General features: G+C 36.5%; 80 protein-coding genes, 2 long non-coding RNA genes, 2 other non-coding genes and 10 pseudogenes across 150 annotated transcripts; 44 read left to right on the top strand and 50 right to left on the bottom strand.

The window, feature by feature from the left end:
* The first annotated feature begins 3,043 nt into the window (after positions 1-3,043).
* Positions 3,044-9,267, top strand: LOC104781107 (ABC transporter B family member 11). 2 transcript variants are annotated; one of them, XM_087511406.1, is made up of 11 exons: positions 3,044-3,650; positions 3,733-3,787; positions 4,023-4,124; positions 4,207-4,382; positions 5,353-5,574; positions 5,679-5,917; positions 5,996-7,583; positions 7,681-7,947; positions 8,032-8,295; positions 8,394-8,693; positions 8,784-9,267. In XM_087511406.1, the coding sequence occupies exons 1-11, from the start codon at positions 3,393-3,395 to the stop codon at positions 9,132-9,134; spliced, it is 3,822 nt and encodes a 1,273-aa protein (XP_087367532.1). In that variant the 5' UTR covers positions 3,044-3,392; the 3' UTR covers positions 9,135-9,267. The 2 variants fall into 2 exon arrangements, with proteins under 2 accessions (XP_087367532.1, XP_087367533.1); XM_087511407.1 differs by lacking the exon at positions 4,023-4,124.
* A 61-nt stretch (positions 9,268-9,328) lies between these two features.
* LOC104757657 (small ribosomal subunit protein uS11x-like) lies at positions 9,329-10,993 on the bottom strand. The gene is made up of 6 exons (XM_087511408.1): positions 10,866-10,993; positions 10,503-10,622; positions 10,374-10,419; positions 9,878-9,963; positions 9,660-9,789; positions 9,329-9,571 (listed from the first exon to the last, which is right to left on the bottom strand). Exons 1-6 carry the CDS (start codon positions 10,866-10,868, stop codon positions 9,504-9,506), a joined length of 453 nt encoding a protein of 150 aa, XP_087367534.1. The 5' UTR covers positions 10,869-10,993; the 3' UTR covers positions 9,329-9,503.
* Positions 10,994-11,081: 88 nt separating this feature from the next.
* On the bottom strand, positions 11,082-13,235 carry LOC104781105 (uncharacterized). Of its 2 annotated transcripts, none has more exons than XR_015597455.1 (5): positions 12,814-13,170; positions 12,492-12,730; positions 12,164-12,281; positions 11,638-11,778; positions 11,082-11,539 (listed from the first exon to the last, which is right to left on the bottom strand). XR_015597455.1 is itself a non-coding variant. In XM_010505701.3 (5 exons), exons 1-5 carry the CDS (start codon positions 13,064-13,066, stop codon positions 11,284-11,286), a joined length of 1,002 nt encoding a protein of 333 aa, XP_010504003.1. In that variant the 5' UTR covers positions 13,067-13,235; the 3' UTR covers positions 11,082-11,283. The 2 variants fall into 2 exon arrangements, 1 of the variants encoding a protein (XP_010504003.1); XM_010505701.3 differs by having other exon boundaries at positions 12,164-12,276; positions 12,814-13,235.
* TRNAL-UAG (transfer RNA leucine (anticodon UAG)) lies at positions 13,159-13,238 on the bottom strand. Its single transcript has one exon. It is a non-coding gene; the product is annotated as a tRNA-Leu (tRNA).
* A 9,363-nt stretch (positions 13,239-22,601) lies between these two features.
* On the top strand, positions 22,602-23,103 carry LOC104781104 (protein GL2-INTERACTING REPRESSOR 1). Its single transcript, XM_010505700.3, has one exon. It carries the CDS (start codon positions 22,685-22,687, stop codon positions 22,988-22,990), a length of 306 nt encoding a protein of 101 aa, XP_010504002.1. The 5' UTR covers positions 22,602-22,684; the 3' UTR covers positions 22,991-23,103.
* Positions 23,104-26,920: 3,817 nt separating this feature from the next.
* LOC104781103 (ubiquitin-conjugating enzyme E2 variant 1D) lies at positions 26,921-28,584 on the top strand. Of its 2 annotated transcripts, none has more exons than XM_010505699.3 (4): positions 26,921-27,208; positions 27,746-27,885; positions 28,004-28,129; positions 28,223-28,584. In XM_010505699.3, the coding sequence occupies exons 1-4, from the start codon at positions 27,175-27,177 to the stop codon at positions 28,361-28,363; spliced, it is 441 nt and encodes a 146-aa protein (XP_010504001.1). In that variant the 5' UTR covers positions 26,921-27,174; the 3' UTR covers positions 28,364-28,584. The 2 variants fall into 2 exon arrangements, with proteins under 2 accessions (XP_010504001.1, XP_010504000.1); XM_010505698.3 differs by having other exon boundaries at positions 26,950-27,208; positions 27,746-27,888.
* Positions 28,585-30,585: 2,001 nt separating this feature from the next.
* LOC104781100 (transcription repressor OFP15) lies at positions 30,586-31,238 on the top strand. Its single transcript, XM_010505697.3, has one exon. It carries the CDS (start codon positions 30,586-30,588, stop codon positions 31,144-31,146), a length of 561 nt encoding a protein of 186 aa, XP_010503999.1. The 3' UTR covers positions 31,147-31,238.
* Positions 31,239-35,846: 4,608 nt separating this feature from the next.
* LOC104781099 (transcription repressor OFP18) lies at positions 35,847-37,025 on the top strand. The gene has a single exon (XM_010505696.3). It carries the CDS (start codon positions 36,129-36,131, stop codon positions 36,969-36,971), a length of 843 nt encoding a protein of 280 aa, XP_010503998.1. The 5' UTR covers positions 35,847-36,128; the 3' UTR covers positions 36,972-37,025.
* A 1,005-nt stretch (positions 37,026-38,030) lies between these two features.
* Positions 38,031-38,999, bottom strand: LOC104784027 (putative F-box protein At3g52320 pseudogene; annotated as a pseudogene).
* A 604-nt stretch (positions 39,000-39,603) lies between these two features.
* LOC104781098 (uncharacterized) lies at positions 39,604-41,425 on the bottom strand. 4 transcript variants are annotated; one of them, XM_019244749.2, is made up of 4 exons: positions 41,172-41,348; positions 40,905-40,959; positions 40,183-40,443; positions 39,604-40,086 (listed from the first exon to the last, which is right to left on the bottom strand). In XM_019244749.2, the coding sequence occupies exons 1-4, from the start codon at positions 41,172-41,174 to the stop codon at positions 39,878-39,880; spliced, it is 528 nt and encodes a 175-aa protein (XP_019100294.1). In that variant the 5' UTR covers positions 41,175-41,348; the 3' UTR covers positions 39,604-39,877. The 4 variants fall into 4 exon arrangements, with proteins under 4 accessions (XP_019100294.1, XP_019100295.1, XP_010503997.1 ...); XM_019244750.2 differs by having other exon boundaries at positions 40,183-40,419; XM_010505695.3 differs by having other exon boundaries at positions 39,604-40,419; positions 41,172-41,425.
* A 1,426-nt stretch (positions 41,426-42,851) lies between these two features.
* On the bottom strand, positions 42,852-46,452 carry LOC147946095 (uncharacterized). The gene has a single exon (XM_087510549.1). It carries the CDS (start codon positions 45,622-45,624, stop codon positions 42,961-42,963), a length of 2,664 nt encoding a protein of 887 aa, XP_087366675.1. The 5' UTR covers positions 45,625-46,452; the 3' UTR covers positions 42,852-42,960.
* A 4,776-nt stretch (positions 46,453-51,228) lies between these two features.
* On the bottom strand, positions 51,229-52,123 carry LOC104781097 (transcription repressor OFP6 pseudogene; annotated as a pseudogene). The gene has a single exon (XR_015596177.1). The product of XR_015596177.1 is annotated as a transcription repressor OFP6 pseudogene (transcript).
* A 1,707-nt stretch (positions 52,124-53,830) lies between these two features.
* On the top strand, positions 53,831-54,801 carry LOC109132581 (uncharacterized). The gene is made up of 2 exons (XR_002037606.2): positions 53,831-54,198; positions 54,294-54,801. It is a non-coding gene; the product is annotated as an uncharacterized LOC109132581 (long non-coding RNA).
* Positions 54,802-59,035: 4,234 nt separating this feature from the next.
* LOC104781096 (putative F-box protein At3g52320 pseudogene) lies at positions 59,036-60,427 on the top strand (annotated as a pseudogene).
* A 1,643-nt stretch (positions 60,428-62,070) lies between these two features.
* Positions 62,071-62,900, bottom strand: LOC104781095 (uncharacterized). Its single transcript, XM_010505691.3, has one exon. It carries the CDS (start codon positions 62,879-62,881, stop codon positions 62,495-62,497), a length of 387 nt encoding a protein of 128 aa, XP_010503993.1. The 5' UTR covers positions 62,882-62,900; the 3' UTR covers positions 62,071-62,494.
* Positions 62,901-68,558: 5,658 nt separating this feature from the next.
* On the top strand, positions 68,559-69,035 carry LOC109132525 (uncharacterized). The gene has a single exon (XM_019244169.1). It carries the CDS (start codon positions 68,559-68,561, stop codon positions 69,033-69,035), a length of 477 nt encoding a protein of 158 aa, XP_019099714.1.
* A 235-nt stretch (positions 69,036-69,270) lies between these two features.
* On the bottom strand, positions 69,271-72,207 carry LOC147946094 (uncharacterized; annotated as a pseudogene).
* A 1,152-nt stretch (positions 72,208-73,359) lies between these two features.
* On the top strand, positions 73,360-75,268 carry LOC104781094 (putative aspartyl protease At4g16563). The gene has a single exon (XM_010505689.3). It carries the CDS (start codon positions 73,686-73,688, stop codon positions 75,105-75,107), a length of 1,422 nt encoding a protein of 473 aa, XP_010503991.1. The 5' UTR covers positions 73,360-73,685; the 3' UTR covers positions 75,108-75,268.
* Positions 75,269-83,286: 8,018 nt separating this feature from the next.
* On the top strand, positions 83,287-86,742 carry LOC104781093 (protein SMAX1-LIKE 3-like). The gene is made up of 3 exons (XM_010505688.3): positions 83,287-84,691; positions 85,041-85,248; positions 85,337-86,742. The coding sequence occupies exons 1-3, from the start codon at positions 83,550-83,552 to the stop codon at positions 86,441-86,443; spliced, it is 2,457 nt and encodes an 818-aa protein (XP_010503990.2). The 5' UTR covers positions 83,287-83,549; the 3' UTR covers positions 86,444-86,742.
* Positions 86,743-89,343: 2,601 nt separating this feature from the next.
* On the top strand, positions 89,344-90,464 carry LOC104784026 (uncharacterized). Its single transcript, XM_087510548.1, has one exon. It carries the CDS (start codon positions 89,630-89,632, stop codon positions 90,242-90,244), a length of 615 nt encoding a protein of 204 aa, XP_087366674.1. The 5' UTR covers positions 89,344-89,629; the 3' UTR covers positions 90,245-90,464.
* Positions 90,465-92,982: 2,518 nt separating this feature from the next.
* LOC109132524 (zinc finger BED domain-containing protein RICESLEEPER 2-like) lies at positions 92,983-94,413 on the bottom strand. Its single transcript, XM_087509488.1, has 3 exons — positions 94,165-94,413; positions 93,562-93,934; positions 92,983-93,446 (listed from the first exon to the last, which is right to left on the bottom strand). Exons 1-3 carry the CDS (start codon positions 94,411-94,413, stop codon positions 92,983-92,985), a joined length of 1,086 nt encoding a protein of 361 aa, XP_087365614.1.
* A 1,883-nt stretch (positions 94,414-96,296) lies between these two features.
* On the bottom strand, positions 96,297-97,475 carry LOC147946093 (NDR1/HIN1-like protein 12 pseudogene; annotated as a pseudogene). Its single transcript, XR_015597454.1, has one exon. The product of XR_015597454.1 is annotated as an NDR1/HIN1-like protein 12 pseudogene (transcript).
* Positions 97,476-102,569: 5,094 nt separating this feature from the next.
* Positions 102,570-103,941, bottom strand: LOC104781090 (NDR1/HIN1-like protein 10). Its single transcript, XM_010505686.3, has one exon. The coding sequence runs from the start codon at positions 103,601-103,603 to the stop codon at positions 102,689-102,691; it is 915 nt and encodes a 304-aa protein (XP_010503988.2). The 5' UTR covers positions 103,604-103,941; the 3' UTR covers positions 102,570-102,688.
* A 5,593-nt stretch (positions 103,942-109,534) lies between these two features.
* LOC104781089 (E3 ubiquitin-protein ligase PUB22) lies at positions 109,535-111,326 on the top strand. Its single transcript, XM_010505685.3, has one exon. The coding sequence runs from the start codon at positions 109,761-109,763 to the stop codon at positions 111,066-111,068; it is 1,308 nt and encodes a 435-aa protein (XP_010503987.3). The 5' UTR covers positions 109,535-109,760; the 3' UTR covers positions 111,069-111,326.
* Positions 111,327-115,101: 3,775 nt separating this feature from the next.
* LOC104781088 (dof zinc finger protein DOF3.5) lies at positions 115,102-116,394 on the bottom strand. Its single transcript, XM_010505684.3, has one exon. The coding sequence runs from the start codon at positions 116,122-116,124 to the stop codon at positions 115,318-115,320; it is 807 nt and encodes a 268-aa protein (XP_010503986.2). The 5' UTR covers positions 116,125-116,394; the 3' UTR covers positions 115,102-115,317.
* A 618-nt stretch (positions 116,395-117,012) lies between these two features.
* LOC104781087 (lipase-like PAD4) lies at positions 117,013-120,371 on the bottom strand. Its single transcript, XM_010505683.3, has 2 exons — positions 119,817-120,371; positions 117,013-118,489 (listed from the first exon to the last, which is right to left on the bottom strand). Exons 1-2 carry the CDS (start codon positions 120,108-120,110, stop codon positions 117,152-117,154), a joined length of 1,632 nt encoding a protein of 543 aa, XP_010503985.1. The 5' UTR covers positions 120,111-120,371; the 3' UTR covers positions 117,013-117,151.
* A 2,675-nt stretch (positions 120,372-123,046) lies between these two features.
* On the bottom strand, positions 123,047-123,526 carry LOC147946092 (outer envelope membrane protein 7-like). Its single transcript, XM_087510547.1, has one exon. The coding sequence runs from the start codon at positions 123,474-123,476 to the stop codon at positions 123,267-123,269; it is 210 nt and encodes a 69-aa protein (XP_087366673.1). The 5' UTR covers positions 123,477-123,526; the 3' UTR covers positions 123,047-123,266.
* Positions 123,527-124,362: 836 nt separating this feature from the next.
* On the top strand, positions 124,363-125,949 carry LOC104781086 (syntaxin-122). The gene is made up of 2 exons (XM_010505682.3): positions 124,363-125,075; positions 125,309-125,949. The coding sequence occupies exons 1-2, from the start codon at positions 124,502-124,504 to the stop codon at positions 125,761-125,763; spliced, it is 1,029 nt and encodes a 342-aa protein (XP_010503984.2). The 5' UTR covers positions 124,363-124,501; the 3' UTR covers positions 125,764-125,949.
* Positions 125,950-127,734: 1,785 nt separating this feature from the next.
* Positions 127,735-130,080, top strand: LOC104781084 (uncharacterized). 2 transcript variants are annotated; one of them, XM_010505680.3, is made up of 12 exons: positions 127,735-127,856; positions 127,977-127,997; positions 128,106-128,206; positions 128,284-128,341; positions 128,423-128,466; positions 128,579-128,659; positions 128,758-128,828; positions 128,906-129,016; positions 129,120-129,202; positions 129,344-129,560; positions 129,651-129,734; positions 129,838-130,080. In XM_010505680.3, the coding sequence occupies exons 1-12, from the start codon at positions 127,835-127,837 to the stop codon at positions 129,905-129,907; spliced, it is 963 nt and encodes a 320-aa protein (XP_010503982.1). In that variant the 5' UTR covers positions 127,735-127,834; the 3' UTR covers positions 129,908-130,080. The 2 variants fall into 2 exon arrangements, with proteins under 2 accessions (XP_010503982.1, XP_087367528.1); XM_087511402.1 differs by lacking the exons at positions 127,735-127,856; positions 128,423-128,466 and having other exon boundaries at positions 129,651-129,736.
* On the bottom strand, positions 129,918-131,651 carry LOC104781085 (RNA-binding protein CP33, chloroplastic). Its single transcript, XM_010505681.3, has 4 exons — positions 130,952-131,651; positions 130,755-130,856; positions 130,374-130,682; positions 129,918-130,281 (listed from the first exon to the last, which is right to left on the bottom strand). The coding sequence occupies exons 1-4, from the start codon at positions 131,390-131,392 to the stop codon at positions 130,141-130,143; spliced, it is 993 nt and encodes a 330-aa protein (XP_010503983.2). The 5' UTR covers positions 131,393-131,651; the 3' UTR covers positions 129,918-130,140.
* Positions 131,652-131,857: 206 nt separating this feature from the next.
* Positions 131,858-133,454, bottom strand: LOC104781079 (putative F-box protein At3g52320 pseudogene; annotated as a pseudogene). Its single transcript, XR_015597446.1, has one exon. The product of XR_015597446.1 is annotated as a putative F-box protein At3g52320 pseudogene (transcript).
* Positions 133,455-135,695: 2,241 nt separating this feature from the next.
* On the bottom strand, positions 135,696-137,039 carry LOC104781081 (putative protein phosphatase 2C 18). 2 transcript variants are annotated; one of them, XR_002037732.2, is made up of 3 exons: positions 136,665-137,022; positions 136,189-136,331; positions 135,696-136,090 (listed from the first exon to the last, which is right to left on the bottom strand). XR_002037732.2 is itself a non-coding variant. In XM_019244748.2 (3 exons), the coding sequence occupies exons 1-3, from the start codon at positions 136,917-136,919 to the stop codon at positions 135,980-135,982; spliced, it is 453 nt and encodes a 150-aa protein (XP_019100293.1). In that variant the 5' UTR covers positions 136,920-137,039; the 3' UTR covers positions 135,839-135,979. The 2 variants fall into 2 exon arrangements, 1 of the variants encoding a protein (XP_019100293.1); XM_019244748.2 differs by having other exon boundaries at positions 135,839-136,090; positions 136,189-136,275; positions 136,665-137,039.
* A 283-nt stretch (positions 137,040-137,322) lies between these two features.
* On the top strand, positions 137,323-142,323 carry LOC104781082 (protein BONZAI 3-like). Of its 10 annotated transcripts, none has more exons than XR_015597450.1 (11): positions 137,443-137,567; positions 138,521-138,844; positions 139,193-139,341; positions 139,438-139,486; positions 139,579-139,635; positions 139,913-140,050; positions 140,282-140,446; positions 141,308-141,382; positions 141,657-141,725; positions 141,809-141,883; positions 142,018-142,323. XR_015597450.1 is itself a non-coding variant. In XM_087511403.1 (7 exons), the coding sequence occupies exons 2-7, from the start codon at positions 138,833-138,835 to the stop codon at positions 140,288-140,290; spliced, it is 414 nt and encodes a 137-aa protein (XP_087367529.1). In that variant the 5' UTR covers positions 137,323-137,567; positions 137,955-138,832; the 3' UTR covers positions 140,291-140,653. The 10 variants fall into 10 exon arrangements, 3 of the variants coding, with proteins under 3 accessions (XP_087367529.1, XP_087367530.1, XP_087367531.1); XR_015597451.1 differs by having other exon boundaries at positions 141,489-141,725; XR_015597449.1 differs by having other exon boundaries at positions 137,452-137,596; positions 137,955-138,844.
* A 1,895-nt stretch (positions 142,324-144,218) lies between these two features.
* LOC104781083 (fasciclin-like arabinogalactan protein 15) lies at positions 144,219-146,682 on the bottom strand. Its single transcript, XM_010505679.3, has 2 exons — positions 145,165-146,682; positions 144,219-144,430 (listed from the first exon to the last, which is right to left on the bottom strand). The coding sequence occupies exons 1-2, from the start codon at positions 146,411-146,413 to the stop codon at positions 144,372-144,374; spliced, it is 1,308 nt and encodes a 435-aa protein (XP_010503981.1). The 5' UTR covers positions 146,414-146,682; the 3' UTR covers positions 144,219-144,371.
* Positions 146,683-157,170: 10,488 nt separating this feature from the next.
* Positions 157,171-158,134, bottom strand: LOC109132580 (uncharacterized). Its single transcript, XM_019244307.2, has 2 exons — positions 157,719-158,134; positions 157,171-157,613 (listed from the first exon to the last, which is right to left on the bottom strand). The coding sequence occupies exons 1-2, from the start codon at positions 157,843-157,845 to the stop codon at positions 157,471-157,473; spliced, it is 270 nt and encodes an 89-aa protein (XP_019099852.1). The 5' UTR covers positions 157,846-158,134; the 3' UTR covers positions 157,171-157,470.
* Positions 158,135-159,593: 1,459 nt separating this feature from the next.
* On the top strand, positions 159,594-160,207 carry LOC104781078 (G-patch domain-containing protein C1486.03-like). The gene has a single exon (XM_010505675.3). The coding sequence runs from the start codon at positions 159,717-159,719 to the stop codon at positions 160,119-160,121; it is 405 nt and encodes a 134-aa protein (XP_010503977.2). The 5' UTR covers positions 159,594-159,716; the 3' UTR covers positions 160,122-160,207.
* A 5-nt stretch (positions 160,208-160,212) lies between these two features.
* Positions 160,213-163,016, bottom strand: LOC104781077 (putative sucrose-phosphatase 3b). Of its 2 annotated transcripts, none has more exons than XM_010505673.3 (8): positions 162,661-163,016; positions 162,307-162,386; positions 161,806-162,210; positions 161,513-161,707; positions 161,137-161,427; positions 160,861-161,047; positions 160,708-160,754; positions 160,213-160,613 (listed from the first exon to the last, which is right to left on the bottom strand). In XM_010505673.3, exons 2-8 carry the CDS (start codon positions 162,364-162,366, stop codon positions 160,524-160,526), a joined length of 1,275 nt encoding a protein of 424 aa, XP_010503975.1. In that variant the 5' UTR covers positions 162,367-162,386; positions 162,661-163,016; the 3' UTR covers positions 160,213-160,523. The 2 variants fall into 2 exon arrangements, with proteins under 2 accessions (XP_010503975.1, XP_010503976.1); XM_010505674.3 differs by having other exon boundaries at positions 162,581-162,790.
* On the top strand, positions 160,265-160,336 carry TRNAC-GCA (transfer RNA cysteine (anticodon GCA)). Its single transcript has one exon. It is a non-coding gene; the product is annotated as a tRNA-Cys (tRNA).
* Positions 163,017-177,293: 14,277 nt separating the features above from the next.
* On the top strand, positions 177,294-178,488 carry LOC104784021 (putative F-box protein At3g52320). The gene is made up of 2 exons (XM_087511401.1): positions 177,294-177,948; positions 178,034-178,488. Exons 1-2 carry the CDS (start codon positions 177,294-177,296, stop codon positions 178,486-178,488), a joined length of 1,110 nt encoding a protein of 369 aa, XP_087367527.1.
* Positions 178,489-178,585: 97 nt separating this feature from the next.
* On the bottom strand, positions 178,586-183,223 carry LOC104781076 (ABC transporter G family member 27-like). 6 transcript variants are annotated; one of them, XM_087511399.1, is made up of 15 exons: positions 183,048-183,223; positions 182,815-182,907; positions 182,294-182,366; positions 181,807-182,195; positions 181,640-181,713; positions 181,237-181,561; positions 181,045-181,078; positions 180,843-180,914; positions 180,600-180,755; positions 180,327-180,510; positions 179,934-180,242; positions 179,534-179,821; positions 179,166-179,450; positions 178,989-179,096; positions 178,586-178,913 (listed from the first exon to the last, which is right to left on the bottom strand). In XM_087511399.1, exons 10-15 carry the CDS (start codon positions 180,495-180,497, stop codon positions 178,692-178,694), a joined length of 1,383 nt encoding a protein of 460 aa, XP_087367525.1. In that variant the 5' UTR covers positions 180,498-180,510; positions 180,600-180,755; positions 180,843-180,914; positions 181,045-181,078; positions 181,237-181,561; positions 181,640-181,713; positions 181,807-182,195; positions 182,294-182,366; positions 182,815-182,907; positions 183,048-183,223; the 3' UTR covers positions 178,586-178,691. The 6 variants fall into 6 exon arrangements, with proteins under 6 accessions (XP_087367525.1, XP_010503973.1, XP_010503972.1 ...); XM_010505671.3 differs by having other exon boundaries at positions 181,237-181,303; XM_010505670.3 differs by lacking the exon at positions 181,237-181,561 and having other exon boundaries at positions 180,843-181,078.
* Positions 183,224-183,464: 241 nt separating this feature from the next.
* On the bottom strand, positions 183,465-185,403 carry LOC104781075 (ATP synthase subunit d, mitochondrial). Its single transcript, XM_010505668.3, has 5 exons — positions 185,040-185,403; positions 184,503-184,584; positions 184,160-184,224; positions 183,950-184,036; positions 183,465-183,826 (listed from the first exon to the last, which is right to left on the bottom strand). The coding sequence occupies exons 1-5, from the start codon at positions 185,208-185,210 to the stop codon at positions 183,725-183,727; spliced, it is 507 nt and encodes a 168-aa protein (XP_010503970.1). The 5' UTR covers positions 185,211-185,403; the 3' UTR covers positions 183,465-183,724.
* A 187-nt stretch (positions 185,404-185,590) lies between these two features.
* On the bottom strand, positions 185,591-188,286 carry LOC104781074 (protein IQ-DOMAIN 3). 5 transcript variants are annotated; one of them, XM_087510544.1, is made up of 7 exons: positions 187,996-188,286; positions 187,651-187,895; positions 187,473-187,561; positions 187,080-187,382; positions 186,757-186,972; positions 186,499-186,618; positions 185,591-186,402 (listed from the first exon to the last, which is right to left on the bottom strand). In XM_087510544.1, exons 3-7 carry the CDS (start codon positions 187,539-187,541, stop codon positions 185,812-185,814), a joined length of 1,299 nt encoding a protein of 432 aa, XP_087366670.1. In that variant the 5' UTR covers positions 187,542-187,561; positions 187,651-187,895; positions 187,996-188,286; the 3' UTR covers positions 185,591-185,811. The 5 variants fall into 5 exon arrangements, with proteins under 5 accessions (XP_087366670.1, XP_010503967.1, XP_087366671.1 ...); XM_010505665.3 differs by having other exon boundaries at positions 187,740-187,895; XM_087510545.1 differs by having other exon boundaries at positions 187,080-187,379; positions 187,740-187,895; positions 187,996-188,211.
* A 1,570-nt stretch (positions 188,287-189,856) lies between these two features.
* Positions 189,857-190,904, bottom strand: LOC104781073 (uncharacterized). The gene is made up of 4 exons (XM_019244167.2): positions 190,827-190,904; positions 190,415-190,727; positions 190,082-190,295; positions 189,857-189,979 (listed from the first exon to the last, which is right to left on the bottom strand). Exons 1-4 carry the CDS (start codon positions 190,902-190,904, stop codon positions 189,964-189,966), a joined length of 621 nt encoding a protein of 206 aa, XP_019099712.2. The 3' UTR covers positions 189,857-189,963.
* Positions 190,905-191,102: 198 nt separating this feature from the next.
* On the bottom strand, positions 191,103-192,198 carry LOC147946091 (uncharacterized). Its single transcript, XM_087509487.1, has 3 exons — positions 192,139-192,198; positions 191,494-191,932; positions 191,103-191,376 (listed from the first exon to the last, which is right to left on the bottom strand). The coding sequence occupies exons 1-3, from the start codon at positions 192,196-192,198 to the stop codon at positions 191,246-191,248; spliced, it is 630 nt and encodes a 209-aa protein (XP_087365613.1). The 3' UTR covers positions 191,103-191,245.
* A 17,743-nt stretch (positions 192,199-209,941) lies between these two features.
* On the top strand, positions 209,942-212,484 carry LOC104781072 (transcription factor GTE6). The gene is made up of 8 exons (XM_010505663.3): positions 209,942-210,235; positions 210,458-210,646; positions 210,754-210,831; positions 211,261-211,485; positions 211,593-211,691; positions 211,769-211,827; positions 211,916-212,066; positions 212,147-212,484. The coding sequence occupies exons 1-8, from the start codon at positions 210,119-210,121 to the stop codon at positions 212,318-212,320; spliced, it is 1,092 nt and encodes a 363-aa protein (XP_010503965.2). The 5' UTR covers positions 209,942-210,118; the 3' UTR covers positions 212,321-212,484.
* Positions 212,485-212,554: 70 nt separating this feature from the next.
* Positions 212,555-214,523, top strand: LOC104781071 (uncharacterized). 2 transcript variants are annotated; one of them, XM_010505661.3, is made up of 6 exons: positions 212,555-212,851; positions 213,212-213,320; positions 213,577-213,707; positions 213,798-213,866; positions 213,952-214,098; positions 214,228-214,523. In XM_010505661.3, exons 1-6 carry the CDS (start codon positions 212,636-212,638, stop codon positions 214,333-214,335), a joined length of 780 nt encoding a protein of 259 aa, XP_010503963.1. In that variant the 5' UTR covers positions 212,555-212,635; the 3' UTR covers positions 214,336-214,523. The 2 variants fall into 2 exon arrangements, with proteins under 2 accessions (XP_010503963.1, XP_087367522.1); XM_087511396.1 differs by lacking the exon at positions 212,555-212,851 and adding an exon at positions 212,931-213,102.
* A 312-nt stretch (positions 214,524-214,835) lies between these two features.
* On the top strand, positions 214,836-218,107 carry LOC104781069 (RNA pseudouridine synthase 5). Of its 3 annotated transcripts, none has more exons than XR_015597444.1 (14): positions 214,836-215,011; positions 215,092-215,152; positions 215,240-215,267; positions 215,354-215,400; positions 215,487-215,577; positions 215,723-215,888; positions 216,081-216,165; positions 216,288-216,372; positions 216,479-216,554; positions 216,656-216,723; positions 216,823-216,888; positions 217,305-217,389; positions 217,642-217,738; positions 217,871-218,107. XR_015597444.1 is itself a non-coding variant. In XM_010505656.3 (14 exons), exons 1-14 carry the CDS (start codon positions 214,909-214,911, stop codon positions 217,952-217,954), a joined length of 1,146 nt encoding a protein of 381 aa, XP_010503958.2. In that variant the 5' UTR covers positions 214,837-214,908; the 3' UTR covers positions 217,955-218,107. The 3 variants fall into 3 exon arrangements, 2 of the variants coding, with proteins under 2 accessions (XP_010503958.2, XP_010503959.2); XM_010505656.3 differs by having other exon boundaries at positions 214,837-215,011; positions 216,823-216,892; XM_010505657.3 differs by having other exon boundaries at positions 214,969-215,006; positions 216,823-216,892.
* LOC104781070 (uncharacterized) lies at positions 218,002-225,168 on the bottom strand. Its single transcript, XM_087511395.1, has 5 exons — positions 224,793-225,168; positions 224,323-224,706; positions 222,492-223,634; positions 221,185-222,258; positions 218,002-220,847 (listed from the first exon to the last, which is right to left on the bottom strand). The coding sequence occupies exons 2-5, from the start codon at positions 224,525-224,527 to the stop codon at positions 218,290-218,292; spliced, it is 4,980 nt and encodes a 1,659-aa protein (XP_087367521.1). The 5' UTR covers positions 224,528-224,706; positions 224,793-225,168; the 3' UTR covers positions 218,002-218,289.
* On the top strand, positions 225,138-228,826 carry LOC104781068 (uncharacterized). 2 transcript variants are annotated; one of them, XM_010505654.2, is made up of 6 exons: positions 225,138-225,584; positions 225,703-225,829; positions 225,922-226,090; positions 226,205-226,376; positions 226,607-226,916; positions 227,378-228,826. In XM_010505654.2, the coding sequence occupies exons 1-6, from the start codon at positions 225,550-225,552 to the stop codon at positions 228,593-228,595; spliced, it is 2,031 nt and encodes a 676-aa protein (XP_010503956.1). In that variant the 5' UTR covers positions 225,138-225,549; the 3' UTR covers positions 228,596-228,826. The 2 variants fall into 2 exon arrangements, with proteins under 2 accessions (XP_010503956.1, XP_010503957.1); XM_010505655.2 differs by having other exon boundaries at positions 225,373-225,584; positions 226,607-226,895.
* A 125-nt stretch (positions 228,827-228,951) lies between these two features.
* LOC104781067 (uncharacterized) lies at positions 228,952-230,450 on the bottom strand. Its single transcript, XM_010505652.3, has 2 exons — positions 230,028-230,450; positions 228,952-229,323 (listed from the first exon to the last, which is right to left on the bottom strand). Exons 1-2 carry the CDS (start codon positions 230,313-230,315, stop codon positions 229,162-229,164), a joined length of 450 nt encoding a protein of 149 aa, XP_010503954.1. The 5' UTR covers positions 230,316-230,450; the 3' UTR covers positions 228,952-229,161.
* A 116-nt stretch (positions 230,451-230,566) lies between these two features.
* LOC104781066 (uncharacterized) lies at positions 230,567-232,440 on the top strand. Its single transcript, XM_010505651.3, has 4 exons — positions 230,567-230,705; positions 231,045-231,134; positions 231,395-231,662; positions 231,796-232,440. Exons 1-4 carry the CDS (start codon positions 230,663-230,665, stop codon positions 232,106-232,108), a joined length of 714 nt encoding a protein of 237 aa, XP_010503953.1. The 5' UTR covers positions 230,567-230,662; the 3' UTR covers positions 232,109-232,440.
* Positions 232,292-235,140, bottom strand: LOC104781065 (mRNA cap guanine-N(7) methyltransferase 2-like). 2 transcript variants are annotated; one of them, XR_015597445.1, is made up of 11 exons: positions 234,974-235,140; positions 234,803-234,881; positions 234,621-234,715; positions 234,449-234,520; positions 234,241-234,350; positions 233,614-233,767; positions 233,440-233,532; positions 233,109-233,177; positions 232,948-233,036; positions 232,763-232,857; positions 232,292-232,572 (listed from the first exon to the last, which is right to left on the bottom strand). XR_015597445.1 is itself a non-coding variant. In XM_010505650.3 (11 exons), exons 1-11 carry the CDS (start codon positions 235,073-235,075, stop codon positions 232,447-232,449), a joined length of 1,050 nt encoding a protein of 349 aa, XP_010503952.1. In that variant the 5' UTR covers positions 235,076-235,140; the 3' UTR covers positions 232,292-232,446. The 2 variants fall into 2 exon arrangements, 1 of the variants encoding a protein (XP_010503952.1); XM_010505650.3 differs by having other exon boundaries at positions 233,614-233,733.
* Positions 235,141-235,533: 393 nt separating this feature from the next.
* On the bottom strand, positions 235,534-242,580 carry LOC104781063 (dihydrolipoyllysine-residue acetyltransferase component 1 of pyruvate dehydrogenase complex, mitochondrial). The gene is made up of 23 exons (XM_010505649.3): positions 242,242-242,580; positions 241,387-241,443; positions 240,875-240,929; positions 240,761-240,794; positions 240,340-240,389; positions 240,210-240,254; positions 239,968-240,041; positions 239,762-239,831; positions 239,162-239,350; positions 239,021-239,065; positions 238,828-238,901; positions 238,451-238,520; positions 237,822-238,208; positions 237,612-237,672; positions 237,494-237,538; positions 237,322-237,405; positions 236,863-236,939; positions 236,730-236,792; positions 236,519-236,589; positions 236,361-236,421; positions 236,148-236,208; positions 235,982-236,062; positions 235,534-235,891 (listed from the first exon to the last, which is right to left on the bottom strand). The coding sequence occupies exons 1-23, from the start codon at positions 242,334-242,336 to the stop codon at positions 235,833-235,835; spliced, it is 1,908 nt and encodes a 635-aa protein (XP_010503951.2). The 5' UTR covers positions 242,337-242,580; the 3' UTR covers positions 235,534-235,832.
* Positions 242,581-244,270: 1,690 nt separating this feature from the next.
* LOC104781062 (SEC12-like protein 1) lies at positions 244,271-247,637 on the top strand. The gene is made up of 10 exons (XM_010505647.3): positions 244,271-244,831; positions 245,093-245,193; positions 245,715-245,847; positions 245,929-246,020; positions 246,220-246,319; positions 246,536-246,608; positions 246,705-246,825; positions 246,918-247,037; positions 247,120-247,190; positions 247,283-247,637. The coding sequence occupies exons 1-10, from the start codon at positions 244,649-244,651 to the stop codon at positions 247,471-247,473; spliced, it is 1,185 nt and encodes a 394-aa protein (XP_010503949.1). The 5' UTR covers positions 244,271-244,648; the 3' UTR covers positions 247,474-247,637.
* A 213-nt stretch (positions 247,638-247,850) lies between these two features.
* On the top strand, positions 247,851-248,907 carry LOC104781061 (agamous-like MADS-box protein AGL103 pseudogene; annotated as a pseudogene).
* Positions 248,908-249,885: 978 nt separating this feature from the next.
* Positions 249,886-253,555, top strand: LOC104781060 (phosphoglucan phosphatase DSP4, chloroplastic-like). Its single transcript, XM_010505646.3, has 13 exons — positions 249,886-250,190; positions 250,300-250,423; positions 250,525-250,630; positions 250,791-250,867; positions 250,961-251,037; positions 251,132-251,212; positions 251,834-251,966; positions 252,227-252,286; positions 252,395-252,451; positions 252,589-252,684; positions 252,928-252,987; positions 253,069-253,176; positions 253,270-253,555. Exons 1-13 carry the CDS (start codon positions 250,165-250,167, stop codon positions 253,393-253,395), a joined length of 1,131 nt encoding a protein of 376 aa, XP_010503948.1. The 5' UTR covers positions 249,886-250,164; the 3' UTR covers positions 253,396-253,555.
* Positions 253,556-253,698: 143 nt separating this feature from the next.
* Positions 253,699-256,482, top strand: LOC104781059 (uncharacterized). Of its 5 annotated transcripts, none has more exons than XM_010505643.3 (5): positions 253,699-253,909; positions 254,177-254,352; positions 254,433-255,537; positions 255,946-256,115; positions 256,242-256,482. In XM_010505643.3, exons 2-5 carry the CDS (start codon positions 254,219-254,221, stop codon positions 256,333-256,335), a joined length of 1,503 nt encoding a protein of 500 aa, XP_010503945.1. In that variant the 5' UTR covers positions 253,699-253,909; positions 254,177-254,218; the 3' UTR covers positions 256,336-256,482. The 5 variants fall into 5 exon arrangements, with proteins under 5 accessions (XP_010503945.1, XP_010503947.1, XP_010503943.1 ...); XM_010505645.3 differs by having other exon boundaries at positions 253,735-253,905; positions 254,191-254,352; XM_010505641.3 differs by having other exon boundaries at positions 253,769-253,909; positions 254,191-254,352.
* Positions 256,483-256,842: 360 nt separating this feature from the next.
* LOC104781057 (3-ketoacyl-CoA synthase 15-like) lies at positions 256,843-258,482 on the top strand (annotated as a pseudogene). The gene is made up of 3 exons (XR_015597443.1): positions 256,843-257,154; positions 257,234-257,787; positions 257,880-258,482. The product of XR_015597443.1 is annotated as a 3-ketoacyl-CoA synthase 15-like (transcript).
* LOC104781058 (uncharacterized protein At3g52155, chloroplastic) lies at positions 258,434-260,154 on the bottom strand. Its single transcript, XM_010505640.3, has 5 exons — positions 259,554-260,154; positions 259,365-259,464; positions 259,100-259,279; positions 258,886-259,003; positions 258,434-258,799 (listed from the first exon to the last, which is right to left on the bottom strand). The coding sequence occupies exons 1-5, from the start codon at positions 259,726-259,728 to the stop codon at positions 258,725-258,727; spliced, it is 648 nt and encodes a 215-aa protein (XP_010503942.1). The 5' UTR covers positions 259,729-260,154; the 3' UTR covers positions 258,434-258,724.
* A 72-nt stretch (positions 260,155-260,226) lies between these two features.
* LOC104781056 (small ribosomal subunit protein cS22) lies at positions 260,227-261,711 on the bottom strand. Its single transcript, XM_010505637.3, has 4 exons — positions 261,140-261,711; positions 260,929-261,030; positions 260,529-260,831; positions 260,227-260,431 (listed from the first exon to the last, which is right to left on the bottom strand). Exons 1-4 carry the CDS (start codon positions 261,518-261,520, stop codon positions 260,393-260,395), a joined length of 825 nt encoding a protein of 274 aa, XP_010503939.2. The 5' UTR covers positions 261,521-261,711; the 3' UTR covers positions 260,227-260,392.
* A 73-nt stretch (positions 261,712-261,784) lies between these two features.
* LOC104781055 (clustered mitochondria protein) lies at positions 261,785-270,534 on the bottom strand. The gene is made up of 28 exons (XM_087511392.1): positions 270,369-270,534; positions 269,865-270,161; positions 269,677-269,738; positions 269,308-269,497; positions 269,072-269,212; positions 268,818-268,974; positions 268,543-268,736; positions 268,334-268,435; positions 267,666-267,801; positions 267,420-267,548; positions 266,876-267,191; positions 266,681-266,785; positions 266,303-266,530; positions 266,082-266,231; positions 265,496-265,630; positions 265,245-265,415; positions 265,079-265,165; positions 264,844-264,978; positions 264,564-264,701; positions 264,383-264,451; positions 264,117-264,275; positions 263,819-263,875; positions 263,700-263,740; positions 263,485-263,604; positions 263,081-263,390; positions 262,897-263,004; positions 262,727-262,798; positions 261,785-262,581 (listed from the first exon to the last, which is right to left on the bottom strand). Exons 2-28 carry the CDS (start codon positions 270,154-270,156, stop codon positions 262,177-262,179), a joined length of 4,209 nt encoding a protein of 1,402 aa, XP_087367518.1. The 5' UTR covers positions 270,157-270,161; positions 270,369-270,534; the 3' UTR covers positions 261,785-262,176.
* Positions 270,535-275,781: 5,247 nt separating this feature from the next.
* LOC104781054 (uncharacterized) lies at positions 275,782-276,459 on the top strand (annotated as a pseudogene). Its single transcript, XR_015597442.1, has one exon. The product of XR_015597442.1 is annotated as an uncharacterized LOC104781054 (transcript).
* A 47-nt stretch (positions 276,460-276,506) lies between these two features.
* Positions 276,507-279,872, bottom strand: LOC104781053 (SURP and G-patch domain-containing protein 1-like protein). 6 transcript variants are annotated; one of them, XM_010505628.3, is made up of 9 exons: positions 279,715-279,872; positions 278,874-279,311; positions 278,251-278,377; positions 278,004-278,110; positions 277,579-277,740; positions 277,344-277,490; positions 277,071-277,265; positions 276,785-276,963; positions 276,507-276,706 (listed from the first exon to the last, which is right to left on the bottom strand). In XM_010505628.3, the coding sequence occupies exons 2-9, from the start codon at positions 279,268-279,270 to the stop codon at positions 276,680-276,682; spliced, it is 1,341 nt and encodes a 446-aa protein (XP_010503930.1). In that variant the 5' UTR covers positions 279,271-279,311; positions 279,715-279,872; the 3' UTR covers positions 276,507-276,679. The 6 variants fall into 6 exon arrangements, with proteins under 6 accessions (XP_010503930.1, XP_010503934.1, XP_010503932.1 ...); XM_010505632.3 differs by having other exon boundaries at positions 277,071-277,250; XM_010505630.3 differs by having other exon boundaries at positions 278,874-279,308.
* A 115-nt stretch (positions 279,873-279,987) lies between these two features.
* LOC104781052 (protein gamma response 1-like) lies at positions 279,988-282,606 on the bottom strand. The gene is made up of 3 exons (XM_087511385.1): positions 282,197-282,606; positions 280,894-282,039; positions 279,988-280,747 (listed from the first exon to the last, which is right to left on the bottom strand). The coding sequence occupies exons 2-3, from the start codon at positions 282,029-282,031 to the stop codon at positions 280,080-280,082; spliced, it is 1,806 nt and encodes a 601-aa protein (XP_087367511.1). The 5' UTR covers positions 282,032-282,039; positions 282,197-282,606; the 3' UTR covers positions 279,988-280,079.
* LOC104781051 (uncharacterized) lies at positions 282,600-284,733 on the top strand. Its single transcript, XM_010505624.3, has 7 exons — positions 282,600-282,937; positions 283,052-283,107; positions 283,223-283,278; positions 283,360-283,821; positions 283,924-284,004; positions 284,108-284,273; positions 284,392-284,733. Exons 1-7 carry the CDS (start codon positions 282,787-282,789, stop codon positions 284,515-284,517), a joined length of 1,098 nt encoding a protein of 365 aa, XP_010503926.1. The 5' UTR covers positions 282,600-282,786; the 3' UTR covers positions 284,518-284,733.
* LOC104711759 (uncharacterized) lies at positions 284,720-285,110 on the bottom strand. Its single transcript, XM_010428505.3, has one exon. The coding sequence runs from the start codon at positions 285,108-285,110 to the stop codon at positions 284,898-284,900; it is 213 nt and encodes a 70-aa protein (XP_010426807.2). The 3' UTR covers positions 284,720-284,897.
* Positions 285,111-285,677: 567 nt separating this feature from the next.
* LOC104781049 (uncharacterized) lies at positions 285,678-289,612 on the bottom strand. 2 transcript variants are annotated; one of them, XM_087511384.1, is made up of 12 exons: positions 289,432-289,612; positions 288,936-289,284; positions 288,587-288,761; positions 288,440-288,489; positions 288,134-288,226; positions 287,969-288,057; positions 287,797-287,875; positions 287,481-287,563; positions 287,285-287,363; positions 286,777-287,155; positions 286,126-286,615; positions 285,678-286,044 (listed from the first exon to the last, which is right to left on the bottom strand). In XM_087511384.1, coding segments are annotated over exons 1-12 (1,899 nt in total). In that variant the 5' UTR covers positions 289,464-289,612; the 3' UTR covers positions 285,678-286,043. The 2 variants fall into 2 exon arrangements, with proteins under 2 accessions (XP_087367510.1, XP_087367509.1); XM_087511383.1 differs by having other exon boundaries at positions 285,678-286,037; positions 289,432-289,589.
* Positions 289,613-289,751: 139 nt separating this feature from the next.
* Positions 289,752-291,445, top strand: LOC104781046 (DNA-directed RNA polymerases II, IV and V subunit 11). The gene is made up of 5 exons (XM_010505621.3): positions 289,752-289,917; positions 290,011-290,100; positions 290,207-290,285; positions 290,538-290,633; positions 291,195-291,445. The coding sequence occupies exons 1-5, from the start codon at positions 289,865-289,867 to the stop codon at positions 291,225-291,227; spliced, it is 351 nt and encodes a 116-aa protein (XP_010503923.1). The 5' UTR covers positions 289,752-289,864; the 3' UTR covers positions 291,228-291,445.
* LOC104781045 (cation/H(+) antiporter 28) lies at positions 291,406-294,480 on the bottom strand. The gene is made up of 4 exons (XM_010505620.2): positions 294,052-294,480; positions 292,967-293,971; positions 292,267-292,872; positions 291,406-292,189 (listed from the first exon to the last, which is right to left on the bottom strand). The coding sequence occupies exons 1-4, from the start codon at positions 294,220-294,222 to the stop codon at positions 291,566-291,568; spliced, it is 2,406 nt and encodes an 801-aa protein (XP_010503922.1). The 5' UTR covers positions 294,223-294,480; the 3' UTR covers positions 291,406-291,565.
* An 804-nt stretch (positions 294,481-295,284) lies between these two features.
* LOC104781044 (uncharacterized) lies at positions 295,285-295,837 on the bottom strand. Its single transcript, XM_010505619.3, has one exon. The coding sequence runs from the start codon at positions 295,737-295,739 to the stop codon at positions 295,368-295,370; it is 372 nt and encodes a 123-aa protein (XP_010503921.1). The 5' UTR covers positions 295,740-295,837; the 3' UTR covers positions 295,285-295,367.
* LOC104781043 (glycosyltransferase BC10) lies at positions 295,819-297,931 on the top strand. Its single transcript, XM_010505618.3, has 2 exons — positions 295,819-297,415; positions 297,529-297,931. The coding sequence occupies exon 1, from the start codon at positions 296,338-296,340 to the stop codon at positions 297,394-297,396; it is 1,059 nt and encodes a 352-aa protein (XP_010503920.2). The 5' UTR covers positions 295,819-296,337; the 3' UTR covers positions 297,397-297,415; positions 297,529-297,931.
* Positions 297,932-298,181: 250 nt separating this feature from the next.
* LOC104781042 (uncharacterized) lies at positions 298,182-302,943 on the bottom strand. Of its 11 annotated transcripts, none has more exons than XR_015597441.1 (16): positions 302,678-302,866; positions 302,345-302,498; positions 301,924-302,122; positions 301,754-301,833; positions 301,506-301,544; positions 301,367-301,385; positions 300,615-300,668; positions 299,831-299,958; positions 299,683-299,755; positions 299,403-299,569; positions 299,168-299,277; positions 298,967-299,017; positions 298,824-298,882; positions 298,692-298,736; positions 298,531-298,605; positions 298,182-298,446 (listed from the first exon to the last, which is right to left on the bottom strand). XR_015597441.1 is itself a non-coding variant. In XM_087511388.1 (16 exons), the coding sequence occupies exons 2-16, from the start codon at positions 302,468-302,470 to the stop codon at positions 298,324-298,326; spliced, it is 1,263 nt and encodes a 420-aa protein (XP_087367514.1). In that variant the 5' UTR covers positions 302,471-302,498; positions 302,678-302,943; the 3' UTR covers positions 298,182-298,323. The 11 variants fall into 11 exon arrangements, 4 of the variants coding, with proteins under 4 accessions (XP_087367514.1, XP_010503917.2, XP_087367515.1 ...); XR_015597440.1 differs by having other exon boundaries at positions 299,484-299,569; XR_015597438.1 differs by having other exon boundaries at positions 299,683-299,751.
* Positions 302,870-303,527, top strand: LOC109132689 (uncharacterized). Its single transcript, XM_019244742.2, has 3 exons — positions 302,870-303,010; positions 303,094-303,146; positions 303,243-303,527. The coding sequence occupies exons 1-3, from the start codon at positions 302,920-302,922 to the stop codon at positions 303,369-303,371; spliced, it is 273 nt and encodes a 90-aa protein (XP_019100287.1). The 5' UTR covers positions 302,870-302,919; the 3' UTR covers positions 303,372-303,527.
* Positions 303,344-305,985, bottom strand: LOC104781041 (F-box/WD-40 repeat-containing protein At3g52030). The gene is made up of 9 exons (XM_010505614.3): positions 305,772-305,985; positions 305,467-305,664; positions 305,324-305,378; positions 305,134-305,232; positions 304,696-304,799; positions 304,402-304,491; positions 304,126-304,268; positions 303,972-304,056; positions 303,344-303,870 (listed from the first exon to the last, which is right to left on the bottom strand). Exons 1-9 carry the CDS (start codon positions 305,936-305,938, stop codon positions 303,498-303,500), a joined length of 1,314 nt encoding a protein of 437 aa, XP_010503916.1. The 5' UTR covers positions 305,939-305,985; the 3' UTR covers positions 303,344-303,497.
* A 1,741-nt stretch (positions 305,986-307,726) lies between these two features.
* LOC104781040 (serine carboxypeptidase-like 38) lies at positions 307,727-309,604 on the bottom strand. Its single transcript, XM_087509096.1, has 3 exons — positions 309,236-309,604; positions 308,928-309,035; positions 307,727-308,800 (listed from the first exon to the last, which is right to left on the bottom strand). The coding sequence occupies exons 2-3, from the start codon at positions 308,992-308,994 to the stop codon at positions 307,791-307,793; spliced, it is 1,077 nt and encodes a 358-aa protein (XP_087365222.1). The 5' UTR covers positions 308,995-309,035; positions 309,236-309,604; the 3' UTR covers positions 307,727-307,790.
* Positions 309,605-313,209: 3,605 nt separating this feature from the next.
* LOC104781038 (serine/threonine-protein kinase-like protein At3g51990) lies at positions 313,210-314,455 on the bottom strand. The gene has a single exon (XM_087511382.1). It carries the CDS (start codon positions 314,453-314,455, stop codon positions 313,376-313,378), a length of 1,080 nt encoding a protein of 359 aa, XP_087367508.1. The 3' UTR covers positions 313,210-313,375.
* Positions 314,456-314,692: 237 nt separating this feature from the next.
* On the top strand, positions 314,693-318,054 carry LOC104781037 (hsp70 nucleotide exchange factor FES1). 2 transcript variants are annotated; one of them, XM_019244731.2, is made up of 8 exons: positions 314,693-315,166; positions 315,269-315,360; positions 315,447-315,597; positions 315,684-315,811; positions 315,907-316,065; positions 316,141-316,326; positions 316,422-316,644; positions 317,230-318,054. In XM_019244731.2, the coding sequence occupies exons 1-7, from the start codon at positions 314,920-314,922 to the stop codon at positions 316,632-316,634; spliced, it is 1,176 nt and encodes a 391-aa protein (XP_019100276.1). In that variant the 5' UTR covers positions 314,693-314,919; the 3' UTR covers positions 316,635-316,644; positions 317,230-318,054. The 2 variants fall into 2 exon arrangements, with proteins under 2 accessions (XP_019100276.1, XP_010503911.1); XM_010505609.3 differs by having other exon boundaries at positions 316,899-318,054.
* On the bottom strand, positions 316,847-318,098 carry LOC104781035 (acyl-CoA--sterol O-acyltransferase 1). 2 transcript variants are annotated; one of them, XM_019244732.2, is made up of 2 exons: positions 317,835-318,098; positions 316,847-317,738 (listed from the first exon to the last, which is right to left on the bottom strand). In XM_019244732.2, exons 1-2 carry the CDS (start codon positions 318,042-318,044, stop codon positions 317,004-317,006), a joined length of 945 nt encoding a protein of 314 aa, XP_019100277.2. In that variant the 5' UTR covers positions 318,045-318,098; the 3' UTR covers positions 316,847-317,003. The 2 variants fall into 2 exon arrangements, with proteins under 2 accessions (XP_019100277.2, XP_010503909.2); XM_010505607.2 differs by having other exon boundaries at positions 316,847-318,044.
* A 621-nt stretch (positions 318,099-318,719) lies between these two features.
* Positions 318,720-319,978, top strand: LOC104781036 (basic leucine zipper 24). Its single transcript, XM_019244736.2, has 3 exons — positions 318,720-318,863; positions 318,962-319,268; positions 319,650-319,978. The coding sequence occupies exons 1-3, from the start codon at positions 318,720-318,722 to the stop codon at positions 319,775-319,777; spliced, it is 579 nt and encodes a 192-aa protein (XP_019100281.1). The 3' UTR covers positions 319,778-319,978.
* A 1,385-nt stretch (positions 319,979-321,363) lies between these two features.
* Positions 321,364-325,000, top strand: LOC104781034 (zinc finger CCCH domain-containing protein 46). 3 transcript variants are annotated; one of them, XM_010505606.3, is made up of 10 exons: positions 321,364-321,640; positions 321,786-321,896; positions 322,202-323,129; positions 323,222-323,386; positions 323,476-323,661; positions 323,751-323,818; positions 323,908-324,199; positions 324,276-324,455; positions 324,540-324,609; positions 324,701-325,000. In XM_010505606.3, the coding sequence occupies exons 3-9, from the start codon at positions 322,459-322,461 to the stop codon at positions 324,598-324,600; spliced, it is 1,623 nt and encodes a 540-aa protein (XP_010503908.2). In that variant the 5' UTR covers positions 321,364-321,640; positions 321,786-321,896; positions 322,202-322,458; the 3' UTR covers positions 324,601-324,609; positions 324,701-325,000. The 3 variants fall into 3 exon arrangements, with proteins under 3 accessions (XP_010503908.2, XP_010503905.2, XP_010503907.2); XM_010505603.3 differs by having other exon boundaries at positions 321,367-321,640; positions 321,756-321,896; XM_010505605.3 differs by having other exon boundaries at positions 321,376-321,640; positions 321,762-321,896.
* Positions 325,001-327,402: 2,402 nt separating this feature from the next.
* On the top strand, positions 327,403-329,273 carry LOC104781033 (uncharacterized). Of its 2 annotated transcripts, none has more exons than XM_010505601.3 (2): positions 327,403-327,666; positions 327,753-329,273. In XM_010505601.3, the coding sequence occupies exons 1-2, from the start codon at positions 327,576-327,578 to the stop codon at positions 328,994-328,996; spliced, it is 1,335 nt and encodes a 444-aa protein (XP_010503903.2). In that variant the 5' UTR covers positions 327,403-327,575; the 3' UTR covers positions 328,997-329,273. The 2 variants fall into 2 exon arrangements, with proteins under 2 accessions (XP_010503903.2, XP_010503904.2); XM_010505602.3 differs by having other exon boundaries at positions 327,467-327,666; positions 327,739-329,273.
* Positions 329,274-329,756: 483 nt separating this feature from the next.
* Positions 329,757-331,283, bottom strand: LOC104781032 (protein JINGUBANG-like). Its single transcript, XM_010505600.3, has one exon. The coding sequence runs from the start codon at positions 331,169-331,171 to the stop codon at positions 329,918-329,920; it is 1,254 nt and encodes a 417-aa protein (XP_010503902.1). The 5' UTR covers positions 331,172-331,283; the 3' UTR covers positions 329,757-329,917.
* A 1,769-nt stretch (positions 331,284-333,052) lies between these two features.
* On the top strand, positions 333,053-334,677 carry LOC104781030 (calmodulin-like protein 9). The gene is made up of 4 exons (XM_010505599.3): positions 333,053-333,532; positions 333,630-333,790; positions 333,885-333,962; positions 334,387-334,677. The coding sequence occupies exons 1-4, from the start codon at positions 333,457-333,459 to the stop codon at positions 334,525-334,527; spliced, it is 456 nt and encodes a 151-aa protein (XP_010503901.1). The 5' UTR covers positions 333,053-333,456; the 3' UTR covers positions 334,528-334,677.
* Positions 334,678-334,846: 169 nt separating this feature from the next.
* Positions 334,847-337,090, top strand: LOC147946090 (uncharacterized). Its single transcript, XR_015597005.1, has 2 exons — positions 334,847-335,120; positions 335,620-337,090. It is a non-coding gene; the product is annotated as an uncharacterized LOC147946090 (long non-coding RNA).
* On the bottom strand, positions 336,242-338,163 carry LOC104781029 (heat stress transcription factor A-7a-like). The gene is made up of 2 exons (XM_010505598.3): positions 337,571-338,163; positions 336,242-337,020 (listed from the first exon to the last, which is right to left on the bottom strand). The coding sequence occupies exons 1-2, from the start codon at positions 337,826-337,828 to the stop codon at positions 336,451-336,453; spliced, it is 828 nt and encodes a 275-aa protein (XP_010503900.1). The 5' UTR covers positions 337,829-338,163; the 3' UTR covers positions 336,242-336,450.
* Positions 338,164-346,517: 8,354 nt separating this feature from the next.
* LOC104781028 (sulfate transporter 3.1) lies at positions 346,518-351,600 on the top strand. Its single transcript, XM_087511380.1, has 12 exons — positions 346,518-347,127; positions 347,271-347,478; positions 348,243-348,414; positions 348,603-348,668; positions 348,933-349,046; positions 349,359-349,475; positions 349,930-350,056; positions 350,206-350,492; positions 350,661-350,851; positions 350,929-351,014; positions 351,104-351,180; positions 351,270-351,600. Exons 1-12 carry the CDS (start codon positions 346,782-346,784, stop codon positions 351,453-351,455), a joined length of 1,977 nt encoding a protein of 658 aa, XP_087367506.1. The 5' UTR covers positions 346,518-346,781; the 3' UTR covers positions 351,456-351,600.
* A 306-nt stretch (positions 351,601-351,906) lies between these two features.
* On the top strand, positions 351,907-353,468 carry LOC104781027 (clathrin light chain 3). Its single transcript, XM_010505596.2, has 3 exons — positions 351,907-352,335; positions 352,701-352,854; positions 352,968-353,468. The coding sequence occupies exons 1-3, from the start codon at positions 351,926-351,928 to the stop codon at positions 353,262-353,264; spliced, it is 861 nt and encodes a 286-aa protein (XP_010503898.2). The 5' UTR covers positions 351,907-351,925; the 3' UTR covers positions 353,265-353,468.
* Positions 353,469-353,486: 18 nt separating this feature from the next.
* Positions 353,487-355,797, top strand: LOC104781026 (high mobility group B protein 1). Of its 3 annotated transcripts, none has more exons than XM_087511381.1 (9): positions 353,487-353,729; positions 353,904-353,951; positions 354,111-354,186; positions 354,405-354,527; positions 354,634-354,691; positions 354,786-354,830; positions 355,130-355,210; positions 355,284-355,352; positions 355,469-355,797. In XM_087511381.1, exons 1-9 carry the CDS (start codon positions 353,702-353,704, stop codon positions 355,559-355,561), a joined length of 621 nt encoding a protein of 206 aa, XP_087367507.1. In that variant the 5' UTR covers positions 353,487-353,701; the 3' UTR covers positions 355,562-355,797. The 3 variants fall into 3 exon arrangements, with proteins under 3 accessions (XP_087367507.1, XP_010503897.1, XP_019100275.1); XM_010505595.3 differs by having other exon boundaries at positions 353,665-353,806; XM_019244730.2 differs by having other exon boundaries at positions 353,665-353,816.
* Positions 355,798-355,821: 24 nt separating this feature from the next.
* Positions 355,822-358,648, bottom strand: LOC104781025 (putative envelope ADP,ATP carrier protein, chloroplastic). Its single transcript, XM_010505593.2, has 10 exons — positions 358,222-358,648; positions 358,051-358,107; positions 357,895-357,957; positions 357,732-357,788; positions 357,325-357,408; positions 357,043-357,111; positions 356,853-356,965; positions 356,593-356,762; positions 356,370-356,448; positions 355,822-356,114 (listed from the first exon to the last, which is right to left on the bottom strand). Exons 1-10 carry the CDS (start codon positions 358,561-358,563, stop codon positions 356,009-356,011), a joined length of 1,140 nt encoding a protein of 379 aa, XP_010503895.1. The 5' UTR covers positions 358,564-358,648; the 3' UTR covers positions 355,822-356,008.
* Positions 358,649-358,860: 212 nt separating this feature from the next.
* LOC104781024 (vacuolar cation/proton exchanger 3) lies at positions 358,861-362,865 on the bottom strand. Its single transcript, XM_010505591.3, has 11 exons — positions 362,334-362,865; positions 361,685-361,752; positions 361,286-361,314; positions 360,982-361,178; positions 360,511-360,732; positions 360,273-360,413; positions 360,057-360,173; positions 359,825-359,878; positions 359,525-359,641; positions 359,279-359,369; positions 358,861-359,196 (listed from the first exon to the last, which is right to left on the bottom strand). Exons 1-11 carry the CDS (start codon positions 362,607-362,609, stop codon positions 359,126-359,128), a joined length of 1,383 nt encoding a protein of 460 aa, XP_010503893.1. The 5' UTR covers positions 362,610-362,865; the 3' UTR covers positions 358,861-359,125.
* Positions 362,866-375,236: 12,371 nt separating this feature from the next.
* LOC104781023 (calcium-dependent protein kinase 13) lies at positions 375,237-378,958 on the bottom strand. Its single transcript, XM_087511379.1, has 7 exons — positions 377,953-378,958; positions 377,435-377,578; positions 377,159-377,311; positions 376,909-377,024; positions 376,652-376,819; positions 376,237-376,467; positions 375,237-375,749 (listed from the first exon to the last, which is right to left on the bottom strand). The coding sequence occupies exons 1-7, from the start codon at positions 378,581-378,583 to the stop codon at positions 375,600-375,602; spliced, it is 1,593 nt and encodes a 530-aa protein (XP_087367505.1). The 5' UTR covers positions 378,584-378,958; the 3' UTR covers positions 375,237-375,599.
* An 8,811-nt stretch (positions 378,959-387,769) lies between these two features.
* LOC104781021 (acyl-coenzyme A oxidase 4, peroxisomal) lies at positions 387,770-391,695 on the top strand. Of its 2 annotated transcripts, XM_087511376.1 has the most exons (14): positions 387,770-387,948; positions 387,988-388,116; positions 388,513-388,617; positions 388,724-388,830; positions 388,919-388,996; positions 389,081-389,204; positions 389,317-389,390; positions 389,497-389,556; positions 389,669-389,778; positions 390,085-390,244; positions 390,369-390,445; positions 390,543-390,714; positions 391,191-391,283; positions 391,369-391,695. In XM_087511376.1, exons 2-14 carry the CDS (start codon positions 388,089-388,091, stop codon positions 391,489-391,491), a joined length of 1,311 nt encoding a protein of 436 aa, XP_087367502.1. In that variant the 5' UTR covers positions 387,770-387,948; positions 387,988-388,088; the 3' UTR covers positions 391,492-391,695. The 2 variants fall into 2 exon arrangements, with proteins under 2 accessions (XP_087367502.1, XP_010503890.1); XM_010505588.2 differs by lacking the exon at positions 387,770-387,948 and having other exon boundaries at positions 387,983-388,116.
* A 111-nt stretch (positions 391,696-391,806) lies between these two features.
* Positions 391,807-396,859, bottom strand: LOC109124615 (phosphoinositide phosphatase SAC8). Of its 2 annotated transcripts, XM_087511378.1 has the most exons (20): positions 396,552-396,859; positions 396,328-396,402; positions 396,106-396,233; positions 395,887-395,978; positions 395,729-395,786; positions 395,568-395,624; positions 395,456-395,487; positions 395,243-395,325; positions 395,054-395,160; positions 394,653-394,739; positions 394,495-394,572; positions 394,265-394,329; positions 393,991-394,089; positions 393,743-393,842; positions 393,217-393,325; positions 393,036-393,108; positions 392,620-392,713; positions 392,428-392,511; positions 392,159-392,225; positions 391,807-392,078 (listed from the first exon to the last, which is right to left on the bottom strand). In XM_087511378.1, exons 1-20 carry the CDS (start codon positions 396,706-396,708, stop codon positions 391,951-391,953), a joined length of 1,773 nt encoding a protein of 590 aa, XP_087367504.1. In that variant the 5' UTR covers positions 396,709-396,859; the 3' UTR covers positions 391,807-391,950. The 2 variants fall into 2 exon arrangements, with proteins under 2 accessions (XP_087367504.1, XP_087367503.1); XM_087511377.1 differs by lacking the exons at positions 395,568-395,624; positions 395,729-395,786; positions 395,887-395,978; ... (1 more) ...; positions 396,328-396,402; positions 396,552-396,859 and having other exon boundaries at positions 392,159-392,231; positions 395,243-395,457.
* Positions 396,860-398,292: 1,433 nt separating this feature from the next.
* On the top strand, positions 398,293-401,513 carry LOC104784019 (uncharacterized; annotated as a pseudogene).
* Positions 401,514-416,387: the final 14,874 nt, after the last annotated feature.

The following is a 416,387-nucleotide window of genomic DNA, read 5'->3' as shown; positions in this document are numbered from 1 at the left end:
TTTTATGATTTATTGATTTAGGTTGTTAGATTTGGGATTGATCTCTTGTGTTCTTCATCTATTGTTGTTTTTATTGCTTAAACTAGATTAGCTACCTAGTTTATGATCTTAGGTTTAATTCATCTAGGCATCAAAAGTGTTGTTGAATTACTTGAAAAGAACATAGGTGAGCAAGGTGATCCTTAGCCAACGACAGTTGAAGTTGGGGCACCTTGTGAACATAATTATACTAGAACTTAATGCTTGCTAGGATTGTTTAGATCCAAACGACGGTTTAGGGTTCATTCGATTTCTTGCTTAGATAACTAACACTGCGACAGTAGGTTAGTTTTATATTTGAGATTTGAGTTCAAGAGCGGTTCCTAAAGCTATCCTAATCCATCACCCAATTTCGTGATCATAACCCTTGATTGATTCCCTGCGCCCAATACTTTCTCTTAAATTTACAAACTCTTATTTATTTTCTGTTTTAATTCTGTTACTTGCAAAACAAACTTCCTCTTTGCTTTAGCTATACTCGGTCTATATAATTTCATAGTGTATCGTTTGGTCTCTGTGGATTCGACCCTGAAGTACTACGACGACACCACTAGATCGTGGTTGAGTGTGCTTTGGGTTATTGATTTAACTCTAGATCACGTAGACCTTTTTCTCTTCATCCTTCTTCCTCCTCCTTGCGAGCTACTCGGTTGCTCATCATCTACAGGCGCCTGACATGAAACCAAATATTGTTAACACCTTCTAGTATTACCAAGTATTACTATAGTATTACGAAGTATTACCTTTGATTTCTCTTGCTCTTTCACAAATACTTCCAACGGGTCGATCCTTTTTTCAAGCCCATCAATCTTCGCCGAAATGTTATCGAACTGGGTTTTCATATCCTGCTTCATGGTGCTTAGAAGATCTACCAACTCAATAATATCTTCTCTCGGTTGTTCATTGGCGTCTATTTCGTCATTCGCATCGTTTTGTCCTGAACGAGAAGCCACATCTGTTGTGTACATCTCTTCCAAAAGTACAGGTAGTCCTCTACAAAGGCGCCACATCCAACTGGCAACTACGACATCATGGGTATCGTCTTCCTCAGCTTCTTCCATGATTAAATCGAGAAGAGGAATTTCTTCATCAATATGAGGGATCACACTAGCAATTGCCTGTGTAAACGAGATACTTTAGATACATTACAAACCAATTTATTCAAATAATTAATAATTTCAGTTGTTAGGATAACTAACCGTTGTTGTACCAAGTGTATCACCTATATCCTTTAGAGGAAAACTTTTCTGACCGATAGTCTTAATTTCCTCCTGCACATCCTAGAACAACTTTCATCCGCCTCAGGAATTTGGTCAATGTAAGTGTTCCCCAAAATTGGAACTGTCTCAAATAGTAAAAACTACACAACACAAAAAAAAACTAAAATCAGTTTCACTTATAAGAAATATCAACAATGAAAAGACTTCAAATTTTAAACTAACTAACCTCCAATGGAATACAGAAACCTACAACAGGCCATAACGCATCCTCTTTATGCACGGCCCCTTTATAATGCCTCATTGTATGAGAAATCTACTCTAGCATATTATCGAATGATAATCTCCCCCAAGGAAAAGACACACAAAAATCTAGATCATTCACTGCTCTTACAACAAAATCATCGATACCCGCAGCATCTTTCCCTGAGTTTGTTTCCTCCTCCGATTCCTGCAACAATATCAGTTTTACATGAGTTCTACCAGTTATACACCAACTAGTTGTAACAGTTCTACTAGTTCTACACCACCTAGTTGTACCAGTTCTACTAGTTCTACACCCAATAGTTGCACCAGTTCTACTAGATCGATTTCAAATTCCAATTCAATTCCGAATGACACAGACTAGTTGTACTTACACTTGCATCGTTGTGCTCCTCGTGCTCCCTCTCACTTTCGCTTGTACTCCTTCTCGAGTTACCTGCCGAGTTCGAACTTCCCTCCTTATATTCTTCTTCTTCTTCTCCTTCATCGTTTTTTTCTTCCCCTTCTTCTCCTTCATTGTTTTCTTCTTCCCCCTCATCGTCTTTTTCTTCCCCTTCTTCACCTTCTTCTCCTTCATCGTTTTCTTCTTCCCCTTCATCGTTTCCTTCTTCCCCTCCATTGTTTCCTTCTTCTTCTCCATCGCTTGATTCCACAGAAGTAGATCTCTCGTTATCTCCTCCTTCTTCATCATCTTCTTCTCGATTACTTGATTCCGGAGTACCGGATTTTGCTTTCTCTCCTTCGTTCGTATTTTCTCCTTCGACCACCGGATTGGGTTCCTCCGAAACTCGAGTTTCACTTTCTTCCGCCACCGTACTCAAAGGCCTCTCTCCTCCTACTGTCGCCAGACTCAAACCCGACACACTTACTTCCAGCGAATCGGATTTTGCTTTCTAACCACCATCTCCTTGTGAGATCTTCTTTTCTTTCAAACAATCACTCCTCCTCACACGACCCCCCCCCCTTGATTTCACCATCTTCTTACTCGATTTTTGGTTGATTGAAAGAAAACGAGAAAACCCTAGTTCTACAGTTTCCCCCAAATCGATTCGAGTTTCCCGAAAAAAGAGAAGAGTGACGAGAGAGAGCGGTTTTAAACATAAATTTTTCAGTTTTTTTTTTAAAGATATCGATTCAGTTTTTTGGGTCTTAGATCCGATTTCGTTTGGTTGGGTGGATACTACCCAGATATTTTTTTGTAAATATTTTAGTTTTCTTTAGACAATAATGTAAAATACCACTTTCTCGATTTAAAAAAAAAAAAAAAGAAATGCCAAAAAAGAGAGAAACTTTTGAGATTGTCGTAAATTTTTTAAGGACTCCATGAAAACTCGATTTAAAAGGCAGTTCATGTCTTTGTCCAGTGATTAGTTCCGCAATTTTTTTTTTCTTTTTTTGAAAAATGCCCAAAAATATTAGTTGTGTTGAATGGTGAAACTTTTGCATTATTAATAAAGTCTTGTCCCGCTTTTTTGTGTACCATTCACGGCCTTTATATCCACTCAAAACGCACTCTCCCTATTAAAGAAAACCCACTCCATTCACAGCCACTCTCCTTGCTTCTCAAGCAATTTTCGCAAAACCCAAAACACAATCAAAATATTTTGTGTAGTTTCTCACCACATCTTTCAGGTCCGTTCTCTTTTAACTTCTTTCTCTTTTTGATCTTTGATTTTGCGAGTTGAGCCAAAAGCATGGAGAGTGCGTTCTATTTCGTCTGTTTGTAGGGTTTAAGATAAGAAAAAAAAAAGTTAAAGAAGAAGAAAAAGGTGGTAACTTTGTAGTTCTATTTAATTATATATACCCGTTGATCTCGATCTGGGTGTCATCAGATATCTCAAAAACTATATTAGTTTGTGTCGGCGCCGGAAAATGGACTCTGTTTCACGTGAATCTTCAACTTCGAAAAGCCCTAAAGAAGGAGAAAACGATGAAAAGACCAAGACAGTTCCTTTCTACAAGCTATTTGCGTTTGCAGATTCGTTTGATGTCTTCTTGATGATCTGTGGCTCACTCGGAGCTATTGGGAATGGTGTTTCAATACCTCTCATTACATTGTTGTTTGGTGATCTCATTGATTCCTTTGGACAGAATCAGAATAACAAAGACATTGTCGATGTTGTCTCAAAGGTATACCTAATTAATGGTAATGTTTAAATTTAATTTTCTAGAATTGTTACTTCACATTTTATGATTATGTTTCATTTTATAGGTTTGCCTTAAATTCGTCTACCTTGCACTTGGAACACTAGGAGCTGCGTTTCTTCGTAAGCCATAACCATCTTGCAATTATTCATAAGATTAAAGAATTAGGAAGAAAAGTTTTGTGTTTTTGGCTTTTCCATATTGCATTATTATTATTTTTTTTGAATTTAATTTTAAATTATATTCAAATAAAAAATAAACCTTTTACAAAGCTTGTGTTGCACCGTTTTTTTTTAATATATAAAAAATAAAACTCTTAGACAACTATGTTAAACATACTTCAATAAAATCTTGCAGCAAACCACCATTGGATGCTTGTACTTCCTTCATCCCCAATTGTACTAAGCATGTTTCTGATGTTTTTATCAATGAGTTTGATTAACCTCTCCTCCGTTGCAGGTTGCTCTCCATGACGCCATATTGCATTATTTTACATAATGATTAGTGTGAATTATAGGTGATGTTTTGTTTGTTTTCGTAGAGGTGGCTTGTTGGATGATCACGGGAGAGAGACAAGCTGCGAGGATAAGAAGTACGTATCTGAAAACAATCTTGAGACAAGACATTGGATTTTTCGATGTCGACACAAACACAGGAGAGGTAGTTGGTAGAATGTCGGGAGATACTGTTCTTATACAAGATGCTATGGGTGAAAAGGTAATATATATATATATATATATATATATATACTACTACTAAAAGAAACTTGGATTTCAGGCTTATATAATACTTCCTCCGTTTCAATATATTTGATGTTTTGAGGTTTATTTGGTGTTTTAAAATATAGTATACTTCTTATCCCTATATAAAATTAATACTATTTTATTTTTACAAAAAACGTTTTATCTTTAAAGTTTATTGCTTTTAGTTTCCAAGATTTCAACTTACGATAAAGTCGATCGAGTTTAATTGTTCAGATTTATTACTTCTTTTAGTCCCAAAAAAAATTCTTCTCAACACCCACTATAAAATCGGGATATAGTTGTGTTAGTTCTAGATATCAAAATAAATTTAAACACTCAAATGGATCAAAAAGAAAAGTTAGAAGGAAAAAAAATCAAAGAAGAAGAAGATGTTCAACCGACTCGCCCAATAAGTGCAAGCAACCCTCGAGACTTTGATTTAAACAAGAAGATCTATCTCTACGAAGGAAAGATTGATCCCAACAAAGAAGTAGAAGACGCTATGTTGGTTATGTTAAAGATTTATGTGCCAATTTTGAAACTTAAATAAGCATAACAGATTCACAAAAAATTTACATTGGCTCCAATGTAAAAATTTTGAATTTTAAGTTTAAAAATAATTATGTAAAAAGTTGGCTCTATTTTTTTCAAGTAATTCAGATTCACCAAATTTTTACTTTGGCTCCATTGTGTAACAACTAACAACGTTTAGTATTTCTTTTTCTTAATTGTTTTTTTTTCTTTTGCCTTTTTGGGCAAAATGATTAATTACTTTTTGCCCACTTTAATTACTTTAACTGTTTTAGTTAAGTGTTTTAATTAAACAAGTATTTTTCTTAATCTGTGTGCTAAACTCAAAACATCCGGTATATTGAAACGGAGGAAGTAATAATAACTGGATTTCACTTTAAAAGTGTGTTACTAACATTGTATATTTCTTGCAGGTTGGGAGGTTTATTCAGCTGTTATCTACTTCGGTGGGCGGATTTGTTTTAGCTTTCATTAAAGGATGGTTACTAACATTGATTATGTCAACTTCAGTTCCTCTTAATGTAATGGCTGGTGCAGCCATAGCACTTATAGTCACTCGAACTTCTTCTCGGGGACAAGCCGCTTATGCAAAAGCATCAACTGTTGTTGAACAAACAATCGGGTCCATCCGAACGGTATATATAACTCAAATTTTCTAAGATACAAAACTAACTTTAACCAAGATTTGTTACTTAAACTTTTTTTGTTTTTGTTCTTTTTTTGTGTTGATTTATTAAAGGTTGCTTCTTTTACGGGAGAGAAGCAAGCTACTAACAGTTACAAGAAGTTGATAACATCGGCGTATAAGTCAAGCATTCAACAAGATTTCTCAACTGGTTTAGGATATGGAGTAATGTCCTTTGTGTTTTTCAGCAGCTATGCTTTGGCTATTTGGTTTGGTGGGAAGATGATACTCGAAAAAGGGTATACTGGTGGCGCTGTGATTAACGTCATCCTCATTGTGGTTGTGGGTTCGAGGTAAGCTGTCTCGACAGTCACATTAGATCATGTCTTTTTCACTTCCTAACAGTCATGTTCTGTTTTTGTCTTGTTTAGGTCGCTTGGGCAAACATCTCCATGTGTAACCGCATTTACCGCGGGTCAAGCTGCAGCATATAAGATGTTTGAGACGATCAAAAGAAAGCCTTTGATAGATGCTTACGACGTAAATGGAAAGGTTCTTGAAGATATAAGAGGAGACATTGAACTTAAGGATGTGCATTTTAGTTACCCGGCGAGGCCTGACGAGGATATATTCGTTGGATTCTCTCTGTTTATCCCTAGCGGTGCAACAGCAGCATTAGTAGGAGAAAGTGGAAGTGGCAAATCCACGGTGATTAGTTTGATTGAGAGGTTCTATGATCCGAGAGCCGGCCAAGTACTCATCGATGGAGTTAATCTCAAAGAGTTTCAGTTGAAATGGATCAGAAGCAAAATCGGATTGGTCAGCCAAGAACCGGTTCTGTTTTCGTCGAGCATCATGGAGAATATCGTCTACGGGAAAGAAAACGCGACGGTTCAAGAGATTAAAGCAGCAACGGAGCTAGCAAATGCGGCAACGTTTATAGATAAGTTACCTCAGGGGTTGAATACAATGGTAGGAGAGCACGGGACGCAGCTCTCCGGAGGACAGAAACAGAGGATAGCGATCGCGAGAGCTATTCTTAAAAATCCACGAATTTTGCTTCTTGATGAAGCAACAAGCGCGCTCGATGTAGAATCCGAAAGAGTCGTTCAAGAGGCTTTAGATAGAGTGATGGTTAACAGGACTACTGTAATTGTCGCACATAGGTTAAGCACAGTTAGAAATGCTGATATGATTGCCGTAATTCACCGCGGCAAAATAGTGGAAAAAGGTTCGCATTCTGACTTGTTAAAAGATTCTGACGGAGCTTATTCGCAGCTCATCCGGTTACAAGAGATAAACAACGGTCAAGATGCTAAACCATCAGACATATGTTCGGTTATTAGCCTGGGTGAAACCTTGTCGGTTGGAAATAACCTTGGTAGCAGTAGCCAACAAGTAAGCCAAGAGAAAACTGAAACAGTGGGTAAAGAACCACTACCAAAAGTATCACTCACTCGAATCGCAGCTCTGAACAAACCTGAGATCCCGGTTCTACTTCTAGGAACCATAGCAGCGGCCATTAATGGCACGGTTTTCCCACTTTTCGGGATTCTGCTTTCAAGAGTGATCGAAGCATTCTTCAAACCAGCTGAAGAGTTAAAGAAAGATTCAAGATTCTGGGCGATAATATTTGTAGCTCTTGGAGTAACTTCGTTGATCGTCCCACCGACTCAAATGTATCTGTTTGCAGTAGCTGGAGGGAAACTGATTCGGAGAATTCGATCAATGTGTTTTGAGAGAGCGGTTCACATGGAAGTTGGCTGGTTCGACGAGCCACATAACTCGAGTGGTACAATGGGGGCCAGGCTATCAGCTGATGCTGCTTTGATTAGGGCTCTAGTTGGAGATACATTGTCTCTAGCGGTTCAAAACGCTGTTTCTGCTGCGGCTGGATTGATTATTGCATTCACCGCGAGTTGGGAATTGGCACTTATAATCTTAGTTATGCTTCCTCTTATTGCTATAAATGGTTTCGTTCAAGTCAAGTTCATGAAAGGATTCAGCGCCGACGCAAAGGTCTTTTTTTTTTTGTTTATTTCGGTTTTGTAAAAGTCCTAGGTTTTGTTTTCTTGTGGATCAAGAAACTTACTTTGGTTTTGAATAAACTTTGCAGTCGAAGTACGAGAAGGCCAGTCAGGTAGCGAATGATGCGGTGGGGAGTATAAGAACAGTTGCGTCCTTCTGCGCGGAGGAGAAAGTGATGCAGATGTATAAGAAGCAATGCGAAGGTCCAATCAAAGACGGAATAAAACAAGGTTTCATCAGCGGGTTAGGGACTGGATTTTCCTTCTTCATTCTGTTTTGTGTCTACGCGACAAGCTTCTACGCGGGGGCTAGATTGGTTGAAGACGGCAAGACTAGTTTCAATGATGTTTTCCAGGTAACAACGTATATATATTCCTAATCATTGCTTAAATATGTGTGTGATCTAGCTAGTAATGAAGATTAATGGATCTTGATCTAGGTGTTCTTTGGGTTATCTATGGCGGCGGTTGGGATCTCTCAGTCGAGCTCTTTCGCTCCAGATTCTAGCAAAGCCAAGGCTGCAGCTGCCTCGATCTTTGCAATCATCGATAGGAAATCAAGGATAGACTCGAGCGATGAGTCAGGGACAGTGTTGGAGAATGTTAAGGGAGATATCGAGCTTCTTCACTTAAGCTTCACTTATCCGGCAAGACCAGACATTCAAATCTTTAGCGATCTTTGCTTAACCATTCGTGCAGGAAAGGTAAAAAGAGAAAAACCCCTAACTATATATCTCTTAATCAGGAATTTATAAGTTTCTGATCAACTTCTGTCTCTTTTTGTGTTTTTTTTTTCTTTCAGACGGTTGCTTTGGTAGGAGAAAGCGGGTCGGGGAAATCCACGGTGATCTCACTGTTGCAAAGATTTTACGATCCGGATTCGGGTCACATAACCCTAGACGGAGTTGAGCTCAAGAAGCTGCAATTGAAATGGTTGAGACAACAAATGGGACTTGTGGGACAAGAACCTGTCTTGTTCAACGACACGATTAGAGCCAACATTGCTTATGGCAAAGGAAGCGAAGACGCTGCAACCGAGTCTGAGATCATAGCCGCTGCAGAACTCGCCAATGCACACAAATTCATCTCTAGCATACAACAGGTAAGGGTGGAAAAAATCAGAATATATTTATACAAGAACTCTGCTTTTTACGAAATTTTTACTTACAACCCAAGCAATACAATTTTTAAGGGTTATGACACAGTGGTGGGAGAGAGAGGGATTCAGTTATCAGGCGGACAAAAGCAGCGCGTGGCTATAGCACGCGCCATCGTGAAAGAGCCGAAAATATTGCTTTTGGACGAAGCAACGAGCGCTCTTGATACGGAATCGGAGCGAGTGGTTCAAGATGCGCTTGACCAAGTGATGGTGAACCGAACCACGGTCGTGGTGGCTCACCGGTTATCGACAATTAAAAACGCTGACGTCATTGCCGTCGTTAAGAACGGTGTGATCGCTGAGAAAGGTACTCACGAGACGTTGATCAACATCGACGGTGGGGTTTATGCTTCGCTAGTGCAGCTTCACATGAACGCTGCCTAATTGAGAGCTATAAAACTTCAGAGTTTTATGTGCTTATTTGTTATTTGTTTTGTTATTTTTGTTTGTATGCAAGTTTATGAAGTTATTACTAGTATATTATAATCTATAATTCGATTGTTTCCCTTCTTCTGAATTGAGATCTCAACGATTGGCAAGAACTAGTTCCAAATCAAAGATGTTTAAAAGATGCTAGATTGTGAATATCTTAAGGTCATATAAGATAAAGATTAAAAGCTGTTCAGAGTTGAGACTATAACAAAGCATGGTAAATCCAAAACTCTTTTCATTCTAAGAAAAGACAAAATGAAACATTAAGAGAGCTAAATATAGAGTAGAGCAAATAAAGGGATCCCAGCAACGCCAAGAAACTCACAGCCTCCTTCCTCTTCTTCCACTCTTTCTTCGAGTACTGTCAGTTGGGATTGGAGTCACATCCTCTGAGGAAAAACAAGAACAATGTGAGTGATTTACTTAATTAAAGATACAACAAAACAATTTGTAGATGGAAGATTGATTTTTTATTACCAATGCGACCAATTTTCATGCCAGAACGGGCAAGGGCTCTTAGAGCAGACTGAGCACCAGGACCGGGGGTCTTGGTCTTGTTACCACCAGTGGCACGGAGCTTCACATGTATGGCAGTGATTCCGAGTTCCTATGTTGCGAAAAGACAATCACAAACCGATTACACATTTACAAAAAGGCTCACTATTAGCTTGGTAATGTATTCTCTTGGCTTGTACCTTGCATCGCTGAGCGACATCTTGTGCAGCAAGCATAGCTGCATAAGGTGAGGACTCATCTCTGTCGGCTTTCACCTTCATTCCACCTATAGAAGTTGAAATCAAAACATCAATTAAGCAGCCAATTGTGTAATCAAGAACAATGCAATTTCTCAGATGAAAAACGATTTCCTCAAAAGATAGAATCCTCAAACAAGACGAAAGACACTTCAGCTCACACCCAATAGAGATGACCATAATACCAGAAAACTACGGTATCTAACTTGGTTATATTAGCAGCCATAGCAATTTATATGAAGATAGAATGGATTCCTCAAAAGAAAACTCAAAAGAGCAGAGACTAAAAGAAACTTCATTTCACACTCAATAGAGACTACAAAGGTTCATAACAATATACACAACAGCGTCTTAGTTAACAAAAGGATCATCTCAGGAGGTTTCTTAAATCTATTAAAGGATTGAGAGAGAGAGAGAGAGAGTTGTAATATATACTTACCAGTGATGCGAACAAGTGTTTCCCGCCCAGACAAATCAGTCACGTGCTGCAATTTCAGATATACAAAAACTCTCAGCAACATATGTATGGAGATTTTGGTTTTGCTCAGAGAAGAAGCAAGGCACTCACAATGAAAGTGTCGTTGAATGAAGCAAAGATGTGAACAACTCCGAAGACATATTCTCCTTCACGAACAGTTGGCCCTAGTGTCACATTCTCCACCTTTGGCTCTTTTGTCTTTCTCTTCGACTACAATATTATACACACACACAACAAAACTAGCATTATTATACTCCCAAATCGATAAATTCATTGCTAGATCTAATATCCAAATCTTTCAAAAAAAAAATTCAAATGGTTTCAGATCGGAATTCGAAGAAAAAGATTGTTTCAGGAACATTTTCTCATTCTAAACTACCACACAAATCCAGAAAATATATCTTCTAATCACTAAAATCCATGAAATACAAGCTAACTTAAGACGAAGCTTACCATGGTTTCGAACGGGATGAAGGATGAAGAGGAAGAAGCTGCAACTAGGGTTTTTTTTTTTTTTTTTTTTTTTGTTCCGCCTTAAGCTATAGCAAAAGAGACGAACCAGAATAGCTGCTTTAATAGTTGAAATTTTTGTTAGGGTTAAGTAGTAGTATTATGTTACGGCCTAATAAGGCCCAATAAGTTATGGCCTATGAAGATCGTTTTCCCGGCTTTTTAACATGCCTAGTAACATTTATTAGATCCTCCTTCTAAACGTGTTTTTTACAGTGTTGGAAGGAAATGCAAACGCAAAATCATGAACGCAAACGGGAAACAAGTCGCAATTGATTTTTGCTATTTCTGCATATGAAAATATGAATACAGAGCAAGAGATAGATAAACTAATCAAAGACTGATGCAATTCTTGTAACGTCTACTTGTGTGTGGACAAGAAGTTGGAACTCATTATCTCCAGTAATCCCTTTGGATTGTCTGTGTGTACCCAGTGGCCGGAGTTACGAAGAAGATGAGTTGCAACCTTCCCTTCTGAGACATTCTGTCTCTGGTTAGCAATTGTTTCAAGCCGCTGAGTTGTATCCTGGTCCCATCGGTCACTCTTTTCTGCGATCACAAAAGATATCTCTGTCTCTTTTGGCGGGTTCTCTAGCAAAGACCAGTATGAAGTCTCCCTGCAATGATAAAAGTGATGAGTCATATGAATAAAGTAACATCTTGAGGAAAGTCATTATATAATTATAGTCGTTGGTCCTTATGAGGGGAAAGAAACCTGTAAGAGTTGAACATTTGGACAGCTCCATCAAGGTTAAAGGCCCATGTCTCTGAGTCTCCGGATCTCTTGAGATTGCTGCCAATCCACTCGGATAACGATCTTGTAAACCCATGTTCGATCATATGATCCACCAGCCACCTAGAATCACAAAGCAATGTTTGAGGGGCACGAGAATGGGTTTATAGACAAACAAGCTAAAAGGAGCCTCATTTACATGTATAACATAATCAGCTAGAAGGAACCACACAAGCATAGTCTTTATTCCCACTTATCTACATGCATATGCGTGTTTGCTTTACTGATACATGCCAAAATCAAAATAAAATCCCCTTGGCATCCGCAACAACAGTCAAATCAGACTGATGTTATACACCACATACCCGAGATTTCATATCATAAGTGAGCAGTACGTACCTACTTGCATGTCAATATCAATTATGACAATGCTTATGAACATTAACCGTAAATGGAACTACTAAGCTTTAAACAAACACCAAGACCCACAAAAAGAATGAGACTTTACTTGCGGGAAGGGATTGGTGAAGGTAAACTCTGCAGTGTCTTCAGAACTTTCTCTACTTCACCATCACTTTTCTCTGCCTTGACTTCCCCAGGTACAGAGTCTAGCACCCATAGCTGTTCTGCATCAAAGAGAGAGAACAAAAAAACACAAACTTTGCTATGGTCATCACTCATCATTCCCACAGAAAGACACAAATTGGTCTTCTTTACAAAAGCTCATTAAACTTGCATAGATCATAATAACTGACAACCAAACAATGAACAAACCAACATATAGTAACAGAACTGATCCTTTTGATCGAACAAGTGTAGTCACTTTAGTCCAGTACCTGTTTAGGAGGAGAAGCTGATTCACCATAATCACCACGAGCACAACTCTCCATGAACTGCAAAGCCACTTTACCTCCCAAAGAATGACCAATCACCACATCAGGCCATTTCCAACCACTTGATTTCACCAAATCAGCTAAATCTTTAGCTGAATTCACAAGACTATGTGGCGGGTTAAGCCCTTCCACCTCCGCAGATCTCCCATGGTTCCTCAGATCAACCAGTACCATCTTCCAATCTATGCAACACACAAAACAAAACAAAATCAATCAATATATCAAATTTAAAAGCTTAAGATACAGATCACAGAGAGAAGCATACCAGAAGCAGAGGAGACGGAGAGAGACGATGCGAGGGAACGAGAAAACGATCTCCAGTTTCTTCCCGAGCCGAGGAGGCCGTGAAGGATGAGAGCTGTAGATTCATTCTTCCGGTCGCCGGAGGATCGGACTTCTTCGTAGGCTAGGGTTTGAAGAGATCTCGAATTCGTGAAGCAGGAAGCGAACAGATTCGGAGATTCAAGGAAACGAATCAAAAAGCGAGATTCAAATCGGTTCTTTAGAGTTCTCGCCATTGATTGATTCTTCAGCTGAGCTTCGAAATTCTCCGGCGAAGTAAATTAAAGCTAAGGAAAAAAGAAAAAAAAAAAAAAAGACAAAGAAGATTTGACAGCTGTGGGATTTGAACCCACGCCCTTACGGACCAGAGCCTAAATCTGGCGCCTTAGACCACTCGGCCAAACTGTCAGTTGTTGTAATGACTCTTAATAAAATATTTATATACGCAAAATTCAGAATAAGGCTTGAAAATATAGTAAAATTCAAAATGGTAACGATATAATATCAATTTTTTTCATTGGTGTATTTAATTATTTAAAATTCGCACAAGTTTTTTAGTTATTGATGATCCCACGTAAATATTATTAATTTATCAAATATTTGACCAATTGAACCATGAAAAATACCCGAGTACATGGCATAAATCATCTAAAACTCCTCCAAAGTCCAAATCACCGAGCTGCAAAATTTGTATTAATATTCATATAGTTAAATATTATATTTAACAGGGTGAAGATGTATATTGATTTTATAATAGTTGACGTTGCATCTCTATTTCTTCATGTAGATGTCATAGAAAAAAAAAAAAAACAATAATGTTTCAAAAAGACTAAAACAAATAATTGAACGAAGAATCAAGTTGACGAGAAAGAGATGATTTTGGACAAGCGAGTGCTTTAATTGAAAAACGGATAATCCGGTATGTCACATAACCAAAATTTAATTTTCCGTATAATGAGGAATAAAAAGTCCAAACTCCAAAGGGGGTAGTGTTTGGACAGTGGAACAAGGAATCCTCTAATAACCAGAACAAGACAATTTATATAGACATCGATCCTCTTCCAGAATCATCATGCATCAATGAAAGCAAACTACATATGTTTTGATGTTTTTAGTTTCAACTTTCAACCTTCACATTACTGTTTCAAGCTCTGAAGTTCATATATAGAAACGGTTCTGACCACAACCGACCAATCTTGAAATGAACATAATTTGGACTTTGGAGCAAAGGTTTCTATTTTGATTTCGATCACATACAACCATGCATAGGATCATTAAGCAACAGACTTAATAATTTACATATAACACTTGGTTAGTAACTTGAAACATAATTAGAGAAAGAGAGAAGTTATCCCCTTCACTCTTCAGATTTGTAATGAATGGGGGATTAAGATAACACAAGAATATACAAATTGTAGAATCAATTAAAAGCTACCATTAACTTCCATTAAATTGCTTCACATGGCAAATAACTGATGCTGAGGTATAAGATTTTATGGAAGGTCAATGGTAGTATTTGACATTATCTAATTATTTATAAGGAATAAACTTCTTTTTTTTTTTTTTTTTTTTGCTAAAATAGCATATCATAGCTTCTAAAGATTTGATAATCTTCTTAAGCAAATTTTTAAAAATAAAAATAAAGAGGCCTCTTTTACAAATCATCCCATTTTGGGCTTCCCTGTTGTATAATCGCCATTAAAGTTTTAAAACCCTGTTGCATAACTGTCGTTAAATTTTTTACTAGTCTACAAATCATTTAAAATTTGATTGTCCTCTTAATTGTGAAGCATTTAATACATGATAGATTCCTAAGTTATTAACAGCTACTATATCTGTATTTTAGTTGTTGGCCTCTAGTTCCTGTTAATTTCATTTTATTTTGTTACTCTTTCATTTTCTATTCCTATCGATTATATATGGACAAACTAAAAACAAAAGGACAAAATAAACATAATTTATTTCCAATTTTCATTAATTATTTAGAATGAATAGTGAATATGGAAATTAGAAACATCTTAAATTCTTAATGGTTTACCATAACTAGTCACATACATTAATAATATCTTTCATTTTTCAGTATTGTCAAAAAAAATATTACCATCAAAAACATTGATTTGTTGTAAAACACTGGATGGTGGACTCCATAACCGGCCCATGTACGGCCCGTTCGTGTACGGCCCATCGGTCATAGGCCCATCGGCCTATTCTATTTCCTAGTCGGTTATGGGCTTTAGCCCTTGTACTTTACTATATATATGTAACCTCATTCGATTATCAATAATAAGAACAAGAGTTTTACTCCTTGAACTCTCTAGTTCCATAACACGTTATCAGCACGATAGTTTCTATATCCCGCTGAGTAAAACCCTAAAAACCCTATAAACCCTAACCGCCGCCGTTCACCCTTCTCTTTCAAACAACCCTAAAACCGCCGTTGTTCTTCCTTCTGTTCGAAACCAAGTACCTTGTTTCGAAGATCTCTTGGTGTTCACGAGCAAACCTTAGCTCGTGATCAAGTTTTATCCACAACTTGTTCGAGGTTCGTGGTTCGCTGTTCCGGGGTAAGCATAGTACGTGAGCGGTCAGAGATCTGTTCGTGGGAAGCTGCTGCGGATCTGTTCGTGGTTTGTGGACCATACAAGTTCGAGGTTCGTGAAAGAAATCTGAGATCTTTAGCTCCCAGATCAAAACCGGTCAGACTCCTATTGGTGTTAAGGTAAAATCGAAACCTATGGGACCATAAAAATCGAACTTGGACATTAAAACTATTGAACCCTAAACATGCAAGTACACAATCTAACAAAGTCTGAATTCCCTAATCCCTAAAACTTAAAATCGGATTGTTTAGGGTTGTTAGATTGTTTTGTGAATTGCACCAAATTATATCAAGCTTAAGAATCCGATTGTTTGATTGTTTAAATTGCTGCTTGATTGTTTTGATGCATAAGAACCTAGAACTATAATTGTTAAATTCGAATATAAATCTGATTGTTCTAGGAGATTTAAAATATGAAATTGCATGCATCCTTGAAATTATTAATCGATTTTGGCATAGAATGTTTCCTGTAAATTTAGGTTGCATAAAAACCCTAAAACCAAATTAAAAAAATCGGGATCCTAGAGAAAGTCTAGGTCCCTAAACTTTTATTTAAATTCCTAATTGGAAAAGGAAAAGTTAAGAAAAAGGAAAATTTCTAAATTATCTAAGAAAGGAAACTTTTGCATGCTATTTATTTTTGTTATCTTGTGTGCATAGATTAAACCACGAAAATATAAGCAAAGATAAGGCATGATTCGGTCTCAATACCGCATGGCCTAAAGTTTAAATATGATGGCATGTTTCGGTCTCAAATACCGCATGACCTAAGTACGAAATTATGAGTAAAGGCAAGGCATGTTTCGGTCTCAAATACCGCATGACCGAAGACTAAAATGATTCTATGGTTCGGTCTTAAACACCGCATGACATGATCCAAATGAATTACATGGTTCGGTCTTAAAAACCGCATGATATAATCGGGTGCATGTTTTGTAAAATCAAAGGACCTATATGAGTATATTAAGGATGATAATGATTGCACTAAGAAAATATATATAAGGTGATTATGCATATGCACACCTTGCTGAGAGTCTCAAAGACCAGTACCTCACAATAGAGAATCCTCTTGACCTTTGGACAGAGCTTAAACGCAGATACGGACACCAACAAACGGTACTCCTACCAAAGGCTCAATACGATTGGAAGAACCTAAGGATCCAAGATTACAAATCCCTGGATGAGTATAACTCTGAGCTTTTTAGGATTGTCTCACTCCTTAGGTTGTGTGGTACTGAAGTCACGGAGAGAGAGTTACTAGAGAAGACTTTGTCTACTTTTAGTACTCACAATATAGTACTTCAGCAACAGTACCGTGAAAAAAGGTTTCAAAACCTATGGGGACTTAATCTCATGTTTGCTACTAGCTGAGCAGAATAATGAGCTGTTGATGAATAATGCTATGAGACCTCCCGGTACAACCCCATTACCGGAAGCACACAAGGTTGATGTGGCAAAACAGAATGAGCCTAAACAGCCTAAAGAGCCCAAGGAGACCAACTACGTTCACAGAGAAAGACACTATGGTCGTGGACGTGGTGGCAGAGGACGTGGTGGTTGTTGGGGCCAGGCAAGCCGTTTTGATGGTTATGGCCGCAGTGGTAGGGGCCGTGGGTCCTTTAAACCGCAAATCAAGACTAAATCGGTTTGTCACCGATGTGGTATCACCAAAAAAATGAGCAATTATAAATGAAAAGTGCAATGAAGCTCACAAGGTTGACATGACAAAGAAAAATCCTAAAGAGCCTAAAGAGCCAAAGAAACTAATGAGTCTAACTATGTCCATAGAGACAAGTATGGCCATGGCCAAGGAAGTAGTGGACGTGGTGGTCCTGGTTGTGGGACTCACCAAAGGCATAATTACGATGGTCAAGGCCATAGAAACCGATTAGGCTTCGGCCGTGGTCGGGATAGAGGCCGCGGGTTATCTAAACCCGCAACATAAGACCAAGTCCACTTGTAATAATAATTATGGTATAGAAAACCATAAGATAAAGACATGCAGAACTCCTAAGCACCTTGTTGGTCTCTATTAAGAGAGTTTGAAAATAAAGAAAATAAATCCAGAAGCTAACCTGGTTCATTTCGATAGTGAAAGAAATTTAAACCATGAGAATGATGACTAAATTGGATTATGAGATTTTTGATTGCCTAAAGAAAAATATTTAAACTCATGTGGTGTATTAATTTAATTTCTATGCTTTGAATTTGATTGAATTATTATTTTGGTTTAAATCCAATTATTTTATTTCCTTTAATATATATTAAAACATAAATTCTTATCCATTATTGGAAATGGCTAAGGACAAGAAAATAAGTGTGGTGGATAGTGGATTAAGCCACACAAATTTTTTGAAAAAAAGCCAATATTAGCAAAGATAAGTGGGTATAGCAAGCCTAAGTTAAGGCTACGGCCAGGCATATATTCTATGGCACACTTTTTTGAACTAAGTGTTGCATTATAATCACCCAGCTCTAAGAGAAGCTTATTAAGCTTTAAGGACATTCATTTGAATGGTTTCCATATTGAAATAAAGGGTGAAGGAAACAGAGAGTTCCTATATATTGAAATCACCCATGGACATAAAAAAGTCTTAGAGCCTATACCTGCACTAGCCACTGGTTTTTACCATGCTAAGATTAATATAATAGAGGCTAATATGGCAATGAACAAAATGTTCAATAATTCACTTTATGGCATGACTGGATTGGCCATCCGGGTCCTAACATGATGCGTAAGCCGATATTAAAATGGGCACACTCCTAAAAGAGAGAAGAGTTATTCCTAAAGAATCTCACGTGTGTAGCATGTACACAAGAGAAACTCATTATAAGGCCATCGCCAGTAAATTTAAATAAAGAGATTATCCACTTAAGACTATAAGTCTAGATAGTGCTGGTGAATTTATATCCCAAGCGTTTAATAATAATGGTATATCCATGGGGGAAGTGTGGAACACCCTGTGGCACATGAACATACAGAGAATGGATTAAATGAATCCTTCATTAAACGTATTCAAGTGATTGCTCGACCATTACTCATGAAGTCGAAGCTTCTTGTGTCGGCTTGGGGACACACAATATTACATGTCGTAAGAGCTTATACGCATCAGGCCATCTAGTGAGCATAAATATTCACCATCCCAATTACTAACGGGTCAGGAGCCAGGCACATACCATCTAAAGACATTCGGGTGTGTCGTTTATGTATCGAATGCATCATCACAAGAGAATAAATATGGGATCTTAAAAGAGGATGGGAATATATGATGGATATGATTCTCCCACCATTATTAAGTATCTTGAGCCAACTATGGGTGATTTATATGTGGTCAGATACGCGGATTGTCACTTAGTTGAATCCGAGTTTTCTATGTTGGGTGGAGAGACAAACAAGCTGGTCAATGGAATATTATGGAATCAAACATCCTTAAAAATTGGCAAGATCCTCGGACTCTAGCCTGTGATGCAGAGATCCAAAAGATTATACATTTGTAAAAGCTAGCTATTTAATTGCTAGATTCTTTTGCTGACCCAAAGAGAGTAAGAAAATCGTACATACCAGCTTGTAATGCACCAGTACGTATTGATGTTCAAAAGGAACACAATAATCAAGTTGCTACAGAGTCTAAATAGACCAATATGTTCCATAGAAAAGAACCTTCGAAAATCTAAGAAAGGTGCAAATAAAACCGAGGTTAAGGAAAGAGTATAGACATGGCCGCGGCAAATCCTAAGGTACCAACAATGAGGTTTGGGACGCTAAACCTCAAGGTTCTTAAGGTATTAATAATAATAAGAGCTCGATAAACTATATCATGTCTAGAATAAAATGGAACTGCAAAGATGTCGACATTAATGAAATAATTGCATGCAAGGTAGCACTTGAAGTAAATGAGGATCGGAAACTCACGTCTATATTAGAGTGCACTCAAAGTAAAGATTGGCTAAAATGGAAAGAAGCCATTGATGTGGAGTTAAACTCTTTAAAGAAGAGAAATGTGTTTGGTCCGACCTTAAGGACAACACTTGATATAAAACCAGTTGGACATAAGTTGGTCTTTGTAAGGAAGAGAAATGAGAACAATGAAATCGTGAGATAAAATCACGGCTTGTAGCACAAGGATTCTCTCAAAGACCAGGAATAGATTATGAGGAGACTTACTTCCTGTGATGGATGCAACGACTTTAATAAGTCTGGCTATAAAAGAAAAACTGGATTTACGGTTAATGGATGTTAAAACCGTATACTTACATGGTCCACTGGAAAATGAAATTTATATGAGATTACCAGAGGGTATAGAGCTCAATTATATGAGTGGTTCTCGAGAAAATACTGCATATGGCTAGACAAATACCTTTATAGACTGAAACAAAGTGGGTGTATGTGGTACAATAGATTGAGTTAGTACCTAGCTAAAGAAAGCTATAAGAATGATCCCATCAGTCCATGTATTTATAAAGAAGTTTGCAAACAAAGGATTTGTGATAATAGCAGTCTATGTGGATGATTTAAACATCCTTGGAACCCCTGGTTAAATCGCCCAAACAAGTAGAATATTTAAAGAAAGAATTTGAAATGAAATACCTAGGCAAAAGAAGAAAAATTCTGTTTGGGGTTACAACTTGAGTACATAAATGATAGAATCCTTGTGCATCAAATGGCATATACAGAAAAATACTCAAGAAGTTTAATATGGACTAAGCTCACCCATTGACTAGCCCAATGGTTTTAAGGAGCATTTATTTGGATAAAGATCCATTTGGTCGAAAGAAGGCCGATGAAGAAGTTCTCGGACCTGAAATGCCATACCTCAGTGCAATTGGAGCGTTAATGTTCTTGGCTAGCCACACTAGACCGGACATATGTTTTGCCGTGAACCTCCTAGCAAGATTTAGTTCTTGTCCGACTATAAGGAACTGGAACGGTATTAAACACGTCCTGTGTTACCTGCAAGGGACGGTAGATTTCAGTTTATTTTATACTAACTATAATAGAGATGGTTTAGTTGGTTTTGCTGATGCAGGTTACTTATCGGATCCACACAACTCTAGGTCTCAAACCGGGTACATATTCACGCACGGTGGTACAGCAGTCTCATGGCGGTCCATGAAGCAGACCATCGTGGCTACATCCTCAAACCACGCGGAGATCCTAACAATACATGAAGCCAGCCGTGAGTGTGTGTGGTTACGGTACATGACGCAACACATCCGGACCGATAGTGGCATGGACGAAAATAAAGAAGCAACCGTAATCTATGAGGACAATACGGCCTGTATCGCACAGCTCAAGGAAGGTTACATCAAGGGAGATCGGACGAAGCACATACTGCCCAAGTTCTTCTTCACACACGAACTACAAAAGGCAGGAGAAGTTCGTGTGGTACAGGTGCAGTCATGCGACAATTCAGCCGACCTCTTCACCAAATCATTGCCGACAACGACATTCAGGAAGCTCACGCACCAAATTGGAATGCGGAGGCTTAAGGACTTAGAGTGATGCTTAGAACAGGGGGAGTAATGCGTGTTGTACTCTTTTTCCTTCACCAAGGTTTTGTCCCATTGGGTTTTCCTGATAAGGTTTTAATGAGGCAGCATCCCCAAGCGCATTACAAAGATCCTCATCCAGCACATGCACGGTTATGTCATCCAAGGGGAAGTGTTGTAAAACACTGGATGGTGGACTCCATAACCGGTCCATGTACGGCCCGTCCGTGTATGGCCCATCGGCCTATTTTATTTCCTAGTCGGTTATGGGATTTAGCCCTTGTATTTTACTATATATATGTAACTTCATTCGATTGTCAATAATAAGAACAAGAGTTTTACTCCTTCGACTCTCTAGTTCCAGAATTTGGAAAGGTAGTTGAGTTTCAAGGATACTTTTGCAACGTCCATTTGGTTATTAATCATAAAAGGTTTACTTAGCTGGAACTTGAAACCGTCGTCTTAACGGACCCTTCACGATATAAACGTACTACTAATTATTTTATTTTATTTTTCTGAAAAGTAGTTTGTAGTATTGTAGATATTATTTTTTAATATGTTTGAATCATTATTGGTTGGTGTTATTGTAACTCATATTTTATATTTTAACTATTTAAATTATTTTCACAATAGAAAGTATTCTACCTTTTTTTGCATGAACAATACATTCTATAAACTATTTCATAAATGACTATAAATGACATTAATACAATTTTTTCTTATAAAATCTTTACTCTTTCCTCATGATTTTCTATTTATATTACTATTTTTTATTAGTTTTACACTTATAAATAGTAATTTATACAGTAGATTTTTGATAGGTTTTTTTTTTGTCAACCCGGCCATAACAGGCCGGCCCATTAGCCAATGTAGGGAGCAGGACTCGATCCCTGGTGTGATGGTGTCTTGTGCATAAGGACTTACCTTTGGCCACTGCACTAAAGTCACTTCACGATTTTTGATAAATTTTTTAATGTGTAAAATGTATTAACAACATTGCTAATAAAAGAGAGAGAAAAGGAAAAAATTGTGAAAAAAAATTGTATAAATGTCATTTCAAATTTAAAGTTACTTAGAATTATTTTATAGAAAGTATGTACAGTTCATTCAAGAAAACAGTCCAATAATAGTATTTTTGTGGCAAACAATATATTTGAATAGTTAAATATAATACAGTGTGTAAAATTAACTAATAAAGTAATCAAACAATAAAAATTTCTAATTTATAGACTACATTAATATAAATAAAAGTAAATTTTGTTTTAAAACATGCGCTAAAAATACAAAACACAATTATTTGAAAGAAAAAAGGTGAAGCTATAAGATTACAACTATTGTGAAATGAAGGATATATTACTAAAAAAAATTGTTTACTAATAAATCATTTATTTTCCTTTTTAACATTGTAAGATCTAACCCTTCCCCTATACATTTAAGCAAAGCAATAAATAGTTTGATGCATTGGTTTACATGCACTGATGCATTGTTTACTGAATCGCCTTTTGTTTCATATATTTGTCTCTACTGTTCTTTACTATTTTTTCCCACCTCCATTTAATAAAATTATTACTAAATAAACAAAGTACTATTTCTCTCTCCATAACATAATCACTTTATTCAACATTTATTAATTCTTAATCATATTTAGCTCCTCTTCTTCCTTATATATACACACATAAGCCATAGTATCATCAAACCCATCACCTAGAACTACACAAAGAAAAAACAAAACAAAAAACCCTCTCGACGAGTCCGAAGTTTCAAAATGAGAAACAAGAACGGTAAAAGAGTCAGAGTCGAGCCAGTGGCGAGGATGGCGGAGCCGGTGGTTCCTAATCGGAGGTTTGTAGGAAGATCATCATCTACCGACACGTTATCATCGCAAAGCTCGTGCCTGTCGACGGTTGAGGAAGTGAAGGAGGAGGTTGCATCGTCGTGGGTTGATGAAGAAGAGTTGCTGGACATGGTGGTGGTGGGATGTTGCAGATGTATGATGTATGCTTTGGTCTTGCAAGAACGTCAACGTTGCCCCAACTGCAAAACCACCACCCATTTGATCACCTTTAATTAGAAACTTGTTATGAAGTAATGGATTTAGAATTTGGACTTTTTGAGTTTGGGATGATGAATTTAATGTTCTTTGTAAAGTCCTCTATATATAAAAATCATATTATTAAGTGTTAATCTCTTTTTTTTATATGCAAAAATTGACAGAGAGATCATTTCGGTTTCGTGGCCGTCCATGGTTCATTTTGTTAAGTTATTTATCTTCATGTTTCAACATTTTGAAAGCCAAAGACATGAATGATGATCACTCATATTCATCAAGAGTTGAGTTTGATTGTTTCAAACGCTAGTTTTGGCGTTTGAGTTTATATACTCCAAAACAGTCTTTAAAATCACATTGGAAATATAAAGTAACAGTCTTTTGTGAAACAAATAAAATACTTTAGAAAAACACTCTTAGTAAAACAGAGAAAGTATATTTTAAAAAGGTAATTGAAAACGCCAAATAAAACGGAAAGTTTATTTTAAAAAGTACTAAAAAAACATTTAAGGCAAAGAAGTTAAATTGACACGTCTCGAACTATAGTGTTAAGAATCAAATTGGTAGTATGTTAATAATGTTGTTACTTAGGTTTCATCGGAATTAGTTCCGGTTTTTCAGAATTAAGGTTAATATAATGTATTTCCATCAAATACAAAAATATTAAAAATTTGTGAAGTGACATTAGTGCAGTGGCTATCAATAAATCTAATTGTAGAAGACACCATTACACTAGAGGTCGAGTTCCGGTTCCTACAAATGTGAGGATTTGGCTAATAGACCGGTCTGTTGTGACACAATGTTAACAAAAAATTTAGAGGGTAAACAAACTTACTAAAACTCGAATGGTGTATTTTATGGTATTTCTCTATTTCTATTTCTAAGTACTTAAATCTATATATGTGTTGAATAATTTGATTTTAAATTTTCTTATTTATTAAGGTAATTATGACGAAATTAGAAACTTTGTCCAATAGAAAATGGACGTATCATTATAAAGTTTAGTTAGATTTGACTTGTCATTTTCAATTTTCTTTAATTTAGTTACAAATCTAGAGATTCTCAAATCATAATTTAAACAAGTTTCATATATATATATATGTATATATATATATACTTATTTTGCATGTCAAAGAATCTACATTAAAAAAAAAGAAAAGTTTTTTAGCTTTCCATATCATATGTTTGCAAAGTGTAAACGACATATTTCTTTATTTAAAAAAAACAATAGTATTTGATTTCCTTCTATTTATTTATAATAGGTATTTTGCGCTAACAATTAACAGTTTTATAACATCGTGATAGTTTAAGAAGCAGTTCATTCGATGCGCAAGAAGAAAGGTAGAAAGGGTTGGATACTTCTTAAATTGGATCTCGAGAAACCTTATGATCGGATTAGGTGGGATTTCCTGGAAGACACATTACATGCAGCCGGTTTGGAAGAAGGATTGGTGAACCGGATTCTTCAGTGTGTTTAGCAGCCGTCTATGACTATACTCTGGAATGGTGAAAAGACATAGCCCTTTGTGCTGGCTCGTGGGCTTCGACAAGGGGACCCCTTATCCCTGTACCTATGTGTCCTGTGCTTGGAGCGGTTATGTCACTTGATAGAGAATTCCATACTTGAGGGTGAATGGAAACCTATTAGCCTGTCGCGTAGTGGCCCCAAGTTGTCTCACGTCTGCTTTGCAGATGACCTAATACTCTTTGCAGAAGCTTCTGTCTCCCAAATTAGAGTGATCAGACGAGTGTTGGAGAGATTTTGTATAGCCTCTGGTCAGAAGGTGAGTCTGGAAAAGTCAAAGATATTCTTCTCAGGTAATGTTTCTCGCAAGTTGGGGGCGTTAATCACTGATGAGAGTGGGATTAAGTCAACAACGGATCTTGGTAAATATCTCGGTATGCATGTACTTCAAAAAAGAATCAACAAAGAGACTTTTGGAGAGGTTTTACAAAGGGTCACATCGCGGTTAGCGGGTTGGAAAAGCAGATGCCTAAGTATGGCAGGGAGGTTGACCTTAACAAAATCAGTGTTATTGTCGATACCGGTACATTCTATGAGCACCATACTCTTACCAACCTCAATTTTAGATGGTCTGGATAAAGTAGCTCGGGACTTCGTTTGGGGGAGTTCCCAGGAGAAGAGGAAACAACATTTAGTTGCGTGGGACAAAGTTTGTTTGCCTAAAGCAGAAGGGGCTTTGGGCATGAGAACTGCCAAGAACATGAATAAAGCACTACTGGCTAAACTCGGCTGGAGGCTGTTAGATGATCAGACTAGTTTGTGGGCGAGGATCCTGCGAACAAAGTATAGGGTGAAGAGTATTCGTGAACATGATTGGCTGGGTGCAAGGAAACCAGGATCGTCAACATGGCGAAGTGTGAAAGTTGGGCTACGGGATGTGGTTCTCCAGGGTCAGAAATGGATTGTAGGCAATGGTTAGGACATCCTCTTTTGGTAGGATAGATGGTTGCCAAAAGAACCATTGTTGGAGTGTGCGAGAGCAGACGTACCCAGTGAGTTTAAGGAGCGGCATGTGAAGGATTTTTGGAGTGATGCAGACGGCTGGTCGTTGGAACGTCTGTCATCATTCTTGTCTCAGCATATTCAACTGGTACTAATTGCAATGGTAGTGGATAACGGTTCTAGAGCGCGAGATAGATTGACTTGGGGTGAGACAACTGATGGGAAGTTCACAGTGTCGTTTGCATACTCAATGTTAGTGAAGAACCCTTGTCCACGACTGAATCTCTCTGCTTTTTACTCTCGCCTTTGGCGAGTTATTGCTCCTGAGAGAGTTAAAGTGTTCCTTTGGTTGGTGTCACATCAAGCCATCATGACAAATGTGGAACAACACCGCCGACACTTGAGTAATACTCTTGTGTGTCAGGTTTGTAAAGGAGAGGAAGAGACAATTCTACATGTCTTACGAGATTGTCCTTCCATTGCGGGTTTATGGAGGCGTGTGATACCGACAAGCCTACGACAGAGGTTTTTTAGTCGTCCGTTGTTAGGGTGGCTGTATGATAACTTGCGGATGGGTGTTCAAGTAGCAGGGAGTGATTGGTCAACCTTATTTGCCATGGGTCTGTGGTGGAGCTGGAAATGGCGTTGTGGCAGTGTGTTTGGTGAGTATAGCATGTGCTGGGACAAAATTCGATTTGTCAAGGATTTGTCTCGTGAGGTCAGCTAGGCTTACAGAATTTCTCGGGAGGGACAAAGCAGAGCTGAACGGATTGAGAGAATGGTAGCTTGGAAACGTCCGCTACAAGGTTGGATGAAGCTCAATACCGATGGGGCGTCACATGGTAATCCCGGGTTGGCCACTGCAGGTGGTGTACTGCGTGATGAGGTAGGAGCGTGGGGTGGAGGTTTTTCTCTAAATATTGGTATATGCTCAGCGCCCTTGGCAGAGCTATGGGCGTTTATCATGGGCTGTACTTGACATGGGGGAAAAATGTTCGAAGAGTGGAACTAGAGGTGGATTCAGAGATTGTAGTTGGTTTTTTAACGACAAGGATTGGTGACTCACATCCCCTGTCTTTCCTGGTGCGGTTGTGCCATGACTTTTTATCGAGGGATTGGATAGTCCGTATTTCACATGTGTATAGGGAAGCTAACCGTCTAGCCGATGGATTGGCTAACTATGTTTTTACTTTACCTTTCGGTTTGCATGTTTTTGATTCTGTTCCAATTGTTGTAGCATCGATTGTAGGAGATGATGTTTCGAACATACTCGGTTGTAGTTAATTTTCAGTTTTTAATAATAACAGGGAGGCTCCCTCTCCGTTACCAAAAAAAAAATTAACAGTTTTATAAAATTAATAAGATTTTTAAAAAGACTATATTATATAAATAAAAATTTTGTAGCGTGATAGAAGAAAAAGTTGAATATGGAAAGAAATATCGAGTGAATGATTTCGTATAAGAGGGGGTATTTCTGTTACTATTATAATTTCTAGGAATTAAAACAATAGAAAACAAACTTGTGGGTAGTAAAGATGAAAAATATTTAACTTTTTCCCTCTCCCCGAAAGTACCCAATTTGTCTAAATTTGCCCCTCACGTTTTAGCTTTCTGTCTTTTCACCAGATTCTCTCTCGATTTCCCCCTTTAGCGTTCGTTGTTCATCTCGCTTTGCCTCGCCTCTCTCTGTGCTCCATCAGATCTCAAAATCAATCGGATCAAAACCATAACTTGATCGATTATGACTCTTGGCTCAGGAGGATCTAGTGTTGTTGGTAAACATAATTTCGACTCTTTCGGGTCTGTTCTCGTTTTGATTTGTTCGTTTTCTAGGGTTTTGTGAATCCGTATTATCGGGTTAGTTAGGGTTTTTAGAATTCGTATTGGGTTTTATTCGTTTCCTTGATCGATAGGGTTTTTGAGATTGTTCTCATGGGTTTCGTCGATCTATTATATAAAATTATAAAAAAAAATTGATTCTTTGCTCTTTCGCCTAGCTCGCCAATTTCATTACTCTGTTTTTAGTCTGATCGCTCTGTTTATACAGGTCTTCATGTATGTAGATTGATAAGTTGATTCTTTATAGTTATCTGAAAATGATTAGCTGATGTTCCCAATTCTTGTGTTTGATGGACCTTAGAACATAATAGAAAGTCTTCATCTTGTTTGAAGTTTGTGGGATTATGGTTAATTCAAAGTTTTCAATTCTCTGTTTTGATTAGAAAGATGCTTTTTTTTATGTGTGGGCAATTCTCCTGTTTAGAATTTAAAAATGATTGCTTTGTGATATGAATCTTATTACGATATAATAGTTCCGAGGAATTTCCGGTTGTTGGAGGAGCTTGAACGTGGGGAGAAAGGTATTGGAGATGGAACTGTGAGCTATGGAATGGATGATGGAGATGACATCTATATGCGTTCTTGGACTGGCACCATCATCGGTCCTCACAACGTAGTTATATCTTTTGCTTTTTATATGCTACCAAGTGTTTTAAGAAGCATTGATCTTATTATTGGTAACTTTTTTAGTGGCTTCTTCTGATATCAATTTTATGTCCTCCTATGTGCAGACTGTTCATGAAGGTAGAATCTATCAGTTGAAGCTCTTTTGTGACAAAGATTACCCTGAGAAACCTCCCACTGTCCGGTTCCATTCACGTGTTAACATGGGTTGTGTCAACCACGAAACAGGAGTGGTACGCCTGAACTCACCACCGTGTCCTTCTCATTCTCTGTCTTGTTCCTTTGGATGTACTGTAACTTTTTAATGCGTATATGTGTGTGTATAGGTGGAACCTAAGAAATTTGGGCTTCTTGCAAACTGGCAAAGAGAGTACACAATGGAGGATATACTGACACAGCTGAAGAAGGAAATGGCCACGTCGCATAACCGTAAGCTTGTTCAACCTCCAGAAGGTGCTTGCTTCTAGTTGCTTCTGGGATCTTCTTCTGGTTTGCTGAAAAAATCATTGCCCCATCTAATACCGAAGTATGTATCTGGGGGGTCCTCCATTGTCGTTCTCAAGCTTTTTTCTTTTTCTTTCTTAATTCATCAAAAAAAAGATGGTATGGTGATGATGATGATGTTGTTCGATTGATCATCTGAAGTTTTATCATTGTGTGCAAATATCAAAAACAGTTTCTTCCCCCACTCCCATATGTGTTCAATCTTCTGAATTTACTTTCGTCCCTTTATTCTAACATATTTCCTCAGCCGTTTTTTTTAATGAAATCTGTTAGGTTTTATCGGGTTGTGATGTAATGTACCAATGTTATTATCAACAAGTATCATAAAGATTTGAATCTTTATAATCCAAACCGATGGAAAAAGATGCAATGACCAGCTTTATGACTCTAATTTTTGTTTCTGTGATTCAATTCAACTAAAGCCATGGTGAAACTGAATGACATGACCTTTGATATAGTTTCGTCACAATCGAAATTAGCACACTTTTCCACTGATGATAATGCATATCGATTGAATGATAAATTGTATATAAGCTCTTCATGCACTTCTTGATGTTCGTGTCATCGTTCTTGATTTAGCATGCATCTCAGTCAAACACTAAAAAATTCGACAGAGAAACAATCATATCTTCGACATGTGGGCCTCTATATGTCTTATAAGGATATTTTAGCAATGTCCTGTGTGTGTGTCTGATACGATCCTTGAGGTTTGTTTTATCGTGGTCATGGTCATGGATTGAAAAATCACTACACTTTGTTTCTTTAGTTCTTTCCATGATCCGATATCCATTTTACGTAACGGACACTAGTTTCTTTCAATTGTTGTTGCCACTATGATTTTGGAATTCTTTGTTACTAAATGAACTCTTTATTTTATTAGAGAGAGAGATTTTGATATCAAATAACTCCTTAAACTTCCTTGAATCATTTTTTTTTTGTTTTTTTAACCCCGTTTTACCGCATTTCATAAAAGTTGAGCTACGACTTTAGGAGTGGTCTTCGAAAACCAAATAATTAAATATGTAAATGGGAAAATGTGGTTGAACCTTATTAAAACCTATATAACACATTTACACCTTGCTCAGAAGCTCAATTAATTATGTTCCATCATATTTCAAGCCCAAACATTAACAACACTCAGGCTGGAAAATCCAACCTGGATCTTATGGTGATAGATGTAATCTCTATAATGTAAAAAAAAAAAAAAACTCTATAATTTTTTCTTTAAAAACAAAAAACAGATAAGGAAAATAATATATATTCGAGAATGCTATTGTGGAAAATCGTTTAGGACATATACGTAATACGCATAATCACATGCCGTAAGTGAAGTTGTCAACTGTAAGTTTCAACTAATAGTTATGGTGACATTGTGAAATTAAGTTCCGGAGATCTGTTGTTACATCCATATTTTAAACATTTGTGTGTTGTCGACTAATGTTTTAAAGGAACATTAAAAAGAATATAAATTGTGATAGTACGGTTATGATTATGTTCAGCAAAATTAGATGGACCAAAGGGACAAATAATTGTTATGGTTGATAAATAACTACGTACAGGTACAGTAACAGTACGACCAAACTTATAACTTTACAAGTATAATGATGGATCAGCAATATTGTAACACGGTCAACGATGTTTTCTAAACTTTTTTTTTTTCGAATAATACAAACATTTAAAAGAATAATTTATATAAAATTCTTTACGTCGTAGTAATAACCTTTTATTGTATAGAATCAAGATCCGTCTCGAACCATTATAAAAATTTTATACTTGAGAATTGAGATTTGAGGTTCGAGTATGTATGTCTAGCAACATGAAAACTAGGTATTTACTTATATGCAGTGAATCCGTAAATGAACTTAGAAATATATAGGAGTATAATAATAAGTTTTTTTGCTATTTTTTTTAGATTTTATACGTTGTTTTGGATTTATGTATTTTCTTTCTCGTGATTTGGATTTACGTACCCGAAAATCAGATATCCAAAAGAGACTCGTAAGTCTTAACCCTTTGTTCACTTTTAATCGTACATCCCTTTAGGTTTCAACAATAAATACGAAGTTTCACGATATCCATCACCCACCCCAAAACCCTTTTATACTCCCCCTAAGTAATTTCTCATATTGATTTCCAACCCAAGAAATTAGGAAAGATAACGAACAACAAAGAGAAAAAAAAAAGAATGAAAATCCCATTTTTAAACAAGAGTTTTTCATCATCATGTTATTCAAGCTCAGATTCATCATCATGGGGATGGCCTTCTTGTCACCAAAACCCTAGAACACAATCTTTCAGAGTCAATACCACCGCAATCAACCCTACTGACGACGTTGAAGAGGAGGACGAGGAGGAAAAGGGGGATGAGGAAGAGGAGGATAAGGAGCAGGAAAATGTAGAGGAGGAGGAAAAAGGGGGAGAGGAGGACGAGGAAGAGGAAGAGCCGCTTCCTACAATCATCTCCTCCTCTTCCTCGTCCTCCTCCATCGATGCCATTGAAGAGCTGCCGGAGACCGAGTCCATAGAGAATGTGATCAAAGGGATACAATTATCAAAAAGACTCATCTTTGAACATAAAGGAGAATCAAACTCTATTCTCGAAGAGATGAGGAACAAGGATTCATGCTCTTGCCCTTGGAATCCATCTACACTTTCTCTAATTTCAAGTGGTTCATGGTGGAGGTGGTTGCGGTACACTCGCTTCATCGCGGCTACATCCAAATGTATCGTGAAGATTACTGAATAGATAGATGATTATATTATTCATGAGAGAAGAAGTAAACATGCAGTTGATGTTTGTCCTTGGTTAGAAGTGTACGAGTTACGTCTAGAGGGATTGATGCGGACCCAATTAAGAGATCTCTGTCTGAGCATTTCATCTCTTATGTTATGTTATCAATTCGTATATTCGTGAGAGAATTCGTTCTTTGCTTCCCATGCGTGACTCATGCTGTCATGCTGATATATGGTAGCTACGGTACATTTTTTTATTTAATCTATTTTGTTATTGTTCATTTATCAAATAAAAACACATTTTTATTATTCACAAATTAAGCATCAGAGTTGTTTTTTTAATAGATTAGTTCCAATGATTTCATCACTTATAATTGTAGTAAAATTATTGAGTTATACTATAGAGTATGTGATGATGAGGTCCATATATATTCTTGAGCCTCGTAACATGCATGCATGCGTGTGTGCGCATCATAAAACGAAGGTAGGAAGCTATAGTTTTTTTTTGTAAAAATGTGAATTTTCATTTATGAAAATAAATTGTAATGTTTACAATAGCTTGGAATACAAAAAACCAGTCCTTGCCCAAAAAATAAAAACAAGAAGTGATTAAAGCAAGTGATCTTATCCTCAACAAGGCACTAGATGAACTTGAGCCAGCTTTGCATTAGGTGGTTAAACTTTCTTCGGTGCCTCTTTGCTAAGATGATATCTCGGACCTGTCTGTCTAGCTTATTGAAAAGAACATGTACAGGCGTGATAACATTGTTATGATACCGGTTATTCCTCTCAGTTCATATTGTATAGATGACTGCTTGTGATACTAGTCTCCTTAGGGTTTGAGTGCTTGTTGAATCCTTAATATCTAACCAAACTGAGAAAGCTTCCCATGTGTGGAAAACGAATGTTCTGTACCCTAATCTCCGTGTTGCTTCCACCCATAGATCCTCACTGACCTCACAATGCAAGAACAGATGATCCCTCGTTTCAGAGTGAATACCACAAATGCAGCAGGTTGTATCAATTTGCATACCCCAGCTAGCCAGTCGGGTTCTGGTAGGAATCCTGTTAAGAAAAACTATCCACATCATGAAAGCGTGTCTTGGGATAGCACCCTTGTACCAGACTTGCGAAGTCCAGGATAGAGGTTGTTGTCTATGTCGAATTGCTTCCCAAGTCTTCTTGGTACTAAACGCTTCCAAATCAGTATCCTCTATCCTCCAGAAGTAAGAATCATCAATAATGCTTGAAGCTGGGAAAGGTAATGTTGTCAAATGAAAATGAAGGAGTTCCGCCTGTGGTGAACGAGCAGGGCGAAGCCTCCAACCTGTCATAGAGCAAGCATTGGCAACAGAACCTTTTAGAGGAATACCTGTTTGGGCTGGTCCCGAGTCTCCAAGGAAATCTATAAGCAGTCCAAAAGGTGTCCACCAATCAAACCAGAAACTAGCTTTGATACCAGAACCTACACTGCAGCGAATGAAGCGTCTGGCGAGTGGTCGAAGATGAAGGAGAGATCTCCAGGTCCAAGAGGTAGTCTTCTTTTCATCAATTGACCAGAATACATCATCTTTTATCTTGTTGTTTCTTATCCAGTCAGCCCACAAAGAGTCCCTAGCCGAGAATAATCTCCAGATCAACTTCAGACAAAGTGTTTTATTCCATTGAGCAAAGTCACGGAAACCAAGACCCCCTTCATCTTTAGGTAAGCAGAGTGATTTCCAAGCAACTTTTGCAGTTGATTTCTTTGTTATGTCACCATTCCACATAAACCTTGTGCATAGACTTTCAATGATCTTTAGACACCCTTTAGGTAGAATGAACGCCGATGCCCAAAAGGTGACTGTATCATATATCTTTGCAATCCTTAATATTACTTCCATTTTATTATTTATTATATAGAGAGATGTGTTTTTGTTGGTGGATCATATACATGCAAGCATGACATCGACAAAGACCAAAGAAAAAAAAAGGGTTGCAGACTATAGGTCTTTCAATTTAACTTAATAACTGTTATTTGCAAATACATTTCATCCAACTCCATTGTGATCCAAATACAAACGGACAAACCAATAGATTTCGTACACTCTGGCCATCAATCCCATTGTCTTTGATACACGTGACCGGACATATAATTCTTAGTGTGATATTATTTTTGGAAAAACTGCAAATGCTCGGCAGTTGAAAACTCTTGACAATATTATCGACAATAAGATTCATCAATATTTTCATGGTCGGTATAAAAATCTTTTAACAATCAACGTTACTACACATGTCTCTTCTGCTGACAATTTATAACTAATATATATGCATGTAACTGCTTAAAACAGTGAATAAATATGAAAGTATATAAAAAGTAACTACTGTATATCTTTTTTAACTGCTTTATAAGATTCGGAAGTGCAATATGTTTGTGGGAAACAAGTCTACATGAGGAAATACGTAAAGATATAAGCATTTACACTTTTGTCTCTCTTTAACTCTCTTTTTGTATTGCTCACTTGTCTTTTCACCTTTCTTTTTGCTACTAAGGTTTCAACGATAGCTATATATTTTGTTACAATTAAAATCGCACCATAATCTGATATAATTTTGAAGCAAATTTTTTCTGTTACTTTGTTTTCTTTCGTTATTTATACTTTTAAACTTGATAAATTCCAATAAAATCTTTGTTCAAAAAAAAAAAAAAAACTATTTGGGTTGGACCCAGACCAAATTTTTGTAAGCAAAATATTGTTTCGACGTAGATCAATCTAAAATTATTCTTTTAGATATGTTCGTATTCAAGCCGGACAGGTCAAGCTAGCCGATGGCCACGATGCTTTAACTTTTTATGGTCCTAGCATATTAAAGTTGTATCAGATTAGACAAAGATATGTGAATGAATTATTACTATTAAAATTGGGAAATGTTTCAGTTGAAGCGACTACCACGGAACTTTATAATAGTTGTCTAACATCGACGCCATGTCTTTTTGATAGTTAGTTGGTTCCTTCGACTGTTCGTTGAGTTTCCTATTTTTAAATGCGTTTATTGATTTTATTAGTTCGTGTTATGTGGGATACGTACATGTACACGTACACGTAGACGTACATGCCTATCTATTGATATATGTTTTTAATTCGTTGTACTCATTTTAGTTGTTTTTTTTTTCATTTTAATTGTTTAGATAGTTATACTCAATATTGATCTAAAACATGACGTCACACTAACACCCAAAAGATTTTGGTGTTATGGTCCCAACTTTTTGTAAAACCCAAATTTCATAGAGCACATTGAATTCGGAGTTTCTAGACTACCGAATCATTTTTTTTTTTTGTTTGAATGTACATAATTGATTGTTCAAACTAGGTGAAAATTTACAAACAGCCCAAGACGAGAGTTGGTTTCTATACTACCGAATCATTTTACTAAGGAACTAATGCAATTTATATATAAGAGATGATTGTTTTATAAAAAATGAAGTTTCCCATTTTTAACAAAATCGTTTTTTTTTGGGGGGGGGGGGGGGGGGGGGGGGCTTAGTTGATCAATGGTGATTACTATGAATGCATATATTACGGAATAAGTGCAGCCTCATCGATATTGCAAATTTGCAGTCTATTTCAAGAAATGCTTACATTATAATGATCATGCATGATGGATATTTTCGACAGGTACAGCTATCAAGTTTCAATCATTTATTTTGGCGATATTGTTGAACTCATTTATTTTGGAGATCGTTTATGTCATGTTGTATATCTATCTATAGTTTAATAGTTGCCTGTCAATTTTTAATAGGAACATTTAATCAAACATTGACGTTGATTAACACTTTTCTCACAACACTAGTTCAGTAGGATTAGGAGAGATGCTAATCAAGAGAGTTGTTAAAAAAGAATATATAATAATGAGAGAAAAGAAAAAAAATGAGAGAATTGCTACTTAGGGTATTTCCATTAGGAGATGTTAATTAAGAAAGTTGTTAAAAAATATATATATAATAATGAGAGAGAAGAAAAAAAAAAGGAGAGAATCGCTATTTAAGTTGTTTAGTCGAGAACCGTTTCTATTAATAAACTTTACACGGTTGCTGCTATTGGACTTGGTCTTAAGTTGTTTAGTCAAGAAACCTTTCTCGTAACAAATAGACAGGTTTCATTTTATTAGTTGTTACTATTAATAAAAAATAAAATATATATAGATAATTAAAATAATATATAATTTTTTTTAAAGAAACGTTACACTGTTGCTGCTGTTTGACTTGGTCTTACGTTCCATTACTTAAATTTTTTATTTTTATTTACTTACAATGATATTTGTTTCTTTTCTTTTTAATATGCTCACTGTCAAATACATAGAAAAATAAAAGTTTCATAGATGTGTTAATTTTTAAATTATTTTTAGATAAAGTATACTTAAATTACTACAATATGCATGGACTTATCATGTATTTGATTTGCATTTTCAGTGAACGCAATTACGCAAAAGTATCAATTCCATGATGATTTACAGTTTACTTAAGTTTTAAAGTGAGTTTATATACTATTAATTAGGAATAATCTATGTATTAATTAATATTCTTGAAATTCATATATATATATATATATATATATATTTGGATTCTGGAGATTCAAATTATCAAAATTGTTAGAAAAACACACAGAAATTTTAACAGGGAAAATGTACTTACAAAAATTGAATGATCCCCAACCAAACAACAATAAATTTGGGTGCCAATAATTAAATACACTAACCAAAAAAAGAAAATCTAGAAAATCAAAATTTAATAAAATGAAAATAAATCTAATAAAGTTTCTCTTTTTTAAATAATGACCCCACATCCTTTGGTGCTGCTGCCTCTACTATCTTTTTCAAAAGCCTTAAAATCTTCCTTCGCTCTCTCACCATTAATTCCCTATAATTTTGAATCCAACCCCCCAAAAAAAAAGAGAAAATTACATTCTCGTCTTGTCTTATTTTCTTAAGAACCAAAAAAAAAAAAAAAAAAGCAAAATGGTAAGGAAAATGAAACTCCCATTCCTAAACAAGAACAACATGACTTCATCTTCTTCATTTTCTTCAAGTTCATCATCTTCTTCCTCTTCATGGCCATGGCCTTCTTGTCATCAACAAAACCCTAAAACAAAATCTTCAAGAGCTTCCGTAATCGTTAACAAACCTAAACATGTAGACGAATCCGAGCCACCACCGAGAAGCTTCTCCTCCTCCTCATCATACTCCTCCTACTCCTCCTTCTCCTCCACCAGCCACGTCATGGAAAATCCGCCGGAGATAGAGTCTATAGAGAATGTGATTAAAGGCCTAAAATCATCGAAAAGACTCATCTTCGAACAGAGAGGAACATCGAACTCTATACTGGATGACGCAACCAAGAGAGAAGATCATGAAGAAGAAGAAGAAGGCGTCATGCTCTTGTCCTTGGAAACAAACGATCCTTACTCTGATTTCAAGAACTCAATGGAAAAGATGGTTGAAGCACACGCTCTTCATCATGACTGGAAAAGCCTCGAGAAACTTCTCTTTTGGTTCTTGAAAGTGAACGCCAAGACCAGCCATAGATACATCTTCGCAGCCTTCGTCGATTTGGTGTTAAACTTTGCAGTTGTGCCATCTAAAGATGTCGCCGGAGAACCTAGTTCCGACGTAGTCGTCGAGGATTCTCTTTCGTCGTCGTGGCCTATCTCGTTGTACACGTCGTACTCTTCCTCGGATGAGACATCGTCGACGTCTGTAGGCTTATTGCCGGAGACTTCGAAAGGCGAGAAGAAGAGTAGGGGCGTTTGTTGTTTATCGTCGTTGTTTGAGTTAGAAGAGAAGATTAATCCAAATGATTAATGTATCTTTCTTAATAATTCCTTCATTTTGATAAATCTATGGATTACTTCCTCTTTCTGATTTGATATTATGGAGTTAACCATAATATCAAATGATTACACACGTGTACACTTTTTGTAGCACGTGCCATATACGAAATATTTTTTTTTCTTTCTTTCATGCAGAAGATTAGTGCATTGGTAAACTACAAATTTGGTCAACAACCAAATCATCAAAAATCGTGAAATTAAGATTGCATTACGAAGGCCTTACTTGGTCTAATAATAGCGAATATGCTGAGTATCACCATATTACTTAGCATATATTCTTCAATGCTGCTTATAAAAAATATATATGGAAGAACTAGTCAACGTACTCTCCAGAATATTCTTCCTCACGCAATCCAAGGAATCTGAAAATATTATATACGTGGACAGAAAAAAAGGGCATTTGAAGGACGTCCAAAGTCTGGATCTTATTGCAAGCAAAGTATGGGTTTCAACCCCAATACCGTAAAACTTGCAAAGAGCCTTAGGGATCTGGACAAAAAAAGAAAGCAACTGAAAGGATAATTAAGAAAAACTGTAAGAATGATCCAACAAGCAAGTATGGATAAAGTTGTAGTTCATTCCAAACACGTGCCAATAAGTTAGAACTAAAAATGAAAACATAGAGGAATTAATCGACGACTGAAGTAGTGAAGTGCATAGTTAAGGAGAAGAAGCAAGTCGAGTAAGCCAATAAATAAACATGCAAATTTTTTTAGGCTTTCTTGGTGGGTAGATGGAAAAAAACTAATCAAGATGAATGAGGAAAATAAAACTAGAATACAATATCTAATGTACCAAACGTACGTAGCTATCTCCTCATAGCTTGAAGAATCATATCGTGGCTAATATTTGAAACAACTCATATCCAAATGGATGATAAAATATGGTCATTTGCTTATTAAATAAAGAATAAAGAAAAAAATCCAAATAAAAAATAAATCTGAAAAAAATCCAAAGAAAATCTAAATGTGGTTTGATCTAAACCTAATAAATAAAATAATAAATTAATCTTAGGAGTTTCAAACTTAATCTAGGTCTCTAAGTACATAATGCTCTCAATATCATCCTCCCAAAAAGTCGTATGGAAATCCCTATACAAATACAAGAAGTTATTTACTTCAAGGTTTCTTGTTATTTTGTTCTTCTCCAAATCATATATGACAGAGGGTTTTGTTCGAGTCCATATCCTCTCTGTCTTTAGTAGCCTAATCTTACCGCATCGACTCATGCATTGTATCTCCAACTTATCGCCATGTAAAAAATTCATTTGTGAAAGAGGTAAGACCAGATTCTTGTTTGACCACTTCATATCCTCTGCACTCTCCATAACCCACAGGTCCACACTCGCATTAGATGAAAGCTTGGAGTATTCTAAAACAGCTAATTTGCCTCCGTAGTTGATGAGGGTCGCACAATATTTGTGCCACACAATGCCAGCCTCAACAGGTAATTCAATCAAATCAAACTCTACATAAGCAAAGTCAAAACTTATAACCACACATGTGTTCTTGTAAATCCAAGCTCCATAGTACAACACACCGTTGATGAAGATACCTTGTGAATAAGGACGATGGGGATGAGTACTGATGTTATAAGTGTTTCTCCAATAAGCTCCAGGACCAAGTACCAACATCTGATGCTCGGATCTCATTATGCCCTCTCCCTTGCCCCCCTTCCAAAATGTGCTAAGCACTTTGTATTCATCATTAACAGAGTCGTGTCCAAAAAAGCTCCAAATATTGTCATTGGCTTCAGCCAAAAGTTCTGATTTCATGATGGGCAAATCCACGAGCTGCTTGGTGGTGAGGTTACAAATTCGCACACATCTTCCAAGCCTAACGCAGATCAAGCCACGAAGAGCATTCACGAAATAGCCTCCCAGTCCTGGCATGTGAGTTTGGTCGAATACACACACAGGCGTATCGTTTAAGCGACGATGATAAAAGACACGTATAATTAAGTAGGTATTTCTTGCTCACAAGATAGATAAGTAAACGCGGTCGTTTGAACCTCAATGATGAGGATTCAAGAAAAAGGTTGGTAAAATAGCTAGAGGAGATTACGGAATACCAAAGTTTTGAGACGCACATTGACCTCGTCACCTGTTTAGCTGTTAACTTCACCAGTATCTCCGTCAATACAAGGGCATCCACAATCGGGGGTTATATTTTTGGGGCTATTATGTACTGTTTCAATTTTTAATTAATATATTATATAATGTTTTAAAAATAAGAACCCTTCATCTACTAATTAAAATTATTCCCTCCAATGATGGGATATAATTTTGAGTCTCTTATTTTTTAAAATATAGTTTTGTGAAATTAAAATTTTTCCATCATAAAAATGTGTAAAACAAAGAAATAATCATAAAAATGTGTAAAACAAAGAAATGCAGTCTGTTGAAACAAAAATGAAAACATGCCAAAGTTGTCCAAAACAAAACAATGTCAGATCAATTGGTCACTTAGCTAATCATGAGAAGAGCTTTGAAGTGGTTTCTTTGTTTGAAGAAGAAACCGTGAAGCTTTCTATGGAGATTGCTACTAGTTACTAGTTATCCTATCTGGGTTTGCATATCTGCACAATTCAAAAGCCACACACCATTGAATCAAAAAAGAAATTTCCTCATGAACTCTTTATTTAAACAGATGAACATAAAAAAAAAAAAAAGTAGCAGCAATTCACATCTAATCCATACTGAAAACAGCAGCAATTCACATCTAATCCATATTGAAAGCAGCTAATCTCTGTCAACTCTACCGTAAACCAAACCAAGCAAATGCTATTAGACATGACTCATGCGGGCAGCTCAGAACAACAAGAACCAAGACTTTATCATATCAACCAAATAACTAGTAGCAATCTCCATAGAAAGCTTCACGGTTTCTTCTTCAACAAAGAAACCACTTCAAAGCTCTTCTCATGACTAGCTAAGTGACCAAGTGCTCGAGCCGCGGCTCGCTGCTTAACCCAACTGATGTTCCCTCTCAAAAGCTCCAACAAAGCAGGAACAACAAAAGCCTTTGAATAAACCGCTCTTGCAGCCAAATCTTCTTTGTTCATAACATACGATCCGATGATATGAGCTGCGTAGTAAGGAATGAATATGTTCTGGTCTTTGAGAAGCCAAGCACTGTTTTTGATTGATTTATGTATGAGTTTTGACATACACTCGAACAAACCTAGTGATGGGAACTCAGGATCGTCAGGCTCGGACATGGCTATGTTCCACAGACCACTCAAGACCAAGACATGGTCTTTTGACTCCGTACGAGGAATCTCCTTGAAAATTGCGGCGAGTTTGGATCTTCGACGGAAAGGGTTGGTCTCTTTCCTGCTGCAAAAGAAACATGATGGGTTTGTGCACTGTGGTTCATCGAATTTGAGCATCTTCTTCTTCTTTGATTTGCCTTTTGGTTCTTCAAGAAGGTAACAGCTAATGACTTTAATTCAAAGTTACAGAGTAACCAGATTATATGTAGTATAAGCATATGGAGATTCCATCTCAACAACTAAACTAAGAAAGCAAACAAATCAATGGCACCAATAGAGATTAAAATTCATTCTATAGCTTATTCACCTTGTAAAATTTGGAATTAAAATCTTTTATTGACCATACCATGTTTTTTTTCCTGTAAATCACAACCAACAAAAACAGAAAAATACACTTGTACAGATCTATTCACTATAGTAGTCTTAAAAAATCACAATCTAAATCAACAATGCAGCCTCTCTATGTCTTTAGAATCAAAACAGAGAATGCTAATAAGTTCTGTTTCAATCAATTCTACATACACAATCATAAGTTCATGACATATAAACGTCAGATTCACCAATGCAACCAAACAGAGATGAGATCATCAAGCAGCTGAACATCAGCTAAAAGCTTTGTTGGAGGACAAACCTGCGGATGCAAAAGCTTTACCAGAAGATTCCACTCTCTGCAACTCTTTTTTCATCTGCAAAATTTTGTCAATTGCAGCAATAAAAGACCTCACAGAGTTGGATAATCTCTAATGATAACTTCTACATTGACAAAACATGAAACTAACAGAAAATAGTAGAGCTTTATCAATCCAAAATCACAAACTTCTATCAATCCAAAACCAAACCAAATTCTAATCTAATCACCAAATCGAGAACCAAAAGCAATAGATCTAGAGGGTTATACCATGTTAGCTTTCAATCGATTTTTCAGAGATATCTCTTCTGATTTTTCAATATCTTCGTAGACAAAGAGAGAGAAGAGGAATTTTCCCAAAAGAAAAAAAAAAAAAAAAAGAAAAAAAAGAAAGAGAGGAGAGAGAGAAAATAGTCGAGAGTTTTTTTGACCTAACAAATAATTGACACGTACAGTCTCTTATTCTTAAATCCAGTATACTAAATAAGAGAGCCTTTTGAGTTTTTTTTATTTCTGATTTAATTTTTTCCTTCTTTTGAGTTACATACGTCTTAAAACTCCCATAGTGAGATTCTCAAACCCGCAGGATTTAGAACCGGGCTTGGTGACCATGGCTTCGTCTGCCTTCAACCACACCTTCTTCTTCCTCAGCCCTTTCACGGCCGCTGTATGGAAAGATAATTCCATTGCTTTTGTAAATTCCAAAGTCTTGCCCACAAGTTACATACGTATAAACACTTTATACTAAACTTTGTTCCTTTTAATAACACTAAAGTAAATACATGTATGACAAAAGTAAGAAATATAAAAGTCAAACTATTTTCCATTTTTTTTTTGGTTTGGGATAAAACTTAACTTTATGTGAATTATCGAATATGCGTTAAAAAAAATTAATTATATGTTTGGGATCAACAATTTAATTATAGTTGTGTGTGTCGAATTTACAAAACTAGTAGCATTAGGTATTGATATCATTGCTAGTACTGTTGAGCTTTTGAAATAATAATGATCGAAATTTTACAACAGATAAGAACATTCGAACTAAGGTAAATTTTGAAATTTTGGGGTTTTTGGTTAATTATGGAGATTTTTTGTTAATTTTAAAATCTATTTTATTAATTATGGAATATTTTTCAAATTATGAGGATTTTTAATTAATTTTTGGACTTTTTTGGAGTTTATTATTGGACATTTTTCAAAACAGGAAACCTTTTGAAGGGTTTTAAGGCTTTATCAGTTTTTAAAAAACCTCTCAAATGGGCTTCGATTTTTTAAGGCCCAATACCAATGTTTTATTGGAATTGGTGAAGGACCGAGCCTGGTCATATCCAAACTCCAGTATACATCTTAGGGACTAAATTGGATTTAGATATCGATGTGGATCATATTAATGTTCCAAACTTTAAGTCGACATGTAAGCGCTTATAAAGTCAAGTCTACAAAAGTAAAAAACACACATAATTTAAGAAGAACAAACGCTCTCATTAAACTGATGATAGCTAGAAGCCTATACAACATATCGTTGGTTTTTACACGTTTTTGAAATCTGTATATATATCATGGTTTGAAATTTGCAATGTCCAAACTTTTAAAGATTATTCAGATCATAAATCCTAAAGTGCCCAATTATTTAAGCCCTGGAAACTAGCATTACATGATCCCAACCCTGCAAAATCAAACTGATATAAGATCCGGAATCACTCCGCAATCTTATAAACAAACGGTGATCAAGAACTGATCAATAACCGTTGGTGGAAGATGGATACGACGGTAAATGTGGTGGTGTTGCTTTGATTGACTCTCTCAATCTGTGGGCTTGATTGACTCTCTCAATCGGTGGAGAACTAGACTTGTTTGAATCACACAAACAATTCTAACCCTTTAATCTCAAGAATCAAATGAATCTCTCAAATGAAACTTAAAGACAAACTTGCTTAAACAAAGACACTCTTTGGATAAAACAAAGCAAACTTGTATATTTCTTAGATGATTGAAAGGTGATTATTACAAAGGACGAAATGAGTTTTATATAGGGCTCTTACAAGAGTAGACTAACGTTCTAAAATGGTAGAAATAAGAAAGAAATCATACAATAAATGCAAACTAGCCGTTGGGCAATAATGAAGAAATCCATCAAAATAGGGGAAGTGGTGTCTCCTTTGAATCTGGTAGGTTTAAGGGTATATGTGAGCTTCTCTGGAACATTCTGGTCGTCATTGAGGTGGCCCAAAACGCAGCACTCTTGGTGAGAAAGCTGCTGGATAGTTATTGCCCCAAGTGTGAATGCGGCTATATAAGGAAAGTGTGAGGACAAGGAGATCCGCCTGATCTGGTGCTTGCTGGTGCATGGAAAGATATTAGCTGACTCTCCTATATGGTTAGATGTGCCTCGTGAATGCTTAGATGTCTCTCCTGGTCGCCAAAGTCTGTTTTGCAAGTGATTAAACCAATTCCACTTCTCTGTATTTCCGTGATGACTTAGATTTCTTAAATAAGTTGATTTGTAGCTTAAATCCTCCTGGTTTGTTTGATGTGCTCCAAGAAAGGGACAAATGTCTTTGGTACGCTCGGGTTGGTTCTCTCCAAGAGTCTTGGTCGTCTTATTGGTGTCTCCTCCCTGATCCTTGGTTGATGATGACTTGATGTCCCCATCATTCTCTCCCTCTTGAAAAGGTTTCGACCTCGAAACTGTATAATCTGCACAAAGAGAAAGCAAGTTAGCTTTCATTCTTCGTTGAGAGCTTAGAGTCTTACCTTGGCATTTTGGTGGTGTGGTGATGTGTATTTCATCAGGTGGCTCTCCTTTGAGCAGATAAGATATAAGTATGCCTCTGCTCTGGTCTGGTGCGTGGCTCCTCTGCCTTGTAGCTTTTACCCATTTGGTAACCTCGATCTTGTTCACCTTTGAGGGTGATGCCTCTTTGTTTTGAGCTTGGTATGGCAACAGTTTCTTTTTTAATGGAGTGTCTTCATGTTTTATCTTCTTAGTTCCTGTAAAAATCTCAACATTTTGGACAAGAAACAAGTGCATTATATTTGAGTTTAAAGTTATAGGAATAGTTCTTGTTATACTTAAACTTACATTGTTAGCATTAGCTAGATGGAACATTATTTTCTCTTTGCCTGTTGGAGTTGTTATTTGTTCTTCTTGTAGTGCTTCATCTGTGCTTGTATTTCCATTTTCTTGTCTTATTCCTGGATCAAAACTCTTTGGCAAAGACAAGTGTATGATTCTAGAATTGGAATTTAAAAGATCATAACGAGATAAGCTATCACTTCTGTTAGACGTCTCTGATTTTAGTTCTGGTGACGAATGATCTTTTAGCAGGTTCCTATATGGACAAGTGGTGGCGAAATGTCCTCTCTCATGACATCTATAACATGTCTGAATCTTAAATTTATTTGAGTTGGAACACTTACCTTGGTGTGGTGCTACTGATGGTCTTGGCAAGGTACTAGAACTAGAAACACTGATCTCTTCTTGCGGTTTCTTTACACTCGGTACTTGCTCTGCTGGAGCTGCCTTTAGCTGTGTCTCCTTAACCTTGCAAACTTGTGGCTTGTTCTTGGTAGTCTCCATTGGTTTACCTCCAAATTTCTCTTTAGAAATGTTGGAAGATTTCTTTCTTGGTTTAGGGTTGGAGCTCTTCTTTGATGGTGTAACTATGATCCATCTTCTTGGCTCTTGAGGAATTCTACACCTTGTGTAGTATGGGTCGGTCTCTATCTCTTCCAGAAAAGTTTTGTGCAAAAGTTGCTTCATTTCTTCCCATGTGCGGTCTGGTAGATCACAATCAAGGCGAAAATAAGCATCCTCATCCCATTTTAGATAGGCTTCTTCAATTAAAGTCTCCTCAGCAATGATCGTTCTTTCCTCCTCTGGAACTTGGTTTTCTTGAAACCATGTGTCCATGTCTCTTTCCCATGTTAAGTAAGCCTCTGGTCCTTGATCACGACCTGAATAAAAAATGTTGTATGGCTCTTCTTGACAAGACTCTCCTTGGTGATCTTCTTCTGCAAACTCACTCATTGTCTCATAGTCATGTTGATAGCCTTCCATGGACTGATCTTCCTCCAAGTCACTCGCGGCTATACTTAAATATGCTTCATCATTGTCATCTCTTCCAGCCTCACTTATGGCTTCTTCCTCTTTGATGATGTCTCCTTCGAAATCATCTCTTCCAGCCTCACCTTCGACTTCACTCTCCTCAGAAAAGTCTTCTTCATCAGCAAAGTCTTCTTCACGTTCTGGTTCAGCACCAAAACTTGCTTCAGGTTCTTCTAAACTGGTTTGTGATTCAGTTTCGCCTTGGTATTCTTCCACTTGATCGGAGTATGGTATCTCACACCATGGTCTATCTTCTTCCTCTTGACTGAACAGAGAATTAGTTTCCCCACGACATGGTTCTTCTCCATTGCTGATTTGAAAATCAACATCTCCACGCCATGAATCATCTCCTTTGATTTCTCTAGCTTCACTCGTTTGATCGTCATCTCCTTCATACCAACCTTGGTGACTGGTGGCATCTAAGGATGGGTCTGGTGTTTCTGGTTCTCGCTCTTCCTCGTCTGGTTCGTTCCCAAATTCAGAACCAGAATAATCCTCCTTGCACCATGATTGTCCCTCGTAGCCATTCACTTCTCCGTTTGAACTTTGGCTTTGATCTTCGTCGTATGGCCAATCAGTCTCAGAGGTGTAGTGGTTCTCGTCCTCTGACTCCATCGTTTCTCTGGTTTCTATGGTCGTACTTTGCAAACACAGAGAGGTAGGAGACGTATCAAACAAAAATGGCAAAAATAAAAATAATGGAAACAAATATTTTACGAAATATTTATTTTATTTTCTTCGTTTCTTTTCTTTTGTTTTTTTTATAAAACCAAAAATAACAAATTTCAAATATTCTTTTTTTTTTGCTTTGCTGACTTAAAAAAAAATCAAAAATTGATTTAAAAAGAGCAAAATATGATCTTTAAGGCTTTTTCTTTTATTAAATCAGAAATAAATAATAAACTGAAGCAAATAACTTTTTTGTTTTTTTAATATGAAGGTACTTCAAAAAAAATAGATATATAATAACAAGAACAAAGCAAAAAGCAAAATTTTTATTTGGTTTTCAATTTTTTTTTTAAAGAAAATTAAATAACAAAAAAGTGATAAATCCAAAAAGTTATAGGTTGAAGAAATACAACCAGATGGATAGGAGCTTTTGAAGCTCTGATACCAGATGATATAAGATCCGGAATCACTCCGCAATCTTATAAACAAACGGTGATCAAGAACTGATCAATAAGATGATCAAGATGGATACGACGGTAAATGTGGTGGTGTTGCTTTGATTGACTCTCTCAATCTGTGGGCTTGATTGACTCTCTCAATCGGTGGAGAACTAGACTTGTTTGAATCACACAAACAATTCTAACCCTTTAATCTCAAGAATCAAATGAATCTCTCAAATGAAACTTAAAGACAAACTTGCTTAAACAAAGACACTCTTTGGATAAAACAAAACAAACTTGTATATTTCTTAGATGATTGAAAGGTGATTATTACAAAGGACAAAATGAGTTTTATATAGGGCTCTTACAAGAGTAGACTAACGTTCTAAAATTGTAGAAATAAGAAAGAAATCATACAATAAATGCAAACTAGCCGTTGGGCAATAATGAAGAAATCCATCAAAATAGGGGAAGTGGTTTCCTTTGAATCTGGTAGGTTTAAGGGGATATGTGAGCTTCTCTGGAACATTCTGGTCGTCACTGAGGTGGCCCAAAACGCAGTACTCTTGGTGAGAAATCTGCTGGATAGTTATTGCCCCAAGTGTGAATGCGGCTATATAAGGAAAGTGTGAGGACAAGGAGATCCGCCTGATCTGGTGCTTGCTGGTGCATGGAAAGATATTAGCTGACTCTCCTATATGGTTAGATGTGCCTCGTGAATGCTTAGATGTCTCTCCTGGTCGCCAAAGTCTGTTTTGCAAGTGATTAAACCAATTCCACTTCTCTGTATTTTCGTGATGACTTAGGTTTCTTAAATAAGTTGATTTGTATCTTAAATCCTCTTGGTTTGTCTGATGTGCTCCAAGAAAGGGACAAATGTCTTTGGTACGCTCGGGTTGGTTCTCTCCAAGAGTCTTGGTCGACTTATTGGTGTCTCCTCCCTGATCCTTGGTTGATGATGACTTGATGTCCCCATCACAAACAGTCCCTACCTATTGGTATTCACTCGGCGTCCAATTCAGAAGTACTGTAATTAAGTCAGTAAAATATATTTCTGTGTTCAACAGTCAAATTGTATGGAATACAGAACCATATATATCTATTTTTAGCCCAAACAGTTCTTATATTTTATGTTTTATTTCATCTTTAAGGAATTTGAGGTGGTCATATACTTGCATTGATTTGGGTTTCTTTTGAGAAAAATTCATGGCAAAATAAAAACCAAATTAGCCAAATAGCCATGAGCTGTAAGCTTCATTAAATTAGTCCAAGTAAATACAAAATAAATTTGAGACCAAGTAATAAGCTTCTTTTGTTTTAGGCAGTCGACTGATCTGTATGGGAGTCTACCATTATCCAATTTGGGTTATCTATAAGCACCAAACCAAATTAGTCCATTGTATTAAGCTTCTTTTGTTATATCCATGTAGAGTCTTCTTTGGGGACGAAGACATTATGGAGGAGCACGAGAACCTCAATTTGGGATTTGCTACTTTTACTTTGAAAGTTACTATCTAGCTCTCAACAGGTAACAGTTACAATTTATGAACTCGTAATTAATGACTAGTTTCTCTTTGTTATCTGTAAAATCTAATCTAAGATTTACTTGAATTTATTGATGACCAAATAGTAGTATATATTGTTTTGGGTAGTTGGGTTATATATTTATAGCTAGTCATTGATTATAGAGTTCACCATTGGTATGAAATTTGTATTTGTGATCATAAATATATAGTCGCATCAGGTATTGATGTCATTGCTATTTTTCTCATATCTGAAATATAATGATGTTCGTAATTTGGAATTGTTTAAGAACATGAATGAGTAATATATAGTAGTATTAATCACAATCTTATACAACAAAATAATATGTTCATCACATAATATATATCCGGCACCGGTTGTCCATGATATAATATTTTCACAAGTTATAGAAATTTCTAACTTGACTTAGAGAGACTAATGTAATGGAGCTCCAGTCTACTGTCTACCTAAAGGATTTGGATTTAGACATTGATGCGTGTGAATCATAATCGTACAAATTAAAAAGTTTAAAGACATGCACCTAAAACGTAAAGTCTCGGAAACAAATCTGCAACACATTAACATTTTCCATTTAATTTTTAGCGACGACATATCGCCGTCCAGAGTTAATTTGGCTGATTTTATTTTAACGTTGAAACTTTACTAAGATTTTTTCAGATATATCCGAAAGTGTTGAAACATTCAAACCCCGGAAACTAGCATTCCAAGATCCCAAACCCTACAAAGTGAAACAGTCCCTACAAAATAAACAGTGCCTACCTATTATTGAATCAATGTCCTTTTAAAGTTCTTAAACTGTTTAAAAAAATGAAACTATCAAAAAGAAACTTTATGAATGAAACTTTGCTCATCAGTAAAATTATATGGGATACAGAACAGTCTATTGTGTTAGACTGTTAGCTCAATCACTTCCTACTTCTTTTGTTTTTTACAATTTTTAAGAAGAGAAGTTCATACTTACATTAATTTTTGGTATATTTTAATTTAGAAAAATATTGGCAAAGTAAAAAAGGTTGTGAATTTGGATGAACTTTGGACAAACTCTTAAAAGCGATATTAAAGAAGAGAGAAAGGAAATGAGGCGTATATATACCCTTCTGTATAGGGTTTTATCTTTATTAATTGTCCAGATACATAATATAAAGAGGTCGATATTGAAAAATATAATAATGTAAGGTAACCGTGACAGGCCGGGTTCACTTCAATAGAACCCATTTGCAGTACGTACATTCAAAGTTTAAATCAACTATAACAAAACCAAAAAAAAGAAAATGTAAATATAGCTATGATCTGGTTTGATGCTTACGAGAAATTGAGAATGATGCTTACGAGAAAAATAAAGAATAAAATCTTTAGACGCCATAACGAATATATTTATAAGGAGTTAAAACCGAAACTAATCGGGTGTGAACAGAGTCGTGAAAACCATTAATGTACCAACATCTTTCGTCTTCTTGATCTTAACGATTACATTTTTTTTACTGTTTGGCTAGCTTTTGTAGTGATGACTGAATCACTGATGAGAGTAAAAAACTCACTAGACACTAGACAGAGGTGAATTTTGGGGGGAAAATGTTGGTTCTTTTTGACAATTCACATTGACAAAACTTCACACTTGATGTCATAAAAATGTTCATTGGAACTTAGCGGGCAACTTGACAAAAATTCATGATTACAAAAATTGATAACAAGTCGGATACTAGCATCATATATAACAATGGAAATTTAGTCTAACACTACCACATTGAACTCACAACTTTTCCATTCTACTACATTGTAAAATACTTTTTACGTTCTACCACAATCTGTAATTAAAAAATCAAAAATAACTTTTAGTTCATGAGCATGAATTTGAAAAAATATATATAAATAATATTGTCCTTTTATAGTAGACACATGATATAACATTTATTGTAGATAAAAAGAACCAAAGTACAAAAAGACAAATAGCTAAATGACAAACTTCGTGGACAACTTTTTTATTAAAAAATTTTTGTCCGTTAATACAACTTGGGAGAGCCTATATGATTTGTTTCATATGTAAGAGTATTAAAGTTGTCCACCGAAAATTTTAATGTTGTCCACTGAAAAACTCAATGTTGTCCACCAAAAATTTCATTGTTGTGCATTTCTATATTGGTGGACAAAATTTATTTTCTGTTGTAATTGTTTATATACATAGGGTGTAAACTTGTCTACCATTAAAAATTATCTATAAATTTCGGTGGGAGAAACATGTCTACTAAAATCTTAATGTTGTCTACTAAAAACTTCAACATTGTGTATTTTTATATTTGTGGACTAAATTTATTTTTTTCTAAAATTGTCTATATACAAAATATAAACTTGTCCATTGTTATATATAAATCTCCAGAAAAAAATTAATGTAGTTGTAATTAAAAAAAGAAGGTAAAGAAGTAGAGAAAGAAAATAAAAAGTGAAAAAACAAAAAGTGTCGAAAATTAAAAAAAAAAACAAAAGTGAGATGAGAGACAAAGATAATGAATAAAATAATAAATATTTTTGTTTAGTTTTTGGCTAAAGATATTATAATTATTTTATTTAATGGTTATGATATTTAAAAAAAGAGTTTTGAGAAGTGCTAGTTTGGAAACTACCGTGATAGAGACATGGTAGAATTGTTAGATTTTTCTATAACTATTGGTATGTGTGTGCGGAAAAAAAATAGTTGAAATTGATAAATACCCGTGTAGTAACGTAATGATTATCAATTATCACTAGTATTATACTACTTCTCTTTCTAATTATTGCGAATCTTAAATATGTGTTCTCTAGAGCCATGCATTTTATCGCCCAAAGCCACAAGTTTTCTACGTGCTTCATTGTCCACTCCACACTCAAGAGCTCTGCCTTTTTTTTTGTTTTTTTTTTTTTTTTGTCAATCACTCAAGAACTCTGCCATTTAAATAATTTCGTACTTGGACAAGCTATTATTGTCACCGTACACTAATTCATTTTATTTGAAAACAAGAATCGTAATCTTTTGTGTATATTTATTACCACTCGTATTTGAACCGGCTATAATTTGTTTCCTCATAAATTAAATACTATCATCCTTTCTTGTTTTTCTAAACATCAATTTGTACTTTATTGTCTTTTATTTTGTCAAAAATTTCTTATTTACACAGTTACATGTCGACAAAATTATAATGCACTACGTACTATATTTCTTGTACGTGCTTCAGTGTCCAATGAAATCGTATACTGTTCGAATAAAATTTAGTGTAATGAACCTACTTAGCTACAAGTCTCCTCCTATCTTTCATATCGTCTACTACTATTTCCTACGGTAACAACGTTGATCATGTTTCTATACGTCGTCAGATCTATTTTTCTCCTTTTGTAAAAAAATATCGTATATTTGCAGAAAATTAATTAAGGATCAGAAAGTTTGCAGACATTGTACTTTTCTAATCAATAAATATAATTAAACGTGTATTTTGGAACATTCACGTCACTATCCGAGAGAGTCACGAGTGACTAAAACCTTTAAAACATTTATCCCAATTCGGTTTTGGCTAATTATAAACTACGCAACAAAACATATAAACATGTAACAGAGACAAACTTATTAGTTAATTGCAATATTTGAAGATTACAATAACTAAGTCCACACCCCACAGGACAAAGTTGGATAACATTATAGTATTAGACGAACATGCCCAAAACCTAAGGATAAAGTAAGAGCTTAATCACCATATTACACGTTTTACCGCGTGTCAATACACTGATGACGTGACATGATCTTAATTAAAAAGAGTTATTACGATCACGTTTACGTTACTTCCCTAACAAACATAAATACATAAGATAGATAGATAGATAGCTATTCATTTTTTATTAATTAGCCTAGTAATAGTTATTATAGTAATCACGTGAGGCACGTGACACGTGACGGGTGACGAGAGGGGACGCTTGGACGGCGGAAGCGGCGGCGGAGGAAACGTCTTCCCATATCGCCGAGAAGGCACGGACGATGATGCCGTGATGATAGTGCGAGTTGATGCTGAGGAAACACTGGAGAAGCTCTCTGAGTTCGTCTTTTGTATAAATATGGTTCTCTAGTATCATTTGAAGCATAGACTGCCGGAAATCAAGGTAAGGATCGTCGGAATCTTTCTCGACGGCGACGGCAGCGGTGGACAGAGGCGTGGAGGAGGGTGTGGCGGATGAGATGGAGGAGGAGTGGTAGTGACGGTAGCTAGAGGAGCTGGGAGGTTTGGGCTTTTTGGAGAAAAGGTTGAGAAAAGAGAACAAGGTTGGTTTTATACAGTTACCGCAGCTTATGTCGACAACGGAGACAGTCTTCAGGATCTTCTTTTTCTTGCTTTTTGCCGCCATTGCTCTGACTCTGACTCTGTTTCTGCGCTAAAGACTAAGGAAGAGAGAGAGAAGATATGGAAAGATATAAGGAGGGAGAGATAGATTTTATATATATAGAGAGTGGATTTTTTTTTTTTTTTTGTCACAAATATAGAGAGTGGATATGTTGTATAAATGTGTGTATGTGGTCATGAAAAAGGTTAATAGTATTACACTAAATAAACTCTTAAACATCACTATCATAATCTTATATAATATGAGAAAGTTATATAATAGTATTAACTTTGCATAACACAATAATATTTGGCAGCTTATATTTTTTTATAACTATTTGTATAAATATTTTAGTACACATGTCCTCATTTCTCAATTATTATTTCTTTTTTAATTTATTTTTCTCAAAAGTACATACATTATTTTCATATTCATAAAATTTAAATGATATTTCTGTACTAAAAAATATATTAACATTTATGCAATATCCTTTTAGTAATTATATATAAATATATTTATCAATATTTTATATATTTAATATAACATTATAATATTGTATATGTATTATTTATCAATATTTTATATAATTACTATAACATTTATCATAAATTTGGACAAAATAATTTTTCGATAATGAAAGATTTAAATATTAATATCATAATTTTGGAAAAATATAATGTGATAGTTATTAAATTCTTTACTAATGTGACAAAAAAAGTATAATATTTGTTTCACAGTTTTTGTGCCAAAAGATCAAATCAATTTATTCTAAAATAATTTCAAAATATAAAACAATATAATTTTATATTTCTTTAATAGTAATCATTAACACAATTTATTGCATATTAATTTTTTAAAATGTAACTCCCATGATGTTTGAAAAAAATTAAAAACAAATCTTTCATTATATGAATACACTTTAATGTATTAATTGCAATACAATTAGTAGTTTACAAAAAAAAAACAGACAAAACCTATGGTATATTTATTTTTTGAAATGTAATACGAGTAAAAATTGTTTAAATAGTTACGGATACATGTTACTGAAATAATTGTAGCAAAATATAGCTACAGTATGTGACAAATTTGTTACAACATATGAGTTAATTTATTTTGTAGCTATTTTGTGAGGAAACGTAGATAAATAGTGACAGATAGTTACCAAAACATTTTGTAGTAAAATTGCTACATAATTTGTGACACACCATATTGTAGCAACATTACCCACAACATGAGTCGTGGCAAGATGTAATAAATATTTTGAAAATAATTATAAAAAGTAGATTAATAGTAACTGTTGCGACAATTTTAACGCGTAGCAATACCATTCAGAAATATTTATGTGACGAAAGCTTATTTATTTTGCTATAAATACATATGTAGCAGCAATACAGTCTTGTCAAACAAGTTGCAAAATTATCTACAGATATAAGATAATTATCGTTTACTACATTAATCATGTATTATAGTATCATTTTATTTTTGATATAACATCAGATTAAAAGTAAAACTAGGATTATAAAATCATCTCATCAATAGTTTACATTGTGTTTTGTGTTTTTTTTTAATAAAAACATTAAATTATAAATTAAAATATATTTTTTAAAAATATTATAATCATATTCTCATTATTATAAAATATTTTCCATTTGATTATAGTAAAACATTATAAATTAAGAAAAAGTGATTAAAATGGAATAAGAAAATATAAATTAAACGTGAGCCAATGGGAAGACATCACTCACATAGATGACATGGCATATTATCAAACCGTATGATCAGAGTGAATCCATGGGATATAAATTCTAACATCTCTTTGTTATTTCATTGGCTAAACTATTAAAGTAAGGATCACATTCTTTCTAATATGAACCGTTAGATTAAAATAAATCTAACGGACACGAATTTAACCCTTTTTTTTTTCTCTACCTTCTTCTCTCTTCGTTCTATCTCTCTCAAACTCGTTTTTTTTTTGCGTCCTCTCTCAAACTCGATTAGAAAGTAGAAACCCTCACAAGCAGATCCGATTTGTTTGTCTCTTTTTCACTCTCGATCCCTCTCAGTCTGAATTCCCCTCAGTCTCAATCCCTCTCAGTCTTGATTTTCAGTTTCATCCATCTACAAAGCCCCTCTTAATCGTCACATGCATCGATCCAAATCAAATTGGTGAGGTCAAAATTAAGAATTAACACAGAAGGTAAAATATATACTTGGGTGTTCTTTGTTTTGCAATGATTTAGTGTTTAAGTCATCTTGGGTTTGATCCGTTTCGGTTGTTTTGCTCTTTTGCAGGAAGATTACCCTTTGTCTCTTCTATCATTCTCGATCTAGAACAAAAACTAGATTTGATGGTTGCTGGCTTTCGTCAACTCAGATGCAATACTACTTATGAGAGAACATAGACAAGATGATTATCTATTGAGGCAGTATTTGGATTGCTCTAGTTTATGCATTAAGAAAGTGAATCAGAACATAGACAGATCAATGAAACTTGTATTATCAGTTTCTGCAGATATTCATACTATTCGCACATCGGTATTGTCAGTTTCAGCAAATATCTATTAATGGTGGAAGCTTGATGATAGAAGAAGAAGAAGAAGACGTTTTGACCTTTTTTTTTTTTTTGTAATCCTTTTTTTTTAGCTGGAGATAAAACAAAAAGATCATTAGGAAACCAAAAATACAACCCAAATACATTTGTGTAATTTTTGTTTAATTATTTTATTTGTATATTTACTATGTAATATATCTTTTTGTATTATGATTTCAAACAAAATAATAAAACATATTATTTTTAATATTTCAATTTATCCAAAAATCTACTAAATTTATAATTAAATACAAAAAAAAATTTATTAAATACACAAATATGGGTATTAATTAGTATTTAACTGTGTAGCTAACTGTCACAAGTTAACTACAAGCATTTTGTGCCTTATGGAAGCTAATTGTTACACATATTTTAGAAGCTTTGTGTTACTAATAACTACAGTAATAGGTCACAAATAATAGCTACTGCTACATATTAATTAGTATCTAACTTGTAACAATTTGTGATGATGAAAAAAATTTGCTACAACAAAATAGTTATTAATTTATTTTGTCGCAAAATTGTAACAAATATTTTTTGCTACGAAAAACAAATAATACCTACAAAAGTTTTTGTAACTATATGATCAATTTTTACTAGTGTAACCATAACTCCCATGATGTTTGACCCAAAAAAAACTGAAAAAACTCTCATACTACTACAAATTTATCTATAAATAGCTAGACAAATTCTTCATCAAACATCATACTCTACCTCTCACATAATTTTCTAAATTTTGTAATATTTAACTTTTTCTTTTATGTGACATTTGTAGGTTTTGAAATAAATCAGTTGAGTCGAAATTTTGGAGCATATATAGAAGTGAAGATGTGAAATGTGGTTATTTATTAGAAAGAGTTAGATGAAGAATGTCTTAGGCAAATAACACATTCTCACTTGTAAATCAATGTTGTAATTTGTTTTTCTTTTGATCCATTTGATAAATTTTTAATATAAAAATTTTAGTTTTTGATCATAATTCATAAACTCTAATAGATTTTATATCTTAGTCACAATATTTATGCTACTTATTACCTATGCTATATTTTATGCAAGTGTGTTTGTATGTATTACCCATGAAAATGAGTTTAAACAAATATTAACTGTTTCAAATAATATTACTTTAAATTTGTTCCTTAACGTTACAACTGTGTTTGTATGTATTTATTAACTTTGTTTCCGATAACCATTTTCATAGTCCTTTATTTTATTTATAGGCTATAACTTCTGATGAGAAAGGTTTTGCGATGGTTTAGGGTTTAAGGTCAATGAAGATTTGGACGTCTAGGTGATATATAACTCATGATATGGGTTTTCAAAGCCATGTGATTCTTCCAAATTCAGTTTTTATTTTCTTACACAATTTAGTCTGAATTTTTTTCTTAAAATATATTTAACATCTAATTTCTTTTCACAATATTATTGTTTGGGTTATACTATGTATGCACTTTTTTCTCTTCTCATATGTTCCATTATTTTTCCTAGCCATGATCGATTGTTAATGATGTGATGATAATGCTTACCTGCAAGCAGAGCAAGGCAATGAGATTTGACCATGTGTGCAAGTTTCATCAATATGCATTTAACAAGACTCACCTCTACCACGTGTTTATCAAGTCGAAAGATCCACATATCACCCTAAGCTAATTCCAGTTGTATTCTAGAGAGAGAGACGGAGGAAACGAGAGAGAAAAACAATGTCTTGGAGAAGTAGGAAGATTTGAGTTATCTCTTTTTCCACCCATTACATGATTTTTAGAAATAAAAACACAGATGAAAAAAAAAAGAATATCTGGTGAACAATTATTTTATGTTCTCTTAGGTTATGCAGTTAACAGTAAAAAAAGTAACTCAATAATACAATGGTATGTTTTTACTCTTTTTCGTTGGTCATTTTGAGTATTATACAACATACGTATATATATATATATACTGTTAACGGTTGTAGATAGAGTTTTGTAGAAACTCTTGATTCGCAAGTTGAGAATATACATTTTACCATTTGTTAGTTATGATTTAGGAATGAATGATCTGGCATATTCTTATTATGATTCTCAATTGATATTACTGGATTAATAGTGTACATTTAAAGCTAATAAGATCTTACCAAATATGTAATCGTTTATTAACGCAAATTATATATTTCCTAAGATGAATTCATTTTGAATTAGTTGCTATATTATAGGGATGTGATTAAGAGGATGTGATTACATAATTTGGGTTATCAATTCTTTTTGTCAAACTCGGTTCTAAAAATTCGACATGCAAATTAGATCTTTCCTAAGATAGAATGAACATTAATTGGATGTAAATAAGTATGCTTAGGATTAAAAACCGGCCCAAAATATTCGGCAATCTTAAGGAGGATCCGGATAATTGAATCGATTATAATTTTAGTTAAAAACCCGACCCGAAGTTGGCAAAAAGTGATGGCACCCTATTGTACTCCAAAAATGTATTCAAGCTCTATATGTGGATATACTTGTTTGGTTACAAATATCCTAAGATAATTTTTAATATATATCCGTTTATAAAAATTCAAATCACATTATATGATGAAAAAAACCTAAAATTTTATTAACTTTATGTATTAAATAGTAATTAAAATAATTAAATAAAAATGAAAGGAGAATTATATTTTAATCTAACATATTGATTTAAATTAGATAGATATATTTTAGAAAATTAATATTATCAAATAAGGAAATGATTGTGTTTGGTCGTAAGGATTGTAGAGAATTTAGTTGAGATTTGTTTGGATACAAAGATAAGAGAAGATGACACAAAAATAGACTTCAAAAATGTTAAGATAGATATATCAATACTGTATATATTAATAACATCTTTTTACTCAATTTAAACTAAAATTTACTTTGCATTTAGTATGTTCAATAGATATAAAATACATGATAAAAATATAGAAATATCTAACAAATAACTTTCTTTTCCAAATGAAATTAATCAAGAAGCAGAAAGAATTCTACTTCTAGAACACAAATGCATTTGAAGTCATCTGTATAATTCATTAAGATTAAAATATTTTATTGCTAAAACATTCAAATTATAATAATAAAAGTTTTAATCATGTGTGAGCATGCTGGTAATATATAAATATCAAAATTATTTATGCTACCTTTAGTTATCTAATTAATGAAATTAATTACACAGAGAATGAAGGAAGAGCATGAGTTTAGGCTCAAGAAGAAGTTATTCGAGAAATTCAAGCTATTGTCTCGTCCTTCTTGGAGGTGTTTGGTTTTAGAAGATATTGATGTTTTATAGATTATGTTAAAAGCGGACAAACTAACACATAATGTCCATGCTCAGCCACATTTTATTTTATACGTAATCAAGTTCTTTTTCCAATGTAAAAAATGTTTGTACATCTTGATTGTGCATCAAAAAATGAAGAGCTCTATATATTATGGGATACAGACTAAATATTTTAAAGTAGCCTTTTATATTAACAAAAAAATTCAGTTTAATGCTTAACTAATCAATATTCATTCATTTTAAGTGACTGAGAATACTTATTTAAAAATAAAACAAATAACAAACATAAGATAATTTATCAAAATAAAAAATATAAAATTTTAAATATTTTAATAAATCTAAGTTATCTCGCGCATCGCACGAGTCTAATTCTAGTTAATTAATGTGTATTAGAAAATATAGTTCGTTATTTTGATTTCTGGTTGTCAACTTACACAAAAAATATAGAGCATTAGTTTGATTTATTCATCTCTTCATTAGTTTGATTTATTAATTTCTTGCTTTGACATAGAACATTTTATTGCATATATTGATTTCTTTTTTTTTTGAATGAATGATAAACTTATTTGTTACACAATATATTGATTTTTTGACAACCTGAATTTGAATGTATAAGATTTTATAGCACAAACTTCAATGTCAAAACTGTTGGTTGATATGTTGGGTTCGATTGTTGTTGGACAAATCCTCTCTTTCGGAATTTATAAACTCCAAAAAATAGTTTGGGTGAGATTAACCATTTCATTGTTTTGACTCGAAACTATACACATGAATACATGATAATGGAGCATCATGAATTTGTGATGCATGGGATTGAATAGCCAACTAATTGGCCCGAATAAGCTAGGGAAATTCAAACCCACTTTACAATATAATCAATTGTATTTGTTTTCTTTCTTAGGAAACGCTCTTCTTGTTTCGAATAGTCGAGACTTTCGAATTAAGGCCATATATATATAGGGCCATAGCACCTCGTACCATCTATTTCATCAGTTTATCTTAATTTTGAGAAATTCACAAAAACTAACTTTTTTATTACCCCAAAAAGAAAAGGAGAAAAGCATAATATTATTATTACTTTCATATTTCCTATTTACTTTGGGTAATAATAACTAAAGTATAAACGTAATTTACGTACTTTGGAATTGACAAAGGAAAAAAGAAAGAAAGAAAGAAAAAAAAGTCTACGGGGTTTTCCTTCCGTCTCGCCGCCGTGACAGGGCTGAGGAGGAAGAAGAAGAAGATGAGGTCGAAGGCTGATGAATTGGACAGACCGAGAAAGAGAAGAAGAGTCATGGTCAGGCCCGATTCTAACAAGTCATGCGGGTTTGAGAATCTCACTGAGGATCTATTGATGGAGATACTGGTGAAGTTATCGGCGAAAGAGATGACGAGGTCGATGTGCGTGTCACAGCTCTGGTATAACGTAATCTCCTCCCGCTACTTTACCAACCTTTTCCTTGAATCACCATCATCCTCGAAACCACCACGTTTGCTCCTCTCTCTTGTGGACCATGAAGACCAGCGCAAGTATGCATTCCTCTCAACATCATCATCATCATCGCCGCAGCATGATCAGTCTGCCTCTGTAATAGACCAAGATCTGGACATGCCCGGACTCCGAGGCTACTTCGTGAATGCTCTTCGTGGCTTGCTCTGTGTCAGACTTGGGAGAAAATTGCGAATCTGTAACCTCACCACCAAGCAGCGCGTGACTTTGCCCATCATAACATCAACACTTTTGGCTGAACCTAATAATGACAACAATATTTGGAGCTTTTTTGGGCACGAATCTGTTTATGATGAATACAAAGTGCTGAGCATAGTTTGGGATGTGAGCAAGGAAGACGGGATAGTTAGATGTGAGCATCAGGTGTTGGTACTTGGTCCTGGAGCTTCTTGGAGAAGCCCTTATACTACTAGTACCATTCCTCCTCATCGTCCTTTCTCACAAGGTATCTCCATCAACGGTGTTTTGTACTACGGAGCTTGGACTGATGCAAATAGATGTGTGGTTGTGAGTTTTGACTTGATTTCTGAAGAGTTCAGTTTGATTGAATTACCCATTAAGGCTGGCATAGTCTGGCATACATATCGCTCTAACATTGTCAACTACCAAGGCAAGTTAGCTGTTTTTGATTACTCCCAACTTGCGTCTAATGCAACTGTGGACCTGTGGGTTATGGAGGATGAGGGGAAGATGAATTGGTCTAACAAGACTCTGGTCTTCCCCCTTTCCAGTATCAATTTTGTCCAAGGCGAGAGGTTGGGGATCCTAGGGACTGGCCGTTGCAGTGAGATTAGGCTGGCAAAGACAAATCTCTTATCTTTTCAACCGAGACCTTTTGTCATTTATGATTTGAACAGGAACCAAATAACAAGAAGCTTTGAAATAAGTCGACCACCATATCTTTGCTTTTTGGGAATAAACAAGGGTTTTCAAACCAATTTCTGGGAGGATGATATTGAGAGCATTTTGTATTTGGAGACCTAAATTATACCCTTGTAACTCAATCATATACACTTTTGCATAAGTTTGAACAATATCATTTTGAGCTCCTAAGATTAGATTGGTATTTATATTTTTCTTTACTAGATGAATATGGAAATGTTAAGGTGCAAGTTTTGTTTATGTTCTATATTTTTAACTCATATTTTTGAAAAAAGAACTCCTCTCCTCTTGTTTCTGTGTATACAATATTCAGTAAATTATTGGTGCAACTAAAGAACCAAAATTAAAATTAAATGGAATGAAACTTTTAAATTTGAACATTTGATAGCTTCTAATTTGCAACAAATCAATCTAACATATTAGTTTGGACAATACTAATCATATACATTCCCGTTTTTTAAACACAACATTATAAGATACTTACAAAACCATGTTTAAAATCTTAATTTGTAAAACAAGTCTTTATGGTACTTCCGGATTAATAGTATGTAGATATATGAATTTTTGGTTAAACATTAGATTAAACTACATCTACAAACCGAAAGACTCCAAATGTCTGACCGTTCCCAATGATGTGGATACAGTTAGAAACGATAAGCAGGACACACAATTGAACCTTTATAATGAGCAACTAGGAAATATCTCGAGCTTAAAGCACATTTCAACATAGAGAGTTTATTATTATGGATATGCTTTGTTAGATAAGAAAAAATAACCACAGGTTAATTTGTGTTTGAGCTCAAACTTTGCGCTGAGAGTATTCACTTGGTTGAATGTCAAAGCTTCTACTTTTGTTGCAGATCTTTGAGATAATCTGGTTCAACTTTTGATCTCTTTTAAGAATATACTGATACTCTCTGATGAATAAAATTATATTATTGTGTAGAGCTGTTTAGATGATTTCCTGCAGGTGTTGTTTAATTCATCAAAACTCTTTCCTTCACATGCATTCGTGGTTGTTAGGAGTTTGGTTAGTTGCTTAAGCTTTTCCGTTTTTTTTCTTCATCTCTGATGTTTTATATTTAGATAAGAAAACTGAGACACCAAATATAAATATAAATGTTTTACTTTGATATATTCGATTAATAATTTAATATTATGCAGTGAGACTATAATTTACAAAACTGAAATAATCACATTGAACTTATTATGAAAGATGTTGTCTACTATTTAAAATTTTAATATAAAAATGAGATGTATTATTTCTCTTAACTCTGTTGGTACATATTTTTAACGGGGTGTTAGCTTTGAAATGCTTTAAACTAAGCGTTTTTATTTGTTATGTTTTCATTAGATTTCATTTTAAAAGAGGTTTATATACCTTCAAGAGCTCACTTTAGCTTTTATACTTTTTTTCTTTGAATTTATATTTTCATTATGCTAATAAAGCTCTTAAAATATTCTATATAAAAAAATTTACTATCATCAATTTCACTTTTATTTTTTTTCTTTGTAATACTTGGAATCAACAATAAGTTAGAAGCAAAATTTGAAAAATTCCAAATTAATAATGCTATATCAACTATAGAAAAAATCTAAAAATATATATTTATTGTATATTTAATTTATTTTTGTTTTTCTTTCTACAAATTAAAAAACTATGTGTTATCCAAAAAATTTAAAATGATGAAGTCTATTATTTGTTTTAATATTGGTTATCTTTTAAAAATTATGTTTTTAATTAAAAAAACTGATATGGCAAGTTGAATGAGGTGTCAGCTTCATATTTCACCAAAATGCTGATGTGGCAGTGCTGGAGAGAAACTTCTTGTACTTTTATTGTATTGACTGATATAAAAAGTAGTAAAATTACGTAACATGTCTTTTTAACTTATTTTTTTTAACTTTAAATCTTTTTTCAAAAGCAAAAAAAAAAATCTTTTTAACTTTAAATAACAAACAAAAAAATGTTACACGTAACTAAAGAAATCGGTGGCGCCTTTCTTTTGTCCGTTTGAATAGCCGAACGTATACGGGTGAAAAGGTAACTGAGTAAAGCATCGATCATGGAGTGCCTCGCGCCACTTCCAAGCTGAGGCGTCTTATGTAAACGTGAACCTCAAAAATCTTCACGATTTGTTTTAGAGTAAAAGAATAAATATATTGAATCATACATGAAAAAGAAAACAGAGATTATGCAATAATTGTTTCATAATTCTCTCGGTTGTATGTCAATCGCTAAGCTCTAAAAATTTTCCGAGGAGATGGGAACATGCGGAGGAGTGAATCAAATAAGGCGGAGAAGAGGCGGATGAAAGAGGAGGAGACACGGCGGAGGAACGAAGGGTTGGAGGAGGGAGTTGGAGTAGAAGGCTGAAGGTAAGCACAAGCGGCTTGCTTTACAAGACGGTTGCGGATCCTGATGGTGGGACCTGATGCAGCATAGGTGACGGCAGGGGAATCGACGGTGGTAGAGGAGGATGGGAGAAGATCTTTGAGGGAGGTGTAATATGGGAGAGGATCATCTGAGGATTTGTTAACAGCAGAGACGAGCTCTAAGTCTAGGTTTTGTGAAACGTTTCTACGATGGAGAAGAGAAAGGTTCATCAAATTCTCAGCCTCCATTTTTGATAAAAGAGAGAGTGAGAAGATTTGGAAGTAATTTGGATATGAGCTAGCAAGTTTATATATCAATATCATGATCAATCATCACGTTATTTTTTTTTTTCCTTTTAAAAGTCAAAAAAGGACTATATTGTAAAGCTTGTTAATATAAATATTAACATCGGGACATTTTTTTTTTGCTTTTTCGAATTAAAAATATTTTATGTTGGATAAATTGAAAAGGAGCGATGTAGTAGTAGCAAACTAGCAATGCTAGATGGTTGGCAGCTGAACGCTCCCGTCGCTCCAGTCACGATTATTTTCTATAATTCAAAGCAAAACAGAGACAATATTTTATTTTATTTTGATTTTTAAAAACAAGTGTGTCTGCCTTTTGGTAGAAAATTGATTTTTCTTTTCTTTTCTCTCCTGTTTTATGTTAACGATTGAAAATACATAAGACACAAGCAATGTAATGTAAAGCTAATTCTTTCCACTACAAGCATTAATTATTATGTAATCTTTTTTTTTTCTCTAAAAAATAGGTTCCACTTTGAATAAGTCTCCACAAATGAAGACGATTAGACGGTTCATATATATGACGGAACGAGTTGAATAAAGTCAAAGCAAACATCACAAGAAAAGGGTCAAATAGGAGCGGCTTTGGTCCCATTCACATGAATAAATGTTTCATTGGTTCGCTTTTCCTTTCGTTATCACTTTGTCAATATTGATTCATCCTCCGATTATTATTCTCGATGTTCATTACAAGTTACAATCCATTCGAGTAGCGTTACGAAAATACTCTCACATGCTAATTCAACCCTTTTGCCCGACAATCGATAATATCCAAAGCCCACTTTTATTTTGTGATTGAGCCAAAACAAACGAATCTGGGCCTATCTGATTTATGTGACCACGACATGAGAGCATCAACAATAATCACTGCAAGTAAAAGATTTGGTTTTATTTTATATACTAGCTAGATTATCAGTAGGTGGATGTGTAAATTTGTAACTACTGTACTATTTCAATGAGATAAACAAAATGGTGTTTTTCAGATTCTTATGTATAAAATAGAAGTGGTAGTATTCTGGGATTTTGAGAACGTGTATGTCCCACAAATGTTCTACACTTTTTGGGAACATCATATAAACTGAATTTGTATGGTATAATGTTGAAATGGTTGGCATTGGTAATATGGATAAATTGAAGGTCTAACCAGAGGTAAATTATTTAACTGTTTCAAAATGTTTTTGTTAAATACAGAACCTCAAAACTTTTGGATCATTTTCCCGACTTGCGATTTACCAAGCGGTATTTTCATTTCTTTTGTTTTTTATTGTCTGAACTTCATTATATGAACTATGACTTGTAGAATAATCATAATGTCTGTTTGACAAAAAAAAGAAAAAAAAAAAGAATAGTCATAATGTGTAGAAACCAAGAACAGAACACAAGTGTTTTAACAAGAATAACTCTCTTATTAATTTTAAGGAAAATATCTCAAAACCTTAAGCTTACAACCTCATGAGGCTTACCACACCTTGGTAGCTCTATATATATAAAACTCACAAAGACACTTTTCCAAAACCAATTAGGAAATATAACTTATTTAGATAATTCTTATAACTCAAATATGTATATTTGAATCTCTCTCAAATATACTTAGCTTGGGCTTTAAGCTACTTCAAGCTTACTCCAACATAATGTCTTAGTTAAGGGCCATAGTTTCAAGTTTCAACCAAATGGTCAGGTATTCTAATGTCCTAATTAAGCAAGGCCCATAAGGGGGATAATTCAATGGGGCGATCACCAATCTAGTTTACAAAGAGAAAAAACTATATACCAATAGGATTAGGGTCTATCAATATTTTGTTTTGCTGTCACGGGTATCAGTGACGAACGTCGAACGACAGTAATAAGTGATAAGCCGAATGGAATACAGTTTTTTTTTGCTAAGCAGGTAAATATCATTAGATAAAATGAAAGTGTAGGTGTTACATAGTAGGAAACTTACAAAAAGTACCTTGCCGAAAAGAAAAAAAAAACATTTAATACATCCATGTTTCAATAAAGGAAATGAAGAGGATCCTTTCCTTTAGTTGAAAATAGTCATCAAATTTCTGAATTTCTTTAACTTTTACTCTTTGCTGAGATTGAGTTGGTGATGAGCCGTTGATGTCCCTGAAGATGGTGTGCGGTGGGATTATGATGTGGTTGTGGAAAAGATTATTCCTCTGCCGCCAAACACTAAATCAAGGCATTAACCAACAACAATCTTAGAGTCCGAAGGAAAGCAAAGTTGTTGGTATGAGCCCAAGCCAACATGAGCTCCACAAGGCTTGAGCAAACTGACAATGCAGAAATATGCAACCCTTTGTTTTGATAGAACCAAAACAAAGACAGCAGTCAATAGAGATATTCAGTCCACATGAAGAAAGCCTATTTTTGGTTGGGAGTCTGTTTTGATTTGCTAACCACAAATGAAAAGCATGTTTTGGGGTTGCACCTTTGAACCAAATCAGGTCAGCCCATGGTTTAATAGATTCCCTCGGCCGTAGAATTTCCCAAGTCTTACTAGATGAGAAGCCTCCATAGGGCTTGTTGTCAACATACCAGTCATATTCGTCATCCTCTGAGTGTCAGAAGGTAACCAGACGTTGGACAAGTGAATTTGATCATCCAATCATATTTGTTTATTGGATGTCAATCTGAGTGATAACTTAGCGATAACAATACTCCAGTAGTATATACTCCCTCTATTTCATAATATAAAATGTTTTAAAGAAATAATTTTGTTTCATTATAAAGGATATTTTCAGGTTTCCATGCAATTTTTAGATTAATTTCATATTTTATATTATGCAGTTTTGTTTATGATTGGTTAAACTTTTTTAAAATAGTCATGTAATTTCTTAATTTTGAAAAGGAGAGAGTATAAAACTAAAACACTGAGTTACATGTTTTTTTAATTCTGTTATTAATTTTTCTTGTTTCTAATAATTAAAAGATGCTAATAAATCAACGTTTAAAGTTTATATTTAAAACGTTAAAATCGATATTAGAGCCGTGATAGTACAAACATAATGTCATCAGCAAAATTTCATATTTGTCGTCAAACCAAAAACGAACAAAATAAACAGATTTTTTGTATGTTATTACTTATTAGTGACAAACAAAGCGAATATAATCCAAAACTAACAACAGAATAATGAAAAAGACAGCAAACAAATTCAAGATTACGAAATAGAAGTAGAGTGACTCTAAAACAATAGAAAAAGTTGAATCGAATACCAATCGCATAAGTCATAACTGTTGACTTCAAACGTACCTATTACAAATTACTTACATTATCAACCAAATGTTGAACGTGTTGAACGTGAGAGGTTCTTCAACGTTAACAATATTTTCGGGTTAACATAACTTTTATCAAACTAATCTATCACAGCTTCTAGTAATTAAGTTTAAGACAGAGAATGAGTATTTTGAGCAAAAGTTTTCGACTTCTAATGAGTATGAAATCCACTTCAAATGTACGTAAACATTAGCACTTTAATCGTTTCTTACATACGAAGATAGAATTTATCTTTTTAGACTCACAGGAGCGGATGTGACGTCACCATGTGATACAGCAAGGCATAGACCACCATCACCGCTTGTCCCACATTGTACCTCCGTGTTAAGTTAATTCACGTGCTTCTTAATTTTCCACGGACAAACTATTATTAATCGTTTCTCTGAAACTTTTGTTCTTATTATATTTTGTGTTTTTGTCCCTTTCGTTCGATGCACTTGATATATTTTCCCGTGATAGTTCTCAAATCGTTCTTCCCTTTTCAACTATTCTAATATATTTCTCTATATATGATTGAATCATGTTATATGTGCTCCGGCTGAAAATACCATAACCAACAAAATTTAACTTCTATTTGGTGAAACAATAGTAATTTGGAATATAGTGTATACGTATATTGTCATTACTGAATATATATATTGGCAACAATCAAATGCTACTAGACGAAACCTTCAAAATTCATTGATTCTTCGAATGCCGAACGTTAAAGGGTTCCTCAATGTGATTGATTTCAAAGAAATTATTCCAAACTCAAGAAAGAAAAACGTACGTATCTTTTAGAAGCTCTTTTATTTATTCTTAGAACAGCAATCCCAAAGACATACTTTAAGAGTAAAAGAACAACATAACTCCTAATCAAAAAAATAAAAGGAACTGTTAAACACATCCGGAAACTCATTGGGTGAGCCTAACTAGGAAAGCTCTCGCTCGCCATCTTCTAGATGCAACCTACAGCACTAGCTAGCTACTTTATTTGAAGCATTTGTGTGTTTGTAAATATACTCTTACAAAAGTATCATGATTAATTTTCTGATGTAGTAATATCACTTTTCATTATCGTATATACAACAATTTTTTCAATGGGTTTCACACATTAATTTTTTTGTTCACATATATAACTGATCACCTTAATGTATATTTCTGCGTTCCTCTGTTCTCATTTTTTCCGATTTTATTTATTTTTCTGCGTTTCTGGTTTTTGTAGCTTTACCTGACTGAAGTACCATAGTTGCTAGTCCATTCAACATTAAGACATTATAATAAGGAGTTAAAAAAAAATACATTTTTCAGTTGACTATATCGTGCTGGTACATGTTCATTCAATATATATTATTTCACGTGACCTGCTTACTCTAAATTTACCACTTTATGCTTACATTGTGTTTCTGCAATATGTAATTAAATTTTATAAAGTAAACCTTTTTGTCGACTTTTTCAGCAAAAACGAACAGGATATGTTTAGCTGCTGCAGTACAATGTACAAGATGCTACAGTATATGGGAATGGAACGTATATTAGTCCTAAAATATATAGTTGTCAAGAACGTTTATTTGCGTTAAATATAATTATTGACTTTTAATGCTCCTTTTATCAGTATGGTTCTGTGTTATACATATGTGCATTAATAAGTCACTACTTGTGTGTTGAAAGGAAAGCCATTAAAAATGTTATGTTATATATAACTGTTTGCCACTGTTAAAAGTGTAAGGTCACATAGTTTATAAGGGTCAACAAATATACATGTGGTCGATTACTCACACCTATTGTATCCAACGTGCTTTTATTTGGTCAATCGATTTTGTAACGTCGAAGTTCATGTTACGATTTATATTCTATTCAAGTTCTATATCAATCTATACGCAAAAAAAACACATACATAAAAACAATATCATTGATTATATTTATATTACGAATCACATATGTTCTGGAACTTCATGTAATTATGGAGAGAAAAGTATTCAGACGTAATTAGTTAAATTGGTGACAAAAGTAATTTGGAAAAAATGCCAAAAAAAACTCTATGTTGTTTTTATTTGGAAGTTTAATATCCAATAGTTTTGCATTGGAATAAGAATGACTCATGTATTTCTTTGATGCTTTTTAAAACATCATGTTATATTGATTTGTTGAATCAAACATCCGACTTAACAGACGTTAATTTGATTAACGGAATCTCTAAACCGGGTTAATTAAACCAAACACGTGGTTAATTGGTGTTAAATGAAAGACAATAATGCCCTTAGTTATCTCCCCCAAATCGATTTGAGATGACAAACCCTAAAAACTAAATTCTCCAATTTCTTTTCTTCTTCGTCGCCTTCCTTCTTCTGCCAACAACCAATGGATCGAGTGATGAGTCAAAGTTCTGGGTCTGATGCAAATTCAGGGAGACGTTCTGGGGGTCCTATCTGCAATTGTGGAAAAGCGATTATTGTTGTAAAATCGTGGACAAACGATAATCCAGGAAGAAGATTCTACAAATGTGCTGTTCATGGGTTCTTTGGTTGGGCAGATGAAGAAAAGCCGTGTGGTTGGCAGAAGATTAGCTTATTAGAAGCAAGAGATGAGCTTCGTCATCAGAAAGATGAAATCAAACTGCTTAAGGAATCTCTAAAAGCCATGAATGAACATGGTCTGAGTGGTGCGACGACGACGATGCATACTGGGTTAGTAAACAAATACGAGCAAGAGAAGAATCATCTTGAAAATGAAGTTATGGCAGCTACTGAGAGAGAGATAATGCTCCGACAGTTCATCGTGTTGTCTTGGAGAGGGTTCATTGTAGTAATTGGGATGATACTAGGATTGGGAAAGTAGAAGGCTATCTTGGGTTGTTGTTGTTGTTTGTTATTGTTGTTTTCGTTTAGTCTGTTGTATGGTTAATCTCTGTTTGATGTTATTTGCAATGGATATTTCCTAAAAATCAGTATCATTGATCCAAAAGAGCCGTTTAGTTTGAGAACATACAAGGATCCCACACCAAAAAAAAATCAAGGATCCCACCAAAAAATCATCCTAAGGACATCATTGTACCATCCTAATCAATCAGAACCTATAAGACATGAACTAGTTTTTTTTTAGGTTGCCAAACATCAAAGACTTTGTCAGTCCATGGAGACATAAAGAAAACAGGTGGTTTAGGAGCTTCATCTTTGTCTTTGCCATGAACTTTACCACGAGCTCTGAGACGACCTTTGCCTTCACCATTTTTAGTTCCAGGAGGACGTCCACGAGCACGTCCTCTACCAGCTGCTGGAGCACTTGAATGATGAGGTTCTTCTACGGATTGACTTTGAGAAACAGTTGGAGTGGACTGGGTTTGAGCTTGCTGCCACCTCTTTGGTGCATTGTGTATGCTCCATGGATCATCATTATCCTATGAAAACGCTAAAATGTCAAAAACAGAAAGTTGTAATAAAAGAGAAAGAATCAATAATCATACTTACCAGTCGCTTTCTTGGTCTCCCTTTTTTGCGTGTAGGAGCTGGTTGTACAGCCGGATTTTTGCAAGTGCCTTTATTATGACCTGGTTGCTTGCAATTTGTACAAGTTACGGTTTGTCCTTCCCTTGTAGCCTTAGACGGATTGGTTGATGATTCACTTGGTTCCTTTATCATAGCATACTTCTTAGGACGCCCACGCTTTTTCTTTTTGTCAGGCACTTCAATAGATCATTTATCTGTTCCAAGCCACAATCTTTCTCCATTCACAGGTTGAATGTTTTCTTTGTAGTTCGCTTGCCAAACAGTGGTCAGATAATGTCTATCGACATAGCTACAATGGAAAAATGATGGTCAGTTTTCTGGTTAAACAATGTATAACTTTAAACTGTAAATATCAAAACTTACTCTTCTGGATCAAGATTATGCTCGGTTATGACATAAATTGCATGGGGACAAGGTATTCCTGTGAGATTCCATTGGTTACAAGCACAACTCCTATGCAGAAGATTGACCACAAAGCTACCACTTCCTTCTAACACCTCGTAGACATTCTCACTACTTTTGAGAACTGAACAGAACTTTGCATGTTTGCGATTGGCCTCAACGATTGCCATGATGTGAGGTGGGAACTTAGTTTGGCACTTCCCAGTCTTATCACGTCTCTTCGAAATACGCTTCATTGCTTGTCTCCTAACATCCTCAAGCATATTTAAAATTGGCTTCTTCCTAGCATCTTTGATTGTTTTGTTGAAGCTCTCAGATAAATTATTGCAAACATCCTCACAACTAGAATGACCACTAAAGAAGGCTCTGCACCACGTCTTTGGTTCTGTTTTCAGCAAATCATCATGTGCAGCTTCATCATAAGCTTTCAGAGCTCTCATGTTAAACCGGTAATCTCATTCTACTCGACTATATGCAATTGTCCTGAAATAACCTTCATGGGAGTAGTCACCATGTGCCTTCTTCCAGTTTGCATATATGTGACGAGCACAATGCCTATGTTCTGCATTAGGAAGAAAGTCAACAACAGCATTAAGTAACCCCTTCTGCTTATCGGAAATCACAGTCAAACCACTCTCCAACCCCAAATCTAAATCCTTCTTCAGATTCTCAAAAAACCATGCCCATGAGTCATTGTCCTCCACTCTAACTACTGCCCAAGCAATAGGATAGATTCTATTATCTGCATCTCTCCCAACAGCCGCCAGGATCTCGCCTTTTAGTTCCCATTTCAAGAATGATCCAATGATGGGTCGACAACAAGACTTCCATGTTCTTCTTAAAACATCAAAACAAATGTAGAATTTGTCAAAATGTTGCTTACCAGACGCTTGAGGGATGATCACAATCGATGTGTATGTATCCGGATTTGACCTCTTCAATTTAGCCTCATAATCCCAGAGTTTCGCAAATTGTTCTTTTTGAGTTTCTATCACCATATCTAATGCCATTCTTCTTGCCTTTTGACATATCCACTTAGATACTGATAGTGTGTACCTCATCATTATCTCATCTTTGATATCAGTCCACCTCAATCCTGGTCTTCCTCTTGCTTCATCTCTGAACATCCTCGCAATAACTTCTTGTTTCAACATCTTAGCTTTCCCACTCTGACTATGGTTATGAGTATTAACATAAGTTTGAACTATCCACTTACTTGTGCGCCTATGAGCTGAGTAGTATATCTTCCACTTGCAATTCTCATGGCTACATATAGCGGCCAGCTTTGATGAACCCCATATACACAGCTTCACATCGTAGTTAGTCTTCAACACATACCGCAGAAGCTGATCCTTGACCTCTTCTCCACTGTGAAATTTCTGCAATAACCACAAATAAGGTTCTTTATCCTTGGTGTATTTAGCTCTTGATGTCACCCTTTCCTCTTCATCAAATGCATCCCATTCATCGTCTGTGTCCATCACATGATCTGGACGCTCGGCATCAAATCATTGCCTCTCAAATTCATCATCATCTGCATCTTCTTCCTCAACATCACATGTTGCTTCATTAACACATGTTGCTTCATCCCCACCCGCTGCTTCATCACCTTGTCTGCCATTGTTAATTTCTTCGAAAAAGGCTGAAAACCGAGGATCATCATGCCTTCCTTCTTCTACTGGATCTACCCCATCATCTTGCTGAACTTGTTCCTCATTGGTTCTTTGTTCACCATGGTGATCGGGTTCAGCATCATCTTCTACTCCGTCTTCCTCATCTGCAACATCTTCACCAACATCGTCATTTGTAAGAGGAAACGGTTCTGGTACAGAAACTCCATTGTCGATGTATATATCGACTTCACCACCAATAACAGCTTCACGACACAACTCCCTAATCCCACCATCTTTGTCTTTGCCAATTGATCTTGCTGAACTTATGTCCTCATGTGGAAGCTTATACCAAACGTCTTCGACTTCACCATACACTTCATTCTCTACGCAAAACTCGCTGAAAATAGACCATGTCATCAAATCGGGATCCACTAACATGTCTTTCGAATCTCCTCCTATGTAGTCGAATGATTGCTCATTGCTTGATACATCTCCTCTATAGTGTATTTTGCAATTCAAACACTCGAAAGCACTAGACACAACAAGAAGACATTCACGATTAGTACAAACAAACCCTTAAAAAACAAAAATCGAATTGAAATCTATGAACCCTAAAATAATAAAATCTATGAACCCTAAACTGATCTCGATTTCACCCACCCAATCAAAAATAATATAATCTATGAACGATTTCACCCACCCAATCGTTAATAATAGAATCTATGAACCCTAAAATTCCTAAAAATTGAAATCGGCTCCAAAATTGCAATCGACCGATAACCCAAAACCTAAAAACCTGAAATCGACATACCTCATCTCCGTGATACTCTCAGAATTCACGCCCAAAACACTGAACCCAATCAACAAAAACAAACGCCTTAACTCATCACTCGATCCATAAGTTGCTCAAAGAAGAACACACACGACAAAGAAGAAAAGAAATTGGGGAATTATGTTTTTAGGGTTTGAGCAAATCGATTTGGGGGAGATAACTAAGGGCATTATTGTCTTTCGTTTAACACCAATTAACCACGTGTTTGGTTTAATTAACCCGGTTTAGAGATTCCGTTAATCAAATTAACGTCTGTTAAGTTGGATGTTTGATTCAACAAATCAATATAACATGATGTTTTAAAAAACATCAAAGAAATACACGAGGCATTTTTATTCTAATGCAAAATCATTGGATATTAAATTTTCAAATAAAAATAACATGGGATTTTTTTTGGCATTTTTCCCAAAATTATTTTGATTTTTTCCCATCATGAATTTAAAGCAAGAAAGTCGGACCTCATTCCTGAAAAAAAAACACAGACAAAATTATTCAATTAGAGCAACGTGTAAATTTGGTTAGAGAAGATATGCATTATTAATAAATAAATATGCATCACATGATGTTGTAAATGAACTTTGAGCCACTTGAGCAATCACATGGCCTATCAATCAAAACCCAAATTAATTGAAAAGGAGAAGTCTATTGTGATATCAATCCACTGTTTTCTCATTTTTTTTCTCGTATAGGTTTTATATTTCAACGACATATGCATGCAACTTTAGTATTATTAGTTCTATAAATTAGAATTTGGATTTCAATAATTGTACAGGGAATATCATTAATCAACACACATACATTCACAAAATTCCATACCCATCGGCATTTTTCTATAAATACAAACATGTGTTAGCGGGCTCTGATTCATGTTTCTACGTTTACAGAGACGTATAATGTCGACGATACAAAAATACATTTCCACGTACTTATAGTAAAAACAAGACACATATATAATCAACTTTTAAATTAATTCTAAAACAATTTTTTTTTTTAATAAGAAAAGAAAAGGAAGGAAGAAGAAAGTCACAGAGATCGAACATGATTCTCCACTTTCCACTTCTTTGTCTTCTTCTTTCTCCTTCTTTACTTACTTAACCCATAAGCCATCGAACCCCAAAACACAAAAACACAAACAATGTCTTCTTCTCCTCTCTTCTTCTTGTTCCTTATCTTCTTCCTCTCCATCGTCTCCGCCGTCAAATTACCTCTCTCTCCCTTCTCCCACTCCGACCACTCACTTCCTAAAGACCCTTACCTCTCCCTCCGCCGCCTCGCCGACTCATCGATAGCTAGAGCTTATAAGCTCAAACATGGCACATCCGTTAAACCCGACGAAGACGCTCTCTCCTCCGCCTCCACAGCCTCCGCCGCAACCGTCGTGAAATCCCCACTTTCTGCTAAAAGCTACGGCGGATACTCAGTCTCCCTGAGCTTCGGCACGCCGTCTCAAACAATCCCGTTCGTTTTCGATACCGGAAGCAGTCTCGTTTGGTTCCCTTGTACCTCGAGGTACCTCTGCTCCGGCTGCGGTTTCTCGGGTTTGGATCCGACCCGAATCCCTAGATTCATCCCCAAGAACTCTTCCTCTTCCCGGGTCATCGGGTGTCAGAATCCGAAATGCCAGTTTCTATACGGAGCCAATCTCAAATGCAGAGGATGCGACCCGAATACCCGAAACTGCACCGTCCTTTGTCCGCCGTACATTCTCCAATACGGATTAGGATCAACGGCTGGAGTTTTATTATCCGAAACACTTGATTTCCCGGATCTAACCGTACCCAATTTCGTAGTCGGATGCTCAATTCTCTCGACCCGACAACCCGCTGGCATCGCCGGGTTTGGACGAGGACCCGAGTCGCTTCCTTCTCAGATGAAACTCAAAAGATTCTCTCACTGTTTGGTTTCTCGCCGGTACGACGACACCAACGTAACCACAAATCTTGATCTCGATACCGGGTCGGGTCATAACTCCGGGTCGAAAACCCCGGGTCTTAGCTACACGCCGTTTCGGAAAAACCCCAAAGTCTCAAACGCAGCGTTTCTCGAGTACTACTACCTCAATCTCCGGCGAATCTACGTCGGGAAGAAGCAGGTGAAGATCCCGTACAAGTTTCTCGTGCCGGGAAGAAACGGTAACGGAGGATCCATCGTTGATTCCGGATCCACATTCACGTTCATGGAGCGACCCGTGTTTAGCCCCGTCGCCGAAGAATTCGCGGCGCAGTTGTCGAACTACACACGCGAAAAAGACGTGGAGAAGGTCACCGGACTCGGACCGTGTTTTAACATCGCCGGGAAAGGAGACGTGGAGATCCCGGAGCTGATTTTTGTGTTTAAAGGTGGAGCGAAGATGGAGTTGCCGTTAGCTAATTTCTTCACGTTCGTTGGGAGCACTGATACTGTTTGTCTCACGGTGGTTTCCGATAACACTGTGAATCCCTCCGGCGGGACTGGTCCGGCGATTATACTGGGGAGTTTTCAGCAGCAGAACTATTTGGTTGAATACGATTTGGAGAATGACAGGTTTGGGTTCGCCAAGAAGAGGTGTAGCCCTTGAGTTTCCAGGGGTAAATTCGGAAATTTACTTTTATGAAGATCAATTTTTATGATTTTTTTTCCTTTTTTCTAAATAAAGAATAGAGGGTGTTTAAAATGTTTATAAATTGTGACAAAAATATGTAAGAGTAGTAAAAATAAAATTTAACTGTTTTTTTTTCATATGCTAAAATTGTCGACGCTGGACATTATTGTCAAATAATAGTGATGCACACGTCGATGTCCATTGATCAAAAATAACGAAACAACCACTAATTTATTCACTAATTATATAATTGTATAGTTTTTTTAATAAATTTTATTCATGTGAAACAAAACATGTAAGTACATATCCACGTCTACTAAAGGTCCAAAAGTAAAACCTTTTTTGTCCATTTAATAAAAGTTCGAATAAAACAGGAATTAGTAGCTTGGAATGTATAACCCATTTTCACAAAATGTTTTAGATGACAATTCAGGCAACTATATAGTAGAATCGGTTCACAAAATGTTCGGTTTAATGAAAAATTGGAGAATTGTAAAAGGAGGCAATAAGCAATGCACGAATAAAACAAATACTTTTTCTTATTCTTTTGTCAAATATTTGTAAAGCAATGGCACCTTCCTAATCCTAATCATGCCATGCCATGCCAGCTCACGAAAAGTGCATAGATTAAGATATTTTGTAAAGACCAAACCTAATTAATGAGGTTCCGATCGGTTTCATTGTCCTGGCGCGCGCGATCAGTGTAATTTTTGTTTGGTCAGTGTAATGAATGAATCAATGGGACCTTATTTTGTTTTTCATTGTCAACAAGTGTAATCAACGTGATTAAGAAGATTACATTTTGGAATAATGTAACCGTTGCACTTAGTTGCGGCCGACCGACTAAAAAAAAAAAGTGGTACACACTATTAGCCAAAATGCAGCTGGATGGATCTCCTTCAATCTGAAAAAACTGCTGGTCCAAAGAAATAGAAGATAAGCTTACACAGACCATGACCATTTTCATAAAATCTGCCATAAATAAAAGTTCATAGTTTCTAACAAAAAAAAGTGCAGCATCATCAATCTATATTATCTTTCCATTTACTCACTTGCATATGCATACATATTTAAAATTTTAAATTCAACAAGATGATATTGATAGATATACACACTAGTACAACAAACCACTAACCTATTAATTCTGATTAAGAAAAAAATAATCGAAAGGCCACATTTTATTTATATAAGTATCGGATAACAAACTGTTTTTTACTGAGAAACTTATAATCCTACAAACCTGTATCTATCTATAAAAAAAAAAGGTTCGGAGCACATTTTTATTTTAAAATCCTTTTTTCAGATATTACAAACCATATTTTATGCATGCAAGCATCGTGCAATTTTATAAGATACAATACATTAATTTTGTTAATATGTTTTGAATTATGTAGCAGGAGATGTTGATTGATATTTGATATCATATTAATCAATCGCAAAAAGGAAAATAATGATCCCATAAAAGCAAACTAGAAAGTTTTACCTGGAAACTGTCTTTATACCGTTAATGGGCCTTAACTTGTGGGCTTCTTCCGTTATGTTTGAGTTTAACCAAACAAGCCCAAAACTTGACGCGCGCGGACGCGGAGGATCATACAAGCGAAACGGTCGACCAAGGGTTTCCTCTTTCTGATCAGATCCAATCGTCGCCGGCGCATTTCTCCGGCATTCTCTAATTAGATACTTACAAGAATCAATCGTCAACAGTCTTCTCTCGCTTCTCATCCTTTAAAAAAAAAAAAAAAAATTAGTAGCAAATTTAATAATTACCAACCGGTCCAACCTACGTTCTCCTTTGAACATTGTTGGTTTTGAAATTCCGTAAAATTTGAAAACATGAACAATGTAATGATTCTAATATTCGTATTTTTTTTGGCTTTTGAGATTGTTTTTGTGCATAGGGCTTGTTCTCAGTTTGCTCATTTACCTCACAATTCAAGTTAGTTTTGAGCTCATGCCACTTGATTGATTAATGATTGAGATCTTTATCTGTTGTATGTGGTTAAATCATGTGCACGCTGTCTCAAGATGAGCCTAAATCCAGTATTCAGATTAATGATAATACATAAGGTACCATAATGATTCTAGCAAATAATTAGAAAATTTTGTTTCGATGTTTGGTATGTGCATGATTGTTAGCTGGTATACTACAGAAATTGACTTGTAGGAAATTTATTTTGTTACAAGTAACCAAGCAGTTCTTGATTTTTGTTGGGGGCTTTTATTATTTGAGAACAAATTTTGGTATGATTGTGAGTATACTTGTTTGCATAGTGATTTATCTTCGAAAGGATAGATGGCCCATGAAATTCAAATTCCAACGGATGCTCACTGCATACGCTAGATCTCTTCGACATTATGGATTCACATATTTATCCGATGATATGATATAATAAGATACTTGTGCGGCTCTGCTAGCTTAAACCCTTGGAAAATCTAGGGAACAAGGTGATGAAGAATATATCCCACAGTTTTAGATTCTTAAAAGGAACACTCAAATATATTTGAAACAAAACGAACCTTTTTTTAAGATTGTGGGATCAATAAGTCATGTTGTTATGCAAGGCAAAGAAATAGTTTTGTGAATAAAGAAACATGTTGTGAATAAAGGTCATAACATTAGATTAAGAAGGCTGTCATGTCAAAGTTAGGACAACTTTTTCTCCATTCCTCCTTTAATCTTTATAGTTTATCTCTTTCTTTCTTAAAGTTAGGCGCCATCCAAAGGAGAATTATGCCTTAAGACTATTAGAAAAAAGATGACTAGCTACACCAAGGATTGGTGAATACATGGTCACACATGCCAAGTATACTATTGTATACTCAACTACAAAAAGTATATGTATTACATGATCACATGCATGAACTATATGACGTTATGTGGTCAACATCATAGACATATAATTCAGTACACCGGTCAATTGACTCCGGTGAAGACCGACGTTGATTCCGGCGAAGACCGACGTTGACTCCGGCGTTGACCAACACTTAAAAAAATCTAAATTAAAAAATAATTATTATAGTAAATTATTTATGGGTTTTCATGATTAAAAGAAATTTTCTATTCAATATCCAAATATTTTATATATATATATCTAATATATTCATTCTTATAATTAATTACTTTTTATTTTTCAAGCTAAAGTAAATAGTTAAATAAAAGTCATTTATAATTATTTTCAAGATAAAAAAAAATCATTTATAATAATCTTCAAGATATAAAATCATTTATAATGATTTTCAAGATATAAAACAATTTATAATTATTTTCAAGATATTGAATTATCTTTAGATATTGAATTTATAATTATCTTTAGATATTGAATTAACATATAAACAACAACAAAAAAAAATTCACAATATTTACTTTTAACATATGAACATTTTTATTTTTACCCTTTTTTACACAATTACAATATGTTAAATTAATTTTTAGAAATTTTTTTAGGGTTTGGGTTCTCTATTTTACATTTAAGATATATTTAGGAAATATATAAAAAATATTTAGATATTGAATTGAACATTTTTTAATTAATAAAAACCATAAATGATTTAATATAATAATTTCTTATTTTTAATTTTTAATTTTAGAAATTTTTTTTGGTCAACGCCGGAGTCAACACCAGTCTAATCAGTGTACCAGATTGTATGTCTATGGTGTTGAATACATGACGTCATATAGTTCATGCATGTGACCATGTAATACATATATTTCGTATAGTTGAGTATACAATAATATAATTGGTATGTGTGACCATGTATTCACCTATATTTCATATTGCTATATTGCTAGCCATCTCTTTTCCTAAATTATTCCCATATATCTCTCTTTCTCTTTGCTACTTCTATTCTTTTTTTCCCCCACATGGCCACACCCACGAGAATAAAGATGCTTATTTTGAATGAGAGCTAAAAACCAAATTGGAGTCCCTTTTGAGTATATATATAATCCCATATAGTATTTGTTTTCTATATACTTGATTTTGTGATAAGAGTGCCTTAATTTAATATTATTTTAAGGATAAGAGTGTCTTATTTTAATATTATTTTAAGGAATTCTAGACGCACTCTTCTATTGTATGTGTGTTTCCATGAAAACGCCTGGAAAAGGGTTTGATTTGATAGAAACCACTGGGCAAAGTCATGCAGAAAAGACACACAAAAACCACGTATGAGTTTTAAAATTCATGCAAGATCTAAAACCAGTTTCTCACTTTAACTCAACACAAGCAATATATACACCTTACTTTTTTTTTTTAAGATATTCTGGTGCAAACAATTTGTATAAGGCCAAATTCATTCAAAAGCTGATATTACATTAACTCAAATGTTTATAAAGTGAGATGGAGAGACTCTCTTAGGATTTCCGATGTATCTTTCTTGCGAACATAAGTGCTTTAGAATCATCTGGGATCTGGTCTTGGTTAAAGTGTTCACATTTTGACCATCCTGGTCACACACTTTCTTGAAAGGGTAGGTTTACACAAATGAATTTCCCTTCTTTATTTTGTGACAGAAGCTGGATGTTTCTGTCGAACCAAACAAAGTTAGTTGATTTTGATTAATTAGAGGAGAATTGATTGGGTGTGCCAGAAGAAACCATCTATATTCCTTTGCTTTCTTTCGTTCAAAACACTTTTGCATTCAAATGATTTTGGTCTCACCTTTGTGTGTCTTTTGGAGTTTATGCTCATAAACAAAGCCTTTCCTTTTCTTTTTTTTTCCCCCTAATAAACGCGTAATGCGTGAAAGAAACAATTAGCGAGTTTGTATTTGTTTTCTAATTTTGTTTGTTGTTTGATCCTACAAGCTAGTTTCAGTTTAATGTAAAACAAGCAAATTATACTCAGTGAGTAATTTTAAAAATCTGATGCAAAATATTCTGTGTAGGTAAAAGGCTAAACTCTTCAAAAGTTGATGTCCACATTTGCTAAAACTTTAGCAAGTGGGCTGGAGAGATGGGTTGATTTCACATTCTGTTCTTCTCGTAAACGCAAGCGCTTTAGAAACAGCTGGGGTCTGATCCTTGTTAAAGCATTCACATTTGACTGTTCTGGTCATATACACTTTCTTGAAAGGACTGGTTTATGCAAATGGATTTTTCTTTTGTGGTAGAAGTTGAATCTTAGTTAGGGCAAACAAAGTTTGCTAATTTTATTTAAAGGAGAAAAGGGTTTTTGATTGGGTGTGCCTGAAGCAACCATATATTCCTTGGCTCTCATCATTCAGAAACACTTTTGCGTTCAAATGATTTATGGTCTCCCTTTGGATCTCTCTTTTGAGTCTAAGCTAATAAACAAAGCTCCTTTCCTTCCTTTTTTTCCTGTCTCAAACGTAGACAGTGAGGAAGAAACAGTTTGTGAGTTTGTGTTTATTCTCGCAACTTTCCTCTTTGGTCCCACAATTAATTCCTTTGTAACTAAGCATTTATGCACATATATGTGATCTACTTGGATTAACCTCATGAAGACCCGTAATATCAACCAAGGGCATTTAGAAAACTAATATATTCCCAGCTGTTGGTCTATGTGTTCTGACTTCTGATACATTAACGAGCTGAATACTTAGTGTCCTATTAGCATCTATGATAAATAGAAGAATAAATCTCTCTTGTATATGGTGACCTTATGTACATGATAATTTTGTGTCCTCTTATGTTCCATATATTCATGTTTTTTTGGGGTCATAACTTGGACTTATTTGACCAAAAAATGCATATGCTTTTCCTTAATATAATGATTATAAGATCATTTCTCTCTTTGTTTTATGGCATAACATTCTCATATTTTCCCCATTTTGAGTTGATACATGTATGCATGGGTAATTGATACTTTAGCTTCTTTTGTAGAAGCATTGGGTGAGTAAGTGAGTGTCATAGTACCTGTTGCAGAGAATAGTGGCTTTCAGGTGAAGGCTTACATAAAAACAAGTAAAAAGCTGAAAAAAGATGATTGGGGAATGAAAGGAAGATTTCTTGTTTCTTGTGAGAGGATATTGTAATTTTTATTCTCTATTCTTCAATTCACCACAAGAAGAGATCATTTGTTAACTAATAAATGTGTCTTTTAAGCCATACATATCTGTAGTGGGAATATAGCTTATATGATTCTCTTATCAAAGTGTATAAATCTTATTGAAGATTCCTAGGCAAGTTGAACGGTGGTGCATTTTTCTCTTCTTTCTATGCAGTGGCATGCTTCATGTGAGAGAGAGAGAGAGATAGATATGTTTTCATCAAAGTAGAAGTCTAATAGGTAAAGCTCCTTGTACCAATTACTGCAATGATCTCACGTTTGAATAATCCATACGCGGAATCATTTCTTTATGTTCACTGACTGTAGCATATTCCTTAATCACTGTTTTGATTATAGGACTTTCCTTGAACTTATAATGCCTTTGTGATTTTTCTCAATGGATTCTTCAAAGATTTAACAACAGGCATCTGCATCTGTTTAGCTTTGTGTGCGTATATATATCTAGTGTTACCAAGTTAAGATAAAATATATATATACATGGCTTGAGATGTTCGTTAGTGGTATGAGAATCAAACTTTTGTTATCTCTTATGTTGCAATTTAAAAATAATTTATGCACAGTACTGCTTCTATGAATAAATATATCTTGTGTTTCGTATGAATAGAAAGACAGTATATATCTTGTGCGTTCTTGTTCTTGAATAACTCATTTTCTTTTATTATGATTGGTGTGAGTTCCTGTTACTGATCTGAAACTCTGATTTCATTAGGCACTTGAAAATGATTGGTCGTGTTGATAGCAGATACAATCAAAGACTGTCCCCACCAAGAGACTGCCTTATGCGCTTTCTTTTTAGTCTTTTCCTTGTTCGAAACACCTTCGTTTCTTCTTCTCTCTCGTTTTAAAAATGAGATATATGGTCCAAAAGCTACACACTTTTATGAAAGTATTGAAAGGAAAGTGAATGATGCATATATATAGTGTCTGTGATGGGTCAGATGGTTTGATTTGCTTTTTAGTGTTTTGATATTTTTAGGGGGTTGAGTTTCTAAAAACCATGCCAAAATTCAAAAAAGATACAAAGACCAAGCTAGTGATCCTTCTCTGTACATGTTTTCCATTAGGAAACTAAATTACATGTCTGATTTTCAAAAATCATTCTATGTGCTCCTAAGTTGGCTGGGGAAACGTATATACTATTCAACATTTTTCGTTTACAATAAAATTGGTTACTAGTCTTTGATACCGGTCAAACCAATGATTTGTGGTTATCTTTTGGAACTGAAATTTTTGTATTGAAAATGAGGTAGCATTTCTATTCATTAGAATCATAAGTATTTACATGTTAGCACTTACTACAATATGTTTACTTGAGTAAAACTAAAAATATTCTTAGATTTGTTAAGACATACTCCCTCCGTTTCATAATATATGATGTTTTAGAGGTTTTTGATTGTTTCATAATATAAAATATTTTCAATTTTTTAGGCAATTTTTAGACTAATTTTATATTTTCATATCATTTATTTATGCAGTCTTGTTTTTGATTGGTTAAACTTTAAAAAAATAAATATTTTTTATTATGCGTGTTTGGGCTAAAACATCTAATATTTTGAAACGGAAGGAATAGTTTGCTATAAAAATATAAAAATTCCGTTCATTACTATTTATGTTTTTTGTGGCTCCTAGATTGTTGCTTACTTACTTACATGTGCGTCTTGAGTTTAGCTTACTTATCTGGATCTAGAGTAAGAGTCTGTTATCTGAAAAAGTGTTGGGACTTGGCTAGTAGGTAGCCTCAAGGTGCTAGAAAGGGAGAGCAATTAATATCCCAGATTTTTCTACAAATGTTCCTGAGGCTATTAATTATTCATATAAATATTATATAAGTGAATGATGATTTGCATCTTTAATTAGGTTCTTTTAAGTGATACACTTTGCAGAAAAGAGAGAGACCCACTTAGCTGCAGTACCCATTACATCTTTATTTTTGTGAAATTTGAGAAAGAAAAGAATATATGGGCAAAGCTGAGTTACCTTTGCCTTTTGATACTGCTTTGTCATCACATGCATTCCACTTTGCACTACAAAATCCACTTTGGACCCTCAAAAAACACCCCCCAAAATTTTGCCTCTCTCACAAGAAAAGCATACACATTTCCTCCTCCTTCCTCATATATTTGAAGACCAAGCCCTTTTCATTCTTTCTCTCTCTCTCTCTCTCTCCCTCGCTCTCTATCTATCCTTACTCTGCTCTTAGGTTAAGACTTAACCCACCTTCCATTCAGAGACAGTGCATAGATCCTTCTGCTTTGGGTGTTTTTGTTGTCCAAGATAAATGGCATGAAGCCTAGACCCTTGAAGCCTTTCTCGTAGAAGTTTTACTTCGCAGTACTAGCTAGTACTACCCCCACCTTGTGTTCCTTTAGGGTTTTTTATCACTATGAGAGCTGGAGGCTGCACGGTGGAGCAAGCGCTCACACCGGATGCTGCAAACGTTGTGAAACAAGCCATGGGGTTGGCTAGACGAAGAGGACATGCTCAGGTCACACCTCTCCATGTGGCAAGTACCATGCTCTCTGCTCCCACGGGATTACTTAGAACAGCTTGTCTCCAATCTCACACTCACCCTCTTCAATGTAGAGCCCTCGAGCTCTGCTTCAACGTGGCTCTAAACCGCCTCCCGACCTCCACAGGGAGTCCTATGTTAGGGGTTCCAACTTCCCCTTTCCCTTCTATCTCTAACGCTCTTGGTGCAGCTTTCAAACGCGCACAAGCTCACCAGCGACGTGGATCCATCGAGAGCCAGCAGCAACCGATTTTAGCAGTCAAGATTGAGGTGGAGCAGCTCATCATATCCATCCTCGATGATCCTAGCGTAAGTAGAGTGATGAGAGAAGCTGGTTTCTCAAGTCCTCAAGTGAAAAGCAAGGTCGAACAAGCTGTTTCTTTAGAGATTTGCTCGAAAACAACCTCCTCTAGTAAACCTAAAGAGGGAAAGCTGTTAACTCCTGTTAGGAACGAGGATGTCATGAACGTTATCAACAGTCTAGTCGACAAAAAGAGAAGAAATTTCGTGATCGTGGGAGAGTGTTTAGCTACTGTCGACGGGGTTGTGAGATCGGTGATGGAAAAAGTCGACAAAAAAGACGTTCCCGAGGCTTTAAAAGACGTAAAGTTTATAACTTTATCGTTCTCATCGTTCGGGCAACCGAGTAGAGCCGATGTGGAACATAAGCTAGAGGAGCTAGAGACACTCGTGAGAAGCTGTGTAGGGAAAGGAGTGATTCTAAATCTGGGAGATCTAAACTGGTTCGTAGAGTCAAGAACCAGAGGTTCTTCGGTATATAACAGTAACAACAACTACTGTGTTGTGGAACATATGATAATGGAGATTGGGAAGTTGGCTCGTGGGTTAGTCATGGGAGATCACGGGAGGTTTTGGTTGATGGGTCTAGCGACTTCCCAGACTTACGTAAGATGCAAGTCTGGTCAACCCTCGCTTGAGTCCCTATGGTGTCTCACTAGTCTTACTATTCCGGCAACTAGTAATAGTAGCCTCCGCTTGAGTCTCGTCTCCGATAGGTAAAAAAGTCTTCTCCTTTTGAAATAGTCAAATAATGTGCAATCAACAAATCTCTTCATTTATTTACGTTTAATATTTTTGTTGGATATGTTCTAACTATTTTGTCTCTTTTTTCGAAAAGGACAATTTTACCTATAGTGTTTTTGCTTTTATTTGGTGATCATCTAAAAGAGCGGTGAACCAACGTGCATCTTTTCCTACCTTTTTCTCTATTATTGTATATATATTTTTATCTTAAGCTTTTTCTTATTTGTTTTGGAAAAAATGCTAAGAAAAGTTACTTCATTTTCGTTCAAGTTTAACATTCCTTAATTAATAATTAATCACCATTTTTTTCTTTCAAATCAGTGAGGTTGAAGTCAAGAAGTCAGAGAACGTGTCTCTCCAGCTACAGCCATCGGAACAATTCAGCTTCTGTGAGGAATGTTCGGTCAAGTTTGAGGTGGAAGCTCGATTCTTAAAGTGCAGCAATAGCAATAGCAATAGTAATGTAACCACTGCAGCTTTACCGGCGTGGCTTCAGCAGTACAAGAAGGAGAATCAAAATAGCAACACTGTAAGTTGAATAAAACATAGAATCAATTTCACATTCTCATTTCCATTTAAATGTATAGCGTCTAAGTTTTGATTCTTGGACTTGGTAGGATTCAGAGTCTATCAAGGAACTTGTAGTGAAGTGGAACTCAATCTGTGATTCAATCCACAAGAGACCATCTCTAAAAACACTCACACTCTCTTCTCCTACTTCTTCCTTTTCTGGTTCCATTCAACCTTCGAGTACTATGCATCATCATCTTCAAACCAACGGTGATTGGCCCGTGATCGAGACAAACACACATCGTCATCATTCCGTGGTCCCTGAGACATCTCACTTAAGACTCTTCATTGCAGAACATGACAGCGAGCAGAAAACAGAGCTTGTCTGTTCGAATCCTAATTCAACAATCAACTCGGCAGCCTCTTCGAGCGATGCAATGGAGGTGGAACATGCCTCGTCTAGGTTTAAAGAGATGAATGCAGAAAATCTAGCAACTCTATCTGATGCCTTGGAGAGTAAGGTACCGTGGCAAAAGGATATAGTCCCGGAGTTAGCGAAAACAATATTGAAATGCAGGTCAGGATCAAGTACGAGGAAGATCAACGGAAACGATGATATAAAAGAAGAGACATGGATGTTCTTCCAAGGTCTTGATGTAGATGCCAAAGAAAAGATTGCTAGAGAATTGGCCAAACTCGTGTTCGGGTCTCAAGACAGCTTTGTCTCAATCTGCTTAAGCAGTTTCTCTTCAACAAGATCGGATGCCGCAGAAGATTTGAGGAACAAGAGGTCGAGAGACGAACAAAGCTGGAGTTACATAGAAAGGTTCTCTGAAGCTGTATCGTTTGATCCAAACAGAGTTTTCTTAGTGGAGGATATAGAACAAGCTGACTATTTGTCTCAAGTGGGTTTCAAGAGAGCTATCGAGAGAGGAAGAGTTCGTAATTCAAGTGGTGAAGAAGTTTCGCTTAGAGACGCGATCGTGATCTTGAGCTGTGAAAGATTTAGTTCAAGATCAAGAGCTTGTTCTCCTCCTGTTAATAAGAAATCAGACGGTTCAGATCAATCTGAGGCTAAGAACATTGCTACTTGTGTCGCACTCGATCTCAACCTATCTCTTGATGATGACGTTTGTGAAGAAGAATCATGTGATGAAATTGGCTTACTCGAAGCGGTGGATGCACGGTTTCATTTCAAGTGTTCATCAACATAACAATCATGCATGCATGCATGGTCATTCGCATTGCATGGTTTATCGTCAGCGTTATTTGTTTCTTCTCTTACGGACTTCTCTTTCATTGGGCTGGGACAATACTTTGCGTTAAACGTGTAGTTGTAGTTTTTTTTTTTTTTTTTTTTTTTTTTTTTTTTTTTTTTAAATTTGGCTTAGGACCTTTCTAGAAGGATATGGGGGTCGAAGAAACTTGAGTTTTTTCCTTTCATCTTTTTTCTTCTTTCGCGATGTAAAATTATCATATTATGGTCGTAAATGGTAATTTATGTTGAAGAAAATGTGACGGAAAATGGCTGGAAAACAATATATATAAATATATATATATATATATATATATAAGATGAATTGAGCTATAAAAATAATTTGTTGATACATCAAGTGACTTATTTTTGGTTTTCATATAATACAAAATTTTTTTTCTTCAATGAAAAAGAAAAAATAAATACAGAAACATGACTTATTCACATCTAGGTTTAACCATTATAATAAATTTTCAAATGAGGAATATTCCAAAAAAAGAACAAACTGAAAAATTGCAAACATTAATATATTCATGGGTTTAAACATTATAATAAATCAAAAGTTGGATTTGATAAAAAGAAAAAAATGGTTTGCTTCACAATAGTTCTTACAAAAAGAAGATAAACTATACTTAAGCTAGAAGAAAGAACGAACATGTGGTGCAGTATTTACCTAATACTCAATTACATTTATAATAAATAATTTAATTCTTATTATCTTCTTACGAAAAAATGTTATTAGCCATGTCAATTATAGCACTTCTGATAATATATGATTTGTTTCATTACAACTTACAAGTAGTTGATATCAACCAATATTACTTACTTATCCCTTTGTTCTTGTGATCGTTAAATATAGAATAGGGATATTTGATTGGTTTAAAATATTTTAATAAGTACACATTTAACTAAACCATCATCTAATCTGAAACCGACGGAATATAAACTAGACAAACCATAGTTAACATTTTATCAGTCTAAAGATAAAGCATACAAATTTGGTCATTGTTTCCTTTAGAATCCAAGACAGCTCGATTGATATTAAAGATCTCCACAAACTTTATTGCCTCTCTGTTTCATTTCATCTTTTCTTTTCTTTTCTCCCGAGAGAAAGGAAGAAGCCACCACCTTAGAATCTTATACTGCTTTTTTCTATTTCTCTTTTGCCTTTTCGAGTTTAAGTGTTCATTTCAATCTCACAAGTTTTAGGTATTATTGATGTATGTACACAGTACATCCCCCGGATCAGGGCTTAGAATATGTGTGGATCACTTTTGTGAATGATTCTCCTTTCACAATATTGGTGCTTTGCTTTGGTTTTTATGTACCAAAAAATGTGGGTTTTAAATAAGATAAAAGCTTTTTCCGCTAGGGTATGTTGTGGAGTAGGGTGGAAAAAGAGTGGTTACTTTGAACAATATTCATATATTATTTGTTTATGTCCTGCATAACCTTATCAAAGAATATTTCGATTTGTTGGTTTCAATATCTTTTTCTAAACCCTAAATTGTCTCAGTTTTAAGGTCTCATTCATTGTAAAAATAGTTTTTTTTGTTTAATTAAAATTAACATTCAATGACAAAAAACATGTATTTGATCTTAACAAGCGCTCCTTTATTCATATAAGCATGCAACAAAGCTTTTTCTATACTAAAACTCACTTCATCTATAGTCGATTCTAAATGATAAAACATTTTATGATTATGTAAATCATACGGCATTCCACTTGAAGAAAACGTCCATGTGTAAACACAACGATATCCACATTAATATATTTGCATATTAGATGAACGCATATAATATGAATGCGTTATAGATATGTCCATCAATTCATGCATGGAATCTAAAGTTTATCCTCAAAAGGAGGAAGGAAGATAAAGCTAAGCATGATTTTAGAAAAGTATATAATTAATTTATTTACAAGAATTGCAGAAAGTGGGTGACCCTTTTAAAGCAGAAGAGCAAAAGAGAAGAGTAAAAAAGCTAAATTCTATCTCTCTGCTTTTGGGGTTTTTAAGCTTTTAAGAGTCTTGTGATGGGCATTTAGTCATTATAGACCTAAACTTTGATCTCAACATAATTCGCTTTTTATCTTTCTATAAAGCAATAAAAACAAACTAACTTTTTCCTCCTCTTGTAAACTTTTTATCGGTTATTAATTAAATAAAAACAAGAGAGAGTACGAGTTATTTTATTAGGAATGTAAGCAACACATGAATCCACTATAGGTTCAGTTTATTTTAAACTGAGTGGTGTTGGCAAAAAAGACTTTGAAAACTTCATGGCCCAAATCCATATCTTTAAAGAACTGGTAATTTCAAGGGATTGTATATCATATATACAATACTTCTATGAATTCAATTGCATATATGAATTCAAGAAGAAATCGTACTTCAATTATTCAAAGGTATGTTATCAGTACATGTACTGATGTACATGAATTACTAGAAACTTATTTTAAAGAAAAAACTATATACATAGTTTCTAACTGAGATCTAGAAGACGTTATGTTTCTGAACCATCTTTGAAATTGAAGCAAAAGTGATATGAACCTGTGGATATCTCATATGAGACAAAAAAAAAATCGACGTATAAATAAACCTTAGAAAAAGAAGACTATATATTGGGCCGTTTAACATGTTGTTAGTTAATAACTAGGGCTTCTTTAAATCATCTACTGGCCCAAAGCTTTGATTGCTATAAAAGTCACACACACCTAGCTTATGTTCAACGTGATGCTCGACTTTTTTCACGGGTGAAGAAGCATATCATAAATCATAATTCAGGCTCGCTGTTTGTATATTGTAAAAAAGAAAACTATAGATATTTTTTTGGTCAACAAAACTAAAGAAATTTAGAACTTGAAATAGTATAAGTCGTGTACATTTGTACACCTTCAGTTCACTTTCAATCCCGATTAATGAGATCTTTCTAACCGGAACCTACTCAGCAACTCTTTTCCGATTATGACACTTCAACTACCAGATAATATTTGTAACAATGTACGAAATCACCCCTCTCCCAGTTTCTTTGCTTATCTACTAAAAAGTCAAAACACACGAAATCCATCATACTTTTGACAAACGAAACGACGCAGTTTTTTAAGTGTTACTCTCTCACAAGTCACACAAACTGTCTTGTGAAAATGGGTCTAAGCCAAACCGCAGCAGTACTCGTCGCTGTGTTCGCGTTTTGTCTCGTAGCTGTAACGGCACAGCTCGCCTACGTTTTGTGGTGGAAACGTCGGTTCCGTCGTCGGAGTATCGCCGGATCAGAACTGGACGTTTTCTCCTCCCGCGGAGGTGATCCCAATGCTACACCACCGCCGTCCAAAGAGCTTCTTTACTTCTTCCTCTTCTGTCTCGAGAACAAACAGTTCCGAATAGGTTCCGCCACCGCTCCGCCGCTCCCTCCAGCAGCCGCACCGCCGGTCGATGACGTGGCGTCGAAGTGGTCAACGGGAGAGAATCTACTTAGCGGGCCATCGGAGACTCTGTTCACCATCGCTGAAGACTGTACGAGCGAGTCCGATCATCACCGGACGGGTGAGATTGAACCACGTGGAAGCATCTCTACGGAGGATCATGCGAAGGATGATGAAGTGGTAGAGGAGATTGTCCTGACGGATGGAAGCGACGACGAGGTTGACTTTAGTGACTATAACCACGACGGAACGACGCCGTTTTCTACTCCATGTGCTTCGCCGCCGTTCTACACGCCGTCGCCTTCCCCTATTCGTGAGGAGGGTTTGTACGGCTGAGATAAGGGTTTGATCTCTCTCATTAACCGGACATTGACCCGGTCAAAGATACGGCGTCAACATTTCCATTATATCCGGTTCGTTTGTTTTTTATGAGTATTTAACCGTAATTAACCAAATCATAAACCGAACCGAAATCTTATTGTAAATTTGTAAACATATGGGGGCTATCTATCACACGGACGTGTGGGTTCTTAAACGTAATAACTCGTACTGAAAATATCACTCGCATGATTCCATAAAATATTAAATATGCCAAAAACATAATATAAATCACATCAAATACTTGGCTTTATTAATCTACCAAATTTTATATTGTTTGGACTTGGAATACTGTTTTCTTTTTGATTTTCCACATTTTTCCCCGTAACAAATATGGTTGGATAGGAAGTACACTACAATAAAACATTCAATTTTCTATCGCATATTACGAAGGAAAATGAAAAGAAACACTTGTTTTCTACCATTTTCCTTCAAAAAAATAGAAGTACATGTTCGTAGAAAATCGATTTTGGAAGGAAATTCAAAGAAAATTTCCTACGAAAATCTTACGAAAAAAAATTTGTAAGAATTTTGAAAGAAAGTGGAAAGAGGTTTTTTGACTATTTTCCTACCAAAATATTAGTAGGAAATTCATTCTTATTATTTTCATACCAAAGTGGTCTTATAATTTTCCTACAAACTTAATAAAAAATAAATCTAATTAATGTTGTTTTCTGTTAATTTCAAATTTAATAAAAAGTTATTAATTATTAATCCGAATAATATATAAAATCAAATTATTAATTTAATTAGAAATATAAATCATTTTTCAAACTAAATTACAAACCTAATAAACAAATATTTACAATCTAAATACTAAATAAAAAAAATTAATAGGTTTTATCGTTTTGCTTGAGACGGTTAACGCTCCTCCAAAGCTTCAGATCTGGAACTATGCTGGCTTCAACGATAGAGATTCTCAGCTTCTAAGTTGGGTCTGTTAAATCGATTGTTGGTGATGTATGGATAGATTCAACTGTTGGTGATGTCTTGGTTTCTTTTCCAATGAAGAAGACAATCGAGATGAAAGAGGTAGAGAAAGAGATCAGTTGCTCCGATTAGAGAAAATTGAGCAAAATGTTGGGTTTTCTAAGAAGAACAAAAGAGAAAGAGAAAGAAGAGGAAAAAGGAGGAGGAAAAAATTTTGATCCAGAAAAAAAAAAGGAATAAGAAGTATAGAAAGGAATGAGATGGAGGTTGGAGCGTAGAGTTTCTATATCTAGGGTGTTTACCAATTTTCCTACCAAATTTTCACTACAAAGCTTTTTTATTTTTATTTTTAATTTTTTACAGAAAGAAATTCGAAGGAATTTTTCCTACCAAATTCATTCTACGTCTTCTTCTTTCATATTCCTTCTAGGTTCTTACAAACTTTAGTTCAACAAACTTTTTGAAGGAAATTTAAAAGAAACATTCCTACCAAATTCATTCAACGTTTTTTCTTTCTATATGCTTTCTGTTTTCCTACAAATTTTTTCCTTCGACCAAATTATTTGTAGGATTTTCGAAAGAAATTTCCTACCATATTCTCGTAGTATTTTTGTATGAAATTATCTTCTTTCTTCCTATGATAGTTGCTTTTGACAAATTAGGTAAGGTTTTGGAAGAATATTTTTCCTACCAAATTTTTTGTAGGAAATTTTGTAGAAAAACATGATGTTTTCTTGTAGTGGTATTTATTAGGGAGTCAAAGGAAAAATCCTTGGTGGAGGAGTCTGAGGATATAAATGGCGCTTCCATGTAAGCACTGGATTGATCACCGTCAAATATGTTGTCGATGCAAATCCCCAGTGCAAACGTATGACATGAGTACGAGGGTCGCAAGGGTGACCTCTCTTTAGTCTTTACGCTAATTTTTGTCATTAGATGTATCAAAACTGTCAATGTACATCGATGTCGACATGTTCTGGATATTAGGTATTATGCTCGGCTTTCCAATTACATCGCCTAGTCTTTACAGGTGAGCCCCAAGTTCGAAGCGGCCACTAAGAAATAGATGTTGAGAATCGAGCTGGGAAAAAAGAAAGCTTTACTTGGTTCTTACCTTAGATGTCATGGTTTTGAGCTTCTCCTCCATGTGACATACTTCGGAATTTTGTGATAGTTAGCGATAACAGATGCGTCTGACGATGATGATTCTGAGCGTTTTTGACAAGCCTACGTTAGGTTTATATGCACCATTGCAACTTACGGGCCTAAAACTAGAACCGTAAATTGGGCTGTCCACTGTCCAATGCGTGTGTCTATATGGGCGTTTATATATATGGGCTATATTTGGACGGGCTATAATGGATAGTGGTCCATTTGGACAATGGTCCAAAATATGCTCATGTCCATTTGGACATGCCCATTGGACAATGTTTTTTATTTTTGTTGTTTTTACTATAAACTGTGAGCTTTATTTTTGTTGTTTTCTCTTATAAAATCTGAATTTTATTTGGTTATTTTATCTTATAAAATCTGAATTTTATTTGGTTGTTTTCTCTTATAAAATCTGAATTTTATTTGGTTGTTTTCTCTTATAAAATCTGACAATAACACAAGAAATGCAAAGTATGAATGAATAAAAAAAACAATTTGCCAACCACTTTAGTCATATGAGTATGAATAAAAAAAAGACAATTTGCGAAACACTTTAGTCATATCCAAACGAGTCTTGAAAAGAAGCTAACGTTACAACCAAAACAGCTTCTTCCTCAGCTCGTGACACTGAATTCTTCCCAATATTTCTCATTCATATTCTCAACCATATCACAAATAACTGGATCACTAGAATCCTCATGATCTCTCAGCCAACATTTAATAGCCCACACTTGCATGAAATACAAGTTAGCTGTCGGATATGATGAACTAGAAATCATCTTTGTAAGCTCAGCAAACGGTTGCAAAAGTTCACATATCAATTCTGCTCTCTCCCATTCAAAATCTGAAGGCAAACTCTTATAACTCTTATCAACCTCTGCAAGGTTGCATAAGGCACCCTTAAACTGTATTGCTCTAGAGAGCATCAAATGAGTGGAGTTCCAACGAGTTGCAACATCTGAAATCAGACCTGCTTCAGCTTGAATTCCAACTGTTTCCATACAATTTTGAAACAAATTTTCTCTAGTCTGAGATCCCCTCACATACTTGACACTATCCCTAATCTTATCCAAAGCTCCTAATCACATCCAAACCATCTTGCACAATCAAATTTAGTATGTGCGCTGAACACCTCACATGAAAAAATTCCCCATTGCAAACCAAATCTTTTTGTAGCTTTCTCTTCAAAATACCTTGCATGCTATCATTTGCAGAAGCGTTATCTATTATTATAGTAAAAACTTTCTTCTCTATTCCCCAATCTTTCAACAACTCACTTATCTTCATTGTTATAGCTACACCCGTATGTGGAGGGGGGAAAGCACTAAAGCATATGATCTTCGTTTTCAAAACCCAATCCACATCAACATAGTGAGCTGTTAAGCAAATATAACCTTCAATGGTTAAAGCTCTCCAAAGACTAGTTGTCAAACCAATTCTACCCGGAACTCTACTTAAAACTGTCTTAAGCTTACTTTTCTCCATCTCAAAAATCTTGAAACAATCTGATGTTGCGGTATTTCTACTCCAAAACTCTATAGAATGATTAGATAAGTAAAAGCCTCCCTAATCTTTTCATATTCAACAAACGAATATGGAAGATTATGCTGAATTAAAGCCATTGCAATTTTTTCTCTAAATACCATCATATCCAGCTTCTTATTAATGCTAGGTGTACTCCCAGGAGTCTTTGAACAAGATCGCATATGGCGATTCATGGTGTTAGTACCATTTCGACTCAAATTCAAACAATAATTTCTCTTACAATGTTTGCATGTAACATCATGTTTACCAACCTTAGGTCCATCAACATATTTCTTTCCTAGTGTAAAGTTTTTCCAACATTTAGCATGACGTCTACTATAATGGTTTGAACTACTTGTACCTTGTTTAGTCCTAGAAGAAGCAGCTTCTTGAGGTAAGGTCTCAATCTCACCAAGAGTTTTTGGCGGCATATCTTCATCAGCCAAGTTGTCTTCATCTGCCAAGCGTTCTTCATCAGCCAAGTTGTATTGATCAATCAAGTTTTGAGTATCCAAATCCATTATCCTGACCTGCGAAAACAAGATCATGTTATAGATTACACAATGACGCTAACACAAGAGTCTCGAGAAGAAGCTTATAAGTAATAATACTTTGTAACATCTACACTCGTGCAATAACTACAGAGAAGTAAGAGGCTCACCATTGTAGTTTGTAGTAGCATTAATCACATGACATGGAAATTCGAAGTAAATCTACATAAGATTCGAAGTAAATCTAATTAGCTTAACTATGCAATGATATAATTAAAATTACTAATGGCCAAGACACAAAAGACTCGATGATGAACTCTTAAAAAACAGAGAGAGATTGATTACCAAAGCAATAGTGCTGGTACCAAAGTAAGTCTAATGTTTCTCGTAGTAACGATGCTCAACTTCAAACAATCCCAGCTTCAAACACCTGAATTACATGTTTATGATGTTAAGCAATGCAAATTTCAGAAACAATGCTAAATGAGAAAGATGAATAACTCAAATCTTTACAAGCTTAGAGCTTTAGAAAGAGACAGAGAGACAAAGAGTAAAACGGGTGCTTCTCAATCCGATCAAAGTATCAAACCTCACCAACAAAACTCAGAAACTAGAATTACTGGAAGCACTATCTTTATGTCCGTTTATAACTATCTTGCTAAACCATTAATTACTACATCTTTGTTTATGAACAACAAAAAATCAAAAGGATCCAAAAATCAGAGAAAACACAAAAACGTCGTTTCATTGCTGTTTATGAGAAACAACGAACCGGATCAATCAGTCACTCAATCAATCAATGCTATTGTCTCTCTATGCATAAACCCATTTACTAAGAAGACCACTAGATTCATAAGCTCAAATCAATTTCGTACCTATGAAGAGGTGCTTGGAGTTGGAGATCTCACGGCGATTCTTCTCTGATATGATCTGCAAATACGAGAAACAAGGATCAGTTTGCTTTATACTCAGCATTTGGAATCAATATTGGATTAAGGTAACAAGTGATTTAGATAGCAGAGATGCCTACCATGGTTGCGAATTGCGATGAGATTGACAGAGAATAGAGTATCTATGAATCGATTGTTAGAACTTAGAACACCGATTGAAGAAGGAACCGAGCTTCAAGCCTCAAGCGGAACAACCCCATGAACTCTTCAATCACGAATTGAGATGAAGATGAAGATGGAGCAATTCAAAGAGAAAGCGATTCGAAGATGAGACGAGAAATTGAAAATCTGTTTTCCCCAAATTTAAAAACCCTAAAACTTTATAAATTTAGGCACGACCAATGTCCATCTGGTCATAGCCCATTTGGTTTGCGGACAAAATCTATCATTGCCTATATAGACTAATTTTTTATTAGTCCAGACCAAAGCCCGCCCGTTTATATTTGGACTGGATAAATCCACGGGCGGCCCGCCCAATCGACAGGTCTACCTAAAACTAAGCTCAAAGGCCCAAGCTTTTCGAATATAGGTCATGACATTGACAGCCGGGTGGGGGATTCTACAGCCAATAATAGATACTACTGTATAGTGCATACTTCTGTAATTCTGTTAGACTTGAATAGAAGTACGAAAAATATTATTATTTTTTGTAGGGTAGTTAACTAGTTACTTGAATTTTTTTGTGTGTGTCTGTGTGTTGTTATTTTTACTTGTTACTTGTTAGGCCTCACCAAATCATATCAGTTATTTTACATTTCAGGGCATACACCTACTACCATTTTAGCATTTTCTCATAGATAAATTTACTTTATGAGCATCAGGGCTCCTTGCAGTATAATTTATATTCTTCCTCAGATATTAACAACTACAAAAACACAATAGCAAAAAATATGAAGCAGCTGGGACTCTACTAATACTGCTTTGTTCTTGATGAATTTAAAAGGAAAACAAAAAAAATCGAAATTGAAAAGAACCAAACCCAATCCTCCATTTTATTTCAACTTTAGTGGATTTAAAATTAAATCCAACCACAGACCGTTGTGATTGTAATAATTCTATAATTAACAATTAAAGCTTAATATAACAACCCAAAGTAGTGACATTTTAAAGATATACATATATATAGATAGAAACAGAAATAATATCCTGCTGGTGGGAAGGAGAAGCTTGGTAATTTCAAGAAAATGATTTGATTATAGATAGAATAAAAAAAAAGGAAAGCAACTTAACGGAGTCAAACTTTCTAAACGTTCACACTGCATTTAGTAACCAACGTATACTTAACGGCGTTATCACCGACAAGAACACCAGCAGCTTTGTTTCCAAGATTGATGTAAGCCGGACAACGAACATGTATATGATATTTTCCGGTGATCAACGTCCCCACTTTCCACCTCACGCGCCCGTCGGCGCGTATCATCAACTGTACGAATCCACGTCCTTGCTCTTCTCCCAAAGCTACCGAGTTGTACGGTGCGATCGGAACAGCGGTTCCGTAGACAAAAGGCGACCAAACGTCGTCATCTTTGTGGCCTTGATACGTCGGAGGGATCGCCGTACGTAGAGTGATCTGCTGGTTCCGGTACGTGGCGTAGACGTGAAGACGGTCGTAGTAGATTCCGATCTTGGCGTTAGGGTTACGAGATGCGAGTGTGACTTGGAAGTTCGAAGTGAGGAGGTTTGGTTGGGAGAGGTTGAAGGCGTAGACGGTGGCGTCTTGGAGTACAAATCTTGGCTTAGTTGGCCTGAGTATGACCCAAACTAGGAAGATGGTGATTAGAACTATTAAGATGAAGGCGATTACGGCGGCGCAGATTCGTCGGACGGCTGCTTCTTTGCCACCACCGTGGTTACCGCAATCTTTTGACATATCTTTATTTTACGAGTTTGCCACTGGTGTACCTCTCTCTCTCTCTCTCAAATGATTTATTCTCCTTTTGTGTGCGGTCGTGACTAGTGATGATGGGAGATAGAGGAAAAAATGTGTATGAGAGAGATGGTTGTGTATACTTATATTATAATCGTGTGTAAAAAGGCAACTGTATGCGCGTTTTTATATCCGTTGTGTATAGACTAGACTACAGAATTTTGAGACCAAACCTATTCGTATATTTATTGTTACATTTACGTTCTTGTCTAATAGTTTTTTTTAGGGTCCAAATAGTAACACCGGATTTGGTAGTGCAGAATTAACGATTTGATAGTGCGATATGGTTAAACTGCAGTATGTGCAGAACAAACGTATTTGCAGGACAAATGCGGTTAATGCAAAATAAGCGGTACAAAATAAGTTTGATTGGTGAAAAACTATTGTAGTGCGGATTTCATATTATTTTATTAATAAATAGTATAATTATATATTTTAATTTGTTTTGTATTAATAATTATATATTTTTATTTTTGTATATATGTAGCATAAAGTATAATTGTCATATATTTTCATAAATTTATAAATATATTTTTTTGTAGAAAATTTATTTAACATAAGTAAACATAATTGTATAAAACCTACTATCTATAATAGAAAATAAATTTATACAATATTTCACATGTTTTTCAATATTTAACTAATAATAGTAACAATTAAAAAATAATATTATTTTAATATTATATAACAATGATAGAAGAGATATTAGATATAGAACTATAGAAGTATATATATAAGTGGGAGAAAAATAATAGATCTATATTAAAAATAATAACAATAGTACTTTTTGCTTTTTTCATGGTGGATAAAACAGCAAATTTTTTTTTTCTTTTTTTTTTCTAAAACCACACATTGTTAAAAACTTCTTTGATTGGTAATAAAAAAGCGTTTTTGTATTTTCTTCCTCTAATTCCGCTTTTTTCTTATCACCATTCATTACCTTAGTTTTGGGAAGTGGCTTGGCTTTTAACATTTAGTGAGGTTTTGCTCTGGCGCATCAAATATTTAAAGTTTGATTTGTTGTGATGATGGAAGTTTCCCTCATGATTGATTCGGTTAAAAGACAGTGCATCATTTTTAGTGTTAATTGTGGAGTAGTAGTATTATTTTTGTCCAAACAAGAACATGGCACATGTGCATATATTCTAAGCTTATTCTTCCATTGCAAATTTTTTGTATACTTAAGAAAAAATTCTGTAAGAAAAAAAAGTTCCGAGTTACACGTGTCATTTTACCGTTGGGTTTGGTAGGGTAATTTGGTTGTTATAATATGTGGTTTATTGTCTTCGAAGAAAAATTTGGCAGGTCGGCTATCGGCATTATTTACGGTTTAATGTTCCCACGTGGAAAGATCTAAAGTATAGTTCCTGGTCATATCGATGCTTATTTACATACTCGATGTCGGTGTTTAACTTTTTTTATAAAAAAAGTTCGACGACAATTTACAATATATTGTAAGCTTTGAACAATCTCGTGGAAGAAATTTACCAAGACAAAAGCGATTGAAATTTGTTAAAAGTTAAAATATTACCTACTCTTACTCTTCTAGTCCTAGCCACCTATACAGTTCTTCGATGGCCAACTTGTCTATAGGACAATTGAATGCAACGTAAGAATCAACAAAACCATATAAAATACTAATATATCTATCCTAAAGAAGAATATAATTCCGAACATTCGGTACACTGCCTAACAGTATTATGAAGCTTTGCTGCTTGAGTATGTATAGAGGACATAAGTAAATTATTTGATAGATCAGTTTTAACGTGTATATGATCAACAAACCTGAAGTAATTTGTTTTACATGATTGATGTTATGTTCTCTCGTTTATTGTTGTGAACTGTGTCTGCGTCGGACGTTGACTGTTGACTCGATAACAAAACACGTCTCCGTCTTTTCTTCGGTTTACGGGGTGGGACCGTCGTGGTCACGTTAAAGGCTACAACTTCTATCCCCACAGCTCAACTAGAGACTTCGAATCTCTTTCTTAAAGTTTACATTTGATCATAATGCAAAGTGTCTTTTCCTCCGTTACAGTTTTTATTTGGTTTTATTACAAAAAAGACAAAGCACCAACCCTATTATTCCTCTTTAAATTACACATCACCAACGAATCTATATAAATTATGCATATAATAGCCGCCTCTTGTGTGAGTGAGTGCACTTGTAGATAATCACATTTGATTAAATTGATTTTAATCATTATAAAGTAAATAAATTAAAACGTAATATCATATAGGCATATACTATATTAGCTTTCAAGTCCTTATGTTCGTCTTTAATGATTTTTTAATATGCTCAGTTTTGAACTATATAGACAGTTCATAAGTTTGATGGAAGATGTAACCTTTTTTATAACTCAAAAAGCTTTATACAAACATAACGCTAATTGAAGCCAACCAAATTAAAAGTATATAAGAAACATTTCCTTCGGACTGTGACATCTGAGTATCGAACACATAACAATATTTGGGCATCGACTGTTTATGCTAATAATAATATCATCTTCAAGAGGAAAAGATTTTTGGCAAACAAAGAAAAAGAGAGAGAGTAAAAGATATGCAGTTTCCTTTATAAAAAAATATATATATATGCAGTTTGACAAAACGCAAGATGCCTAACGTTCAATACCATTTAACGTGAGGCATTACACGATGGGTTGAGCTCGTCGTCATTATCCTGATGTATCACAAACAATAATGTATATAACAAACTTTTGACCTTTCCTAATATCTTCTTTCTTATCATATAAAATACAATATAGAAGAATATTTTTTTTAAAAAAAGAATGAACTTTAAGTGACACATTAGCATAATTTTCTTTTTATAATTTGCTTCACCACATAATACACTGAGAGCAAGATTATCGGTGGGTTCTTATAATTGGGTTGATAAATACTGTTTTTTTTTTATGAATTAATTGTGTATTATTTTGAATATAAGAACTCATGATCTCTTAATTAAAATTTTCTCCTCCAATAGTAGGTTTTAATTTTGGGTCTTTTATTTTTGAAAAAATTGTTTTTTGAAATTTAAAATTTTTAAATAGAATAAAAGTGGTATAGAATATCAAAGATTACATTTATATGAGGAAAGAATCAATGTAATTTAGTATTCTACTTACATAACATTTACAAGAAATTTACAACATATTGTAAAAGAAGAAAGAAAAAAAACTAAAGTTGTTGATTCTGGTTAAGCATTCTCAATAATCCACAAACAAAGCAGTCATGTCTCTCTCAACTTCTTCTCTTCACACAAAATATAAATCAACCAAGTGTGGCTTATCGAACGAGGCCAGAAATCAAGAGCAGCCATGTCTTTAACCTCTTGTATTCCCAAAAGCTTCATGGCAACACAAGCTTTCTTAATCTTGTGATTTGGTGCCATTTTTAGAAAATTCTCTGCAACAACAAGGCCGAATTAAACACTGAACTCACAAAACTTCAGGAAAAATACAGAGAAAAGTAACAAAAATGAAAATACAGAGGGAACTTTTTTAGTTTTTACCCACCAAAAAGATTGGAACTTTTTTTTTGTTTCCAGAGGGAAACCGAACAAACCACAACGGTAACACATAAATGTAGAAAAACCCTAAAACGTCGAGCAAGCAAGGGTCTTGAGATTATCTATGAAGGAAACGAAATAGAATTGGTCTCCAGATAATGAGAAGAACTTACCAGCAAAAAGAAGGAACTCTGAAACTGGTTTTAGGGTTGAATTTGGCGTAAGAGAACAGGATTTTCGAACTTGCAGAAGAACTGTAGTTTTATTGTCTGATCGATTGAGTATACCTTTCTTGTTATGTATTGGACTGATGCACATCCGAGATGGCACTACAAAAGTCCTGCAACAAGAAAGTGACAATTCAACACCATATACACTGATCTTACCAGCATTTCCTTCAAAACTCCAAAATTTTACTTAATTAACCATCTCATGAGTCATGACCAAGATAATTGCCAATTCAAGAACTCCATCAGAAATCTCAGAAGTTTGACAATTTTGTGGGGAAATCAAAATATTACATGTTAAGAAACATGGCTTATAGAGACTGCAGCCAATGTTCTTCTCAGGCGTTCTCTCTGATGCTTCTTCTGCCTGAGATTCAATAAAGGGAGTGGTACCTGAGATTTTGCATATCGACTTCAAATTGTTTGATAGATTTTTAAGTAGGATGTTAAGCGGTGGCGTTTCTTTGTCCAGGTTTTCACCTACCATTGAGAGAAAGACCAGAAATTGAGCAAAAAGTTTCATTATATTACTTTCATAGATTAATGTCACACGACTCATTTGAATACATACAGCTACAAAAAAAGGAAACTAACCTGCAAACTAGGTACTCCTGATGGCTTCCTTTAAAGGACGTGTCACTTTGACAATCAAGAAAGCCTTGCTCATTCCTCAACATCAGGTTCGAATCTAAATATCCAAAAAGTCAGAAGACGACTCCACTAGAGTTTTACAACAATGTAGACAACTCTTCAATCCTAATTTCCCCATTAGATCAGTCAAGAAAATCAAAACAGACGATAAATAACAAGAGGCAGCCAAATCAATTCTTCAAAGCACATCCGCTATGCAAGAGATTCGCGACAAAGAGAGAGAGAGGGAGAGGAAGAAAAAGAACACAATCGGCCCAAAAAAATTGCTCTGGATTAAACGGAGCCAACAATTTAGCGACACGTCACAGTCTCTTATGTGAAATTGAGGTTACTATATAAGAGGAGCTCTTCAATTTTTTTCCATTTTCTGATTTTTTTTTTTATCTCTTTTCCCTTAAAACCCCACTAACAACCTGCCGATGGAGAAGGTCTGAAGACCGAGTGGCTGATTTTAAAAAAATGGAGGTTTTTCTCGAGCTAAATTGAAAAGTGATTCTATCAAATAAAGAAAAGATTTATTAACAAGTACTCGGTTTCGAGGCAATAATGCATATGCTTAGACAAAGAAATGGTAACTTGTGGAATTAAAATATATATATATACAAGTATACAACAAGAGAGAAAGTGTAAGCGCAAGAACTCTTATATCATGTAACAATAATTGGACGTGCACCGAACCAAGATAATAATTAGACCAAAAACAAGTAGAAAACATTTGACAAAACAAGCAATTATAATTAGCGATCTAAAATAATTTCCTATATTCCGAGACGCACTCAGTCACTTTGATATCTCTTTATTCCCACACAAATTCTCTCAACGATCTTGTATAGTAAGTTGATTTAACAGCATTTGAAATTCTTTTCTCAAGCTAAATTGGAAATCGAATCTAATTCCTTTTCTTTTTCTCTCTTCAAAAAACGTAAGCATAAGAGTTTGCTCTATGAAATTATATAGTAATCACATTCAACGCGTACAAAAATTTTAAAAAGAATTTAACCGTATCCATATAGAAAAAGAGAGAGAGAACAAGAAAAAAGAATTATGAAACGTAAACCAAACAAGGAAGAGGCTTAGGCAACAAAACGGCACCGTTTTCGGAAGCACCTTCAAACCCAACTTTTAATTTCCCACAAAACACCTTAAGCCCTCTCTCCCGCGCCACCCAACCATCTGTCTTAAACGTAACCCAAACAGCCATCCTCAGGTTAAACGTCACCGTTCCGGTCTCTCTCTCTTTCTTCATCTCATCCACAACCCAGCTCGGTATTTTAGGCTGTTCTTTCTCTCCCGCCGTCAACGTTTCACCTATCGCAACCGATTTCTTGGTCTCCACGAAAACAGGTTGAAAAAACGCAGTCGCTAAAAAATCGTCTTCTCCGATCGCGTTTTGGTGGTAGACTAAGCCTTGGATACGATCGAAGTAGCCTTTCAGTTTCGTGTTTTGGTTCTCGATCGTAAGGTTAGCCGTCCATTGCGGGGAGAAAACCGGACCGGTTACGTTGAAATTGGAAACCGAGAAATTGTTTAGGGAAAAAACCGGGATTTGAGGACGGAGGATGAGCCATGTTATTGTTGTGGAGATGCAGAGGAGGACGACTAAAACGACTAAACCGGTGAAAATACCTCTGAAAAAACCGGATGAAGCGGGTCTTTGGTAAACCGGATTTTGCTGGGGAGGGTAAGATGACCCGTAATATGAAGCGGGTGGGGCTCGAGCGTAAGGGTATTGTTGTTGTTGTTGGTAAGGTGCGTTTGGATAATTTGGGTATGGAGGGGCTTGGTGGTAGTCTGGATAGCCCATTACCGGCGGGTACGTTTGCGGTGGAGGCGGTTGAGAATGTGGTGGAGGACCTGGTACCGGTGGTGGTTGGGTATCGCGTTCGGAGGTTTGACCCGGAACCGAATCGGGTTTGGGTTGGGTTTCATCTTCCGGATGAGGAAGAGGAGGAGGCATCGTCGTGTGTCTCTCTCTCCTCTCTCTGATTAGTTTTGATATTAATCAAAAAAAATTTCCCCGGAAAAGATTTGGAGAAAGAAAAGGGAGATTAGTGGAAACCACGAAGATTAACCTAATTTTGCTAAAGATTTTTCTCTTTCTTAGGTGTTTTTATTTTGTTTTGGGTTAAAGGACAAAGCTAATAAATTTGGATAAAAATAGTGAATCTGCCATATGATTGAGCTAAAATTAGCACTACTGGCATTTGTTGTAACATACAGATCTTAAAACCAAAGCCTAAATCTCATCAAAGACATTGTCTTCATATATTTGAGAGGAAAGAAAAATTCAGCAATGTTTAATGTCATGGATCTAAGAGATCGAAATTGGAAAAGAAAAAAAAAACCCTAATTAGCATGACATGGTAAGATATTTGAGGTACGTAGGTGAATTGGTAATTGTAGTAATGATGGAGAAGCTAATATTTAGTGAATTATTTCACTTCTTATGCCAAACAATATTTGCCAAGTCAACAAGACAAATCACAAACCGATCAACTAACTACTTTTTTGGGATGCTTTGGTGAAAAGCATATGTGTCACACTCACATCGAACAGTGGCATCTATGTAACTTAGAACAAGAAACAAGACTTCTGAGAAGTTTACTTGGGAATTTTTTTTTGAACTTTTTGTGATGTATAATTAAAGGAAAAAAGATGGCTAGCTACACGAAGTATTGGTGAATACATGGTAACACATGCCAAGTATACTATTGTATACTCAACTACACAAAGTATATGTATTACATGGTCACATGCATGAACTATATGACGTTATGCGGTCAACATCATAGACATATAATTCAGTACACCGGTCAATTGACTCCGGTGAAGACCGACGTTGACTCCGGCGTTGACTAACACTTAAAAAAAAATCTAAAAAAAAAAAAAAATTATTATAGTAAATTATTTATGGGTTTTCATGATTAAAAAAAATTTCTATTCAATATCCAAATATTTTTTATATATCTCTAATATATTCATTCTTATAATTAATTACTTTTTATTTTTCAAGCTAAAGTAAATAGTTAAATAAAAATTATTTATAATTATTTTCAAGATAAAAAAAATCATTTATAATAATCTTCAAGATATAAAATCATTTATAATGAATTTCAAAATATAAAACAATTTATAATTATTTTCAAGATATATATCTATATATATATATAAAAATATCTCATAATGAGATTATTTAATTACTACAAAATCAATAAAATCAAATTCAACTACTTTCATTAGAAAATAATATGCAAAATATTCAGTATATGACTCTTTACTCTAAATTTTGCATGGTAAATGTTATAAAAAATTTTATACACTCTTTACTTTAAAATTTACATACTCAAAATAACATATAAATAACAAAAAAATTAACAATATTTACTTTTAACATATGAACATTTTCATTTTTACCCTTTTTTACATAATTACAATATGTTAAATTAATTTTTAGAAATTTTTTTTAAGGTTTGGGTTCTCTATATTACATTTAGGATATATTTAGGAAATAGATTCAAAATATCTTTAGATATTGAATTAACATATAAACAACAACAACAAAAAATTGACAATATTTACTTTTAACATATGAACATTTTCATTTTTACCCTTTTTTACACAATTACAATATGTTAAATTAATTTTTAGAAATTCTTTTAAGGTTTGGGTTCTCTATTTTACATTTAAGATATATTTAGGATATATATAAAAAAATATTTAGATATTGAATAGAACATTTTTTAATTAATAAAAACCATAAATAATTTAATATAATAAATTCTTATTTTTAATTTTTAATTTTAGAATTTTTTTTTGGTTAACGCCGGAGTCAACACCGGTCTTCACCGGAATTAATCAATCAGTGTACCAGATTATATGTCTATGGTGTTGAACACATAACGTCATATAGTTCATGCATGTGACCATGTAATACATATACTTCGTGTAATTGAGTATACAATAATATAGTTGGTATGTGTGACCATGTATTCACCTATAATTCATGTAGCTAGCCATCTTTTTTTCATAATTAAAAGCTAATATCTCTGTATATTGTTAGTTCGTAGTTCTGGGCATTGATCCTATTGAACGTTTGGACTTGAACCTAGCTAGTAGCTAGTACTCAACGTTGTGATTGTGTTCCATTCAGGAGATTTGGCCTCAGTTATAAGATGGTATTCAATAGGCCTTAAATGGGCCTCGTAGAATCCCAAATTTTTTCTTTTCGTAGTTTAGATTATCAAAATATCACAATATAACAACAACAAATTTCCGAATTTCAAAGACGCAATTTTTTATACCACGATCCTATAGATGTGAGGTTAAGATTCAACTTGCTAGAATATATACTAAGATTCCTTTTGTCAACGCTAGAATCTGCTAATTCAACTCCTACTTATTTTCATTTATTAAAACAGGAAAAAAAAATGAAAACAAAAAATAATTGGTTATGTGGCCAAGAAGCTGTAGAATAGCCAATAATGTGAGGTCCAACATTTGTATATTCAATCCAATCCCATGTGGTAGCCTGTATGAAGCTGTCTATTTTCTGACCATTTTTTACGAGTTTTGGCTGCACACACTTCATTACCAAGTTTTGGTCCCAAATTAATATAACTAATCTCTACGTTACTCATTCTTATTTTAATATATCTAGAAGTACCATTTAGACATATTCCGACGTGGTAAGTTAACCTATCATATCGGACCCATCCTCCCCCATACGGGCCTAAACTTGAATTACTATTCAACTTGTATCAGACTGCTTCAATGTGTTAGAATAATTCACCATAGAGAGCAAGACCATGCTCTCCATGTCCCAACTTGACATACTAATAACTATATTATCTCTTTTGATATTTCAGTATAAAGTTTTATTATATACATAGTATATGATAATGTCTAATTGACTTTTACGTTGTTATATTGATGTCTTCAATGTTTTTTTTACCAGTGGCCCGTATCATGGTTACAATAGCTTGACCAAAAGTATAGTTATCATAGGTTGACAAGTCATTGTTTTATTCAAATTAAAACGTTTTTCTCTTTGGCATTTGGCACTAAAGGAGAGAGTCATTTTTTAATAACAAGTTTTAAAACGGCCGCTTGTTTCTTTATGTATTGGTCATTTTTTTTTACCGTTTTGTGGGATTTAGTTAAATACTACTAAATGAATAAAGTTTGATCAGGTAAGTGTTCACATTTGTTTTCGATAGATGAACTCATTCGGAAGTTAAGATTTACGTTAGTAGTGGGTTGTAACTTTTGTAAGTAATCAACCATAACTTTTTAGTATTCGGTTTGAAACGTTAAAAACAGGTTAGATCGTACTCGAATTCTTATATATATGCATGATACATGTTGTTGAAAAGAAAAGAAAAAAGGTATATCCGTATATATGAATTACTAGCATATAAACTTATACTCAAATAATTTTAATCTGTTAAGTATAGCCATTAACCACAAAATAAATACACAATGATATCTATCTCTGTTACACATTTGAAATTTTTTGTAAAATAAAGTTAGAATTAAAGATAGAATCTGACTTCTTAACAAGATATAATAGTTAAATTTTGGTCATTAATTAAACTGAAAAAACTGTTGAACGACTGAATATAATTAGACAAAAACATATGATTAGTCAAATATTTTGAAATGTTTACAACACCTTTTTTTTTAATTTCACAGATGACCAGAACCATCATTTTTTTTTACCGAATGAATATTCTTCTTCTTCATTCTTTTTATTAAAACAAATTGGCGTGGCTAAGTGATCGGTTGGAATGTACATTTTATAAAATAAACATATATACTCCCGTGTAGTCTGTAGACTTTAATCAAGGGAAATAACTAATAAATTAACTCAATTTTTTTGTTTGACATTATCAGCTAAGATCAATCACATTGATGTATATACTGTGTTTTGTCAGCGTACGTATATGTATTTTATTTATATGCTTAAAGTTTATTAATTTGCTGCAATATATGACCGACGCTCGGCTCAAAGAATGGAACAGAGCTATCTGTACATAGTTCAAAATAAATATATATATCCTCAATCTGGGAGTCAATTTTCTATGTAGATTACTTATTATCTTGTAGTTGAATAAATCCCTGATTAGTAGCAGGGTTGCAACTTGGTCATAATTCTGGGTCGTGCTCATGGGTTGCCTAACTTATTTCTAGTTTCCAATAATATCTTAATAGAGTAAATACAATGGAAATAACTCACTTCAGTTCTGTGATTCTGTCATACTTTTCATATCTTTTCCAAAATTTTAAAATCATATTCTATAATCAGCTCAAATGATGAGCTAGAAACAAATAATAACATAGGTACATAGAGTTAACATGTAAAAACAAATGGCTCAACCCAACAATCGAAGACTCTCTTTCCAAATTACTTCATCATACACTTTTTATTCCTTACTATAAACGTTCTTTTACCGAAAAAAACTATAAACTATAAGAAAACTATAAACGTTCTTTTACCGGAAAAAAACTATAAACGTTACTAAATAAACAATATCGTGGTTTTATTTATCATTAAAAACATTCTTTTTGACTTTTTGGTAATATATGAAAATTTTAATACTAGCAAAGACACTGGAACCGAAAAATGTTATTTGGAAAACACAAAGTGGTATCTAGCAAGTTGTTTATGACAGAACAAAAACAGCCCACTTCAGAAAATATGATATATGATATTATGATATATGCTTTTACCACTAACATATTTCAACAAGTTGTGAATATCCCTAGAAGCATTATGTAAAATTTACGGTGCCAAGGGCAACTTGAAACCTGAGTCCGCATTCATAACATTATTAATAAGTTTTCTGAGAAATATTTATATGTATATATATATATATTAATCAGAGCAATTTCTAATACAGTATGGTTTGCCCAAGTGAGTTTTGAATTAGTAGCAAATTATATAATCTTCTAAAAGTTACATTATTTAGGACATTGACATATAGTTTGATTCTCGTTTTGAAGGGACGTCGACTTTTTGGATATGGATCACACATGCCACTGGTTTAAAGAATACCGAAACTTCATCAAGATTATAGAAAAAAAAAACCGCATATGGTTTAGGTATTTGCCACCAGGTAGACATATGTCAAATATCCATTGGCACTAATATCAAAAAAAGCCAACGTACATACAATGTATGGAAATCAAAGGAAAATTAACTGAAAGTACCAATATCTAAAATATTGTGGAAGGAGGCGCCTAGACAAAAAGTAGAGCATAACAAGGGAGTATGGGTCGAAAAGGTGTCATAAAAGTTGCAGCCTAAAACAATGTACAAATCCAACAACGGACCGTTAATGGCACTTTAGGTTTTGTCGGCACCAAAACAATAATCTTATTTCTGTTGACAAAAAAAAACCCAAAAATCTTCATGCATCTACCTTTCGGTTGATAACAGTAATGTTTACTATAGTTTTGAAAATAAGCCTGCCAATTTTAGTTTTCATTTTTTTTTTGGTAAAATTAAAGACAATACTATAAAAAAAAGTCAATGGGGGATGGCAAAAAAAGTGGAGGAATCAGCAATTAAGGCATGTGAGTAAAAAGAGATACAAAGCAGACAACCTATTTGTGTTCAACACCGCCACAACCAATCCCCAATGACTTCGTTACTATTTACACTTTCTTCGCCGTAATCGCATCTCTTTTGACAAGTCAACACTCTTCATACGTCTCACCTTTCCTACACAACTTGATTATCTAGTTTTTTTTTTTTGTTACACCACCCAAAAAAAAAAAAAGTCAAATCTATATGCGTTCCTCGTTCATTCTATAAAACCATACAAAAATAACAAATAGGGACAGCTATCCAAAAAGAGTTTAACAATACTTGTATTTTCCGTGTTTTGACTTTTGTAATTATTCTAAATATTTTCCTCTACTCCTTTATATTTAAAGTCCCAACCCTTCATCTCTCTTCTTGCTAACGTATTAAAACCAATCCACATATCTCCTAAATCTCAGCAACTACACATTAAAACAAAAGTTTCATTTCTTTGAGATTCATTCGTCGATATCTATTCATTCATCAAGTTTATACTTCTCTAATTTTCTCATATTTTTCGGCGTGATAAATGGATCAAGAGATAGAGATTCCTTCCTTCTTTCTCTGCCCGATATCTCTAGATATCATGAAAGATCCGGTGATAGTTTCCACCGGGATAACATACGACAGAGACAGCATCGAGAAATGGCTCTTCTCCGGTAAGAAAACTACATGTCCGGTCACCAAACAAGTCATATCCGAATCCGATCTCACCCCAAACCACACTCTTCGCCGTCTGATCCAGTCTTGGTGTACGCTCAACGCATCATACGGTATCGAGAGGATCCCAACTCCAAAACCTCCGATCTGTAAAGCCGAGATCGAAAAGCTCATCAAAGATTCATCTTCTTCGCATCAAAACCAAGTCAAATGCCTCAAACGACTACGTCAAATAGTATCGGAGAATACTACGAACAAGCGGTGCTTAGAAGCCGCAGAAGTTCCGGAGTTCTTGGCAAATATCGTAAGCAACTCCGTAGATACTTACAACTCTCCTTCTTCTTCGCTTTCTTCTTCCAACCTCAACGACATGTGCCAGTCAAACATGTTGGAAAATAGATTTGATTCTTCAAGAAGCTTGATGGACGAAGCCCTAAGCTTACTCTACTACCTTGAAACGTCAGAGACAGCCCTCAAGAGTCTTTTAAACAACAAGAAAGGAACAAATCTTGTGAAAACGTTGACCAAGATTATGCAACGTGGGATATACGAGTCAAGAGCCTATGCCGCTTTGCTTCTCAAGAAGATCCTTGAAGTTGCGGATCCAATGCAGATAATATTGCTGGAGCGGGAGCTTTTTGCTGAGGTCCTTCAGATCTTGCATGACCAGATCTCTCACAAGGCCACGAGATCAGCAATGCAGATATTGGTGATCATATGTCCATGGGGAAGGAATAGACACAAGGCCGTGGAAGCTGGAGTGATCTCAATGATAATCGAGCTTTTAATGGATGAGACTTTCTCATCTGAGAGAAGAAATTTAGAGATGGCCATGGTGGTTCTTGATATGTTATGTCAGTGTGCAGAGGGGAGATCTGAGTTCTTGAATCACGGTGCGGCTATTGCCCTTGTGTCTAAGAAGATATTGAGGGTCTCACAAATAACTAGCGAAAGGGCGGTCAGGGTTTTGCTTTCGGTTGGGAGGTTCTGCGCAACACCGTCTTTGTTGCAGGAGATGTTGCAACTTGGAGTTGTAGCTAAGCTGTGTTTGGTGCTTCAAGTTAGCTGCGGTAACAAGACTAAAGAAAAGGCAAAAGAATTGCTTAAGCTTCACGCTAGGGTTTGGAGGGAATCACCTTGTGTTCCAAGAAATTTGTATGATTCGTATCCTGCTTGAACAGCAAGATATATAGAACCACATATATGTTTGATTAATTCTCACCAGATACAAACAATTCCTTGGGAGTTCTTCTTCGTATAAGTTCATTTAAAAACAAAGAAAAGTGTTTTTTTTTTTGGTTCGAACTCAGATCTTCATTTGTTTTTGTTATACCTGTCCAATGTTCATCATCATGTAGATAATAGTGAATACTTTTCATGAAATTATAAGAAATTAACTGCAAAGACATAAATGGATTCACATGTTACATGGCTATTTTTCCCCACTTGCTTTCATTATTGTTAAAAGCTCCTTATTTGTATTCTTTTTGTTCATTTCCACACTAATTATAGAAAACATCTCTTTCAACTTCTCATTTTTATTGAGTGGATAAACCTAAAAGTTTACATCATCGATCTGCATAAACCATTACTTTTAGAGATTTGTATACGTCATGTGTAACGTTTCTGACCATTTAATTTATGTCTGCGGAAGTAACACTGCGGATTTTGTGTCGGTACGTTTCGACATCTTTGATCCCACTATTGGTTTATGGGTTCCATTATATATCTATCGATCTCGGCAACATGTGTCGTTTTTTCATTGGACGACTATCTTTTTCTAAGATTTGTTTTCTGATTCCAGAAATGCTTCATATATATGTGCTTTTTGCATGCGCTCGTCATGAATACTGAAATCATTTTATTTTTCAGACCGTTCAGTTAAAAAAATTAACTTATATTCCCTTACCCTTAAATGTACATTCTAGCGATCTATAGACATTTCATTATCGGTAGATCAAATGGAAAGAGAGCTGAAACGTAGATAAAAACTGAAGATTTTTTTTTAAAATAAGCTTCGCATTCAGAATTTTCTGTTTTTGGAGACCAGTATAGGAATCCAAAGCACGTTATTGCAATATAATATAGGAAGAATCTCTGTATCTATACACCTTGGTTATAGCAATCAGGGAACAAGGCATTGGTGTGAACATGAGTACAGTGTCGTTTTACGTGGAAAAAAAAAATTGTTTTTGGGGCTATAAGTTCAATATATATTTCTAAATAATCTCCCATATAAAGTTTATTTTGATTACATTAGATTTTACTCTCCCAACAGTGGGTTTTTTTTTTGGCTCCATATTCTTTTACTTTATCGTAGTTAAAGTCTACAGGCGTTTCGTAGTTAAAGTCTTAAAGATCAAACTGGAACATAGCAATTTATGATTTGATGCCTCTTTCTACTTATTGTAAATCATTTAACAACCAGAAAAATAAGACCCGATTGGGAAAAAGTAAGACAACAGCAGCTGAGTATTGACCGTCATTCTCACTTTATTTGGCTATATCAGGGACTAGTATATATTTTAAAGAATAATTATTCTTTGTACATATAATAAATGTCGTGAAATTAAAAGTCAGATCTTACGATACGAGCAACCATGTCGCAATCTAAATAAGAGTTAAAAACTACGAAGTTGGTCCTGCGGTGCCTCGACCACCACTTGCACTTGTAGTTAAAACGATATGGAGAGAATAATATCCACGGTTGACGAATACTATTTCATTTTAAAATTTTGAGAAATAGACGCGCGTGGCGTACACCGATAGATACGCTTATATCTTTGAACATTGATGGTGTACGTAGTAGGTACACATTTAACGACTAGTGTATAAGTATATGGTTAAGAAAACTTCTAAATTAATGAATTTCATTTTATGCAATGTTCAAATGTACAAGGACGTTAAGTCGACACGAAGACTCGGATTACATGGCGGTGGTTAACGATTGACGCGGTCCCCTTGTTTTTTTTTGTAAAGCTTAATTTTGGACAAGGTTTTAGAGATATTCGTTTTCTTTGTTATAAATTAATTTAGAATATAATTTTTTTAAGGCCTTTTAAATTTTACTTGATATGTAGTTGACTTGGAACAATCACCAACCGATCGAAAATCCACATTGCGTGAAAAATAAAACGCAAAAGTTTTAAAGAATTGTTTTTGCTTATACCTCTTATGTTTCTATGAACCTCTACGACCTTTGGATGGAATCAGTAACCATGAAAATACTTCCCTTTCGACAATTCTAAAGGCTATATATGTAGCACTGTTGTAAAAGACCGTTAAGGCTAATTTCACGAGCATACTGATGCTGATGATCCTATAATAAGAGAGAACACACACACACACACACACACACACACTCACTCTTAAAGCATCTCTAAAAACGATTTGGTTTCGGTTTGCTCTCTTCACTTGCAATAATCTTATATTGAGAACTAGTCTGAAAACTCAATCAGATTATTCCACTCTATAATCAGGCTAACATATATAATTCTGATATTTCAAGTCAGAAAACCTTAACTTGAAGAAATCGGTTAAGCATTTTTTTATACAGATTACTTATTTGGGTTTGCATAAAGCCAATTAAGATAAGCCCTTGGTCTGTCATTGATCAATCCCTATATCGAGAATGCAGGATATGTTGCAAAACCAATCACCTAAGAATTGTTTCTCTGTGAATTTTTTTCCGTTAACCCTAAAAACTACCCTCACAAGCATATTATATACGAATTAAACCTAAAGTGTATTTCTCGGAATTTCCTTTACTTCTGATACTCACTTCCACGTTATCTCTATTTGATAAAACTCAACACAACTTGTTTAAATTATTAAACTGATTTAGATATATATATTTTTAATTATAGTATGGGAATCTACATTTTCGGTTACGGACTTACTAAGCTATTTATATACTCCTACAAAGAACTCATCTTCACCTTGCAGCAGGCTTGACAAATGACAAGGCAATAGTATTTAATTATTTCATTTAATTGAAGAAATTTAAATGCACAACTGTTTTTTTTTTTTTGACATCAAACCACAACTGTTTTCTATAGTGATAAGAGTTTACTAATTTCTCGGATCAAGTGGAGATGTATGGGGAACGTGTGTGACGCGCGAAGCTCGATGGTAAACAACTTTCCAAGTTAACTTCTTTGCCTACCGCTGAACACAACTTTCGTAATTACCGCCATTCTAGTTCACCAAATCTGTGTATTCTAGTTTTTCTCATTAGACAATGTATAATTCTTTTTGTAGGTTTCCTAACTCTCTGACCAAGAAAAGGTTTCCTAAGAGCATCTCCAATGCATCTCTATTTTTTTCCTCTATAAATAGAAAAAAATATAGCAATCTATTTTAGAGGCAAATTTGCTTTCATCCCATCTCTATTCTCATCTCTAAAATAGATATTGCTATATTTTCCTCTATTTATAGAGAAAAAAAATAGAGTTCCTCTAGATATAGAGAAAAAAATAGCAATCTCTATTTTAGAGATGAGAATAGAGGTGGATTGGAGCAAAAATGCCTCTATTATAGAGTTTCTCTATTATAGAGAAAAAGTAGGGAAAACCATTGGAGATGGTCTAATATATACATATATAATTGAATAACTATTATGTAATTAAGTTTTTGAGAAAATTAGACACAATTACTACTATTTATACCTCTAACAGTACTTGTAAATATGAATGGGAATATGAGGGTTCTACACATGTAGACGGACTAATCCTTGATAAAAGCACGAGTTAGATGGCCTCACTTGTAATCAATCCTTAAAATATATATATATATCTTGCAATGTAGCTCAAATGTTAAGAATATCTGATTAGCGACCAGTTGGTTTGTGTTTTTGTTTTTTTTTTCATTATCAATATGTAAACATATATCTCTAATGGTCAATTATTTCTATATGTACATATGTATGTGTTCGTACGTGTAGTTTTTTATATGTAGAAAGTAGTTGAACGAGAAGTAGGAACAAATATGCTCTTTCTCTGACACTCCCTTTTTGGAGAAGGATCTACAACACACATAGGCCAGAGATACTTCACAAGCTCACACACGTGCAATCGTGATACACGTGCGTCTCACTTTCAGTGAATTGCAAGTTCAAGTAATTAACAAGCAAATCTCAATCGGATCCAAAGACAAGGACCTCCACGTGAGATTCTTGGGCAAATCTTGAAAACGACTAATTATAGCATCATATAGGTCGAGTATAACCAAAATAATTATATAGCTTATGTGTACACATATTAGTATTACCCCTTAAATTTGTACTTAAATGATCGACTGTTTTAATTACATGAAATGATCCATAAGATTTCATATAATTCTGTATATCATATATTCATATGTGATATGTATGTATAATAGGTGCAATAATACAAATTCATATATTTATATATGCATATATATAAGGATCATCCATCGGCTGAGAAATCAAAAGGGCTCCAACTTCCGAACAATAGGTTGGTGGAATCATTGGATTCATTAGAGAAATGAACCACCGGTTCGTGCACAGCCTGAGCCGGAGTCACACCAACGTCCACTTGGTTATGACCAATCAACAAAGCATCAGACCAAACACCATTAGTGTCTAAAGAGAGAAGCTCTTCACCAGGAAACGGAGGCAAGCCATTATAACCACATTCCTCCACAATGTGTTCAACCTGATTATTATAATGATGATGACCATCATTGATGTCCATACTCCATGAAGGTTCCATCGAAGTTCCGGTGGGATTATCGACCAGAAAATCCGTAGCGACCACTGTGGCTAAATCGCAGTTTTCTTGTAGTATAGATTCGTCAGGCTTTGGATTCAAGAAATTGGCGTAAACAAGAGCAAGATCGATGCTTGGTGAACCACCACCTGAGCTGCCAGAGTTAGAGGTTAGGCCGGTTTTAGTGTTGTTACCAGAGGAGGATTTGGGGCGACGGGATTTGCGACAGCCACCCCCTACAGGAACATTGCGGAGGGAGCCACCTTTGGTCCAATATCTGCGGCAACCTTTGCAGAAGTAGCGAGGCTGAGTGAGGCTATAGTTGTTGTAGTAACAGAACTTTGTGTTGGATGATCCACATCTTGGACAGCTGGGAGTTATCTCAGCGTTTGCGTTTGCGTTTGGCCGCCATATGAACGATGACGTCATGACCTCTGTTCTCTCCATATCTCTCTCTTCCACTCTCCCTCTCTCACAAGGACAATGTGTTATATACGCATGCATGAATGTGTGTGTGTGACTTTGTGCATGTGGAGAGAGTGTAACACGTGGAGGCTGAAGAGTGGAGGAAGTGTGGGGGAGCAAATGCCTCGTAAGGGTGCACTCACTGTTGCTTCTTGGGGGAGACAGGGTTAAGGGTTTTGAATCTTTGATATATACTTAAATACCAGTATATGTTTTGGAAAAATAAGATATGAATGAGAAAATGGTTAATTAATAGATCGTCTTGGAGATTGTTTCGAAGCGAACTAAGAAGCCTATGGCCTCTTTGGAGAGATGGGTTATTTGGAGTACATTGAGCTATTTGTACGGCTTAGTTAATGGAGGCTGCACGATTACTATATATGTCTTCTCTTTTGTCGACTTCTATAATATAAGTCTATTAAATAGAATGTAAAATCACTTTAATAAAGTAAAAGTTTATATCAATAATGGTAGGAATTAATTATAACAACGAGTACTATATATGAAACATATTTGAAATTCACACGATGAAAAGATTTAGTCAAAGCCGTAAAGGATCAGAACTTGTAAGTAGACAGATCATATATCGTCGTGTGGTATGTAAGGTATGCGTAACGATCTGTGAACAGAACGAAACTAAGAAACGAGGATGTGAAACAAGAAAGCACAAGTTTTGAAGAACAAGGGCTGTCTCTATTTGTATACTTTGACTTGTATTAATTTCATTAATTACCCACAAAAGAAGGGGGATTGGAAAGGAAAATCTGAATGGGGAAATGAGCTTCTTGGATCATGTGAACAATGGCAATCTCCAAGAATCCTATGTAGGTCTTACGTTTTTCTATCTATAAAAAAAAATCATAAAAATTAGCTTACCTTATACAACATGGTTTTATTAGAGTAATAACTTTACATTAATAGAAACTCTTGCAGAAACTTGTTGAACATTAATGATAAACATGATATAACATAAATCAGAAATTAGTCTTACATGAAATGAAGAACAACAGTACTAACAAAGTTTGTTATTATAGCATATCAAACATTAGATACGTTATTAGTCCTACTAAGTCTCCATCGCGTCACCTTCATCAACAACCATCTCAATTCCATTTCCATAACCCATATTCGACCTGAACTCTCTTAGATTCTCCACCCACACAGTGTAACTCGAGTTCTTCGCCAAAACATCCACAGAAACCTCCTTATTTCTCTTCAGTTTGTCGGCATAACTCTCAAATAGAACAATCTTTTCCCGTAGCAAAGATTGCCTCTGAGCCTCACTACTCTCTCTTCTCACCTCATCCAACCACTCTTTTGCTTCCTCAAGTTTAGCCCAAAAGCAAGTATCTTGCGTAGTGCTAGTGTATCTGCTTCTCACACACTTCTCTGGCTCTCCACCTCTTTTCCACCACTTATCCATCTCCACATACCTTTTTGGTCTATTCCCTTCATCCAAGTAATGTCCACCGCTCCTTACATCTCTGTTTTTGTAGAAATTCGCGATGTCGAGTGGCTCAGCTAAGAGTTGATAAAATTGAGATGCGTAAATCCACTTCTTCCCTAGATGAAAATCAAAAGGCAACTCGTTCGTCTCCACCATTTCAAGCACTCTGTCCCAAAACATAGCTAGTCTTTTGCGACTCATGTTCACCTTAAAGTCTCTTTTCAACGAATAACGTTTAAAGAAATCGTAGTAACCAAGCTGCTCCTCTGATGCGTCGCACCGATCTTTGTACCATTGAATCTCGAGTCTTGCTGGCAAGACACTAGCAAGCTCATTAGCTAACTCAGCCGACCTCAGAATCGGAGCTCGACCAATTCTCGTCGCTCTTTCTATAAACTCCTTGACTAATACACCACTTTGTTCATCATTAGAGAATCCTAGAGCTTCAACGGCTAACGCAACTCCAGCTTCATAGCTATTTTCGGATATATTCCCACCAAGAAAGTTTCTAGATTTAAGAAACATGTGAGAAAGCGTGGACACATAGGGTCCATACCTCTGTTGTTCCTCGACGTTTAGAGTTCCCGCGGCGTTAAGCATTAGAAACATCCGACAAACAGAATCAGCATTGTCTAGGCAGATACCTCCTTTGTCAGAACAGAAGAGATAGGTTCCAAAGGGCCAGAATTGTTCATTGCTGCTCCTAGGAACGCGGTCGTGGATGGAGACCACGTTAGAGAAGTTGTGTGCTAAACGTGATCGTGAGATTGAGGTAGAGAGAGATTGGTTTCCAAGCAGAGGAGAGCCAAAGGTGATACAGAGGAGGCGGAATGATGGCTGAGAAGGTTGTGAGAGAAGCCAAAGTGCGGTTAGAGCGGCTAATGCACCGCCGGTTGAATGGCCGGTTATCACCACCAGCTTTTTTCCTACCAATGCCGATTCCAATCCTTCTTTGATCTAAATACGTTAATTCAAGTGATATTGTGGTAAGTTAGTTGTTTAATCAAGATTACAACTACGATAGTACTAATTATTTATAGCTTGCTCAAACTTATAAAATCAAATCACATAGTATAAGATTATTTAGAGATTAATTTGCCAATTTACCATTTTCCAACTTATATTATAAACGAACAAACTCCCAATATGATAAGCTAAGATAAGTTCTTGTTTTGCTACTCATGAATACAATTGGAATTTGTTTTTTTAGTTATATTCTTAGAGACAAAACAAAAGGTAAAAGTATTGGATGTAAAGGAAAAAACAAAATGATGCTGACACATAGTCATGGGTTTATAAACTTTTTGAGCGCACATTAAAGAACTTGGCGAGGTGTGTTAAGCACATAAAGCTACCATCAACAATGCCAATTTATAGTCACTTGGGAGGATAGACGTGGGTGACAAACCAAAGTTCTCAAATCTCAACTTGACTTGTTTAATTATGATATCCGAGGTCACGACAATGTCCATGTTATGATAGATCATCTCTCCCATAGATTTTCTTATTTTTATTTTAAAAATAGATAAATTCTAAAATAAAGATGAGTTTTACTCCAACTCACTACTATTTTTACCTCTATTTTTTCTCTATAAATAAAAAATAATATAGCAATTTCTATATTAGAAATAAAAATAGATAGGTTGGAGCAAATTTACCTATAAAATAGAGATTTTTATATTTTTCTTTATATATAAAAACAAATATATAGATGAATTGAAGATGCTCTAAACTATATAATATTTAAACGACGAATCCTTTTAAGATTTCTTATAAGAAAAAAACGTTTATTTATCTATCTAAGTTTTTCTTGCTTATCTTATTTTTTTCTTGCTTATCCTATTTGCCTATTGTCTAATGGAGGGGGGGGGGGGGTTTGTGGTGATAATGATACTTAATTTTAAAGAGATATTATTTTAATACAAATACTTAATTTACACACAAAAAAACACTTGTCAGAATTATACGCGAAAAGAAAAATAATGATATGGTCCACCATCTAGCCATATATGTAAATTTAACTGTCGAAGAAACTTAAGTTTTTTTTTTTCTCACAAATCCAAACAAATAACTATCTGATGAAAAATATGTAATTTAGTTAGTTAGTTAATAGTTCTGTTATTTTTTTTGTTCTCCCTTTGTAATAGAATTTGTAACAGTAGCATTTATGTGAACTCATTAGTTGAAGTCCAAGTGTCTTGAAGATAATAAGTAAAAAACACTAAATAAAATAAGTCGGGTAAAATTTGAATAAAAGAAAAGAAAGAAGAAGAAGAAAACAAACCTTTAATTGACAGAAGAGGTTGAGCATGGCCGCGTCAACCATAGGCAGAGGCTCCTCATCAGAGGCTAAGCCAGAGAAAAGCCCATCTCCGGCGACTTTCAAACCCACAAGATTCCCCAACTGAGTCACCGGCACCGCAGGCAGAGCAACGTACGTGATCCTGTCTGAGTCCTGAATCTTTATATTCCCCTCGCAATTCGCGGCGTTGCAAAAGCTCCAAGAATCGGTAAATAACGGAGTTGACGTCATGAAAGATGCTTGTAACTCACTCGTCTCGAATCGACATTCGTCCATGATCGGATTCGAGTATAGAGAGTTGCAAGAGAGATGATCGTTTCTTCTCAGATTGTTATATCGGATTTCTAAAGCTTGAGTCTAAATATTACTTTCGTAGCTCTTTCCTATGTATTTTCTTGGTGGTGGTCTTTGCTCTGTCGTCGTCTCTCAAAGTCTCTTTTTTAACATTTTTTGTTGTTGTGAAAATTGTACTGTTGATTTATTTATTTATAATAATAATAAATAAATGTGTTATTATAAATAAATGTGGTAGGTCCATTTTAGGTTTTTTTTAATCATTGTTTGAGCACTGGCTAGAGGACAAAAAGTATACTAAAAAATGCGAATCAAAGCATTATCCTATGTAAAAGTTGAATGGTTCAGACTTAAGCATAGATTGAAAAAAATGGAAAAATAATTCCAACTTTTTTATATGTAGTAAATTGTGGTAAGAGACTAATCCCTTTCATGGAAACTTACAGATAAATCAGAGTATGACCGAGGCATTGAAGTCTTTTTTTGGCGTAACATGTTTGAGTCATTCAATCTGGCCCATGTTAATCTTCTTAGAGTCACCGTGACTTGACTCTGGAGGAGATTTTTGAGTTGTGGTCTCCCTCTACAGATTTTGATCCGACTTGGTATGATTTTAGTAATTTACTGCATCAAAATGCTATATTTCATTTATAAATAGAAGAAAAAAAAACAGTGACATGTCCATCTCATCTTTTAGTCACTGTTTGGGATTTATGTGTAGAAAAGCTAGAGTATGAAATGGGGCAATTATTATTATTATTATCAAAAAATGGTTTGAGGCATACTTAAAAAATAAAATGGTTAGTTGGGTCATTGGAAGATAAACCTGATGATTTAGACTTAAAGCATGTATTGAAAACTCTTGCAATTACAAATGATAACTATGAAGATCATCTGAATCCTTGATGTCAAGAAAAAAATTCAAATCTGATATTGATCACTGAAGAATAGAATCATCATACTTCAAACGGGAAAACTGGTCAATTCCCCCATTAACTTAGTTGCTTTATCGTATTCCTACACAAAAATTTTGAGTGTACTTAAAACTACATGAACTAATATATAATTTAAATTTACTACATAAACTATATAAATACGGTCAAAACCTATAAATAAAAAGATGCCGTTAATTAAACCGTTAGTGTGTAGTTGACTGGGATGCCACGTAGGTGAACTAAACAACTGCGAGATACAAAACGACGTAGTTTCACTAAAATTAATTTGTTTGAAAAAATGACAGCTAAAGAATCGAACCAATGACCTCTCCATACACTTACCCGACTCAATACCAAATGTGCTGCAAGACTTCTCATAAAGCAGCCAAAACATTTGCTTTAGGCCACACTAAATAAGAAATATTTTAGGAGAGATTTTAAAGAGTTTGTGTAGATCAATTGGTTAAGTATTGTGCATTTGTATTGAATGTCTTGTGTTCAAATCTTTAAGCCTTGCATGTTCTTCATTTTTTTTACATTTATTTTTGTTTCTTTCTATTTTGTTGGAGTAGTCGAATTTTTTCTATTAATTTATTATTATTTTCGTTTAGTTCATATTTTTAACAATAAAATCTCGAAATATTTGATTTAGTTTGGCTACTATATATTATAATATTTAATAAATTATTTGATTTAACGTGGCTATTAGATTGTTTTACATTGTCAAAAAAATTCAATAACTTTTTAAATGGCTTTTTACTATATTTTAGTATTTTAGTGAAAAAAAAATTATTAGTTTTCATATGAAAAATCAAATTAGTGAAATATGTTTAAGGCCACCAAAATTCAAGGACCGGCCCTACCAGTCAGCTACACTAAATGTTTAATTAACGACATTTTCTGATTTGTAGGTTTTGACCGCATTTATATAGTTTATGTAGTAAATTCAAATTATATATTAGTTCGTATAATTTTAAGCACACTCGAAAATTTTGTGTAGAAATACGATAAAGCAACTAAGTTCATGGGAGAATTGGTCGTTTCCCCTACTTCAAACAGTGAGAAGTCTGTGTATTCTAACTTCTAAGTTAGTATCCATTGAGAGAGGTGTTTAGTTTAAGCCGTCGTCTCTCAATGTATGAAAAAAAGACAGTGAAAGCTCCTTCAGTGTCTTTTTATCATTTGTTTGAACTCGGTGTAGAGCAAAGACAATACAAAATGCAAATCAAAGCTTTTTACGAGAACATATACATCTATGTTAACTACAAAGGTGTTAAGACAAACAAACATAGTTATCTTGTTTTGTTTTGTACCAAAATGATGTCTTCTTATCATTGTTTGAACTCGGTGTAGATCAGATACATTACAAAATGCAGATCATAGCTTTTCACGAGAACATGGACATCTCTGTTAACTACAAAGGTGTTAGGACAAACAAACATAGTTATTTTTGTTTTCTTTTGTGCCAAAATGATGTCTTCTTATCATTGTTTGAGCTCGGTGTAGATCCGACACATTACAAAATGTAGATCATAGCTTTTCACGAGAACATAGACATCTCTGTTAACTACAAAGGTGTTAGGACAAAACGTAATGAATTTTTTTTTTGTTTTGTTTTGTTACAAAAGATGTAAATCAATACACATCTATCTTATGTCTGACAAAGTTTAAAAATCCCCATGACTTTTGAAGTTATGGTCGTCTCATCTCCCTCTGCATATATCTTATATGGTTACCATCAAAAACCAATCTTGTAATTGTCAGGTTTACCATCTTGAAGCCATTGGTTAGATTAAGGCTTCTCGATATGAACTTGAAACAATCGTAGATTCAAGATTATAGCAAAAATGAGCAATGAAAACGAGTCAGTTCATGGTAACTGGATTCATAGTCTCTTCTTCTACCTTGATGGTTCTGACTCTGAGCTTGAAACTAGATACAACAGTTTCTAAAATGTGTAACAGAACATGTATTAAGTATTGGTTAGAGATTAAGGCTTCTCGTTATGCAATTAAAAAATCATAGATTCAAGATTACAGCAGAAATTTCCAAAAAAAACAAAAAAAAAAACATTAGGCCAATTGAGTAACGCAACTGTTTTTGATTTTTTGGTACATACTAAACCCAAAAGATTCATCAATACACGAAACAGATATAAGATTGAAATCAGCAAAATCTCTTTGATCTGCTAAAAACCCTAATTTTACAAACCCTCGTCGGACGGGGTCTTAGTAGTAGCGGCGGCGGGGACGTCGGACTCGAAGTCATCGGGGTCTTTGGATGGGTCAGATTTGTCAATGGAGGAGCGGAATTTGTCGAGGAAAGGCTTGAAAGCGATCTCTATGGCTAACCACCCGAACGCTAACGCTGCTACCACCACAGTCGCCTGTTTCGCTCCCGAAGTTTTCCCCATTGCTGCTTCGTCACTCGTCGTCGTCTCCTTCGCGTGTCGGTCGAATCGACGGTATAAGGTTGCATAATGGGCTTTAAGGAGATTATAATGGGCCTATTTGGGCTTCTTAATACGAATGAAAACGCAATTTTAGATTGTGTTTATCGCCGCTACTCACTACCTCACCATTTATTAATAGAGTTCAAAAGTTTGCATTATATGGTAGATGATACAAATTTTATCAATTCTACATAAATAGGTATGTTTTGAGTTCAGTTTAACCTGTGTACTTTAATTTTGTCTAACCTTTAAAGTTTCAACTACTGTATCGACAAAATGGAGAAAAAAAAAAGAAACTACCAAATGGATGGACAAAAAAGACTATAATTATCTAATCAATTCACCCCTAGAAGAAATATGTCATTAACTAATACTATTAGCATTATAAATTAAGAAATGGACATCGACGAATTCAAACATCCGTCTTAATTGTCTTCGGCGACTATTACTACTAATCTGAATTTCTAACATCTTCGACTTTGCCTTAATTTTCAAGGCATACATCACATTCATAGCCTTATCCTGGAAAGTTCTGGTCCGGTTTAAGTTCAGCTATTCAATTAAGTTAACCAAACTGTTTGGTTTAAACAATCCCAAACCCACCAACTAAGAAATTGCAGCAACACCAACATCAAGAACTGTATTTTATTGTGAGACTAGGTCGTGAAATTTGACCGAGTCAGCACACTTTAAAATTTCTGATACTTGACGTGGTTTAGTTAAACCAACCAAATGGTTTAGTTAAATGGATTTGTTTGTAAAGAAACGTGTTTCGGTTCGATCACAAGAAAACCCCGGTTAGGTGAAGTTTATTGACAAAAACAGCAACCCCTAATTTCAAAACCGCGTTTTCAATCGGACTTTTCTTAACATGTTCGGTAATAAACCCTACATAACACGTAACAAACAATATTGTGATCAAAGATCTTTTTTTTTTCTCAACTCGCTTTTGAATTTTCCGTAATCTAAGAAAATCTTCTTTAGCCATGAACGATCTTCTCTCCCGCTCGTTCAAAAGTTCCGTCGCCGACGATTCATCGCCGCCGCACTCACACAGCATCGAGATGCCAAAGACGAAAAACTCCGCCGGCGGAACCGGTCACGGCGGGTACAATCTCGACAAGTTCTACCACGACGTAGAGGAAGTAAACGAGGACCTTAAAGAGCTCGATCGTCTCTGTCACAACCTCCGATCGAGCCACGAACAGAGCAAGACGCTTCATAACGCTAAGGCCGTAAAGGAGTTAAAGGAGAAGATGGACGCTGACGTGTCTGCTGCGCTTAAGACTGCGACGCGCGTGAAAGGGAACCTCGAGGCTTTGGATCGGGCTAATGAAGTGAACCGGGGTTTACCGGAGTGTGGACCGGGTTCGTCGTCTGACCGGCAAAGGACTTCGGTGGTTAACGGGTTGAGGAAGAAGCTTAAAGATGCTATGGAAAATTTTAATCGAATGAGAGAGACAATCTCGACTGAGTACAGAGAGACTATTATGAGAATGTACTTCACCGTCACCGGAGAAAATCCCGACGAAGATACCGTCGATCGCCTCATCTCCACAGGTAACAATTTCTATAAATTAAAAATCTTTTTGTTTTATTTCAAATTTTAAATTCGAAACGTTAGAGAGCACGAAAATAGCGTAAGTTGTTAATAATCGATAATTGTAATTTTTTGAGGTTTAGTTTATAATTGGGAATATTTTGGTTAAATTAGTAATGATTTTTTTTTTTTTTTTTGGTTAAAAATTAGTAATGATTTTGATAAGATAAATTTTGTAATTAAAAATTTGCAGGAGAGAGTGAAACATTTTTGCAAAAAACGATACAAGAACAAGGTCGTGGTAGGATTTTGGACACTATCAACGAGATACAAGAGAGACACGACGCGGTGAAAGACATTGAGAAGAGTTTAAACGAGTTGCACCAGGTGTTTCTCGACATGGCTGTGTTGGTTGTTCACCAAGGTGAACAGCTCGATGATATTGAAGGCAATGTCAAACGAGCTAACTCGCTTGTTCGGTCCGGTGCTGACAGGCTTGTCAAGGCACGGTTTTATCAGAAGAATACGCGCAAGTGGACTTGCTTTGCCATTTTGCTTTTGATTAGTATTGTGGTTCTAGTTGTGGTGTTTACTGTTAGGCCTTGGGAGAGTAATGGTGGGGGTGGTGGAGGTTCGCCTCGTCAAGCTACTCCAGTTCAAGCTCTGCCACCGCCACCTCCGTCTGTGAACCGGCGGCTACTTCGCTAAATCATTTTTATGAGCTAGGTTTTCTCGGTCTATGCATTTGGCCTATCTATGTTTTGAGATTGTTTTTGATAATTATCTTTTGCAATGGTTTTTTTGTTGGTTCTGTATATATAATGCTTCAGACAGATTTTATTTTTGTTTGATTATGAATTTTTTCCATGAATTACATTATGATTAATTCACACATTTCATAATCAGCTAAAGATTAGTTTGACCGCCCTTATAATCAAACAAAATTTTACATTCTTTTCAAAAATATATCAAAACAGATGTGTTATGATATATATATCAAAAAATTTACATTCATACAAAAAGATGTGTTATGTTCTGCTATTGTTTCTTTAATAAGCTCTGGAAACTCAAATCAATGTTTTTTTGGTGAATAAAATTTTACTTTTATACATCATTTTTTAAAAAAATGACTCAAACAAATGGGCTTTGACACAAGCCCTTTAGTAATAGAAGGATTGAAAAGAAGGTTGTGCTGTGTTTTGGCGTCGTTGAAATGATAGGCGAGTCAAAATTTGGGAAACACTTGTTCGATTGATTTATTCTTTCTAATGTACGAATTCAAACATATCCGTCTTAATTTTCATCGGCGACTAGTACTAATCTAAATTTGTAAAATCTTCCACTTTGCCTTAATTTCAATACATCACATTCATAGCCTTATCCTTGTTAAGTTAGCCAAACCGTCCGGTTTAAACAATCCCAAACCCACCGAGAAATTGCAACAACAACACCAACATCAAAATTGTATTTTTCTTGTGAGACTCGATCATCAGCAGCATAAGAGAAAGAAAAAAAATAGATTGCGGTTTTTTCAGATTTTCCCGTACACAACTACACATCATAAATGGTTCAGTTAAATGGTACTCGATGTGGTTTAGTTAAAATGGATATGTTAAATGAAAAACGTGTCTTTTGTTCGCTCAGCTCACAAGAAAACCCGGTTAGCTAAACCTTATTGACAAAAGCAGCAACCTTAAATTTCAAAACAGCGTTGTACATATGTATAAGGGACTTTTCTTTACATGTTCGGTACGTAATAATCTATATAATGATCACACACGTAACAAACAATATTCCGATCAAAGATCTTTTCTTTTTGGTCAGCTCTTCTATCTTCAGACATGAACAATCTTCTCTCCCGCTCGTTCAACCGCTCCATCGCGGACGATTCGTCTCAGCCGCACTCACACAGCATCGAGATGACAAAGGCGAAAAACTCCGGCGGAAGCTGTGACAGTGGGATTAATCTCGACAAGTTTTACCACGACGTAGAGGAAGTGAACAAGAACCTTAAAGAGCTAGATATGGCTGTGTTGGTTGTTCACCAGGGTGAACAGCTTGATGATATTGAAGGCAATGTCAAAAACGAGCTAGCTCGCTTGTTCGGTCCGGTGCTGACCGTCTTGTCAAGGGGCGGTTATCAGAAGAACACGTGCAACTGGATTTGCTTTGCAGTTTTGCTTTTGACTATAATGGTGGTGTGTTGGGGGGTTCTACTATTGGTATTCGCTTTTAAGCGTTACGAGATCAGTAATGATGGTGGAGATGGAGGTTCGCCCCCTCAAGCTTCTGTGGCTCAAGATCATCCTTTTTTAGTGGTGGCGGTTGTGGTTCTAATTGTGGTGTTTTTTGTTAAGCATTTTGTAATGGTATATGTTGCAATACAAGAAAAGTCCACATTACTAGCAAGAGAATCGCTATAATACGTTTTGAATAGCGTTTTTATAAATGGTAGCTATATGACAGCCCCACTTATGGTAGACAACACCTACAATAAATATAGCACATTTATATTATTTTTTTTCAAATGAAATAATGAGTCTTTTTAATGCTACAATAGGTGCTTCAACCATAGCTATTTATAAATGATTTTATTTTAATTTCTTATAGCTCATTTAATGTTGTAGCATTACTAAAATGTTTGTATTCATAAAATTTTACTTTTATACAAAGGAAAAAAAATAAAATTGACTTAAACAAATGGGCTTCGGGACAAGCCCATTTAGTAGTAGAAGGATTTAAAAAAAAAAGGTTGCGTTGTGCCATTGTCTGTCTCGCAATGGCGTCGTTGAAGATGATAGGCAAGTCAAATTTTGGGAAACACTTCTTCGATTGATTCTCTTCTTTCTAATGTATGAAGATTCTGTTGAAACCTATCTGTTGTTTCTTTTTTGCTTTCTGATGTGTTTATGTAAGATCAGACATAGCCGTTAACTTCACAGGTTAGTTGAGGCATTTCCACAAACACTTTGTGATCATATCCTTCTCTGATCAAGTTATTGTACTGAACATATGATTTAATTATTTTTGGGGGGGTCTAATTGAAACAGATGGGATGTTCAAGGGGCTTTACCATGGGAAGAACTGTCATGTTCCCGATATTGCCACTGTCTTGAACCGAGCTTGGTCTGCTGGAGTCGATAGAATCATAGTTGAGTCACTCTTTATCTATTCTTTTTGTCTGAATGTTTTATAAGTGATAGAATTCGATTAATTTATCTTGAACAGGTGACTGGTGGGTCACTGGAAGAATCAAGGGAAGCTCTTGCAATTGCTGAAACTGATGGTTTGTTTGTTTTTTTTTTGTTTCTGTCAGAAAGTTTTAATCTTTTTATAAGTTTTTGATGGTGGATGTGCATTTTTGCAGGTAGGCTGTTTTGCACTGTTGGTGTTCATCCAACTAGATGCAATGTCAGTTTCTTTTGTTGTTGTTGTTGTTGTTTTTAAAAACTCAAGAGTTTCTTGTAATCTAAACTCTAAACTTCTGTGTTCTTTAAATGTCATCTATTTGTTTGTCCATCAGGAGTTTGAAGAGAGCGGCGATCCAGAAAAGCATTACCAGGATCTTTTTTCATTAGCCAAAGAAGGAATGCAGAAAGGGAAGGTGCTACTTCTAATGTAGAAGATACTTCAAATAGATTAGGTTCATATCGCTTTCGTAAACCATTAACAGAACACTCTTGTTCTTTATGATTAATTTAGGTGGTAGCAATTGGTGAATGTGGATTGGATTATGATAGGCTTCAGTTCTGCTCTGCTGATATCCAGAAGAAGTAGGTTTGATCATGTTTAAATTGGTTTATGTCTTTCTCTATTTACAATATCTTCCACGTTTTCTTTGTTGAGAAAGGTATTTTGAGAAGCAATTTGAATTAGCATACGCTACAAATTTACCGATGTTCCTACACATGCGAGCAGCCGCTGAAGATTTCTGTGAAATTGTTGAGAGAAACAAGAACAGGTGAACATGCCAAGCTAATGTTTTCTCGATTTGGGTTTAGATAAACTTCCTGGATTGCATTTTTTTTAGTCATCTTAATCTATAGTTCATGATTCACTATCAGGTTCACTGGAGGAGTTGCTCATTCATTTACTGGTAGTGCATTGGACCGTGATAAGCTTCTCTCTTTCGATAAAATGTACCTTGGTAAAGACTTCCACTATTTCCCATTAAAAACTTTGCCTTTAGGCTTTAGCTCTTCTTGGCTTTTATAGGATCACATTTGTTCAGAATATCTTGAATTGTTGTTCTGGTCTTTTGTTTTGTTGTATGTGATTCTATTGGCAGGTGTGAACGGGTGCTCGTTGAAAACAGCTGAGAATCTTGATGTAATGAAAGGAATACCAGTAGAGAGGATGATGATCGAAACAGATTCTCCATATTGTGACATCAAAAACACACACGCCGGGATGAAGTTTGTAAAATCGACTTGGCCTTCCAAGAAGAAAGAGAAGTATGATCAAGAATCTCTTGTCAAAGGCCGTAACGAGCCTTGTTTAGTTCGGTGAGTAAAGCTTTGAGAAAACCCTTGCCAAATCCTTAAAATATTATTCAGTCTCTGGCACACTTCTTAGACGCTCATTTTCATCTCCAGGCAAGTTCTTGAGGTGGTGGCTGGCTATAAAGGACTTGGTGATATAAATCAAGTTAGCTCAACCTTGTACCACAACACTTGCAGGCGTGTTCTCTCTATTTCAGTTTCACATAATTTCGTCACAGAAAATAAAGAACTGTTCTTATGTAAATGGTTTTGTCCTGATGGCTTGTCAATATTTCTGCAGGGTCTTCTTCCCTCAGGATTTGGATGCTGCTGCAGATGCTCTGCTTTCCGGGCACAACGAGACTGACTAGCCAGTAATCATGACAAAAATTGCAGTTTACTGGAATCAAGATATGTCGTTACATTACACTACTTATGGGTTTAAACGCATTACAACAAATGGTCTCTTGTTTTCTATCTCATATATTGTCTTCTTCTTAGTAGAATACAACAATACATTTATAAAGACAACAAAATTTTCGCTTTTGGCCCTCGTGCTGATCAGTCTGAAAACTTATCCGGAATCTATTTTGATGTTGCTTCTTCATGTACTGACGTTTGTAAGCACCTCACTACTCTCTAGACTGGCCTCTTCAGTTACTCCTTCTTCTACAGTTGGAGGAGACACAGTGGGCTTCTCTCTCTCTGAAGCCAAATTCAGCCTCAGCGCTCGTCCTTCAACTTCCTAAAACCAAAACCAAAACTAGTGAGCCTCAAACCCAAGTCTCAAACCCAAATCACCCCAACCAAACAAGGAGAGAGAAGAAGAAGCCTTACAACTCCATTCATGGTAGCCAAAGCAGACTGAACATCTTCCCCTGACTCGAAAGAGATGAAACCAAATCCCCGAGACCTCCCGGTGTTTCTCTCATAGATAACTTTAGCACCAAGCACACCAGGTTGATCACCAAACGCATCTTTAAGACCCTGTGAGGTTAAGTTCCAACCAAGGTTTCCTGCATAGATCTTGTGAGGACTGTCTACATAACTCCGGTTATTATCACGGATTTTAGTTCTCATTACTTCTCTCTCTCCACCTCTTGGCACCTCCGGGAAGTTCACTTTCACCGTTCTACCACCAATTTGCTACAAACTCAACACACACAAGAGATCAGAAACATTCTTCAGAAGGTTTGATCAAAAATGATGAGAACTTACAGAAGTGTTAAACATCTGAATAGCTTCTTTAGCTTCTTCAATGGTTCCCATGGTTACAAATCCAAACCCTCTGCTTCTATCAGTGACTTTATCATAAACAATCTGTGCAACAAAGAACACAATCTTTTCCAGCTTTAACTTAAACTCTCTCCAAATCAAATCGATACTTTAAATAGAATCTCTCATCAAATTCAAACCTGAACATCGACGACATTGCCAGCTTCTCCAAAAATCTGAGAGAGCTCAGAAGAAGTGATTGTGTAAGGTAAGTTCCCAACGTAAAGCCTTCCTTCTTCAACACTCGCTTGCGTAGTCTGTTTCTCATCTGCGTCTTCTTCGTCCTCTACTTCTTCTTCTTCATCTTCTACGTCGTCGTCGTCGTCTTCTTCTAGTAAAGCTTCGATTTCGCTCTCGGCTGAGTTAGCTTCGGTATCGGCGGTGCAGAAGAAGCGGTGGCGACGGGTATTCGGATGGAGGATTAGCGGATTAGGGCAACTGGCAACGAGTTTGAAGGATTTAGGTGTGAAACGATAAAAGAGTCGGAGATTGGAGTGGGAGGTGAATAACGGATTCAAGGAAGAGGCGGTGGCTGCGGCGGATACAGCCACGGCGGAGGAACAATAATAAGCTGATGACATTTTTTCAAAAAGGGGTTTGTGAGACTTTGGGATGATGAGGAAGAGAGAGTGGATAAGCTAATATATTTTATTTATTATCAACGATTTTTTTTGGAAATTATTTTCCAAAAAATTTACTATTAAGTTTCTTTTTTTTTTTTTTTTGGGAAAAAAAAATTTGTTAAAGTTATTTTGAAAGAAATTAAATATGGAGTGTTAAATAAATAAAAGTGTTGTGAAAATATTTATCTGTGTTACACTTGACAAAAACATTGTTCTCGAATTCATCTCAGATTTATGCATAACACTAAATAGTACTTGAGCCTCCTAAGCTTGAATACTGGACACAAAAGTCAGAACGCAAACAGAGGTTTCCAATGACTCAATGAAGATTATTATATACTTGCATGAGTAATTTCATAGTATAAGATGACCAGAGACAAATGCAATAACAAATTTCTGTTCTAAGATATCTAAAGGATGAGCTTGACCACATAAAAATAAGTTATGTGCTTATTAGATTGAATAGATCAGAAGGTAATATAACAAAAGAAAAAAGAGAAGAAGCTGAAATTAGTTTAAGGTTTTCAAACACATGATGCTCTCAACATCATCCCAAAGAGTGGTATGCAAAGACCGGGTTCCAGAGAACTTGGGGTGTAGTGCCCCTATAACAACCCCTCTTGATACACCGTTCTTTTCTAAATCGTAAATAGCATGTATTGATGATACTTTAGTTCTATCAATGCTTGTCCCAGACAACCTGAGCTCTCTGCTGCGACCGGTATTGTGCATCAACAATACATCAAAACTGAGGCATTGCATAAGCTGGTGACTAGGCAAAACAAAAGCCTTATGCGACCATTTACTCTTCCCTGCATCCTCAACCACCCACAGGTCTAGAATACATTCAGTCATGAGACGTGAATACTCGAAAACAGCTATCTTACTTTCGTAGATCATGAGATTAGCCCGATGGACATGCCAGACAATGCTAGCCTCAATGGGTAATTCAATCAAACTGAACTCCTCAGAAGTCAAGTCAAAACTCATGAGCACACATGTGTTCTTGTCAACCCAAGCTCCATAATACAAGACACCGTTGATCGAGATACCTTGAGAGTAAGGACGATGAGGAGGAGGAGGAGGAGTTGTGCTCTGAGTGCTTCTCCAATAAGCTCCAAGACCAAGTATCAAAACCTTATGCTCGGATCTCACTACTCTCTCTTCCTCATTCACCTCACAAACTGTGCTGAGCACTTTGTACTCATCGTGAACAGAGTCGTGCCCAAAATAGTTCCACATACGGAACTCGCCTCCAGCTTCATCCAAAATGTTAGATTTCACTCGGGGCAATTTCAGGAGCTGCCTGGTGGTGAGGTTACAGATCCGTACCTCTCGCCCAACTCTGAAACACATTAAGCCACGAAGTGCGTTTACAAAGCAGCCTCCCATTCCCGGCATGGTCAGATCTTGGTTGAGATGAGGGTAAGAGTCTGATATAAAGTTATTATTATTAGAGAGCAACGCACAAAGGTGTTCATTGTCTGAAAGAAACATGAACACACGCGGTTCTCGCTTCGGTGATGACACTTGGAAGAAAAGGTTGGTGAAATATCGGGAGGAGATGAGGGATGACCAGTGCTTTGACACGCACTTGAACCTCATCACCGACTTCGCTGGTAATCTTGCCAGAATCTCTATCAACACCTCCTCGGGGATCTCTTCAAAGGTAGCTGATCTCGAACCGGCGGACTTCACGATGCCTCTTCTTCTTCTTTTGCATCCTCCTTCTACCTTCTTCCTCAGCCCTTTCACGGCGGCAAGACGAATAAACAATCCCATTGGTTTTCTTCTCGCAGATCTGTTCCAAACAACAAGAGACAACAACAAAAAAAACAGAACATATGCATAACCCTAAGTCTGTCCTAGTTATATTGAAATAACGGAAGCCAAGTCACTCATCCGAAGGTTTGCCAAAAAAAAAAAAAAGTCACTCATCCGAAGATTCCGAGGAATAGAAAGTACAAGTTGGATTTGTGGCTTAGTCCGTTGAAAAAAAAAAGGCTCATTACTTTGAAGAGTTGAGAGAGAGTCTCTACCAGGCAGGGAAGGTTTATGGTTCAATTCAAGCTGAAATCGGTACGAGTGGATTAGATGAGTTAATCAAACCGGTCTGAGACTTTGTGGAATAACCAACGACGTCATTCCAAAAAGTAACGGAAGAAGCTCTTATTAGTTATTAGTTTAGTATAAGAAGCAAATCTCGAAGCTTTTTTTGACCTGAACGGTGGTGCTTAAAAAAGGTGTTAAGACCATCTTTATTGGAGCAACCTTCGTACGTTACTCACATATTAATTAATTATATAATTAAACTAAATTAATTAAAACAATTCTAAGGACGGTATATTGGAACTGAAATTTTAGAAGATTTTGGAGTTTTGTTAAAATCACATGTTATTCAAATCAGAATTTTAAAATCTGTTCTCAAATCCCATGTTATTAAAAATGAAATTTATGTAAAATTATCCAAAATCATTCACAATACCTTGTTATTCAATTAAGTATTTTTAAAAGTCATATCAAATCTACTGTTATTCAAACTAAACAAATAATTTTCAAAAAAATACTGAAAACGGATTTTGAGTGATTTTGGATACTTTTGTAGTTGAAAAATATGAACAAAACAATCACACCACGAGAGGTGGTATTTGAAGGAATTAAAAACAAAACAAAACAAAGAAAAATACCCACAAAAATAAACTGCATCGTGAGACCACGAGAGGTAAGACCTCTTTAGCTTTCTCTTCTCTCTTCGTCCTTGTCTCTCTCTCTCCATTGATCCATTGAACAAAAAACAAAAAGGAACTGAAGAGAAACCCAATTTTGTTCTTCGTCAGGTTCAAACTTCTCTTCTCCAATTCTTTCTACTCTTTAGTTATGTTTGATATTTGATATCGATTATTCAGGTGGACTTCTACTTGTGTTAGGATAAATCTATATTGGTTGAGGAGATTGATTCATGAATGATGTTGTTAAACATGAAGTGCTGAAATTAAAAGCTCTCTAGCTTTCACTTCGGATTTAGTTCTGTAATGTTTCTAGGTTATGCTTGTATAGTTGTATTTACGATGAAGGTATTTTGTTTGTATGTATGATGTTCTATAACCACAACATTGTCGAATGTAGAAGCTGTTGAGCTCTTACTATTCTCTGTTAGCTTTTGGTTAAGTTTCTTTCTACAATAACACTAATTTGCTTGAGGAGATTGTTTGTGCAGATAAGTGTGTATCCAAGAGATTGTGCAAGAGGACAAAGAGTCCCAACAGCTACAGAGCAAGCAAAAAAGAGGATTTTAGATTGCAAAAGGAGAAGAAGAAGGCAAGACTCAAGAATTACACTGAACTTGTTCTTGCATCTGCATCACTCGATGATGTTGAAGCCATCTAGAGTGCTACAAAAAAAATTCTAAAAAGAAAATTGTTTCCTCTTTTTTAATGCTAAAAAAAAATTCTCACAATCACCCAAAGTCTTCCTAAATCACTCCGGTAAATCTCACCTAATCAACAATCATTTAGATAAAAAATCTAACAAATCTACCTAAATATCCTAAAACACTACTCAAATTTCTCAAAACACCAAAACATACAAACTCCACAAAATCCTCTAAAATCTTTGTTCCAATACACCCCCCTAAGAGAACTTAAGCAAAATCATCTCTCCACTAGAGAACCTAAAGAAAATTGCTCAATCATTTAAATAATAATTTTTAATTAATGTTTATTAATTATCAAACTCTAATTTTTAAGATAATCAATCAAAGTATATACTCTATCTATATATAAGAGTGTGAAATGAAGATAATCAATCAAAGTATATACATAATCAAGAACATCTCGGGAAGTTCATCATTGTTCTCATTTGGATAGAAGAAACATGAACACACGAACATCAAGTGCATGGACTACAAACTTGCCTACACGGTATCCAGAGAATTACAGCCAAACACAACTCCAAAGAAGTATAAAAAAAAAAATCAACACTTTTGTGTAGATAGAAGAAACATGAACACACGAACCGTAGTCTATGACAACCCACTTGCTATCGTACCCTTGCACAGAAGGCAGCATTATATGTTTTGCTCCTTTCTGCTTTTGCTTGGCCTGTGAAAGAAACCATTTGATCACTCTATATAATGTTCACAAAAATAACAGATTTTACAAAACAGAGCTACTTGTCAATTCCAAACATATCGAATTCACAAAATTGGCTAAACCCAAATCAAACAATCATAACGACAGAGGAAGGTGGAAGAAGTGTGTACCTTGTAGACTAATGCTTGAGCGATGTTTTTTTAAGTGCCAATCGGATCTTCCGGTGGCGACGACCATGTAATCGGCCCAGAAGCAGTGATTGTGAGTTGGAACCACCGTAACGTTATCAGCTTTCACGTCGGCGAGTATCTTATCCACTTTGGATTTAGCTCACACCATTGCTCATCCATAGTAGTAACGGACTCAGATTTCTGCACTTCTTCTTCCTCTGTACCTTTGATGTGCAAATCATTCTTCTTCACTAACCCGCTTTGTTCCGATTCTGAGGTCATTTTCAATTGAGTTGAGAGAAGGCAAGTTGGATTACATAGCAATCAGGAGGTGTCTCTTGATTCTCTTCACAGTCTGGCGCTATTATATGTGATTCGTTTATTCTATCAATGCACTATAAATAACAACAAAAGTCTGAATTAGTGGTGAGTTTTATTAGGTAGACAGAAACAGAACATAACCTAAAATTTCCATGAGCGTGTTTGTTTGTACCTTTTCAAATTCTTCCACGAGTTTCAAGCATTCTGTGTTACGTGGATCAACATTATTATATTCTCCTTTGCAGATTCTCTTCATGGACTGCAAGAAAAGAAGAGTTTTGAACTGTATCATCTCTCGAGCAGAAGTTCTGGTTTCTGCAGAAACAGGTCAAAGACTTAAGACAACACAAGAACAAACAAACACAGCCATCTCAATCTTCAAAGTTCTAAGCTTTGTAATGGTCCCAGAAATTGATAATAGTCATGCATCATTCCAAGTTTCTCTCTCTCTTCCTAAGCACTTAGCAACATAAGAATAATGTAATCATGTTCTGGATCATCCAAGTAGCTTTCTCCATACATTGAACAACACTTAATCGAATGAGGAACACAATACCCTAAATTGTTATGTGAATAATAATCAAAATCCAAAAGTGTTGCAAAAACAGATTGAAAAGATCATTTTTAGAAAGATATAAAAAAACGAACCTCAAAGACAAGCATGGCGTCTTGGTTAGTCCCTTTCTTGCCTTGCTGAGTGTAAAGAAATGCCACCTTACTAGAACCATTGGAAACAAAGCGACCCAAAACCTGTTCGATTTCGCCGCCGCCCATTAAATATCTCGGCCGCCGCCACCGTCTGGAGCCTAATCTCTCGTCAGCCGTCTCCGTCGCAGAGGCGGTGGTGCTGGTTTCTCCTGTTTCCTTCCCAGTGGTTCGATCTACTGAATAACACAGACCCATTTCGAGAATGATCCGGAGGAAGAGCTCCAAGCTTTTTTTTTTTTAAAACAACAAATCGTAGAAATCGCCGAATGAAGAAATTGTCGAGAGAGAAGAGAGAGAGTCAGGGAAGAAAGAAAGAAGAAAATAGGAAAAAAAAATTACATTTTATATTTACCCATCCTCCAATCCCATAACGCCATGTTGGGTTGCTCATGGATTGAAAATGACTTGCTCAAAATGCTTCCGATAAAATCGATACTCAACATTAGACGTGTCAAAATGGGTTAAGTTTCATGGATCAACTCAACTCAATCTAACTCATGAACTCTAATGAATTAACAAAATTTATCTTAATGAGTTAATGAATAAAATGAGTTAATGAATTAATTGGTTTAGTGGATCAAACAAGTTGAGTTGTAATGGGTAATAGTTAACCATTTAATCTATCAATTCTATTTTTATTGAGTTAAATGGTTAAACCGGTTAAAATAACCAAAAATCTGTAAACCAATCAAAATGAATAAACCGATTAATGCTTTGATTTTTTCTCAAAACACACCTTCATCGTGATTTGAGAGTTGGATCTTCGTCGCCGTGAACATTTGCAGCCGGTTCTCTTCTCTCATCTTCGAGTTCATGGGTTACCCCTAGTAGATGATTAACTAGGTATCTACAAATGATATAATCAAGTTCAAGTTTGTTTCTTCTCTCTCTTCCTCTCTCTGTCTGTTTCTCTTTTAGATTTTTGGGTTTTAGAAACAAATTGACTATTTTTGATATTTGGGTTTTGATTTTTTCTGGGTTTTGATTTTTTTCTGGGTGTTTGTGTATCTATGTGGCTTGTTCTCTTGATTTGGAGATTTGAATGACTTAGATTATAATAGGAAACTAGATTGCTTGCTCTATGACTTGTCTGTGATTTTTTCATCTTATAGTTTTATTTGTTTTGTCTGTGATTTTTTCATGATCAACATAAATTATTTGCTTGAATGAATTTGAGTGAGAGAGAAGAGAAGCTTAGTTTGTCTTTGTTACTCTCTTTCACGTGTGCAGTCTGTGTTTAGTGTTGCTATTGACTTCAATCAGCTTGAACATCTGAATCTACTTGTAGTCAGCGATCATTGGTCGAAGTTGCTTGTCATGTTACTCAAATATTCATTCTAAGAAAAGTGTGGAGCATCGTCGTATACAAGAGTGTGGAGTATCGCTGACTACAAATATTCATTGTTGTCATTGTGGGTTTGTGTTTTGTGTGAGTGAATCTGAAGAAAAACACAAGACATATTTGATGTACTTCCTGTTTAGTTTTAATGTATGAATTCACTTACATAAGTTAATCATTTAACCATTTAACTTATAGGATTAAATGAGTTCATAGGTTAATCCAACTCATTTATCAACCTATGAACTCATTTAATCTAAACTCATTAGGTAATGAGTTGAACTGAGTTGAGTTAATCAATTTGACATCTCTACTCAACATATTGAACCGATATATGGCTTTTTTATTTAATTTTAGGACCCAATTTTAAAACTCATTTTAAAGATGTTCTAAGGATTGTATTGATTAAAAGAGATTATTTTTAGTTAAATGAGCTAAAATTTTATTATGATCGTAGCTTTATTTAGCTTAAACTCTAAGGATCGAGGGTGTGTCAAGCTGTGATTGGTTTTTTTTGGGTTGGTTCCCCGTGACTCTCTCGTCACTCTCGTCTCTCTCAGTATTGTGAATGAACGGCAAAAAGGCCGGAGACCGACGAATTTACCCGGAGAAACCGTGGGAAACTCGTCTTCCACCGGCTTTATCATCATCTCCACCGAGGATGGCACCTTCGGCGAGTTCGGTTCATCAAATCGGAAGCATATTGGTTCACCAAATTGGAGATTCAAGTGGCCACATCTCCGATTGTTTGGTTCAATGATGCTTTAATATGTTTATCTTGGTAAGAATCTATCTGATATCAATTGTGGATCGTCATGCATTAGGGTTAATTGATGTGAAAAAATTAGGGTTCAACGAACTGAAATTGATTTTAGGAAATTAGGATGCTATGATGTTAGAAGTTTGGGAATTGGAAATTGATCTTATTGTTTGAATACTTTGATCGCCGATAAGAAACCTTGTTTTTGATTTACAATAAGAATCTGTGGGTTTTTGATAAGTTTAAAACGTTCTTCAGTTTTGTATGCTTGCTTGCTTATTTTCAGTTGTTTCTAAACCATATACTTGTTGTTTAAACTTCATATAGCACCCACCCATTAATTTAGAAGTTGATGGATTTTTTTTGTAGAGTGATCCGATGACTGTCATGTATCTGAGGAAAAAGGATGGGAAGCTTGAGGAAATTGGCCGTACTGAAGTCATACTTAACAGCTTAAATCCAAGTTGGATTGAGAAAATTACAGTCTCTTTTCAGTTTGAAGTTGTTCAGACATTAGTGTATGCCACCCCTCAATACCCAACTATTCTTTTCTGATGAGTATTGTTTGACCGTTAGAATACTGTCAACTTATATGACTTTTTTTTTGTTTTCAGTTTTCACGTGTATGATGTTGATACCAGAAATCATAAAGTGCCTGTGAAGGTAATATTTTCACTGACAGTACAATCTAGTGGATAATAAGTTTGCATTTTGATTATAATTGTTGCACCTCAATATACTGTGTAACTTTGCAGACATTAAAGCTCAAGGACCAGGAGTTCTTAGGAGAAGCCACCTGTGTTCTGTCTGAGGTACCATGTTACACCTTCAATCTTTTTGTGTAGAATCACTTTTTTTGTTTGTGATTTGTATCCTTAAAATCAGGAAATTTCTTGGACTAGAAGTTCATGATTAGTTCTCTAGCAAACGGGTAAAGAAATAACAGAAATATGGTCATTTAAAATATATGCTTCTTCTGAGTATAATAAATACTCATAAGACCATCGTCTCATTGCTGTTTCTTCAGTGTGGGGTTTCCCTTGATCTATCAAATGTATTGACATAATTTGTTTTCTATTTTCTTATCAGGCTATTATGGAAGTAGGAGAGGTCATCCAGTTTTATGATTCGGATAAGCGATTTCCTGCTTGGAGATTTGGAGGAAGAACATCGGATGGTTCTGTGTCCCATGCTTTTAACTTGAATGAAGCTTCATACGGCGACGAGGTAACTTACGAGACATAAAAATGGTTCTGCCTTTTTAATATTGGAACTGGTATATTGTGTGCATACTGGTGTATATTATTACAAATAGATTATACGGAACTTTTGTCTCTTTTATAATTTCAGAACCATGAAACATTGCATACTCCAATGTTAAGAGAGGAGATCGCAACTCCAAACTTACCAAGTACATGTTAAGTGTCACATGGCTTCAACTTCTCTTTTCCTTTTCAGGTTGTTTGAGTTGAAGGAATCATGGCAGCTTATGGGAGTGCTCTTTGCAATGTTGCTCTAGCGGGACCAACTCTATTCAGCCATGTGGTCGACTAGGCTGCTAATATTGCTTCACAGTCACTCTCACAAAACAGTCCCAAGTACTATGTTCTGCTCATCATTAAGGTAAAACTCAGTGACATAATGACTCGCCTAAATCAGATAGAATGTGCATCTGTTACTAGTGAATCTATTGTTAGCTTCAATGCCAAAATGTTCTTGTAATCTGTTTTTAATATGCTTTTATGTAATATTTGTTTAAACTTTTATAGAATACAATAATTTTTAAGTTTTATAAAATATAAAAATGTTTACAAATTTATACAAAATAAATTCTACTTCTAAAAAATTATAATTTTCAAAATATTATTTTTAAAAGACCCAAAATTATGATCTACCATTGGAGGCATACAATTTTACAGTTTCTTAAAAAAAACGATTTAACCAAACAATTTTCAAAATTTAATATTATAAAATTCCTAACTCCACTTAAGCATCCTTTTTTATCTTCCCCCATTTGGAGATGCTTTATTCTTGTTTCTCTATCCGTATACTCTCCTACAAAACTTGATAGTGAATTGCTATGGAAATGTTTATTATTGATAAACATTTATTTACTGATTAAGATTATTAATGAAAATGTGTTACATATATATATATATATATTCTAAGTAAATATGTGTGATCAAACAAGGTAAGATTGAGGGCTTCCTTAAACTTTGATTTATGGATAAAGCTCCCGTTTAGTTCATAATTGATTAAGCTCCCGTTTAGTTGTGCTGTTAATGAAGTGGACTATAACAGAAACGTTCTTAAAGTGTAAAAGGAAATTAATTATAAACCCCGGCATATATATATATAAGGGAGACGGAGGGGGGTAAAAAGGAAAATTCAGAATAGTATAGAATGAAAAAAGCGTGTTCAGTTTCTTTCTAGAAGCTTTCTTCTCTCGTTTCGTTTCAATCGCTCTCCCTCTCACTCTCTCAGGTCTCAGCTCAATTCATCATCATCTTCATCTCTCTCAGATCGATTCATCAGCTCGCTACAATGGATTCGACGCAGGTAAACCTAACTTCGCATGCTCATGATTACGATCATCATCGGTCTGAGGTAGCGGTATCGGACTGGGATGAGTTTGCTTATTCTACTTTCTCTTTTTCACAATTAGGATCATCGATCGATCTTAGGTTTTCGAACTGGAATATATATAGCCGGAGTTTGCTTTTTCCATGATCGATTTGAGTCAGGATCATCATCGATTGATCGATCGATCTATGTTGCTTTGCTGATTAGGAGTTAGGATCATCCATCTATGTTCTCTCTGTATCTCTCGTAGGTTGCAGTTACTCAGAGGACTGGCTTTTCTCCTTCTGAAGATCGCTGGATCCTTCAAAGGACAAATGTGGTGAGTTTTTGTGCATTTGTTGCTTATACGATTTCACAAGAATCCCCTCTAAAAGAAACAAAATCTTCAACTTGTTTTGGCAGAATGATTGCGACTCCGTAATGCTCTTTACTCAGAGTCTGGTTAGGAAGCTCCAATCAAACGAGAAGAAGAGATTGGTACGGCATTAGTTTGGAATTTTCATGCAGTTGATTTGATTCATGGTGTGAATAATTGGAATCTGCAATCTCATGTTGTCATTTGAAATCTTCAATCTCATATATTGTGAATTGGAATCATGTTCTTTGTTCAGGTTAGCAACTTGATTCGCTATCCCACGCTTGGACGCCAAATCATACAGTGAGTAGCTAGTAGTGATGTACTTGCATCCTGATGATCTTAGTCTCTCATATCTTTACTGTCTTTTTGGAACTTCCGGATCTTGAGATGACATGTGAGCTCTCTTCACATTTAGCCTTCTTTTTTTTTTTTTTTACGGTTTTGCTTTGTTTCTAAAACTGGGTTTGTGTGTATCTTGATGCCCTGAATTCGATGGATTTTTCCCTCAGAGAGTTATGGTTACAATATCTTCTCTAATGCATAACCTTTTGATTTTTAACTTTCAACGTAAATGGAAACTTGTAGCTAACCTGCTGCAAGAAACAGAACCAGTTTACCTTTGAATTTTGTTCATCAAGACTTTAACAGATGGATTTATAGTTCGTCAATCCCTTTGTGTGCATAGGTCGTTGTTGGCACAGATAATTATAAGTAAAAGGTAAAACAAACTCTGATTCTAATGCTATATTATATATAGCCTATGTAGTAAATATAGCAAAGCATAAAGCCAAAAAGAATGAGAGCTGTGACAGATTACATAACAGAAACAATGGAGAAGTGCCAAGAATCCCAAAATGATTACAAAATACGTCAAAGCGAATGGTTGGTTTCATGTCTCACTGGCGGAGGCGGTGAGAATCTGTCTTTTGGACCAAGAGGTATGCCTGCTGAGCTTGTGAAGGCGGACCTGCATCTCCGTGAACAGCTGCATCACGTGGCACTCCAACTCATTAGCAAATCCCATTCTCTACTTCTAGAGTACTAATCCTAACACTCTCTCACCAACGGACACCTAAAATAAACGTGCACGCTTAGCTTATAACTCAATTCATCTTTTTCTTAGTTACACAAAAAAAATTTGCGCGCGGGAGAATTTTGAAGAGTTTTAGGGCCGTAAATTATTCGTTGAGGCCCAAAATCAGATTTGAAATCGTAAAGTCATGAAGGCTTTATACCTTTAATAGTCCATGAGAACTTAGAAGACATATATGGACCGAATCAATCCAATACAGTAGCATCCACTCCAACTGAAAAAGAAACTGGTATCTTGCTGGTTGGTTTGGCTCATAAAATAAAAGTACGATGTAGTCATGTAACACTCTTGTTGCAACGAGCCTAATAATAAGCATATACATTATTACTTTTATTTTTATCACATGTTTACAGAATTATTCAATTCTCATATTCGGATTCACTTTGGTCACTTGTGATATATCATTGACATGTAGTAAAATGAGGAGATACAGTTTTTATGGAGATGTACAGTTTTAACTTTTTTTTATCTAACGAATAAATCCAGCATTAGCTTAGGAATTACATTTTTACTGATGCTTTCAGAACATATATATTATAAGCTAATGTGTAACAAGGTTATATTTGCCATTGGAGATATATATTTGAAGCTAATGTGTAATGAATAGAGAAAGTAAATATAGTCTCAAAAAAGACAAACAAAATGCGTTTACAAAGCACCTCTCGCCCAACTCTGAAACACATTAAGCCACGAAGTGCGTTTACAAAGCACCCTTCCATTCCCGGCAAGGTCAGATCTTGGTTGAGGTGCGGGAAAGAGTCCGATTCCAATTTATTATTTGAAAGCAACGCACAATTATGGTGTTCGTTAATGTCTGAAAGAAACATGAACACACGCGGTTCTCGCTTCGGTGATGACACTTGGAAGAAAAGGTTGGTGAAATATCGGGAGGAGATGAGGGATGACCAGTGCTTTGACACGCACTTGAACCTCATCACCGACTTCGCTGGTAATCTTGCCAGAATCTCTATCAACACCTCTTCTGGGATCTCTTCAAAGGTAGCTGATCTCGAACCGGCGGACTTCACGATGCCTCTTCTTCTTCTTCTTCCTTTGCATCCTCCTTCTACCTTCTTCCTCAGCCCTTTCACGGCGTCAAGATGAATAAACAATCCCATAGGTACACTTCTGTTCCAAGGTCTATTTTTATTTTCATTCTTTTGTTACCCTAAGCATGTACTTTCTGGAAAAACAGAACTCGTTGTCCTAATTCCTAAAACCCGAAGGAATTGTCTTGTCTCAATCTAGGGTTAGGTTTGTAATGATATTCTTACCAATCCTTTCAGAAGATAATATGTATCTTAAGCTAATGCTGGACCGGATCAATCCAATCCGGTTGATTAAAATTTTGGCTCAAAAACTAAAACTACGATGTAACATTCTTATTGCAACGAGCCACAAAAAATAATCATTTACATTATTTCTTTCTTTCTGTTCACATTTTTTTTTATCACATGTTTACAGAATTATAAAAATTCTCATGTCCGGATTCAGTTTGGTCGCCTGTGAGAATCTCATTGACATGTGGGAAATTGTGATCCCAGCATTGTACATGCTACTTCCATCAATTTACCTGCACCATAATATAAATTCAATTAGAAATTATTAATTTCCCTATCGGTTTAGTATTTATTTATTTTGTCTGTATGTTGAATTAACAATAGCAATAAAAAGGAAGGCTAATGATTGTTTCTAGCTAATCCTAAAATAAATATATTTATATAGAAGAAAAAAAAAGAGAAAGTTGTTATCTTTGTTAACCAATGTGACTCATATATAACTCGGCTTTAGGAAAAACAAAGAAAAAAAGACACTTTGTGATTTTTTTTCATTCACTTTTTTACATGGGATTCTTCGTCGGTGGATCATTAAATAGTTATAAAGTCCTAATTATCTCCAAATTATATTAGTATGAAAAAGTAGAAAAATAAAATATATTATAGCAAAGTTTGTTAGAGAGACTTTGTCTTTATTCTCACACGTTTGTACTTTATGCCAAATCCCACTTTGTTTACTTAGTACTCTCTCGTTGAAAGACTAATTATATAATGACTAATCACTCTTACCTTTCTATAACAATGATTTAATCATCCATTTAATATGATAAAATCACAGAACATAAGAAATTCCCTAAGCAAATTACTTTATAACTTTATAATACTGTGTCTATAACAAAACTCTATTACTTTTGTAATAGTGGTACATGTATTTGTTAAAAATTATATAATTTGGGGTTAAAATGTCACCATCAAATAGGTAAGGGCATAAATTAAGAGACTAAAAGATTTATTAAAAAAAATTGATTACCTCTTCTTGGTTTAGTTGTTTTCTTGACAACCGGAGCGGCGGTTTTCTTCTCGACCGGTGTTTTTTCCTCCGGGAACAAAACGCCGTCAATCCCTTGAACCGAAATCCGTCCGTCGGTATAAATATCAGGATCGAACAAATAAGCCGAACCGTCACCGTGACCGAACTTAACCGAACCATCTGCCTCCTGAGCCTCTACCTTATGAGGAAACCGGAGTGAATCGTACCGGACTTTTCCAAACCGGCGTACTGAATTATACATACTCTCTTCGGTTTGGTATTCCGGTATGATGTGGTAATACACAATTTGCTCTGGAGCTCCCGGTTCGCTTAATTGGTCTGTGGTCAACTTAGCCATAGCTTCGTCGTTCGGAGCTAAAACGGTCAAAACGTAACCTTCCGACACGAGCCGACCTATCTCGGTGGCTAAAGAAGTGAGGTTGACGAGAATGTCAGCCATTTCATTGTAGCCACCGTAATGAAGAAGCGTGTGGATGAAATCTTTAACTTGGGCCTCTCCGTTGAAATGGTGGCGAGGTCCACCGGGTCCTGGTGCCGGAGCCGGAGCTAGCGACGGACCGGGTGACATTGCGTCGTAAACCGGAAGAACCGGTGGAGCTCCAGCCGGAACTGGAACGGGTTTTTTTTTGAGACGGTGAGTTCTCGGGTCAACCTCAGGTGCTCCTTCCGGTAACACGGCGGCGATAGAACGGAGACTACGACGGCGGTTGAAATCTTCTTGAACAGAACGTGGGATTAAAAGACGCTCGATTCCGTGGATGACTCCGTCGGGTCGGGTTAAATCGTCGGGTTTGGTAATCACAGCGGAGTTGACTTTTCCGTTGGTGAAGTGGAGGTGGTCGTTGGAGAGAGTACGGTGGCTGACGACGGCGGAAGAGAACTGATGAGGAGAAGTGATTCTTTTGGGAAGAATGTGAAACATTAGTAAAGATTGTAAAGATTTGAGGTTCTTTGGTTGGAGCAAGAAAGATTTGAATTCAGGATCAAGATTCTTCTCCAAGGCATCGTTGCGAGGAGCAAAGATTGTGATGTTGTGTTTACCAACGGCTTCTTCTAAGGTTTGAAGGAGAAGAGCTTTCTCCACGAGCTCTGCTAGCTCTGTGTAGTGTGAGTCAAGAAGAGCTACTAGTACCGAGTTTGAGTTTATTTGACCCGACCCGGGTTTATCGGGTAATGCGGTGGTGGTAATGGAGAAAGTGATGAGGAGTAGGAAGAAGAGGCCTTCCATGGTGTGGAGATGAAAGTGTCGGCGAAATGAAGAATGGTTTTCTTGAGTTTTATTTTTGGGTTTGTTGAATAAAGGAGGAGAGATTGATATGGTGATGTGATTAAAAGTGATTGTGATGTTTCTTCTTCATATTTTTATTTTTTATTTTTTATATAAATTAATTTGTGTTTCATTTTCTTCTTAATTATGTAATGGTTTTTTTGGGTGGGTGGGTTTTAATGCTTTCACTAATTATTCTACGTATTTATTTATAAATTTTGGGGGTCTACACGTTGGAAATAAATTTATGAAGACGTCATATAAAACTTGAAGCCAAGAGTTCAGCTTTTTAAGGGAACAGCTCAGCTCTGTCTTTGTAATTTGAGCTTCGTGTGTGTCGGTTACTCGAATGCACACCATTCACGTTGCCTTCAAGTCAAATACTTTCCGTTTTCGTTCTTTTTATTGTAATAGTATCAAACAATTGTCTTAAGGAAATGTTTTGATTTCGTAAACCGCAATGTTAATCAAATAAGTTATAGTCATCACCACTCACCATGATGGATAACTTGCTAATTCTGGTTGGTTCGTACTAGTAAACATAAATGAATTCGCTTAAGATATAAGAGATTGTCCACACTATTTTATGAATATAGATTGAGTTAAAGCACTAACATAATTAGTAATTTAGTATCAGACTTACTATTAAAGAAAGACAAACAGAAAAAGAAAGAAAAAAAGAAGAGATCACGGGTCGTGCATATCAAACAAAGGGTCGGAATGGTAACCGCGGATTTAGTAGTGCAGAACAAAAAATTTGATAGTGCGGTACGCTTCAACTGATATATTTGCGGAACAAATGTATTTGCGGGTCAAGTGCGGTTATTCCAAAATAAGCGGTATAAAATAATATTTGATTGGTGAAAAACAATTTGCGGTACAGATTTCATATTATTTTATTAATAAATAAAATTTTAATTTCTGAATTTTAAATACCAAAATTAATTTAAATTTAAATTTGATTGGTAAAGTAATAGTGCAATTTACAACTTTAATTGTATTATGATTGATTTTAATACATTTCTGATTAAAAACATTATAAACATTCAATACTTACATAATTACAACTCTTACAGATATATATGTTTACAAAACCGCAGAATTGTTTTCCAAAGCACATGAAATAGGAGCGTAATTACTCTTACCTGCATTTTACAATTTTTCTTTGCAAAATTGGACCGCACCTTGAATTATTGTTTTTTTATTAACAAAAGTAAAAACGTACCGGATATTACAAAATTGTGTTGATTGGTGAAATAAATTGAGGTCCATTAAAAACTGTCTAACGTAGTTCCCATTCACTGCCAAAGCCAAAGTGTCGGTGTGACCGTCAAAACTTGAAAGGAATTAGCATGAAAATATCACTGATAATTACTATTATATGTTTAAGTACCATATAGACTATAGTTTTTAATATGATAGTGAATGCTAGCCGCCTGAATTAATATTTTCTTATTATTAAGTATGAATCGACACTTAAAAAACACATCCCCTCTCAAAAAATTCTATACAGACAGAGAATTAGTATCTTTCTAAATCATTGATTTTAATGTTTTGTTTGTTAGAAAACAAAGAGTCCTCGCCGGTGATCCTTCTAATAACTCAGATGTTCAAGTTGGCAAATCATTCAATCTAGATCTAAACTGATTTTTTTTCTTTTCTTTGGAATTTATTTATATATTTATAATCGTATATGTTCAAATTTAACAATTTTTATTTTTTCGTTTTAGTCAGGAAGTCGTTTGTATATACGCTACAACAAGAAAAAAGAAGTGAAAAACTATGCTTGCGTTTAGAATTTGTAAGACTATTTTATTATTAAATTTAACATATAAGCGTAAACGCAAAATGGTTCAAAATTGTATACGAAATGATTTAAGTTATAATCGATCTTTTATATTCTTAGAAAACATAGTAAATATAGAAAGAAAAATTCAATAGGTTTGATTACTTGAACTCATACAACTTCTCACAATCCCATAACTATGAACGCTGCCCAAGTAGAGAATTCGTTTCTTGGATATGTATTAGACTTTTTGTTGTTAATTCACGACAAACCAACCAAAGCATAGCAAAACAAACAGTATTGTATATCAATAGTCTCAAGATGTACATATTTGTTTGTAAATTGTAAAACTATAAATAAATTAAAACTTGTTGGCAAATTTTTCTGGTTTTATTTCCTTCCTTAATTATAATGGGACAATGACAAACAACAAGATTTCGGGTTGGGAACACCCTGGATGAACTTGAAAACGGCACTAGGATTAGAAAGAAAAAGTTTGGAATAACAACATAAGGGTGTCTTTGAATTCAGATAAATTGTCTTGCATGTTGGTCAAGATTATAGATGGATTTTAATTAGGGACTATATAAATTGTCATTGCTGAAGAAAAAAACTAGGATTGTATGCAACAACGTTATTTTCACAACATAAATGTCGTACGTGAATATATATTTTTTTAAATTAAGACTTCTAGGGTTCTCATGGGAATATGTTTACCATAGTGTTTACCGTTTACGCCAAGCCTTAGTTAAAGGGCTTATGAGTAGGCATTGCTTCTATCACATGCCGTACAACTGGAAAACGGCGACGTTTGGCTAACCGTTAGATTCTTCGTCGCCTTCAAACTATACTTTGTTTTGAAGCTTAGTGATCAAACTTCAAAGTCATGAATGTGTTTTATTATACTCATAGATTTTTTTTTCAGTTAGTCAAAATATTGTTTATCGAAAACATATTTAGTCAAAATATTGAAAGATGAATCAAAACATTTCTATTGAAGTCAAGAATTAAAAAAAGCCAACAAAATCAATTTTTAAAAAGATAATAAACGTGTCTTCAAATAGGTTATATGCTGATCAAGAATTTATTTGGTTGTCAAAAAAAAAAAAAAAAAATTTACTCGTGACCAGATATTTTCTAAAATTTAAAATAGTTGTTTCATAAAAACTTGCCAAGTAACCCGTGACATGAATATCTACTTCGAACTCATTATTTCAAATAGACAATAGTACGTTTCCTAAATACGCATTTTCTTCAAATATGCATCTCTGTAAAATTACATATAATTTTGAGGAAATTTTATACTATTTAATTTTATAGAAGCTTTGCTATAAATAGTATAATTAATAGATTTCCAGACTACAGTAAAACCTCTATAAATTAATACTCTATAAATTAATAAACACTATAAATTAATAAATTTTGTTAGTCTCAAGTCGGGCCAGTGTAAAAAATAACAAAATTTGATAAAATAATAAGATAATAATTTTTCTGAAATCCCCATGTAAAATATGGTCCCAATAATATCATAAATTAATAATCATGTAAATTTACATATATATAATGTATGTAAAGAAAAAAAATATAATGTATGTTTCTCCTAAAGCTCATATCTACAAAACAATTATTATGTTGTATTTTCAAAATATAATGATAGAAAATCTTTTGTAACATGTCATAAATATAGCTACATTTTTTTAAAGTTTTCAATTTTTAGATATCCATCATTTACATTTCGATAGTTTGATTGACTATTAAAATACAACAATCTATATTATTATTCATAAATTTAATTTTATGTATGTCATGTGTATAGGTGAATTTGTCTATTGTATTTGTGATTTATTGTTAATAATGTTTTCTAAATATTAAAAATTCAATTTCAATACCATAAAATTTTGAATATCCGAAATTTTTGTTAAAATTGTCTCAATTCATAATTTTTAAAAATTAAACTATTAAAAATATATCTATAAATTAATAATTATTAATTTACACTATAAATTAATAATTATTAATTTATAGATAAATTAATATCACTATAAATTAATAAAATATCTTGGTCCCAACATTATTAATTTATAGAGGTTTTACTGTATATGCCTATATGGTCTACCTAGAACTTTTACAATTATTGGATTCAAACTGTACAATCTACATATACAAGCAATCAGATCACTGGTTCACCATTTATCATATGTTAGATCATCTAAATTTGTGAATAGTTATGACATAATTTAGAAAGACTTAATTTATCCATTAACATAAAATATATGAGTATTTATACATATGATAAAATTTTCTTTATGTGATAGAACGATATCACATATCAATATTCTAAATATATATTTTAATATATCCTAATATCTTTCCGCAAGTTAGTGATCCAGAATTCCCAACACTAACTTGGACAATAAATTCTCAAATACCAAAAAAAAAATAGGTTTAGTATGTATAGAAGATAGAAAAGTGGTGGTTTGTCAAGCGGCTGCAAAGTAGAAGAAGTACAGCGGCTTGTAGCTTTCATGGAAAATAACAATAACAACGGCTTGTAGAAATGGTAAAAGATAGATGTGTATTGGCTTGTGAAGTGGAGGCAAAATAGAAGTAAAGTGGAGGCGGCGGTGACTTTCATGAAAAATGAAAGCAGCAATGACAGGTAAAAAAACTAATAGAATTTTTTAAAAAATAGTAAAAGATAGCAGAAGCAACACCCGCTAGTGCAGCGGTGTTGGCTAAATTAAGTTAATGATTTTAAAACGAATGTGACGATTACTGCAGCCAAGCAACGACGATCAGTAGAAACAAAATTAGATCACAAAAGCTTTCTACTCTTTGTCCAAAAAAAAAAAACTTTATACTCTAATACCATGTCATAATTTAGAAAAGTTTGATTTATTCGTTAACATGACATGAATTTATCTATAATGAAATTTCCTTATGTGATAGAACTATATCACATATCAATATTGTATATATTCTAATATGTATATCCTAATAAGTTCATAGTTGTGAGAAGAAAAAAAAAAGTTCATAATTGTGTTAGGGGATTATTACATAAATAGGCCTTTGTTGAGCTAAATATTAGAAATTGAGATTTTTTGTCCAGACATATGAGATTAGGCATTTTTTAAAACATTCTCGACAATTTTATCTCTCATTCTCTGTATCTTTTGCTTCTTCTTCCGGCCAACACCGACACTATCACGAAAGTTCTCCACCATCAACACCATCATGAACTCAACGAATTAAAAAACACTTGGTTTGTATAAAAGATGCTAAACCCTAAGAGAATACTCCCTCCGTTTAAATATAAGATGTTTTAGAAAAGTTTTTTGTTTCATAATATAGGATGTTTTCAAGTTTCTATGCAACTTTTAGATTAGTTTAGTATTTTATATTAGGCAGTATTGTTTCTGATTGGTTGAACTTGTTAAAAGTAAAGATTTCTTAATCTGCGTGTTTTAGTTAAAACATCCTATATTTTGAAACGGAGAGAGTAGTATCTAGGAAACCCAAGGGTTCAAATCATAAACACCAATTGAATTAAAACTTCCAATTCATCTTTAAATCTAATCTAAATCTGAAAATTACATGTTTGTGATTGATCACCATAGTTCAGGTATGAGAGGAGATCCAACCGCCTGAGATTTTACTAGCTTTACGGCGGACAAAGCTTCAGAAGACGGATTAGGGTTCTTCTTTTCAGCCATCGAAATTGTCAGCGGTCATCAGAAAGATGCAAACCATCATAGAGATCTAAGAATTCATGACAACATCTCTCTTTAATTCACGGCAGAGAGTAGAGAGATTTGAGAGTCTGGAAAAACAAAACTGAACGGCAGAGAGAATGAAAACGAGAGTTTAGCGTTTGTGAGAGAAGTAGGGATAGTTTTGTCTTTTTGATTGAAATAAAATACTTTTTTCTGTAAGTTCAGACAATAAGTCCTGAATCAATAAGATTATGAGAATAATGCCTATTTCTATAATTAATCCTTGTTAGTTTAGACGTCATTTCCTGTGGCAATTTATAACAGGACATAACATGGGTAGGAAGTGCCAGCGCCACCGACTTAACATAATTTCCTTCCCACCTTTCGATAAATACTTGGCAGACCAACCATTAACTCGATCATCCAACCGATCCTTAACATAACTAAAAACCTTGGTTTTCAGGAATGCCCAAATAAGAGCCCATACCTCCCTCCTTAGATATGCCAATAACTGATTTTACTTGAGTGCGTTTATCAGACGAGACCTTCTTACCAAACATGATAGATGATTTCTCCAAATTAACCTCTTGTCCTGAGGCTTTACCATAATTACCTATTATATCCATTACCGTCCTACAAAAGAACAGACTATCATCAGCGAACAACAAATGCGAAACAGTAGGGCTATTCCGGGCAATGGTGATACCCGTTAATTTCTTTTCCCTTTCTGCCTTTTTAATATTTGCTATCAGGACCTCTGTACAAAGTATAAATAAATATGGTGACAGAGGATCTCCCTGACGCAAACCCCTTTGTGGTCTAATAAAACCCCGGGGCTGACCATCCAGAAGAACTTGATACGACACTGAGGACACACACCACATGATCCAGAAATTCTACTTTCTATCAAATCCTAAGAGAACCAGAACCGCCTCTAAAAAATCTCACTCTACCCGATCATAGGCCTTACTCATATCTGTTTTAAATGCCAAAAATTCCGAATTGCACCGTCGGTTTGTATTTAGCCCATGGAACATCTCCTGAGCTACAAGAATATTATCTGTAATTAAACGACCAGAAACAAAGGCCGATTGAGTTTCGGAAACCAAAATGGGTAAAAAGCGCTTTAGCCGAAAGCACAAAACCTTAGAAACAATTTTGTAGCTCACATTACAAAGACTGATCGGCCTAAATTCCGCCATCCGCTGCAGTCGATCCACCTTAGGAATGAGACAAATATTAGTCTCATTTAGAAGTGGATCAAAATTGTCAGTTCGGAAAAACTCTCTAACAAAATACACCAAATCCCCTTTTAGAGAGGACCAGAACCGTTGAAAAAATAGAGCCGTCATTCCGTCAGGGCCTGGGGTCTTCTCCGGATGCATGGTGAACAGGGCCTTTCGGACTTCCGCTTCAGTAATGTCTCTAGTTAGAGCTCTGTTCATACTGTCCGTAATAATCGGATTAATACCCTGAAGCATCTCTGAAATACCCCTACCATCCGATTTCTTAAAAAGATCCTCAAAGTATTTTGTAGCAATGTGCTCCATACCTGAGGGAGATTCATTCCAAACGTTATCAACATCAAATAAACCGATAATCATATGATTGTGCAGAGCTAGTTGTGATGGTGCAGACGCCGGACGATTGGTCTGCCTTTATGAACTTGTTGGAGGAATTCACGCTGCTCCGAACATCTTACCCTTCCTTTACCCTAACCAGAATTTCACGTGATTCCAATGTCAGGGCAGATTGTCTTACTTGATTTTCAAGATTTTTAGTTTCTGAATCTACTTTTGTAAACTCTTATCCTTCTGTTTAGACGATTAATCGTTGAGTTCTCTTTTAATTTATTTAATGTTTGGTTGAAAAAAAAAAGAAAAAAAGAATTAATCCTCGTGTTCGGCCAGTAAATTTTGCTATGCCAGTAAGTAGTATAAGAGAATGCGATAGATGAAAAGAAACGAATCTTTGTTCCAAAAAAAAAAAAAAAAATGAAAAGAAACGAAAGGAAGAAGAATCTGCTTTGGAAACTTCTCCGTTAGATGCGAACTACAGTATTTGGTTAATCTTTTGATACGGAAGATTTTACAAATTCAATATTAGATGCGAGTTCTCAATAAATCTCTTTTATTTGTCTTTCTTTTGGACAACCATAAGATTGTTTCATACTGTATGCTTAATAAATTATTCGAAAAATATAAAAAGTAGTATACGTCTATATGAATTTGATGCGTGATATTTTTATGGATCGTGGCATTTAATAGACCAACAGACATTTATATTTCAGACAGCTAGTTAGTCTATGATCTGGACACATGCACGTAATAAAACTCAAGACAATCTGAAAATTAATAAAATTTGCATAATAAGTTACTGGAGTATACTATATATTTCCTCTATTTAACCTGAGACATAAATTAAAATATATGACATATCCAGATATATTAGACATAGGATCAATTACAGAATTAGGTCTTTTTTCTCAATTTCTTATGGGTTTAGGACTAATAGTCCAAACTTACGGAAACAAACCTTTTAAGTCGACTAAAAATACAAATTTGCCCCTTCCCATATATGATTTTTTTCTTCTTTCTTTTTCTCGTTTTGACCAAATTTATTTAACGATTCCCAGATCTCCTCGGCGTGACTTGAAGAAAACTTGCCAACTGCCGACCATCGTGGCTGCTCCTCGCTTTGCCGGTGCGCCAAGCTCTAGTCAAGGAAGGTTTCACATCTTCCCCTTGCCAAGTCTATTTCTTCTCTCCCTTATTGAAAGTGGTAGAAGAAAAATAAGATTTCAAATAATCAACGATTACAAATAAGAAAAGAAGAATTACAAGCTTTTGTTTTGGGTATTCGTTAATTGGTTAAGATTATATCATCTTCTCCGATTGAATCGACAAATTTCTTTCATCTTCACCGATTAATATCTAAAAATTTGATTAGTGATTGAAGCCCTTGGATTAACTAGATAGTATCCCTTAGGGTTTCGATTCCTTCATCCAAAGCAAAATAGATTTAATCCATTGAATTCACATGATCAAGGATGGTGGATTCGACAAAAAAAAAACTATGGACATTGTCGGGTGAGAAGTCGTCGGGAGAAGAACGAAGAAGAAGAGACAGTAGGTGAAGACAAAATTGTCTTTCTCTATAATCCAAAAAGGCTTAAAATTGAGAGTCTAGACAAAAGTACCTAAATTAAAAGATTTGGGCAAATAAAGCTCTAAATCGATAAATATCCCATTAGACATATGACATATCTAAGTCAAGTTCTCTACTCTTTGCTGGCATGCATGAGCGGTGACAATTGTATAGTAAACAATTTTTTGCTACATTATTACAAACTTAATACAAATAAATATTTCAATATATAGCTGAAGTAGAAACATATATGTTTAATTAGGTTAATAAAAATATAATTATAATCTTCTTCTACATGAATAAAAAACAAAACTGATCTCAGTCATGTATGAAACAAAACTGTTGATAAGAGAGAAGCTAAGCTTCATAAAATACACACAAGAGAAATGGTTTCCAAAACATTGGGCCGTACGTGACTTAAAACTACCCATCATCGGCCCACTAGATACGTGCCTCGTAAAAAACATGTTCATTGCCACAAACAAACATGATAATGAGTTTATATGACTTGTAAATACGACAAAGGTTAAGATGGTGATGAACTTCCTTTCTTAACGAGAATAAGAACTTTCTGTTCTTTACACTCTATTTATGTCGTCATCCTCACTTTACATTCTCATTGCAAATAGTAGTATATTATATACGATCCTGTTGGATAAAATATGCATGTCGTCACGTTGTAATCGTCAGAAGATTAATTTATATTTTAAAAATCAAAATGACCAATTCCATACTCTCGTAAGCCACATTTAATTTGGCCAGTGACCCTTCGGGAGTTGGTCACCATAACCCTTTTCATTAATTTAAAATAAACACGTTTCTAACAAATTGGTATTTTAGTATACATTAACGGTTATTTTAAATCCCAAATCTTTAAAAAGATCTTTAATGTTTAATACACACTCCCAACTCCCAAGTCTTTAAGGTTCTTCTGTGGCTTTGCTTAAGAAAACGTATTAGTTGCATAAACTTGACTTTGTGATATTGCTTTCATACGTAGTAGCAAAGATAAGTTAAAGTATTTAAACCTTGTTTTATAGTTAACTGTTTATAAAGGTATACTTGCTTCAATATTGTCAGATTTGTGGTGAAGGTTTAATTCTCCGGAGACTCGTCTTCTTTTTTTGTTTTTTAAAAATTTTGAATCCAGAAAAATTATGTAAAAGTAAAACAGTAAATTACTAACTGAATAGAGAAAAGTTATATTTGACTATCAATCAGATTGGGAGTTTGCACCACATGGAAGGGGGAAAAAAGTAACTTGAGTGAGATTAAGGTTTTAGTTACATACATTAGATAAAAAATAAAAAAATCATTAATTTAATTTAATTTAAGGTAAAGAATCTAAATAAATATTAATTACGTCACCAAACATAATAGGCCTGGACATTCGGATATCGGATCGGATTCGGTTCGGGTTTTTCGGATTTTAGATTTTTTGGATATTGACTCTAACATCCATTTGGGTATTTATAAATTTTGGATCGGTTTCGGTTCGGATAATTTGGATTTCGGAACGGTTCGGATATGATTATCGATAACCAAAATTAAATCAAAAATCATTGGACAATGTTTTTATTCTAATATTTTTTAATCTTATTGTATCCAAATAACCATACTAATAGAGTATTAAAACAAAAAAAAAGATAGAAATTAAGTAAATGACAAGGTTCTCATGGAACCATACAAATACATAAAGGATATGAGGTATATCTATCGAAATATCAAACTATTTCTTATATGTTAGGTTATATTCGGATATCTATTGGATATCGGTTCAGATCAGATAATATCTGATATCCAAAATAATGAAAGCTAAAAACCGATCGGTTATTTCCTTAATATCGGTTCGGTTTTAATCTGCTTAATTTGGTTCGAATACGGTTCAGATTTTCGGATTCAGATTTTATGACCAGACCTAAAACATAATGATAGTTTATGTAAAAAACAATCATCATGGAAAAAGTTGTAATTAAAGAAGAGCCAGCACAACATATTCCATACAGATACAGTGTTGTATTGAATGGTAAACCCTTTAATTAAGGATAAGGCTAAAATCACAGAACAAATGATTTAAGAACAAAACATGTAAATCAGGAATCACAATTTGTATTTACACAAAACAATTATTTACAAGTAAAAACCCCCTCAAGAAAATAAAAAATAAGAAAAGGAATTGACCCTGGGAAGAAGACTTTGATGAAGCTTCTTTTATTTTTTCCCCAGATTCAGATTCAGATTCATAAATAAGAAAAAAAAAAAAATCCGGAAAATTAAATTACGGGTTTTTTTTTTTTTTTTTTTTTTCAAATCACAAAAACCCCAAAATGAATAATTATTACCCAAAAAAAAAAACAAAAACCTTTAGAAAATCAAATAGTTGCCGCCAACTTGGAATTCGACGATTTGGATTTAGAAGAGTGTCTCCGGCGATACTCTTTGTTATTCCCCGAAGGCTCAACCACATCCGCCGCGAATCTCACCTTCTTCTTCATCACCACATTTTTCTTCGATCCTGTCACCCAATTAACCCCAACAAAAGAGAACGGTTCAATTATCAATGATCAATATTGAGAAAGAAACAGAACAGAAGGGATTCGAGAGAGAATGGTGGACGTACGGATTTCGAAATCGAACTTGTCCATGTAATCGGAGAGAAGACGCTTGTGAAATTGACTCGCTAAGAAGACGACGCTTCCCGAGACGGCGAACACCGCCATGAAACCTAATGAACTCTCCATAGACATATCTTTTTAGGCAGGTAAGGGTTTTAAAAAAAAAAAAAAAATCTTCTTCTGTGTAAAATTAGTTAAATCGATCTGAATTTTTCTCGGGTAAAAAGGGCAAAGGGACCATCAAATATTATTAAAAAAAGAAAGAGAAGAAGGGATCAGGAGACATGATCTGAGAAGAGAGACGGAGAAGGGGAGAGGAAGACAGAAACGGAAGAACCATTTCAAAATAAAATAAAAAAAATTACAGAGATTTTACAGAGAGGAGGAGGATTGACAAAAAGGACGAGAGAGATATGTCGTGGTTTTATTAAATTTATATACACAACACAACACAACACAGCCTTTTTTAAAAACTTTTTTTTTTTTTTTTTTTTAATAATTTGGTCAACAAAAATAAACAACTCTTTTTTTCAAAAGGAGACCATTTGATACAGTCGATGCGTCATAAATATACAACTAAAATCCAACTTATTAACTACTTCCAAACTTGTTTTCATATAACTTTTTTGGAATATTATCTATCAGTATACATATTTTTTTTCGTTAATAGCTTGTATTATGCATTCGGATAATGACTACAACCTCATATCAAACTATCAACTCTTTTCAAGTTCTTTGAATTTGCAAATTGTAAATTTCGTATTTTTCAAATTAATCTTTCATTATGTATATAAATTTATTATTCTCTTGGTTAAAAAGAGCAATTATTCCCTTGAAAAAGTAAGACATTTTTTCAACTTTAGAATATTCTTTAAACAAGATTTCCACATAAATTATACATAATTAGGTCTTCCCTCTGAACTTTTCATTTTGCTTTTTTTTATTTGTTTACATTTAAATTGTTGGGATAAGGCGGGAATCCTCTTAAAAAAACTAGATTTTTGTTTCATGTACATATATTAATTTATATCTTGTTTTCTTTCTACCATCAACTTGCTTTTTTTTTTTTTTGGTCCCATTAGTGACATTTATTTGGAAACACACAAAAAAACTAATTAAATCCAGAAGCTTGTACAAAATGAGATAGATATAGAATAAGTCTATAACTGTCAAGTCTTATATACTCTAGAATAATTTCATATTTTGTCCAATGAGTGAAGGTAAGGAAGTGTGCTTTCTATATCAAAAAAAAAAACAAATCATATGATTTTGCAATAAGGATAAGATAAAAATAATAGCCAAGATAGAGAGATATGGTTTGGTTTTTGAGATGTCGTTCCAACAACCTCTATTACGGGTTTACTGACAGGTGGGTGGGTTCGTTCTGATTTTTTCCTTTTCTCTCTCTCTCTTTTTTTTTTTTTTTTTTTTTTTTTAACTTGTCTTTTTGGGAAAAATTAAAAATATATGAACCAGAGAAAATAAAATAGTTTTTTTTTTTTAACTTGTCGATTGCTATTTTAGTATTTCTTTTTGGCTTCAGTTAGATAAATGAAAAAAAAATATTCGATTTAACATTTGAATCGGTTTAACTTTTGTCAACTAGTTGAACCGGTTTCTAAGTCTAATGTTCTGGTTTGGTGGTGTATTGCATCGGTTCATTACAATCACAATTCACAAACTAATGACCTAAATAAATTTAGGTATAAGCTGGATTATTTGCATCACTCGAATTTCTCATTAGAGAAGTTATAAAGAGGCCTTCTCTAAGCGATTTTTTTTGGGCGTAGTTTTCCTTTAGCTTATCTCGTCGATTCTAGGGTTTCTAGCCTTCTTTTGTTCCACGACTGCTTGACTTTCACGTTTTGATTTGTTACGGACTGTCATTGACTCTGCCTTGTACACGGAGAGAAACGCCGGTTGTTCAGCTCCGTAATAAGCACTATTTCGAGGAAGGTACACAGAGACTGGGTGGGAGCAGAGAGACAAATATTCAAAGGAGGATGAAAACAGAAAAGTCTCAATATAGTGAAGACTTGTCCAACGTTATGGGCGAGTCCTCTGGATCAAGCAATCCATTGGCTGCTATCGATTCTTCTAACATTGGTTTTCAACTCCTAAAAAAGCATGGCTGGAAGGAAGGTACTGGTCTTGGAATCGCTGAACAAGGTATATTGGTGCCTCTACAAGCAGAGCCAAAACATAACAAACAAGGACTAGGATCTAAAAAACCAGCTAAGAGAAAAGCGGCGGCACAGCCTCGGGTTACAGATTCTGAAGAAGTCTCAAAGACGACGAACAAGAAACTTTCTAAGAAATTGCGGAAGACGATCGAGCACGAAAAACTTTCAGCTGAAAAAGAATTTGAACGAGCCTTCCGCATGGAGTTCTGGCCTGATAATGTATAACTATATATTTTCTCTTTATTTTGTTCTAGTTTACCTTTTTTGTACTGCATAATCTGTTTCCTATGGCCTAGTTCTATGAAGAAATACGAGGTTTATACAACTTTAAAGTTAGATTGTTTTAGATAGCCAAGGTGTACAACAATGGGTCCATAGCTCAGTGGTAGAGCATTTGACTGCAGATCAAGAGGTCACCGGTTCGAACCCGGTTGGGCCCTCATTTAATTTTTTTTTTTGGAAGAAACCTTTGCCCAAGTATTATCCTTCTTTAGAGATTACCAAAAATAGTTCAAAACTTATAATCACTATAGGTAGGGGGGAGGGGGGGGGGGGGGGGGGGGGGGGGGAAGGGTTGAAGAATGTTCATACCATATGAGAAAGAGAAGAAACAGTCTCCAAAAATATTCAGAGAATCCAACGACTGTTATCATCATCCTTCACCTCCGAGTCTTCTGACCAAATCTGGTTCACCTTCTCCCACACCAAATCTCCTCCCTGCAGAGATTTCAACTCATTTTTTTCTTTCATTCAACTGTTCAAGATACTAAGAATCAAAGCTCATTTGATTTGAATTATAATAATCTGATACCTTTGAGGTGAATTCAACAGTTGTTGTGCAGCATTTACGTTCATCCTCTGCCAATAAAAAACAAACAATTAAAGTTATTGAAAAAATCATACAACTTGTTTATATCAGTCATGAAAAGATCATATTGCAAATATGTAATGCCGTCTTTCTTACCACATTGTTCCCACTTAGCAAACTTCACTATACATTTCTCAGGAGTGTTGTCTTTTACCATAACCTGATCTACCCAAACCCAAAATTTCTTCCCTCTTTTGTCACCATAACACTTCTGTAGCTCCTCAATGGTGTCTCTCAGAGATTTCTCGGCACCTGATGGATGTACAAAGACAGCACCTTGGTGCTGAGAATCGTTACAAGAAAAAGAAACAGAGAGGAATTAGTCCGAGGGAGACATAAATATAGATTCCATTTTGCAACTAAGTTACTCACACATGACTCTTTGAAGTTGGCTATGTATGTCTCATAGTTCTTGATCTCACCGCGTCTCAATCTCTCGTAGAACAAGTAAAACCTCACAACCTCTTGACCAGGATTCGCAATATCCCTCTTGCGTTTCAAGAACTCAGAAACGTCTCTTGGAGAAAGATTTGGACCAAGCTTAAAATGACCAATGGCTTGAATAATCCCATCCGCACACCTTTCAGTTGAATGTATAACCTTTGGATTGTCCAAAGCATTTTCAGAACGCCACTTCAATAGCTCTTCTTGGGAATTACTCACCTTCACAAAGCACATTGACAAAAAAACACAAGTCAGAGCTTTGTTAAGAATATAGAGACTGTGATGACTGATGAGTGAACATTACCATGACACCGTGGACATCAGGAATGCTAAATAGTTCAGTATCGTGTTCAGAGTCACCACAAGCAAGAGTATTAACCGGGAATGATCCTTCAGCCTGCAGCTTCTTGAGAAGATACTCGAGGGCTTCTCCTTTACCTGCACCTCGCGGTATAACATCCACGTTCTTTCCCCAACTGTAAATTATCTTAACATCCAACTGTAAAAAAAGTAAAGTAAAGACATTACCTTTCAAGTAACAAAAGATCCCACAAGAAGTAGAAAACATAAAAAAGATAGCAAGTATAAACACTTAACGCCACGTTTCTCCAGCAACTGTGATAGTTCCTTGGTCAATGCCTCACCTTTACCTTCATCAATGTAAAAGCTGACCTTGTGTAGCCTCTGCTCAGTTTTTGGCTGAAGAGTTAACGCAGGGAACTTTCTAGTTTCTTCCAAGACTATTTCCCTGTTCCATTTATCACTGTTCAAAGTTTCAACCCAAGCATGATCAGGAACCATGGAGTTACCAAACGCTATCTCGGTTCCTATTGATGTAATGATGATATCAGGGGTCAACAAAGGTTTCTCTTTTCTCAATTCTTTGTAAAGAATTGGTGATCTTGCTGTTGAGAATACTAAAAGAGAGTCACGGCGATAAGCGTCTTCCCACAATGAATTGAACCTGAGAAGAGAGAGGTTCTCATGATCTTGATGATCAACCTGTCAAAACGTGAAAATCACATCAAGAATCATAATTTTTTTCATTTGGCTGAAGAAAAAAACAAAAGAGAGAGTTACAGAACCATCTCTTCCTACCATGGTATGATCAAGGTCCGAGACAATCATGAGAGGAGGATGAGAAATCAGCCGCTCCATAGTTACTATATTACTCTGTCCTGTAAATGGGAAGAGAGGCATATGGGTTTTGTTCTTTCAACATTCAAACAATTGGTAAAAGAAGAGAGCAAAACAAAAGTAGATAAAGAGCAGGACAAGATTCTATTTACAAGTTGAGATAAAATGTAGATTCTGTAACTCATGTCTAAACCCAATTCAATATAACAGACTGAAAAAAAATCGATTTTGATACCAATTCCAAGTATCAAACAACATGAAAGCCCCCATCAAAACGTTTCTAAGTGAGGAGTTGAGTGAGAAGGATCTGAAAACCTTGTGTAAATCGCTTCTTCTTCTGCAGGTTGAGAGAAACAAGAAAAAAGGTTCTTTTTTTTTGTTTTTGTTTTTGTTTTTGTTCTTTAGTTTGCTTTCCGGAGAAGAAGAAGGAGAAGGAGAGAATAACACTCACACACACTATTCCGCGTGTTGGACATATAGCGATAGTTCAAGGACCACGTAGTTAATGCCGCCCCATCCACCCATAAAGCCAAGATCAACGGTCAGGATCTTTAAAGCATTAAAAAGAGGAAAGAATATTTGTTTCTCTTGTTCGTTTCTGTTTAGTTCAGAGTATCTGCAATAGAAAGATTGGGTCTTTTCAACTCCCAAGTCAAAAAAATTCTTTTAATAGACAAAGTTTGAAACTTTAGGTTTCTTTAAAGATAGTGAACATATTGAGGGTCGTGATAATTGTGTCTACTAAAAACTTGTGGGCAGTTTCTTAAAGCATAGTACTAGTATCACTTAGAAATTAATTGGCCTTGGGAATCTGTGGGGACACTATTGGAAAAATTTCGTAATTTAAAGTGTATTAACATAATAACTACATTAAGCTTATGGAAATTTCCAAGAAGATGAGAAAAGGAAAAAGGAAGAATAGGAAATTAGCACTATTGCATGAATAATAACGATTCTCTTCTTTTTATCAACAAAAAACTCATATGATCCAATTGGAAGAGAAATTATTTATGTACATGCGAAGATGCACTTGGTATGCCAAAAATTCTACATTTACATTTGCATTTCTAAGAACAAAAGATAAATAGAAAGAAGAAAACTTCTCCCTGTTAATCTTAATAATAATGATTCTCTTGGTTGAGTAGCATTAATTCAGATTGTTTATATACCTTTTTCCGTTTTAGAAAAAAAAATTATGTATAAAAATTATCAATAAAAGTTAATGTTTGAAAATTTCCATAAGCTTGTTGTAGTTAATTTCCTTATTTCGTAAGCTTTTCATTCCCAATAAAAAGGAAGAATAGGGACATTATCATTATTAGTAGGAACTAGGACTCAGACGGGAGAAGTATTTCAATTAAAGTTAAATTAAATTTCAAAATTTAGAACTATGTATTATAAATCATTTGAAAGTAATAAAATAGTTTGAAAATATATGCTAAGGATAAACTTTAAAATAATAATAATAATAATAATGAGGGCTTAAACTACATAAATATTAAACATATATAATTGTGAGTTAATAAAACACAACCATCAAAATGTAAACTCATAATAAAAAAAATATTATGGCAAAAAGGCTCAACTCCAAGTTAAAAATTAATAATAAAAAATCATAATGGATCGAGGTAAACTTATAAATTGTTTTGTATGTATTAATAATTATAAGATATTTTATAAAAAATTATAGTAAAGAGTAATAAGCATCATAACATTTATTGATATTTATATTACTAATAAACAAATATTATGACGAAGCGATCTTAAGTGAGAATATCAAACGAAAGATTATAATAAGTAAATGCAACTTTTTGATAAAATAAATTTTAAAATAATAATAAAATATCATCTTGAATGAAAAATTTTCAACCAATAATTATAATAAAAATACTTCTAAAAATAAAATATTAGTTAGCAAAATATTAAAAACACATATTTTACGAAGATTTATAAATAAATGCAACTGTAAGTTATATAATTAAAGTTGATTAAATTTATATATTACTATAATCATTTCTAATTTTTTTGATTAGATTATATAATAATGTTGGATATTGGATATCAAATTCATATTATTTAGATTCAACATAAAACAGAAAATTTGTGTGAGCGAACACTAATTTGTTAGTTATCTAAGAAGTGACAAATATATCTCTTCTAAATATAATTATTCGAACGAAAAGTTGTGAATAAGATATGGTAAAAAGACATAATTCTACAATGGACATAAGCAACCATATGATTTTTTTATGGTAAAATACACAACTCTACGATGAATAAACACAAGCACTTGATTATATTTAGTTAGATTACAAAATGATGTTGAATATAAGATATTAAAATTCATATTATTTAGAGTCAGTATGAAGCAGAAAATTTGTGTCAGTGAACAATGATTTGATTTAGTTATCTAAGAAGAGAAATATATATATATATATATATAGTTCAAAATACATAAACATACGGTTGAGTCTATTCATTGTAGAGTTGTGTCTTTTACCATAAACATAACTATTAGAACGAAAAATTGTGAATAGGATATGGTGAAAAGACACAACTTTACAATAAACAGAAATAAGCTATTTTTTTAATGGTAAAAGACACAATTCTACAATGAACAGACACATACATATGATTTTTAAAAAATAAATATATAAAACAAATTAATGAAAAAGTAATCGTAATTGTGGTTGGTATTTACTCAGATTGTTATTATTATCTAGATTATCAATAAAAATTAACATATAATTTAAGCCTTGAATGACACCTGATTTTGTATCAGTTTTTAGATTTAGATTTTACAAAATCTACTTCTTAAGTCATTCACGATTCTGAAAAAAATAGATTTTCTAGAATTTAGGAAAACCAGATTTTGAAGGATTTTAGCATTTTTTTTCAATAAATCTAAAAACCACATTACATGGGGTTTTCAGCGTGACTTTTTTCCCCAATATATTTACTCTAATTTACTTAAATTCCAAAATAAATTAAAACCTTTTTTTGTGCAACTAACAAATGATTTTTTTTCTGCATCATTTTATCCGCCTTAGTCAACATAAAATTAATAAATGATTGCCAACACTTATAAAATGTGATATATTTGAGATCTCATATATTCAGAATTAATCTTCTCAGACGTTTGGAAAAAAAAAAAAAAAAAAAAAACTTCTCAGACGAAGGGAGTAGAGAACATGTGAAAACAACTCAGAATTAGCCATATGGAAGATACTACCATCATCATGCTTGAACATTGCCATATGGTTGATACTACGTACCATCATCATCATCCTTGACTAATCTCTCATCTTCTTCGCCACTCATTCCAACATTACCAATGAAGTAGATAGAATAATTCTTCAAACAACCATAGTACTCGGAGGCTACTATCGTAAGACAACTGTCCCTAAGCACAATGAGTGCCTTGTCTACTAAGGAACTAACCTCAACCCATTTTGCCAGATACTCCTCCATCTTATAAACCTTAAAACCAACGGTCCTCTCGATATCAACTTCCTCAAGGCGAAGTTGATGAATAATGCATAAATCTCCACAATGGTCCACGAGTCTCTTGTCTTTTTGCAACACTCATATCCGTAGTAGTCCATTGGAGTTGAAGGTGTGAATTTAACGAGGCTGAGCTGTGCTAAATTAATCCACCAAGTTATGCCGGTTACATGTAAGTGTTGATGTCCAAATCGGTTACAATTAAAGAGTTTTAATTTGGTAAAAGGAGTCGAAGTTCTCTTATTTAACTCGGTGGCAGGGCACAAAAGGTCGAACTACAAAAAGACTTATTGGGAAGAAAAGTCCTTTTACCGAATTAAAAGAAATGTTTTTCGCTGAATTAATTTACCGAATTAATTTACAAGCATCGCTTAGTAAAATTTTCTTACTCAATCAGCACAAAGTCGCTCTAAAACCCTAAACGAAAAATCCCTAAAACCCTAATGCCGCCGCACATCTTTTCCTGTCCGTCCAAGCTCTCAACCGGATCAAGTTCGTAATTGTTCAAGCTTGGAGATCGGTTCTAGTTCGTGATCAGTCTGAGGTTCGTGATCAAACAAGGTAAATCTGAGGTCTTTAGCTCACGGATCAATTCCAGTCAGACCCCAAACGGTGGAAGGTAAATAAATCAAACCTTCTTAGAACATATGAATCGAATCTGATCATTAAATCTAATGGAACCCTAAAATCTACAAGTAAACAAACAACAAACAAAACCCTAGGCTTTGAAATCCTAAAACCCTAAAACCTTAAAACTTTAAAATCCGATTGTTGAGGTTTAGGATTGCTTAGATTGTTTGCAATTAAACAAATTATGATATGATTAAAATCCGGTTGTTATTGTTGATTGATTGCTTGAATTTGATTGCATGAAAAACCTTAGAACTAAAACCTAAAATTGAATCTCATAGAGAAAATATTCAACTAATTGTTCTTGGTTGTTAAGATCCGATTATCAACGTTTGTTTAGCAAAAAAAAAAAATCAAAACCCTAAAATCTAAGATCTTAAAATCGGAATTATTCTGTGTTTTGCATGAAAAATCAAAACATAAAATTAGGATAACTCCCAAATTAATTCTAGACATTATCCTAAAAGCCTAGAAAATATTTTCTAAAAACTTTTGTCTTAATCCTAACTAGAAAAGGAAATTCAATCTAGAGAAAAAGAAAAATCTTAATAAAAGGAAAACTTTGCATGCTAGTTCATATGTTATCTAGGATTGTTATTTTCATGCATATCAACCACAAAATTATGAAAAGGCATGGCATGTTTCGGTCTCAAATACCGCATGGCCTAAGTTTAAATTGATGGCATGGTTCGGTCTCAAATACCGCATGGCCAAATATGGTTGATTGCATGGTTCGGTCTTAAATACCACATGCTAATGATCGGATGCATGTTTTGCACTGTGTAGATGGAAAAGCTCAAAAATCTCCAATATGCTGCCCGTAATGTCTCTGGAGACAATTACTTACAATGGGCATTGGACACTAAGATCAACCTGAAAAAAAAAACCTATGCGAATGCATTGAGGATGATAATGATTGCACTGAAAAGAGTAAATATAAGGCGGTATTACATATACGCTATCATCTTGCTGAGACTCTCAAGAACCAGTACCTTACCATAGAAGATCCTCTTGACCTTTGGACAGAGTTGAAAAACAGATATGGACTCCAAAAGACGGTGTTCCTACCAAAGGCTCAATTTGATTGGAAAAATCTAAGGATCCAGGATTTTAAATCCGTGGATGATTATAATTCAGAGCTATTTAAGATAGTCTCGATATTAAAATTATGTGGTAAGGAGGTTACTGAGGAGGACTTGCTAGAGACGACATTCTCTACTTTTCACACTAATAACATACTGCTTCAGCAACAATTAAGACATATGCAAGTCTCATCTCTTGTTTGCTACTTGCTGAGCAAAACAATGAGCTATTATTGATGAACAATGCTGTGAGGCCTCCTGGATCTACCCCCTTACTAGAGGCTCACAAGGTTGACATTACTAAGAAAGAGCCTAAAGAGCCCAAGATAACTAAAGAGTCCAACTACGTCCAAAGAGACAAGTATCACAACCGTGGCCGTGGTAGAGAACGTGGTGGTCGTGGCCAGTACCAAGGAAACCAATATGATGGTTATGGCCGTGGGAACCGATCCGACTTCGGTCGTGGTCGTGGTAGAGGCCGCAGAATTTTCAAACCGCAACATAAGATTAAATCGGTTTGTCACCGATGTGGTATGGCAAATCATTGGGCTAAGACATGCAGGACATCTAAGCATCTTATTGATCTCTATCAAGAGAGTTTGAAAAAGAATCTAGAAGCTAACCTGGTTCATCTCAATGGTGAAGGAGATTTCGACCATGAGAATGATGACCAACTGGATTATGAAACTTATGATTGCCTAAGAGAGGATAATTAAATTCCACATTGGTTGTATTGATTTATTTTAATTATCTATGTTTTATGACTTTGAATTTTATTAGATTATAATTATGGTTTAAATTTAATTATTTTATTTTCTTCAATATAAAATTATTTGTTTATGTTTAAATCATAAATTCTTGTCCATTATAGAAATGGCTGAGGACAAGAATATAATTGTGGTGGATAGTTGATCAAGCCACATAATTTTGAATGATAAGAGATATTTTGCTAAATCTCATTTTTGGAAAATGTCAATATTAGCACAATAGCGGGTATAGCAAGTCTAATTGAAGGCTACGGCCAGACTCATATTTTATTACCTATATGGCACACATCTTGAACTAAGTGACGCCTTATATTCACACAACTCAAAGAGGAGCTTATTGAGTTTTAAGGACATTTGTTTGAATGGTTTCCATGTTGAAACTAAGGATGAAGGAAACCATAAGGGTGAAGGAAACCAAGAGTTCCTACATATTACTGAAATCACCCAAGGATCTAAGAAAATCTAGAGTCTATACCCGCACTAGCCACTGGTCTTTACCATGCTAAGATTAATATGATAGAGTCTAATTTGGCAATGAACAAGATTTTCAATGAATAATTCAATTTATGGCATGACCGGCTTGGCCATCCGGGTTATAACATGATGTGTATGCTGATATTAAATTCAAATAGGCACACTCTTAAAGAGAGATGAGTTATCCCTAAAAATCTCACGTGTGTAGCATGTACACAAGGGAAACTCATTTATAAGGCCATCACCAGTCAAAATAACTAAAGAGATTTCCACTTAAGACTATACGTCTAGATAATGCTGGTAAATTTACATCTCAAGCGTTTAATGAATATTGTATGTCCATGGGGGTGAGTGTGGAACATCCTGTGGCACATGTCCATACACCAAATGGATTAGCTGAATCCATTATTAAACGCATCCAATTAATAGCTCGACCATTAGGTCGAAGCTTCCTGTGTTGGCTTGGGGACACGCAGTATTACATGCAGCAGAGCTTATACGAATCAGGCCATCTAGTGAACATAAATATTCACCATCCCAATTATTAACGGGTAATGAGCCAGACATATCTCATCTAAAAATATTTGGGTGTGCCGTTTATGTACCAATTGCTCCACCACAGAGAACTAAGATGAGACTTCAAAGGAGGATGGGAATATATGTTGGATATGATTCTCCCACCATTATTAAGTATCTTGAGCCAACTACGGGTGATTTATTTAAGGCCAGATACGCGGATTGTCAGTTTGCTGAATTGCGAAAAACGTATTGTTTTGGAAAACAACATATATGTGATGGAAAAATACAGGCCATAAGTTTACCGAATACAAGCCGACTCCAAAAAAAAAATTGTGTCTTTGTTGTTGTTGGTATTAAAAGACTCCAAGAAAACAAAGACTCGCAATCTGAGTAAATACCAACAACAATACAACATATATGTGATAGAAAAATACAGGCCATAAGTTTACCGAATACGTTTTTCGCCGATTGCGAAAAATGTATTTGTAAGTGTATGTGGGCAAGCTCAAGTTGAAGATGAAGTTCAGGAAGCTGTACAAAATATGTCTGCACAAGCTTCTGTCTCAGCACAGGCATCTGATGTATGCACAAGCGTCTATCCGATGAAAGATCATCAGAGGCCTGTTGATTTCGTCTGTATGTCTTGGTTTTGAAGATTTATGAAGATATACTTAAGGCACATTTTGGAATATTACTTGGAGGTAAAGCACGAAGAAAAAGGTAGCTTGAAGATATTTAGAAGATTTAATGGGATTACGACATATTCGTTTAACAAAGAATAAAGTTAAATGAAATATTTTCTCTTGATTTTAGTAAATTTGTTAGCCTTGGTAGAGGCACGAAATCCCTTTAATATAGAGGGTCTAGGACTTAGAAACTTATCTCTTGAGAACGTAAAAGAGAGAGGAAAAACCTTGTAAGCCTTTTGGCATCTTTGGGGGAAAAGGGTGAGGGTTTTTGTTTCTAAGTGAGAGTCCTGGATGTAGATCAGTGTTGTTGATCTTAGGGGTCACTTAGTAGGTTGGGAATAGATTGGGAACAAGCTAAGAGAAGATCTTAGGTTTGTGTAAGTCCAATATTGAGCACTAACTGTAATTGTGCTCAAGAAGCATTACCAACAAAGTTTGAGGACGTAGGCATTTGCTGAACCTCGTTAAAAATTGTGTGTCTCTTGTCTCTTCTACACTAACAAGTAGTATCAGAGCGGGCATCTGTGCAGAGTCTAACTCAACAAACGGGTGAAGATCTTTGGAAGAAGAACATGGAGGCACAATCGATGTTATTCATGGCAAAAGACTTATTGGTGTTAGATCCAAATTATTATGGGATGTGGAAGGTGTTGATGATGCATAGAATTAAAGGAATTCATGAAGATGCATGGACAGCAGTTGAACTTGGATGGGAGTCGCCGAAACATGTTGCTGTTGATTCTGACGGAAATCAGGTGGTTGTTGCAAAACCCAACACAGAGTGGTCAAAATATGACAAAGCCTTGTCCAGATTGAATTCTCTGGCACTTTCAGCAATATTTGGTGGCGTTTGCAGGGATCAGTTCTCATTGATTCAAGGTTGTACATCTGCTAAAGAGGCTTGGGAGATTTTGCAAACTATCTTTGAAGGTACAACAAGTGTGAAACGCACATGGTTAGATATTCTTGCTTCTGAGTTTGAGAACATAAGGATGTATGAGTTCGAGAACATTACTGCTTTTAGTGGTAGAATTTATGCTATTGCGAATGAAGCTAGAGCTCTTGGAAAGAATTACAAAAACAGGAAGTTGGTCAAGAAACTGTGGAGGGGTTTAGCTCATAGATATCATCCTGTGAAAATTGCGATGGATGTTGCTCTTCATATAGACAATATGTCTTTTCAGGAGGTAACAAGTAGATTGCTAAACTATGAGTTACAATACTTATCGTCTGATGTAGGTAAGAACACACAAGGGATTGATGTTTTCTCAGTCTGTGATAGTGAAGAGAACACAGTGGCTCGTAAAACAGAAGAACTTAATAGTTTTGTGGTGCATAAAGGACGTAAAAGTTTGAAGATTATAGGAGAACAGAAAATGAATAAGGTTCAGTGTCATAGTTGTCAGGGCTTTGGTCATTTTAAATCAGATTGTCCTTCAGTGAGGAAGAAAGGGTTTGATGACTCTCTAATTTACATGTTTTTAGCATCTTTTTTTGTCCATATTTTGTATTGTTCATACCTCTAACTTAGCATTTTTAGGTCATTTACTGTAGGAATTCACTTTTAGAGCATTTAGGGTGTTGCATATTTTGGATGAAAACATGTGTTAAAGAGCCAAAAATGGGGAAAAACAAGGACAACTCGAGCATGTACCTGAAGGAGCCATCGAGCTGCAAGAACAAGTCCGAACCCCAACACGATCGAGGAGGATCCAAGAGCATGAAGAGCAACCCGAAGATCCACCCGAGGAGTAACCCGACTTCACCCTCGTGTACCCCATCGAGTAGATCATCAGGCAGGTCTGGGAAGCTAGGTCAAATGGGTTTCCATATATAAACCCCCTCTTCCCCTAGCTTGCAAAGGAGCACGCCGCAGAGCCTCAAACCAGAGAGCGAGAGCTTCTGTGAGAGAACTGAGTGACTCAACATTTTTCTTCTTGTTTTGCATTTTTATTTTGTAGTTTTCTTAGATTTATATCATTTACTTTCTCTACTCTACTCTATCTTTTAATACAATGTCATTTTCATTCATTTTGATTGCTTTGTTATTCGCTTCTATGTCCGAGTAGTGTAGTAAAGTTTCTAGGGATGGGATAGATGAGTTTATGTTCTTGATCGGTTAGGATGCTTTAGTTGATTGTAAATGATTGATAGATTTCCTTCTAGGTTGGTGCTCTTAATGCTGTCAACAGACCGAAAGGTTGAGATTAGATCTAGGGCATTTACAAATGCTACAGGCCGAAAGGAGTAGATAAAATGCTTGATTTAGCCAATGATAGAGGTTTACGTAACTCTGAGTAACAAAATTAGATGAGTTTAAGTCTACTGACAATAATGAATCGTTCTTAATGCCTGCTTGTTCATATTGCTAGTGCGACAGTGTGGTAATGTGTTCAAAGTTGATTGTTGCTAGTGCGAAAGTGTGGTGACAAGGTCTTAGAGGTTCATTGTCTAGGAAATAATTGCTTGAGGCATGTAAGGCATCGTACTGGTCTAGAACACTTAGGATTCGATTACCCCCATCCTTAGGAACTTTCGTAATTTATTTATTTGCATTTCTTTCACTTACTCGACTACTTATCCGATCAGGTATACGATAACCTGTATCGAGTAATACCTCGAACTGTTCATATCTCACTTGCATACTCGATCACCCCACTCGATCCTGTACTCGATTGCTTGCATCGAGTGCTTAGGTCGTGTGGTTTACTTGTTTATATTCTTTTACTTTGTTTATTTTAGGAATCGTTAGAACCAAAACCCTAATTGCTTGGTTTGACTTGCATTGTTCTGATCATATTCTTCCTGCTAGCAATACACAACCATTTGGATTGATAACCCTTTGTACTACAACTGCATAGGGGATTGATACCCTGGGTGAAAACCTGTCTATCAGGGTTCAAGAGTCTGCATTCGCCAAAAAGGAAGAAAAACACACAAAAGCCTCAAACAAACAAGTCAAAGTTTGTTGCTCTTTGTTGCTCAACAAAACTTGTTGCTGATAAGTTGGAACTGAAGTCTGATAATGGAACAATTTGTTGTACGGATCAGGACTCTGAGCCAGCAGAAGAAGAACTTAAATTGTTGCTGAATGATCAAATCAACACTCTGAGGAAAGATCTGATACAAAGGGAAAAGGAAAATCAGAGGCTTGTCACAGAGAAGAATAACTTGATAAGCAAAATTTCAAATCTGGAAGAAGATCTAGCTCTGGAGAAAGTTAATTCTTGTGATTTAGAAAAACGTTTAGAAGATCAGTTAAGAAGCATCAAGATGTTGAGCAGAGGAACAAAGGATCTTGACAAGATTCTGACAACTGGTAGAACCTGTAATGTCAGATGGGGTTTGGGTTACCATGGAAGTGATTCTGGTGCAACTACTCAGTTTGTTAAAGGAGAAACCTTGGCTTCAAAAGTTGTAGATTCAAGTCTCTGTATATCTCCGTCAAAGGTCCGAAACGTGTCTGTCAGCAAGGAGACAAGTGACAACCGGCTGAAATCTTGGTAGGCGTCTGTACACAACAACTTTAAGAGAAGACTGATTGGTTGTTGGTATTGTAGGAAATCTGGTCATATCAAAGCTCAGTATTACAAGTTCTTGAAGAGGGTAACACAAGTCATGAGAAGGAAGAAATTGTACAAAGAGGGTCAAAGATTCAATCAAGTTTGGATCAAGAAGCATGATTTATATCGTCCTGAGGACTACACAAAGCATGCATCAAGGGACAGACGTTTGTATTCTGACAGTGGCTACTCAAGGAATCAGAGAAGTGTTCAAAGCAAGAGACGACATCTAAGACATGTGCATGAGAAATTCCAAGATTCAGGTCAATGGAGAAAACGTTGCAGACCGAGATGTTGAGCCAAAGGATGTCGTCTCACAGACCAGATAATAAGAAGAAAGACAATTTTCTGTTTGACGACTGATCAAAGTCTTGTGCTGATGGTTGATATTTCAGGATGCTTTGTCAAGGTAAACTTGAGCTCTTAATGTTTTTTTAATGAGTTTTACCACTCAAGCAGGGGGAGATGGTGTAAGAAGAATATGATTCTTGTTTACGGTGGAGTTTCCAAGATGTTGTTTGATTATGGGGGAGTCTTCAAGAGGTTGTGTTATGGATTTCCAAGAATCATGAAGTGTTGTGCTTGAGTTATAAAACTCAATAAAAAAGGGGGAGAATGTAAGTGTATGTGGGCAAGCTCAAGTTGAAGATGAAGTTCAGGAAGATGTACAAAATATGTCTGCACAAGCTTCTGTCTCGGCACAGGCATCTGATGTATGCACAAACGTCTGTCCGATGAAAGATCATCAGAGGCCTGTTGATTTCGTTTATATGTCTTGGTTTTGAAGATTTATGAAGATATACTTAAAGCATGTTTTGGGATATTACTTGGAGGTAAAGCACGAAGAAAAAGGAAGCTTGAAGATATTTAGAAGATTTAATAGGATTAGGACATATTCGTTTAACAAAGAATAAAGTTAAATGGAATATTTTCTCTTGATTTTAGGAAAGTTGTTAGCCTTGGTAGAGTCAGGAAATCCCTTTAATATAGAGGGTTTAGGACTTAGAAACATATCTCTTGAGAACGTGAAAAAGAGAAGAAAAACCTTGTAAGCCTTTTGACATCTTTGGGGGAAAAGGGTGAGGGTTTTTTGTTTCTAAGTGAGAGTCCTGGATGTAGATCAGTGTTGTTGATCTTAGAGATCTCTTAGTGGGTTGGGAATAGATTGTGAACAAGCTAAGAGAAGATCTAGGTTTGTGTAAGTCCAATATTGAACACTAACTGTAATTGTGCTTAAGAAGTATTACCAACAAAGTTTGAGGACGTAGGCATTTGTTGAACCTCGTTAAAAATTGTGTGTTTCTTTGTCTCTTGTACACTAAACAGTATTGTCTAGGAAAACAACTTTAGACAACATATATGTGATGGTCGTTTTGTATCGTTCAAGTCTCCAATGAAATAGTCATCATATATATAAATCTCGTACGATTTGCGAATCTCTGAAACCCCAAAGTTCAATAGGTCTAGTGTTCGGCGCCGGCGGCAAGAGGGGATGAGCTGGCGAGAGAGAGGAGACCAAGAGACTAGTCTTACTTGATTTAAAGACTTTTCTGGTTCTGATCAGCCACCCTTTGTTAGAACATGAAGAAGGGACAGTTACACGGAAGAAAGTAGTGGGAGAGAGAAGAGACTCTATGAGAAGCGGTTTGCAGTAAAATCGATGAGTTCTTCAGGTAAATCAGACCACTCAGGTTTGTCCATCTACGAATTAATCGACGAGCTCTCTCTGTTAATTACTTGTCTAAAAAAAAACTTTAAAACACAAACCCTAAGATTAGGGTTTCCTTTTACTTTTTTTCTTTGGCGAATAATAAATAAAATAAGTAGAAGTTTAAAATATAATAGGGAGTTTTGTGATCAAGTCTTGCGATTGTAAAAGATTTGAGGAAAAAGAAAAAGATGGCGTTACGAGAGATCCCTGAAGAGGTGTTGATCGATATCCTAATCAGATTGCCCGTGAAATCTCTGATGAGATTTAAGTGCGTCTCAAGGATCTGGCTTTCCCTTATCACCTCTCGATACTTCACCAACCTTCACCTTAAACCCTCATCACAGCGACGCGTGTTCTTGTATTCGAAAACGCAGAGCGAGTATGCGTTGCTCACATCATCGACTCACGATCACTCGGACACAACCTCTGTCTCTGTGTTTGACCAAGATTGGACCATACCGGGAATGGGAGAGCACTTCTTGAACGCTGATTGTGGCTTGGTGTGTTTCCAAGCTGGGACGAGAGTGCGAATTGGTAACCTTAACACAAGGCAGCTTGTGGAATTACCAATTGTTATAAATTCTGAAGGAAAAGGTAACGATCATGTATTGTACTATTTAGGACACGATCCTGTTCATGACGAATACAAAGTTCTTAGCATAGTTTGGGAGCTCGACAACAAGGAACGTAGAGTAGTGAGATCAGAACATCGAGTATTGGTACTTGGAGCTGGAGCATCATGGAAAAAGACTAAATGCCACATTACCCATAGACCCCATATAGCCCATTATCCTCCTCCCCGAGGTATCTCCATCAACGGTGTTTTGTATTATGGGGCTTGGACTAATGCACATAGATATGTGCTTATGAGTTTTGACTTGAAATCTGAAGAGTTCAATTTGATTGAATTGCCCTAAATGCTGGCATATACCAGAAATTCCCTTGGGGGTGTCTCATGAACTACAAAGAAAAAGTAGCTGTTTTTGATTGTATTAGTTTTATTGGTGATTGTATTATAAATGTTTGGGTAGTTGAAGATGCCAACAAGAGTCAATGTTCGGATAAGAAGAGTTTTGTTTTGCCAACTCTTAACTTCTACCTTGGAGATTGCTTAGCGATAGATGGCACATGTGGCAGTGGTAAGGTTTGCGTTAGAAAGATAGATTACTGGTGGTCGAATAAACAACCCTCACACTTATATATATATGATTTGGAGAGGAATGAGATAACTCGAAGGACTGAGATTACAAGGCGATCATTACCTGGTAGCTTCAAGGATAGCTTCGAGGATGCCAATTGGTCGCAGTCAATTTTTTGGGATGATGTTGAGAGCATCATGTACTTGGAAATCTAAATTTTGTTATATGTTTATATATATATTTTTTTATTATTGAATAACAAGAGATTTTAGGCCGAAGTAAGCGCCACTCGAACCCTCTAGTCTTTTGCGAGAGATCTTAGTACCATTATGTACAAGACCTTAGTCAAATTCCGATTATTTTAGTAAGATACTTAAAAACAATTAAGCACAATGAAACTCACTCTCGGTCTCGCAATAATCGAGGATCCTCAATATGAGTAGGCCCAAAGTACAAAACTTTATGATACATAACCTGTTAAGGCAATGCATGAATTGATCAACGAAGAAGAACAGTAGAAGTAAGATGAAAGTTGACGTTAGATACTAATAACTTTATGTTAGAAAAAAAACAAAAAAACAAAATGACCATTACAGTTTTGGTGTGGATATTGATAAATATAAACTGGCTAGATTCTTGGTTAACAATTTTTTTTGTAGTTAAAAAGCACTAAGGATAAGTGATAAAATATATTTACGTACTGTAGAAGGATAAAAAGGGTTTTAATTTATTTTCTGTTTCCAGGGATAAATATAAAACATTAACAAGTAAAATTTGTAGATTTAGTGAGTTGCTCTATATATATCTTGCAAATTACATGCAGTATATTTAAACATAGGTTTGGAAACACAAATCTGTGAACAAACAACCATGGGAGCGTCTTTATGTCTTGCCGTGAGGAAAAAGAAAAAGATAGCGAAGGAGACCATTGCCTTACCGGAGATCCCTGAGCAAATGGTAATCGAGATTCTGATAAGACTGCCGGCGAAATCTCTCATGAGATACAAGTGCGTCTCAAAGCTTTGGCTTTCCCTTATCGTTTCTCCATACTTCACCAACCTATTCCTTAGATCCTCACCTCGCCGACGTTTGGTCGCGTTTATAGTGGATAAAAGACACAGGATCGGCAAGTATGCCTTGCTCACATCATCATCATCGAGTCATGATCACTCAGTCGTCTCAGTGATCGATCAAAATCTGTCTATGCGGATAATAGGAAGCTACTTTGTGAACGCTGTTCGTGGCTTGGCGTGTTTCAGTGCTGGGAGAAGACTGCAAATATGTAACCTTCACACAAGGCAGCTTGTGGAATTGCCTATTATAAGATCTCAAGTAAAAGGTAACAACGTGTGGAACTATTTTGGACACGATCCTGTTCATGATGTATACAAAGTGCTTAGCCTGGTTTGGGAGTTCACTAAGGAACGTAGAGTGAGGTTAGAACATCATGTGTTGGTACTTGGAGCTGGAGCAGTATGGAAAAATACTCAATGCCACATTCCTCATCATAGTCCTTACAAACGAGGTATTTCCATTAACGGTGTTTTGTATTGGAGCAGTATGGAAAAATACTCAATGCCACATTCCTCATCATAGTCCTTACAAACGAGGTATTTCCATTAACGGTGTTTTGTATTATGGAGCTCGGACTGATGAGAACAACAAATATGTGCTTATGAGTTTTGACTTGACTTCTGAAGAGTTCAATTTGATTGAATTTCCCAATGTTCCCGGCTTCGGGAGCTTGAGTTGGATGGATCTCATGAACTACAAAGGAAGAGTAGCTTTTTATAGCAGTTACAGACTACTTTGGTGGGATTCAAGTTCTCTTATGAAAGTTTGGGTTCTTGAAGATGCTGACAAGAGTCAATGGTCCCTTGCCAAGACTATTTTCTTGCCTGTTTCTCAGATGGATTTCACGCTTAAAGGTTATCAGTTGCATACGGATGGCACTAGTCGCACTGGCCAAGTTTATTTGATAAATGGAGATCTCACGCCGAATCAACCCGTTCGCTTTTTCGGTTATGACGTAGAGAGGAATGAGATAACTCGAAGGATTGAATGAAAGCTATCATTGCTTGGTAGGTTTAAGAAGACAAAATATTGGTTGTGGTCAACATTTTGGGATGATATTGAGAACATCATGTACTAGGAAACCTAAATATAGTAAGTCATTTTATTTTTTTTCATTATAAATTAAGTGGATATATACATAAACAAGCAAACACTACATACACAAAGTAAATGCAATGCCTTTTTGTATTAAACTTAAGTCGAAGAGTGGAGCTTCATCCTTCGAAGAGAGAGGTAGGCTAAGAGACGGTAGCCTATAATCATAGCTACAAGAGCGCTCACTTCTTTAATCCCACTCTCAATTTCTTCCCCGTTTACGTTTTCCATGATTTCTTGATATTGTACCTTCACTAGGAGCTTGTATGTGTGGTAGTTGAAGGACATGAAACGTATCCAAGCGATGAAAACTGGAACTTTCTGCCAAAGTAAATAAGAGTGTCAATTAATGCATTAGAGCTGTCAAATTCCTCATAAAAAAGTTCTTGACTTTACCTTCACAAAATAGCCACCAGCGAGCATGAAAGTCATTACAGTTACTGATGCTAAAGTTGTGGCCTTCTTCAGATCCATTAAGCTCGCTCCTATTGCTAAACCAAGTCCCTAAGACAACATTTTCATCATTAGTTGTTAGCACTTTCTGCTCAACAGGTCCTTTTTTTATGGAATTACCTGAGCTGCAACGATGCATAGGAAGACCGTGAGCACACTTAGGAAAAAGGATTCAGCACTTAATCTCAATCCAGCCATAAAATATACAACAACTAGGAAAAGCACAGGTAATATCAAGTCAAGTGGCAAGTCGCTTGTGGTTCTAGCCACAAAATATGCACTTAATCTATACATATTTGACTCTCGTTCCTTGCTCAGCATTGCTCTCTCTTGAGGAAAAGTGAAGATCGCCGTAAATACCGGAAAGAATCCCCAGAATACGGCAATGAAGAAGAGTAGCCCTACCTGAGATGCAGAGGGAGTTCCATTTTCAAGATAAGAGATGACCAATTACAGCTCATTTCTAGACCATAAACATGTATCTATACCTGATCTTGTAGGCCTTTGGGATGATGAATGTCTGATTGCCACCAGAGTAAACCTAAGATGATGGCAGTGGAGAGAACTTGAGTAACTCTCAACCAGCTGAAATAGTCATGTCTCCGTTCTTTGATTCCCCTTAAGGACAGTAAACAATACTGTTCCCACCAGCTTAATCCCCATTCTCGTTTGGGGCAAGTTATCATCAATTTAACTTCTTCCTCAAGTGGAACTGGTGCCATAAGTTTCTTCTTTTCCACGACTGAAATCTGTGTCTTGTAAGCTTCCTCAAGATACTGTGTTTCCACATCAACATAACATTTATTATATATAGATTTAAAGGAATCATTTGTTAACAGCTGTAGCCGAATTATCTTGGTATGTTAAGGTAGCTCATCCTTATCTCACCTCATATACAATTGTAGGAGTTGGCTTGGAAGATCTTATCTCGCTGCAAGAATTTTCCATCTTCATTTTCTTTTTAAGAGCTGAGGGAATGGAAATATCGTTCATGTTTCCATTAGCTAAGTCCAATAAGAATTCTGCAGGGTTCATGGCGAGTAGAGGAGAACATCCTATGGAAGAGAAATATGACATTGCGTCTGATGCTTTCCCAAAGTAAAGCAAGCTTCCTCTACTGAGTACAACCAGCTTGTCAAATCTGTGAAAGAGCCTGCTTGACGGTTGGTGAATTGTTGTTACAACAGTTTTCCCCGCCTGCATGCCAACAAATAAGAACTAGGATATGGTCAAATCCAGACCAAAAAAGGATTTGGAGCTGTAAAAGAGTGGATATCTAACCTTTGCTATACTTTGTAGCATCTGGACAATCTTAAGAGCTGTAGTAGAGTCCAAACTAGAGGTGGGTTCATCAAGGAGAAGAAGTGACGGATTAGTCATAATCTCATTCCCAATAGAAACCCTTTTCCTCTCCCCACCTGAGACACCGCGCACAAATGACCCTCCAATCATTGTGCCTTGGCACCTAAAAGATATAGTCACAATCTTCTAATTAGGTTCCATTCTCAAAAATCATACTAATTTGTTAGATGGTAGTAATAGATAATAATGTACCTTTCCAATCCAAGCTCTTGTATCACACTAACAGCTCTTTGTTCCTTCTCCTGCTTTGTAAGAGTTTTAGGAAGACGTAAACGAGCTGTGTAGGTCAGTGTCTCTATTACAGTTAAGTGAGGGAACAAAACATCCTCTTGAGTCACAAATCCAATCCTGCCATGGTGCTTTCCCGTGTCAACCGTAAACTTATACATGCATCTACATATTCACCAAAAGACCAAGCTGGAATCTTCTAACTACCTGGTTTTCAAGTGCTTAGAATATGGCTTATCATTGTAGCTAACCAACCCACTGACGTTTTGCTGATTAAATCTGCCACCAAAGAAATTGAGTAGTGTAGTTTTTCCACTTCCAGAAGGTCCCATGAGAGCTAGAAGCTCCCCTGGATATGCTGAACCACTAATCCCATTCAATATGCTCTTTTCTGATGAAGATGTCATACCTTTGGTCGTTACCTTGTATGTGATATCTATGAACTGCATAGCACATAAAAACAATTGATTTGATCAATAAGTTTTGCAGGCAAAAGTTACCTATATGCCTTAATTCTCAAGAATACCATTATGCTTGAATTCACAGAAATATGACTTAGATTATCTCTGATTTATACAAGACAATGCCAATATAACCATACCCTTTTGGTCCAGAGCTTCACATGTTGCCGATAACCAGCAAATGGTAGTTGAGCCTCCTAAGCTTGACTTTTAGGAACCAAAGTTAGACCAACAAAGAAGGCAAACAGAGGTTTCCAAATGTCTTAATGCAATGATGAAGCTTATTCTACTTGTAAAATTTAGGGATTTCTTCATCATGATAGAAAATGGCGAATTCTTATTTACGAAACATCATATGAGATACAACAGACCCATTGAAGTTTGAACTGACCAATGGCAGCAAAATTTAATATATTATATGGACTTTTTGATGTTGGTGGTTTAATTAGATATCTCCATCAGTGCCTGCGCTCAAATAGAGATACCATATAGATCAATTTCCCATGTTTCCCATAATATTATCTATCCACGGAAATGGGTTACCTTCAGATATATCGGAAAGGTTGGTTCTGCCTGAAACTTGACCACACTACTGGTTGCTGCTTCAATATCTTCCACTGAAACATGAAGGATAGACGAGCAAGAACCCAATAAACTCCAAAGTTAACATCAAGACTTCAAGCAGGTGTTTTGTTAAATGGTTTTCTTACAGAAATCTTCATTGCTACATCGTTCTGAAGCAATGATCTCTTCGTGTGGCACAGTAAAGCCAGTGAAAGAGAAGGAAATTCCATGGGAAGCACTGGAGGCTCGGCTAAGAGCAGCACCACCAGTGAGACCAGCAAGGTCAAGAGCAGGGTGTGCACTCTTGGCCTTCCTTATGTGAGTGTTCCTTCTGTATTTGCTGCTGCTACTGTGGCTCGACGATGATAATGTCCTTGCCATCATCACATGCTGCTTGCTCCCATGGCTGCTTCCATCATCGTTGCTGAAATCAAGTGAACTAGACTTAAGAGCTTCTGCGAGTGTCTCAGATTTGGCCTTGACCAATCCGGATGATGATGATGATGATGAGGTTCCCAAATCCATCTTGTTTTCCCTACAGTTGTTACAAAATCAAAGGTCAAAAGAATTGAACTTTTTCTGTTGAACCATTAATTGAGCATAAAGTCTCATTAAAAGGGTTACAACTTATACCTTGTGTTGAGGTTATGGGAAGCTCCCTGTTTTGTAGTTATGTTTGAAGCTTGGACACACACAGACACATCACCTATTTATAGAGTTGGGAATGGGAGAGTAAGTAATACGAATATACGGTATATACCATTGGATTGATATATGTAAATGCTAAAACCCTTTGGGACTTAGACACGTGATAGACATGAGAGCTACGAGCTAATATCTGGCTAATGCATTTTACAGATACGCGTTTTACTTTAAAGAAGAAAACTAGTCTTATCTCCTCTGATAACAATTATTAGCAAAAGGCCAAAACCTGACTTTCGGTTGAACAAAGAGGTTAGGAGAAAAAGAGCACGTGGATCTTGATTTCTCTTACACCAATAAAGAAAGATTTGTCTTTCCACTTAACACTATTGTGCATTATGCTCTAAGCACATAACTAATCTATACTATTTTCGTGTAAGTATTATACAAGCAGTAAGATCATGAACACTAGATTATCAAAATGCAAAAAAGATAGGAGCTTCAGTTCTTACCAGAGTTTTAACCCAAGTAAAGTTGTATTTGGTAAATTTTTTGCTCCTATCAACTGGCTCAGTCCCATCTGGAGATTTTGGAAATCAATTCCACTAGACAATCACAAAGCATCAGACAAGACATGATTAATTCCGACAGAGACTAAACGTGAAAACAAATTACATATAGCAGCAATCGATTATAATAGTCCTCAACGGTCGGTACAGACTACAGAATCGAAGATCTCACTCACCTTCGATAACCTCATAGCGCAAAGGCTCCATAAGCTCTCGACTCAAGCCATAAGCATACGACCTCTTACACGCGCTACAATGTGTTTCGAAGATCATGTTTTTGAAATAGATTCAAATTAATTGCAGAAATTAGCAATTTTGAACGAAGGTTTCAGTTATTGAGGAACGTAAATCTGGGTGGGATATGTGTTTGGTCGAGAGAAAAACTCTGAAATCCGGTTCGAGGTTAACCGAAGACAGAACAACAAACCAACAGACTTATCAACCAAAATTTTGAACACCATAGTTGGTTCAGATTTGTCTTCGTAGAATTGGTTAACTGATACCCAAACAAAGTTGACTCTTTTTGGGTATCACTATCTTGTTGCTACCTAAGAGAGGAAATGCAACAAACACACGACACAGAGCCTTAACAATGATAAAATTGAGGAGATCATTTCACTCTTATTATTTACTGTAGAACAAAACGAAACAATTTTATGAAATTGATAAACTAAAAACCAAATCGGTTTATCATCACTGAATCTCCAATGAAGATCTCAACACTGCTGAAGTGAATGGTGGTGTACTTATTATTATTGTCATCATTGGCTCACAAAATCACAGTAAGAGAAGAACAGAGAAAAAAGAGAAAAGAGAGTGTTGTTTTTCCAGGCTGGAGGTTAGAGAAACATGATCAGTATCCCCAGTTGTCATTACGGATTTCGTCATCAAACTTCTTTTTGAGTTCTGGGTGCTTCTCAAAGTACTCGTCTGCAGTCATGGTGCTCAGCTTTTTCTGATTACACACCAACACACACACACAGATAAGAAAGATCATTATATCAGAATCTTGAGCTCAAACAATATACACAGCAAATCAAATTTCATATAAGAGGATTTGTTTCTTTGGGGTACTTACGCTAATCTCTTGGACATCAGCAATTTCTTTCTCCAATCGTTCAGACTCCTTCAGGGATTTCTGTTCTGCTTCTTTCAGTTCCACCAACTATACATGTATAGCATGAAACAAAGCACAAAACAACCACTGAGTTAACTGAAAGAACTCATACAAGGGAAACCTTATAAGAAAACAAACATAAACAGTCGAGTTGCGCAGCTATTTGCTCACCAAAGCATCAAACTTTGGCTTGTACTCAGGAGTGACAGTGTCAACAAACTTGGGAATCTCAACGCCTGCAGCATACAAATAACATCAATAAAATCATACAACTTAGTTTCTTCATAGTCTCTTTTGGTATACGTCCACAATCCCAACAACCGAATGAGAAAAATAAAGCATAAGGGAACTTTGGTTTCAGCCCCACTACAAGGCAGATATCTCTCAAAACTTTCTAGTCAGGTTTGAGAATCGAATAAAGTCAAGCAAAGATTTGTGTTTGCTAAACAAACTAGATAAAAGAAAAAACATTTTTTTTTTGCAAATGTTAACAAGAAGGCAAGGGAGAACTTACTGTCGTAAGCTTCCTTGTACATGTCCACAATGCCAGACCCAATACCCTTTCTGTAGAAATCCCAATCTATGGGTTCAGGTTCCTGGATAAAAAAAAAATCAACCAGAATAAGAAAACTCACTCCACAACCCAAGACATAACAGAAAGAATTAGGGCATGTGTAGAACTAATCAGAGTACATGAAAACAATTAGGCTATCTTATCAACAGAACAATGATCAACAACAGTGTTTTCCTCAGCACAATCCCAACATTTCAAATGCAAATGAGCGATAAAACAAAGATCAATCACAATGTTCTCTGATGAATACATCTTTAAGGAAATAGATCTTAACCAAAATATTCAACTATGGGAACACACACCAACAATCTGAAAACGTAAAAAAAAAATCGTGAAATGGATCACCTGATCCAGATTCTTCCAGAATACTAATGGCAAATCGAAATGATAAAAGATCTAAAACAAAATTCCAAAACCCAGCAGTGACAAAATCCAGATCAAAGAGAAGAAGGTAAATCGAGAGAGAGAGAGAGAGACCTGGCTAAACTTGGTCTGGAGTTGTGTGTTAACCTCATCGAAAGCACGACGAAGGTTAGAGAACTCTCTACGAGCCTCATCGGTGACAATAACCTTAGCCATACCATCCCAATCGATCGTCCTTGAAGCTTTGAAAGCCACATCCGCGATTTTCTTACCGGCTCCGCTCATTTTTTTCTCGGCTCTTTTGCTCTCAATTTAACCCTTAGAATACACACACTGACGAATGCGAAGAAGAAGAAAAGGAGGAAGAAGATGTAAAAACGTCGCCTGATCCGACCAATGAAGGAAAGCCCTAGAATCCCTAAAAGGCTTACAGGCCCTTTTATTTCTCTTTCTTTCCACATTAACCCCTTTATAACTTATTCTTGCTGAAACCCCCCCCCCCCCCCCCCCCCCCCCCCCCATTAAGTTTCAGTACTGATTCTTCTACGTTTTAGATTTAATGGTTACAATTACAACACATTCTTATAGCTGCTGTAATAATGAAATAAAATGAATTCTGTGGCAAATCAATCATCAATTTTGCTTTTATACTTGTCTCCTCAAAGTTACAGACATAATCAGATGTTATTAACCAATTCAAAAAAAAATAAACAAATAATTAAGTTTAGTAGTAGTCAAAATAAAATTACCCAAAAAAAACAAATAAAAGCCAATAGTTTATAAACAAAGACATAACAGAATCTTCTCTGAATTCACCTCTCTGCATCAGACTTTTGCCTAAATCAACCAACGTCAGATATAAACTATGTTATCCATGATCCTCTGCTTAAGCAAGATTAGTATCTTTCTTGGTAACATTGCTTTCCAGCTTCGGAGGACCTGAAAACCGTCTTACAGTCTTTGGTGATCCAGCAAAGGAAAGACGCTTTTTCGCTGTCTTCTCTGAGCTTAGAGGACTAAGGTTTGAGAACCGAGCTCTTGCTTTGGCCGCTTGTGTTGGTGCCATGTAGCCTGGAACTGACTGAGAGAAACTACTGGTGAAGCTTTCATCGTCTCTAGTTGATGGAACTGATCCACAAGTGCTATGCCTACGGTTACAAGGTTGTTCTGATTGGATACTCAACATGCTCGTTGAGTCTTCGCTAGGGGCTCGCCTCACTCTCGGACTTGATCCTCTTCGACTGGTTGGTGTCTTTCCCCTTGGTGAAAGGTTTTTACCACGTGGAACCATTTCTGACATGGCACGGCTTGCTACACTCTTCACAGAAGAGTTTTTGTCAGCATTGTCTGGTGTGACTGCCTGGTTTTCGTTTGGTCGAGCAGCCATCCAACGTTCTAGCCAACTCCAACCCCAATTTGGGTTGTTAGGGTCCATGAATGTCTGAGAACCCAATTTAGTTGAGTTTTTCCATGTGTTCTGCATATTAACAAAAGTTTCCACCATTTTGAGATTCATAAGTCCTTCTTCTGGTGTAAAAACAGACTAGAGTAAGACAGGAAACTAGTTTGATACCTGATGAGTATATGCATATGCAAGTGCTTTTTCTCTTCTAATTGTTGCTACTTGCTTGTTCAACATGTTTGCTTCAACTTTCTCCCGCGACAGTGTACTATCATTCCAATTTTCTCCAAGCTATTTCACAAAATGTAATTACAAATCATCAAGTTTGTAAGCAAGAAACGAGCTACTTTGAAACCAAGATCACAATGTGAATCAAGAAAAAGTCAAGTTTGTAACAAAATTCATAACATGTTGCAAGGATTTGCTTACCTTATTAAAGTCTTTATTGTGTTTTTGTTGGAGCTGCCGCGTTAAAGCCTGCTTATCCTCTGACAACCGAAGCCTTCGGTCACGAATCTGATATTGTAGTCTAGCTAGTGTTTGCATGCTTTGCAATGTTGATGTGGCTTGACGTTTCACACATTTCCCCTGAACTAAAGATTTTAGCCTCACAAGGCCTCTCAGCGCACGCAATGCTCTTCTTGCCTGAGAAAAAAGGTAACCAACACAACAAGTATGAACATTTTTCACCTAAAGTATGGCCTTTACAGTTACTAAACTTGGAAAAAAAAGTGATGAAAACAAAATGATACCATATATCCTCTAAATGATGTCTGAATCTTGATAGCTGCGATCTCTTCTTTTGATTTCCCAGGGAAACGTGACAATGCAGAGAGACGAACAACTTCAGCAGCAGCTTGAGCAGCTGCAACGGCTGCCTCTGCAGCTGCAGCAGTAGCAATAGCGACAGAGTAAGCATGCCTGCTCTGTTGCTCCTCAATCTCCTTTAGTTTCGCGTCTTGGACAGCACGAGAAGAATCTGCTTCACCAGAATTAGTAACAATATCCAACTTCTTGGATTTACCAAACCATTTCTTGGCTTTATGTGGCTTCTTCTAATATAGTTAAAACAATACCATTTCCAGTGTCAAGAATACAGTTACATCAAAGTATGGTGAAGATAGTGTTAAAAGTATCAAAAAGACCTGTTCTTTCTTTTGTTTTGGTTCAGGACTTAAGGCTTTCTTGACAGCTGAAAACCAACTCTTACCCATTTTCTTCTTTCCAAATTTATCTGCACAATGCAAAACCACAGAGGTAAATTCAATGACCCATCTTGATATAAATTGCTCAATTAAACCTAAAGATTCATCAAGACTTAACCTGAATCTAGAACATTAAGGGACACATTGATACAGCTTAATTCAGAATTGCAAAAACCTGAGCTTTAAATGGAATGTATAAAAACTCACAAGATTATAAATCAAGCTAGGATCTCTTCTTGAACAGAGAAAGAGAGAAAGAGAGAGAGAGCAACCAAAGTTTTTTTTTAAAGGACAAAAAAACTCGGAGAAAAAACCAAACTTTGAAGACGTTCTTCTCTTTACAGTAGGTCAAAAACTCAGAATCTGAGAGGTAAAGATAAATTCAGTTCTAAGAAATGCAATTAAAGACACAGAAACACATATAGACAGTTGTGTAAACTGCGTAGTATGCACGCGTACTTACACTTGGGAAGTGACAATTATTGAAACCCGGAAGAGAAATCTAAAAAACAATACTAAAAAAGAAAAAAAATCTCAAAAAGAAATGAGAGTGAGAGAGTTTTTGTAAGGATTCAGACAAAGAAAGATAAAAAGGATATGGAAGTGAAGGGATCTGTCTGGTACAATACAAAATCTGGTAGAGAAAAAGAAGGAAGGCAACAGATCTTGAAGAAGAAGGGGTCCAAGGGAATGAAACAGTGCCCGTGACAAAAGGTTATATATATAAAAAGTATAAAATAGACCTTTTCTTCTTAGTTGGACATATTACCAACTTGTACTTATTTAATTTCTTGTACCAAATGTTTAATAAGTTTTGTTTTAATGGGGGTTGCTTTCAACTTCAAGTGTACCTTGGGTAACGAACTGGTATTTGTTTTGAGTGCTTTGGTAGGGTTATTTTTTTTTTATAAAGTCAATTTTGGTAATAAAATGAACTGGTAGGTTTAAATTTCAGACTAAAACACAAAATATTGTAGTATAAGAGTTTTTTCTGTTACATTCTTCTTCTTCTTCGTCTTCTTTGGTTTATAATTATATGACTCAAGATTGAGAAATGACGACGGCATGGCAATTGAAGAAGAAGAAGTGGATGGACTGCACGTTTATTAATGTGTTGGTGGTGGTTGGACTATAAAACTACTTTATCTATCCCTTTATCCGACGAGTTCACATAATTAATAATCTCAAGTACATCAACTAAAATTTAAAATTTGCATATGACCAATGTGTACTTTTAGTTTTTGTATTAATGGATTTGTAAGACAAAATGTTTTATGATGTCTTTGTCCCAAAAAAAAAAAAAAACAACATTTCCTGTTGGAAGTAAAAGAAACCATTCAGTTCACCTATGGAGTTGATACTCTTTCCTTCTTCTTTTACGAGATGCTTTGATTGCTTCTTCACCGTGGTGGTGGTCAGACTGTCCGATCGAACAACTCCGGCTTGTTTATTCAAGTTCGAGTTTATAAACTCTCTCATTAGTTTCATTAAGAAGTTTGAGATATGAAGACCTTCCTTTGATAGCTTTTTCACCGCAGGGGAATAACGAGTTCCGGATCCCCGTTCCTGATTCAGGTAGTAGTAACCAGTTCTAAATGCCTGATGACAAACCAACAACCATCAAGTAAGTAAGTATAAAGAGGTTGTTCAATAAAATTGAGGTTCCTGAGCTGAAAAATAGAAAAAGGCCCCTTTTCCTTATGTTTTTCTGAAGTAAAAAAGTTTGAACCCCTTTTTTGGGAAGAAAAAAAGCAAAATTTTGAATGGACCTTGTGTTCTAGCACCTATGTTGCATGGAAACTCTTTTCGAGGTCTGTTTCCCGTTTCCGAAACGTTTCGGAAACAGAAACTCGTGGAAACTCGGAAACAAGGCACAAAAACACGATTCCTAAAAATTTATGTTTGGAAACACGATGGAAATTCCATTTTCGTTTTGGAAACACGACGGAAACTTTTTTTTTAATTTAAAACTTAATAAATAAATATTTTTAAAATATAAAACTTCATTATAGATATAAATATATAATATTATTAGTGTTTTAATTCAACTATTTAATATTTATATTTGAAGTTTTATTGTTTGAAGCTTTTTGATATGGTTTTTTGTGTTTGGTGTTTTAATATATATATATATATATATATATATAAATCTATATATATATATGTATATGTACATACGTTTCCAAAACGTTTCCATTTCTTAATTTTTGAAAAAAAATCGTTTCCCGTTTCCAAAATGTTTCGTTTTCGCGTATCTATTTCTGTTTCCATGCAACCTAGCTAGCACTTGTGGCACATGCCTAGAGCCGGGGCTGTTTCTCGCATTACATGTTCTTTTCCTCTTATATGAATGTCAAAACTTTCATAACTTTTGTAAGATAAATTACAGGATGTGCAAATAAAACAGTTAGGTCTTTTTGTCTCCAGTCCATTACCACCTAATGGAACTATTGCAAAGGAAAAAAACAAACAAAACTAGTTCAGAAACAAAACTACAATTAGTTCAGAAAACAGGGTTTCATCAAAGAGGACAAAACACATATATATACCTTCCAGTAAGGTTCTCCAGGGTCACATAACCGTTAATAACTTTAGCCAGCGTATGTGTATATCCCAGAAGGATGTTGTATCCTTTCTCTCGAAGACAGTGAAGAGCGGGAGACATGCATTCCAAAAAAGAGGAACTGGTTATAAGCATTATATTAGCCGGAGGTGGATTAGTATTTACCCAAGTTAACACATCTTCAATAATGCTTGCGCAACCTGTTTCAGTCAATACAATAGGAAAGCTACTCAAATACTGCCAATTGAGAATCTAAACCCCTAGCTTATGAATAAAATAAATATAACAGATTAATAACTAAGGAAGATTAATTAAGTACCAAATGGGACATGCTTAACAACTATTCCACTGGAAGAGATCTCACTCATGACGCGAGAAGAGGTGTTACTTAGGCTGGCACTCTTGTCGCCATAAGAGGAGATTCTTAGGCTGACACTGCAAATGGCAGTGATGGTAAGAGGATCAGAGTAGCCTAAATTCAGCAACATCTGATTTATACGCAGAGACACGAGAGAAGCATCATAACCATCAGGAACAGGACATCTGTCCATGTCCCACCACACCACCCCCTTGTTCGTCGGCTGGGAAGAATCAGCTACAGGAGGATTAACCACCACATTCTCCAACGTTTTCTACAGTGTGTTTTTGCATCAACCAGAGCCAGTCTGGTTAATCTAAAAGAAAAAAAAAAAACTTGCACAATCGTTTCAAAGAGCAATCAAATTACTTGCCTTTAATTGTTTCCTCATCGTGATGGCAATATTTGACTCCAGATAGGGGATATCAGGTCCAAGTAAAAACTCCTGCATACATACGGTCAAAATTAGATAATTTTTCTTTGAAAGGTCAAGAAGATAATCAAGAGACAAATGTCGTGTATACAAGAAGAAGAGAGGAGGCAAAAGGATGCTTTACTTACTCCCAGTTCATGTTTTTCACCCTTAAGATGATTTGTGAAATCTGTATGGGTCTGGAAAGCCACATGGCATAGTGTGCAAGAAAAACTGGGAGATTCTAGAAGAAGCTGTCTTTTTCTTGTAAGCTGAAAATTATAAGTATTTGCCAGTAAGCTTTCCCAGAGCCACCATTGAAAAGAAGTGGTCACTCCAGGCTGGGGTTTATGGGGATAAACAACAATGATGTTGTATCCCTACTCTTGTAGTAAGTTAAGAAAGTAAGCCACAGTGTCCGGTTTAGGGGAATCGGATATGAGCATAAACGTAGCCGGAGGTGGATTACAAAATTTCCAAGGAATCAGCTGAGCACTAATGCTCGAGGCACCTGTTTCAGTAAAAAGGACAACCAACTCAATATCGCAACACATCTTAGATATTAAAACTATACATTTTGGGACTCACTCACATTGTAGAAATTAAGAGAATAAAGAAGAAGACTAACCGTTTGGGACGTTTCTAACTTCGATCCCATCGGAGGACAGCACTCGCAAGACGTGATCAGGGATGTATTTTAGGTTGCCAATGGCAGTGATGGAAAGAGGACCAGAGTAGCCTAAACTCTGCAACATCCGATCTATACAAGGACCGACAAAGGAAGCATCATAACCATCGGGAAGCGGACACATGTCTATGTGCCACCACACCGTCGTTTTAGATTTCCTATACCTACGAGCCGCTAATTTAGTACTTTTGTAGCCAGTTACATGGATGACTCCTTCATCCATGGAGTGGGAAAGCATGAAATCTTTCTCTGAGCTTATAGAAAAGGAAATGAGAGGAAAATGTTTTCGAGAAAGAATTGCCAAAACGTATTTCTTGTTATCAACCTTGGCATACAAGTAAACCGGACCATTGTTGTTTACACCTTTACCGAAAAAGGCCTAGATTACACAGAGACAAACAAAATTTGAGTATGCTTGATTTCATGATCGGCCGGGAAAGTAAGAGAACCTAAGGAGTTTGGTGAGAAAGGTGGATGCCCCTGTTGGATCCAAGCTCCACTTTTAAAGACTCCCCTGCCTTCACTTTCACTTCTAATAATGAAATTATAATATATTTATAGGAAATCAAACATAATAATAATGACTTCAAAACCAAACATAGCTAAGAATCGACAAGAAAAAGAGCTCTCACCCCAGAACTCCATTTGTGTTGGTACGACCTCGATCCGTCGCCGCCCTTTTATAGTTTTATGCTCTCTTTCAAGTTTGCATACATATACATTAATAGGGGTTCGAAACGGGCCTACCTAATGGGCTATAAAGAATTTTACACCGAGCCATCAGAGACGCGAAATATTTGGAAATAAATATTACAAAACGTACTTGTCTAACAAAAGGGCGTTTGGTTTAGTGGTATGATTCTCGCTTAGGGTGGGAGAGGTCCCGAGGTGATTACACACAAATCTCGCATTTGGTCTTCTTATGTATTTATACTAGCTGATTACACACAATCAATGCCTAATTAAGTCTCTACGCAAACCTCGCATCCTAATCAATTCGATTAAATGTGGGAATCTTTGACCGAGTCCAAACTCCGAGCTGACTCGTGGGACGCCTCTCCACGTTCCAGCCTTCTCTTTAGGCTTGATGGGCCGATCAGTGCTACGTTCTTGGCCCGTTTAGTGTGTCCGGCTCAGGCCCCTTGCCCATTATCCGAGATAACCAATCGTAGGAACAACTGTTGCCTCCCAAGTCTCCCGAGCTGATTAGCTCGGGGGACTTTTGATTTCCAATTGACCAATTTTGGAAAACTGAATATCCCCCATATCTCATGATTTGATCGTGGTAATGATGGAATTTGCCTTCCCGAACAAGCTTTGGGGCCCACTGGGTGGCTTACACGCTAAAAGAGAGGAGAAAAAAGGACCGAGACTTCTCGATTCCCCAGGCAATCATTACTTCTCGGTTCTGTGTATAAAGGTAAACTACCCGACTTCTCTCTTTTATTCTTAAATTTGAGTTTTCCCTCTGTTGTGTTTTGCGTTTTTCTCTCGTCTCCTTTGTTCCTTGCTATTCGCCGAAAAGTTCTTCAACTCTCCTTTCCCTAGATCAATTTCCTTCACCTTCACCCAGAAAGCATGTCGCCTCCAAAGTCTACTCCGGGTAAAGCCGCGAAACCTCTGATTCCGGGCGTTTACGGTCCCCACCAGCCGTCGATTCTCTCTGCAGAGAACATGGCTGAGGTTAGAGGATCCACCGGGATTCTGCCGGAGATCAAGATCAGATTTCCAGAAGCTCATGAGTCTCCGAGAATCCTCCTCCTGGCTACTGTTGCGCGTTTGAAATATTTTTCTCTGCGTGCGGCCTGTTATACCCCCTTCCCGAACTCATCGTAAAGATGATGTTCGAGTTGGGTTTCACACTTCCCCAGATGTGTCCGAATTTTGTTCGGACCGTCCTGTGTCTTCAGACTCTGGGAGAGGAATTCAACTACAAGTTGTCCTTGGCTGACTTCCTTCAAGTTTACACAGTGAAAACGGGTCGCACCAAGGGCACTCTTTACGTAAGTCCGCTCTCTGGACTGAAGGTCTTTGATGACCTCCCCGAGAAGGACGAGAAATGGCGAAAGTCTTATTTCTTCTTTCCAATTAACGAGCTCACCTTCGGACACCTCTCGAGTTCGCATGTTCCAAAGAGGACTTCGAAAATTGGTAGAATGGTGTTCCTTGTTAGGTACAGACTAAGTTCCTGTTTTTTGCTTCTTACCTCTTTATTATTTCTGTTTCAGCTCACTTCGAGCGCGGTTTGCTTTGTTCCACGTTCGCGGAGTTCTTCTCGCGGTTCTGTAGCCGAGGTCAGATTGCCTGGGATTCTTTTTCGTGTGAAAGGATCAGAGAATCCGGAGTCAGACTCAGAGGACGTTCTCTCGTTTGCTCTAAGCCTCCAAGCACTTCGGATATGAACTACAGTGAAGAAAGAGCTTGCAGGGCCGCTGAGAAGGAAGCGAAGAGGCAAATGGCTGCAGCTCTTGCTGAGGGCAAAGCTCGCATCCCTGCCAAGAACTCCGGCTCTTAAATACCTGAGATGAGCGAGATTTCCGCGTCCCAATCTGGTCCGTCCGAACTCCCTGTTGATTCTTCTGGACCCTCAGTCGATCCATCCGAACCTCCTGTGATCGTCATTACTGACTCTAGCGACGAACCAGGGGAGGTAGGGTTCCCCTTCCATCGATAAGAAAAACCCCGCCGAAGCGAGCTCCCAGGAGGTCAATTCATCTAAGAATAGGAAGGAACCTGAGACTTCCTCATCTTTTCGCGAGAAGAGCCGTGCCCGGACTGGTTCATCGGGAGACGAGCGAAGTAGATCCAGTTCGAAAGATGGGGCTCCCTCCTCGGAGAAGAGATCTAGGGAGTTTCCTCCCACTAAAGAGTATGTGGGTTCCTCCGGGAAGTTACCTCCAAAGGAACAGCGTCATTCTCCCCGGGGTAAGAACGACCCGAGGTGCTTTTGCTTCATGTTTTTATTATTTCAAATGCTTAGAATAGAATAACATTGCTCATACCATGCAGCTCCCCCCCCGCTTCTCCAGCTGACCTGATAAGGAGCTACACACGACCTGGAGTTCGGATTCCAGCGTTCGCCGACATGTCTGAAGTCAACCGTGCGAACTTTTTCCGCTTCGCGGATAAAATCGGCGAGGTTAGTGATATATACATCTTTGTTTTTCTTTATTTTATTTTTATTATTTTTGTTTTTAACAAGCCAACTTTCCCTGGTGATGATCGAGTTTAACTCCTTGGTGGCATCCTACGAGGACCAGCTGTTTGCTTCCACCTCGTCCTCCGAGGTGAGCCTTCTCAAGGAGAGAGTAGCTGACCTAGATGCCCAAGTGGCAGAATATTCTAGGCTGGAGGCCGAAAATGCCAAAGCTGTGGAGAAAGTCGAACAGATCCGAGCTCGGATGAAGAAAGCTGAGGTAGAGGAGCTTGACCTCAGGGTTGCCAGTGAGGACCTCCGAGACAAATTGAAGAAAGCGGGTGACCTCTACTATGAGGCCGCGGAGAACGAGAAGGTGGCAAATTATAATTTGCACGATATCGAACTCTGCAACCAGCTTCTGGAAGCCGGTATTAGTTGCGAGATCGAGAGGGTGCGGAGAGAGGAGAGACAAGCAATGAGGCAAACTCTCCGTCCGTTGATCGAGGAGGTGAAGGTTCATTTTGAGGAAAGGGAGAAGTTAGCTCCAGTCAAGATCCGAGCTGCCGAGATTAGGGCTAATCGGATGCTGATTGAAGAAATCTCAAGGGGGGAGATTCAAGATCTTGAAGCTGAACTCGGACTTTTGCGAGCTGATGAAGAGAAAGCCGACGAGGAAGTCTCCAAGGTAACCCTCCGCGATTTCGACCCCTCTGCATTTTTTGGCCTTTTGGTAAATACACCCGAGCTTTTATGCAAAGAGCACCCCTTGAGTATTACCATTGATGAGTCCGGAACTAACTTCGGACAAATGTCGAACCAGGGGATGGACATCTTTCAAGCGAAAACCAGATTGGAAGCAGAGATCGCAGAGATGAGCTTGGTCCTTCCCGAAGCGGCATCAGATCCTTCCCTCCCTTCTGATACTCAGTAGAACTTATCTCGGGGTTATTTTGGCACGAGCTGCCCCCAGTTGTTGTTTTTGTTTTTTCTTTTTGAACCTAATTCGGAGTTTTTTGGTCGCGGTGACCACTCCGCACGCGAATATTTTCCTTGAAATTGAAAAGCTCTTTTATCTTTATATCTTCCCGACTATTAACCCGCAGCTTAGTTTAAGCTCGCGGAGCGAAACCCCTTTAGTTTTGACTTAAAGCAAGAAACTGACTATGAAGTAAGACTTCGGTTTAATTGATCCCTCGAACATTAAATCCAGAATTTCGTGATACGAAGTAAGATTTCGGTTTAATTTCAAGTTTGCGAAGTTAGACTTCAGTTTTAATTGAAATATGCGAAGTTAGACTTCGGCTTTAATTTAAATTTGCGAAGTTAGACTTCGGCTTTTTTGTAATTTGCGAAGTTAGACTTCGGCTTTTTTGTTTGTTTTGCTGGTCAACCATTATTAATAAAAAGTTAAAGAGAACTTTTGATTTTATTAAAATAGATAGCTGGACCCGAAGTGGGCTGCCTATGTACCCTTATCGGGATCAAGCCAACCGTAGTTCGATACAAGAGAATTAACTATAGAAAAGTTTGAGATGCAAGGAATTCCAGGACCTCGGGACTGGTTTCCCCTTTGAATCTTCCAGCTGGTAAACTCCATTGCGCACCTCGCGAGTGATTCTGTACGGTCCTTCCCAATTAATTCCAAGCTTCCCTGCATTGAGCTCCTCGGTGTTCTCATAGACTTTTTGCAAGACCAAGTCCCCAACTGCAAGTGGTCTACCTTGGACTTTCGAATTGTAGTAGCGAGCTACGACATTCTGATAATTCTGCATCCTAACCAAGACTTGATCCCGACGCTCATTAATGACATCCAATGTGTCTTGCATAATTTCTTCGTTCTCTGCAGCCCGGAGAGGATTCAAGGTCATGCGGACTCCGGGTACTTCGAGGTCGGCTGGGACTACGGCGTTAAATCCATAAACTAAGGAAAAAGGTGTTTCGTTTGTAGCTCATCGAGGCGTGGTTCAGAATTCCACCTTGTCCTCATATCCATTGGCAAACTCCCCTAGTCATCTTCCCTGAAACAACCTTTTGCTCAAATGAGTCACATTTTGGACCTGAAGACCGAACATACTGCACTCCATTACGAACAGCTGCTACATTATCACCCACTTCAGACAAACCATCCCTAACAATCAAGTTGATGATATGAGCACAACACCTCACGTGCAAGTAAGTCTCATCTAACACTAAAGAATCATGCCTCAATAACTTAAATTCTTCAACAAACTTCTTTAATCCATTACTGTTGGCAGTTGCATTGTCAACTGTGATGGTGAATAACTTCTCTATGCCCCAATCAGCAAGACATTCAAGTAAAACCTTTGATATTGTGTTGCTCTTGTGATCCGTGATATACTTAAATCCAAGAATCAACTTCCTTAAGCGCCATTCTGCATCCACAAAATGCATAGTAATCACCATGTAACTAGCTCGTGTAACTTTAGCAGTCCATATGTCAGTAGTAAGAGACACTCTATGCTGCTGAGAAGATAGCCAAGCCTTCAAAGATGCTTTCCTGGCCAGATACATCTGAATTATATCTCTACTAGCTGTTCTTCTTGAATGAGGTTTGAATAAATTACACTTGTTGCAGAAGTGTCTCCATGCCATACACTCAATAAACGCAAGTGGCAATTCTGCCAAAACAAGCATTTCATTTGAAGCCTCTCGGAAGACACTCTCTGTTAGTCTTCCATCTTGCACCTTTCCATCATCACTAATAACAACTTGTGTCTGACGCCCTTTCCATGCCTTGTACGGTTTACATGTATCCAAATGCTTCTTCAAGTTTGAAGTCCCTTGTTTAGTTGGACATACAAGGGACTTCTTGCAATAATGACAATCATCCAGATTCGGATTCTTCTCTTGTCTCGTGAAATGGTTCCAGACTCTAGACCATTGAACAGGTACCTTCTTAGGTTTACCACCATCATCATCACCTCGTGGAGCTTCTTTCCTCTTCCCTTTACTTTTATCACTTGGCGGAGGCATCTTACACCTATCTCCTTGTCCTTGTGTGTTCTCATCATTGGCATCGTGGTTGTTCGAAGAATCCATCTACAACATTTCAAAGATAATCAGATTAAAACATGTATGATAACAGCTCCGCAACAACATCACTCAACATTACATTGGTCCAATATACAAGAAACCCCAAACTCTCAACATTATATCACATTACAACCGATCCAATATACAAGAAAACCCCAAAAATCTCCAAAGCACAAAAAAAAATGGTTCTTTCTTCTTGTAGCATCGACCGTGTCATGAAAGGGATTGGAAAATACAACTTTGTTCTTTCAAAACACAATATTTTGTCTCAACTAGAGATACTAGCTTGACTCCAACAAGTTCATCAAAAGAAAAGAACAGAATCAAACCAGATCCTATGAGAAACAATAAAGACAAAAAGTTTTAAAACTTGTTGAGCATGAGTCTTGAGGATCAAGTACTTAGAAGGGTTTGAACCATATGTGGAAACTGGAAAGCATATGAAAGAAACTACCATGTCCCTATCTAACAAGAACTTCAAAATGGAGGACCACTAAAGCTTAGATGAAAATTTGGATGTGTTCCTAAAGCTAAATGTAGACATGTGAAGAAGACCAAGTTGATCACCTTCTACAAGGCCTGCGAAGAAAATAATATGATTTGGAATCTCAAACCAATCTGTTAAAATATATGTGAGAAGCTGAGAGCACATGTGGAGATGATCTAAGAAACACTTATGAACAAAACACCTATGAGAACAAAGAAGAAAGAGGAGAAGAAACATCTATGAACAAAACATGTATGATAATATACAATGATATTTTTATTCAATAAATGAAACAACAAGAAAGATCAGAGAGAGTGACTATCACACGGTTAGTAAAACAACAAACTTATCTATATAATAAAGAAGAAGCAAGCAGCAAACCTATCACACGATTAGTGACTATCACACTAAAGAAGAAGCATCAACTTGGAATCAATATAATAAAAACGAAGGCAAAAGTCTCTACCAGAATTCTGGGTTTGTAAACAAAACAGCAAACTTATCGAATTTTTTCATGATTTAAGATATTACTAATATACCACATTAAGCTATTGAGGGTTGACTTACAAGCCAATTTAGTCTTTTACACCTAAAATGCTTTTTCAAAGTCGATTGGCGTGTACTCTTAAATTAAAATATGTAAATATTTCACGGTATAATAGCTTGTTCAAGCAATAAGAAAACAATCATATTAGATGCAGTTCGAGGGAGGCTACTGACTGAAATTAAGGAAGAGAATTCGACCCAAAAGATCAAAACTAATGTGAATCAAACAAGTACAAATTCGACCCCCAAAAAACAAGTACAAAACAAGTATCAATTAAAATCACAACAGGTTCAAGTTCAAGTAAATCGACTTTGAAAAAAAAATCTCTGGTTCTATATTACACTAAATAAGAAATTGAAATCATAATATAAATTAATCAAGAGAGTTTCAGACATAAAACAATCAATAATTAAAAAAAAGAGGAGAATGAAACTTACGAGTTCTAGCTGCTATGAACGGAGAACCCAAAGATGAGGCTAACAACGGAATTAGGTATTGGAGATCCAATTTGAGAGTTTTGGTTTATAAAAGCCAAAGATTCTGGAAATCGGACAAAAATTGGCAACTTCGACATGTTTATGCAAAGTAAAGAAGATTCACAAGGATTCAAGGAGAGGAGATTAAGGCAAACGGAAATATGGCAATATATGTGATATCATGTATGTATAAACGTGTTCTCGGGTATAAACAAATACTCACAGGTTCTCAGGTTCGGTTCGGGTAATACCCGATATCTGTGGGTATTTGGAAACGAAACCCGAATGGTGATTTATACAGAAGCGGGTCAGGGTCGGGTCGGGTTTTTGCGGGTCAGGGTCGGGTCGGTTCCTCGGGTTCGGTTTATTTGCCCAGGCCTAGTTCAGATTGCCCAAAGTACTCCTTGGAGTTCGTCTGGCCAGCGCCCTTTGCGAGAATCCAACCGTTTTTTCAAATTTGCCAATATAACCTTGTTCATTGCCTCGGCTTGTCCATTCCCTTGCGGGTAACGAGGAGTTGACTTGATAAGCCGTATTTTCCATTTTGCACAGAATTCTTCGAACTTCGAAGAGATGAACTGCGAGCCATTGTCCGTGACGATTTGGCATGGAACGACGTACCGGTAGATTATGCTCTTTATTATGAATTGTTCCACTTCCTCACTTGTCACCTTAGCATAAGCCGTTGCCTCAACCCACTTAGAAAAGTAATCAGTAAGAGCAAGTACGTACTGAAACCAGAACTCTCCTTCCGAAGTGTTTTACGAGTGGAGGAGCTCACCACCATTAGAGTTCCGAACTAAACTGAGAGATTTTTAGTGCTAAAAAGTGTATATTATTGCTTGAGTGTAAAATTTTTCCCCCCCTCAGTACAATGACCCCCTTATGTATTTATACTAGTTGATTACACACAATCAATGCCTAATTAAGTCTCTACGCAAATCTCGCATCCTAATCAATTCGATTAAATGTGGGAATTTTTGACCGAGTCCAAACTCCAAGCTGACTCTTGGGACGGCTCTCCGCGTTCCAGCCTTCTCTTTGGGCTTGATGGGCCGATCAATGCTATATTCTTGGCCTGTTCAGTGTGTCCGGCCCAGGCCCCTTGCCCATTATCCGAGATGACTAATCGTGGGTACAACAGTGGTGGATCTTCAATCAATACATTCCAGCCAGGGATGAACCTAGACATATCACCCTCTCTAACTCATCCACCATCAGTGCAGAAAATTTCACTTCAGATGGGTGCTCTGTTGTTGGGGGGGGGGGGGGGGGTGCTCAGATGGGTGCTCTGTTGTTGTAGCGATCACTTCAGATCGCTTCTAACCTTCAAGATACGATGGAAGAAAGATAAGAAAAAAGGAAGAAAGGCTTTTAGTCATTTGTGATCACTACACAAAAAGTTTGACAAGGCATACATCTCCAGCGTATTGAGAGATAACTTACACACTAGCTCAAAGGCAACTAGAAAAAAGGTTATATAATCACCGGTTTGGACTAAACCTCCTCCTAGTTATACAAGCTAGGTGATCAGATCAGATGAATAAACCAACGTAGTGAATAATATAATAAACCCGAAATCTTACAGAAAGTGACACCGTGTTAATTCTATCTATTTGATAGTTATGGTGCCAAGAGAAGCTAACTAGACTGTGTCAATAGTTCTCAAGAGCATCGATATATCTCAATAACTCATTCTACGTTGAACAATCACATATGTTTACCAGACTCAAAGATCCTAGAGCTATGAGAAACAGAAACCAATTAAACAAAAACAAAAGGCTGCACAGAAAAGCATACCAAGAAGACTCTGACACCTTAAGAAGATGAAAACCACAACTTTTATCCCCAACAAACATAGACAAATTTACCTCTACATGCAGCAGATCTTTCTTTCGCCGGAGCTGAAACGCTTCTAAACCGAATGTTTCCATCCTCCCAGGAGCTAACTTCTCTTACCTCTAACATAATCAAACGAGCTAAATTCATGAAATACTTCACAAGTTCAACATTCAAAGTCAAAAGAAAACTAAAGGAGCTCAAAATATAGCAAAATCCAGTGAACAAGCGAGCTAAATCCATCATATACTTCACCAATTAAGTTCAAACTTCCAAGTCAAATATAGCAAAATCCAGGGGGAGGCAACAAAGTAAACGAGTTCAAAGCAAATCTAAAGGAAGCAAAAGTAAAGGAGATCAGCGAGCGAGCGAGCCACCATCTATCCGATACGGACACGGCATCGTTCGCAGCACGACGTTCGAGGATCCAGGTACTTCTCGTCAAAGGACTGAGATCGGATTAGGTGAAATTCAATTTTCGAATTCGAAATTAAGCAAAATTATAGAGAGAGCAAGGTTATCTACAGTAATATTGGGTGGGGGCACGTCTAAACTGTGTATTGACAATTATAGTCTCCTAGCTCATCCTTAGACCAAAAAAAAAAAATTTCCTAGCTCATTTGGTAATAATGTGCCCCATACTGATTTAGATGTAGGGGTGTCAATGAGGCTGGCCCGGCCCGAAACCCGTAAAGTCCGCATATGTTTGAACCCGGCCCGGCCCGACCCGAAATATTTACGAGCCTATATTTCAAAGCCCAAGCCCGGCCCTAACAGGGCTACAGGGCTTTTCGGGCTTTTTTGGGCTTATCTTACCGATCAAAAATCTAAACTTATAAGCCTTACAAAACCGTGTTTGAAGGTGCACTATAAAACAAATCAATCAAAAATTTAATAACTCATCTATATTCATTACAACCAACTTAATTTAATATAAAAAGTTTAAAACTAAACAAAATTTGGATACTTTAATCAAATAAACTAATATATAATTCATATAAACTATCATAGATAAAAAAATTTAAAGTATTAAGTATGGTTTTTAAGTAAATATAAAAACTAGGATTAGAGTTTAAAACTTTAACTACAATAAATTATTAATCAAATATTGCAATCAAACAAAAATATTAACAAAAAAGTACAAATATAATTTTTAAAGGGTTTTTCGGGCTGGTCCGACCCCAAAAAACCCTATAGCCCAAACGGATTGAGCCCAAAAAACCCGATTTTTTCTGGACATATATATTTAAGGCCGAGCCCGCTATTTTTCAGGGCCGGACCGGACCAGCCAGCGGGATTTAGCCCTAATTGACATGCCTATCTAGATGTGCCAAGTTGGATGCTATCTTGATGCCTTTTTCCTTGCTTTGTTTAGTTTCCCACATGGCCCGTGCCTTTTAATCATTTAAAAAAAAAGAATTCTTCATTATAATTGTACTATTTCCTTAAATAAAAATATGAGTTTCATTCATTTCTATTTATATTTTTTAATTCTATTTTAACTATAAAAAAATTAAATCATTTTTTTAGTAGTAAAGATTACATTTGTATTTAAAATTATTGGTGAAATGAGTAATTTAGTAAACATTTATATCTACTTTGTAATTCATTTCACATTTTAGAGTTAAAATTTGTGTGATATATTAAGATATGTGAATTCAAATGATTAATTTTATATAAAAGTTACATGTTTATTGTAATTTGTAACTGAGAAATTTTGGAACTTTCTAAAAAATTTATCTGTATTTGTAAATTACTATATTTTAAAACAAAAAAAATAATATTTTCAAAATTTTAATGATATTCTGGATCATATATCTAATATATATTCGAAATAAAATATCACATTTATTTAATTATATACAATTTGTGTCCCATCCAAAATTGTATTCTGGATCTGCCAATGGACATGATCAATTTCTACGTTGATCACCCCTTGGATTCCTCCATTTGGCTTAACAAGTTGTTCTACTGAACTCTGCTTCACCTTCATCATTATCTTCGCACTTGAATTCATGTGTTTTCCTCTACTAATTTCTTTATTGTGGTTGCTAGTTTAGATGTGAAATGAAAAAAACAAGTGATGAAAAAAAATAAGTGATGAAGATAAAACCATATCTATTATGTTTAAATGTATTGAAGAGTGTCTTGAAAGTATAAATTTAAAAAGAAATATTAATATTATAAGATAATTCATAATTGTCTGGAAGAATGTGAGACATTATGTTTTTTAAAAACTTTTTAACTGAATTTGCTATTGTGTTTTTAAGATATTCATCATATAATAATGTAATATTAATATTTTTTTAATTAAAAATTATGTTAAAACTATGTTATACAATAGATGGTCTAATAGATCAAATGATAGGACGAGACACTATTGCAACTTGACCAATTCAACCTGACCGAGTAAAAAACCCCCCATTATAAATACATGTCCACATTATACGCACAAACAATTCACTTTAGTTCCCATGAAAGTGTGAACTAATGAGGATAAAATTGGCGTGATTGTTGGATTATTATTGAAGTTTTTTTTAGTGTATTAATGTAAGCAAAATGTAGGGTTAAGTAACTTGATGTTAGGTGATATCTTTGGTGAAGAAAAAAATATCTATATTATTATTTTGAAGTATATTTTGTGTTATGCCTTTAAAGTTTCGGTTATTTAATTTGTTTTATTTACAACATTAACCCCTAAAACAATTTCATAAATAACATTGCAGATAAACTCAAATACTAAACTTTCTTAAATTGACCAATATTTGTTACATTTATTGCCATAAAATCTTAATAACATCTATACATTCCGATTTTTCCAAAAACAATTCTACCCATTAAAGTTTTAACCCATTAAATCTCCAAAACTATTTTTATGGATGCTAAAATCTCTCAAATTTAAATGACATACAACAGATTTTCCATAACAAAAGTTTACAATCTCCATAATTATATTAACATTAATAAATTTTCTAAACCGAAAATCCAATTTTAGAATGATTTAAAAACCAATATTCACAAATATTTAACTTTAGCAAGAAGACATACATTTAATTCAGTATATATTTTATTTAGAAACTGAATATTGTTTGGTAATAATATAAACAACTAAAATCGGAATACAATTAAATTTCGCTTTTATTGGTCTCGATAAAAGACTCCTTCCTCATCAAGCATATTTAGATATATAAATATCAACTTCAAAAACTATACAAAACATCTACAACTAAAACCTACAACCTCATATCTAAAAGAAAAATGGCTGCAAGATTTGGTTTTTTGAGAGATGTCCACCCTTACAAGACAGCGTGGAACATACAAGTGAAAGTCTTTCACTTATGGCGTCAATACACAAGCAGCACTGCGGAAACCTGGAGCTGATCTTGGCACTGTAAGAATCACACAAAAACATAATTTCTATTATTCTCTTTTATTATTCACATGAATCTTACTATGCTGCTTTAATCATTTCAGGGAATGAAATCCACACATCAGTCAAAAAAGACATGGTTACACGGTATGTTTGATTATTTTTTTTACGCAAAAACTTATTTTAATTATTATTTTTTCGTAAAAACTTATTTTGATTTTGGTGAGACGGGTTGACATTAATCCCATATAGGAAGTTAAGTGGAATTGTTTTTTTTTTTAAACAATTTTAGATGTGTACCAGGAGATAAATGTATTACTAGACTATACATATACCACACGGGTTAAAATCTTGAAAACACTACAAAAATCATATACTTTTAATACTTATATCAAATACCTGTAAATTTTTATATTTTTAAAATGAATAAAACAATAATAAAATAACAAATAAATATAATATAAATTTTAAAATTTTAAAATTAAAAATATCCCGCCGTGTACCGCGGGTTAAATCCTAGTTATAGATATAAAGATATACACTTTGCCTCCTCACATGTTCAATAAGATCATTGTAACCAATCATAGTGTCCATAAAATTTTGTTTGTGTTATTTTCCACGAGCGATGAAATTAAGGAGTTCATTAAAACGCCTACATTACGTATAAGTAATCTTCTTTTATCAACTTCTGTAGTAGTCTGCATCTTTTATCATCAATTTGTAATTATCCAGAATCTTTAATTTAATTTTTACACAACTTCGTCAATACTATCCAAGTGTTATCAAAGTGTTTGTAGACTGGTGTTACAATATTAGATTAGAGTTCTTAATTAACAAAACATTCATATTACTTCTTTAAACTATATAAATTACTACACCATATCGTACTCAAATTTTTTTAAAAAATATGGTGGTTAAGTAGTTGAAAACACTAAAAATATTTATGCACGAACGCCATCATTAGTTATAAGTACATGTGTATATTTGAATGTAGCGGTTTCAGTAACCAGTTACACGAACATTATGGACCCGTTGATTATAAGAAATATATCTTATATAAAGTCCTAAACCAGAAGAAATATATATTTGACGCAGCGTGGCGAACTAGCGAGTGAGTCAGTGACCATCTCTCGGTACGAGGTTGAATGGAAGTCCGGTACGGCTCCGGTGTGACGACCCTATGATTCAGGTGTGTGAAGACCGTGATGAGTTTAGTAAAAATATAAAAGGCGTCGAATCACACTTTCGAGCTGCGATTGTGGTGCGGCAAGGTCTCATTTAATATATGATTTACAATTTTACCCTTATTCAAGAGAAGAATTACAAAGACTCTAATATATATTTGACGAAACATTTTTTTCTAAATCATCGTTGTCGAATCTTCAACACCATCATCGCCGGTGATTTTCAGCCACCACCATCATCGCCGGCGATTTAGCCACCACCGTCTTCTGTCACCATCATCTTCTCCATCATCAGCGCCTCTTCATCATTGTTGTCGTGTTTTTGATGCGTTCATGCTCTAATCGGTATGTTTACTTTTCTCACCAATTCAAAAATTTGAGTTTTAAGGTCTTTGATCATAAAATTGTAGTAACTGACATTGACATTCATTAACAATTTTTAGTGGTAATGGATTTATAAGGTTTTGATTGAGTAGGTTAAATTTGATATATATTGCATACCATGTGTTTGACTAAATGTCTAAATAAATTCTTTACTTCTTTTTAATGTTGGGTATTGGTTTTAACATTATATTGTGGACCTATTCTACAGTATCATGATTCAAAATTTGTTTCTCTTGATTCTAATTATGTCCAAAGCTTCAAAATTTGTGTCTTTTGATTCTAATAATGTTGTTTTCATAAGTTGTAGAAGGTAAGAGAATGACAAAGCAACATAGATCGAAACAATCTACAGATGATCCAACTACTGATAGCAAAAGATTTAAGTGGCCGCCTAATTTGGCTCGTGGGCACTTGGAAATCTGTGTAGAAGAGAAAAGGAAAGGGAATTGGCAAAGTAAATGCTTAACAGAAATTGGTAGGATGAACCTTAGGGCTGAGTTTTTTAAAAGGTTTGGGTTAGACTGTAAATATGACAAGTTCAGGAATCGTCTAGACACCGTTAAAAGACAACATGAATCATACAAGCGGGTTATACCTGATTCATCTGAATTGAGATTCTGTGAACAAACTGGAGCAATCGAAATGCCTTTTTCTTGGTGGGAAAATTTAATCAAGGTACATTCTATTAACTAAAGTAAACTCATTTGTATAATCTATTTTAGACTAATGTTTCTGTTTGTCTCTCTCCATTGTAGGAAAAACCTGAAGCGAAAACTCTTCGTAACTATCCCATAAGAGATATTCCACTTATTGAACAACTTTTTCCCAAGGAGACAATTTCAGTTGGTGATGATGGTTGGCAACACCATGATGGAGCAAGTCATTTGCCTTTTGAAGCAAATTTTGTTAAAGATATTGAGCTTAACAACTCTCCCGAAGCTCAAAATTCTGAACAACCTCATAACAATGGTAAGAGGGTAAGATCTAAACAACCTAAATCATCTAGAAAGCAGTCCAAAGAAAATCAGTGGGATCGAGTCTTAGATCTTATTGAGGACCAGGGAAGATTTTTTTATGGGAGGTAGAGAGAGCTTTTATACGTACAGTTCTGCTGCATGTGTTAAGGTGCTTGAACAGATGGTATTTCTTAACAAACAAGGTGAGTTGTATTGGGCTGCCCTTGTGTTTCTTGAAAAAAATGAACAGAGACGACAAATCTTCATGACACTTCCGAACGAGATAAAGAAGATAGAATACCTAGAGAGAATGACGGGAAAAAAAACTCGTTCCGAGGTAAGTTTAAGTTTAACCTTATACATTTTTGTAGAAAATATAATGAGCCATTAACCTTAGAACCTATTCTCTAGCAATCTACTTTTGTATGTTTACCCTGTTTATAGATGAGTGACAACAGCAAAGAGATTCATGCTTCTACATAGTTCACTTTTGAGATTCATGTTGATCTCCGTATGGTTGATGCTGAGAGAGTCGGATGTGAGTATCCTAACTATTTTTATCTAGAGATTGTTCTCTTATGACTGTGAATGAACGAGCTGAATTAGATGTTCTTAGTTTTTATCTGTACAGTAGTGTGAACCATTTTATGGCTCTGTTGGGTATTGATTGTGTCTGATTAAGAATATCGTCATGATCTGCAGTTGATGTTCTCAAGGCAATAGCTGTGGACAAACTCTTTTGAGAATTGTGTTTCATTCCTTCTACATTTTTTTTGAATTTTAAAATCTCTTTTTGTTGTAAAGACAGTTTGTTCAGAATTATATTAGTTTATCACTTTATCTACTTATAATTTTATTTTAGAATGAAAGTTAGTTACATATATCATTAATGTATAAATCTAATTCAAAAAATGTTTATATTAGTAATATTCATATATTATAAATTAAATTAATGTCAAAGGAAACTGAAAGTAGAAGATAATATAATTAAAGGTTAATTTAGTAATTTTGTTTTCTAATCACACTCAAGTTGTATCCCAATCGCTCTATCATTCAAAAATATGATATAACCGCATCGCACCCGAATCGGACTTCCATTCACAATTTTACCTAATCGCATCGCTCCCAAATCACATCGCACCCGCACTTGAATCGTAATCGCACACGAAACGGACTACCATTCGGGGCCGTAGTCGGAGGGATATAGCGTACAAGTGGAAACAGTCAAAGCTCCTTACCTCATATTATTAATCATTCGAATCTAATTTGTAGTATTATACAGTGTGACCCACTACCTAAGAACTGCATTTTTTTGTTTGTCAATAAAGTTTCTGATTTTGCAGTTGATCCTTTATTAGCTCTTGACAAAGCTTCATGGACCCAATGGTCCCATCCCATCTGTGCATACATACGCAAAGCAGTTTCATGTTCAGGCTATTGTCTCTGTTTCTCCTTAGTATTTCCAATTTGGTCGATTAAGATCCAAATTAAACAGCAGGTAAATTTTACGAGGGGAGCAAATGTAAAAAGTGAAAAGCTAAGGTGGAGCTATTAGTTTTTTCATCGACCCCTAAGGCCTCTAACCATGGATTAAGGTTCCCCCATATGAACTTATAGAAGGCAACACTCTTGGACATGGAAAGCTCTGCTACATCTCCGACCTCTTGCCAACCTTTTCCTGAAATGTGATGTGGGAAATGGCAAGTCGGTGAGTTTCTGGTTTGATAGGTGGATCCCCTTTGGTCAACTTATCCATTTTCTGGGTCCCTCAGGCCCGACCCGAACATGAATCCCTCTAAACAGTAGTGTGGCATCTGCGTGTTCTTCTAATGGTTGGCTCCTGCGTCCAGCAAGATCGCCCCAAGTAGAACAACTGCACATCCTTCTCACAACAATTCAACCCCCGTCCCTAACCTCTGAACAAGACATTTTCTTTTGGAGTTCAAATGGGGAGGAGTCCGGGGTGGTAAATCCCGCACCAACACTAACGATTTTATCCCCATGAATGTTTTCTGTGAGTCCTCACATGGTAAGTAGCACTCTTTTCCACACATTGTATTCCCAGGTTATATTGCAACGGTTAGTTCCTCTATGGCATGAATCTTGGGTTACGTTGGTTAGAAATGGGTGAATAATTGGCATTCTCATATCTTTGTTGTTGTGGTTACATATATAAAATTTTGGATCATTCTCCTATCTGCTTCTGATCGATTGTTATCTTAAAAAAATCGATTCCATTGCCGACTAGGATTCTTCCCTTTCGGGTGATGTGGCGGATAGGACTTTTTGGTTGAAGAGATTTGGAGATAAAAGCATGTTAGAAGACGACATTACGTGACAGGTTTGGAGTAAGCAAGGGCTTGCAGTCGGATTTTTGGCAGGATATCGAGACCGTAGTGTATTTGGAAACTTAAAAATGACTATGTCTCGTCTTCTAACATGCCTCCATCCAAATTTGGTTTGTGGATTGCTTCTTTCTTTTTTGTCTTCGGTTTACGCAAGTTAGCTTTGATAGCTTTGCCCATATTCAGCTTTAGTAAAAACATGGATTGACTTCAAACTTAGCTTGGGAAAATACGAATTACATCCTCAATTAGACAAGGTCTGGTGTCCAAAGAAGATAATTAATGCAGCAATAGTACTCAAAAAGCTGTACATGACTCCCTCTCAAGTCTCAACAACTCATGTACTGTTGCAAAATCATACATTGTCATCCAGAGCCTACAACTATAAATAAAAGAAATATTTACCAAATTTGAACCCAAGCACAGACGATAAAATAGAAATTTTCTTATACTACTAAACCCCCCACATATTGGTAAATTATGGGAATGCCCTTTAATATTATTATTTTCTAATTATTTTTCTCTTCAACTCAGCGTTTAGAAAACTATTTGTCGTTTTCCATCCCAAAAAACGACAGGTAGTCCACCAGCCTCCCTAGACCGCCACACGGCTCTTTCCTTTTGTACAGAGATACACAGTATCCACAACCATCGTCATCGTCATCATCATCATAATTCTCATAACTCCATAGCCATCATTCTTTGTTTCAATTTGTTCTTTTTTTTTTTCTCGGGGGATTTTTTTTTTTTTTTTTTTTTTGTTTGTTGGTCGAAAAACCTGTAAATGGCTGACTCAGAGGCAGAGTTAGGTCATGCCGCCGGCGAAAATTCACAAGGTTTCACTGTTGACAACGAGTGCATCAGCAAGCGCGTCGACGAGGTTAAAAATTGGGTTGATTCGGTAATATAAACTCTTCTCCTTTTAATAAGAGTTACTGATTCGAAAACTTATTTATTTGTCTTTAGGGTTTTTTAACGATCCTGATTGTATTGTCTTTCTTGATTCTGAGTTTGGGTATTTTTTTTTTTCGTGTTAATTATGAGATTTGGTATGGAGATTTTGATTTTGGCATAGGTATATAATGTTAGATTCAATGGATGGTTAATTTGGTTGTGTTTGCAGCTTGCGGATAAACTGAAAGAGGTAGAGGAGTTTTACGCGAGCATTGGTGTCACTATCGGGAAAGATTCAGAAAAAGGGAGACATGTGGTTGGGATTAGGAAGATTCAACAAGAGGCTGCACGTAGAGATGCTGTTGCTGCTAAAAGAATGCAGGACCTCATGCGTCAATTTGGATCTATCTTCCGTCAGGTTTATATATATATATATATAAAAAATATATCATCTTTTTTCACCTTGAGTCTTCTTCAGCAAGGGTTTGGTTTGATTGTGTTTGTTTTTTTTTTTTAAATTTCCAGATAACTCAGCATAAGTGTGCATGGCCATTTATGCAGCCTGTCAATGTTGAAGGTCTTGGTTTGCATGACTACTTTGAGGTCAGCTTTCTGATTTTCCTTGTTGATTTTCTTCTTTTGGTATAACGTATAACTTTAAATGCCTTGTTAGAGCCTACCAAAATTTCACCTTTTGATTCTTATTTTGGTAGCACATATTACAGTTGACTTAGTAAACCTCGGAGCTACCAGAATTTCATCTTTATTTATTGTTCTGTTCTTATGGTATAATTGCAATGTACATCTGACTAGATAGCTGTTGCCTATTAGAGAGATAGCTAGTGATCAATGCAGGTTGAACTTGCGAACACGTCTTATCAAAAGTACACTACTATGTTTTGCTCTGTAAATATGTTTTAAGGTTTTGTGTGTGTGTTTTTCTCGGTCTACATTCTAAGTTATGAGATTATCTTTTTTTTTTACTGTAAGTGGATCTCCTTATAACATGTTTTTTTTTTCTTCTGATTGTAGATAATCGACAAGCCCATGGACTTCGGCACTATAAAGAATCAAATGGAGGGTAAGGATGGTACCGGGTACAAACATGTTATGCAAGTATATGCTGATATGCTGTTAGTGTTTGAGAATGCAATGAATTACAATGAAGAATCAAGTGATGTTTACAATATGGCGAAAAAGTTAATGGAAAAGTTTGAGGAGAAATGGGCACAGTTTCTTCCAAAAGTTCAAGAAGAGGTAGTAGTGTTATGTTATGTTATTATCTTTCACTCTATTTTCTCTTCATGAAGCTTAGCGCCAAGGTTTTTTAAAGTTAGTCAAGTTCTTAACATAATTGATTACAGGAGAAAATACGGGAGGAAGAAGCGAAGCAAGCAGCAGCGGAGGCGCTGCTAGTAAAAGAAGCATCTCATATCAAAACAACTAGAGACTTGTGCAATGAGGTTATTATTTTCAGATATTAGTGACCCTTTTGTATTTTTGACCTTCTTAACTAGTAAACCGATATATTGCTGTCCAGATTTGCCATGCTGATGGCGAGCTGGAGAAGCTAATGCGTAAAGTTGTGGAAAGATGCAGGTAGGCCTAAACACTCTTAAATTTGAACTTTTGGGTCCTCTGGTCAATGTGTCATTTTTACTCATACCCCGGTGAACGATTTTGACAGGAAAATCACAACCGAGGAGAAGCGTAGTATTGGGTTAGCATTGTTAAAACTGTCTCCGGAAGATCTACAGAAAGTGTTGGCTATAGTTGCTCAAGCTGACCCGAGCTTCCAATCTAGAGCAGAAGAAGTGAATATTGAGATGGACGTACTGGTAAAAGTCTCGTACTAAAAAGCTACCATCATTAGTGTTTTCTGGTTCTTTTTTCTTAGCTAGTTTTCTTTGTATGGCAGGACGAACCAACACTATGGAAGCTAAAGTTCTTTGTGAAGGTTGCGTTGGAGAATACAATAAAGAAGAAGAAAGAGGAAGAGACAAAGAATTTGACACAGAAGAAAGAGGCTACAAACAAACGAAATGCGACTAACAAGTTAGCTGAGAGGAAAACAAAGCGGCCACGCCAATGAATCCACAATGTGTCAATGTCTCATGAGACCTCCTGAACTGGAAAATCTTCAATGAGATGAATTTCATTTGTATATATATACGTTTTTGTAGTAGTCTTTCTAAGTTCCTGGGTTCTACTAACAATTGACGAATGCAAAATTATAAATAAAGCTTTTGCCCTTTATTTATGATTCTATTTTGGTTTATTTAGACAAGTTTATTTAATTAAATTAACATAATATAATGGGGAAAGCTCGCCTCAGGTTAAGTATATAAACAGCGCTTTGAATTCCTCTTGTCTCCATCGTCTCCTCTGTCTAAGAGAGTCTGAGAAAATGGAAGATGTTAAGGTAGAAGTTAGGGAGGTAAAGAAGATTGAGAATGAGGCTTTGGAAACGGGTTTGGCAGAGAGATCGATGTTGCTAATGAAAGCTCCTTCTCTCGTCGCTCGTTCTCTCCAATCTCTTCCTTTTCCTGATGATCCGTACCGTCCTGACGCTAAAGTCATCCTCTACCTCGATCTTGTCGCTCACGAGGACGAAGAGACCAAAGTACGTTTTTACGTTTTTCTATCCCTCTCTGCATGCGTATCTCGTTTTATTGATTCTTCCTCCTCAGCAATTGCCAATTGGCGTGATTCTCTCTTTTTAGGGATTTGTTGTAACATTTTTGGAAATTTCAACATTTCAGAATCTTGCTTTTACATTCTCATTTTGATCAGAGGTCACTAAACATAGGTTAAGTATGTAAAACCATTTCTGCTAATTAGAGATCTTTCTCTGTTTCCTCTAGATGCTGTCTTGTAGGTTTCTTTTAACTCTCTGCAATTTGAGTTTGCTTTATATGTGAACTTTTTCTTGTTATTCACTTAAAATGTGTGTAAAAACATGTTACTCTTTTGCCTTTCACAGTTCGTTATGGAATTAGCTCGAGCTGAATCTGGAAACATGCCAAGGCGTTACACCTTAGATATGTCTAAAGATTTCGTCCCCATGAATGTTTTCTGTGAATCTTCAGATGGTAAGTAGAACACTTGTCCACACATTGTATTCTGAAATTATATTACTAACGGTTGGTTTGGTTCTTTCTATGGCATGAATCTTGGGTTACGTTCGTTTCATAATTGGCATTCTCATATCCTTGTTGTTGCGTTACGTTTATAAGCTTTTGGATCATTATGTGAAGAATTTAGCATTGGTTTGTTCATTTACACTCCAGAGGTGTACGGTGTACCTGATTTGTTTGACAGTTATGTCTTCAACAATGTTCTTTGTAGGAAAGATGTCAGTAGAAGGGAAGATAAAGAACAAATTTGACATGAGACCTCATAACGAGAACATTGAGAGCTATGGTAGATTGTGCCGTGAAAGAACAAACAATTATATGGGCAAAAATAGACAGATCCAGGTTGTTGTAAAGATGTGTGAGGTGACATGGATTTTCAAACAAACCTCCTCTGCATTTTTTGGATGATCATGTTTCTGGCTTCTTGATCAGGTCATTGATAATGCCAGAGGAATGCATATGAGGCCAATGCCAGGAATGATAATCCCAACGGCGGCTCCTGTATTTATCTTTTCCCAATTGAAAACACACACATTACTGTTGCTTAAGGATCTTGACATTTTTACAAGTCGTTCATTTGTATCAGGACAAGAAGAAAGTCACAAACAGGACATCAGAAATGAAGAGAACAAGAAGGGACCGTAGAGAGATGGAGGAGGTCATGTTTAATCTCTTTGAAAGACAATCAAATTGGACTCTGAGGCAGCTTATTCAGGAAACTGACCAACCTGAGGTAAGCAGAAAGATATTATTACAGACTTTTTTGTATAGTGCTTGATTGAGAAATAAGAAAACAAATACCAAAACCATCAAAGTTTCTGCTGCTTTATGAGTAATGGTATGGAATGTGGATTTGGCGTAGCAATTCCTGAAAGACTTGCTGAGAGATCTTTGCATATACAACAACAAAGGGAGCAACCAAGGAACTTATGAGCTGAAGCCTGAGTACAAGAAAGCCACACAGGAGTAGGTTTGGTGATCAAAACAGGTTTTTCAGGTTTCGGATAATAATTAAACTAAGCAATATCTGATTTTCTAGTAAAGGTTAAGCTTAGTTAGTTACTTTTTATTGTAACTGCTCTTCATGACTATAACAAGTAACGAAGGTTCATTCAGTAGTATGCTTTAAATCTTCACAATATTAAAAAATATTTTCTAGTCATGTTTTGTAAAGTAATCTAGTTTCCAAGCTCATAAATCCAAAAGTTATGGCTTTACAAGCTTTAAGAGAATTTACACCAACACAAGTAAAAAGGTTACATGAAGAATTGGATTCGAGAACTATCTAACCAAAACATTTAACCATTGTTTTACTTTTTGACAAAAGAAAAATTCATAACCGAGTTTGGTATATAATAAGCAAAATCTTGAAAATTTGATTATTATGTAATTAGGTTAGGATTGGTCTATTTCGGTTTGGTTCAATATGTTATCCTTCAATTTTTGGGGTTTGATTTGGTTTAATTTACTCGACAACTTAAAAAAAAATGGGTAAAAAAGACATAACAAACAAAAAAAACTCGCACCGGTGGTCCCGGTTAAGATGTCGCCGCCACCGTCGCCGCCGCAACATCGTATCGGATTGCCATGGCCCGAGCTCAACGATGGTTTGCAGTACAAGGATGTCGTCTCATCTTCTGAGTCAGGTCTGTCACTCTTATTGCTTCAGAATACAAAAGTTTTGGTTCTTTTGTTTTTGAAATTGTGGATTTTTTTTTGTATACAGAGTTAACGACGGTATCAGAATTCTACTTCACCAAATACAAGAGCTCAGCTCCATTGCTAGGGTTCTAATCTTCTTCTCTTCGTCTACAATATCGTTTTCACGTTTCATTCTTTTAAATTCTTTTTTTTTTTTTTTTTGGTTTTTTCAGGTGGATTCAACGAATTCAAAACGGACAGGTTTGCTCTTTTATAACACATTTTTGTCACGCTTGATTCTGGAGAATTTTGTAATTTTATTTCTTGTTATGAAACGTTTTTTGCAGATACAAATTGATGGGGAAGTTGTGAAAGATCCAAACACAGTTCTTAGGTTCAGTTTTACTACATTGATTTTTGAACATTTTGACGAATTGTTTAGCTTTTGTAAAGGTGTTTCATCTTTTGTTTCTGCCTCAGGAGTGGTTCCAAGTTAGTTTACCATAGGCTCCCTTGGAAGGAACCTGACACGCCATACTCGCTAGATATTTTGTATGAAGACGATGATTTGGTAACCTCCTTTGCTCTGAACAAAACATAGACAACTCTTGTTATGTTGTTTAAATTTGGCATTGTAATAATATCATTTTGTTCTCTTAACTTTGTTCTCAACTTGCAGTGATGTGTGTGTATTTGGTGGATTTCATATGATGCAGATCGCTTTGAACAAGCCTTCTGGACTTCAAGTATTGCCAGGGGGACTTTTCCAGCAACGGACTTTGTTGACGCAGTTGCAGTGGTGGTTTGGTAAAAAAGATACTTCCACCGGTGCACGTGAATTACACCCTGTCCCTGTACATCGACTAGGTAGAGGAACATCAGGTTAGTAGTGTATAGACTTTTCATTTGACCAACTAAGATGCTAGTGTATTCTCTGCACCTTGATAAATAATTACACTCTTCACTGGATTTCTCAGTTAACATTGCGAAAGCCTTCTTTTCTATTAGAAAATTGTTAAGATATGTTGTTTTCAATTTATTTCATTTGTTTGAGTGGATGGATTCTTTTTTCAGGTATACTTCTCTGCGCAAAGACAAAGCTTGCAAAAACGAAACTGGCAGCTTATTTTGCTGAGGGAACATCTCTTGTCGGGTCCAGGTAAGTTCAAACATCATTTCCGGCTTTATTTTTGTCTCAGCTCATTCTTGAAAAGATTCTTGGTCTTTATATATAGGGTACTCTCAATACTTTCTCAAGAATTAAAGTTTTTATTCTTACAGTAACTTGGATCAAGATTGTGGAACCGGAAGAAAGCTTTCAAAGATATATCGAGCACTGGCAGATGGTATAGTTGAAGCAGATGAGGCAAGGCCATATTATTGTTTGTGCTGAGAATGCTATGAATATACATAAATATGCAACTGAAATAGCGTCAGTGGACATGATCCTTCGTTTTATTTACATTTTAAAGGTAGTAATCCAACAGCCTATCGGAGTGGTTCGATATCCCGGGGTCGCAAAAGGATTATATGTTGCTTCCCCGGAAGGTTAGATCTACTATCTCCTACCATTAGCTAGAGTAACAGAATATTCCACACGAATTATGATTTGTTCTCACTCTATAGCTTTTTTTTTTTGTTTTCGTCAGGCAAATCTGCTTTCAGCAAAGTAGTTGTTCTGGAGAGGGACAGAAAAAAAAATTGCACGTTAGTTAAGGTGTTCGTCTGTTCCATCTTATTTCCAGTTTCATACGTAGAGATAGTAAAAACCAAAACGAAGTTCTTCTCACAATCACCTGTTTTTTATGCAAAACAGGTAGAGATACAATCTGGAAGACCACATCAGATCCGGATTCATCTTGCATACATTGGACACCCCTTGGTAGGTAAAAACTCTGTTTCCTTCTGGTCTGTCACAGGTGTTGAGCTGGTATTTTGTGTGGTTTGTGGATTTATAGTCCCTCATTATTATAGTTAGCAGATGATTTCTTGCAGCTCTAGTTATTTATCAATTAGGCAATTATGGAACAAATGAACTGCTCTTGTTGGAAAACTTTAGTAAAACACTTAATAAAAAAGAGATGGTATCATGTTTTGATGGATAAAAAGGCCTTACTCCCACTTGATGATTTAACAAGTTATAATTGTGAGCCTACATATAGTTACAGTCTAGGACATGAGTTGCTTATGGCATAGTCTAGGAAGACTTTTGCTACGCATAATGTTAATAGGATCTCAGTGCAAGTCAGCAAACATGAACCTTAGATACAGGTAGCTTACGTTCTGATCAAAGTGCAGGGGACCCTCTTTATGTTGCGGGCGGACAACCAAAGTGCTTTGATACAGATCTTGTAGATGATGCTGCTGCCTTTGCCGAAGATGGGTACGAACTCGGATCACTTTTCTTCCTACTTACATTTTCCAATACGTTTTCTATATTCCTTGAGCTGTGAATCCTCGGAAATCAAACAATATCCAAGCTAACAAATGTAGTACAATGTAATCTTACAGCCTAGGTAGTTAAGTAGTTTCATGTGGAGTGTAGATTGGTCTGAAAACTAGATGCGATTATCTGTTATGACAAGTCTCGTAATGGTATTAATTGATAAATGCACTATGCCTGAGTATATTGCAGGGGGTACAGAAGGCCAAATCAGTCTGTTCCTGGGGATTGTGGATATCATCTGCATGCTCATCAAGTGGAGCTACTTAACCTGTTGAACACTCGTAAGGTAACACATGTAGATCATACTTAAGCCTCAGTTGTCTATTAGTGGCTTTGCAAAAGTTGACAAGCTTTTTACCAGATCTCTCAGTCCTTATATCTAAACCACCCGATTGTTCGTGTCCTTACCATACTGCAGGTAGTAAAAATTGTAGCTCCGTTACCAACAATTCTCCAAACAAGCTCCGAGGCACAAGAAAAAAGTTTACCTCCTGCAAGTTAAGTTGAATGTTGCATTAGTCTTTCACTGTACAACATTAGACATGCTTGTTCATCAAGTGTTATCCTTCTTGAAAAACATACAGAGAGCTAAGCTTAGCTCTTAGCTCCCTCTGTTATTATCAGCAATATTACAAATACAAACATCAGCTATGAATTTTTCTGCAGGCACCTAACTTAAGCTGAACCCAAAAAAAAAATGCCTATATTAACTGACATTCTAAATTAAAAAGAAAAAAAAAAAGGATGTTAAAGAGATATAATACAGATAGGATGGACAAACAAAGAATATGCCAATCCTCCAAAACAAACTAATCATGACCCTAAGAAGCTTTTAAATCACGTGGCTGCCTCTGCTACACCATTTACCCCTCCTATGTTACATCCATCCTTAGCACTTGAGGCCTCTGCTCTATCTTCGTTATGCTTCCCAAAGCTCAAAATCCCACCACCATTAACATCCAGCCGAATCTCTTTACCAACTTGCTGCTTAAGATGCGAGGAAAATGCTTCAGGGCAACTTGCAAGCAACTTGGCTGACTCTGGCAAAGATGTGAGCCCGGTTTGAATTCTGTTGCCATCCCAAAAACCGTAGCTCGTAATAGGAACATTCTGAAGGTGTTGCTGGTTAATGTAATGAAGTCTTATATCATGGTCTCTGCTCAAGGTTGATGATGACCTGACACTTCCACAAGGATTGTGTTTTTGTTTTATTCCATTCTCATCAGCTGTAAGTACTGTGCCAAAAAGCTTCACATCACCATTCTTATCGAGTCTCTCAGTATCAGACAAACTAAACGAATGGCTCCTGCTATGACCAGATTTGCCCTCTTTATGGGATACTGCCAGAAGATTAGGAGCTGAACTAGTACACTTGTTGAGTGAGAAACCTTCACCTGTACGTTGGGTTTTCACAATCAAATCAGATTTTGACCTACTTATCCTGCTCGGATCTTGGATGGCTGATCTCTTGGGAATTTGACAAGATTCCGCATAGTTTGCATTTAGATGACCATTCTGCTCAGGGTTTACATGTCCTATCACCTGAAGTTGCCCATCCAATTCCACATTGTCCTTGGAAGACTGCCAACCCAAGTCATGTGTTTCGACAGCTTGTCCAACAAGAGAATGTCCAGATTTGCCCTCTGTATGGCAATTTGGATTTCCTCGTGGTACACTGACACCTATAGGGTTTTCTGTACACACCTCAATCGGAACATGGTGCAGACAGTCAGGGTACTTGAAACCTGAAGGTGCACTTTCAGGTTCAAGGCCAGAACTTCTGGTTCTGTTTGCAGCTTGCATCACTCCATCCTGATTCTTTGAACTAAGTTTAGGGATTGCAGAACCTTGATCTCCTGAGCCCTTTCGTGAGCTTTCTGCAGGGGTTTCCACAATAACATTGGAAAGAACACTTAGGCCACAATACAAGGGCTCAGAAGATACAGCAACAGATGTTAACACACCTTCATCAATTATTGACAGTAGGTCATTGCTCTTGCTTTTTCCGGCAGCCTGAGACTGGCTCTCAACAGTATTAATGTCTACCAAATCTCTGCAAGATTCTGAAATTAGACCCGGTAAACCACCATTGATATATGCATTGTTCACGGGATTACTACCATCTTGCATATATGTCAACCCATTCTCTTGCTCTGATCTACTAAGGTCGGCTTTTACATTTGCAGAGCCTGAATGATTAGCACCATCCTGATTCATATTAAAAGGTGATGTAGGAGAATTCATATCCATCTTTGCACAAACTCCATTATTGCATATGCCAGAGTTACTCTCCATAGGACAAGGATCTTCCAAATCGCTTCCACCACCCTCATTGCCATTATCAACACTTACAGATGTGCTTACATTTCCAGATCCAGACTGTATAAATTCCAACCCAAGACATTTCCGAACTTTGCTAAAGAAAACCCTACACTGATCCGGAGACCTTGATCCGACATACCTCGATATTGAAGCAAAATTCTTGCCAAATAACGAAAACCCCTGTATAAAGGTAGACCTCTCATCATCTGTCCAATGAATAGGACCCGTTTCCCCACAGCTCTCTTCCGAACATGAGTCATCTTCTTCATTGCTGTTCTCATTATGTAGAGTATGAGATATCCGAGGTTTCTTCACAACTGGGTTAAACTTCAGATGATCCATACACCTCTCTCTCGAGCTCACGGAAGTCCTTAAACAAGAATTTATTTGCTCTGATGACAAAGGACCAACAGCTAAAACATCTGCACCAACAGTTCTCTTACGAGGGAAATCAAAACTGTAGGAGCAACCTTCAGAGTTATTTCCATCGTGCTGCAATGAATTAGAACTGCTGCAACCTCTAAGGGTGATCCTTTTGGATGCGATCGGCCTGGTTGGTGCAACCTTTCCAGCGTTTGCTGCTGCTATAACGGAGACAGATCCTAAAAGATCAAGAGAGGCAGTCCCCATATCACGTTTCCATTTTTTCCGTGGCGCCAACATGTAGGTATGCTTCCCTTCCTTACCATAAGCACGCTGCTTCTTTATTTTCCCGAAACAATCAGACTTGTGATTTTTGTAGTAGTAATCAATACAGTCCGCAGTTGTCTTTTGTTTAAGATATGAAGCAATCTTCTTGAAATCCTTCCCATGCAATGCTAGCATTTTGAGAAATATCTCTTTCTCCTCTGAGGTCCAAGGATTAATCATTGTTCTTTCCTTCTCAACGTCACATGGATCTTCAACCAGTCCATTGCTAGAGATAAACCTCGACATCACCCTCTCTTTCTCATCCAAAATCATAGCAGGCATTCTCAAAATGTCTCTAAAAGGCTTTAGATGGGTACCCGGAAGTAGCTTTTCCATATAACTTACAAGTTCAGTTGTGGGGATTACACTATCCTTTCTTGGAGCTGCACATGTAGAGTAAAACAGTTATTAGCTTCAAAATTTGATGAAAAAAAAAAGACATCAAATTTGATCATTATCCCAAATTGTAGATGTTTTCTCTCAAGAATTCACGCCCTTGACAAATCACACATTTCAAGTCCTTACAACTAAGTCAGTATTTACCACAGGAAAAGCGAGAAAAATTAAACAGAGTTAAATGCTCTACAGAAGGACATACCAAGACTGACACCTTACTATGACAATATAAAAGCCTAATTTTATCCCAGACAAAGAAAAACCACAAAAAGCATAAAGTACCAGAGTAGATAGAGGAGAGAAAAAGAGATTTGAAAACTTTACCTGAAGAAGAGAACCTCAGGCGTACAGGTTGGGGAAGCTTCAGATATCCTCCATTTTTTGCATTCGGATATAGTTCTGTTTTTTTGCTAGACTTTGATTGGTACTTTGTTGACGCTAGCTGATGCAAATCTTTCTTCCAAGAGAGCTGAAACGCTTTAAACTGAAGGAGCAAAATTTTCTCCCGAGCTCGCAAAAGCTCCACCCTATCTGCAATTTTTTCTTTGACATGAGAATCAAACTGCGTATGACATATGCTAGGGAATCTTGAGCCATCAAACGAACAGAAATTTCTTGGAAGCAAATCATTGAATACTCCAGAAGATTCACAGGCATATTTCTTATTGGAAGAATACAACGTAGCACAGAGTAAGTCCTCTTTGGAGGCCATGCTATCATCAGCAGCAGAGAGCTCGATAATTTCCTGATTGACAAAAGCAGGTGTGTTAATCTCTTTGGAAGAAGCAGCTGCCTTCATAGACGGCATGGGCAGTAAATCTTCATTGCTTTCGACAGTGGCAAAAGATTGGGATAGGGATTTAACTTCTCCAGGATTATCTTCAAAAACATCCACAGGAACCTTGGCTAAACCGGACTGATGAACAAGAGATCTCACCAGTGTTTCAGTAACAGAGGGAGCTGCTACCTTAGGACCTAAAATACACGAAGCTTCCTGCTCCTTGGGCACATTTGCATCTCCCTCACAAAAGTGTGAACTGGGTCCAACAACATGGCAGTGTCTTCCACGTTCAAGCTTTAGTGCCCTATGTTTGTTTTCAAGGAGATCAATTTCCGATTCAGTCATCTCCACAGCTTTCAAAATTTCACTTTTCCAGGAAAGTAATCTGTTCATTGATGTTAATTGGACAGAACTGGAATCCCCTGTACCAGGATCATCAGTGCAAAGCAACTCATTGAGCAAACAGCCAAAACGTTCCATTGAGATGTTATCGAGCTCCTCTATATTGATTGGAAATTGTTCAAGGTGAAAACTAGATACGGGACTAGGTGAACGGCATATGTTACTGACATCACAAGCAGCTATAGCCGCCTTCGCAGATGATTTATCTGCAAACCCTGCAGACACACACAAAAACAAAATTACGTTACATTGTCCCCTGCAGAAGATATGGAGCGAGTGTATAAAAAACAAGTGGGAAAAACATGGTAGAAAGAGAAAGGGAAATCAGTGTCTACAAGAACAGATACATGGAAGAACTCCAAGTAACAGGAAAGTAACGCAGGTAACTCCAAATAGAACAAAGTTGAGAATAGCATGCAGAGGGAAACATTAACAAACTGTACCATACCTGGTGATGAACTGCAAGCTACAGAGGATGGCGTTGTAGGGGAACCATAATCTGGAACAGTGGCTGCTGTAGGACTTTTGTCAGCAATATTTTTGTTCAAAGAATGCAGTTCCTCTGAACCGTTCTCCAACAATGTTGTTCCATCTTCATTTGTGTTAAAATCAACTCTCTTTTTCTCATATTTTGCAAGGCCCTCACCCCACCCGAGACGTTGTTTCTTTCTAGAGCTCATCTCCTCAGAAAGATGAGTAGTTGTGGCACAGGCAGTGGCATCTCCTGAAGAAGATTGAGTCACAGTAACAGTTTTAGGAAGAGCCTCAGTCTTCCGATCACTGGAGTCAACAACCCCCAAGCTTTTTAAGCTACTTGAATGACTAAAACCTGAACTCTGAGATGCAAAACTCCCAGAACTGTTCCACAGTGGAAGTTTCCCAATTGCTCCCAGAGCACTCTCCTTTGCACATTTCCTAGCACCGTCTAAATCACTGATACCATGTAACCTATTATCTTCTTGCGGGTCTTTCAGATGAAGTTGTTCCCAAGTCCCCTCCAGCTCTGCATTGAGGATTGGGGGATCTAATGAATTATCATTAGCTATCCTTCGACCATAGATCAAATCATTGCATTGCTTTGCTGGAGAACAAACCTTATTGCCATAATTGTTCTCCGACGAAGGCCGTTCAAACAAGCTAACACAGTCAGAATGAGGATCTGAAGGAAGTGATAGCCTTTGATCTGAAAATTTCTGCTCACTTTTAAACTTCAGTGACCGTACTGGGGTATAGACCTCAGTGTCCGGGTGATGAGCAGAGTTGGTTGGATCGAAAGAGTTCACGGCAGTAGTATGAGTATCAGAAGCGTGTAGCGGCCTTTCATCAACTGACCTCCGACCATTTCTAATACCAAATGGCCTCTCAAAACTTCTAGATGATCCGTTGCTCATCTCCCATGTATTGCATTTCCATTCCTTCTGGCATACAGAAACTCTATCATCCCTGCAATTCCTGGTATATCTCCAGTCTCCACGTGATGCAGATGGCCTATAGTAATCATTGTCAAAAATACGGGCACTGGACCGAGAAGATGTGTATCCATGACTACTCTCCTCCGCAAACTGGTGCCGTCCACCCTGCTTACCATGACCTTCAGAAAAAAAGAAAAATTGAAGAAAAAGGAATATGAGAATCAAAAACTAAAGCAAGACCTATGTACATCCAAATAACTAAAAAAAAGGCATCTCTCCACAAAATTAAATTTTGTCCTTTTACTGCTGGCAAAACATGTAGTATAAGATTCTCCAAAAGTCAGTCAAAACTGAGAATCATCCTAACGAGAAATCAATTTGAGGAGACAAAATAAAAAAAAATGCAACTAAGCTCACACAGGGGTTTCAAAACTGCAAGATGATGATGACCTATCTTCATCCAAATCTATAACATGTAAAACTAAAACTAACAGCAGTTCACTATGTTAGGCTCTAATCTCCGTTTCAAGATTCATGAACACAAAACAAAAACACAATTGAAGCTACAAAAAGTCCTATCTCTATCAAACTATATCTACCTGAGTATTAAAAATTGCGCCTTTCAAGAGTAAACATCATCAATTTCACTTCCTGTCAATCCGCAGAGCTGGGGTAATGCTCCCAAAAAAAAAAACCTAAACTCAATCAATCTAAGAAACAAGGATTTGCCTCTAAATCAATCAGCCCTTTATTTTTTTAAAAAGGGAAAATCCATAGAAATAGAATCTACCAAAAACGGAGCCGGCAGAATCAAAGCCCTAATTAGAGAGAGAGAAAAAAAAAAAAAAAGAGAGAGAGGGGACTTACAAGAAGAAGAAGAAGAAGAAGAAGGCCGGCGGAAGTCACCAGATCCCCAACGTGAAAACTCTCGAGGAACATGGTGAGAAGAAGGAGTAGAAGAAGGAGAATCCCTCCATCGAAAAGGCGAATCAAAAGAAGAAGGTTCAGGCCTATCGTGTTTCCTCTGCCTCAAGAGCTCTTTCCGATCCCACGATGCGTGATCCTGCGGCATCAAGTTATCCAGAAGAATCGCATAAGAGTAACCCCTCCCTTTAACTCCAGATTCCCCCCTCTTCCCGTCGTCCGTAGGAAACCCAAAAAGAGATAAGGCTTCGAAAAAAAAAAATCAAGAGCGCAGCAGCAGCAGCTGAGGGGGAGGAAACCAAAATCAATGGAAGGCTTCTTCTTCTTCTGATAAACAAAAAAATCAAACTAGGGTTTCGTCAATCCGAAGCAAACCCAGAAAACAGAATCAAAAACAAGGCGGAGGTGGAAACCTGTAGAAGAGAGAGAGAGAGAGAGAGAGGAGCCCCCAAAGCTGTATTGTATAACAACACTAGTGAGAGAGAGAGAGAGATGAGAGATGAGAGAGAGAGATTTCACCGGTGCTAAAAAAAAGAGAAAAGAGGTTTCCTTTAATTTCGGGGTTGAAGACGAAACCAAAAGTTTGGATTTTATTATATCGGCGATTTCTCTCTGTATATGTATTTTAGCTTAGCTCCCCAGAAAAAAAAAAACAAAAAAACAAAAAAAAAAGAGAAAGATAGAGAAGAAGAAGAAAGAAGGATGAAAGAGAAAAAAAAATAATAATAATTATCCCTCTCTCTGTGTAACCTAAAGATGCCAATTAAACTCTATTTCATTTTCTTTTTCGCGTCCGCTCTCTTCTTTTTTCTTTTATATATTTATAATTTTAAAAAAAAAAAATTGTAAATATGGCCAAAAAGTAAAAATAAAAAAAAATTGATTTTTACTTTTTATTTTATTTTATTTTATTTGTCTCTCAATCTAATCCATGACTTTGTCTACTACAACGAAAGTATTAAATTAAAAAATTAGTAAATAATTATAACCAATGGGAAGAGAGATAATTATTTTAATTTAAAATTAAATTAAAACTTTATCTTCATTCATCGACTTGTGTTAGTTGATTGATTAAGCAGAGAGAGAGAGAGAGAGAGAGACGCCTTCACACCGCAGGCTCTTCTCTTAAAAAGATCTTTTCTTTTTTTTGGGTCTTCTTCGTTGTGTGAGATGGCGCATCAAGACAACTTTGTTCATCATCATAGGTATAGTTAGTTTCTGTCTTTTTTTTTTCTTCTTCTGAATCGAATCACATTTGGAAGGTGGTTTTTGATCTGTTATTAGGAGTTGATGTTTTGGTTTTTGGTGCATTGTATAATATAGGTCTTCTATTGATTCCGACGCACGAGATCCTACTTTAGTGACTATTGAATTTCTTCGTGCTCGTTTACTTGCTGAAAGAGCTGTTTCCAAGAGTGCTAGAGCTAAGCTTGATGGACTCGCTGATAAAGTTTGTGTTCCCTTTGCTAATTTGTGTTTTCCAGTGAAGTTCTTTTTTTTTTTTTTTTTGGTGAGCTTATGTCTTTGTCTTAATCTTGTTAGGTAGCAGAGCTAGAGGAACAGCTAAAGATTGTATCTTTACAGAGAAGAAAGGCTGAACAGGCAACTGCTGAAGTTCTTGCCATCTTGGAAGAAAATGGATACACTGATGTCTCTGATGATTATGATGATTCCAACTCTGATCATGAATGCTACTCTCAGACAAATTCAGGTTAGAGTTCTATCTGAGTGGAGCTAAGTTTTTTCTTAAGTTATATTGAATTTGGTGGGAGGGTTAAATGAGATCGAGCAAACTCTCATTTTTGGAGGTTTATTTCTTTTCTAGCGTTTGGCAAAAGTTTATCCTGGAAAGGTCGCAGGAGGGAACCGGCTTCTTTTGACAAGATCAAGGAGAACCGGAATAGGAGACATCTTAGAGGTTTCGAGTCTCCTTATTTTTCCTCACCGAGACACCGACAAGGAAGATCTTGTCGGCAAATAAGACGCAGTGAATCTAGGTCTGTTTGTTATCTTTAGCTGTTCAGTGATGAGTAGCTATCATTGTGTGCTTGCCAATCAAAAACCATATTGTGCAAGCATTTCCTTAGAGATTTGAGATTGAAGGTTTTTTTTGTTATCTCCTGCTATATACATCATATATTGGCCTGATGGACTTATTGGTAAAGCTATTGTAAAACTTGCTTGTATATGTTGTGTATTATATAACCAACATTTTTGTACTTTTCAGAATTGCATCTGAAGATTACAAGAGAGATGGAAACTCAGTTGACTTTCAAGAAAATGGAGTTCGCACTGATGTTCTTCCTCAAACGAGTGAAGAAGCATCCAAAACCGTGGTTGATGTAACTGCTGTGAAGGGAGACGAAAGTTTGGACAAGTTGTCAAATTCAAACGGTTTAGACAAGGATAACACTATGGACATCAACTTGGAGAGAGCGTTAGAGAATCGTGCCCAGGTTATCGGGTCTTTTGAAGATATGGAAGAGACTCAAAGGGAGTGGGAGACAAAGTTCAGAGTGAGTAAATCATCTGCCCTGGTATGCCCTATTTCTCAGGTTTTGACCTCTTAGTAACGATCGTATATGTGAACTACAACATCAGTCTGTGATTATGGTATTTTCATGCTTATATGAATGATAAGTTCAAAATGTTTAAAAGGGAGTTCCAGATGTATGTGGGGGTTGTAATTGTGCATATATTTCACTTTTTCTGCATTTGATTCACTAGCTTAGCATCCATCACGAAAATACATCGAGTTTTTTTATCTGTCTTCTTTCCATTGTGATATAAAGTTATGGAATTGTTTGCTTTCCTTCTTCTTTGTATTCACTCTCACATATAACCATCTTGTTCCGGAAGACATTATCTTTAGTTCACAAATATGAAAAAAGGTCCATTTAAATTTAGCCTCGGTCATACACACAACAAGTAAAGTTAGCAAACAGATCAAAATTTCTATGAGTTCATCCTGATCAACATTTCTTGTCCAATCTTGCAGGATTTATGTGATGTAGGAAACCATTCAGATGTGACGGATGAAAGTAATGGGGCAAAGGCCCAAGCTCAGCTTCAAGATTCTATGGTAGTCCCCTCACTCCGTGATACAAGGTCTATAGCCAATGAAGTTGACTTTAGGGAACCGTCTGAAACTTTGTCGCATGGTTCGCCTGATAATTCAGTAACATCACCTGATACGTGTTGCAAAAGTTGCGGTTCCAGATCTGTGGAACAAGATGATTCTCCTTCTGGAGACAAAGGAAAACAAATTTCTGAGAGCCCTAAAAGTGAGTATTCCCATTCACAGAGCTGTAAAGGTATCAATGAGCATTCTTCATCAACTATTCGGTCACCTCCTGTAACGCAACCAAACTCGAGAGGTGGTTCCTTTTACAGTACTACCACTACTATCCAGAAAGTAGAGTATCCATTAGTTCCGCGGAAAGAGGAGAAGGCTGATACTTGTGAAACTGTACTCACCGCTCTAAAGCAAGCTAAGTTGTCTCTGCAAGAGAAAGTCAATAGCTTACATATCAGAAAACCTGATTGTCTCTCTGAAAGCTCATATCCTTCAACTCCAGGTGCATATATGAACACATACACACTACCAATAGAACCAGCGTTTAGTACTAAACCATCTCTCCCTGCTTCCATGGTAGAGTTTCCTGTTGACTGTGCTGGACTTTTCCGTGTACCCACTGTTTTTCCATCTGATGCTTCAAATAGGAACAATTTTCTAGCTTCAAGTTCTCAGAAAGCTATTGTTACCCATATGCCTGAGAGAGACATCGCCCTAGTACCTGGAAATCTCCTAAATGCTGGCTTCCAAAGCCAAGTAGAAACTAGTCCTCCTTTGTCAGTGGATGACCGACTTCTGACCACCCCATACATCGGTGGACCAAAACTATGGTCCAGCTTCAGGGCAGATGGTCCACCGATGGTTGATGTTCCAGGATTCAGACTTTATAAAGGTACACCAAGAGTTTCAGGCAGTGGAATCTCTGGTGGAACATCTGGTTTTGAAGGTAACCAAGTATCCTCTACTGGCTTCAACTTAGATAGACGAGCAAGTACATATACTCCCGTGATTCCTAGTAGAAGCTTGTATCCCGATTCAGTTCAAAGTAGTAGAGAATGGTATTCGACTCCTTATTACACCCGCCCGATTGGGCTGCCTCCTACTGGTGGTTCAGATGATGGCTTATTTAGGCGAGTATGATTCTGCTGGATGCTTGTGATCAAACCTGCATACCGTTATTGGTCATTTTAGAGCGTTGTTGTATACACTGTTTGTAGGCTATGTCAGCTTTGTATGGATTTGGCAGAAAAAACTCAAAATACTGTAAAGAGAGATGCAAAACTTGTGTATTTGATTCATAACTCTGTAAGACTAACCCCATAGGATCTTCTTGGTCGTTGATAATGTATGAAATCCCGTTTTATTGACTAAGTTTGTGCGTTCATATGATCAATTTATGTTATTCAACAGGCCAATGTGTGCAAAACGATTATCACAAGCCGCAAGCCAATGATACTGTGCAGCCATATCTCTAGAACACAAAACAAGAAAGAGAATTCTCCAGAAAAGCAAAAAAGAAAAGGGAGCTTTTTTTTTTCTTTTCTTTTTTTGAGCGTAAGAGAATTATATTCCTTACAGAAAGAGATGAAACTCAAGACTCGAGTACATACAATGGAAAATACGAAATCTTCACCCTTAAAGTTTTCGGTGTATTTTGCTATACAGAACCAACATGGGCAACATTTCATCGTGTTCACGCAATATGACTAGTTTTCATCCCCATCAGAAGATTGATCGTCACCATCTTCTTTAGGAGAAGGTTGATCATCATTACCCGTGGTGTCGTCCTTCTTGCCACTTCTCTCGTTCCTCTCATTCCATCTCGCCCAGGCCCATTTCAGGACAAGAAACCCTCCAAGTGCATATACCTGAAACAGTTTTAGGGGATAATTCAGCTTTTTGCAGGAATTGAACAGCATCAGAACAAATAAAGCACACCACAACCAAAACATTTACAGGTCCAGGTACCAAAGTCATGCTATTAAATTATCAAGCTAGCCATTGACGCTCTGCTTAATACCAAACTTGCAATCCATTGGGGAAGCTGACCACACCGTGGAATAGTTAGGAACACAATTGAAAAGAAGCACAAACCAAATAGCATGCTACTCCAACCAATCTCCAATAACCCACACAAATGAGGCATCAACCAGCTAAATTGTTAAAGGTCATCTAAAGCATTCTAATGCATACAATTGGTAGAACTTAAAAGACACAGAATCATAACAAAAACTGCAAACATTTTTCAACATTCAATGTAGCCAAATGAAACATTGAAAACTAAAGCAACTTTTGCAAATCAAGATATCAACTTTTGCCTATTGGAAAAGAAAAAGGCAGAATTGTTTCAAGTAAACAGGACGCGTTAATCTGAGCCACGCATAGAGTCATAATTATGAGAGCATCTGCCTTGAATCAGCCATGGTCCCTACCATTCACATTGCTCTCCACATAAATAACATAACAAATCACCTCTCAGCTCCCACCAAACCTCAATTCTAAAGCCAATTTCAAATCACAATTTATCTAAAGAAAGCCCTAAAATGAAGTACACATCTCTCATCAAAATCACCTGCCAAAGGATGACGGAGTTGGAAGTCCTGCCGGAGCTGGGCTCAGCTTCAAACTTAATCGGCTCTGCGCTTTTGGGTGGATTGTAAGGGAAAGAGACAGCGTCGTAAGTCGACGACTTCTGAGGCTCCTTGTCGCCGAAGACTGCCGTGGGTTTAGAACCACCACTGGCATCAGTAGCAGCAGGCTTAGGTTTGAGAAAAGGGAACAAGTTGGTGACGAAAGGAGGAAACTTTAGGGTCGGAGATGATGAATCAGAGCCATGAGAACGGTCTTGAGCTTCAGCCATTGTTCCACCGTCTTTTAGGGTTTTGAATCGGTGGTTTGGATTAGGCTTTGCCTTACTTAGTAGTAGGTAGAGATAGATACAATTGTCTGGTGGTCACTTCTCTCCACTTCTCCTCCTTTGTATATCGACACGTGTTGTCTTTTCTACTTTTGTCTCTATTAATTACCCTCAATGGGCTGGAAAGCCCAATCTGGCCCATCAATTTTTTTTTTTCTAATACAGTCACCGTCTTCAATGTTTTTTTTTTTTTTTCTTTTAATTGAACCAGAATCTGAGAAATTCGTAATCATCAAGTTCAGGCTTTATAGTTTCGCAAATTCAAAGGTTGTAACTTTCTGGGGATTTCGATGTATCATCCGACGAGGGGTGGTGTTCGTGGTGGTCGAGATCGTAAGTTTTCATTATTCATTCGTTTTGGATTTCGCTTCTAATTACAAGATCTGATTTAAAGTTTTCAATTTTAGGGTTTCTATGTACATTCAATTTGATTTTGATTTTGGGGGTTTTTAATGAATGATCTAGGGTTTGAGGGTGTGGATTAGGATATAACCATTTGTGGGAGAAGCTGAAATATTTCATAAGATGTAGTTAAATCGATTGGGATCCTGATTGTTGTCCTATATGGTATTTTGGTTTTAAATGAAGATGAAGAACATGAGTTGCTTATATTGATTATGCATAATGGAGAGACTGTATTACTAATTGTGAATATGTTTATAAAATGTGCAGAATTCAGTTGGGATGAAGTGAAGGCTGATAAGTACAGGGAGAATTATTTGGGTCACAGTATCAAAGCCCCTGTTGGAAGATGGCAAAAAGGTACTTTTTTTCTTATGACACTGTACTAGTAGTCATCTTTATATTTCCTTCTCTGTTCAGTCTCATTGTAGTTTAGGTAGTCAATTGTTAAGTTACTCCTTTTCATATCTTCACTACCTTCTCCTTTTCTCTGTGAGGAATCTGTGTGTATTTTATCATATGATTTTACTATCCTTTCTTGCTTTTAAATTTTTGAAAATTGATTGAAGTTTAGGGGAGTTTTGACTGACATTCATTTTCCACGTACAACAACTGAACAGGTAAAGATCTTCACTGGTATGCTAGAGATAAAAAGCAAAAGGGTTCTAATACGGATGCTATGAAAGAGGAGATTCAAAGAGTTAAGGAACAAGAGGAACAGGCCATGAGGGAGGCTCTTGGCTTGGCACCAAAGTCCTCTACAAGACCACAAGGCAATCGCCTTGACAAGCAAGAGTTTACTGAACTTGTGAAGAGGGGTTCTACAGCAGAGGATTTGGGTGCAGGGAATGCTGATGCTGTGTGGGTTCACGGCCTTGGCTATGCAAAGTAAGTTCTTTTTTTTTTCCGTGTGTTGATCTCTACTTTTTAAGTCTGTTAATGTTTTTGGTCGCTTCATGCATTCGTACTTGTTAATTTACTTTTGTCTTTCTTCTCACATTTTTAATGCAACCTTGTACAGAGCACCACGACCTTGGGAAGATCCCAGCACCCTTGCATCCTCTCAGAAGGAAGACGCAGAGCCAGCAGGTTTGCCAGCAGAAACATTAGGGGTCAAAGCTGTTGAAGTTGGACTGGATGATGTTGAGAGGGACCAGAAAAAAGATAGGCATGAGGAAAGGAAACCTTCAAAGAGAGATAAGGAAGAGAGACATGATAGGCGTGAAAAACGCGAAAGACATGAGAAGCGACGCACTCGTGATTCAGATGAGAGAAAGAAGCCTAAGAAAGAGAAGAAGGATAAAAAGAGGAGGCATGACTCTGATTCCGACTGAAGTTAATTGCCACGGTAATGGATTTTTTTCTCTCTGAGGGAGAGTGGTCGGTTCTTGTTTCCAAAATAATAAAATCCAGCTGTGTTGCAAGAGTTAAATCTGTTGGTCATTGCATATCAGATCATGGAGCAAGGATATCAATGTGCTATTGTTGTTGAATATCGATGGAATCATTTGGAGAACTGAGTCAATGTTTTTCTTTAATTATGTAAAGATAATGTGATCTGATATTGTAGCAAAACCAGACAAGTGTTTGTGATCATCTGTGTTGTTTAAAAACCACTTAATGTTACATCATGACCAAAGCATTAGTTCATGTTCATAAAGAAAAAGGGGTATCAAATTGCTTCAGAGAAACGTAAATCAGCAGGGCCTGGTCCCAATATTCCTTTCTGTTCACTAATCTTCCCTAGTCCCTGTGATGAATCTTCCGCACTTGTGTCAGTGTTTACCGGCAATTCTCTCTGCACAATCGTGAAGAACGATTTTAAAATGAACCAAATTGTATAATAAAATCTGGGGAAGGAGCTGGAGATTAAGGCAACTGTTGTGTTACTAACTAAAGCATAGATTTTCTAATCATACAGTCTATCTACTAAAGCCATAGCCAGAATCTTTTTGTCAAGTAATAGGGAAGTAGAGAGCAGGACTTGCCTCATCATGATTGGTAACCTCAAAAGGTACAGGGGTCGTTAGAGGAGGTTCAAGATCTGGGTCAGGTTTCTGAAATATGAATGTTGCATATAGCCCTGTGAAAATAAGGATAGATAAGTATCTAAGAAAGTATCGAAACTGGAGATTAGATAAGATACGATGGCATAAGATGATGACAAGATTACCTAACAAATCTAATGCTCGTGGAAGAAGCTTTCCCCTAGGGTCAACTAAGTTCGGGCCAGCGTTCATCAGCAAACTTCCAGTGTGGGCTCTGATAATGAACAGAATAAGCAATGTACTACAGCCTTAGAAAGAAGCCACACTATATGTAAGACTTTCTAACCTGTTATCATCATAGAAATCTGTTAAACTTTGAATCTCCACATACTCAAGGCCAGCCTCCCTTGCTAACCTGAATAAAAGATACCAAAAAAAAAGAAAAGAAAAAAGAAGATTGTGAATCGAATGATATGTACAGATTTGACGTCATTTGTAGCTGAACTAGAAGCAATGTCACGAGTGCAATAAAGATCTAATTAACTTTAGGTGTTTAAGAATAATAAGAAGCCCCAAGGTAAACAAGTGCACATTGTTGATGTGGTAATGCCATATCATCCAATTAGTGTTACGTTTTGCTGAACAAATAGGTGATATCATAGTGCACGAGAACCCACCTGATTAAGCTTGGGAAGTGAACCAAGCAATGGTCTTCAGAAGCATTCTCACCAGAAAATTTCAGCTGGTACCTCTTTCCAAACAGCGGAAATCTTAAAGAAGGCAAAAAGCCTAAGTTCAGAAAAGGAACTATATGGCAAAATGAAGTTTTCTCAGAAAAAAAGAATGCTCACTTTTCTTCCTCCAATTCGAAAGTGATCACGTAACTTTCAGACCGAATGTAGTTGGGAAAAACATTAGGCTTTGTACCGCTCCTGTTGTGGTATGCTTCCACATTTTTCTGGTATTTTGCCCTGTTTGACGAGAATGTTAAGGAGCGCAGTCCAACTGAACAAAATATATAGGCAGTCAAATGTTGAACTTGATGAACTGAAAATCTTATTATCAATCGACAGGAAACATTAGAACAATTAAAAATTACCCATTCTAAAACAGTTCCACACAATATAGGTACTCAAAAGACAAACATAGACCCTTGCAATCAATTGAGATGATTTCTTATGCATAATTTAATTCTAAACATACACTTGATAATACACACATCAAACTCGGTGGCAGGTCTTTTGTGATAAGTTTCATACACCAGTAGAGTGAAATGAAAGGGAAAGTGAAACGCAAATGTAAACAAGGCAATCTTCTCTAATAATGGAAAAGTTATATGCAAGAAGACAATCTTCTCTAATACATTCAGTACACAAACTGGCGCAAGATTCATTTGGAAAAGAGAGATTAACAAGGAAAGAAGAAGGGCACAACAGGCATTCAACGTTAAGACACAATAGATAGAAAAACCTCATTACCATATAGTGGACGAGTCAGGAGTAATACCGAAAAAATAACCCCCAGGTTTCAGTAAACATGCTACATTAGTTAGGAGTCTTCTCGCACTCTCCTCAGTTTCAAAGCATAACTACAGAGTAGAAGATTTACTTAAGGACTTTAGACCATCTCATTCTTGCTATTCTACATTCCATAGGCACAGAGATAACAAACAACAAAATCTCAAACCTGCAAATGGCGCCAACAGGAAACTAAATCAGCCTGCCCCAATTTCTTCTGTAGATGTATTTCAAGATCGTCCTGTAACACCAGTGAAGCAAAAACTAAAAAATGAGCTCCAGATTACTTAAATTTAGCTGATACACATGGAATAAAAGAAAATTAACAAAGCAGGCCTAACCTTGGAAGGATCAGCTTCAAAGAATTCCACATCGTAATTCTTCCTCTGACTCTCCCAAGCTTCTCGTACAGAAGAAATCCCAGAAGACGATGTAGCTAAAGCAAACCCATCACTCAGCCGTACTGATATATTATACAGTATCTAACACTGAGTATATAAGTTAAAAAGGATGGTAACTATACCAATTCCGAAGTAGTGACCAATCGGAGCAGCTTCCCACTTGTCGGTGTCAGGAGCTTCGCCACAGTGCAACTCGCAAACCTAAAAAAACACGGAGAGAGAGAGAGACATAAAGGTTGAGACTTTGTAAAGGAAAAGGATTGAGAGGAAGAGGGATTGTTAGTGTTAGATACAGTGGTATAAGGATGTGCGAATATGTTGATTATGGCCGTCTTTGCGATATCGAAGAGGCGATGATGACTCTGCTCCGGTTTTGAAACCGCGAAGCCGCTCATCTTTTTCTTCTCCGGCCGATGTTTTGAATATTACAGCTTTAGCAACCCATTTATACTTTTTTCTCTTGTTGTCCCAAGATATATATATATATATATATATATAGATTTTGTTGTTTTACGTTTTGAAATTTCTTTTATATCCTAAAACATTTTAGAAATACAAACTACAACCCTATATGCAACACATTACTACAGAATATTAATCTAAAATCTCTCTGAATTCTTCTTTTTTGTAGGATAACTTGAACTATCAAATTCATAATGCTACATAATACAGAATTTGGAATTTATATCCTACTTTTTGGATACAAAGTTTGTTATCTGTTGATACTTGACCGGTATTTCAATATTTAAGTTTTGTAATGGTTATGGTTTCTTAAGTTAAGGCTCCAAAACAAGATTTCACAAATAAAAATAGGCTCAACTTTAAACCCATGAGGCCATGACAATGATACGAGAGGTAAAAAGGACTTGATCATTTAACCTGTTTTGTTTTTGACAGCTCAAGTTATTTATTTTTTCAGGAGACTGGGACAAACAAAAAATACCTCAGGAAGAATTGTAAACCAATCTGTAGGACGGATTGTAAACCAAAACCAAATTTTGGTTGTAGGAACCAAATAGAAAAAAAAAATGAAACATGTAATCAGAGCTCATTAACAGCAGTTCTAGTTCTGGATGTGCACGTGGGTTGGTTCCAACTCCAAGGTTTATTATGTAGCAATCCAAGATCCATTTGATAAACAGTTGAACCTTCTCACAGAAGAAGTCTCCGAATATCCTCAAAGTTTGAACGCAATTCAGACAGAAAAGAAGCTGAAACGAAACCGGTTTCCCAAAAGCAATTAGTAACAAAGAATACATAAAGTGAATGATAGCAGTAGAAACTACTGGATGTTACATTACCTCCAACTTGTCCATCAAAGATCCGATGATCGGCGGATAGCGTTACATTCATCTTCGTTACAACCGCAGGCTTCTCAATTCCTGAAACAATGACAAAAACTTGTCATACACTCGTCAGATTGGTGTGTTCTACAGTTGAATATTCAAAAGGACGTTACTATCTCACCGTCTATTCCCATAACCGGCTCAACCACTTTATTTCCTCTACCAATTGCTAGAATTCCAGCCTGCAAGACAATTGACGGCCCTGGAGTTTATTATCCAAATTCACATATGCGTCTCTATAGAGCCTAAACTAAATATTCCACCACACAAATTACAAACAGCATAACTAATCTTCAATCTGTAATTCAGGGAGCATTGTCAAGGCTATGATTACCTGAGGGGGGTTAATGATTGCGCAGAAATGATCCACAGGATACATTCCTAGATTTGAAATGCTGGTAAACAATAAAGTATGGTTTTCTTGGTAAGTAAGGAAAGTTTCACGTAACTGATAATTCCAGGCGATGCTTAATAACTTCAAACAATGATTACCTGAATGTCCCTCCTTGGAACTCATGAGGAGCAAGCTTTCCAGACCGCGCCTTTTGTGCCAACTCCTTAACCTGCACCGCAAATCAATTGAAAAACCAAAATTAATATAACTATCGATATTTCTGCACATGAGATATGGTTAGAACTGATCAAACAAGTGAGCCTCTATAGCCTGCCATATTGGTCAAACGTCAGAGAGAATAAGAATTACCTCTAAGGATATAGCAGAAATAGATTTCTGGTCTGCATTCTTGATAATTGGAGTCATTAAGCCCTGCAACACATGCCAAGATGATGAGGGATACACTGTTGACGTAATCAGAAAATCCAACAGACAAGTGTACCTTCTCAGTTGCAACGGCAATGGATATGTCAACACTGTCACACATAACAATATCTCCTTTCTCAGCATCCCAGAAAGCTGCCAGTAATTGAGAAAGAGAACTTTAAGCAACCGTAACAAAAGCTTGAGCAAGCAAAAGAGAAAAACCAACCACATGATTGCAATCTACAAATCATTACATCAAACTCAAACTGAAAATATCCTACTCGTAAAGACTAAAACCGAGTCTAACATGCATTATCAGTCATATTGAATGTCACTGTATTACATTTTCAAAACATCTTTACTAATTACTCTCAATGGGGGCAAAAGGCATTGCAATTAAAATCCAACATGGGAGCTGAATTTCCTTAAAGAGGACGAACTGAGGTTTTAATCTAGCTCATAACTAGGGATGGGAACAAACCATGGTTTATTTCTTTGTAACTGAATCATTTACGAGGAAAAAATAATTTCTCACCATTAGCTTGTCGTACATTCCTCAGTGCGACTGCCACTGCTTTGATAACTATGTCATTGACAGACACTTTAACACCATGGTTTTCTGTAGATCATGAAAGCACAATTCACTCTGAGCCTCTAGGTTGTTAACAACTACCAGGATGTGTGGGATAAGGATGTAGTCTACAAACCTTGAAGTTCTTTTCTAAATGCAAGAAGAGGATCCAATACTACATCTGCAGACACAAGCAGATGCTTAAAACAGCAAATAAATACACAAGGAAAATACAAAGGTTGTGAATCACCAACCTGATTGTAAATATAAATGGGGTATCTTCTGTTTTGATTCCAATAAACGTTTTGCTATAATCTGCCAAGTGGAAAAGGTCAAACAGAAGACAAGATATCATTATGATCATAGCAGCAATAATCAATGCAGAAAGTATGCTCCCCATAAGGAAGAATGCTTCAACAGGAAATATTTATCATTCCACATAGAGAGCTAAATATTTCAACTACCTTGCGAATTTGACTATTGGGAAAATCTTCATAATTATCTGACTGAGTTACAGAAGACTTTGATGTAGAGGAGGATTTGGACAAGGTCTCCTTTGATGGTTGTTTCTTTTTCGTAGATGCAGATAATTTAGAAGCTTTGCCAGAAGCAATTGCGGCCACAACGTCTGATTTCAGTAAGGTACCGTAGGGACCCGATGCCTCGATTGATGATGCCTCCAATCCATGTTCTAAAATTAATAGCTTTGCAGCAGGACTGATCTTTGTGAAACCTGCTTTCCTCCCTGTAGGTTTATCTACGACACTGTGAGGGACTTCTTTAACTGTCTCAACATCAGAACCACCTGTGGAAGAAGACTTGATGGCTTCAATACTTTCAGCATCTTCAACCTACAAAGAAAAAGGATTAGTATCTAATATCCCTCAATCTGCAAGCAATTGCATTTTCAAAGATTTTTTGTGCAGGCATAACCTTTACTTCAGGCAATATAACGTAGATTTAACTAGAAGAGTGCCGACCAACTTATACACAAAAGGCATTACCGGCTAACAAATGGATTAAATAACCAGTAGTAAAACAATTTTCTGGCATCAAGAATTAAGTCAGTGTACTTTTGAACTAAAAGACTTACTATAAGGGCAATCGGCTTTCCGACCGCCACATCCTTGGAACCTTCAGGAAGTAGAATTTTAGCCAAGTACCTACACCAAAAGTCATCCATCAAGTCATACAATCTTTTACTATAAGATCATTCATCAGAATACTAATGTAGCAGTCCAGGTAAATCTTTTTTTATTGAAGAACCCCCTACTCATATCGAATCTAAGAAGTATGTAATCAATCTTTAAATCAGTAAACACTATCACTTAATCCAAACAAAAAGAAGTGATATCCACAGATTATGAATGCTATATAGAATGAGCATCAACAGATTGCCTAGAAATATAAATATTGTTTATGCTCCAAGTGATTGCTAATAAGAATAAGACAACAGAATTTTTAGTATACCCCTCTTCAAGGCATTCAAATTCCAGAGTAGCTTTGTCAGTCTCGATCTCACCTATGACATCACCCACTTCAATCTGTTGACAAGGAAATAAGAAGAATCAAGGCAAGTCCGCAAGTGCATAAACACCAGATTCCGTGTGGTGGAAACTACAATGCAAATCTACTCTTCAGACTTGGATCACCAGAAACTAACCTTGTCACCCTCTTTTTTCCACCATTTCGCAATGTTACCTTGGTTCTGCACATCAATTGACAAATAAATGATTCAGGGTCTCAGGATACAAGTGGATGCCTTCTCTTCCAAAAAGCTAGCACAAAATATGGAATCTCATACCATTGTAGGAGAAAGCGCTGGCATTTCTAAGACGACATGTGGAGGAAGATCTGATGCGGGCTGAATGGAACTTTTTTGTTGTGTGCTTTCGTCAGGTTTCATCTCTTGATGAGCTGATGTTTCCTCTTTACCAACTTGTCCACCCTCTACTGTGGCAGGAACGTTTTGAATGTCATCTTCCTCCTCAACCTTGGTTACAATTATATAGTTAAGGTTAAACTCGTATCCATCAAACTTATGAAGCAAATATGTTGACCAAACCCTAAACTCTATACAGTACACCCTAAACCCTACCAAATATCATGTAGGGGACATGACGTGAAAACTCAGTATTACATGAGGTAATATTAGGAAGAAGAAACAGCATGAGGATTGGAGTTATTTTTTCCACAATAAATGTTGACAACAAAACACCATAGATCTCTTTGATTCGTTAACTCTTCCAAGATGTAAACCCAGGAAACAAAAGAAAATGAAGAGGCCAAAAGCAGACTAGATAAACAAACAGGAACTTCTAATGAGCGTAGGTCGATGCATGCATCACCTTTTGTGAGATCGTACTTGGTTTCTTTAAATGAATAAGATAGCCATTGTGCTTACCATTATTGCAATCGGTTCATTAACAGGGATATCCTTTGATCCTTCAGTGACTAAAATCTTGGCTAGAAATCTACAGGATCATGCTTCATTGTAAGCCAGTTGACATTTGCATATACTTGTAATGAGTCATATGAATTGCCAAGGTAAAATGGAATAAAACTATAAATCAAAACACATAAATCATGAACCGGATTTTTTAGAATTACCCTTCCTCTTGACTCTCAAATTCTACAGTGGCTTTGTCTGTCTCTATCTCACATAGTACATCACCCACCTCTACCTGTCAGGATGAACCAAAATTCATACCTGTTACTGAACTTCCACATTCTATTTTTTCTTTGTCAGCTATATAATAAATTTTATCGTCTTTCTTGTATAGTGATCAGTCTAAAATAACATCATACAAGTCGACTGAAGTTTTGTCAACCAGAAATTAGAAATAACACACCTTGTCACCTTCTTTCTTCATCCATTTCACAACATTTCCATGACTCTGCAAAACCCCAAAAACACATAAAACAATGACATCTTGCATGGAGGCTAATTTTATTTTACAATATTGAAGTCCAATTTCCTACCATCGTGGGAGACAACGCTGGCATTGCAAGAACCATCTGTGTTGTGGATCCTACAACCCAAAAAAAAATGAATTACTGGAACAATTTTGTATATTCGGTTGCATCTCCAGTCGCTATATATAAGAGTATGATGGAAGCAAAAACATCAGAGAAAATAGTGCTATGGGAATTTTTTTGCACCTGCATCAACCAATTTCCTATAAGATAAGCGAAAGTTGCCATCAATTATTCTTATCACCCACTTAATATTTTTGTCTTGGTAACTTTTATGGCTAATACAATTTTACAACTGTCAGCAGGTTAATTTATCAGATGAAAGTCCCATAAATCAACTGCTTAGTTATTCTAGTATGGAATTGCTTTGTAGATTCATTTTATGAAGATCGTTATTCCATAAGATGACATAACAATCTATGAATACCTGTTGATGAAAAGTTTTGCACGCCAAATCGCAACTACAAAGAAAACAATGTATGTGAGATAAAGGGATAAATGAAAGTCAATTAAAAAAAACAGTACTAACTTTTGAACTTACAATTGGCTTTGGAGGCCTATCATCCATTCTTGTAATCATGTCTATGGAGGCCGACCTGAAAATTTAGAACAGAGAAAATCTGAAAAAGGACAAACACCTATTCCCCTAAATTATTCCCCAAAAAAAAGAAAGGAAAACGAGCTCAGTGGATACTAGTGAGCAACGGATAACACACATGAAATGAATTACATAACCAATAACCATCTTAATTTCAATTTAAATATAACCATTGAGTGCCTACGATCACACTGGTTTCTATATGAATAAAATATTGCCCTCAATTTGCAAGGTAAGGGGAAGTCATCATTGTATTAAAAAACTCGTCAAACAAAAAAAGAGAGATCTTAAAGGAAAAATCTACGGGATAGAACCAAACCTAGAGGAAATGATGAAACAGGAACTGGAGTAGACTGTTAATGCTGTTCTTAACTAAATATTGATTTTACAACAATATAGGTAAAACTTTTCTGCAACCATGTTAAACTACCAAGATTTGTGTATGGAAAACATACCTCACACCGTTACTGCTACCAATCTTGTCGTCCAAGTGGTATAGTCCATTAGAAAAGCTGTATCAGAAAGTTCATGGTCAAATTTATTGGATAGCTAAATAAATCACACCAACTTCGGTTCTATGAATGAACTGAGATATAACGACTGCCACGCAAAACAGCAAATAAAGCAGAGAAATTACACTCCTATATTCTTTCTTTTTCGTTTGCGAAATTCATTCATACATTCTGGGAGCTTATAATCCAACATCTATCAGGTGCTTCTCGTTGCAATCTACTAAACGACAAGTCGATAACAAAAGGCAGGTTGATCGAACTGCTAGAAGAAATACGACTAGGCTGATTACTTGCATCAGTGTTAAGAACCACAATGCCAGTTAAACAGGATGGGAAATTCATCTTCCATAATTTTCAGAAACTTGGCAGCCAGTTGGTGCCAATACTGAACAACCTAGAAGATTATCTAGCTAAAGATATTGGAATTAACAGATACTCGAAGGACACTCACTTCCTCTTCAATGCGAGTAACATAAAATGGAAATTTCATCTGACAAACTAGACAGGATAAACATCGTAATGCCATTTCAGAAAACAAACTAGTTTGATTGGTTCCAGCAAAATCAATCAAATTGATATCGTCCAAAATTAAACTACCAAACAGCACTATACAATACGCAATCAGAACTTCGAAGTCAATGGCGGATTGCTCAAAAACGAGAAAACAAAAAAATTGAAATTCAACTGGAGGACCAGGTCGCTTATCAAATAGCCAAGGATCGCACAAGGAAGAGCAACATCAAAACTTAGGCGGGACGAGGGAGAGAGAGAGAAGACGCGTGAGCAGAATAAGCGTACCGAGTATGGAATCCGGAGGCAGGAGCAAAAAGACGAGCTCTGAGAAGCGAGGAAGTGCGGGTGATCGCAGCACGCCGGAAGAGAGGAAGCACCATGACAGCACTTCGAGAGAGAAAAGGGTTTGACAAATCACAAATGGGAGCAGAGAGAGAGAGCGACGATGGAATCGAATCGTAACAACCTTTAATTTTCTTTTTTGGTCAGATCGCAGCGACGGCACGAAACGATCCTCATGAAGGAAAGTGTTCTCTGTATTCAGATACGGCCCGGTCCGGCCCGAATCTAAAACCGGTAATCGTTACTGAACCGGAATATCAAATTATAATATCGTATTTAATTGTTCGGTAATTGTCAAGTGGTATAGTCCTTTTGCGTTTGCCAAAGGTCGCGGTTACATAAAATAATACAGATTCTATAAATTGTTCTATATAGTTCTGCTGGCCGAACAAACAAATGGAGCTTTTTTGCTATAGACTAAAGTTCATACCGTTTAAAATTTGATGCATTAAATTAGAGGAGAAATTACAACCCGTGAAATGGGGGATAAGATTAAGGAAAATCTTAATCTGTGACTAATCATAGTAAATTACCGTTTTTAACCATAATCAGAATAGCAATTTTATGAAAAGCTTTGCGGCGTAGAATTAAATATTTTACAAATTGATTCTCAAAAAGTCAACATTTTGTCTCTCATTATAATTATCAACTTGATGGTCAAGAAACTTGAGATCAAAGTCGTAATAGTTGATAAACATTTTTAAACTAAAATAAACATGTTGTAACTACAAAATATATTACAAATACATATACGTTTATCCTAATATAAGTCTAATCCCCAAACTTCTTTTTTCTTAATTCGTTGTGATCATGGCTTCCATCCTAATCAATAAACATATATAAACATCCACGTAGAATATATCGAGTCTTGTTAATGGTGTTTACCGGAGATCGCCGTTGTTGGTGGACTTATGTATATAAAATGGAAGCGATTTGACCAAGAAGTGGTGGATGCTTCTGGACGGTTTGTTCTTGAAGGGATGTGCACGCCTTTGACATGATGGCAAGTCGGATTCTGAATCAATAGCAATGCCAATATGACTTTCAAGAAGACATATATATTTGAGTGTTTTTTTTTTTTTTTTAATTAAGCTCTCTTACGCTTAACGGCTTAAGTCGTACTATAAAAGATCCAACGACTAGTCAAAAACCTGAAAATTTGGGAGGAGAAAAAACTGAAAAAGGAAAGGTAGGATTGTGTTCTCGTGTCATGGTAGGGGAGATAAGAGATCTACAACTTTACGGCGAGCTCAAAGGAGGATGAATGGCCCTGTTCTTTTTTCGTGTTGCTGGATCAGCGACTGCGACACGTTAAAACGACAACAATATCATCAATCAAAAATCAAAACGACAACGGCAGTGGCAAGGTGATGACGCGGACGTGTTTATTAGAGAGAGAAAAAGTGTCGCGGGGGAGAGAGAAGAATCGCCGGATTTTCCAGCGACTGTTGCGACATCTCATTTCAACAACACAGCGACTCTTGTTTACAACGGCAGCGATGCTTCTTCATAACAATGACGATTTTCCTTGTTTATTTTTCTGTCGCAGTCACTCCTCCAGCGACTTGAAAAAGAACAGGGCTAATGTCTTTACATGTAATTGGTGCTACATGGTGAAATCTCATGTCTAAAAAAAATATGAGTCCTTATGAATAATGTGTACGTACATTGCAATATTGAGAGATTCTTTCTTAGAATCTACACCAAATGTAATGAAGACTGAAGAGTATTTCATATAATTCTGGATATCCAAAATATTTCAATTCAATACTAATTTGGTTTCGATTTTTGTGGTTATAAAATTTTACAATCCATTCGAATATCTTAAACCTTCAGTTTGATTCCTTTTGGATTTGGTTTGGGTTCGATATAGCTAGCATAAATATCTTTCTCTATAGTTTTTTTTTTTGTGTGGGATGACACGAATGGGGGAAAGTCTGCTATATAGATCACGAAAGCACGATGTGACCGTAGCGGACTTCGGTACTTACTTGTATTAAAATTGGTATCGGAACAGGATCTTAGGAATATCCTCTCCCACCACCGGTCTTTGACTTATGTAATTATCTCTCAAGTACACGATTTTTTTTTTTTTAAGTTAAAAAACTTAAAAACAACAGCTCAAAATCTCCGTTTGTTTCTTCTTTTTGTCAAATCTGAGATTTTTGCAAATCCCATTATCATTATAATACCCAACAAAACCTATCTGTCTAATTTTCCCAAAGTCAACTCCTTTTTTGTTTTTGTTTTTGGTTTTCTCTCTACTTCTCTATATATAAAGGTTCCAAATTGGTGAGGAAGAAGAGAAATAGACCAAAGGAGAAAAAAAGATCAATCAATCCAAAAAGGAATGGAGATTGAAGAAGCGAGTCGTGAGAGTGGGCATGTTGTGTGTGGATCATGGATCCGTCGCCCGAAGAAAGTTAACTGGGTCCTTATCGCTAAAGCTTCTAAACGCCGCGGCTCTTCTCCTGCTCTCCTTAACATCTTCTCTTTCGACCCCGTCACTGCTTCTCTCTCCTCCTCTCCTTTGGTAAATTTCCTCTTTTTACATGATTGGTTTTTTGAAATTTTAGAAACTGGAATGATACGTGAGCTTCGAAATTTTTAATTGAGGTTTAGGGTGAATCAATAGTATAGTCTAGTTATTTGGATTGGGAAATTTGGGTTCTTTTGAATCATGTAAGAAATCTAGGGTTTTTCAAAGTTGTTCCCTTTTTGATTCTGTGAAAGGTGTTAACTTGTGTCGACCAATGAAATAAAAAACCAACCTTTTCTTCTTCTTTGATCAAAGGCAACGCACACGCTTAAGGAGAGTGATGGTGATCCTGTGACTGTTACAGTGCATCCTGGTGGAGATTATTTTATCTGCTCAACCTCCAAAGGTGGTTGCAAGTACGTCTCTCTCTCGCTTTTATCTCCCACAAGTTATTATATGATTAAAAGACATTCTATAGTTCCTTCCTCTGATACTATGTTTCTAATTTTGTTGAGTTGGTATTGTTAAACCTATGATGACACGTTCTCAATCTTGTCATGAGAACTAGGCATCAAATGACTAGAACTTACATTGCTTCTCTCATTACCTCTAACGATCTTCCACCACCCCCTATGTTTGCTGATGGAGAATTAATTGTAATGGTGCTTGAATTAGTTGTGTTTTAGGTTTGGTTTATTATATTATCTGCATCTACTTTTGTTGGAGATTGTCGATGCCTTTGGTCTCTTACTAGTTTGATCTTTGTATAATATGTTGACTTTCCTTTCTAGCATCTCTTTTGCAACTGTACTATACTATCTTTTACTTGCATGCTAGATAATTGGAATCGACTTCCACCATTTTTGGACACTATCTTGCGCCAATACAAATTTTGTTTACGGTCTAGATGATAAAGAGAATTTATCTGATTTTGCAGGTCCTTTGAGATTGTTGGAGGAGCAACAGGTGTTACGATCTTAGCCAAAGAACTACTTCCTCTCGAAACTGCTGGAGTACAGAAGTGTATGGCCTTCAGTTTTGATGGGTCTAAATTAGCTGTTGGAGGAGTGGTAAGGAACTGCTTTATAAGAATTTTTTTTCTTTCGCTTTTGCGAAAATTTTAGTTGTAGCTTACTACAAGCTTTATTCAGGATGGATGTCTCAGAATTATGGAGTGGCCAAACCTAGGTGTAATTTTGGATGAGCCAAAGGCACACAAATCCATCCGGGATATGGATTTTAGGTAACGACCAGAGTGTTCTCTACCATCATCCCTCCTTTTATATTCTTTTCAGTTTAAACCATAATTGAGGTGGTAAAAAATGGTATTCTGTATTGGAACTGGGACTAGGGTCATACAACACAAATAGAAGTTAATGGAGATTGTGAAACGAGCCACTCAGTGCACCTTTCTCATATTTGCACCCTTTTTTTTTTTGTAGTCTGGACTCAGAGTACTTAGCTACAACATCAACTGATGGATCAGCTAGAATATGGAAAGCAGAAGATGGTTTTCCTTTGTCTACTTTGGAACGTAGTGGGGTATGTGATTGTGAGAGTTGAAGTTTGCATTTGCATCCTTATATTATAAACTACTAATATCCAATGAAATCTGCATGAAAGAGGAGTTTCATATCGATGGTTTCTTCTAACAATATAATTATGATTCCTCTCTGTCTAGATTATGTCTTTATCGTGTTTCTTATATTGGCTCCTGATGTATCTCCTGCCTAATTCTGATATTTTTCATGTCTGCAGGATGAGAATATTGAACTGTGCCGTTTCTCTAAAGATGGAACTAAACCTTTTTTGTTTTGTGCTGCTCAAAGAGGTATATAATATTTAACACTTAGAGTAAACTATTTGCAAGCATCACTAGTGTTTTGTATTTATAACATCAGATGAAATCTTAAACAATTGGAATCAGGTGAGACGCCTTTGGTCAATGTTTATGACATTAGTACATGGAAGAAGCTTGGGTTCAAGAAGCTGTCAAGGAAGACTGCATCGACAATGGCAGTGAGCTTGGATGGAAAATATATTGCTTTGTGAGTCTTTCTTCATCCCAGGCCGGTTATTGCTGTCATGCTTCTGATTGTACAAAGATTAAAATCCTCAAATTTTACACCATTTTATGTAGGGGTGGCAAAGATGGAGATGTATCTGTTGCTGAAGTTAAGACCATGGAAATCTACCACTACAGTAAGAGGCTGCATCTTGGTCAATCTATTGCTTCACTTGAGTTCTGCCCTAGTGAAAGGTATGGCGAATTAATTGAAAAGATAATGATAATTAAATCCCTTTAGCATTGCTTCTAATGTTGATTTGATCTAATTGGTTAGGGTTATGCTGACAACTTCGAGCGAATGGGGTGAGATGGTGACCAAGCTCAGTGTACCAAAGGAGTGGAAAGGTTTGTTGCTGATCTCTCTCTCTCTCTCTGGGGCACATATATAGCTTTAAATACCTCTCTCACTAATATTATCTTACCTGTTTGATGTGCAGAGTGGCAGATTTATGCATTGTTGTTTTGCTTGTTCATGGCATCAGTCGTTGCTGCATACTTTTTCTTCGAGAACTCAGATTCGTTTTGGAGGTTACCAATGGGGAAAGATCAAAAAAGACCAAAGATAAGTCTTTTTGGAGATTCATCCACGCCTTCTGAGGATCATAGTAGGTGGAACTTGGACCTATAGAACGGTTTATGTAAATTTATGAAACCATTCCTCTGTTTCATTTTTTTCCCTCAAACTTTGTTGCAATGTTTTATTTTTCTTTTAAATCTTTCCTCTGTCTCATTATTATTCTGATTTCACCTGACAATAACAATCTTTTGATTCTAAAATTAAAATTCGTTTTATGGTTTTGGCGTTTTGAACGATCTTTGATGTCATTATTGATTGTCATTACTGTTGCAAATTACTTGCGAGTTCTGATTGAAAAAAAAAAAAAAAATTTGAAATACACATTGAAAGATATTTTTGTAAGTGATGACGTCACGTGATTGGTCTCATAGGTTAAAAATTATATATATATATATATAATGTGGGTGTAATCTTATCTTTTGTTATCCAAAGTTTTTTTTTAAGAAAAGGAAAAAAAAGACTAAACCCTAAAAATCGAAAAGATGATGAAGACGATGAAAACAAAGAAACCTGATTCTGCTTATTCTTCTTCTTCTCATCAGAGTCAGAGCGCTATAAGCTTAATGAAAAGACGAGCGACTGTGTTTAAGAAACCTCGCGAGCTTTCTGTGCTCTGTGCGATCGAAGTTTGCGTAATCTGCTACGGAGCCGATGGAGCGCTTAAGACATATCCAGAAGAGAGGGAGAAGGTCGAACTGTCGAAGCCATCGCTAGAAGGTACGCTGCATTGAGCGAGACGAAACGACGCAAAAGAAGCGTTGATCTTCACGAGTTTCTCGCAAAATCCAACAAGAAGAAACTGGTGAGACCGAGACGTGTATCCAAGTTTCCAGTTTGGGACCCTAGGTTTGATAATTACTCTGGTGAGCAAGTCACGGGACTGGTTCAGTCCTTGGAGCGTAACCTAACCAGATTACAATATAGGTTTCGCTCAGTTGAGGAACAGAGGAAGGTGAATCAAGGACCGAGTGCGAGTAGTAGTACTACGAATACGATCAATCAGTATCTGCTTCCACAACAACAACAACCAAACCAGTTTTCCATGTTTCTGTTTAACCATGAGAACGGGAATATCTCGCAAATCCCATTAGGTTTGATGAACCAAGGGCAATCTCTGCTGGCTCCGATTCCGCCTGAACTACTGATGATTCACCCGAATGCTGATGTGGGAAACTACAACTCGGGGTCACTTGGGGTACAAGGAGCCTTTGGTCCTCCACTTTATGATCTCTCACAGCCTCTCTTTTCTTGATTTGATTAGTGCAAATTATCTAGTGATTTTTTTGGATTATGTCTGTCTAGTGTAGTGTGTAATGTCATAATTTTTTTGGGATTATGTCTGTCTGTCTAGTGTAGTGTGTAATAGATTCTGTCATTTGTTTGGTGACTTGCTGCAATCTGTACTCTCTCTACTGCTGTCATCTATACTTGTAAAGCCTTAACTGGCTATTTTTAATCAATCGATTTAATCTAATATCGAGCTAATTCATCTTGTTTCTAGTTACCTGCAACTATGAGTCCTTTGAATCATCACTAGTCCTTTTGAAATATATAACAAGGTTGGTTGTTCCAAACAAGGTAAGTGATGATGAATGAGGTTGTGTCTCTAACCAATTGGAAGTGGGCTGTGTGTCTTTGATCTGCAGTCACTGATGGTTCAAACCTTCACGTGTTGAAGATGTTGGGGCTGGAAAATCAAGTTTTGTGTTACGGTTTGTCAAAGATCAGTTAGTTCAATTCCAGGTTTATGGTAGTTTCTCCAATTAATGGTCTTACCTGCCTTGTTGTTTGTTCACATTCTTTGTATACTTCTTTGACTTTTTATAAATATTTTTGTTTCAGGAATCAACCATAGGTGCAGATTTTTTTCTCACAAACACTTTCTAACATTATATACGCTTCATCTCCAGGGATAATGGTAAAGCCCTTGAGACACATCACTAAAGCATTAGTAAAATAGTGAAGTTAAGAAGAATACATCACATCACTTCACGTCTCTGTGTAAGCTTTTTTATCTACCTCAATTGTGATCTTATTATTAAATCTTTCCTCGGTCGCATTATTATTCTGATTTCACCTGACAATAACAATCTTTTGATTCTAAAGTTAAAATTCGTTTTGCTATTTTGGCGTTTTGAACAGTCTTTGATGTCATTGTAGATTGACTTTACTGTTGCAAATTACTTCTGAGTTCTTCTTATTGCAAAAAAAAAAAAAAAGTTCAAAGATATTTTTGTAAGTGATGACGTCACGGGATTGGTCTCATTTAACTCTTGGAAAATATATAAAAAACGAACCTCTTACTTTTCATATTAAGAAAATAAACTTCCAACAAAAACAATTTGCAAAAATAACCCACTTTAAAATTAACGGTGCTCAATTCATTACACTTCAGATCATGTGGACCCTAAAAGCCAGTTCTGAATCTAGAAACAAAGCTTGTGTTAAGAGGGTGTTTTTTTTGATTAAAAAAAAGTTTGAGGTTATTTATAAATAATATTTCCACTTTACGTAAGAAACAAAAGTGATTGCATTCCCGGTGCGGACCGTGGGGTCCCCAATGGGATCGTCGTGACCGTCGGAGTCACACTCACAAACACATTTTTGGACCTTCAATTGTAATTGAAAATTATTATTGTTATAATTACCAAAGATCTTTTCTTTTATCACTAGACTCAAAAAGAGTGTAGTAGCTTCGTCGTCTGCTTCTTGTGATATTTTTTTTCTACACTCTCTCAAAAGATGAATTGCCTTCAGAATCTTCCCAGGTATCTTCTTGCTTTTCACAAAAGTAGCAATCTTTTTTTGAAAATGTTGTTCATTTGATTTGATTTGATTCGATTTTGAATTTGTGTGTTTGATCGTTACTTATTTCAGATGTTCTGTCTCACCTCTGCTGGGATTTGGGTGCAATCAAAGAGATCTTTCTCCGTCTTCTTTGAAGATGATGGTACCATTTCCGACCAAAGCCAATGATCCTAAATTTCGACTCTTTCTACAGGTTTTTGAAGATTTTTATCAGTACTTTTGAGAATGTTGTTTAAGTAGAACCCTTCTTAAATCAAGAAAATGTTGAAACTTGTCAAAATGCTTGGACTGAAGGCGGTATCAGAATCAAAATCGAGCTCAGAGATGAGTGGTGTTTCAAATGAGGAAGAAGAGAAATCTGATGAATATAGCCAAGACATGACTCAAGCTATGGGTGCTGGTTAGTCAACTTTTTACCTGTATATGTTTTAAACCATTCAAACTCTATTGATGTTTACCAGTTGTTGCCTGATATTGGAATATTGATTTGGTTCATCAAATTTTGTTTTCTACTCCTATTGATTTGTGCACTGATTGGTTCACATGTGTTTTCATTTCAGTTCTAACTTACAGGCATGAGCTTGGAATGAACTACAACTTCATTCGTCCGGATTTAATTGTTGGATCGTGCTTACAGGTCTTTTTTTATAGTCAAATGATGATTCTTTTTTTGGAAATGTGTTACTTTATTGGTGTTCTAACTCTCTGCTCTACTCATCTTAATTGCTAGACCCCTGAAGATGTTGACAAGCTTCGTAAAATTGGGGTCAAAACGATATTTTGCTTGCAACAAGATCCAGACTTGGAGTATCCTTCCAAAGCCCTCTTTTTCTATTCATGGTTATGATTTTCTATAGAGCAAGAATTTGCAGTGAAAAAATGCCTTGACCAATGCTTCCAGATATTTTGGGGTAGACATAAGCAGCATCCAAGCATATGCTAAGAAATATAGTGATATTGAGCATATTCGCTGTGAAATCAGGTAAGGCATTGGTAAATCAACGAGACATACTTTTTGATGATCTAGCTGTGAATTTTTGATATATTGGTAGTTGGTACTAGCTGACGCTAATGAATTGAGGGGGAGATCATTAGTTTCCTTTTCAAGACCTTTCTTATTGCTTATGTAGGGTGTTTTTCTTTCAAAATTATCTGAATACACTGTTGGAGGGTAGTTTATGTATCCTTTTATGCAAGCAATCTTTTTGTCACTTAAGTATTATACTTTCTTTTTCTCTTTGGGTTCTTTACTTTTATCACTTTTCGTTGGCAAAATGAGATCTCAGTACACTTTTGTGTTTGCAATAACTGGTGTATGATGAACAGTGAGTGAATTTTTGTTCCAAAGGGTGCATAATCACTGCAATCAACTAACTTTTTTGGTTGTACACCTTTGTCTATTTGCGAAGTAGAGTAATGTCGAAGTTAGTCATCATCCCAATCTCACTAATTCTCTTTACTCTTAAAGACTTGGATCCACCATCATCCCTTTTCATACATGATATATATGAAACTGGTCACGAGCACATGCATAGAAAAATTCACCATGAATGCACTCACTCACAACGTATGGCTTGACATATTGTAGCCTTTGATGTAACAGAGACTTTGATGCATTTGATTTGAGAATGCGTCTTCCTGCCGTGGTTAGTATACTGTACAAAGCCGTTAAGCGAAATGGAGGAGTTACATATGTGCACTGCACCGCTGGAATGGGTAGGGCTCCTGCTGTTGCGGTATGTTTCAGAAACTTTGTTACTGTGTTATTCTCTTTCTCCCCTTGTTACTGTGCTATTCTCTTTCTCCCCCTTTTGTTTGTTTATGTAGCACATCTTTCACTGTGAGTCTTACATGAGCGTAAATGTATTGCTTTTCAGTATTGAAACAATGTATTCAGTTCTTGAAAGACTGTTGCAAACAGCAGTTGTCTTATTTTATGTGCTTAATGAAGCAAAAACAAAAGTTGACTTTTTTCTTATATTAATTTCAATTTCAGTTGACATACATGTTTTGGGTGCAAGGCTATAAACTTATGGAAGCTCATAAATTACTCATGGTAAGATACTAATGTACTTGTGGTTTCTATTTTCTCTACATGATTTTCTTGATACCTATATAAAGTAACGCAACATGTTAATACAACATCTATGAAAATTTATTTCAGAGCAAAAGGTCGTGCTTTCCGAAGCTGGATGCTATCAGAAATGCAACAATTGATATTGTGAGTCATCGTTCTACTTTTACAATGCTTGCTATGTTTGAAGTTTATCACTTCCATTGATTAGGGTTAGTTACAACAATTGTGGCTTAGTTCCTTGATTCCTGATTGTTGTTTCCGGGTATATATGGACACAAAAGCTCACAGGACTCAAGAGGAAGACTGTTACTCTGACACTGAAAGATAAGGGGTTCTCCTTGGTAGAAATTTCTGGCCTTGACATTGGATGGGGACAGGTGAATATATTTCTTGCTCTTAAACTATGGTGTCGCATATAAGCTTCAAAAATAGGATACACATTTCTCACTGCTATTGAAAAGAAAGGCTTATCTGATAAAAGAAGTGGAAGAGATGAGGGTTGCATCAGATCTTAATTTCATGAAATTATTGTCTTATGGTTCTGCAAAACTATGTGGGATTACATTAATGTACAATGTAAATCTTTGGTTCTAATTTTCACCATTTTTCCCTTCATGTAGAGGCTACCTCTAACACTGGACAAAGGAACAGGATTCTGGACCCTAAAGAGAGAACTGCCTGTGAGTTATCTTAATGAACTGGAAAGCTCAGTGTCTACTTTTGTCATCATTTTCTGACCACCATATCACTCTGAAACGCAGGAAGGACAGTTTGAATATAAATACATTATAGATGGTGAATGGACGCACAATGAGGCTGAACCGTTTATAGGACCTAACAAAGACGGCCATACCAACAATTACGCAAAAGTAAAATGTCTCTGTCTCTTAAAACATAGATTTGAACATATTTTAATGAATGAGTTACTAATGCTGTGATGTTGTTGTGTACTAATGAAACAGGTAGTGGATGATCCAACGAGTGTGGATGGTGCAACTCGGGAGAGACTATCGTGCGAAGACCCTGAGCTGTTTGAGGAAGAACGGTCAAAACTAATCCAGTTCTTGGAGACTTGTTCTGAGGCTTGAGAGTTAAAGAGCATCCGACTAGACTATGTGAATGTTACAACTTACTAAGTAACACAATAAAATGCTTCGTGTAACATACAGTGATGTTTTTAGCAGCAAAAAGAACATGAAGTTAGTTGTACTATGTTCAAGTATAATATATGCATAGAGTTTATCACCATGTGAAAAAGATTTGTGAGGGTCGAATTAGATTACAAAGTATTCTGGGTAGAAAAGTTGGCAAAGTGAAAAATAAGAAAATTTGAAATCAGGGAGGAGGGTCTACATTGATTAAAATAAGTATTTGGGGTCAAATTGAAAATTAAATAAAGAAGTAAGGAAAAACAAGATGACGATTTTGCCACAAAAGTTAAAATAATTACCCAAAACTCCCGCTTGCGCCTCCCAACAACACACTCACCCACACTGTGTTCTGGTCTGTGTGTACTGGGCGTAGGGTTTTAGTCCATTTTTTGCAAATATGACTCGTGAATTTTAATCTCTCTCTCTCTCTCTCTCTCTCTCGCGGTGGTAGGTAAACCCTGCAAACTATAAGCACCCTTCGTCTTCTTCTCTTCGATGGATTTTTTTTTGCTTTTTCAATGATTCAATTGTCCTCTCTCTTTAATTCGGCTTCGTGTGTTTGTCTGGATTGAGAGTCTTCGTTGTGCTGTTTAGATAGTTTCTGTTACGAAATGATGAAAGTAAACGGATCTGTCTTAAGGATTTTGTTTATTTGGTGGACTTGTACTGTGTTTTTATTTTATTTGGGGGTTCTTGTCTGATTCTGATTTCACTGTAGCTCATCTGCAACAGGATATATATATAAGGATAAAGAGAGAACATGCACTCTATGAAGACTAGTTACGTTGGGCAAGTATTTGCTTTAGCTAAGCCACACGATTCTGGAGGCAAGAGAACTCGTAATCGGATTCCCAAAGAGGAGAGAAAAACACTGGTGGAGTCTTTTATTAAAAAGTATGAACCTAACTCTCTTCCAAAATTTTGAATTTTGCCTTTTCAATCGCAGCTTTTTGTAATTGGGGTTTTGCTTTCAGGCATCAGAAACTAAACAATGGGAATTTTCCTTCACTTAGCCTCACTCACAAGGAGGTGGGTGGATCTTTCTACACTATCAGGGAGATTGTCAGAGAGATTATCCAAGAGAATAGAGTTCTTGGTTCTGGTGACTTGGTTCTTGAGGGAAATGGCTCTGGCCATTTGCAAGATCAGAGTCTTTCAAGTTCAATTTTGATGGATCCTGTGCCCCCTTTATCTTTGTCCCCAAACGGGTTCCATTCTCCATTAGATCAAAGTTATGATTTTTCTTCCGAGGCTGAGGAGGAGATGAAGTCACCTGAAAATGGTAGCCAGGCTGCTCCAGAAGACAGAGGATCTGATTGCAGGGAAGTGAACGGAAAGAAATTTTTGGAAGAAGACATAGGGCTCGTAGACCAGTCAATGGACTCCACTGACATATCCATGACTCAGCTTGCAGCATCTAGCAGTGAAGAAAGTGATATCAAGCGTGATGCAGAGCTACAAGATAAAATGGAGACAGTGCAGGATAAAGGACTCGATGTGGACAACAAAGACGAAGAAATTGAGGAACTACCTTCCATTGAATCAGACGGCACAGAACTTAACAACGAAGAAAGAGTGAATGATGCTGAAGCAGCAATGACCGAAACTGTGAAGATAACGGTGAACACATTAGGCACAATTGATAGGCCAGCAGAAACAGTTGGTGAAACTGAAACATTTCCAGTAGGATCTGTGACGTCAACGATGGACTCACCGGATGCACAACTTAGTGAGTTGGGCAAACTTTGTGAGGGTGAGAAAGGAACTAAGACAGAGGTGGAAGCTGATAGCAGCACAACAGATCATGTTGATCTTGGGGAGATTTCTTCATCCACTTCTCCTTTACTTCAAGAAAAGGAGACTGACGTCATTGTTGAGAAAAGTCCAAATCATATTTCAGTCCCTGTGGAAAAGAAAGTTGGAGAGAAAATTGTTAATCCTGCTTCAGTAGATGTTGAATGTGCTGACACCAAAGGAACAGTGGTTGTGAATCCTGCGATTGGAAACATCCATGAGACTAAGGAATTTAGTAATGGATCATTGACAACTGAGCAGAAAATGACAACATCTGGCACTGAGGTAAGCTTCATCTAGTATATTTATGTATGCACATTCTATTTGCATACTAAAACTATTCAGTCTTCATGGATTTGGTGTCCAGGCAAAAAAATTGTGTGTTCAGCAGGTTGTCCTAATTTAGTTATGTTAGCTGCAGGATTTCTTAGTTTGCATCTACTAATTTCCTTATTTGAGTTTAGGATAAAGTATTTCATGATCGTGACAGAAGAACATTAGTGATGGCATAGCCTCTTGAATGTTTTTAGATGTTTTGGTAGTCAATTTTGATACTCTAACTGTGAGCATTAAGGTTTGAATATATATGAGAAGCTGTTAGTTGTACTGTTCTTAAAAACTGAGTTTAACTACTTGGTACATGAGATATCCACACAAGGATGATAACTTTGTAACGTTTTAATTTTGTAATAGTCGGGAAATCATAAGCACGACAGAGCAAAAGTGGCAACTATTAGTAGCTATACCGGGAATGAAGTGGCAAGTGTAGAGAAGAAGGCAGCCATGGAAAAAGTGAAAGTTGATGCTTCAGAAAGTTCCAGCTCTCAAAAAGAAAACAATGCAACATTGAACAGAATTAAACCGTGAGTAAACACACTCTGAAGTCTCAATCGTGTTTTGGAGTTGTTGGTTTATTGTGTTTGGGACCTTTGGCCCTCCAGAGGGTTTTACATGCCTTACCTTCCGTTTTTTTTTTTCTTTTTTTGCAGTGAATCGTGGAAAGGGGAAAGACAAGAAACAAATCCGCTTTTGGCAGTTCTCAAATCTTTCTTGACAGCATTTGTGAAATTTTGGTCCGAGTAATAATATTGCAGAGATCTGTTACATTGACTTTTAGTAGTTTTCATTAGTGAGAGTTAAGGTTAAGATAAAATATGGTTTCAAATGTCATGTACAATTTTTGTGATGAGTGCTTTGGTTATATGTAATGGGTTGAATCTTCTATTCAAATATAGTCTAATGAGAGAGGAAACATCAAAATTCTGAGGATAATCCTTCAGAACATTTCAACACACTAACGGATCTAAACATAATGGATTCCAATTCTTAGAACCAGCAAAGTCTCGAAGTATTTGATTATCTTGTTTATTGTATAAGATTTGCCTGGAGAATGTGAGCTTACATCTCATTGGTTCATTGTTAACTACATGAACCGAGCTTTGGTTTAGTTACACCACACCAACTGAATGATGCAGCAAAACCCGCCACTTCAACGGTAACATGCACCAAAGAAGACATCTTTCTGTTACAATGACACATATTTATTTGATTATTTAAACAAAGAGCACAAGGTTTTGATGCCTAAGTGAAATGGAAAAAGAGGCAACAAAGATGGTGAACGGTGGAGTTAAGTCAAAGTCACGCAAGGGCATTCCTGATTTCCTTGGATATGTGAATTTGAGATACGTCAAGCTTGGTTACATTTACCTTCTCTCTCTCTCGCGTTCCTTTTGTTACTTCATTCCTCCTTTTCTTCTTCTCTTTATCTTCCTTTCTAGATTTCTCCCAATCTTGGCTTTTCCTTTATCCATCTTTTTGCTCCTCCTCATCTATCATTTTCTTACTCCTTCCTCTGTTTTCCTTCTCGATTTCTCATGTTACCGCCCACCCGATCATCTCAAGGTCATGTCTCTTCCCTCTCCATCTTTCTTGACTCTCTTTCTCCTTCTCATTGTCGTGTTTGTGGGTGAAAATTGTACAGATCACAAAAAGCGACTTCATCGAGACTGCCATCGAGCTTCAAAGAAAAGTGCTGCACCAATCAGGCATAGGAGAGGAGAGCTACATGCCAAGAGTGGTGTTCAAGCCTGGTCACAGGGTCAATCTTCGTGATGGTCGTGAAGAAGCAGCAATGGTGATCTTTGGAGCAATTGATGAACTTCTTGCAGCGACCAAAATCAACGTGAAGCACATCAAGATCCTGGTTCTAAACTGCGGAGTCCTCAACACCACGCCTTCTCATCAGCCATGGTGATTAACCATTATAAACTGAGGCATAACACAGAGAGCTACAATCTTGGTGGTATGGGGTGTAGCGCCGGAATCATAGCCATTGATTTAGCCAAAGATCTTTTGAATGCTCATCAAGGCTCTTATGCTTTGGTGGTGAGCACTGAGATAGTGAGCTTCACATGGTACTCAGGCAATGATGTCGCATTAATTCCACCAAATTGTTTCTTCCGAATGGGAGCAGCTGCAGTTATGCTCTCTAGTCGGCGTATCGATAGATGGCGATCCAAATACCAACTTATGCAGGTGATAATAACAAAAAAAGTAACAGTTTGGAATTATCTTGCTCTGTTATTGGTTTGACTAATGATGACACTGTAATTGATAAAACATAACAGTTAGTAAGAACACATAAAGGCATGGAGGACACAAGTTACAAGAGCATGGAGTTGAGAGCAGACCGAGATGGGAGACAAGGACTGTTTATATCTAGAGAAGTAATCGAAGTTGGTCGCCATGCACTCAAAGCGAACATTACAACACTTGGTCGTCTTGAGCCTTCGTTTGAGCATATATGTCTACTGTCATCGAGTAAGAAAGTGCTTGATGAGATTCAAAAGGATCTCAAGTTGACGGACGAGAATATGGAGGCCTCTAGGCGGACATTGGAACGTTTCGGGAATACATCAAGCAGCAGTATATGGTACGAGCTGGCTTACTTGGAACACAAAGAGAAGATGAAAAGAGGTGATAATGTTTGGCAGATCGGTTTCGGGTCAGGGTTTAAATGCAATAGTGTTGTATGGAAAGCCCTAAGAAACATTGACTCTCCAAGGCACAATAATCCATGGAATCTCTAAGGATTCGTCTATACCCCAACTCTAAACGATGACCACATAAAGAGCTACAAGTGTATGATAACATCAATAAAATGAAACAGAGTCACTTGGTAAATATGCAAACTCCCCAATTTATATAAATAATGTGATTGCATTTGAACATTTCTGTGATGCTCGGATCTTACATAAGGCATCTGATAAAGAGATGCAATCCATGCTTGCGTTGTTGATCTCATCAGCTAAAAACTAAGCATAGCTACATCGAATTGAGAAATTGCACACAAGGATGGAACTTTAATACTTTTATATTGTGTAAGCAGTAAAGAAGTTGTAAAATGACATACTGTAGTAGCAAAAGCCATAAGCCTATAGGAAAAATGGTAAGCTAGAAGCTTTGGATGCTGCTACACATAGATGCTACTATCTGGAGCCACTACACCCTCAAGTTTCCATCCGCCAGGCCCGGAGAGTGCAAAAGCCTGTGATGGCCAAAAGAAAAAATCAGCTCCAAATCAAAGAAAAAGCAAGCTCATGAATATCTGAAAAATGGGTGAAATCTACAAACTTCATCCCAGGAGTCACCAAAAGCCTGAAGCAAAGCAGCATTGCATGTTTTCAACTTAACAGAAGCTCCAGAGAGCATAGAGGCTGCTTCTTCCCAACCTTTATTATGCCCCATACACCTGTGTAACAATTGGGAGAAGAATTGATAAGACAGCACAACGAAGATAGATGAAGCAAATAAAGAGTGACAGAGAGAAACTAATCAGTAAACTAACATGACAGTAGTAATGTCAGGTGTTGAATATTTGGAGATAATCTGATGAAGATGCTCTGCTGTTTGGCCGTCCATAGCAGCAATGGAGTAAAAGCTCGGAACGAAATGTACATTTGCCTCCATAAACTCATCCACTTGCGCTTGCATTGACTTCAGTGTCTCTCTGGTGCGAGTGGCGTCGCTGTGAAAGGAATCATTTTATCAATCACGAAACGAAAAAAAGCAAACTGATAATTTGAGGAACTTAGGGTATTGGAATTAAAGACCTTGAGAGAATGAGTTGGGGAAGCCAACCAAGTGAGGAGAGGATTTGAGCAACTTTGGCAGCATCAACTTGTCCGGTTTTACTTAGAGGACGATCATGGTCTATCCTTGACACACAGAGACAGACTCACAGACATAAAGGTTTGGATTTTTATCAATTTTGAGGATAAAGAAGAGAAAGAGAAGAGTACCTCTGAGGGAAATATCATCCCAGGAACTGTGAGCATGGCGGAGAAGGATAAGACGGCGAGAGATTGGTGTAGTAGCAAAGTCAGTGGTCGCACGAAGTGGAGCAGTTGAGCAAGAATTGGTGTTCCGATTTGGGACGGAGATGAAGGAAGGAGGAAGACTCTGCAAACTAAGCATCTCTGGCTGGCTCCGGTTTACCTGATTCTATTTAGTAAAAAGACTGGTGCTTTATTGCGTAATGATTAAACACAAAAGCAAATTATGAAGATAAGGTCGATTGGTTAAAGGTAGAAGAAGAAGGACCCAGAAAGAGAGAAAAAGATTTGAACTTTGAGATTTCTGAGAATTCGTTAGTTGAGATTCTGATCAGTTTGCCTACGAAATCTCCGATGAGATTCAATTGTGTCTCGAAGCCCTGGTCTTCCCTGACCGTTGGTATCAAGTTATCAACTAACTTAAGCCAAATTATGTGACTCTATAACCCCGAACGTGATTTTTATAAGCAAGCGTCACTCTCACTTCCAAGTTCCAAGTATGGACTTGATCATGTTTGTCTAACATCAATTTACATTTTGTCTAGACAGGATCGATCAGAACATGAATGGTTCATTGCATTTCTCTTTGGTTTGTTTTAATCTACTTTGCGTATCAGAGTTTCATCAACATCTGTTCAACTTTAGAATGAATACAAGGATAAACTATTTCATTGGGTAACATTGAGTTCCAACATCTTTTTTAACTTAGAATGATTACAAGATGATGATACTATGCTCTAATGATTTGCATAACAAACTCCTCAAAAACGATACTTTTCACGATGTCAAAGGCTCGCCTTACACTACTACGCCTTATTCACCCGAATCTTCTGTCCTTCCAGCAACTGCAGTTTAAAACCTCAACGTGAGAAAAAAGTTTGAATCTGCACACTCTATATTTGTATTGTAAGTGAAGAATTATGGAACAATTGGTGCACTTACAGAGTTGTTAAGAGCCAAAATGGCAGCTTCCACATCTTCTTCAGAAGAAAACGTAACAAATCCAAACCCGGTGGATTTCGAAGTTCCGGGTACTCTTGAGACCTTGGCACTTACTACTTTCCCTTTCTCAGAAAACAAATTCTCAAGCATCTCTTTTGTAACAGTCTTTGCTAGATTTCCAACATACACTTTGTAAGGGCTATCTACAAATGCGGAATCTTCTGACTGAAGCAATGATAAATCAGGAGATGATGCTATAGGTTTCTCTGTAATGTTAACCTTTATCTCACGCCCTTCAACGGTCTGAGGGTAATATACAAAACATCATAAGCTCTGTCATCTCTTACAACTTAAAACGAACAATAAGAAGCAATTAGGGAGTTAAGAAAAAAGCTCTTACATTGCCATTCAATTTCTCAACCACAGCATTGGCATCTTCAACTGATTTCATTGTAGCAAACCCAAATCTGCGGCTTCGTCCTGAATACTTATCATACATCACCTGATTAAAAAAAAACCAACCCCGAAACATAGAACTCAAATCAAAAATCTTAATGGGGACTAAGTAACTAAAGAAGAAGGGGATGTTTTAAGTAATTAAGAATAAAAACCTGAACTTTTTCAACAGCACCGTGTTCTTCAACAAGTTTGGTGAGCTGCTCGTTGTTCACGGTCCTGGGTATGTTACCGATGTAGACACGCCTGGCGGCTTCTGAATTAGGGTCCAAAGTGACGGCTTTTTCTTCTGTCTCCATTACAGCGTAAGGAATGAACCTTGTTCTAGAGGCGAGAGAAGAAAAGGGTTTTGAGGGGAATACATTGACCCGTGTTAGCGAAGGGGTGAAGGATTCGGACTGGAATGAGAACACTGTAGGTTTGATTGAAACAACATTTGTTAGAAAAGTCGCCATTGTCGGAGGGAGTGAAAGCGTTGATAAGGAAGAAGAAGAAGAAGGAGTTGTGGTATCATCGTCTCTCTCTACATTATCCATTAGCCGTCTCTCTCTCCTAACCTCTGTGAACAATTGGGCCTTAGAAAAGCCTTAAGTTTGGGCCTAGAAATCTTCTAGAGGGAAGTTGTGACAGTACCAGAATGACCGACTCTCTTTGAACCTCGCTCGACTTGTCGGCCGTTTGGGATAGACCCGGGTTGAGGAAGACTTAAGTTTGAGTAGGGTTGATCGCTTTTGGATTAATGGTGGGTGAGATTTTAAAGTAATCAGTTCACACCCTCTAAAACAAAGCAACCCAACCTCTAAAACAAAACAAGATACTTTTATTATGTAAAATACTAAGCATCCAAAGTGATGCTGAAAAGACAGTTACATTTATAACTGAAAGATTGTGAGCTTATTCTAGTACACAGGGCTAGTAGTAGTAACTAGAAAAATCAATGACGTTTTTGGGGAATAAACTTACATCCGTAGAAAAGTGAGGGGAAAAAGAGAAAAAAAAAACCAGACATACCTGGATGGGGGCCTTTACCCAAACCAAATCATTGAAACATAATGGGAAGAAAACAAAGCCTTAAGGTACAAAAGTGTTGTCATGTAATGAAATCAGCAAGTGGTTTATCGACTTCCAGCGACAAAAAACCAAACTTCACTACTTAGAATCCTGCAGTTTCCTTACAAGATCCTACTCTTTCTTATTTTTTGGATTTTTGCTTCTTCCTATCCAAAGATGCTAAACCGGCACCTAATCCTGCAGGAGCCAGGTTCTCTGTTTTCCCATTTTCAGAGGTTTCTTTCTTCTCTTGTACCTTTGCCTCCCCGTTTTCTCCACCTTTCTCTGAAGAATCTGTGGTGGCGGTATTGATCATGTTTTGGAGTTGAGAGAGCGGTGGCATGGCTTGAACTGGAACACCACCATGTGGGCGAACCAGTAGCCCCTTCGCAGCTGCTTTCTTCCTAACTTCAGCTGCAGCACGAGCTGCTCTTTCATCAAATCCTCTGCCCCGAGGTTGAGTCTCCCCAAGGACAGCCGAGTTCAGTGCATTAGATCTCCCAGTAGCTGCTGCGTTTTGGAACGCATGTATCAAGTCTGGATGTGCCTATTGCATACCAATCAGGAATATGATTTCATTAGTATTTCAGTGAAGAGCCTAATTATGTATATGTTCCAACTCTATCGCATCATTAAGAAAGGAGTTTTTGATTTTCAGTAAAATACGCCAATATCTAAAGCCGCGAGTATACCTTTAGGAGATCAATAGCCTTTTGTGTGTTTGCTGCATTGGCTGCCTGTCCTTTCTGCTTTTGTGCAGTCATCTGGCACAAAAAAAACAACCAGAAACTTTGAGATATACAACCAAAATATATGTTTATAAATAAAAGAGGTTCTCCTAGTCATTATCATTGCATCAAACCTGAAGCTCGCGCATCTTAAACGTCTTCATCCAGTTTAGAGAGTCTCGTGTCCTAGAATCATCGTCTCCCAATTGTTTGACAAGTATGTCATAGGTTTTCTTCTCATGCTGACAAAGAAAAAAAAATTAAATCAGAAGGTGAGACAGGTAGAGGATCTAGAAGCATATAGAAAATTCTTAGTACCTGGTGTGAGAGCTTGAATGCGCCCATACAGTTGAATGCAATGGCAAGAGCGTGATAGCATACTGCAGTCTGAATGTGTTCAGCACCAAGAAGTCTCTCGTTTTTCTTCAAAGCCTCTTGAAGATAACGTAGAGCAGTGTCCATTTTGCCCATGTCTTGATACATCATGGCAACATTTATAAATGTAGCTGCAACATCTGGATGATCAGGGCCAGATGAAAGGCCAAGTAGAAGCAAGGCCCGACCCATGTTCTGTAGAGCAAGTTCTGTCTGATTCAGTCCATGGTAGAAAAGAGCCATATTGCCATAGCTGCAGTATTAAACATCTAAGTCAACGGCTGAAAATACAGTAATTTCAAACTCAGGTCGAGAGAGGACATACACAGTTGAAAAATAGTTGATACCTGTGAGCAGTGTCAGGATGGTCCAACCCAAGGCATCGCTCATTTATAATGAGCTCCTTGTGTTGTTGCATTATTGCCCCAGCCATATCTCCTGCATGGTACAAAACCATGGCCAGGTACCTGAAAAGCGAAAGAAGACAAAAATCTTAAGGCAACTAAAACGGAAGTCCATAGATATTTTTCCAGCATAAAACAAAAATCAGCCAGAAACATACCTGCAACAGTTTGCCACTTCCCTGTGCATAGGACCAGTCACCTGAAACAGAAGAATATCATGAGCACCTTTGGTGATATATTATTTTGACAGTATAAGATGCATATACAGACTACTTACCTGTTGAAGTATCGAAAATGCCTCTGAAAAGTATGTGTAGGATTCACTAAGCATGCCCTACAAAAGTTTTAATCATTTTGGTAAATACAAGACAATGAGTTTTCGCCATGATGCAACTGACGCAAACAAAAACAAGAAGCTTATGGAAGAGTTGAATGTCAACCCAAATCAATATAAAACTCTCTCGAACTTATCCAATAAGCAAGCAGAAATATCACTGCTATCAGGATATAAGAGCATCGACGAGCACAACAATGTAAACACAGACGGAATAGCTAATGTGAAATAACAAAGGTACCTCAGCCAGTTGGACCTTCCCCATCTCAACAAGATCTTTAGCCTCAGAGCATACAGGCACAGAGTGCTTGATTACAGGCCGAATATCCAATATATCGGATGTCTCAAAAGGCGATGTTGCACTAAAATCGTATTTGTGAGCAGCAATACTGATACCAACCTATTAACAGAAGAATGGAGGGATTAATAACAATAACGAACTGGCTAATCAGGAACCCTCATAGATAAATTATGAAGCAACGAGAAAAGTGTATCTACTTAATATACCTTTTGGCAGAGGTTACGAAGAACTGATACTTTTTTAGCTGTAGTTCTTGACAGCTCGGGCAGCTCAAACTGAAAATAGACTCACATTAACTACAGATGCTTAGATAACCCAGAAGGTAACAACACTTCCATAGACAATGAATTAAATGATCTTAAACTTGATAATGACTCTTTGGCATACCTCATATTTGGCTTTGGCAAATTCCTGAATGTCAGTCCACAGAATGTTGGAATCAACCATCATATACGATGAGAAATTTTTCTTTGCAGAAGCTTTTCCTTTCCCTCTTCCTTGAGCCTTCTTGGTGACGGATTGATCCTGTCCAAATTCAAGAGTCAGGAAAAAAAAACATGATTTGGTTCATGAGAAACTTTTATCGATGGCTGCAAAGATTAGTATCCTAATTCAAGAAGAACATACATGGAACTTTAATAAACAAATTCTGATAGCACACAAGAACCTTCTTTTGATTTTTGGCATGCGAGCTATTGGCGCTAGCTTTTCCACCAGCAGCTTGATAGTTTCCAAAGAAACAATTTAGGAAATGAGCTACTGCTGATCCAATATCGTGGTCCTCTATATCTCTTAAAATGTCCTGCACAATGATGTAAAAACTACTATAAGCTTGTCCACAAATACCCCAAATCTTGTTCACCATCTTAACTATAATATGATTTTTACAACATTCAGATTACCTTCAGAATATGTTTTGCTGATCTCACGGTAATCTCATTAAGACATAGATCCCACAAATGAGACAAATGCTTCACCCCATTAGCAACCTGGTTGTCCACAGATTTAGTTAATATAGCCAAACATGGAGATAGCTACCAAAATCATAATGGCAGGTGACGAACTTACTCTTCCAATGTACCGAACATTAACACCATGAGCATGGAGTGCTTCAGTCAAAGTTTGACCATCCATTGGAGAAACTTCAAGAGTGCAAAGATCTTCTATAAATTTTGGAAGGACATCATCCACAAGGTATGAACTAACTTTCTTCACATTTTCTTCATCAGCAGCAATCTCCTGTTTAACCCAAAGAGTCCAATCGTGTAAATAAATTGTAAATATCTGAAAAAAAATAACTTACAAGCAACATAGCCTACCTCTTGATTGCCACCTAATGTGAAGTCAGTGAAGACATTGGGGTTAAATGCAATTTCATCACATGATTTGGAACTTTCAGAAGACTGGGCTGCAGAATCTTCGGTGGTCGTATTTTCCTTTTCTGGAATAGTTTTCTGTAATAAAAACGCAGATATCAGCAATGACAGTTTCAACTCAGATACAACTGTTCTCAGACATTTCTATCCAACAGTAGAAAGCAAGGATGGGAAAGCATCTCAAAGCAAAATCAAAAGAGAATTGAACAACCCATTTCAATTGTATAATTCAGTCTAATATAAGTAAAAATGTTATTTCTATCATTGTTACAGGTTTCAACCCTATTTCGTATTTTGACTATCTGTCTTTTCACTTGACAAACATTATACGTCGATAATAGTTGAAGTGAGACACAGCATCCCCATAAACTAGTAGCAGTCAGTGCACACAATAAACAAGAGTATATCAAGCAGATGTAAAATGCAAAATGTCAGCATAGCATACAAACACCCACTCAAAATAGAGACATCAATTAGTACGAAATAAGCTTAATGCACATCTATCAGGATCAAGAAGTGAAACATATACCTGATCAGAAGTTGAAGCCCCATTTTCCTCTCCATCGTTCAATGCATCACCAACTTTAGAAGTATCAGCAGTAACATTAGAAGAATCGGAAACGATATCAGTCCCTTCGTCAGTCTTGGTTTTACATTTTGATTTTTCAAGTGATTCCGCCTTCATGAAGAAAATACATGTTAACAGAAAAGTCAAGTGTATACTCTCTCTAAGGAATAAAGAATATGTACCTGGCAAAATGATGTGATCAGTTCTGGTCTTAGGACACAAAAGCGTGACTCTGGACCCGTATAATTGGCATCACGAGGCGTCACTCTCATCAAGTCCAAGAGATAATGCCTGTTATCACTCCCAACAATCCCCTTGCATTCTACTGGTGCAGCCAACTTGAAGACATTTTCGGATGCATCAATAACAGAATGTTCCTTAATGTGAAGAAGTTTTGCAGCCTCTAGCACCTGAAGAAGGAATTAATCACGATTAAAGAGTTCAGCTAGGAATAAAGCATTGTTATAATAATACATAGATATATATCAATAATAACTAGTTCTAGAGTTTTCACATTCAGCCTACATTATCCAACAACAAGACAGACTATATCCATTTACCTTAGCATGGAAATCTTCATTCCAGCATATTTTCTTGCCATTGTCGACTGAACCATACAAAAGCGCATCTGATTTATCCCCTTGAAGAATTCCCGGTAGCACACTCTAAAACATTTTTTTAAACATTAAAATGCACACAAGCAAGACATATAATCTCAAGAATAAGGACTTGGCAGTTCAAGTATTAGAACAAACCTGAGCAACAACCCTATGACCTCTGTAATCAATAATGGCCATTGCCAGATTATATAGCCCTGGGACATCTGCTTCTTGATATAACTTAGTGCCTTTCAAGTCATTGTTTGCAGAAGCGTATGTTGCCTGCTCATTTTCAACAAGTGGCGCCTCATTGCAGCTGCTAGGCTCTTCATTATCGCAGGTTCCTTCCGTGCATGAAACCTTTTCAGATGAGGTCACCTTCTCAGTCACTTGATTAGATGCACGTTTCTTGGATAGCTGTTCAACATCGGCATCAACAGCAAAACTGAAAAATATATTGTTGTGCACATACCTACAACAGTATAACAATAACAAGTTTTTCAGAAATACAAAAACTCATGCATAAACACAAATCTGTAAAAGTAAAAATATTAGATGCTCTGTCATTTCTCCACTTTCATAAAAACAAAGGGAATTACTCAACTGCCAAAATTTTCACGCAAGACAAAAGCTAGAATTAATAAAACACATGTGTTGCCTACGGAGAATCAAATATAAAGGCCAAACAATTCACACTGACATGTGTAGACATTCTGGATCAGTTGGGTTTATAGGTGGTATGCATCGGCTGATTACACCAATAGCTCCATTAAGCGCTGCATCAACAAAGTCAGAAGACACTTTGTAAAGTGCCCTGTCACGTAAGATCCTGCAAAAAAAGGAAATGTTTAATAAAGGAATAGAATCCCACAAGAATAACTTTATGCTACCAAAAAATCAATGTAGTCAAATATCTCTATAGAAGACATCATAATCTTCCATGTACCTCTCCTGAGGAGAAGTGTGAGGGAACTCTCTGCATGATTGCAATTCTTCATTCCAATCTCTTTGCATACCAATCAGTTCACTACCATAGGAAATGGTCAATGCTTCTTCGGCTCTCGCTGCATCGCGCTTGTGATCTGAGTCCAGATACAAGAGTCCTTGCTCAGATATAACAGAAAGAAATCTTATACAAGTGTATCTTTTGTAGAAATGGGAAGCCAAGGCCAAATAGTTTCGAACTTCCTAGTTTATCAATCACATATAACAAAAATTATCTTCTCATACATCAATAGTTATAGCAGAAGTACATGTACAACATATAAACCAGAAAATTAGTACGCTGTCGATAAACAAGAAACAAAATTGACCACATATTACCTCTAAATTAATTTATAAAAAAATTTCAAACGAAAAAACACCAGAATGATATTATCTGAGATAGTGCAAGATACGTCTGGGAACACACTAGAGAGGAACTTCTAAAATATATCACATATAATGCAATCAAGATCAAGGCAATCTTTTACCCCAGTACTATGGCTTCCATGTGAATATTTTAGAAACATTATTATCACTTCTTAAAACTGGATCACACATAGTAACAGCCTCTGAAAAAAACAAATGATCTAGCCACAATAAGATAAAAGCAAGATACTAAATCAAACTCACCGGGAACAGGATATGTTCTTAGCCATGAGTGTGGTGGCAAAAGCGATTGGACATTTTCAAATGGATGTGCAGAGGCTTTCTTTTCCATGACTTCACGGAAAGCTTCAAAATTAAAAGAAAAATAGAAGCTAATCAACAGACTGAAAGCCTATCACATCACAAGAGTGATTAATAGACTTAAGAAGAATGGTGTATATATTGTTTCCCACCTTTTTTAAACTTAGAGCTAAGTTTTTGCAATAGTCCAATCAGTGTAGCTGCTTCTAATCCAGATTTACTTGGCCTTGGATCGAGAATATTCCCTGAGCTAGAATTAACATAAAATGTTTTTGTTGTGCCCGTAATGCAGTACTTGTTACCTTCCAATGACACGACATCCAAATATATTAGATCTCCTACAAGCCTGCATCAAATAAATTCATAAGAAACAGCACAAATGGTAAATTTATGGCTTTACGAAATTCTAAAATAGGTTGTTCTATACCTTCTGTGGCTGGGAGGAGGATTGAATGATGAGAATACAATGTTTTCCACGCATTTGATATCTTCTGATGCAGAATTGATCAACTTCCTGAGAGAGCCAGGCACATCTTCCATAAAACCCAAACATTCAAGTTCTGGAACGTCAGACTTTGGTTTATCTGTTTCAAAATAGAGGCCATAAAGAAATCGTTCGAGAGTACATGAAAAAAATAGTAAAGCAAAACCACCATTAGGAAAAAGATTTAGATTCAAAACCTCCAGGATTCTGAACTTTGTTCAGTGCTGCGTCATACTGCAAGGCAAGTGTTGTTGATAGGGAAGAGTGAAGTGTTGAAAGAGACAAAAGATCTCTGGCACGGTGAATATGAGCCCTGATAGATCTATCGTCATACAATGCTGTCCATAGAAACAAAGCAAGACAACTTTCAGTTTTGAAGTCTCAAAAACAAAAACAAAAAAAAAATACGAACAAAAATACAAACTTAGCAAACCTGCAACCATCTCTAAAGAGCAACCACCAGTGGTAATGTCAGCTACTTCGGAAATCTCATTGTAGTCTTCCAAATGGTGAGTCTCTCCATCTTTATTGCGGAGCAACAACTCATAACAAGTGAAGTAGCACGTTTCTGGAGCATCAAGAAGGAATTGCCTTATATCCATCACTGAGTCTCCAGGATTCAACTGAAAACAGATCCATTGGAGAGATTCAGTAATTCACACCAATATAAGAGAAAACAGTTCGAAAGGGTAATGCTTTATAAGAAATAACAATAAGTATTAAATCCCTGAGGAAACTGAAACACTAGTTGACTGGCGAGTGGTATACATAGGAGAAAGAAAAACAAAAGAGTCGAACTCACTTGAAGCTCCATTTTACCCCCACTTTGTGTTTTGACAGACACAGGATAAAGACGGAGTTCACCTGCGAAAGCCATCAAATTAGACACTAAAATTAATACAAAAGAGGGACTGGATGAATCTACTTAAACTAACCAGATAACCACACTGACACATCAAATTGGATTAGGTGCATCTCATTAAAACTAACCTTGCTTGGGTTGGGCATCGTTATTTGCTACTTGTGATTCGCTTTCATCAGCCTTAGGAAGCGGAGGAGGAACTTCCTTGGCTTCAGGCACGACAGAGTCAACAGCAGCAGCATTGAGGGTGCCATTATCGGGAGCAGGAACTGTAGCTGTAGCAGGAGCAGGAGCAGGAGCAGTAACAGGGGGAGAGACAGGGGCAGTGACAGGAGCATCGGATTTAACATCAGTTGAAGTGGTGGCAGAGCTCTGAGCAGCCGCTCTCTTGGCCTTCGATTTGTTCGACTTCCCAGCCATTTCACCTAATGGATTAAAGATTCAGAAACGATTTCAAAAGTGATTGAATTGGAGAAATAAGAATCATTTGAAGGAAACAGAGTAAAAGAAGCCAATACAATCCAAAAGGGGGAAAAAGTCACAGACAGATACGTATTGAGATGGAGAAAGACCAATTCGCAAAATACTATAAGTAGAGGGTACTGTAGAAGATCTAAAAGGGAAATTTTTACCTGGAGGGGGTCAAGAGAAATGGAGCGACGACGGAGAGACAGCGGCGGAGTAGGAAGCAGATGAGGTTTAAGAAGGGTTGAAGTGAAAGAGGCGGCTGCAGACTCTTCTTCTTCCTATGTGTTTAGTTTAGTAAGAGAGAGAAAGACACAAAACCAATCCTCTTTTGGGTTTCTAATGGGCTTTGTTTGGGCCTTTTCAAGAAAATCATTGAATTTATTTGCTAATCATTGAATTTATTTATTTTTTTGTCAAAAAAAATATATATATATATATATATACATATACATATATATATATATATTTAAGCAAGTTTTTTTTTTGGTAATATATATTTAAGCAAGTTTAGAATACATTACACCACATTAGATCACAATTAATCAATGCCGGCTAATCCAATCCATCATCATTTTAGTAATTTAGTATCGATCTGATTGCTTCAGATTCCTTTTGGATTGTGGCGAACTAACTCACACAAAATCTGCCGTTCATACTTTACAATATAAGCAACTAATAATAATCATTCTACTTGACAACTATGGTTTTGTCGTGTGTGCCATTTCAATAAAGATAGTCCTATTCAGTTCCACTTTACAACTACGGGGTTTTGTGGTGTCATTACCGCTTTTTATTAAGCATTTAGAAGTCTTTTTTTTTCTCTATATTGATGGTTTGATACCAAAGAAGTATCCTTTTTTTTTAGAAAAAAATGCAAAATTATTTGGTTTATAATGGAGTATATGTACAACAATTCTATAATTAGTACTGTCTCTTTTTAATAAAAGGGAAGTACACAACATAATTTTTGTAGACTTTATATTTTTAATAAATAGTTACAAATAGGTTATAGATTAATACATATATTAATGGTTACACCTAAATATTGGGTGCAACCTTAATTGGAGATATTCCAAATTGATAATTGATATATTAATGGTAACAAATAAAATCATGGATATTCCAAACTGTATTTTCGGAAGATTTTAGTCTTATATCAAGTTGTTTCCAAAGATCTTTAAACACAATATTACAAATTTACTTTCCACAGATTTTATTGATAAACCACAACGTTCAATAAAAATTAGGACATGTGCTAGAGCACGGATTGATTTTTTATTTATATTATAATTTTAAGACTTACATACTCTAGCACCGGTTAAAATTTTATATACTCTAGTACAGAACATGCTGGACACACTCTAGCATGGATTAATAATTTTATATACTCTAGCACGGGTTAAAATTAACAATATAAGACTTACATAATAGATTTGCATTCCATAAATGATATTTACCATAAAAATTGTTTGCATATGAGTTACATCCAAATAATATTATAAACAATTACATATATAATGTTTTAAAAATAATGAAATGTATTTCGACCCGTGTTGTAGCACGAGTCCAAATCTAGTAATAATATATTATAGTAGCCACAACATTGATATATTCATAATGACAGAAACACATCATATTAGTCGGAGTGTGCTTATGGAACATCAGTCACATAAACATATCATATTTGTTTTGGCCTTTTTTTTTTGTTTTTTTTTTTGGTAAAACAGATATTGATATCAAAAATATATTACCGGATACATAATCATTTCAAAACAACTATATTTATGCAAGCCTAAAAAATTATTAGTTCGATGAAAAAGTGGAGAATAACCATGTATTATCTTTAGATTTATAGGTTTATTTAAATTGAAAAGATGCGTAAGCTGGAAAGATGCATGATTTATTGCAAAGAATGTAAAAAAAAAATCATCTGAATTTAAGCAGATCACAGTTAAACACTAACCATAAAATAAGAATAGAAAATGTAAAATTAGACAAATATATCTTAACATATCATTTGCAAATATCTTTAAATGACTAAAAAGTAGGAAAAAAATAGACTTATCATATATCTGATGGTACTGATTAAAAATTATATTGTAGGATTAAAAATTGAAGTTTTGACCCTTATGCAAAGATCTTACCAACCAATAGGGTAGCCTATGAATTCATCCAATCCTTTTTTCTTTTTTTTTCCTTCCGACTCTTTCTTTGAAGTCCTTTTGACACTGTGTCTTTCTTTCCTGAGATCACTTATCCTTGGCTCTCCCTTCTCTTACGATAGACTTGACCCACCCACTTTCAACAAACTGTTAAACCAACCAAACATCTTCAGCAGTGGGAAGAGTTTACACCCTCTGACATATTACGGGTATGTTTTTTTTTTCTTTTCTTTTTATGGTCTTGGTTGATTTTATTTTAACTATTACTAATTTTCAACATGCAAATGAATAACCATATATTATATTTTGATTTATAGAAAATTATTACTTCGATGAAAAGTGAAGAATAACCATATATTATATTTTGATTTATAGGCTAGTAGCCTATAGGTACAACTCCAAAATGTTTTTAGCATAACTTTAGTTCGTAAAAAACAAAATTATTGCTTGAAATGAGTTTGAAAACTGTCTTCCGAAGATTTTTAGAGCATGTCAATCATAACTTTAAAAATTATTAGTACAAATCTAAATATATCTATGGAATAATATAAGAAACAAAGTTGAAGACCGACACTAAAGAAACTGATGTCGAACCTTAATGGTAGAGAGAACTGATTTTTTTTTTTTTTGAAAACGAACAATGTATGAGCTTTTTTTAAAGCTGGAAAGAGTATTTAAGTTGATTTTATTTTAACTATTACTAATTTTCAACATGCAAATGAATAACCATATATTATATTTTGATTTATAGAAAATTATTACTTCGATGAAAAGTGAAGAATAACCATATATTATATTTTGATTTATAGGCTAGTAGCCTATAGGTACAACTCCAAAATGTTTTTAGCATAACTTTAGTTCGTAAAAAACAAAATTATTGCTTGAAATGAGTTTGAAAACTGTCTTCCGAAGATTTTTAGAGCATGTCAATCATAACTTTAAAAATTATTAGTACAAATCTAAATATATCTATGGAATAATATAAGAAACAAAGTTGAAGACCGACACTATAGAAACTGATGTCGAACCTTAATGGTAGAGAGAACTGATTTTTTTTTTTTTTGAAAACGAACAATGTATGAGCTTTTTTTAAAGCTGGAAAGAGTATTTAAGTTGAAAAGATGCATAAGCTGGAAAAATACATAATTTATTGCAAAGAATGTAAAAAAAAAAAAAAAATCATCTGAATTTAAGCAGATCACAGTTAAACACTAACCATAAAATGTGAATAGTAAATGTAAAATTAGACAAATATATCTTAACATATCATTTGCAAATATCTTTAAATGACTAAAAGTAAGAAAAAAATAAACTTATCATATATCTGATGGTACAAAATTCATTTTTAAGAGTTCCAATTATTATAGTAGAATAAAACAATCATTTATTCTTTGAAACAATAAATACCAAATTTAAAAGGTTTTTACTCTAAATAAAAAGTATAATTTATTTCTAAAGAAATATATACTTTAAAACTTTTAAAAATTTGAGAATATTGTTGTTAGTGTTAATGTTAAAGTATCATGATACCAATTAAAAACAAGAAGGATTTGTACATATTATCTAAAGTTATAATATATTGTATACAATTAAAATAATAACAATTATTTATCATTTCTAAATTGAAAAATGGTGATTTTTTGAAAAAAGAATGTTAATGTTAAAGTATCATGAATTGATACTAAATTTTTGTGACATAAATTGATAGAAATTTTTAAAGAATCAAGAGAACATAAGAATCAGTCGGCTTTGTACAAAAAAAAAATTGGCATGCTTTTGGGTCTATTAATATGAAAAAACTTGTTTGAAATGAGTTATGCATTGATATATTCTAGACTCAAATTAAATACAATTTTCTTTCAACAACTATGATTTCAAATGTTTATAGCAAAAACTGAACATAATTGACACACATGATATGTGTTTCGTAATTAGAAAGTAACTAAAATTTATATAACCATAATATGTAATCTCTGATTAATAGGGGGTTATTGGTTCTATGAATTTAATGGATTTGGAAATTCAAACAAAAATCATGTGTTATTCAATCATTGATTTTAAAATACTTATCAAAAGTATGTGTTATTGGTTCTATGATTTACAAATACTTGTTAAAATCCTCTGTTATTCATTTAATGATTTTTTTTTTGATTTCAAAATCCACATTATGTTCTGTTATTAGAGAGATGATTTCTAAATCCATATGAAATTGTAAATTTTAAAAATCAAAACACATGGATTTTGAAATAACATGTTTTATCCTTGGATTTGAATCATTCTATTTTACACTATCAAATCCATTTAAAACATAATGTGGATTTTGAAATTCAAAAAACAAATTATTAAATGAATAACATGAGATTTTAATAAGTATTTGTAAATCATATAACCAATAACACATAATTATGATAAGTATTTTAAAATCAATGATTGAATAACACATGGTTTTTGTTTGGATTTCCAAATCCATTAAAATCATAGAACCAATAAACCCCTTTAAATGGATTTGAATGGATTTGAAAGTGTAAAATAGAAGAATTCAAATCCAAGGATAAAACATGTTATTTCAAAATCCATGTCTTTTGATTTTTAGAATTTACAATTTCATATGGATTTAGAAATCATCTCTCCAATAACAGCCTCTTAGTTTTGTTATTTAAAGCTTTGTTTGATTTGATGGGTTTGTTTTTGTTAATTTAGAATGGATTCAACCACAACAACATTTACAAAATCAGAGAGGTTGATATAAGCTTCCCTTATGAAGCCTACCAGAACCAGCTCTTTATGATGGAACATGTAATCTCTACTCTTGAATCTGCTCTTAAAGATAGTTAGTCTCATGGTCTGCTAGAGTCTCCAACTGGTACGGGGAAAAGCCTTTCACTGCTCTGTTCCATCCTCGCCTGGAGATCTCATAAATTCAAACCTCATTCAGTTGCTCCAAAAGTTTTTTAAACCACGTAAGTTTTGATGTTCTTCGGTAATCGGGTTTTTTCTCTATTTGTTAATTATATGAATACGAATGTAACTATTTTTTTTTTTCTTGTCTTGTATAGCCGAACCCATTTCTCAAATCACTCAGATTGTCAAGGAATACAAAAAATCTACATACAGAGCAAAAATGGCAATATTGGGTTCACGACAACAATACTGTAACAATCCTGATGCACTTGAGCATTATGATATAGATGCTCAATCGTAAATTTCTTCCAAATCATTTGATTATTTAATATGTGAATTTATGAGCTATCTATAATACGTGTTTCTAACTTTTCAGCCATGTGCTAGTAAATGTTGCACAATGTGAGCCTGAAACATCAAAGTCACATAAACATATCATATTTGTCATATTATAAATTTATAGTAATAAACTAATGAAAGTAAAGTAGTCATCATTTTTACACATGGATGTTGTAAGATTTGTGAACTTGATCGAATATTGAAGGTCTAAAGAGTGGGAAACACACGGAGTAATTGTGAAGCTATTTTGGTTGTGAGGTAGGAGAGAGGTGTGAAACGGCATGACATGCACACCTTTTAATAGCATGTATATAAAGAAGCATGATCTCTTTGTTGCGTCATCTCACTACCATCAGTGTTTACATGATGATGAAAGCTATGAGAGTTGGGTTAGCAATGGCACTGCTCATGACCATAACCGTTCTTACCATAGTCACAGCACAGCAAGAGGACCTGCAGCAACCACCTCCACCACCAATGTTGCCTGAGGAAGAAGTGGGAGGATGCAGCCGAACATTCTTCTCTGCTCTGGTGCAGCTGATACCATGTAGAGCAGCCGTAGCTCCTTTCAGCCCGATCCCACCGACCGAAACATGTTGCTCTGCCGTTGTCACACTTGGTCGTTCTTGTCTTTGCCTTCTTGCCAATGGACCTCCACTCTCTGGCATTGCCGCTCCATGGCTCTTCAGCTTCCTCAGAGATGCTCTGCTAATTTCCCACCCTGCGATGTCATTAACTAGAAAGGACATATCTTCCTTTTCTTTTTTAATTTACCTTTCAATCTAATAAACACGCTGTTTTGTGTATTAGGCTTCCAAAACATTAATAAAGTTATGACAATCGATTAAAAATCTTAGTCGTTTCCAATAATAAATCCATGGTACTGTATAGCAACTGAAATTTCTGTCAAAGATATATATTTGCACAGAGGAAAGGCAAATTCAATCCATACCAACACTTCAATTTATCAGCAATCCAAAAAACTTGAACATTCTTTATAATAGAAAAGCAAAGCTCAGCCGGTGCTGAGATGAGAGAAAGGTAATAATTGTGCACAGCATGCGGACTGATCTTTAGTAATACGCCTTCCTGGGATTTCCCTGTAGAGCAATAGACGCAAGGTGAGTAAAAAAGATGTGCTATTACAAAACGAAAGGAGCTAAAGATAGCACACGTACCAATGGATTGGGTCTGTGTTTGTAACCCAGCATCATCCGCTTCTTGTACTGCTCGTATATATCATCCTCAGGCATAACTTCTCCTGGAGCAGAAGCCCCAACTCCCAAGTTGTTTGTCTTTACATCTCCTGCCATTATAGGGTCTGCCATCCCCTTTCTGGAGCTTCCTATACCTTCACCTGTAATCCACTCCTCCAATTTTCTAAGCTCCTTGTCTCCATAGAGGCACAAGATACAGAAAGTAACAAGGTCACAAGTTTACAGATAAAGTGAGGCAAGTAAGCACCTTCTTTCCAACCCATCTTTGACAAGAGCCTATGTCCAACATTATCTGCTTGGATCTTGGCCTTCTCAGCAGCCTCCTTTGTGGCTTTTTGTGCAGCTGCATCGTTACACTTTGCAAGGAACTTATCTAACTCCTCGTCAGGGATATAGTCACCCATGTGATGACCTCTCTTTCCCGGATCTGTGGAGGGAGTTGCTGAGAACAAACGTGGTTCCACAAAATAAGACATCACAGCTGTCTAAAAGAAGAAATAACAATAGGATTCATTCTCACCAGATGGGCCTTGAAGTGAAGCTGGCGGGGGCATTTCATCTTTCGACTGCCTAGGACGTCTCATCTTTTCTTCTTGGGCAGCCTTCTTCATGTAAAACTCCATCATTGATATAGGGTCTGCACCCCTCCGCCCACTAGAGGAGTCACCTGCAGATCAAACACATTTTACCCACAATCAAAGCTAGATACCAGTGATAGGAGGGGAACCTAGGCCAATAAAAGCGAGTGAACATACTGTTGCTGGGTCTTGTGATTGCTGTCTGGGAATATCTAGAAGAAGCTCCAGGTTCCTCAGGAGCATCATAGAGGGCTGAGGCAGGGATCTGATAACCTGTTTGTTGATGAGCTGGCTTTTGCAAAGTGATTGCTGCTGTGGACATTCGCGGGCCTGCATCACCTGGAAAGATAAAACGAAGGAAATTGGCACTAAGAATACAGTAAGATATGGTAGCAGGAAGAGCAGCCTCACATAATCTCACACTACATAACACATAAATTATATTGTAGGATTAAAAAAAATCGGAAAAAAAGAAATGAGTCAAATATTCTCTGCACATGCTTAGCTAAAACATGTTCTGAAATAGATATATGGATAAATAGAACAGCGAAAATCAGTTGCACGGTTTTTGTTCTATAGAAATACAGGTATCTAATACTTACTACTGTGAAGTACACCAGAATCCTTGGTTTGTGAAATTGATTTTTCCTCTTCCGACAGCCTGAATACATAGTACTTGTAGTCCGCACAGTCCTCGTCAAAAAGAAATCTGTTTGGGAAACAGGACACAAGATACATAAGGTCAACAAACACAACCAAGAAAAAGCAAATACCTATGTAGTATGTGTATAAAAGAGAGAAACCAGAAACTATAAACTGTAGATGCTCCAAAAGCAATGAAATACATACTTAAATGGTGTCTCCCCTGGATTCTTTTGCCGTGTAATATGTTCAAATGGTCTTCCATGCTTAGCAACAAAGCTTGCTAGTTTATCAGCAACTTTCTTCACAGTAGGATCACTGGGTGGAGGTGGTGCTGCATATCACTTATAAAACTGATTAATACCGAGTCCATGAACAACGAATGCAAATCACTCTTGTAGCAGGCGTGGGAGATATGCCAAATCATTCCAGCAATTGGATTGTTGGTTAAGGAAGACACTGCATTTAAGTAGACAATTAAATTTCCAGACTGTTTTGTCCTTTCCATTCCAGGAGAAAAACGTAGCTCAATCAATAAAGACATATACTGACAGGAACTTGGGACTATTGACAACGTAGGACTCCTAGGCTTTCATCGTGTCATTTAAGACACACAGATTCATCAATAGAGACATACAACAGACAGGAAACTCGGGACTCTTGAGATCATATGGCATAACTGATCTTAACCCTCATGGAACACTTACTAAATGGAATAGAGAATGGCTTATGAGGATATGGACCCATAAAAAAGCAAGATAAACTAGAATCACCACAGAGACATCCACAAAGAACACTCAAACAAAGATATCTAAATAAACAGCCATTACCAACATCAGGTACTTTTGTTGACTTTACGGGCGTGACTCCCTGCTCTAACTTTTGACGCTTGGCATATCCAAAGCCTTGATCATTTTTAGCATCCTCCTCATCCTCATCGTCTTCTGTACTAAGCTTTATAGGAGGTGCAAGAAGCTTAGACTTTTGCTTCAAGCTGAAAGCAAGCTTCCCACCTTTCTTCTGGGCATCATTGGTCTTTAATCCAATGGAAATTTTACTAGCAGAAGGTTTGGGATTTGAAACCCCAGTTATTATCTTCACCGGCTTAGAATCCTCTACAGATACAACCTTATCTTTCTCTTTATCTTTCTCCTGTTGAAGCTGTCTGAATCTTTCCATGAACGACCCATCATTCACAAAGATGCTAGGAGGTGCTCCTTTCTCCATTGCCAACAAACCAAGTGCAAATACTTGTATCGAAGTTTCTGCTGAACAGATAAGCTGTCAAACTATTTAGAATCCAACACAACCTAATTAAGCTTCCTTCAAATTCTTAAGATATCCATATAAGAAAATACAATCGCACACAAATTCGTCTGATAGGATTCAATAAAATCAAATTCTAAAAAAGGGATATCAAAGATAAAGTGGGAAAAAAACAAATCTAGAAATCTAAGAACACCACCAAGCTTCAGAAATTAACCAACAAAAAATCCAGAATCCACTAAGAACAACAAAGGAAAAAATTGCACGAAGAACCTAGGTTACAACGAATCAATCGACTCGGAAACAAACGAACTAAAATTAAGATCTATAGAAACAATTGATTCAGAGAACAGAAAAAAAAAAAAAAAACGAATCAAACGGAAAACAGATTAGCGATCTTATCACCTGCGCCGATTTCCTGGTCAAAAGTCGTCGGACAAAACGGAAGCGGGAGGCCAACGATCGGAGGAGATTGAATCGGAAAAAGATGAAGTTCGATTGTTGTGCGCCTAATAATCTTAATATATACACGTACATGAGTCCATTATTTCTTTTTCTTTTTCAATTGGGTACATATGGTTTCTTATATTTATAGTAAAGGGCCCGAAAGTTTCATAGCTGTTTATTTTCATCTGTTAGAGTTTAATTGATTGATACATTATAATCTAAAGATAAAAATAGAAAAACAAAGTATAGTTGAATTAAATAAATCATCTTAAATAACTTTCATTGTCGTGTCTACCTATCCAAAGAACCAAACATATACAAAATCACATTTCGGATTCAAACCCGATGTTCCAAAATCCTTCAGGAGTCATTGGAGGAGCGTATCTATAACGGTGCCTCGACACGCCTTCATGGTGCTCACATCTCAAGCTTTTGTTACTATTTCCATCATTCTCAGGATGAACAGCATCATAGAATTTCTTGCATTGTTTACACTCTACCCCTTTCAAATTCTCCCTCTCAGCTTTTTTCCTCACTGACTCCACATGTTTGAAACTTTTTTTACTCGTTTCTGCAACTTGAATTCGCTGCCTTGATGGACTTGGTTTAGGATTCATGTCCTGTGTCTCGTCGTCTGAATCTTCTTTCTTAGCAACATCGCGAACATGTTTTTCTTCCACAGCGCTCCTTTTGACATTCTCAATGGGAGTATCTAGAAAATCATCATGAGGATCATTGCCTCCAGGAGATTGCCGAGACCTTGTGTCTCTCCAAATGGAAGCTGAACGCTTTAATCCGCTTAGCTGTGGAGATTTTGTAGCGGAAAGGCCACTTCTAACACCAGGTGACTGCACCATTGGAGATTTTGTAGTGGTAGGTGTCTGCACTGTTTTGATTATACTCTCTTTCCCACAGTTGCTGCCACTCGTGCCAGTACCAATTCTCACTTTTTCCGCTACTTCAGTAGTTTCTGAGTGTTTCCTTTCAAGACCTGTAATAAAAAAATATAACAAAAAAGTGGATGATGATTTTACTAATGGCACAAGAAGCAGTCAGTTGAAGCATCATGACCGATTAAAGCAATTAATTGAACACAAGAGGTGTAATTAGGAGAGTCAGAGACTGCCAAATACTTACAACTCGGGATGGCTGATTTCTCATGTTGTCCCATTTGGTTATACTCATCGTCAAGGCTGCTTTGGTGAAAAACACTGTCAGCAGCAAGACCATACCTTTCGCAGAGATAACCATACTGGTCTTTCAGCTTTTTGAAAGAACTATGGAGCTCTTTTCTTTTCTTTCTCTCTATAGCTAACTCAGATGATTTCTTCTCACTCCGGCAACGTAAAGCTTCCAAGTCAGCAGCCAAGTAGCTTCCGTGTCTGACCTGCTTCATAGGCATATCGTCTTTTGCTTTACCCATAACCACTCTCTTTTCTTTCTCATGATCTGCAATCTTCTGTTTACACTCCAACAATTCCCTCTCTGTCAAGTTGAGTCTACCCTGCAAAACCTCAAGAGCCGTCTTCCCTTCCTCAAGCTCGTCGCTCTTCTGCCTAAGTAGCTCTTCAAGTCTACCAACATTCTCCTCAAACACCTGCGACCTAGTTGTCAACCTTTGTTTCTCTTCTTCAACGCAGCTTAACTTCCTCGCACTGTCTGCTACTTCTGCAGACAGATACTCCATTTTCTTCAGAAGATTCTCAGTCACCAATGTCTTCTTCGAAACATCCTCAGCCTTCACCTTTAAGCTCTTCACTTCAGAAAGAATCATATTTATCCCATCTTCACTAAGCTCATCCGAACCTTTAACCTGTAACAACTGAAGTAACCCACAATACAAATCTCTAGCATCATTAACTTCCTTAGATCTACTCTTGTTCTTCTTTTTCAAATAATCAATGTAGTCTTGTAAACTCGTCAATCTAAGAGGCATAGTAGCAGTTTCATCAAGTTGTTCAGCTAGCTTCTCCTTATCCTTGATCAAATCAAGATTCTCAGACTTAATCAGTTGATTCTCAACCTTAAGCTCCTGAACCTGAGATAACAGAGATTTCTCTCTCTCTTTCCACGCATCACAAGCACCAAGTCGAGCCTCTGAGTAAACTTTTTCCAAAGCTTTGGATCTAGATTGTATATTTGGGAACAACTGGCTACAAAAAATGTACTCGATCTGAGAGATTCGATCTTTGGTTTCTTGGATTGTAGCAACCATTATGGTACTGAGACCAGTTATGTACTTGGCTTCAATACCATCAACTGTTTCATCTCCCATTTTCAAAACTGTAAATCAGAAAATGCAAAAATGGATCAGCAACAAAGCCCCAGAAAATTAGGGGTTTTCAATCTCCTTACAACTCTGATCTCGAATCGAATCAGTTCTTCTACAAATCAATTGGATCTATAAACATTGGAGAAAAAGGAAGAAGTGTAAACTTACATTTGAAATATAAAACGACCCAGAAGCTTTTGATTGATTGATTCGGGAGATGTGAAAAAACCCAGAAGACTAATCTTGGAATTAGAGAGTATCCAAATTGTTTTTAAGATTATCGCGGGTCTCTTTCCCTCTATAATTTCGGAATTTTCGCGCGTTGAGATTTCAAGTTTCAGTGGAGGGAGGCTTACCCGAGAAGCTTGCTAGAAGACCCGACCCGACCAGATTTCAAGTTTGTTGGAGCGGATAACTCGCAAATTCGACCCGATATTATGGCCTGTTCGGGGTAAAAGTAAAGCCCACATAAGCCCATAACATTAACACAACGATCCCCACGTCTCGTACTTTTTCCACGTGGCGTGGCTTTTGGGATTGTATTAAATGTTAAAGAAATAGAAACCCCAATGGACGAGAGGTGTGAATAAATAAAGCTGCAACGGTAACAAGAGAGAGAGAGAGAGCCACGTGCGCACATACTGGCTCTGTAACGTTCACTCCAACGGTTACATTCTTCTTCCTCCTTCTTTTTCTCTCCATCCAAGAACTCTTTTCTCTTCTCTCTGTGACTCTCTCTCTATCTCTGTATTTCTCTAATGGAGCCTGCTCAGATCGATTGGAAGCGAATCGATTCTCTTTTTGTTGAAGACGTCTTCTACGAACACATCAGAGCGCCTAAGTGGTTCGATTTCTTGGCTCCAAGCCATTTAGACACTGTTGACGACGATGCTTGGTTCTGCAAACCTGGTAATATTCAACAAAACACTCTCTTTTCTGGTCTTTCCCCATTTCTTCGTTTAATCTTCTGTTTAACTTTGATGGGTTCTTTTTACTAATTCTGGCTTTTATCTCAAATTCAAGACTGTAATCACCCCAAGAGACCTGAGGACTTTTTCTCAACGCCCACTTCTTCCAAGGTTTGCTTCTCCTTTTTCTTTCAAGATTTGAATCATAATTGAAGTTATAGTTTCTTCGGCTGCCCAAAGGTTTAACCTTTAATAAACATTCCCGTGTTTCTTTCTGTTTTTGAAGCATCCGAGTCTGAGGGATACGAATGAGACTCTAGGAGTTGGAGAGCAGAATCAAAGGTACAATTAAGGGAGATGCTCTTTTTAACTCAATGTTTTGCTATGGTCTTTGACTGACTCGTATATCCCATTTACTTGTAGGAGGAGGGGATATGCTTTATCACCGTCTACTCCAAAAACCCAAGAAAGTGAAAATCAGAACCCAAACTTAGCCACACCTCCAAGCTACCAAGTCAAATCCTGGAGATCAGCAATTAAATCAACTTCTGTCAAGAAACCGAATAAAGAAGCATCGAGATTAAAGAGCACACAATCAGCTAGGAATCTGTTTTCAGGGAGAGACATATTTGGGCACATCTCAGACTTCTGCTATGAGTTGAAGAGATTAGCCACAAGGGTAACTGAGAGAGAAGATACTGGGAAGCCTGAAGTGAAGGAGATTCATCATCAAGTGAGTGGTGGGGTAATAAACCAGCCTTACTCTGTTCGTGACTTAGAATTGAAAAAAGAAAGAAAGCCATTGCTTGAAGTAAGCAAAGATAAACTCCAAGAGTCCACGGATGTTAAAGGAAGCACCTTTAAAGAGAACCGTAGAAGAAAGAAGTAAGTTTTACCATGTTGCTTGCAGTGTAGTTGTGTTTATGCAAAAACCAACATAGAATTGAGTTACTAAAACTTTAAGGGGGTTCTAATTGGGATTTGCAGGAGAGTGGATGATGCAGAGAACATTCCTGTCTTACTTAATGTGGAGACTGTAAAGAGAGGAGAGGATGGTCGAAGAAACAAGTAAGTTTTTGCTTCTCGATTAACTTTCATTTTATTTGCTTCTGATGAGGTAGGTAAGTAAATAAAAGTACTAAACTTTGGAATCTGTGATGACTTTTTTCAGGAGAAAGGATGATGCAGAGAACATCCCTGTTCCTCTAAAACTGGAGACTGTAAAGAACAAAGGACACGAACGATTCCTGCAGCAAATCAGGACAAATCCACCATCTCCTCAGTGCTTCTCAGAGAACCGGACACCTTCTTTGAAACCTTTGAGGACCAAACCTACGGTATGTTATGAAACCCTTTCCTTTTTCCCTGCTAAAAAACCTAAAAGTCTAACCCTTTAAGTCAAATTCTGCAACACCAAATTGAGTAGTGGGTGTTCTTCTGTCTTTGTGTACACAGGAAGTTGTGAAGAAAAAAGAGGATGAAGCAGAAGAAGAGAAGAACAGAAAGAGTGGAGAAGCCAAGGAAGCAGCAAGGGGCTTGGATGTTCTCTGGTTCTTAAAGCCTTGCACTTTAGCCAACTAAAAACAACTTTTTTTTCCAAATTCATTCGTTCTATATTTGATTCATTCTTTTGTTGTTAATTTCCTTTATTTCAACTGTAACTACTAAACGAGATGATAATTTTGCTCAGATTCCCACATATGTAATCCCTGAGCAATTTGATTCAATCTCTCACTTTTCTCTTTACACATACACCCATTTGATTTTAAAAATAAAACAGAGATTAGAGAACAAAAAGAGGGAGATCTGTCTCTAATCATTATTAAGATCAACAACCACCAAAAAAAAAAAAAAAACACCTAAAAATCGAAAAGATAATATATATGTGATGAAAAACACAAGAAGGAAATTACATATAATATATCTACAGAGGAAGGAAGAGAAGACGAACACAAATTTTTTTAAGAAGCGAGAGGGCGAGAAGTGGAGAAGAAGCAATCAAGAAGCCTAGACCAAGCAATTCTAGCGCGAGGGAAGAGTCTCCGGCTATAAACCCTACCTTCCATTCCCATCTCTTCCATCGTCTCCACGAACACCGTCAAACATCTTAAAGGTGGTATGTACAGAGTTAACGGCGCCGCCGAGAACGCTATCGTGAAAAACAGCTGTAACATTTTTTCTTTCTTTCTCTTTTTTTTTTTTTTTTTTTTTCTGTTTGGGTGTTTGTTTCAGGGGAAAAACGCAGATCTTGATTTTATTATTCTTTTGCTTTTGTTTGGGTTAGTATTATTATTATTACAGCTACCTAACAAAAAAAATTGTAATAACGTAATATGATTCGATTACTAAAGAAAACAAAAAAGAGATAAAGAAGATTTGGTTTGATAATCACGTGTTATCCTTCTTTCCACAACTCCCAAATTCAATTTTAACTTTTTATCATATGTTTCCTGCCATTTCTAGTATCTACTGCTTTATTGTAGAACCGACACTTTTAATCCCTAGTTCTGGTAGTATTTATTATTTGTCGTATCATAAAAATGTTTTACATTCTTATCCGTAGAGGTCATACGACGTCACGTCTGTTGTTAACGCGTAGCAATGTCCATGAGTTGACTTTTCATATCATTGGTTAAAAAGGATTAGGTTTCACATACAGACAACAACATAAGATCTTTTTAGACATATATTGATGATATTCATGTCTGAATAACAAGAAGTCAAGACTCAAGAACATAAAATAATTTCAAATGCATGTTTTGAATTCATCCTTCTAACTTTTAATCAAATCTATTACAATTTTAAAACTCTTATTTCCCTCAGCAGTTCTTTTATACTTGTTCCCAGGCAAAAAAAAGAAAGAAGCTAATCAAGTTACATACAGATTCTAAAGGTATAGAAGGTAAAGAAGAAGAAGAAGAAGAAGAAGAAGAAGAAGAAGAAGAATCTATAGCCCTCACGTTCTTGTCCTCTTTTGTTTCTGATGAACAAATCGAACCCCTTGCTTCCCGAGCTCAACCGTCTTCACTTTTCCATTCTCCAGCGTCACCATCAACTGCGATGTGCCTCCTCCTCCTACTTCACTTACCACTCCTTTCTCCCTGTTTTCTTTGTTTGTTACCTTATTTGTTAGGAACCCTGAATAATTTAACATGTTTTAAGGTAAAGACAAAAACAAATCACATATACCATGAATTATCCGAGGCCTCGTGTATTTGAACCTTTTTCCCTTTCGCATCTTTCCCCAACTTCTTCAGAATCCAACTAGCATCAAGCATTTCGTCTAACAAACTGTCTTCACGTGACAGCGATGCATCTTCATCTTCATTGAACCCTGACTTTTCTGCTGGAGGTGATGCTCTTTTCCTCTTAGACCTATGTCCTTTACCAGATTTACCTCTTTCATAGACAATGCTAGGGGCTTCACCTTCTTGGCTCTCCGGATTATGTTTCTTTATTTTCAGTTTCAACAATCGTCTTGAATCTTTCTGCATTGAATCATGCGAGCCACTATTTAAATCTCCTCTGCTTTCTGAGTGTCTCCCTATGATTCCGCCCTCAGCCTTTGAAGTGGCTACTTCACCTCGAGACCCTCTCTTTTCGTCATTATTCTTTCCCAACAAACTGCGATGCTGTTCTCGGGACAACACTTCTTCTGTTTGCAATTTTTCTTGCTTTCCTGAAATCACCAAAGCTCCTTTTATTACTATACATACGCCGTATATCAATTAAAAGAAAAAAAAAAAAAAAAAACTGAAAACGAAAGTTTAACGTAAATCGTAGAGTATATTTTTCTTATATAAGTTTATGAGAACATGCAAAAATTTACACTAAACATACTATTGGATTTGGAGGAAAGCTTTGATACATCGCAGCTCGTAGAGTTTGTAACCCCCGTCTTTCGAGGACCTATACTTATCACCAATTTTTTCGCCTTCACAGTATTCAGCTCTGTAGTGTGTTTTCCAAATTTCTCACTATCTGAATCTTGAGGCTTGCTAGTCTTTATCCTGAGAACTCTCAATGGCTTCTCTTCTTCACCATTGACCATAGCCTTCTCAGAAACTTTTCTTTCCACAGATCTAGGCTGACTGATAAGAGAGGCACCACCAGTTTGCCCAACTACCCCAGCACTAGCTTTCAGGCTAGCAATTAGCTCTTTATCAGCAATATCTTTTCGCTTCCATATTTCCTGTATAGCATCATCAAGTTCCTTGACCTGGCATCATAAACATAAATCAGAAAGAGAAGATGGGGTCACCAAATTGTCATTCACAGCAATCCACTAGAGCATCGGACATATATAAGAACAAACACTTGAAAAAGACAGAGGACCCATGAAACCTACCTGGTAGCATTCCCCACGGCAAGTAGAACATTTATATTGAAGATTTCCATCCACTTGAAACTGCATGTACTTCTCTTCGCTGTGATATTTGTTTGCAAAGTTAGTGTTATTTAAAATAGTTGGATACAGACTTGGAAGACATGCTTACATGACACAAAAGTAATATTGCATTATGAAATAGATTAAAGATATTGACCTGATTCCATCACACTGGCAATGAACCCAGCGCTGGCAAAAGTCACAACACACCATTGGTGTTGCTTCCGAGTCCCGGTAAACCTACGTAATGAAATCAAAACAAATTACTCAATTTGATTCAAAGCGAGCCAAAGAATGTAAGAACATGCATTTAACTGCCGTTGCGATACAGATGTCTGGATAGTATAGGTTAACAACTCAAAAATACATAATAAACCTGAAACAATTAACGCTGGCCAAACATAACCAATTATGATGCATGGAAAACGAGCACATGGTTCACTATCAACAAGAAGGAGAAAGAGATAATATACCTTCAAACATACAGGACAATAATTTCCCTTAACAAACAACCTTCCACAAGCATCACAACAAGTATGCCCCAAAAACCATCTGCAGAGTTTAAGAGGAATGATAAGAGATTAGTGCACTTTACATGAATCAAATAATAGTAGGAATCAGAAGAGCAAAAAAAAAGTTAAATACCGTAAGCTCTGGCCATTCCCAGGGACTGTAGACCCACAGCTGTAACATTTGGTGTGCTTAGGACACAAATAGGGTCCAGAACTAACGTTCTGTAAACATTTAGAGACGAAAATAAATCAAGTTGCAAAAGATAGGAACCTTATATATAGAATCAACAGATACTACCTTGTGCCGAGGCTGTTGGCAATCACAATGGTATGCAGCATCACATCTTTTGCAGAACATAAACTTCTTTGGATCCCCTAGAGTCCCGCAGCCCTAGAGGAAACATGATCAAGAGAATGTAAATGATCAAGAGGCAGTCAAACCAATAATTTTAAATGTTCCAAATCAAATTCTTTTGAGATATATCAGATACTTGATGAGGAAATGTCACATGTAACCCAACATGTAAAAGAGCAGGAACACTCGTTGAAAAGGAAATATAAGTGCAGGAATAGTCATTATGCACAAAGTAGTGTCCAAACTAACCTCACAGATTCGGCAAGAGGGGCAAGCCCAAGAGTTCCAATTAAACAAATCTGAAAGCAAAAAAAAAAAAAAAAAAAAAAAGCTATAAGAATCTAGGCAGTTGGCAGAAGAAGACTCATAAGCATTACATTCCAATGAAAACGATACCTCTATGTTGAGCCCAAGTCTTCAAGCAGTTTCTATGATACTTGTTGCCACAACATTTGCAAGAAAGCATCTTGGCTTTCTCACTCTTCCCAACTTCAACCAAATAGCACATGTGACACGTTATGCTTCCACTGTGATGATCATGATCTTCTCCAATAAGCTCTTTCACAGTAACCTACATTAAAGACATACACAACAAACAAACTCTCCACATTACTGAATACACACAATATTTCACAAAGACAGAGATGTCTACCCCAAGTCTATAACCCCTAACTAAATCATTGTCTCAAGTTAACCACACACACACACTCGATCAATTCAATTGACAAAGCAACAATCATCTCACCTCTAAATCGTCAGAAGCATCATTAGCAGCAGCACAATCCACAACAGCTGCTTTCTTCTGCAACACAACAGTGCGTTTAGCTGGCACCAAATCCGAAGATGCAGCAGCAGCAACAACCTCAACCGCCGAATCATTCCCTCTAGCCGCAATACGAGGACCAGTAGTATCAAACACAGCGAGCTTAGGGACATGGATCTGAACGGCACCACCGTCCGCCGAAACCTCCTCATCACCCCAGGGGTCTCGCAAGAAGTCTTGAAGAGAATGGATCTCGTTGAGAAACACATCTTTCACTTGTTTACCATGAAGATTCCGAGAAAAACCCAACACGCAGAAGCAAATTTTCCGGCTGCGAAGAAAAGAAGAAGAAGAAGAAGAAGAAAACCCCAAAGTTAAAACCAATTTGAACAATTCGATAAGTAAACAACAAAGCCAGCCGAAGAGTAACGACGAGGCGCCAAAAGAAAAGAAAAAAATTAAAGAGGGGGTACACTACCATGTAATTGGACAAGCTACGTGAAAGGCCATAGTCGGTTTTCAAGTTTTTTTACGCGTCCGGGTTCGATTTTTAGGGATCTGACTTGTTGTTGTTTTTTTTTTTTTTTCTTTTCTTTTGGCTGAATTTTGTTGTTAGGTTTTTTCTCTCCCACAATTAAATATCACACGCTCGTATTTGTGTAAATAACATAAACCTAAAGGTCCTATTTTGTAATATTTTTAAGAGTTGAGCCCGATCCGACCCAAAGGCTTTAAACCAATAAGAATACAACACGTGGAACTTCTTTGGTTTTCTTTTTAACTTTTTAAGACGAAAACGACGTCGTTGGGTTTTAATTTCGTTTGCCCAGAGAGAAAAGTGAAAGGTGTGGTCTCTGCGGCGAACAAGAGAAAAGAGAGCGACGAAGCTTGAAACCTCCTCCGATTAAGCCATGAATGCTCCTGACCGATACGAGAGATTCGTCGTTCCTGAAGGAACCAGGAAGTAATGAAATTCGAAAGCACTCGATAGTCTCAGTTTTTATTTTTTCTTCTGTAATTACTGTGCTAAACCCTCGATTTGTTGCGTATGTTCTAGGGTTGCGTATGATAGGGACACGAAGATCATCAATGCTGCTTCCTTCACGATTGAGAGAGAAGACCATACCATTGGTAACATTGTCCGCATGTACGTCTTTCTCTCTCTCTCTTTTGATTTGTTAAGTTTTTGCAGCTCTTTTCTCGCATGAGATTAAAGCCCTAAATTTTTGTTCTGAATTTTTTGTTGGTTTAAGGCAACTTCACCGTGACGAGAATGTCTTGTTCGCTGGATACCAGCTTCCCCATCCCCTTAAGTACAAGATTATAGTGAGGGTAAGCTCAATTTCCTCGAGTTTTTCATATTACTACTCTAAGTAAAGCTTGTTGCTTTGAAATTGGAATGATTAATCCTCCTGTTCTCTGTGTGTTTTGTCGTTTCATTGATTGAAATTAGCAACTTAAAAACAGTGTCTGATTGTTTGAGATGTGTGAAAATTCTTGAGTAGTGGGATACACTTGTTGATTTTAGGACTCTGAAATGTATTGGATGTTGTTGTTTAAGTGTGAAAGTGGTTCTGTGTGTAGATTCATACAACAAGCCAGTCTTCCCCGATGCAAGCGTACAACCAGGCCATCAATGATCTTGACAAGGAGCTCGACTATTTGAAGAACCAGTTTGAGGTACCTTGGTTTCTCTCTTCACCTATGATGCACGGGTACGTCTATTTGGTAGTCGTCCCCGTACCGGGGACATGTTGGGGACGGAAACTCTACGGGGACTCTATGGGGACGCCTTAGATGCTTTAGGGGAAGATAACATCGAATTTTTTGATATTTGCATCCATTTCATTTCATTCAAAGCACTCTTATCATAAGCATATTTTCATTTCTTCATGTTTTTCTACTTTCTAGACTCTTTTCCCCTCTCTCCTTTTCCCATTAGCTTTACTAATCCCCTTTTATTCAAGGTATGGGTATATTTTCTTATATGTTTATTGAAGTACCCATACCGTACCCGTATCTATAAATTTTTACTTCACCGTTTTCCATCCCCGTTTCCGTACCCGATTCCTGTTCCCGTACCCGTTTCAGTGCAACCTAGCTCTTCACACTTCTGATTGGATATTATTGTTTGGAACTCACTTATTTCATCATGTGGTTTATTAGCTTAGACGAATATCAAATGCTTTGGTGTTGTTTTATGTACCTGGTCTTATGGTATATACCCTTTTGTGTTTTCAGGCAGAGGTAGCCAAGTTTTCAAATCAGTACTAAGGATCTCAGAGGTTTCCATCAGAACATTAGGAAGAAGCGTTTTACATTGTCCTTTGCTAAGCACCAACCACAAGACTTATAATGAGCTTGTGAAATTTTCCCCAGTTATGCTTTTGTGTAAATCAGAAACAAATCGCCCTGTAACTTGTTTTAACTCTATGTTTTAAACACCGCTTCAGGCTGCTAAGAAGTAATGCTTAGATTACCTCTTCTTTTTACCATTCTATCTACATAAATAACTTAATGTTTGAACTATTGTACAAAGTCTCTTTAAGAGCTGTGATGGTTAGGATACTACTCTTCCCAAGCTACTAAAATTAGTCCAATTGTACAGATATTTACAGGATGTTGAAATCATCATGAAGCCCATCTAGCTGACCCCGAGTACGCTGCTGTTGAATAATTAACATTGATGTGTTGTGTGAGAAATCTGATCCGGAAAGAACGTCACCTATGGGACCAAGCTCTGGACATTGCTGCCAGTCGTTGAGGCCAGTGGTTAACCCACTGCTTGCTCTTCCCCCTCCTCTTCCGACAATCACCAGCCCATACTCTCCATCTAGTGATTTAAGTGCTGTGAAAGTCTCAGAGGAGTTTGTGAGATGCTTCTCCATGTATGACACTCTTCCACCTCCAGCTATGTATCTTTCATAGAACTCAGCGAAGCATTCATCATCAAGCTTCATTTCCTCTTCTTGCTCTACCACGCTCGCTCTGTTCAGGATACTGCTGCGTTTTTGTGCGTTCTGGGAGCTCTTGTCTTCCAAGAAACGTATCACCTTCAATTTCACAACAGGATGTCGAGCCACTTGTGCCGCGAAAGCTAGTGCCTCCCTGTCGTCTCTACCACCTATGAATATTATAGCAATGGCCATGGACGCTCCTGGTCTCCATGCCTCTTCTGTTTGCCCGAACGACCTATCCACAAGAATCCCCACCGAACATGGTGCGTTCTTCAGAATCTGCAAACGCAAAAGCCTAATTATACCAGCGACTAGAAAGGAAAAAAGACGGTAATAGTACTTGATGGAACAATTACCTTTCGGTTCACATGGCGGAACCCAGTATTGCCAGAGTCAAGAGTGCCATCAGGATTCAGCCGTTTATGGAACGGTAGAATTATAATGGAAACCATAAGTTCATCAGCCAAACCGCAAACGTCCTGAGCCATGGTCATAAAAGTGGACAATGCAAGCATCCTCCGCACTGTCACACCTTGTCCGTTGCGGAGCTCCCCGTACCCATTCACAGCTGCCGTTATACTCTCTCTCATTTCCGCCACCGACCTATCCGTTACTGTCACTGAATCATTACTCTGACCACCTCCTCCGCCCTTTTTCAGCGTGGCGGCAATCTCATCAGTCAACTCCACCATGTCAGTCGCATAAAATATAGACCCTGGCTCACGTCCCCCATGGCAGATCTCCATAAGGTTGAGCGTGGAACCGATGTTGTGCGGACCGTGGAGACCGATCAAGATCCGAAGTTCTGTTGTTGGATCAAGCCATTGAAGCGCCATGATGTGCACAGGCACCCGCTTTCTAGCACGTTTGATGATGTCCATGACCACAAATGGGGAGTAGATCACTGTGAGGACAATGACAAAAATGATCATTGCACCGGTCGTATTTTTCACCCTGTTTGTCTGCATTTGCATCAAACGGAAAGAACGAGAGTAAAGATCTTGCTTTGAAGATAAACAAAGAAATAAAACTGAAAAGGAGAAAGCTTGATGGTACCCGGATGGCCAAGGCTGCCAAGTAGACATGAAAATGGCCTTTAGCTGTCAAAAGCAGTCCTAAAGATGCGGTTTCGGGGACATGATAACCAAGTAGTAAACCACACAAGACTGTTCCGGTGACTTTCCCGACTATGACAGTACCGAGAAGAGAAAAGAACTTTGCCCACGCCATTTTATCCCCGATGTCAAAGTTTCTCATGTGGATTATGAACCCAACCCAGAAGAAGAAGATAGGGTAGAAGACCGTGCTGAGCAAGTAATTGATTTTGTTGATGATCCATTTCGACATTCTTCCTTGGTTTGGAAGGAAGAGACCAGCCGTGAATGCGCTGAGAATTGGGTTGTACACTGACTCAGCTGGCCAAAGTGGGAAACTACAGATCAAGACGACAAAAGCGAGAGACATAACAAGGTGAGATCCCTTGAGTGGTTTGCCTTCGGGGTTCTCGTTGTTGACCCAATTTAGAAATATTGGGGATACGATTGAGGTGAAAGTGACCTGAGCGAGGAAGAGGCAAAACATGAGGAGGGCTCTGAAGAATCTTTGGAGAGGTCTAGCGAGAGGTTTGTCCGTAGGGAAGAAAATGAATCCGAAGCAGTAAAACAAGGTAGAGATCATGTCCGTATGGACACCTGCGGCTGATGCGAGTTTCCCAAGATCGGATTTTCTGATTTTGAGATTGGCGATGACGCGGGTTAAGATTGGGGAACCAGTGCTTGATGCCATGAGGGAGAGGGCGAGGGAGAAAACGTAAGGACCAGTTTTGGTGTAGTGGAGGAAAGGAGTTGTGACAAAGGCGAGAACAAAGGTCGTGATCATGCTTGTGTATGCTATGAATGCGTCTTTGGTTGGTGGTCTGAGAAGAACGCTTGGATTCATCTCTAGACCCATCACAAACATATGGCAGATCATTCCGAATTCGATTATGTTGTTGAGGGTTACAGAGTAAGGCCCCGAGAATGCCTCTCGAAACTTGGGAAGATTACCTAGAATCAGCCCTATCTGATGCATACAAAAATTGAGTTAATATGGAAAGATCAAAAGAGATAATATATACGAATAACAAGAAGAGATTGACATACAGAAAAGTCGGTGGTGAGGTAAGGCTGGCCAAGAGGCTTCATGAGATGATGGAGGAGAGTTCGGATGACGAAAATGGCAATGAATCCAAGAAACTTCAATGCCTCTTCAGGCTTGTCTAGATTAAGGTACCATTTGTCTCCGCAAACGTTTTTTGTTGTAGTTGTATTCATTTCTCTCTCCCTCTATAGCTGCCTTGTTTGTTCGTATAGGGCTTATTGTGTCTTGCAGAGAAAGAAAGCTTTTCGATTTGTGTGTTTGTTTTGTTTTTTTCTTTTAGTTGACAATTTGGTTTAGGGGTTTGAGAATGAAAGGATGCGATTTGTGAGACACTTGTGGATCCCTTTATTCACGTTCCTTCTCAATCTCTCCCACACCATTCATCATTTTCAATTATCCTAGCCGATGAAACTAACATGACTAGTTCAGACAAAAATGTATATTACACCACTTTTAATAATATTCTAAGGGTACATACTATTTTAAATTTTAGCCTGTAATCTATTTTTGACTGTTGTTGTCTTTCAGAAGTTTCGGAGTTGACTGGAACGTTAAGAGCTTCCACAACGACGACAAACACTTGGTTTTTGTTTTTAAGTGACTTGGACCATGTTTTTGTGGGGATTTCTTCATTTGAGTTCATTAGAAACACTTGTTTGCTAGATCTGAGACGGGGTTAGTCGAGGATGGTAAGTTCCATTTTGGATGGTGAGTCTTCTCAAAACGGTAGTGTTACAACTAAAGGTGATAGTGAAGCTTCAAAATGCTTCCGTAAGTAACCTTTTAGCTTGCTGCTGATCAAAGATTACTGATTCTCGATAGTACATATTGCTACTGGTTTTATCTTCTCTTTGTGGTGGAGTCCAGAAAATTGGTTAGTTGTAATCCTGATATGGAATTGGAATTTTCCGTGTTAAACGAGGGTTATTAACGTAGAAGCGGGTTAAAATGTGGTGTAAGCTTGGTGAGATTGCAGTTGTTGTATAAAACAATTAGGCGAAAAGCACAAAAGTATGCTCCGGAGTCCGGATGACAAGCCGATCAGAAGGAAGCTATGAGCAGATCAAGAGAAAGCTATGTAAGAAAAAGCTGCCGGATATTTCAACGTCACGGAGTTAAAGCATACTGATTGAGATATGAAAGTGAGAGATCACACACAACTCTCTCAATTCTTAACAATTCAACTATAAAAAGACCAAAGTGAAAGATCCATTAACTCTCAATTTTTCTGGATGTTGGCAATGGAATCTTTTTTTAATCTTATTAATGATCTGTGCAAGATTTACAAAACCCAATCAAGAATTGGGGTAAATTGCTACTACCAAGAGGGATTGGGGAAGCTGAGGTGTTGCCAAGAGAAGTAAGCACAAACCAAAAGCTGAGAGATGTAAACATAAACAGCAAAAGAGAGACTCATAAGCATCAGATCCTTCACATCTCCTTTCTTCTTCTTCTTCTCTCCTGTCTTCAGTTCCTTACCGAACTTCTCAACCTCTGAAATCAACCTTCTAACTGTCCTCTGTATCACTCCTCCTTGGTCCTCCTCATCCGGTAATTTCTGTTTACGACAAGAAATCACTGTCATAGATCTAACGCCGTGTCTGCTTGTGCTTGGTGCTTGTCTCTTTGTCCGGTGGTTGTTCTTGTAATTCCATAGTGGGTGGTAGAAGGTCGTGGAGATAGCCGCCATGGAGAAGAAAGATGAATAGAATAATCAAAAGCGAACAGCAGCAGCAGGGGAAAGAAACAAAAAAATATCTGAATCCTGATTGCATGACGACACAAAATGATTAAAAAACAAATGGGTGGATAGATCTACTCTAACACACACACACACACACCCAGAGTCACGTGTAAGCCAAGGCAGTCCGGTTTGGTCAATTCGGTTTTTGTTTGTTTTCGATTTTGATGTGAATTTTCGTAAACCGAAATCGTGGATCTGAACCGGTTCAATGTTTTATGACGATTCATATCTAATCCAACCCTGTTCTCTATTCACACGCACTCACACACACACACAACAAACAAATAGCGATAGAACAACTGTGTCGAGGATTGCCCCCAAAAAAACCATATTTATATATTATTTTTTAAAGAAATAATAATAATTAATTTCACGTGTCCCCCATTCGCTGACGTCATATTTCTCTTTTTTATTGTCACAAATCAGATATTTTTTTTCTGATTCATTCCTTCAATCTTCATCTTCATCTTCATCTTCTTCCTCGGAGAAAAATTTTCAAATCCTTTGTGTTTGTTTTTTTTTTCTATCAGAGAGAGAGAGAGAGATGTTCTCTTCATCGACACTCGTGTATTCTCTATCTCTCTTCCTCTCTATTTCTCTCTTCTTCTTCGTCTTCCTTCTCTCTTCCTCTAACCATAACCTCATTTCCACCGCCGATGACCTCGACGACCTCTCTCTCTTCCACCGCGCCTCCGTCTCTTCCTCCTCCTCCAACAACAACTACCGTCGTCTCATCTCCCTCTCTTCGTCTCCTCCTCCTCCCTCTAAGATCGCGTTTCTATTTTTAACAAACTCCGATCTAACCTTCTTACCTCTCTGGGAAAGCTTCTTCCAAGGTCACCGAGATCTCTACAACGTTTACATCCACGCAGATCCGACCACCTCCTCGATCTCTCCGCTTCTCGATTCATCAATCAACGCTAAATTTATCCCGGCGAAGCGAACCGCGCGAGCTTCCCCGACGCTGATCTCCGCCGAACGACGGTTACTAGCCAACGCGATCCTCGACGATCCGAACAATCTCTATTTCGCTTTGATCTCGCAACACTGTATCCCTCTCCATTCTTTCTCTTACATCCACAACCACCTCTTCTCCACCGCCAACTCCGATCAATCACCACCTCACCAAAGCTTCATCGAGATCCTCTCCGATGAACCTTTCCTTGAGAAGCGATACATCGCAAGAGGCGAAGACGCGATGCTTCCGGAGATCCGGTACCAAGACTTCCGCGTTGGATCTCAGTTCTTCGTTTTGGCGAAACGTCACGCTCTGATGGTGATCAGAGAGAGGAAGCTATGGAGGAAATTCAAATTACCATGCCTCGATGTTGAGTCTTGTTACCCTGAAGAACACTATTTCCCTACTTTGTTGTCTCTCCAGGATCCTAAAGGATGTAGTCACTTCACACTCACCCGTGTTAATTGGACCGGTAGTGTTGGTGGTCATCCTCACACCTACGGTGCTTCCGAGGTCTCGCCGCAGCTGATTCACTCGCTGCGGAGATCTAATTCGAGTTTAGACTATTTCTTCGCCAGAAAATTCTCGCCAGAGTCGCTGCAACCGCTTATGGAGATAGCTGATGCTGTGATCTTTAGGGATTGAATCGGTGAAAGTAAATTAGGTAAAAAAAAAAAAAGTCACTGAATCTGAATTGGGAAATGACCTAAATGTGTATATATGAGTTTGTTGTCGGTCAAGTCTCTTATCTACTATATCTTCTTGTTGTGTTCAAAGGTAACATCAGGAAGGTTTTTAGGAGAAGCAGTTTGTGTTGGCCCTCGAAGAAGAGTGGCAAATAAAGATGGATTACTCTTTGAGTGTGTGTGTGAGTCTGTTGTTTCATTTACCCTGTAGATTTCAAAAGGGTGTGAAATTGCTGTGTGTGTTTTTTAAGCTTTGTGTCGCTAGGGAAGGTAGATTTGGAAATAGATGTAAAAAAAATGAAAATGTAAATAGCCCCAAAGGCAAAGTGAGAGCAACATGATCATTAAAAGATTAGCCAAATCGGCTTTCTTTTGTGTTTTCAGCTCCCTTTCCACGGGAGAGAGAGAGAGAGAATTTGGCAAAGGTCACTTCTCTCTCTTTTGTTTCGAAAAAGTGTGAATGAACAAAATAATATGAAAAATCTTTGTTATCAGCTCCATGGATTATGAATTTATTGTTAGTTGCCGCAATGTAGCCAAAATTGAAAATGAACCACAGTTATGGTTTCAATCATATGCAAGATATGCACGTGGAGGCTTTGTTTTAGCAAAGTTAACAGAGCTTCAGACGGCTTTTAAGACGAGTTTAGAGAAGGCCTTGAAATGTCCCTGGTGTCTTATTTTAATGTAATGGAAGTTGGTCACTATTGGGTTATATTTTAACAATCAATAAAAGCTTCCGAATTAGCATCAACTTCATCATTAGTTTCAATATAAGTATGCTTTACAAAAGGATTGATTGTGGGACAACCCTCTAAACTTGACCTTATTTTATGTACCCCAGTACAAAAGAAATGACCAAGAAAACGATGCTTAAAAAATATCATCATGACATTGCTTCCAGATTTTCCCACAACTTGAAAGCTCTTCTGATGACTGGATCAGCTGAAAATCCTTCTGCGTAATCCGCAATCGCGATTAGCAGGCTCCTCAATTTCTCCCCATTATCCTATACAACATCACAGATAAACCTCAGTTACTTGTCTGAACTAGTATATTGTAGTAGATGTAATCAATCAATCGTTATACAAACCTCTGGTTTCTTAAATGTAAGATCACTCGTGTCAAACGGTACTATGTAATCTGGGAGATCAGATCGTAACAGTGCCTGCGATTAACAATTTCATCATCCCTACCCTGTGAAACTCAATAGATGAAATAAATGAAAGTAGAAAATAAAATAAAACAACCTACCAATTTCTTGCTTAGCATGGCTTGCTCCGCGTTAGCTATTAGGGACTGTTGCAAAGACAAAGGAAGAGTTCAAAATTAGGCGTTGCATATCACAGAAGTACTAGCTTGCCTATGCGACATCACTTCACTCACCTCCTTTATTTTTCCTTCCTTAATCTCATCAATCGACTGCAACAGATTCTCTACCGTGCCTGATAATGCAATAATAGTGATTAATAGGAAACATGGGCCGCAAATCAATGAATTCAAAGCATATAAAATGACTCAGTGACTACCAAATTTAGATATCAGTTCCACTGCGTGCACATTCCCAATGCCATCAACTCCTGCATAACAAAAACATCATTACATCACTTTACCTTTTTCTGTGTGCCCTTTTGCTAAACCTTTGTATTAACCAAATACACAATGCAGATATGAAAGGGAAATTCCCAAGAAATAACAATTTTGTGAGGGGAAGAAGAGGTCGGCTTAACCTGGAATATTATCAGACTTGTCTCCAGCAAGGGCGATGATATCAACAAACTGTGCTGGTTCCAAATTGCCAAACTTTTTAGCAAAATCTTCCATTCCAAAAGAAGCCAACCTGCCACAAGAAGCAGTAGCATTGACACAATTGAGTGGAAAAAAACATACAAGATACACAGAGCAGTCATAGAATATCTTTAGGAAATGTCTCAGCAAAATATATCTTGATTACATAAGAAAAACCTCTTTAAGTGTCTAGCAAGGGTTTCATAGTACGCAAAATTCTACAACGAGGCAATGATTCATCTAACATGAATTTCATACTCTGATCCGCGTGGGGTTAGTCGAAGAAGACGCAACGAGGGAGAAAGAATCTGGAAGAAGTCTTTGTCCGGAGAGACAACTCGGACCTGTAAGGGGGTACAAAAATATGATCAGTCCACTTCTAGGAAAAGGACAAATTGAACAGGCCCTGAGCATTAAGTAAGCAGTAACCACTTCTCGAATAGCTGAAAATAAGTACTTTGAAACCGGCACTAATGCTTCGCATAGCCAATGTTCCAATAACATCATCAGCTTCTACACCTGGCACCTGTCTTCATGGAATTTCTGCCCATTAAAGAGAAATCATCACAATAAAAGGAAATATGGCAATCATGAGTATGATTTACCTCTATAACCTTTATAGACATTGCCTTGATGGACGCTTTGAGGTATTGAAGTCCTTGTACTATGGTATCAGGTGTGGGAGGACGATTACTTTTATAGGCAGGGTAGAGAGTATGACGGAAGTTCATGCCTGTAAATTTTTAACACAGAACAAAGACAGTATACTGATGAGATTACATAAAAAATACCCTTCACACTCTGCACTAAAGGAAGGGAGAATCATATCGAGATTAAGAGAGCAAAAGGGCCTAAAATTATAATTATGAGAAGTGTTACCATCACGTAGAAAGAAAGAAAGTATTGGACATGAATATCTATGTCAGCATGTATAGAACAGTAACAAGAAAAGACAGCAGCATACTGGACGCTCATCATTAGAGATGACCTAATTTTAAATAAATATAGCCAAAGATCGGAATATAAGCGCATATGACTGACCCTCTATTCTCTAGACTACACCTAAGTTTATGGCTGCCCAAAAGCTGCAAGCAAAACACCCAAAGGTAGACAAAGCTGGCATATCACTGCAGATGTCACCCTTGACAAGTAAGCCATAATATTTGGAATAACTTATGCTAGGCACACAGCAGAAAATCAGTTCAAAATACAAGTATATGTTTATAGAAGCCATATACTGAAGGCTTGTATAGCGATTTGAGATCCTCAGCGATTGATAATTACATTCATCACCATGAGTCAGCATACTAACTAAACTCTCATGCAAAAATAACCATTTCTTATACTTTCAACTGATAACTATAGTTTGACTAAGGACATGGAGCTTACCTTTTGCAGAACGATAACCTGTAGATGAATTAGAAGTAGTGCCGTAAGGAACTCCTGAAAAAAGGCTCTATTTTGTTAAAAATGAGTAAACTATAGACGTACAGATCCACAAACCATTTAATCTTCTTTCCTCACATATGACATAACCCTGCTACTAGATGATATTTGTCAGATTACCACTAACATGCATTACTAGAAGGCTTTCTAGATAACTTAGTAGACGATCCCATAAAGAATACAGCAATGTCTATCAACATCAAGTAATTAATTTTTGGTCATATCACCATCTAGACCTCCACCTGCTTACTCTCAGGCCTATGAATACAAGTTGTCGGTAGTGGCCTAAGAAACAAATGAAGTTAAAAACAACAGCACTCAACATACTCCAAAGCACAACATTCAACAAGCTGAAGACAATTATTTAACTATTCATCTGTACGAGGATAATGAAAATCAAATCTATAGATGGCTATCGGAGCAATCAGCATCAATCAATAAGGGGCCAGCATTCGTATACTTAAGTAATTAAAATCAGGAAGTACAGAGGCCATAACTATTGAATTAGAACTAGATTAGGGGCCTACCAATAAATTTGGTTAAATCATCTGACAGGCACACTTTAAGTGGTCAACTATAGATACTAAAAGTCCCCAAAAACCTGAATTCTTCCTACCCTACCACAGAAAATAGATAGAAGTCCATGAATCTAACAAATTATGGCAGACTCATAGTCTGCTTACAATAGAACTCACCGTCATGGTCGAACACCACCTGCATGGACACAGTTAATTAAGTTAACAAGGGGTATCCAACATTAAGAAAACTACAGGAGCTTCATTCGACTATCACAGATATAAAGAAATGAGATAATCAATGGAAAATAGAATATACCGCCACATGGGATGGGAGAAACTTCAAAACATCAATTAGCTGCAAATGAGAGCACAATGAAAGAAAATAAGGTAATAATCTTAACAGGAAACAAGAAAGAGAAACTTTAGCCTTAACAAACACAATTATATGCAACCAAGATTACTTTACCAGCCATCTGTAAATGCTACAAGAAGCTTTTCTAAATCATCCGACTTAAGTACAATATAAAAGAACATCTGGAGCACAATATAAAAGATTTCACTTACAAGAGAAAGAGATGAAAAAATCGTTAAAACCCAGTCAGCGTTTCCATCAGCATGAGCCAGATGACCATGATTCAACCTTGCTGCACATTGCCCAATCAAATGTCAGTAAGTGTGAGACTCGAGGGAAAAAAAAACTTATCATTCTATGTAAACATGAGTAGCATCAATACCTAAAAGCTTATAATAAGCCCTGTAAATAATAGATGTCCCATCAATAAGCATCACTCTGCCATTTGAAGCAGAAGTTGCTGCTCTTTCTTCTGACTTGAGGGAATTTTTTATCAACTCTAGCGCAACACCTTCAGTTTTAGACGAAGCCAGTATACTTCCACTAGCTGCCTCCAAATTACAGGCTGAACTGCAACAGTACTGATTACCACATATGTGGGTATTATTAACATTAGCAAAGCCTTTAAGATCAATTTCGAGTAAACAGAACTCGATTTGTATTAGAAAATTACGAGTATTATACGAAACGATAACACACTAGCCACCAAATCTTACACTAATCAGCTCAACTGTAGACAAACACATAACAAGAGCAAAAAGAACTCTTAAAAGAGACTTAGAACGAAGCGATATAAGAATCACCTTCGCAGAGCGTGGAAGGGAAGGAGAGATGAGAGAGCAGTTCCGATTACACAAAATCGCAACTCTCCGAGGTAAAGAGAGATTTCTCAATAGCAAGCGGGAGTGATGATACAGATGCAGCGTCATGACGTCTCTGAAAACACTGTCATGAAACCTGAGTAGAAACACACATTCACAAACAATCAACAAAATCAAAAAAAAAAAAAAAAAAAAAAACCAAAATCGAAAGAAGCGAGAATCCACAACAAAGGATTGTGAAAGAGAGAACCTTCCAAAAATGAGAAAAGGGTTTCTACAAGGAAGAAGAAGAAGAGAGGAGGAGGATGATTTTACCGCTTTCTCTGTCTCCGTGTCTTGAACAAAATCGTCTTCCTCTTCAAAGAATAAAAAAGTTCGCAGTGTTGAATTAAGAAGACTCCAAACTGGGCTCAAGAATAAGCCCATTTAAATATAGGCCTTAAGAGCCCATTATATAGACTATTGAGTCGTCTTCTTCTATTAACAACAAAAACCCTTCGTCGACAGAAGAAGAGAAAAAAAACCCTAGAAAGTAGAAACGAACGACGATCAAAAAGATGACGCAGAAGAGCAATCAGTTCAAGGGCCAACAGAAGAGGAAAGCTATTGCTCCTAATCGCCATGGCAAATCCATTCAAACTCGCAAAGGTATTTTTACTTTCTTTTTCTTTACTGCTTACAAATGAATGAATCCCTTTTGTAAACTTATCATCTTCTTCGTCTTCCTCCAGGGAAGAGAAATGTGAAACCATCAAAAATGACGAAAGAGATGGACACTGATCGGGTAATCTCTTCTATTCTTCAATCTGAATCGATTTGTAAGTGTAAACTATGAGCTTATTGATTGATTGATTATGTTTGTGTTGAATAATGGGAGCAGGAGCTTACCAAATTCATAAACCATTGCAATGAAGTGAAAGCAGCTAATGCAGCTTGCAAAGAAGGTGGTCAACTTAATATCATCAAAGCTGAATCTCAAGCTGAGCCATCCAAGAAATCCTCCAAATAGACAAATCAAAACAACAAATCGCTTTTCTTGTGTCTTCTTTTTGTTTCAAATTTTTGTAATCCTAAATGCTATATGTTACCACCAGTTTTGTCTCATACAAACAACGCAATGTTTTCTGATTTTCACCTAGATATTGAACTTCCATACACTTATGAATTTGCCATTGTGAGCTGTTACTATCTTCTTCATCCCAACTGCTAAGCAACTGATTTGAGGCCGAAGCTTCCTTTCGATTTTATCGATTTCGATATCCTGACAAACTCTTTTTCCTCTCCACCTTTTCTCAATCGCCGCTTGGTTGTTGTTACTTCTCAATGTTGTTGAGAGTCCCTTATCGTCCATTATAAATCTGGATAGAACTCTTCCACTCTTCTGATCTATCACTCGCAGCACACCGTCTATTCCACCAGCAACCATAATCGATGCATCATTTTGCAGCTGTTGTATCGAGTACACCACATTCGGGCTCACTCGTTTCTCCCATAACCGTCCCATTTTCCTGTGATAAGGATTGGTTTATAGGCACATCTCAAAATTTGGTATAATACAATTGTTAAACTTGCACCTTTGGAACAAACTCAGAGGTCTTTTTCGACATACCTGAGGTCCCAGCATGAAACATATCCACCAGTTGTTCCAGTGAAGGCGAGATTAGTGCTTTGGTTAAAACTGATGGTCTGTATACCTGTATAGATGGGAGGTTGCTTTAGGAAATTTCACTGGTTGCAAAATCTGAAATGAAGTTTGAGTTTACCTCCTGCAGTTATCGTGGATTTAAGGGTAGCCACTGGTTGATCCATCATAGGGTCAGATACTGTTACTCTCCCGAGTGAAGACCCACTAAGAAATTTTTGGTTCTCGCTCAAAGACAAGCACGTTATTGGCCCACCGTGAGTCCTGCAGTTAGATAGTTGACAACATTAGCCAATTTGGTAGGAAAGCTGTGAATTAAGTTCTCATATGAAATTGTAAATCCAAATTTCACTCTCAGGAGTTCTATAACATACTAGAGACAGAATATGTAGCTCACCTAATGATCTGCGAACAAGTCTTACTATACATATCAAATACACGTGCTGTTCCATCCTCACATCCAACTACAGCTTCTGGATCAATGTAACTGGTTGATAAAAGAATCAGAAACCTGTATCAGTGTGGGTAAGGAAGCCAGCCTTACAGTGGCTAGTAGCTAAGTCGAAGTATCACACCAGTTATTATTATCAGGTAACATGGAATATCAGTTGGTCCTTCTATAGCAAAATAATCTTTAGATTTCAAGAAACGGGGAAGGTTCTTAAGAAGTCGATATTTGAGGCGTACATACCGCATACAAAGGCCTTTAGGAAAGGTGCCTTCACGTGATGGAAAAATGCTTCTTTGCCCGTTTCTTCTCCATATGCTAATGCGGGTACCAACCAAGCCAACAATCTCCAAACAAAAGGAAGAAAAAATCAAAGTTAGGAATAATCCCCTTGCTCCAGATAGTTTGGTTTTCTCACTTAAATAGACAATAACAAGATTTCGCCAAAATGAAAAATAGAGTACTTAAACTGGAAACATCCAGTTACAATCTAGCGAGACAAACGGTAACATGAAAACAGATTATATTGCTATACTATAATGGTGGTTTCAAAAATTCAAATGCTTGACTCGGCAAAAGTTTATGTATCATCATTGATCATTCAAAATCCTTTTTTTTTTTTAGCTCATATCCAGTTTCTTGAATGTAACTTGAAACATCCATGAACTTTAGAGGTTTTACCTTACTCTCATCAAAATCGAAGTCGATCAATGATGAAACATCAGGAAGGGAGTATTCTTCCATGCATTTGTAGCTTTTTAATGACCAGAGGCGCATAACCTAATAAAGCAGTCATATTACTCTTTAAGCCAATGCTGCTAATTAGAGAATACTATACCTAAATCGAATTGCAAACTAAAAAATCCCAAACCTTATCACCCACACCAGTAAGAAGCAAACCCTTCTTCATTCTACACTGAGAAACCCTGTACATAAGAGAAACCATTAGAAACATAGATGGCAGAGTCCAAACAAAAACCAAAAAGGTAAAAAAGAACATAGCCTCAGTCTCACCGGTGTGAATGAGCTTCCCATCGCTCAATTTGGATTCGACCCCTTAGTAAAGCCAGCTTATGATGTTTCATCGCGAAATCTTCAACGTCTATATCAGCTACTGAAGTGGAACTGCTGCTGGGGAAGTCAGAAGAACCGAGATGGTGCATCTTCCGGCATGAAGCTTGCAGCAGCTTCAGCCTCTTGATTACAGCATTCCTCAATAGAACAATTCGAAAAAGGGGTCAATACTGAATTGCAGATGATTATAGTAGAAATACACAAAACCATGAAGCTAGGTATTGGATTGGATTCGATTGGAGTACCAGGAATTGCAGACGACGGTACAGTGAACGAGGTCAAACAAATCAAGGAAAGAGAATATGATGCATAGTATGTCGGCGTCTAGTGATTCGATCGACGTTGGTGATACTCTACTACGTTTCATCTTCCTCGCCGACGATTCGCCGCCGGTCTCTGTTACCGTCGACATTTTTTTTTTTTCTTTATCGCGTTTTATGGCTTGTTATTTTTTATGTTACTAGCTTAACCGAAATTAACCGAAATTAAACCAATCTCAATTCTAGTCCGAACCGGATTTTACTACTATTATGACCCAAACAATAAGAAAATTTTCGTACTTAAATTACTGGAACTCAATTCAAAAACAAATCAAAGTTTTGTGTTTACCAAACTGAATTAATAAAAACTTAATTTAAATGTACTAAAAAGGTAAAAAGTATTAACTAAAATAATTCAGGAATTTGTGTCACATTTATATTAAAAAAAAACCGAACCGAACCGAACCGAACCGAACCAATGTATTTATCATATTTATGTTGGTTTGGGTTTATAAATAAGAATTTAAGGTTTAAATTTTACAACTAAACGAGATTATATGTTGGTTTAGGTTTATAAATAAAGTTTTAGGATTACAATTAAACGAGATTATGTGTCGGTTTGGGTTTATAAAGAATTATAAGAGTTTATATATTTACAATTAAATGAATATTTATGTCGGTTTGAGTTTATAAAAGAGAATTAGCGTATAAATGTTTTTTGCCCAAAAAAAAAGTATAGATTTGATAATATTGAATGAGTTTATATGTCGATTTGGGTTCATAAAGGAGAATTAAAGTTTAAGATCTTATAATTAAACGAGATGATTTGTGGATTTAGGTTTAGCTAAATTAATTTCTTAATGATTTATAACACACTAGATTAGGACCCGTCCGATGTGCGGGTTTAGAGTTTTTAAAATAAAATTAAATTTAACAAAGAATATAAAGTAAATTTTTTTAGTAAGTAAAAACTATCTATAAAAATAAAAGATACACGGAATTGTCCAATGTGATATTTGGTGTAAAAGGTGTGACTCTGCGGTTGAGACAATTAATCATATTTTCTTTGAATTTCGTCGCTCGTGTGAAGTTTGGGATTTGTCTCCGACTTTAGTGTCGTCAGAGGGTTTTCCATATGAGTCGGTGTACTCGAATTTGGATTTTGTTTTTCGGAGGGGTGCCTCTCAACAGGGTGATCCTGATCAACTTCTTCAATTACCATGGATTTTATGGGCAATCTAGAAGGCCATAAATAAATAAGGTTTTCAAGGTTTAGAGATCGAGGTGAAGGATATAATTGCTCAGGCTTTGGGCGATAAGTTAGCCTGGAAGAGGCATTCTCTTTTACGGCGGTCATGTCAGCTCCATCTTTGTCTTCAGGTGTCCAAGTTTCTTCACATGGTTGTCAGATTGATGGTTCTTGGAAAGCAACCAATGTGCATTCAGGATTGGGCTGGTGGTGTTGCGTTGGTGAGGAGCGAACCTTGTTGTTGGGGGCCAAGTGTCTAAGACCGAGCCCTTCCCCCTACATTTGGAGTTAGAAGCGTTGTTGTGGGTCATAGAGCGGATATGTGCTTCAGGGATCGCTTGTCAAGATTTCGAAACTGATTGTGCTGAGTTACTCACTATGGTGCAGTCCCTGAAGATTGGTCGTCCTTCTCCAACCTGCTCTATGAGTTTAACTCGCTGGAGTCCTTCCCCCTATTCTCCATCTTTTGGAACCCGCGTGCGTCAAATACAAAGGCAGATTGTCTTGCCCGTGCTTCACATTTTCTTATCTCTGAAGTTTCTTTTCTAAACTCCTTGCCTCCAGTTTTAACAACTAACCGAGGAAGTGAGCTACTAACTTTAAAAACCTCTAATTGTTAAAATTGACATGTATTGTGAAGTGAGCTACTAACTTTAAAAACCAAGATTTTAATAATTTCAAACACATCTTATTTTTATCTGTACCAAATTAAGTCTTATTAAGTTTATTACAGGGGTGACAGGTTACGTTACAAATCAGGGTGTTTTGGGGAGAGGAGTATTATGGATAAAGCTGGTAAAGAGTGTAAGTGCACGTATAGGGTGGTCCCTAGTCACACCATGACCTGCTCCTCTCACAATTGCATAGGACAAGTTTCCTTTGTAATCTAATGTGTAGCCTCCCACCTGCCCTTCGGTGAACCACGAACGCCAATCATTTACAACCGTTAGATTCATATCCTTGAGTGTGGCCAGTGTAGCTGTAAAAGGCACCACCGCGTCCAAGTCTCCACTGTAAAACATCATTCGGAGACCCTTACCCATCAGCTCGTGAAGAACAGGAATCATTGAGGCATATTTTTCAGTTTCGTTCCACTCGGGATTCAATTCATAATTGCAATCAGCCCACGGGTACGGTAATTTCGTGGTGTTGGCAATGGCATGTATCGCTTCTTGAACCTTTTTCTTGTTAAGATAAGCATGTATGTAGTTTTTTACGCACGGATCAATGTCCATTATTGTCCTACATTTCTTGGGTTTGATGCTCGATGTGGAGTTTAGGCATATCGGAGAGTGTATGTTGGACAAGTCCACATATTGAAATTTAGCTTGGTGCATTGTATCAATATCCATGCACTTTTCCATATCATCTGTCTCGGTATCTGTATTCCACTCGTTGCAGAGTTTAACGTTGTCCACATAGACACCACGACTCTTCAGATATCCTTCGACAGAATCGTCTATGGCTTTTACATCGAGTGCTGGAGCACCAATCATCATACCTCGTAAGTTGATGAAGGTTTGGTTGTTACGGCTAAGGATAATCTGCGCAAGTTGGGGACCATGGTGGCCCGCGTAACTCTGACCGGTGATGAAAATTTCTCTTCGTTTATATTCCGGAAACCTTTCAAGCCAATTCACCAAGAACATATAATTATCTTCAGCTGATAGCGTGTCCCCTTGCTCGGCAATTTGTTTTGCATCTAAAGTTTTTGAGTACGAGAATCCTACAGTTGCCGGCGATTCTAAGAACAATATGTTTGCCTCTGCATGTAAATCCAATATACGTGTGATTGCATACATACTAATCTCATTATATATCTTGTGAATATACACCAAAAAAATACGAAGTAATTAATAGACTTTGATAAAGTATATATGTATGTACTTTACCGTTGTTCCATGAATAAGGATTGCGGAGTAGCCTTTTGCTGTCTTCTAGTACGCGGAATGGACCCATTCCTTTAAATGCCACAGATTGTAGAGATGAGCAGCCTGGTCCTGTATTACAACAATATGTTTAATTCTCAATGATTAAGAGAGAAAAAACGATATATTTCCTATAAAAAAAAACTAGATGGTAGCTAGAAGACTAATTATCTTTTCTAAGTTTTTAAAAGTCTGATTATATGAAATAAATAGCTCCAATGTAAAAAGAGTTTGTACGTAGAGGAATACATATTAAATATTTATGTGTATACCTCCGTTTAGCCATAACACGAGAGGAGTAGAGTTACTAGGTTTGACGGATTCCACGAAATAATAGTACAAAAACCGACCGGCCGTTTCGTTCACAGCCACATGACCGCCCTACTGTCTGAAATTAACGTTAGAAGGTTGCCCGGGGAGCTTCTTGATTAGATCTTTCTCCTTTGGCGATAGCACGTCACCTGACGAACCAACTCCTAGCTTCGACCGGGAGAAATGGGTTTCGCTCGTACAATAGATTTGTGATGCCAGAGACAAGAATAGGAAAACACAAGCGGCCACGAACCAGTGTTGACGTTTTCCCATTCTATTATCTTGGACTCCTTTAAGAAATAGGATTTTTTTAAAAAAAGGAAAACAAAGATTTAGACAATGAATGGCAGCATTTTATAGATTTACTCTTTGGTTCTTGACATCTATTTTTAATCACCTATTTAACAACTTACACAATAAATCGGGCACATATAACTACCAGGCCAGTGCACCATAGAAAAAGGATAACAACACTTTGTTACAACCAAGCCATTGCATTCATATTTACAACTGTATGTTTTGAATAAAAGAATCATTAAGTTATATTTAATTATTAAAGAAAAAATTAAACCAACTGTAACTAACTTCTAAATATAATGGACAAAACGTTGCTAACTCTCCAATTAAAAAGCATGTGACATTCAAATTTTTTTTTTTTTGTGGTGTCTATTTTCAAAAATACTCAAGCTAATGATAGCATAAACTATAACCAAGAATTTAATTTCTTCCAAGTTTCCCGTAAAACATTTGGTACGTTATTCTCAAATTTTTGAATGTTTTGGCTTAATAATAATTACCATTACGATTTAGCCGGTAACTAGATGTAGAAAATAAGAGTTTTTATGCACAGTAAAGCTATATGTACTAATAAAACCAACTGTAAAGCTATCATATATTTAATGGAACAACAATTGATTTCAAAAGTTACAATTATTAGGATACAGAAAATGAGAGTTAAAAAAAAAACATAAACACAAAAATTTAAAGATTTTTTAAATCAAGAGATTTTTCAATTCTCCGTGTTAAATTATAAATTCATGTTATTGATAAAAGTCAGTGTAAATTATTATTATCAATTATATTATATTATAATTAATATATATGTATTTAAAACTTGAGACTATGTTTCTTAGTGTTAAATTATAAATTCATGTTACCGATTAAAACTAGAAGGATTTGGTACAATTCTAAATAAATAAATAATTAAAATAGTTTGAGTGATCTATGTTATTTATCGTTTTTAAAATTGAAAAATGGTGAAATTTGTTAAACAAAGGTATATCCAAAAAAACAAAAAAAATATTAATCACATGCTCAAAAATCAAAATAATATATATATATATATAAGAGAAATGTATAAGGTTACATGGAATAAAACATATTAAATAAAACTTATTCTGAACATCACACACACCAAAAAAATAGTGACAATACTAAGAAGAAATTTGAGAAACCTATTTGTAATAAAAAAAACAATTATAATAGTAGTGGTAGACTATAGAATTTTAATTAAAATTTAAAATGAATTTTATTTTTTGATAAATACACATATTTAAAAGTTAGAGTAATATTATGAGCTTGTAGATTTAGGAGAATCAAAATAAAAGAACACTATATAGAAACATAGTAGACTATACATATTTTAAAGTAGAAAAAATTATATATGTAAACATAATTTTTTTTGTCAAACAGTTAAGATAAATGTAGTATTTGATGTTATAATATGATGTTTATGGATAGAAATGAGTCCAGTTATGAGATTTATTACTAGAAATCAAAATTTATGTGTAGTATAACATTGTCAAAGAAACTTCGCGACAAATGGTGGGTATATTTTCTAAGATTTTGTACGTTTGTATTATTAAGTAATGATCACTCAACCGACAAAAAACCAAAGAGTATTAGAAGATGAAAAAATATGAAAAATAGTTATGATATGTCTTCGTAATCAATATTATAAGCGAGATAATAAAATGTGAAAAGAGAGTAGCTGCAAGATAACGAATGTATACCACAAAATAAAGAAAAAATAATTCTGAAAATATGTTAAAAGAATTGATATTTTTAATATTGAATAATTGTAATTATATCAACGGTTCATGTTAATAATAAAAAATTATAGTCCTGCATGTTATAAATCTAGCATATATATAGTAGGGAGTTTTAAACTGATCAGTTGATTATTATTAGTTTTCTGTTAGAAAAACAGTTTACTTTTTAGTTAACTCTAGAGAATAGATTTTAAAACCCTCTATTTTAATTTGGGTTCTTCCATAATCCGTAAAAAACAAAAAACAAAACTGTACTATATACTGTATAAAGTTAGATCAATGATATGGTTTATAAGCATGTCTTGAGTACATTGGTAATCTCATTACATATGGACATATGGTACATGTAAGACGAAGATGATGCGTGAGCTACTGTGACAATCTCGATAATAGGTGTTTTGCAGGAAGATTATTAGTGTAGTAGATTATGACCCGCGGTATATTGCGAGCAAATTTTTCTTAATTTTTTCTTATTGTACTATTTTAATACTAATTTTGTTAATGTACTCTTTTGTAATTATAGTGATTTTGTATATAATTTGTGGTATATCGTATAACAATTTTTTTTAATACAATCTTAATTAAATCAGTTTGATTCGACATATTTTATAGTGGTATTGTTAAAATAGTAAAATAAGGATTTCACATGTATTGAAGTATCATATTAATAATAATTTATTTTTTAGTATTATCAATTTAATCATGTAATATCATATAGTCTGTCATATAATATAACTCGTTTGCATTATTTTGAAAATTTAATATGTTTAAATATTCATAATTTTAGACTTCTTATTAAGTTTAGATGTATCAGTTATAAATTACAAATTATAAATTTCTCAAAATTCTATAATTTACTATATACGGTAAATTTACGATATATGTATGTTGAACACACACTTTTTATATTAATTGAATAATATATGTTCGTTTAAAAAAATTCAAATCACAATATATGCAGGAAAAATATCCATTTTTATCAATTTTATGTATTATATGATGATTTACTACATTTAAATTTTAAAATTTTTAAAAGATGATAGGAGAATAATTTTTTTTAATATGGAATAAATCTTCTAAATATCTATATTAATTATAGAATATTATATATGGATATTTAAAATATTTTAATTTTGTTTGGTTATAAAAATAGTAGAGAGAATTAATTAAACTTGTTTGGATATGAATATAAGCATTAAATGTAAAACCTTTCTAAAACCGATTTTTGAGCAAAAACTGCTGCAAAAATACTAGTATAGATAATTGATGACTTTAAGTAATGAGATCTTCTTCATGAGTGATACAGACTTCAGAAAAAAATGATTTAGAGAATATCATTAATGCACATGTACATAAAAGGATGAAATATTTGAAAACAATTTACTTTAAAATATAATCTAGAGGTGGATAAAGAGTTTTTTTTTTTTTTTTTTTTGACAATCAAACACCATATATTAAGTTATCGGAGATGTCTCTTTTCGAGAAAGAGTCAGTTAGGTACCGACGAGCTTACATGGGAAAAACAAAAACATCGTGCTCTTACACATTTTACAAGTTTATCAGCATGGATATGATCCTCTCAATGAATATATCTAATACTAAAATTAGCAAATTTATCTTTGAAATAAGTAAAATCCTTCAATTCTGATAAAAAGGTTGGCCAATCCTCGATATTAAATGTCATTCTTAGGATATTAAATGTCATCCTTAGGAGGTCTGAACAATTCGTAGCAAAAAAAAAAAATTTATAGTCCAACACTAATAAGCATTCCATAGCCCAAACAATGGTATCTAACTCTGACTCTGCGTGTAAACGGGATAGAGTTTATGAGGTTGGAAATGTTTTTAAATAATTTTCAACTTTAAACTAAACATAGAAAATATTTTGCAAAACTATTATAACTAAAATAAATACAATTATACAATAGCTTATAATAAGAAGAAAAAAAATGATGTAATGGTAATGTTAAACGAATAAATTGACCAAACCACAAAAAGAAAAAAGAAAAAAATGGCTTCAAAGCGAAGCACTTGATTTAAAAAAAAAAATCATTCCACGGGTCGACCAACAGTCTCGACCATCATACACGGGTTTCCAATGCTTAACTCATCCCACCGTCGAGACCTAACGGACTTAGTCAACCCCGTGAGCCACCCAACCACTTCTTCCATTTCCGGCCGTTTCTCTCTACACGTTCTCACACACTTAGCCGCCACCAATCCCAGATGATTCCTCACGCTTACATCCATCGGTGGTCCGATTCTCGGATCATAAATCCCACCGATTTTGCCTCTTTTTATCATCGGAATCGCCCAATCCACTATAAACGACGGCGAGTATCTAACGTCGATTGCTTTCCTCCCGCTGATTATCTCCAACAACAAGATCCCGAAGCTGAACACATCTGTTTTACTGCTTAATCTATCGGCAGTTACGTAATCTGGATCTAAGTACCCCATTGTTCCTGCAGGTGGTGTTGATTTCACTTTCTGATCGTTCACATTGCATCTGATCGCTAATCCGAAATCGCCTAGCTTCGCGTTTAGACTCTTATCCATCAGTACGTTTGCTGATTTGATATCTCTGTGTATGATCGGTGGCTCCTGTGAGTGTAGGAGATGTACTGCTTTCGCGATCTGGAGAGCGATTTTGATTCTCTTGCTCCAGCTCGAGATCGCGACCGAGTTCGAATCGGAATCGGAGTGAATCACGTCGTATAAGCTCCCGTTCCCCATGAACTCGACGACGAGAAGCGGATCTTTGGAGTTATCGGCGCTAAAACCTAACAGATTCACGAACCTAGGGCTACGGATCCTGGACAGAATCTCGAACTCGTTGTGGAACTCGCGGCTGATTTCGCGAGATTTCGAAGGTCTCTTGACGGCGACGAGACGCGAACCGATGACAGCTTTGTAAACGCTTCCATGGCTACCACGGCCGAGGAGATTGCTGATGTCGAATCCACCTGTGGCGGATTCGAGATCGCGATGGAGGAATCGACGAAGCCTGGGACGGTTTTCTTCGGTGGGAGATTCGGGAGGAGGAGGAACAGAAGAAGCTTTGCTGGAGGAGGAAGATGAGACGGCGATTGCGATGGCGGATCCGGCTTTGCAGGAGAGGTAACCCATTGAGTTGAGAGAGCAACAAGGTTGAAGGAAGACGAAGACGAAGAAGAAGAAAAGGGAAAGGTGTATTTGGGGAGCTTAATGGCGTGAGAAGTCATTTTTGTTAATTAAGGGACCATTTGATTAGGAAGTGGAGGGCTCTTTATTTTGTTATTAATTATGCTTTATCCTAATTATTCGTAAATCGTCCCTCCATTTTATTGTCAATCTATTTGTTACCATAAAACTAATTAATCGACCAATTTACACCCTAGTGTTATGTTACAGCGGTCAAGATGCTTCCACGTGGCATTTTTAATTGTTTAGCGCGATTGAAGGTGACGATGGATGAGATGACGTGTAATAATTTTATTGGTTAGACACGTTGTTAAGGAGTGTTTAGTTTCGTATATAAAAAAACCTGAAACAAGAAGTGTATATGAGTTTTGTTAAAAGGCGAAAAAACCTTAAACCTTTGTTTTGTACTGATGAAGTCTAACGCCGGGAAGACTAAGATGCCGAAGATTAACTATTTCCGATGTATGTTAGTACTGGTGGTGATGTCTTTGGTGGGTTGTTCGATAGCTGAGAAAGTCAATTCCACTGGGGGAATGGTTTGGTCTAGTGCGAGAGATGAGGCTGAATTGGTTGAAGATTCCGGTGTTGTGATCGGAGAGCAAGATCAAATCGACGGTGGATTCTCTTCACTTGATGGGATGTTACACTGGGCAATTGGTAATTTTATATTTCACAGTGTTGTTCTTCTTTAGTCTTTACAATTTTTAGTTTTTTTTGGTCTAGATCTGATTTTGTGTTGGATATCACCGGTTATAATAGGTAACTCTGATCCTGCGACATTGAAGGAAGCAGCTAAAGATGCAGAGAAGATGTCTCTGGATGAGTTACAGAAGCGGCAATTGGAGTTAAAGGTGCAGACTTTGCAACTCTGGTCTTAGTTTCTGCTTGTTTTTTTTTTTTACTGGAATCCCAATCTGAAACTAGTTGTCTTGAGCAGGAGCTGGTGGAAAAGCTGAAAATGCCATCAGACGCGAAGTTGATGCAAATAGCCATAGATGACTTGAAAAATTCGTCTTTGTCTCTTGAAGATCGTCACCGTGCTTTGCAGGAACTATTAATCCTTGTTGAACCGATTGATAATGCAAATGGTAATTGGAATTGTTCCTTTGTTTTACATGAGTCTGATCAATTGTTGTTGTCCGTTGAGTTTCTCATCATTCTTCTCTTTGTGTAGATTTGAGCAAATCAGGAGGGCTTAGAGTTGTCGCAGGAGAGCTTAATCATGATGACACAGAAGTGAGGAAACTAGCTGCGTGGGTGCTCGGGAAAGCTAGCCAAAACAACCCGTTTGTTCAAGAGCAGGTTTGTTTTCGTTGGACTTGTAAAGCTGTGTTGAACTTGAAGTATAAAACTGTCTGAAAAAAATCATGCTTCTTGTTCTGTGAATTTGGTATCAGGTTCTTGAACTTGGGGCTTTAACAACACTGATAAAGATGGTAAACTCCAGCTCTGTCGAAGAAGCTGGTAAAGCACTCTTTGCTGTTTCTGCCTTGATACGCAATAATATAGGTGGTCAGGAAAAGTTTTATGCAGCACATGGATACATCATGCTTCAGGTAAATACATCATGTCAAGTTTTGTTCATATTCTTCTGATTCAGAAAAAACCAATCACGTTTCTTTGTTCTGTAGGATGTGATGCGCAATGAGAGCTTGGATATCAAACTAAGACGGAAAGCTGTATTCTTAGTGGGTGATCTGGCCGAGTCTCAACTACAGAACACAGAGAAAGCTGAACTTCCTATTTTCAATGATCGTTTGTTCCTAAAGTCTGTGATCGATTTGATCGCTGTGCTTGATCTTGATCTCCAAGAAAAGGTAGAACTCTAACAGGACCTCATGATCTTTTTTTCCTCTATGAATCTTGTCACACATCTCCATCTCACATATGCTACTTGGAAAATATGTTTCAGGCTCTTACAGCAATCCAGACTCTTCTTCAACTTAGATACTCTGAGCCTCAGATTCTCAAAGAGTTCTGCGGGTTGGAAGGAGCATTGGAGAGAATGAAGCTGCAGCTGGAGGAATCAATGGCGGATGAAGACAAGAGAGACTATGCTGCAGATGTCGAGAGCCTTCGTGGTGAAGTGGAACTAATCTTCCGCCAAAAGCTTGGACTTTTATGAACCATGATCAGTAAGAAAGCAACTCCCTGTGCTTTAATTTCTGGTTGGAAAAGCTTTTAGCTGTAGGAGTTGTAGACAAATCTAACTGTCTTAGATAGAGTTGAAGATGTGTAACTTAGGCGGATCCTGCAGATCCATTAAATTTTGCATGTTATTTCCTTGACTTGAGATGTTTTCTTCCCCTCGTCTAGTTCCATATCGTGTTTGCAATGTTTTTATCTTTTATGTATAGTATTATAAACTTCCACTATTTGTTTGATTCAGGTTCCATGTAAATCAAGTAGTTGCAGAAACGTACATATTTTAGTGGTAGGAACAAAAAATATAAAAGTCACAATAGAGATCACTCAAGATTTGCAAATGGCAAGTTTAAAAAAGAGAAGCCATCATGCTCCTGATCTCAGCTGCAACCGTGCCTATAGATTTGTACTCTTCAATTGCTCTATCAGCTATGTTGCACCGCTTAAACTCTGGCAAGAACAGCCACAAAGCTGTCACTATCACAAAACCGAGTGTCAATAACTGACTGATTGCTGTTTGGAGTTTCCACCGTCCGTTAATGGTTTTCTTGATGATAATCTCCACTGTCGTGCAGAATCCGTGTATAAGGAAGAAGCACATTACCTTCCAATCTGGCCTCAACCGTCCCATGTAGAAGAAGATGAGCTCGTGCATTATCCCCGAGACAACGAACGTCCCAAAAATGGCAGGAACCCTTGACCAGTTCCGACCCAAGACGCAGAACAGCTGGACCATGGGATCATACACGGTCGGTCGTAGGATTCCAGTGACCATCAAGTTCCATCGTCTCCCCCAGAAATCTTGAAGTGATGTTGCGAGGTATGGCTCGTTGAACTGTGGCTCAAGCTCAAGATCGGACATGGCTCGAACCACAGCAGCCATGGCGGCTAGGATGAGTTCGAGGGTGATATAGATGTGGATCGCGTAAAGAGTCAACAGGGCTTTGTCAGGCAGTTTGCTGCTGTAATCATAGACTTTGATGAGAAGAACCAAAAGAAACGCCTTAATGGTATAACTCAAAGGACCCTCTCTGGATCCTCCTCCATGGGAGCCAGATTTTGGAGATTTAGTGCTCAGCTGAATCTTGATGGGTAAGCAAGAGACAGCTAAGAAAATAGGTAAAGATAGAGGTTTAGGGTTTGAAGAGAGCGGACCACGTCCTAATGCAAAGAGAAATACCTTGAAATTAGCGAGCCAACCGATGAGGAAAGCCGTGATGCCGAGTAAGTGTATGGAAGGTTTCATCAATAAAGGAACTATGAAGAAAATGAGTAGAACTGGGATGATCAGAATCAGCCTTTGGATTCCTTTTGGAACCAATCTGGCAATGAAAAAAGTGTAACACAGTGAGATAATCACTAAACCCCATGCCTTAATGAAACTCACCATTTCTTCTGCCTTCTTGAATCTAATAAGTCTCGGGGAAGGGAAGAAGACGATGACGATGATGAATAAATCAGTAAAAAAATTGACACAAAACGTGTTTGCGATTAATTTATGATAAAGACGTGTGATATAATATTAAATAAACCAATGAGAAAAGTCTTCTTTCTTTTATTTTTTCTATTCGAAAAACAATTTGGCAATTGACATTAAAGAACCAAATTCTCTTTTCTTTTCTTTAATATTATTCATTGGAGATATGGTAAAATGGCTTATGCCTATCACCGAAATTGGTTTATTCCATCGTAATTTTTGGTCATAAAGACCGTTTCATCAAGGCAAAAGGTAAAATCATCATCGACTCTTCTAAACTTTTTTTCTGTAATCTCAAAATCACAAAATCCTATCTATCTTTGAATTTTGGTTCTCTCATCTTTGCAAGGATTTCAGAAGACGACCAAACACAGAAACACTGTAAGATTTTTCTTCCTTGGGACATGTCAAAACATTTTAAAGAGTTGACTACTGTTGTATTCATCCACTATGTAAATCAGGAACATATTCTTCAACACCATCATCATCCCTTTAACCGTCATAATATCAGCCTAACTCTATATCACAAAATATTGAATAGAACAGGTGTTTTCTTTGGCGATCTAGAATTTTAGAATAATAAAAAAGATGAATATGGATGAGGAAGAAGTAGAAGTTTGGGGTGGAGCATCCAGAGGGTGTAGCCACACTCACAGCTGTAACCCTCCAGGACCAGATGATGCTTCTCACTCCCACACATGCTTCCACACCCACACTCATCTCATCATCCCTGTATAATAATTTATATCTTTGCTTGATATTTGATCTTATGGTTCTGATGATTTGAATGGATTGTTATGGAACATATAAGTATTGATATACTGCAACAGGATCAGCAAGAGAATGATCATTCTGACAGCAACAACAAGAAACGGTCGTGTGGGAACAGAGAGGCAGTGAGGAAGTACAGGGAGAAGAAAAAGGCTCGCACTGCGTACCTTGAAGACGAAGTTAAGAGATTGGAAACTCTGAATGAACATTTGCTTAGAAAGCTTCAGAGCCAAGCAATTGTGGAAGCCGAACTCATCAGACTCCGAACTCTTTTGGTAGAGATGCAGGAGAAGATTGATGGTGAACTTGGTGGTTTCTCGAATCAGAAGCAAAATAAGCAATGCACCGGTTTTGTGTTCAAAGAAGGTGATATCTCCTACTATTTGGTTTTAGAAGATCAAATTGGTTATCAAGATTCTGATATGTTTGATTGAATGGCAATGGAAAGAGGAAGAAATAGTAAATAGCTTATAAAAAAAGAGTGGTGATGATAGTAAGTAGAGAATAGCAGAAACACTTGAGTTAAACGTTTTACTCATAAATTATACAACACGCTAAAAACAACAAAACTTATAGAAATGCAAGTTTTTTAACAAAAAAATTAACACATAAATTTGGTAACTGTTGTGAATTATTAAAAACCACAAAATCAGGTTATCGAACAATGATTACTATTCCATTCATTACTATTCTTTCTATACGATTTGTTTAACTTATGTGGAATGGTAACACAATGGAATCACACAGATGGATGCAGTGTGGCAACAACTAATATATTATGTGAAGCGGCAAGAGTGGAGTGCGAGGATGGCCAAACACTTCATGATGCTGCCATTCACTCCTTTGTTCCTCATTCACCACCATTCTCAAATTAAGCTTTTACGGGTTGTGGTATTGTGTATATATACATACACATATGGAATTTAAATTAGGGATGTAAAGGTTGGAGTCCCATATAGTTAATATATATATATATATACACAGATTGTAACTTACTCCACACATGTCTACTTTAAGGGTACCAAAACATATTGATGTACATTTTGATTTGGAATGAAGAGGAGGGGGATTGTGAAGTTTGTATGTACGACGATGATTGTGGGCTTAGAAAATCTTTGGGGGTCCATTTATAGATTCTCTACATGTGGGTATGGTGAAAAACCCAAGAAACGATATAAGATAAGGTATGCATCATACATACATACATGTGTTTATCATATTTTTCAGAGGAAAATGAAATCTATTGGTGTGTAATGGACTGCTTCCCCAATCATTGAATTTTTATTCAATTTGTATCAAACATTTGCGCATAGTATTTAGTAATCATTCTCCCATGTAAAAATTTAGAAGCGAATCAAATATTTATGGATGGGTCAATGATAAGGCCGCAATGTTAGATTTTTTTGGGTGGTAAATAATTAAGCAAAGAGTTTAAAATATTGAAAAACACACACACATAATCATAGAGTGAGGTGTTAGGTGCCTCGGCTCCTGTGACTAGACTAGACCACTGCTTTTTGACACCCTAAAAAATAAACTATTATAATCATTTGCTTTTTCCATTGTGGGTCATTCTTCTTTTACAAAAAGGTCCTTTGGAAAATTTTAAATTTTCAAAAAATAATAATTCTTTTTTACCCTACATTAATTTAGAACAATCATGTCTTTTCATCTTTAATCCTACCCCCTCATGTATATAATATACTCCATATTTTGAATATCTTATTAAACAAAAAAAAAGTTTGAATATGTGAAAGTGAAACTACGTGCGTAAGATTTTTTTAAAATTATATATAGTCCATAATAATCTACAGAATAAATATGCTAGTTTCATTGATTCAGATAAGAAACCTATGGAATTGGTCAACACATGCCATGAGATTATTTATTAAGAGATTTAATCATCATGACACGGTTTTAATTAATTTCATGTGATTCAATGAAGCATGCAATAATGATTGAATCAAAATATTTAAGCCACTACTGCAAAAAAAACAGTACCACTAACTAACTAAAATTTAAGTGTCTCACCAAACTAATTGAATAAAAGCAGAGAATTAAGCTGGACATGACATGCTTTTTATGTTTCCCTAATTAGTCAAATTTTATCTTAAATGAACAATAACAAATCCTGCCGTTTCATTTTTTAAGAAATAAGCAAATTAAATTACAAGTTGAAAGATTTGCAAAAAAAAAAACCAGGTGTTTTATTTCATTTTTAAATTTAAAGTTTTAAACACAAATACCTTTAGTTATATATACTTAAAATGTGTCCCTACCCAAAAAAAAAAAAATGATGATGAAAATGAGAAAGAGACAGTAGGAGAGAGTGGGAGACCCCAGCCGATACAGCTGGGCTGCATATAATAGTATCAATCACCGGCGCGTGAACAACACATCTCAATGGCAAACGCGTGTAGCTTTGTGTCCGAATGAAATGAACAAAAAAAAATGGGGTTGTGTCAGAGAACGTGCACTACAACCATCTTTTGTTTTGTTGTTTTTTTTCTTTCTTTCTTGCTTTTAAAACAGTTTTATGTTTTTATTACACAATCTCTATCTACCTCTCTCTCTCTCTCTCTCTCTCTCTCTCTCTTGTTCTTCCACTCGTGAAAGACCAGAGAGTTTTTCTCCTGATCCACACAGCAAGAGCAACAACATAGAGATCCCAAATCCGGAAGATATCTAAATATTCTCGTAAACTCAGTTACTCAGATCCACTGAAACTTAGAATTAAAGTACGTACTTTCTTCTCTCTTTCTCTTTTTTTTTTTTCTTCTTTAAACTTGATTTGATGATAGAGAATAGAAGAATCTAATAATATTGATGATGACATCTTTCTTTCTTCAAAAGGAGCAGTAACGGTCAGTCTCTCACTTGCAGCAAAAACAAAAATTCACTCTTTCTACTGCTGCTGCTGCCTTATTAATAATGTTCTTCTCTCCACCACAGAGATTCTTCAAGTGTCGTCGATCCTTTTGACTTTTTTTTCAGGTAAAAAAAATTACAGTTTTTTATTTCCTCATTCGAAAACTAGTAAAACCAAAAAGTTACGATTTTATTCTTTATATTCCATGTAAAAATTTCGGCATGCAATAACTTTTTTCCTAAAAAAGATTTTACCTTTTCCCTTTTTTTCTCCAACTCTTTTTCTTAAAGTGTTAATTTTTTTTAACCTTTCTTCTTGTTTGAAGCACGCGAGAAGGAAACAAACAAAAATAAGAATATTGTAGTAGTAAACTTTTTAATACTATTTTCTTCTTCTTATAAACTTTTGTTATTTACTGGATGTTTCGCAGGAATCAAAGATGAAAAAATTATAGTTAAGGTTGGTAAGTAGATAGGATTTGAGAATTAAGAAAGGAAAAAAAAAACGTAAATAAACCCATTAGACTAAAATCCAACACAAGAAACCAGAGAGACCTCTTAACGACAACAACCTCTCTGTACACAAGACTACAAACACTCTCTCTACAAAAACACACCACTCTTTCCTTCTTCTTCTTCTTCTCTCTACTACTCTTATTTCATCTAATCCAAGAGAGAGAGAAAAGCCATGGATGGGTATGAAGCTACACGGATTGTACTCTCTAGAATCCAAAGCTTAGACCCTGAAAACGCATCAAAGATCATGGGTCTTCTCCTTCTTCAAGATCACGGTGAAAAGGAGATGATAAGGCTAGCTTTTGGTCCCGAGACTCTTGTTCACTCTGTTATAGTGAAAGCCAAGAAAGAGTTAGGTCTCTTGAACGGTTCTAGGTCTCCATGGAGTCATCAAGAGGAGTTAATTAGCCCTAAGAACAACCGTGGCTCTTCTCTCAATCCTACTTCTTTGCCCTTTTACGCTAATGGAGGAAGGTCTTCGAGGGATTTAACCAACGACTTCGACCTTTTGGATGATGTGAACCCAAGGACTGATTTTTTGGGCTCTGTGCATGCGAGAAGCGGTAGCTGCGTTTTGGACGGTTTAGGGTATGGTGGTGATTCTGATTTAGGGTTTGGAGGTGTGCCCTGTTCTTATTTCGCTAGAGGCTTCTGCAAAAACGGAGCTAGCTGCAGATTCGTACACAGTGATGGAGGAGCCGATTTGGTTGGCTCTCCAAGCAGAATCGAGCTTCTTAGGTCTAATTCGGTTCCTCCTAGACTTGCTCATCACTTCATGACTCGCTCTTCTCTCCCGTCTTTTTCACCTAAAGGTGTTAACTTGCAGCAGAGCGATGCTCAAAGGTTTGGCCTTTATTCAACTGTTTTTGTTTTGTTCAGTTATATTTGAAGTGTGTACGTGTGTTTGTTTTTAACTTGTGAAATTTCCTGGGCAGAGCTGCTGCTGCTTTGATGTTAGGAGATGAACTGCAGAAGCTTGGAAGGTGGAGACCTGAAAGGATTGATCTTTCTGCTATGGCTTGTCCAGCTTCGAGACAGATCTATCTGACATTCCCTGCCGACAGTAGGTTCAGAGAGGAAGATGTGTCCAATTACTTCAGGTAAATTGCCAACAAAACACATTCAATTTCTCTTTAGTCTGAATGTATGTTCTTGTGTGTGACATAAGATGTTGTTATGGTGGGTGTAGTACTTTTGGACCAGTTCAAGATGTGAGGATACCATATCAGCAAAAGAGGATGTTTGGATTTGTGACATTTGTGTATCCTGAGACTGTTAAGAGCATTCTCGCCAAAGGGAACCCACACTTTGTGTGTGATTCAAGAGTTCTTGTTAAGCCTTACAAGGAGAAAGGCAAAGTCCCTGACACGTACAGGTACTAAAGTAGCTGTAGTAACTCTCATATTTAGGCCTGATTGTTCCATGAATCCTTGTGTTTACCACCCTTTTTATCCGTTTGTGTAGAACTAACCAAACAACGGAACGAGAATTGTCTCCAACAGGCCTTGATTCTAGCCCCAGAGATGTATTAGGTAAACAAACACTAAAACTTGTTTCTTTTTGTGTTTACCGAAGAACCATTTAATTTCTCGCTGCCATACTGATTTGGTTGTGGTGTTAGGAGGGAGAGGGTTTTATAACAACAGCACCCAAGATGTGCTGTGGAGGAGTAAGTTTGAAGAAGAGATTCTTGAGCTACAGAGCAGAAGGCTGATGAATCTGCAGCTTCTTGATGTCAAGAAGCATTTCCAACTCAATTCCCCTACCAACATTCATTCACCGAATCCTTTTAGCCAATCACTTATCTCTCCACGTCCATTGTCCGTTATCAAGAGAGAGTATGAAGGAGGAGAGAAAGGGAAAGGAAGTTCTAAAGAAGGATCTGATGATGATACAATGAATCTACCAGAGAGGTAATGAGTTTTCTGCAAGGAAACTGTTTGTGTGTATTTGAAGCTGTGTGGTTAAACTTTTGGGGGATTGTTTCAGGTTGGAGGATAGCTTGCCAGACAGTCCATTTGCATCGCCCGCCCACCATTTGCTTATGTTTGCTGATTCTGCAGACAACAATGGATCAGATTTATGGTCACCTTCTTCTGATAATGATGAGAATTCTACTCCTTCCACACTCTCTGAGTCCTTCAACTCTTTCAACTACCAAATGCCGAGGTTTTTAAGATTCAACCACACTCTATGTTTATGCTATCAAGTAAATGGTAAATCTAACATTGCGTTCATGAATAATCTCATTAGGTTGCAGCCGATTGGTATGTTACCCGGTAGGGGTGGACCAACCTGTCGTGTTGGGATATAAACAAAACAGGTAAGAAGAGTATAGATGAATATGGATGGTGGAATACAAAACAACAATCGTGTTAAAAGTTAACAGTTTATTTCATTGTTGTTGTTTGCAGGAAGAGAGAAACAGAGGAAGTTATAAAACTGATAATATAGAGACTCTTAATAACCATAAAAAAATGCAGAGGTGTAAAAAATAATGCAGGTAATTTGATGTACGAGATAGAAGAAGAGAAAGAAGGAAGATTGTTGTACCATTTCTCTAGTTTTAATGTGTAATGTGATGATGGACCACACAAGATGATGTAATATGAATATGATATGATATGATATAATATATATATATATAGGACAAGAAGTGTAATCTCTCTAAAGATATACAAAAAGAAAGAGAGATTATAATTTGAGTTTGAAAAGTCAATGTGTTCTTGTCCTTGCTAGTTGTTACCCTCTCACTCTTAACTACTCTCCAACTTGGGGGATCCAGAGATATCAACTTTTGGTGATTTCTTTCTTCAACTATAATCTTTGTTTACTAGGTTTTGTACCCTCGTTTATAAATGCAACTTTGTGAGGTGGAAAGTGTGAAAAAGGCTAGGTGATGTATCCATGGTTATTACCGTGATTTAAGGCAAAGAAAAGATGAATGTTAATGGACATATTGCATGTAATCGATATCATCATAATGTGTATTCTCAATGATTTAGCAAAAAGCAAGGACAGTGTAGTGTGTGGTGGGACACGCGCGAGAGAGTGAGTGCCAAGAATAACACAAAACTTGTGGTCTACTTACAACTATGTCGCATCTATTATGTGAAAGTTGGAAAAGAAAGTGTTTCAATTCATTATATCACCCTCCTATGATCAAACGAATGCGAAGGCCATCTTCATGTATGATGTAAAGGCCATCTTCTTGCCATAGATATATAACTGAAGGTAACATTTTTAGTATTGGCTATTCTAGAATTCGGAATGGTTCGAAATTATTTGTGCGGAACTTCACACTTAATGCTGATTATTATTTTTTGGTCAATTTACACGAAATTATCACAAACACTTGAAATTATATAAAACAAAAGGAATAAAAACAACTTCAAAAATAGAAAAAACAGGAGAGAAAATAATAATAATGGGATCCAACGAGCCAACACACAGGCCATGTGGTGTGGGGATGTATATTTCAGAAGTTGTGTTTTGTGGAGACATGTCCACATATATACTCCAAATATCGGTTTCAAAATATATCTGTGTAATTTATAAATTAGATGATACGTGAAATGTCAACTTCATGATGACTTAAATTAGTTTTATTGCTAACTAATTTATTAGCCTATCACCAACTAAAAACAATTTTCTAAAACAAATTTTTTTTTAGACATCAAATTTAATTTCACTAAATTATCGAAAATAGCGTTTCTTTTAAAGATTTTATATATGTGTATTGTAGTAGCTAAAAACGATAAATAGAAACGTAGATTTAATTTATCGTCTGCACTACAATATGGAGTACATACGTAAACTTACTGTTACGTAAAAAGATACCACTAGTAAATCTCACTAGATAAACTTATGAAAACGGAGATAGGCACTCATATACTTTGTACATTTGCCAGTTTGATAACATCTTTTTTTGGGGGAGTGTTTTAGTGGAAAAGATAAAATTATCTAAAACTGACCAAAAATGTTTTTACCATTCCTTACGGACAAAGGCACTCACTCTTGAGTCATCACTCACGTCCGTACAAATAAGTTTAGTGGCAATTAATTCTGAGGAGAGTGACGAAATAAAATCGGATGGTAGCAATCGTTGACCATTCGTAATTGGTTTATGGCACACACTTGATGGTCGACTCATTAAAAATCGAATCCTTCATCTTACCGAACCCAACTGCAAAGTTTAAATGAAACCAAAAAACGAAAAGGAGCTCAATGATCGGCGCGTGGGATGTCTGGGAGAGTGGAAGCAATAGAGAGAATAGTTTTTTAAAAACAAGATGTTGTCAGAAGGGGTTGAATGCTGCAACAGAACGTGCAATTACCTTTTATTGTCTTAAAATTTTGGACCCATTTCTTCTCTCTCTCTCTCTTGTTTTTTGTTTCCTTTTCAAATTATAGCAAATTCTACAAAAGTTGAGTAAGAAAGATCTGTTCGAGTAAAAATAGCAATATTAAGAGCGAATCGAATGTGGAAGGGCGACGTCATTTTTATTGATTAGTGGTAGAGTAAATTGAATGATCACTTTTTTATTTATTTATATACAAACACAACCATCGTCGACTCAACAGCATGCGTGAAGTCATTTATTTTGGTTTTTTACTCCAATATATTTCTTTTAACTTATAATCTTATATACATGCATAAATCGATACAACAAAAAAGAATAAATTACTTCATAAAAAAGGATTATATTTTTTTTTTGTTGTTGCAAAAAAATAAAGGAATATTGAACACTGGAAAAGATAGCTCCAAAGTTTGATGTTGGTCTAAGAGATGATATGATTATGATGATCACGTGCATTGTGGTTTCTCATTTAGAAGCATTTGATTTGGCCCAAAAAAAAAAAAAAAACTGGTTCTATTAAATTCATTGACTAGTAAGTTTGATAAGTTTGGTCCCGTGAGCAAGTACTTTTTATGCGACGCAAATGGTCCTCAGTTTCATTTGTGACTGGATAGTTTATATAAATGGGTGATTAGGTCTAAACAAATCTGGGTTGTTGTTGTTGGGAATCACTTATGCAAAATTGGGAAAGGGCTCATCTTTCTTGCACAATTACTGAAGTGGGGACATATGATCGCAAAGGTCACAAGGCCTGAAGGCCCATTTAAACCCAAACGTAACAAATTTGGGCCGTTACAGAAACGGGAAGTTGAATAGACCACCACCGATTCAACTTCAGTGCTCCTTGTGTCCAATTCGTTCCCAAATTCTCCCGCGGACCCCTAATTGTCTCCAAAATCAATCACCTTCCGTATTGAGATTTTTCTCAATGGGAAAGTGGAATCACCGATCGAGATACAACCGTCGCAGATCTCCTGAGCGATGGTACAGCGAACGTCACTCTTCTTCTTCTTCTCGTGGTATTCTTCTCTCTCTCCTTCTTGATTTCAATATTTTCAAATTTCATCTACTCTTGATTTTGCTTAATTTAGCATCTTATTCGAAGGTTATGGTGAAGAAGATGGGATTCCAGTATGGGAAAAGAGATTCTGTGAAGTGATTGGATCAGTACCATGGCAAAAAGTTGTTGAAGCTGCTGACTTTAAGAGCTGGTATAGTGGTAATGTTGTCACTTGGGATGATTCAGCTTGCGAAGAGACTTTTCATAGTGAGAAGAAGAGGTTTTGGTCTCGTGTTAATGGTCTTCGTTGTGATGTTTCTCTTCCTGATCCGGAGCTTTATATTAGTGAAGTTGATTGGGATACTTTTGTTGACCCTGAACTCATTAGGGATTTAGAAACTGCTTACTTTGCTCCTCCTGATGCCGAGGTAGAGTGTGGTTTTAAACGTGGAAGGCGAGATAGGAATTGGAGTGGTTGTGACTTAGTAGTGCCTGTTGAAGAGACTCCATGGGAAGGTAGTGACAGAGTCCATGATGTCAATGCATTGGAAAGGAAATCGAATGGTTGGGATCTATCAGTGAGTGGTGCCGATTATTCAAAAGATAGGGTGAGTTATTTGGAAGCCAAGCCTTGTTGTGGAAATGAGAAAGCAAATGATTCAACATCTTGGGGTTGTTGGACGACTGAGGCTCGGAGGGAGAACCAGTGGAAAACCAAAGATAGGGCTAATGACAGTTGGGAGAACGATGATGGATGGGATCATTCAGGGCACCAAAGCAAGAAAGCGAGAGGTTCTGAGAGTGTACAAGCTGAAGAGTATGAAATGCTTGACAATCCTTGGGAAGCCAAGCCTAGTTGTAGAAAGGAGACAGCTCAAGAAACCACTTGGGGAGGTTGCTCTGGCAAAGGATGGGGGGATAGAGGTTGGAATAATGAATCTTGGGGCAGTGGCGGATGGGAAAACCAGGAGTGGTCTAATAAGGGATATAGTCGTGATAGAGGTTGGAAGAATGATTCTTGGGGCAGTGGTGGACGGGAAAACCAGGAGTGGCGTAGTAAGGGATATAGTCGTGATATTCGGGAGCCAAAGGGTTATAATCCATGGAAAGCTGGTTTTGTGCCTGACAACACAGCTTTGAGAGATCATAGGGCAAATGCAGGCGGTTGGCAAACACGTAGAGAAACTGAGGCAAAGCAAAGAAGTTGGAATGTGAAACTATCAAGTGATGGTTGGGGTGGGCAAAACAAGGAAAGAGATGAGGTATATGGACACCATTCTAACTACAAAAACCCATGGCCTAGAAGAGATGATTATCAGAACAGGAAGGTCCATTTTTCAGCTAAGTAACTCAAATGATCCATTGTTTTTATGTCATGTATTTTTGTGTTTGGAGTTTTAGCTTCTTGTGGTATGTGCAGACAAGTGTAGTTTAAGCTTAGCTATTGACCTTCCAAGGTAACTCAAAGGCAGGGTTTTTTTTTTGTTTCCAACTCAAAATTAGCATATATGTAGATTATATACGAGTACCCTTTTTGTGATGACAATTTTCTACACATACTTGACTATTCAAGGTTTTTGGCTTGCCTTTGAGGCTGCATTGATAATTCATATGTTTCTTTTTGAAGATGTTTTTTTTTCACATTTCACCTTGTTTATTCCAACTTCAGAGAGAAAAGGATTATACACACATGATACACTTCTGTTTTGGCTCCATGCATCCCTTCAAAGCTTTCTCATCTCATTTTTATATTACAAAACTGCGATATTCTGCTTTACAGATTATATTTTGGAATAAACAAAGCTAGGTACAGTATATGCTTCATTTTCAAACCAAATTGGTTGGTCCATAATGATGGGTGCGTCTAATAATACAAAATATTAATTGGACATGGTTAAAGCATTACGGTGATGGAGAAAGTTGCACAACTCTTGCTTTGCTAATTGGACGGTGATCAAAGCTCAAAAAGAGGCTGATAAACAATATTTTTGTCCAACGCAGAAGCTACGATTCCCATTGCTACAGTTTAAATACAAAGCAAAGGTAACAAAAGCATCAAGACTTCTACTCTATATCATTAGGGACCAAAACAGTTGGTAGACACAAATGTTAGCAAAATAAGAATTCAATTCATATATATTTCTTGGGAGAGAAAAAAACCCTCATGACTTTACAAAATGAATAACAAATTACAAATATAAACCAAAAACGTATGTAATGTATATGTAAAGTAAACCCACAAAAGAACACCAAACACTAAATCTTTTCACTCAAACCTTTTGCATCAACAATGTCTTAAAACTTTGTTTCTTCTCTTCTAAGTTGTCATGTTTTGGGACCCACCAAACCCTGAGACTCTTGTCAAGACCTCCACTGTAAAGCATGAAGCCAGCACCGACATTGTTAGGCGAAGCCTGCAAGCATTTGACCGGACCTTCATGGCCATCTATGACTCCGAATTTACAGAGTATTCCACTCTTTTCTCTCCTCCACAACCCAATGCTCTTATCAGCCGATCCACTGCAAACCATTTCCCCAACTACACACATGCACAGAACTGCCATCTTATGTCCTTTCATCTCAAACGCTGATCTCCACTCCTCCAAGTCTCCTCCTCTCTCTCCCTTCTCCCATCCCATCACAAACCCATCTGATCCTCCTCCGTATACCCACTTACCATCTCCGGAAACCACCACCGAGTTCACTGAAACCTCCGCACGACCCTCCAATGTCGCCTTCAGAACATGTAAAGAAGAGGAAGAAGAAGAAGAAAGAGCAGACTCATTCTGCTTTCTCTTCTCTTTCCCCCAAATCTTGATCTTCCCATCCGCAGAGGCAGAGTACACTCTACCATCTCCGGCTACAAGACCGTTGATTGCATCGTCGTGAGCCTTGATCGATTCAAGACACTTGAGATCCGACAATCTCCAGACTTTAAGAGTCTTATCCCACGATCCAGAGTAGATTATCCCAGCGTGAACCGCAAGGCAAGAAATGCTATCTGCGTGTTCGATCCAGAGACGCTTATGGTTCCTCCTCGTCTGAACGTAATTGCTCTGTTTCATAAACTTTCCCAAATAGTCTTTAGTCGTGGGAAGCGTATCTACAAGCCTGAAAGCATTCTCAGAGTTTCTCCTAGAAACTTTCCAAACTCTGATTCTGCTATCTTGATGCGCCGTGAACACTTTACTTCCAACACTGACAAGAGCCTTCACAGAGCCATCTCCTTGTCCAAATTTGGCAAAGATCTTGAGATCAGGCTGTTGCCAAACGATAATATCTTTCCCCTGAGACGCACTCAGCAAGAACTCACCACAGAGCGCTAAGGAAGAAACAGAGCCGACGTGGGCAGAGAGAACAGCGAGTGGTTTGTACGCGCCGGTGATCGGCGGACGTATAGTTCCGAGGACGAAGCTTTTGGTGGAGGCTGATGGGCTGAGAGAATCGTCTGAGTCGGTATTGTTGCTTGTTGTGGAGGAAGAAGATGAAGACATCAAGACTCCTTCTTGGATTGATCTCACCATCGCATCAATAAGAGGTTTCGAGACTTGTTTTGTTATTTTTTTAGTTTTGGAACAGAGAAACCAAAACTGGAGCGTTTGAGGAATTGTGAAAAGAGTATTTATTTTAAAAAGAGGGTTAAAGGGAAGCAGGGGAAGGTACAACGGCTACATTTGACAGATGTCCATAGCTTCCTCTTTTTGCCTTTTTTGGCTTATCATTTTCTTAATGCGCATTTTTATACTTTTAATAAGGTTATGGAATCTTATAATATATGAAACCCAACCCAATTCGAGAATCTTGAATTTAACGCGAGTATATAAAAATTTAGTAACCGATTTGATAATGTGGTCTCTTGTTTGACCAGCGATGTTAATTGGACGTGATAATGTGGATACTGTAACGTTACGGATTATGAAGATAATTAAGATAAATTATTAATTTAGTATATACCAAATTTGTTACGAGTAAGTTAGAATAAGTCGGTAGTGTTATCAACAGAGACCTAGTTACTAATTTAGTTGTTAGCATCGATAGTTATATATTAGAGTTCAGAGTTAATTCTCAAGTAGTACATATTCCGGAGACGATTTAGAATGAGTTTATCTTGTTTGTAAAATAAGTAGGTGGTGGGTGGTCCATTCTTACTTGTGCTAGTGTGTGTCCCTTTCTACCCTTTATTTGTATTTGTATTAGTATATGATATGATTGGTTGCTAATATTGGTGGGAGAAGATGAAGATTATTTTACAGGGAGCTCTGCCATATAATACGGGAATCGAGATTATCGGCTTTATAATTAACCCCTAAACTAGTGTAATGAAATGGAATATTTGTACTTAACAAGAATTAGAAATAGATGGAAAGGTAAATACAAAATTTATAGAGATTTGGGGGAAGCAAATGACATATCCCCATTCCCCACTAACTTAAAAGCGGAGTGGGAGCGTATAGGTAGGTTCACGTGACTCCGATTCCGAATAATTTTTATGTCTACGACTCTACCAGTCTACCACATCAAAACATAATAATATGACATAACCCATGTTTTCTTCGTAAATTGTTGTAACTGGTGAGTACTACTATTACAAGGAGAAGAGCATGTAGCTAGGTACCAACATAGGCAATGTCGACTCACACCCAAATTAAGAATATATAACACCGCTTTTTAAACATCCCTCTCCAGTCAGCTTACGACCAAAGTAGTAACTAGTGAGGTGCATTTTGATACTATCTAGCCACATTTCTGATGACCGTATTGTAAAAGGGTAGGCCGTAGGCACAAATCAAACCAATTTTTTCTCAATCTTTCTTTATCCGTATTCGGCTATGAATAAACTAGTTGTCATATTCAGAATAAAAAGAACATCCAAATTTTCAAATTATAGTATTTCTGATTTGTTTCGTTCTTAACGGATATTAAAATTTTACTATTATTTTTTGATTTAAAAAGAAAAAAAAAATTGTTTTATATTTATCTGGATTTTTTTGAATCTTATAAAAAGGATAATATATCTCAAGTCTAAACCGATCACTACATCTTTTTATATTTTGCGAAGTCCCCTAAAATTGTATGGACACAAACATAAATGACCCCACAATTTGTTTCTGATTAAACGTTATTCACATTTTATACATTGTTTTGCTCTCACCATAACGAACAAAAACATAAAGAAGATTTCCAAGGTGAAGACAAGGGTTATAATACACAAGTCTTGCCTACCCATTCACAACGTCGTCCCCTTACAGAACCAGATATGGAATTATTATCTATATAGAACTTGAGAGAAGTTGACATAATTAATATCTTTTTTTTGATAGGATAATTATGCAAAATCAAGGAGAAAACACAATGGAAACACAAAATAATAGAAAATCAAGGGCTAATGCAACTTGTTGTTCTTTAATGTGCAACTATTAAAATTTTAATACTACTTGACTCTTCAAACCCGAGCATTACTCTACCTTTATTTTTGCAATAATCAAGATCCTAATTTAATTTTCTCTGTATATTTTTCCAAACTCTATGAAAATAATGAAAAAATAAGCGTTGAAGTCGTAAGTTTGAACAAAGACGCGTGACCTGGAGTCGTGCTCCAGAAAAAAATATCACAACTAATGAGAACGCAAGGTCATGAGTTTTGACCTTGACCGGGCAAGAGCCTAGAGCCAAGAGGTGATGATGATGTTGATGTACTTATATGAGATAGATGCCCCTCTCTTCTTCTTCTGCATCACAAACAGATATTAAGAAAAGTTTTAATCATCAAATCTAAAAGAGAGACTTTGACTTTTCTTTGCGATCAAAGATGGCCGATGCTTTCACGGATGAGCAGATCCAAGAGTTTTACGAAGCCTTCTGTCTTATCGACAAAGACTCCGATGGTATCTTTCTCTTTCTTGTCCGATTTGTCAGTTCTTACACAAATTTTAGTCAGAATCGATTGGACTGATGATGTTATAATGATTGCGTGTGAAACAGGGTTCATCACGAAGGAGAAGCTAACGAAGGTGATGAAGTCCATGGGGAAGAATCCAAAGGCTGAACAACTGCAACAGATGATGAGCGATGTCGACATCTTTGGCAACGGTGGTATCACTTTTGATGATTTCTTGTATATTATGGCTCAAAACACTTCTCAGGTAAATGATTAAAGAAACCGTTTCGTTATTATTGTCAAGATTTTGGTACATTTAGAAGAAAAAAAAATTAATTTAAATGATTTTTTTTGTATAGGAATCGGTATCGGATGAGTTAATAGAAGTATTCAGAGTGTTCGACAGAGACGGAAACGGTTTCATATCTCCACTTGAGGTAAACAAAATTATAAATTCAACATCTTCTTTTATTATTTTAAAACCAAAGATCATAGTCATAACGTAGAAACAAGATGCATTACAAAGAGTTATATAATAAGTGATAATGTAGATTGGATATTTCAATAGACCGTATTATATCTTTATGATCGACGACTATCATCCACACGTTACTAAAAATTTGTCTCATGAGCAACTCCATTGCGCTGATGGTCCTTAGTTTTTTTTTTCACAAACCGACACCACAACAATTGTCAATTGTACACACATTGTTAAGGCTGGCCCATACTACTAGATAAGAAAATGTCGTTTGTCTGAATTAATTAGTTTTTATTTTACTTTAAAAGGACATTTAGCTATTAACTACTAAAGTTGTTGTTGTTGTTGCCATTTCTCCTAATTTTCTGTAAACGAAAATGCAGTTGGGAGAAGGAATGAAGGACATGGGGATGAAGATAACTGCGGAAGAAGCGGAGCATATGGTCCGAGAAGCTGATCTCGATGGCGATGGTTTTCTTTCTCTGCATGAGTTCTCTAAAATGATGATCGCTGCCTCTTATTAGCATGTTTTTGTGAAATGCCATGATATAAGAGAGTTTTTTTTTGCACTTTACTACAACTACTTTTCAATATTATGTTAAAGAAAGATCCTATCATATGTTTTTTTTCCGTATTTTCCCAACATACAATAAGAAGAGTGTGACTTTTATATCTATGATATTTATCTGAGTCAATTAACATTTTTTTATTATCCAAAAACCCAAACTGACACAAAATAAAAGTATGTTCTATTTGAAGTTTTGAACATTAATTTTCTAAACCGAACAAAACCGAATACCTAAGTGTGAATAAAAACAACCGAACTAACCGCGTATAAAATAAAAAATAAAACCGGAAGTAGATATATCTGACTCGGTCACAGAGGGTTACGTTTCCACAGTCGAACTGGTGTCCTTACATAGGATCTTATGTTCCATCTCCAATACCAATAGTTGCCACTTGCATACCCTAATCAAGAAGCAGTGAAAAGAACTCAAAACCAGTGGTTATCCGATATGTAAATGGCGAAAAAAAGAAAAGAAAAAAGCGGTTGAATCTATCGGAGTTGCTATAAATTGTCGCCCCAGTTTCTAATAAAAGTCCCCATCGTTGAAAGGTTAAGTAGCTTTGCTTCTTTCTTTTTTTCTGCCCACGGTTGTTGTCGAGTAGGCTTTCAAACGGATTCTCTATTTATGGTGTACTTGATCCATGCATGTCACTTCCATTCATATTTTGATCTGTCTCAAATCATGGTTTCATCACAGTGGACAGAAAATGATCTAGAATCTTTACATTGATTGTAGCACTTTGGTAATTGCTATATTTACCTTTTTAGTAATGTCTAAACGACATTTCTTTGGCTAAATTGGGCTGGGGGACAGATTGATTAGAATCTTAAAGAGTATAAGAAATTAGGAAATTTAATAAGCTCTTGAAGAAAGGATGTGCTTTGCCTAAGGAATATATTGTCATATTGATTCTTATGAGGGGGCACAACACACTTATAGAAGAATTTTTTGGATCCTTGTTGGAGTGTTTACTTCTGTATACATCTTTTCATCTATGTAAGATTCTTATTTGTTCTTCTTCTTGACACGATCAATATCAATATCCAGCGTGCCACTGCTGCTCGAGATGTTGCAAATGGATTGTGATGGAGAAGGAAGAATTCACAAGTTGATGTCTAAAGTTTGGGGTTGCATAGATCAGCAACTGGATGCTGACATGCTGTGGAAAGGAACTTCAGAGCAGAAAAGGGATCTGCTAATCACCGCTAAATAGGTTTCTGTTCTTGAACTTTGTAGCAATTTTCTTCATCTTTGATGCTGTTTTTCTGCAAGACTGCAGATCAGATTGCCTGTTCCTGGTATGACCGGAGAGAGTGATCATCTTAAAACTGATCACAAGGGTAAACCTTTCTTTTTTAAGATGAGCTTCACAAACCAAGATTCTGAAGCTCTCTCTCTCTTCTAAGGTGACTTGGATGATTAGATTGTTCACTCATGTGGACTTGTCTTGGCATTGACTCAAGTAAGCCAAAAGCTCCTCTTGACATTAATGATGTGAGAAAGACAGATCAAATTTGAAAAAACGGTTTAGGGGAAGAGTCAAAACAAAGAAAGAGATCATCCAACAACATCAATAATAGGTCCATGTAAGAAAAAAATCACTATATACACTACATGGCCCAGGGTTCACTTCAGGATCCAATCCATAGTATTGTCAATGACATTAAAGTTAATGACAATCATATTTATCACATTGTATACATAAATAAAATAATCATTACCGTTTACTAGTTTACACTACTAAATTACTAATTATTGATAACAAATTATTGTAAAATAACATAAGACAAAACAAAAACAAAACAATAAAAACAAGGTTCTTGTGAAAGAAGAAAGTGAGCTTCAAAAGTACAACTAAAACCAAAAGGATCCATCTAGTTAGGAAGTAGAAGCCAAACTCTCGTCACTAAGCAGCTCTTCCCAGAAACCATCATCCAACTCTCTCTCTACCACTAAATGATGATCATCTTCTTCCAACATAATCCTCTGTTTCCCATAGCCTTGCATCTCCAGAGCCAGAGCCTCCAGTTCCGACACCGAAGAAGAACCTCTTTTCCTCTTTGCTGTCTCATCCTCGATCTCTTTAATCCTCTTATCCCTCTGTTTGAGCAGCTGATGCAGAAACGAAGGGCTCTGCATTGCTCTAGCCAAGAACGACATCATCTGCCTCTGTTTCATCTCTGCACCTTCTATCCTCTGTTCCATAGCTTTGACGTAGCTTTTCGTGGTCTGGTGCTGCTGTCTCAAACTCATCAGCTCCATCATTAGCACCTGCTTCTCCCTGCGGAGCTCGTTGCAAGCAGCGTCATGGCTTGATGGAGTTGATGATGATGATGATGAAGTGGTGAAAGTGGTTCTTCTCTTGATGTTTTTCAGTAACTGTCTTTGTCCCACCAAGAACCCTTCGTTTGCAAATTCCCATCTCTCAGCTTCTATCTTTCTGAAACCCTGTTGTATGTTTTTCACTTTAGTACTCTCACTCACTCACAGTTTGAATCTGATAAGGTTTTGAAACTCTTAACATATTCTCAAGTTGACATAAACAAACATCAATTATTGGAGTGAGTCTTTTTCAATGTTTTTTTTATAATATATATGGATACAAGTGGGCAACCTTAAAGCTGATTAGTGAATAAACAATAGGTATTGGTATTGAGATAAGATTGATGACTGTTTCTTACGAATATTTTAGAAGGCAAGTTGACACGAGACAAGCTTCTGGAACTTACTAAACCTTCTTTTAGTTCCACTACCTTACGGAATCTACATTTTCGATGTTTCTAGAATAGGAAGCTACCAACGGATTTTGCAGTAAAAAAAATATTGAAATTTTCTTTACATTGCCAAGTAAAAATGCAATTTTGAGTAGTTTTCCAGCAAACTATATATAATAAGATGAAAGTAAAAGAAAAGAGTAAAACAGGGCAATGCTCTGTTTTTGTGTTTGGTCAGGAGAAGATAGAACAAGAAGAAACAGAGATAAGAGAAAAACACTTACATAAGTATTGAGTTGTCTGATGAAACTTGAGAAATTGCAGTGTTTGAAGTGTCGAGGGAGAAGAATCGTAGAGAAAGAATACAAATCCCAAACGACAAAACTAGTGCCTCCTCTGTTCCAAGATACGATCTGGTCTGTGTTTGGATCATCAACCATCTCAAATGTCTTGGTCAGAAACGGAGGTGGACCAACTTCGTGTAACCCCTCCATTGGTTGCGGTGGTTGTTGATCATAGCCTTCCGGTACAAACGGATTCATCGCCTTTTTAAGACTGCAATTAAAGACAAGGTTCCGGGTAGTATAATGCGGGTGTTGGATCAAAAACAGTGATGCAATTTATAACCGATCTCCATAATTGGCTTCATCTTTGGGTATTTGAAGTATATGATGAACTGGTTCGGTTGAGATTGAGTTCGTTTATGGCAGTTGATGAGGGAAAGGGGGGCAAAAGTGAGGAAGGTCATGTCCACGTAAGCTATTTGAGGTGGCTTAAATAGGAAGAGTTGAAAGAGAGTGATGAGACTAATTTGATTAAAAAAATTTGGGAAAAAAAATAATATTATAGTACACTAGACTTTAGAAATAAGAAACTTCTGGAAAGGGCTTGGTGCATTTTCGTAGAGCGGAAACTTCTGGAACCAAAAATTTTGCGGACTGTACGGTATGGTTTCACAAAAGAAGTATAGGACCCCCGAATTTTATATTTTATTGACATATATATAGAACTAGAGAAGAAGAGTAATGTAATGGCGATTTATAATTGGTTCAATCTGGCTTTTATGTTGATGTGGCGGCCGGTCCGTCTAGACATTTGGTTTTGGTTCTATGCTTCTTCTTCTTTTTTTGGCAAACGGTTTTCGTTCTAGACGTCTAGTTTAAAACCCAAGTTTACACGGATATAAAAACCCAACAAAAGTATATATATTCCAAGAATTACAAAGTTTCCGTCAATTTTAAAGGGGTTTCCACTAATTTCTGACTAGCAAGCAAATAATCTAGACATTTTTTTTTTACAAAGATAGTCACTGTTTTATAAAAATTCTAGCTGTGAAAAATGTAAATAAGAAACTTTCACAATTTAGAAAGAAAGAAAAAAAACCCCTAAAAGGAACTTTGTAAACGCAAGAGAATATAGTATATATTGTAATAATAAGATTTTACAATAAGTTTCACTCTTATATGTAGTTAACTATAATAGTTTTTCTTTATCAGTTTGTTCTGTCTGAATTGGCCGGTTGAAACAGTATCTGGAGCAGAACATCGTTGTTGTTTTTTTTTAAAACATCCGGAGAACCTAACTTTTTCTTATAAAAAATAATAAAGAAAAATATAATAGCAATTCACTTACAAACAAATTATATCCTTTTGATTTGACCATATAGAACGCATCCTAATTGGTCCGCTTGGACTTTTCCTAGAAAGAGTAGGCTCCGTAGCCACCATTTTGCTTCAGATAATCCTTCGGAAATGTGTCGAGAACTCTAAGTGACACTTGATGCATAGTGGCGATGCCTCACGGTACGTGTTTGCTCTCAACATCTGGCTTATAACACGATAATTTAGATTTATTTAGCATCTTCAAACTTAGCTCAAGAAGCTCTGAACAATATATAGCTTTCAGCTTTCTTCTGAACCGAATGTTCTTGTTTAAAATTTTATAAATATCTAAAGAGACATGTACAAGTTTGTTTCAGACTATTACTTGAATATTCTGCCATTGGGTCACTGCAAAAGGTTTCACCTGTTTGAGCTGTTGGTAAGGCCCAAATATGAATATTGGGTCAGTTTGGACCTCAAAACATATAAGTTGTCATGTTCAAAACTTATCAAGTCTTTTTTTTTTCACTATGTGATCGCTGTAACTGTAAAGTATTTATATACTTCATTTTCTACTGCTTGGGACATCTGAAAAGTTCAAGGAAAGATTGATACTCAAATAATATTATCTTACAATCGTTAGATGATTAACAATTACAAATTGATGTGATTGTGGAATTAAGTTTGTTTACAGAAGTTTGTGATAAATGATCAGAATTTTATGTTTTGACAAAAGCAAAACCTCAAACATTTTATCGTACAATTGTTAGATGTTTATTATTATTTTTTTGTTTTAGAAATATTGTCACACAAAGTCAGCTTAAAAAGTTGATCACATGTTACTAAAAGAAAAGAACAACAATTGAGAGAAAATGAGTGTTGTGTAATGATGATCCGTAGTTTGACTTGTAAGACCCATATAAATCTGAATTACTCTTGTACAAAATTTACTAAAAGCGTGAGGTTTTTGCTAAAATCAAAATAATTTCTATAATCAAAATAACTTGTTAAGATGATGACACTTAAAAGTAAGGAAAACTAACAAAGTAATAGTAATGATTAATCCAGTCGACCAGGCATTTGCGATCCATGTGTATAATTTGACTTTAATGAGACCGCCTGCTTCATCTCCCATGCAAAGCGTACCGAGACATCACACGGCTGCCTTATATTCTCCTATCCAAAGTAGTCGGTCCGAATAGAGAATGCCAAGACACAAGGAAAAAAAAGGTGAAATTAATCATATCTGACACAACCATATAACAACAAAAAGTCTCAAGTCTAAATAGTAAAAATTGTATTGTTACTATAACTCTTTTCAATTTGCAGATAACTCTTTACACTTTGCAGATAACTACCCAACCATATAACCTTTAGTAGAATTCAGTGGGTCCATTGCCCCAAGCCATGTATTGGGAATCTCCTTGTTAGCCAAAGTGGATGGGACTTGAAGAGGACTTGCCTATACTTTTTTCAAGTTATGGGGGTTACTACCCAAACTTATGATCATTGTAACTTGTATTTGTAAATCAATTATCTATAACCCATGTAAGATGTAATTATATAAAGATTTACTTTGTGAATGGGAGATAGTTTATTTTCATTGTGATTTCAGTCAGAGGTAGTTAACCACTATGTACGTTTTAAATGACAAGCTTATTTGGTTATTCTGAATTTTGACAATAAATGTCTTATAAAAAAACACAAGAAAGAAAAAGCTCATATATAAACATATGCTATATATTGTGATTCACTCTTTCTTTGTCTAAGAAATTCCAGTTGGTCTCCACTCTTTTGGCAGATACATGCACTCGATATTTTATATATATCTTGGAAAACTATTTTTAACGGTTGGATTACCGTCTACCGATTTCATATTTATATAATTTTTTTCAAATCATTTAACAAGTTACAAACACAATATTGTTGTACCAAAGATAAACATATATATATATATATATATATAATAAAATAAGAGACTTAAAGTTTCTGTCAACTCGAATTAGCTAGTGCTCAATTAAAGGGAATCTACGCAGGCGTTTGAGTAAAATCTATCGATGTTATGTTCTTACGTCCACATCATCTTATACGTTGCTGCCATATAATTTAGTTTATACATATTCAATTACTCAATAGACATACGCACATGTGTACAATTCTGAGGGGTCCAGTTTGTGTCCGCACAATATGTGACTTACAAATTATGCATCCCGGAAACAATGGATACGAATCATGTAACCATGCAACTATAAGGTAGGGGTATATAGCGTTAGCTAGGGTACACATGTGTATGACACTGTATATTGGTATATAAAGGGGCCGATGTCATAGTACATATCATTGGGGTGTGATATGAGAACGCATTTATGTTGTCTGCCAGGAAATCACACAAACATATCAGAAACGATACTTCGATTTATATTCGTAGTCAACGAGTTATTGTATATAGCAAAGTCCAAAACACCAGGTACGATGTAAATGTTATCTACACTTCCTTTGTTTCGGACTCAAAAAAAAAAAGAGTTAGTAATACGACAATTGTCCGAAGATAGAATTTTAGATCAACAACGCATAAAGTGGTAATAGCCTTTGAAAACATGAAACGACAAAAAGAAATTATAAATCAATCTTTGCAACTAGTTGTTATGTTTTGAAGAGAAAATCATTAGCTAATCTGCTAGAATTTGATTTTTGGTAAATTACCAAAGATCTTATCAGTTTTCCTTTTTTTTGTCCCACAAAAAAAAGTATTGTGTTAGTGATCGTTGCATCTGTCCCTAGTGTGAGATTGATGCGATGTATAGTCAATTTAGTTGTTCTCTATACTGTAATCTTGTGGTGGTTGTCGGCTTATGTGTACCATCGTCATGATAACACAGGCCATAACATGTCCTTGTAGCCCAAATTTTGAAATTTTTTTGTTTTTTTTTTTCTAACCAAATTGTATAACTTTAAAACATTTATCCAAATGTTACATCATTCGTATTCACTTGTTTAAAATTTCTTCATATAGGGTTACTCATATAAATACGCACATTAATTCAAGAACTCCACCAGGTAATAATAATTAGAAAATTTGGTTTTTAGGTAATTGCCCTGGAGAAGATTGGTAGAGTGCCCGTAACAATGGTCATAATTGATTGTGCATGTTTTGAAAAAACATGTTAATTGCTTGCTCCTATGGCATTTTGTCCAAAAAGAAAAGATATTGCTCGTATGGCATAATCCAACCAAGTAAAAATATTTTTTTTTAACGCAAACGCCTATGGCGACGAATTCTTTCTATGATGGTTACACATTTGATTTGAGCATCACATTTAACTTTGTGCTATACATTGTTTATTCTAGTATCGTCGCTTTAATTATAATGACTAATACAACACATTTACCAGCAAACCTGAAAATATCAATAATGAATGTCTCAAATGCTTGTGCCACCATGGTATATACTAGTATATGCTATTGAATCGTCGGAGACCAAACTTAGATAATATATATAACTCTATATAAGTGCAGGAAAATGATAAAGCTAAGATATTCAACGGTTTTTGTGTGGAATTAAACTAAACAGGTAAGCACAATCAAGATTTGAAAGTAAGATAGAAAGCTGAAGTATATGCTAATGAATATTTAGCAAAGAATGCAGATTTGAGACTAGGGGTAAGATAACCACATTAAATTTTGTTTTTATTTAACTTCATGGTGATAGAGAAAAATCTAACAAGATTTCAGTGGATATTTTAGAACATGGAAAAATTATATTGTGTGATAATATGCACGATGATTCGATCCATTGGAATTAATTATAAAGTATATCTTAGATTCAAATTTATATTGGTTAGCGTAGTTTATTCGTTTAGGTTTAGTGATATCACCGAACATGTTTTTAATTCAAGATATTTTTTAGATTTCAGTGAAAGGTAAATATATCTAACAGCACTAAACAATAAACATATTCTACTCGAATGAAACACCAATAAAAATACTAAGCAACACCATCAACGGATATGTTTTGTAAAGATCTACTCTCTATATTTTGATTTATTAGTGACATTGATCGAGTGCACAAAACTTTTGTTTTCAGCTTCAATGTGGTTAACAACCAACTCATGTCGCTAAATCTTATATAAAAATATTTCTTACCATACTCCTTCACAAGTGAAAATCATCTCTAGATCTCAAAAGATCTCGCAAAGCCAAAGTTATGTAAGACAAAATTAGAGGTTTACTTTAGATCTTGATATAATTATATCCCTATACAGTTTATATAATTATATATTTCACACTATTCATGATAATCCGAAAACCTAGCACATGAGGATCAAAATAGATCTTTCTATTTATAAAGAACAATTTTAACTTTGCCATTAAAGAAGGAATTATTTCAATCATGGATACAAAGCCAACTTATATCCGCAGTGTTTTGTTGTTGTGGCTAAATCATCTTAAGATTATTTTAATTGCTAAATAATTCGTAAATCAACTTACATCCGTAAGTAAAATGTCAAGGTTGCTTATTGAACCTATAAATTAATTACTTTCTCTTTTCGTCCGGCCATTTTTTACAGCCGTCTCTTTGTTGAAGTATCGTTATTAATATGACTGGAGCCTTCATCAATTCAATTCTATTATATATGACGCTTTATCCATACATTTTTTTTTTGTGTGATGCATGTGTAATTAGTAATTACTGACTAGCAATCAGAGAGTAGCTCTTTCATCATTATTATCATATTTCGCGGTTGTTTTAGCGTGAAACAAAGGCCATTGTAAGTGGAAAAATAAAGGAATTAAGTACGTAGCAAGCTGATCCATCGTTTTCTTTGAGCATTAAAAGAAAAGAAAAGCACATTTGTTACAATGTATTGATAGGTATTGATGAAAAAAAAAAACAAAAAACAATATACAAAAATACAAAAAAAAATCCACATGTCATTATTGTGGTGGTGAGTTAATTTCCGTTTTTAGACAGAAGCAGATATGGCTGCTGCGGCTGCGATTCGAGCCGCGTCATATATCGCCTGTTTATATTCCGGGTCAACTATCGTCTCTCCTTAACTTGACCAGAGTCTTTATGTCATTTTCCTTTAGGGTCAAAAAACTTATATGTACTCCGAAACACCTAGCTTTGTTCACGTAAACAACTAAACAAGCTATAACTGGCTGGTTACATCTTCGATTTAGAGTTTCAGTTTACACAACCAATCAATGATCAACAAACGGTTTTTTTCGTTAAATATAGCAGAATTTGTTTATGGGAAGTTATAGAACTTGTGAGGGTTAAACTGTTAACATTACAATACTATATATGTATAGTTGATTTCACCATGTTTGGTTGTCAAAGCAACATATCAAATTAACTTGCTTGCTAGCTATATATGCAAATAAAAAGTGTGGTCAGGAAACAAAACAAGTCATATACAAATTCGGAGCTAGAAAGATTCGGTAGGAACAAGTGATACAAAACTTATTCATGTAATAAAAAACAAAAACTAAACCATCGTTTACCACGTGCCCATCCAGCTGTGATTGCACTTCAACTTCTGGCTAAGAAACGGAAAGACAACATACCAATTTCGTCAATTAGGCTCAACTTTTCAATGGTGAAAGTGATTTTGTATCTGCCAAATAAAGTATAGATACACTCATTCACAAAAGGATATAAAATCCTTCAGTTAGAAGGTTAGTCTTCAGCTTACATAGACTAGTTTTGGAACGGTCAATCCAAAGAGATTGCTAAAGCAACATTGTGTTTCATGTGTTTGCAACCGTTACCAAAACTCAACAGTTAGTTAGAAACTTCTAATCAATTAAAGTAGGAAACAGACAATAATCAATGAAGTGGTGTCAGAAAAAAAAGAAAAATAGGTAAAATATTATATGCCGACTAAAGCATTGCGACCATTTGTTGTTGCTGAAATCGTCATCTTCAACTCCTAACGTTAGGCACGTTCACGAAAAGTTTTCGAAAAATATCCCACAACGCCAATTTTAAACCCTGTAGAATTACATATTTACATTTGTATAGTTTTCTAATCTAAAGGAAAATGTGACATGGCAGTGAGGAGAAACTAAACCATCTTTCCTAATGGACAAGTGTCAGCAGAGCCATACAATTATAAAGTAATATAATGATTAAGGTGGGAGCGATGATGATATCATCAGTAGCTGAGTTGAGGGTAGAATGTGTAATTTACGAAAATGATTGAAAGTGGAAACGTAAGCTTTCTGGCTTTCGCGTCTTCTCTATGTGTCCGGGACAATACATGCATCAGAATCGCACATCTGTGAATCGGAGCTCTATCCACTTCATGTAACTATATTTATCTTTTCACTTTCACGGCTAGGTCAAACTAATGTTAACTTCAAATTTATTATACCTTCAACTGTTTGTGTAAATAATACACATTAATCAACTTAATTATAAAAAGAAAAATTCTTGGGTTTACCCCTAGGGTTGAATCAATCTTATTCACCCCTCTTAATTAACCAATCAAAATATAACAAACTGCCATGTCATATCATATTTATAAAATAAATCAAAATTAAAATAAAAAAAACAAAACAAGTTAAGGAAACCAATTCTATAGATTTTTTATTAAGGAAATGATGTTCGTTTAGGTTTATAAAATAACGATTAGAGTTTAGATTTTACAATTAAACGAAATCATATGACGGTTTGGGTTTACAAAATAGTGGTTAGGGTTTAGTTTTTACAATTAAACAAAATTATATGTCCTTTTGGGTTTACAAAAGAGTGGTTAGAGTTTAGGGTATAAATTTTATAATTAAATGAAATTATATGTCGGTTTGGATTTACAAAAGAGTGGTTAGAGTTTAGGTTTAGATTTTACAATTAAACAAAATTATATGTCGGTTTGGGTTTACAAAAGAGTGGTTAGGGTTTAGATTTTAAAATTAAGAAAAATTATATGTCGGTTTGGGTTTACAAAAGAGTGGTTAGAGTTTAGATTTTAAAATTAAGCAAAATTATATGTTGGTTTGGGTTTACAAAAGAGTGGTTAGAGTTTATATTTTAAAATTAAGCAAAATTATATGTCAGTTTGGGTTTATAAAATAGTGGTTAGGGTTTAGATTTTAAGATTAAACAAAATTATATGTCGGTTTGGGTTTTCAAAAGAGTGGTTAGGGTTTATATTTTAAAATTAAGCAAAATTATATGTCGGTTTGAGTTTATAAAAGTGGTGAAGGTTTATATTTTAATTTCGGTTTATAAAAAGAGTGATTTGAGTTTAGATGTTATAATTTGAAACTATAACATAATGTTTAGAATTAATAATTTTAAAATTAATTGATATACAGAATTTGTTTCCTTAATCAATAATTTGTTTCTTAAGTAAGAGGGGGTGAATAAGAAAGGTTCATCCTACGGGCGAATGCAAGAATTGTCTTTATAAAAATTGTCATTGTGTACTAGTTTATCTTACCGTGTTGTTGTGAGTTAAGTGTGATCAATTATAAATGTGACCAACAACAAATTATTCTAGAACCGGACCGAGTAAAACCAAAAATTAAGAATAATGAATATCTTCTTCAACCAAAACAAAAGAAAGAATAGTGGATATCTTAATTTTTGGATATATGCGTTTATTAAATTATATTATGAGATAGATTAATTAAGATACATGCATGAGTGTTTTTTTTTAATATAACTTTTCACCGAGATCTATTCCTATAGTAAATCATCCAACGCTTTTGAATTACTTTCTCATATATTTATTTATTTACTAATGCAGACACTATGCTCAAACTCCTATAAAAGGAAGAAACCACCTTAGCACTTCTCCTCATTCCTCACTTCCAACCGCCCAAAGCAAAAAATACCAAAACAAAAAAAAAAAACTTCCTAAACCCAACTCGAGCGGTTTTCCAAATGGGCACGGAGGACTACACATTCCCTGAAGGAACGGAGGAGCTTCACCGCCGCCATCACACGGTGGAGGCTCCAAAGCCTCAGCCGTTCTTGAAGTCACTTCAGTACTCACTCAAGGAAACTTTGTTTCCGGACGATCCTTTTAGACAGTTTAAGAACCAGAATGCATCAAGAAAAGTGGTGTTAGGCCTCAAATACTTCTTGCCGATTTTTGAATGGGCTCCACGCTACAACTTCAAGTTCTTTAAATCAGATCTCATCGCCGGAATCACCATCGCTAGCCTGGCAATCCCTCAGGGCATCAGTTATGCCAAACTTGCCAATTTGCCTCCCATCCTTGGCCTTTGTAAGCGTTATTATTCACTCTTTTCTTCTACTAATTAACCGCTAAATTTCTGTATTTACAAAAAGAGAAAAAAAAAAAGTTTTTGTGATACAACCAAACTCTTATTAGGTTTGTGTACTTGTTTGTACTGTCTTTGTGCTTAGATTCGAGTTTTGTACCGCCATTGGTGTACGCGGTTCTAGGGAGTTCAAAGGATTTGGCGGTGGGTACGGTAGCGGTTGCGTCTCTTTTGACAGGTGCGATGCTGAGCAAAGAAGTCGATGCTGAGAAAGATCCTAAGCTTTACCTTCACCTTGCTTTCACCGCCACTTTTTTCGCCGGCGTTCTCGAAGCCTCTCTCGGCATTTTCAGGTTCTTTTCCTTTTTACTTTATTTATCCTTATTTCATTTTTGTCTTTTCCATATGGTTTTACTTGTGTAAAAGTATATGGAGTTATATTATACAGTATATTTGGATCCAAAGCATGTGGACAAAAGATTCTGGCATAAAAAATATCTACCAAATAGTAACTTTTTCTTACCTTGATTTCTTCCTTTTGTACGTGAAAAAAAAAAGCACTCTAAAATAATTCACAAACCCCAAAATTGGAGTGAAATACGTCATAGCGAGTTAAGTCACGTGAAACAAAGATAATAGTAGCTGATAAACGAGCCAATATGGACAAACCTAGATAATTATAGAAAATCTTACGGTAATATAATTACTCGACTGGTATAATGATTGGTTTAATAAAAATATACTATGCAACAGTGGAGAATCATACTAGAGTACTGTAATATAATTAATTTAACTGACTGGTAAGAACGGTTGAATAGACATGTATACAAATCAAAGTGTCATTGATTCAAAAAAACACGAGAGATCACTTCTGTCAGTTCTGTGACGTATAGAAATAGTATATTATGGGTCGAATCTTTTATTTGGTTCCCCAAAATTTCGGTATACCTGGCCAGAAATGGATTAGAACCTACAGGCTTTAAGTGAGGTTGGTGAGTTTGATCATGATGACATGAGTTAAATAATGCAAACTGATTGTAACTGATTGTTAATTAATTAGTACGTAATACACAATATTAAAAAAAAGAAAAAAATAATGAAAATGAAAAATTTGCAGGTTAGGGTTCATAGTGGATTTTCTATCGCATGCAACGATAGTAGGATTCATGGGAGGAGCAGCGACGGTGGTGAGTCTTCAACAGCTTAAGGGTATCTTCGGACTTAAGCATTTCACTGACGCCACTGACGTTATCTCTGTCATGCGTTCCGTTTTCTCCCAAACTCACCAGGTGTCTCTCATTTCCGTTATGTCTTTATTACTGAATTATTAGTGTATCATTAGTTTACTAAATACATCCAAAATATCATCCCCAAGGTCGATGATGATTCTCTTCATTAAAATAATCATGTTATTAAACAATAATTAAACATGTGTTTATCTTTTGTTTGTTTATCTGGTTTTTTTGTTGGTGTGTAGTGGAGATGGGAGAGTGGCGTTCTCGGATGTGGTTTCCTTTTTTTTCTTCTTTCAACCAGATTTTTCGTAAGATTGATTCTCTACCTTTATCATTTAAATAAGGGACTACGTAATTAATACTAGTGTATCATTTATTTGGACTTGCACGCTACAATGATCTTTCGTGTAATTATTCCGTTACTACTTTATTGCTCTTCGTCTTTTTCAATCTTTTTTTTCTGGAAAGAATTAAAAAAAAAATGTGACGAGAGATTGGAAGTAATCCTTAGATGTAATTAATTACACAATTAAAAACCTGATTCATGCTTTAACTACGAATTGATGATGCAGAGCACGAAGAAACCAAAATTCTTTTGGGTGGCAGCGATGGCTCCTTTGACGTCAGTGATTCTTGGAAGTCTTTTGGTTTACTTCACTCACGCTGAGAGACATGGTGTTCAAGTGGTATTATTCATTCTCTCTCGGATCACCTTAATTATCTTTTAAAATTTGAAAAATAAGAATAAATAAACAAAATCATTCTCAATTAATTAAGACATATAGCGTGTATGTATTTCACCAAAATCTATAAACAATTTAATTTAAAGAAAAGGAAGTAAGTTAGGTAGAATATTATGGTCAGAAAAGGAACAAGAAGCATGAAGTTGAAGGTATAGACTTATGACAAAAGAAGTGGGCTCATGGACTTTTGTAGTTTTGTCCGAAAGGGAGAGGGATATGATAGAATAAAGTAAGGTGTCCCGATTGATTGTGCAGATAGGGAACCTGAAGAAAGGGTTGAATCCACTCTCCGGTTCTGATCTCATCTTTACTTCGCCTTACATGGCGACAGCTGTTAAGACTGGCCTCATCACTGGCATCATTGCTCTCGCTGTAAGCCCATAGTCCCTTTTTTTTTTTGGTTTTATTCTAAATTATATACAAAGTTAGAGATATATACAGTATATAGATATGTTATTATATATGGAACTAGAGACTAGTTGCAAGTAACTGGATATAAGTTTTAAAGCTTGAGAGAGTACTAGCCAAGATACAAGATAAGACGAATAAGTTTTGTGTAGAGTGTTATCATTAACTTATTATATACTTATATATAATATATTCCTTATCTATTTACATCTATGCTTGTTATAGCAAGTAGATATTAACAAATTAACTAACTAAGGCTTATATATGAGGCTTAAATAACTTCTCCTCTAACTAAAGTTAGATCTAAGAAAACTAAAAAAAAATCAAGCAACCTATTCATATAAATAACGATTTTGATTGTAAATAGTGAAATTTAAAAACTCATTAAAATAAAATAAAATTCATGTGTAAAATGCAGGAAGGAATAGCTGTCGGGAGGAGCTTTGCAATGTTCAAGAACTACAATATAGACGGGAACAAAGAAATGATAGCGTTTGGAATGATGAACATCGTTGGTTCCTTCACATCTTGTTACCTCACAACAGGTAAGTACTCTACTAAACACAGCATATGGCTTCTATATATGAAGACAACTAGCACATTAGTCACATTACAATACATGCATATGTTATATCATTATATGGAAAATCTTGTAATACAGTATTTAATTAATTACGACGTACCATGCTACTAGGACCGTTTTCGAGGTCGGCCGTGAACTACAACGCGGGTTGTAAGACGGCAGTGTCCAACATAGTTATGGCAATTGCGGTTATGATCACACTGCTCTTCCTCACGCCGCTTTTTTACTACACACCACTCGTCGTCCTCTCGGCCATCATCATATCCGCAATGCTCGGACTCATTGACTATCAAGCTGCCATCCATCTCTGGAAAGTCGATAAGTTCGACTTCCTAGTCTGCATGAGCGCCTACGTTGGAGTCGTATTCGGCAGTGTAGAAATTGGACTAATCGTCGCAGTAAGTATATACCTAGATTTCCCTTTTTTTTTTGCTTTCTATTTGCGTTTGGCACTTACACAATTGCAATTTTACCAAAATATTTTAAGATATTTTGCAACTTTAAGAAATATTTTTTCTAAAACATTTTAAAATGTTATTTTTTTTTTCTTTCGCCGTGATATGAAGGTGGCCATATCGATAGCAAGGTTGTTGCTGTTTGTGTCGAGGCCAAAAACGGCGGTGAAGGGAAACATACCAAACAGCATGATCTATAGAAACACTGAGCAGTACCCTTCATCAAGAACCGTTCCTGGTATTCTCATCTTAGAGATTGATGCTCCCATCTACTTTGCCAACGCTAGTTACTTGCGTGAACGGTAACCTAACCCTCATTCGTATACACATGCCAAAGATTGAGAATTGGTTTATAATTCTGTTTTCAATACATCTACAGAATCATAAGGTGGATCGATGAAGAGGAAGATAGAGTCAAACAATCAGGAGAAAGCAGTTTACAATATATTATACTCGATATGTCCGGTAATAATATGATCTTGATTTTCTTTGACACTAGCTAGTGTTGTTTTCCTTCGAGAGGCTTACTTTGAGTGTTTTTTTGAACAAAACAGCTGTTGGTAATATCGACACAAGCGGTATAAGTATGATGGAGGAAATTAAGAAAGTCATCGACAGAAGGGCGTTAAAGGTAAACACAATACGTCGCCATATAATTACATTTTAAGGATATGCTATCCGTTACCTCATATGATTCCTATTTTTTTTCTAATCCCACAGTTGGTACTGGCAAATCCAAAAGGAGAGGTAGTGAAGAAATTAACCAGATCCAACTTTATCGGTGATCATTTGGGCAAAGAGTGGATGTTCTTAACTGTAGGAGAAGCCGTGGAGGCTTGTAGCTTTATGCTTCACACGTTTAAAAACGAACCAGCCTCCACTAAAGAGCCTTGGAACAACGTATAGTTTGTGACTACTCGTTATTAAGTAGTTTCGATGTAAACTCGTATATCAGGAAACAAGTAAAACATGAAACACATTTTGTAATATTGATTGTGTCATTGTGTGTCAAAGTCACATGCAATAATATATATATGGATGTTTTCAAGGACTCGGAAGAAGTTGGTTCGGATGGTAGACTTCGGTTTGAAAGTTGCATATTTTAATTTTTGGAGCAGCATATCTTAAAAGGGCCACAAAAGTGTATAAATAAAAGCCCATCAGGCTAGAGAATATTCAAGGGATTTGACGATAATGATCCCGTACTCAAGGTCTACCATACGAAGCTACTTTGCTCCATATAAAAAAAGACACGTAAGCGTACAATCAGATAGAGGCAGAGAGATTCACGATACTCACGATGTATCCTTTTCATGACTTTTGTGTCTTTTACTTTACAACCAATTATAAAAGGGCACGTAGATGAATGCTTCGTTATGAAAAACCTAGTGTGGACACACGGACACCAAAAGCAGAGCAAAGAAGACTTTTGTAAGAAAAAAAAACAGAACCTAGAGATAGAGAGAGAGATGTCGTCATCTTTGAGCAACGACGAGTCAGGACTCGGTGAGTCAAACCCTTCGACGGGTGGTGATGGTGGTGACTACACGGCTTACGAGTCTCGATTCCAGTCTCAGCGGTTTGACTCGTCCTTCTCTGATTTTGATGCCCAACCGGAGAAAGAGTTACCAGGCGACGATTCGTCTCCTCTGTCCAACCAAAGGGATTTACCGGAGACTCAATCTCCGTCGTTCATAAACGGTTCCGATGCTACAAACGGTTCGATTTTGCCGCCTCCATCGGATATGGAGAAAGAGGAAGGTTTTGCTCTTAGAGAGTGGCGAAGGTAAAAAAAGCTTTCTTCTTCGTGCATGCAAGCTTTTTGATACTCTACTTGATTTATCACTCTGTTTTCTTAAACAAAATAATTATATAATCTTTGAATTTTTGGATTCGATTCTTAGAGATTTTCGTGAGTTTTGGACCAGTCTTATAATTTGCTTAAAACCTTAATTTTAGCAATTGACTTAGTCTAAGTTCTTGACTCCAAACGTTGACCAAATATTACATGGAATCTCTTAGTTTGTTCAAGATAGTAAATTAGATGGAATCTTTTGGTTGTGTAGTCGATGTGATTGTGTGGTTGATTATGATTATATGTCTATATTGAATAGCTTATATGAATAAGTCTTGTTATGATGTGTATTGAAGGCTAAATGCTCTGAGATTGGAAGAGAAAGAAAAGAAAGAGAAAGAGATGGTTCAGCAAATTATAGAAACAGCAGAGCAATACAAGGCTGACTTCTATAGCAAGCGTAACGTTACTATTGAAAACAACAAGAAATCTAACCGCGAGAAAGAGAAGGTGATTTTGTCTTCGTTAACTTGTTTTTGTTATCATTCAAGATTGTTGTAGATTAGGTCTAAGAATATTGAATTTTGAGTTCTATAACAGATGTGTTTGTTTATTTTGGTCAGTTGTTTTTGGAGAATCAAGAAAAGTTTTACGCTGAAGCTGACAAAAACAATTGGAAGGCAATTGCGGAACTCATACCTCGTGAAGTACCAGTTATAGAGAGTAGAGGGAAGAACAAGAACAAGAAGCCAGCTATAACTGTGATCCAAGGACCAAAGCCTGGGAAGCCCACTGATCTGTCTCGTATGCGTCAAGTGCTCACGAAACTCAAGCACAATCCACCAACTCATATGAAGCCAAAATCCGGAGCTGACTCGAATGGGAACAGTGAACAGGTCACAGCTACAGAGAAGTTGTAGTTTGTGTTTGTGTGACAAGTTAACTTTTCTTTATTTAGCGTAAACCGTCTTTGATTTGTTAAGCTTCCACATGTTCAGTCCCAAATTTTTGCTTGTTTTGGCTTACGTCTATGGTCTTACTCTTTACCATTGTTGGCTTTCTCCATACAGTTTTCAACTTTGATGTACATTCAATAAAACAATACAAATGCGTGTGAACCATCATCGACTATTCCAAAAAATTAGAAGAATTGTATATCTAGGACCCGACTGAGCTGTTGACTGAAATCGGGCCCATACTATGCCCAATAAATAAAAGTCAGGCCCAAAGAAGACACACACACACACGCACGTGACACATTTTGGTCGCATCGCATTCGCATCCTTATCGAATCTCTGTATCATTTGGCGGCAACCGTTTGATCGCAACCGTTCAAATCAACGGACCTTCATTGAGTATGATCATATATAAACCGGCTATAGCAGGTAAAAGCACCTGGGATATTACTGGACCTCTTCCTTTTTTTAATTAAACCGGTGATCGCCAATACTAGGTTTAACAGGTAACCACCGGTAATAAGCATCTCTTTGCTTTTTTTGTTTCCCCTCATCTCTTATGCTGCTGCTGCTGTTCTCTTGATCGTCTTCTGATTCTGCTAGGGTTTTCTGAGATCTTCCGTTTCTTCTTCTTCTCGAATTACTCTTACGGTAATTTTTTTTTTCCATGATAGGATTTGGCTTTTATACTTTCCCTGTTGTATTATATGTTGAATTTGCTCTGACAATTTTTTTTTTTAAATAAATTTTCTGAGATGAAATGATCAAAATTATACTAAGAGACTGATTCGATTTCGGTTGGTTATGTAGTTGGTGCGATGAAAACAGCAAAGGGGAAAGATAAAGTTAAGACCACAAAAGAAGCCTTGAAGCCAGCCGATGACAGGTTTGATCTCCAATACAAAGCTTATAGAGTCATTTATGAGAAAATTGGCCTTTCAAAACTGGCTTTGCTTTCAGCTGTAACTGAAGTAGTTTGTGATCATTAAGGCGTTGTTGATTTTGTAGCTTTTGGTTGGTTAGACTTAGACCGGTTTTAGCATTTGTTGCTTTGTATATTATTATTAACTAAAAGGTTTGGTGTCTGTCTGTTTGTTTGTTCAGGAAAGTGGGAAAGAGGAAGGCACCAGCTGAGAAGGCTAGCAAACGTGAGACTCGTAAAGAGAAGAAAGCTAAAAAGGATCCGAACAAACCCAAAAGAGCTCCTAGTGCTTTCTTTGTCTTTCTGTATGTATTCTGCTGGATGGTTTCCTTATAAAGAAATTGATTCCCACTTGAATTATTCAACTTCTTCTAAAACTGTTTTTCATAATTTACTGATTTCTTGTTTCAGAGAAGATTTTAGGGTAACATTCAAGAAAGAAAATCCTAATGTGAAGGCCGTCTCTGCAGTAAGCATTTCGGAGATTCCTTGAAAGTTTACACGTACTTGGTCCTTATTTATATGAACTTCTTATGGTCTTACCTTGTCTTTTCCTTGTGAAGGTTGGGAAAGCTGGAGGCCAGAAATGGAAGTCAATGTCTCAAGCTGTAAGTATCTGTCGAACTTTCCTGTCTCTCTGATGCTGTGATGGAATTAACTGTTTCAAAGAAAAATAGTTATCTTATAAGTTGAATTGCGCCGCCTTGTTCATACAACCACATTCTGTTTTGATAATTAGCAGAATAGCCTGTGTTGGATTTTCTAGCAGAGAGCCTAACCTACTAAACTAATCCATAGTTAAACATTGGTTATAACACATTACTTGTCAACACCTAGTTGTGATGTTTAAATACCAAATAGATTCTACTAATGACGTTGACATGTGTTTCACATCTTCCTTTCATAGGAAAAAGCTCCATATGAAGAGAAAGCTGCAAAGAGGAAAGCTGAATATGAGAAGCAAATGGATGCATACAACAAAAACATGGTAAGCCCTAAGCCTTTCCTCATATATAAAAACATTTACGTGGCTAACTCTTTTTTCCTTGCAATGGGAGCAGGAGGAAGGGAGTGATGAATCTGAAAAGTCTAGATCTGAGGTGAATGATGAAGATGAAGCCAGTGGGGAGGTAAATTTCCATTACACGTTGTAAAGTGTCTCTAGTGTATTTATACACGACCCATTTTCTCTTGTAGTGAGTGTTTGCTTTCTGAATATGTATGGTTGGCTTCATGTCCTCTGCAGGAAGATCTACTAGAGAAGGAAGTAGCAGGTGATGATGAAGAAGAGGACGAAGGTGATGATGACGATGATGAGGACGACGATGAAGAAGAGTAAACTGGGGATGGAAATAGGATTTTGTATCCCAAACTTAACCGAGGGTTTATCGTGTAATTTGTGTGTCGTTAACTATAGATCTAAAATCGTGTGTTTTTTATTTTCCTTTTCCTAAGAAAGCGAAACAGTTGTTAGCATCTCTCGGGATGTTTGTTTCAGCTTTTTTGCACAACAAAATGTAACAATGGCTGCTTTAGTGATCATCCAAATCAAAACACAGTAGGCTCTCGCTTCAATCTCCGGTCTCTTGACTCTCAAGGTTCTTTCAAAGTTGTTGATAAAATAATGAATTTCCGACAGGAATTTTGCCGAATATACAAAAGCCAAACTTTGTTTCGCTCTCTAACAATGTAAACTTCTCAATTAAAATGTAAAACTAGTACTCAAGCATAATTTATCCTAGCGGCTCCAAAATTTTCATGTGAAACAATAATGTCCTAAACATGGTTACTGAGCTTGGTCTCGACTCCGGTTATCATCGGTGATCTTTTGAAGCTGCTTCTCACTTGTGGCGATAAGGCGTTTTACCATGTCGAAGGTTGTCAGCCTAATGCTGCAAAATAAACATAAACGGCAATGGATGTTTTAGTATGCCTCTACTTATTTGCAATGTGAGTTTCTCAAAAGATCAAAGTTAGAGACCTAAAGAATCTGAAGGCATATGTACATAACTGTGTTTTCCATGTACACATACTAGTGCTATCTAAAGAGCATACAAGTATATTATAATATTATCAAAACAGCAATCCGATATCAGAAGCTTGAATGAATGCATTAAGAATGCTTATTCTATGCTTAAGAAGTCAACCTGCTGTTTGGAAGAGTTTTCAATGCATTGGGTAAAAAGCCGCGGTACAAGCCTATAAGCCCATCACGGTCTATAATTCCTGCACAGCCAGATGTAAAGATGCTTCAGTTCAAAACTTAAGTCTTTTGCTTAATACACAACATGCATTGTAAGAAAATAGACCCTATCTTTTGATGAAGATCTTGCTATATAATGAGTTGCATGAAGAAATAGATTAATCTACCAGCAAGTGCTTCTGGAATTGACTTGTATGGAGTTCCTCTCATTTGCATTTGCCGTCTCACAGTGTCTAGAGGGTAACATGTCAGTGTTGCAATACCAGCTGAAAGTACAGCTGTGAACAGAGAAGATTGTGCCTTTTGTCTGTATTCCTCCGGCAAAGACTTCTTCACCCTGTTGTCAGTTATGGGGCAAAAGATATATATCAGCCCGGTTCAACTTGTTTACTTCAAAACAGAAAGAAAGAAATTTTAGAAGACTCACAGATCGAAAATACAAAAGTTTACAGCAATGTATGGAGCTATCCCTACTAGAGAAGGTCCTAAACCGTAATAGAAAGATGCGATTCCCTCATCACGAAGCATACTCAAAGCAACCTGCAAGAAGTTTACATTGTAAAATGCCTATCAATAAATGCATGAACAGGAATGATAAAATAAAAAAACCATTTCACCTGAGACATTGTTCGGTACCCAGGTTCAACAGCCAACCTCAGTCTCAAAACATCTAGTGGGTATGTCAACTGCATAAGAATCAAATAGCAAGAGGATGTGAGCTATATTTAGTGGGTATACATAGGATTGTGTGCCTATATTTCAGACATACATCAGTACAGCCATCATAAGGATGTGAGCTACTGACGATACCAGTTAGAGGAAAGAATTAGGCTCCACAAATAGATAGGTAATCTTAAGAATTTGCTAACCAGTAAATATATCAAACCACAATAACTTACCAAAGTAGAAGTCATGCCAGCACAAGCACCTGCTGCTAGTCTTCCGATTACTGAGAGCTGGTCATCTTTTCCTTTGAACAAATTCTGAATTCAAAATAAGGAAGCATCAGTCACAGGACACAAATAATAGAGAGACAGAGCAAAAAAGTGTAGAACTCTTGGTTTAAGCTGAATGTTATCAGTTTCAATACAGGTAACAAAAAAAAAAAACAAAACAGCTAATGCAATCAAGCTAAGTTTCCTAAAGGCAGTCATATAAACTAACTATCGCACAAGCTCCCTGTTGATAAATCTATCTAGCAGCTAATATGTCAGATACATTTTATCATCTTGAAGCTATGCTTGTACAAACAATCTTTTATCATGTCTGTTTAATACATAAGCCAAAAAAAATGACACAAACTCACCTTGTAACTCTCGTAAGCCAAAAGCTGAACCGCGCTGTAAGGTAACACTCTTATAACCTGATGCCACATTTTCAAACTCAATATCCAAAAAAATTCACTCTCCCATGTATAAAAAAAACACACAAACACACAAGTTTTAGAACACAAAACAGTTTAAGAGAACCTGAGGTAAGTTTCCCTTCCAGTAACCTTTCATTCCTTCTTCTTTAGCAATCATAGTAATTGCCTACAAAAAAAAATCCATTTCCAAATAAAATCTTGAATCATCTCTAACACGAAAGACTAATAAGTTACATACACGAACTACCTTGTGTATTACCTCTATAAATCCTATAGCCTTCTTTGCACTCTGTTGTCCAAGTCGTATACCTTGTGTCTGCAGATTAAAACACAATATTCAAGATTAAAATAAACACTTGCCAAGGTTGAACCTTCATCTTCTTCTACTGTAACACATTAAAGCTTAAAAGAGTGTACGGGATATAAAAACCTGCATAAGAAGCTTGATACGGTCAAGAGGAGCAGTAACAGTTTTAGCGGCGGCTCCGGCGATAGCACCAGCGGCGAAGATGGCGGCATCTTTGGGTACAAGAGCAAGTATAGCAAGAGGATTGTTCAAGAGCTGAGTCATCGTCGGTGCGAATTCTCTCTGCTCGCACTTCTCCACCATTGAAATGCACGCGAATTTGCCGAAACCGACATCTCCGCGAGCGGACACGACGCGGCGGCGGCGGAAATGTACTGTGCCGGGTTTAGCTGGGGAAGATGTTAGTAGAGAGGAAATGAGAGAAGGGATACGGTGAAATGTGAGAATGGCTCTGTCTTCTTCCATGGTTTTTGAGTAGATAAGGCGAAGTTAAGGTTTTTGGTTTCGAAAAGAAGAGAAGCCGTTCTGTGTGTTTCCGTCAAATGGCGCCAGTATAGTAGGGCTCTCGAGTCTATAGCATTATTGGGCTTTATGGGCTTTATGGGCTTTTTAACGAGTTTCATAATGGGCTTTTTGTTGCTTAAAGAAATGTCTTATTTTTCTCCTACCATTGAGGTGATATGAACTTTGACCAATGTATGTATGTAATATACCTTAAACCTTAGGGTCAATTGGAAAATATTTATTTCTTACTCTTTAATCTTTATCAATTGAAAATAGCCCTTTAACTCAAAACCATAGGATATACAAGATAAAAACATAAAATGGCAACAAACAGAAACAAGATATATAGGGACAGAAATGTGACTTGTACACATAAGAGAAACCTATCTTCATCAAGTTTTCCTCTCATCATTTCCAGGCTGAGGAACCTCTCCGACAAGTCACTCTAGGAATCAAACAAATTGTATCGCCGATTTCTTCCGTTACATTTTTGTGTTTTCAAGTCATCTGATGATATTACATATTAAGCTGCGAAAAATCCACTTCCCGGATTGTTCTTGGGTTGAAGCCCCACGATAGTTCCATTTGGTTGTTCTGTGAAACACAAACGTATTGTTTAAGTATTTGGTCATTTTCAGTGATGGTTCAAAGATGGGATTCTGCTTGAGTTACTTACTCTGGGGGATTTGGTCGACGAAGAAACATGCCGCGATGATGACATAACACAACAATAGAACCAGTCCCTTCATGTAATGAGAAGTTCCATCCTAACCAGCCCAAGAAAAAAAAAACGATGGTTGAGTATATTTATAGGGACACTGAACTTTTAACTAGTATCCTTATCTCTCAAGATATCTTAATTTGTTAACTGTTCAGTGTTAGATCTCTTGAGGAATATAGTAGTGTAAGGCAAAACGTTTACCTGTAAAGTGAAGGCTGTGATGATAATGGCCAAGGCTAGAGAGCTTGTTTCAAGGATATTGAAGTTGAGATCCATTTTTATTCCCATGATCCATGCTACGATAACACTCAATGGCACCTGAGGAAACGCACACATTAACATAATGTCTTAGATTTGTTATATTGCATTGCATGCAACATTTCGTTGAACTTCTTTTTTTTTGCTAATATCAATTTTTATTAAAAATAAAAAAATAATCGAATCATAACATTTCGTTCAATCTTTTATTTAACAAAATAAAAAAGGGAAATGAGAACTTACCACGAACAAAGAAATCTGAGTTGCAGAGCCCAATGCGACCCCTAGAGATATGTCCTGTATTTACATGCCGAAGTTTCATATAAATATCTTTGCAACAAATAAATTTGTTTACAATGCTAACTATTGTGGGTTCATTTGGAAATAAAAATGCATACTAAACATAAAACCAAACAATAGAAGGCATTAGGCATACTCTAGAAGGTTGTAAAGCAAAGAAAAAAGGGAAACTCACGAGCTTGTTCTTGAATGCGAAAATGATGGCTCCTGCGTGCTCAGCTGCGTTTCCAACAATAGGAAGCAATATGATGCTTATGAAACCCACTGATAGTCCCCATGAGTCCGATGCTTCCTGACCAAGATATAATAACATCCATATAACTAATTTGAGTCTTTTTCATTTAGGGACTTAATATAACATATTACATATATATCGACTTGATTAATTTACCTCTATAGTAGCCACAACATACTCCGATAGCAATGCTATGACAAGTGTCATCCCAACAAGCCAAGCAAAATCACTCCAAAACCCTATCACCGGAGTCTCTTCAACAGTCACCTCATCATCATACGCATCATCATCATCATCCTATATCCGGTTAAAAATGAATATAGCTAGTTACATTACGAATTGGCATTCTACTACTCATCGAGCAGAGATAAACATAAATAGAACTCTTACGCACCTCTTGAGCCTCAAACAATTGGCGGTGAGTCCACAGCTGGAAGATGAGGTAAGCAATGTAAGCAATAAGCATAACGATGCTGCTTGTCCGCGACAGGTTAAGCGACATTTTGTTTATCAGGGAGGTTGATACTTCTCCGGTTGCTGCATATTTTAACAATAATGGCAGCAAATGACACAACAGACCCATAAGCAGCAAGAAGAAGTTCACGTCCGCTTGTTTCTGTAACAATCAAGAAGAGAGAAACATCACATAAAACATCTTTAACTATCGGTTATTTATATCCGGTTAAAGTCAACACAACCTGATTTTGTTTAACTTAAGGGTTACAAACCGGTATGGTTATACTAAATTTGGTTTTGTCCCGAATGCAATTTGTATCCATGTTTCCCGGTTTGGTTATGTTAAAATTACCATAAGAATTAAACTAAACCGGATTTTAGTAATGAGAGAGGGTGTATATATATGTACCCGGTCGAACTGTTGCTCGCGGCGGATATTGGCGATACCACCACAGAAGAGGGAAGTGCCGAGAACCAAGAGAAGGTTTGAGAGAATTGAACCCAATAGAGAGTATTTCACCACTGCCACTTTGTTATTGGCCAACGCTAGTATCGCGATTATCAGCTCCGTAGCGTTTCCACAAGTCGCGTTTAACAAACCGCCCACTACCAAAGCAAACATCAAGTGACGTTTTCTTTCTTAAATACTGATTTGATTTGGAGATTATACTTGATAAATAATTTAATGATATTTATAAGTATGAAAACGTTACCTGTTGGACCGGTGTAGAAAGCTAGTTGCCTGTACAAATGAAAGGGACGATCATGTTATATCCAATCAAATTGTAACTAAAAATGTAATTGTTAGCTTATTGAAATATGATTCTTGGTTTGTGTCTAAGTATGTCCTCCTTTAAGAAATTGATAAAATAAACAGAAAATAGCTTTTTAACATCGTTTGAAACTGTAAAGAATCTTAATAGTGATTTCACAAACGATACATAATTGACACTTTTGTCAACACTACTAAAAAAATTTCATTCAATATCCAATAACTTGTGTACTAAACGATACATATGAATATAGTAAAAGAAATATGAAAAGAACACTTGGAGTATATGAAATAGTGAAATAACAATAAATATGAAATGTGGGACGATAATTTTACTTACTCTGTCAAAAAGCTAACTCGCTCAGCTAGAGGTGTCAACCCAATCAAGCTCAGTCCAAATATCAACGGCTGTCACACATTTACAAAATATAAAAAAACAAGAAAATAATTTAGTAAATAAAATAAAGTTTTTTGACGAATAGTCGGTAACAGATAAGCACGTTGCAAGAATGCACCAGAATCGGAAAACACACAAATCATGAATATTCCACAAAAAAAAAAACAAAGTAGTAATCAAAATAAATCACGGGATTTAGGTAGTAGGATAATACAAAATATAACGTATATAGTGTTGCCCGAGGCAAACCATTTAATACTATTCGACAGATGTATCCGTATCATGAAATGATTTAAATTGCGCATAAACACGTATCTAACTCCAATTAAAGTTTGCTTTAACGCGCAATACAAGAACAAGCTAAGTGATTTTGTTCTTTGCTACTATCTTGATCAATATATAGTGCAAACTAAATCTAAAAACCTTAATCAAAATTTTGTCTTATATAAATTAGATAAAATAAACCTTAAAACTGGTTGGGAAAATTCTTAGTAAAATTAAGGATTATATTCATTGGGAAACTGAACAAGGATTGTCTAAATTCTCTGGAAAAATTCACCAAATACAAAAATTTAAGAGAGAACGAGCTTACACGACCGTAGTGATAAGAGTTGGCGAGAATGGCGAGAGGGATGGCGAGAAACAAGAGAGTGAGCTTAGTACCAAGAATGACTTCTTGGAAGTTAGAGAGAATGTTCTTGAGAGTTTTGCATGGGACTTTTTGAATCAGTCTCAGGTCTGATTTCTTCCTTAGAGACGATGAAGACATGTTGTGTGCTGTTCTCCCATGTCGCAGCTCTCTGTTCGACCCTTTTGCCGTCGCGTTCCCGTTCTCGGCGGTCACCCATGGCTCCACGATACTTCCCATAGCTTAAAGACTTTTGTGATTCTACATCTGTTTGTGTCGTGTCAGATTTTGTATAAATAGGTGGCGACTCTGTGTTGTTGTTGTTGTTATGATGATTTATGTACGCAACTTCCCGGAAGTTTCCTCTTCTTCTTTTTTTTTTTTTAATAGAAATATTTGTTTTGGTAAGTTCTTGCTGTGTTTTGACGATATTTAAATTTTGGTAGGTTTGCTTAAAAGATGTATCTCTTATCATATATTCATATCCTGTCTTTCTAGGGAAATTTGTATTTAAGTTAAGTACACCAATATAATACATGGGAGTTGTATCCATAGTTTTGTTTTTAGCACACTGTTTTTCAAATGTAATAATAACTAACTAATTTATTAGGTTTATTAAATACATATATGAAAATAAAATGAAAAATATTTTTTTATATTTTGCTTTGTTTTTGCTTCTATTTTGTATCAAAAAGGTTAATTAGCTGCTGCTTAAATTTGATTTAGTGAGATGCAATCTTCATATTAACCGACATGTCTAATTTGTGTTTTCAAACCAAATACGAAATTCATTTATTTCATTTCATTTTTATGCTTTAATAATTCTTATATTAAATAAATCTTCTCAGGGAGATATAATAATTCTTTCACTTTATCCGATCTACTCTTCTGCCAACAACATAATTAACAACAATCAAAACTTACCATATATTTTTCGAATATAATTGTCGCGATGATTGGACATATATACCAAAATCTAGAACCAAACTATTTCCAAAGAATTTCAAAACTCTCGAAACATTCCATGGAAGAATTTCCGTTTGCCACACAAGGAAAAGCTTTCTTTAAAGATTTTATATACGAGACTCTAAAGTAAAACCTTCTGCTAAAATTTTTTAAACCCAACGAGAACTTACCAGAGATAATGCTCTGTTTCCAGTAACAACCTGCAGTTGCATAAACTGGTCAGAACCATGATTGATTGGTGTGTCTGGATAGTAGAATATAACCTCAGAGAAGCCTCTAGATTCTTTCAGATGAAGAGAGAAGCGCTGCTTGAGGGATTGTTGGATATGAGCTTTGCCCCATATGCCAACTCGGCCCAACAAAGACTCACCAGAGATAGAAGGAAATGGACCAATCTCGGAGGATAATCTCGGGATTTCACACAGAAAACCCTAGAGTGCTCTAACTCTACATTCGCTTATAAATAGTTCGAGACATCTATTGGAGAAAGGATCCGGACCCGCAGACAATACCTACAGAGCAATACTTTGCATCGAAAACTGCTATTATCTCTCGTATAATTCGTTCTTGTTTTCAGTTCGTCATTATAAGCTTACTAGTTCGTCTGTGAACTAACAAGCTCTAATTCGACTTATTTAAGTGACGATCTCACGTTTTCCCCGATTAATAAAGAACTTGCTCGCTCTTTCCCACTAAATCTTATTTGTTTAAACTGTGTAATCCCCGGTACAAACAATTGGAGCCCACCGTGGGGCAAGAGTAAAGCGCTTCTTTTGACGAATCAAGACCGACGATCCTCACTTCCTTGAAGTTTCAAGACTCATGACGAACCCCAGCGAAAACCTCAACGAAGTAACGGAGCAGCCAACGGAACAGCGATGGGGGCGAACGAGAACACGAACAGTTCCCCCGCTGAGCTCCCTGCCGAACTCCTTGGAGAGCTCAACCGAAGGCTCCCTGCCGAGCCCAACCGAAGGCTCACTGCCGAGCACAATCCTTCCACCAGCGCCCGACGCGCCCTCTGAGCCTCTCGTAGCTGCACACGCTGAAGCCGGACCTGCTGCAGACCAGCTGGTCACCAACACTGCCACTCTCTCACCTCCACCTTCCGCGACGACAACAATCGAGGGCGCTACTCCGAACAACACAACCTCTACACCAGCGCCCGATACGCCATCAGAACCTCTTGTTGCCACACATGCCCAGCATCTCCAAACCATGGCTCCAGTTTTCACTGACGGTGCCGCCCTCTCAGCTCCCTTGCTTGCTGGATGCAGAAACAACTTCGACGATCTGATGTAGACTATCATCGACAGTCTCGTTAGCCAGGACATGCGAACAGCCGAGCGACTTGACACACTCGCTACAACATAAAAAAGCTTACCTTAATCAAATCAACTGACTCCAACAATAGAGGAACAAGCACCGAGACACCATCGACTTTGGGAGTGCTCAGAGTGCCCATTCTACCTCCAGTAACAGCAATGGGTGATGTAGTAGGCCTCTCGTTAGCCAAAGAAAGATCCATGAAACCACCACTTTTCACCAAACTCAAGAATGTCGTCAAAATCATGATCGTCGGTCAAACCCTTGTTGCTGAAACCAAAACTCCACTCTTCCCTAATATCAATATCGATACCGTCAAAAGCATCACCGTGAGAAGTGCCGACCTCATGAGAGGTGTCGCCAAGCTCGCGATAACCAAGCCGACATCACCGCTCAGCTCCACATCCTCTCGATCGATCTCAAAGCTAGCCGAATCCAGATCGGCAGATTCTCGGTCGCTCCGCCCTCTGATTAACAAAGCATCACCACGGGCAGCCTCGCAAGAGATACCGATCTCACGAAATGTACCAATCTCACGAGAGGTGCCGATCTCACCAGCGTTCATGCCTTCACTCTCGAGCTCACCATCCCTTTGCCTATCTCACCTCCTGGTCGCAAAGCCGACCTTTACCTCGCTCCCAACCAAGCGAGAATCACACTAATTATACCGACCTCCCCTCTCGCTCCTATGAGCCATCTCCACCCAACGAACCTCGAGACCAACCTCGAGAGCGGTCGCCGCCCAAGTCGAGATTAGGGACGACCTCATGATGGCCATCCTCGCCAACCTCAACCTCTCGATCTTGTTCCAAGGAAGATCCGCAAGCAGCCTGCGCAGACCCCCGTTGTAGAGTTCTCTCCACACTCCGCTCCAATACCGACACTAACATCATCAAAAATATCTTTATAAGCCGCGAACTCTTCGGAAAAAGTACGCTGGATTCCCGCAAGAGTTTTACCACGCGTATACGTTAGAACTCGGGAGCTCGTCGAAGGACGACCTTCCTTTCTGCTCGAAATACCAACCTCGTTCGTACCCCTCGCCGATCTCTCTCGCTTGGGGCCTTATCGCCTGACGACCGAAAACCGAGACATCCACACATAAGATCAATGTCGCCTTCATCAAAGTCAGAACCAACCGCAATTCGGAGATCAGTCGTGCAGAGCTCGTCGCCGCCAAGCATGGATGTGCCGAGCACACTATTGTGCCGATCTCCCGTCTCCCTCTCATCGCTTGGCCAAACCCTGCGAGTGTCGCAAGTAATGTCACGAGTAATGTCGATCTCGTCAAGGTCGGCGTCGAGCTCACAAATGCCGACCTCATCGATCCCAACCAGGTCACAAGTGACCCCACATCGCCGATCTCCCAAAAATGCCGACCTCGTCGATCTCCCACATCGATCCCAACCGGGTCACAAGTGAGCCCACATCGCCGATATCCCACATCGTCGATCTCGCAAAAATGCCGACCTCGCCGATCTCCCACATCGATCCCAACCGGGTCACAAGTGAGCCCACATCGCCGATCTCCCACATCGATCCCAACCGGGTCACAAGTGAGACCACATCGCCGATCTCCCACATCGATCCCAATCGGGTCACAAGTGACCCCATTCGCAACATGGTCGTCGTGCCGCGTTCCTCGACCAAACTCACCGCCGACCTCTCGATTGACGAAACCTGAGAGTGGCGCCGAGCTCAGTTCGGCGAGATCGACCTCAACTCGATTGTCCGATCTCCGATGGCACAACCCTCTTCGGCGATCTCCCAGCTCCATCTCGCCGACCTCGTCCAACCTCAAATTACGATTGCCGACCTCTCGATCGACGAAACCAAGGAGCGGCGCCGAGCTCCGTTCGGCGAGATCGACCCCATTATGCGCACATGTTCCCAACGAAGAACTACCGATCTCACAGGGCCGAGCTTGACATTCTGGATCTGCAACGGCAGACCCTCGCCGATCAGGGTGAACCGGCGATAATGAATCGACCATCAGCGACCCCGGTCGTGGCCGCATTAAGCCAATCCCTTGCTCGGCGGCGGAAACTAGGGTTTTTTGGGAGTAACTCAACTAAAGAGAAAAATAGAGAGAAAAAGAAGTAAAAGCATAAAAATAAAAGAAAGAGAGAGAAATTTTACTGCTATAATCCGTCACCTCGATCTGCGACATGCCCCGTTTCCGGAATTTCATCGAATACCGCGCTCAAAGTAAGGACCGTTGGATATTCACGGTGTCTCTCGAAAGACGAGCCTAGCATTTACAAAAGAGCTACTATAGCAATTTCGTCCCCAAAGGCAAACCAAGACAATCTGTGCCGAGCAGGCATATTACGGACGATTTAAGTATGCCCGCCGATCGCAGAAGGACTGCCACTCTCCAGACTAAGGGGGGACTATTGTTGGATATAGGCCACGCCCAACATGCCACTCGGCCCAACGAGATTCGTAGTTGTATTCTCGGCCCGACAAGATTGGAAGCAAGTCATTAATTCCCGCAAAAGGGCAATCTCGGGAATTCACGACGGAAACCTTAGACCTCCTCTAGGTCAGATTTGTTCCTTATGATGCCGCCCTCAAAGTCTGTGCGCGCGGGCTGAACCAGGGCGACCGCCGACCACCATCAGGTCATCTCGATCGACGGTCAACAGAATATCCTGCCGACCGACTATCGGCAAAGAAGGGACGAGCGGCGGCTAGGTTTTGTTCTTTGGAGAATATCCTGCTGACCTCTCTCGCTCATATCTCCCAATATACCTCCAATATACTTGTATAGTCAACTTTGCCACCTCCAATTATGAGCCGACCTCGGAGTTCACCCTAACGGTTAGACAAGTGCCGACATGGATTGGAGATATGCCGCCCACACAGGGACGACCTCTAGGGCACCGTACAACGCCCCACCGACCTCCATTGGCCGACCCCTTCACCCATAGTGTCGATTTCGCCAAATCTGACGCACAACCGCTCACCCTCTCCAATCGATCCTCCTCCATGCTCGAAAGACCGATCTCAATCTTGATCGCGCGAAACCCCAACTTGCGCCGCCCTTCAACCATAGAGGTTTCGTCCTCAATCGCAAGCCGATCTGCATTTTCGTCATCGCCACACAACCAAGTACCGGACATATGCCGATCGAGAATAGGCGATTTGCCGAACTCAACTAATGATTTACCGACCATATGTGCATCACCTCCGATCCGACGACCTGTGAAGGCGATACCTTCAGTAGCGCCTCCCTCGCCCTCGCCACCTTCACGTAGATTAACACGACCCATATCTGCGAAGTCTCGGTTACGCCGCACTACAGGTCGTCTAACACCAGCACGGGCGACCTCGTGGGAAGTCTAGCTAAGCTCGCGGCAACTAAACCCAGCCTGCCGACCTCTCAACAAGTCTCTTTCAATAGCGGCGACACTACCAGTTGCGCGCAAACCCATTATTTCTTGATCCTTCTCAATGGCGATCTCGCCCAAACCAATTTGCTAACCTCTGATATCTCCAATATCGCGAGAAACAACCTCACTAGCTCTGATCTTCCCAACATTCATACTTGGCGACCTGGCAAACAATTGACCTTTCAAACTTATCTATGTTGTCGACCTACCAAGCTCGTCTCTACTACCTGCAAGCCGGTCATCAATCCAACGACAAACCACCCACGTAGGAGTTGGGTTCACGCAAGAGCTCCCCAAACCTTCACAATTTGGGTTTTACGCAATGGTCTGTCCATAAACCCAACCCAAACAATGGCCTCGCAGCTCGACATCGACGACCAACTCGCAAGTCAACACCGAAGATCAACGGTGAGTTAAACATCATAATATCATTAGCAAAAAAAAAAAAAAAAAAAAAAAAAAAAAAGAACGCTCACTTGCCGAGCTCATCAACTCTTCAAAAGAAGACATTTACAAAAAAAAAATGACACTCGCAAGAGTACTCTTAGTCAAATAAGCTCTCTCGAACGAGTCCGTCTTAACGAGTGTCCAGCTTCTACATCGTCGCCCTGGCCAGGTGTTCGATTAAAAACGTGTTCCACATGGATGCAGCGGTGAAATAATCCGCACAAAAAAAAGCCGAGCCCAGTCTCGCATTCAGCTAGCAGGCGGTCAAGCTTGAATAAGCCAAGTTCTTACTTGCACACTCTTGCCGACCTCGGGGCATCCACAGGGTAAGCCGGACACTTGGGCCGCACCTAAAAGGTACGACGAGCTCATCTCAACTACCAACCTAAAACTTGGTATTCGAAACACGTAACAAGGTAAGCCGAGAGACGTCTCGCCCCGTAAAATACATCTCGAAACCAAGCAAAAAGCCGAGAAAGTCTCGCACAAGCTTGAGGGCGCCTGGACTAATAAGCCAAGCTCCGGCTTGCAAGTTCTTGCCAACCCCAAACACCAACAGGATAAGCCGGACACAAAAGCCACACCTAAAGGTATGGCGACACTTGCTCATCGCCTACCACTTTACTCCAGTAAAGCACAAAGCCTTGCTGCATATCAAACATACGCTCAAATGAATGTCGCCCTCATGCTCGACGCCCTCATAGTCGACTCACTCGCGCTTGCCACTATCATGCTCGCAGCTCTCATAATCGACGCTCTCACGCTCGACTCTCTCGCGCTTGTCGCCCTCATGCTCGACGCCCTCACAGTCAAACGCTCTCACGCTAACTCTCACGCTTGCCACTATCATGCTCGCAGCCCTCACAGTCGATGCTCTCACGCTCGACTCTCTCGTGCTTGCCATTCTTATGCTCGCCGCCCTCACAATCGACGCTCTCACGCTCGACGCTCTCACGCTCGACGCTCTCACGCTCGACACTCTCACGCTCGACACTCTCATGCTCGACCCTCTCACACTCGAGTCTCTTGGCACCTACCTACAGCTTGGTGCCGACCTCCAGCTTGGCGCCAACCTACAGCTTGGTGCCTACCTCAAGCTTGATGCCAACCTCTACCTAGGTGCCTACCTCAATTTCGGTGCCGACCTCCAGCTTGGCGCCTACCTCAAGTTTGATGCCGACCTCCAGTTTTGTGCCTACCTCCAGCTTGGGTGTGGAATGCGAGCGCACATCATGAACACCCATCTTAGGAGTTGACCTCGGAGCTCGCCCCAATGGTAGGACAAGCGCCAACCTAGAATGAGGATTTGCCAAACTCCGGGGCATCGTGCAGCGCTCGCCGACCTCAATCTCGGAGATCTCAAACTCATTCGCCGATCTCAATCTCACTCTCGACGTCAAGCTCAATCTCACTCTCGGTGGCGACCTCAATCTCACTTGCCGATCTCGATCTCAATCTTGACGACGACGATCTCAACCTTGACGACAATGATCTCCCTTTAAGCCGAGCTCAATCTCACTCTCGCCGACCTCAATCTCACTCTCGGCGCCGAACTCAATCTCACTCTCGGTGGCGACCTCAATCTCACTCTCTCGCTCGCCGACCTCAATCTCGGAGACCTCAAACTCATTCGCCAACCTCAATCTCAAGCTCGCCGACCTCAATCTCCGCATGCCGGTCTGGCTCAATTTCTTTGATCCTTGGTTACGAACTATGTGAGGCAACTCCGTCCTCAACCATTGCAGATCCATTATCAAGCACTACACTCTGTAAAAACGTGCTCAAGACACATAACATTCATACAAGCTTCGCGCTCCAGAACACCACACTCAACGCATACAACATCAGAACGAGCTCCGAGCTCAACAAAAACTATCGCTTGAACCATCACCACACAAAGTTAGATCTTCTTGAAGCAGTCTGGAACGCCTAACGCCGAGCATGCATATGTTAAGACTCAAAGTACGCCCGCCGATCGCAGAAATACCTCGCTCGCCGGACTAAGGGGGGGAATATTGTTGGATATGGGCTTTGCCCCATATGCCAACTCGGCCCAACAAAGACTCACCAGAGATAGAAGGAAATGGGCCAACCTCGGAGGACAATCTCGGGATTTCACACAGAAAACCCTAGAGTGCTCTAACTCTACATTCGCTTATAAATAGCTCGAGACATCTATTGGAGAAAGGATCCGGACCCGCAGACAATACCTACAGAGCAATACTTTGCATCGAAAACTGCTATTATCTCTCGTATAATTCGTTCTTGTTTTCAGTTCGTCATTGTAAGCTTACTAGTTCGTCTGTGAACTAACAAGCTCTAATTCGACTTATTTAAGTGACGATCTCACGTTTTCCCCGATTAATAAAGAACTTGCTCGCTCTTTCCCACTAAATCTTATTTGTTTAAACTGTGTAATCCCCGGTACAAACAGGGATCATGTCGCATTGTCCATGATCTCAAAAACAGTTTATCCTAATCGCATTTCGAATATTAATGTAAATATGGGAAAGTCGAAGCTTTTCCACAAGACTTTGTGGCGGATGTCTTTCAAAATAAAGTTACCGTCGTCTAAAAATTCCACCACAACATCGGATTTTATTGTAAAAATTATAAAATATTATTTATTAAACGTCACCTTGACGTGGTGGAAGTCATCAGTTCGAGCCTGATTATCCCTAAACCCAATTAATGTAAGTTTTTCACATATATTAAGAATAGAACAAAGATTTACACGATAAAAAATACTTAATATTAATTATATAAAAAAAACTTTACCTAAAACAAAGTTATTTGAGTCATCAGTTCGAGCCTGATTATCCCTAAACCCAATTAATGTGAGTTTTTCTATTTTGACTTGCTCCCTCGCTGTGATCGAATAAGAATGACACTACAAAAAGTTATTAAACATAATTATATTTTTATAAAAATAATTGTATTTTTAATAACAATAAATTAAGGTTTTTAAGAATTATATACAAATACTATTTTCATAATATTTAAGATATCTTTTAAGTTTTGTACATTAAGTTTACAATTTTGATTGGTATCCGTTGTGGTTTAAGCCGATTTCGGTCACTTTTTAGTTTTAAATCTCGACATTTTATTTCCCTAACAGATTCTGATCAAATATTTATTACCATATTTAACTCATATGAGAATTTGTTTCTGGCACCAACAAAACATGACTAAACCGTAGGACCTATGTATCTCCAGTGGCAATGACAATATGAAATAACATATGATGAAGCATCATTGTTGTTAGATATTAGGTTTCAGTAAAATATATTTTATTTCATAGACAATATGATGAAAGAACCAAAATCAGTCTCATATTTGCGTAGAAAATAGGGTTCGAATCGAAGTTATGCAAGTCTGTTAGGCTGAGGTCGGGTCAACCCTCAGTTGAGTTAAAATGATCTTGTGTGGTTATAGTGGAGAAGCACGAGGTAGATTGGTCGACATTAATATTGACGTATCTTGTGGAATTATTTGGTATCTCGACATTGATATGATCATGTGTGCCATTTAGAATTTTCAGGAATCTTTCCTAAGACAATCTATGTCTAGACGGCTTATGTACTACACAATACATCAATATGAACGACATTTCTGGCTTATCGGAGTGTTGTCGTCTACTTTTAACGTTAAACTATAATTCATCATTTTTAAAAATATATGTGGATCTAATCTATAGTCAAATTTAAAATCCCATTGTGCTTAAACATGTGATCTGTAATCCTAGCTGACACGTGTATGCAAAATCTTCACACTCCTTTGATATAAGTTGCCGTTTTCTTGTACCAATAAATTGCATTTCATTTCTCACCGACATGTAATCTTATCTTTTGTTATATACTTTTTTTTTTTGGGTAGGAATCTTTTGTTATATGCTTTTGGTTTTACATATTCTGAACAAATATATGGTGTATGCTAATTAGGGATTATTTGAAAAAGAATGGATCTATGATATAGTATATCTTAAGGTATGCTTAAAGCCTTATTAAACTGACTCATTATACATCACAAAGGAAGTTTAGAATTTGTCATGATTTGGCATGATTGATTTGCCTAAAGATTATTGAATTAACGACTTCTCTGAGTGATTGCCTATATATATGGCAGTACTCCCAAGTCTCACGAACATACAAATGTTTCTAGATAATTATGGTTTAAACTATGGTTTGTTTTGGTTGGTATGATAGTTTCAAACTTAAGATATATTATTTGCTTGACATTAATTGATCATGTGATTTAGTGGGTTACGGTTTTAGGTATGATATGTTTATTCAATCATAGAGAGGACAAGAAAAACAGAAGGTTGTGTTGTACACACACGTGTACTTGAAGAGAAGTGTTCTAGTGGAAACTTGTAACGTTGTGTATAGGAGCAAAGAGTGGTCGCAGTAGCATTATCACTCGTTATCACTTACCGTACTGCGAATCTAAAGCGTTGCCTTTGGCTTTTCCAAGCGGCAATTTTATTAGGAAGAAGATAATTTTTTTGCGAGAAGCGGCTGTTTGCTTTTTGGTCAGTTTCTCATTTAAGTACATGGACTAACACTTTTGAAATATCAAAAGTTTATTAAATTTAAATATGTCAATGGAACGATTATTGTATTATCTTCGAAATCCTACACATATGATTTGAGTTTGAATCTAGAAGATACTATGATTGACACTGATATAAACCTACATAGCCTACATCCTCATCAATCAATCATTTAAATTTTTGATGTATTTTTTTTTTTTTTTAAGTTGTTGCAAATCAGAGTGTAGTAGTTGGAACTGGAAATTTTGACAAGGGACATGGAATCAAAAGAGAATATTCGTAATCACGGAAAGATCAACAATGGTCCAATATTATCCAATAATTGCAACGTCTACAATTTCATTACACGTGACTCCAACATATTCTGTAGTTGTAAGTTGTAACTTTTTTTCATTAGTTGCGGTATATCAGTCATACCACGATGGCTCATGGCTGTAATCAACTCAAGATATGTAAAATATAATTAAGGACACTATACTAGACGATCGGCTGAGATTAGTTTCAAGATATGTAGGGTTCGGTTCCAAGGAATGTACATATACACTTTAATTTGCATAGGAATATTTTCACTTAACTAGTATCATCGGAATCGTTTTAACTTTTCTAGGGACAAAGATCTCGTAAATATTATCCACGAATGATCGATCAACATCTCACATGCATGCGAGAGGTACATATAGAGAGACTCTAGCTATCTCGAATAGAGAGACCTTCCTCGAAGTTTCATATTTCACAAACTTACAAATATAGCTCTGTCTTTGTCGAAACACAACTCCAAATCATTAACTTGACTTTAAAATTGTGTGATTTATATGCTTTCCATCGATTTTGTTGCCCATACGTCCCATACGTAGATCAAACCGAGCCAAACGATATATTGGGAAATTTCCAAAATGATTTAGAGAGTTGTGGCGCTTTCCGGAATAATAATAGTAATAACATAGTACATTACCATTCGTACAACTGTACAGAAACACATGTGTCTTTGAGTTGTGTTGTGTTGTGTTGTCGTCTCTGCTTCTCATGGTGCCCACATCTTGACTTGTTGTATGCAACTCTCTTTCTTCTTTGTTTTAATTATTTTCGTGAATACTTGTCTTATCCAGAAAAAATAAAAGAAGACCACACTATGAAAATAATAAATACTTTGAGCAACTTATAAATTACATTAACTTTTATTTCAAAATCATAACTGAGTAACTTATAACTGTAAAATTTAACTATGTTATTTTTACTTTAACTGTAAAATAAAATATATCAATTAAAATATGCAATCGTTGAGACTTGAGAGACAGCACTATAAATTGAATTCCAAAATGCAATGCAGATATCTGATCCAATAACAGTGATATGGGTTCTCATTTTATATTCTTTATAGGTTATATAGTTAAGTTTCTGGAGCAAACAGAGGAATTGAACTGAAGATCTGCAGACAATTACTGTAGGTAGCAAAGGGAAAGGGTAGTTTTGACCTCTAGAGCTGATTAAAAAGGACTTGCAGTTGTAGACTAGGCCTTTCTAATCAAAACCTTGTCCTTTTTACATCGGCTCCATGCGTCTAATTCTGCTAATACTACAAATTTGCGAAAACCAAATTTGGAAAGCTTCGATATATCTTGGTACCATTAGTACAATCCTTTATCTGTTTACTTAGTCTGAATCAGGTTTTAGATTTAGCATCCTGAAAGCTCAAACCTTGTGATTTGCACTAGGACGTTACTGTTAACTTCTAAAATAAGGAAGTGAAGTGACTTTTTTGGTTAATTTGTTCCTAATACATGAGTGATTGATCTCCAATAAAGAAAGGCTTATGAAAGTTGGGTAAGATTCTGTAGAACCTCGAGTGATTTGCTTTGCAGGTCAATAATGCAGGGATGGCTTCACTGATGTTGACGCTCATAGCTGAGATGGGGAATGTAGGTACTAGGTAGCTTTCGTGTTTATTGATACCTGCTACATGATATATATCGATAATCTCTATAAAAAAAGGCTTGAGAATTTTGTAATGTGACTTGTTCGTTTTTAAGAAACAAGCAATACCAAGTTCATACTCATAATCTCGACTCTAATTATAGGTTTAATCTCTAATATAAGTAAAACAATCATGGTTCTGTATCGTAATTCAAAGCATGTACAATAGAGTAGTTTGAATTACCTGTTTTGAGCAAATAGAGGAGAGGCTTGTGAATGACTCATATCATTGAAGAGGTTTAAGGAAGATAAAAGAATATTACAACATCATTACCAAAAGGTCTTTGAATTTTTTTTTTTTTCTACACATCAAACATTGATTCTCATGTCTCTTTGCCTTTTCTACCACAACAAACTAAACAAACACGACTCAGCCCATAAACCAATAAAAGAAGGACACAAAATAACATAATCACCAAAAAAAGAAAGGTTAAAAACTAAAGATGTACAAAAAGATTGAATTCTGAATTTCCAAGATTTACCTTCTCTTGGCTTAATACTTGTACGTGAACGAGGACGTGAGGTGCGAGATAGACTCTAAAAACCCTAATGCGGCTTCTTCACATTGTTTCGCTATTCATTGCCTAGGTTCAAAGATCCGTCCTTCATTAGCTTGATGCTTAGGCTATTGAATCTACCTCTCGAGTAATGACGTGACGCCTTTCTCCAATCCGTTCCTGTTTTCATCATTGCTGCAAACTCTTCGTAGCTTATTCGCCCATCCTAATGTCAAAAATCCATGTCAGGCATAACCAGAAAAAACACCTTTTACAATAACTATAGTCTCTAAGGTTCTGTTTTTTAATGACATAGTAAGTTAACTCTCTCTACCCATGGCATTTCCACTACTACAACATAGAAATCATTTTTGCTTTAGTTTCTGGGGACCCTTTACACAACAGAAAAAGGCCAAAAAATAAAAAGAAGACAGAAAAAGTGTTTAAAGCTACATGTTTTGTCCTCGCAGGCTTTAAGAACTTTTTGCAAAGCATGTTTTCATTACCTATGTCTATGTGTAACAGTGTAAGACTGAAAATTCAAATTGTTTGATAATCAAACAAATAGAGCAAAAAAGAAGATTTAAAGTCACATCTCCTGTCTTTTGTGCCTTTTTAGGACTTCCCTTAAAACTTTGGTTTCCTAACAGTTTTGCAAAAGAAAGCTATTTTAAACATGAGAGCATACCATAGAAAGAAGATTGGACACTTACCTTGTCTGTGTCAACTTCTTGGAATATATCATTGGCGACATCCACACAGTCATCTCCTCCATCTTCCTTTAAGGCGTCACAAAGCTCCTGAGGCAATATGTACCCGCTTCCATCCTTGTCAAAGTAAGAGAAGGCTTTGCGGAGATGCTCATCGTTTGCTACCTTTTGCAGGTGGAGAGAAACTGCAACAAATTCCCCATAGTCTAGAGTTCCTTTCCCTTTAGTATCCACCTGTTTTACACAAATTTGAATTACATACACCATATTTTAGTGAACTTGGATATTGAATGTGTTACAACAAAAGACACTGAAAATGAAGCGGAATTTGAATGACAATATCATGCAAAGAACTGCTTCTTCAGTCAAGCAATCAGTAATTAAAGTAGGGTGATGTAGAAGGGAAAGATATGTGCACCGCTTCAATAAGCATCTGAACTTCTGATTCCGCTAGCTGTGTATTAAAATCACGAAGTCCGGCTTTCAACTCCTCAATGGAAACTATACCATCATTATCAGTATCCATCTTGTTGAACATTACTTTGATGTCTTCTACTTCTTCGGTAGACAAAAATTCGGCAATCACCTGGTTAGAATAATATTAGTACGATCACTTTGGTCTAAGAGGTGACTTATGCAAATAATTAACAATGAAAGTTTATCAGATTAACAAACCCTCAAAGCTTTTCTCTTGAATCTGTTCATTACTGAAAATTGCTTCAACCTCGATTTCACAACATCTCCAAGTGGAACATTGGGAGCTTTCTTTGCGTTCTGAATCCATGGGTGCTCTACAAAAATGAGAAACGATAACAAAAGTAGGAGTAATAAGCATTAAAAAAAATTAATAGTATTTTTAGATCAGTGAAGTGATTGGATCAGATGCAGAGAGAAAGAGCAGAGGGGAAAAGTAGATTCTATGTACCAAGCACTTGCTTTGCAGTCAGCCGGCGCTTTGGATCAGGCTCTAACATTTGTCTGACTAGATTCTTAGCGGTCTCAGAAATGTTTGGCCACGGTTCCCTCTTAAAATCAATTACCCCGCGCAGAATAGCCTGAGCAACTCCCTGTTCTGACTCTGTATTTGAAAGAAAAAAATGGCTGAAACAACAGAAGACCAACATGCTAAAAGAGGTATTATAAGAACCATTAAGCAAATGCTCTGGCAGAGAATGAAAAAGAGAGGAAGGTGAAAACAAACCTGCCCAGAATGGGGGAACTCCACACAACAGAATATAAAGAATAACACCAGCACTCCAAATATCTATTTCGGGTCCATAGTTCCGCTTCAGCACCTCAGGTGCCATGTAATACGGACTCCCAACAATCTCGGAGAACTTCTCACCTGAAAATATGTAAGCATTATAAAAAAAAGAAATAGCATCAACAACAAATAAACTAGCCAAGGTGCATCTAAGGTACCAATCAAGAAACATGGAGCCTACAAAAACATGAAGCTCCCTCTGATAATCAGTTTAAAAGCTTGTTGTAGTCCAAAAGCTAGACGATTGAAGAAATGTGAATCCTTCATATGTGGACATAGTGACCCTAAGACAAGAACCAACCTCCTAAATATAGCATTCTTATATACGAAATGCCCACATTAAAGCTCCAAAAAACTTTAGATCTAATGCAAAAAACTCACCAAAGAACTAGTATGAACTCTAACGTTTCTACTCAGACCATCAATTGACATTGAAAAAGAAGGATTCAACGCACCTTGCTTGAAGAAAATGGACAATCCAAAATCAATAGCTTTCAAGGGAGAGTTCTCCTTCTTGTTAGCGAACAAAAAATTCTCAGGCTTCAAATCTCTATGAATGACACCATGCTTGTGACAAAGCTGCACAACCTCAACAATCGTCTTAGTAACACCCGCGGCAGCACGCTCCGTATAATGCCCTCTGGCAACAATCCGATCGAAAAGCTCACCACCTTCACAAAGCTCCATAACCAAATGCACAGCGTTATCATCCTCACAAGCTTCTTTCAAAGTAACGATACTCGAGCTCTTAGGCAAATGCTTCATAATCGCCACTTCTCTCTTAACATCCTCGATATCCACAGCAGTTCTAAGCTTCCTCTTGGAGATCGATTTGCAAGCGAGAAGGTCGCGGGAGGACCTCTCGATACAGAGGTAAGTGACACCGAACTCGCCGCGACCTAGCTCTCGGTCTAGCAAGTAGCGGTCCTCGATATTCTCCTTGGGAACATCGCTGAGAACTCGAATCGGCGCGGATGATGATTTTTTACCGCCGCCAGCGTCTTTGCGGCCGTGATCGTGGCCGGAATAGTTGGATTTGACGTCTTCTCTAGCTACTGCAGCGGGAGATCTGCAACAGTTCCCCATGACTGTGTTCTTCTCAGAGAGAGAGCTTAAACAAAAGTAGAAAGTGAAATAGAGCTAAAAGAAAGAAAGAAAGAAAGAAAGAGTAGATAGATAGAGAGATCTCTAGCTGGAATTGAGCAATCTAGGGTTCCACATTCTTCGCTTTGAAAGGAATCGTTAACAATGGTCTCTAGTTTAGTAGCTCCTAGGAGAGAGAGAGAGAGAGAGAGAGAAAGATAGATCGAAGAAGCGTACGGTGAAGATGAGAGCTAGAGAAAGAGAGAGAAGAGAGAGGTCTCTTTTGAGTTTTTTTTTTTTATATTTTTAATTTGTAAAACTCAAATCATAATTTTGTCTCCTTACTTTCTTTTTCTTTTTGAAAAATGGTCTTTACTTGTTTGGTAAACCAACACTTTTTTATTTATTTATAGGAGGGGGGTTTTGATTTTATTAACATCTTATTATTTCTTAGAAATTATTTTATTCTGTAATGTAAACATGCATGTCGACAAACCTATATATACATATAAAAAAAAATATTATTGACATAATATTACATTTAAAAATATATATATATATATATGAAAATTCGATATGACGGATCATTTGAAGCGTTTTAGATGAATATCATACGTGCAACAAATTCTCTTAGGAAAATCTCGAGAGATGTCTTTAGATTGAAGATATACATATTCTTCCGATAAAAGTAACTTTTTGTTGTTGATTCTGATATAGTTGCTGTATTAAATGTGGTGCATGTCAGTTTCGCATTGTTGTGTTGTAATCGCCGAACAATTAGTCTATCAAAACATGTGTAAATCGTTACTTATGTTCATAAAAACTCACTTATCCGATCATGTAAGATATGTAAATTTCGAACTATATATTGTTCGTGTTTTTCCATTTTCATATCGTTGCCATAACCGTATTGATACATCAATCATTTCTTGATTGGTTCAGATTTCAGTTACTTGCTCTCTTTTCTTGATTCTTTGGATCAATCTTATGATCTTAGTTCTGATTTGAACATTATATTACCATCATAAATACATTTCACCGGTGTCCAATACATTTTTGATTGCTTTCATTCTAAGCACAATTTTTTAATTTGTTCTCCTATAATCGTCATAATCTTTAAAGTTGCTCACAACTTCTCGAATTTTATGACTCTTCCTAAACTCTAATATTCCACATGAACAGCTAAAACTATGACTAAAAAAAAAATGTGCAAATTTTGAAAGACAATACAAAATGATATTTTTAAGAAAATAAGCCAATGATTACAAAAAATAAATCCTGAAAATGCTAGCTACCATTCAAGATTTGGATATAGATGTCATGTGCTGTTTTTTTTTTGTAACTATATTACCATTTTTTAGTTTTAAGGATACTTTTTAATTTATTCATAATATAGTCATATTATAATATATACTGACTTCGACAAAATAATAGAAAGAAAAATTTTAATTTATTTTGTAAATCTCAAAATAGATCAGAAAAAGTTTCCCCGCTATAATCCTAGCATTCAGTTTTTCAAAACTTATCAAATAATCAAATGTACGAATATGACCTGGCCGAATCAGAAAGATAGGCAATATGCCAGCGAAAGTGGTAGGAGCCTAGGACTAGGAGGGGATTGCAAAATTTGTGATGTTTTTGAACGATCGTGTGGTCAATGTCAGCAATCATTTGTTTTTTTTTTAAGATGATTTGCTCTAGTATGATATACATTTTCATATATCTAAGTTGAAACATTTTCATTACTTACTTTATGGGAGATCCACAAAGCTCAATATAATGTGATACAGATCTTTCAACATCGACATATAGCAAAGATAGTATCATGTTTCACACAGAGTACTCGTCTACATATTATGGTGGTTTAGATACATGTCCAAAACTATATATCAATGCCGAATATCACTTCAATCTTCAATTCGATAGGGGGTTGGTATCGAATAACTAAACATGATCATAGTTTTCAAATTTAGAGACCAGTGAGGCTTTTTGTCGCGCACACATAAATATGGCTATATATATCCCATATGGGTGCGTTGCAATATAAGATTCGTACAATGCACGCATGCATGTTCTGTTTCCAAGTATACAACACACATGCATGCTCTATTTCAATGATTTCTTTAATTTATAAGTAGTATGTATCATATAAGATATAATATAACCAGGAGAGAGTCCGAATCGAGAATCATGGTAATCCAATAGTATGAACAGTAAAGATTTATGTAACACAGACGGAGACGGGCTAAATAGGACAACGCAAAGACGCGTACCAAGCCAATAAAACAATGTCCAAAACGCGGTGAAAAGCATTTTGATTAGTATATAGTTTATAAACGCAATCAGGATGAGAGACGTGCATACTTTTTTATTCCCAACCCTAAATAATGTATACCCTTATAGATATTCAATGGGTGAAAATCGTAACAATAGTTGCGTCAGAGAGCAAAACCAGTGTCTACTTACCATATTTTTGGAAACCTACCGACCCACCAAGATACGTAGAGCTTGTTGCAACCGCCACATAATATTTTATTTGGTGGAGCGTCAGTCACAAAAATGTTTGGAAATGTTAAAAATGGACTTTTTTTTTTTTTTTTTTTAATGGCTCTACATGGACATTTACATCTGAAGCACGAAGGATGCCTTCACAATTTTTTTTTGTGGTAAATATGCGCACACGTTTGACCTAATTTTAACCAACCAAATCTCAAGATGTGGAGGTGCATCACACAAACTGCAACATATCTTCTTATCTCATCTACCTAGTCTCTGAAATGCGTTCATACAAAGCACCAAAGACTTATAATCTAATACGTACCATGACTGAAGAGATGTTTTGCGAGATCAGTTTCCAACGGTCATTTTCCATTTTTTTCTCATTTGAAAATATCACACCCCAACACACTATTGATTGATTTTGTTCAACCTTTTTATACTTTTTTCGGATATTGAATTAATAATTTTATTAGTTTCTATTTTCTTAATATCAGAGGAGCTAATAATCTTGATCTGAAATAAGAGATAGTGCTTTCAATGTGTTTTTGGCTGCATTAATCTAAAAATCTTTAAGAACAACGTGTGACTATTGATATTGTTAGCTCCTCACGTACTGCCATCTACCACATTGCGGCCTATTCCGCCATTAAATCGATATCAGCATATCATAATGTCACAGACACACATCAAATCCTCGTAAATGTATCGATATTCATTGCCTGACCGCTTCCATAAATTATCAACCACGAAACTTTCCATCATATTGTCTTTTTATAATTAGGAAAATACAGACATAATTGGTCAATGAAAATCATTACAGCTCTAAAAGAAATTAGTAGTCAAAGAACTTAAAAGGCAAGATTTATCGAGACATTACGACAAGGTTGAATTTATCGGGGAAAAAACTACAATATCATAAACATACATTTAAAAGAAACAAAAAAAAGAAGTAGAGGTTTGATTAGTTATTGTTATAAGTAAAATGTGTTGGGCTTGTCTTTTCCTCAATTGTCGCGAAGTCTATGGTATAAGCGAAAGAGAAAGCATAGCATGATGGGCCATATATACACATAAAAACTCGAGTATGCTACAAAAACAAGGTTTCAAATGCACTCATTCTCGTATAGCATTTTCTAAATTTATTCTTTTCATGTGTCCCCCATTGGCTTGGCAATAAAGTTGAATTTGTATTGATGGTTTTTTTTCTTCAGTACGAGCTAAAATTCTTAATTAAATGAAAAGTATGCTAGAACAATATAAATGATTGCAAGTCACCTCGAGCAACATCAATTACTAACATTTTCGTAGCATATTGCATTTACGCTATAGCATACATAAATGTTTGGGTCCAAAGTCTTTTTGAAAACACCAACACCTTTCAAGTCCCTCCGTGCACCTCACAGACCAATTATGCATATCTAAACTATCTAGCTAGTCTGAATTCTATTATTATCACATGAACTTCATAGTTTTTGATTATATTTCTTGTGCAAGTAACTATTTTAAATATTTTATACATATGATACATAAAGGCATTGACACGGTCGTCGATAATAAGTTCATAACAAGACAAAGAAAGAGAAGAAAAGAAATGCTTTTTTTTTGGGATAATTTGTTTTCTATTGAATTGAATGGAGGGAAGAGAAGTAGCCCTCGGCATACGGGTATCCGAACCCAATCGGGTTCGGATCTTCGGATTTTCGGATATATGAAAATAGAATCCGATCGGGTATTTTATATAATCGGGTCGGGTTCGGATAAAACCTGAACGGGTTCGGGTATTTTCGGATATACCCGAAATTCGAACTGAATTTCGGATATCCGATGGATTTCGAGTATTTTTATCCGAAATTGATAAAAATACCCGAAATCCTTATCAAAAACCCGAACCCATACCAAAATACCCGAAGAAGCATATAACTTAAATATCAAAAAACATAAAAATTGAAACTCAGAACTAAAAGTCTTAAAGAGTAAAGAGTTTAAAAGATTCAAAGAGAATGCAAGTCTAAATTCTGATGTTTAAAAGAGAGAAACAAGTAGATAAAGTTTAAATGAGAGAAACAAGTAGATTAGACAAGTAAACCAGTCTTCTAATCCTCTTCTTCTTCTGCCATGTAACATGCTCAAGAGTCTTCTTCTTCACATTCAAACTCTGAAAATAAACAAACTAACATTACAAACTGTAACTTGTAAGTAAGTATTTAACATGGCATAGCGAGATAAGAAAGTAACCTCTTTGAAGCTCATCTTCAAACTCAACTTCTGCAAGAATTTGAGCATTTGTAAGCACCTTTTCTTCAAACTTTATGTCTTGTTTTAACCATTGTTCAGTACACATCAGAACCTCCACCATGTAGTGTGTAAGACAACTTCTGTAGGGATCTATTATCCTTCCACTAGTGCTAAAAGCACTTTCAGAAGCAACAGATGACACTTGCATTGCAAATAAATCTTTAGCCATCTGAGATAAAACAGAGGAGATCTCCCCTTGGTTCTGGTTGATGCTTGACATTGCTGCCTCCAGTTTCTCCTTGAGGTCGTCAATCAAATGGTGGCTGCTCATATATTTTGTCTTAGACCAGGTAATAATATCCCTTCTGCAACGCATGATCTTTTCTTCCACTTCTTCTTGGTCATCAAACAACCAGGCCTCTTGAATAAGATTGGTAACTTCAGAATTATCTTTAAGCCTGCGGTCGTACCTAAAAATACCTTTTTTCTTTTTCTTTGATAGGTCCAACTGAGTAATTAAAGGACGATGGTCTGATCCTTCGAAGTTTAGATACTCGCAGCGGCTAAAAGAATATTGTTCTGCCCATAATCCATTAGACATTGCCCTGTCAAGTCGACAAAACACCATGTGATTGTTTCTTTTGCCTCTCCATGACAGGAAGTTGCCGGAGTGCCGGAGGTCAAAAAGATCGCATTCTGCCATAAAGGATCTAATGTCCACAAAGGTTCCTTCATGTCTTATCTGGCCACCTTGTTTCTCTGATGCCTCGATGATATCGTTAAAATCCCCCGTGAGGTACCAAGGTTCTTCTCTGTTCCGGCCGAGGAGAGTTATTTCATCCCATATAAGTTTTCTCTTTGATTTGTCTGGTTCCCCGTAGACGAAAGTAGCGAAAAAAAGTCTTCCCTTCTGTTCTTATTTTTGTGTCTATAAAGTTCTGGCAGTTTGAGATAACTGTGACTTTGATTTCTTGTTTCCAGAGTAGAGCTAGACCTCCCCCTCCTGGACTGTGGGGAGGGACAAGGTGGTGGGAATGGAGATTCAGACAGCTAAGGGAATTGAGGACCACATCATCATGATTCTTTGTCTCCATGAGGAATATTAGTTCCGATGAGAACTTGGATTGAATCTCCCGGAGTCGTTGGACTGTTATGGGATTCCCCAAACCACAACAGTTCCAACTCAAAATCTTTAAGGAAGAGGATCAGGTGGATTGTGAAAATCCACCCTCCTCTTCACAATAGGCGGTATGATATTTCCTTTTGGAGCTGTTTTGCTTGATGATGGTTGAGATTGAATTCCGGGCTTGGTAATATTTTGCTCTGGCAGGGATTTAGGGCGGGTAGAGCTAGTTTCACCTCTAGTAGCAGCAGATTCTGCCAGTGATGGTTTTTGTTTAGGTGAGCCCTGGGCTAGACAAAGATATCTCTTGCTAGACTTTGCGCCTGAGAGTCGCAAAGGACTTCTGTTGAGAGGTTTTGGAAGAGGAGTTCTACCTCTTTTCTTTTTAGATATTGATTCTGTTCCTTGGGTTTCTTCAGTAGGCAGGGGGGAGCAGCTTGGTTTTCCTCCGCTATTTTTCTGGTTGGGGCCTCAACAGTAGCAAGGTATGATTGTTGTGAATTCACAGCTGCTTCTATTATGAGGTTTGCTGTTTCAGCCGTTAAATCTCTTTCCTCACCCTGAATTACTCTCCGTCTCCTTGCAACACTCTCCGTTGGGTCTGGCCAGTTTATGTATTGCACTGTAACTTCTCTGAGTTCTCCAAGGACTTCCTCTGTTATGGGAATAGGGGGAGGAGTGGGTGGGGTTACTTCCGCAGAGGAGAGGGTTCTCTCGAGAGGGGGCCATCTTTATCTGGAGGTTTCCGAGTTTTCTAGTCGTGAAGAAGGCTTTTCTCTCCAGACCCGGGCTAACTTATGGTGGTTATCATCATGGCTACGATAGATTCTTTCAGATGCCTCTCGGTTGTTGCTGAAGGATCTTGGTGAAGGTCGTCTATCAACGGAGGACCGAAGGCCATGGTATCCTATATTGGAGTGTCGATGATGTTGGTGCCATTCCTCATCACGTTTTCTTTTCCTAGAGGCGAGGGAGGCATGCGAGTTGTCCTGGAGGTGTCTGGGGTTTCTTTCAGGTATCTCATGATGATGAGGATTCACAGAGTGCGTAGATAACTCCCTTCTTGACTCCAGGTAGTGGTGTTTCTCTTTTGGTGGCAGGAAATTATCAGCTGGAGTGTAGTAGTTTCTTCTGCCTTGCCTTTGGTAATGCGGTGTCTCCTGGGAATTCAAAGTTTCCTTAGATTCTCTGGCAGCATTGTAACCAGGGCAGTGTCGCTTCTCATGGGTGAGTCTAAAGCAGTAAGTGCAATGGTTTTTCAGGTTTTTATAGTCAAGGGTCACTAAAGCTTCGTTTCCATCTGGGAACTCAACTATAGTTTCTTTTGTCAGGGGTTGAAGGCCATTTATCATGACTCTGAGTTTTACTGCTGAAGAGGTGATTTCCTTGTCAAGTATCTCTCCTAAAGCTTCACCGATCAGATGGAGCATGGCTGGTTGCCAGTAGTGCTTCGGGAGCCACTGGATCTCGATCCAGAATGGAATCTGCGAGGGGAAAGAGTCGGAAATGGTTGATTCCCAACGCTGCAGGATTACCATCCATTGGTCATAATGGTATGGTCTGTTATCAAGGACTTTCAGTAGGTCTTCCTCTAGTTCGAAACTAAACTGGAAGCATCCCTTTCCCAGATCTGAGCCTGTAGCTTTACCTTTTAAGTTCCAACGGTTTGAGAAGAAGGGGAACATGGTCCATAAGCGCTGGTTTGACGGGTTGGTAAGTCTTCCGATCAGGGTGAGAGCATTAGCTTCGATAAGATGACTTGTGTCCAGTTCTGGAGCTTTGAGGCGTCTTGGGGGAGGGGGAGAGAAGACCCCGTCCACTCCTTTTCCTTTCAGGTGGTAAGGAAAATTTGATGTCATGTTGGCTAGGCTTTCTCAGTTAGGGTAACAAGGGTTTAGTTAGGGTTACTTACCAGACGGTAAGATTTTTAGAGCAGTGGCACAAGGTTTACACAAGGAACTGGAAAGAGGAGAGAATAGTTGAAGGAAGGATTCCGTTACCGATTTTCAGAGTTGGGGGAGGGAGGTACGAAACAGAAAACTTCATTAATGTGTGTAAGTTCGGTGGTTTGTGACAGAGGGCTTGCCGGAGGAACGTGACGGACCGATGGTAGACTTCAGCATTCGGCCACGGACCGCGGGTTATTACTTCTTTTAGTACGAAGTAGTAGGTAAGATCCAGTTATTTGAAAACTCCATGCTTCTTGCGGTTGACCTAGGAACTCGTGCGTGGGAGCTTTTTCCCCTACAACACCTTTTCGAAAACCAAAGTTTCATGCATACAAATCTGGCGGATTTAATTAGAACCATTATTCACACCGTAAAAATGCTTATAAAAATAATATTTTACTAGGATTTAACCTGCGGTACACCGCGGGACAATATTTTTAATTTATAAATTTTAAAATTTATATTGTATTTATTTGTTATTCTATTATTATTTTATTAATTTAAAAAATATAAAATTTTACAGGTATTTGATCTAAGTATTCAAAGTATAGATTTTTATAGTGTTTTCAAGGTTTTAACCCGTGTGGTATATGTCTAGTCTAGTAATACATTTATCTCCTGGTACACATCTAAAAGTGTCACCAATCCCACCAATCCCACTCTTATTTAACCCGCAATACAACGCATGACAATATTTGGTTATTTAACCCGCAATACACCGCAGGTTAAATTTGTTACTCAAATGATGTTGTGTCATTAAAACGGGACCGTCCTACATTCACCAAACATCTATTAAAATGGATTTTTGAAATTTTTATAGGATTAATCATTTAATGCATAAAGTTGTTTTAGAAACAAACGGAATGTATATATATTTTCAACCTTTGTATGGCAATAAACGTTTAAAATTAGGTTGGTTTATATAGATCCATTAATTGACTTTTTACAAATGTTATTTTAGGAAAATCTGTAGGGATTAATAGATGTTGTGAAGATATTTATGGCAATGAACGTATCAAATTAGGTCGTTTTAAATAGTTACATTAATTGAGTTTCTACGAAATGTTATTTTAGGAAATTAATAAGGATTAATGTTGTAAATAAAACAAAGTAATTAAGAAAAACTAAAAAAACATAACACAAAATATACTTCAAAAATGTTAATATAGATATAATTCTCTAACCCAAATGAGTTAGTATATCAAAAGCTTCCATATATAATTCATGCGACAACGACAAACGAATAGCAACGATGTACTGTATGTTTCATCTTGCTGTCGTTGAATACAACCAATATTGTAACGTAAACGACATATATTTTCTCGTTGTTAAATATCGTTTTCAAATTCTTCTACACCTAAAAAAATTCCTAACATTTCCATCACCAATCTTTTTCATAATTAGACATTAGTATTGTCCCTTATTAAAGAAAAAAAAAAAGCGGGTCCAAAACGTAACATTTGGAAATCAGGATAAGTTGATAACTTCAATGCAAAAGAAAAGAGGAAATTTACAAAAATAGTAACCGGGTCGGGTCGGGTCGTGGCAGGTCCTGATTAGTCGTTTTTTTTTTTTTTTTTTTTGGTCAAAGTCCTGATTAGTCGTCCATTTATCTCTTCCTTGCGCAATTTTACACATTCGTCACTTTCGTTCATCATCACGGAGCCGTAGGGTAGAGATATTTGTATCTTCTTCTTCAACCATGACTGTTCTCAAATCTGCCGATCAAGGTTCGTTTTCGTCCTCTCTGTATCTTCCATTTTCTCGTTGTGCATGAATCGTGCACCTTAATTTTGTAATTTTTTTTTGTTGCTCTTGCATGATGGTTTGCTCTTGCATGATGGTTTTATGAGTCGATCACCTCGATCGAACAGGTGAAATCGTTGGGTAGGTCAATAAGATTGTGTTTCGAGTGTTAGTTTGGCATAATTTTGACGAAGATTGTGAATTTTTTTCGGAGATTTTGCGATTTCAAAATTCGTATTACAGAGTCTGTTTTCGTTTGTATATAGTGTAGCGGATCATGATTGCTGAAACTTGTATAGGAATTGCTAATTATGAATTGAATTTCGGGTTTTGAGAGTTGAGAGAATTGTTAATTATGAATTGAAATTTTGGTTTTGCAGAAAATAATGAGAAGAAGGCGAGGAGTTCATATCTTGATTTGCCAGCTATGGAGATATCTAAAGCATTTCCTCAAGCAACACCAGCCTCTACATTTCCACCGTGCAGTGAGGATTATTACATCTCTTCTTCTTCTTCTTCTTCTTCTTCTAAATGGTTTTATTTGGATGGTTTATTGTACTTATGCTTAATTTGTGTGGATACTGCCTGCAGCTTCGGACTATTACCATTTCAATGATCTATTGACTCCAGAGGAACAGGCCGTCCGGAAGAGAGTGAGGGAGTGCATGGAGAAAGAAGTTGCCCCGATTATGACTGAGGTGTCTATCTTCATGTTTTGAGATTGTTTTGTCTTTGATTGTATAGTAGCGTTACATCATTGCTCTTCTTTTGAATTTTGCTTCTCAGTACTGGGAGAAGGCAGAATTTCCATTCCAGATCATTCCAAAGCTTGGGGCTTTACGTGTAGCTGGTGGCTCAATCAAGGTAATTTTCAATGCTAGGCTTTGGGTTTTTGTTTGGTTATGTGAATGGAAACTTCAAAATATTGATTTGGTTTTGAATTCTTAGGGTTATGGATGTCCTGGCCTCTCCATCACTGCTAACGCAATTGCCACAGCGGAAATAGCTAGAGTTGATGCAAGTTGTGGGACTTTCATGTTGGTGCATGCTTCTTTGGGTATGCTCACTATTGGTAAGATCTCCTAATATTTCTTTCTTGGCCTCTTTAATAATCAATTGTTTTGATAAAGTTCATAATAGGATTTGCATGACCTTAATTTCTTCTGATTTTTTTTCAAGAATAGCACTTTGTGGATCAGAAGCACAGAAGCAGGAGCATTTGCCTGCTATGGCTCAATTGACTTCTGTGGCTTGTTGGGTGAGTACATGGATCTTGGACTTAGAGGATTTGCATCCCTTGGATAAGTTTTTGTGTAATGTAAACATGGTGTTGATTTCATTACATGTGTTGGACTTTTATAAAGGCTTTGACAGAGCCGGACAATGGAAGCGATGCAAGTGGTCTAATAACAACTGCCAAAAAGGTGGTGCTAACTTCTCTCTTTTTATTCAATTGCTTGTAACCTTTCCTGCTCTTTTTCTGCAATTGTCGGAAGTTTCATTGTTTTGACCTTTTTCAACTGGCTACTTCATCAGGTTGAAGGAGGTTGGATACTTAATGGTCAAAAGCGTTGGATCGGAAACAGCACTTTTGCAGATGTGTTGATCATCTTTGCTAGGAATACGACAACCAACCAAGTCAATGGGTATGTCAATATATTTGGCTTTCTCAGATCTCTTAGATTTTGTATCTTAGATGTAGAGGTAGTTTCTCAGAAACTGAAGGTGATGAGGTGGATCTTGATTTCAGATTATGGTAGATTTTGAAAATCCATTTTTCAAAAGAATGCTAAAATAGATTGCTCTACGACTACAGTTGAATGTACGGAACAAGTTTATTTGTATGGACTGTCATCAAGAGCATACTGGACTTAAGTGTTTATTCCAAATACACATCATTCGATTTAGATAGTCTAAATTTCTACAGAAATTTACCGGCAACCCTCTTGCAGATTCATAGTCAAGAAAGATGCGCCTGGCTTAACGGCTACCAAGATCCCAAATAAAATAGGTTTACGTATTGTTCAAAATGGAGATATTCTACTACAGAATGTCTTTGTTCCTGATGAGGATCGGTTACCTGGGGTAAATTCTTTCCAGGACACCAGCAAGGTACTGTTGTGATAGTTTCACATGACCCAAAAAATGCTCTTGAATACTTTATCACCAGCAAAACGTCACATCTTCCTCTTTTCTTTGTTATGCTTAACTTTTTGTCTACACTTTCATTGAGTAGGTCCTGGCTGTCTCACGTGTAATGGTGGCCTGGCAACCAATTGGCATATCAATGGGAATCTACGATATGTGTCACAGGTATTCTTGGGGAAACAGCCAGATCTCAACAATCATAGTATGAGCATTCGTTTCATTATGTATAGTACAATACTCATATAATGTGTATTGTTTCAAGGTATCTGAAAGAGAGGAAACAGTTTGGAGTACCATTGGCTGCTTTCCAGTTAAACCAACAGAAGCTTGTTGAGATGCTAGGTAATGTTCAAGCAATGTTTCTAATGGGTTGGCGTCTCTGCAAGCTATATGAGTCAGGTCAGATGACTCCAGGTCAAGCCAGTTTAGGAAAGGTATAATAACAGCAATTCCTTTTTTTTGCTTTCATATGAGTTTCTTTTTGCTGATTATTCGACATAGAGAAACATGGTGTCTAATTACATAGTCGATACACTAGCCGTAGTAAGATGGTTTAAACAACAATAGGAACTCATAGTTATGAACCATTTGGTAGGAGACCTGTCATATTAGCTTGAGATGCATCACTTGTTTGCTTGAAGAGAATGTGTAGTAACAAGAGAATAAACGTATCAGTGTATAGAGGTTAGGGAAAGTACAACTAATGTGAGTGTAGCAATATAGCGAATAGAGGCCCGTCACATCTGCTAATGTTCCTGTATCCATAACCGTATGAGGGTCTATTCTACCCAAATGTAGGAAGGTCTATGTTCACGAGCTGAGACGAGATAAACTTTCTTATGAATTGTAGTGTCGGAATTAAACTTAGCTCTGTATCGAATAATATCATTTATTCATTTGCATAACCTAGGCATGGATTTCATCGAAAGCGAGGGAAACTGCGTCACTCGGTCGGGCATTACTTGGTGGGAATGGAATTTTATCAGATTTTCTGGTGGCAAAGGTGAGCTTATTTTCATATATGTCTCGACGGTTGGCTATTATTGAATAAAGATCATAGTTAAATGCTAAAATGTAAACTTTTGCAGGCTTTCTGTGACCTTGAACCCATTTTTACGTACGAAGGGACTTACGATATAAACACCTTAGTCACGGGAAGGGAAGTAACTGGGATTGCGAGTTTCAAACCAGCTACCCGAAGCCGTCTTTAAGCTAAAGGTTGTGCAGTGTTTGTTGTTGTCTGTTGGTTACTTTTGTTTATGTAACGTGGGCATTCACAAGTGTGCCAAATAATCCGATCTCAAAGCTTTTAGGGTCGTGTGCAATTGGGAATTATAATTTGGTTAATGTTTTATTAAAGACATCATATATAACTTTTGTTAAAATGTCAATAAAATCGTTGTGCTTTTTTTTTTGATCGACACTGGATCAGATATCGTGTTTGGGTGAGTCGGTTTTATATTTACCTAAATTTTGTTTTAGTAGATTTCATTATGATATGCATAAGATCAATAATAACGACACATAAAAAAGGGGAGTGAAATAGCCTTCTAGTTCTAAGATTCTTGTACGGAAGTTCAACAAGAAATACAAGAGAAAGCAGACGAGGTAAAGTGTGCGTGTGTTTTGAGAAGAATGTGAGACACAAATCATCTCAGTTCATATGGAAATCAAATTAGATGGCAGAGACGAGGCCTTGAACACAAGTGCCTTCCATTGGCCTTGATCATCGCCACAACTCCTGCAGTCACTCCAGCCCACAATGCTGTCGCCAGATACTGCTGCGTGTTTCTTCCCGCTGTTTTTATCAACCAACATGTCAATATCACAACTCAATCCTATAATCCATAATACTATGAATCAAAAGCCTTTCTTTACCTTGATGAATTGAGAAAGATGTCACTGTTACACCACCTATCAACAATGCGGATGCTACTGGCAGGAACTGTTTCTTTTTCCAAAAAACAAACAAGATCTAGTCAGCTTCTTCTGTTTGTTGGATTGAGGTCTCGATCGTTTCAAATGCAATTATATGTTTGCGTTCACATATGATACTAGATTCATTTAAGTGCCAAACGCAAAGGCCAACTAATTAACAGGTGAAATTTTGTTTAATATGTTCAAGATTGTGGTACGGAGGAACATACAGACGGTTGTGCTCCAATGGGCTGAAGTTGTGAAGGGCTGTTTGTGCCCACTGTGTATCGACCACTTATGAGATCCAAAGCATCCTGGAAAATAAAAATCTCTATCAGTTTTTGTTTTCTCTACCTTCAGTTTATCATCTTTTACCTCACTTCTAATTTGCTGCTTCATTTATAAGTGTAGAAAAAACTTGCCTGCCTTACACCATCCTGGAAGTTATTCAGATAATATCTCGACATCGCACTGATGCCATCTTTGATTGCTCCAGCCATAGTCTGTTTCCCGTACCTTCACCAAAACACCCCATAGCGTATATTACTATTATCATTTACATGGTCATTCTAAATAAGTAATTTCAGCCCAAGTCCTAAAGCATTTTTAGAGAAACTACACCCAAAGTAAACAGAAAAATCAAGATTGCTATTACAGGTTATCAATCTTGTAATAACGTATTGAGATAAAATCATGGAAAATTCTGACAGTGTTGATGCATGGTTAAGATAAAAGCTTAAACTGTAAACTTAAAAAGACATCGTCACTATCACATGAATTGTTAGCCAACTAAAATCAATATGGTCTTTCAAAGGAGCACAAGCAGACTATGTCTCACCTGACGAGGTCACCCTTAAGAGCATATGTCCCAGCGTATTGCAAGCTAATCTCGTCCCCTTGCTCAGCCCAAACTATGAGAAAAGCAAAAGGATTAAAGGTTTTGATGAAGAGAGAAGATATCTACAGCTTTAAAGCTGGACACTGCACTGAATTTTTTGAAAATGATGACAACCACTTACTTGTTCTGAACTTTGTGTAATCATCTTCGAACAAAGACACACAATCTGTGGAATCAAACACCCCGATCCTTTGAAGTTGTAGATTCAGAATTTTTTGGGCCATGTAACTCTTTTCATATGATGCAACAAAAAGGAAAGAAAGCAATCAGAAGCAACTCAATTAGAAAGGTTTAGAATGTAATTACTAGCTGTTCAATGGTAGTGTTTGCATCTTAGGTACAAGGTTTCAATTTCGACCTTTTAAAAAGCTTTACAACAAGTATTTTTTTTAAACCGTTAGGTGCAACCAGAGATGATATTACGTCAATTTTACATATATGAAAACAGTGATTTTTGCCCCAAAAAAAATAGTTTAAATGCATAGCCAAGTTCCCAAAATCTCAGATGACACAAAAGAGGGTTTACCAACAGTTCTTTACACGCTCCACCCAATATCACCCATGAGTTTATATATAGAACATACCGTACCAATCAAGATGGCTACTGGAAATGGAAAACCATGAGTAAGAATAATAATTCAACAAACCTGGGTAACATTTGTGCGGTCAAGACAGTCAATGCAATTAGATCTGATCACTCCTTTCTGCTCTTCTAGGATGTTCTCGTCTGCGTCTACAAGGAAATATCTGCTCAGATTGGATTAGTTGCAGCTGAAATAAAACGCTCAGTACAGCTAGCAGCAAGCTAACTTGAGCCAAACAAATAACATCTGACTGCTAACCATATTAACTTAGCTGAAATGAGCAGAACAAAAACCATAGTTTTTCTGCTTACCCTTGCTTTTCAAATGCATCCCCAATCTGTTCATACAGTACTCCCAAGTTGTCGAAGTTTGTAGTTCCACAGACCTGATGGAAGTCAAAGGAGACATATCTGCGTCCAACAATCTCATTACTAACAATATCTCTTAATCCACTTGACGTGTATGATCTAAGAAAACTTAAGGTAAAAGAAAATTTTCACAGTCAAAGCTGAGAGATAATCCCAAAAAAAAACCTAATACATAAAAGATAGAAGGTAAATGCGTTATATGGATATGGTGTTTTACCTCACAGTTTGAAGCTTCTCCATTTCGGTGGCATATGCCTTGCTTAATTCACCTTCAGCTCCATGCTAATGCAGTCCAATATCATACATTATAAGTAAGCAAGTGAAAATTTGCATAGCAGCAACCACACTAGAGTTGAAGCCAAATGTCCTAATTTTCACATGTCAAAGTGCACATATGTTTTTTGCCATTTACTTTTGTTATCTGGAATGAGGAGAAAAGAAATCAACCTGATCTGTTAGGTCAACTGCAATTACGTCTCCATATCTTTGGCAAAGATCATGGAAATGGCGCTGCACGACTTTTGGCTGGAGGCAGAAGTAAAGTAATTAAATTTGAGGGTTGGACAGAGTATAACTAATCTGGTCACAAGATCTTAAAAAGTTACCGTCTCTTCATGCTTATTTATCTTAAGTTGTGGCTTATAGCTCAAATCAACGATCTGCTCCCAAAGAAGTGGGATTGAACCTCGAACCTAGTAAGTGAAAGCGAGACAGTTACAGTCGGCAAGAAATGAAAGGGAAAGCTTACAAAATCAAAACAGAGAAGAATAAAAGCAAGGTGCCCTACATGATCAAGTGGAGAGATGAAGCAACAAATAATGAAATAGGGAATTTTGAGTAAATCAAACTATATCAAAGAAAACTTCAAACAGTAAACCATTCAGCCGAAATGTTATGAAAAAAGTCTCACATGGATCAATGAATGTGATTCTACAGATTGTGCAAATGAAATAATACATCATTTTAACAGGACACTGCGAAAAATGAGCTCTTAACAACAGTATACCTGCAATACTGAGAACTTGAAACCATTAATCTCCACTATTTGTTCAGTTTCCACAAAATTAGCCGTGTCCCCCTCCAGATTGGCTCCTCTTCTCCACATACGTGTACCTGGGATGCCAATTTCAGAATCACTGTCAAACAAACATGCATTCAACTGAATTTTCCAGCAGAACTACAAGTTAAACCCTACCTAGACGCCGTGTACAGCGCCTGGAAATTAGCGATATCACAGCAGGAGAATTCTTGAGCTTTAGCTCAGCAACTTGGTAGCTTAACCATTAGTTAATGTTAAACAACACGTATTGGAGTATCATCTATTAAAATCATATTTGAAAGACATAGCATTAAAAATATAGAAAGTCCAAGAAGATGCGAAACAGAAGATAAAACAAAAAGGATATTCCCTTGAAGTAGAGGAAGAATAAAACCATCCAGCTGCCACAATAAAAGAAGGTTAGATCAGTAAAATTTAACATGGAATGAGAAGATTTAATGATTAAAATCATAAATCTTACTTTGCATTCTATTAATTCCTCCAAAAGACGCCAGTTCCAAACAAATCGAGGGTCAGCCTGACAAGTGCAGGTAAACCTTCAGCTAACTTTAACTCGACGAACAACAATGTAAGATCCAAGAAGATCCTTTTTGTAAAGAAAGAAGCAGATGAAAATCAAACCTGCTTCCATATGGGCTTACGATTCCAACCTTCAGCTAGCTTGCACCTTCTTTGCAAGCTGCAACATTGGATCAATGTAACCAATATATATATATATATTAAGCCACGGAAATCCGTAACACTCTTTTACTCAAGATCATCAGATAGTGAAAACTTACTTCAATGTTATATCTGTTTCATATGAAAAATACAATCCAGGGGTTGCCTCAAGTGCTTGTAACAGAGTCCTAAAATATGTTTCATCCTTTTTCTGCACAAGCCACCATTCAGATTAGTGACCAAATGCTTTAGAAAACTTCACTCATTCATAAACTCCAAACATTTAAAAACCCCAAAAAGTCCATATGTCAATTAAACTTAACAAGAGCAAACCTTACTTCTTGAGCAGTAGCAAACCTCAAAGCCTCATTGCAAGGTAGGAATTTCATAGCCGTAACTCTAAAAATCGGAAAACCAAGGAAATTTCCAGCTTTCTCCCGAGACGTTATAACGAGCAAGTATGTTCCTATACATTATTGAAGTTTAAACCAGCATATGAGAATCTCAAATCGGAGCCAAACACAGTACAGTAGTTCCTTTTGAGCAGAAACCAAATTCACCTGCTAAGAGCCTAATAGTTCCTCCTACGCCATAGATAGTAGAGACTTTAGTAGGATTCCCCGAAGATGCGTCTTCTGCAGTAGCGAAGAAACAGCAATGGACATCAAATACGGTCGAACACTTCAAAAGCATAAAACACTAAACCTAACGAGAAATCGAATCAAAAGATTCGTCATCTTCTATAGATTTCAAAACATCAAACGGAGAGAGTGTCGATGATTACCATCAAGAGGTTTGATATTGCCATCACGCCGATTAACGGAGAAGCCGCGTTCATGAGGCGAATCGACGACTGGTGTGACGACGTACTTATCCGGAAACTCAAGAAGCTTAAATTGATCGTTAAGCTTAAATCTACTCGAAGATGGAGCGATCTCCATTAACGCAAACACTGAGATTTTCAAAAATAGGAATACAATTGAAGGAAGATGATGATGTTTGTTAGAGTTTGGATTGGTTCAATCAACACGGGATCAGGAGAGAATAAAAGATACAAAAAAATTCAATGATTGTTCATTTTTTTCTTCTTCATAGTTGACTGTTTGCCACGTGTTTGGTGTATTTATGGGCTTTCTTTGGGCCTAATATTAAAAACGGTCCTACTGCTTTAATGAAGATGGTGACTGGTCAGTAGTGATTATGTACTATTTATGTCCATTTCCGGTTCGGTTCAGATTTTTTAGTTCAGGAGTTTGTTAGCAAATTAGTATATTTTGAAAATATAATTGGGAAACTAATATATTTACTATTTAAAATTGGAAAAATATGGTGTTGTGTAATAGAGAATTTGTGAAATAGAGAGAAATGATGGGGCATAGCTTTGGTGAGAAAATTACAAAAATGGGTATGTTTGTGAGTAAAAAATAAAATATTTTTTTTTCCTCCATTCATAATTATTCAAATAATTGTTAATATAATCTATTTTAAGAAAACTTCTTATATACAGAAAAAAATACATTTTTTTTTTACAATATGATATAAATTTTATTTAATAAATTTTAAATATATTATATAAATCTTTTGTATCCGTACACCTTAGTATGTGTACAGATGTCTATACACATTATTATGTGTACAGATGTCTGTACACATTATTAACTTTATAGATGTAATTTGTATAAAGACACTACAGTACAAGCATATGTACAGACATTTGAAACCCTAAGAATTAAACAAATTTCATTTGTACACTTAGTGTGTACAGACATTTGTACACTTAATAGTATGTACAGACATCTGTATACTTAATTAGGTGTGCGGATCTAAAATTTGTAAAAAATATTTAATATTATCATATAAAATCACCAAACAAAATGCATATCCAATTATAAAGAAAAAAACATAGAATTTTTTATTTCTAAAAAAATTTAGAATTTTTTTTTAATTAGTCAGCATTTTTATTTTTAGATTATATGGAACATATAATAAAGAAGAAAAAAAAATAAAAAGAAAAAAAAAATAAAAGACTCAATGACATGGTTGTAAATATTAAATGTTGATGAGGGTTGGAAAGTCTTGCGAACAGTAGAAAACAGTAAAAATTGTGGAATTTGATAATTGTAAATAGTGATTATACTACTTTTACAATTATGTTTTGAAAACTATCTATTTTGCCAAATATTCTTGGAATTATTGCACCCTAGCACACTTTTCATACATTTTATTGCATCCTAACACACTTGTTGTCCATAAGGCACTTTTTGCCTTGCTTTTACATTGTTCACTTCATTTCTATACAATTTTACCCCTCAACTCCTTCTAACCAAATAATACTTTCTAACCAAAATTGTTAGAGCAAAAGAATCCCCTCCTTCCATTTGTAACTAAAAATATTTGATCTTGTGCCTGTATGACTTACATGAGGGTAGTTCCTCCAAGTTTATGTTTGCAGCCATATATAAAGGTGAAATTTTGTGTGGATAAGGGAGACAAGAAGGAATAGGGTTTTGGTGGATAAGGGAGACATGGCGGCCCTGGTAATGTCTCTTAACGTTTTTTGGATGTTTTTTGTGGATTCCATCTTTGGTTTTGTTTCTTTTCTGTGGATTGCAATTATGTGATTTAAAAACCAACAACTGTTCTTGGTTGCAGGTTGGTCATTGTATTTTCCTATGCGGTGAGTGGGCTTCTTCGGTGGATGGCGTTTGGAGGTTTGAGGTGGATAAGTTTCTCGTTTCGAGGGTCGTTCCCCTCTCCGAGAATGTTACGTTAGCTGAACTTGAGGATGTTGTAATACTCGAATTCGGCGTTCTGAAGAAGAAGGCTTGTTTCAACTTTTCTCCTCCTAACAGCATGCTTTTCACCACGGGTGAGAGAACTCCTCCTGTACTGGTTACTACCGATGTTGGCTTAGACTACTTCAACCAATTGTTTCGTGAGAACCGTCATTTAAATATGTTTGTCAACTTCCAAGAGTCTAGAAACAGAGGTCCAAACACAGATGAGTTAAATACAGGGGATAGAGATTCATTTGTTTCTGGTCGTGGCATTCCTCTCCCCGGTAAGTCGCCTGGATGTAGTTTTGGATCAAGCGATGATGATTTGGCACCATTACTTGATGCCGCTCTTGGAAGCCAACTGGATGATGTCGTCGTCGCTGGTCTTTCTGAAATGGAGGAAAATTTTAAGATTGGTGTTACTAATGGTAAGAGTGGGAAGCGTGTGTCTGCCGGAAGTTCAGCTGGTTGTAGTTTCGGTAAGAGTGGGAAGCGTGGGAAGTGTAGTTTTTATACCAATAACACTCTAATTGATGTTGATGTTGAAATGGAAGGAACTGTTGGTTCCAAATCAACAATCCCCATAATACCTACCACCCAGGTTGATCCATCGCTATTGGCTGAGGTTGATGAAATAGAGTCAAAGTATTGGGAAAGAGGTTGTTATGTTGAAGACTGGAGTCAAAGTATTGGCAACGAGGCTGAGGGTATTGTTGAAGACTGCGGTCATAGTTCTGAAGAAGAAGAAGACACAGAAGAAGAAGAAGGACCAACTCAGGAGATTCTTACTCCTACAGATTATGATCGAGAATTTTGGGGGAACTTTGTGGGAGATCATTTTGGTCGTGCAAATCCTGTAGAAATTATGTGTACCACGAATGACTGCTTCGACCATAGGGTTGTCGTCAACGGTGGGACATCCTTACCAAAAGATGAGAAATTTGGTATGGATTCTGGTGGGGTTTTCGGTCTGAGTGGTGACCCAGCAGTTAGTGAACCTGTCCAAAGTACCGTGACCTCGTGGACACATAATGGTGGACAGGAACAGATTCCAGCTAAACCAAAAAGGAGGTTAGATGATGGTGATGATGAGGAGTTTGATATTCCTCCTCTGTTTGATGACATAGAATATGAGAGGGATGAGATTCCTGATCTTTACATTGATGACGATGATAAAGACATCTACCAGGGCAAAAAATTTGCCAACAAAGAAGATTGCCAGATAGGTTTAGCCATATATGCAATTAAGAAACAGTTCCATTTTAAACAAACCCGGACGAAGCGAGACTACTTTGTTCTTAAGTGTTCTTGTGTGAAATGCGACTGGAGGATTATGGCTAAAGAACTGAGCAATGGATACTATGAGATACATAAAGCATGTTTGGAACACACATGCCCAGTTGAAACAAGGTGCAATTACATGAAGAAGGCGACTTCTCGAGTTATTTCTGCTGTCTTCAAAGCACAATTTAGCGATCCATCTAAATCCCCAGTACCAATAGACCTGCAGCAATTGGTCCTTGAGGACCTAATGGTGTCAGCATCATACTGTAAGTGTCGTAGGGCTAGGGAAAAAGCTACAGACGATTTGTTTGGCTCTGATGAAGATTCGTATGATCAACTGGCTGAATATTTGCATCTTTTGAAGGTCGCAAATCTCCGTACTGTAACAGATATCAAAACAGAAATCGATGAAGATGGTACTGAAAGGTTCTTGTACACGTTTTTGGCGTTTGGTGCATCAATACAAGGCTTTAGTAAGCTGAGACGTGTTCTTGTTGTGGACAGGACGCATCTAACTGGTAAGTACAAAGGAGTGTTGTTGACAGCAAGTGGCCAAGATGGTAACTTTCAAGTGTTCCCTCTAGCGTTTGCTGTTGTAGATAGCGAGAATGATGATTCGTGGACTTGGTTCTTTGAAAAGCTAGAACGGATCATCGCAGACAACAACACCCTCACCATCATTTTTGACAGATGTCAGTCCATTTACGTTGCTAAAAAGAGGGTTTTCCCCCTTTCTCATCATGTCGCTTGTATTGTCCACTTGGCGAGGAATGTCAATGCCAAATTTCACAACAAAGGTCTTGCCAAACTGGTCACTAATGCTGCATATGCCTTCACAGTTGGCTCTTTCCGGACGATGTATGGTCAAATTAGAGGAAAAAACATCGAATGTGCTAAATGGCTTGACAAAATCGGCGCTGCTCATTGGTCACGCGCATATTTTCAGGGAGACCGTTACAATCTGATGACTAGTAACATAGCTGAATCATTAAACAAAGCATTATGGAAGGGTAGGGCGTCACCAATCGTGGAGTTGCTTAAGTTTATTAGGGCTATGTTATCACGCTGGTTCAGTGCAAGGAGGAAAAAGTCTGCCAGACACAACGGTTGGTAACTCCGGAGGTTGATAAACAAATGACTAGCGGTAGCAAGGTTGCAACTATTTCAAGTTAGAGTTATGAAATTGTGGGGGTGTTCAACGGGAAGCACCATGTCCTTCTGGATTTGAAAAAATGCACTTGCATACAATACGATCGAGTAAAGATCCCTTGTGGACACGCAATGTTGGCTGCCAACTACCAAGGTATTCCACCAACAACACTAGTAGACGAGTACTATAAGACTTCTACATGGGCAGCTATTTACGCAGGAGTAATCAACCCTGAAGTTCATTCCAATGATCTTGGCATGGCCGATGAAGTTGTTAAGAGGGACATAATCCCACCAAAGTCCCGTCGGCCATCTGGTAGGCCAATCAAGACTAGAATTCCATCTGTTGGTGAATATCCGGTAAGAATGGGCTAAGCTTCAGCTATTTATTCAACTGTTTCTCATGCGAGTGACCATGTATTAATTTGTAGTCTTATTTTTTTCAGAAACCTTCAACTGGCATTGTCAGAGTTAATAGGTGTTCAAGATGCAAGCAGATAGGACACAACATTTCTACGTGTACCAATCCTATTTGATGATGTTGCGTCTTTTTGTGAAGAAAGTTAGGTTTTGAGGGCAACGAGTAATTTTTTTTGGCCTTCTTAACCGGTCTCTTACTTTTGCTCACTTTTAATTGACATCTCTTTTGCCTTTAAGGCTGCGGTAAATGCTATGAGTTAGGTATTTGCTGAGTAGCAATTTTTTGGTCCCTTCCAGATAAGTGTTGGATAAGTGAAGTCGGTAATATCATGATCACTCTTGCAATTTTTTTGTCATATACATATGGCTTTGTTCCTGCGGTTATTGTAAACGTTATGAGTTATGAAACGTTCCACTATATATCTCTTTTGCCTTCTTTATATTATTACTTGTCTCGCATAGTACCATCCATATAGATACCTAATTGTGGACAGTATTAGATTATCACAACATCACGACATCAATAGCTGTTAGTAAACTTCGAATTACCATCTATATACGGTATACGTTTCTACCATAGTCCATCCGTGAGGAAACCCCAGGCTAAGAACCCAAAAGAATACTATCGTGGACACGTCATAAATATTATAACAAAACAACTATCCACATGGACAACAATATTTAACGACTTTAAGATATTTACCGACTTAGTGTTCTAGTTTAATAATAATCGATATTATTACCTGGTCTTCTAATTTTACAAAATTAAAATCCTCAAATTAGTGTTCTACCCACTCTTAAATTGCGAAGGAATTAGCAGATCAATGTGGTTCTTCCGGTCTAAACTTCAAGTTCGTTTCAACGCATAGTAAAACCACCGAAACTCATATTTCAATTTCTATTTTTACCTAATCTAATATCCACATTACAAACTCCTTTTACTATTTTGATTTAACTATGCCTAATGGATTTCTATTTCTAATTATAATTTATATGTCATTATGTCTAATGGATATCTATTACATCGATTAAAACTTACCATTCATGTGGATCCTACAAAGCATTCATGTGGATGGCGGTTGCTGAATAGTGTTGATAACCTATCCATGTGGATACCAATCACTTCGATCGACATTGACACCCATCCACTTATTCACACATTCTCATAACCATGAGACAAATTGTTAACGTGTATCCACGTGGATATGCTCTACACGTTAACCATCAAAACAAGGATTACTTTTACAGATATAAATAACTATCATCAAACGTTAGAAGTTACACAACTCAAATCACCATCTATAGGCGGATTAGGTTTCTACTATAGTCCATCCATGAAGATACCCCAAAATAATAACCCAAAAAAATACAATCTTCAACATCGTCATAAACAAAATAACAAAATATCTATCAACATGGACATACATATTTAACGACTGCAAGATTTAACGCTTTAAGGAATCTTTTTCTCGTTTAATAATGGATACCATTACCTGGTCTTCTAATTTTACAAGTTTACAATCCTCAAATTAGGGTTCTACCCACTATTAGATAGACAAGTATCCAGACATAGCAATTTCATACTAGATTATCATATTGGCCACGACAGAAATCAAGATCTTACCACATCTAAAAAAGATCTTACATTTCAGTAGTTTCAGAGAATTAAAATGCAAAATAGAAAAGAGTACTAAAAGCAATATTGCTTACAGTCCATGCCACAAACTTTTATGGATGTTTTAGACATTAACACCCAAAAAATTGACGTACTAAACAATATTGCTTAAAATCCTAAGACACCCATAATTGAAACTTACTAAGCAATATTGCTTACAATCCTAAGACAAAAGCATTATATCTCTAGATAGGAAGAAGAAGATACACTCAATACACCTCTCCCCATTGAATTCCTGCAGCGCCTCGTGTTCAAAACAACACATTGGCACATCTTCAAAGTGCCAACTCATTGAATAATTCCCCCATCGCTTTGGCCGGATTTTGTGGATGTGGTACATTAGAGAGTCAGCCAGCCTATCAACATCACCAAATCGAGACTTCTTCTTGTAGTTCCAGTAAAAATCCATATCCAACGTTCCTTCGCAGATCTTCAACATTATCCACTACAACTCAGCAACTGGGTAGACATGTTTAATGGTACTCACCACTGCAATTGCCTCTTTCAAATCACAACATTGAAAAGCTAAGAATAAATTTTTCACATACAAAGCATAAGGATTCTTTGCGTATAAACACATCCCAAAAAAGTCAGAGTACAAAGAATCGGGTCTTGACCAAGTAACAAAATCGTAATGGCGATCCAGCCTAACCGACGAAAGTGTTTCCAACGAGTGAACTGCCTTTAATGTATTCATGAATGCCTTTAATGTCCGCGTGGAGAATGTATTCATGAATGCCTTTAATGTTAAAGTCCGCGTGGAGAATGTATTCATGAATGCCTTTAATGTATACATTAAAGACATTATCATGTATCCAACGAGTGAACTGCCTTTAATGTTCATTATGAACAACTAATCATCTAATGTTAAAGGAGGACATTAACATTAAAGGCATTCATGAATACATTCTCCACGCGGACTTTAATAGCCTTTAATGAACAACTAATCATCTAATAAAGGATTCTCTTATTAGATTGTAGAATACACAACCAGTTACCTGCACACTAAACATTTACAATCAATTCAAAAAATACACTAAACATACTATACAACAACCTCAATCCTAGACGTTTATCTAGATGAAAATGCTACTAATTGTTACTGAGAGGGGTTTAGGGTTTAAGGTTTACAGTTTAGGGTTTAGGGTTTACCGTTTAGTTTTTAGGGTTTAGGGTTTCGGGTTCAGAGTTAATGCAGTTATGTGTTAATGGTTAATAGTTTAGGGTTTAGGCATTACGGTTTAGGGCTTAGTGTTAAGGGTTTATGGCATAGGGTTTAGGCTTAAGGGTTTAGTGTTTACAGTTAATGCAGTTCTGTGTTAATGGTCAATGCAGTTTAGGGTTTATTATTGGTGGGGTTTATTGTCCATTGCTACGGTTTAGGGTTTAGGGTTTAGGGTTTAGGGTTTAGTGTCTAAGTTTTAGGGTTTAGGGTTTAAGCAGTTTAGCGTTTGACTTTTATTTACGTTATATACAAAAAAAGACTCCTCATGGACAGCAATAAATATCCCCTGTCCACACATAAAAAAAACGGGACAGGATGGACAAGGAAGTATACTTGGACAGAATTTCCTCCTGTCCATGTTATTGTCTATATATGTGAACCCTTGCAATAACCATTAGGGTTATCATCTCTACAATAGCGTCAAAGCCGCCGCCACTCCAACATTTCCTACACGTTTTTTCAAAAATAAGTCCACAATAACGGACAAAACAGATGTAACCTTCCCCTACAGATGAAACCTTCCCCTACTGCTCAAAGCTGCCACCTACTTCCCCTACTGTTGATGTACTATACTTTCCAAACATTTTCAAACAACTACTGGGAAAAATCCCGCACTCCACGCAGATAAGTAGCTATTTTAACTAATAAATTACTCATCCCCTACTACATCAAATCATTAACGTACAATCCATTCTTTAACCTTCACTTATTTAGACATACTGTCACCTTCTACTTACCTCGTACATAATTGTGTTTCATATGGAGGTAACAACAACTTACGTATTCTTTCATATCCTCTTTTATTTATATTTATCTTTTTCTTAACTATTTCAATTTCTTTGCAGGATATGACCACCACCGAGATTTACATCCCTCCATATTTGCTGGCAAAAATTGTCAGCTTTGTTGCTCAAGATGGGTTAGACGCTTTGAAAAATTTGATAAAGGCTGGCCCTGAATGCAAGGATGCTGTCCTATCAACCGAAACCCTGACAACAGTTCGTCTAGACAAATCAGAACATTTCCTCTTTTGGACCATGCCACAGTCAAGCTACAATGGTTTTTTCCGCAAATGCCTTGCCAAACAAAACCCTTACGCATTCTGGGCTGAGCTTAACAGAGGGTATGCGTTACAATTCTGGCTCCATCAATACTATAGGGCGGGGAAATGGGGCCTAGCTAATGCCTTCACCACTAAAGCAAATCTACCAATCCAAGATATTCACATCGCTTGTCAAGAATTACACCCACCTCAAAGGCAGCCGAGAGTGGGTAGACCTAGATGCCCACGATGCAGAAGACCCTCACACCACCCAAACACATGTTGACAACAGTTCCCTTAAAAAAACCACAACGTCGTACATTTGTGGCCGTAATGAAAATGAGTGTCCTTTCCATTGTGTCACCTTCTAATGCTTCTAATGTTTCATTGCCAACTTTCTAAAATGAAATACTAATTAAGAACTTATTGCTGGAATCATTATGGCTATATCCCTTTCCACAAACATTTTCTTTAAAAAACATAGATAGCTGTCCAAAAATTCCTGAAAATCACACATTAACATCTGTCCACAGTTATTCTCGTAACCATGCAACAAACTGTTTGCTTCTATCCACACAGCCTATATCCACATCTTCTAAATGTGATGTCCATCTTAAACATCACGAAAGAAAAAACTCCTATCCACGAAGCATATACGTAATGGGTTTTGTTGTTTCAGTTTTTTTATTTCTCTATATACATTGAATCGTAACGATTCATTCTGTATCCAAATTCATTACACCCTTTCGATACCTCCAAATTCATTGTACCCATTCGATCATTGTACCCTTTCGATGTATCATTGTCTTCTCTTCATATTATTATTCGATCATTTGACCTATAAATATCTAATAAACCTCGTCTCAATCTATTCCATCTTCTTCTCTTTTTCGATCATTTCATCTTCTTCTTCGATCATTGCATTTATGGCCGGAGATAGTTCCCGAAAACGAACAAAACACATGTCAGAGAGGGAATATGAAGCAATAGGGCAAAGAAACATGGCCGGAGGGAGTTCCGGTAAACGTCCTTTACGCAAATCCGATTACGATTGGGAAGACGAAACACTGGAGACCATGAAGGAAGCGTTTGAGAAGACGAGAATCACGATTGAGGCAGAGACAACCGACCTCTTCACAGCCATTCTTCATATGATGAAAGATCATCAACAGAAGAAGGAAGAGGCTACTACCCTCTTGTATCAAGTGGAACTAATCGATGCACAACTATCCCAACTTAATCAAATTTTGGGAGGACAACTTGTCGACATTGAAGCAGAGCATAAGAGGCTTGAGGCGATGAGAGAGGTTGCGCAGGGCGATGCAGATCAGTGTGTGGTTCCTCCTCCTATCGATTGGTATAAACTTTAAGTTCGTTTCAACGCTTAGTAGCACCACCCAAACTCCTATTTCAATTTCTATTTTTACCTAATGTAATATTCACATTTCAAACCCCCTTTACTATTTTCCATTTAACTTTGCCTAATGGATATATATTTATATTTCTATTTCATATGTCATTATGCCTTATGGATACTATTGGACGACAGTTAACAATATACATCGATTAAAACTTACAAATATAATACTTTCTAAGGATTACTGAGCATCCATTTGGATAGAGCTTGCTGAATAAACAACACCAAATTATTAATATGGAGGTTGTCTAATACCAAAGTGTATTTATTTCGTGGGTAAGTTATTATCTTTAACCATGTTGATGAATCCACGTGAATACCTATCCACGAATTAAACATTGTTAATACAGGCAATTATTCAACATTTTTAAGTGGATACTCATGTGGATACCAATCCCTTAAATCAACGAAGACACCCATCCACTTTCTCAACCATGTTACCCATTTTTATGCATAACTATGAAACAGCGTGTATCCACTCCCTCTAATAACCATGAATCATCGTGTATCCACGTGGATACTTCCACCTACTCTACATTTGCTGTCCATTTTAAGCATCAAAAGAAAGATTAATCTTACAAAAATAAATAACTACATCAAAGGTTAGAAGTTACACATCTAAAAATAAAAGCTTACATTTTTGATTTAAAATACTACAAATAAAAGCACACAAATTAACTCTCGCTAAAGACACATTACACATAATGTAAACTACACTACACTGACGAGACCGAAACCAACTGTCATTTACTCGTTCTGTGATATATAGATAGGAGCAACTAATTCAGTGTAGATGTCCATTGCATATTGAGCCCTGAATTCATCCACAATGTCGTCTGTGATGGCCGCCATTTGTTCCACTCCATTGTCATTCGCAAGAATCTTAAAAAACTTCATTGCTACCGGGTCACAATCACCGCAACGCTGGTTGACATAAATGCCTTTATATCTAACCCATTTGAACTTTTCAACTCCATGATTTTGTGACATGAGTGGCTTGCAAAATTTTTGAATGATGAACGGTAGCATCTCTACAACAGGAGCGACGAACTGCTCCACCTTTCTTATATCATACAATTCCACATTTGGATCAAGGATGAAAACGCACCAATTTGGTAGGCTTATGGCGAATCCTACCCAATGCTCGTTTTTCCATATCATCGGCATATATATAGTGTCAATATTCTCAAATTAGTCTGAGGGACTACCGGGAAAATACCGGTCCAATAAGCCTTTCCACTGCACTCTCGCCTTGTTCTTCGCAACTGAAAATTTTTTGTACTTCTGCAAGAGGTAGTTCCAAGCCAAGGTGAGGCAAACGTCAAACGCTCCTTCTCGAGGACATATCTATGTCTTTGTCTTAAGAAAGACACTAAGACCTCAATATGCTGTTTAAGACAATGAACAAAAAGGTAAATAATCAGAATCCAGTTATTTTACAGACTAATCCTAAAAAATAGTGCAGGAATTACCAATGTAGACACCCATTTCTGTGGTTCGGCAAGTTCCACAAAAAACTGGTTGTTAATGAGGTGACTGCAACGTGTAAGATGTTCACTGCAAGACATTGTCTAATTAGTAAACAACATACAATAGTATCTATTAGAACACCAAAAAAAAAAAAATGAAAACCAGGAATTACGTGTTAGGTGCTTCATTCAACGTTTTCTTAAAGCATTTAAACAGAGTTGTGTCGAGAGGAGGTAACAAATCATGCCCATTAGAAGGAGAGTAAGGGGCCTTCTTCAATAACTCAACAACAAGTTTTTCTTCCTCTTCGGTTAAAATAGCAATCTTTCGCGCCTGTGGCGGAGAAGAATCACTTACATCTAAAATATTTTCAGGAACAACTTCTCTTTCCTGTAAGATTATATATCATATGTTACTATACATCATCCGCTCACTATAAGCATTCAAAGATATATGCCCACAAATTATACCTCCGCTTCATCGCTGGACGAGTCTTAACTGCCTCACGGATTGTCAATGAAACTTCCTCTTTATTTCCTCCCTAATCAAACAATATCAAACAACATTAGTTCATCCACATACACATCCACATGTACATCGCTAAACATACATAATCTACCTCATCGTCTAGCTTTTCTAACGCTAGGCTCATTATGGTCTCCCAGGCTACCCTCACCTAATTGTTTTGCGTTTTTTTGCAATTAACAACCATAATAGTGACTTTGCTAAACAATAAAGTATTGAAACATTATGATTAATCTACCGAATAAAAATTATTGAAAAAAGTTTATTCACCTTATCTTCAACATACTCCCCTTCAACGTCTGATACATGATTCACATGTACACGATTTCATATCCATGTGGACAAAATTTGCTTTTAGTATGATATCCATACAATTGTATACAAAGTTGAATGCTATGACACAATGCTGAATTGTATACCTTATCGCATACATTCTCTGCGGATAGGCTAATTATAGTCTCTGAGGCTTCGATGACCTAATAGTTGAGAAAATATATAACTTAACGGGGTCTAACAAAACACAATTATAAGGTAACATAAAGATAAATAAACCAAAATATAAGATTCATGGTGAAGGGTAAACACCTTCTCCTCAAAAATATCTGGTGCCCCGTCTGGTGTCCCATGTCCCTGTCCACAAAAACGTATCCATATGTTCAGTAAAATTTAGCCTAACTATACCGAAATGAAGTTCAGCAATCTCTAGTTCATAAACTGACGCTGTTTTTTCCTGACCACAAATTAGTATCCATATTTTCCGTCAAATAATTTCATGCATAAAATGGCCATCTAAGTCCCTACTCCATGAATACAAACATAATTAAGTGAATCCATAACGCTGACACAACAAATTTAAAAGATTTATAGGACTACCAATCACCTTTTCTTGACCACTATATGCTTCAACGGCGGCTGCACCTTTTATCTGTCAAAAATTATGTATCTATATGTTCAGTCCAATCTGATATCCATGTGGACATCAATAACGATAACTAAACAAATAAAATTGTAGTTCAAAATACTTACCAGCTTATCTCCACAAAAATCTTGTTCACCGTCTGGTAAACCTTGACCCTGTCCACAAATCAGTATCCATGTCATCAAATTCATGAGATCTAATTTATTAGATTTATCAACAAAGTAAAAATTAAGGGGAAAACTCTTAATCACCTTCCCTTCGTAAGTTTCTCGATCAGCGACTTCTCTACTTTGACACTGACCACCCAATCGTATCCATGTGTTCAATGACATGGAAACAAAATTACAAATATTAACTTTTACTACAAGTATTGCTTTATCAACATATTTACCTCACTATACACACTCGGTGACGACTCACTGACCATGTCACGTTGATTCTTCACAGGTTGTGGTGTCTCATTGTTAGGATCAAATAATGACACCAGGATGGTATCCATTTTTTTACGCCCATCTTCCAATGTAGATTGTGCAGTAAATACATCCTCCTTTGCTTTCTTCTACAATAAAAATGCTCCAAATAATTTACATTAAGCTTCCTAACAAACATCTCTTAAATAAGAAATTGAATCATTCTGATACTTGTTTTACCTCATCTTTATCACCGATGTCTTTCATCTCTGTATCATAGATAGACTTTAAATCAGCTAAATAGGAGACTCCATGAGAGTCCTGCGACAAATCCTACTATATTTAGTACCAAGTTTTTGGGGTTTCACAACGAACACAAAATTTACTCTAATAGTTTCTCTGCTTACGGTGATTATAGGTTTGCTTTCAGTGTCATATATTGGAATGTCAACCGAACACAACATCTCCATGCAACTTGACTCTATCTGTATGTAAGTATTTAAACCAGATGGATGAATATAGGGCTGCCTGTATGTGGCCCCCTGTAAAATAGGGTTTCAACTCGTGTACCCCTGTACTTTAAGGCTCTACCTATTTCCCCCTAGACAACATATATTCTTCCCAATTCCACCTATATTAATTTATTTCTATCTAATTAACCAAAATTAATTAAGATGTAATAAATCAACGTTTTGCGTTTTAAAATTGATAATTCGCGATTACTGTACCGCGATTGGCTTAACCCGACCAAAAATATTAGACTCGAAAATTGTTTTCTTTACCCATAAAACCAAATCGATTTGAGGAAAAATTGAAATTAGGGTTTATTCTTCTTCTCTTCTCTTCTTCTTCTTCCTCGAGACCAAGAAAATCGAGTTCTTCTTTCTCGATTCAATTTCTTCTTCTTCTTTCTCCGTTTGTTTATTTCGCTTTAACTGGAAGTATGAGCCAGTTTTCTTCTTCTCATTTGTCTCATCTGACTTCGGGAACTACTCACAGGGGAGTTCCGAGTAGGTGCTGGTGTGGTAACGAAATAACAATGTTCTCTTCGAAAACAGATGAGAATCCGTATCAGAGATTCTACAGATGCGTGCAGGGCGTGAAGGTAATGTGATTTATGTGTTGGTTTGTTGAATTTATCAAATATTTTGCCAATGGGTTGATGATTGATTCTCCGACCGGACATGATGTTAGGATAAAAAGGAGAAACACATGTTCTGATGGGTTGATGATGCTCTTTTAGAGGAGATAAGAATGATTGAAAGCAAACATAAGCAGCTCTTAGAAGATGTCAATGTTCTAAGAAAGATGGTGGTGGACAATGTCGAGGTCCAAAACAAGTTGATGCAGGAGATGAAACAAGAGATGAACAAGGAGATGAATGAGATAATTCAGCAAGAGCTAACAAATACAAAAAAGAGTTTGGAAAAGTCGAACATGAAGACAGTTTGCATACTTGTGGTTGTGGCAGCTTCAATTGTATGTTTGTGTGGAAATATTGTATGATGTCTTTGAGATTTCTGTATTTCTATTGTTATGTTAAGACAATGTCGAGGGTTTGTGTTGTTCGTAATGAAAAGAAAAGCAAAACATGTGTTGTCAATAATGAACCAAAACATAAATCCGAATCGGCTATATTGTTGTTGTCATAAGCATGCTCAAAAGAAGACAACACATTCAATTTTTCCCCAAATCGATTTGGTTTTATGGGTAAAGAAAACAATTTTCGGGTCTAATATTTTTGGTCGGGTTAAGCTAATCGTGGTACAGTAATCGCGAATTATCAATGTTAAAACGCAAAATGTTGATTTATTAAAGCTTAATTAATTTTGGTTAATTAGATAGAAATAAATTAATATACAGTAGAACCTCCATAAATTAATACTTTTTAAATTAATACACGCTATAAATTAATAAATTCTTCTGGTCCCGAGTTGGGCCGGTATAAAAAATGACACATTTCAATAAAATAATAAGATAATAATTTTTTAGAAATCTTATGTAAAAATATAGTCCCATCAATATCATAAATTAATAATCATATAAACTGATATATATATATATATCTAAGAAAATCTAGTGAAATATGATTCTATTTTTGTTTGCATATTTTTCATTGTTGTATTTTCAAATCGCATCTATAAATTGTGAAGAGTCATTGCGATAATTGCTTATTTAGTGATTGGTTTTAAAGGTACCGCAATATCTTCTGCGACTTGATCATTACCATGAAGGATAGTAGTAACAATTTTTTCTAAACTCTAAACTTCTAAAATTTCTCATTTTTACCTAGATAATCTATTAAACAATTGACATTCATCATATTACGATAACCAATATTATAAATTAAGAAAATTCTTTAAAAATGTGAATGATAACAAAAGTATCTTATTTTGTAATAGAAAATTTTCAATATAAAAATGAGAAAATCTCTTCATAAATTAATTTTTTATTAATTTATCGATAAATTAAAACCTTTATAAATTAATAAAATTTCATGGTCCCAACTTTATTAATTTATAGAGGTTTGACTGTAGGTGGAACTGGGAAGAATATATGTTGTCTAGGAGGAAATAGGTAGAGCCTTAAAGTACAGGGGTACACGAGTTGAAACCCTATTTTACAAGGGGCCTCATACAGGCAGCCCATGAATATACATACATTGAAATTTTAATAAAGTTTAAAATTTACATTTACACAACCCACTTACCCTTATTGGCGAAGGAGTACTTAAAACATCCATCATATCAACAGCAACATTGTCTCCCTGTTCAGTAAATGAGTGTCAATGGGGAATATAAGCAATTTAACAATTTAAGGACTCTTCGTAACAATGTCTCCCTGTAACAAAATCATATGTCGCCCACCTGCAACTCTTCTTTCGTCTCACCGTCTCTGCATTCTACACCATTGTCTCCACCACAGTTGCTATCATTTGTAAAGTCACAATCGCTTTCAACCTGCTATTAAAGATCTATGTCAACTAACACAATAGTGGATTTCGGCTAAACAAAACTAACGAAAATTAAAAACTAAACATATGTCTCTAACCTCATTCTCAAAAGCTCGTAAATCACTCTCATCATTCACATCCACCTTTAATGCCGAACATTTTTGCAAATGACTCCCTGTCTGCTTTGACACTACATTGTGTAAGGGACACTACAGTTCAACTAAACCAAACCAATAAAAAAGGGGATAACTATTGACAAACCTCAATGCCTTTTACCGTCAGTTTAGGACAAACTTCTCCGTCCAACTTTTCATCACATTTATTCTAACAAAATGAAATAAACAAGGAAATTGTTTATGAGCAGATCAAATTAGATAATACATACTAACCACAGAGGGAAATTGTTAACAAGGAAATTGTTACTTACCACAACGGGAAAATCAGCAACATATTGACGCCAATTGTGACCACCTTCCAGAATATCCTCCCCACTTGGGTGGACATCAGATGTGATAACATCCACGGCCCCATCTTTGTCGTTCATCGTTGAATCAGTCACATTATCAAGACTAACACCATCAAGTGCGTCCCCCTTCAATGATATATCCTCGCTAGCAGAAATACTGTCACTCTGCTTTTGACTAGAGTGACTAACACTTTGCCTATTGACACGGGAAACTTGTAGAAATTTTCTTTTCACCAATCTTCTCTTTTTAAGCCCTTTTAACCTCCCTTCCATTTTCTTGTAATTCCCCTCTAACTTTTTGAACTTCAATTCATATTCAGACCTAAGCTCAACTAACTGCTTCTCGAACCAACACTTCATTTCAGAGAACTCATTACCTTCAACGTCGTCCCCCAATGTAGGAAGTTTCTTTGTTTTAATACTCCCTCCTCTGACGGCAAGTCTTTGCGACTTAGCTCCTTCGCGGAAAACAATGTGCTTCCTGTGTACAATTTTCTCTTTATTGTCTTTAATGGTAATTAAAGGCAATGACATATCCCCTCCTGGCCACTCCTTTCTCGAGAAAACGTGTCCTCTTCCAATCTGGGCAACCATATACATTATCTTTCTGTCTTTAACTTCATCATCCCACTCTTTCCAGCCCTCTTCGGGTGGTTCAACAACACGATACGGATTGACAACCAACTGTGGACAAAGATATTGGAGTCATTATACTATCCACGTGGTCACCTAATGAAAACAAACAGATAACGGTTCCAAAAATAACAAGAAAGATCAAAGCACTTACTTTGTCAGATATTTCCGTCACATGAATGTCTCTCAAATTAAGGTTGTTTTGGGCAAACAATAATGAATCCCATTCCAATATGGTCCTCCTGTCATTAGCCCATGGTATCTTCTCCAGCAGCCCAGATATGTTGTTATACGCAAGTAACTGTAGTGACAATGGAAAACCAGACAAACGGATAGTCTTCTTCTGCAATTTCTCGGTGAATGTAACAACAACGTCCTTGCATTTATACTCCCCTCTCAATTTTTTGTTAACATGAGTAATTTGCAACCTAATCTCTGGCCTCATCGACGCTATTGTCTTCAAGAAAGATTCCCGCCCCTAAGGAAAAGTGAGGAATGCATCAACGTCTTCAAGCATCTCCACATACTTGAATGTCGGTCGATGTGTCTGAGTTTTGGCTATTAGGACACCATCAACAATTAGAAGCAGTGCAAGCCGAAGTTTCTTTTTCCCATCTTTGACTAATGGGTCTTCGAAGACTTTACTTCTGTTTGGATATTACCTGTCTGCATAGTAGACCGTGAAGTAACTTGCAAGATATTGGACACTCGGCCACCCGTAAACTAAACAAGGATCCCAATGGTGAATCCAAAATACGATCCATTACATTGAGAATGTCGGGCTTTGAGTAGATGTTTAGCCTAGCATATGGGTAGCGGTCTGTGGCAAATAAACGTGGGGGAAGTCGAATATCCCACTCTGAATTACTCTTCTCCGCCGTTTCTACAATATCTTTGGTTGGTGACGAAGGTTTTTCAATTGATGGAGGTCTGAAAAAACTAGTTATACGGCGATTACCTGTCATCGGAATAGATGCACGAAACAATTATCTGGAAGAACAAAAGAGTCCTGTTGATCGACTGCGGCGGATCTAGGTTTCCAATTCTGGACGGCGACGTGAATGATTTCCCCAGAGATCGACGGCGGCGGATCTAGGTTTCCAAAGTTACGAAAGACGATAACAGACTTTTTACTTCGTGGTCAAAAAAAATTATGGAACCCAAAAATTATTCAGTCAAAAACGTGAAAAAGTTTAACTCCTATAAAACAAAAACGATGTCAGTTTACATCATGGTTACGATTTCGGTTTCTAGTTACGGGGTATCTATGTCTTCTCACAAACTTAAAGTGCCTTATGGACAAGAAGTGTGTCAATTGCACAACTTTCTTATAAAAGTGTGTTAGAGCATCATTAGTGGAGTACCTCTCCCAAGTTACTCTCAAATTAATTAATACTTATTTAAGTAAAGCAACCCTAAGAGTATTTCTGCAAAATCATCCCTTTACTAGAGAACCCAAAGAAGATTGCTCAATCTTGTTGGTGTCTATGTGACTGAAATATTATGTGTTTACAAAATTGTTGCCCTGTGTTTACAAACACAATCTCGATGTCAACTTGAAAAATAATCCGAACAAGGTAACAAGTTACAATGTCATTTGAATCCAAAATAAAAAATACATCTAATTGTCTTACTGCTTAAAACCTGCAACTACAACTCTCATACTTAAAACCTGCAACTCCCACACTTAAAACCTGCAACTCCCACCCTTAAAACCTGCAACTACACAAACCTGCAACTCCCATAGTTAAAACCTGCAACTCCCACAGTTAAAACCTGCAACTACAACTCCCATCGACTACTTCTTTGTGTGAGTGAGTGTTTCAGGAGCATTTCATGATCATAGTCATTAAGACAAACAAAATCGACTTAAACATTAACAAAAACTCAACAAAATCAACTTAAACATCAACAAAAACATAAACAGGGTTCACCCAAACACATAGCCAAGCCTAAGAACAAAAACACAGTCTCATACGAAGAGCATACATTTTTAACTACGAGAATCCACTCCTAATGTCAAGCTGATGAACACCCCTCTTCACCATTAAAACCCATTGTCCAGTTGATATAAACCTCGCACAAAACATGGCAAAAGAGTGAATGTTAATCACACTATAACATTAACAAAACATCAAGCAAAAACTCAATTGTACTCCTAACAACAACACACGGGTCACAATAAAAAAAGATATAACATTCTCACAATCAAACAAGACAACAAACGATTAAACCTTATACTACTAAACAAACAT

Source organism: Camelina sativa, chromosome 4 (assembly GCF_030686135.1).
Source record: "Camelina sativa cultivar CO46 ecotype springtype chromosome 4, ASM3068613v1".
Taxonomy (NCBI): Eukaryota; Viridiplantae; Streptophyta; class Magnoliopsida; order Brassicales; family Brassicaceae; genus Camelina; species Camelina sativa.
Note: the sequence above shows the minus strand (reverse complement) of the source record. Positions and strands in the feature narration are given on the sequence as shown.

Bases quoted from the DNA above. Each gene is read 5' to 3' on its own strand.
- LOC104781107 (XM_087511406.1), top strand. From the start codon at position 3,393: ATGGACTCTGTTTCACGTGAATCTTCAACTTCGAAAAGCCCTAAAGAA. The intron at 4,383-5,352 runs GTAATATATATA...TATTTCTTGCAG, and splicing joins AAGATGCTATGGGTGAAAAG to GTTGGGAGGTTTATTCAGCT. The intron at 7,948-8,031 runs GTAACAACGTAT...ATCTTGATCTAG, and splicing joins GTTTCAATGATGTTTTCCAG to GTGTTCTTTGGGTTATCTAT.
- LOC104757657 (XM_087511408.1), bottom strand. The intron at 9,964-10,373 runs GTAAGTATATAT...CAACTTCTATAG, and splicing joins AACACTTGTTCGCATCACTG to GTGGAATGAAGGTGAAAGCC. The intron at 9,572-9,659 runs GTAATAAAAAAT...GTTTTTCCTCAG, and splicing joins CATGAAAATTGGTCGCATTG to AGGATGTGACTCCAATCCCA.
- LOC104781105 (XM_010505701.3), bottom strand. From the start codon at position 13,066: ATGGCGAGAACTCTAAAGAACCGATTTGAATCTCGCTTTTTGATTCGT. The intron at 12,277-12,491 runs GTACTGGACTAA...GATGCAGAACAG, and splicing joins CAGCTTCTCCTCCTAAACAG to CTATGGGTGCTAGACTCTGT. The intron at 11,540-11,637 runs GTTTCTTTCCCC...TTATCATTGCAG, and splicing joins CAAATGTTCAACTCTTACAG to GGAGACTTCATACTGGTCTT.
- LOC104781104 (XM_010505700.3), top strand. From the start codon at position 22,685: ATGAGAAACAAGAACGGTAAAAGAGTCAGAGTCGAGCCAGTGGCGAGG.
- LOC104781103 (XM_010505698.3), top strand. From the start codon at position 27,175: ATGACTCTTGGCTCAGGAGGATCTAGTGTTGTTG. The intron at 27,209-27,745 runs GTAAACATAATT...ACGATATAATAG, and splicing joins AGGAGGATCTAGTGTTGTTG to TTCCGAGGAATTTCCGGTTG. The intron at 27,889-28,003 runs GTTATATCTTTT...TCCTATGTGCAG, and splicing joins TCATCGGTCCTCACAACGTA to ACTGTTCATGAAGGTAGAAT.
- LOC104781100 (XM_010505697.3), top strand. From the start codon at position 30,586: ATGAAAATCCCATTTTTAAACAAGAGTTTTTCATCATCATGTTATTCA.
- LOC104781099 (XM_010505696.3), top strand. From the start codon at position 36,129: ATGGTAAGGAAAATGAAACTCCCATTCCTAAACAAGAACAACATGACT.
- LOC104781098 (XM_010505694.3), bottom strand. The intron at 40,444-40,904 runs GTTTGTCCTCCA...TTTGAATTAAAG, and splicing joins TAAAGCTTTTGCATCCGCAG to TCATTAGCTGTTACCTTCTT.
- LOC147946095 (XM_087510549.1), bottom strand. From the start codon at position 45,624: ATGGAGTCAGAGGACGAGAACCACTACACCTCTGAGACTGATTGGCCA.
- LOC104781095 (XM_010505691.3), bottom strand. From the start codon at position 62,881: ATGGAGGCTGAGAATTTGATGAACCTTTCTCTTCTCCATCGTAGAAAC.
- LOC109132525 (XM_019244169.1), top strand. From the start codon at position 68,559: ATGGATCGAGTGATGAGTCAAAGTTCTGGGTCTGATGCAAATTCAGGG.
- LOC104781094 (XM_010505689.3), top strand. From the start codon at position 73,686: ATGTCTTCTTCTCCTCTCTTCTTCTTGTTCCTTATCTTCTTCCTCTCC.
- LOC104781093 (XM_010505688.3), top strand. From the start codon at position 83,550: ATGAGAGCTGGAGGCTGCACGGTGGAGCAAGCGCTCACACCGGATGCT. The intron at 84,692-85,040 runs GTAAAAAAGTCT...CTTTCAAATCAG, and splicing joins TTGAGTCTCGTCTCCGATAG to TGAGGTTGAAGTCAAGAAGT. The intron at 85,249-85,336 runs GTAAGTTGAATA...TGGACTTGGTAG, and splicing joins AGAATCAAAATAGCAACACT to GATTCAGAGTCTATCAAGGA.
- LOC104784026 (XM_087510548.1), top strand. From the start codon at position 89,630: ATGGGTCTAAGCCAAACCGCAGCAGTACTCGTCGCTGTGTTCGCGTTT.
- LOC109132524 (XM_087509488.1), bottom strand. From the start codon at position 94,413: ATGGATTTGGATACTCAAAACTTGATTGATCAATACAACTTGGCTGAT. The intron at 93,935-94,164 runs GTTGGTAAACAT...TGAAAAGATTAG, and splicing joins AATATGTTGATGGACCTAAG to GGAGGCTTTTACTTATCTAA. The intron at 93,447-93,561 runs GTATTTTGAAGA...GGATGTGATTAG, and splicing joins TGCAAATGATAGCATGCAAG to GAGCTTTGGATAAGATTAGG.
- LOC104781090 (XM_010505686.3), bottom strand. From the start codon at position 103,603: ATGCCTCCTCCTCTTCCTCATCCGGAAGATGAAACCCAACCCAAACCC.
- LOC104781089 (XM_010505685.3), top strand. From the start codon at position 109,761: ATGGATCAAGAGATAGAGATTCCTTCCTTCTTTCTCTGCCCGATATCT.
- LOC104781088 (XM_010505684.3), bottom strand. From the start codon at position 116,124: ATGCATGCGTATATAACACATTGTCCTTGTGAGAGAGGGAGAGTGGAA.
- LOC104781087 (XM_010505683.3), bottom strand. From the start codon at position 120,110: ATGGACGAATGTCGATTCGAGACGAGTGAGTTACAAGCATCTTTCATG. The intron at 118,490-119,816 runs GTTTGTTTTCTT...TAACGTATTTAG, and splicing joins ACCTCTTCTGTCAATTAAAG to ATCAAAGAAGGATTGGAATC.
- LOC147946092 (XM_087510547.1), bottom strand. From the start codon at position 123,476: ATGGGGAAAACTTCGGGAGCGAAACAGGCGACTGTGGTGGTAGCAGCG.
- LOC104781086 (XM_010505682.3), top strand. From the start codon at position 124,502: ATGAACGATCTTCTCTCCCGCTCGTTCAAAAGTTCCGTCGCCGACGAT. The intron at 125,076-125,308 runs GTAACAATTTCT...AAAAATTTGCAG, and splicing joins CGATCGCCTCATCTCCACAG to GAGAGAGTGAAACATTTTTG.
- LOC104781084 (XM_010505680.3), top strand. From the start codon at position 127,835: ATGGCGTCGTTGAAGATGATAG. The intron at 128,467-128,578 runs GTCAGTTTCTTT...TTTGTCCATCAG, and splicing joins TTCATCCAACTAGATGCAAT to GAGTTTGAAGAGAGCGGCGA. The intron at 129,561-129,650 runs GTGAGTAAAGCT...TTTCATCTCCAG, and splicing joins AACGAGCCTTGTTTAGTTCG to GCAAGTTCTTGAGGTGGTGG.
- LOC104781085 (XM_010505681.3), bottom strand. From the start codon at position 131,392: ATGTCATCAGCTTATTATTGTTCCTCCGCCGTGGCTGTATCCGCCGCA. The intron at 130,683-130,754 runs GTAAGTTCTCAT...TTGAGTTTGTAG, and splicing joins TTCAGATGTTTAACACTTCT to CAAATTGGTGGTAGAACGGT. The intron at 130,282-130,373 runs GTAAGGCTTCTT...TTTTGGTTTTAG, and splicing joins TGGCTACCATGAATGGAGTT to GAAGTTGAAGGACGAGCGCT.
- LOC104781081 (XM_019244748.2), bottom strand. From the start codon at position 136,919: ATGGGTCTGTGTTATTCAGTAGATCGAACCACTGGGAAGGAAACAGGA. The intron at 136,276-136,664 runs GTTCGTTTTTTT...CTTTTCTTGCAG, and splicing joins ACGCCATGCTTGTCTTTGAG to TCCATGAAGAGAATCTGCAA. The intron at 136,091-136,188 runs GTACAAACAAAC...TGTTATTTATAG, and splicing joins TCGTGGAAGAATTTGAAAAG to TGCATTGATAGAATAAACGA.
- LOC104781082 (XM_087511403.1), top strand. The intron at 139,342-139,437 runs GTATGCCACCCC...TTTTGTTTTCAG, and splicing joins GAAGTTGTTCAGACATTAGT to TTTTCACGTGTATGATGTTG. The intron at 139,487-139,578 runs GTAATATTTTCA...GTAACTTTGCAG, and splicing joins ATCATAAAGTGCCTGTGAAG to ACATTAAAGCTCAAGGACCA.
- LOC104781083 (XM_010505679.3), bottom strand. From the start codon at position 146,413: ATGGAAGGCCTCTTCTTCCTACTCCTCATCACTTTCTCCATTACCACC. The intron at 144,431-145,164 runs GTAATCAATTTT...ATTATGGTGCAG, and splicing joins AACAACTAAACCAAGAAGAG to GTAAATTGATGGAAGTAGCA.
- LOC109132580 (XM_019244307.2), bottom strand. From the start codon at position 157,845: ATGTCTATGGAGAGTTCATTAGGTTTCATGGCGGTGTTCGCCGTCTCG. The intron at 157,614-157,718 runs GTACGTCCACCA...ATTGGGTGACAG, and splicing joins CAAGTTCGATTTCGAAATCC to GATCGAAGAAAAATGTGGTG.
- LOC104781078 (XM_010505675.3), top strand. From the start codon at position 159,717: ATGAAAACAGAAAAGTCTCAATATAGTGAAGACTTGTCCAACGTTATG.
- LOC104781077 (XM_010505673.3), bottom strand. From the start codon at position 162,366: ATGGAGCGGCTGATTTCTCATCCTCCTCTCATGATTGTCTCGGACCTT. The intron at 162,211-162,306 runs GTAGGAAGAGAT...ACGTTTTGACAG, and splicing joins CGGACCTTGATCATACCATG to GTTGATCATCAAGATCATGA. The intron at 160,614-160,707 runs GTATCAGATTAT...AAATCTCTGCAG, and splicing joins CTGTTGAATTCACCTCAAAG to GGAGGAGATTTGGTGTGGGA.
- LOC104784021 (XM_087511401.1), top strand. From the start codon at position 177,294: ATGGGAGCGTCTTTATGTCTTGCCGTGAGGAAAAAGAAAAAGATAGCG. The intron at 177,949-178,033 runs GTATTTCCATTA...CTTACAAACGAG, and splicing joins TCATAGTCCTTACAAACGAG to GTATTTCCATTAACGGTGTT.
- LOC104781076 (XM_010505670.3), bottom strand. From the start codon at position 182,185: ATGGATTTGGGAACCTCATCATCATCATCATCATCCGGATTGGTCAAG. The intron at 179,097-179,165 runs GTAATTCCATAA...ATGTTGTCTTAG, and splicing joins TATGCATCGTTGCAGCTCAG to GGACTTGGTTTAGCAATAGG. The intron at 178,914-178,988 runs GTAAAGTCAAGA...TTACTTTGGCAG, and splicing joins CTGGTGGCTATTTTGTGAAG to AAAGTTCCAGTTTTCATCGC.
- LOC104781075 (XM_010505668.3), bottom strand. From the start codon at position 185,210: ATGAGCGGAGCCGGTAAGAAAATCGCGGATGTGGCTTTCAAAGCTTCA. The intron at 184,585-185,039 runs GTCTCTCTCTCT...TTTTTTATCCAG, and splicing joins TCCAGACCAAGTTTAGCCAG to GAACCTGAACCCATAGATTG. The intron at 184,037-184,159 runs GTGAGCAAATAG...ATACATGTATAG, and splicing joins AGCCAAAGTTTGATGCTTTG to TTGGTGGAACTGAAAGAAGC.
- LOC104781074 (XM_087510544.1), bottom strand. From the start codon at position 187,541: ATGGGTAAGAGTTGGTTTTCAGCTGTCAAGAAAGCCTTAAGTCCTGAA. The intron at 187,383-187,472 runs GTCTTTTTGATA...TAACTATATTAG, and splicing joins CAAAACAAAAGAAAGAACAG to AAGAAGCCACATAAAGCCAA. The intron at 186,973-187,079 runs GTATCATTTTGT...CTTTTTTCTCAG, and splicing joins CATCATTTAGAGGATATATG to GCAAGAAGAGCATTGCGTGC.
- LOC104781073 (XM_019244167.2), bottom strand. From the start codon at position 190,904: ATGCAGGAGTTTTTACTTGGACCTGATATCCCCTATCTGGAGTCAAAT. The intron at 190,728-190,826 runs GCAAGTAATTTG...AACACACTGTAG, and splicing joins CGATGAGGAAACAATTAAAG to AAAACGTTGGAGAATGTGGT. The intron at 190,296-190,414 runs GTACTTAATTAA...TGACTGAAACAG, and splicing joins TGTTAAGCATGTCCCATTTG to GTTGCGCAAGCATTATTGAA.
- LOC147946091 (XM_087509487.1), bottom strand. From the start codon at position 192,198: ATGGAGTTCTGGGGTGAGAGCTCTTTTTCTTGTCGATTCTTAGCTATG. The intron at 191,933-192,138 runs GTCATTATTATT...TGTGTAATCTAG, and splicing joins TAGCTATGTTTGGTTTTGAA to GCCTTTTTCGGTAAAGGTGT. The intron at 191,377-191,493 runs GTTAGTCTTCTT...TTACTGAAACAG, and splicing joins AGTTAGAAACGTCCCAAACG to GTGCCTCGAGCATTAGTGCT.
- LOC104781072 (XM_010505663.3), top strand. From the start codon at position 210,119: ATGGCTGACTCAGAGGCAGAGTTAGGTCATGCCGCCGGCGAAAATTCA. The intron at 211,692-211,768 runs GTTATTATTTTC...ATTGCTGTCCAG, and splicing joins CTAGAGACTTGTGCAATGAG to ATTTGCCATGCTGATGGCGA. The intron at 211,828-211,915 runs GTAGGCCTAAAC...CGATTTTGACAG, and splicing joins AAAGTTGTGGAAAGATGCAG to GAAAATCACAACCGAGGAGA.
- LOC104781071 (XM_010505661.3), top strand. From the start codon at position 212,636: ATGGAAGATGTTAAGGTAGAAGTTAGGGAGGTAAAGAAGATTGAGAAT. The intron at 212,852-213,211 runs GTACGTTTTTAC...TGCCTTTCACAG, and splicing joins ACGAGGACGAAGAGACCAAA to TTCGTTATGGAATTAGCTCG. The intron at 214,099-214,227 runs GTAAGCAGAAAG...GATTTGGCGTAG, and splicing joins AGGAAACTGACCAACCTGAG to CAATTCCTGAAAGACTTGCT.
- LOC104781069 (XM_010505656.3), top strand. From the start codon at position 214,909: ATGTCGCCGCCACCGTCGCCGCCGCAACATCGTATCGGATTGCCATGG. The intron at 215,578-215,722 runs GTAACCTCCTTT...CATATGATGCAG, and splicing joins TGTATGAAGACGATGATTTG to ATCGCTTTGAACAAGCCTTC. The intron at 216,373-216,478 runs GCAAGGCCATAT...TACATTTTAAAG, and splicing joins GTATAGTTGAAGCAGATGAG to GTAGTAATCCAACAGCCTAT.
- LOC104781070 (XM_087511395.1), bottom strand. From the start codon at position 224,527: ATGCCGCAGGATCACGCATCGTGGGATCGGAAAGAGCTCTTGAGGCAG. The intron at 223,635-224,322 runs GTAAGTCCCCTC...TTTTTTCTGAAG, and splicing joins TTCTTCTTCTTCTTCTTCTT to GTCATGGTAAGCAGGGTGGA. The intron at 222,259-222,491 runs GTATGGTACAGT...GTGTGTCTGCAG, and splicing joins AGCTTGCAGTTCATCACCAG to GGTTTGCAGATAAATCATCT.
- LOC104781068 (XM_010505654.2), top strand. From the start codon at position 225,550: ATGGCGCATCAAGACAACTTTGTTCATCATCATAG. The intron at 225,585-225,702 runs GTATAGTTAGTT...TGTATAATATAG, and splicing joins AACTTTGTTCATCATCATAG to GTCTTCTATTGATTCCGACG. The intron at 225,830-225,921 runs GTTTGTGTTCCC...TAATCTTGTTAG, and splicing joins TTGATGGACTCGCTGATAAA to GTAGCAGAGCTAGAGGAACA.
- LOC104781067 (XM_010505652.3), bottom strand. From the start codon at position 230,315: ATGGCTGAAGCTCAAGACCGTTCTCATGGCTCTGATTCATCATCTCCG. The intron at 229,324-230,027 runs GTGATTTTGATG...AAACTGTTTCAG, and splicing joins ACTCCGTCATCCTTTGGCAG to GTATATGCACTTGGAGGGTT.
- LOC104781066 (XM_010505651.3), top strand. From the start codon at position 230,663: ATGTATCATCCGACGAGGGGTGGTGTTCGTGGTGGTCGAGATC. The intron at 230,706-231,044 runs GTAAGTTTTCAT...TAAAATGTGCAG, and splicing joins TGTTCGTGGTGGTCGAGATC to AATTCAGTTGGGATGAAGTG. The intron at 231,135-231,394 runs GTACTTTTTTTC...ACAACTGAACAG, and splicing joins TGTTGGAAGATGGCAAAAAG to GTAAAGATCTTCACTGGTAT.
- LOC104781065 (XM_010505650.3), bottom strand. From the start codon at position 235,075: ATGAGCGGCTTCGCGGTTTCAAAACCGGAGCAGAGTCATCATCGCCTC. The intron at 234,351-234,448 runs GTTTGAGATTTT...TCTACTCTGTAG, and splicing joins CCTGTTGGCGCCATTTGCAG to TTATGCTTTGAAACTGAGGA. The intron at 232,573-232,762 runs GCAAGTCCTGCT...ACGATTGTGCAG, and splicing joins AGGTTACCAATCATGATGAG to AGAGAATTGCCGGTAAACAC.
- LOC104781063 (XM_010505649.3), bottom strand. From the start codon at position 242,336: ATGGTGCTTCCTCTCTTCCGGCGTGCTGCGATCACCCGCACTTCCTCG. The intron at 236,209-236,360 runs GTAATCATAGCC...ATTGTCTTGCAG, and splicing joins CAATCATTAACCCCCCTCAG to GCTGGAATTCTAGCAATTGG. The intron at 236,063-236,147 runs GTGAGATAGTAA...TCATTGTTTCAG, and splicing joins GCCGGTTATGGGAATAGACG to GAATTGAGAAGCCTGCGGTT.
- LOC104781062 (XM_010505647.3), top strand. From the start codon at position 244,649: ATGGAGATTGAAGAAGCGAGTCGTGAGAGTGGGCATGTTGTGTGTGGA. The intron at 244,832-245,092 runs GTAAATTTCCTC...CTTTGATCAAAG, and splicing joins CTCTCTCCTCCTCTCCTTTG to GCAACGCACACGCTTAAGGA. The intron at 245,194-245,714 runs GTACGTCTCTCT...CTGATTTTGCAG, and splicing joins ACCTCCAAAGGTGGTTGCAA to GTCCTTTGAGATTGTTGGAG.
- LOC104781060 (XM_010505646.3), top strand. From the start codon at position 250,165: ATGAATTGCCTTCAGAATCTTCCCAG. The intron at 250,424-250,524 runs GTTTTTGAAGAT...CTTGGACTGAAG, and splicing joins AATTTCGACTCTTTCTACAG to GCGGTATCAGAATCAAAATC. The intron at 251,967-252,226 runs GTATGTTTCAGA...TTTCAATTTCAG, and splicing joins GTAGGGCTCCTGCTGTTGCG to TTGACATACATGTTTTGGGT.
- LOC104781059 (XM_010505643.3), top strand. From the start codon at position 254,219: ATGCACTCTATGAAGACTAGTTACGTTGGGCAAGTATTTGCTTTAGCT. The intron at 254,353-254,432 runs GTATGAACCTAA...TTTTGCTTTCAG, and splicing joins GTGGAGTCTTTTATTAAAAA to GCATCAGAAACTAAACAATG. The intron at 256,116-256,241 runs GTGAGTAAACAC...CTTTTTTTGCAG, and splicing joins ACATTGAACAGAATTAAACC to TGAATCGTGGAAAGGGGAAA.
- LOC104781058 (XM_010505640.3), bottom strand. From the start codon at position 259,728: ATGCTTAGTTTGCAGAGTCTTCCTCCTTCCTTCATCTCCGTCCCAAAT. The intron at 259,465-259,553 runs GTACTCTTCTCT...TGTCAAGGATAG, and splicing joins GGATGATATTTCCCTCAGAG to ACCATGATCGTCCTCTAAGT. The intron at 259,280-259,364 runs GTCTTTAATTCC...TTCCTTTCACAG, and splicing joins CCCCAACTCATTCTCTCAAG to CGACGCCACTCGCACCAGAG.
- LOC104781056 (XM_010505637.3), bottom strand. From the start codon at position 261,520: ATGGATAATGTAGAGAGAGACGATGATACCACAACTCCTTCTTCTTCT. The intron at 261,031-261,139 runs GTTTTTATTCTT...TTTTTTAATCAG, and splicing joins GTGCTGTTGAAAAAGTTCAG to GTGATGTATGATAAGTATTC. The intron at 260,832-260,928 runs GTAAGAGCTTTT...TATTACCCTCAG, and splicing joins TTGAGAAATTGAATGGCAAT to ACCGTTGAAGGGCGTGAGAT.
- LOC104781055 (XM_087511392.1), bottom strand. From the start codon at position 270,156: ATGGCTGGGAAGTCGAACAAATCGAAGGCCAAGAGAGCGGCTGCTCAG. The intron at 263,876-264,116 runs GTACCTTTGTTA...AAACTTTTGTAG, and splicing joins GGAAGGTCCAACTGGCTGAG to GGCATGCTTAGTGAATCCTA. The intron at 263,391-263,484 runs GTATCAACTATT...TTAATACTGCAG, and splicing joins CATCCTGACACTGCTCACAG to CTATGGCAATATGGCTCTTT.
- LOC104781053 (XM_010505629.3), bottom strand. From the start codon at position 279,846: ATGTACGTGTATATATTAAGATTATTAGGCGCACAACAATCGAACTTC. The intron at 277,491-277,578 runs GTATGTTCACTC...TTTGATCTGCAG, and splicing joins AATCACAAGACCCAGCAACA to GTGACTCCTCTAGTGGGCGG. The intron at 276,964-277,070 runs GTGCTTACTTGC...AGTGGATTACAG, and splicing joins AAAGATGGGTTGGAAAGAAG to GTGAAGGTATAGGAAGCTCC.
- LOC104781052 (XM_087511385.1), bottom strand. From the start codon at position 282,031: ATGGGAGATGAAACAGTTGATGGTATTGAAGCCAAGTACATAACTGGT. The intron at 280,748-280,893 runs GTAAGTATTTGG...TTTTTATTACAG, and splicing joins GAAATCAGCCATCCCGAGTT to GTCTTGAAAGGAAACACTCA.
- LOC104781051 (XM_010505624.3), top strand. From the start codon at position 282,787: ATGGAGCCTGCTCAGATCGATTGGAAGCGAATCGATTCTCTTTTTGTT. The intron at 282,938-283,051 runs GTAATATTCAAC...CTCAAATTCAAG, and splicing joins TGCTTGGTTCTGCAAACCTG to ACTGTAATCACCCCAAGAGA. The intron at 283,822-283,923 runs GTAAGTTTTACC...TGGGATTTGCAG, and splicing joins GAGAACCGTAGAAGAAAGAA to GAGAGTGGATGATGCAGAGA.
- LOC104711759 (XM_010428505.3), bottom strand. From the start codon at position 285,110: ATGTTACAGCTGTTTTTCACGATAGCGTTCTCGGCGGCGCCGTTAACT.
- LOC104781049 (XM_087511383.1), bottom strand. From the start codon at position 289,463: ATGGCCTTTCACGTAGCTTGTCCAATTACATG. The intron at 288,490-288,586 runs GTATCGTTTTCA...TTTTGCTTTCAG, and splicing joins GACTTGGGCTCAACATAGAG to ATTTGTTTAATTGGAACTCT. The intron at 287,564-287,796 runs GTATATTATCTC...TTCATTACGTAG, and splicing joins ATTGTCCTGTATGTTTGAAG to GTTTACCGGGACTCGGAAGC.
- LOC104781046 (XM_010505621.3), top strand. From the start codon at position 289,865: ATGAATGCTCCTGACCGATACGAGAGATTCGTCGTTCCTGAAGGAACC. The intron at 290,101-290,206 runs GTACGTCTTTCT...TGTTGGTTTAAG, and splicing joins ATTGGTAACATTGTCCGCAT to GCAACTTCACCGTGACGAGA. The intron at 290,634-291,194 runs GTACCTTGGTTT...TTGTGTTTTCAG, and splicing joins ATTTGAAGAACCAGTTTGAG to GCAGAGGTAGCCAAGTTTTC.
- LOC104781045 (XM_010505620.2), bottom strand. From the start codon at position 294,222: ATGAATACAACTACAACAAAAAACGTTTGCGGAGACAAATGGTACCTT. The intron at 293,972-294,051 runs GTATGTCAATCT...TGTATGCATCAG, and splicing joins ACCTCACCACCGACTTTTCT to ATAGGGCTGATTCTAGGTAA. The intron at 292,190-292,266 runs GTAATTGTTCCA...TTGCGTTTGCAG, and splicing joins TCCGCCATGTGAACCGAAAG to ATTCTGAAGAACGCACCATG.
- LOC104781044 (XM_010505619.3), bottom strand. From the start codon at position 295,739: ATGGCGGCTATCTCCACGACCTTCTACCACCCACTATGGAATTACAAG.
- LOC104781043 (XM_010505618.3), top strand. From the start codon at position 296,338: ATGTTCTCTTCATCGACACTCGTGTATTCTCTATCTCTCTTCCTCTCT.
- LOC104781042 (XM_087511388.1), bottom strand. From the start codon at position 302,470: ATGACGCTGCATCTGTATCATCACTCCCGCTTGCTATTGAGAAATCTC. The intron at 301,545-301,753 runs GTAAGTGAAATC...TCTCATTTGCAG, and splicing joins TTTTTTCATCTCTTTCTCTT to CTAATTGATGTTTTGAAGTT. The intron at 299,278-299,483 runs GTATGAAATTCA...TTCTTGTGGCAG, and splicing joins CTAACCCCACGCGGATCAGA to GTTGGCTTCTTTTGGAATGG.
- LOC109132689 (XM_019244742.2), top strand. From the start codon at position 302,920: ATGACGCAGAAGAGCAATCAGTTCAAGGGCCAACAGAAGAGGAAAGCT. The intron at 303,011-303,093 runs GTATTTTTACTT...GTCTTCCTCCAG, and splicing joins ATCCATTCAAACTCGCAAAG to GGAAGAGAAATGTGAAACCA. The intron at 303,147-303,242 runs GTAATCTCTTCT...TAATGGGAGCAG, and splicing joins AAGAGATGGACACTGATCGG to GAGCTTACCAAATTCATAAA.
- LOC104781041 (XM_010505614.3), bottom strand. From the start codon at position 305,938: ATGTCGACGGTAACAGAGACCGGCGGCGAATCGTCGGCGAGGAAGATG. The intron at 305,665-305,771 runs GTACTCCAATCG...TGTTCTATTGAG, and splicing joins ACCGTCGTCTGCAATTCCTG to GAATGCTGTAATCAAGAGGC. The intron at 303,871-303,971 runs GTATGTCGAAAA...TCCTTATCACAG, and splicing joins GTTTCATGCTGGGACCTCAG to GAAAATGGGACGGTTATGGG.
- LOC104781040 (XM_087509096.1), bottom strand. From the start codon at position 308,994: ATGGGTCCATTCCGCGTACTAGAAGACAGCAAAAGGCTACTCCGCAAT. The intron at 308,801-308,927 runs GTAAAGTACATA...ATTTACATGCAG, and splicing joins TCCTTATTCATGGAACAACG to AGGCAAACATATTGTTCTTA.
- LOC104781038 (XM_087511382.1), bottom strand. From the start codon at position 314,455: ATGGGTTACCTCTCCTGCAAAGCCGGATCCGCCATCGCAATCGCCGTC.
- LOC104781037 (XM_019244731.2), top strand. From the start codon at position 314,920: ATGAAGTCTAACGCCGGGAAGACTAAGATGCCGAAGATTAACTATTTC. The intron at 316,066-316,140 runs GTAAATACATCA...TTTGTTCTGTAG, and splicing joins ATGGATACATCATGCTTCAG to GATGTGATGCGCAATGAGAG. The intron at 316,327-316,421 runs GTAGAACTCTAA...AATATGTTTCAG, and splicing joins ATCTTGATCTCCAAGAAAAG to GCTCTTACAGCAATCCAGAC.
- LOC104781035 (XM_010505607.2), bottom strand. From the start codon at position 318,044: ATGGTGAGTTTCATTAAGGCATGGGGTTTAGTGATTATCTCACTGTGT.
- LOC104781036 (XM_019244736.2), top strand. From the start codon at position 318,720: ATGAATATGGATGAGGAAGAAGTAGAAGTTTGGGGTGGAGCATCCAGA. The intron at 318,864-318,961 runs GTATAATAATTT...ATACTGCAACAG, and splicing joins ACACTCATCTCATCATCCCT to GATCAGCAAGAGAATGATCA. The intron at 319,269-319,649 runs GTGATATCTCCT...GGAATCACACAG, and splicing joins CGGTTTTGTGTTCAAAGAAG to ATGGATGCAGTGTGGCAACA.
- LOC104781034 (XM_010505606.3), top strand. From the start codon at position 322,459: ATGGATGGGTATGAAGCTACACGGATTGTACTCTCTAGAATCCAAAGC. The intron at 323,662-323,750 runs GTACTAAAGTAG...CCGTTTGTGTAG, and splicing joins AAAGTCCCTGACACGTACAG to AACTAACCAAACAACGGAAC. The intron at 324,200-324,275 runs GTAATGAGTTTT...GGATTGTTTCAG, and splicing joins ACAATGAATCTACCAGAGAG to GTTGGAGGATAGCTTGCCAG.
- LOC104781033 (XM_010505601.3), top strand. From the start codon at position 327,576: ATGGGAAAGTGGAATCACCGATCGAGATACAACCGTCGCAGATCTCCT. The intron at 327,667-327,752 runs GTATTCTTCTCT...TCTTATTCGAAG, and splicing joins CTCTTCTTCTTCTTCTCGTG to GTTATGGTGAAGAAGATGGG.
- LOC104781032 (XM_010505600.3), bottom strand. From the start codon at position 331,171: ATGGTGAGATCAATCCAAGAAGGAGTCTTGATGTCTTCATCTTCTTCC.
- LOC104781030 (XM_010505599.3), top strand. From the start codon at position 333,457: ATGGCCGATGCTTTCACGGATGAGCAGATCCAAGAGTTTTACGAAGCC. The intron at 333,533-333,629 runs GTATCTTTCTCT...CGTGTGAAACAG, and splicing joins TATCGACAAAGACTCCGATG to GGTTCATCACGAAGGAGAAG. The intron at 333,791-333,884 runs GTAAATGATTAA...TTTTTTGTATAG, and splicing joins TGGCTCAAAACACTTCTCAG to GAATCGGTATCGGATGAGTT.
- LOC104781029 (XM_010505598.3), bottom strand. From the start codon at position 337,828: ATGAATCCGTTTGTACCGGAAGGCTATGATCAACAACCACCGCAACCA. The intron at 337,021-337,570 runs GTAAGTGTTTTT...AACATACAACAG, and splicing joins TCAGACAACTCAATACTTAT to GGTTTCAGAAAGATAGAAGC.
- LOC104781028 (XM_087511380.1), top strand. From the start codon at position 346,782: ATGGGCACGGAGGACTACACATTCCCTGAAGGAACGGAGGAGCTTCAC. The intron at 347,479-348,242 runs GTTCTTTTCCTT...AAAAATTTGCAG, and splicing joins GCCTCTCTCGGCATTTTCAG to GTTAGGGTTCATAGTGGATT. The intron at 348,415-348,602 runs GTGTCTCTCATT...GTTGGTGTGTAG, and splicing joins TTTTCTCCCAAACTCACCAG to TGGAGATGGGAGAGTGGCGT.
- LOC104781027 (XM_010505596.2), top strand. From the start codon at position 351,926: ATGAAAAACCTAGTGTGGACACACGGACACCAAAAGCAGAGCAAAGAA. The intron at 352,336-352,700 runs GTAAAAAAAGCT...TGTGTATTGAAG, and splicing joins GCTCTTAGAGAGTGGCGAAG to GCTAAATGCTCTGAGATTGG. The intron at 352,855-352,967 runs GTGATTTTGTCT...TATTTTGGTCAG, and splicing joins CTAACCGCGAGAAAGAGAAG to TTGTTTTTGGAGAATCAAGA.
- LOC104781026 (XM_087511381.1), top strand. From the start codon at position 353,702: ATGATCATATATAAACCGGCTATAGCAG. The intron at 353,952-354,110 runs GTAATTTTTTTT...TTGGTTATGTAG, and splicing joins CTTCTCGAATTACTCTTACG to TTGGTGCGATGAAAACAGCA. The intron at 354,692-354,785 runs GTAAGCATTTCG...TTCCTTGTGAAG, and splicing joins ATGTGAAGGCCGTCTCTGCA to GTTGGGAAAGCTGGAGGCCA.
- LOC104781025 (XM_010505593.2), bottom strand. From the start codon at position 358,563: ATGGAAGAAGACAGAGCCATTCTCACATTTCACCGTATCCCTTCTCTC. The intron at 357,409-357,731 runs GTGAGTTTGTGT...TTTTGAATTCAG, and splicing joins TGGCTTACGAGAGTTACAAG to AATTTGTTCAAAGGAAAAGA. The intron at 357,112-357,324 runs GTAAGTTATTGT...ATTCTTATGCAG, and splicing joins CTGGCATGACTTCTACTTTG to TTGACATACCCACTAGATGT.
- LOC104781024 (XM_010505591.3), bottom strand. From the start codon at position 362,609: ATGGGAAGTATCGTGGAGCCATGGGTGACCGCCGAGAACGGGAACGCG. The intron at 361,315-361,684 runs GTAAGTAAAATT...TCATTTGTACAG, and splicing joins CGAGTTAGCTTTTTGACAGA to GCAACTAGCTTTCTACACCG. The intron at 359,370-359,524 runs GTAAACGTTTTG...TGGGCTGGTTAG, and splicing joins TCACAGCCTTCACTTTACAG to GATGGAACTTCTCATTACAT.
- LOC104781023 (XM_087511379.1), bottom strand. From the start codon at position 378,583: ATGGGGAACTGTTGCAGATCTCCCGCTGCAGTAGCTAGAGAAGACGTC. The intron at 376,820-376,908 runs GTTTGTTAATCT...TATTCTAACCAG, and splicing joins TCAAGAGAAAAGCTTTGAGG to GTGATTGCCGAATTTTTGTC. The intron at 375,750-376,236 runs GTAAGTGTCCAA...TTTTGACATTAG, and splicing joins AAGAAGTTGACACAGACAAG to GATGGGCGAATAAGCTACGA.
- LOC104781021 (XM_087511376.1), top strand. From the start codon at position 388,089: ATGACTGTTCTCAAATCTGCCGATCAAG. The intron at 388,997-389,080 runs GTAATTTTCAAT...TTGAATTCTTAG, and splicing joins TAGCTGGTGGCTCAATCAAG to GGTTATGGATGTCCTGGCCT. The intron at 389,391-389,496 runs GTGAGTACATGG...ACTTTTATAAAG, and splicing joins TGACTTCTGTGGCTTGTTGG to GCTTTGACAGAGCCGGACAA.
- LOC109124615 (XM_087511378.1), bottom strand. From the start codon at position 396,708: ATGGAGATCGCTCCATCTTCGAGTAGATTTAAGCTTAACGATCAATTT. The intron at 395,326-395,455 runs GAATATCCTTTT...TAACTAATGGTT, and splicing joins ATTCTTCCTCTACTTCAAGG to AAGCTACCAAGTTGCTGAGC. The intron at 393,326-393,742 runs GTTTGTTGAATT...TCATATGAAAAG, and splicing joins ACCGCACAAATGTTACCCAG to AGTTACATGGCCCAAAAAAT.